We start from the raw sequence: 576,716 nt of genomic DNA on the forward strand, positions 1-576,716 counted from the left end.
CAGCTGCCGCAGACAGACCTCTGCTCGTGCAGCGCTGTTTCGATATATGCCATCAGTGAACCGACAACACTACACTGGCGCCATCTTCATTGCAAAGCGTCTTGCGCGGCACTACGCTTCTCACACTTTTGCCGTACCCTCCTCGTGCTCTCTTCGCTATCACCGTCTTTCATCACCCACTGTGCTCACTTGCTCGGTTACGAAGACGCCGACACAGGAACAGGTGCCTAAGAGCAGTGCTCAATTCGCCAACACTGACGCTTTGTTGTATTTGCATTCATTAAATTGCGATTTCACTTAGTAAAATGAATATAGTCAAGATTATATATTACTAAGACAAAGTAGCAAAACTCAACGTCTAAACGTCTTGTGTACAAGTACCACCGTGCAATCCTCAGAGGCTGCTTGCCTTTATACATTCAAGTGCACAAATGAACACCCCAAGACTCGCAAGAATTGTGTTCATGTGCACTAACTTTGTGAACACAAGCACGTTGCCCAGGAGCTGGAAAAAATCTTTATTGCGCCACTGTTTACATTACAGACGCCTTCCTCTGCGGCCACCTTTCCTGCGAGTGCCATCAGATGGAATGGGTGTCACATCCTCTGCAAGAGAGCACAAAAGTTCAGCGAAGGCTCTTTTTACCTAAAGAAATCTACTCCTGCATAGTATCTTTGCTAGCGCAACCACATTCACATCTGCACCTATAAATACACAGGAACCTCTATCGACAGTTTTTGGCAGCATGCGTTACACTGCAGTTTGTGTATAGCATTCGTGTGCATGTGGAAGTTCAACAGACTTGAAACAATTTTCCATGGGAATTTTAAAAGGACACTAAAGGCGAATACCATTAAATCAAGCTAAAGTGATAGATTGCTGCGCTTTGTCGAGCTGTGCTTGTTTTGCTGTGTCATGAAACTCGCATAAACTGCAAGTAGCAGAGAATGCCATGTCCTTGAGTCGCAGGGTGCGCTAACTGTCTACACCACTTGAGCAACAGCAGCTGCAGGAATGAATCCAGCGCTGTCTTGGCTCGGTTTCTCCAGGACAACTCGCTTGCGTTTTGTGCAAAACATAGCGCTGTCCGTTGGGTAGTTTTACTCACCAATGGCAGTAAAGGGTGACGACTGAGTATGCAACATTATGGTTTGATGTGCTAAATATATGCAGACCCTTTAGATGCAATTTTCTCTTAAACTAAGTCTTTTCTTTGCACACGAGCGCTGCAAGGCTTATGGAATTATATTTTAACAACCCCATTGAATTAATATTTGCCTTTAATGACCATTGACTTTTTTTGCTACATCACTTAATTCAAAATAACTAGTTTCAGATGAAGTGGCTGCAGTGTCTAATAACTGCCATTACCTTACTGCAATTCTAGCTCTGTTGTTGACAAAACAATATCACAGGAATTAATCCTCCATCCACGCTGCTTTAAGAACAGTGAAGTGAATTTCAAGTGGCTGAATAGGTGCTTTACAAGTATGCTAGATACGAAATAGCTGTTCTAATATCTGATGTTTCAGTAGCGTTGTCGCACTTAGTTCACATATTGTAAACATGACAAAACTCCGATTAGTCCTGCAGTAGATGCTTTAAATGATTCTGAAAATGCAAGAAATTTGGTGAAACCAAATTCAGTGGGAAAAATTAATTGACACAAGAGGATATAGTGGGCCTGCAATTTTAGAGTAACAGTAATATTAATAAAAATGCTACGCTAACGACACAGACACTGCTTCAGGGGTGGTTTTTGTGTGTTGATGGTTGCAATTATTCAGCAAGAAAGAAAGGTTATTTTCTAGTTATAAAATGGATGAATAACCACCACATCCAGAGCTGAGCTACATTCCTTGCCATGTCAACTGTCAAATCAGATTCCACTTTGTAATGTTGCTGCTGCTATTTTCACCTTTACTTCTTCCGAAGAGTGTGCAAGATTGTCAATCAAGTATTTACTCACCAATACGCCCAATCTTCATGTCTGAACGCGCCAGGGCTCTCAGTGCAGACTGTGCTCCAGGCCCTGGAGTTTTGGTCCTAAACAAGAATGACAGAAGTTTTGGACATTTCCACTGCAGAAGTACTTCTATGTGGTTCTCAATTCCTTACAAGCTTGTTTTTAAAATAATGAGCCACCATTATTAACGCAAGAAAATGTACAACAAAAGTTATTTCTGTAATGTTTGTTACTCACACGCTCAGTAAGCTTTGTGAAGAACTTTCTGCTGTCTAATGTAATGTAAACATACGTTAAAAATAGACTGCTTATGGAGAGGCGCTACTATGATGAATTAGTGATGCCAACAAACAAGAAAATGAGTTTACTGTGCACTCTTATCAATTTGAGTGGTGAATATGATCCTGACCAAAGGTCCTAGCTGGCACGGATACATTTCTACAGGCCAAAATATAATTTCAATGTTGAAATTGGTCCTTGCAGAATAACTCAATGTTGACTGGTCAGCATGTATGTGCCTGCCTGTTGTGTAACCACAATCATGACTACAATGCTTTCAGTGTCTGTCATGGTGGCACTAGGTAAGGGAGGGAGGGGGGGGGGAGTGCATTTGACAGTACAGCGAAACCTCGTTAAACCGTAGTTGGCCGGAGCTCGGAAAAGCTACGTACTAAACGGTAGTACTGTTTAACCGAAATAGCATGACATCGCCCACTTACCTGTCGAAAACGGAACTCAGAGAGAGTGTGATGAAAGGGGAAAAAAACATGCAGTATTTATTCACTTCGCGCGACAAAAGTGTTATTTTCGTTTGATGCCGCCGCAGCCTAGCACGACGACAGCGGCCTCAAACTTACTGAAGTTGCGTGCCAGCTTTTCAGCCAGCCCCCTCTTCTCGGCAAACACTCGCATGGCAGATTCCTCGTTGAGTTACGTATTCTCCGTGCACGCGCGCAGTAGTGCTGCAGAAGTCCCGGGGGCGCATTTTCGTTGCTGGGTGCCGGAGTTTTGAACACTTATCGTTTGGAATAGAGTTACGTTATCGCGCCCCTGTTCTCGTCGCGACGATTGCATTCATGAGGCTGACGTAACGCGTAGCTTCTGTCACTGTCGGGCCTGAATCGCCCGTGCTGTCACTTTCCGTGTCGTCCTTATCACTGTCGCTAGGTGACACTTCGGCAACAACAGAGGCAACGATGGCGAAAAGTCGAACCTCGTAGCCGACATGTCTTCGCGTCCGCAGCAGCGCTGCCGAGCAACTTCTTCGCATTCCAAATGCCACACACCGTAGTCAACAGCAGATCCTTGTCGCGTGCCAGAGCCGACTTCTCCATGTCACGTTCGATAGCACGGACGATGTCTAATTTTTCTTCTATGCTGAGCACCCGGCGTCTTTTTTTATCCGAGCTTCGAAATGACGCGTGTCCTCGCCTGCACGACACCATAACGCTCTCTGCCACGGCGTCGAAATGATGTTGATGTTGATGTGGCTTCACGCGCAAACGCACAGGGCGCTTGGAGGCCGTTGTTCTGATCTCTGAGGCTTGTTTTGCCAGGCCGCCCGATGTAGACGACGCACCACCGTGTTTGCGCGACGAAAAGTTGAAACGCTACGTTTTAACCGATGCGTACGTAATAAGCTGGTACGGTTTATGCGTATACAAAACACACTATGTTCAATGGCCGCTGAGTCGGGGATTTGACTTTACTACTTTTAAGACGAAACTACTGTTTAAGCGGGTACGGTTTAACGAGGTTTTACTTTTATAGCTTACAGCTAAGAACAGATTTTTGCCCTGCCTTTTGCAGATTTCAAAGCTAAAAAGCTCACAATAAGTTACAACCACATGTACTCAAGAAATAAGTCCGGAAAAGTGCCTGCATGTTAAAGTAAAACCTTGTTAAACCGTACCCGCTTAAAGAGTAGTTTCATTTTAGAAGTAGTAAAGTCAAATCCCCGACTCAGCGGCAATTGAACATTATGAGTCTTGTATCCGCATAAACGGTACCAGCTTATTGCGTACGTATCGGCGCATAGTTCGACTTGCTGAACGCCATTTTTGTTTTGAACGGCGCCTCCTTGCTGCCCCACGAAGTGGCGCTACTGGAAATGCCCGCTCATCATCATCGTTTCTGCCTGGTTTGCTAGAGTGGCCGTACAGCAGTTTCGGTTTCAGTTTAGTAAACCATGTCAAGACAATCCAGCAGCTGATTTGTTTGTTTCGCACACGACGCTGCGAGCAGGCCACGATTTTCGTTTGTGTGACTGGTGTCGGCACGGTGGTGTTTGCTTTGTGTGCTGTGTCGAGGTTTCGGTGAACCAACGCGGCGTACGGAAACATAGCGTCAAGTGTCAATGGCGCCGACAGTGCCCGCGCAGACTGCGCTGGGGAATGCCGGCAAGCGGGTGCCGGAAGGCCTAGGATTCGTCACCTTCCGATGTGCTCCCTACTGAAGCGGAAATTTTCTGCCGAGACCTGTGCAGTGGTTGCGATTCAGGACACCGTCTCATTTGACAGTTTCACAGGTGCTGACACTGCTGTACTGACATGCGCAGAACTCGACGACGGCGAGATCATTCGTCAGGTTTCTGCTGCACCACAGGACGATGACTCCGAGTCGGAAGATGACGCACCATGTGTACGCTGCCGTCGCATGCGGAGCGTGCACAAGCAGTGACTGCTTTCAGCCGCTTATAGTGACCATATGACCCTCTCCAAGATTCAGGCTTATCTGATTGCGCGTAAACGGAACAGCGTGCAACGGCGCACTCACGAGTTCTTCAAGCCTACTGCCGAGCCCGAATAAGTGCGTGGAAATAAAGGATTTCATTTTTTTTTCTTAATCTGCTTTTTCGGACACCTGTTTATTCGGACATTTCCGCAGTCCCCGTGAGGTCCGAATAAACGGTCGGCGACTGTATCTTCCAAATCGCTGTCATCGCCTCACTGCAGCACAAGCAAAAAGCATGTCCCACTTGTCTTGAACACTTGACGATGCCTCTGCGGCTAACACAACTTTTCGTTTGAAAGCGGCACTATAGTGGCATCACCTGTTTAGTGCCATTACGATACCGTCACGCCACACACCCATACGACACGGGTCAAAATGGCGAAGTCGTTAGTGTACTTCAGTTGGCTACTGGCACGGCTAGTAGCGGCTGCGATATAGACTTTTCTAGATGACACTAGCTATGCATCATATTTTACAGCTGAGCTGTGTATGGTTAGCCAATTCATCCGTCCGTCAATCTAAAAACTCCTCCGGAGCAACCCAATTAGCGTGCGCAAAGAAAAAAAAAAGGGAAAAAAGGAAACAGAGCCACGAAAACTATACAAACGGAAATGGAAGTCCCAAGGGTTGACCCTCACCTCGCTCACTTACTCGAGGCCAAGGCTTCGATACTTGCGCGATGGAGAAAGCAACGTCTCAACAGACGCCTGTGCAAACGCATCGCGATCCTCAGCCGAGACAGACGAATACTGTACGGAGCTCACAAGACTCCAATGGCACGAACTCTGTTCGGCAGTCGACGGCCGCATGTGGACAGGAGGTAAGTGGAACCTCCTGAAACGCATGTTAGACGACAGCCAAACGAAGGATAATCAAAGCCACGCGCTAGACAGACTTCTACACTCACATAAAGGGAAAGGGGGAACGGAAGAGCCCTTCCTGGAAGAAATTGCCAAACGGTACCTTCCGCTAGGCGTCGCTCACCCCAACGATTACCCGATCATAAAGTGCGAAACCACTCCCGAACTATACGCTGCCTTCACGGAAGCAGAAGTTCAAGAGGCGCTACACAACCTAAACAGCAGGTCTGCTTCAGGACCAGACGGTGTAACCAACAGACTGTTGCGTAACTTAGACGACCAAGCCATAACATTACTCACAAAAGACACCAACCACGTGTGGAAAACAGGAGAGGTACCAACGCAATGGCGCACTGCCACGGTGGTCCTCATCCCAAAACCCGGCAAACCACTTAACCTCGACAATTTACGACCCATCTCTCTTACGTCATGCGTGGGTAAAGTAGCCGAGCACGTAATTCAAAACCGAGTGTCATGCTACATTGAGGAACACGAACTCCTCCCAAACAACATGGTAGGGTTTCGACCCCACCTATCAACCCAAGACGTCATGTTACTCCTAAAGAGACAGATCTTCGACATTAAAACAAGAGACGTTCGAGGCATCCTCACCCTCGATCTCACGAAAGCATTCGATACCGTCTCGCACCGCTTCATACTGGAGTCTGTGGCAGGCCTCGGCCAGAGATTTCAGGAGTATGTACGCTCCTTCCTAAAAGACAGAGAAGCCTGACTGCGAGTCTCGCAACTTAAGTCAGACCCCTACACGCTGGGCTCCATCGGAACACCACAAGGCTCAGTCATCTCTCCATTACTATTTAATATAGTGAAGGGAATCGCAGACAAACTACGAAACATCCCTAACGTAAACTGCGCTCTATACGCAGATGACATTACCATCTGGAGCCCGGGAGGCTCCCTGGGAGACATGGAGCGAGCAGGCATTACAGTCTGCCCTAGATACCACGGAAGAGTACCTACTAAACACAGGAATGAAACTATCCTCAAAGAAATCAGAACTATTACTATTCCGAAAGTCTTGCCAAGGAGTCCGCTACCTAACACCTCTAGACGAACTTCCGATTGCACTACACACAAGAGACGGACAACGGATTCCGCGAGTCAACCACATACGCATTCTTGGGCTCCTAATCGAATCCACCGGATGCCACGGACACACGATCAAACACTTAACCGCCAAAACCGAAAACATGATCAGACTCATCCACAGAGTCTCGGGGCGCAGGAAGGGTCTCTGCGAAGATAACCTTCTGCGCGTATACCACACGTTCCTTGTGAGTCACATTAATTACATCGCCTCTGCCCACAACTGGAGGAAAATAGAAAAGACGAAGCCAAACACACTCATGCGCAAGAGCATCAAACAGGTCTTGGGCATTCCACAAAGAGCAAGTACAGCAAAGGTTGACCAGCTAGGTATGCACAACAACATCGACGAAGTGATTGAGGCTCAGACTATGGCGCAAATACTCAGCCTATCCTCGTCCAAAGCCAGTAGGCTAATCCTAAATGAAGCCAATGTCTCCCCTTCTCCCTATCTCGAGCACGCGGTTACCCTACCGAGCGAAATTAGAGACAAATACAAAGTCTCACTGTTTCCCAGAAATGTCCACCCACAACACAACGTGGGTAGGCGACGGGCCCGCGCGTTTCTCGACCGCATCGACGCGGATCGTGAAGCTACCGCATTTGTGGACGTGGCCCAGTACGGCAACAGAACGCTACGATCATCCGCATCGGTTAAAACGAGCACCAGCGCTAAAGCAGAACAAATAGCCGCAGCCATCGCCATGGCAGACCCCACATTTACTTATGTCTTCGTGGACTCGCGTGCCGCAATTCGGGCCTAAGAATGCGGCAACGTATCTAAAGAAGCAGCCCGTATACTACTAGCGAGCTCAAAAGAGAGCAAACGGTGCCTCTCCTGGTTCCCCGCTCACATGCGGAATGACATTCACCCGCAAAAAGCTAACCTCAATGAAACGGCCCACGACTGTGAGCGAGAACTTGCCCGCCGCGACGGTCCCACGGCCACCGAGGGGCTGGACATTCAGTTTAATGACCTGCTGCTCACTTACCAAGAAATCACCTCCCGCTATCGGAAAGGCAGAACCAAATTCCCGCTCCCACACGCCATACTCGAACGTGCGCAGGCGGCCGCGTTTTGAATGCTACAAACGGACTCGTATCCATCACGAGGCCTACTAAGTCACTATAACTCAGAAATCCCGGCAAATTGCCCAAACTGCCCAGAACTTTATTGCTCACTCTCGCACATGCTATGGCAATGTACCGCATTACCAAAGGGCCCTCTCTGCAGTGAGCCCGAATGGGAAGAAGCCCTCAAAAGCCCGGACCTCAAACTCCAACTCAAGGCCATCCAGAGGGCCCAAGAACTGGCGGAGCGTCACCATGTTCCCGTCCCAACTTGGGCGTCGCCTACGGTTTCTGCCGGAGGAGTTCCCCGCGTGGGATCTGCAACGGCTTGAAACTCCTCAGGACTTCAATAAAGTTCTTGACTGACTGAGGGAGGTGCATGGCTGCGCCAGTAGTGACACGCAGTTTTTCTCAGGCTCCGAAATGGGTAGGCCACACATCATACGTACTCCAGAGCAGCAGGCAGCTGAGCGCACAAGCAGCAACCGGGCACCGCGGATACAGCAGGCTGCCAAGCCGTTGCTTAATGAACCGCCGGAATTAACCCAGTGATAAACACTGGGACCACACGTTTCAGCTTCTCTGGTTAACCATCTGTATGGAGTGCTTGGGTGGCGATTTTTTATCATTTCTAGTTAAAAACTGTTGTGTTTTTTTAAAGTCCTCGAATCTAAGCCAACCCTAGAGTTTGGTAGATGATTAGTTGAAAAAAAAAAAAATCTGCCTAGATTCAAATAGATACAGTAGTAACAAATGCCATGTCAATACTTTTTTAAAGGTTTTACAAACACATCCAGCAACAGTGCACTTGTTTAAATGTAGGCTTCCAGGCAACGAGAGTCAATAGGTGAACAGTCGTTACTGCCCAAAAGACAACGTTTATGTTGCACTAGTCTGACACCTGCTGCCTTAAGATGAAGGAAGCAAGCTCTAATACAGTGCAACATTTATTATTTTCCCTGAAAGTGGCATACAACAGTAAAAGTTAGTGCTTGCATACAAACAGGCACATACAATGTATTACATGACATTAGTCCCTAAAATTAACTGAGCAAACAACATACCTGGTTCCCCCTGTGGCACGCAGCTTGATGTGCAGAGCAGTGATGCCCACTTGCTTGCACTTCTCAGCCACATCCTGAGCGGCCAACATGGCAGCGTAGGGGGATGCCTCATCACGATCTGCTTTCACCTTCATGCCACCAGTCACTCGTGCAATGGTTTCTCTGCAGCCAGAAACGGGACACTGATAAGAACTGCCTCTAATGTTAGTGGTACATTTAGCTCAGACACACCATTATCCCTATTATCTTTTAGTGTTCCTTTGCTCCAGGTTTGTGTACAGCATCTATTCTTGCTTCATTGGACTCCTTTATCATCCTTCGTTGATTTGGCCTTTTCCACAACTATAAACATGTTGTGATATCTATTTTCTCATTTTTGATGGTGTCACAGTTCTGGAGCAATGTTATCTCTGGTTATACTTGTCATATTGCAATAATTTTTTTTTGTTGCAGATAGACAATTAGAGAGAGCAATAGTACCTATAATATCAATTACAGAAAATTTCAACATAATTTGTCCTGGGTGCTACTATGGGTTTTTACTTAAATTTTGCTGTCCTCTCACGTGATATAAAATTGCCTTAGTATACTATTCTTGCTCTTTTGCACTCTGTTGGTTCCACATCCCTTTCGTGTGGCAATCTTTATTGCACCATATATAGTATGTCGCTTAAAAGCAAGTTGTGAAAAAAAAAAAAAAGAATTTCTTCACACACTACGCGGATCCACCATTGCATTTTTATTTCGCTGCTGCTAAATTCTTGTGGTGGCCAACTTGGCCCTTTTCAAAAAGTCCTCGGAATACACCTGCAAACATGGTCCACGCCTGTGGGATTGCTGTGAGGGATTAACAGAATTCCCAGCATCACTTGAACGATACGGCTGAATTTCAAAAGCCCACCAGCACCTCTGATCCTCAAAAGCCCATCAGCACTGTGTATCTGCCCTTTCCTCTTGCAGCACATTTGGAGGAATTTCAAAAGCCTGCAGCTTTACAAATTCCATTTCCAGAATATTAGGTTTCATCTCTGGCCTCTTGTTACTGCTGCAGCAATAATGCTGGGAACCGCTCAACAAAGAAAACGACTCGTGGACTGACCAGTGCATCATTTCCAAACGGAAACTTAAAGGGCCCCTGAAACGGATCGGACAAGTTTTGTAGACGCGTAGGGTTCAGCTTAGGTAGAACATTCGCACCACAATTTAAGTGAAGCGTTACGTATTAATGGAGCTACAAGCGATTAGAAGTTACCCTCCTCCCTAGCCATGCTTTTCCTCCTCAACTCGTTCGCCGAGCGAGCGGGGCTAAGCTCCGCCTTCACTGGTTCAGCGTCACGATGCGACGTCACATCGTCCACTTCCGTTTGTTTTGGAGCCCGCCCCCGCCCGCGCAAGACCTCTCCGCTAGCCGCTTGGCCGTCGACCCCAAGCGAGAGCTATCGAAGCAGCGTGCGTTGCGAGCATTCTGTCGTAGCGCCAAACATGTCTGGTATTCCGTTAACCACACACTAGCGGTAACCACAGGCAAGCTGGTCATTTCGGAAAATGACTGGAGGCATAAACTCAAGCTGATGAAGGAACTTTAGCGTAGACGTACGTGAGCGGCCTGATCGGTCTGCACGGTCCATACACTTGTTGGCGCAGCGCTTAACCAGCCAAACACAGCGCTAATATTGCTCTAACCAAGTGTAAAACATTTTAATTATTTATAAAAACAACGTGTTGATGATTACACTCCTGCGAAAAATACACACCAGCAACAAAGAATAATACACTTCTTGCTGCTACTGTGTATGGTTGAGCTCTGTGCCACCAGGTGGCTGCACCACGCAGACCATTCACATTTGCCCTTCTGCTCATCTCGTGGGTCATCCCGTTACGGCACAGTCAAGCGGCAAACCATGGCCAAACTCTGTCCCCTTGCGCTTGCGTTTGCCCTAATGACTCGCGAAACGCTATTGCGTTAGTAATCTTCCGGTGTAAAGTGACAGCCACAAACGCGCAAATCCTGGCGCCGATCAGATAGCGGCAGTCCGATGCCCAGCAGCCAGTTTGCTCGTACGCTGCCTTGCAGAGGGACACGATGTCGCAGCTTGACACATTGCCACTCACTACGTTTGCAGTCCACAAGGCAAAAAAGTCGAATCATAGTGCTCGCGAAAAGACCGAGACCGATTCTGACCGCGGAGCTCTCGTCAAAATGGAGTACGTTGTAACACAAGCAGACGACACTTGCTGTGTGCCGGAAGTGCTCAAGTGTACTGAAAAATTATTCTTGTGCATTCTCTTTATGTTACTTTCTTTTCATAAAAACAAATTAGCTAACATTCCAACTATTATGAAGATCATTTGTTTACCATAAAGTTGGAAAAATTATCGATCACGCGCCCTTGTCAGCCAATCGGATAGTTCGCCTCAATGACGTCGTATGGGTGATTTCGGTCATATGGGTAGGGACGGCTTAAAATTCCGCCGAGCACTGTGCTGCGATCGGCAGCGATGTGCATTTTTAAAACCTTATAATAAATTACACGCTTTACGTGGGGCACTTAGATGTGTCAATTAATGATCAGAAGGACCTATTCTAACGACTCAGTACGTTTGTAGAAAATCGTCAAAAGCGTTTCAGGGTCCCATTAAAGGCGCATGTAGTCGCAGGCAGTAAGCATATACTTTCTAACAGCCTTAAAAAATGTTTTTCTCACTTGGCTGTCTGTCTTAACAATGCATTGTTGACCGATTACCAGGTCTTCGTCGTACTTTTGTGCATCTCTACTGGCAGTCCACCACCCGCTTTGGAAACTGCTTTGCATGGTTGACTACGTATTTTCGTGCCTTGCTGCTAGGTTGCCAACTGGAGCATGTTTTGGGACTAACATGTGGGTATTTCCAGGAGATTTCTTTCTTGGTCGCAGAATGATACAAAGTGGTCAAAATTCGGGAGTCTCTTGGGAAAAATTGGGAGATCTGGCTGGTATGTAAGTGGGTTTCTCATTGTACAAACAATACCCTCCTTACCATAAGTTTGGCTAAAAGGTCCCCCATGCACATTTACACTGAGCAGGCTAGAGGGGCCCTGAACCACCCCTGGGGCTTGGTGCAAAAACAGTCCGCAGATAGGAAACGCTGCTGTGACATCTCAACCAAATTTTGCAGTCATGTGCGAAGCATGGATCTCGTATGCGGAATGCATAATCACCTTTCAAAGGCTTGTTTCAACAGAAGCCTGGGGTGCGATTAGAGATGTTTGCTCGGAACAGTGTTCATTCAGTAGCTGCAACATCACTAAGTGGGCAGTATGCCAACTTTGCGAGAACAGGAAGGAGCAAGGATGCAATCGGCAAGCGGTGAACTTCCCGGAAGTTGATGTGCCTCGTTTGTAGTCTGCTTGAGGACAATATACTACGAAACGAAACGTTTGTCGCCTTGTAATGAATAAAACTGGCCATGAAAAAAAAAAAAAAACTTTTCTTCTCAAGCTTGAACTTGTTTTCAAATAGTAATACATATGACTACCACATTTTTTTTACTATTCTGCATGGTCACTAGGTGGTGTCGCACAAAAAAAAAAAAAAAAAAAAAAAAAGTGGGGGGGGGGGGGGAAATGTTGCAATGGCCAACAACATTCTACTAGAGCTCGCGGCACAAGTAGCGCACTGTTCGTTCTGAGAAATGAAACCAACGCTGGAATCCCTTTCTGCCATCTCTTCAAATGCATTCCACACCTTTAACTACTCTGCTTCCTCCTTGAGAAATACCAACGCAACAACTATGGTGGCGAGCGCCGCTCCTCCGATTTATGTCTTGCATAGGTGGCACTGCTCTCCGTAGCGTGATGCGCAGAGCGCCAACCGCGCTGGACCAGGTTGGCCGCAGGCAGCATTTAGCAATTTCTCTGCGATTTGTGTTGGAGTCTTATTTCCTGAACGCAATGTGCAGTAAATGTCGTTTTGGCAGCCTGGATTTGGTTGCTGAGCTTTGCGGCTGTGCTCCTTCATTAGTTGGAGCTGGCTGTCGTGAGCTCGGACATTGTATCCAACTAATGAAGGAGCACAGCAATAACAGTTGCGAACCTCAGCAACCAAATCTAGGTTGCCAAAGTGACATCTACTGTACATTGTATTTAGGAAATAGGACTTCTCAACACAAATCAGAGAAATTGCACATAACTGAAACTAAATGTCACTGATAAAGAAGAAGGTCCGCAGCGAGGTTCCCAAGGCACAATTCAGAGCACTCGACGCAGTTTTAGCATCTTCATTCACTCCCACGTTTCGTCCCGTTTCGAGTTCCGAGACTTGAAGTAGAAATGGAGCCTTGTGAGCACATAGAACTTTACGATTCTATTCAAAAGTGCTGTTTTGTGTTCAGGGCAGCCAACGAGGTTCAACTTGGTGAGCTGGAGAAAAGATACCAGATCAATAAAGCTGTCGCTTCTTACTTGCTTCACACTGAAGCAGTGGGTGGAAGTGTTTTCCAGTAATGTCACCAGTTCATACTGCTGACCTGACATGTGGTGCAGTGGTGCGAGGGCTTTCTTGGAGAGGTGTGATGGAGCACTTGAGTAAACTGTCACTGTGTCGCTTGTAAGCACGGGTCGATCGCGGGGAATCTTGAGCATTTTGCAATTTACCACAAGCGTGAAGTGCCGCATAATGTATTGTTCGTGGAAGTGAAGCTCACAGTGGGCTGATTTCTCGTCAAGAAATTTGTCCGCCTGGGGGACAGCTCGTTGCCATGTTTCAAAATGGTCAAGGTCCTTTGGCACAGAAAACAAGGTGACACGCTTCCAGTCTTCCTTGACGATACATAACCGTGCATGCAGTGAGGCGCAAAGCAGTGCGTTTGCTTCGCTTTCTTTACGCGAGGATCCATTTGGCTGGAACAGGGCATGGAACTGAAGCCTACATGCTAACTTTCACCACGAATATCACGTGTGCACAACGTCAAACAACGTCTGTGGTCAGCATTTAGCAATGCTGACCACAGAGCCACCACGGCCACTGTGGTGGCGGCATGAACCTAAGGAGCGCCCTTTTGACGCGAACATACGGCCATTGGGCTGGCTAATGCCTGTAAAGTGAACAAAAAAAGATGGTGGCACTGCATGGTTTCATGTGGGGGAGGGGGGAGAGGAGCATCTGAGCTGGCTAATGATTGTAAAGTGAACAAAAAAGATAATGAACAATAGTATGGCGCAGAAGACAGGACACGTGACTTCACTGCCTGCTGTACCTGCCCTCAATACAACAGCGCAGCAGTTGTGTGGGGAGAACACAGCGGTGTGCAAGAACTAGATTGTGCATTACAGAGGAAGACCATTGGAACAGTTGCAACTCCAACAAAAATGGGGAAAATGGGAAGACCACACAACCAACGACAGTGTGCTCCTGTGAAAGCGGAGAATGTGGCCAGTGATTGCCTTTGAAGAATGTCAACGAGAGTAATCGTCGGCGTCGAGCACAAGCTACCGATGATTGTGCACAGGAGGCTGCTCGTAAGCGTCATGCTAAGTCGTTCTAGTCTGCATCCAAGCGGCAGAAGCAGCTTCGCTGGCTAATCGAATGATTCGGCTCGAAATTTTTTCAAACTGAAGCATACAATGCAACATTGGGTACTATTTTGTAGACAAGGCCTATTCGCGCTTTGCCATTTGCTTTTGCTACTGCTTTGCCAGAGCGACACTCCACCCATGTTTATCAATGAGATTAGTGGGCCGTGAATAGTGGACAACACTGGCATAGAATTGAGCAGAAGGCATAGCTACAAGTAGCAGCCCTGAGTGCACACACAATGCTATGAAAGTATGTGTAGTCTGTCAAAAATATATGGGCTACTTCATGTCTTCACCACATATGTCTATCGACTGTATGGTGCAGTTCTCAGTGCTGCAACACACTTGCCCACTGAATAGAGAGTACAAGAGTTCATTTCATCCCCCAGATTGGTTGGATCCCATGACATACTTTAGGAACTACCTAAAACAAGCCAGGAAGTCGCAGGCATTACAGCATGTACACTTTTGAAAGAGAAAAGTTAAAATAAGAAATATTAGCAATCCCACTAGGAAGTCTTTATATCGAGCCCACTACGGCAGATGTGATTGTACCTTGTGGCAAAGCTGATATTTTGATGTGACTGTGACCAATATTGTCTGTACACAAACTTAGGCGCACACAGAATTAATGACATTGTTCTGTTGTCCAGTCATATTCAATATGATCTGCTTGAGCTGTGGCCAGAGCACTGCAGATTGAGCTGGTGGCACTAAAGTGTGATGTGTTCAAGAAAATATTGAAAGGCTGTTGCAGTTCTAGCAATCCATATTAATCCCTGTGCATTTAGTAGCATGCTTTCTTTGGATGCAGTGTTCCAGTATGAAGCGATATTCCCCACTCATGCGTATAGCCTCCCATGCTTCGCTGTGGTAAGTCACTGTATTACTGCTTCATGATACACAAATGCAATGTCCAAAGAATGCAGTCAACCAAAAGCACATGGATTTGTGTATAGTGCTAGAATCCCAAGACCCTTTCCACTTTTTTCTCTGGCATGTTGCATCTCACACTGCATGCAGTGATACATAATGCTTCAAAAACAATGGTAGCAGGCAATATATGAAACCACCACAAAATATCCAATCAAAGGAATATATCTCTCATGGAAAAGTTTGCTTTTAAAATGGGAGACATCTATTCAACGAAAATGTGGAACCTTAAAGTGACATGCGGAACAATTTACATTTATAAGCAATCTCAATTTGAATTTGCAGTGCAAAATTATGCAAGCCACAGCTAGAAGGTCAGACTTATATGTGCTTGGTAATTTTGCACTGAGAATTGCACTATGTTTTCACCTTCCCCATTTTAGCATTGATGCAAGCAACGCCATGCCACCAGTGTCTGCCACGCACTGCTAATGTCAAAACCCAAATGCGTCTTGCTTAGAAACATGGCAAGTGCACCCTAGGAACGCACTCAACAGGCAGCATGCGCATGCATACACCTTTGTCAAGCACACACAAAATGTAGGACTTGCTGGAATTGCCACAGATCGTTTCTTGATTCTGCCCAACTAAATTGCATACCTCTTAGCTCATGCAACGCATTCTCACATTACTACGATCACGTTTGCGTACGACAAATGAAGTGCAACCAGCACACGAGCTATACTGATGCGCACGTGGTTGCGCGAACCTTACGTCAGTGTGTCGGAAAGCATCGAGGACCCCACAGGCTTCATCTCTGGCACAACGGAGCAGACGAGCTTTCCATTTGCTACTGTAGCACCGTCATGACACCCGGCGACCATATGAAGGTCGGGTAGAAAACCTACCCATGCGGTGCCGGGCTCTTGGCAGTGCAAATGTCCCCTTCCATTAATCCGATCTGTATAGGACGAGCTCGGTCACTCACCTGCCGGAGAGATCGGTAACATGAACGAAGGTGTCGTTGAAGCTGGCGTATATATGAGCCACGCCAAAAACGTTTTCATTGCCGATGGCTTGCGGTCCCAGAGAGACGATTGGCTGTTCTTCCTTCTGCTTCCCTTTGCGTGGAGCCATAGTGCTACAAAAAAAAAAAAAACGAACAAAAAACATCGTACTGCTTAGTGAAAAGCCGCAACAACAGAGACTCTTCTAGACTGCAAATGATTAAGCAAATTATAAATAAAGCGATCTGTAGACAACTTCAAATGGACACAAAAGCAACAGCAACACGAAGTGCCGATTAATAGGTAGGTACTTGTTAGGAGGAAATCGCGCGTCGGCCACAAAATCGACAAACGATAAATACCTTAAGATTCCGAATTATCGGAAGCAGCAATTAAAACCCAACTAATAGACAGACAAACTTCGATTCTTACGGATTGGCAGTGAACAGCAACGGCTTACCTGCTGCGGCAATGGCGAGGATCGAAAAGACTTTTCGAGCGCAGCTCCTTCTGGTAATGAAAGAAGTAAGAACAGATGGCAGCACAAACGGTAAAATTTTACTTCAGTTTCTCAACGGAAATATAAAACAAATTTTTATCGCATAACTTGATGTATCTTTAGTTGACACGTAATTTTAATATAATTTTATTATAAATATGGTTAAACTTGTGCGTTGACTGCAGAGAGTTTATGAGATGTTGCGTATATGGTTGGCTGAAACTGGCAGAAACTGACATTGAATACGAACGAACAGTGAAGCGCGATCCTGGCGCGATCCGCGTAATTGCAACGCAGCTGTAACGCAAATTGAACTAGTGTAACTGTTCTGAATTTGGATTTTGTGCTTTCCCGTGCCGTGGGCTTTCACCACACCCATGCTTGAACTCAGTACTAATGGGACAGAAATCATCAGCCAACAATGAAAAGCACCAAGGATATCGTATTTGTAAGAGCAGTTCATACGTTATTTCCTCTTTAGTTTACAACACCTGGGAATTATCTAACGGTGCTGTGTATTTCAGGAGGAAGACGATCTTCCGTACGAGGAAGAGATCATTCGGAACCCGTTCTCTGTCAAGCACTGGATACGCTACATTGACTACAAGAAAGATCAGCCAAAGCATGTTATCAATTTGATCTGCGAAAGAGCTTTAAGAGAGCTTCCCGGCAGGTGTGACAACGTTTTCGCTGCTTTGGTTGTCTTCTTCAGGCAAATTTTAACTTCCACTCCGAGAATATTTAACGAAATGTTATAATACTGCCTCCAAAATCTTTTACAGCTACAAGCTTTGGTACAACTATTTGAAACTAAGAAGGCAACAAGTCAGAGATCTCTGCATAACTGACCCTGAGTATGAGGATGTCAACAGTGCTTTTGAGCGATCATTGGTTTTCATGCATAAGGTGAGTACTGAAAACATGCGGCCTCTACTGTATTGCCATTTTCACGAAGCATGCTTTTTGTTTCGGGGTCTTCGATGAGGGCGGAATGCAAAAACGCTTGTGTACTGTGCATTGGGTGCACGTTTAAAAAAACAAAAACAAAAAAAAAACAGGTGGTCAAAATCAACCCGGAGTTACCCACTACGGCATACATCATAATCATATCGTGGTTTCGACACGTAAAACCCCAGAATTGAAATTATTTTGGGGTTTTGCCCTTGTGTATTTCGTGACTGCCGAAGGCGGACAACTTGGGCAGTGTTCTCGCATTCCAGGATCATAATTGGCGCCATTTGATTGGCAATTTTTAGCACTTTCTGTACAGTGCGCTTGGTAGTCTTACACCTCTTTTGCTAAAATGGTATATGCTTGTCCTTTTTCCACGAAAAAAAAAAAAAGAAACGTGTGGAAATTGTTCATGCACAATGCATGGAGGCTTCAGTGTAGACGTTGACCCTCAGTGGATTTGCATGAACATCGGCGTCGGAACTTGTTTAGCTGGGACGATAGCTAAGATCAGCTGGTAGAACCACAAATAATGATTTTTAAACTCGGTTTTGCCACACATTGTGCAGTGAGTGGTGCATGCATAATGTGGAGGTGCAGTAGCAGCTACCTTTATTTGAATATTGAGGAAACATTCTGTTTATTGAAAAGTTTGTGGATGATGTGTGCTCGAAACGTGACAGCATGGTATCACCTGCAGATGACACCAGTTAATGACACAAGCTTGCCGTTTCTGAAATGTTTGCTAAATTGCTTTCTGGACAGAAGAAAAGGGCGTCAGATATTTTTCTTGAAATTAACTCTCTTAGTCAGACTGCTTCAGTTCGTTTGAATCTAGAGTTGCTGCTCTCTTATCCTTGCCTTCAAGGAATGTTTCCTCTGATGTGTCTTGATGTAGCATCTCGGACCGATTGTTAATACACTTGTATCAAGGATGCCTGTTCTGGAGTCGATTTCCCCCGATTGTAATGACAACATGAATACGCTTTTCTCCAGAGTAGCCACTCTTTAATTTGTGCCGTCTTCTGCACTTAATGCCATTAATGTTCCCCAGGCAGAATTGTGGGATGAACTTCTGTCATGAAGTAACATAGTCAGCAAACTCGTTAATAAAAATCATCTTGAGAACCGATTATGGAGAAATAACTTATTTTGTTTGGATTTTGGAAGTTCCTAATGAAAGCAGTGAAGCATTTTTGTGCAATGTTTCTAATGTATTAACTGACAAGCTTCAGAGGATTTATCGTAAAATTTAAGAATTACATCGACTGTATGCCCTGTCATTTTAAAGCTTCTAGATTTCTGCAGACCCGCCGCTGTTGTTAGTGGCTATGGTATTGGGCTACGAAGCACGAGGTCACGGCATTGAATCCCGGCCACGGTGGCCGCATTTCGATGGGGGCAAAATGCGAGAACACCCGTGTGCTTAGATTTAGGTGCACGTTAAAGAATCCCAGGTGGTCCAAATTTCCGGAGTCCTCCACTACAGCGTGCCTCATAACCAGATCGTGGTTTTGGCAAGTCATCATCATCAGCAGCAGCAGCCTAATTACGCCCACTGCAGGGCAAAGGCCTCTCCCATACTTCTCCAACTACCCCGGTCATGTACTAATTGTGGCCATGTTGTCCCTGCAAACTTCTTAGTCTCATCCGCCCACCTAACTTTCTGCCTCCCTCTGCTACGCTTCCCTTCCCTTGGTCCGTAGCCCTTAATGACCATCGGTTATCTTCCCTCCTCATTACATGTCCAGCCCATGTCCATTTCTTTTTCTTGATTTCAACTAAGATATCAGTAACTCGCGTTTGTTCCCTCACCCAATCGGCTCTTTTCTTATTCCTTAACGTTACACCTATCATTCTTCTTTCCATAGCTCGTTGCATCGTCCTCAATTTAAGTAGAACCCTTTTCGTAAGCCTCCAGGTTTCTGCCCCGTACGTGAGTACTGGTAAGACACAGCTGTTATATACTTTTCTCTTGAGGGATAATGGCAACCTGCTGTTCATGATCTGAGAATGCCTGCCAAACGCACCCCAGCCCATCCTTATTCTTCTGATTATTTCAGTGTCATGATCCGGATCCGCAGTCACTACCTGTCCTAAGTAGATGTATTTCCTTACCACTTCCAGTACCTCACTACCTATCGTAAACTGCTGTTCTCTTCTGAGACTGTTATACATTACTTTAGTTTTCTGCAGATTAATTTTAGACCCACCCTATGGCTTTGCCTCTCCAGGTCAGTGAGCATGCATTGCAGTTGGTCCCCTGAGTTACTAAGCAAGGCAATATCATCAGCAAATCGCAAGTTACTAAGGTATTCTCCATTAACTCTTATGCCTAATTCTTCCCAATCCAGGTCTCTGAATACTTCCTGTAAACACGCTGTGAATAGCATTGGATATCGTTCAGTATTTTTACATACGGCTCGTCTATACCGTGATTCCGCAATGCCTCCATGACTGCTGAGGTTTTGACTGAATCAAACGCTTTCTCGTAATCAATGAAAGCTATATATATAAGGGTTGGTCATATTCCGCACATTTCTCTATCACCTGATTGATAGTGTGAATATGGTCTATTGTTGAGTAGCCTTTACGGAATCCTGCCTGGTCCTTTGGTTGACGGAAGTCTAAGGTGTTCCTGATTCTATTTGCAATTACCTTAGTAAATACTTTGTAGGCAACGGACAGTAAGCTGATCGCTCTATAATTTTTCAAGTCTTTTGCATCCCCTTTCTTATGGATTAGGATTATTTAGCGTTTTTCCAAAATTCCGGTACGCTCGAAGTCATGAGGCATTGCGTATACAGGGTGGCCAGTTTCTCTAGAACAATCTGCCCACCATCCTTCAACAAATCTGCTATTACTTGATCCTCCCCAGCTGCCTTCCCCCTTTGCATAGCTCCCAAGGCTTTCTTTACTTCTTCCGGCATTACTTGTGGGATTTCAAATTCCTCTAGACTATTCTCTCTTCCATTATCGTCGTGGGTGCCGCTGGTGCTGTATAAATCTCTATAGAACTCCTCAGCCACTTGAACGATCTCATCCATATTAGTAATGATATTGCTGGCTTTGTCTCTTAACGCATACATCTGATTCTTGCCTATTCCTAGTTTCTTCACTGCTTTTAGGCTTCCTCCGTTCCTGAGAGCATCTTCAATTCTATCCATATTATTCTTCCTTATGTCAGCTTTCTTACGCTTGTTGATTAACTTCGAAAGTTCTGCCAGTTCTATTCTAGTTGTAGGGTTAGAGGCTTTCATACATTGGCGTTTCTTGATCAGACATTTCGTCTCCTGCGATAGCTTACTGGTATCCTGTTTAACGAAGTTACCACCGACTTCTATTGCACACTCCTTTTACTTGCCAAAACTCCTTAAAAAAATTAAGGAGTTTTGGCAAGTAAAACCCCATAATTTAATTTTTTTTTAAAGATTTCTGCATTAAAATTGAAGTATTATAAGTGACCATAAACTCAACGGTTCAGACATCTACTTAAATTATTTTTCTTTTCGTGTACGTAATGTCTGCAGAAAACTATGGGATGACACTGCCATTTGCTGGAATAATGGAAGCACTGTACTTTTAAGGTTTGACCATGTATTTATTGACACTGTCGCAAACTGCTTCTGCTACACCTTCTCCTCATAGTTTGCATTGAAACTGCAATTAGTCGAGCGAGAATCTTTGCATAATGAACCATAACTCAAGGACCTTACATAATAAGTTTCCAAACTTTGTTTTATTCTCCACAATTTGGAGTGAAAAATTTCTTTGCATTCCGACATATATTATTCTAGTTATTCTGCCTGGCTTTACCATTAAATTAAAAATTAAATTATGGGGTTTTACATGCTAAAACCACATTCTGATTATGAGGCACGCCATAGTGGGGGACTCCGGAAATTTAGACCACCTCGGGTTCTTTAACGTGTACCTAAATCTACGTACATGGGTGTTTTTGCATTTCGCTCCCATCGAAATGCGACCGCCATGGCCGGGATTCGATCCCACGACCTCGTGCTTAGCTGCCCAACACCATAGCCACTGAGCTTCTATCCCAGAATTATTTAGAGTAGTCCTCTTGAATTGTGTAGTTATGCTATGAAAAAGATGTGCCTTTGCTACGGGTTAATAAGAACTGCACTCTGTACTTCGGCCAGTATTAGTCTGCCTTTGTATCTAATTAAGTTTGCCCTCCCATGTAAATAAACTCCTGTTGTATTCCTTCAACCTCCCGACCTTGTACATATCAGCAAAGAAACAACTCTTGCTGTGAAAGTTCGGACGACAGCGTAGGCCGCCAGCTACCCTTTTTAAGACGCACCGGTGGCAGAGGCTAGAGCGTGACCCCCAAATCTTGCAGTGTGTTAAGGAACCCATGGTTGTCAAAATTCACCCAGATTCCTCCACTATGGCATGCCTCATAATCATGTGGTTTTTGCTCATAAGACCTGAAAATTTAAATTTTTTGCTTATTTTACTGAGTGACGGTTTTTTAGTGACTGGCATCCAGATAAGCCCATGTGTCAGTCAAATAATTTTATTCCCAGGCTCTGCATACTCTCTTAAAAGAAAGCAGGGATGGTATCAAGATCACTTCTGCATTTTATAGTAGTTCTCGTAAATGCAGAGTAATTAAATTTTGACTTAGTGTACAGTAATAATGTTGCATCTTTTAATTTGAATTGATTTGAATCACAGGTCCATACCACGTATACAAGGTAATTGTTGACTGCAGGAATAACAAGGAACGAGAAACTACCGCTTCATCATTGTTGACGTAACGCAGAATGTAGAGCATTCCATCAAACATGGTAGTGTCTTTAATGAAGTTATCATGTGTAGTGGTACTCTGCTGTGTACAGTGAACTGGAGTAACATTGGGTAAGCAGAGGGAACAATTGACCTGCTCCTCAGTTTTTTGCCATTGTTGGACAGATCTCACAAAAAGGAATTTGCGTCCACAAATGTTGATACTGTGACTGAGGAGGTTAGGTGTCAATACCATTTATTGTCTTCTTGCTTTAATTATATATGGCATTAAGAAATCACAGGGACATAAAACACTGAATTATAGTGATGCTTTATTAATGCCTTTTGCCTTCTTGCATGTTGTAGTGCTATACTTATGGAGGTATAATTGTTTTGGTTTTTTTAGCAAAGTGCAGGTTTGGGCTAGTTCATTGTACATAAACAGCATGAAAACACAACTTCGAGGAAATTTCTTCGTTTTATTCTTTTTGTCCAAGTTCTGCTTCAAGCTGTTGGTTCAAACAAGGTTTTCTTTTTATATACATATTAATGTAGCAAACTCATTACAAGTGTGTTTATTGCTAAGTTTTAACATATGGCCTTTCTATTATGGCAGATGCCCCGAATATGGATGGACTACTGCAAATTTCTCACCCTGCAGCAGAAGATTACACGCACACGACGAGTGTTTGACAGGGCCCTCCGGGCTTTGCCTATCACTCAGCATCCTCGTATATGGCCACTTTATTTGGAGTTTGTCAACATGCACGACATTCCGGAAACAGCTCTTCGTGTTTACCGCCGCTACCTTAAGGTACTTATAGTTCTATGGGTTTTTAAAAACATGATGAATAGTTTCTCAATCTGGATATCACCCTTTGGCACTTAATTATGTTGAAAAATTTCGTAACCTAAAGTGCTTATTCCGTGACAAAGCTTCCTAACATTGAAGTGGCAAACTTCAATGGGTTGCACTCGTCGAATCCCTTTGGCGATCGCTTGGCATGGATAAGTTAGGCCTGTTCAAAACAACTGAGGGATTAAGCACCACATTCATACATTGTTGCCTTATATTCAATGATGATGGCTAATGTCATGATTTAGTTTTTCAATTTATTTATTTAGAATATGAAATAACCTTTTGAGAGGTGGATACAGTCGACTCTCGTTACAACGGACCCTGATAATCTGACAAAAAAATGTATGTTTTATCCGAAGTCCGTAATATTCAAAAAGCCTCACTTACAAAACTTTCGTCACAATGTCTAACAGCGTTATTACAAATTGTGTGTGATGAACGTTCGAAGTGAAAAACAAAGAAAAAAAGTTACAGTTTCACCCAAAAGGTGAAGCATCAATTGCGATAGCAAATGAAGCAAGATAATCGTGGCAGCAGCAGCGAGCGAATTGACCTTCGTGCTGCCTCTTGCTTCAACACGAACTAAACGTCGAAAGCACAACGCATGCAAAGCTCCCGGCACTAAGCGCACTTTGTCCGCATCGCAGATCGCTTTCAAGATACGGCGGCCGCGCCGTAAGCAGCAACCACCGGAGTAGAACCCCATGCCTCGCGCGCGAAAGAGGCTGCGCATTTCCGCCCTGCCTTCCTTTCTCTCTCGTGCATGCGATATTGAGCCACAATCGTCAGTTGTCCGCCCGTGTCAACACGGCAAAAGTATGTTTTGTACGCCTGCTTTTGAAAAAAATGTAACCCTCGCAAGTCAGTTGTCAGCCCGTGTCGACACGGTAAAAGTACGTTTTGTATGCCTGCTTTTGAAAAAAATTGACGCTGATTTAATCCGCTGTACCCAATAGTCCATTGTACTGGTCCGTTAAAAGTTAACATCGTTTCATTAATAAAATACGTAGAACAAACCAAGGCTGAAACATGGTCCGTTATATCCGAAAGTCTGTTGTACGCAGGTTCATTGTCACGACCGTAGACTGTATTAAAATGTTTTATACCAGTGTTTGATACATGTTGAGATCACAGTTCTTGATCTACCTCTGTGAGTAAAAGTAAGGCAGATTCCACAAAATGTGGCAATCTATGTTATGTGAGGTGTTTTCAGGTAGCTGGCTATTTAGCAATGTTTTGGTTTCTACAGAGTGTTCCTACATCAACTAACATGTTTTTGTAAGGCAAGCAGTTTTGTTTGATGTGTGACAACGGTAACAGTGACAGTGTGATGACTGTTTCTTTTTGTACTGTGGCAAAAAATTTTTACGTGTTTTGTTTTGACCTCAGTTGATCCTGACAGGATTACTGTCACACAGTGTCATTGTAGTGCTAGCTTCTGCGAGGAGAGGACTTGGAAGTGTGGGCTGGTTCTGAAAGTGGTGCAGTTTAAAATATTTCCTTAAAGCACTAGCTGCCTTGGGGGAAAAATGGAAGAATCCAGCATGCTGATTTTATAAACAACTTGTTTGTATGTGGCATTACAGGCATGAAAGAGAGTGGCAAGGGTGACTATTCTTTGCCCATTTCATTCCTATTGCGAACTGGCGCGTGTGCACATGCTGTGCAATGTGATGCATGTGCAGTTTGTCTCAGATATCTAGTTGACGTTGGCATGAGAGAAGTATGTGTGCAATTGTGGCCAAATGGTTAGCACATCAGGCTGTTCTGCTTTAAGACCGAAATTCAATCTTGCCATCAAACACATACCTATAGACTTGTGTAAGGGCTGCACCCCTAACTTGTCAGCACAAAATTTGGAAAAAAAATTCCAGCTAATAAGCAGTCACGTTCGGTGCGCTGATGCCACGTGTGTGCATTGGTGAATTTTCACGTGCTGCATACTTCCATGTGCCAGTACTTGATGGCAAGAACCATCTAGTAGCAGCATATAGTATCTAGGGCCAGGGCTGAACCAAATGGTTTGGTCCCATGTAAAGGTCGCACCTTGTCAAAATTGTGAAAAAAAAGTGCGGCCCTTACGCGAGTCTATACGACATATTATTTTCTATTGAAAATGCCCGAAATAATAATGCCCGAAACATACCTACCTACCTCAAAGTGTCTGGTATGAAGCAAAGAATGTTTTCTGGTTTGTTAAATAAAACTGGTTTCTTAAATAAAATAAGGAGAGGCCTTTGTGCAGGTGCATCCATCTTTGCTGTAAAAGCTTTTTCTATTGAGCAAAATGGCCCTACTATTTCTCCATCTTTGGTTGCCATTGTTACTTGATACCGTGGTACTCCTTATATGTTATGGCATCATGTGCTTTGGCGTTTGTGGGACTGTTGTGTTTGCAAAATTATTCTGAGTCATTTATTTGCTTCAATTTAGCTCTGCCCTGAGAATGCGGAGGAATTTGTGGAATACTTGACACGCATCGGTCGCTTGGATGATGCTGCTGTTCTACTGGCAGACATTGTCAATAAGGAAGACTTTGTGTCTAAGGAAGGAAAGTCTAAACATCAGGTAGGATAAATGTTTTCTGGTATTGAGGAGGCGTAGAGATGCATGGTCTGCACGTAATGTTAAAAATGCATGTAATCCAGCATATATGCAGCACAATTTTTGGAATATCTTGCTTGGATGATTTATGAAGTAATGTCTACAGCATTAACATTTATTTACAGCCTCAGTGTAATAAAATATTGCTTCAGTTCCATTGGGCATGCAGGTGTTCACAGCTGAATTCACCTGTAGGTCCAATAAATTAAGGTAGTCATAAGTGAGTCAGAAATTAACTCACATTTACGTTATATGATAATGTTGATAACACTGCATTTTTATTTTGTGGCAAACAATTTTTTTATCTCTGTATGGATTAAATATCCACAATGAGCTGATCTCGCCGCGCTCGAGAGTGCCTGTGCACCTGTCATGCAGGCAATCTTGAGCAGAATGCTTCAGAAAGTCGATTTCTTCTAGCTTAATTAGTCTGTTCAAAGCCTAATTAGTGCCGCAATGTGTGCCACTATGTTTGTGTTCCACTGACCGTTCCTATGCTGTAAAATCTTTTTCTTATCCTCTCCTAGTTAGTCATCTCCTAGTATTCTCTCCTAGCAATGGGGGCAAACATGCCCAGATACCATGCATTTGGTGCATGTTAACGAACCCCGGGAACATAAAATTAATCTGGAGTCCTCCATTATGGCATGCCTCATAATCGTATTGCGGTTTTGGCATGTGAAACGCCAAAATTTAATTTTTTAACTCCCCCCTCTCTTTCATTCTTAGGGATATAGGCCAGTTTGTCATTAGGGAAGACACGAAATGTAATGAAAAAATAAATCTAGCTGTAGCTCCAACACAGTTATCATCCAATCTGCTAAAAAATACTGATATTGTTTGCAACATTGGTGTTGTAGCGAAAGTGCCAGGTTATGGTCCCTTGATATTGGAGCAAATGCATCATGGATGAAGTTATATAAACAGCAGTGATACAGTTGATGTGCCACATCTGTTAAAGATATATGATTGTGTCATAGCTGGGCATTGTTTCAATGTACTACCATTAAGGTCCTCGTGTCGCAGAAAATCCGGCCTCGGTGTCCAGCGTCTACCATCGTTTTCGCAAGAATCATTCCGAGCCATTATAACCCAACCACGCGTACCCAACCATGCAGGTCCTCCATCTAGTGCAAAGAAGTAACTGAAATACTTGAATTTCTCCAAGTAAAATACGTCAGAAAAATTGTGAAGTATGAGTTACACACAATCTACAGACATGCTAGCATGGGATTGTAATTTTTACATATGAGAAAATGCACCAGCACATGCAAATTTTGGACACTATGAAGTGGCACGTCTGGTTCCTTGCAGCACCTACAGGTTGCGCTCGCCTCCGCCGCATCGTGGCCCACGCAAGAGGCTGCGTTTCTACCAGAAGGCTTGCCTTCGTGCATAATGTTCGTTGCCAGTGTTTCCTGGTAAACATTACGGTTACGTAGGCTGCAGTTGCCGGGAAGTGTCAGAAGCAGCCTGGAATCTTTTAATGCTATTGTGTTCCACTCTTAAAGGCAAAGCTTAAACGCCCTCCAAATTCTTTGTGAAAGCAATCAAAGACTGTTCCCATTTACATAGGCATAGGCATAATAACATTGGCCATTCTTAAGTGGGTTCATTGTTTCTGTTGCAATGAGAAGATTGCCTTAACACATAGTTTTGCACTATAAGTAAAAAAGCGAGTAGTCTGATTCAGCGTGGGGGGGGGGGGGGCATCTGCATTGGTGGGAATGCTGCTGCAATTTCTCTAATCTGCTACATTTCATTAAAACCATACTGTTTCCTACAATTACTAGAGGGAACTCTGGTACAGCGATAGTTCAGCCACCATGGGAATGATGGGTACAGTACGTGGATTTGCCTGATCTTCGTGCTTGGGGCTTCACAGGTTCTTGTGGCTTCATTTATTGCACTTTATATGGGCTTAAATTGACCTAAATTTCAAAGCAATATATACTTTCTTTTCAATGCATAGGGTAATAAGACTCTGCAAGCACGCGTAATAACTGCTAATTGCCGTGGTTTTGCTTGTCATTGAATCCATGGTGTAATGGGTTCAATATTGAGCTTCGGTGCTAGGGATTCTGTGTTCGAATCTTGCCGTCAGACAATTTTAATAATGCTTATTTACCGTATCTACTTGCATAATGATCACACTTTTTTTTTTGTAAAAAAAAGAAAACAGCAAATTCAGGGGTGCGATCATTACGCGGGTTAAATTTTCTGCGAAAGGAAAAAAAAATTTTTTTTTCATCCCACATTTGCTGTGGGATGACGACAGGTCAACAAACAGGCGGCTGTCGCTGTAACAGTGCGGGACACCAAAACAAAAATGGCGGCCAGCAGAGCAAGGCAAATGCGCCGAACATGCTTTTTGTGTGTGTGTGTGTTCTTTTTGTGAGTACATTACGCGTATTGAAACAGTTTCTTCCATGTCAGTAAGGAATAATGTCGTTAATATCAGTGAGTCTGCGGCAATAACGTAGCCATGTCCACTTTGAGGGGACAGAAACAGAGATGGGCGTGCTTAGCTGCCAGTGACATAGAAACACATGGCGGGTATGCTGCGGAAACTGCGGCATTTGTCATCACTACTGTCCTAATACAGCACATTTCCGTTAAGGGTGGGCGAATATCTTAGCTGTGTTACAAGCGTCGGCATATGAATAGGGTACACTTCTAACGTATCAGTGTAAACGTGGCTACTATCGTTTCCGCTCGCGATTTGTTGTGTGCTCACGAGTGGAGACGAGAAGTACCGAAAGGCGCCTTTTTTGTTGTTTTTGTTGACCACAACCATTATAAAGCCTACAAATAATAAAGCCAAGGCAAGTTTGGTTGTAGCTTTTTTTTCATGGCAATGTGAAAAGGATGAAAGGAATAAAATGGGGCATCTGCTTAAGAATGTTTGGTACGTGCAGACTGCTTGGTATGTCTTGAAGAGTTGTTCGTGTAGCATTCGACAGCATTCGACAGATGGTAATTGCGATCATCATTAGCTAGACTTGGCACATGACATATCGCTGCGGCAAGTTCAGGGTGCGATCATTACACCGGAAAGAAAAAAATCTAATTTTGACGACAAAATTCAGGCGTGCGATCATCATGTGAGTCTGATCATTATGCAAGTAAATACGCTTATTATTTATAATGGAAGCTGACCTGTCAACCTTTAACAGCCGAACTCTGTCGAGTGAGGCTAGCTTAGCAGGACTCTTTAAGGAACTATCAGACATTGTTTGGGATATCATTGACCTTAGGGAGGTTAGAACTGGTGAGACTTAGACATTGCTGAATAACGGCCATGTCCTCTGCTATAGAGGTCTCCCAGATAAGAAGCCAATATGGGGTAGGATTCCTAATCCATAAGGACATAGCGGCAATGTTGACGAATTCTACAGCATTAACGAGATGGTAGCAGTAGTCGTAATCAAACTTAATGAGAGGTACAGATTAAAGGTAGTACAAGCCTACCCTCCAACATCCAGTCACGATGATGATAAAAGTGCAAACTCAGTTTACAGTAGTAATGGGTGACTTCAATGCAAAGCGGCGAAAAAGAGCAATTGGCAACTAAGCTATTGGCAACTAAGGTGTCGACTCCAGAAGCGCTAGAGACGAGATGCTGGTAGAATTTGCAGAAAGGAATAAGCTGAGAATAATGACACCTTTTTCAGGAAGCGTAGCAACAGAAAGTGGACCGGAAAAGCCCTAATGGTGAAACAAGAAATGAAATTGATTTCATAGTTTCTGCCAATCCCAGCATAGTGCAGGAGGTAGAAGTGATAGGTAGGGTAAAGTGCAGTGATCGTAGGTTAGTGAGGGCTAGGATTCACCTCAATTTGAAAAGAGAAAGAGCAAAACTGGTCAAGAAGAAACAGGTCAACCTAGAGGCAGTAAGAGTAAAGGCAGACAAATTCAAGCTGGTACGCCTTAGAACAGAGAGATGATGATGCTGACATAGAGCTAATGAATGAAACCGTAACGAGGCTAGCTTCAGAGGCATCAAGGCAACCAGCAGGCAAGCTCTCCCAAGTAAGAAAGGACCTAATAAAGAAATGACAAAGAATGAAAGTGTCCAACTCAAGAGATAAGATAGAATTCACGGAACTGTCAAAACTGATCAACAAGGCGAAAATAAGTGATACTCGAAATTGTAATGTGAGAAAGACAAGAAGCCGTAAGAAATGGACGCAGCCTGAAATCAGTCGGAAGGGAACTTGGCATAGAACAAACTAAGATGTATGCACTGAAAGATAAGCAGGGCAATACCATCAGCAATCTCGAATGTATAGTAAAAGCAGCAGAAGAATTCTATACTGACCTGTTCAATACCCAGAGGACTCGGGGAAAACTCCATTCGAAACAGTAATGAACAGGATACAGAAATTCCGCCTATAACTAGCAATAAGGTCAGAAGGGCCTTGCAAGACATGAAACGGGGAAAAGCGGCAGGAGAAGACGGAATAACAGTAGATTTAATCAAAGATGGAAGAGACATAATGCTTAGAACACTGGCGACTCTCTATACGAAGTGTCTGTCGACTGCAAGGGTCCCAGAAAACTGGAAAAATGCACACATTATACTAATCCACAAAAAGGGAGATGTTAAGGAATTGAAAAATTATAGTCCATTAGCTTACTCCCACTATTATATAAAATATACACCATGATAATCTCCAATATAATAAGGGTAACACTGGACTTTAGTCAACCAGGGGAACAGGCAGGTTTCAGGAAGGGATGCTCTACAATGGATCACATCCATGTCATCAATCAGGTAATCGAGAAATCTGCAGAGTACAATCAGCCCTTATACATGGCTTTCACAGATTATGAAAAGGCATTTGATTCATTAGTGATATCAGCAGTCATAAAGGCATTACGTAATCAAGGGGTACAGACCGCTTACGTTAATATCCTGGAAAATACCTACAGAGATTCCACAGCTACTTTAATTCTCCATATGAAGGACGATACCTATAAAGAAAGGGGTCAGACAAAGAGATACAATCTCTCCAATGCTATTCACTGTGTGCCTGGAAGAAATATTCAAGCTACTAAACAGGGAATGCTTAGGAGTAAGGACCGAGGCACGTACCTCAGCAGCCTTTGGTTTGCGGATGACATTGTTCTATTCAGCAACACTGCAGACGAGTTACAACAAATGATTGAGGACCTTAACAGAGAGAGCGTAAAAGTGGGGTTGAAGATTAATATGCAGAAGACAAAGATAATGATGAATAACCAGGCAGAGGAACAAGAGTTCAGTATCGCCAGTCAGCCTCTTAAGGGTGAGAAGGTGTATGTATACTTAAGTCAGTTAATCACAGGGAACCCTGATCATGAGAAGGAAATTCATAGAAGAATAAAAATGGGTTGTATTGCATACGGCAGACATTGTCAGCTCCTGACTGGAAGCTTGCTATTATCATTGAAAAGGAAGGTGTACAATCAGTGCATTTTACCGGTGCTGACATATGGGGCAGAAATTTGGAGACTGACAAAGAAGCTTGAGAACAAAGAGCGATGGAATGAAGAATGTTAGGCATCACTTTAAGAGACAAAAAGCGAGCGGTTTGGAGAGCAAACGGGTATAGACAATATTGTAATTGACATTAAGAGAGAAAAATGTCGCTGGACAGGTCATGTAATGCACAGATTAGATAACCATTGGACCATTAGGGTGATGGAATGGTTGCGAAGAGAAGAGAAGTGCAGTAGAGGACAGCAGAAGACTAGGTGGTGCGACGAAATTGAGAAATTTGCGGGTGCTGGTTGGAATCGGTTGGTGTAGGACAGGGGTAACTGGCGATAACAGAGAAAGGCCTTCGTCCTGCAGTGGACATAAAATACGCTGATGATGATGATGGCGACTTTCTTAAAGATGATCACTTTGCAAATTCACGATGCCATTTAAATCCAAAAGGACGAAGTTTTGGCAAATCCATTTGCTACCCACCATTCCAATTCTGGCTGAACTGCCTGGCTTGCAGCTCCTGTAGACACTAGCGCCACAGTTCCCTCTAGTAAATGTATGAAACTCCATGGCTAAAGCTGCTAGATCCATGCTACAAATGAGATAAACTGCTCCAAAACTGCTCCAGGATGAGCTGCGCCGCTTAATATCGGAGGCCATTGAGAAGAGGTGGCGGCAACCACCACCTTATGCATGCCTTTGTCTCGTGCTTTACCACTAGGGACATACAACATTTTCTTTTCGAGCATTCTGGTTGTGTGGCCGCATGATGGTTGTAATTTGTTCATGAGTGGTCGCTTGCGTGGATGATCTTCCTTGAGAATATTTGCAATCCATTGCGCCAGGATGGTACTCTGGAACCATTTTTGATGTGCAGGAACAGTGTCCAGTGGATAACCATTCAGAATCATCATTGTTGACTGCTACAAAATCTGCTTCAAAATACTCTTGGCCATTCCCACCACTGCATCTGGTAAACGATAAGTGTTACTTATTAGGTCATTAATATTGTATATTACGCATTCAATTTTCCAAAAGAACAGCAAGTTTTGCACTTGGGACCAGTCCTCATTTTTCTCACCTTTTTTGTACAATAGTATAGCTTCTCTTTGGGTGTTTCTGAATTTGAGGGTTTTGCTGGTGAGGCTAGCGATATAAATCTGAGGAAGGCCTTTTTGTGAGGGTCTAAATATGCTGCTTTCTATTTCAGCTGTGGAATGAGTTGTGCGACATGATTTCCAAGAACCCTGATAAGGTGCACTCACTCAAAGTGGATGCCATTATTCGAGGTGGGCTTCGCCGTTACACAGACCAGATTGGCCAGCTTTGGAATTCCCTGGCGGACTACTACATCCGTGCTGGACTGTTTGAGAGAGTATGTATAAGTATCTTAATTTTACTATTGGGTGCTTTGTGCACAGAAGAACATTAGGAAACTTGTGTGGAATCTTATACTGACATAAAGAGCTGGCTAATAGGTTGCAAACATTGTAAATTTTCCAGAGTGGAAGTAAGCCAGAGGGCACTGTATTTTCCGATGTATTCATTGCACTCACCTTTAGGCGTATTTTTGAAGAACAGGGTAGTATATCACTTGCACCTTTTTACAAAACACATTTCCTTACTTTTTACTTGGCCGATGCAATAAAAGATGACATGCATACTTGAATTCCCATTGTGCAATCATATAATTATAAGGGGCCAGCATAACTTGATTTGTGGCTCTTCTGGGTCATGTCTGCAAGTACAGGAATTGCTGCAAATGTATGCGTGCATGTCGAACCTTGGCAGTACAATTGTGCACTTGACTTCTCTTGCTCGCCTTTGCCCAAACAAAATTGGCTGGAAACTTGAAGGCACCCACCTGCTGAAGAGCCAGGCCATCCATTTAGTTTACTTTTTGAAAGCACCTTTGTTCCCTAAAGATTAGCTTAGCTGTATCTATTGAAGGCTCATTGAGGCTTGTGCAGTTGTTTACACTTGCACCGTGATCACATCCTAGGGTAGGCACATATGTCATGCAAGGTTGTGGGACCCGTTTTGAACAGGTGAGCATGCTTTCATGTTCGCCCATTCATGCATGTGGATAGTGGTGCAGACACTGTGAAAAGCTTGTTTAGACGCAAACAGGCGATTAGTTTCAGAAGAGTTGGTTGTGCTTTATACAGAAGCCTGTAAGATCTCCTGAAAACATCGATTGTGTACTGGCCTCACTTAACCCTTTCACCCTATCTGTAGTGCTTTTTACGTGAGCAGAGGTAAGGGGTACACGGATAATAATTGCAATTTTAGGCCCAAAAACATGTTTCCAGATTATAGCAGTTTCAGGTTCCTTCACTATCTGAGAATGTGCGAAAAAATTTTTATCCTCATCAGCGCAGCAGAAATGCTGAAAATAGCATTTTTTTACAAGCCAATGACCCGGCAAAACGAGAATGTCCTGATTTCCTGCAGCTTCACTGGCTTGCGGACTCGCCGCAACTCACTTGTACGCAGCTACAGGGGGTGAGGAGGAGTACTGCACGCTGACTGACGCTCACAGTGAAGAATCAGCACAATGTGAAAAGAAGGCAGTGACAGTACTTTTCTATTTCTTTTTTTTTTTTTTTAATAAATAGCTGCTACAACTCTTTCATGCCACTTTGCCCAAGGCCCGTTTCGCTCCACTTCTCTTGGCGCACATTTCGCTTGAACCGAAGATCCACTTTTGGAGACTGCTGAAACTGCTGCAGCCCTGGCTGTTATAGAGATCAACACTGGCCCTAAGGGTGCTGGAGTGCTGGGGAAACCTGGCATAGTTTGTGGAACGCGCACAACGAGCCATCTAGAAGTGAGCACCAGGCAAAAGCCAGGGCATTTGACAGCTCAAAAGTGGCTCGGAAAAAAAGAAAGTTTGCAGCTATTACAAGAGAAGAAAGCTTAATTGAAGAAGGTCCAGTGTATGCTGCAGGAGAATTTTAGTTATGATAGATGCAATTTGAATAAAATGACACACTTGAAAACTTTTGGAACCGTTGTTATCAGCTTGTGTTTTTTCAGAAATGTTTGTGATTGCAAAAACTGTCGTTCTTGTATAGGTAAGAAAAGGAAGTCTTATAATCTTATCGGTAAGGTGCTTACTTGGGTAGAATTTTATGCGTAATGCAATTGTGGAGTGAAATTTGCAGATTGTGCAATCTTTTTAATGAAAATTCCAATTTTGGCTGCAAGGTGGAAGTTCAATTCCTGGTGAAGCCAATCATGCATTCTTTTTCAATAAAAACTGTGGAAATTGAACAGCACAGCTGCACAGTCGCGTAGTTTGGGCCTTTATGGTAATATATTAGGCACAGGAATTCCAAAATTTATTGTCATTTTAGAACTAGTTTTTTACAACTATCCGTAGTCACTTCAACACTTGAAAATTAGTAACTCCTTAAAAAAATTATTCTAGAATAATAAAATTTGGCACCTGGCCTTATAACATTGTCCTGAACACATCCTGCAATTTTTATCGAACTTAAATTAGAGGTACAAAAGTTCACTTTCGCAAGCCGTAACCCTCCTTAATATAAGAAATAGAACCTTATCATTGGCTATGCAGTTTTCTGTTCTGCGTAATAGTTGTTGATAGGCATTTGTCACCTCTCGACTACAGCGGAATCTTGAAATGCTCAAGATTTGTTTTTGTTTTTAATTTTTGTTTTTCACAATCTTGGGACCTTTATCTCATAGCAAAATATTTGGAAGAAATATGCAGCATAATTTGAGAAAATTGCACTTTTTAGTGTGCGGTCTTGAAATTTGGAAGAAAATCGGACTTCTAGAGGTGCTATTGCACTGCTAATCATGAGAGTGCGGTTTTTTGGCATAGAGTTAGATACAATAATTACTAGAGGGCAATTCTGGTGCCAGTATTTGGAAAGATTGGATGCGCTTTGTAGACAATCACAAGGAAGTAGACGGGACCGGCACAAACTAACAATTGAGGTTTATTCGAGGGAAACACTTAAATATCAGTTCATGCCAGCACAGAGACATCAGGGCAGATATCAGCAGCAGATAAAAAAAAAATGAAAAAAAAAAAATCTGAAAAAACCATGCATTGCCTAAATCATAAATGCAGGCCTCTGCTCAACCAGGTTAAGATCCTGTGCAAGTGCAGTAATGAAAAAGCACGAGAACTTCTAGAGGCATATTTTATAAAAAAGAAGGGACAAGCATGCATCAGTGACACATCGATCATACTTTACCATAGGGAGGCACGTTTCCTAGAAAATATGATTAGCTGAGCCACGCCATTGGTTTCTTTTTCTGATTTTGTTTTCTCTCTCTTTTTTTTTTTAAATCTGCTGCTGATGCCCTGATGTGCCTGCGCTGGCATGAACTGATATTTAAGTGTTTCTCTCGAATAAACCCCAGTTATTAGTTTGTGCCTGTCCCGTCTTCTTCCCTGTGATTGTCTACAAAGCGCATCCAATCTTTCCAAATACAATGAACCAACTTGCCCAACAACGCATTCTGGTGCTAGTGTCTACGGGAGCTGCAATCTGGGTGAGCCAGCATGGGAATTATGGGAAGTACATGGATTTGCCGAAACTTCATCCATCTGGCTTCAAACGGCTCCATCACCTTGAAAATTCGTCATTTTAACCAAAGTACTGTGTACTAAATAATTACGTAACCATTATTAAAATTGTCTAACAGCAGGATTCGAGCACAGGACCTCTAGCACAGAAGCCCCATATTGAAACCATTGCGCTACCGACACATGCACTGACAAACGGCACAGAATATATGAGTTTCTTGCGTGCAAGCCAGTGTGTTGAGACACTTGGCACGTTTCAATTTGGCCACCTCAACAGGTTGAGCTGCTGTACTTAGTAGCGATTGTGCGTGTTCGCAGAGTATATTCTGCACTTAGAAGAGTAGTATATATCGCCTTGAAATTTAGGACAATAAGACAGACAAAGTGTAATAAACAAAGCCACAAGAATGTCTGAATACACAAGTATGAAGATCTGACAAATCCACGTAGTACTTCCCATCATTCCCATGGTGGCTGAACGATTGCAGTAACAGAGTTCTCTCTAGTAATTTTTGTATGAAACTCTATGCTTTTTGGCAACGCAGCGCCAGGATCTTGGTATTGCCGTAAACATGAGAGATTGGAGATTCTGATAGCCGCAGCACTGTATTTCTCCATGCAGAAGTAAAAAAAAAAAGCAAATGTGATAAAGAAAAACTAAAGTTACAGTTTGATGCTGCAGTCACATGGCACGCAGGGAGTGCTCCTATTAACTGACACAAATTTGAATCACTGTCAAGCTTGTTTCGTGCACATTTTGACAGCTGCGCACTTCGTGTGTTCTGAGGCTGACATTTCAAGATCTGCCTGATTATCTCAAGTTTCTTTCATTGCTGCTCCATGATGGTGATAAGGATATGATTTGTGCAAGATAAGGGAATCTCTTTGCTTTTCTGAATAAGCCCTCCCCTCCCCCCAACTGGAATAGTGCTGGTCTGGAATCTTGCTGACGCGATGCGGCAATACTGGCCACATGTGATTGCTGGCTCCTGATAAAGTTACAAGGTTTTTGAAAAAAGCTGACAAGTTGCATGGTACTGCACAAAGCAAAACTTTTTAATGGGGGGCCAAGGAAGTGGTGTTATGGCAGAATGACGTACGAAAAGAAAAAAAAAAGACTGCATGTTAACATTAAGTTCCTTCCAAATCGTTACACGAGCTGCCAATATGGTTGGTCACTGCATTAATAGCTCTGCGTCCTCTTGTGTGCTGCGAGATGGCGTTATCAACATGACCGCTGGTCCAAACATCTCAAGTAACTCCTTTTTACATAAACTTCAGCAGCTTTATGGACAGGCTAAAGCTCTCTGTTCTCACCATTAATGAAAAGAAAGAAAAGGTTAGAGGAAGCTTACCAGATGGCACAGGCTTAAAAGTGAAAGAAGCGAAGTTCCTGTGCTCTCTTGCTAGTAGTTCCTTTGAAAATTATACTGACATTGACAGTGAAGTGAAAGCCTCTGGCCTCATGACACAGCACAGGCATGTATAGGCCCTTTACAGCACCATACCCATGGGCGCCAGCATATTTGGTCTCGTGATCACGTGTGCGCCGTTAAATGTTTGCTCACTTGTTTATAATGGCCAGGGCAGCCACAGGCACGGCTCGTACAGACGTTTTTTCAGCTGCCTCGGCAAGCAGTGAGTCTGTAGACGACACCAAAACTTTGGTTAAAGCTGCATAGCCAGTGTAAATATGCATTTCATTTATCCGTTTCATCTGCATTGCACCCATAGTCTGTAAAAGCTTACCAGCTGATGGTGACGAATCAATCAACCTTATGTTTGCTTTTATCCTTTATATTTTAGTATTTACAGCAGCAATTTGTACAGCCGTGTGCCCGTTGTTGTTAAGGGAGACCCTGCTCTTTGGAGCTGAAAATTGTCTGAATTTATTTGTTTCCATTCCGTTGCTTCAGATTGATGTAGCGCATTAATTTTTGGTTGATTGGATCCCTGTGTCATCATTGGGTCATTTAGGCTTTGCCATAATCACCATAAACGCGTGAAATTTGTCACTGTTTTGGAGTGATGATATTTCTGATTGTACTTGTCCTATTGCAATAATTTTTTACTTTTTTTTAATCAGAAAGGTAGACAAACAGAGATTGCAGTAAACAGACAGATATTGTGATAGAAATGTTCAAAAAGTGGTGGTTCGTTCTGGATGTCACTATGTGTTCGAAATGTGATACTTTGGCTCAAATTAGTCTAGAGCATTCATTCTTATATCACTGCATACTCTGATCATTCAAAGTCATTTTTGTATGTCAATCTTTATTACATCATATATACAGTCAAACCTCCATATAATGAACCTTGATTTAGCGAAACTCGCGATGTAAGAAACTTTTCATTTCTCTAAATACTTCGTTTAGCGCAAAACAACGGACACAAGAAAAGGCGACAGGACAAGGCGCTTGTCCTGTCGCCTTTCCTTGTGTCCGTTGTTTTGCGCTAAACAAAGTATTTATGGATCCGCACCAACTAGCCCGCCAACACATTGTGCTGAACTATTTTTTATTTCTCGATCTGAGTTCGCTAGAAAGCCGTGTGTGTGCATGTGTATGTCTTCTTCTCTTCTTCTTTTTTTCTTCCCCCTTGCAATTTAACAAAGTAATCTCGTGACACAGTTTCAATTTAATGACGTTGCCAGCCATCTCAGGCATGTACTTAGAGCCTGTATGGCTAGTAAATCTAGCAAAAATACTATAAAAATGTCAGCCAAGGCTAAAGTTATTTCAAGCGACCTTCTGCCTGAAAAGTTTGAACGGCAAAAATGACATCAAAGCGCGTGTGCCAGGACACAATAGGTAGGAATCACTGCTGCGTCATTTGTCACGTTAGTAAATAACTTGTGTAGGCCACGAGGCGTGCGGCACGTCACAGTGCTTAGAGAAACACAAGACATCCCGATTCCTTCTGCGCAAGAGGGATGGGGAGGAGTGAATGCATGCTAACATGATCAAGTAACTAGCTCACCTCTAAGCAAGTTTGATTTTCTTTAATTTCTTGAAGGTTACGTACACTGCAAGAAAGCCAAATGTATATCTTAAATTAGCATGTGTAAATACATAAACTCAGCACGCCTCATCAAAATCTACCTAGACATAAAAAAAGATGTTCTCAAATGCAGGGTCCCCCCTTAATGTATGTGCAACAACTTCATTCGGGATAAGGCATGTGTGTGCGCTCAGAAAATGCCCGTTTGCGACCTGCTCCAGCTATATGGTCTGTTCCAACTGTGTCAGTCTTGTCGCCAGTGCTGATAGGATAAAATGGGAATGTTTTTTTTTTTATGCATTCACGTACACATAGACAAGAATGCTACAGGTGGCAGAGCAATCGCTTCCCTGCTGTTTGATTCCCAGTGCAAAAAAGAAAAGAAAGCTAGAAGTGCCCACCAATTATTCCATGTTTAAATTCGCTACTATGAAAAGGGGAAGTTGCTCGAGTATGTCAGTTACACTTGGGAGGAAAGCGGGGGGGGGGGGGGGTAATGGGCATAGCGCTGACTTGCATGCTTATCGAAGTTCAAAATTCTGTGATATATTATGCCAGTGGTGGCGGTAACACTCTATTTCTGTAGGCAGTGTTAGCGTCTCAGTCATTGCCAGCATTCAGTTGCGAGTCATTGCTGGCCAGCTGGCGGTTGAGTTTGTTGTGCTCGCTTCCGGAAAGGTGTGCATGACAAACAGTCGTAAATAAACACGAGCTCCCCTTGTGCGACTGAGGTGGACGAAGCTCGCACACGGTCTCATTCCACATGTTCAAGCTTCTGAAGCAGTTACTGCTGTTCTTGACAGAGCACGTCCTCCCACAGCTCTTCCACATTTATATCAGTGGTACTAAGGGATCCCTGGCTAGGCGGAATGTTGCTGGTGTGGCCAGCGGCAGTTGATGCCTGCTTGCTCCCACTTCTTAAGGTGTTCAATGACTGCATGCCCGCGATAGCCTCTGGTGCACAGTGCACACACTGCTCACTGTAAAGGGTCTACACCGAGCCACTTAGCACTTGAGAAAGACACGCATAGTGATTAAAAGAAGGTTTGCCACTGGGCTTGGAAGGCATGTAGCATGGGTGCCCCCTCTTTCACCATTTTATCTTACTACATGCTGTTTCTGAAATTTTACATTGTGTTTGTTATTTTTGATGGTAAGCAAGCATTTGCTACTGTCATCACTGCATTGAATGCTGCCTACATATATCAAACCTTACAAGCTGTTGTTCGTGGGTAAAGTTGCTCTGCTGTTAAAAGCAAGGTTTGACTTTTTCATTGTCATTAATGCTGCTGCACAGTATGTTTCATACTTTCAAAGAACAAAAAAAAAAATTAACACACACATATGTACATAAGGTGCACCAATAGAAAAATATGTGGTACATCTTGGACCACTTATAATGTAACTGCTTATTGTGCAGAACCAGCGATAAAGCATCCTTTCCCAACTCCCGTTTACCCTCCCATGGAACTCCATGTATACGCACACCGCTTATAGCGTAGTCGCATGAGACGAAATGCCGATTATAATGCGGCTTCCACAGGAAAATTCTGCAGACAAGCGCGGTAGCGAGCATGCTTCTCAACGAGGTGTGCCACCGATGGAAGGGCGATGTGAAGCAAACGAATGAACAACGAACGAAAGAATAAAGTGTTAGTGCGATGCGAGTGCACAAGGGTTCCCTAGACAACGGAGAAACCTTTGCTTGGCCGCTTATCAGCGATGCACACTCCTCACTGAACGCGGATATTGCTCATGTGACTTTGACTGCTATCAGTTTACGCGGTGTTCCACAGATTTAATTTGGAGCGTTTAGGCTTTTTGTTCTGCCATTCCTACTAGTTTGCGCACATAGAAACTTGGTAGGTGTTTGCAGTAGTTGCCGTTGGCTGCTCACCTAAGAAACCAAGCTCCACTTTATACGCACTGCCGTCAGCTCGGCGTGTGCATGCGATCGCATGCCCAATCGCTGTCATCATCTACAGGTATGAAGGTATCAAGGGCGAGCTTCCTGTGACGGCATGCCGCCCAACAATCCCGCTGGCTATACCTAACAAGCGCGGCTCGTCGGGAGTCAGCGACCAAAGTTGTGCTCTGGTGCCGAATCAAAGAAGTGCGTTGCAGTGACTGCACGGCACTTAGAAAGCAGAAAAACCACCTTGACAACGAAAGTGAGGGCTCAGGCAACACTTGAATGGCGACAACTTGGTTTGCGATCGCAATGTTTTCAACATTGTGGGCACACAGATCAGTCTGAGAAATAGAACAAGACACTATACAGCTTCCAAAATTTCGGTTGCTGTTCTGCATTAGTTCTGTGGAGTTGATGGTGGCGTCAAGGGAATTTTGAATAATCAAGGACGCCTGAAAATTTAGTAAACAGCTTACTTTCCTCTGCAGCGTATCTTTTCTTCTGTTTAACTTTGTCTGCTTCATGCGAAGGCTGACGGTCCTCAGACATTAACCTTTCAGCGTTTGTGCATTTAAATGGATGCAAACATCTCGGTCGCATGCGTCAATTCCCAGGTACGCGCGGCTTCTTGGTCTACATGCTTTGCACATGTGTAGCCTTTGAGAAATGTTGTAATGCAAATATTCATGACTCCAGCAACTCTATAAGCAGTCTATGGTGTTTGTCTAATGGCTGCACTTGTCACTAAAGTTGCAGGTATTATCCAGTCAGCAACACGTACAACACTTGAATTATTATATAATGTATCTGCAGAATAAAGGCTTGTTAAAGGCAAACAGCAAGTCAAGCTGTATGGATTGATTGGTGTTTTCAAATATTGAGAATGTCACTTCTACGAAGAGCTGAGGAAGAAAACGACACATGTAAAGAACAGTGTCACCATCATGCTTGAGGTCAGAAACTAGTTCTTGCAGGTCCGCAATTGTCATGCAGCAAGCTCAAAGCTTTCGTGTGAACAGATGCAGCAGGCAAAAACTTACATAGTTACTTGTGGCAATGCTGCAGAGAGAGGAAAAGGATAAATTTAAGGCAATGAGGTTGGCCAAGAAGTGCTGGAATGATCAAAATGAACAAGTGGGTGAGCAATGCTAATGCTAATTGTGCTCACGGAAAAGGCAAATCAACTGTACGTGTCTGGTATGGCACCACATCAAATAAAGTGGAATGCTATCATGATATATGCATGGGCACCTGAAACGCAAGAAAAAAAAAGTGCTCCAGTGATTTCTTTGCTTCAACATTCGAGCAAGCAAGCAAGTTTGAGGACTACTTCATGATGAACTCGAAGGCTGTTGAACACTATTTCCAAAGGTGCTGTGAAAGTTTTTTTTGTGTCAACTATCGAAGACATTGAAAGTAATACTCAAAGTATGCTATGTTTGGCACTCGGGCAGGGAGGGAAGACAGGATTGAAATATAAATAAGTGTTTTTGTTCATAGGGTTCTCTGTTCTATGCCAGACTTAGAATTCATTCAATGCCCATTGTAAAGATAGTCTGCATTATGTAAAGCAACTTGTGTGTGCTTGTGTGTTAAAGATAGAAGTTGCATGTCTTGCTTTTTGTTCTTGTTGCTCTTTGAAAGCCATAGGTAAAGGCCAAGTTTACAGAAAAGTCATATGATCAGCTACAGTAAAGCATAATGCCCTTATTGTGGAAGGTAGCCTAAAAACTTTTTATTTGGATGCAGTTGTTGGTGGCATTTGAGGGACATAAATTAAAGCTTCAGTGCGTAGGCAAAAAAAAGTTTAGTGGTTGTGTCTTTACCATTCTGTAGGTTTAGGGCACATAACAAGGAAAAAAGATCAATCCTAATACTTACTCACCTAATCGAATCTGTCCTAACCTACTTTCATCTAGGACCACATTCTAGAATGATTTCTTCTAGCGTGTACCTTTTGGTTGAACCAGCAGATTCCTGATGTGATGAATTACATTTAGCTGGGGGGCACTTTTGGACACATTTCTTTTCAGTGATATTTCCTGCCTACATAGTGTCAAATGCATTGGCAGGTTGAGCTGCAGAAACATGATGTTAAGGAATCATCTTTGCTGTGGAATAGTGTTGGGCTTAACCACATGTTAAAGTAAAAGCATCGTAAAAAAAGATGTATTTGTTATTATGACTGTTGACCTGATTTATTGTTGCAGGATCCTACTTCAGTGTTTTATTTGGTGGCATGTGATTTTTTGTGTTTCAAGTGACATTTAAGGTCACTGTACTCAGTGAAAATAACTTATCATCTTTTCGAGAACATCTTTAGCATTTATTTCTTGTTTAACAGGCAAGAGACATTTATGAAGAAGCAATACAGACGGTCCTGACTGTCCGGGACTTCACTCAGGTATGTGGATAGATGCTAGCAGTGTCAGAAAGGTGTAGCCCATTGTGACAGTGATGGGAATTGATGTGAGCCCTGGTTGTGATGTGAACACTGGTTGTGGTCACTGCTTTGCTTTTAGGGTGTTGAAGCTCTAAGATTTCTGCGTTATGTGAGCAGATCAGTATCTCTAACAACAGCTTCACAGCAGGACATTGAGCTCACGAGTTACGGTTTTGGCACAGGCTGTGCTTTTATTCTTTTAGCTCCATTATGGTATTCTGCTTCTGGTACATGTATATGTTGTATATAGACCTGCTGTGTTAGTTCAGTGGCTATGGTGTTCCATTTCTGAGCATAGCAGCACACTGTAAGTGTTGAGCTACAGTGGCAGGTTCATTTACTGGCCATGCCAGCTGCATTGTGATGGGGCTCGAACATAGAAATACTTCTGTGCTGATATTTAGAAACCTCATGTGGCCCTCTTTTTGAGCCTTCAGTTACAGCAAGCCTCATAGCTCAGGTGTAGCTTTCAGACAATAAAACTGCTATCAACCCCATTTTGGACAATGTGAGCTACAGTCAGGCATTTCAAACTGCATGCTGTATATGTCGGAGCAAATAACTCCATTGCCTAAACATGCATCTATTAAAAGTTGTCACATTTTTGTTTATACAGAACTGCATATGTTGCATGCGAGATAAATTCGAAAAGATGGGGACACCCATCACAGTACAGTGAATGATTGTTTTTTGCTGCAACCAAAAACACCAACACATCGAGCTTGTTGGTTTTTCATTATGCGATACGAGCACTATGGGATGGGACATGAGGCGAAGGTGACACAACGTGGTGCTGAACAAAGAACGTATTGTTTAGACATACTAGGCAATTTTAGAATGGGGGACCTCTCTGCATTGCAGAGCTTTAGAATAGGGCATAAGGCATCTAGATTTGTGTTGACCATTTGTAGCACCACAATACCTGAAAAGTGAGGGTGCATGGGTATTGAAATTTTCAAATTGTATTCAGATATAATTAGCTCCAAATATCAAATTGAATATCGAATAAATCTTGGTACAAGGAAATGTGGACAGAATAGACAAAAAGGGAGGGGGAAAACAAAGCTGCTGATTACGATTTTGTGGTTTGCATTCAGAGGTAAATGAACTCAAGCTCAATTGCAGAGGGTATGAATGAGATGCCTCTGAAATATTACTGTGGTTTCTGTAACTACCAAAAGGAAAATAATTGAATGCAGTATATATGCATGACCCAATACATCTGTAAAGGTCTGTTGATATCACATTCTTACATTTTTAGTGATGCAAACATGGTGTGTTGGTTCTGCCAGGTGACTCTTAAATTTATGCTAGGTTAAGAAATGTTTCAGACAGTTTTAAAGGGGCCCTGAACAATTACAATGGTGAGGCGTGCCTGTAACACTCTGCCTACTGAACGTCACCATGACACGCAGTTCAAATTTGATTTTGGATGTTCAGCTAGACACCACTATTTCTGATTTTGGCCCCTACGATGTGCCAAACACCGTTGTTCTCGGCACGTCGACGTGCGCTCAGTCAGCGTACTCGTCGTAGCAGGCGGGGTATCCGCGTTGCATAGCAGACCGCAGCTACATGCAACTTTAGTGCATATGCGTAGCGTTTGCTATGTGCATGACAGGGCTTGAGTGCATGCTCACGCTCATGTGCTCCTGTCTGGTTGTGATGCAGACCGGCTTTGTCCTGCACCAGCTTCAGCGATGGATAGTAGCCACATCCAACATGCACATATTGAAGTGCTGTTAATAGCTGAATACAAAGCGAAATTTGCCAAGGCGTCTAGCCAGTAGCAGTCAGGAGTGAGTGTGTGCTGGCAAGCATATGTGTGGTCTGACCTTTAGTTTTGTGGGTCGAGGCTAGTTGAGTGTTCAAAACTAATCGAAATAAGCGAGACCTGACCTGGCAACCACGGCTGAGCGCTGGGCAGACAATAATCGGTTTCTTCCGGAAGTACTTAATTCTTATTGAAATTCAAAAGCAGATTTTGCTTCAGCCTGTTTATTAAACTGCTTCAGTAAATATACACAGTAGGAAAAAGTGCACTGATCCAAACACCCTTTTTGATTGATGTCAGCTATTGGCCAATAGCAAGCACATATAGGAATGTGCTATAGGACGAAATATAGTGCCTGAAAAGAGTGAGACGAAGGCTGCTGTTGAAAAGAAAGTGTTTGAGAGAAAGGTGATTTCACGCTTTGCTTTCAAGCTCCACGCGCCACTGCAAAATTGGGCTGAGATGTTCATAACAGCGTATGCTATTGCCAACTGCTTTTTCACCAAGCCTGAGGGGTCATTCAGGACTTTATGGTTGGTCCAGTATAAGGTTCTAGACACTCGCTTAAAAACCACGCCACCTGTGCTGTTATGGTACTTGCTACAGCAGAAGCTGCACCTTCTTGGGCCTGCGCTTGCACAAATGCGAAGTACTTCTGGCTGAGTTGATAGCAGGTTCTAAGACCTGCCATGCAGTTACAATTTCTATCCAAGTTTCTCATGCAAGCTGTAATAATTGTCGCTACACTAGATGTTTACCCAAAATAAACGTTAAAAAATATGGAGTAGTCAATTTTTGTATATTAATCAAATAGCAGGAACTATATATTTGTGTCCAAAATCTTGGAAATTTGCACACCTTTACTGAAAAGTGAACCATTGACTAAAGCAATTTGTGTTTTTGCTTTGAGTTAGTAATTAACAAGACTCAATATAACTTATAATGCTATGGCATTTTTATGCTGTCTGCCAGTCCAATTTATACATTTGAAAACTGCTTGTTCATGATGTTCTCGTGGCGACTTATCCCTATAAAGTATAAGGGTGTCCAAAGCCATGGTTTGGTATTGAAACCAAAGCTTTTTTTTATTGTATAAGCTTTGTTTATAAAAGACAAGATGAGAGAATTAAAAAGCCTATTTCATTGTTTCAAATCCTGGCCACGGTGTCTGCATTTTGGTAGGGACGAAACGCAAAAATGCCTGTGTACCGTGCATTGTGTACCATGCATTGAGTGCACGTTAAAAAACCCCAGGTGGTCAAAATTAATCTTGAGTCCCCCATTACGGCATGCCTCATAATCATATCATGGTTTTGGCACAGAAAGCCCCAGACCTTAATTTTTTTTTAAATGTATTGTTCATATGTACAGAATATAATGCACAGTGCAGGAGCAGGAGCATATTCACCGTAAAGCAAGCAATACGAATGCTGTCAGTCATTGACTCTTGATTTTGTGTGCGTGTGCTTTGTCTGAACTTTTGGATTTGATTTACATTCATTTGCGAAACCTAAATATCCTATTTGTTTTGCTCCTGTTGACTGGTTGTCACTATTTCTTTGGGGTACCCAAGCTTATAGGATACCTATTCTAAAACTGCCTACTGTTTAGGTCAAAGATTATGCACCCTGAGGCTGTGTCGTAGTGTGATTATAAAGAGTGGTAACAAAAGGTCTGTTGTTTGTCAGAAAAAGTGTTACTTCAAGAAGTTTTTTGCAGATAATTAAAATGCTACTAATACTTCGTGGTTACAGCAGTGAGGTTTCTCATGTTGTTATAGCTTTATCCTACAACTTATGTCAAAGTAAATTTCGTGCAAGATCATGCATTTTGTCAAGTGGCTATTCCATTAACCATTGCATGACAAGGTAATTGCAAAATTTTCTAGGTTTTTGATGCCTATGCCCAGTTTGAAGAAAGCGTGCTCTGTGCTAAAATGGAAGAAACGAGCAAATCAAAGCCCAATGAAGAAAGTAAGTGCAGTTTTGTTGGCACTAGTAATCCAAGAGATGTTTTACCACCACTGCTTTATGCGGTTTTGGTGTTCTTTTTCATATTGGTCATATTTCTTTGCACTCATGGGTGAGCGCTTGATCGATTTTTTTTCCCCATAAAATGTATACCTGTTGCAAAGAACAGCATATGTAGTATAAAAGAAACTGCCAAAGTGAACATTGCAAAAATGAAAAGTCTGCTGAGCAAAATGTATAAAGCAAACAGTCCTCCATTGTTTGCAGAATGTAAATACAGTTGAACTTCAATGTAACGAAGCCAGCAAAATTGGCAATTTTCTTCATTATCTTGATTATATTGTAATTTTGTTTATATTGAAGTTTGATCTTTTATGCAAATAAGTACAGTTACTGATAGATTTTAATTACATGAAAGGGGCCAGAAAATTTTCTGAATTATCAGGCAATCAGAAAAAGCAAATTCAAACAAGAAAGAAATTCATGTTGTTAAAATTGAGAGTCGGCGACGAAAAATAAGCTTTCAAGCCGTATTGACGATATGCTCACATTTGCAGTACAAAGCGAAGCCATGCTTTCGCGTTCACTCCACCCTCGCGGCTCATAGTGGTGCCCCCACTGACACTGCTGTGCAAAATGCCAACAGCATGGAGAAAATGCTTTGTCAGCCTCTCGCTTCAACGCATCTCCGAAACTTGAGATTACGCGACTTCCAGTACTAAATATGCTGAAAGACAGCACACATGATGCCATGCCTTCGTGATGGCAGCGAAATACTGTAATATTAAAATCGTCTATAAACTCGACTCATTATAATAAAGTTCAAAATACATGGTGTATCAAGCATTTTGTCATACCTAGGTGTAACTGTTATGGAATCTGCTCAAAAAGGAAAGAAAAGGAAAAGAAAAAAGAACAGGCAGGAGAGTGTTAAAGGCAGAAGGTAATAACAGACTTATCTTAATTGCTAAATCTATTTCTGGAGGTGCTATCTCCCACTAACAACTGGTGTTTTATCTGCTGTTGGCAGTGTTTCATTAGCTGTGGCCAATTTTGCCAAGACGGCAGTCTATTAAAGGAGTACTGACAGGCAAATTTTGTCTTGTATTTACTGCTTTATTTGAGAGCCGTCAACACAGTAATTACACTATGGAGCCTCAATTCCTTGAGAGCGTAACAAATAATTACATTACCTTTTGATACGACCATTTTAAAACACTCCAGTAGCAGCATGTTTCAGACGTGGAAAAGGAGACTCGTCACATTGAAGCTTGTTGTGGCAGTATTGTGGTATCACATGCCACTGTTGTGTGTGTACCTACAACGGCTGTGCTGCAGAAACCTTAAGTCCAGCGTATTATGGGACAAGAGGAGAGAGCATGACCCCCTGTGTTTTCAAGTGCCCAATTGGAAAGACCGGTTTAACAGCTTTTTGTGACTCATTAATTGTATGCCCTTTAAACACCACACTAAGCTGACCAGCGGGCTCTTAAGTTGTTTGTGATATCATTTCACCTCCACCTCAGCTTTTGGTGGCATGTTGAGCCTCCTTTTTCATGTCCGAAGCTGTAATACTCTTGACATGTGTTTCGAACGTGTCGTTTAAAGATGTTGTATATAAATGTATTTTTTGGCACTCTCGAGAAATTGAGGCTTGGTACCATAATTATGGAGTCTGCAGCTCCTAAAAATGAAAAGAAATAGCAAAGCACACATTTTTGTGTCAGTACTACTTTAATAATAAAAGTTTATATCTAGAAAGTTGGGACATTCCCCAGTCATTCTTTATTCACTAGAAAATTAAACCACTTCTTGTGGCCTCCTTGAGGTTAACTAAACAAAAGACAACTGCACAATGTATCCTGTGTAATTGTGTCAGAAATAAAAATGTTAATACATAAAATACTGAACTTAAATTGAATGGTAAGCTTCAAACAGTTTTTGTCTTGCATCATTTGTTCAGGTGATCTTGACCTTGAATTGCGTCTGGCACGTTTTGAGGATCTTATGGATCGAAGACCACTCCTTCTGAACAGGTCTGTTGAATTGCTAAAATACTTTTAAAAGCGAACTGCTTCATCCTGACTTATTTGCATTTTTACCTATGTTGTAGTGTCTTGCTGCGACAGAATCCGCACAATGTTCACGAGTGGCTGAAGAGAGTTAAGCTTTTTGAAGGAAAGCCTAGAGAGGTAAATAAAGCTTCTGGTCAAAATTTTATTTGGCTTTTTATTTCACTGATTAATATGTATTTACTGTTTATATTCCTTATGATGCCTTCTTGCATTTCTTCTTTGCAATGGGGCACCAGATAATCAACACTTTCACAGAGGCTGTTCAAACCATTGACCCCAAACTAGCCACTGGAAAACTGAATGTTTTATGGGTGTCTTTTGCCAAGTTTTATGAAGAAAATGATCAAATTGAAGACGTGAGTATTTAACACTCCTTCTATACACATTCCTCAACTTAAATGGTTTAGCCACCAGGAAATGATTACTAGCAGGTAATATGACCATGCTTATTACATATACTGTGGACGCGATCCTTTTATAACACATACGGAAGAATTGCCATTCGCTTTACTGCAAATACAGCTATTAAAGTTTCCTCCAACCCTCCGTGATTGCTCAGTGGCTATGGTGTTGGGCGGCTGAGCATGGAGGTCGCGGGATCGAATCGCGGCCACGGCGGCCGCATTTCGATGGGGCGAAATGCTAAAACACCCGTGTACTTAGATTTAGGTGCATTAAAGATCCCCAGGTGGTCGAAATTTCCGGAGTGCTCCACTACAGCGTGCCTCATAATCGGAAAGTGGTTTTGGCACGTTAAACCCCATAATTAAATGTTTTTTTTTTAAGTTTCCTCCAAAAGCAAACTTTACATTTGAAAAACATACAGCCTGGTCCAAGGTGTTACATAAACCTTTGTTTCACCGTGGATCACATTACTGTGCTACCTGCCACGTGTAGGAATTGCAACTGCTCACTAGCAGCAATAGCCACTGTGCCGCATGTGAAACTGTATTATAGGATATGTCATTGAAACAAAACATATTTATTTCAGAGGGCATCTAAAATATTTCTAAGCATTACCTTGCCATTAATTAATTTTAGTGCAAGCTTCAACAATTCTCAGACATTACAGAGTTACAGTTTTCCCAATTGGTGTTAAAATAAGCAACAAAAGCATCCTTACACCCTACTCTAGGCTGCTGACAGATAATATTCTGAGGGCCTACTTGTGTTAATGGGTGGTTTCATGAGACAAAGCATGTGGTACTGATAATCGTCTCTTTTAGAAATGAGACATTCATTACTGAAGCATTGGTTCACATGCGTAATACAGTTAAATTTCGATATAACAAACTTGGTAAAATCTGCGATTTGCTTCATTGTATTCATAGTGTGTGCCGATGGACGTGCCTCTGGTGACGGCCTTGCGAAGTGTGCTCAGGAAAGGAGGCAGCCGCGTGCCGTAGTTTTCTGCCTCGTTGATTGTGCTTCTCTGTTTGATTCACGTTTTCGGAGCAAAATAAGCAACACCCTTCACATGTGTGCGGTGGCCAAAGCTATGAGGCATGTCGAAGAATTGTTGCACAGTGAGGTTCTCAAATACCAGCGAAAACACGCAGATGATACAGTTCTAATCATTCCCCGCAAAGCCTCATCAGCGGGAGCAACGGTAGCAATGAATCGCCACCGTTCGATGGGAAAGTTCTTGTTCTCATGCTTTTTTTTGTCATGTCGATGTTTTTTTTGCTCTCGATCATGTTTACACGCATAAGCAACTAAGTTGATCATGGCCTGCCCATGTTTTGTTCGTTTCGTCTGCCATGCAGCATATGGTTTAAAAGGATTTTGCTAAAGTTCTGAGCGCCGTTTGCCGCTTCTTTACTGTGTTGCACTAGCTTGGCAGCACAACTACATGAGTGCATTGTGTTGTATGTTAAAGCTACTGAAGCGTGCAAGAACTGAAATTGTTGGTTTTATGCGGCCTGGTAAATCCTTGCTCCATCTGTCACGCACTTTGTTTTCGCACCTAATTTGTGCGGGGTTTCCACCTTGTCTCATTTGTAAAGGGCCTAACTAATGCCATTGTCTTATCGGAATGGTAACAGGCAAGTGCTTCTTTAACAGCTTTATTCTTTTCGCCTGGGGACATCTTATATATTGTGCTTTCTTGGTAGTTCTGTTAAGAAAATTGTTTGTTCAGGGTGAGAATTGCTGATAGTTGCTGCATATGGTATTTCTGTTCCATTTTCGCTGAAACATTTGCGTAACGTTTGGGAAGTTTTTACACCTCAATGCTGTCTCACTAGACTTACCCTGCCCAGTGATTTGTTTGTTTCACAACGTAGTCCCTTTTTGCATGTGTATTTTGTACTCAACTGAATTCTTTCTTGTTAAGCTTACCCCGCAGAGGACTAAACCTGGCCTTGCCACCAGCGCCCACCTACATTGGTTGGCGATGCTCTGCCTTTAAATATATCATGTGGCATCCCTCTACCGTAACATTCGAGAAAAAAAAGAAACTATCAAAAAGTTAGTCAGGCTTTAGCATTGTATGTTTACAAGCAGGCCCCTAAGGGAATTTCAAATTGTTAAAATTGCAGCGGGAATGGCAGTGCGACGGTGTATGCAGCAGAATTGCATCGGCGGTACAGCACTAACTTGCACTCTTATTACACCATGCATTTGGTGATTTAATAGACTAGTGTGCGCATTTCCATCAATAAATTCGCAATTCCTATTCTTGAGACGACTTTAACGGCACTTATTCTGCGATGTCACATGTATTCATCGGCAGAAAGATCATTACGACATGTGCCGACATCATACCACGCGGATTTGTTTGAGATACAAGTCTGCACTATCAATGTGTGCCCATTATTGAGGTACAGAAGCAGTATTATGGCAACAGTAGAATTACAAAACAAAGAACGATCGAGACATCGCATTACTCAACAAAACCGAGCGGCTAGATAACAAGAGCTCCACTTCCTGTAACTGGGGTTCATTGCGTTTTCTTGCGGGACACTCTTGGCACGTATGTGTACCGGGTTGTCCCAAACACTGGTAGCATAGTGTTCATGTCCGTTCCAATTGAGGCCAGCGTCTTTCCTGCAGCTGTCACCACAGAAGAAGCGGTCTGGCACCCAAACAAAAAAGAAATCATAGCCACAAATTTCAGCCATCCTTTCAAGGGGTTGTCGTCTGCTACTGCTCCCAAGCGTATTTTTGCAAGTGCGCACTAGGTGGCTATCACTGGTGCCTCTATAGGTGGCGCACTACACGTATACAGTCGACTTCCGTTAATGCAGTCCTGTCAGGACCAATGAAACTGGTCAAAATATCCGGCAGGTCGAATTAATCAAAAGGCAGAAAAAATGACAAAACGGGCCAGTAATTCATTTCGCAGTATTTGCCTTTAAAGTTAGTTTCACTGAAATTTAGCTGTGTTATGCATTGAAGTATACAAAGCAGGGAAGGTGCCATTGTTATGGCACATAGCATATGTTCCTTAGTTTACACAAGCACGTGTGCCATCTCCGGTTACAGTATGAGCATCAAGATAACTAATAAGTTTACTGGCAGGCCTGCAGACTTTAGATAAACCCTCACTCTCTTGTTGGCTTTAAGCATCCCCTTGACTTTCGGAGTATTTTCATCTTACTGCCTTCCTTTTTGCTAGCTTTCCCAAAACAGATGGTTTTTCTCCGCTTCTCAATGCACTGGGGTGCGCATAATTAAGGAATGTGTACTATGCCTTGCTAATGGTCTCATCTACGAGACACGCATGGTTGGTGAAATGAGGGCTCAAATTTCCACACCAATGTAAGAAACAGCTCTGAATGGCTACCAGTATGTTTATTAGGCATCTGCGTGCTAGTACTGTGACTGGAGACTGCGCGTGCCTGCCTGTATAGTTAAGGAATGCATACTGTGTCTCGGCAATAAATCAGGTAATACATAGGAGCATTGTAAGAACTACGAATTACATTTATTTATACAGTAGACAGCATTTCGGCTGGCGCAGCGTGACTAGCCGCAAGCGACAGTGTGCTGAAAACGTCAGACTATAAACACGCCTTTGCGCTGCCACCGCTTGCTGCGGGAACAAGAGCTGCACTCTAAAATGCACGCTGCTGAGTTCCACTATCCGTATATGGCGTCCAAACACATATCCCAGTGATGCTTTCCTTTGAGTAACAGCCACGAGTCTCAAAGGCTATGTTTTTTGGTACTACAAGCACCGATAAATGTCACGGCAGCCATGTTTTAGACATCACCTGGTGCCGCTTGTCAGCAGAACACCTCGTAGAGAAAGGGCATAGCCTCCAAGACATAGCATAAAAAAAGAAAGAAAGAAACACGCAGCGTCGCATCTGCATTATCTTGAAGGTCTTGATAGAAGGAGAGAATCGACCTGCAACAGAAGCATTCGCCATGCCTGGCCATGCACAAACGCTTCTCCCTCCAGTCAGGCCTAAACAAAGGGGCGCAGATGGAAACAGAAAAGCTGTGCAGCCTGCGCGGCGACACCAGTGTCCCCAAAATGCTCCCACACACTAGCACTTGCCCCATCCACGATGGCGTAGAGTTTGAATTACCGGTGGCGGTGCGGATTTCAGTGTGAATTAGCGGGATGTGTTACATATTGCTTTCAATATAGTGTTGGGCGGCCCGCAGCGGCTACTTCGAATTATCCAAAATATCAAATTAATGAGTTGTGAATTAACGAGCTTTTACTGTAGTAAGAAAATGTGCGTGACGCGCCGCCACCGGCAAAACACAGCTGCAGCAGAAGGGTCACACCTACTGGTAGCGAGCCAGCGCAGCAGTCACAGGACTACATGAAAATCTCACCTCATCTCTCTTACTCTGCGTGTATGTGTGAGATGTTGCATGTTTTTTACTTCATCTGCTGACAAATCGTCGCTGTGTTTGCATTCTTTGTCCTTCATTCTTAATGCGAGTTATGTCTTGTGAAGATGATGATATCATTGTCGATGATAATAATCATGTTGGTGTTCTCCCTTCTGTTGCGGCATTGCTGCATTCAATAAAAAAGGAGAATGAGGCACTGGGTGTCGCCTCCGCATCCTTGTATTCAGTGCCCATCTTGTCATATGGAATTGGATATGGCGCACTGTCTCCAATAACCTTTCCATTGGGGCGTCTCGTTTTAGACTCATCATTGTAAAAAACAATCTCAATCCATGACAATCAAAACAATCGCGAACGAGACCAAACGAAGCAAACCAAAAGAAGCATGAGCAAGCGCTGACACCATATATGAGTACAAATTGAGCAGTCAGGTGGGGCCGCTCTCATTGGTCTCCGGCGTTCGCGGTTCGCTTGCCGCCACGCAAAACCACGAACAATGGTCGAGGACTGTTCCCTCCCATGGCACAAAAAAAACCGCCGCAAAGCAGCTTTTGTAACATGCGTTTTGCCGCCGCCGGCACACCGCGCACATTTTTCCACTAGTGTGTATGCATCTTAGCATGGCTATGTTGCTGCAAAGCTGACCAATAAAGTTCAAATGATTTGGCAAAGGCCAGTTGTGAGACCAAAATAAGGGAAGTTTGGGCCCATAGAGATGTATGGGCGCCGACCAGGACCTTCTGTCGAGATCAATTCAACTGAAAAGTCTAATTAACCAGAGTCTAATTAACGAAAATCTACTGTATTGAGATTCGAACCTTTATGCAAAAAATCACAGTTTCGCCATACGGGTAAAGCAATGAATGTGATAGCAACGTGTTAGAATATTGCAGGAAGTGTAAGACTCGTAGCTGTAGTGGCAGTATGAATTAAAGTAAACGTAAGCTAAGTAAAAACAAGCTGCTGTGCTAGGGGTACTCTGTTTAATCATGTCATTGGATAATTTCATCTATGTTTATTAATAAAAGCCAGCATCTTTCATAATGAATCTACCACCACTTTTCCGTATCAGTTACGTCTCAAACCTCTTTCGTGGTTTAATCCCGGAGGTAGTGCATAGCCGTGCCTATGAAATTACATCCTTTTAAGGCTTGCGCTAAATTATATTTGCACATTTTTAATATTAAAGTCAGAAGATTTAAGATGAAAGGCAAGTGTTGTCAGTGCTTTGTTTCATGACATTTGTTTGTGGGCTTCCATTTTCAAAATTCTGAAGAATAACACTGTCAAGAATGTAAGGCCTGGTATGAGCAACTTTAGCGACAGAATGGTGTGCAATATAACCCGGATTTTTATGTGGGATGGAGACGATATCCTCCGCCACATTTTAACACTCAGGTTACTCCAGATCGGGGCATATCCTAACCCTGCACTGTTACACAGAATCTATCCAGACATACCATCGACCAATAGTCGCGAGCTATGCTCAGACGTAGCTAACTTAGATCATACGCTCTGGCGGTGCCCCGTGTTACGCAACGGCGATGGCGTCACATCGTCCAAATAAGAGGCTGCCCTAAGCAGCCCCGATCTTGACGCACAGCTATGGGCTGTCCATCAAGCCCGCAATGCAGCAGAAAGGCTCCGCCTTTCTGCTGTTTTACCGTACCATACCATATAACCCGCATATACCACATGTATTATAGCAAGGTGTGGCATATGCATACATACGTATGCCTAAATATATGTAGCACCTCACGGCGAGGACAACAATAAAAATTTGCTTGGAGCATCCATATATTTACTATCGCAATAGAAATAAGTACAGCTGCCGATAAATCTTTTTTGCACGGAAGGGGCTGCCAAATTTTCCGAAAAAGCAAACTTGAATTTGAGAATTTTGAGAAATTTGAATTTGAGACGTCAAACACGGTTTCATGCCGTGCCGATGATATCTTCACATCGGTGGTATGAAGCGAAGCCAGCCACACTTTTGTGTCCACTCCACCCCCATGGCTGATAAAGTCGCCTGCAGTGGGACGATGGTATCACGAAAAGCGCCGGCAGTGGGTAGCAAGTGGCTCGTCTGTCTCGTGCTTCAACGCATTTCTGAAGCTCAAGATTATGCAACCTCCAGTACTAAACACGCAGGAAGACAGCACACGTGATGCCACGCCATCTTGGCATGGCCACTCTTTTCACACATGGCAGATTCCCTCAAACCAGGGCGTGCAGGCTGCATATGCACTCAGCCATGCTGACAGCCATGCGTAGCCACGATCGCACTAAAAAATGAGACGTGCACCAGCCTGCCCCCACTGCACAATGTGGATTTGCCTACTATCTGTGCAGGACAAAGCCAGTCCACACCACGGCCAGACTGGAGCACAGGAGCGCAAACGCACACTCCAGCCATTCCATGCACAACATTTTGCACCTAGCTGCATCTGCTGCATAGTGTAAATACGACGAGCCCTCTTGCTGTAACACCATAGGCGGGGCACTGCCACCAGAGCTGCCCTGCTACTTCGGAACGCAGGACGTTGAGGGGGAATGGGGGAAAGGAACTATTGCGCTCGTAGTATCTGGGCTCGTACTAGATCTTGAGAAATTATTTTGGTAATGCATTCGCAGGAAGCATCATACTCATTGCAATAAACTACAAGAAATGGGGTTAAAGGTTGGTGGAAGAAAGGTTGGCTTCTTTTGACATACTCATTGCAAGGCGTTTTTGGGTCTTTAAAGAAGGGCGGTTCAGGCCCCCTTTAACTAAAAAATAAGATTGCTTCCTTACTCCTCTTTATAGTGTCACATAAATGTTATGCATGTAGCAATATTAGCAGTTCTTGCTTCAGACTTGAAAAACACTTAAACATCAGTACTTCCAGTAGTATGATAGCCTGTATCTAATTATGTGTTCTTCTTTTTCCTATAAAGGCTCGAATTATTTTTGAAAAAGCAACCCAGGTGCCTTTTACAAAAGTGGAAGACCTCGCTCATGTATGGTGCGAGTGGGCAGAGATGGAACTACGACACGAGTAAGGGATTTTTCTTCAAACAGTATTGCTCTTTGTGTGACACCATGTTCTTTTCTACTTCAGACTGGCAACCAACCTTTAAAGGGCCCTGCAGCACAGGTTGAGAGCCTGTAGTTTTCATTTGCTGTTAGCAGTGTAGGTCTTGGCAGTGCGTGAACTGCGATGACAGTGCTAACGTCAGAGTATTTCGCGCTTTAATCTGCTCTAGGAATGGGTGTATTTCTTGCTGACCACAGCAGCATGTAGTGGTGACTTTTGGCAGATGTAATGAAACACACTGTTTGCTGTGATTGGTTGGGTGCACACTTTGTATGTCTTTTCATCATACTCTACAAACAAATGCAAAAAAGCAATGCACTTAAGTTTTACAGCCTTTTCATTTGGAAGGCAAGCACAATAATAAACACTGAAGTATCCCAAGTCAAATTGGGATGCGGAGCCAGCAAAGGAGGGGCACTGCCTTCCAGTTCCATCTTGAAGCTTTCCTATTCTCTCGACAATTCTTTTTTCTCCCCACCTCCCCTCAGTAGTACTACACTGGTGGCTGGGTAGCGATGAGCCGCCACATTTATTGCGGGAGCCAGTGTGGCCATCTACACAGACATGTTGATCCATGGCTGAAGAACAGCTAAAATGGTGATCGTCCCGGCGGCCGCTGGGTGCATTTTCTACCTTGTGCTAAAATGCTTATGTAATTCAATTTAGGTGCATGGTAAAGAATCCCAGGTGGTTAAAATTAATCCGGAGTTTCCCACTACCGCGTTCCTCATAATCAAATTGTTTGTTTGGCACGTAAAGCCCCATAATTTAATTTAAGTTGAGCAATGTGACGCGTTGTGTAAGGCAATGATAGTTCTTATCCCGCAGGCTACGAAAAATCGTGCACAACAACGCCTCAAGCAAACATGTCTTGTTGTGGGTTATGTGTACTGTGCAGACAAGTGGTGCACGCAAAGTAATGTTTAACATGAACTCACCACTTTCATATTGCACTAAAAGCTGGAGAACTTAGACATATGCTGCAACATCACCGTCAATTATTGTCAATCGACGCAAACGGCACAGAAAGCTTCACTTACATCGATTCCCACAATTCGTGGGATCCACATAATTTTTATAGGCAATGCCAGCTAACCGAATTACTCAATGAATTGGACATGCCTATAGAATACGCTGAGGAATCGAGGAAGTTCTACTTACAACATAAAAATACCGCATGAGTATGTTTGCCCCATGCTGGACATGGAACGCCTAAGTTGTTCATGGGTGCAGTCACGCAGGCAGAGACACTTTCGAACGATCGAGAAAGCCTCTGGGAAAATGGTTCCTTTGGTGTCTGTGCAGCAGTACACTTGCCATCCGTGTCACAGCGCTCACCAGGTAGATGCCGATGGTGAAGACAATATGGGTTGGGGGGCACCTTCAGAAGCTTGAGCAGCTGAAGGAGAGTGTTCTGTATTGTATTGTTGATTAGGAAGTTATACAGTGAAGAAATTGAAGAAGGCACTCTTGAGGCCGTCATACATATTCTCATCTGGCGATGGAAGGTCATGCCAAGAAAAACAGCCGCAGGAATCTCACTCTCAAAGAGGAGGTACCGCCAGAACTGAGAGGATGCACCATTGACATACAGCTGATCCTCCACTTTTACAAACCACACGATATGGCTGTGTGGATGGCAGGGCCAGAGGTGCAGATGCCATGGGTTGTCTAGTTTTCGGCGGCACCATTCTTCTGGCTAGTCCATAGCTGTAGCAAAGACTCGGGGGGGGCACTGCCAGTTATGTGGTGGCTGCATAGCAATGAGCCACGACATTTATTACAGGAGCTGGCTTGGCCATAGATGCAGGTGTGAGGGTCGGTAGCTGAAGAACAGCTAAGATGGCAATCATCCACTCGGGTGCCAGGCGCTGAGGACTAAGCTGAGATCAGGGAGTAGCTCTTGCCTTAATACTAGCCAGTAGTAATGGTAGTCTCAGTTTGTGCACACCAAAAAGTCCCTGTGAAAAAGCGTGAGCGTCAGCTTTGTTGACCAAGTTCACTGGCCTTGGTCACCACAGCTGGTAAGCTTTCGGTAAGGTTCCGATGCACGTTTATAAAAAATTTAAAAAAATTAAATTCTGGGGTTTTATGTGCCAAAACCACAATATGATTATGAGGCTTGCCGTAGTGAGGGGCTCCAGAAGAATGTTTGACCACTTGGGGTTATTTAATGTGCACCCACTGCGTAGCACACGGGCATTTTTGAATTTCACCCCCATCGAAATGCGGCCGCCGTGGCTGGGATACGATCCTGTGCCCTCGGGCTTAGCAACACAACGCCAAAACCACCACGCCACCATGGCGGTCTGCTTTCATCACTAGCATTGCTCTCATTACTAACATTTTTTTTTTAATTACTAGCACCTTATAATGTTACTGAATGAGTGAAATATGAAAGAGGATGCATTTAATTTTGTGTGCTTCTTATTTGAACTTTGAGGCTGAATAACTTTTGTTTGCACACACCAGGATTTGCAATTCTGTTTGCATTAAAGTAAGGACCATACGAATATATAATCCTTTGTAATGAGATAATTTACAGTCAAACCAATGTTGAAAACCCCATAATGAACTCCCTTTTTTGTAGTGTAATCGAAAGCTTACCACTGAAAGCATCTGCATTTGGTGTCAAGTTGAGGATATAGGTGAAAACCTTCTAACAAAAGTGTCCTGAACCTGCTCTCCTTCTTCCTGCTCTTGAAAGAAAAAAAAAATTCCCCACACAGGCATAAAGAGCAGGCATCGTCGGGTCTTGAGGCATGCACTGTTGGAAAGAACAGTAACAGGCAGCACAAACACTAAGAAAACACACTTTGCTAATCCATGCACAAATTGCAAAAAAGCCATTGCAGCAAATGGAGCCAGTGAAGAAATTCGAGCCTGAACAATGTTGCCAGAATGACATGGCTGCTTACTCTATTGCAGGCACGTGCACAGAGAATGGTGCCATGTTGTGATGGACTTTGTGCCTTGAAAGTTGTGCAGTCCTCACCGAGAAGCATGCTGCCGGCGTGTGCTTGCAGAGGGAAAGGGTGATGAGGCATTGTAGTGCTAACACAAATTTATACAGTAGAATCTTGGTAAACGGAAATCACTTTAAACTGAATTGCTGGTTAAATGGTGCAACAGCCTCTATGTTGGTTCGCATTGTACTTGTATAATGAAAAAAAAAGCTCCTGTTAATTGGAACCAAAATTTTCTCAACTCTCAGTAAGCGAAACAACGGAAGCAAGCTCTAAAGCATCTTTTTGAAAAAGGTATAATCTGATTTTTATTTTGTGACACCTGTCTTCTACACAGAAAACCATCCTTATAAGGCTGTGTCAAAGACTCAAGCGAGGAATAATTTGATAGATAGTTAATGCATAGCATGTGCAATCTGGACAGCTTGGCAGCACCACCATTTGCCCCATAGATGGCTGAAATGAGAATGACAGAAATTTTGGACACTTTACAGTGCACTGTTCGGTAATTTGGACTCTACCAGCATGAACTTGTGCTAATTCAGCTACCAAGTCGAGTAATAAGAGCAATTTTCTTTTGCTTTGATACATTGCCGTTGCCTCCTATAAATCAAAACTAGTGAAGCCTAGTCAATCCAGAAGTCGCCTACTGTGCTGAAACCATGGGACAAACTAGCTGCTACATTCACTTATTTATTCTTGACATGTCTAATAGTGCTATAAGGGCAGATAGCCTAATTTTAGTCATTGCTTGAAGCAGCGGACATTAGTTGCATGATAAATCAAAATATGTAATCGACTAATTAACGAAAAAATTACTAAATAACTTCAGAAATAATGGTTTATGGTACATAGTGTTACGGTGCAAACAAGAATTGCAGCATTCAGAAGAAGACGATTTGACGTGTAGAGGTGGAACACTGCGGCCATCTTGTTTATGTATCGTTGTCTCTCTTATAAATATAAATTCGTCTTGATATGTGACTTCTGTAACGTAACAAATTGGTGGCAGGTGCTGAGTACCCACGACAAACAACAACGGAGCTCCGTAGTGGTCGTCACCTCGGACTGCACAACATGACGGAAGAAACAGGACCCGACATGCGCGGCCCACATCAACGCCTACAACCTTGACGGTTGTGCTGGCTCAGCCGCGGGGTCCAGGAACGTTCTGTGGCACCAACCACCTCGACGGGGAAGACTGGATCGCCACGTGTGAGCGTGTAAGTGCCCACAACAAATGGGATCCGACGATTATGTTGGCTAACTTGGTCTTCTACCTACAAGGCATGGCAAAGGTGTGGTATGACAACCATGAAGAAGAGCTTAATGACTGGGACATGTGCCAAGAGAAGCTGCAGGACTTGTTCAGCTGTCCCAGCGGGCGGAAGTGCACCGCTAAGAAAGAACTAGTGACCCGCACCCAGACGTCCACAGAATCGTACGCGTCTCTTATGCCCAGGACGTGCTGGCTCTGTGCGGTAAGGGCAACAGTGATTTGGCTGAGTCGGACAAGGTTGAGCGTGTACTGAAGGGGATCGCTGACGATGCTTTCAACCTGCTCATGTGCAAAAATTGTGAAACAGTACAGTACATCATAAAAGAGTGTCAGTGCTTTGAGCAGGCCAAGAGCTGTCGCATTGCAACGCCGTTTGCACTTCTGCTGAACACAGCTGAGACATCCTCTTTTGACGACAGGCTAGGAGCGCAGCGACCATCATCATCAGATGACCTGACGTGGATAGTGCGGCAAGAACTTGAAGCCTTGGCTGTTGCAGCCCTTTTTCCCCGCCCCAGTGAGCCGAACAACTTGCCTACAACACCATTTGTGCACGCAGTAGTCCGCAAAGAACTCGGTGATTCTGGAGTTCATTCTGTATGTACCGTTGTCACTTCACAGCTGTCTCATGCTCCAGATGCATCAACTGGTTCGCGGTGTCCTGCACGCTACCGAAATACAATCGAGCGGCGAACTGCAGACGATTGATCAATCTGTTTTGCCTGCCGGCGTATCGGTCACATTGCTCACCATTGTAACACCGTACTGTCTACTCCACTCTGCGACCGCCATTCACCAGTTATTATTGCGCCAAACAGAATGAGCATCGTTACCAGCCTCCATTGGCACCGCAACAGCCAAACAATGACGCCTCGTGCTCCTTGGAACAATCCCTCAGATGTCGCCAGTCCCATTCGCCACCAGCTTGTCGACCATTGTCCCTATCCCCAGAGGCTCAACGTCAACCGTCCCCGATGCAGCCCCAATGCCCATCTCCGGAAAACTAAGCAATGCAGCTGCCGGAGGTGACGCTGTATTGATGACTCGACCGCAAAATCCTCTGATCACTTTGCCAACCGAACAGAACTTGATGGACATTTTAGTCAATGACGTCAGTGTCCCAGCGCTCATTGACACTCAGTGCCCAATTGCGCCAATGCCTGAACAAAGTTCTCACATGCACTGCATCACGCATCCTCCGCATTGCCAACGGAGGAACACCTACTGTCCTTGGTATGCGCACCGCTTGCATTGGCATCGCAGGGTGCCTAACGACTATTTTGTTTGCCGTTTTCGAACAATGCCCTTACGACGTTATACTCGGCTCAATCTTTTTGTCGTCCCATACAGCCCTCTTTCGTTGCGCGTCTAGTGTCATTCAGCTTGAACTGCCCCATGGCTGCTATTGTCCACCAGTCGCACAACCACGGTTATGCTCTCCCAAAGACAGTGGCCTGTCGCCTGAAGCCACTACTAACATCACTCTACTGTCGTTCCCATCTGTTCCTGACGGCATCTATGTATTATGTCCCACCTCTGACATACTGCTTGAAAGAAATTTGGTCATTCCCTGTACCGTGCTCACTGTTACGGTTAATCAGACTTCGCTTCCTTTCCTTAATTTTAACTGCTTGACTCAAATTCTTCCCAGAGGCATGTCTTTAGGTGACATCTCGCCTGTAAACGATTGCAAGATATCGGATCTTGATGCCGAAATACCATCGCCCTCTACAGGAACCTCTGATTCACCGAGTCTCACAGATGAACTTAGCAAGATGATCTTCCGGCACAAGCTGCTGACCTCCGCTGTCTCTTGGAAACTTACCGCGACATTTTTTTACCTTGACGGCCACCCTTTAGCCCAGACATCGGTGGTCACCCATCGTATTTACACTGAAGACGCCAATCCGATACGCTGCCACCCATAGCATGTTTCACATGCTGAATGACAACAGATACGAGAAGTCGATAAGATGTTAACTAAAAGCGTTATCAAGCCATTTTGCAGTCTGTGGGCATCCCCTGTTGTCCTTGTCAAGAAGAAGGACGGCAGTTGGCACTGTTGTGTGGATTACAGACACCTCAATGAAATCATACGCAAGGATGTCTATCCCTTTCCAGGTATTGATCACCCCTTGGACTGCTGGCACGGCGGATCCAAGTACTTTTCATCGATAGGCTTCCAATCAGGCTATTGGGCAAATCTCGGTAAATGACATGGACCTTGAGAAAACTGCCTTCGTAACACCTGACGGGCTCTACCAATTCAAGGTTATGCCGTTCAGCCTTTGTAATGCCCCGGCAACCTTCGAGAGAACGATGGGCTCCTTACTTCGTGGCTATAAATGGTTCACTTGTCTGTGTTATCTAGACGATGTCATAGTCTTTTCACCTGCTTTTACAAGTCATCAAACGCATCTATCAGCTATTCTTGCTGTTTTCCAATGCGCCGGCTTGCAATTGAACTCATCCAAGTGCCACTTTGGACGTCATCAAATTACCGTTCTTGGCCATCTCGTCAGTGCCGCTGGCATTCAATCCGACCCTGACAAGATTCGCACTGCACAGAACTTTCCTGTTCCTTCTTCTGCCACAGACATAAGCTTTGTTGAGCTATGCTTGTACTTCCATCGTTTTATCAAGAATTTCGCTGAAACCACTCGGCCACTCACCACCGACTTACTTAAGAAGGACGTTGCACTCACATGGGCCCTTGCTCAAACCAAAGCTTTCTCCGCCCTCGTACGCTTGCTCACGGCTCCCCCTTTGCTGGCTCATTATGATCCATCCGCCGCCACTGAACTTCACACGGATGCCAGTGGTCATGGAAATGAGGCTGTACTCATTCAATGGCAGTGTAATGCAGAGCGCGTAATTGCATATGCCAGCCACTTCCTGTCACCCACCGAGAGGAATTTTTCAATTACCGAGCGGAAGTGCCTGGTGTTTGGGCAGTTGCCAAATTTTGCCCCTACTTGTAAAGCCGCACATTTTCCGTGGTTACCAATCACCACGCCTTGTGCTAACTCCTCACTTAAAGACTCCACTGGACGATTGGGTAGATGGCTCCTAGAATATTCATTTGATGTTTTATACTACTCAAGGCCATTTGCACAAGGATGCCAACTGCCTCTCCCGTCATCCTGTCGACCGCGCTGAATATGATGCGCACGACACTGACTCTTGCGTCCTGGTCATTTCTTATCTGCACGACATCCACGCTGAACGACGGCATGATGACTGCTTACGTGTTCTCATCGATTGTCTCAATTCTGGACATTAGGAGCCCATGCTGCACATGTTCGTGTTCCGGGACCACGTTCTCTACCATCGCAGTTTACGCCCTGAAGGACCAGAATTCTTACTTGTTGTATCATGCCATCTCCGGACATCAGTTCTTGAGCAGTTGCATGATGCCCCTACTGCAAGCCACCCTGGAGTTCCGCGTACTTACAACTGCATACGACGCCACTTCTACTGGCCAGGCCTGTACCGCTCTGTGCACTCTTACTTCTTAAAGAAAACGTCGTTTTATGCATTGAAGCGCAAAACAGCCTGGGACACGCCATATATTTTGTCGCCAACTTCGGGAATGAATATCTCGAAACTGGTGTCATCCTGAAAATTCATTTCAAGCGGATGTGCCTTGCAACACCTGCAATTAATAAATTGCAATATGTGCCATAAAGTTTCAAGTTTATTCATCAACAATGTCAGTTTTACGTAGAAGTGTATACAAAATTGGTACTACACAGAGAGCCCCAAAGTTAGAAACGGTCAGGGGGACTCCCATCTTGGGAGTCTTGGGAGTCCCCCTGACCGTTTCTAACTTTGGGGCTCCCTGTGTAGTACAAATTTTGTATACACTTTTATGTAAAACTGATTCGCATTGTGGGAGTCTTGGGAGTCCCTTGAGAATAAGTAAACAATTTAGTAAATAATTTAAAAAATACTTTGAATTTTTTTTTGTTAATTTGTCAATTATGCATTTTGAGTTCTCATGCAAGTAATGTCCACCTCCTTGAGTGACCCAGCTCACTGACTAGAATTGTGTAATCTGCAACAGTCGATTTTTAAATGATCTCTATGATTTAAAAAAAGAAAAAAAAAACCACCTGGTATAGTGCTGCACCTCTGCACATTTTTGTTAGTAAATGGAACTCTTGGTAATTGGAACATATTTCTTCGGTCCCTTGAGGTTCCATTTAAGGAGATTCTACTGTATATGCAGAAATAGGAAATGGCAAATGAGCATAGTGTGTATGCAAATGAGTATATACACATGATCATTTACCCGCCGCGGTTGCTTAGTGGCTATGATGTTGAGCTGTTGGTTGCAAGATCGAATCCCAGCCATGGTGGCCACATTTCGATGGGAGCGAAATGTGAAAACACCTGTGTACTTAGATGTAGGTGCACATTAAGAAACCCCAGTTGGTCCAAATTTATGGAGTCCCCCACTACAGCGTGCCTCATAATCAGATTGTGGTTTTGGCGTGTAAAATCCCATAATTTAATTTTTCACACAGGACCATTGATTCTTGTATGAGAAGCAAACACAAATTCACTCATGCACGCTGCAAGAGCATGGATTAGTGAGGAGGATCTGCTGGTTCATGCAGATTCCCTGAAATTACTTTCATGCATATTGGCACGACTCTCGAACCAATACCTGAGAAATGAAGCTATACCAACTTGGTCGGCTTTCAAGACTTCTCTTTAAGGGGCTTTTGCTGCTGCAGTCTGGTCCTGTTACCAATTATAGACCTGGAGTGGTTACTATGAAAAGTATGTGAAAAATTTGTAGCATTTTATCTGTCTGCAAAAACTTAAAAGAAACCTGGATATTGGCAATATCAATGTACACAGCAACAGTATGCAGAAACACTGAGAGGCTGGAAGTGGATGTTTGGTTAGTGGTAGTAAAAGTAATCCTTGGTTAATGGTATGTTTTCAGTCTTATGAAAGCATGCAGCATCAATCTCTGCATATAAATGCGGGCTTCCTTTTTTTTCCCCTTTCTTTCTTGTTAAAGACTAATTCCTTGAATTGTTGTTTTGGGGAAGTTAAGGGCTGCTCACTGGAATGAGTTGGGAAAGCAGCATTAAGGGAGCTGAGTGGGGAGAAGGAGAGAAAGCACATAGAGAATATGGGAGCTAAGTGACAGGTGGATAAGGGAATGTGACAATACAAGAAGTGAATGCATTGACAGTTTTCAAAAATGTTATCCATTCTTCAAATAAAACATTAAAGGGTGCAAAAGCTTTAGTGGTAGCAAGCAAATAGTTTTTGCTGGAAAGCAGAATGCACTTGACAACTATGGCATGTATGCGCATCACAAAAATGTACTCGGGAAGGCCAGCTGGTCATTGCTTCATTGCTGGTAGCGGTTAGCTTGCTTTTACTTCTTGCAATAGGATGTTGATTGATGTGAGCTCACTTGGAACTGGCTACTAAATAATTGACGATAGTTGACGAGAGAGGTGTCCTGTGTCATTTTGCAGATATTTCTGTTCCCATTTCAAAATAAAATTTCTTTTTTTTTTTTGCAAAATTTCCTTGTTTCTTGAATTATGAAGCAAAGCATGATATTTTGATCTGCACCATAATCTCACCACAAGAATGTTGTCAGTCTCCTTAGAACAATTTTAAAATTGACTGTTTTTGGAGCCCTTGCAGAACAGTTTGCCAGTTGTTCATAATATTTCCTATTTCTGAATTTTTGTACCGTTGTGATTTGCAGAAACCATGAAGGGGCTCTAAAACTAATGCAGAGAGCGACTGCAATGCCCTCCAGGAAAGCTGCCTACCATGATCAAGTATGTTACACTTTGCCTTTGAAGAATGCAAGCAAGGGCATGTGGGAAAATAGACGAAATGACTAAGTTGTACATAGCTTTTCTTGATAGACGTTGTGTGCTGCCTGTATATGACATATGAAATTCAACAAAGTGTAAAGCATAATTATGTAAATATGTTTAATGCATTTATCACGTTGCAATTCCAGTACCTCGTACATGCCAAAGAGAGCCATTTAACTCACCATAGACTCCGATATTGGCCAGAAGCACCAACAGTAGAATATTGTATAGAAACTTCAGATTGGTCTCATTTTATGGATAAGTAGTAGAGGCCCGCCTTTTAAAAAAAATTTCACATCTTAGTGACTTCCCTGGCTAGCCTTTCATCCTTTTCCATCAGTTTTACTAAGGACCATTTCTTGCAAAAGGTTGTTTCCTCAGCGAAACCTTGTTTTGCATGCAGCATTCGGTGTTCTTGCCCCTAAGCATATTTAAAGAAACAGTTCTATTACTACAGTTGAACCTCCGTCGATACGTTCCTTGCTGGTGTGTTTTCCCAGCTGCTACGTCGCATTTTCACATTCCCATTCTAAATTCCATTTACTCCTATGTATTATGTTCGAATTTGATACAGTGCCATTCTGTAATGTTCCCGCAACTTACGTTGCATTTGAAAGTGGCCGCCACATAAATACAATGGTGCAGGGGGAAATTTGCTTTTGCATGTTGCAACAAGCTACTTATTCATTGTAACGAGCTGCTTATTCGTTGTAACACGCTGCCAGTTTGTTGCAGCAAGCGACCAATTAGTTGCAACAAGCAACCAAAATTTGCAATAAATGAACAAAGTTGCGCAAGCCAGGTATTGCACAAACATTGGGAGAAAGCATGCACAGAGAAGTTGGTTAAACACCTGAAAAAAGTGCACATCGATTAAAGCCTATCAGGAACCATGCACACTGGGCCAATTCTGCCGAGTACAGGGGTACATTTAATTTGGGGCCTGTAAGGGTCTTATTTGCATTTCACAATGCTGGTTCTCTTTAGTCAGCTTTGTGCAGTAGGATCATGTTATGTGGTGAAACGTGCACAAAATATTGCAGTTAGAGGCCACTGTCATGGAACATCGTACGCGTCCCTTAATTATACATGTGCATGTGTCATTCCTGGTCACAGTACGAGCACCAAGACATCTAATAACTGCACTGGCAGCCACTCGGACTGTTTCTGATGTTGTGCTGTGGCGACTTGTGCCCTTTCTCATGGTTATGTTTTCCCGGCTGGTATGTTTTTTTTTTTTCTACAGTCCCTTTAAAAATGTATCGATGGGGTTCTACTGTACCTTGCAATCGTGGGTAGGCGTCCTCGCTTTAGAGATAGCTCATGTCCCACCTAAAGCTCTGATTTTCTATTGCAGGAAGTGTACAAATGCATACCGATTATATTCCAAAATATCACTGGCAGCAAACTTTTCATTCATTACTTATGTAACAAATATGGGTGCTAATTTAAAATATTCATACAGGAATTGCAGTCCTGTTTGGGCACACGGATTTCTGATTTCTTTGCACATTGTTTTCTCTCTCTGGTACTCTGGTACTCAACAAGTACTAGCCACTGCAGGTTCAAATTTAGTGAGCTTCCGGGCCATGTCAGCCATCGCTGTGAGCATGCACTCATTGTCCAAAGAGGACTGAGTGTGGCACCAAAGTTCATGAAAAAGATGTTTATGCACATTTGACTCGCAGTGAAACTTGTCGCTTTACGTATGCTTCGTCCCAGTTGGCATGGGGAGCAAAGGCTCTTGGGCCTGAGGGCCACGCACAGTATGGGTGCTGCAGCATGTTACTGAGGGAGGAAGGTTTCTTACAGCTATGCTTATCTACTCTAGCATGGCAAAAAACACATAAGCACTAGTCACTGCTCTTTGAGTGTTCAGAAAAAAGTAACGCAAGCTGTGCACTTACTGTAGGTGAAAGGGATGATGGATCAGCTCAAGTGTGAGTGATTCCCAAAAGCTGTGGGCAAGAAGAAAATGTGTGTGCACCTCGCGCGCTTCTGGAGAAATCTCTTTTTGAGCCTGCTTTTTTGGTGTCACTTTGCACAACCAGGAGAATGAGACTTGATTCCTGCTAAAATTGGTCCAAAGGAAACATTCCTCTGTCTGTTCTGAAGTAGAGTAACAGCTGTGTGTCAGCCAGGCTGATTCGCCAACCTACAATGGGTGGAAAGGAAAAAAAAAGAAAGAAGAAGCGGCGGATGGAACCGTGGACATGCCTCACATTGTGCTTGTCAGTGCCATGCATTATGTGCCCCATCGGAACAAAATTTTTTGCCATCTGTAACTTTCTGATAACACTCCTCCTGGCATAGTCGTCACAAGACTGGAGCATCACTGTTAACCTGCACTGTATTAACGTGAACAATCATTGCTACAGAGTGCCAGGCGAGCCAGGTTTTCAGGGGTCAGCATCACAACTCCAAAGAATAAAATGAGTGGTGGAACAAGCACTACATCAGCAACCACTTGCAAGCTTTTAGCCAGGCATGATGAAAGGTATCATTTTTTTGCCCTGTGATTCTTTGTGTCATTTTTGTTTTATAGTCATCCCCACTGTCACTGTCACCTGTCGCTTGTTTGATTTTATTTAGTGTATTGTCTACTTGTCCTTGCTAAGATTTTTTATTTACTGAATGTGATCGTGGCCTCTTGTCTTTTTGCAGAGTGAACCAGTTCAATTTCGTGTGTATAAATCACTCAAAGTGTGGTCACTGTATGCGGACTTGGAGGAAAGTTTTGGGACATTTAAGGTAAGTTTCCGTGTTTAATTAATTTTACCTGAAAATGGCAAAAATGCACATACAGTGCGCGCACCTTTTGTATTGCAATACAGTAAACTCAAGGTTCCAGGAAAATTGGTTCCGATTATCAGGAGTTCCATTTACCGAGACACAAAGCTGAATACAATTGCATGAATACAAAACCAATCAACCACGAGGATGGCATTGAGTTGAAAAGGCAGTTCCATTTAAGCGATTTCTGTTTATTGTGATTCCACTGTACTATTATGTTGCTTATAATTCTACTAGCATTATCTCTCTCTCTCTTTTATAGGCAAATTACACATATTAACACATTTACTTCCCCAGCCGGCAATTCGCTGTCTGTGATGGCCAAGTAGTTGTTTTGGGTTTCGTACATTAGATGGACATATTCGTCTACACTTTTAGCAAGAGTTGTTTGCGAAACAATGGAAATCTTCCTGCTCGCCAGACTCCACTCTGTTGTTGTTGCCGGTGCAACCAGAGTACCAGGCTCAGATAAAAGCGTACAGGCTTCTGAGTGGGCTCATGTTTTTCAGCACATACCATCAAAAACTGTGAAACAGAACTATTTGATGCTGTGCTCAGTTTTCGGGGGCCAGTGCAAAATTCCAAGAATCATTCTGAGTGCAAAAAATACAGAAGTGCACTCTGCGTTCCTGATTGCTTTAAACTTTTTTGTGCTCACTTTCTGGTTATTTGTAATATATTTGATGCAGAAGCCTTTTGTAAACAAATTAAGTCATTCGTTTTGTAAGTGCAATGTGTCCGGCATATTTTAGAGCAATTTTCTTTCAACACTGAACACGCCCAACGAAGCAGGAAAATGCACCACGGAATACCAGGCATGACAGAGTGCCGTACGGGCGGAAGCGAAGGGGTTCATCCATTTTCTTAGCTTAGTCTCGAGGTCCGAAAGTACTTGACACTGACAATAGCCTTCTTATTTGATGAAAATGTCTTTCCCTTAATTAAATGAGATCTTTGGATGTAGAAATAGGAAGAAGTGGCAAGGAGCCAAGTCAGGTGAATTGGGGAGGACAGGACAGCCAGCAATCAAACCTTCATTTGTAAATTTTTGCCATTGCAACTGCAGAGGTATGAGCTGGTGTGTCGTCATGATGGAAGAGGACTTTTTTTTTGCTGTGCACCTATCTTAGTTGGTTCACAGCACCTTACTTAAACTCTTCAGAAGTGTTGCATATTGCTACATGCTTGTTTCTTTTGGACAATGCATGCGGGCCCCTCGACGAAGAAGACTAACTATTCCTTGGTCTGGAGCTGTCAGCTGAATTTCCCGCGCTGCAGTTGTTTTGTAAATATACCTTATAAATAACCCTCAGTGGTTATTCCCTCGTTCGCGTAACATTTTGTTAGAGGTTGGCATTCCCTGTCCTTGCCATGGAGCTCCGCAGCAGCTGCACCGTCCAGCTTTACACCATGGCTCCCGATCAAGACACCTTGTCTGCATCTACACCTGTAACTCCAAGAACAACATACGTCACGGTTACTAATCTCCACGATCCTGGAGTATTCTCCGTCCAAGATAATGTTGATGTTGACGACTGGCTCAGCATGTAAGAGCATGTTAGCCAGAACAACTGTTGGAACTCTACTATAATGCTAACGAGTGTGATACAGTCGAACCCACTAATAGCAATATTCAAGTGCCACGAAAACTCCATTATTATAACCGATAATTGTTATAACAGGGTTGCATGAAAGCATCAGAATACAGGGATGGCAAAGCTGATGTGAGAAAACTATAATGGTGGGGAGGCCAGTGCCCCTCCTCACCACCTTCCTCCGTCTGGCTGCTGATTGTGTTCACTCGTTTAACTACTTCCTGGGCACGCCGATCGCGTGTAAAAAGCTGCAGCTGTCAGCGTTAAAGAATGGCACTGCTATAACAATTGCACAGAGGGGTTACGGGTGACAAACAATATGCAAGCACCACCGAGGCATCACTTTGGTGGCCCCAAAAGGGGCCTTTTAAAAAATGCAAGAAGGTTGCCGCAGCAGCCTGTCAGCTTAAGAAATCCAGAAGAAACGTTGAGGCAAGATTGCGACAAGCATCTTGCCATGTACTTCTCACTAGCTAGCATGAGAAAACTCTTATCTCTGTCAGCCTTGCGTGCTTTACGCGAAGCTTGCCGACATTCTTCTCCAAGGCATCCGGGTGTTCCACGTAGTGCAGCGAAAGGTTCCTTGTGAAAACAAAGCCCTGGAGGGACTGAATCATCTGCCGGGCCTCCTGTGAGGACAACCTTGAGGCTGCCTGCCCTACTGCATCATCGCTGCCATCGTCACTGTCGCTGTTCACAACAATCGCTTCATCGGTTAGAAGCCCTTAGTTTCGAAATCTGTAGCCGTGCACTTTCTTTTCACCGGCAACGTCGTGCATTACCGATGATCAGCGGGTGGATCAGCCATCTTCCGTTTCGGCGGCTAGTCAAATGAGCCTGCGAAACCACATGGCCAGGAATGATTTCGACGTAACCAACAAAGTCGAACGCGAGCGATTAGGCTGTTTGCAAAACTGCGCTGAATGAGGTGCCAGCCATAGAATAAAGAACCAGCTTTATGCAACATGCAACAGTCAACATGTAGGCAATCTGGGAGAAGCACAGTTCGTGCGGTCCATTCATGTTTCGGAGGGTGGCACAGCGCAGAGCTATGGGCGCAGCCCATTTTTTTTTTCGAAGGGGTGGAATGGCAACGGGAGAGAGGCGTGCGGAGAAGGCTGAAAAATGAGCACGCAGTGGCTGTTGGAGCAGCAGGCCATTGTGCAACGACTCGAATTTCTTTTTTTCTTTTCAAGGATTTCAAATTTCAATACCTTTCAGCTCGGACACTTTCACCCAATGCACGGTACACAGGCGTTCCTGCATTTCGCCCCCATATCGATCTGCTACTGCCACGGCCAGGATTTGATCCCGTGACCTCAATGTGCAAGTTATATGTCATGACATTTTGAAAACAACGCAGCTATCTATGGTTTCATATATGTATCAAGCTGCAATGCTTTTTGTGAAATGTTCATGCCAGACACTACAGGAAAAAGTTATTGAAATTGAACATTTCGATAAGCAGGTACAGGAGCACTGAAATACTAAAAGATACTCACCCCAGTGCGTCAGTCCCATCACAAGTTTTCGTACAAATGGCACTTCGTGGATATGCACTAAGCTGCTCATGGGCTGGTATAAATCTGCATTTGAGAGAATACTTTGCGTGATATGCTGGCACGGAGTTCGACGCAAATGTCGGGCTCCTCTTGGTTCACGGCACCAAGTAGCTGAAAATTCGTTTTCTGACCTGCTTATTATCAGAGAAATGTAACTAATATTTGCTTTTCCATTTTCCCCACCTGGTCATATATATATATATATATATATATATATATATATATATATATATATATATATATATATATATATATATATAGGCCTACCTAAAAAAGTGTGCAACTACACGAATCAATGAAGTTAAAGCTTTGTGCCTCAAAATTAACAGTCAGGTTTCTACTGCTCGGTTTACTGCCCTGTACTGTTATACAAAGGACAAAAAAGAGAGACTGGCACACATGTGTGCAACGCACATTGAGCACATGTGTGTCAGTCTCTCTTTCTTGCTCTTTCTGCAACAGTATAGTGCAGTAAACAGAACGATGTAACACTAACGAGCCCCAGTCGAAGCCTTATTGAACATTATTTCGAGTACATTGGACGTGAACATTTGTGGTGGTCCACTACTTCACCAGGGACAAGGGCATCTGCCACTGTTCTGAAACACTGTTCTGAAGTGTCGTCTCACATATACTTTTGGTTGATGGTCAGCAGTCACAGCACCCACTATGCATGAAGCTTTTCTCTCTCTCTTCAAGGCACCTGTGCAAGCTCCTGTGTGCTGAAGTTTGGAAACAGGTGCGAATTTTCCACCTCTATATATGGACAATATGTGCATCGACGCTGCCGGAGAAATCCGCACAGTATACTATGTGCAGGTACTTTGCGACTTCAGTGGAAGCCAGGAACGAGGGCACATGCCATGTGGAAAGTGATATTTAAAACATTACCAAGGAGAGAAAACAAAAGTGAATGACCAAAAATCGGTGAACCTAGCCAATATGAATGTTCCGGATTTTGTGCGCGCTGTATTACACAAGTGACCTAAGTTTATGGCTCAGCCACAGCCAAAGCCTGCAGAACTGATGAAAATGGTATTTAATATTACAAACAGGCTGCCAGATAATGAGAAGGAAGTTTGCATATCTTAGGGCATTATGTGCATAAAGAACAGCATGGGCAGGAAACGAAGAAACGTCATCACACCAGCTGTTAAATTTCTAAAAGAACAAGACCTAAGACTGCTGATGTCGGACAAAACTGGCACATTCATTGTAATTTATGATGCAGAATGCAAAAGTGAACTTAAGAAGTAATGTATAAACATTTTCAAGAAGTACACCACCCTGACCAAAAAAGACTTGTAGCAACAAAGTAAAAAAACCATGCGACAATGTGAAGAAGCCAGGTTGGGATAATAAGCAAATTAAAGCTACTACAAAGGTAACACTACATCCATTCTCCGTGAAGACACATAAGGAAAGACACCCTTTCTGTTGGATCATTGAGGACAGGGACACCTGGCAGCGTGTTCTGGCGACGTTTCTGCAGCAACAAATTTCCATGCTTTCTTTGGATGACCCATTTCACGTCCGCAACTTAGTTGCGCACATGTGTGTCTGTCTCTTTTTTTGTCCTTTGCGCAACAGTATAGAGCAGTAAACAACTATGTCATACCAACTATCCCTAGTCGAAGCCTTGTCAAATACGTTCTTTATTTCGGGAAATCCTCGGCACACGCACACACACGCAGTCTGCGTTCCGTGCCGCCGCACCGCATACAGCTTGCTCCGCCGATTACTTTACTCACTCAGTTTGTTGTCGTGCGCTCCTCGCATGCCGGCCGCGCACGCACGCTTTCAATCTTCTCCCTGCCTGCCACACACAGTTACCTACTGTCCTGTGCCTGCTACTTTACACAGTTGCCTACCGTCTCGTGCCTGCGACTCTACGCCACCTGGCGTCGGCCTGGTACCCTCACAAATCCCCCCTCCTTTTATCCTGTGAAGAGGGCTTCCAAGGCACATGATAAGGGCTCAGCTGGTCTGCATTAGCAAGGCCTTTCTGTTTCCCTGTAGCCAGGTCTCTGAGTCTGTAGGTATCGCGTCCAATGTGTGCAGTCGCTCTAAATGGCCATGTGCGTCAAGGGGCAAATTTCGCTGTGAATCCAATGGCTGCCTTACTTAGCAGGTGCGTGTCCCGGAGAACCAAGTCTCCAACCTGGAAGATAGCTGGAGTGTGCTTTTTGTTGTAACACTTTGCCTGGCTGGCTTTTGCCAAAGTTTGGTGGTCCTGTGCAAAGGCCCAGGCATCTCAAAGGTACACATCCTGCTCAGCAGCTAGGGCATGAGGCGCAGAAGGGGGCACCTCAGTGCCAGCTGCCTGATTGTGATGGCTCCACGGGTTCCGTAATTCTCGCCCATAGCACAAGAAGGCAGGCGTAAAGCCAGTAACTACGCTTTCAGACGTGCGCATTGCAAACGCCACTTCGGGCAGCCTTTTGTCCCAGTCCCTGTGGGAAGTGTAGTAGCCCACCAGGCATTGTTTAACCGTTGTGCTATGGCGTTCCAAAGTCTGTCCTGCTGGTCTGTATGGGACTGTGTTTCTCTCCTTGATTCCCCAGTGCTGGAGAATGCCTTTCCGCAGTGTGCTTACAAATGGTTATTGTCGCTAGAGATGGAGCTAGGCACACCTTGCCGGCAAAAAACATTGATGATTTTATTGATGATCAATTTGGAGGTAGGTGCACGTAATGGGAAAAACTCCACAAACTTCGTGAACTTGTCCAGCACCACCAGGATGTACTTGTGACGCCGAGGGGTTGCGGGCAGTGGCCCAATAAGGTCCACACTTAGCTGCTGCATTGGGTGGGTGGCCCATGAACTGTCCATCAGTCCTTTTGGTTTTTGCCGGTGAGGTTTGAAAGCCTGGCACTGCTGGCAGCTGCAGATGTAACAGGAGATATCAGAGCGGATACCGAGCCATGTGAACGGGCTCTTCACACATTTCCAAGTTTTAAAAAAGCCTAAATGCCCACTTAGGGGGTGGTCATGATCCATTTTCAGTGCCATGTCTCGTAAGTGTTGGGGAAGCCAGGCGACCTTACGTTCACCGACCGTGTACATAAGGATACCATTGTTCAAGATTTCGCTGTCATCAGCTAGGTCCTGTACCTTCTTGGACTCTTTAGCGTCACCAGGTAGCGGGCCAAACTTTAAATATTGCAGCGTTGTTCCAACTGGAACTTTGTAGTGTCGGTGAGTGGGGACACATCAGCCACATCTACAGGGACTGCTAGTTCAAAACGAATGGTTTGTTGTGGCTCTTGCACTTCAGGTGGAAACCAGTCCTCTGCCAAACAAGGCTGAGCAGATTCAGCAGCAGGGATGGGGCACCTGCTTAGTGCATCCGCTGGGATGTTGACCCGTCCTTAATGATGCCTTATGCTACACTTGAACCCTTGTAATCTCAACACCTAACGTTGCACTCTGCACGATGTCTGCTCAGTTGTAAACATCCAAGCCGATGATGCATGGTCACAATGCACCTCAAATGATGCGAATTCTACATACGCTCAGAATCTATCGACAGCCCACACCGCAGCGAGGCGTTCCCATTCTTGGACAGTATAGTTCTTTTCAGCAGCGCTGAGGGTCCTGCTTATAAATGACACCGGCCTACTTTCACCTTCGACTTTCTGCAGCAACACTGCCAAGATGCCAGTGCCACTGGCATCTATTTCAATCACAAAGGGCCTGTTCAGGTCAGGCAATACCACAGCCACCTCTCCTGCCAGCGTTAGCCTCAGAGTCTCGAATGCTGTCTGTTATGGGCTCCTTTCTTGAGGAGGGCTTTCAGGGGTCTGGCTTTGTCAGAAAACCATGGGATAAAATTTCTGTAGTATCCAACAAGGCTCAAAAACATTTGGAGCTCCTTGACTGTTTTAGGGCATGGGAACTCTGCAACTGCTCGCATCTTGTCCAGGTGAGGTTGACATTTGCCTGGAGAGATTACATGTCCAAGGAACTTTAATGCCTGTTCACAGCATGCAAGTTTGCTGGGCCTGATTGTCATACCTGCCGAGCCAATTCTTCGCAGTACCTCATTGATATGTTGTAGGTGGTCCTCAAAAGTTTCTGACTAAATTAGCACATCATCAAGAAATGCCATGCAGTAGTTGTGTTTTATGCCTTCAAACACTTTGTCAATGAGAGTCTGAAATGTTGCCGGTCTACCTGCTACCCCAAATGGCATTCGCTTGAATTGAAACACTCCTCTGTGGCACAGGAATGAAGTGTTCGGTACATCTTCGGGGGCAACCAACACTTGAAAAGTCCTGAGCAAGGTTGAGGGTCGTGAACCACCTAGCGCAGCCGAGCTGAGCCAGTACCCACTCTGTACGGGGCATGGGATATACTGGCACAGTCGTGATAGCATTTGGGGGTTTGTAGTCAACCGCAAGGTGATATCCTCCAGTTTTCTTCTTTACTAATATGGGACACTGCCCCAGCAACTGGAGCAGGGCTCAATGAGTTCTTGGTCCAGCAAATCTTGGATACGCCCATCAAGAATTTCTCTCTTTTGGCTGTTAACCGGGTGCAGCTTACATCTAACTGGTGGGTGGCTGCCTGTGTCTATTTTGTGAACCACCAGGGACGTGCAACCTTGCAGAGTGGTAAAAGTTGTGGTCTGCAAGGATGTTATTAAGTTCCTGCTCCTGCTCCTCCCGAAGGTTTTCTTGACTACACTCACCACTCTCAGTGGTATTGTGGCATACATCCTTCACATCTGCAAAAAGTGCCTGTAGAGAACTGGCCACATTTTCATCAGGCTCTTGACCTTGCTTATTGCATTACAACGCTGTCTGAGAGACTGACAGGGTTCGATGTCTAGCATCCGATGCACATGGCCGCTTCGGTGCCTTTCTAAATTTGACGAGCCCATATGGGTCAGAGTGCAGTGACCATATACCAAGGTTCATGTGGAGAGAAATACCTTCCACCTGAAGAAAATACCAACCGAGGACAACGTCGTGACACAGCTCTGGCAAAAGAAGAAAATGCTGCTTTCTGGACCCATCTTGCCAATGAATACGACAGCGAACCGATTGTGCAGTTTGTGACCAACCCTGAGCAAGCTTTAGGGTTCGTGCTTCTTACCTGAAGGTGGTTCCCGCGCACTTGGCTGCTGCGATGGCACGGCTACCTATTAAGCTTACGCTTGCTCCAGTCTCCATGAGCTCATTAAGTACACTGTTACCAGTCAACAGTTCAAGCAGTGGTTCTTTATTTCCGGCTGTTGCGAGCACTTGCAGGGACGTCGCGTAGCCGTCGGCCAGAGAAGCAGCTACGCTCGTCCATTTCCCGGGCAATATGCTTGTAGGTGTTCCGGGGAAGTGCAGTGAAAACAGCGGGGTTGGCGGCTCAGATCGCGGGGTACCTTGCGTCGCTTGAAAAAAGTTCTTGAATCCCGAGTTGTTGCGGTGCCAAAGTGTAGTTGCCCGGTGTGTTCGGCGTGCGAGCGAACGGCACAGGTAAAGGGTTCCACTCTGAGGCTCCAGCGTGAAGCATCGTTGACCGCACACACTAAGAAGCCGAAAATTCCAAGGCTGCAGCTGCCACTCTCTTTGCTGGGCCGGGAGGGTTTGGTTGGGCATTGCAGTGGTGTGCGGAGATGAATAGACGAAGGCCAAAGCAGCTGCTGTTTGTGCAATATGTGGCGCATAGCGCAGGCGACGCCAAGCGCGTTCCATGATAGGGCCGGCCACCTTCGCCATTTCTTGCGGGTTTGCAAAGCTCATGCTGGCTGCTAGGTCTTGGAATGTCGGATGCATTTGTCCCCGTACGCGTACCACCTTTTTGGCATCTGAAACAGGCTTCCCTATACTGTCATAGTATTCGGCAATGACGTGAATGAACTGCTTGAGGTTTTCTTCCGGATGCTGAGTGCGCTGATCTAGCTCTGCTTTTAATTTACACTTGTAGTCAGCGGTGGTAAACTCCGCCGTAAATTCGGACATGAAGGACTGCCAGTCGGGGTAGAGTGGCAAGTAAAGCAGCAAGTTGGGATAGTTGGTGGATGTTCATCTTGTAAAAAGGGGGTATTTCACTAAAGACACATGGACAACAGAATTAGAAATGGACAGGACAGATTGTTGCTTATGCAATGATAATGCTTGGTGGACGGATAATGCTTAAGCATTTACAAACACTGTTCTGAAATTCTCACATATACTTTTAATTGATGGTCAGCAGTCACAGCACCCACTATGCATGCAGCTTTTCTCTCTCTTTTATTTTTCACATGGCATATGATGTACCATACTTACGGCGATGCCTATGATATCAGCTATGCACCTTGAATGCTATGCTATGCTATACACCTTCAACTGTTCATCTTCTGTGGCTATGAAATTTATATTTCTAATCGCTTCTGGTGTGGTGGCCTCATCTGTGTGTTCCACACTAGGGGTTCCACTTCGTTGCTTTCTGGCTATGTATTAAAATTATTAATCCAAAAGTAAACTGTCTTTCATATATAGGTGCAGAGGTCCCATTTTTTTCAAAGTGATCATTCTGTTCATGTGCTCTTGTATATGTTTCTGCCTGGGTGCATTAATTTTGCTTTTCATGCTTTGAGTTCAGGCGTATGTTAGTGAGAGCAAAATGTTTGTGAAATCTGCCAGAGTTGCAGCTTGGAGCATTTACGGGGCAAAGAAGCCGAACAGCAAGCACCATGTTAAATATTACAGCTCCAACGAGATCAGGGATTGACAAAGCACTTTTGTAGGCTGTATGGAAGAAATCAGCTGGAGCAACCTATTTGTTTTACCCAGTATATGTTCTGAAGTAAATACGTAATAGTACAGTAGACTTCTGTTAAATTGACTACAATCAGTTCAATTTTTCGGTTTAGTCAATCCCGACTGATGGCCCCGACGGCTGGTATCCACGCATTTCTATGGTCCTAAACTTTCGGTATTTCAATCCTAAAATTGGCCTTCACCAGATAATTCAAACTTGACTAGCCAGCATGCACATTCCCTGAGCCCTATAGTGGCCCAAGTAGCGGCCGATATAGTGGCAGCATGTCACGGTTGAGCTTATTAGGGGAGAGTGAGCGCATTGAACACACATCCTCTTTTGTCAAAAATGCCTATTTTCAGCCTGCTGCACACTTTCTTTACCAAGAAAATGGGGCCGCAAATTGCCTGTGCGGTGCAGTGGAATACAAAGCCTAACTGCGTTCATGGTGTTCATATGCTTTACTGCATAACAGGCTGTACTGCGGCAAAGTCGACTTTAGAAACCGGCTGCCATTGTGCAATGCATATTAGACTCATGCCCATTTTTTTCGATGGGAAATTGGGTGCGCATTAGATTTCTACTTTGTACACACAGAGCGTGGACGTGCATTTGATTTGGGAGTGTGTTAGAAATGGGCGAATACTACTGCCAAATGAATCAGCAGTGTGTTTAGGCATTTTTTTCTGCATCTTGTTTAATTCAGTTTGCTGGATAAGTCATTCAGTATCGTCTGTACTGACAAGGTCGAACTAACGAAATATGACTGTATTTAATGACAAATAATTTTTTAAGGGAATAGTTCAGTTTTGGCATAACAGCTCAAAGCTGTTCCAAAAAAAAAAAAATGCTTTTGTTAGCTTCTTCCATCTTGGAAGGTTTGTTACTTGCAAAGCATTACCAGTACAGTATTAAGATTACTTAGGGACAATAGTCTCTTGTCACTGTAATATGGTTAGTGCTGTGCAATGTATTGTGACATTTTAGAATTTTATAAAGGCTTGTGTACTGCTAATGCTGAATAGTCTAGAAAGATGTAATTTTAGATGCAACAAGCATGGAGTAACCTTCCCATTTAACCTTTCTTCGCATGCCAAGTCTGCAAAGGCTGTGTATGACCGGATCATCGATTTGAAGATTGCCACGCCTCAGATCATCATCAATTATGGCCTATTTTTGGAAGAAAACAACTATTTTGAGGAAGCATTTAAGGTAAGATTAAGTGGTTTTGCTATAAAACTGCAATGAATGCTTTATTTGACAGGTCCTACTTTACCAATTTTGCAGGCCTATGAAAAGGGTATTGCACTGTTTAAGTGGCCCAACGTCTTTGACATCTGGAACACATACCTGACCAAGTTCCTAAAACGTTATGTGAGTAAAAAAGATTTCTCTGGCGTTGGAGGGGGGAGCAAAAGCTTGTAGTGAGTGTTGCTGAATTCTTGCTTTACCACCAGAATTTGGCTCGTTCAGGGGGCTGTTATGTATTATTGTTTTATTTCAAGACATATTAGTCTGTGATTTGTAAAATTGTAGCTAAATGGCTGGCATGTTGAATAGAAGTGATATCTTTAACGACACAGGTAGTAGGTTGAAAAGCTTGTACAAAGAACCTACCCTTCTGCTTAAATGTGAAATGAGATTGAAGATAGTGCATTTGTACAACTTGAGCGTGTAGTGGGGATGCCTAATATTCTGATACTGCTTTTTTCTTAATGCATGTGATCCACTACTTTTTGATGTTAACATTAATTGTATGCAGATGGATAGCCAGTGTTCATAAGGTGAACTATGCAAGGGGTAACAATTCACTGACACCAACAGCAGCATTGATGTACAGATGTTTTTTTAATGCTGAAGGGGGTGCTACTATACTGCAAGCGAAGCTATACTGTTGTGTAATTAAAAGTGAATACTGTGCTAACTTAAGAGGCACCACATAACCAATAAGCACAAAAATGAGCTTGCAGTTTGTACTTTCCAGTCATCTCACTAGGCAAGATTGTGTTGAACTTTAATTAGAAGTTGTATATCTGGAGCATAAAAACATGACTGCACATCGATGCCATCACTGCAATGCAATTTAGCATATGTTTGGTAAAAGTGTTTTTATTCTAGGGCTGGTGCCCCATATCATTTCATTTTGGTACTGTTCTGTTTGGCTGTGTGTATCTGCTGTATTTATGTGGGGCAAGTTGAGGCTTGTTATTCTTGTTACTTTAATCACCTCACAATAATGAATGTCTCTCTGTCTCTCTCCATGATGTGTGTTTGCATGTGTATGATGTGTTATTGAGTGAGTGAATAGGGAATGATTTATAGTGGTTGTGCATTTGTGGGGGAAGGGGTAGAGAGAGGTGTTGGCGGGAAAATGGTTAGCATTTAATTTCTTTTTAAAATTTCAGACATTTCCTGTACAGTACAGGGGGAGAAAAAGTGCAGGCAGTTCTGCCCAGAGATAATGCTAGTTTATTGTGACTCATCAGGTGAAAGACGAACAGTTTGCATAGGATACACATTTATGAGCAGAGCATTAGAAGTATATTGCTGCTTCATAAAATAACAAAAATTAATTTGTTGCCATCAGAATGACAATTAAGAGAAACAAAATGTTTCTTTCCATCATGACTGAATGCATGTTAGTGTGCACCTCCATTTCAAGTTTTTAAGGTGCTTTGTAAGTTTATAACACTTAAAGCACATTCTATATTGTAGCTAAACAGTTGCTGTTGGCAGTGCTTGTCACTGTAGTGCAGGATGCATTCACTTAGTTGACTGCCCAATATGACATTTGCATGCACCTCATGATGGCACTGCCTAAAAACCACTGTCGACAATATTTACTACTGCAGCACCATCTTGCTGGCAAAAAGAAGTGTTTAGAGACAGAGGAATAAACAGCACATGGGAGGCAGGATGGGGAAGCAAAGCTCAATGCAGTTTTCCTACTCACCATTCTGGGCTGTCAAGCTCTGCTTAGCTCCCTTTTTTAAAGCAAGATGTCACACATACAGTAGGTTGCCCTTAAGATGAACTTTGTTAAAGAACTACTCGCCATGTTCATACATTGCAGACAAAAAAAGCTTGGTGTAGAAATCACACAGCCACAGCATTTGTGCAAAATGGTACATCTATCAATCCATGAAAAAAAGTGGAAATTTCGAACAAAAGCTCGTTTGAGGATCTTTTTGGCACCAAATTAAATCTTTGTTTCCTGTCCACTCGATGGATTGCTTCACAGATTTACCTTGATACGTGACAGGTCGAAAGGTGTTGCATTGGTCACTTGACCCTTTGCAAAAACCCAGCAAGTTGGCTATTCTGCACAACAAAAATTACTTCCTTGGCCACCATAATTAAGCAATGAAAGCAAAGGTGAAGTGCAGTGATGGGTTCCAGCACAAGGCAGGTGCATGCCTTGTTCCCCTACATATGTCTTCTGCATTGTCTTGTTGGCACTCTGTTGATCCTCCACTTGACAGGATGCTAAAGCATGATGCTTTTTATGTAGTCAAGCCACCTGCATACAGGGTGCTTGAAGCCATGCTGCACCTCATTTCTGCCTTAAGGACTGGCCGTGCCACCTTGGCAAATGAGTTTTCACAGCGGCACTGGAAGGCAAAGTAAAGGAATGTTGCCTGCAGATGCCGGTCAAGGCAATTGGCAGCATGTTACACTCCTGTAACACATGAAGGCAAAAGCCTGCTGCACACGTGGTAATGCATTAAGTTATTAGATCAGAGGGGTCAGAGTTCTTGCAAGATTGTGACAAGCTACATTGTGAAGTAAATATATTGTGCTGTAGGTTGATCTTCTGAACAACACATGTAAGCACCTAATGCACTATCTAAAGGTTCTTTCATTCTTTCTCTCGTTCTATCTTGCTTTCCATCTTTTCTCTTCCAATCTTTGTTCTTTCTTGCCTTCATTCTTTTTTTCTTTCATTTAGTCATTCATGCTCGGCCAATGCATCTTTGCTTGCTTACGGGGCTATGAGCCATCCTGATTGTTACTTTCTTTTTCGGGTATGAGCCATTGCTAATGATGATATTTTTCTACCACTCGTCAACTTTTTTTGTATCACTGGACCAGACGTCACTTTTTTCGGGTACGAGCCATTGCAACGAGCCACTTAAGGCTTTCACCTTAAAGGGAAGCTGAAAAGTCTGTCGAATTCAATAAGACACTCATATACAGATGCGGGAACCTTATAAACCATGCACGTAAAATTTTGGACTGGATTTCTTACTTAGGAACGACGTAATCGCCGGTTAAAATTGCGCTGTTGCTCCGCCCCCCGTCGAGCGCCGCGTGCTGCTGCTGACGCTGACGATGCGAGCGGAGACCGGAAACCACGGCATAGTGACGTCAGCACTGGTGTTCCGCTCCTTCACAGTCTCCGCGAACGTGCCTGACCACGTTTGTTTCTGCGTGCGTGCCGTCATAATCTGCCTCGCTTGAGCCTGCATTCCTTTGTTTGTGTGTATGTAGAGCGGTAGTTGACGTGCGCAGCATTAATTGAAGTGGTGGGCCGTTCATGCCGGCGTCCTGTGCAGCCTACGGCTGCACGAACACCGGCGGCCGCGACGATGTTCTATTACTCCCCGCAAGACAAGAAGCTTGCAGCTAAGTGGGAGGCTGCTGTGAATCGAAAGAATTTCAAGTGCTCAAGAACAACAGTGCTGTGCTCTAACCACTTCCATGACGACGATTATTACCAGAGTTTATCAATAATGCGTGAGTGAGTGAGAGTACGGCTTTCTGCTAGCAGGCTTTCTAAACACAGCGCGAAAAGCTCGGGCCAACGAACGCACAAAGGTGGGATGGGTGCGGGCGGACTGATGGTAACTGGTCTTGGAAGACCTTATGAATACACGAAATTGCTAGCTCCTTCGTGTTAGCACTGTTATGATTGGGGGCTCAATCCCATCGCTCGTGATCCGTTGCCAAGATTGGAGTCCGGCATAAATTAGGAGGTAGGAGGAGTAGGAGGTGGCCCATGCCGTCGTCCAACTTATCCACGCTGAGGACGTTGATGAAGGGAAGGACTGCTTCTCATCGAGAACGAGGAATAACGGTTTATTTACATGCAGTTCATCAGTCTAACACGACTGCTTGAGAGAGTGTCTCCGTCCAACATGACTGCTTATGAAAAGTGTGTCGAGCATCCGCACAACCGCGGCTTATAAGCACTCGGTCCCCCCTTGATTCCAAGGGGACGGAAACGTTCGTCCAGTCATTGTAAACACGCCGCCTCTCCCTGGGACGGCTTACACATACACACACACAGGTGCACGGTCCGGAGCCGACGTCAGAGGGGCTTCGTAGAACTCGTAGCTGACCCGGGTAGCGTGCCCGGGTAGCCATTGTCCTGCGTCTTGGTCGGTGCATGGGAAGGGGCCTTCGTCGACGTTCCCGCGGCAACTCCCCCACTCATAGCAGAACAGGGCGGCGCTGGTGGATTCGGTAATGTTGGAATCTCAGCGCTGACACCCGTTGTTGCACCTGGGTCGCAAGCCCCAAGAGTAGCGTTGGCCTGGCGGCCTGGGGCACAACTGGAAGCATCCGAAGGTCCCGGCAAAGCATGAGTCGACTGGTAACAGAACAACTTGTTTATTCTAGCATCGCAAAAGAGCGGGCGGTCAGGTCGACCGAAGTGGAGAGATGGGAGAGCACGTAACTCAACTGAAGAAATCGGAGCCTCTCTCTTGGCGTCCGGGGGCGGCTGCTTTTATACTCTCGCTGTTGAGGGCAAGAAGGAACGCCTCGTCAGAGGCGCACGTGATGCGCTGCTCGGGCACGCTGAGACGAGTAGGTGACGCATCCGCCGGGCCGGCGCCGGTCAGACCTCCTCTCGCTTCACAGTTGAGGGAGCTCCTCTCCCCGGCTGCCGCGCTTTGACAAGCGTGGGCACCAACATGCACACACACACACGCGCGCACACCAAGACACGTGGCATTGAAACATGCCTGGACGCGCTTGGCGGGGAGGCGTATCGGCGGCGCTGAACGGGCCAAAATGTCCGCCGCTTTGAACGAAGCCCCGGCGTCCGTTGCATCCGCGCCGGCTATACCGCGCGTCGTAGGCGAAACGTAACAGACCGCCCCGCCGGGGGAAGGAGATCCCGATGGTCAGGGGACTGCATCCGCTGTCCGGAGGGATGTCACTCGATGATGCTCATAACCGAAGTCGGGCGTCCTTCGGCGTTTCTTGAGCGCAGCGCACAGAGAAGGCCTCGTTCTCTCGTTCAGGTTCACACAGGACACTGCAAAGTGACTTCGGGAGAGTTGACATTTTTGTTCTCGTTCCCGGCAAGCGTTAGAACTACGCCGAAACTCAACCGCTCAGTCAGCAAGCACGAAACAACCCTCACCAAGTCCTGCCAGGCTCTTTCCCCTTTTATACCACTGCCTAGTTCCTTACAGTAGTCTAGCAGCACTCAGAACGCGTCCACAAATTGGAAAATTGCACTAGAAAGCACGTCATCACTTCGAAACACTAAACAAAAGCAATATGTTAAATATCCTGCCTCAGGAAGAAAAACATCAGTAACAAACAACTCTGAGGCTGATTCCTACGTTAGGGGCTTCGACTTAAGCCATCGGCGTTACCGTTCAGATTCCCCTTTTTGTAACGCACCTCAAAGCAATATTGTTGCAAAGCGAGGCTCCAGCGCAGGAGGCAGCCATTTTTGGGAGAGATGGTCTGCAGCCATTGGAGAGGGCAGTGATCCGTCTCAATGATAAACCTCGAGCCGGCTAGGTAGCATGACAATTTCTGAACGGCCCACACGAGACACGCACACTCTTTCTCGGTGGCGCTGTACACCTGCTCACGACTGGTCAGCTTACGACTAGCATACAGGACGGGGTGTTCCACTTCTCCATTTTCCCGTTGGCACAGTACAACGCCCATGCCTCGCTCACTAGCATCGCACTGAACAACGAACCGTTTTGTGTAGTCTGGCGATCGTAGCACAGGCTGGCTTGTTAGGGTGCTCTTTAGGGCGCTAAAAGCTCTTTCCTTTGTCTCGTCCCAGACGACTGTTTGGGGCTCTGTTTTTCTTAGAGCATCCGTCAGGGGAGCCGCGATATCAGAGTACCTGGGGATGTACCTCTGATAGCAGCCGGCAACACCTAAGAACGACCGAATATCGGTCTTCGTGCGCGGTTGCGGGAAGTCTCGCACAGCGGCCACCTTTATTTCAGAGGGGTGGCGACGACCCCGACCAATCACGTGACCGAGGTAGACAACCTCGGCCTGTGCTAACTGGCACTTGGGAGCCTTGACTGTCAAGCCCGCTTCGCGCAGGCGGGTTAGCACTGCCCGCAAGTGTGCCATATGCTCAGACCAGGATGCGGAGAATATCGCTATGTCGTCTAAATACGGTAAAGCGAATTCTTGCTGTCCCCGCAACACTTTATCCATGAGGCTTGAAAAACAGTATGGCGCGTTCTTCAAGCCAAAACTCAACACTTTAGGACGGAATGTTCCCATTGGTGAAATGAACGCCGCGTACCTACTAGCCTCTTCTGTAAGTGGAACCTGCCAATAACCCCTGACAAGATCTAGGGTGGAAATAAACTGAGCGCTACTTACTTTCTCAAGGCGCTCCTCGATGTTAGGGATCGGATAAATTTGATCCTTAGTGATGGAATTAAGCCTGCGGTAGTCGACGCAAGGACGAAGTTCCTTGCCCGGTACCTCAACTAAAATCAAAGGGGAGGTATAATCACTCTCACCCGCCTCAATAACACCGAGCTGTAGAATTTTCTTTACCTCAGCCTCCATAATATCGTGCTGGCGGGGTGACACCCGGTACGCCTTGGATCGTACTGGCTCTGGGGAGGCAAGTTCTATATCATGAGTAAGGACAGAAGTCCTACCAGGCCTCTCAGATAACTGACCTTGAAACTCTTGTAAGAGCTGGTGTAGTTCGGTTTTCTGCTCAGGCGACAGCGGTGCTTTACTGATTAAGTCACTAATGACTTGATCGGTGTCTTCCCTCTTCGTTACTGAGCCTAGTCCCGGAAGCTCAACCGGAAGCTCTTCGGGAACGTTTACCATCATGCACACCACTGCTTCCCGTTGCTTATAGAGTTTGAACAGATTACAGTGGTAAACTTGCTGTGCTTTCCGTTTTCCTGGCACACTCACCACGTAGTTGACGTCCGACAGCTTTTGAACAATTCGTGCTGGGCCCTCCCACTGCACGTCGAGTTTGTTTTTTAGCGATGTGCGTAATATCATGACCTCATCGCCCACCTAAAAACGACGGGCCCTGGCTGTCCGATCATAATAAACCTTGGCCCTCTGCTGGGCCTTTGCCATTGCTTCACCTGACAACTCCTGTGCCCTTCTTAAGCGTTCGAGGAGCCTAAGCACGTACTCCACCACGACTGGGTTGTCGCCCCTGCCTTCCCACGATTCTCGAAGCATGCAAAGCGGAGACCGAAGCGAGCGACCGAACACCAGCTCAGCTGGCGAAAACCCCGTAGCCGCATGCGGCGCGGTCCTTAATGCAAACATCACCCCAGGCAGACACAGCTCCCAGTCCGTTTGTTGTTCAAAACACAATGCTCTCAACACGCGCTTCATGACGGAGTGGAGCTTCTCAACGGAATTCGACTGTGGGTGGTACACCGAGCTGTGTAACAGCTTTACCCCACACCTTTCGAGAAAAGTTGTCGTCAAAGCGCTAGTAAACACTGTGCCCTGATCTGATTGGATTTCCGCAGGAAAACCAACTCGCGCAAATATGGACAGTAGTGCATTGACTATCTCAACTGAGCTGAGTTCTTTAAGCGGCACTGCTTCAGGGAACTTTGTCGCTGGGCAGATCACAGTCAAAATGTGTCTGTACCCCGTGGCTGTTACCGGCAGAGGTCCCACTGTATCAATAACGAGCCGTCTAAAAGGCTACGTAATGATAGGTACCAACTTCAACGGCGCCCTCGATTTGTCCCCTGGTTTGCCCACCCGCTGACAGGTGTCACATGTCCTCACAAAGTGTTCTGCGTCACGAAAACACCCTGGCCAATAGTACTCTTGCAAGAGACGGTCCTTAGTCTTCTTAACTCCTAGGTGTCCGGACCACGAACCTCCATGCGACAAGCGCAACAGATCCTGACGGTAGCACTGAGGAACGATCAGCTGATCGAACTCCACTCCCCTGCGGTCTAGATACTTCTGGTACAGGACCCCACCTCTTTCCACAAAACGAGCATTTTTCTTGGCGATACCTTCCTTGACAATGCAGCGTATGTTTTCTAGGCTGCCATCCTTTTTTTGCTCGGCTATCAAAGCCGACCGGCTGACTTTTAGCAACCTATTAAGTCCGTCTGACGTAGGCGCGATGAGCAAATCTGCGGATAGCTCTTCTAACTTTCCCGTGTCGGGCATTCTTTCTCCAGTATCTGGTGCCTTCAACGCTACAGGCTCAATTTTATTCAGTTCGGACGTGCTCTGAATATCAGCTTGCTGCGCCTCTGACCCTTTCTCATTGTTCGACAACTTCGGCCCCGCAACTACCGCCTTTGCAGCGAGCTCCCGAACCTTCGATCTGGTTAAGGCCTGAACGCTAGCCTCACCAAACAAAAGCCCCTTCTGGCGCAGGAGGTGATCGGACCTGTTCGAAAATAGGTACGGGTACTGGGGGGGCAGCATAGATGACACTGCGGCCTCCGTCTCAAGCGCTCCGAAAGGTCCTTCAATAAGCACTTTTGCTACGGGCAGACACGCTATGAGCTTCTACGGCTTGCTTGATCCATGCGCACTCGCCCGTGAACATATCGGGTTCTACGTAAGAGGGGTGAACTACATCCATCGTAGCTGCGGAATCGCGAAGCACTCGGCACTCTTTCCCGTTCACGAGGAGGTCTCGCATGTAAGGCTCGAGAAGCTTCATGTTCTCGTCAGCGCTGCATAATGACAAAAACACGACTTTTGTTTTTGTTTCCGGACACTGCGTCGAAAAGTGACCCGGCTTCTGGCACGTATAACACACGCGCGCTTGCCTCGTCTCGAGCCGCTTTCTGCGTTCGGCTTCGGCTGCCGCTGTCTCCTTACGTTCGGTCGGACTTTCACTCGCATCCGCACTACATGTGTCCCCCCTTGCTCTCATGGGCGTGAACTTTGGCCTCTCAAACTTCGAGCCAAATTCACCCTTTTGACCGTCCTTAGCTCCGCAAGCCCGACGCGTCACAAACTCCTCGGCTAGCTCAGCGGCTTTAGCCACTGTACTAACGTCTGGCCTATCCAAGACCCAGTACCGCACGTTCTCAGGTAACCGACTATAAAACTGTTCCAGCCCGAAACACTGCAGAACTTTCTCGTGGTCACCAAACGCTTTCTCTTCTTTGAGCCACTCCTGCATGTTTGACATAAGCCTGTAGGCAAACTCTGTATATGACTCACTTTTGCCTTTCTCATTTTCCCGAAACTTCCGACGGAACGCCTCCGCTGACAGCCTGTACTTTTTTAGCAGACTCGATTTCACTAGGTCGAAATCCTCTGCTTCCTCTCTCTTCAAGTGAGCGACTACGTCGGCCGCCTCGCCGGGTAACAAAGTGAGCAAGCGCTGTGGCCACGTTTCCCGAGAGAACCCCTGCTTCTCGCACGTTCGCTCATAGTTAACCAGGAACAAACCAATGTCCTCTCCAAGCTTAAACGGCCGCATCAGGTCAGTCATTTTGAACGATACTCGTTCTCCTGCACCGTGTGCCTGACTTCCATTACGAGCGCGTTCCATCTCTACCTCGAGACGCTTCATTTCCAAAGCGTGTTGACGGTCGGGCTGTTCTCTTTCTTTCTCTTTTTGTTCTTTTCGTTCGCGCTCATCTTTCTCTTTCTGTTCTTTAAGTTGGCGCTCCTGTTTCTCTTTTTGCTCTTTAAGTTCGCGCTCCTGTCTTTTTGCCGTCTCCCTCTCCTCAATGGCCTCAAGGCATTCCGACAGCTCGTCATCCTCAGCTTCTAACTCAAGAATAGCCCTTAGCAGTTCTGGTTTTCTGAGTTTGTCTGAGACATCCAGACCCAACTCTCTTGCAAGCTCCAGCAATTCCGGTTTGCGCAACGATTTCAAATCCATGGCTGCTCTGAATGCTGCTTTCTCTACTGCCTACTATTGTCTTGCCGCAAACTAACCCGGCAGCAACGACAACCACAATTACCAGCTCTGTTTCTGACACTAACAAAAGCCTGGCAAAACTCAGAAGAAGAAAGTCCCGCACTCACCAAACCTCGCAGCCAAGAATTCAGTGCAGTCGTTCCGTTGCAGGCAACCAGTCGTCACACAGGGCTCGTTGCACTGCTCCCGGATGGTCGTTGTGCTGCTCAGCATACAGTGAACCGCATATCTTCGCTGCTGGCCTCCGTTGTCGCTATCTCACCGCTGGCAGACAGTTGTTGGAATCTCAGCGCTGACACCCGTTGTTGCACCTGGGTCGCCAGCCCCAAGGGTAGCGTTGGCCTGGCGGCCTGGGGCACAACTGGAAGCATCCGAAGGTCCCGGCAAAGCATGAGTCGACTGGTAACAGAACAACTTGTTTATTCTAGCATCGCAAAAGAGCGGGCGGTCAGGCCGACCGAAGTGGAGAGACGGGAGAGCACGTAACTCAACTGAAGAAATCGGAGCCTCTCTCTTGGCGTCCGGGGGCGGCTGCTTTTATACTCTCGCAGTTGAGGGCAAGAAGGAACGCCTCGTCAGAGGCGCACGTGATGCGCCGCTCGGGCACGTTGAGACGAGTAGGTGACGCATCCGCCGGGCCGGCACCGGTCAGACCTCCTCGCTTCACAGTTGGGGGAGCTCCTCTCCCCAGCTGCCGCGCTTTGACAAGCGTGGGCACCAACATGCACACACACACGCGCGCGCACACCAAGACACGTGGCATTGAAACATGCCTGGACACGCTTGGTGGGGAGGCGTATCGGCGGCGCTGAACGGGCCAAAATGTCCGCCGCTTTGAACGAAGCCCCGGCGTCCGTTGCATCCGCGCCGGCTATACCGCGCGTCGTAGGCGAAACGTAACAGTAACAATAGTTGGCCCGCCGAACGCATTCAGTCACAAGGGCGACTTAGTGACGCCGTGGCTAGAGGTTTGCGGCGGCGCTCCAGGAAGCGTTGACGCCCGTTGTTGCAACTGGCTGGCAACACTTGCACCTCAGCTGGGCCGTTCTTAACAGCACGCTGAACTGAAGGTACATGTTCATCTCCCACCCTTGACGCAGGTTTCGTCGCAAACCGCCGTTAATTCTCTATTCGCACGTGTGTTGTGAAACAGCCAACATGCAGCTACCATGATGCAGTGCAAGTGTAAAGTTTTCATGTGTTTGAAAGCAGGCGCACGCCAGGACGCTGCACTCCCCCTCGCGCACAGAGAGAAACAGGCTGTCTCACGTAGCCGACAGAATTCGCTGCCTTTCTGATTACGAGTAGCGTGCGGATGGTGCGCTGATGGACACTACATGTGCTACAAGAGCCAGAAAACTTTTCCCGCATGTAAACCATCTGTGTAGATTGCCAACAGCTTTGGGACAGCGCACAAATGCCGATGATCGCATCCCTCCTTGCGTTCCACGAGGAGGCATGCAGGAACATAGCAGTACAGTTGTTTGCTCGGAAACGAACTCACTGGATCGCTGAATACAGCTTTGCAAAAAACATGCTCACCAAAGAACATTTCTAACACGCGGAGATGCTAACACTTTGCTTTCGTTTGCGTCGAAAGTACTGCTTGCTAACAGCATCTTTTGCTTCTTGGAAAGGCCGGCTACATATACATGTAGGGAGCAACGCCGAACTCCTCAGAGAAATGCAAGCTCTCGAAATTTACCATTGCCGTCTCACCAAACCACAGCGCCAAACCACCTTGCACCATGCTTAATGTGTGGCAGTAGCGGCCGGTTCGGACGAACCCCAATGTTGATGTCACGAGGCGCCCAACCAATCCCAGGCGGGAACGAGGTGCGCGAGCTGCCCGAGTCTGCTGCTGCACTTTTCGTCGAAATAAAATCTGTTTGCGCTTTCTTTCACTCAATTTCGATGCGATATTCGAATTCGGAGGGTTGAAAACCATTACGTACAGCTCTTCACTCATTTTTTATGGAAAACTCTTCGGCTTCCCTTTAATAATAGAAAAATTTCGAGGACCTTTAAGATTCGCCTTTAAGAGTGGTATGCGATAGCATTCAAAGATCCCTGACTGCTTCTCATGCTTCCCAGCAACTGCGGCATATGTAACCATAATGTTTATCGAGAAACGCTAGCGGGGAGGTGGGCTTTCTGGTAGAATTGCGGCCTCTTGCTGGGGGCCGCGATGCGGCAGAGGTGAGCACCATCTGGAGGCGTTGCAAGAAACCGGGTGCGCCGCTCCGTGGCCGTTCTATGAATGGTAGAAATGCTGGAAAAAGGGTTTCTTTGAGTTTTTGCGTAACAGAATTATGTTTTCTGATATATTCAAATTACAATTCAATGCTATCATCTCTGTAGGTTGTGGATAAGTCAGACTTTACAATTATTCTACGTATTTTAGCTTGGGAAATTCAATTAGTTCAGTAACTTCCTTGCGTGACATGGAGGGCCTGGATATGTGTGGTTCGAAAATTTTCTGCCAAAACGACGTCCAACAACGGAAGCCGTAGGCTTATACCAGATTTTCTGTGACATGGCACCCAAAATGCTCTCGCATTAAAATTCCAAAATTCCTGTGCTGGGCAGGAATACCCGGGCCCCCTCACAACATCACAACATGAGATTTACTTGTACTATATATCCCTTTATGAAAAAGTTCTTGGGGGAGAAAACTGCCTGGATGGCACCTTACAACTGTCAATGTGTAAAAAACATTTGCATGAGGCAGTGTGAAAATTCCGCAAAATGATTTCTTGATATAAGAAAATTAAAAGTCCACTTCTTGTTTGTTATTAAAAGAGCCTAATTGTCTAACTGGTGAACTGCTGTGTAAATAAAGTAGTTGCTAAAAAGATAAGTGTTAGAAAGAAAGAAAGGAAATGTGTCTTGAAATAAGAATCAAAACAAAGGGTGCTAAATAGAAAGAGGAAATGTTGAATCTTAGAAATGATGCAGTTGTAGGGACTTTTCATTATGAAGTGGGCTGACCTTTGTCCTGTAGTGCATACTACATGCACTTTGGGCATTCAAAACTACCTTTTAGTGGATTGCTGCTGCCCTCTGCCACACAAATTGAGTACTCGCACTTGGAACAATTGCTGAGTAAGTGAAGCCGGCAACATAAATAAGAGGTCTGGTGTGGTATCCTAACGTCCCCAACAAGTGCTGTATGCTATTATCACAGCCATCATGTTCTGTGCATTGAGTGTGTCACACTTATTTGATGTCACTAGCATGGTTTTGGTGGTCTTTCAGCTATTGGACATAGAACTCAATGGGTTTCAACTGTTTATGGAAAACTCAAGGTGTCTAGCGACCTGGAAAACCTGGAATAGTCAGGAAAATTTAGATCACCTGGAAAAGCCATGGAATTGTCAGGGAAGCTGTCATTTTAGTGAGTAGAGTCATGGAAAATTACTGATTAAACTGCTCAAGGTGAAATTCATGTAGGTTAATTCCACACAAAATTATTAGGCTCTTTGCAGCACTGCAAGTGAGATTTCCTGCCCATACTAATAATAATACTAATAAGAATATTTCCTGCCCACCATAATAAAGGAACGAGAAGAAAAGGAGTTAACCGAGTGGCCCGATTTTTATTAATCGTATCATAAGAAGCCGACAAACAAAGACACCAAGGACAACACAGGCGAAATTACTTGTACTTACTAAATAAATAAAGAAATTGTAAATTAATGGATTTGAAAGTGGCAACACACCTCTTTGGCCTCTGCTTCACGTAGACGGCACCCTCGAACCGACCCACTTGGTAGAATTCAGTAGTTGCCTTTTCCTGTCCTCCTGTTCAATCTTCATCTTTCTCTCTCTCTTTCAATCTTTCCTGTCTTCTACTCACTTCCTTTACTTCTGGTTTTCTAGGCAGCAAGTTTTGACCGTGTTCATTATATCCAGCCTTGGGTATATAAGGTTACAGCGGCGTTGCATAGCTGGTGCCTACAGGTATTTTCCGAACCTTGTAGTGTCCCCTTGTTGGGCTTGGTGGTGGGTGGCTGCCATCGCCACCATATATTCACATGATGTGATGGCAAATTCTCCCCCCCCCCCTTTTAGAGCCGTATGAAAATAGGGCACAGTGAAGCAACTTTTCAATTCACTTTCCGAAGCAATTCAGAAACATTTCTATGTTATAATGTCATGCACGTTGAAGGACCCACACCAGTAAGAAATATATCTCCATTCTTGGTGTCTAAATGCCTCGCAGAAAAAATTGGGAAATACTACAGTCTCAAAAATGTCAAGCTGTCAAGCGAGAACCTGCTCCTTGAACTCAAAAACAAAGACTAGTTGCAAAAGCTTGCTGTATGAGTGGGGTATCAGGGTCACAATCTTAGCACATTGTTCGCTAAACACAAGCAGGGGGGCAATATCAGAAGATTTCCTAAACTAGAGTGATGAAATACTCCTTGAAGGGTTCGAAGAACAAAATGCAATGCTAAGAGATTTTTTAGCAGCACACTGAGGCGAACGGGGAATAGTCGCAAGCGTTCCGTGAAGGGCAGGAATGATGAGCTCATGCCAGTGGCGATGCTGCTGAGGCACAGGCTGCTCATCTTCATTACAGTAATTAAGGTTCAATGAATAACTATCCAAGGAAATGATGAACAACTCCCCACCAAACATGTGATACTTTTGGTACTAGTATTGTGCCTAGTTCACTCAATGGACGGTATGTGAAGATCAACGCGAAACTATATCCCAAACCCAAGGCGGTACCCTGATTTGGGCGCCAGTCCTGTCGTATGTGTTCCTTCGTCTTCATCTTTAACGCTTTATTATGAAAACTGCCAAGGTGGTGCTTCAAGTGCCAGAGGTTTGAGCATGCACCACAATCGTGCATCACAATCGTGCGCAAAATGTTGAGCTAATTGTCGCCCATTGGACAACTTCAATGCTCCTCCACATCATACAAACTGCAAAGGAGATCGTTCAGCTTCTTCATGATCATGCCTTTGCTGGAAGAAGGAGAAGGAGATAATTGCACTCACTGTGAAGGAGATGATCTCCTTTTATGAAACAAGGAACTTCAATGCTCCTCCACATCATACAAACTGCAAAGGAGATCGTTCAGCTTCTTCATGATCATGCCTTTGCTGGAAGAAGGATAAGGAGATAATTGCACTCACTGTGAAGGAGATGATCTCCTTTTATGAAACAAGGAAAAAAACAATCTCCAGGGTGTCTACCAACCGGGAAGACTGGGAATTCTCAGGTATTTTTAGTAGTCTGGAAAAACTCGGGGAAAACTCGGGGAATTTGTGCCTCCATCAGGGAAAATTAGCTGTAATTTTATTGAAAAAGTCGAAAGTCGCGGTAATGCTGGCTCGAGTAACAGACAGAAATTGTAACAAATCGTCTTTGACGCCCTGTCGTCGGCTGGAGCAGTTGCCAGTGTACAGTCAACGACCGACTTTCCGGATTCCCGATAATTTGGACGGCTTCGCGGCACCACAACATACCCCATAGAGTCAATGTATCAGAACGTCTGAAATTTGGGATGCAAGAACTCTTTGGCGTCCGATTTTCCGGACATTCTGCATGACCGCAGGTCCGAAACGGCATTAATCAAAGCCAGCACCGCTGCCATTTTGATTACCTCGCCGCCTCGAACCGGCACTATCGCACGCAGATCCGCTGGCAGCCATAGCCACTACTGCGGCTGCTGCTTGACGTTCGGTGCCGTCTTTCTTACATTTCTCCGCTGTCAACAATAATTTTTTCTTCGAAGCTCGGAAAGCAGGACGCATTCCATAATGCTGGTTCCTGAAAGTTAGTTTTGTCTCAGTACAGTTGTGTAAAACGGTGAAGCATTAGCAAAAGTGTTGCGGTGAAGCTTAACAAGCGTAGGAAGGGGCAATTGTCACGGGACACAGTATGTATTCCTTAATTTTACACGCATGCACCCGCCCTCTCCTGTCACAGTAGGAGTCCCGCTATGCCTAATAAGTGTACTGACAGGCATTCAGAGCTTTTCCAGACGTGCCTGTGTCGATTTGAGCCCTTAAAAGCAGTAAAAGACATGCATTTATTTTTTCGAACTGCCTGACTTTTCGGAAGTTTTCGCGGCCCCTAGGGGGTCCCAAAAATTGGACGTTGACTGTAAATTGACCAAGAGTATGCTTCAAATGGTCCATAATACGAACGCGTGACAGAAGGAGCACGAGAACAGAAAGGACCGACGCATTGAGGAATGAACGGGGAATGAAGTATGCGAGCGCTTCTTTGAAGGAGCCTGAGCTCAAAAAACACTCTTGGCTGACGCCGAGATGCAGGTGTCCCTCATACAAAGCAAAATAAATTCTTTAAAGCAGTGAAACACAACACTGAGGCGTCGTGCGCGGGCTGTGAGCATGTCAGGACAGTTGAGGTTAACTTACGAGCTTTTGAGAGAGACTCTGAATTGTGACAAAATTCGGGCCTCATACCACTGAGCTTGCTATCAGTTGGTATAAATAGCTCATGTTCGAAAATATTTGCTTCTGTATGCATCTCCTTTTTATTTGTATTTGAGAATGTCTGACTCGATTTGCAATTTCTTTTGAAGACATTTTATTTGCTGTGCATTTTACTAACCCCTCCCTTCTATTCTTTTTTTTTTTTGAATAGCATAAACACTACTCCTCAGTATTCAAATTAAATTAAGTCGGTTTTTTTTTTAAATTTTCATGTGCTTATGAAAGAGTGAGAGCATCGGGCGATATGGTTCCAGCCCGTCTTGACATAAAACATAGTTCTGCATCACTCAGGGAATTTCGCAAAGGCACTCAGGGAAAACCTGGAAAACTTAGGGAATTTGGAAATGTCAACTTGGTAGACACCCTGATCTCACTTACCTCAAACAACCTATGCCAATGCGGCATGCAGGGAGCAGTGCCACGGTGGCCTCAGGGGGCCTACAGGGGTCACAGTCTGTGGTCCTGTAGTAACTCCGTCCTTGCTACCTTGCTCCTCCATCCTTGCTACCTCCATCCTGCTACCTTGGTGGTAGCAATCTGCTTCTCCATCATCATCAAAGACGGGTCTGCAGACACCGATTTTGCAGAACCCTAGGCTAAATTAAGCTCCAAGGCCTGAGCCCTGCGTTTCAGTGCCTGGTTCTTGATCATCCAGTGGCTCGGAGAAGGCTACGGAGGTCGGCCCAAAAACTCCGGCGTCATCGACTCCAAAAAAATTGGCGCTTTCTGGAGTGTACTAAGAAAGACAAGCTCTTAGTAACTGTGCCGGAAAAGGGACCGGTAACCTGAATGGTGCTGCTCTTGCATATAGTACAACTGCTTAACCCATGTCACCTACAACTTTTAAGCTCATACACGTATATTAACATTCTCAATTTCATCACTATGGTTTTTATCACATTCGAATTGTAGAGGCTTGATTCACAATTTAAGTGACATTAAAGTCTTAATAAACAGCTTATCACCTGTAGCATTTTGCCTACAAGAAACAAATCTAGGCCCTAAAAATAGACAATTGATTAAAGGTTTTACTGTTGCCCGAAGGGACCGTGAACATTCCAGCCGCTTGTCAGGAGAAGCTGTTATAGTCTCGCAAAGTGGCGCACCTACCTGTAATGTTCACTTAAACAGTACTTTTGAAGCTGTAGCTGTCACTGTTTTATCATACAAAACTGTCACCATCTGTTCAATTTACATTCTTCCTCATACCCATGTTAAAATTACAGAACTGGAAAATTTATAGAACAGTTGCCTGAGCTTTTTCCTTTAGTCTGAGATTTTAATGCCCATTGTGCACTTCGGGGCAGTGATAGAGCTGACCAGGGAGGGCAGCTTATTGAAGCTTTTATTTTGTCTAATAATATCTGTCTTTTAAAGTCAGGTGCGGTAACCTATTTCTCTCCTACTTCATGCAATTTCAATTGCCTGGATTTAGCTTTTTGCTCACCATGGGTTTTTACTGTTTTAAATGGGAAGTCCTGGACACCTCATATGGCAGCAATCATTTACCTGCTATCATCAAACCTGCATTATTAGTCATCACTACCAATTACAAATTTTAAACGGCGTCACTGGAAAACACATCTTGCTGACTGGCCGCTTTTTATGGAACATGCAAAACTCGGAAGTCTTTACAAGTGAGCTAAGTGTTGATGAAATGAATCAAAAGTTCACTACGGTTTTAATTTCAGTGGCAAAAAAGGCCATACCTCAAGCAATACCCAATCTATACCAACCTCCTGGGCTTTAAACAGGCCAAACTCAAAGCACGATTTATTTGCAGGTGGAATGCAGGCGGAAAAATCATCATGGAAGAAATACATATCAGTAAACAGTTCAGTCACATCTAAATGAATGTGGGAACAGGTGAGGAAGTCTAGGGGAGGTTATTCCATCTTACACAATTACATTATTTACAAGACTACAGGGTCTGTTCTGAAAGTAGTAGGACTGGTTTTTTCCTGGCCGAACGGGCGGACTAGAGGTGGTCTGCGCGCGGAGGATCGGTGAAGGGGGATATTGAGAACGCTGGGAAAAATCGGCAGTCGGCTCTCAACCGTTCAAGAGAGCAGATCGCTTGTACTGTGAACCCCTGTCGAAACGCCTCGTCACGGAGAATCATGGAGGGTTTACTGGATCAGCGATACGCGATTAAATTTTGTGTAAAGCTTGGTAAAACGGGCAAAGAGACTCACGACATGATTAAAGAGGCCTACGGTGATGCTGCCATGGGTAGATCAGGTGTTTTTGAGCGGCACAAGCTGTCCCGAGAATGGATGGAAAGAGTGGAAAACGATGATCGCTCCGGGCGCCCTTCGACCAGCAAGACCAACAAAAATGTGTTGTGAGTGAAAAATTTACTGAACAGTGATCATAGGATGGGTATCAGAATGATTGTTGATGACTTGAGCATTCCTCAAACCAAAGTTTTTGAGATCGCGACAGAAAACTTAGCCATGAGGAAAGTATGCGCGAAGTTCGTGCCGCGAGTGCTGTCAGAGGAGCAAAAGGCCAATTGGAAAGCGATCTGCCAGGATCTGCTTCATCATGTGAATGACAACCCCGACTTTTTGGACAATGTAGCGACCGGTGAAGAGACGTGGGTGTTTGATTACGACCCAGTGAGTAAGCGGCAGAGCTCAGAATGGCACACCCCTTCTTCCCCATGCCCCAGGAAAGCATGAATGAGCAAATCCAAGCAAAAGTCCATGCTCATTTGCTTTTTTGATCGACATGGAGTCATCCACAAAGCGTTCGTACCACTCGGACATACAGTTAATGCAGTTTTTTACGTGGAAGTCCTCAAAATACTGCGAAAACGCATTGTTCGTGTCCGCCTAGCCATTGCCAACAATTGGCGGCTGCGCCATGACAATGCGCCGAGCCACACAGCGTTCCGCGTAGTGGAGTATCTTGCCCAGCGCAAGGTGGCAACGCTGCCTGAGCACCCCTACAACCCCGACTTGGCCCTTCCAGACGTTTTTCTATTTCCCAAAATAAAATTGACGCTCAAGGAGAAGCATCACTGATCGGTAGAGGCGGTTCGACAGGCCGTGACAAGGGAGCTAAACAGCATTCCGGTCCAGGTGTTCCTGGAGGCGTACGAAAACTGAAAAACTCGTTGGCAGCAGTGAGTAAATGTGGAAGGGTACTACTTTGAAAAATTCTAATCGTTTGTACTAATCTCATGAATAAAGTTTAAAAAAAAATGAGTCCTACTACTTTCAGAACAGACCCTGTAGGCACACAAACAACACCACAAGAACAGGCTAACATACTTGGAAAACACATTTATAATGTCTCCAGCTTAGTAAATTGTTCAATAAACAGTTTGCTGAAAAACAGAAGCTGCATACTACCGGCAACTCAAATGATTTATATAATATCCCCCTTGCATTGCAGGAATTAAACAAAATCCTCTCTTCAGGTAAAAAAATAGGAGTAGGTCACAACCATATTCACTACTCCATGCTGGAACACCTATCCCAAACATCTGTAGAGGTTGTCCTTGAATTTTTCAATATAATCTGGGATAATGCCAAAAGAGTGGATAAAAGCAATAGTTGTTCCGTTATTAAAGCTAGTAAACCCACAATATCTGCAAGCAGCTACAGACCCATTGCCCTGACAAGCTGTTTGGCAAAATCATATGAAAGCATTATTAATATAAGGCTCTAATTTATTTTAGAATCAAGAAACCTAATAGATTCTAATTCGATATGCCTTTTTACACAAAACACTGTCTTGCAGTTTCTTTCTATGATACCACGTGGAGATATGGAATTTTAAGAGACCCGGCTGATCTTGGAATCTGTGGTAAAATGCTGAACTGCGTAGCTGATTTCATGTCTAATAGAACATTCAGGTGCGTCTTGACATGGTATTCTCACATATTTACACAGAAAAATGGCATTCCACAAGGCTGTGTTCTCAGCACAACACTTTTCATAGTAAAAATGAACTCAGTTAATAAGGTTAAACCGTCTGTTATGCACTCTGTATACGTCGACAATCTGCAAATGGCTTGCCACACCTCAAATTTTTCAACCTGTGATGGGCAGCTTCAAATCACAATAAATAAACTTAAAGTGTTAACAAAAATGGCTTCTGCTTCTCCACCCAGAAAACAGTTACTGTTTTGTTTTCTCAGAAAGAAGGGCTACACTGCGACCCAGTCCTGAAATTGAGTGACTCCACGCTGTCGGTTAAACAAGATTATACATTTTTGGGAGTGACTTTTGACACAAGACTACACTTTGTGGCCTACATAAACACAGCAAAGATTAAGGCAAATAAAATGTTAAATATTCTCATTGTTGTCTCGTAAGCATTGGGATTCCAACCGAAAGTGCCTCTTACGCATTTACCAGTCTGTTGTGCGTACCCTTCTAGACTATGGTTGCATAGTTTATGGCTCAGCCGGAGAGTCCTACATTTGACAACTTTATCCAGTACATAATCTTAGACTGTGAGTGGCAAGCTATGCTTGCAGAACATCAACCGGCCAAAGTTTATACGTTGACTGTAATGAGCCTTCCCAACAGCAATATAGAGGGTTACTCACTTTTTTTTACGTACTCAGAATTCAGTCATCACCGCAACACATATGCTAAAACATCGCCACACAATGCAACTCATGCTTGCACTATACAAATAAACCGAACATGATTAGGCCACATGTCCTATGATACAAGGAATACTGTCGAGATTGATATTCCTCATGAAGTCCTCCAGGCTGCTAAAAAGCCGCTACGGTTGCTTGGCCCCGTGGTGTGACTTTACAAAGTTATGTGATTGGACATTGACACATCTAAAGAAAAGAGACATGCCACAAGAACACATAATACAAGATTTCCGCACTCTTCAGGACAATATAAAAAGTACACAGAATTCTACACAGATGGTGTGGGAGCTGTAACGATCGTGTCTGCACAGTATTGCATCGCTACACGCCACGGAAAGACCTGAAATTTCAAATGAAATGCCATTTTCTCTTCTCGCGGCCACCGCACTTCAAGCCGGAGGATGATGTACACAAGCTAGTGCGCCTGCGTACACATGTTCGCGCTGTGATGTCACATGTGGTGACATGTGACTTCGAGAATTATTCAAGGCAACATCTGTTATTTGTGTAATATGTTGCTTGAATAGTAGAATTAAAGCTTAGAGAAATAATAAAACACACAAACTGAATGTCTGCATGTTTTTGTTTTACTTCGCATCGCAGTAAAAGAGATGTACTTCCGTTTCATCTGCCTGTTCCCACGTCGTGCAGTCGTGCACATAGACACCGAAGCTCTGTCATTTTCTACCGTGTTTCAGCTCAGAATCATGCTCTGTGATCCGCTTGTCTCTGCCTCACTATTGTGTCTGCCACAGTGTGTGAAATGAGACAATCGCAACAGCTCGCGCGCGATGCCGTCAGTGGAAGTGTGCCGCGCCGCAAGAAAGCGTGGAGAAAAAAAATGAAGGCGGGGCCCATAACATATGCGTCATGGGAGCCTCAAGGTCTGGTATGGGAGAATGCAGGGAAGGAACTTTGCTTGCGGAGGCTAGACGGGGCAAGTGGAGACAGTGTCCCGCTTGGCAGTGGAGCTCGTCTTCTGAAATCATGGGATCACGGCACTAAGATACTTTTATCTCGGCTATTAATGAGCCAATTAGAAAAATATTTGTGGTAGAATGCTCCTTAGAAGACACGGAACAACTTCCAGCGTATAACCAAAATTTGCTATGGGGCCTGGTGAGGGGCCCTTTGAGTACACTGAAGGCTCTGCATCTGAAATCTGAGTGTGAACGCCCCTGCTAGGGGATATTTTGCACATGTTAACTTCACACAAATGTGGGAGATCAATTCATTTCTGCTGGGTCCCAAGCCATGTTGGAATACCGGGTAATGAAGCAGCAGATGGATGTGCATACATGGCAGCATACAAAGGCATAACCAGTGCAATACTTTCATACAAAGATAGTATCCGAGTGACTTGGGAAACCTTACTGACAAAATGGGAACACACATGGGACTATTGTGTAAACAGCCAGCTACATTGTTGTAAACCTGTACTTGGTGAGTGAAAGTCATGCATTGACCAGCAACGGTTTATACAAGTAGTTTTATGTTGTCTAAGGATTGGACACACACACCTCACACATAATCTTTTACTTAGGATAGAAGACCCACCAATATTTGAGAAGTCCGAAGAGCCACAACAGTTATGCGCATTTTACTGACATGTACACATATTGAAACACACAGACGAGAACTTTTGCACAATTTATATGAATTACACATTCGTTTACAGCCGGCTTTAGATTTAGGAGACGATCCACTAGTACCATTACCTGATGTGCTTAAATTTCAAGTCGACACTGGCTATTTACACAAACTTTAGATCAACGCAACTTTTGCTGTTTTTAAAATTGATTTTATAACACCTTGTGTTTGGCGCAGCATAAACTTAGTCGCTTTTTTGCCACTGAACCCCATTTACTAACAAACATATACTCATAAGTACCAATGAAAAAGGTCGTTGTATCAGTGTTGCATTTCTGTATTGCTAATGCTGTCTCAAAATGTGTTTACATTATGCATATTTACTGCCGCTTTATTTGATTTATGCTTTAATGTCGTGTTTATATTATGTTCATGTAAATGAGTATGAGAGTAGACTGTGAGGTAAACACAGTGTTAGTTTTTGCCTTTATTAAAGCATAAATCACTGTTACATTTGTTCAACTTTCAGATTCCAAGCGTAATATTGTCATTTTTACGCAGGGTGGCACCAAACTAGAGCGGGCCCGTGATCTTTTTGAGCAGTGCCTCGAAGGTTGCCCATCAAAATTTGCTAAGTGTATGTACATATTTCTTCAGTATGCACTTTGTACCCAATGAAGCTTTGTTGTTCAGTGATAGGCCGCATTGGTAGTTCGTATTATGTACCAGTACACTGAAAATCCTTTAGTCAAACATTTTAGTGCTGGTACTCACTTTCTTTTCTGATATTGTGTTTACTACTTTTTGATAAATCTCAAGGAGGCACATCTTGCATGTAGTATAATGACACAACTAATATGTATACATGTTTTTATATATTTTGGAGACATTGTTCAAAGCACATGTCAGCTATTTGTAGATGTGACTTATACTTAAGAAAGGCTTGAGTTACACCTTTAGTGAGTTCTTCTTTTGTATTGCTAGAAAGTTCCTGATGTAACCAAACAAGCATATTTTTATTCTTAAAAGGATTTCTTGTTTGGTGTATATGTTAAGCCTTTTGACAAGTTAATGTATATAGCAATGTTCAAGCATTTTGACTGAAATTAATGCTCCATAATATTGATACATCCCTTGCAGCTTTGTATCTTCTTTATGCCAAGCTGGAGGAAGAGCATGGTCTTGCACGCCATGCTATGGCCATCTATGATCGTGGCTGCAAAGCTGTGCTTCCTGAAGAACAGTTTGAAGTAAGTCTTTTTATTGATAATGCAAGACCCAAATCTTGATAAGAAGCAACTGTGTGCAGGCATCAGCTTCTTACATAATGCTCTTCTTTTGTTATAAAGCTAATTTCCCTCTCTCTCTCTGTTTTGTTGTCACATTGTGCAAGACATCATATGTGTGTTTAATCTAGCAAACATTACTTTTACAAAACTGCATGAACAACTGCAGAATTACCTTTGATGCAAGTAGAATCACCATCCCAGTATGTTTTTCCCCAACATTTCTTCGACTTTTTTTTTGTAATACTTTTCCAGATGTTCAATACATACATCTTGAAAGCTGCTGAAATATATGGGCTGACACATACTCGTGAAATCTATGAACGAGCAATTGAGCTTCTTCCAGACACCCAGGCTCGACTCATGTGTGTGCGCTTTGCTGACCTTGAGCGAAAGTTGGGTGAAATTGACCGTGCTCGAGCCATATATGCACACTGCAGCCAAATGTGTGATCCACGGGTGAGTGTCATCTGCTCAGTTGTTAGTTGCCACCGTGTTAGTACAGTCGAACCACCGTACAATTAATTATCAGCTACAGCGAAGTAAATGCAGAATTTTTCTCGACGATGTCAGCTTGTAATAAATACATGCTTGTAGCGAATATAGAATATAATGATGGTATTTTATGTTATTTTATTGTATACCAAAATTCAACTCAGTGGGAGGAATTTATTGGTACTTTCGAAATTATTTGCTTCATGCAAAACTTCATTTAAATTAAAAATTAAATTCATTTAAAATTAAACGTAACAATGAAACAAATTATATGAGTTTTTTTCTTTTATCTTGCACATGTCTGTTTTCTCTAACTTTTATTTTTTTTAGGCAGGGAAAGTTTCATTTTGCAGGTCATCCTGTACATTGAAATGTTATAGACACTCAAGCCCACTTATAGCAGACATGCACAGCATGACCGTTAGAGTGCATGTTGGAGCTATAGCACTGAGCTAAATATACATTATCACAACACAGTTACTACAAAAGTGCAATAGACACAAGCTTGCTAGTAGAAACACACTGTGTGGTGGTCATAATCTTTACCATGGCACGAGGCACCAAACCTTAACTCTTTCCGTACTATGGGGGAAATAGGTGTTTTTTGTAGGTTACACCAGTTTCTTTTTCTCAAGAAACTACTGCACTCAATATTTTATGTAATACAGAAATAAAAACCAGAATGAATGCACTTTTCATGCATAAAAGTTTTATTAACGACATGTATGTCATAAAAAAGACATAAATTGCCAGAATCAAGATTGTGGGATAAAATTGAACAACCTTTCTAAAGACATGGTTGTATCTTCTAAAGAAAAATATGTAACAAAAATTATGAGATATACAAAATGTATTACCATCTAATAGGCACTATCTCCAAAAAAAATTAAATTTTTTATTGAACAGGTATTCCACTACATAAATTTAACTGCAAGCACTACAGTTACGCGTGCCGGGCTGCGGCCACGGTTATTCCGAGCTGGTTTGCGTCGTCTTTGCTCTTGGAGTCAAAGTCCGACGAATAGGAAGCATCCTGAGACTCGCTCCTGCTCTATCCATTGATAAAATCAGTCACAGATAGCCAAATCACGACATCTGCAATATTTCGAAACGCGCACACCACTCCTGGAGGCGGCCATTTTTGCTTTCTACTTTGACGATCGCAAAACTTCGAAGTGCATTAAAAAATTACCGCCTGGCCTGAAAAAATCTAACTGCTTAGAAAAAATATATATAGTTCTTGTCCTTCATGTTCAATGGTGCAGTGTGTCCATGAGTGGCACGTAAGGTATCTAAATTGGCGTTTCAAACAATCAGTAGCAGGTGGCCATTTTTGCTTTCTGCTTTGACGATCGCAAAACCTCAAAGCTCGTTCCAAAATCACCGCCTGGGCGGAAAAAAGCAAACTGCTTAGATAACAAAAAAATATAGTTCTCCTTCACGTCCAATAGCGCAGTGTGTCCGTGAGCAGCGCGGGAGGTCTTGAAAGCGATATTTCAAACTATCTTTAGTGGGCTAACTATGCCTAGTGAGCATGGTACGGAAAGAGTTAATAAGTACTTTGCGTGGAATCGGTAAAAGAGAAAGACAGAAGAGAAAACGATATCCTGTACATGACTGTTGCACCTTCAGAGATATTCTACATACCACTTGAGAATGTGCTTTCATGGCATGCAAAACTGGAAGGAAAGGGCATGGCCATTTGTGGAAGCCTAAAACCTAGCTCAATAAAATCTACCTTTTAGGCCCAAGTCCACAGTGCTGAGAATTACACTTATTTTCATGTTCATGAAATTTTTTACTGCACCCAGCACAACTGCTTTAGCAATCCTTTGCATTGATAGTCCCATAGTGACTACATATGGTATCATGTATCATGCGTTGCATTTGTACTGTGTTTTTCAAATCCAATAATTTTTCTTGAAGGGACACAAAGATAATTTTATACTTCATTTATTTGGTTCCCAAAAGTGAGTTCAGGTTCCCTTTTTCTCATTTTGGGTTTTAAGTGTATGTTTTTTGAAAAAGTCCCTTAGTACTTCCTGTGTTGACCAGTCATGATGACAGTGCTGATTATATCTATTATGGTAGCTGCAACTGGAGCCGCTCAGTGCTTTCAACTTGGCCTGGCTTCATCACGTTGGCTTAGCTAGCTATATTGCCCAAAATAGAAATGGACAAGAAAATGCCTGTGCATGAATCTCTCAACACACCGCTCTTTTCTTGAATGGAGTCTCTCCTGAGTGTACACAGGATGTGGGTGTCCGAAGTATTGTTTGTGCATGGAAAGGAAAATATCAGCTCCCAGATTACTAGTATTTCGTTTTATTGCATCTGAACGCTGGCTCCCTCCATGCTGGGGCTCATTGCATCATTTCGAATGCATGTGTAGCCTGAGTTATGTAAGCGAACCATTCATGCTCAGCAGCGAGGGTGCCAGAGGAGGCATGCAAAACTTTTCAGCTATTGTGCAGAGGGTATAGTATATGAAATCCCCATGAGCTGTGAAAGTCGTACAGGATGTTGCATTAATGACCAACTAAGAGAGCATGCTAACAGAATTGTTAATGCTGGTGGTGCACATCTTGCCCATTACAAAACCTGTGTATGCATGCTTGGCTCTAAGCTAGTAAAGATTGTAGGCAAGAGCAGGGATCAACCTGTGAGAGAATTATTGGAAGCATTTCATATCAGCAAGAAAGTGTCAGCTTGTGTTACTGACACATCCGTAGCGTTTTCTTTGGAAATGTATGTTCTCAAAAGGCAGCTTTTGTGAAACTGTGTTTCTGCGTCATGCATTGTCTGCACTGTGCGTGCATGGAAATCTTCTTGGTTTTCTATCTCAGTCTGCTATTAAACATTTGGTAGTTGGTACATTTCTGTTTTTCCTTTTTCCTGTTCCCTTGCTTCATGCTCTTCTACTTTGCCCCAAGAACAACCTGTATAGCAAGTTTATACACCTGTTGAGCCATTGTGGTTGCCTAGTGGCTATGGTGTTGGGCTGCTGTGCACAAGGTCGCGGGATTGAATCTTGGCCACGGCAGCTGCATTTCGATGGGGGCAAGATATGAAAACACCTGTGTACTTAGATTTAGGTGCACGTTAAAGAACCCCAGGTGGTCCAAATTTCCGGAGTCCCCCACTATGGCATGCCTCATAATCAGATCATGGTTTTGGTGCATAAAACTCCATAATTTAATTTTTTTTAATCTTAAATTGTTTGCCAAAAAGAAGTCATGCCACTAAATGTTAAGTTATGCGCTGAGTATCAGCAGTGCAGTGAAGTTTCATTTCATTTATTGAAGCCTTAAAGCCCGGAGGCATTACATAAGGTGGGGGCAAACAAAGTGTGAGGAACTCTTCATCACGCAAAGGAGGGAAAAGAGGAAGAAAAGATAGACAAAGAATAGAAAAGGAAACAACGCTCGGGAGGGAACCGAGCAAGCGGCACTATCATCAAAATCACTGTAAAAAAACTATAATATACAACAAAATACATACTACATAAATACTACTAAATACATACTATGCATGAGAATGAATCACTATCAATTAATTAATGCTGCCTGTGCTTAGAAATGTAAAATTTCATGAAATTTTGAGGGGCATAAAAAAAAACGCTGGTTTCTTTCATGTATTCTTTTTTTTTTTCGAAAAATATGAAATATTGAAAAAAAGTGATTGTGGACAGCGCCATGAAAACCCAACACATTTATTTATCTAACACTGAAAAGAATACAATTCTTACATGATTATATCACAAAAGTCCCAGCAGAGCTTCCAGGTTCAAAATCTAGGCATGATTTCATGTCAATGCATTGATTTCGCGTCAAAGTGTCAAGACTGACATTTGTATCAATCTGGGTCAAATTCATTTCCGCTTGGCACATCAACGCTTCACTGTGCAGCAGACGAAGCCTTCCGGACATCAAGGTTCGAGTGCGCGTACACAAGTTATTGCACATGATCCCCTGCGAGCCTGTTCAGTAGCTTAATGTGCACATTTCCAAACTCGGACCAGTTTCTTTTAGATGCGCAGAAGGGGGAGTCTGCAGTACGCAGTAGGCAACGGGGCTCTAGGGTTGGTTAAAGCAAAGTTCTTGCCACCACGTGGATGGATCCAGGTTCTTCACAGACTCCCAAACTCCCCCACCCCCCCTTTTTTTTGTTTTAACCAGACCTTTAGGTAAATCGAAAGGAGTGGCGGAATTCTGTGAGGAAGCTCTGTCTTTTTTTTTTCTTTTTTCTTTTTCTATTGTATCCTGGTTGGGAAAAAACGGAAAAAGAACTTTTTTTCTTCGAAATTTTTGAAATGTTTTTTACAACTGCTTACATCTCTGCAGGCTGCTCTACCCTAGTGCTGTTTTTAGTTGCTTATTTTGCTGGTCAAATTTCCATAAGGCAGACAGTCTCAGCTTATATGCATACCATGTGAGCCCAGAAAAGAGAAGAGGAACAGTTAGGGTTGTCACCAGGTTGGTTTCCTGATGGCACAGTTAGTTTTGCGCTCACAATGCCATCTGCTAGTTCAACCTCTGCATCTGCACGCCATTTCCCAGTTTTTCGATTCTCCCTAAATTGGCACATGTATTGCAAGCACACTGTTGGGCGTTAATACATAACAAACAGCTGAATGGTTGCAAGCAAATTCGTTCCGAATTCCTGTAAGCCGTTCATGGTCGTGCAACTGACGTTTTATCCTATATTGTGAAAGTGAGCAATCTAACATTTCAATTTTATTTTTTCTTCGAACCTTTCTTCTATGAGTCCAAGCGCAACTTATGCTTCTCTCTGATGTCTTCTTGGCTGCCACCCTCTGTTGGCGCTTATGTCACCTAGTACGAGCAGTTTGGACCACATGAGTGAACTGGATGCACATTGTTCATTCTTTTGCCCCCATAGTACTCCCAGAGTCCCTAGTGTTTTTTTTTTTTTTTCTTGGTGAAGGTGACAGCCCTCTGTGCAGTAAGGGTAGAAAAAAAAATGCAGCATGCACTTGGCAGGTCTATTCAATTGGACTGACTTTCTGCAACAGTTCTAGACAGTGCCATGTGGCATGTATGAGTTCACATTGCATGAGTGTTGTTTGCGCTTGCACAACCTTGAGCATTGCACAAGCAATCCTGGACAAAACCCCTGTCTACTTATTGGCTCACAAAGATCAGGGAAAATGATGCAGAAATGAATGAGCTTTAGCCTTTGAGCCTTTAGCCTTTGCTGTGAGTGGTTAAGTCTGATAAAGGGATACGTAGCCTATTTCCATTTTGCAATCACTGTAATTAGCACTGTACTACACAGGGGAAATGATGTGATGGCAGTGCATGTTATGTGTTCGTTGGGGAATAATATGTCACACAAGAAATGCATCCGAATAAATAAAATTTAGCACACTACTAACTCCTAGCACACTCCAGGCTACTAACTTTAACTTATCTCCTTATACCAGCTGGACTGACCTTTTAATCACAAAAGAGATGTAATTCTGTTCCTACACCACTAATCAATGAGCACTATGCAATGTCATCAGCTACAAATGGCTTGCATGACAACTGCATGGCCTTCACTTTCTGAAATAGTGGGTGCGTTAGAGATAAGAACTTCTGCAAAACTGGCCCCTGCATGATGTTGAATTGAGGATGAAAATGCTCCACTCTGGTTCAGAAAGTGCAGTCAGATTGAAAACACCCAGCAAGAACAGAGTGAGGAAAACACAGGCACCGTCACTTATGTCGCTCATAGTTTGACTAATTATTGAAAAGGAATTACATTTGAGAAGAAACATGTCATTCTGGCAGTAAACTTTTTCTTCACAAAATAGGATCTCAATTCACGAAAATATTGCAAGATTTCTTGCATCACAGTGATGTTAGTGGCATTATTGTGATATTCAGAAAGTTTGGACTTAATTTTCTGTACTAATAAATCATACATTGCCACAAAAAGAATAGATTTGCCACCATGAAATAAATATGTAATTTCCTGGTCTAACTCGATTTTGTGTTTGCCTTTAGTAACCGTTTGAAGAAATTCCTTGGTCCTCATATGCCTGTTATAGAAGTAGGTTAACTATTCATTTCATCAAGTGCAGTCCTGCAGTAAGGCAGCTTTACATTTTTTTTTTCATGAATGTTTTGTGAATAAGATATTCTTTAATTCATCTAACATGCTTCCTGATTGAATGTTTGCTGAATGCTGGCTTTTGTAGTGGGCATGTAACACAGCTTCAGTGCATTTTTGGCACACAGACAACAGCTGACTTCTGGAACACATGGAAGGAGTTTGAGGTGCATCATGGAAATGAGGACACCATGAGGGAGATGCTGCGCATTAAGCGCAGTGTACAGGCCATGTATAACACCCAGGTCAACTTTATGACAGCTCAAATGCTGAGTGCAACTGCCAGGGAAGCAGCAGCTGCAGCAGGCACTGAAGGTGAGTGACGTTAGAGTCCTATTTGCATTTGATGCTTTTGTCTTTTTACATTATGTCTTCACTTTCTTCACAGCAGAATGTTGCTGCTGTTTTGCTAGTTATACTCTCTTGCTTGTTAAATTGTGAGAATCTGACCGAAATATGCTAGCATTACATGGAGCACACCCCATCTAATACTAGCATATTTAGCATATTGTGGTTTGACACTTTCACTTTGTCTTATCCTGTTTTCGTAATAAATTGTGTATCAATAAATGTGTTCTTAGTTATGCCCGAGTCGTGACTTTAAGTCTAAGTCTAGTTGCATAGCTGGTGATACGCATGTCATGACAGGAAATGGAGTGGTTGTTGCTGATAGTGGGGGTGTGAGGGGGTAATACGTTGAGCAGGCATGACACAGGTAGCTTTGCCGAGGTGAGAAGTGGGACGCACTTTTTTTGCAGTATTGTGTTACTTGACAAAAACTTTGAGACTGTGCCAGATCTTGTGGATGCTGAATTGAGATCTTGTTTCTGGTGTTAGTGTCACATGGAAAAATGATGTAAGATGTGGTAGATATTCCTTAGCAGCTGTGAACTGCAAGTTAAACAGTGAAATGGAAACTACAGGGAAGATATACTGAAGCCACATACCATGAGGTGTGCATGGCAGAAAAATGTAAAGAGTGCTACACATGGTACTCTGATAAAACAATAATTTTCATTGCTGAAAGCTGTCGGTCCAAGGCAGCATTTTTGTTGCTCTTTGTACAGTTTGACAAAATGTTTGGTCATATAGGTGTTGACCAACACAGTAAAGTGTTGGGAAATATGCTTTATTGGGACCAAGTTTTCACAGTGTGAATTTTTCCAAGATATTGTACATCTGTGACGCAGCTTTTCAAAAAAATCCATAACATTGTGAAGGCAAATAAGATTTTTTAAGTTAATAGAATTTGTTTATTTTCCCCTCAAGTAACAAGGTACGTTTGTTGTATACTTAAGTAACAAAACGACAGGTAGTGCCTGCGTAAAGGCCATATACTGCAAGCAATTGCTTCAGAAACGGTTGGCTTGGCTTGCACACATGTGACAGCAGCCAGGCAAATCCTGCACAAGCAATCCAGGAGCCGTGTAATTGTGTCTGAGCAAGCAAACAAGCAACAAGTGAACCACTTATAGCGTATGACCCCAGAACTCTTGTAACCTCTTGAAGACTTTCCATAAAATTGAAAGTAAAAGCGGATAAGTTATTGTTTTTGTGCCCTTGTGTTTTTCTTAAAGGCTCTGTTTTTACATGGTTCATGTTTGCTGTTTCCTCGGATAAAACAAGGGTGCTGAAAGTGAAACATGTTTTCTTTGACTGTCTCTGAACAAAACTGTCATTGTAGTTCTTGCTGCACTTTAAGAGCTTATCTGTTTTCAAGTAGTGGAAGGGGAGCATGAATGTTGAAGTAATTATCTTTAGAGTGTGTGTTACGTTTAGGGCTGTGCAATTATTCGAAACTTTCTAATAATGAATCGAATACTTGTGTTCTATCCGATTTGGTCTTTGAATGAAATAGTCACTATTCGTAAATGCGAATATTTTTCAAATATTTTTCTAATACAGTCGAGCCCACTTATAACAACATTCAAGTCCCACGAAAATTCCATTGTTGAAACCGATAATTGTTATAACCGGGTTGCATGAAAAAAAAAAAATCAAAATAGGGGATGGCGTAGCTGTTCCAAGAAAACTGTAATGGCTGGGAGGCCAGTTCTCCTCCCCACCACCTTTCTCCATCTGGCTTCTGATTGTGTTGACTCTTTTAACTGTTTAACTCTGCTTCCTGCACTCTCTGATTGCGTTGTTAACAAGCCACGGCTGCTGGCATCGAAAAATGGCACTGCTATAACAACTGCGAAAGGGGTCATGGGTGGCAAGTGACATACGACCTCCGCCGAGGCATTGCTTTGGTGGCCCCAAAAGGCCCCTTTTAAGAAATGTGGGAAGGTTGCCATAGCAGCATCTCAGCTTGAGAAATGCTAGGACGTGATCACCACAAGCATCTCACCACGTACTTCCCACTGGCTTGCACCCGCAGTGGTTGCTCAGTGGCTGTGGTGTTAGGCTGCTGAGCACGAGGTCGCGGGAACGAATCCCGGCCATGGTGGCCGCATTTCGGTGGGGGCAAAATGTGAAAACACCCGCGTACTTAGATTTAGGTGCACGTTAAAGAACCCCTGGTGGTCTAAATTTCCGGAGTCCTCCACTACAGCGTGCCTAATAATCAGAAAGTGGTTTTGGCACGTAAAACCCCATAATTTAATTTTTAATCTCATTGGCTTACACGAGAAAACCGCATGTCCGTCAGCCTTGCTTGCTTTACATGAAGCTTGCCGATATCGTTCTCCAAGGCATCCAAGTGCTCTACATAGTGAAGCGGGAGGTCCCTCGCAAAAACAAGCCCATGAGGGACTGAAGTATCTACAGGACCTCCTGCGGGGACAATGTTGAGGCAGCCTGCCCTACCGCGTCAGCGCAGCCGTTGTGGCTGTCTCTGTCGCTATCTGATGCAGCACATTCGTGACAATCGTCTCGTCAGTCAGAAGCATTTCATTTCCAAATCTATAGCAGTGCGCTTTCTTTTCACTGGCAACATTGTGCATTGCTGATGATCAACTGGCAGATCAGACCTCTTCCGTTTCGGTGGAGAGTCAAATGAGGCTGAGAAACAATGTGGCCAGGAACAACTTCGACGCAGCGAACAAATACAAGCATGAGCGACTTAATCTGTTAGCAGAATTGCACCGAATGAGGGCCGTAGAATAAAGAACGCAACTGTGAGGGCGAGCAAGCAATCTGGGAGCAGCGCCGGCAGCATTGTCAGTGCACTTGGCGGGGTCCATTCGTGTTTCGAAGGGTGGCGCAGCACAGAGCTATGGGCGCAGCCCATTCGTGTTCGGAGAGGTGGAAGGATGACGGGAGAGATTTCGCACGAGGCTGGCATTCATCTCTCATGGAGAGAAGTGCGCAGCGGCAGTTGGGATGGTGAGTGATCGGGTGTGGGATGTCACCATGCGCCGGGCAATTATCAACAACGAAGCATACATACCTGCCTGTAGCCAGGAACTTGCGGTCAAGCTGCCGAAAGTGATCTTCAAATATTGCGCCTGTGACCCAGGCTTTCTTGTTGTGCCGGTAGATAAGCTCATCCCTTGGCAGCAGCTGTGCATTTTTAAAGCAGCGAGGCTTCCCACTCTTTCCAACTACGAGTAGCGGCAGCTTGTGTTTACCGCACATGTTCGCGCCCAACATTACGGTAATTCTTTCCTTGCCCTGCTTTCAAACCTTTTCCGCGGTGTCCTTTGCTGCGAACATTTTTGTGGGCACCATATTGAAAAAAAGGGCTGCCTTGTCAAGGTTGTACACATCATCTGCACTGTACTCGCTAAGCAGCGGAGCCAACCTGTGTTTCTTCCAGTCGTCGACGGCGCTCTCGTTTGCGCTGTCGCTCTTGCCACAGACGGCTACGAAGGTCAAATCATTGCGCTCTTTAAGACGGCTGAACCATCCATTGCCACACTTGAACTCTTCATGCCCAAGTTGTAGTGCCAAGTCGTTGGCCTTCTCCCGCAGTATCGTTCCTTTGACAGGAAGGTGGGCTGCGTTTGCTTTCTGCAGCCAGCCAAGTAAAGCTGATTCCACGTCTTGGTACGTGGGAGCCCGTACTCGTGACCGCTTCGAAGAATATGTCTTGCTGTAGGCCTCCAGTAGCTTCGACTTGTTCTTCAATATTGTGGACAACGTCGAGAGGGGCACGCTGTGCCTTTCAGCCAACCAGGTCTTGGAACACGTGTACTTACCCGCTTCTTGGATCAAGCAGAACTTCTGCTGTAGCAATTATAAGTGCAGTGAAGCATGTCTTCTCCACTGCAGGCATGCGTTTTGGCGGTATGCGGGCTGTACCATGGACTGATTTTTGTGCTGGCAGTACTACGGGTCGGGCGCTTCGTCTACAAATAATCGCGATTGCTGCGTGGCGTCGTCTCGTGGCTCTGAATGGCCGTCGTTTCATCGGGTTTGCGGTGAAATGGGGATTGGGAATTGCCACATAGCACCCCAAATCTTCGAATTAACCAGGTTGGCCTAGGCCGCCGGTTCGAATTGTCCGGTCAAATTTACATTGGAAAATACGGAACTGCAGAAAACCTTCAAATTATCCGGTATTTCAAATTAACGAGGTTTTACTGTAGTACATGCATAAGGGCTTCCTTAATGCCGTATAGCTCAGCTGACATAGTTGATGTTGCTCGCTCAAGATGAAACGAAAATCACTGTCCTGTAGAGGGCATAAAAAGTTCGCACAATGAGTGACTTGAGTTGTAAAGCCATCTGTGAAAATATGTGTCACAGCTGCGTATTCTTTGTGCATATATTTCAGAGCAGTTTGATGGGTTGCTGCTTGAAGCTTTTTTTTACCGATTCTAGGGATATATGGCATAATTGACGAAACCTGAACAGGAATCAAGATAAATATTCTTCCAACAGCATGCCCAAGCTCTATGTAGCTCTGGTTCTAGAAATATTCTTGTACACATTGTCTCCCACACACAAGAGAAAACTTGAGACAGTGCGAAACAACTGTCTTCGAGTATGTCTTGGCCGTACGAAGGAGTTGTCCCACTTAAGAACAGTAGCAGAAGCTGGATGCCTGCCTCTTGACATTCTGTCTCTGCAAGAGACACTTCTGATTCATCTCAGACACTCAAACTTTGAGTATGTTGAAAGACCTGTAGCAATATGTGTATGCACAGTGTATGCAAAACCGCGTAGGGTGCACATTGCATACGTAGCCGCTTAGGTATATACAAGAGATTATCCGCATTCTTTTAGTGAAGTTGAAAGAAGTACCTTGGAAGGAGGAAACTTGAAAGGACAGAAAAATGTTGACGAGCCAGAAAGAGCAGGCAACTAGGCAAAAAAGAATGCAGTCTCTGTAGAGAGACAGAGAAAGAGGAAAGGCAGGGAGTGAGTTTCCGCTTTGCTACCCTGCTTTGGGGTGAGAGAAATAGGGGTTAGAAAGAAAGGAAAGACAGATAGAAATAATGAGGAAACAAATATTAACAGGAAGGGCATTCCAGTAAGAGGTGTTAACACAGGCCTTCTGATGCCATGTTGAGTCACATTGATGTTGTAAAATTCTTGCTTCCGACAGAGGCTGGTTATCCTACTGGTTGAGTGCGACCAAAAGCGATTGCCTTGGCATGCTGTACTACAGGCACTGGCACAGAACATGATGTATTGTTTCCTCTTCGCCACAGTAGCCACAGGCTGCAATGTCAACCATTCCTATACATAACACGTAGGCATTATAAATGTGATGTCCAGCCATGGCCTACACAAAAGGGTCGCATCTCTTATGAGGAAGTCTTGGTGAAAGTAGAAGGCTTTAGGTTGGATCCAGGGTTGAATCGATGCAAGCGAATGTAGTGCATTGGCGTGCAAGTATGCAGAGCATCCTTGCAGCATCTCTCCTAGACAGCGGGATTAATAGGCGGTTGTCTTGTACGTGTGCTAAACGAGCAGCTTGATCGGCACGTTCTTTGCCAGTAATACCACAGTGACTTGGTAGCCACTGAAAAATGACTTCGTGTCCTAAGTCTGGAAAAACACAGATATACCATCTCTGGCTCTTAAACAGCTTACGTTACTCCTAATATATAAGAAGTACCAGAATTACACACACATATACACCGACGGCTCCATCCTGCCGAACAGTGCTACCGCAGCTGTTGTCACTCTAGCAAAAGCCACCACTATCAAGTTCAAAACATCTCACTTGACGAAGTCGGTGCCAGCAGAACTTGCAGCACTTCGCGTCGCATTACGCTTTATTAATGATGAACTGGTACACAGTTGGTTCATTTTCTCGACTCGAAGACAGCACTGCAGTCTCAATAGAATGTGTGGTATTCGAAGGAGCTTTCGTCAGAAAATTAAGCACAAATTTGTGCTAATCTCGCATTATCTGCTAGTGCAGTCGGCTACGGTGGGAAAGTATATCTATAGCAGTTCCAAGTGCTACCTGGCTGTATCTACAAAACATTTTATGTATGTCTCCAGGGCAACGTCTCTAATGTATAATCCATTTTAACTCCATGTTCTAAAGCGCCCTAAGTCATTCAGCTTTGCTACGGGCACCCTTCTACAAATTTCCATTCTATTTTTGTTTTCTGTATAGTCGATGCATAGGGCCACTGTTCCACTCAGCGAAAGGTTCCCGGCACCTTTTCACTTCTTTCACAAATAATTATTTGTCAGTCCACTGTCCATTTTCACTTTTCCTTTTCACTGCCCTTTTCACTGCCAGCTGCACTCTTCCGAGTGCTGCACCTAGGGGCAGTCTCCCTCCACCCCACCCCTTGCTCCCCCCTTAGTGATTCCACTGCATTTGAGATTGATTAAAAACACTGTGTACTGGGGTTTCAACAATCAGGGTGGTCACAATTGGTCCATAGCCCTTCGCTACAACGTCCTCCATTGTCAAACGTTGTGGCATTGAGACAAAACAACAACAAAAAGCAGAAGCACTTGCCAATTTGTTTGGACCAGACAACACTCTGCAGGCTTCTAAATGTGCACTTTATGTGAAGGTGAGTAAGGATAAAAAATTTATTTGTTGACAAAACTCTCGCAGAGGCTCCAAAAGACTCGATGCAGCAGTTGGAAGCAGCTGCTAAGTTGTTGGCTGATGAGGCAAGGAAAGACACTCCAAGGATGCCTGGCAAGGACATCCTTTTTGTCAGGTAAGGATCTTCAAGTTGTCACAGCTCCAGTATAGCTACTTGAAAAGGTGTCTTGTTGGTATTAAATGTTAGCCGACTAGCGCACAAAAAACGCAAGGACAATACTGGGTGCATGAGGTGCTTAAGAACACAGCTTTGAATAGTCATAGACTTTAACATTTTCATTATATCTGTCTAGATGCCTAACTTTTTCTTCACCAAGCCCTCTGTCACCTATGTAGCACATTTATTTGAGAGTATCAGCTTCCGGTCTGACACAGGAACAGTGTACTTCGATTTAGTTGGTGCATATTAAATAAGATGCTCCGAAAGTCTTTAATGTTTCAAAAATGAGCAAAACTGTCTTGTATACATCAAAGTAATTGTTTGTTTCTTAAGGGGTGGGACCACAGAGGATGAGCAGAGTCTAGCAGAGCGGAGCCGCACTACAAACCCTGATGAAATCAGCATAGATGATGAAGAAGGCTCCGATGATGACCAACAAGTTCAAGGTGAGTTTAGTTTTGGCATTTAGGCTGCAATTACCGTATTTACTCGAATCTAATGTGCACTTTTTTTTCCTATAAAACAGGTCCAAAAATTGCATGCATGTTAGAATCGAGTACAACCCTAAATCTGCGTTACCATATCGCCATCGGCATTTCAACATGGCCGCCTCGTTCGCGCTTCGAGCCTAGCTGCCGTAGCTTTCTCCATGCGTTGTAGTACATGTGCTTAGGCAATGCTTCCTTTGGCTTAGGTTGGTGCACCGTCTTTCTACCCATTTTCTGCATTTGCTCTATGAGCATGGAAGTGCTGACTGCAAAGACATGCAGAGTCCATCATGATGCCGCAATTAAAAGGAAAGCGATCATGTGTGTGGAGGTCTGACGGAAATTGGGCCGCGTCACAGGCGTTCGGAGTTCCCGAATGTTGCGTGCGGGACTGGTGAAAATAGGAGAGGCGTTCTACATCAGCGTCTGCTACGTACAGCGCAGCCGCACGGCCCTTATCTTGAAAGCGATTTGTGATGGAGGCAAGAACTAGTCTACGCATCTAGGCACACCGCGCTGTGTTCTCGTCGCTTAGTTCGTGTCAAAGCAAGAGGCCGCACAACGGTCAGTTCCCTCGCTCCTTCTACCTCACTCCAGCGTTTAAAGAGTTTCTGCGGTCATTAAGTTATACGTGTTCATGCTTGTGTGCGCATGACACGATGCTTGTTGATTTTATTTATTTATTTATTTAATAATACTGCAGGCCAATACTTTGGCCCAAGCAGGAGGGGCATATTACAAACAAGAAAACACAGAAAAGCGTATACAATGCAACATGAAATGAACATAATGCACTAAAGAAGCACAAATGATAACGTCAACTTGCACAAAAATGATTTTGCAATGCAGCCATGAAATCTTTAGACTGAAATACACTAATGGGAAGTAAATTCCAATCGTTCACCGTTCGAGGGAAAACACTGTACTTGTAAGCATTTGTTTTCGCGAAGATCGGTGCAAGCGAATACTCATGACTGTGTCGTGTTCTCCTCGTAGAAGGCCGACATATGGAAGCTGGTAGCGTCATATTATTTTTTCTAGAAAGAGTGTTATGTAGCAGTACAAGACGATTAATTTTTCTGCGTATTTCGAGTCTCTGTATTCTATGTTGTAACACTATTGAGGACAGCGAATCCTTCCTGGCATATTTCCCGTAAATAAATCTCACTGCTTTTCTCTGTACTCGCTCAAGTTCTTTTGTGTCTTTCATGGTATGCGGGTCCCAGAGTTCGGAAGCATATTCTAACTTTGATCTCACTACTGCATTGTAGGCTAACATTTTAGTCCTTACAGGCGCGTTTTTAAGCTTTCTTTTTATGAACCACAATTTTTTTAGCACAGCTGAGCAAACATCCGAGATATGAGTTGACCATGTAAGCTTATTGTTGAGGGTAACGCCAAGGTATTTGTATTTGTCGACTTCGAGGACAGTTCTATTTCCAAGTTGGTATGGAAAAATGCTAGCAGATTTTTTTCTTGTTATGCGTAAAAGTACAGTTTTTTCCGCATTGACCTCCATTCCCCAGTTGGAACACCAGTCGGTGATTTCTGCAAGGCATCTTTGCAGCACAAAATGATCATCATAGGACACAATTTCCTTGGAGATAACACAATCATCCGCGTATAACCGTATGGACACATTACCAGGAATAACATCAATCAAGTCATTAATATAGATTAAAAATAACAATGGTCCTAGTACACTGCCCTGAGGGACTCCTGAGGTGACCTGACGTGCACTGGAAGTACAATTCCTAATATCAACAAACTGTTCTCTGTTTTTGAGATAAGCACATATCCACTGTATGATACCAAATGGGAGTCCAATTTTATCTAATTTATGTAATAGCTTTGCATGGGGAACTTTATCAAAAGCTTTGCTGAAGTCCAGAAAGAGCACATCTATTTGTCCAGATAAATCAAGTATGCGGGATAGCTCATGTACGGTTGTTACGAGTTGAGTTACAGTGGAGAGTCCTTTCCTGAAACCATGCTGAAAAGGTGATAGTATGCTATGATCTTTCATAAACTCTTGTATAAAACCAGCGACAATATGTTCCAATAGCTTACAACACGAGCTAGTAATAGATATAGGACGGTAATTTGAAACAGATTGGCGGTCTCCCTTCTTGTGTACCGGCACAACACATGCTTTACTCCAGACTGATGGTATTGCTCCTAATTTTAAGGATAATCGGAAAAGATTAGAAATGAATTGAGATAATTGCGCAGAATATCGCCTCAAGAAAGCATTAGGAATGTTATCAGGCCCAGCTGACTTCTTAATATTTATATTTAGAAGCAATGCCAGGACACCTTCGCGACTGATTAAAATATTATATACCGATGGGCTACTTGCATTGGAAAGTTCACACTGATCACGTTCTGTAAACACACTTTGAAAATATACATTGAAGTATTCAGCAATGCAGTGCGCATCCTCTATTTCAATTCCGTTGACGTTAATGCTTTGTATCTGTTGTTTTCTCTGGCTTAGATGCAGCCAAAACTTTTTAGGATCGCTAGAAATAAATTCTTCAAGATTCAAGCTGTAGAACTCATCTCTAGCCGAATTTACCTTTCGTAGTAAGTCTTGTTTCAGCTGCGTAATCTGCGGGGTTGTAGCTTTGTTCCTCTTTCTCAGCCTTTTTATTTACGCTCGGTCTGAATAATATCTCGATTTATCCAAGGATTTAGGCGCTGTTTTTTAACTACTTTTAAAGGGACAAAGTGCTCCGTACAGTACTTTACAGTCTCCTCAAAACGTTGCCATGAAAGTTCAACATTATTTTCGATTATACCAAGTTGTGTATCTAAATAATCTATAATCGCAACATCATCTGCCTTAGCGAAATCTCTAATTGTTTTAACTGTTCTATGATCTTGGTGCTTCTGCGCAGGAACTTTCCAGCAAAAAGATATCAGCTTGTGATCTGATATACCAGGCTCGACCGTTGTTGTACCATCAGAAAATACTTCGCTCAGGAATAGAAGATCGAGAATATTATTCCCACGGGTGTCACTATAAACAGCCTGCTGGAGGCCCAGGCTGAACATAACATCTATCGCCAAGTCACCAGAAACCGATGAACCATAGTTTAAACGATTCCAGTTTAGACACGGTAGATTAAAGTCACCTGCTATTATTTTTTTCCCTTTAGTTTCAGAAGATGATCATACAACTGATGCATAAAAGAGTCATCAGCCCCAGGGGCCCGATATACAGAGCACAAAAAAAACAACATTCCCCAGATAGATACCTTCAAGAGTAAACTTTCGTGTTCCTTGATTTGATCTGCAACTGTTACATGAACAGTTGCAGTTTATACGGCCGATAAAACTACTATCCTTACTTTTCGTATAGTTGTCTACTAATTTGCTATCATAATTGATGCTTTGCCTTTCGTGCAAAACTGCGACTGTTTTTATTTATCGCAACTTTAGTGCATTGGGAGTAAATCTTTGTTTTTTCCAAATGAGAGAAAGTTGTATTTCTGTATGAAAGAATGAGGTGCGTGGTACTGTAAAATACTTTTCTTTTTTCAGGTCACGGCAAACGCATGCGCGTTACAATCAAGGGCGTTTTTTTTTTTTCTTTCCTTTTTCTTCTTTTCTTCGAGGGCACGTTAGAATCGAGTTAATACGCTAAGGTGTTCTGTGCTCACATAATATGGTTCAAAGTGCAGATGGTGCAGGAATAAATTTTTGGTATAGTTAACGATTTAGACATGCTATCTAAATTATTTTAACAATATGCTGATATGCTAGAGGCCTTTGACAGTGCCACTGCAAGGAAGCTGCCATTTTTGAACACATGACTGCACCACCATTGAGGGCCTTCAGGCTTCCCTTCTCAGTAAAGGATGACATGCTTAATAAATGCAGGAAAGTGCTAACAGTATGTTAGTGCTTGAAATAATTTACACAAGGCAGCAGATAGCGCTCACCACGTTAATACTATGTAATCTGTCGTGACAGTCGTTATGTGTCAGCAATTTGTTTATAACATTGTTTCCAGGGCCATTAAAAATGTATCTGCTGTTTTTACTGCCTCCCATAACCATCGGTTCTATTGAACATGCAAGAGAATGACAGCCTTTGGACACACCTAAGCAGTGACAAGTCAGAGCTATATAGTATACATGAATACATGAATGCATATACTTAGCTACGCTATTATATTTGCTTATCTGTCACCGGGTTAGTCATTTGGATAAAAAAGGATAAAGCACCTAAATTTTGCACCCACAGTACCTCAGTGTTTTGCGCTTCAGTGAAACTGCAGTCGGTTAAGGACACCTTGTTTTGCTTTACATGCCCGGAAGAAACTTAGCAGTGAAGCAACATCCTTATAAGTAATCCCTGTACTTGCCACACTATAGGAAAATGTGTTTAAGCAGGAGATGATCTTGTTTTATCATCATAACTGCATGCACCATCCACTGAGATTATGCATACGTACGAGCCCTGACTGAAGGATTCATACACCTCCTTGAAAACTTTTAAATTTGAAAAAAGAGATTCAAAGGCCCTTACACTTTGCATATAAATGTGCTCCTTGAATTTCTTGAAAACTGCGGTTGGGGGTGACTTTTCAACATTCGAAGCAACAAACTTTGTCCGGGGCTATGCCATGGACACTGTTTATCGAGAAAACATTCTAGATATTGTCCTTTCCAGAATGTCACTAAGCGATGCAATTTGGCGTGTCCTCAGCCAACAACATGCTCATTTAAATTATCATTGCCATCGTGGAGCTAGACAAAGCCAGATCAAGCGACCAAGCTGTGCCTCTATTTTTGTTGTTTTGCTAGTTGGTTCACACTGCAGCCATCATGGTTCAATATGAGAGCCCTAGGCTCTAGAAATGCCTGGCGTGAAGTAAGTTTCTGCCAGTTGGCTTTAATGTGAATGTGACTGAAGCCGGACACTACTAGCTGACTGACACCATTACAATGGGAAAGTCAAGTTTGAAAACCCACTTCAAGAGCTCAAAGTATGTGTCATACTCAGCAACTGCTTAGCTGCAGCTAAGAATGAGACTTCGCTATTTTCCAGTGTATGTGAACAAATAAGGTTTATTTCCCCCTTCTTGAAATTTGGCCTTGAAATGTTTGAATTGTCCTCGTATTTTGAGCCGAATGTTCTGTAAAAACCCTGCCTGACTGGTTATCTCCTCCAGTGAATAAAATCGGCATTACCAAACATGAAATTTTTATTCAAGGACCCCTCACCAGGTTGGGTCATTTTAAACAGACAAGCACAGCGCATACTTTATTTACTAACAATCATGTCACCAAAGTATTACATTGCTGCTAAAACAGTTGAAATTTCAAACTAAATATCACACGTCTTCCCTTTTCAAGGAAGTGCTGCTTCCAGCCATAGACTCAAGGTAATATGCATAAATGCCGTGACGTAAATTGCAGTACTATCAACGTCGCTCACCACGACACATTACATGGGTAAATCAGTAAATCGTCCAATGCAGAACGTGCATTGGTGCCATTGGAAATGCGCCGCTCAACAAAACTGGAAGAAAAAAAGAAAAGGAGAAGGTGGGGTTCATCATATGAAGCCGATGCAATCCCTCAGCTCCATTATATGGGAGAATGCAGGGAAGGAACGTCGTTTGTGGATGCTACTCGAGGCAGAGGGAGAGAGTGTCTCTGTTGGCAGTTGCGCTTGCCTCCTGGCGGTATGGTAACGGGGCATTCAATTTATTCTACCTCCTCGAATAATAAACTGATTTTAAAAATTATTTCGGTAAAATAAAACTAATATGGTGTTCATTCAGTCTATAACTAAAACTTGCAATGGGGCCTGGTACCCTTTAAGAAGCACGACAGTGTGGTGACATCAAAAGTGTGCAAAAGGACACTCAAGTGTTCCTCACTCAGTCACACTCATAGCTGTTCATATCACATTCGTATTAAAGCTAAACATCATTTCTTTAAAAAGAAACTCAATAGCCTAATTTGTAAAAATACTCATTCGTATATAACAGAAAATCATTTATTTACTAAAAAGCATTGTCTGCATGGCACGCGAACTTGCATTTCTTCTTAATGGTACTGCAGGATATGTTGATATCGCATAGTGCCAGAGAATACTTTTTAGGTTTACCAAGCCACACTTTATTTCATATGTGTAACATGGTATCATATCCACTCAGTAGAATTAGCACAAGCTCATTCTGCTTTTACGGCGATTCAGGCACTTGGCTGCACTCGTAAGGCATTGTATGGCAGCACCATCTCTTTCGTGCTCCGCAATCGAACCTGTAAACGGTCTATACTATACAATTGGCCACAACTGCATATTTGTAAGCTCATTTTGTCATTTGTTTTTATTACATAAGAGGAAAAGCAACAATTTTTTCCAGCTTCATCTTCATGGGAATGCATACAACAGCACTCATACTGGGGGAACTACAGAATGGTTTCAGACTAGGCCAACGCTTAGAGGATAATATACAGTAGAACTTTGTTGATATGATCCCGTCATGTATGGCTTCCCAGTGCTAACGTTTGCAATCAAGAACACAAAAAAATGACCCAATAGAGTTACGGTTAGTTTTTAACAGTTCATACGTTCCCGGAAAACACAATCTTTCAGCACCAACGTTCAGTAGATCGCCATACTGCCATCGTATGATACGTTTTCCGGCCGCTAGATCCCATGTAAACAAAAAAAGCCACGACGTGCGCACGATCAAGAAAAGTAGCTGCCCACAGCAGCTTTCTCGCAATACTCACCTGTCCTTCTTACGTGAAAATGCTGGAGCACAGCAAGTTACTTCTTCCAGTACCAGCAAATATCTTCCTGGGTCGTCGCACACCGTATTCACAGTTATCGCCATCAACAGTATTGCGATAAGCATCTTCATTCATCTGTTTCACTGTGCATGTTGCTGTAATGCCGTTAAAAGCATACTTCACGCTTTTAATTTTTAATAGGCGGTAACGCAAACATGCCGCCATTCCCTGTTGCAGGCCGCGCAAAGGGGCGTCATGTATCGCTCTGGTGGCATTGTAGGCATTGTATTTCGGTGTTGCCCATTAGCTCAATTACATTTATACTTCCCTCCCAGTCTTATAACACTATGCAATAGCAAAATTTCAATAAGCATCTCGGGTCGTTTGAACCCTAGTAGCTTGACATGCTTGTCTGTCCATGTCTTGTGCCACAACAATTCGCGCTGAGTGGGCACGTAAAAACTTCCTGCCCCACTCGAAGAAGCTGCTGACTCACGCCAAATTCGAGGAGTGCAAATGTAAGTGTACCAAAGCCGTCAAAATAAGATGTCTCGGGTCGCTCGAGCCCCAACAGGTCGGCTCGTATCGGCGTCTCATCTCATCTCATGCTGTAACGATTTGCACAACGCTTCGCATTACGTAGATGTCAACTACAGTTTAGTCTATCAATTTTTTTAGGGCCTTCCGAACACACATTTTCTCAGTTAGTATGTTTTTTTTTTTTTTCGCTTTTTTCCCTAAGTATATGCAGGAGGTTCTATTGCATTTGTACTAACGCAATCCATAGAAATTTCAATAGGTTAGAATAGACCATTATGGATAGCATTTCTAAATATTAAGGGAGCTTGTGACAACATAGACAGGGAATCGCTATGGGATATTCTCAAACATGAGGGCAAAGACGACGATTTCGTGGAGCTGTTGAGGGAAATATATAGGGACAACCAAGTAGACATTGTATTGGAAGGTCGGAGGTGCAATGAAGTAGTAGAATTTCACCAAGCACTGAAGCAAGGCTGTCCTCTGTCTCCATTATTGTTCACACTTAATGTTAAGGGCATAGAAAAACGACTGGAAAACAGTGAACTGGGTTTTGATCTATCTTACATCTGTAATGGGCAAAATGTGCAACACAAGGTCCCTGGGCTGATGTATGTAGACGACATAGTACTACTAGCAAACAATGCAAAGGATTTACAGAGACTTGCCAATATCAATGCTAACACAGCAGCAAATCTAAGCCTTAAGTTTAGCACAGAGAAATCTGTAATTATTATCTTTTATCAAGAGGCAAGTAATGATGCGGTATCCATTCAACAAGAAGTCATATCCATTGTCAAGCAATATAAATAACTGGGTTTCCACATAAGCAAAGGAAATACCTACTCAAGTGTCCACCAAGATAATCTAAAAGTGAAAGGGAAACGGAATGCAGCAATAATGAAACATAGAGGACTTTGTGGCTACAATAAATATGAGGTGGTGCAAGGCATTTGGAAAAGTGTAATGGTTCCAGCGGTAACGTTAACAAATGCAATTCTGTGCTATAAAATCAGAAATCTTGTCGGCGTTGATGATTAACCAGAGGGCAGTAGGCCAACTAGCTTTGGGGTCCCATGATGAAACCACAAATGAGGCAGTGCAAGGTGACATGGGTGGGGCTTCTTATCTCTTCTTCTTCTTCTTCTTCTTAGAAGAGACTGAGCCATTTCTCAGTCTCTTCTCATAAGATACTTTACTTTCTGCTTCCCTAACCTTGAAAGATGCACGTCTGTTTGCACCGTTTCATTTGTAGTTTTTTCATTTGTTCCTAATGCTAATCAACCTATAACTCTTTGGTTTGCATCGAGGCCTGATTGTATTTGTGACCTCTCACCCTACGTAGGTGGTGCCTTCATAGACGACGGCAGTTTTGTGGTGATCCAGCAAGTACAGAGTGTATGGTCTAATTGATACATGTGGTCTCAGTTACGTAACTTCATCAGTTCAGCTTCAAGTGACAAAAAGCACTTGATTCTAGGCAACAAAGATTCTATTGAAAAAAAATTCCCAGGCCCTCATGTAAGAACTGTGCTATAATAAATGCTGGCATACTAACATAGTGCACCCTTTATTTAGAGTGGACCATATTGTACATCTTGATTCCCAAGTACTAAAATTACTGATAGCTAACATTCTTGTTTTACAATAAGAGTAGACTCTCAAGCAAGTGCAGCAGCTGGTTTTCTTGCAGAGAATTTGTAAGCATGAAAACTTTCTGATATTTGACTCTATATTCATGTATATATATTGTAAGGAAGATGACGAACGTGCCCGCAGTCAGCAGCATCAGCAGCATCAAGTGCGCAGCAGAGGCTCGAGCTCGGGGACTGTGCTCGGTGCATCGTAGAACCCGCGGTCGCAACGAACCCCAATAAACCTCCTTTATAAGTGGTGGAGCCGTGCGGGGTAACATTCCACTCTACCATCCTGGAACTCCGTTCTTGGACGCTACCCTCTGCCATGCCGGACGCCGACCAGCAGACTCTTCCATCGCCACCAGTCCCTTGCGCTGGCACTGTTCGCCAGCGGGAGCCTCCCATCTTCAGCAGAACCAATGACAACGACGTTGAAGAGTGGCTGTCGTCCTACGAACGGGTGAGCGTTCACAACAAATGGAATGACTCGGACAAGCTGGCTTACATATCATTCTACCTCGTGGGCGTGGCCAGTCTCTGGTTCAGAAATCATGAAAGGGATATCCGAACGTGGTCGGCGCTCAAGACGTCGATTACAGAAGTATCTGACCGACCCGCCGTCGGGAAACTCCGAGCCGAGCAGCGTTTGCATACACGCACACAGGACACGGGTGAGACATTCACCAGCTATATAGAAGACGTTCTCGATTTGTGCAGGCGCGTGAACGCTGCCATGACGGAAGCGGAAAATATCAAGCACTTCATGAAGGGAATCGACGATGACGCGTTCCAAATGCTTCTGGCCAAGGACCCGCGCACTGTTGGCGACGTCATCAGCTTGTGCCAGAGCTATCATGAATTGCATAAGCAGCGAGCTCTGACAAGGCGACATCCCACACCAAATGCGGCATCACTCTGCAGCCTTACCACCGGCGCAGAACAAGCCTCCCTGATAACGCAAATCAAGGATTTCGTCCGCGAATAAGTCGCACGACAGCTATCTCTGGTGTCCGTCACTCAGGAGTCTGCCAGCACTTTGCCGTCTCATATCCGTAACGTGATCCATGAAGAGGTCGCGGAAGCGCTGCCGGCTGTTCACCAGCAGGATGTCGTGACTACACCAGTCACTTATGCTACGGTTGCTGCAATGGCCCCTCGCAGTGTGCCCGTGCGTCACTTCCAGCAGCCTGTGCACCGCCCGTCCCCTGGACCACCACTGCCGTCGCTAACCCGTGGCTTACGCCGGACAATCACCCTATATGCTTCGCATGTAGGTATCCCGTTCATGTCGCAAGGTTCTGCCTCCGTCGGTCGCAGGCGTTCGATGATGATCGCCGAGCGCCCTATGTGCCGCCTGATGCAAATGCGCCTTACGAACCCTTCGATCCATCACCAGCTCGCTCCCAGACTGATCGCCGTCCTTGCTTCGAACGCCTCCGGTCACCCTCCCCATGTCGTCGATCGCTTTCCCCTATGCGTCGACGACCTGTCTCTAACGAAGAGGGAAACTGGACGACGCAGTTCCTGAGGCAAGAACTGCGCAAGTGTCGACATGCCGAAGTCCTCCTCCTTTACCTGCCAATGTCATTGATGTGTTTATCGAAGATGTCGCTACAGTCGCCTTAGTCGATACCGGTGCCACTATTTCAGTTATAGATGCCAGGTTTTGCCATTCGCTTCGTAAAGTGACGACGTCTCTGTCTGGATTGTAGCTCCGAACGGCGAGTGCTCAACCCATTCGCCCTACCGCTGCTTGTACTGCCCGTGTGATCATACAGGACGTTTTGTACACGATTGAATTCATAGTTCTTTTATCGTGCTCCCACGCCGTTGTTCTATGATGGGATTTTCTCTCACGCCACAATGCCATCATCAATTGCGCTCGGGCCGAGACTGAACTTTTCCACCTTGGTGACCTGGCCTCGGTCGATGCTCATCCTGCCGCTAAAATTGTCGTGAAAGAAGACACCTGTATCCCCCCGTGCTCTTCAGCATTCGTACCAGTCTTCTGTAGTACCATATCCGATGGGATGGTCTTCTTCATGCCCTCTCATCACTTTGTTACCCGAAAAGCACTTCCTTTGCCCTTTGCAGCTCTTGACCTTGCCGCCGGTGTGAGCATGATGCCCATTTACAATCATCTTTCATCGCCGCTATCACTGCTCCACCGCGAATGCCTTGGTTACGTCGAGTCGATCGATTCAACACGAATTGTCTCCGTCCTCGACGAAGTGTCTTCTACTGCCGCCCATGAACTGAGTGCCCTCTCCGTACCAGACTCAACATTGACTGGTGTGTTCAGCCCATTCATCGCCGAAGATTTGACGCCTTCACAGCGATCTCAACTTGTCGCAATCCTTCAGCACTTCCGCCTTTCTTTCGACATTGCGCAAACCTCTCTTGGCCATGCATCGACAGTCAAGCATTACATCGACACTGGCACTCACTCACCCCTGCGACAAAGACCATATCGCGTGTCCGCTACGGAACGTCGCGTCATTGCAGACCAGGTCGATGACATGCTCCGTCGAGGCGTCATTCAACCTTCCCAAAGCCCATGGGCCTCTTCCGTGGTCCTTGTCACAAAGAAAGATGGTTCCATCCGCTTCTGTGTTGACTTTCGACGGTTGAACAAGATCATGCTGAAGGACGTCTACCCATTTCCACGCATCGATGATGCTTTGGACTGTTTGCAGGGAGCCGAGTTCTTTCCTTCACTGGATTTGCGGTCAGGCTACTGGCAGGTTCCGAAGGCAGAGGCCGATCACCCGAAAACTGCCTTTGTTACACCAGACGGCTTGTATGAATTCACCGTCATGCCTTTCGTACTTTGCAACGCACCTGCTACGTTCGAAAGAATGATGGATAATGTTCTGCGTGGCCTCAAATGGAAAATATGTCTTTGCTATCTTGACGACATTGTGATGTTCGCCCCTGATTTCCCAACACACCTGCTCCGCCTCCAGCACGTACTCACTTGCTTGACCAACGCCGGGTTGCAACTTAACTTGAAGAAGTGTCGATTTGCTGTTCGTCAGCTAACAATTTTAGGCCATGTCGTCTCAAAGGAGCGCATTCGCCCGGATCCCGAGAAGCTACGTGCTGTTACTGCGTTCCCAAAACCTACTACTATGAAAGAACTACGCAGTTTTATCGGCCTCTGCTCTTACTTCCGGCGATTCGTTCGGAACTTTGCGTCAATTATATCACCTTTCACGCAGCTCCTTAGTGGCGCTAGAGATCTCTCATCATCGTCTCCAGATTGTGACGACGCCTTCACAACCTTGCGCCGTCTTCTCACGACGGCACCCATTCTTCGCCATTTTGACCCACAAGTGCAAACCTAAATCCAAACCGATGCAAGCGGTGTAGGCCTTGGCGCTGTGTTGGCACAGCGTCAACCTGGTCACCCAGAATACGTCATCGCATACACGAGTCGCACGTTAACCAAGGCGGAGACCAATTACAGTGTTACAGAAAAGGAGTGTTTGGCCATTGTGTGGGCGCTTGGCAAGTTTCGCCCATATTTATACGGCCGATCTTTTGACGTAGTGACCGACCACCACGCCCCATGTTGGCTGTCGACGCTCAAAGATCCATTGGGCCGCCTTGCTCGCTCGGCATTGTGAATCCAAGAATACGACATCGGCGTGGTGTACCGTTCCGGGCGAAAGCACTCCGACGCTGACGCGCTATCCTGATCACCGCTTCCCCCGAAGGCCAGTCACGACTCCCCCTGCGAGTGCACATTATCCTCTCTGGACGTTGACTGCATCTCTGCTCGAACTTCTCTCGGATACGTCGAAAGTTCCAGCGTCACGTACGCTTTGGTGCCAAGTGCCTCATTTTGCGATTCGTGACCAGCTACTATATCGACACAACTATGCCCCAGAGGGACGCACCTGGTTACTCCAAGGTGTCTACCAACCGGAAAAACCGGGGATTCTCAGGGATTTTGAGTAGTCTGGAAAAACTCAGGGAAAACTAGGAATTTGCCCCTCTATCAGGGAAAATTAGCTGTAATTTTATTGAAAGGGTCGAAAGTCGCGGTAAAGCTGGCTCGAGCAAGACAGGAATCGTAATGAATCGTCTTTGACGGCCTGTCGTCGCCCGGAGGAGTTGCCAGTGTACAGTCAACGACCGACTTTCCGGATTTCCGATAATTTGGACGGCTTCGCGGCACCACCACACGTACACCATAGAGTCAATGTATCGGAATGTCTGAAATTTTGTACGCAAGAATTCTTCGCTGTCCGATTTTTCGGACGTTTTGCCATGACCGCAGGTCCGAAACGGCATTAATAAAAGTCACCACTGCTGCCATTTTGATTACCTCGCCGCCTGAAACCGGCGCTCTCACACGCAGATCCGCTGGCAGCCGTAGCCACCGCTGCGGCAACGCTAGGCCTAGCTGCTTCGACGTTCGCTATGAAGCTTCTTGTCGTTGGGTGCAGTGTTTTTTATTGAAAGAATTCGCTGTTTTCAGCAATAGCACTGAATCCGCCTTTGCGGTCCTCGCGATTGGCTTAGAAGCTTGGAAAGCACAACGCGATGCATAATGCCGGTTCCCGAAAGTCAGCTTCGCCTCTGTACAGGAATGTTACTTGGTGAAGCATACGCAAAAGTATTGCAGTGAAGCGTTACAAGCGTGGGAAGGGGCTATTGCCACGGGACACAGTATGCATTCCTTAATTATACACGCGTACACCCCGTATTTCCTGTCACAGCACGAGCACCAATATGCTTAATACTTGTACCGACAGGCCGGCAGAGCGTTTTCTAATCTGCCTGTGGCGGATTGAGCCCTTAAGGGCTGTAAATGACATGCATTTATTTTTTCCAATTGGCCGATATTTCGGACATTTTCGCGGCCCCTTGGGAGTTTGAAAAATCGGATGTGGACTGTGCAACTGACCAAGAAGATGCTTCAAATGGTCCGTGGGGCGAAGCAGTGACGGAAGGAGAACAACAGAAAGGACCTACGCATCGGGGAATGAACGGGAAAGGAAGCGTGCTGCTGTTCAGAGCTCAAAAAAACAAAGTGTTGGCTGATGCCGAGATGCAAGTGTCCCTCATCCAAACCAAAATAAACTCTTTGAAGCAGTGAAACACAACAATGAGGCGTCGTGCGCGGGCTGAGAGTATGTCAGGACAGTTGCGGTAGACTTACGAGCTGTTGAGAATGATCTCAATTGTGACAAAGTTCAGACCTCATACCACTGAGCGTACTATCAGTTGATAGAAATAGCTCATATTCGAAAATATTTCCTTTTGTATGGATCTCCTTTTTATTCGTATTTGAGAATGTCCGACTCGATTTGCAATTTTTTTCGAAGACATTTTATTTGCTGTGCAATTTACTAGCCCCTTCCTTCTATTCTCTTCTTGAATAACATGAACACTTCTCCTTAGTATTCAAATTAGATTAAGTAGTTGTTTTATTTTTTTTATATGCTTACTAGAGAGTGAGCGCATTGGGCAATATGGTTTCAGCTGGTCTTGACATAAAACAGTTCTGCATCTCTCAGGGAATTTCGCAGAGGCATTCAGGGAAAACCTGGAAAACTCAGGGAATTTGGAAATGTCAACTTGGTAGACACCCTGTTACTCGTCATTCCGAGAATCTTGCAATCAGAGCTCTGCTCCTCGTTCCACGTCGACCCTCAGTTTGGCCATGCGGGAGTCTTCAAGACCTACGAAAGACTTCGACACTGCTATTACTGGCAGGGAATGTATAATTTCGTTCGAAAGTTCGTCCGCTCTTGTCATGAGTGCCAACGCCGGAAAGCGCCACCGCACAACTCCGCCGGTGAACTCCAGCTTTTACAATGCCCATCCCGACCCTTTGATCGCGTGGGCATAGATCTCTACGAGCCACTTCCGTTGACTCCTGCCGGCAACAGGTGGATAATCGTTGCGGTAGACCACTTAACCCGTTATTCGGAGACTGCTGCTCTACCAAATGCTACAGCGCAGTAGGTCGCCAATTTCCTACTTCGCCGTTTTCTCCTTCGTCATGGAGGTCCACGTGAACTTTTAAGCGATAGAGGCCACGCCTTGTTATCTGAAGTCATCGAACAACTGCTTGCTGAATGTGCTATTCATCGTAAATGCACTGCTTATCACCCACAGACTAACGGTACCATGGAACGCTTTAATCGAACTCTTGGTGACATGCTCGCCATGTATGTCTCACCTGATCACTCTAATTGGGACCTAGTTCTTCCGTTTGTCACCTACGCCTACAACACCGCAACTCAGGCCACTACCGGATTCTCACCCTTTTACCTTCCTTATGGCTGTCATCCTTCGCACATCATCGACACCATTCTGCCCTACCGGCCGGACCCGTCCGAATGCCTGCCGATCTCGGAAGCCGCCAGACAAGCAGAGGAATGTCGCCAGCTTGCCCGCCGATTCACCTCGGACGACCAGAACCGCCAAAAAGCCGTTCACGATGCCCAGAACTCGACTCCCACTTTTCTCCCAGGCGCTCTCATCTGGTTGTTAATGCCACACCGCACGCCTGGGCTCGCTTCAAAACTCCTTCCGAAGTAAGACGGTCCATACCGCGTTCTCGAGAGAAAATCACCCATTAATTACCTGGTTGAGCCGCTAACGCCGCCGTCCGACATGCAATGTCGTAACCGCGAAGTCGTTCACGTTCAGCGTCTCGAGCTGTATCACAATTTTTCCGTCCTTCCAGAAAACTAAGTCACCAGGGTGGCTCCTTTATTTCAGCGGGGTCATTGTAAGGAAGATAACGAACATGCGTGCAGTCAGCAGCATCGGCAGCATCAAGCGCGCAGCAGAGGCTCGAGCTCGGGGACTGTACTCGGTGCATCGTAGAACCGGCAGTCGCTACGAACCCCAATAAACCTCCTTTATAATATATATATATATATATATATATATATATATATATATATATATAATTATGTATTGATTGTTAATCAATACGTAATTCTGGAAGCTGCAAAATCGTGCTGTGATGTGGCTCAGAGCTCAAATTATGCAGGATTCAGGTGGATGTTGAGCATTTCCATTCTTCACTCACTGTGGCCTATGTTAGTCTAGTGCCTATTTCCTGTCAGTGAGAGATGTCACATGCCCACATCTGTGTAAATGTGAAGAACCTTCATGTGCTTGCTGAGGGTATGCCAATATGTGATAGGGGGTGTATTGAAAAGCAGTTGCCGTCTTTTTTTTTTTTGTGTGTGTGTGTGTGTGTGTGTGTGTGGCATGCTTAAAAATCAAAAATATCTCTTTACTAATTCTCTTCTTCTTGATCTTTTCCAGAGGTAGCTGTGGAACAAAGATCCGTTCCAGAGGAAGTCTTTGGTGACCTTAAGAAATAGAGAAGAAACTTACTTCACTTCAGATAATTATAGTTAATCAGAGCAGTCAGCAAAAATAAAATAATTTTACTCTGTGCACACTATTTATTATTCAACTTTGTAGCTCTGGTTGCTGTTTACTGTGGGGATGCTTGACTTTCACACAACCCCTGTTTTTTCCGTATGGCTCTCAGGTCTCCTGTGATCCGGCTTCTCCGTGTAGCTAAGCTCTGGTGGCAGTCAGTGTGGTTGCAGCATATTACGAGAGATGGCGCCAGTGTTGCGCTGACCTGGCAGACAAGAGCCTGCAAGCACCGTTATATTGTGTACGGTGTTCCTGAATCAGCACTGAGCAACTACACTGTACGTGAGAAGTCACGGTGGCACCGCCGACATGCGGTTCACAAATTGCCCGTTAGTCTACATTTTGCAGTTCGTCTTCGGCCTGCCGCTCGGCGCAGGAGATGTGCACCTCAGAACTATCGGGACTGCTGAGACTGCGCTAGACCGGCATGCAAGGAATGACCACATGCCGACGCTGCCAACACATATCTTCGACCATCAGCTGTATTAGCTTACCAGTACATGTGCCTACCCATCTGCTGTAGAGCGGCACCCAGCGTCTGCACCGTCCCCGGCTATACATGCGTTCTACAAGGGACCCCCTGTCACTGGACACTGTGGCACCGTTGACATGCAGTTCACAAATTGCCTGTTCGTTTACACTTTGCAAGTGAGAAAGCGGTTTGGAAAATGCATCCGCTCAAGCGACCGTTTATTGCTGGTGTTGCCGTGCCCATGGCAGTATAGAGCTGTGTGCTAGTCATGCATGACATATTTTAAGAAGCTGTTGTTGATGGGTGGAGATATTGAAAGCAACCTCAGCCCTCAACTCGAGGAAATCGCCAAACAACTTACTGAAATTGCTTCAGACATTAAGATATCAAAGAAAAGCGACTAGCCGATATAGATAGCTAGCTTGACAGCATTATGAAACTAGAAGCTGAAGTCACCGCATGCCGTACAGAAATGGCTTGTATGAATAAGGTAATTAAGGGTCTTAAAGCAAGAATGACGACCTAGAAAACCGCAGCAGGAGGTCAAACCTAATTGTTTATGGCCTACCAGAAATGGAAGAAGCAAGAGAAGAGCTAGAAGATGTAAACAAGGGAATAATCACAAAAATCCTTTAACGGACCTGTGGCCATTGAGCGCATACATCGCTTAGGAAGGGGAGGACCAAAGAAGACGAGGCCAGTAATATTTAAACTACTAGACGCAAGAGGTAAAAGTTCCATATTCAAAAACAGTTTCAAGCTAAAGAACTCGGACATCTTGATAGGTAAAGGTTTTTTGCAAAACTTAAACTGGAAAGAAAAACTGAGACAGTGCTAAGCAAAACCACAAAAATAAAGACAGTGTCCTTGGCCTACAGCTTCAAGCTGTTCATTAACAACCGTGTTTTTATCTGGGATGACGAAAAGAATGACAGGGTAAAAATAAAGACGCACAACGGAATGGAGCAAAAAAAGAATGAGAATGTGGAAAAAAGAAAAAAACGAAGTAAACCGCCTGGCAGCACACCAGAACCAGGGCAAAGAAAAATAACCTTTTAAACATAAACGCCCGAAATGTCTTGACTAAAGTACAGCCATGTGAAAACTTATTGCTCAATCGTGAACCAGATATAGTGGCAGTCACCGAAACTTGGTTATCATCACCTGTCTCGAGTCATGAAGTTATTCCCCCAAATACACACTGGCTCGGAAAGGTAGGCAATCTCGAGGTGGAGGCTTGGCGTTAGAAAACATGGAAGGACTCTGGCGTTAGCAATAAAGAAATCAATCCCACTGGTCATTCTTCCAGAAGTAGCTGATGCTGAGGCAATTTTTTGTAAGATTAACACTAAAGGTACAAGTATAGTTGTTGGCTGCATCTATCAAAGCCCCATATGCGGACATGAATGCATAATTGCCATAAAAGAATATTTCCAGCAACGTGCTCGAAATTGTCATGTTATCCTCATGGGTGATTTTAATCTTCCCGACCTTAATTTGTCTACCATGCAGTACACAACAAAGACATCAGAAGCCCTCCTTGATATGATGATAAATTTTAACCTTTGCCAAATTGTGGAATGTCCCACAAGGGTGCAAAGCCAGTCTCTGGGTTTACTCGACCTGATCTTACTAAGTAGTAACTTTCTCTTAGAACAAGTGAAGGCGGAAGTAATAGAAGGAATATCCGATCACAACATTCCGATGTGCATCTTGCCTCTGGACTAGAAACCATCAGTATAAACCGCAGCCCCAACTATAATCAATTTCGATGAAGCCAGACGCCGCCCACATACAAACCTATTTAACTTGCGAATTCGAATTCCAATAGTTTTCGGCATTGGCCTCAGGTCCTTTGACTGGTATAAATGTTGTCTGGTTGCATTTTAAAGACATGGTGTCACACTGTAACAAATTTTATTCCTGTTAAATCGAAAAAAATATTGAAAAATAACCTGTGGATTACTCGGGAAGTAATACATGCTAAATACACGATAATACAGACAGTTTATCAGACGATAATAATACAGTTTTATCAGGTGAGCACTGCTGAGGAATTGGGCACACACCTGGGCCACAGGTTAGATGCTTTTTTAGAACTTCGTCCCTCTGGCCCTGTAATACGACGGACGCAGATAAACACCCACCCCATGGCACCGGTCATGGCAGTTCTTGGACAGGCAATGCTAGAGATGGCAGGGAAACAAAACTGGGCAAGGCACAACAAGGCTTCCCAATGCGCCAGACAGTAGGAAAAGGGGGACACGGCGAGAAGGTAACAAAACTCGATGCAGGCTTCCTCAACATGCATGGTGCAAGAAAAGCTGGCAAGTAGGAGGAACTGTACAAGATGCTACACGCTGCGAGCATGGAGCTCTATGTGCTAGCAGAGACTCCTCTTCATGGTCTGGAGGAACCCCCTGTCCATCCAAAATGGACCTGGTCAGGTTCCAACTGTGAAGAAGGTGCGGCAAAGGTTGGGGCATAGGCATAATGTGGCATGCTGGAACACCATCGGAGAGACTTAAGCGCCCATGCAAAGAGCACATGTGGATAAGTGGCAATATCCTAGGGATTCCTGGGATAGTAGGGGTAGTGTACCTCGCAGTGTCCAGTGGCCAACATGAAGGGAATTCCAAAATAATGCAATGTGTGCTGGGCAATGTACACCGGTGGGCAACAGACAGGGAAGTCCTCCTTGTGGGTGAATTTAATGGCCATTTGTAGGCACTGGGTGGATTCCAGAATTTCAATGGAGAACTGGTGATTCAGACGGCATGGGAACTCAACCTCGACATAGCCAACCTCTGCGTTGTCTACGAACGGGAGTACACATAGTGTGCTAGGAATAGCTGTTCATGCATGCTTGTGTTGCCCCGAATAGCACGTCATGTCCAGTGCATCACAATTGATGAGGAGGGGAAGTTCAGTGTTGGCAGTGACCACAACCGAATCAAGCTGACCATCTCAAAACCTGCATGGCGACTTGTACGAAAAGAACATTGTGAGCCTGCTTTCCATCACTTGCCTGAAATGGCCTATGAAAGCATAGCTAAAAAGTTAGAATGCAGTCTCCTGAATCTGGAGTCGCCTACCTACGTCGAATATGTAGACGAACTGCAGTGTATAATGTGAGCGCACGAGGTTCGCATCAACTCTCACAGCAGTGTACGGAGAAAGACGAATCAAATACATAGAAATACTGTAAACACACTCCCTCCAGATGACTGTGAAGAGAGATGGCAGGAGTATTTGAATTGCAAAAGAGCCATGCAAGCAATGAGGCAGTGAAAGATAGCTGAACGTGACACTATACAGCTCCAATTGCTGACTGCTGCCAGGCAAAATAGCTTCAAGCGGTTTTGGGGAAACGTGTCCTCCCTGGACGGGAAGGCTGTCGCTCCGCAGATTTGGCATGAGGAAACTCATTTGCCCGTCGCAAATCTTGGGAAGCGCCTCATGGAGCATATGCATAGACTATATCACCTTGAACTGAACAGCCTATGCACTTCCACAAGAGGACTGACGAGTTGGGAGATTATTACTTCAGTAATGAGCTTGTGAAATGGGAGGTGTCATGGTGGCCCTGGACAGGGCATTCACACACATTGCAGTGCAGACAGCAAAGGTGATTGGATGACATACCTGCTGGTTTTGTTAAGCGACTGAAAGGGGCAGCACAGGATCACCTTGCTAATATTCTTTCTGGCATCGTGGCGGGCGACCCAGTTCCTACAGACTGGCTGGCTGGAAGAGTGCACTTCATACTAAGCACAGGTGGAGATGCTGGTCTTATATGCAATTACAGACCGTTGGCACTGACAAGCATGCTGTACCATATCTTTGCACAAATCCTCAAGACATGGATGAGTGCATGGGCAGAGAACAACAATGGGCTCACAAAACTACAAAATGGGTTTTGAGCTGGCAGGTGCCTAAGACGACAATCATTTTGTGCTGACTGATGATTCGTAGATTGAAATATGTGTAGTAAAGTAATCAATAAAAAAGTTAATTAGCGTAATTATGTTAATGATCTAATTAAGTATTTTGATTTTTCTTGAGAATAATGGGCCACCTCGTCGAGTATTTTTAGCACAAGGGTTCTACCTGCCACAGACAATATTTAAAATTTGATTCAGTAAAAAAATTTCCCTGTAGAATGAGAACACACGCAGTAGTGGGATTGCTCAGATCTGCTACATTCCGTTAAAGCGTCTCCGGTATGAGCCGCGCCACGCAATCTGAGGCCACGGCGAAGATGAGTTGTAGTCGGCGCCAGGTGGCGGTCGTTGCCACCTAATGCGACAAATTAAGGGTTTCGGGTATGGTGCTGAAATTGTCCTACTAGGTGACCTGAATGCCCACATACAGGATTTAGATGGCTATACCGACAACGGGAAGTCAATGCTAGACCTCTGTGAGCAACATAACCTCGTCATCGTGAATACAGGGCTTAAGTGTGAAGGGCAGATCACGTGGGAAGTGGGAAACCGGCAATCGACCATTGATTACTGTCTGATGACAGAAGGAATTCATGATAAGTTGAGAGAAATGGTCATCGATGACGAAGGATTTAGCAGCATAGGGAGTGACCATAAACGCATCATTTTCAAAATGGGATATGTAGTTGGGAAAGAGAGCAAGGAGAGCAAAATGGTCAGTCCAATTTGAACGCTGAACAAATAGCAAATATAGTCAGGGTGTCTACCAAGTTGAAATTTCCAAATTCCCTGAGTTTTCCAGGTTTTCCCTGAGTGCCATTGCAAATTTCCCTGAGTGATGCAGAACTATGTTTTATGTCAAGACGGGCTGAAACCATATTGCCTGATGCTGTCACTCTCTAGCAAGCACATGAAAAATATAAAGAAGCGCCTTAATCCAATTTGAATACTAAGGAGTAGCTAGTGTTTGTGTTATTCAAAAAGAGAATAGAAGGCAGGGGTTAGTAATATGCACAGCAAATAAAGTGTCTTCGAAAAAAATTGCAAATGGAGTCGGACATTCTCAAATGCGAATAAAAAGGAGATGGATATAGAAGCAAATATTTTCGAATATGAGCTATTTTTACCAACTGATAGCAAGCTCAGTGGTATGAGGCCCAAACTCTGTCACAATTGAGATTCTCTCTCAACAGCTCGTAAGTCAACATCAACTGTCCTGACATACTCTCAGCCCGCGCACGACTCCTGAGTGTTGTGTTTCACTGCTTTAAAGAGTTTATTTTGGTTTGGATGAGGGACACTTGCATCTCGGCATTAGCCAAAACTTTATTTTTTGAGCTCAAGCTCCTTCAAAACGACGGCAGCAAGCTTCCTTTCCCGTTTATTCCTCAATGCGTAGGTCATTTCTGTTCTTGTTTTCCTTCCGCCACTCGTTCGTCCCAAAGACTATTTGAAGCATCTTGGTCAGTTGCACAGTCTGCGGCCGATTTTTCGAACTCCCTAGGGGCCGCGAAAACGTCCGAAAAATCGGCCAGTTGGAAAAAAAATAAATGCGTGTCATTTAGTGCCTTTACGGGCTCAAACCGCCACAGGCACGTTCGAAAACGCTCTGAAGGCCTGTCGGTACACATATTAAACATATCGGTGCTCGTACTGCGACAGGAAATACCGGGTGCACGCGTGTATAATTAAGGAATACATACTGTGTTCCGTGGCAATAGCCCCTTCCCACGCTTGTTATGTTTCACTGCAATACTTTTGCGTATGCTTCACCAAGTAACATTTCTGTACAGAGGCGAAGCTGACTTTCAAGAGCCGGCATTATGCAACGCACCGTGTTTTCCGAGTTTCTAAGCCAATCGCGAGGACAACAAAGGCGGAGTCCGTGCCATTGCTGACAGCAGCTAATTCTTTCAATAAAAAACTCTGCATCCAACGGCAAGAAGCTTCATAGCGAACGTCGAAGCAGCTAGGTCTAGCGTTGCCGCAGTGGCGGCAACGGCTGCCAGTGGATCTGCGTGCGAGAGTGCCGGTTCGAGGTGGAGAAGTAATCAAAATGGCAGCGGTGGTGCCTTTGATTATTGCTGTTTCGGACCTGCGGTCACGGCAAAACGTCCGGAAAATCGGAAGGCGAAGAGTTCTTGCGTCGGAAATGTCACACGTTCTGATACGTTGACCCTATGGGATACGTGGCGGTGTCGCGAAGCCGTCCAAATTATCGGGAATCCGTAAAGTCTGTCGTTGACTGTACACTGGCAACTCTTCCAGCCGACGACAGAGCGTCAAAGACGATTCATTACGATTCCTGTCTGCTACTCGAGCCAGCATTACCGCGACTTTCGACCCTTTCAATAAAATTGCCGCTAATTTTCTCTGATAGAGGCCCAAATTCCCTGAGTATTCCCTGACTTTTTCCAGACTACTCAAAATCCCTGAGAATTCCCGGTTTTCCCGGTTGGTAGACACCCTGATAGTCACTAGAGTCGAGGAAGAACTTGACAAATGGCCAAGTAGAGAGTGGGAACATAGTGAGCTTCCAAATGTAATAACGACCGAAATGCGGAAAGAGAAACAACATGTTCGTTGGAAAGGAAAAAAGAAACCGAAAAGCTGGTGGAACAGGGAGATACAAGAAGCGATTGCCGAACGACAGAAAGCATCTCAAGAGCACAGGCAGGCAAAGTAGGTGCAGTTGCCGCAGGATGATGTAACCAGTAAATGAGAAATATACCGGGAGAAAAAGTTTATGGTTCAAATACTGGTGCAAGCAAAATTAAAAGGTGAAAGTGAACGTTGATTCTGTCCAATGCCAATGTCCAATGTTCTGTCCAATCTGTCCAATGCAATGACGAGGTTGTATTTGAAGAAAAAAAGAGCATGAAAGAGACCCAAGTGGAAAAGGAGCTGGTGCTGACAAATTTTAACTGGAAGAAAGCGGAAGAAAAAATTCCTAAGCGCACAGCCACAGGGCTAGACGAGGTTCCCATTAGGCTCATTAATGAACTAGGACCAAAAAGTAAGGAAGCTCTGGTGAAAGCAGTGGAAAAAACTTTAAAAGATAGACGAATACCAGACAGTTGGCGACAAAGTAGAATGAATTTAATTTATAAAGGTAAGGGGGAGAAACATAGAATTCACTCGTATAGACCGTTGACCATTACATCGGTAATATACAGGCTAGCAGTGCAGGCAATCAGATTAAAGCTTCAAGCATGGGTAGAGAATAATGGCATTTTGGGAGAGCTTCAGAATGGCTTCAGAATAGGTAGGCGTTTGGATGATAACTTGTTTGTTCTTACTCTGTGTATTGAAATATCAAAAGTAGAAAGCAGACCGTCATATGTGGCCTTTTCAGACATTACAGGAGCCTACGACAACGTAGACCGCAACATATTGTGGGATATTCTGGAAGGGGAAAGCTTAGGTGATGATTGTCTACAGCTTTTGAGAGATTTACCTAGACAATACCGTTTGCGTTGAATGGGAAGGGATGAGGAGCGAAGAGCGCAGAATGGCAGACTTGATGGCACACTACGCAGTAGGAGGGGACATAGGTCTTTTTCTGGTACAGTTTGAGCGCACGTGTGAGAAGGCAAAATTCGCGAGAAACACGTGGCCGCAACGCTTGCTTACGTTACTGCCACGTGAGGAAGCTGAAATCATTGCCCGCATGAGGAAAGAAGAAGCAGAGGACTTCGATGAAGTCAAAGCAAATCTGCTTATCAGCGGTAGCATTCAGGCAAAAGTTCAGGGAAGTCGAGAAGACCAAAAGTGAGTCATATTCAGATTTTGCATACACCTTGGAGGTAAACCTGAAGGAATGGCTCAGAGAACAGAGTGCACTCGGCGATGCCGAAAAGACAATGCAGTGCGTTGCTTTATAACAGTTCTACCGCCGGCTGCCAGTAAACATCAAGCATTGGGTTCAGGATAGGCCAGGCATAGACACTATCATGAGAGCGGCCAATCTCGCTGAGGTACGTAACCCGCCGTGCGTTCGAAGGCAACGAAGCTCCTAAGAAGGAGGTGACTAAATACAGACCCGACAAGCCAGAGCGATGGTCAAAGTCGAATCAGTATACATCAAAGGAACGGTCAGATTCAGTGAAAAGTAGTGACGAGAATAGCAAGGGAAGGGAGGAGTCACCCGAACAGAGGGCAGAAAGGCAAAAGAGAAAAGCTTTCGAGGCCAAGAAACCAATAGTTTGCTACAACTGCCAGCAAACGGGGCATATGTCCGTCGGATGCAAAAATCCCAAACTAGTGTTGATGTCACTAACTAGTAACGAGGAAAATCTGAAATTGCTAGAACCGTACATTCGAGATCTCGTGGTAAACGGCAAACCGTGTAGGGTGCTTCGCGACTCGGCAGCCACAATGGACGTAGTGCAACCGTCGTACGTAGAGGAAGGCCAGTTCACAGGAGAATGTGCTTGGATAAGGCAAGCCGTGGACACCTCCAGTGTTTGTCTCCCTGTGGCAAGATTCGTATCGAAGGCCCTTTTGGAGTACTGGACACTGAAGCTGCCGTCTCGACACATCTCCCGCCTCAGTATCCATATTTGTTTTCTAACAAATCAGAGGATTTGCTGTGACGCAGGGGAATCGGGTTTAGTGAAGGGATAGTGCAAGCCTTAACTCGTTCCAAGGCAAGGGAGCTCGCGGCCAAGGCAGTGTACGAATGTCCAGTGGTGGAGGAAACTGGTTTCATGGAGGATTCGTCAACGCAGCACCCAACAGGACAGCCCTATAGGGGGTAATGCGGAAAGTACACCATCTAATGAAGAGGTCAGGCAAGCGCCGGAGCCTGAAATGTCTCGAGAGACAGAATGCAGGAGAAAGTTATTGAACGTAAGCCTTGCCACAGTAATTGCTGAGCAAGAAATGCGTAAGGCACAAAGCAATGCTAAGCATATACTATGACAGGAAGGCTCGCACTCGGCGCTTTGAAGTTGGGGAAAAGTTAATGATCCTGAAACTCTCGTTGAAAAACAAACCAGAGGTTCAATGGGAAGGACCGGTTGACATAATTCAGAAGTTATCTGAAACAAACTACGTAATCACGGTACCGGGAAAACGAAGCACACCACAAGTGTATCATAGCAATCTACTTAAACCCTACCGGCAGAGGGAAGCCATTGTGAACATGTCCCTTAAACCAACCTGAGGAAATGCCTGTCGACTTTCCGGAGTTAACAGCAGTGACGGAGGCAAAAGACATTCACGAGACCATTGACAAGCTAGTAGAACAGGCGGAGTTGAATCCCAATCAAAGGGCCGAACTGAGGGAACTCGTGTTTGAATTTGAAGACGTATTTTCAGGCACACCGGGCAGGACCACTGCGATCGTTCACGATATCGAGTTAACCTCGTCGGACCCAGTTCGTTCGAAAGCTTATCGCGTTTCACCTCGTCAATGTGAAGTCATGGCCGCTGAAATAAACAAGATGTTAGAGCTAGGTGTAATCGAGCCAGGAGAGAGTGATTATACCTCGCCTCTTATCTTGGTTGAGGTCCCAGGAAAGGAGCCGCGACCATGTATCGACTACCGCAGGCTCAATTTAATCACGAAGGACCAGACTTATCCAATACCGCAGCATATCGAGGAAAGGCTAAAGAAAGTGAGCAGTGCTAATTTCACCGAGAGGGCAAGCAGGCTTGCGGCGTTTATTTCCCCGATGGGAACCTTTCGTCCGAAAGTCCTGAACTTTGGATTGAAGAATGCGCCATATTGCTTCTCTAGCTTTATGGACCAGGTGCTACGAGGAATGGAGGCTTTTGCACTTCCGTATCCCGACGACATAGCACTCTTTTCTTCATCATGGGCGGACCATATGCAACACTTGCGAACCGTGTTGTGTCGTCTACGAGAGGCCAGTTTAACTGTTAAGGCTCCTAAATGCCAATTAGAGCGCGCGGAGGTAGCTTATCTAGGTCATGTAATAGGGCAAAGGCCATCGTCGGCCTTCCGAGGATAAACTGACCGCAATAGACAACTTCCCGTAACCGCGCAACAAGCGGGACATCAGGTCATTTCTTGGCTTGGCGGGTTATTACCAAAGATATATCCCGCGGTATTCCGAGATTGCGAGTCCTTTAACGGATGCTCTCAGAAAAACAGAACCACAAACGGTAAAGTGGGATGACGCAAAAGAAAAGGCATTTAGTATGCTGAAGAAAGCACCAACGAGTCAGCCAGTGTTGAACGCGCCCGACTACTCTAAGCCATTCATTCTTCAGTGTGATGCCAGCGACAGGGGTATGGGGGTGGTGCTCTGTCAAAAGAGAGATGACTACAACGAACACCCTGTACGCCAGTAGAAAGCTTTCAGTTCGTGAGGAAGCATACAGTGCATCAGAAAAAGAATGCGCCTGCGTAGTATGGGCAGTGCAGAAGCTATATAGCTTGCTATATTGCTGATTCAAGGTTCACCATAGAGACTGACCACTGTCCCCTCACCTGGCTGCAGTCCATGTCTACGAAAAACGGCCGTCTTTTGCGCTGGAGCTTGGCTCTTCAACAGTACACCTTCGATATTCGCTACAAGAAGGGTAAGCTTAACGGCATGCAATGCTGACGGTTTGAGTCGTTGCCCCTAGAGTAACGAAAGCCTCATGCTCACCCGGGTTTCCGTGGCATTTTTACGTTCGTTCATGTGTTCTTTTTTCCGAAGTGTAGTCGATTGTTAGTTGATTTTAATAACCACGTCTTAACGTTTTCAAGAAATGGCTGTTTTTAGTGTTCAGGGGCGGAGGACGCACGCAAGGAATGGGAAAGGTGTAGCGGGTTTTCTTTTTTTTTAAATCCTGGTGTATCTTGGAGGAGGGTGGCCTTGTGCTCGCTGCTTTGTTGTTGTGGGTCCGGTACTGTTCTGGGGTGATTGGTTGCCCACGCAGAAGACGAAAAGTTGCGAGACCTGTTTGCAAGTCCCGTTTCACCGGACCGGACCGGACCAGGGAGAAAAGCCACAAAAGCGCCACGAGAACTGATGAATGACTCCCAGGAATCCACCAGTTACGAACCAAGGGTTCGTCACCTCTGAGAGGAATTCTGCTATTGAAACGCCGATCCCTCGCCCAGTGGCTGCTGGCCCCTACGTGTAGGGATCTTCCTTCCCCGCCGGAGATGCTGTTACGGTTGGCATCTAGCACGCCGTGCAAAAGGGATTTTCGTCCACCATGCCTCGTCGAAACGAAGTGCGACTTCCTAATTCGCCATGGTCATCTCGAGTGTCTGCCGGTCTGGCGGAAGCCCCGCAGTATTTACAGGCCTCTTTTGTGTGTGTGCGACTTTAGAGGGACCCTTTCCTCGAACTGTCAAACTTTACAGAACTTCCACGAACCAGCAACGCGCAAAAGAAAGACAAGCGTCTACAATTCCCGGAGGCTTGGTATAACCAGATGCTTGGTATAACCGGAGGCGGGGTCCTCTTTCCGCGAATCAGACTCTGTGCCTGTCACGTGACGTCGACGGAAGCAAGATCCCTCCCACGATTGTAGAGCGCCTATTTAAGGGGCTCCGAAATGTACCTTTTTAACACTTCATTCTCTTTATCTTTCACCAACCTTTGAATAAAGCGTGCAAGTTTCGCACTAGAAATGGTCTCGTCCTTGCTTGGTCGCCATGGTCTACCGGATGCCTGCAGCCCGCCGACAACGCCACGCTACCTAATAGTAATGTCGGTCGAGCTTCGATAGGCAGGCGTCGCTACAACTCGGCAGCGGTACGATTCGCTACCCTGGAGTACGCAAAACCTACTATGAGGTCTCGTATACAGGATGTCCCACATAGCTGGACAGAACCATGGTAATGTTTGCCGTGGCTTAAAGATAGATTTTTTTCATTCTGCCTAATTAAATAAAAAGTGTCAATGAGAAAATTCTAGAGCAACATGAAAAACTCCCGATACAGCTTTCTTTTGCTTGATACGTCCTACATAGAAATGTTTTTCCGAGCATGAAAGAAGGCCGCAAATATACGCAATATCGCCAGGCGACAGGCCGCTCGAGGCAATTTGCGTGTATTTGTGGGCTCTTTCACACTCGGAAACACTTTTATGTAGCACGTATTGAGCTACAGAAAGCTGTATCGGTTTTTTCATGTTGCTCAACAATTTTCTCATTGACACTTTTCATATGATATTTAGGTTGATCAATTAATTAAGGCTAATTATCTATTTAGCCAGAATAAAAAAAAGATAATCCGAGTATCTCCAGGCGACAGCAAACAACACTACCTTGGTTCTGTCAAGCTATGTGACATTTGCACATTTTTAATGTTTGGCTCAAGTTATGTGGGACACCTTGTATACTTAAAGGCCGTCACTTCAGTGAACAATTCTTTGAGGTCCCACAAGCGCAACTGTTATATATATATATATATATAATCGCCTCCCACCCCCCAGAAAAATTAACTTTCTGCCTATGCAAGAGCAGCAGCAAATGCATTGCTGGGCGTATCGTACAAGGTGCTCAGAATTTCCTGGACTTCTTCCCATTTTCCAGGGCTTGTCAAGCCTTTGTATTTCTTGTGAAAAGTCGGTTTCATCCGAAAGGTGAAGCATCGATTACGATAGAAAATTACTCAACTGGCATAACTGGCAACTGGCAACGTTCGTTTACTATTTAACAAACATGGTGTCATGCACACAACGGGCGAACATGGAACACCTCTTACTCGATGACTGCAGACACTCGCTATCAAAACGCTGGCGTGAAGAGCGGCAGCAGCAGCGAGCAATCGAATGACCTTCGCAGTACCTTAAATTATGGGGTTTTACGTGCCAAAACCACTTTATGAGGCACGCCGTATTGGGGGACTCCGGAAATTTTGACCACCTGGGGTTCTTTAACGTGCACCTAAATCTAAGTACGCGGATGTTTTCGCATTTCGCCCCCATCGAAATGCGGCCGCCGTGGCCGGGATTCGATACCGCGACCTCGTGCTCAGCAGTCGCAGTGCGTTCTGCACGAACTAAGCGGCAAGAACAGAGTGCATACAAAACCATCAGCCGTCAACGCACCTAGCCTCTGTACCGACCGCAGATCGCTTTCAAGGCAGGGCCCGTGCTGCCGCGCCATACGCAGCTGCCACCACCGAAGCAGAACACCTTCCGCACTGACATTTTACGTGTACTCTCACTACAGTATGCAAAAGTATTGCACGTGAATAAAATAACAGGGTGTCTACCAAGTTGACGTTTCCAAATTCCCCGAGTTTTCCAGGTGTTCCCTGAGTACCTTTGCAAAATTCCCTGAGTGACGCAGAACTGTGTTTTATGTCAAGGCGGGCTGAAACCACGTCGCCCAATGCTATCACTCTCTAGTAAGCATATGAAACAAATAAAAAAAAAACGACTTAATCCTGTCTGAATACTAAGGAGTCACGTTTATGTTATTCAAAAAGAGAATAGAAAGGGTCGAGGGGTTGGTAATAGGCACAGAATATAAAATGTCTTCAAAAAAATTGCAAATCAAGTCGGACATCCTAAATACGATGAAAAGGAGATGCATACAGAAGCAAATATTTTCTAATATGAGCTATTTCTATCAACTGATAGCAAGCTCAGTGGTATGAGGCCCGAACTTTGTCACAATTGAGATTCTCTCTCAAGAGCTCGTAAGTCAAGCTCAGCTGTCCTGGCATACTCTCAGCCCGCGCACAGCGCCTCAGTGTTGTGTTTCACTGCTGTAAAGGGATGGAGACATCAAAATTTTCGTTCATGCGTTTGTTGATTCAAACGTTGCGTCATGCTTCAGGGAGCACGACACACAAAGCGGGATTTATATATATATCCGATAAATAATTTAATAATAGCATTATTATACCGAGCGATTTCGGTTTCTGGGCTCCGGGGGGGGGGGGATGCTATGACGTCACAGAGGAGGAAACGCAACTGGCTTGGTCACGTGGGCCACAAAAATAGTGACGTAAAACGATGCTGCGTCGTCTGCTCGCGCGTACGCGTGCTCTCCCAGCAACTGGCGATTCAAAGTGCACGTCGCGATTATTATAATTATTGCGAAGAGCGACAACAACGGTAAGAAAATATTGCGGCTTGTGAGAGTCGGTGATTCATTCTGAAGCGCCGTAAGCTTTAACTTTGAAGTGAACCGGAAAAGGCCTAGCGACGACATCGGCGGCGAGGCTGCCGTTGGTGCCAGAGTGACCACTCCTCGGTCGCTGATTGGCCGCTTCGCCGAACGGCTGCCGCACAAAGGAAATCTCGCCGTTCGCGAGCAAAGCCGCCTTCGCACGGGGGCCCGCAAACGGCGCGCGGAGAGTTCCGTGCCGGTAACGTGGACGGGCCCTCACATTGAGAAAGGCCAAGCGAACGAGAGGCCGCTCCGAGCCTATGTGAGGAGAGAAGCGGACAACACGAACGCCGCATTCGGAGTCGGTCGGCTAGTGTTACACGCAGTTTGCCGTTCGCGGGCCGCCGTGCGGCGTTCGTGTTGTCCACTTCTCTCCTCTTGTGTCCAAGTCTGCACGCCTTACCCCTTCTTTGCATTAAGAAAGGATTTCTATATGCCTGTAGCTCGGTCATCTATAGTGCTCGGTCGCTCGGCTCAGCAGGCTCCGTAATCGGCATTTCATCGCTACTCATACGTCACGTATTTGTGCTAGCGTGCTATGACGTCAATATTTTAGTTCCTCTGTGACGTCATAACTGCCGCGCTAGCGATGGGTCTCGACCGCGAAAAGAAGTCTTTAATGACTTTTGGGAGCTGAATTAAAATTATTTTGAAACGTTTGCAGCATCCAATACCTCGTTCTGGGTGTCCTTGCATACGGAAGCAGCCTACAACATGCTTTTTTATAGCCTCAAAATTTGGTGTCGCAACCCCTTTATTATTTTGGTTTGGATGAGGGACACTTGCATCTCGGCATTAGCCAAAACTTTATTTTTTGAGCTCAAGCTCCTTCAAAACGGCGGCAGCACGCTTCCTTTCCCGTTCATTCCTCAATGCATAGGTTCTTTCTGTTCTTGTCCTCCTTCCGCCACTCGTTCGCCCCACGAACCATTTGAAGCATCTTCTTGGTCAGTTGCACAGTCCACGTCCGATTTTTCGTACTCCCTAGGGGCCGCGAAAACGTCCGAAAAATCGGCCAGTTGGAAAAAAAATGCATGCCATTTTTACTGCCCTTAAGGGCTTAAACCGTCACAGGCACATCCGAAAACGCTCTGAAAGCCTGTTGGTGCACACATTAGACATATCGGTGCTCGTACTGTAACAGGAGATCCCGGATGCACGCGTGTATAATTAAGGAATACATATTGTGACCCATGACAATACCCCTTCCGACGCTTGTAATGCTTCACCGCAATACCTTTGCGTATGCTTCACCACGTAACATTTCTGTACTGAGGCGAAGCTGACTTTCAGGAACCGGCGTTATACAACGCATCGTGCTTTCCGAGCTTCGAAGCCAATTGCGAGGACCACAAAGGCGCAGTCGGTGCCACAGCTGACAGCAGCGAACACGGCACCGAACGGAAGAAGCTTAATAGCGAACGTCGAAGCAGCTAGGTCTAGCGTTGCCGCAGTGCACAGCTGTTAGCGAAACTGCGTGCGAGAGCGCAGATTAGAGGCGGCGAGGTAATAAAAACGGCAGCAGTGGTGGCTTTGATTAATGCCGTTTCGGACCTGCGGTCACGGCAAAAAATCCGAAAAATCGGAGGGCGAAGGGTTCTTGCGTCCGAAATTTCAGACGTTCCGATACATTGACTATATGGGGTACGTGGTGCTGCCGCGAAGCCGTCCAAATTATCAGGCATCCGGAAAGTCGGTCGTCGACTGTACACTGAAAGCTCCTCTAGCCGACGACAGGGCGTCAAAGACGATTTATTACGATTCCCATCTATTACTCGAGCCAGCATTACCGCGACTTTCGACCCTTTCAACAATATTACCGCTAATTTACCCTGATAGAGGCACAAATTCCCCGAGTTTTTCCAGACTACTCAAGATCCCCGAGAATTACCGGTTTTCCAGGTTGGTAGACACCCTGAATAAACACGTTCAATAAATAATAACAGTTGTATCCCAATGGCGGGTGACCGTGCCATGCTTTAAAACTGATGGTAGCGCTAAAAAGGACGAACACCTTTTTTAAAAGCCCGTAATGACATTTCTTTTGAAGATTATGTACAACAGGTCTTAAGTACTCTTAACGACCATGATAAAGGCCTGGCTTTTACCCACGAACTTCCGCAAAATGGCGAGATACGTTTTTTAGACCTCAGGTTAAGGATAACTAAGGGACACACTTGCTGGGCGTGTTTCCCACGTGCAAAGAAAGAGCTTTTGCCCTATGAATCATCTCATTCAAAAACCGTGAAAAGAGCCATTGCATCGCCCTGCAAGGAATCGGCGCTTCAAAAGTCGTGCCCGCACAAAATGCTTTTTAGCTTGGACAATAAGGTTCGCAGGCTTTTGGCCGCAGGCTTCCCTTGCTCGGTCCTTAGCAGTCGCTGAAACCCTCCTCAAGAAATTTGGTCCCCGACGAATGAAGGCTGCACACAGGTTTCACACAGCCTCAAAAAAGTGGCTGCAGGCACAATGTGCTGCTTGTTTTTTCTGTGCCAAACAAGTTGGCGAAGCTGTGCCCCCGCAACTGCGGTGAAGGTCAGCGCAGTTGCAAAAAGCAGCATGAAGATGTCTTTGTCAGGTGTGCCCTAGGAGTGGTTTACTTTATTCCCCTGTCCTGCGGGACGTGCTATATCGGGCAGACGGGGCATTGCCTCAATGACCGCTTAAGGGAACACTCTCAAAACTTAACAAGACAAACTTGCGAATTTAGTTTCGCATGTGATGGTTTGTGAGTGCGTGCCATGGTTCAAAGAAGCAAAGGTTCTGGGCAGAAGTGCAAGCGCTAAAGCTTGAGTTTTGCTGGAAGCTTTACACATACAAAAAAAGGCGGGTCTGCGCATCAGTGATGTTTCAATAAATTTGTACTCGGCTGAGCGCACACTTCTGGAGAGATTTGGAAAATCGTAACATATGGCTTTTCATCAATTGGTCATGTGTTCACTTCTTGCTGCTTGGGTGTTTTATCATTTTTCACTTCCTGTGACTGTTTGCAATAAGGAAGGCTGGCGCAGTTCTATTGTGCGCATGTGTGTGATTCTCTTATTAAATATTGAACCCTTTTCAAAAAATAAACCAGTTGTCAGTAGCGTTTCCTCGTCGTCATGTCATCTTTTCACCGTGTGTTCGTCCTTTTCAGTGCTACCATCAGTTTTAAAGAATACATCACCAACTAGCCCAGCACCAAGTTTTATTGACCGTGCCAGCTAAGCAAATTTGCTCACAGATTCCACTGGCAGGTATGATCGTGGAACAAGGGTGCAACTTGCAAGTCCCCCACAAAACAAGTACACGAGTCCGCAGAATGGATAATTCTCATGCATTATCACCCAAGAATGCAGCGGAACGCAGGCTGGAATGGCAATACTAGATTACTGTGGAAACTCTCTGTATCCCGAGGATGAAGTTAACAAAACCCTGGCTATTATCTACAATGACCACCTCTAGAAAGAGATGATCTCGTCAGTTCCGACCAAATTCCTATCTGCCCTGTGTTGTGAATGCCTTTACAGTAAAGAACACAACAAATATTTTGCTGAATAAAGTGCGCAGAAGAAAATCGACGTAATTCGCCATCTTGAATTCGTGTTAATGCTTTTCTTTTGCCGAGTAAGCTTAGCCTGCTCTATTGCGAGGGGTACGTTGAGAGATCTTTACAATGAAGTGACCTCTATAATGAAGGATTTTTAAGTTGCCAAGCTCTTCATTACAAAGGCGTTCGACTGTCACTGCCCCTTCGTTCTAAAACTTGCCTGAGCCTGACCCTTATTGACATGCTCAATGTTCTGGAGCAGCTCGGGTGCGAAACGAGGCATTTTTAATTTTCACACAGCTTAGTCCAGCAAATTGCAAATATAGCACTTTGGGGCAGCTGTACCACCCCCGAAAGTATGAAGGCATAGAAATTTATAATTGCTTTAGACTCACAAATTCCAATGAGCCTGCAATCCTGTAAGCCCTATTTGGACCTAACTAAAAAAAAAAAAAAAAAAAATGCTAAAATAAACACATGTGCTGAAAAAATAATCTCAGTTACAATGAATTTCGGTGAAAAAAGAAAATAGGCAGGATCCACCTGTGAGTGTCCTTATCTGAACACACCCTTCTGAGTGAATTCAGATAAGGGCTACTGAGGAATTTGCAAGTTTCCTTCCCTGGTCCAAAGCATCTGTGACTCTTGTTTTAGATATGTACAATAATGCCCACTGACTTCTTTAGCACTTTTTTGCCTGGGACACAGGCTGTTGCAGCGGTGATAGCAAAGAAAATGCAGAGTGGGAGCAATGTACTCAGGGAGCTGAATGAAGATTCGATTCCATTTGCTGTCTCTTTTTTCATCCCACACTAAGTGTATACATGTTCACACAATGATAGAATCTTGAATACACCTTTATTCACATATAACAAATTCACACTGCATATGTATTACAATCGTGCAGACAATGTCAAATCTTAAAAAAAAAAAAAAAAAAAAAAAACTGGCATCAATAGGAAAGCAACAGTTATCACAATGCCTGTTATGCCAGCAAACCAACATCATTATCTCCTGCAGACAGTGCAAAAATGGCTAAAATGTTCAACTACCAACAACCACAAAACTTAGAGAAAGCAAACATTACTCTAGATCAAGAAAATGCACGAGAGATTACTCTAGATGAACTGAAGCAAGAATAGCAAAAAAAAAAAAAATAAATGCATATCATGCAATACAATGGTGAAAAATCAGAGCTCCAGTTTGTCTCTATTTCCACCAACGTCAAGAAAAGGATATCACATTACACACATGATGCTGGCAATAAGAATGTGTGCCAACTTACTAAAGATTTGCCACTATTTAATCGAAGAGAACTTGCAGCCCTACAGGAAACCCAGAAGACAAGTTAAATTATTCGGAGACTGCAACATTTGAAAAACGAGAGTACCGATATGCTCGGTACCGCCGCACCAATACTGGCACAAAGAGGGCTCCAGTGGCTCCTATCACCAGTGCCAGCAGAACTGTGATGACAAAAGCAGCCACTGAAACTGGAAAGAGAGATGTGTGAGTAGCCTATGCTGCGCCAGCAAACTTGAGACATTTAGCACTAAGAAGCTCATGCAAATGACTAGAAACATAGCAGATACTGCTAACCGTTTCGTAATTGTGCCTACAGAAATCAATAAAGTTGATTGAAAGTTGTTCCACATACTGTTAAAAATTTTTTTTTGAAATGCTGCTAGCAACATGATGCATTGTCTGAAATGATGTTTTAAGTTTTAACTTATTGTCAGATTTGACCATTTTTGGTAGGTTGGGGAGTATGAAAAATTAACTTCGACTGGAGGTATCACTGAAGCTAGCCTTCATTGTTCAAGCACTTCCTCAATAAAACTATGCAATGTTTGCGCTTTGGTTTACCCGGCAATGTCAGTTTTAAATGACAGCAGCAGTGCTTTAACGAAGTCTGAAACAAAAGTTGATGCTCATGACTGCATATTATTTTGATAATAGTGTTCAACTCATATCAAGACTATTTTTCACACCATGGGTTGCTTTTACCTAAAGCCCCTCCATACACGTTTCCGCCGACCAGGTTAAGAACCGCCAACCTGCCCTCCTCCTCTACGATCCTCTCCCACTCACCCCCTTAGCTTCCGGCGTCAAGCGGAACTTACGTAGCTGCAGCTTCCTGTCCCGAGTGGAAGTGACGCTATTTTTTTTTTAGCGTTGTTTACTTTCGCATCGATGGAGAGGCTTTAATTGCACCAGCTGCAGTTGAAACTGTGAATACGATTCCATCCAAGAACCACCGCCTATTGTAACCAGCGATCTGCTCGTGTTCGCTGCTTCGCGTCAACCTGCGACGGGTTGTGCCACGAGCGACAACGTACAGTGGAATGTGTTGCCTGGGGGCTTGGAGACCACAGCCGTTCTTCGTGCATTTGGAAAACAGCGACCACGAACAACTACTTCAGCAGAATACAACAGCTTGTCCCCTTTGCATTCTTCTTATGGTGACTGCCACAGCTCTGCTAAGCACGCGCGGGCGTCTCACCATCGTCACAGCAGTCAAAGCGGAAATTCCCGCAGCGCAAATCCAGGAAGCGGAAACGCCGGAACCGGTGCACAACAAAAGGTTGCCGCTACTTAAGAAAGCGGCGGTGGCACTTGGATGGAGGGGCTTTACTTTTACCCACCAGTGTTTAGACAGTGAACGTACAAATTAGAATTAATATGAGCAATCCTTTCTGTGATGTGGCATTTTAACTCGCACAAGAGCAAGCAATCAATTCAGACTGACCTTCGACCGAAGCTCAGTTACCTGTCTAATCATTTACATCTTGAACACCACCTGTGCTAGTGCCCTTATTCATTAGCGTAAAAATACCGAAACACTCCACATTACTGTACAGCACTGTACAGGAACTGAGCAGAGCACGTGGAGGCTCCAGCACCAGTTAAGGACACACACTAGACCACCTTGCTTACACAGAAAATCTGATCAAATGCAATAATCAAGTATGAGGAGGCTTTTGCATGCTCCTTGACCTGACAACCATTGCTTTGCGAGCCTAAAGAACGTAGAAAAAAAAGTGAACCAGGTGCCTGCTGCAATGAGTGAAAAACAAATGCAGTCTGTACAATAGGAATTTATCCGTTTTCAGATTTGCAAAGCTACTGCTTTCCTGCCCAGCATATCATATCGCTAGTACTGAGGTGAACAAATATTCATATTTCTTTTTGTGTGATTTGACTTGCAAAAACTGGGAACTAGAAGCCAGGTGCATATTTCAGATTTATTATTACTTTCAGTACTTATACTAAAAAATAGCAACTAATTACTTTCATTCGTGTCCCTTCAGATGTTTCTTTGAAGTTTTACGTAAGAGTCCTCAAGAGACTGCTTGAGCAATTATTACTGCTTTACATATATTCAGGAGACCAGTGATCAGGCTATCAGTTTACTTATTACGGTGTATGTCGAGACTACAACTTGAAATAAAATGTTAAAACATAAATGCACTGAAAGTGAGCACATTTCTAATGGTAACGAAAGAGTTAAGGAATCTTTGGGGGGCACTGCAGTGCATATTTTTTATCATGCTTGACTAAAACTTAAAGCATCAATTCTCCCATGCCAATAGATGTGAACGTGTAGTAGCAGATGACAAACAATGCTGTCTGCATGTGATACCATCTAGCGGTCAAAGAAAAAGAATGAAGCTATTAAATTTTAAGTTGCATGTATAACTTTTGCTGTGCAGATTATAGTATGTTGCAAGAGCAAAAGAAAGTTTTAGTATAACATTTTTATTTTTTAAAGCTTCAGAAACATTCTGCTGTTATTGTAACGTCCCCAATCGGAGCCTGAATTGGTCGACGCAAACTTCTGGAGTTGCGCATTGGCAATGCTGTGCCTCCCATCCTGGCAAATTTTGTGGACGGCCTACTTTGTGATGTAGTAGCCAAACAATACGCTTAGAAAGCAAGCCGTTTGTGCCATCGCAGCCATGGTTTCCTATTGTGCAGTTTGCACGAGAGCTGGACAGAACTAGTCAATTTGCTAAAAAGGATTTTAGTAAAGCATTTGTCAAAGATGTGCACCCTGCTCTACATGTGGCTCAAGCAGCTCCTCATTCAATTGTACATAGAGATGTAAGCACTGCTTCAAAGTTATTTTCATGATTAATTTTAAATCTAGATATGTTAAATTATATTAGAAATATTTGTGCTGGCAAAAACAAAGGCCCAAATTGCTCACATGGTTGCCAAAGCAGTACCCTGCTGCAGTTGGCTGACAAAACTATGTCTCAGAAGCCATTTGTACAATTGCAGCCATTGTTGCTACCACAATGATTATTACCTTAAAAATAGTAGAAAAAGAAAAAAAAGACGCTATGCATACCTCCACCTTTGGATGGGGTTGGACCTGGTGGGCTTGGAGTGGTGGGTGATGGTGCAGGCGTTGGATGATAACCACAGCCCACCTCATCAGTGTTATCACCACAGTCATTAATGCCATTGCAACGCCAATCTTCATGGATACAGATCTTGCTGTTGTTGCATGTGTCTGACACATTACACCCTAAGAACAAATGTGCAATTACTAGAAGTACAGTTCTAATAATTCGTGGTCATTTTAACTACCGACTATTACATGTGACAGCAACAAGCATGCAAATATACAAACTGAAGAGTGAAAACTTTTTTTTTGCTAGGTGTGAATCAACAGGCTCTCTACAGTGCATCTGTGTAGGAATTTGTACACAGACAAATGAAACGTGAACAAGAAAAAACAAAGGAGAACACTTTTTGCAAGAAAGAGAGAGAAATAACATTTATTAGTACCAAAGGAACTAAAACCTTAGTCCGAGCCTCCTAGTAGGCTCGTACCTCCTGGCCCAGCAAGTTCATGATGTGCTGCACCAGAAGCGGCCATCATAGCTTTTCAAACTTTCGCAGGGGAGCGGTCCACTCCTTCCAGCTGTTGGGACACTGGTTGTGTGGTAGTTTAGAAAGTATTGCCTTTCTGAAGATGGAGTTGGCAGGGCACTCCCACAAGGTTTGCTTATTTGATGGTAGGCCCCGCAATGTTTGCAAGTGGGGAAGCCTGGGTCCCTGTTAATATAATGCGTATAGTGGGGTGTGAGTAATGTGTGTTTGTGCTTTTCGTATGACTGAGGCGTCCTGTCTCGAATGCGTGTAGGATGGTGTGATGAGATTGATGCTTCCCTGCGAGACTTCAAAATATGCAGCTTTCGTTGTGCTGTACTTCTGCTCTTCTCTGCGGTTGTGTCTTCAACAGGCCACAGGATAGGCAGTCCCGGATTTTCTGTACAGGAGACCTGATATGCTCTTTAATTTCCTCACAATCCTTGACAGCCTGGAACCCATTGTATACATATCTGTAGAAAAAGGTGAGCACGCACGTACATGTGGAGCTTTGTGCATATGTGTAAAGGCAAGTCACCATTTTGCATGTCTCTGCAAGTGCCTTGATGGTCTGTTTGGATTGTAATAATGTAAAACGTATGTATAATTTCCGTTATTCCAAGCATAATCACTTGCAATTCGGCATCTTGTGGCGTTGGGACTCTCTCAAGTAACATTTCACAAGCGCCGAGCCACGGCCCACAACTGCTGCTTTGCTGCTTTCAGCCTTATGACTGGCATCTGTATGGTATGTTTTTATCATGTGTCTGTTGCCTTATACTTGTTCTTTTTTACTGCCATTTTCGATATTTTTGTGGGAGCATATTTTTTGGAATGGCATCTACTTTTATCCTTGGCAAATCCTCCCATGGTGGTAATTTCAGCATAATTGAGGAGGGGTGGGGGGTAAGTTAGCGGTTTCATATCCCAGTCTGTTCAGTATTCGTCGACCCTGATGAGATGATTGCCTTTGTATTTGCGCCTCATTGTGGATGTTTATTCTCTGTCTTCTAGTGAGTTAGAGCCCAGTTGCTTCAATTATGTGGTCGGGTGCAAACTTAGAAATTCCGAAGTCTAGCACACTTTCTAAGTATGATATCTATTTCTTTTTTCATTGTGCATTGGTTATCTCAATGTATAGTAGATAGTACATTATCCTGGAAAAGATCAGGGCTTCTGTAACCTTAAGTACCTCAGGTTCTTACATTTCTCTCTTTTGTCTAGTTATTCTACACATCATTGCAAGGATCTGTTCAAGTTACACGGTCAATTTCTGCACCCATGTTGTTGCTTTACCATTGTCCTGCAGAAAGAAACTGAGGATTCTTATGGTATCCTTGTGGAGTAAAGCTGCGTCTCTCACTCGAAATTTTATTAAGTCTTTATATTCTTCAGCTCGCTTGCTAACGTCTTCACTAATGACAATATATTCTGATTTCTGCACGAAACATTCTAACCTTATTGTTTTGGCGTATATATGTATGGTATCCAGTCCATCTTTGAATAATCTCTTCTTGCCATCCTGGTCCTAGGTCTGGTTCTAGGTCTGGTATTCCTTCTAGTTTTATTAGCTGTGTAAACTTGTAAGCACTCGCTTACTAACCAAATTAACAAGCATAGTGTTAGTGCACACAGGCAAACATGCACAAATCACACTCGATGATTGCAGACACTCGCTGTCAAAATGATGGTGTGAAGAAGTGCAGCAGCAGCAGCAGCGAGAGAAATGAACTTTGTGCTGTCTATCGCTTCAATGCAAATTGAACGGCGAGAACAGAGCACACGCAAAGGTACGAGCCATCAGCCCACCAAGACGCTGCCCCCAAAGTAGGTTGCTTTCAAGATAAAGCCCGCGCGACCACGCGTTGCTGCCGAAGTACAAAGTGCCCCCTGCCTCCCCTTCCTCTGGTTCCATGCGTGCGATGGAAGATGGCGCGCTTCCTCCCCACTTCCCTCCTTTGAGTACGCGGGAGATTGTGCCACGAATGTCGGCTCATCCTCACAGGCTTTCAATCATGCAAACAGCATACATTGCGTGGCAACAGTGTGATAGACCTTGAACTTTATACGGAACATCATGGCGATGGCGGTGGTGAAAATGTGTCTGGAGTGTCCATATAATTGCTATCACAATAAAACTAGGTTCAAAATAAGAGATTCACCGCAGCAAGCTATGACGGGAGGGGCTTTGCATAAATTAACGACATGCTACTGGTGGTGCTGTGCAAAACCCTGCAAGGAACATTAAAGGGGCACTATAAAGAAAAGCACTCTTCAATTTCGTGGAATTGAGGAGATTATTAGAACAGCAAATGAAGGTCATAGTTTTCAATAAATGCTGCGTCGCAATACTAGCGATTGCTTGACGCCACAGATTTCAAAGTACTTGGGCCGATGTGGACGAAATTTGCTAAGTAGTCTTCTGCTCTTCTATAGGATGGCATGTAGCACAACTCCACTGAAGAACAGTTACATAGGCCCAAGCAACCACCATCATAATCTATGACGTCACAGCAAGCTGGGCTGGGAAATCCAAGATGTGGTCGCCAGTTGTCTTTTGTTTTTGCATCTCTTCTGGCTTACAAAGCCTGTTTTTAAGGTAAGAGGAGCTCTTTTGTTATTTATATAAGTAATTTACTTGTGCAGTTGAAATTAGTTTTTTTTTTTTTCAATTATCCTTCTAAGGAAGGACCACTTCATAGGTTTGATATTCCACACAATTTGATTCCGTTTTATGAACCCTATCAGGGCGGTGTGAGCACCTAATGTTCTTTATTCTGCGACTGATATGCACTTGCAGGAAAGGCGTAAACGGTTAGACTACTTGCTTGTTCACACTTAGCTTTTAGAGAACAGCTTTTAGGCACCAGTTCCTGGGCTGAACATCAGTGTAACCGCGCAAGTGCGCTTATGCCACTGCTCACGCGTTCGTCAACGTCTTTTTCCACAGCTGGCTCCGATGCCACTCATCATGCCAGAGTTCCAATAGTACCCCTTGCACTCATGCCACTGCTCGTGCCTTTGTCATCGTCTTCTTCCACAGCTGGCTCTGATGCTGCTCATAACGCTAGCGTTGCCATACTGCCCCTCCCTCAGTGAAGGTGCTGACGGCACTGACCCACTGCGAGTAGGTGCGGTGACTTTGGTCTGGAATTATTTGCCTCAATATATCGCTTGCGCCTTCGTTGTCTTCCACAGCTGGCTCCGATGCCGCTCATCATGCCAGTGTTCCAATACTGCCCCTCGCACTCATGCCACTGCTCGTGCCTTTGTCATCGTCTTCTTCCACAGCTGGCTCTGATGCCGCTCATAACGATAGCGTTGCCATACTGCCCCTCCCTTAGTGAAGGTGCTGACAGCACTGACCCACTGCCAGTAGGTGCGGTGACTTCGGTCTGGAATTATTTGCCTCAATATATCGCTTTCGCCTTCGTTGTCTTCCACAGCTGGCTCCGATGCCGCTCATCATGCCAGCGCTCCCATACTGCCCCTCCCTTTGCGAAGGCGCTGATGGCACTGGCCCACTGCCAGTTGGAACGGTGATTTTGGTCTCAAATTCTTTGCCTCAATGAAAAATGAAAACACGTATAAAGCTGCGCTCAAATTTCACATTAGTGAGTTTCACATTTACCACAAGCTTTGTTACCATAGGCACATATATTACCAAAGACATAGTTGACAAAGAGCATGAACTGCAGTCTAGTACCCGATTACCATGCATGTGGTTATAATGCCGAATGCCAAATTCAACGACCTCAAATTCTCTTGAAGAAAGGAAGTAATACAGAGCAACTAATAAAGCTGCAAGCAACATGAATAAGTATGGTGGATAATGACCACCTTTTGCTATAAAGTACCATCGCGCATCAGCCCTCGATGTGTAAAACTACTGCATTGATCATGCCATTGCAAAGACCATTTGTGGCCTCATACACACCTCATGGTTGGCACATAAAAATAGGAATCAATTCGATTTTGTCACCTGTCAGAGAGCCAGTCACGCTGGCTGTAGCACCCTGAACGAATGCAGCTAATGAATGTAATGGTGCCACGGTTTTTTGTATTGCGTGGAAGCTTCCCAATTATCACAACGCTGAAACTACTCATGGCACAGTAGTGGCACAGTTTAGGTGAAAGACAGTTTTGGAGCAGTACGGAGCAATATATTCCAGTCGGCGGCAGATTGACGCAGCATTCCCACCACTAGTATGCAGTAGCCTCCTCAAACGAAAAGTCTGCCAATGATGGGCATGTTTTGGCCAGCAGCTTGACTTGGTTGAACTGCAGTTGGCAAACCAATATGCCAATCCAGTGCTATAACACTGATTTCATGGTCGCATATTTACGGTGGTGGAGTGCACATGTATGAAATTTGTTGTTGTTCTTGTGCCTAGTATTGGCATGGCCAGATGTTGTCTGATCATCAAAATCCACAGGAGACCTTTTGCTGGTCCATCAGAGGCACCCCGTTTGCATTTCTTTTGCATAGACCTGATCAAATTTTCCCCCCGGATACCCACATGTATGCTTATAACGAATATTAGATATAATGAAGTTATTTTTCTGGCTGATGCAACTTTGTTATAACGAGATTCAGCTATTTGTATAGATTCAAATAAAAATAAAATGAAAAGAACACATAACTTACTGTAAGTGGTGAAATTGAGCTGCAAAGCAGCACCAGATTCATTTCCAGCCACAGTGACAAACTTCACCAGGATTGTATCAGTACGGCTCAGCAGGTTTTCTCCTGTCACATTCCCCAGAACAGGGCTCCTAACACTGCTCCCATCATACACAGTCAGAGTCCTTCATTAGTGATAGAGAGAAGGTGGGAGGGAGGAAGAACATTTATTATACAGTGCTTTTCAGAAGAACACATCTGCAAACAGTTACAAATTTCTACCTTAAAACTCGATTATGTTAGGTCTAGCACAAACCAGGGAGTTGCATAAATTTTTGCACACAGTGGTGCTGCACTAAAGCAAGGTTGCAATGGCTTTGAATACAGAAGATGGCACTTGATAAAACAATAAATTTAAGGCACAATAATATGAAACCACCTTTACAGGAAACATGAAAGTTCGAAAAAAAAAAATTAATGCCAGAGTGACAAAGGTAACCTAACAAAATCGAACATGATCAGTCAAAATTTAACAATGTTCCACTGCTGAATTCTCCAGGGCCACACAAATAGCCTTTAGATAAGATTGGCTCATATGTCTGGATAATATTTTGAAGAAGAATATACAGTGTGTATTACCGAGGTGTTCAAAAGTGCCTCCCAAAAAACAGGGCAAGTGATACATTTGAGGGATGTCTTTGAGATATCAGCCACATTCTCGGACATTAAAAAGCCTCAAAATTCATTAACAAAAATGCATTTAAAAATAAGATGCAGAACATATGTTGCCCAGTTAAAATTTTTAATTGCATATTTTAGTCCATTAGTTGCCTAATTATTAAGCTTGTGAAAATATTCAATATTTTCTAATATTATATTTAATATTATACTATTAGATACTCACTACGGCTCAAATTTTAGCATAATACTTGTTTAAGTATTAAGGGTGAACGAACACAATTTTGAAAGCATGTACTATCGACAGATAACACAAAAACACATAAATTATACACTTAAACTTCAATATAAAGATGTTCGCAAAATTGAAATTTTACCATTTTGTTATATCAAAATATTGTTAAATTGAAATTTGCATTTTAAAGAAATGCAAATGAGTACAGTCGCTAACATATTTTTCTTAGAAGGGAGGGGATGTAAAATTTTCCAAATCATAGGGCAATTGGGGTGGAGGGCCCCTGGGGGTAACAGCCTTCAATGAGAAAAAAATTTCATTTTGTTGAATATGAGAGTTGGCGATCAAAGATACGGTATCATGCCGTGATGACAAGGTCTTCCCATCAGTGGTAAGAAGCAAAGCTTTTACCTCTACTCCACCACCACAGCTGACAAAGTCTCTTGCAGTGGGACGACACTACCCGCGAATTGCTCTTCACATCTTTCAACCAATGCAGCATCAAAATATGTCAGACACCTCAAAGAAAGCTCCACTTTAAATCCCATGAAAGCAAAGTGACGGCCGGAAACCTGTTCATGGCCACCATGTTTGTGTACATTTGCGAAATTGCACATCATATCCGAAAAATCGAGCAAAATCCAGCACTGTGTTCAAGATTTGGTAGTCATTGTGAATTTTTTTCCTAGTATTGGTTATACAGTTAAACCTCGGTATAACGAACTAGGTAAAATCGGCAGTTTGCTTCGTTATATCGAAGTTTTGTTGCGTTGAAATTCTACCTTTTATGCAAATAAGTACAGTGGCCAATCTATTTTTCTTACATGGAAAGGCGCCATAGAATTTTCTTAATTATCTGGCAATTGAAAAAAAGCAATTTTGAATGAGAAAATTCATTCTAATGAATCTGGGAGTCAGCAACAAATCATACAGCTTCATTCCATGTCAACGATATCTCCACATAGGCAGTAAGAATTAAGCGAAGCCAGCCACGCTTTCACATGTACTCTGCCACCGTGGCTGATAGCATTGCCCGCACTAGGACAACACTATCATGAAAAGCGTCAGCAGCGGGGAGCGAATGCTTCGTCTTCCTCTCACTCCAATGGGTCACCAAAACTCGAGATTATGCAACATTAAATACTAAATGTGTAGGAAGACAGCTTACATGATACCACGCCGTCTGGGCACGCCCACTCTTTGCACACTTGGCAGATTACCTCTAAAGCAGGGTGCACGACTGTGTATGCACTCAGCTGCAATTACAGCCATGCAAAGCCATGGTCTAGACGCGTGCCAACTTACCCTGCCCCGTCCCTCGCGCGCACTTGATCGTATTACCTTGTGCTTGCTCCCATCCCCCTCTTTTCCTTTGCTCGTGCGGGGAGGTGGCACCAATGAGGTTTAAGAAAAACAGCTGGAGCGGAGGGAGCGCCCGCCAAGTGAAGCTGCTGCCTCGCCATCTTGCAGGGGGCAAGAGCATGCCAGTCGCCACAGTGCTGTGCCAATCCCTAAATGTGCTAGCGCGCTCGGGTGTTTTTAGGAAAGTTGAGGTATAAGCAGTTGACATGTTAGCATTATCCTTCTTGTTTAAATAAGGTTGCAGATTACCTTGCTCTAGAATAAAGGAAAATAGTATTTCAGGCTAAAGGGAAATGGCTGCCACCAAAGTTCCGAGACCCTCCAGGCAATAGGGATGCTAAAGCAGCAGAAACCCATGACGATAATGAAGATAATAATCAATACTTATGTTTGTTGCATGTACTGCTATTTCTCATGCTTTATCTTATTGCTTTTTTCTGACAGCTTTCACGATTGATCAATTTCTACACTGCATTAAAGAAGCTGAATAAACACTAATTATTGCGGCAATTTTTTCTACTTTGCGGCAGCTGCATATTGATGCCGATAAAATGAAAAAATGTCTAAGTGTTTGGATATCTGTGATCCGGAGACCTCCAATATGGCTCGCCTTATAGCCCACAGTATTGCGTAAGAACTTGAAAATCCGTTAAGCAATTAAAAGCCACTGGAAAAGTCGGTGAACAGCAGCTGCGAAGCTCTTGGCATGCTGCTTTTTGCCCTCCGCAAGATGGCCGGTGGTGGCTTTCGCTCCAGCAGTTTATCTTTAACCTCCTTGGGCAGTACTCATGAAGCCACCATGTTTCCTTCTCATTCTCACACACTTACACATGTATTTAAAGCATAAAGTGTGCGGGGCGTATTAGGACCTTATCGCACTAGGACTTTATACGGAATATGATGCGGCTCCGCTTCAGCAGTTGCTCTTGTTGCACTGTGCGTGATTTGAGAGGTGCGTTTGCAAGCAACCGCTTGTAATTCATTCCTTTGACCATCTGTATCCACGAAACTTCTCATCTATTTTCTCGGCATTCCTTTGCTGCGGAAGTGAAATTTAATTATATTGAAATCGCATACAAATACACTTCATTATATTGAGGTTCTAATTATATGGTGTTCTACGGACAAGAGGTTATGAAAATTTAGACCGTTAAACAGAGAATTTCGTTATATTGAAGTTTGTTATAGCGAGGCTTAACTGCATAAGTAAAAAAAGTCATGCTTTAGCCTGAAAGGGAAAGTATTGGTAGCGATAGCATAGTATTAGACAACTACACGAAGGTTCACAGTTTTATCAGCCGTATCAATTGCAGTAAACATTTGACTACTAAATAAATCACCAACCATGATGGCACAGGCAAATGTGAACAAATGTCCCTTAGTGACCATGAACACTTAATGGCACAATGCTGGCATGATGTAGAGTGCAGGTAGAGGGGAGCAAACGCTTCCGTTTGCTTCTCGATTCAATGTGTCTCTGAAACTTGACAGTACACTACTTCCAGCTCTAAACACGTGGGTAGACAGCATACGTTAAATGAACTGCCAGCTTGGCTTGTAGCCTTTGCCCCCATGCACTTGATCACGTTACTGCACGCTCAACATGCATGCATCAAGCCATTATCCTTCTAGGCTCCCCCTTGTATGCGTTCCCTTGCATCAACAGCATATGGTGTGCGGGGCATGATAGGATCTTGCTGTACCTGGACTTTATACAGTACATGATGGCAAGAAGGTCTTGTGTTTAGATAGTTAGTTATTTCGGGTTTAATGGCGCAAAAGCGACTAGGGCTAAGCTGCGCCAGCCACAAGATATTAAGAATTCAAATCTAAAAGCAGTGCAAGCTGCGATACTTTAGAGTCTGTGTAAAAAACCAGTTTCTTCTAAAAAGCTGAACAAGTCAGTGAAGGGCACTAACGGTTCATCTCCGAGTATTGATGCGGGGTGTAAAGGTATGTGTAAGTTGTAGAGATTCTGTAAAAGCCTTTGTCTCTGTGTTTCAATATTTCGACATGTCATAATAATGTGCATTATGGTGAGTGGTTCATGGCACTTCTCCCAAGTTGGTGGGTTTTCGTTTTGAAGTAGAAAATTGTGTGTCAGGTGTGTATGCCCGATTCGAAGTCTACATAGGATCACCTCATAGAAGCGTTCCTGGTGACTGCACGACTTCCATTCTCTAAGCAGGGGTTTTATTGTGTGTAACTTGTTATTTATGCATGAGTCCCATTCTAGTTGCACTTTGATGTCAGGGCCTTTATGAATCGCTCGAATACTGTCTTTGTATGGAAGTGTTGCTTGTGTTATACCTTTATGCGCTGCCATGAACGCGCATCTATCTGCTGCTTCATTCCCTGGTATCCCAACATGGCTGGGGACCCAGCAGAATCGTAAGGTTCTTCCGTATTCATTATAGGCCAACATGTTTAGGATATCACCAATGATGGGTTCAGACGCGGATTTAAGGTTTAGAGATCTGAGTGCGCTTAACGAATCGGTATAATGATAGCATTCATCTGCTTGTCGCTGGTAATTTTTCTTACTGCCGTCCATAATGAAAAAACTTCGGCGGTAAACACTGAAGAAAAATTATTTATCCGAATGCTATTTTGCCAATTTTTGTTACGATCCCGACACCTACGTATTCTTGTGTTTTGGAGCCGTCAGTGTAAAACTCCATGTAATTTTTATATTTTTCTTGAATGGCTCGGAACTCTTGTATTATGTGTTCTTGTGGAATGTCTTTTTTCTTTAGATGTGTTAGTGTCCAGTCACATAGCTGTGAAAAGTTGTACCATGGTGGCAACCTTGGTGGCCTTTCAGCAACCTGCAGGGCCTCATGAGGAACATCATAATTCTGACAGTATTCTTCGCGTTGTAAGATTAGTGGCCGAATCATGTTTGGTTTGTTTGTGTAGTGTATCCGTGATTTGCACTGTTACGATGCTCTAGCATATATGTTGTGGTGATGATCGAATTCGTAGTACATAGGAAAGTGTAAGTAGTGCTCTGCGTTGCTGTAAGGACGGCTCATTGCAGTCAACATATAAACTTTGGACAGGCGATGTTCTGTAGGCGCCGCTCGCCAGTCGTAGGCCAAGATTGTGAACTGGATCAAGTCGCTTAACGTAGGACTGCCTAGCTGCACCATAAACTACACTACCGTAGTCGAGAATGCTACATACAAGAGATCGGTATATACGTAATAGACATATTCGGTCAGATCCCCAGTGCTTGAGCGATAAAACCTGAATGATATTTAGTGCTTTATTTGCTTTTATCTTAGTTGAGTTAATGTGGGCAAGGAAATTCAGTTTTGTGTCAAAAGTTACACCTAAAAATTTGTAGTCTTCTTAGACTGGCAGCGTTGTACCATACAATGCGAGAACTGGAGTGCAGTGTAAACCTCGCTTCTGGGAAAAGAGAACTGTAACAGTTTTGTGTGTTGAAAACAGGAAACCATTTTTGTCAGCCCATTGTGTCAGATTATTTATCGTTATTTGTAGTTGTCTTTCGCAGGCGGGTAGATTTGAAGCGCGTCAAGCCACTTGCAAATCGTCGACATATAATGAGTGCATAACAGATGATGGGATAATTTTATTAATAGAGTTCATTTTGACTATGAAAAGTGTCGTGCTCAGAATGCAACCTTGTGAAACGCCATTTTCTTGTGTAAATGTGCGTGAAAGTATTGTGCCGAGACGTACTTGAAATGTTCTATTTGACATGAAATCACATAGACAATTTAGCATTTTGCCGTGAATTCCCAGGTCAGCCAGGTCTCTTAGGATTCCGTATCGCCACGTCGTATCATAGGCCTTTTCTAAATCGAAGAAAACCGTCAGACAATATTGCTTGTGTAGGAAGGTGTCACGTATTTCCTGTTCTAGTCGCATGAGATGGTCAATGGTAGAGCAACCCTTTTTGTATCCGCACTGGTGCATATCTATTAGGCGTCTTGTTTCAAGGATAAATGTGAGTCTTGTGTTTATGATGCTCTCATAGGATTTAGCTAGACAGCTTGTTAATGCAATGGGCCTATAGCTACTAGGGGATGTTGCAGATTTACCAGATTTTAGAAAAGGCACTACTATCGCATTTTCCCAATCTGTGGGCATTACCCCAGACTCCCATATCATATTGAAAAATTTAAGAAGTGTCCCTACTGATGCTTGAGGTAAGTGTGCCAGCATTGTGTAGTGGACACGGTCAAGACCTGTTGCCGTTTTTTTACCGACAGAGAGAACTCTGTTCAATTCATGTATTGTGAAGGGGTTATTACAGTCGACTCCCGTTAATACGAAGTTCACGGGGACCGAAAAAAACTTCGAATTAAACGAACTTCCAATTAAGCACAAAACACAAAAAACAGCACTTTATTTGTGGCGAAATCGAGTATTTTCTCTAAGAAAAATAGTCGGTCATCTTGCTTTGCTTCTTCTTGCCGAATCGCGCTGCTAAAAGCAAGTTCCGCAGGCTGTAGATGTGGCGGAACGCTTCTTCCGCGTTACGTTCAGCGGCAAAGAAGCGCTCCGCAAGAGCAAGCCCTGCAGCTACATCGGCAGCCTTAGGTTGCGGCTCGCCTTCAACGTCATCATTGCTTTCCTGGGTCGCTTCCTGGGGCCGAATAATCTCTACAATTTCGCTATCCGTCAGCGCACTGCACGTTTCGACCGCCTTGTCTACGGCGACGTAATCTTCAAAATTGACGTCCCCGAGAGCATCACCAAAATCAGTGCCGTCAAGCTCGCTTGTTGACGCTTTTTCCGTTGAAATTTCAGAGGCATCCTCCGAAGAAGCTGCCACAAAACCGCAAGCCCTGAAGCAGTTTGCGATTGTTTCTTGCTTCACACGATCCCATGCTCGCGCCAACATGTGGATGGCACTAAGCAGGCTCACCTCGTGCTTTGTGGAGCTATCCATACACAAAATCATGCGCTCGAGGAGGTGCCGCCTGTACAGGACTTTTAACATTCTTGATGATGCCTTGGTCCATGTCCATTGGCTGCAAAACAGCCGTTGTGTTTGCAGGCAAAAATGCGAGGTGTATTGCACTCAAGGCTGGCACATTCACGTGAGCACTGCAGTGATCGACAAGGAACAACACCTTGCGGTTCGAAGCAGCAAACTTGCGGTCCAATTTGCTTATCCAGCTCTTGAAGATTTCGGCCGTCATCCACGCTTTTTTGTTCGCCTCATAGTCCACAGGCAGCGTCTTCACGCCTTTAAAACATCTCGGCTTCGCGGCTTTCCCGATCACAAGTAACCGACACTCTCTCCTTGCTGCCTTTGCCCCCAGCACAGTCGTCGTCCTTGAATGTCAGGGTCTTCTCTGGTAGAAGCCGATAGAAGAGTGCAGTCTCATCTGCATTGAAGATGTCTTCCGGTCTGTATTCGGCGAAATATTCACGCAGCTTTCCGTCATTCCACGTGGCGCATGTTTCCTGGTTAACGGATGCCTTTTCACTACACACGCTCTTGAAAACCAGGTCATGGCGATCTTTAAAGCGCGTCAGCCATCCATCTGACGAAACGAAGTCATCGATCCCCAACATTGCTGCAAGCGTTCGGGCTTTCATCGCAACGATGTCTCCGCTGAGAGGAAGTTTGTTGCTCCTGGCCTCCCTAATCCAAACCAGCAGAGCCTTCTCCAACTCTGGGTAAGCGCCGGTGCGCATTCGCTTCCGAGAAGTCTTGAACTTGTCGTTCTCAAATACATCCATTATTGTGCGCTTGTTCTTGATGCAGTTAGACAGCGTGTTCGGCTTGATCCCGTACTTCCGCGCTATGTCTTGTTTGGCGGCACCTCCCTTCTCAACTTCCTTCAAAACCTCGACTTTCGTTGCCAGGTCGAACGTGCGATAAGAGCCACGGTTTGCCATGGCTATAAACTGGGCGACTAGGTACAGTCAATTCCGAATCACTCGTGGAACAACCTAGCCTACGAGCTTCCCGCACAAAGGCACTTGACTAACACACGCCTCGCCATACGCTGCGCACGCTGCAAGACTAATCTCGCACAATCTCGCCACTGCAAGTATGCAGCGCTGCGTGCACCTATGGCACCCGCGTGGCCTCCGCGATCAGCTCCGGCGGGAGCCGCTTCGCCTCCCGCTGGAGTTTATCGCGGAGGCCACGGCAGCCGTAGCAATGAATAATCGCGCCGCTCCAAGAAGGATGGCGTTGCGGGCGGCTGCGGTGGCGATGACACCAACGCGGAGCACGGAACTGTTGCAACACTTGAAAAATTGCACATTATACCAAAGAATGACGGTCACCTCGAGGATCCCGGCTGAAAATTAACTTCCAATTAAACAATATTACTGGATGAGGACTTCGAATTATCGAGCAATTTCTTCTATAGCATTACATGCAAAACTGACGGGACCAGCACTTCACTTCTAATTAACCGAAAATTCCAATTAAGCGGCTTCGAATTATCGGGAGTCGACTGTATACATTTCAGCTGAAGCCCCAGTGGTGGGCAGTCTCTGTTTCTCCGCCGACTCTTTATATTTTAAGAATGAATTTGAATAGTTTGCCGAGCTGGAGATGTTGTAAAAGTGTTCACCTAATGAGTTGGCCTGGTCCTGTAGTGTTGTATGTGTGCCTGGGCATGTAAGTAGTGGTATTGTGTAAGATGAGTACTCTCCTCTAAATTTCCTCACCTGGTCCCACATTCGTTTCGACGTTACCGTACTATTAATTGAAGAGACGTATTTTTGCCATGATGATTTTTCAGCATGTCTACGAATGAACCGTGCTTTGGCTCTGGCTTGTTTGAAGGTTAACAGGTTGCTATAGGTGGGGTACCTTCGTAGGATTCCCCAGGCCTTATTTTGTGCTTTTTTAGCGTCGGTGCACTCCTTCGTCCACCAGGGGTTTAGCTTTTTTGTGTACAATACCCGATGACTGGGGTATGGCCTTTTCTGCCGCACAGATTATAACCTCAGTGATTTTTTTATTAAGTTTGTAAATACTTAGCTCTGGCGAAAAGACATCTTCTAGTATCGTGTTCTCCATAAAGACCGGCCAGTCTGCGAGCTGTAATTTCCATCGACGTGGTCTAGTCAATAGGGTTTGTGGTGATGATAGGAGTTTGATGAGTGCGGGTAAGTGGTCGCTACCATATGATGTGTCGAGAGCTTCCCATTTAAGATCAGTAAAAAGTGAAGGCGAGCGAAAAACTAAGTCTAAACAACTAAAAGTGCGGGAAGTTGGTGAAAAGTAGGTCGGGGCGCCTGAATTTAAGAGGCAGATGTCATTGGATAAAATAAAATCTTCAACCAACTGTCCTCTTTGGTCAGTTTTGAAACTACCCCAAAGAGTACAACGAGCATTAAAATCCCCTACTAAAACAAATGGTTCTGGTAACTGATCCGTTAGATTTTCTAAGTGTTTAGTAGTAAAATGTGTGTGGGGTGGAATATACAGTGAGCAAATGGTAACGGTTTTGTAAGATAGAATGGTGACAGCTACGGCCTCTAAAGATGTATTTAATTGGACATTTCGCGTGGGAGTGCCACCCTGCACGACTATAGCCACTCCACCTGACAAACGGCTGGAACATTCGCGGTCCCTTCGGACAATGGTGAAGCCTTTAAGGAATTGAGTGTGTTTAGGGCCTAAGTTTGTTTCCTGTAGGCAAAATACGACTGGCGAAAAGTTATTTGTTATGTCTTTTATGTCACCTAAATTGCGAATCAGTCCTCTACAATTCCAATGCACGATAAAAGCCATAGTGGCAGAATTGAGAATGGTAATTTACATATATAAGCAACTAAGTAACTGTAGGTGACATTTGTTAGCGGGAATGTACTATTGGAAGAACGGTAACCATTCAGGTTACCGGTCCCTTTGTTCGCGTAGTTATTGTGAGCTTGTCTTTCTTAGTGCGCTCCAGAGAGCGCTGGTGTTTTGGCGTCGATGACGCCGGAGTTTTGGTGTCGACATCCATAACCTTCTCCGAGGCGCTGGATGATCGAGAACCAGGCGCTGAGACGTGCGTCTCAGGCCTGGGAGGTCGATTAAGCCTGGGGCCCTGTGGAACCGGGGTCTGCAGGCCCGTCTGTGATGATGATGATGGAGCAGCACTGGCTGCTGCCACCAAGGGGACGGATGGAGTTACTACTGGGCCCCTGACTGCGGTCCCTGTAGACTCCCGAGACCACTGCGGTGCTGTCCCCTGCCGCACCGCAATGGCGCAGGTTGTTTGAGGTAAGTGTGCTAGTTTCTTTCTTGCTTCATAAAAGGAAATCTTCTTTTTCACTGTGAGTGCAATTATCCATTTCTCTTTCTTCCAGCAGGGGCAAGATCTTGAATATGCTGGATGATCTCCTTTGCAGTTTGTACAGTGTGGAGCAGCATTGCAGTTCTCCGACTGATGGTCATTGGCACTACACTTTGCACATGTCGATTTACCTCTGCATGATTGCGATGCATGTCCGAATCTCTGGCACTTGAAACACCGCCTCGGGTTTGGGATATACGGTCTTACGTGGATCTTAAGATAGCCTGCATCAAGTGTAGTAGGTACAATACTGGTACCAAAGGTAAGTATAACGTGTTTGGTCGGGATTTGTTAGTCATTTCTTCGGAGAGTTATTCTTTGAACCTTGATTACATTTTGTTCTTGGAAACCTTCCAGGAGTTCTTCATCACTCAGGTTTAAGAAATCTTCTTCTGATATTACGCCTCTGCTTGTGTTAAGCGAACAGTGTGCTGAGATTGTGACTTTGATATCTCCGACACTGGCGAGATCAGCGAGCTTTTCAACTTGATCTTTGGTTTAGAGTTCAAGGAGGAGGTCCCCACTTGACATCTTTGAAGCTTTGTATTGTTTTCCAATTTTTTCTATTAGTCACTTAGCTATTAGGAATGGGGATAGTTTTCTCATTGGCAGGGATCCTTCACTGTGAATCACATGGTAGCGTGGGAACGTTTCAGCGTTGGTTTTCAAAGTGAAATCGAAAATTGCTTCGGTGCGCCCTCTTTTGTTAGGACGATCTGCAAGGGGGGGGGGGGGGAATGCATTTGCCATGTATTCTAAGGATATTCAGCGGCGATGGTAGCCACCCACCACCGAGCCCAACAAGGGGACGCTACGAGGTTAGGAACATATTTGTAGACGTCAGCTATACAACGCCGCTAGAACCTAATATATGTACCCAAGGCTGGGTAGATACACACGATTAACCCTTGCTGCCTGGAAAATGAGAAGTAAACTGAAGTGAGTAGAAGACAGGAAAGATTCAAAGTGAGAGAGAAAGACGAAGAGTGGAGAGGGGGACAGGAAAAGGCAACTACAGATTTCCCCCGGGTGGGTCAGTCCGAGGGTACCGTCTATGTGAAGCAGAGGCCGAAGAGGTGTGTTGCCTCTGCCGGGGGGGGCCTTAAAGGTCCAAACACCCAGCATCGGCTCAACCTCCAGGATCCCCCTTTCCCCAGACACGGCTAAGCTGCGCACGGCTACACGAGGGAGAGTCCAACCCTCGTGTGCTCGGGTATGTGGTGTTGCAACACACCAAACGCCTGCTAACGCAGACGCCCCTGCGGGGCTTGTGTTTAGTACCTTACAGATACTCATGCTTATATAACCCTGTCGGCCTGCTGCCACATGAGGCAGGGATACTTCTTCTGTGGCTAAAAAGCACAGAGCTGCTTTGAAACGCACAAACTATCTGTAGCATACTTGGAAGTGTCACTGTCCGAGCAACCTATCTATTTTCGTAAGTCACGTCAAGTCACATCAACATATCGTGTATCACATTATGTACTCTATTGATACTCCAGGCAAACTTCTGTAGTAATACCGTATTTACTTGATTGTAACGTGCACCCATTTTCGGTGACCCCCCCCCCCCCAAAAAAAAGGCCCTCGATTGTAATGCCTAAATACCTAATGATTGTAATGCCTAATACCTAAATAAAGAAAAGTCCTTTACAGCACCACACACCTCATTCTTTCATACAGAAATAAAACCTTCTCTCATTTGGAAAAAAAAAAAATTTACTTCCCCCCCCCCACCTTCCCAATGCACTAAAGTTGCTAAAAATAAAAAAAAATCGCAGTTTTGCCCGAAAGGCAAAGCATCGATTAGGGTAGCAAATTAGTAGACAGCTATACAAAAAGTAAGGATAGTAGTTTTATTGGCCGTATAAACTTTTAAACATTCACTTACTAAATTAACAAGCATGGTGTAATGCACACACAAGCAAATGTGAACACGTCTCACTTAATGACCACAGAAACTCTATCGAAACGCAGGAGTGAGGAAGTGTGGTAGCAGGAGCGAGAGAATCGACCTTTGTGTGGCCTCTTGCTTCAACACGAACTATGTGACGAGAATACAGCGCGGTGCGCAGACTCGTCTCCATCGCAGATCGATTTCAAGACAGAGGCCTTAGACAGAGGTATTTAGCAGTTGCCGGCAAACGGGAAGACTGGGAAGACGGACCGCGCACTAACCTAAGCCAAAGGAAGCACTGCCTAACAACACCTACTACAGCACAAGGAGGGAGCAACGGCAGCTAGGCTCGAAGCGCGTACGAGGTGGCTATTTTGAAATGCCGATGGTGATATGGTAACACAGATTTATGGTCACACTCGATTCTAATGGGCAAAAAATTTTTGAACCCATTTTAACGGAAAAAAAAAAGTGCGCTACACTCGAGTAAATACGGCAGATGAGGCAGTGAGCAAATTTGAGGCGACACCAAATGCCAGTTGACATGCATTTTGTGCTTTCATGGGGTTCACGGGGAAATTAGTTGCAGTTTTTAGTCGTAGGCCCTGCCAGCTCTAGTTCGAGTTCGGCTAGACTGACACTTCACGTTGTATTCGTCATACTGGTTCCAGAAGGTGCTCTGGTATGATTATGGACTGCAGACAACAATTACAAATTGACTGCACAAACCTCAGCAAACATTACAATGAAAACACAGGGGGACAAAGCTTCGAAAGACTGAGCAGCCGATGTCACCACTGCCCGTGCTTGCTGATCGCACTTTACATGTTATGGCGACAAAGCCATAGAGCGATGAAGAGCACACTGTTTCATAGCTGTGGCCTCATCCAACCTGTCGCACTCATGCACCAGTTAGGGTTATTTGGCATAGAGGAATCATGCTATTGGAACGCAAGCTACGCAGATGCACATACATGACTTCTGCTGGCATGACAGTGGGATGCCTACCATTGAATCAAGTCAATTGTACGTAAAACTGCTGCATTCCAAGTGTGCGAGTTCTGTAACCACCACCACTCTATCGTATGCTTTTTCCAACACGAAACAAATGAGTAAATAATTACTGCTGCTCGTGGTACTGGTACCGATACGAGCCTATTGATCCTAAAAGCGACAACTATATTAGAGCCGACTGGGGCCAATACTATAACCTATGCCTGTCACTTATTGGACCATATCAGTGCCAATACAGACATATTGGTCCTATAAGTAACCGAGAGCTGTCAATTATTGGACCCTAATGGTGCTTATACAAATCTATTGGTGCTATACGCAACAATTAGCTGTCTCCTATTGGTGGCAATGCAAGCTTTATTGGTCTCATAAGGGACAAATAGATGTCATCTATGGGACCCTATTGGCATTGATAGAATCCAAAACAAAACCCACAGAATTCCAATAAGCTACCCATAGAACCCAAACAACTGCTCTATTGGGACAATAGAAATTTCTATTGGCATTTTTGTTAGGGAAGAGTGGGTGTCCTGAGAAGGCATGGCTGGCACCATGTGCACTGTTCTCCGATGCGTTTAGCACTTGTGGTTGCATAATCAAAGGTTTCGAAGATGCACAGAAGGAAGAGGCAGACGAAGCATTCACTCCCCACTCCTTGTGCTTTTCATGATAGTGTCAACCCATTGGAGGCAACATTATTAGCAGCGGGGATGGAGTGGATGCGAAAGCGTAGCTGGCTTCACTTCCTACCGCCAGTGTGAAAATATTGTTGTGATGGCATCAAGCCGCATCTTTCGTCACGGACTGTCAAATACAACAAAATGAATTTTTTTAAAATTTAAATTTGCCTTTTTCGTTTACATATTTTATTTACAAATATGCAATATGGAAATGGGATTTCCACAGGGTGAGGATACAATATTAGGATACGACTAGTTTGACAGAAAACAACATACAGGTACAAGAACAAAAACAATACAGGTAGCATGGTAGAAAATACACATCTGGCCAATAATTTGGAAAATTTGGCAACTGCTACCCTGCAAAAGAATTTCATCGGTGACTGTACTTGCTTGCATAAAAGGTCAGATTTCAATACAATGTAATTTCAATATTACGAATAATATTGCCAATTTCAACAACTTTATTGCATCAAAGTTTAACTGATTTCATTATATAGACATTGAACTGCATAGAGAAGTTCATTATACCATGGTTTAACTGTAATGAATATGGTGTACTTAACAAGAGTCAATTTAAGCATACCAATTTGGGATAACAGAAAGGGGATGTAGAGTGCTGTAGCATGTGATCATGTCTGGCTGTCTGTGCTGAAGTAATAATATAGTTTTAAAGTGAATAGCTTTCTTTGGCTCTTTCAGTCATTTTTGTAGTTGGTCAGTGATCGGACTCAGCAAAGAAAACGTTTGGCTTCTCGCTCATTCATTCGAGCTATTTGCTTAGATTGACAATCATCGTCAATGGTTTCTGCACAATTTGTTCTTAAACTGCTCACATCCTGCTCACTTCTATCAATATAAAGAACAAGACTTTCATTTTCAATATAATCTCAAGAACCTATTGGATGGTCATGGTGCCTTTCTCCATTAGGCCCGTATTACATAAAGATCAACTATTAATCAACTGACACAGAACATTTAAAGTGGTAATCAGACTTTATGATACAATTACAGTCAACTTCAGTTATTTTCACCCTGATGGAACTGACAAAATTAGTCTAATTACCCAGCAGATAGAATTAAAGAGGGGGAAAAAATACCGCTGATTCATATGCCAGTATTTGCCTTTATTCTAAAACGTCCCTGAATTGAATGCAGACACACTTTTTATGGGTTCAAAGTATAAAACTAACTTCAAAAGACATTAGAGCTCCTGAACAAAAAAATCAAAGCCATACCCAAACTTTTTTTTTAGCAAGATAAACATAATGTTCCTCCGATTGTGGCAACAAGAAAAAGATGAAAGCAGCGAACTTTCCCTTTACAGAATAGAAATTTATTTACTTAATGTCCACCATCAGCACCCTTAAGGAAGAAATTTGTCATTGTCTATGAAGAACTGCTACATGTCGTCCTCCGTATGATCAATAGGGCGGTTGAAATTCTGCAATCATCAAACGACTCTGCAACTATCACAAACAGGATGGTGGCCCAGACATAGATTAACTACTTTGCTAATTTGTCCTGCAACAAATGCAATCATTCACAATGCGGAAAACCCATGACGCAACTTGTTGCTGTTAGCTTAAAATGTAAAACTGTTTATCGTTTGAATGCACTTACATAACTGAGGCTGAAAGCAGTACGTCGTCATTGTTATGCTATGCGAAAAGATTTTCTCTCGCCATCTATGGTCGCCTTCTTGTGATGGCAATGCGATGATGCTGGCTAGACAGGGTCTGATGGTAGGCTGTTGCAAACGTGGTTGAGGTTATTGTGTTGTATTGGATTGCAAGATGCAAGTAATTTTTGGACAAATTTTTTGGAAAAAAAATGTGTTTGAATCGATTACATAGTGTAATAATTCATTGCAAGCTACTACATTCTCTTTAAAATCTTCTAATGATAGGCAAATAGTGGACGTTGTCGATGGGAAATGATGTATGCTCAGCATATTCACTGTATGATTAGCGCTGCCAACATGGACACTGCCGCCATTGGAGTCTCCACTGTGTTCATCAACATTGGGGGTTAACGCATGCGTGATGACCAGTCAAGTTCGAATTATCTGGCAAAGACTAATTTTGTGATAAAAATAACAAAGGTTTGGCCCCGTAGGAATAAATGGGTGCTGGCCTAGACCTTCGGTCCAGATCGATAACTGGAGTTGAAATAACGGAAGTCTACTGTAACGAAAGTTTTGCATTACTGTTAGTCTAAGTGAGAGCCTCTTACCCTGGAGCTTTTGCGGATTTGTGCAGATGGGATACGTTGAACAGTATGGCTACTGAGATCTTCTTGGGTTCAAAGTTGGGAACATAGACAGACCACAATATAGTTTTACTATCATTGATGAGAGCAGGAAATGATGGCGTTGCCACTTGGCCGCTTTCTTTACCAACAACCTGGACAATATCTGTCAACACAAGCAAAACAAGCATACCAAACAGGTAAATTGATCGCTCCTGAACTGCAAAAGAAAAAAAAAAACACACAGACACATGTGGATATAAAATTCATGACCTCAGTTTTCATTTGAGGGACATGTGACGTGATAGCAGGTGGGTACCTCTATGACAGTCAATAAGATGAAATCCATAATTTTTAAAAGAGAATAACATATATTCAGTGAATGAGGAACGCTTCAGCATTCTTCTACATAATGTCCGCCATACTCAATATAAGAATATACGTTTTCTAACGCTTTGCTAAGTGCCTGAACTCCAGTTGTGCTCCTAGATAGTATTGTTAATATACATGTGACCCAAAAGTTTTCAGAAACAAGCTAATTGTAGTCTCGTAATTGACCTACACTGAGTACTGTATAAAGTCAATTCCTTCTTAACTTGCTTCTTTTGCTGTCGCTAGTTTATTTGTATAAATCTTCTTTTAAATTTTCATTCTCTACAATTCATGCAAAAATTGTTTTCAGTTTTTATAGTAGTAAATTTTTGTACAGTGAAACCTCGTTAAACCGCAGTTGGCCGGAGCTCAGAAAAAGTATGTACTAAATGGTAGTACTGCTTAACGAAATAGCATGATCGCCCACTTACCTGTCAAAAACGGAACTCAGAGAAAGTGCGATGAAAGGGTAAAAACATTACCTTTGCGCGAAAAAAGTGATACTTTTGTTTGATGCCGTGGCGGCCTAGAAGTGACAACAACAACTTCAAACTTGCTGTAGCTGTGAGCCACCTTTTCAGCCAGTCTCCTCTTCTCGGCAAACACTCGCATGGCAGATTCCTCATTGGCATTGCATATTCTCTGTGAACGGGCGCCGTAGCGCTACAGAAATCGCAATCGCTTTTTTCAATACGGGGTGCTGTTCTTGTTGTGACGATTGCATTCATGAGGCTGATGTAATGCGCAGTGCCAGATATGGGGCCGTTTCCTGAGCCTACTTCGAGTTCCCCAGACCACATCGAAACGCACCACAGCTAATTAAGGAGCGCAGAAGCATGGATACCACATTCCTGAGGCACGACACGTGCAAATAAGTTGGCGGACCCCACTTCGTGTGCAGCCGGTGGAGCTACTCACTGCTTGGCTCTTCCCAAAAGTAAAGCGAGAGCCTGGCACTGGTGGCGGGTAAAGTGGGTCCCGAAGCAAGACGGCTGTAATGCGCCTTGACAACCTGGCGGCGTCGCCCCCTTCCCTCTATGGTGACGGCGCATTGCAAGTCAGCAAGGCAAGACCGCAGGGGGACCAAGGAACGACTCTCTTCGCCGGGTGTGACTCCATCGCACGGGCGCCTACCATTGGCCGAAAATGACGACACCCGAGCGGGCTCGCCGATTGGCCGAAAATGGCGTCACCTGAGCGGGCTCTCCCATTGGCCGAACGTGACACTGAAGGGCTTAAAAGATGCTGACCGGGAGCAGCATTCCCAGAGCTTTCCTAGAGCATTCCTTGATTCATCTCTTTCGAACTTCTTGCGGCGGGCCGCAGCGTCCGAGTTGCTGCCGGCCCGTAATGACTCTACGACTGTTAATTGACTCTCACTGTACATAATGTAAATAAACCTCCCAAGTGTTTCATCCAGACGTCCTCCTCAACTCCTACAACTGGTTGCTAGCGGTGGGATCGCCTCCAAATGCAACAGCTGGTGGCAGTGCTACGGATCAACCTTCGTCGAGAGAAATCCCGAGGAACCCGGAACAGCGAAAAAGAGCCTTCGTCCAAAAGAGGTCCCGAGGAACTGGGAGTAGCGAAGAAGAGCGAGCCTTCGACTCAGGGAGTCCTAAGGAACCGGGAACAGCGGACCAATGAACCAGATGGCAGGGTGCTGCAACTGTAAGTGAGTGCGTGGTTTTTTTCCTTTTGATTCGCCAGACTCAAATGTTGTGTGTTCATTTTGATAGTTCTGGGAATCGGGAATTTGTTGCATTGTGTGTTTGCACAAATTAATTAAGGAAAACAGCTCTAACCACCAGTCGGGGCAGCTGCCATGGATCTTAGAAGGTTGACAAGGTTAGACTTGTTGTTGGTGTGCGACAATTTGGGAGTTGAGGCGGATGAACAGATGAAAACGCCAGCTATCATAAAGGCGATTCAAGATAGTGGCAAAGATGATGAAAGCATTGAGCTTGCTTGGGAGGTAATAAAAGAACCACAGGAGCGTGAGCGTGAGCGTCGTGAACGTAAGAGTGAGCGTAAGCGTCAAGAATGCGAGAATGAACGGAAGCGTGAGCTTCAAGAACTTACTCTTAGGTGTGAGCGTCAAGAACATCAGCGTGAGCGTCAAGAACGTGAGAATGAACGTGAACGTGCGTATCAAGAATGAAAGCGTGAGCGCGAGCAAAAGTATGAGAGAGAGAAGGCAGCATTGATAAAAGAGCTGCAATATTTTGAGCAGTTAAAGGCACAGAGACAACGGCTGTCTGAAAATTCTGCACGTAGTGCAAAGCAAAAGAACGAGGAAGTATCGAGCGGATTTTCGCCAAAAGCCGACGAAAGAGGTATTGCCTGTGAGATTGGCTGCACATTCATAGGTGAAGGGAAAAGGCTAGCTGCTAACGATGCCTTAGTGGCAACAGAAGCCGTTAAAGGCCGCAGTGAGGGCGACGAGGTGCTGTGCTAACAGAGGACTGTAGTGACAGCTAGGCCAGCTGCGAACAAATTAGCACAGTTACTGCGCGTGTGTGTTGCATCTTATGAAAGTGAGGTTGCTAGCGAAGTAAAGGGTACTGCTGACCCGACAGACGCGAGCACCCATGTCAGGTCAGATCTGCATGCCGAAGTGAAGTGCCAGCTGGACGATGCAGTTGAGGGTAATTCTCAGGATTGCGAGCTGCGTAGCTCAAAAGAATACAACTGCATTGTTCAGGGATCGGTGCAGCTCTCCGCCAGTCTAGGTGGCCTAGATAGGGATGATTCAGTTATTAATAATTCGGACTGTGCGCGTGAGACAGCGATCGATACCGATTGGCTGTGTGTCGATGCACAGCGTGGGCTGGGCAATGCAGTAGAGGGCAGTTCGCAAGAGTGCGAGTTGCATAACTCGAGTAAAGCCTGTTGCATTGTTCCAGAGTCGGTTGAGCTGTCCGCCAGTCAAGGCAAAGTGAGAGTAGATTTAAATGTAAATCACTCAGACTGTTCGAGTAAGGGACCGATCCGGGCCGACGAAATGTGTAACGGCCAGCACGAGGCGCCAGAGGACGGCATGGAAGGGAATCCCAAGAGAAAGCGCCGTGAAGATCGGAATGCGGTGGCTAATGTAGCGAAGCCAAAAACGGCGACGGGCCCGAGGAGAAGAAAGGTGCGGTCGTCGTAGAAGAGGTTGACGCATCCAACACGTTTGAGCCACCGGTCAAAGAGAGACCGAGAAGCATGTTCCGCACGGACGCAGACAAAGGGCACGGGGTGGTTAAATTCCTCGTCGTTCCGTCTTTCTTTTCGAAGCTCAGCGTGTAGTACCAAGAAGCGCAAGGAGGCAAGACGAGACCAGGTGGGGAGTAGCGACGTGGTTAATCGAGTTCGTGATGAAAGCGGGGCGCCAGGACGCAAATTGGCATCAGACTGTAACGTCTTGGAGGACCTGATAGTGAGTCAGCCGTTTTGTTATTCCTGGATAGCCAGAGTAGCTTTCAAACCGCGACCACCTCGGGTACGGCTCAAAGTACCAGTCAGTCAAAAACATTTGGAATGGGAGGCAAACAGAGATTCAGTAGAAATGCAACATTCTATTTTGTTTTATTTTTCGAGCATCGGATAATTTTCGTGATTTAAGTTGCTTTCAATATGTAAGGTTTGAGCTTTGTTTATGTTTTGTTTGAGAAGCTCCGAGGCTTGAAAGACTCGTTTTTTTTTTGTAAACATGTAGTATTGCGAGGTGTTCATTAATGAGTAAATAGGCTTTCTTTTTTTTGTGTGTGAGTAACCTGAGTGTCAAGGTTATCGTTGATAGGCCTATCGTAATGCGCATGTGTTTTAGTTAACCTTCTTTTCTTGTGTTTTTTTTTATTTTCTAAGGTTAACCGCATAGGTTTTCAGTAAGTGCATCATTTGCACTGAGAAGCGTCCTTAGTTCCTTTAGCGCGTGTCCTGTGTGGACGGAAGGAAGCAGAATGTTTGACTGGGTTGCTCGTGTGTGTTGAGGGCAGCCGTATTCTGACTTCTCTAGTTAGCGTGCATGGAACTAGTTATTAGAAGACGCATTATTTTAAGGTTTCTGCGGAGTGCTAAGTCCCGCAAGTTTAATTGTTCGTTTAGTTTACGTGTCCTTTAGGGACTAAAGGAAGAAACGTAAGTAAGCATAATGAAACGTTTGCCTACGACGCAAGTACGCGTTCTGATTAGTGACAACAAGGCGACCGCGCTTGTGATTGCGTACTTGTGAAGATGGCCAGACTGTTCAGTGGCAACAATACGTGTGATAAGTACGCCACTGCGATAGGTTGGAAACATGCTGTTCGAGTAGTTAGGCCACTTAAGTTATGTTCGGCTGTTTTTATTGTTTGTTTGCAACGGCTGATAGCGGTTTGGAAGGGTGGTTGGAACTGCTTTGTCAAAATTGGGGAAATAAAAGATCAGGGTTCCTTTTGACTCAGTAATAGCCTGGCGAGTCAGGGGTGAAGAGCCTGCGCTTACACGTGGTGCAGCGCTGTGTTGTTTTGCTTGTTTGACGTATGTTCTCCAGGGCCCAGGATCCCGAAGTTCGTCAAACGAGGCTCGACACCAGTACCCTGCAGGTTCTTTCAGCGTTCCTCATGGCCAGCGAATTGAGTTCACCGGCCATTCCGAACTTCCGGGGCGAGGACGAGCTGTTAGATACGGGGCCGTTTCCTGAGCCTACTTTGAGTTCCCCAGACCACATCGAAACGCACCACAGCTAATTAAGGAGCGCAGAAGCACGGATACCACATTCTTGAGGCACGACACGTGCAAATAAGTTGGCGGACCCCACTTCGTGTGCAGCCGGTGGAGCTACTCACTGCTTGGCTCTTCCCAAAAGTAAAGCGAGAGCCTGGCACTGGTGGCGGGTAAAGTGGGTCCCGAAGCAAGACTGCTGTAATGCGCCGTGACAACCTGGCGGCGTCGCCCCCTTCCCTCTATGGTGACGGCGCATTGCAAGTCAGCATGGCAAGACCGCAGGGGGACCAAGGAGCGACTCTCTTCGCCGGGTGTGACTCCATCGCACGGGCGCCTACCATTGGCCGAAAATGACGACACACGTGCGGGCTCGCCGATTGGCCGAAAATGGCGTCACCTGAGCGGGCTCTCCCATTGGCCGAACGTGACACTGAAGGGCTTAAAGGATGCTGACCGGGAGCAGCATTCCCAGAGCTTTCCTAGAGCATTCCTTGATTCATCTCTTTAGAACTTCTTGCGGCGGGCCGCAGCGTCCGAGTTGCTGCCGGCCCATAATGACTCTACGACTGTTAATTGACTCTCACTGTACATAATGTATATAAACCTTCCCAGTGTTTCATCCCGACGTCCTCCTCAACTCCTACAGCAGCTTCTGCCACTGTCGGGCCTGAATCGCCCATGCTATAGCTTTCCATGTTGTCCTCATCACTGTCGTTAGGCCACATTACGGCAACAACAGAGGCAACGATGGCGAAAAGTTGAACCTCGTAGCCAACATCTCTTCGCAGTTGCAGCAGTGCTGCCGAGCAACTTCTTTGCATTCCAAATGCCACAGACCGTAGTCAACGGTAGATCCCTGTCGCATGCCAGTGCTGACTTCTTCATGTCATGTTTCATAGCGTGAACAACGTCCAATTTTTCTTCTGTGCTGAGCACCCGGCGCTTTTTAGCCGAGCTTCAGCGTCACAGAGTCCTAGCGTGCACGACGCCACAATGCTCTCTAGCATGGCGCTGAAATGATATTGATGTGGCTTCATGCACAAAAGCACAGGACGCTTGGAAGCTGTTCTGGTCTCTGAGGCTTGTTTTGCCGGGCCGCCTGATGGGGACGGTGCACCGCCATGATGGCGTGACGAAAAGTGGAAGGAAACCTCAAACGTTTAATTATAATGGGGTGTTTGGGATCAACATTTTTCTTTATAAACAGACAGCCACAGCAAGTGAACTGACAAAGGCGGAAAACAGCACAAGCCTCAAGGTGCTGAATTATTTTTTTCCTGTGTGTGTAGCACACTCCTTCAAATGGTGCTAGTATTTTTCATTACATTTGCTTCCCCTCTGGAAAAGAGCCTCCCTGGCAAGTTAAGGGCACAGTGCAACAGCAGGATCATAGTAAGGCTTTAGCGGGTCTATATACACCATCTCAAGCCTTCAGCGTTGATCAGAAGACGGCTCAGGTGGCTCAATAACTAGTTAATTGGTGAAAGCTTCCTTGACAAAACGGTAAAGGCCATGGTACTTCGAAATAAGTTTCGTTGACTGACCGGGACTGGCTGAAGACATCCAGAGCCATACAGTTGAGTCGAGGGTATAAGACGCTGGAGTCCTTGAGACATTGCGATGGTCTTTCTGGCACTGTTGATTATCCATGTGAGGGAGCGGGCAATCTAGGGAAACTCTTCAGCGTATTTAGCAGCTTAAGAAATATCCAGGTGGTACGGCAGGATGGTGTCTAGCGTGCGCAGGACGGCTTGTTTAAGTAAGTAGCAAGTACGGAGAGGATCCAGTGGTGGTCTGTGTAGCGGTAGTGTGGGTGTATGTCTCAAAGGCAAGAACATGGTCCCAGTTTGAGCGGTTGGTAGCAACGTACATTGCCAGCACATCGCCCGATGTTCGGTTGAATCGTTCTGTCAAACCATTCGTTTAAAGCTGGTAGACTGTGGTTGTTCGATGAACACCGTGGCATTCCTTTCGAATCACTTTGACAATGTTCGACATAAAGACACGTCCATAGTCATTAAGCAGCTCACGTGGTGTGCCATGCTGTAGAATCATGTATCATAACACGAAAGACGCAACGTCACTTGCACATGCAGATGGCAATGGGGAGGACTCTGTGTAGTGTGTGAGGTGTTGATGGCAACAATTATTTGGTGGTTGCCAGCAGAAGTGATGAGAAGAGGTCTGTACAAGTGGATGCCGACGTGGTCAAAGTGGCGCGCAGACATGGCAATGGCTGTAATGGAGCAGTGTAATGGCAGGGAGGCTTAAGGCATTGGCAAGCGAGACAAGACCGTATGTAGCGGCGATCGAAGCAGTACATTCTGCGCCCACAGTTGTGCAGGCGAAGGTTAGTGTAAATCTTCAATACTCTGGCATGTACACACTGCGGGGAAGCATGAAAGGCAGTCCATATGTCTGAGCATAAATGGCAGAGAAAAACCAAAAGCCACTAGCATCGTTCAGAGAGATAGTTGGGGTGGTACAGCAAACAGTTGAAAAAAAAAAAATGGTGTTAGGCGTTTTACAGTGCATTCCTCGAGAGAGATGGGACACGACATAGGTTGAAGCAACAAGTCAATAAGAGAAGCAACTCAGAAGTCCTTCCTTTGCTACAGAAGCATGTCAGTGACAGCTAAGGAGGTCATGTCACAGGTGGACACAGATGGGGTCACAACAACGGATGGGAGAAGCGAGTGGAACAAAGCATCTGCATCCGAATGTTTGCAGCCTGATTTCATGCTTGTACATACTAAAAAATGAAGTAAAAACTATGCAAAAGCCATTTGAAATGCGGTAGGCAACTATGCCTTAATGCTTTTGCTACCACGAGATGAACAGTCATTTCAGCACACATTGCAGCATAGCACATTGTGCATAATGAAATGCTCTTTCCAAAAACATATGCTGCAAAACAAAAACATTTATTAGGTAGAACATGAAAATTGCAGGGAGTGCCATTGTTGCTGCTAGTTGATAAAAATAACAGTAAAAAACATGATATCTACGAGAAAATTAATATCAAAGGAAATTTAGAATATACATTTCAAAGCTAAATAACTCAAGAATAGTGTCTGAAAAAATAAATGCTCAGTACACTGCCATTATTTGGATACAAAAAAGAAACCAAGACCAGTTCATCACTCATCAAGCAGTTCCTAGATTTTGTGAAGCATTCTACACTTTTCCCACAAAACATCTAGTTTTTGTTCAAAACTTTGCCGTCCTCATAGCACATTTTGCAGTTCCGCCTTTTCGGCACCTTGTGAGGATGGTCCGATGAGAAGTCCAAGGAACGTACGTCACCAGTTCGTCTAGAGTGATGCACCTCTTCCAGGACCAATCGCTCTCAGTATAGCTGGGCAACTAGAAGATTATGCATCCAAGCATATCTGTTTGTATTTTTGCATTGTCTTTATCACCTCTTCAGAAAAGAACAGTAGAAAGAAATCCCGTGCCGTTGTTAACTGTCTTGCGCTGATCCGTAGTGTTGGGCCGAGATGTGCTACGGGTGGCCTTCTTGATGTGAACGGAAGTTTCTTTGCTGCCGATAGTAGCACATCATAACCAAATGAAGTATGCACCTTGAAGATAATAAGTAGGGCTCTCAGGTCGAGCAAGAAGATCGGCAGATAAGAGGACACAAGGAAGGAGAGGAAACTCCTTCCTTGAGAAGGAAACTCGCTGGTGAACAGCAGTGGATGTCCCATGCTGACCCATGCTGACTCAAAACATTGTCGCCGCCAGAGCTGGAATCAGCCTTGCTGTCATCTTCGGAATCATAACTCGAGCCCTCATCACTAAATTGAAGTGCGGGTGCAGCATAGTTTCAAGCAGGAAGCTTTTCACACGACAGAGCTACGCGGGACGCCACCATGGGAGCAAATTTCGATAACTGTGCAGCGACACCAGCAGCGCCCCTTGCCGGGATTTTACAAGAGAGGCAATACTGAAACTCTTGGAAACTGGTTGCAAAAGCCAGGTCCACATGTTGGACATGCGGTGGACCTTCAGAAATACATTTTGGTGGAATAAAACGACTTGGACTGCGAACCAAAGCTTACTAGTGAACAATTAGAGTCATTTTCGGGTAATTATTACCGCTCAGCACTGTCGGATAGCAAACCCAGCGATATAATTTAATTCTTGACTTGCTGGGAGTCATTTGATTACAAAATTTGGATGATAGTGTAGTGTAATCGTGAGTGGCATGCTTTTTTCTCGAGCGCGCCATAAAGTGACAGCCACGCCTCTTTTCGCTACAACATACGCACATTAGTTCGTAAAAAGGTCCGTCAAAATTCACAAAATCGTCTGAGTGCAAAAATTTTAACTGATTGTGAAAGTTTAGCGCCTGTACTAACAACTGGATGGCCTTAAGTGGATAAGAAATGGCTCCAACATGTCGAAATAGGCTATCTAAAGTATCGATCACCGGTGATCGATTTGAATAGGCGTGGTAATGAATGAGTTAAACGGTCAGCCAATACATCAAGTTCAATGGTGGCAAGGTGAGGATTTCATGGCGACTACATTTAAGCTGGAATTACTTGTTAAGCAGGTACAGGTTAATGGGGTTTTACCGTACACTGCATGTAATCATTAAAATGACTCAGTGAGGGGGGCTCTGGATAAGCACATCATAATAGGAGGGGTGGCACACAGTGAAATATAGTACGGTTTGCAGAGACCAGAATTATTCAAAAAACCCTGCTGTATAACAATCACCCAACCAAACAAGAAAATAAAAACATGGCATGACACTCACCAAGTGGTGTTAAAAGTGCATCGAATCCATAACCAGTTGTATATCCTTGATGAACAGGAGCTGAAAACTCTGCATACAATTTTGACTTTTCGAGGACGATATCAGCAGGAAGGGTAGACCCTGCCAATGGTACAGACTGGTTTCCACTTGAAAGGTTTAAGGTATGGCCCTGAAGCATAAAGAAGTGCATCCTTTCTGTACAACTCTCTGCTTTTCCAGTGCTAATAGTGAAAAAGCCAATTACCTTACTACACATTATCCATTACCATAATTAAACAATTACCTTACTACACATATTGCAATTTATGCAATTTTAGCTGGTGTGTTTGCAAGGCAAATCCACTTAGAACGAATGACACCAGTTTCGAGATTTGTGCAAATACAGCATCACAGCAACAAACATGCATATGCAGAAGTTAAGCCTTGATGTTTGAAGCCTTATATGGATGCTAAAGGCAGGCATTAGGTCAAGCTAAAGTGACAAATTAGGTCTCCGAAAGCATCACTTTTGTTCAGAAAAAGTTTTCATCAGTGACAAAATGACAGGCAACATATGGCACAATTCTGCTTGTGGTCCTACATATAATAATCTTAATAACAGCCACCTCCAAATAGTTCTAAAGAGGTTCTGTTGAGATGTGGCATAGGATCACAAGCCACACGCACAATCAACTTGCCAGACATCAGGTCCACCAGATTCACCCTGCACTTTCTGAACTTAAGTGCCAGTTCCATAAAAAAAAAAAAAGCCTGGTACTTCCTTGCATAAAGTCTGCGTAAGAGCACTGCACGGGCCTGGGCTGGCCAGAAAGCCCTGGCCCGAAAGCCTGGACCCGGCACTAGGCCAGGCTTGGGTGGGATAAGCAATTGTTCACTTGAGCCCGAAGCGGGCCTAGAAGCTTCGGGATCGGGTAGGGCTCGGGCCTCAGTTGGGCCTGGATTAGGCCTTGACATACTATTTGCAACTCCACAAAACTGAAGACTATGAAAACTGCAGCCCTATGCAAACTTTAGGTCAGTGGTGTCTACCGGTTTAAAGGAAAGTCCAGGCAGGCAGGCCACGACACAGAGGCTGTACGTGGCAAAGGTTAATGTACATTAGTGATGCTCTTCGGGCACAGACAAAATGGTACCAGTGATCAACCATGCCCACTGTATGCCCCGCTTTTATTACAACAGCAATTATATGGACACTCCAAGCTAATTTTTGCAGGCATCATCAGCATTGCCGCTATGTTCTGCATATATTTAGGTATACGTATGTATGACACACCATACTATTTGGCATACGGTATATGCGGGTTATATTGTGACACCATTCTATCATTAAAGTTGCTTATACCAGGTCTTATAGTCTTGACAAAATTATTGCTCAGAATTTTGAGAATAGCAGCCCACAATGTAACAAGGGTGAACCATGGTGCTCATGAAAAAGAAAGATAGTGGAGCTTGTTGTAATTGTAACACACAACACAAGCAGACGACACTTGCTGTGTGCCAGAAATCTTGAGTGTAGTGATAAATTGTCGTTGTGTATTCTCTTTCTGCTACTTTCTTTTTTTATAGAAACAAATGAGCAAACATTCCAACTATAATGAACAACATTTGTTCACCATAAAGTTGGAAAAATTATCAATGACATGCCCTGGGCCGCCAATCGTATAGCTCGCCGCGGCGTCATATGGTCAACTCGCGTCACCTGGTCAGGGGCAGCTCATAACAGTGGTGTGGCATCCTGCGATCGGTAGCAATATAGATTTCTAAAACCTTACAATAAATTACATGCTTTATTGGGAGTCCTTAAATGCATCAATTAATGATCAGAAGGACCTTCCCTAACGACTCAGAATGTTTGTACAAAACCGTCAAATTTGTTTCAGGGTCCCTTTAATAAACAAATGAAATTATCCGATCGCGGGATTCAACAAAGAATGCCTAGCACAATAGCTTTTTTTTTTTACGTAGTCAGCTTACATTTACTTAAGGGGCGATGCGGCTTTCACATCGCGAAAAATGGCCAAAAAGTCCGTTTTGGGAAAATCACATTGTCAGTTTCTATCGCTCTTTTGCTACAGGATTTCAAAATATCATCATTGAAAACTACGTATAAGTTCTAAAAAAATTTTGTTGTATCAGCCAAGGTGGTGAAAAATTTCACGGAAATCGCGAAAGAACTGCATATTTCAAGCCACAATAGGTACGTTTGATTTACCTGCACCACCTGAACCAGTTCAAAGGCACCCTGCCATTAATTTCAGCGGTACAGGAATGGCACCCTCTGAACCACGGCGTTCATTTAAAAAGGTGCAGGGCTGGTTCACGATTTTGCTGCACCCTCTCTACTGTTGGTGCCGCCTTCGTGTAGGCATACAGGTGCGAAGCAGCAGAGCAGCAGATGATTTAGCACGCGGCTGCAAGCACGGTTGAAACCCCACTTTTGTGCGTCTGCCATGTCTACGCAGGTGCAGGTGTACTTATACACCTCAGAAGCCGACCAAACCAGCAGTTCGGGACCTCTCAAACTTACGCACTCCGTGCACATTATTAGGATAAAACATAAGGCCTGCACCACAGAAATTGAGCTGCAGTTCTTTAACTTCTCGTCAACCACCGTGAACTGGTTCACAGACCGGATTGACCTGCATTTCAAGCTTAAGATTTTGCACAGAAGCCACTGCATGTCTAAATTATCTGAAACTGGGCTTTTTATGCAGTCGAAAATTTTGTTGCAGTTGGCCTTTAAGTTACTTTGTATGGCAAATTGTATGTCTTTGTATGTCTTACTCCCCATTCAGAAATGTGCCTTAACTTGAAGCCCATGCTTAATTTGGTCAGGATAAAGCCTGACACGAATGCACCCAAGTGTCTTGGGCAAGTTCGCGCCTGTCATTATAGTGACAAAGTCAAGCATGAGCTTCAAGTAAGGGCACATTTCTGAATGCGGGGTAAGTAATTGATAAGCAATGTGTTTGCATAGTTCTATTTGTCCTCTTTTTCATGATTAGGATGCTCAAGCAAACGAGCCAGAGAGCGACCTTTCAAGTATGACTCGCGCTCTAGCCCCACATAGCATCATCCCATATGCCTTTAGGAGTGCTGACACATTTTCTTCTTCTTCAGAAACAGGTGGCGGTATAACTTGTAATCACTACTAGGCTAAATCTGTCTTCAGCGTGCAAAAATTTTTTTTCCTTTGAAATGGCCCCTTTAAGATAAGCACTCGCTACAACATGTTTTCTTGGTACAGTGAAATCTCATTACAACGGACCCTGATAACCCAATAAAAGATGTCCATTTTATCCGAAGTCCATATTATCCGAAACACCTCACTTCCAAAACTTTGGTTGCAATGTGTAACAATGTTATTGCAAAGAGGGATTGATGAACATCCAACGTAAAAAACAAAAAAAAAAGTCGCAGTTTCACCTGAGAGGCGAAGCATCGATTGCGATAACAAATTAGTAGACAGCATTGCGAAGTAAGGATAGTAGTTTTATTGGCGGTATAAAGTTGTAAACATTCACTTACTAACTAAATTAATAAGCACGGTGTCACGCACATGTAGGTAAACATGAACACATCTTGGTTGATGAAAGCGGAAAGTCACTGTCAAAACGTTGGAGTGAGGAATTGCGGCAGCAGCAGCGATCGAGTTGACCTTCGTGCATCTCTCTCTTCAATGGTAACGAAACGTCGAAAGCCAAGTGCACACAAAGCTAACGGCACTAGGTGTGCCCTGCAATCGCAGATCGCTTCCAAGACGAAACCCGGGCAGGCGCGCACTTTCTCCACATCGCAGATCACTTTCAAGATGCGGCACCCGCGCAGCCGTGCTATATCCAGCAGCCACCAGAGTAGAACTCTCTTTCTCGCCCTCCCTTGCTTGCGATATTGTAGGCTGACTCTCACAAGTCAGTTGCCAGCCCTTGACATGGCAAAAGTCCGTTTTATATGCCCGATTTTGACAAAAATTGCCGCTAATTTCGTCTGCTGCAGCGAATAGTCCGCTGTAACATGGTCCATTAAAAGCGAACTTCGTTGCATTAATAATATACGTAGAACAAACTAAGCTTGAAATATGGTCCGTTATATCCAAAAGTCTGTAGTATGCGGGTCCGTTATAACAAGCATGTGCTGTAGTACTGCAGCGGGGGCCAATGCAATTAACCACTGCTGCTATGTTGAGTCCAGTGTATGAAGACTGACCAGATAACGCTATAGAGATATAAATGTGGCAACTTGTCTCCAGCATCACCTGAATCAAGGTTCTGGCCTTTCATGGCACCTGATTGCATTATAAGGAGTGCTGTACATTTTCAAAAATGTTATAAGTGTAGAATCCTGTTACCTTGTGTCGGGCTGAGTGTATGGAAAGCACTGAGTAGGTTCAAAAGGAAAAAAACTGATTTGATACTGCTACAAGTGGCTCAGTAGTCTCAGCAGCATGGTGTGACCTGGTGCCACTGCACTTGGTTGACTAGTGAATGCCAAGTGTGCTGTGGAACCAGGTAACCAATAACTGCCATTACATTGACATTTCTTATGATCTGTGAATCTACACATGAATTGTAGTCTCACTTGCAGGGAAACATGGTATAGTTATTCTACTCAAGTCATTCATAGAGTCATCCATGTTTGTACATGGACTGCATATTTATTTAAGAAAAATGAAGCAAACATTTACTTGCTAGTGATAACAGCCTCGTTCCATTTGCAAAAGTCTTCATTTTTAAGAGTGAGAGCAATATGTAAAAACTATTTTTTTTTTTTTATGCAGCCACTGCGTTCCGAATTTTCCTCCTTCATCGAGAAGCTAATTTGGCACCCTTCTTCTACACAATTTATTATTGTACTAACGTATTGGTGGTCTTCAGATTGTTTTTCTTATAGGATATTGCTGTTGTGGGCTTTCAGCTGTTGCTCCCCTTTATGTTTCACTACATTATTTCTGTTCTTTTTTTTTTCTTTGGTGAATACAAGGCTAGTCAAATAGTGCTTTGATGTTTTCATATGTGAATTCTGCTTTTGTATTTGTTCATGAGAAGTCTAATGATGTGGCCTTTGTGTTTTATTTTTCTGGAGAGAGTGCAGCTAAAACAGCACTGCTGCTCACCTTATGGGAGAGGTTCTTATGAAAGAACTGTTCGTTTTCCAGTTTTGCTTTTACTGTCTCATGTTGAATTCCAAGGGCGGAGTCGGAGCAGCCGACGGACTCCGCGAGTGAGCACTCGACTCTGGCGTAGAGCAACGCCTCCAGATCCGCAAGTGGAACACAACCTGCACCGCCGGAGCAAGGCGGAAGCGGAAGTTCTATCACCGAGTTAGCCACGATACCTTGCATGGTGTCATTTCCTTCTGCTGTTTGCTCCCAGCACCGCCGCACCGATCACTTGTGTCTTCCGCGCCGTTCACCTGTTGTTTTTTAAAAGTACAGAATGGATATCTTGCCAAGCGTGCAGCAGCTTTTGCTTCCTCGCGAGTCGTGACCGATGGCGCCTCCCAGCAGACAAACGTAGTAAAGGAAATACGTCACACCGAGTTCCGGTCCACTCCGCCGATTTTGGCGGAGCATCTTTTTTTGCTCCACGAAGTGACTCCCGCTCTGAATCCCCTCCGACTCTCTCATTGGAACGCCTTACTCCCGCCCTCACTCTGACATTGGAACAAACTAGCTCCGACTCCGCCATTGGAATTCAACATCATTCTATTTATCCTTCAGTATGTTTTTGCCTAGCTGTTATGCATATGCAATGTTTTTGTTTTGGTTCCTGCTTTAAGTGCTCATTCTGCCTTTCAGAAACCAAGAGATGGCATTAGGTTGTATTTTTAGTGTCCACTTTATTTTCATGAGACAGAACTCGTTTATTATGTGCACCCATTTGGTTTGCCTGCAATATGTCTGCAGTCTGCCATTGTATTTCACTGCATCTATTGTGTACATCTTTACATACTTGGCAAAAGGTTGATGTCAATAAGAGGTTTTTTAATAAAGATTCTTGTGATGACAACTTGAGTTTTTCTTTGCTTAGTAACAGTGGCACTTCTTTGGTTTGTTGTCCCAAAAAGACCAGGGCTGTCCGACAATCTGTGTACACCAACATTCACTGGCTGTAATAGCAGCATCTCAAGCAGTCCGGGGCAGTCTGGGACAACAAGTGCATGCATGCATGACGAATATAAAGAAGAGCCAAAAATAGTACAAAGCACGTCCAGTAGATGTCAACGTGGATATCTATTTGATGTAATAATTAACTATTCAATGTTGTGGATATCTATTATACGTAATAAATATATCCACAGGAATGCTGTGGACCTCTATAAGGTGTTACATATATCTAGCCCTGACATTCCCACAACGTGCCACTTACATGTCCTGAATAAATTTACGATGATCCATAGTACAGCTATACAAAATTTTTTGGATAAATCTGAATATCTAATGGACATATTGAATGTCCAAGGTATACCATATTATCCACATCTAGTGTATGTATATGGCGATCTGGGTATTCACTAGGCCCCTTGAGCTGGCACAGAACTCTCACTGCATAAGTGAGGCACCATACAAAAGTACAAGCTGAAAAGCACCTAGCAGCTCCATATCTCAGTGGCTTTCTGATCCTAAGTTACACAGCCATTGCCAAGGGAACATGACTGGGAAGCTTGCTGACAGCCTTTATTCAGTAACAAAGTCGATTCTACCAAATTCTGCAGACACAACATTGAAGCTATATTCATGCCCACACAGAGTTCTGCATCTCACTTGGTTTTAAACACAGGTGCCATGCTTTTTGTGTAGCAGCAGCAAAGAATGAATCCAAAGGGGGGGAGGGGGCGAACGCATTTTCGACCAGAGGCCACATGTCCAAGAAATCCCACATCCCAACACACACCAAAGATTACACATCTGGTGCCCTTTATACCCGTGTAACACGGGCAGCGACAAACTCCTTTAGGATAAGGGAGCTCAAGACTTCCTAAGGGAGTTCAACCTCAAGAAAGTTGTGGTCGTGTGCCAATCACGAGGTTATAAACATAGCTGCCAGAGGCGCATTCAGAGGTGTTTTTTTTTTTTTTTTGTACAAGTACAAGAATGTAACTTCTAATTATGCTCGTAGCTATTATAATGAATGCTCCTTCCATAAGAATATTATTCAATGTATTTGATGCGAAAGACATGGATGGACCTCATAAAGAATCAAAGTGCGCTTGCTAAACATAGCATTGCTGACAGTGACATTAGCCACCCTGTGCTTATGTGTGGTTTCCTTTGCGGCACGGCTAGCCACCATAGCGTGGTGAGCAAGCTCAGCGTTCTGCTACCTGAACTGCTGCAAACTATACTCAAAACGTAACATTTTGTGCACAGTGACCTCGTGGGCTTTCCTTTTATTTTGTCTACTATGCCGTGGTGTCATTCATGAGTGGCCACACCGAACACTGCCCGACAAAAGCCACATTTACAGGAACCCGACACGAGCGAGTCGAGCCAGTAATCGAGCTGACCGAGTCTGGACAACGACAGCATACAGCGTCGGTCCGAGACATCAACGCACCCGAACTGGGGTTGCCGTTCCCCGCAGCCGTCTGCAGCAGCTCTATTTCGTGGGTCTTATCCCTAAGATGAGGTTGCATTGCACAGCACCTGGTCTTAGCCTTTAACATGATATTATTGCTGCTGCTGACGCATAAATAGCGATGTCCCAGTGTTCTCATGTATGTCTCGGCATGGTGAGCTGGACCCGTGCGCGTTCACATGCATGCTGCAAATGGGTCGGGCTGGTTCAACCTACCCCATGCAGTCGGGCTGACAGCGGGCTGACTTGATGCTTGTTCAGTCTGACCAGCTAGCGTTTACATAAACTCGACAGGCACATTCCAGCCTGACAAGCCGATTCAACCTGATTCTGTAGGGTTCGTGTAAACGCCGTGAAAGACGAGAAAAACATGGCGCCAAACGGCCTAGGTCGAGAGAGTATTGTGCAGCAGCAAACATAACTGTTGCTGAATTGTGCTTGAACTTTTATTTAATTCATGAGGAACATTCTTAACACACGCAACATTAATTTTAATGTAAACTATAATTAAATTATCTGCTTCACAACAACAAGTATGGGCAAGAGAATACTTTCTCCAGCCGCCAAGGGAGACTGCCCATCTCCCTTGACCAAAAGCTCCATTAAACTTACTCAGTGGAAGGGCGACCCATGTGACACCGAGTGCATCTCCCTCGAGATAAAGACGACGGAGTTAAAAGGAGTTTACGGTTGCCCGTATGACAGGGGTATTAGAGAACTTAAAGGGATAGTGAATAAAAAATTTGTCGCCGAGATTTCTGTCTCCATTGATAGCTGTCGCACCGAGAGCGACGAAAACAACACTCTTTCTGAGGAGAAGTGAGCGAAAAGTAATTATTTTAGTGAATATTTCTCAAATCACAGCGCCTACCGGCCTCCTCCGAAAGCTCTGGCAAAACCGGATATCACGTCACGCTTACCCACCTCGAGGCCCATTGCGAGCGATCGTCCACACTGAGCGCGCGAAGGGGCGAGTTGACGTTTGCAGCAACGCGCTTTCTTTGTTCGACCGTCCAACTCGTACCGCTTCCTCGTGTGAGCTGTTCGAAAACCTCGTCTTTGATCTCGTGGATTTGTGGTTTGATGTGTGGAGCAGCCGTGTCAACGCCGCAAAATGCCGAGGGTCTGCTGTGCGCATGTGAAAACGGCAGGCAGCGGTAGTCTTTTTCTCGCGTACTTGTTCACGCTGTAGTTTTGCGCACAGGTGCCGTTTGACCGTAATTTGTCATTTGTACAACGTTCTGAGCCAGATGTTTGACCAATTCTGCCAGAATGAATCGAAATCCGCATCGTCTGAAGCGACGGCTGACGAAAAAAAATTCGCCGACATGAGACTGGTGGCGCCATCTCGTGTGCACCAAGGGAAGGAGTGCTCGGCTGCGATGAAACAACGGGACGCTGAAACCGCTGCGCATGTACTCGTTCACTTCGTGAATAACAAGACGTTCCCTGCTTACAGAGGCGCATTTCAGTCACTGCACATGCCTGGCTCCAATCCTCACCCGTTGCTTCATCGCATCTATTCTCAAAACAGCTACTTGCGCGCATCAAGCACCTGCCGTGCGAGAGTCGGCAGCCGACTGTTATGCTCACGCCGCCGGCCACACCTGCTCCGATGGCATAGGTACAGGGAGGTCTACACGCGTCAGTATCTTCAACGATTTCTACGTTTTTTTTTCAACAGTGTGTACTCACGGCACCTGTATTGTGCATTGATGGCTTTCATGTTTTACGCGCTAGCAGCTACCCATCCAAGCGGGCGGAGCAAGCCGCTTTGCGCAGAACGCAGAATAAATTCCTTACGTCGCCTGACATTGCATAGCCTGAGGCATAAGCGTCCTTGCTCTGTTGAAACCAAACACGGCAAAGCGTTTGCGTGAGTGAATCACGCTGGGCGCACCGCCTCGGATGCAACACTGTCAATGAGGCACGCACCTCTCGTCTCGCTAACTCATTCGTGACAGGTGCGAGCTTGCGATCCGAGCCGCAGGAACCGCGTTTAAATCTGGTTTCCACCTATGATGCCGCCCCTGATCTCTCGAGGCGAACGCGTCTACATGGAATGCACAGTGTAAACACCACTTTGCTGGTCCAGACTCTCTCGGCCCCGCGGAGGGGGACTGCTGCGGCGGGTCGTCGTCAATTTCGCTTGACGACGCGGACGGATCGTAGGCATGCGCCTTTATCGTTCGTGGTCGTTCAGTAGGCCGCTCATCCAAGTCGGAGTCATAAGTTCCGCTCATGCTATCGCTCTCACTAGGACTTTGCATTTTGCACTGCGCAGCGCGAGGAAAACAAAACTGCGCAGCCGGCCAGCTCGCTCCGCGGCTGCTGAGGGTAGGTGTGACGTCAGATCCGCCGGCTTGTTGTCGGGAGCGCTTTGCGAGTTACGCGGTGGCCGCTCATACAGAGTCAAAAATAAAGCCATCCGCTCAAAAGTAACCCGAATAATGACTATATACTATAGCAATCGTGTCTTAGGAATGCAATTGTGGGGTTTTCTCTATATTCTCCGATTTTTATTCTGTATCCCTTTAAGAGAAGGTGAAACTTTGAGCCATTTTCTCAAAACTATTTCTTTGCCTTTCTGCTCAGTTTCTGGAGCCAATTTCTTTGTTACCATTTAGCTTATTTTGACAGTTTTTTTGTCATGCTGCTTGGGCTACAGTACAGGTCATGACAGTCTTGCTTTTTTTATCTTCACTTTTTATAACTTTATGATGTGGCTATTTCTTCACCCCAAAGTGAGCTTTCTGCAAAGGTAACACAAAAAATGACACCCCAAAAAATTTATTGTGAAAAGAAAAAAAAAAGCAAGACTGTCATGACCTTCAGCATGCATTTAGCTAAGCCATCAACAAGCCTTCCATTGTGTTTTTTTGAGCTCCTCAGGCTCTCCAGAAAATTCAAGGGAGAAAAATTCTGCTCAATAATATGTTCTCAAGGTATCACTCTGAAACTTTCATGAAAGTGTGCTGTTATCGCCTGCCTGTGTGCGGCGTGTAACATCACGACAGATAGCGGGACGACCACTGCGAGTGCCAAGCTACTTGTAACATGTGACGTCCCCAGTGTGTATATTATTGGCCAGCACAATAAACAGGGGACTTTTCCTTTCGTCACCTGGAGCGCGGCTCGTCGATTGTTCCTTCCGACATGCATACGCGTCGCGCTCGTATGCCGTGTCACCACATGGTGTCAAAAGTGGGCGGTGGTCAACTATTTCACTGAGGCCGTGGACGACAGCATTTAAAATTAAATTATGGGGTTTTACGTGCCAAAACCACTTTCTGATTATGAGGCACGCCGTAGTGGAGGACTCCGGAAATTTCGACCACCTGGGGTTCTTTAACGTGTACCTAAATCTAAGTACACGGGTGTTTTCGCATTTCGCCCTCACCGAAATGCGGCCGCCATGGCCGGGATTCAATCCCGCGATCTCGTGCTCAGCAGCCTAACACCATAGCCACTGAGCAACCACGGCGGGTGGCAGCATTTCCAGAAAATGGCAAACAAGCCCGCAACGGTAATCCCCGGGCTCCAGCAGCCACCACCACTGGACTTTGACAAAATGTCAGAGTGGCCGGCGTGGATCGACCACTTCGATGACTACCGCTTCGCCACAGCTCTCAATGAACGTTCGGGAGAGGCCCAGGTACGCACGCTACTTTACACAATGGGACGCCAAGCCCGCGAAGTCTTTGCTACATTTGAGCTGACCGACGATGAAGCAAAAAGTTATGATGTCGTCAAGCAGAAGTTCGACAGTCATTTCGTCAAAGAGCGTAACATTGTTTATGAAAGTGCCTGCTTTCACAGACGCCAGCAATGGCCAGAAGAGTTGGTGGATCAGTTCGCAACCGCACTTCACGTGCTGGCGGACCGCTGCGACTTTGAGGATATGAAGAAGAGACTCATCCGGGACAGGTTTGTCGTCGGGCTCCGGGACGTGCAACTATCCGAGGCCTTGCAGATGGATCTGCAGCTGACATTGGCTACGGCGCTGGCCAAGGCTCACCTCAAGGAAACCGTGCGTCAGCAGCAGCAGCAGAGCCTTTGACCGGAGGGTGTACGCGTCGGGAGCCCGCCAGAACTTCAGGACCAAGGCGCCATCGTGGACGCCGTAGGCCATCAGAAACGCCCGCAGCACAAAGAGGGACGGTGCCCCTACTGCGTCGGCGACGCGAACCCGAGGGCGACGTGCCCAGCCAAAGCTTCCAAGTGCCACTATTGTGGTAACAAAGGACATTTTGCGAAAGCCTGCCTTAAGAAAGTTGGGTCAGCGCAAAGAAAGGTACGCGTCTCGGCTGTCGAACATGGTACCGGAGAAACTTTCATTGGCGCGATTGACGCGGCCGGGAAAGCGCGCTATGTGCAGGTTCTGATAAACTCTGTGCCTATCCTTGCTAAAGTTGATTCGGGTGCAGAAGTGTCGGTTCTACCTTCTATATTTCCAGGATTGCCCACCCACCCTGGATAACGCAGACGTGGTACTCCAGGGGGCTGGCGGGAACAAGCTCAATGTCCTAGGCGAATTTGTCGCAGAGATTGCGTGGAAACAGAGGACTGTCCGACAAACGTGCTATGTCGTTAGCCCTCTTCGCGACGTTCTTCTCGGGCTGCCAGCCTTAGAGGCTTTAGGTATCGTTAAATCTGCCGACTCGCTTACTGCAGACAAGCAACGGTATGAGACACTTTTTCCGCGCATGAGTCGTAGTCTAGGCACTATCCCAGGAGAATACACAATCAGGTTACAACCGGGCGCAATTCCACATGCCATAACCGCTCCGCGGCGAGTGCCGATTCCGCTCATGGAAAAGCTAAAGCACGAAATCGAGAGACTCGTGCGCATGGGAATAATTAGAAAGGTAGACGGCCCCACGGATTGGTGCACAGGAATAGTCCTGGTAACGAAACAGTCGGGGGAACTGAGAGTATGCGTCGACCTCACAAAGTTAAACAAGTGCGTCGTTCGCGAACGCTTCACACTACCTACGGTCGATCAAGCATTAGGCTCTCTGGCGGGTGCGAAATCAAGTCTGACTAAGTAGGGACTCTGAAGAACTAACTACATTCTTGACTCCATTCGGGAGGTACTGTTTTACCAGACTACCGTTCGGAATTACGTCCGCTCCGGAGTATTTCCAGAAAAGGATGTCCGAAATCCTATGTGGCCTGCCAGGTGTTGTCAACGTCATGGATGACATCTTAGTGTTTGGTAATACGAAAGCCCAGCATGACGAACGTTTAGCTGATGTTATGTCACACCTAGCTAGCACAAACGTGACTCTGAACAAAAAAAAGTGCCTGTTTGGCGTTAAAAAACTGAGATTTTTGGGCCATATTCTGAATTAGAACGGAATTGAGCCTGATCCAGTGAAGGACAGCGCTATTAAGAATCTAAACGCACCGAAAAATGTCACCGAACTGAGAAGCTTGCTCGGCATGGCCAATCACCTAGGTCGCTTTTTGCCTCACCTGGCGCAAACTACCGCTCCGATGCGTGCTCTTTTGCACAAAGATAGCGAATGGGTCTGGGGGTGTGACCAAGCAAAAGCGCTGAACGAGCTGAAAGAGTTAATTTGTTCTGCGCAGTGTATGGCCATGTACAATGCAACGCTTCCTACCATCCTTTCAGCAGACGCATCCTCTTTCGGACTGGGAGCTGTTCTTTTTCAAACGCAGAAAAACGGTCACTGTAGACCAATAGCTTTCGAGTCTCGTTCTCTCACTAACACAGAACAGCGATACTCCCAGATAGAAAAAGAAGCGCTAGCGCTGACGTGGGCAGCCGAAAGATTTGACGAGTACATCCATGGCCTAAATGTTACCTTTGAAACTGATCACAAGCCTTTAGTGTCTTTACTGGGCCAGATGGCTATAGATGATATGCCCCCGCGAATTCAACGCTTCCGGCTACGCCTAATGCGCTATCTTTTCACGGTCTAGTACATTCCTGGCAAATCGCTAGTCACAGCCGACACCCTTTCGCGATCCCCTGTAGCAGTCAGTGATTCTGAAAAAGGCTTGAGTGTGTCAGCTATCACAGTATGCTCTAAGGCGTGTTTGCTTGGCTTGGAAATGGGGGACAATTTTTTATCCAGAGTGAGAGAATGTCAAATTAATGATCCCGTTTGCAAACACCTGCGCAGACTGTGTAAAACCAATTGGCCAAGGAAACCGCATTTTCCTTCTTTCCTCATGCCTTACTGGCAAGATAGAGCATGCCTTAGCATAATTGATGGTCTCTTGTTGAAAGGAACAAGACTGGTAATCCCACAGTCTATAAGAACGGAAGTGCTGTGTAGACTACATGATGGGCACCAGGGTATCGTGCGTTGTCGAAATGTTGCTAAAGGTTCTGTCTGGTGGCCAGGATTGAGCACCGATCTGGCACAGTTCGTGAATCAGTGCACTGTTTGCGCACAACATGCCCAGCAACTAGCCGAGCCCATGATAGCAACCGCAACACCATCGTTTCCTTGGGAGAGAGTGGGAGTAGATCTGTGCGTAATCAACGGCCAGGCATATCTTGTCGCCGTGGATTATCTTTCACGTTACCCTGAGGTAGCCATTCCTCCTTCCACAAAGTCGGGAACGGTCATTGATAGACTGAAAAGTATTTTTCTTGGCATGTAATCCCTGAGTGTGTGGTGACCGACAACGGTCCTCAGTTCGTGGCAACTTAGTTTGAACAGTTCGCTATGTCCTTCGGGTTTCGCCATGTCACCGCGAGTCCGAGGCACCCGCAGGGCAACGGGGAAGTAGAGCGAATGGTTGAGACGGTTAAGCACCACCTTCTAAAGTCTAAAGACCCTTATCTGGCATTGTTGGCTTACACGGCGACGCCCGGCATTCTTGGGGTCAGTCCTGCGGAAATACTTATGGGTAGGCGACTGAGGACAAGAGTCCCAATGCTACCACGTCATCGAAATCCGGGAAAAAGCAGCCCGAAAGTCGTGGCCAGAGACCAGACGGTGAGACGGCGGTAATGCCGCTACTACAACCGACGCCATCGGGCCAGACGGCTTCCCGAGCTAGAAGCAGGTGACTTGGTCTGGGTGACAGACATGCAATCCAAGGCCACAGTCCTCGCACGAGCACCGAAACCGCGGTCATAGGTAGTGCGAACAGATGACGGCATTTACCTCCGCCAAAACAGGAGAAAGCTTAACCGTCTCCCAAAAGAAAGGGCGCACATGGAAACTTACGAATTTCCAGAAACCGCGGAGCAGCCGAGCGCGGCACAATTGGCTCATAGCCCAGATGGCACGACCGCAACAGATCCAGCGGGGCCTCCAACTCGCGCTGTGGCCAGTGGTGTCCCCACTCCCACTGTAACACGGTTTGGTAGACTGGTGAAGAAACCCATCCGACTGGGCTTTCATGAGTAGTGCTTTGGTGTTTAGTGTTTTTCTAGTACAAAATATGTTCTCTGTCTTGAATTTCCAAATGTTCCTGTGTGGTGAAGAAATCCATACGACTTGACTTTGAGTGGTTTGCTGTTTTGTTTTTTCTGGTATAACATATTCTCTACCATGTATGCGCGAATGTTCCTGTGCTTGAAAAAGAGGGATATGCTGTTATCACCTGCCTGTGTGCGGCGTGTAACGTCATGAGAGATAGCTGGACGACCACTGTGAGCCAAGCTACTTGTAACATGCGACGTCCCCAGAGTGTATATTATCGGCCAGCAGAATAAACAGGGGACTTTTTCTTTCGTCACCTGGAGCGCGGCTCATCGACTGTTCCTTCCGACATGCATACGCGTCACGCTCGTATGCCATGTCACCACAGAAAGCATCAAGGAGACATTCTAAACATTTGTGCAAATTTTCATCAAAATTCATGAAGAAATAAGGGAGTTCATTTTCAAAGTCACATTCCCTCTTAATTCATACTGCAACTACAGCTACTTGTCTTACACTTCGTAAGATGAAGAGTTAGGAAGATACTTGCATTGTAATCGTGCTCAAGAGGTTGGAAACTATTTGATTGGTGTGAAACTCCCTGCAAAAAAACTCACTAAACTGTCTTCAGGTATCAAAGCTTTATATAGCAACCACAAGAGGAATCAATATAGCAAACACAAGAGGAATCAATGAGAGGAGTTTCGGTACAGCTGGTTACATTTTTCAAGAGCAGAAGACGTGCCAAGAGGCAGAGTCATCTGCAATATTTTGTTGCTCCAAAAAATTATGTAGGTTTTCAACCGTGGTCACTGATGCGCCCCTTCTCACTGCCTGTACGTCAACATTGGGGACACTAAAGGCAAATACTAAGTCAACGTGGTGGGCTGTTAAAATACCATTCCAGAAACCTCGCAGCGCTTGTTCTGTGCCAGGAAAAGACTTCGTTTACAAGAAAATGCGTCTGGAGGGTCCGCATACCTTTAGTGCAATTAAAATCGTACGCCCCTTAGCAGGGGAGTGGTGACACATATGCCATCACCACCCTTTACTGCTGTCGGGAATAAAAGAGCGCACGACACACGGCGCTATGGTTTTCTACGCAAAACTCTAATGCGCAGCCATGGAGAAGCCGAGCCAAGACAGAGCGTTGCATTCACCTCTGCAGATGTTTTTGGTCAAGTGGCATGGACCGTTCGGGAATCCCGCAACATCACATGGACGTGGCATTGGATGCAACTTGCAGTTAGTGCAAGTTTCATCAGCCAGAAAAACCAATATAGTACTATGCAATAACGAAACTTCTGAAACGCTAAAGCGCAGGCAGCTCCAGAGCGGAGAAAACAAAACCTTTCAACAGGCCATGTCGTTGCTAAGGGTAATGTCAATGAGTTCTTTTTTTAAAAATCAAGAAGAACCGGAGAAGAAGCACCTCATTTTGTCTTATGAAGCAATACTATGATCTTTCTATTGCGAGTGGTTGAGTACTAGTGACAGAATTATAATGAGGAGTGCCTTCTTCATCGAGGTAGTACTTGAATGACCTGGAGGAGTCTAATCATGTCTTGCATTAACCTTAATTTCTCGAATACTAAAGCTGTGTTCGCGATATTGTCTTGAGACAGGCCCATATCGAGTGCTACGCGCAGTGACTCCAGTTACGTACAAAATTGCCCCAGTCAGTACCAGTGCCGCATTTGCCCCGAATTCCACTGAAGTTGTGCATGTCGCACGCCTCAAACCATATTACTCTCCTGTTATCACCAGTATTTAGACGCACCGGGACGGTGCTTCTGTTGCCGGGGATAATGATACATGCATACTGCATGTTTCTTGTGGCCGATGCACGCGGGCACCCCAATGAAGATGACGAACGCTCTTTGGCTCTCGAGCTGTCAGCTGAACTGGCCAGCGCTCTAGCTACGCCTTGTAAATATACTTTGTAAATAGTCTCCAGTCTTAATCCTTTGTTCGCGTAACAATATTGACGCCTTAGATGTTCTTAAGCACACATCTATCACTTTAGCTTGACTTAATATTTGCCTCTAGTGTCCCTTTATTGGAAAAAAACAAAACAAAAACAGAACTTAATTTAAACTTTCAACAAATTCTTAAGTACCTAAATAAAGTGGTAGCAAATAAATTCTGTAAAGTTCATTTACTTTTCTGTGTGTTAAGGCACAGTGCAACTCCCTACTGGTTTCCATTATTTTTCTTCATAATTTGTTCAAGCAAGTTGAATATTCTACAGTAGCTTATCGCACAATTAGTTCAATTAATTAAATTTAGATTTTCAAGTGTCCATTGTTCTGAAATACTTTAAGCCTATGTGGATGCTGCAAAATTTCTCAACATTGGTGAGAGGGATGTGAAAAAGGAAACGGAATGCAGAAAATGTTATTGTCCGCGTGCTATTTTCACAGTCAAAGGAGGAACAGCAATCTTCGCAAGCTATTTTCACAAGTGGCTCCACCCATGTGCTCATAGCCTTGTATACGTTTTTCTAGCACTAGGTGGGTTCCCTGCGAATGTACTACCTGAATAAAAAAGCAGATCATAATCTAATCTTAAGAGAAAAAAAAGAAAAGGTATGTTGCCTATGTTCCAAATGCACTGTACTGAAACAAAAGTAGGCCGAGTCCAAATTTACACATATTGCAAAACAAGGATGCTTTTAACTAGCTGACTGAAATATGGACACTATTACAATCAATTATTACAGGCAAAAGCAGCCTCAAAGAACACCCACAAAAGAAAGGAACACTGACAAACATGGACAATCGTCAGTCAGTGTTCCTTTCTTTTGTGGGTGTTTCCTAACGCTGTTGTTATGCCTGCAATAAGTAACCAACTCGCCCAGGAACACGTTTTACTGCATTACAATCAAGCTAAAAAAGCAACAAAAATGGCATGATCCATGTGAAAATATGACTGCACATGAATGTTAGACTTGTGTATCAGCACTTTCTGTTTAATGAAAAAAAGTTTCTAGTGGCTTCGTATTATGGTATTCCGGAAAGCCAATACACCAGCGTACTTAAATTTACATTCGCACCAAATTTACAGGCTTGAGTTCCATCATTGGACATCACAATGATTATATGAGATTCAAAAGTGAGATGAAATGGCTGGTGGTGTAAGTATTCACCTATGCCTTCGCTATAGTATATTTATTGCTGCACAACTGTAGTACGGCCGTTGATATCACACTTTAAAGCACGAGCATAGTGATAAACGGATGTACTTTTCTATATCTTCCTCCCTATATGTAAGCAGGTGTTGTGCCACACGTGGTGGCTTTTAACTGTCCATTGTGTGTGTGTGTGTGTTTACAAACCAAATATCCCAATAATCTGTGCATGTTCGGCTAGCAATGAAATGGAATGAAATTAAACGTGTTGCAGTTTGTACTGTACTTTCTGTGACTGCTATTGCTTCTGCAGCATGATTGGGGTTTTGTGGAAATTTCCCATTGCAAAGCTCAGCTGGTGACAACTTAAGAGAGACAGCACATCACTTCGCGGTGCTCGGTTACTAGTAAGCGGCATTGCCAATTTATGAAGTAGTAGGCTCTTTCTCCTGTGTTTCGCGTAACTAGAGTGGTACGCCTGAGAACACGAGACCAATGGCACATAGTTTGCAGTCATCTTGAGTTACCCAGACAATTTCCTGAAGTAAAATTACTTCACTAACAGCCAAGTTTAATTATGCAAAACTTCAAATATCCGTTTTAGGGCAAAAGTCATACTTGAAAAAAAGAAAAAGCAATGGGTAAATATTTAAAGTTTCTAATACGAATTGAATATTACAGTCTAACTATGGATATTCAAAATAACTACAGTAAAATCTCGTCCATACGTAAAAAAAAAAAAAAAAAACATGAGAAAAATGTACTAACCGGGAAAACATACGATTTGAAGCGACCAAAAAATCTGACAGACTCAACTATTGTTGACATCTACGTAATGCGAAGCGTTGCATGAATCGTTGTGGCACGAAACACCGATGCACGTCAAGCTGGTGGTGCTCCACCAGCCCGAGATGTGTTTTGTTGTTTTCCTATTACTTGACGTTTTAAGAGGGCGACAGTAAACCGAAACAGAATTGAACTGGTTGGCGACGCCAGATGTCGTCGAAGCGAAACATGATGCCCACATCGCGCCACCTGCAGCAGGGAACGTTGGCGTGTTTGGAGTATCGTCTACCGTATTTACACGATTTTAAGTCGACCCCTTTTTTAAAATTTGAAAGTCTGAAGTTGGGGGGTCGACTTACAGTCGAAACCAAAACATGGCCCCGCCAAAAAAAAAGCGATACCAACGAGAGCTACAACGTAGTTACAATTTTATGTTTGCTCTATGGTCCTACCCGTATCTTTTCGCTATCCCGCGTGTTTGTTTGCTTTTCGGAAGGGTTTTTCAACATTTTTGAGAGTCTTACAGTGCATGCAACACTCATGGGGGGTGTCGATAGTTGATGGAAGCGCTGCTGTTCCCATTTACGGCGGCACCCTTAGAACGGCGGCGCTTGCGGGGAGTATCGGTAGTTCATGGAAGAGCAGACACCGTTCGCGGGTTTCTCTTTCTCTGTTTAAAGGCATTGGCATTGGTTTGACAAACTTTTTGACGCGCTCCACTTGACTGCCGGCTACGTGCTACTTCTATGCTTCCCCAGTCGTCATGAGTGCTGCAGGCCCACTAATCTTTCGGCACTCGTTCACAGCAGCGTTCAAGAGGGCTGCCATCCTTTATGCCGAAGAAACAAATCACTGCGCTGCGGGCCACAATTTCGATGTTTCTAAACGGGTGGTGCGAGAGTGGCGACTGCAGCGAAGCGAAATTTTCACCCTGTGGCGGCAAGTGAGAAATTTCCCACGTGCCGAAGTCTGGACGCTTTCCGGAGCTGTAGGCTAAGCTTGCGACAGCATCGCTGAAATGCGTGATCGGTCCCTGCCAGTGAAGTGTGACGTGGTCATGAAACAAGCCCGGACCTTTGCCTTAATTTTAAGGTTCTGCTCCGCTGTGAGTACGAGTGGCTGGCGGCAGAAGACTGCGAAATTACGCCAACCGGACCTGTCAAAAGAGCCTCCCTGACGGCTGCATGTGGTTGGGTGCATTTGGCGTGGGCTGCTGTTCTGCAAGATGTCCTGGTGCGGTCGTTTGCCAAATTTGGAATTTCGCTGGACCACAACGCGCTGTGGGACCGCAGCAACGATGACGATGGCAGCACTAGTGAAGACGAGTAGTCCAGTGACCATGTCAGCTACTAATAAATTTTCGTTATCGAATGCGCCCTCGTTTTTTTTTTTTTTTTCTTTTCCGGTCAAGCGATATGGGGGGGTCGACTTACATTCGAGTCGACTTACAATCGTGTAAATACGGTACTTGAAGCCTGCAGTATGCTACCAATGGCACTACACACCATGCACTGCAAAACAGATAGGTGAAGATACATATCGCAATAGGTTTGGTGGCGATAGCTATGAATGCGGCGTGCAATGACCCGGGAGGAGATTTGCTGGTACTGAAATAAGCAACAGTGTGCGCCGTAATTTTGATGTGAGACGGGCATGTATATACTTGGCCTCTTTGATTTCCTGAGTAGTGCCAGCCCGCTGGTAGCCAAATGGCAGCCAGCTAGTTCTGGTCCTGAGAGGAAGTCACATATGCTGGGATCCCAAGACAACCCAAAGCTGCCCGAGGTTTGTAAAATCGAATGCCGGGGCAGCTGCCCGCAGTATAAAAGTAAACATGCTATCAGCTGTGCACCTGGCATAGTCGGACCATTTATGCATTGTCAGCTTGATGATATATAGTTGCATTCAGGGATGCAATCACTTTCGCTAGATATCGCGTGACTTGGCACAAAACGCATGCTGTCCCAACTTCACTTTGCACATCGCAACAACGGCCTCCGATGCGTCCGATGCCAAGACGCGAAATCACGCATAGTGCTTGTATCCCGGAAAATGATCACTCGAAGATGCCTGCTCAAAGCGATCACTTCGCTCACTGGTGACATTGATGAGTTGGCGCTGTGTCATCACTTGACAAGATGTGAAAAAGGCTCGATTTCAGTGTTTGTTTCAGCTGGTGGTGCTTCTCTATTGACCCTAAGAAGCTGGGGATGCAGCTGGCACATGAAAATGCTTGCCACCTGTGACCAGCAAGAAGTTTCACACGAAAAACAATGTTGGTCGCGATCATGAGACCAATAAGCTAATGTATGTGTCTATTACTCAACCAGTGCATTCCTAATATCAAAGGCCTGCAGTTAGAATAAGTACCGGTTTTGAGCTGCCACCCAAGCATACGATGGAGAGACAGAGAGAACATGGACTAGCTGCGGCGTCTTCACTAACTGCAGAAAAAGGAGATATCGCCGCATATATATGCGAGATATGTGAACACCACCAGAGAAAGATGAACCAAAAATGCACCGCAATGTGTGTGAATGAGCGCCGACAAGTTGTGTGGTACACGACGCAAATAACATGCACGCACGAGAGCACGGTGCGCTGTTCAATGCCGGGAAGCCTTCACGACACACAGACACACACACACACACACACACACACACACACACACACACACACACACACACACACACACACACACACACACACACACACACACACACACCTGCGCGCGCTTCTAATGCCTCACCGCCGCTTGCATCGCACCGTCTTGCAATGCGGAACGCTGCGTTAAAACCTAAGAAGATTACATAGAAGTAAAGAAATCAAAAGATGACAGTAGCCAGTTGGCTGAGCGAGGTAAAGTCCTCGAGCGCCCCCCGTTGCAATCTGTCAAGTACCCATAAATACAACGGTGAGTGCTCATTGCCTCTTTTAGTCGTCTGCTAGCCAGAGAAATTCCATAGAGCAGCCAGACCAAAATCTGCTTGGCTGGTTCTGGTAGCCCACAGGTAGCCAGAACCGCCCAGCCCGACTTATATGAACGCCCGGCGAAAGTGTGTGGCCCGGTGGGTGGAGCAACCCGAGAAGAATGAAGGCACTAGGTCTGGCTCGGGCAGCCCGTGGGTAGGCAGAAGTGAAAAATCGAAGCAACCCACTGTTCTAGATCGCGCACACCTAGTGCCTTTTCTTGTTCACGTGGGATCTAACAGCTGAAAAATGTGTACGATCACAGTCTGCACCAGGGAACGGCGGCACGTTTCAGTTATTGCCTATTTAAGCGTGCTCTACGCTTGTGACGGCACCACACGCTGTGAAACAGATAGGCGAAGATGCTTATCACAATAGGATTAGCGGTGATAGCTGTGATCACAATGCACAATGCACACCTATGCACAAATTCCTCGTCCCCATACTTAGTAGAAAGCTTAAGATTAGGGGACGCAAATGGCTTGCATACGATAGAACTAGGGGCCATGGTACTGCACATGGTACTGCGCATGTACAGACCGCTACGTCAGGGTCTGCACAAGCCGATTGCGTCCCCTAACCTAAAACTCTCCAACAAAAGCTGCATTTGATTGCTTCCTACATATGGAGCGTACAACTAATAATCACTTACTGGAGCTTGTGGTTTGCTGGCACAAGATCCAATAAGTGATTATTAGCTTCAAAAATTGCACTTTCTTGCAAGCTGTTACGAATGGACCACAAAAGCATGAATTGCTAAATTGATTTGCAATAAAAAAAATTATTTGCTAAACCACCTAGCAACCATCTCTGCTCATTCTAGGTCCTTTCGATGTACTTTAATATGGTGCTTAGAAGGGCAATGGCTTGGCTAGTTGGTTTTTGATAATGTTAAGTGGTGCAGCGCAAAGCAGGATCGAGGGGCACAAACAGGACGAGGCCAAGCACTTAATAATTAATATGGTACCTACAATAATCATGGTGATACAGTTTGGTAACAATATTTGGTTCAGGATAGCCTTCTCTGGAGGTTTTCATCAATGCGTTCCTTGCACTTGCAGCTCAACCGTGCTACCTTTTTAGCAAATTAATACTGGCTTGCTGTCATTTTATAAGTGGCAGTGTCGCTATTGTGGTTTCAAATAATGACTACTAATGGGAGACTTATATAACTGCCGATATGAAGAAGCGCTTCTAGCTGGGGAGTAATTTTTATCAGTGTTATGAAAACAGTGGTAGCTGCAAGATAAATGACATAATGCTTCTTACATTCAACTTAAGAATGTGTTAACCTGTTGCAGCAGTGCTCTTATCAACATGTAACTTGCACAATGAAGTTTTATAATCATGCGACCTTCCAGTTGTATAAAATTGACTTTGACACTTATATAAATTTTAGTAGTTTTCTGAATGCTTATATATTACTTGATGAGTTTCAGATAACCCCAAAGTTTGCACAATGCTTTGTATGACTGTCCCAAAACAGCCTTGTTCAAAAGCATTTGTTTAAACAATATATAGCAGAATCTCGGAAAGCTATACGTAAGTTAGAGAGTAAAAGAAAAAGAAAAAAGAAAGCATTTAAGCATAACATACCTGAGCAATGTCCATAGATGAGAAGGTCAAGTGAAATCCACCGATGCCTGTTCCATTAAAAGTCCACGAGCGGGTGCTATTCAGGGGATATTGGTTAGGGAACATTGGAGACTTGAAGGAGTAGCTAACTCCTGGAACCAACTTCGGAGCAAAGCTTGAACCTGCAGGTTAAGAAATAAGAAACTTTAACAAATTAGACTGAACAGATTTCCAAGCAACCTGCTCGAATAAGTTTTTTCAAGAGGGGAGGAAGGTAGTGAGGGGATAAAAATAAGAGAGGAAGGAAGGATGGAAAGAAAAGGAAGTGCCAAACTACCATTTTTTATCTTGTTCCAATATACGCAGACTGCAATAACATATGCGAAACGCTGCATAACTGGCAAATTTTTTTGAGTATGCCACAAAGGGTCAGGAACAAAAACACCTATAGTGGACACCATCGTATTTACTCAAATCTAGGCCAGCAATAATCCTAGGTAGACCGCCAAAATTAGGAAGCCACAAAGAGGGAGGGGGAAGACTTTCCTTGGTTGTAAGCCAAACAAAAAAGGCATTTAACTGTGAAATGAACATGCATTTTATGCTTTATGATGTTCGTTGCATGCTGTGGGCATTAAGGTGCCTTCCCGTGCCCCGTCCCCCACCTTGCGTGTTGCGCTTAGCTCAATCTATGGGAACCGTTGCTCCAGTGGCAACATCGCAGACACGGCTAGCATGCTGCAGCTAATTTCTAACGTAAACCGTGCTTATCCCTCCCGGCATCGAGTCACCGCGTTAAATACGTCTCAGGGACGTGCGCCAATTGGCCTCCCAAGTCGCGGCTCCCAGGTGCCCCCCCCACCCGAGCACTCTTCTATTGAGCACTTCATCGCCGTGGGAGATGCTCACAGGCCTGCAACAAGTCGGTTACATGAGACCTTTGCTCTCGTGACACTTTGTTTTCCTGCTTGGTGCAATGACCTAGTGCAATGACCGCACATACTCTTATCTGCCTTGGGGTGAGCCTTTACTCGTAAGTGTCGTGACTGTCGCAGTGCAATCTCATCCGAAAGCCTTCTCTGCGCTGGGTCGGAGAGACGAACCGTAATGTAGCGCCTCTGTGCATTGTGTAGTGGAGGAGCGTCGTGCCCATTTCTGATCATAGCTTGTAGTGTCCCACGCAACCCATCTCTGCAAAGCACAGGCAACATTCACTTGTTGTCTTCACTGCCATCATTGGCCTTTTGTTCCATAGTTTCCGTCAACAGCACACGCTCTTGTCACTGAAATGGCACCTGTGCTGGGCTCAAAGGTTTGACTCTTTTTCTTTTATTGTAATACAATGATATTTCACTTAAAGGGCCCCTCACCAGGTCTGGCTTGATTGAACTGACAAGCGCAGAGCATACGATGCGTGATAGCGATCGCATATACAAAGTATTACAGAACTAGGCGCCACGGAAAGATCTGAAATTTCAAACCTAACGCAGTTTTCTTTTGTCCTCACGGCCGCCACACTCCATACCGGAGGATGACGTACTTGTGTCCCTGTGCCTACATACTCGAGTCTGCAGTGTGACTTCGCTTGTGGTGACACGCGACTTCGAGAATTATTTAAGACAACATCTGCTATTTGCGCAATATGTTACTTCAATAGATGAATTAAAGCTTAGAGAAAATATTAACACACACAAACCGAATGTCTGCATTTTTTTGTTTTACTTCGCACCGCAGCAAGACAGATCCACTTCCGTTTCGTCTGCTTGTTTGCATGATGTGCAGTCGCGCACGCAATCAACGAAACTATGTCATTTTCTACCGTGTTCCAGTACAGGATCATGCTCTGTGATCCACTTGTGCCTGCCTCAGTATTTGTGTAGCACTAACTTATACCGCTAGTCAGGTGTCCTTGTGCACAGCATACAAAATTGTGTGCTGTGTGAAACAAGACAATCGCAACAGCACGTGCACGACGCCAGCAGCAGAAGTGTGCCATGCCGCAAAAAAAGCGAGCAGAAGAAAAAAATTAAGGCGGGGCCCATGACATATGGGTCATGCGATTCTCAAGCTCTGGTATGGGAGAACGCAGGGAAGGAATTTCGCTTGAGAAGGCTAAACGAGGCGAGTGGAGCTCGCCTGCTGAAATCATGGGTTTGCATCACTGAAATATTTAATCTGGGCTATTAATGAGCTGATTCGAAAAATTTTTGTGGCAGAATGCTCCCTAGAGGACACGTAACAACTTTGCTCCCTAGAGGACACGTAACAACTTCCAGCGTATAACCAAAACTTGCATTGGGCCTGGTGAGGGGCCCTTTAAAGGCAGTGGTATAGTGACATAATGAATATGGGCATTTCACAAGGCCAAGCAGCACGATCAAAGACAGCAGCCCAGATCAACAAAATGCTATGTTCCAGCAAAACAGCACAGGCCAGCCCAACAGCTGTAATCATGTCCTCCAAGATTGGGCCGCCCGATATTGGAAGCTAGATATTGGAGACTAGGCTATGATATAACACCTAGAATACTGTGGCCATGAGGAGACTTAAGCCATTGGATGCTGGGTGTTTTTCAGAAGTGCAAAGAATTCAATTTCCTGTTAACCCTTTCAGGGTCAATGATGTAAATATATGGCGTTGCAAACAAGTCCAAAATGGTCGCTGCCGCATATTTACGGCGCCATCTGTATATTTAAAAAGCGCGCATATTTCCTAATGTTTTTGTTCCTGGCACGTACTGCCACTACACGGGAACACAGAGAATTTTTTTCTCGTGCCTCCCTCTCTCGGTTTCCACTGCACGATGTTTACTCCGGCGCATCTATATTGTCGCAGTAAAACGCGGACAGTAGACAGAGAGACGATTTTCAAGAACTGCAGGACAACTTGTTCAAAACAAACAGGCCAGAGACATGTCTTCTTCGTCCTTGCCGAATCTCACTGACCCACTAGATGAAGTCCGTTAATGTCCCTATCTTCGTTGTTCTCTGCATAGAATACACGTGTCAATATACTACAAAAAAATTCAAACAGCGTTAGACGAAAGGACCAGAAAGAGGAGGAGACAAACACGGCGCTGAACTGAACCTCCTCTTTCTGGTCCTGCCGTCTAGCGCTGTTTGAATTTTATTGTTACCATGGAACACCAACTCGCCCAATCCGCTGCCCTTCTCAATATACTACCACTAGTGCGTTGGCGCGAGCGCGGATAGGCAGCAGTTAGTTTGGGTTTTGGTCCGTGGGAAGCGTCGGCTTCTTACGCCTGCAAAACTGATGGCTATCTAGTTACTAATAGCTCAAAGGGTGACCACCTGTTACTCACTCATTTATTGCTCACAGGGGTGCGCATATGAAGGATGCCGCCATGCATGCGTTTCCCCCCCCCCCCCTTTTTTTTTGAAACTCGCGAAAACTAATTGGCTCTGGTCGGTGATATGATGAAGATTAGCAGAAGCTTGTCACACGTTTCGCTTTCTTGATGGGTACACAACCACAGTTTTCTGGAGTGCATTCACCTATGCAGTTCGATTATGCTACGGACGTAAATATTAGTGTTAGAGCAGGAACATTTGACACTTGCGAAATATTCTCGCTTGCGCATTTTCTAAGCTTTGAACTATGCGTATAACGATGCATCAAATTTGCAGTTCTTATCAGTTTATTTCCTTTTTTTGTTATTGCTACTTATGAGTAAACAGTAAATATTTTTTTCTCACTTTACAGTCACCCTAGAAAAATTACAGTAAATTTTTTTCAAAATAGGTCTATCAGAACAATTGGAATCTGCAATAAACGAAAAATCGACCTTGAAATGGTTAAATAACACACTAAGAGGCTTTAAATTCAAATGCTATTTATGAATGATTGAAAACATTTGACAAATTTTTATATCTGATATTTTACACAAAAGTTGGAACTTATACTAATTATTAATTTTAGTTAGAATAACTAATGTTCCTCAGGCAACATGGCATTTTCGTCTACGTCATCATCCCTTGAAGAATCTCGTAATGAACATCAAAGTTCTGAATTAGAGTTCATAAGAAGTTACTAAATCTCCACATCATTAAAAGAACATGTAGGCACTTTAGGCCAGTTCGCCATGTAAAAAATTAGATATGCGAGCAACCCTGGTAACCTTTATCATGCTGTCTAATAAGAACAAAACCTACCATAAAATTCCAGTTTACAGGGATACTGGAAGTGGCCAAGAAAGTTTCGGAGCAGTTCTGGAAGCAGCTAAATCCGCACTTCCGCAAATTTCCGCACGAGCCTAAATCTCCATTGCCGTACCTCCATCGGCATTTCAAAATGGCCGCCTCATAAGCGCTTCAAGCCCAACTGCCATAGCTTCTTCCATGGGCTGTAGTACAGTGAAACCTCGTTAAACCATAGTTGGCCGGAGCTCAGAAAAAGTACGTACTAAACAGTAGTACTGCTTAACCAAAATAGCATGAGCTCGCCCACTTACCTGTCAAAAACGGAACTCGGAGGGAGTGCGACGAAAGGGGAAGAAAGCTGCAGTATTTATTCACCTCGCGGGACAAAAGTGTTATTTTCGTTTGATGCCGCAGCAGCCTAACAGCGACGACCGTGGCCTCAAACTTACTGAAGCTGTGAGCCAGCTTTACAGCCAGTCCCCTCTTCTTGGCAAACACTCGCATGGCAAATTCCTCGTTGGCATTGCATATTGTCCTACACAGGCGCGGTAGCGCTGCAGATGTCGCAGGGTGCCATTTCATTTTCATTGCGGGATGCTGCTCTCATCACGACGATTGCATTCATGAGGATGACGTAACGCGCAGCTTCTGCCACTGTCGTGCCTGAATCGCCTGTGCAGTCGCTTTCCATGTTGTCCTCATTACTGTCACTAGCGACATTTAGGCAACAGAGGCAACGATGGCGAAAAGTCGAACCTTGAAGCCGACATCTCCGCAGTCGCAGCAGCGCTGCTGAGCAACTTTTTCGCATTACAAATGCCACACACTGTAGCCAACAGTAGGTCTCTGTCATGTGTCAGTGCCAACTTCTTTGCATCAAGTTCAATAGCATGAACGATGTCTAATTTATCTTCAACGCTGAGCACCTGCCGTCTTTTTTTATCAGAGTCCTTGTTTGCATGATGCCACAGCGTTCTCTGGCATGGCGCCGAAATGATGTTGATGTTGACGTGGCTTCACACGCAAACGCACAGGGTGCTTGGAGGCTGTTGTTCTGATACATGGCTCCGATCTCTGAGGCTTGTTGTTCTGCCGGGCGACCCGATGGAGACCGCGCACCGACGTGCTTGCGTGACAAAAAGTGGAAACACTACGTGTTAACCGATACGTACGTAATAAGCTGGTAAGGTTTACGCGGATACAAAACACATTATGTTCAATAGCCGCTGAGTTAGGGATTTGACTTTACTACATATGAGTGAAACTACTGTTTAAGCGGGTACGGTTTAACAAGGTTTTAGTGTACGTGTGCTTAGGTTACTCCACTGTCCGTCTTCCCGATTTCTACGTTTGCTTTATCAGCACAGAAGTGCCGACTGCGAAGAGACGCCGAGTTCATAATGATGCCACAATTTACAGGAAAGTGATCACGTGTGCAGAGATGGGTGGAAATCGGGCCACCATCAAAGGCGGTCAGAATTCCTGAAACTTCCGTGTGGGAATGGCACAAGCAGGAGAGGCATTCTACTCCAGCGGCTGTTGTGTAGGCACGGCCGCCTATGTAGCATCTTGAAAGCAATCTGTGATGGAGAGTCCATGCATCTAGGCACACTGCGCTGTGTTCTCGTCGCTTAGTTCACATTGAAGCGAGAGGCTGCACAAAGGTCAATTTGCTTGCTCCTGCTACTGCACTTCCTTATTACAGCATTTTGATGAAGAGCTTAAGTCCATGAATGAGACATGTTCATGTTTGCTTGTATGCATGTGACACCATGCTTGTTAATTTGGTTAGCAAGCGAATTTTTGAAAGCCTATACAGCCGATAAAACTACTATCCCTATTTTTCGTATAGCTGTCTACTAATTTGCAATCGCAATCGATGCTGCGCCTTTCCAACAAAACTGCGAATTTTTTTATTTATTGCAACATTAGAGCATTGGGATTAAATGTTTGTTTTTCCAAATGAGAGAAAGTTGTACAGGCGCCCAAATCTTTAACTGGTGTGCGCGAGCGGCGACTTTTCCGTGCGTCATCGCCGTATGACGGGGCGCGGCTGGAAAGAGTCTGAGGCTAAGCGCATGCGGACAAAGCGCGCTCAGCTGGGCCCATCGTCTGCTAAGCTGTTTCCAGCCTCGCCCCGTCATACGGCGCCGACGCACGGAAAAGTCGCCGCTCGCGCACACCAGTTAAAGATTTGGGCGCCTGTACTTCTGTAATGCATGAGGTGCACAATATTGTAAAGGACTTTTCTTTTTTTAGATCACGGCAAACGGGTGCGCGTTACAATCGAGGCCATTCTTTTTTTTCTTTCTTTTTGGTCATGGAAAATGGGTGCGCGTTACAATCGAGTAAATACGGTAATTACGACCACTATTTGGCCACTAAGGTTGACTAAATACAAAACTTCACATCCTTGGCTTGCCTTCTGTGGTGGCAAAAGCCTGACCTTGTGTGGTATGGCCGTGCAGAAAGTAGCGTAGCGAGAGTGCAAATTCGAGGGAAAATTGCGGTTGCCATTCGATATTTGTGACCACAAAGTTTCATGAAAGGAAACAGGTCATTTGTCAGCATGCCACACTGTCATTCTGGCAACCGGATGTGGTGCAAGTGTGAAATTAGAATGACACACAAACACATGATGTTTGCCCATTAATTTATACAGATTTACCAATAGAGCACGAAAGGCTGTGCTAAAATGTTTAACGAAATTTATGAGCTACACGCTGAGCAAACTGTAGCACCTTTTTTATTCACCACGGCTTTCCTTCCTGACTGCCCCATCAAATGAGCACCAGTACAAGCAATCTTTAGCTAGTTGGCATACATGAAAATGGATAACAATTATATAAAACAAAATATAAAGCACATAATGGTATTCATTTTCTTTCAGCCTAGTTACAGTTATGCTCCCAAACAAACCCACGCTCCAAAGACGAAGCTGAAACTGATTGCTTAGACTTGGATTGCAGGGCTAGGTGGTAGCCTATGTGTCTATGGCTGTGTGGTTGCCACTGAACATGCACATCCTCCTAAATTTCGTGCCTTCATTTGAAATTAAGAATTTTGGCACAGGTTGGCACAGTTCAATGGTTTGGCACAAAAAGGCGTAACTGGCGTAGCACTTCCATCCCAGAGTTTAACCAACTTCGGAGCACACGGTAACACCAGTTTATGGATGTCTGCCTTCACAAATTATATTGGGCACGGCCAGAAGTTTGGCATTGGTGGCCAGCCAAGCAGACTCGGGCATGGCAAGTAAAGGGTTAAGATCTGGCGCTTATGGTCAAACTGCATCCTAGAATTACAGCAGACAGACATCTGACCTACGCACATTGTTATATAAAAAAAAATTACTGACCTGCACTTGAGTAAACATTGAAACTCTCACTCAAGGTAGACATCTCAACTATTCTTTGGCATAATGAGTGCCATCCAGACAGCTCTAGTGATTGCCACGTTACATTTCTGTTTATTCTGTGGGTTGTGGAGATGGGTTTGCCTGAGGCTTACCCAGAGAGCAGTGGGTAGAAAAGGGCAGACAGAACACTCCTCTACTCTGTAGCACACAAAGGACAATACAGCTAGGTTTTCCGAGTCAGCAAAGAGAAGGCTCCAGAGTCAGACCAACAAACACGAGCTTATTAACCAAAGACAGCGCGAGAGTCAAGGCTTGTGGGCAAAGGCTCTCACAAGACTGATCTGAATATGCACAGCCACTGTGGGGGATAGTGGTTAAACAAGCTTGAGAACTTGTGAGAACAAAGGGCTCTTGTCTAACTGGTCGTGGGCCTGTAGAGCCTCTGCTGTTGTGAGCAAGTGCTCGGCAATACAGAGCTTGGAGGAGAGGGTGCCCGAGGGTGATCATAGGAAGGCCGGTCAATGTGCATATGGGTGATGTGTGCTTGTGTAAGTTACTTGATTCTGGGAGGCAGAAGCACAGTTTGCATGGGAAAGTAGCTCCAGCACACTAGCAATGTCTGGCATCTCGATCATGCACGTGAGGGCTATTATCACAGCGAGGTGGAGACAAGGCACAAAAAAGGGCACCTCAATACGCACAAAGCATTGTTTCAAACTTAAGCTTCTTTTTTTCCCCAAAAAAATAAACCACTCTTATTGTCGTGTAGTGCACGGTACAGTGTCACCATCTCTACGTGACAACATGGACCGCATGGATAGTGAGTGGTGGCAGCGATGCCTGCCAGAAGGCACGTCACGAACATTCATTCTCGCCCTCCGGACACCCCTGGAGCCAGACAGCAGCACCAGCCCTTGCCGCCAGCTTGCGCCTTCATCATGTAACCACTGCATGATGTAACTATAAAGTGTGCATTAAATAAAAGTTGTGCTATATCAACCATGCTTCTGTTCGAGACACAACACGTATGACTTTTTCTTTTTGCTTGTTTTAAGTTTTTTGGTCAGGTGACTTTAAGCTCACAAAACTCAGTAGACACTGTTGATTCAAGATTAGACATTGACAGGTTGCTGGGTACATACACATTTTTGGTATGCTCACAGTAAATAACACTGCAAGCTCATTGAATCCTACAACTTTGATCAAAGATTTTCACAGCAGGATGCTTGCCTTTCTAAATGCTCACATTTCAAAAAAAGAAAATAATAAGTGCATCAGCAAGAGTCTACAGTATTTACTGCATGCAGACGAACAGTTTTGGTAAAGTAAACCTAACATATAATTAACAGCTCCAGCTAGCCATTAGCATGCATTATTGCAGAGAAGAGGAAAACCCAAATCCAAAGCACTCACCTAAGACACCAGACAGAGAACCAGCAGCAACTGTCCTGTTTGCCTGAGCACATTTGTTGCGTTTTATTATTACATAGGCACCATTAACAGAGCTCATTTCCACAGGTGCCAACGAAGAAAATGATGTATTTAGCTGCAGCACAGGCTTGTGTGGCTGCGATAAGGAACTTATGGAAACAGTGTCGTTCTTGTCGAGATCCAGATGATTAAGTGTCAGAGTGAACTTCTCCGTTTTCTCTGTAAAAAGTACAAGATTTTGTAAATCAGAAAAAGAATAAAGGCTAACAAGCACTAGGATCTTGCAAATATTTATTTCGCTGAAAGGTAACTGGTCATACAACTGGATTCAACTTCAAATATCTGACACTGAAATCATCAATATTTCTCTTCTATGAAAATACTATGAAAGAGGCAGATGCCGTAAACCCAGTTCGCTCTCATGGTGGCTGCATTCTAATGGGGGAAAGTGTACTTCGATTTTTTTCCATTATAGTTAACCACAGATTGTCACAATTAATCTGGAGCCCCTTATTACAGCATTGCTTATAGTCCCCCAGGCAGCCTTGAGATGTAAATTTGAATTTTGCAATGGTTGCAATATTACAACAGCTTTTAAGCCATTTTTAAAGCAGGAGAAAACAGCTCTAGAGCAGTTCTGCAGCACAAAAATCCCCAATGCAATTCTTTAGCATTCAGAGCAGTTCCCTATACTGAAGGTCTCAGGTTGGTGCTTGTAGAAGAGTGTGGCCAAAATTCATGGGTGAAAAAGAAAGTTCCAGTTTCGTGTAGGATGGTTTCTAGTTGTCAAAGCAAACTTACTGCATGTAACCCATTTAATCTCAAACGAACACACAACCAGTACAGATGCACCAATCAAATTTCAAATTTTTTATTAATTTTTCTCCCTCTCATAATGGTTAAACTGCAGAGCTCAGTGTCATGCACTGTCATCCAAGTGTTTTAAAGGGGTCCTGAACCACTTTTTATCTAAGTCGAGATAGACATTTGACATTAAAACACACTATTTAAGAAATACTTTACCACAAAAAGCACTTTAATGTGCTCAGCAGAACCAAAGTTACCGGCAATCAAAGATCGCCTGTGGTCCCCTTCGCAGTGCTCCCGATCGTTCTTCAATGCCTTCCACTGCAAAGGCTGTGGCGAAGTGCGGGGATTTTCACAACAGTCACCGTGGCATGCAGTTCAAATTTGATTTTGGATATTCACATAGATGCCACTACTTCCAATTTTGGCACCTATAACATGCTGAATTCAGAGGCTTACGATTACAACTACAAATTCAGAGCCTATGATAGAGTTCAGAGTGTCTCATCCCTTTTCTGTACTGCTGAACCCACTTATAACGATCCCAGATATAACGATCTATCAGTTATAACAACCACATTTCAGAGCATTTACGATTTTCAGACCCGGCCTATTGAAACTGCTTCCAGATGCAACAAGCATTCTTTAGATCGGCGTACTGTTACAATGAATGCTTCGAACCCGGTCAAGGTAAAAAAGAGGGCACACGTGATGTACCAAACCACGGTAGCACAACCAAACTGAGCTCACGACAGCATGTGCCCCGCTCCCGTCTAACTGCAACAATGATATGGCCTTTAAGATGGGCGAGCAAGCAACCACAGAGCAAGGATTTCTGAAGGTGTGAAGGAGGTCACTTGCTTTCAAGGCACACCTCGGGACCATATTCAGGGAGGAGATGAACAGTATAAACAGCTTGGCGTGAGGCATCCGATATGGCAAGGCACATCGGATGACGAGACAGCATCAGTTTCGCTTTTTCGTAATCGTCTGTGCAACGGTCCATGCATTACGCCTGCTTCAGCGATTTGGAATGACTGTCTATGTCCTTCCACCTTGGACCTTCCACCCAAAAATTCAGGCGTCCGGAAAATCAGTCATTGACCATACACTGACAACTCCTCCAGCAGACAACACGGCGTCAAAGACGATTTTTTTAACGATTCCTCTCTGTTATTCGAGTAACAAGTGGCGCAACCTTCATTATCTTTCAATAAAATTACAGCTGGTTTTCCCTGATAGAAGAACAAATTCCCTGAGTTTTCCACGAGTATCTCCAGATGATTCAAAATCCATGGGAATTCCCGGTTTTCCCGATTTGCAGACCCCCTGGTGGTGTCACGCAACCAAAAGATACATCAAAAGAGTTCACACAATGACCACGAGTACTTCCTGTCACAATGCTGACATTATAAGCACTGGCAGCATGAAGTATGTCTGCTTGTCCCAAAGTGAACGTTCCATGCAACAACTCAGTTAACGAATTCACTGTGCCGCACCTCTGAACCTAGGCAGATCATGTGACCTCCAACATTGGGCATGCAGGAAAACTGAAGTAATTAAATCACCAGCACTTTTACCTTTGCTGTTTACACTCACAATAAAGTTCACATGCTTGCAACAGACCGTGTGACCTCCAGCACTCTGTGCACCAGCTGAGTAGGCATGGCAGTGGTTTCTGTTGCAGTGGCTAAAGAAATGTGAACATATTGGGCATGCGTGGAAAAGACTTTCTGCCCGCTTTGTCCTCTCTGCCCGCTTCCGAAATGTGAACGTAGCCTAAGAGCTGCACCCTAGACCATACAGTAAGAGGGAAATAAATGCTTACCTGAACTGTTGGAAGGATTAATGGCCCATGTGCAAAAAGCACTGCATGTGTCGGACAAGCTGTAAAATCCTCTTGTACCAAGAGTTGTCGAATGACAACCTGCATAAAATATATTACTGAACTTATAAGCAACACTGGGCACTTTATATTATGCAATGCATTCTTTTACAATACAGTAAAACCTCGTTAAACAGTAGTTTCCTTTTAAAAGTAGTAAAGTCAAATCCCCGACTCATCGGCCATTGAACATAATGTGTTTTGTATCCACATAAACCGTACCAGCCGATTGCGTATGCATCGGTTTAAACATAGCGTTTCCTCTTTTCGTCGCGCAAACACGGAGGTGCGTTGTCTCCATCGGGCGGCCCTGCAGAACAACAAGCCTCAGAGATGGGAACAACGGCCTCCAAGCGCCCTGTGCGTTTGCACGTGAAACCACATCAACATCATTTCGACGCCGTGCCAAAGTGTTGTGGCGTTGTGCAAGAGAGGATAAAAAAAAGACGCCGGGTGCTCAGCGTAAAAGAAAAGTTAGACATCGTCCATGTTATCGAACGAGACAGGGATCTGCTGTTGACTACAGTGTGTGGCATATGGAATGCGAAAAAGTTGCTCAGCAGCGCTGCTGCGACCGCGAAGAGATGTCGGCTACGAGGTTCGACTTTTCGCCATCGTTGCCTCTGTTTTGCCGAAGTGTCGACTAGCGACAGTGATGAGGACGACACGGAAAGCGAAAGCACGAGCGATTCAGGCTCAACAGTGGCAGAAGCTGCGCGTTACGTCAGCCTCATGAATGCAATCGTCGCAACGAGAACAGGGGCGCGATAACGTAACTATTCCAAATGAAAAGTATTCCGAACTCCGGCACACGGCAATGAAAAAGGTGCTTTGGGACTTCTGCAGCACTACTGCGCGCATGCATGGAGAATATGTAACGAGGAATCTACCATGCAAGTGTTTGCTGAGAGGAGGGGGCTGGCTGAAAAGCTGGCACGCAGCTTCAGTAAGTTTCAGGCCGCTGTCGTCGTGCTAGGCCGCCGGCATCAAACGAAAATAAAACTTTTGTTGTGCGAAGTGAATAAATACTGCAGGTTTTTTTCACCTTTCATCGCACTCTCTCTGAGTTCCATTTTCGACAGGTAAGTGGGCGAGCTCATGCTATTTAGGTTAAACAGTACAACCATTTAGTACGTACTTTTTCCGAGCTCCAGCCAACTACGATTTAACGAGGTTTCACTGTACAGAAATTCCAAAAAACATCTGGTACATCACCTTGAGCATTGACTTGCTTCAATTCCAATGTTCTAATATGTGCCCTAATCTAAACAATTAAAATTATCAGAATTCTGTCACTACATTATTGCATATTGCAACTTCTTTTGCAAGGACATCTGCCTCTAAGCAATTTGCCATTAGCATTCCTTTAATATTGTCACACGCTAAGGCAAGAATAAGCAGCAGTATCAGCAGCCAGACACGAAAATGTCAGACACAAGGAGGACGGTTCACCAGCTGGCGCAAGATCCTTGACTTCGTCGTCTTCAATCACCGTTTTTGCTGGGCACGCAACGCTGGCTCAAAACACCAGGTGGCATTATTCCCCCTCCCATTGGAGCATCGACTCGATGCTCATGGGAGCTAGATGTACATGGAAACTAGACAAATTAGGTAAAACAAAAAAAAAAGGGGGGGGGGGGGAACGCACTAGCACACATACGGACATGCAAACGGAAAAATGTGTTCTGTGGTCGAGGGGAAAAAAAAAAAAAAAAAAAAGCTTCAAAGTTCTTTGGAGGAAGACGCGACGACAGAAAAAAAAAAAAAAAGGTTGTTTCACTAGTACACTTCACCGTGTAAAATACGGCTTGAGGCGGACCACATGTACAGTCTCTGCGCGTGGTAAACAGTGCTTGGGTGATGGCAGGTCTCCATCTGCAATCACTTCATAGTTCACGTCGCTTACACGCCTTAGTACTGTGTATGGTCCGAAGTACTTTCTGTCTAATGGGTGTCCAAACCCAAACTTGGTCACCAGGCTCATAGGTCACTTATTGATGGTGGAGATTGTACCTTATTGCATCGGTACACTGCTGCTGTCTTATGTGCATGCGGGCCAGTTGACGCGCTTCCTCGGCACGCTGAATGTACTCCTCGACGTCAGGAGCTAACTGGTCGAGCTGGTCAGTATCTTATATGGAATCATGGCGTCTAGCATAGTTTGGACATCTCGACCATAAACGAGGCGGAATGGCGGGAAGCATGTAGTTTCCTGCGTGGCAGTGTTGTATGCAAACGTTACGTACGGTAGGATTTCGTACCACGTTTTGTGCTGCACATCCGCGTACATAGCGATCATGTCTGCCAGTGTTTTGTTTAGTCTTTCTGTCAAGCCGTTAGTCTGAGGGTGGTATGCAGTGGCCTTTCGATGACTCGTGTAACTCAGCTTGAAGATGTCGTCCAGAAGCTTTGCCGTAAATGCAGTCTCTCGGTCAGTGATGATGAATGACGGTGCGCCATGCCGAAGCACAATGTGATGCATAAAAAACTGGGCAACTTCAGATGCTGTCCCGCATGGTAGTGCCTTCGTCTCAGCGTAACGTGTCAAGTAGTCAGTTGCGACAATGATCCCTTTATTGCCGGAGGAAGACAAGGGAAATGGTCCAAGAAGGTCCATTCCAACTTGATCAAACGGCGTACACGGAGGGTCGATGGGTTGTAGAAGGCCTGCAGGCTTGAAGGGCGGTGACTTGCGGCGCTGGCATTCACGGCATCCTTTCACGTAGCGTTTGACGCAAGCAGTCAGTCTAGGCCAGTAGTACAGTTGCCGTACCCTGTCCAGAGTCCTTGAGTAGCCCAAGTGACCAGATGTCGGCTCGTCGTGGCAGGCTAATAGGATGTCGTCGCGAAGGGCTTGAGGTACTACTAGCAGATGTGGTTTGTCACCGGCACCTGTGTTTCTTTTGTATAACATGCCCCCTCGTAGGAAAAATGACGGCAACCGTCGCGAAAGTGGGCGAGGAATGGACGCGATGCCGCCTTCTAGGTGATCGATGACGGGTCTTAACTCAGCGTCCGAACGCTGTTTAGCGAGCAGATCTGGCCCGCTGAGGGCTCCCAGAAAGGCGCTGTCATCTTCCTCGTCAGGATTCTGAGATTTAACAGGTGCCCGTGATAACGTGTCAGCATCTTCATGTTTCCTGCCTGACTTGTACACGATGGTGATGTTAAATTCCTGGAGTCGCAGACTCCAACATGCCAATCGTCCAGAAGGGTCTCGGAGGTTGGTCAACCAGCACAAAGCGTGATGGTCGGTCACAACTTTAAATGGCCACCCGTAGAGATACGGCCTAAACTTTGTGGTAGCCCAAATAACCGCGAGGCACTCCTTCTCTGTGGTGGAATACTTGGACTCTGCGCGTGACAGAGTGCAGCTCGCGTAGGCGATAACTCGTTCAGTCCCGTCTTGTCATTGCACCAGGATAGCTCCGAGACCGATATTGCTGGCATCAGTGCGTACTTCTGTGTCAGCATCCTCATCAAAATGACCGAGCACGGGAGGAGAAGACAAGCGACGTTGTAGCTCCGCAAAGGAGGTCTGTTGTGCATCAGTCCAGAGGAATGGAGTGTCGTCCCGCATAAGGCGAAATAGCGGATCTGGAATCTTCGAAAAATTTTCAATGAAGCGTCGATAATATGCACACAAGCCCAAAAATCGTCTCACACTTTTCTTATCGGTTGGAGCGGGAAAAGCTGCTACGGCAGCAGTCTTCTCGGGATCGGGCCGAACACCTGCCGCGCTTACGACGTGACCAAGGAACTTCAGTTCCTTGTAACCGAAATGGCATTTCTCTGGCTTCAGTGTAAGGTCAGCCGATCGAATGGCTTCGAGTACATTCCGAAGGCGTCGAAGGTGCTCGTCAAAAGTTTCCGAAAAGACAACGACATCATCGAGATAGACGAGGCAGCTTTTCCATTTGAGGTCAGCGAGAACGGTATCCATCATTCGCTGGTATCCATCATTCGCTGGAATGTGGCTGGAGCAGAACAGAGGCCGAAAGGGAGTACTCTAAATTCGTAAAGGCCGTACAGAGTTACGAAAGCAGTTTTCTCGCGGTCACGCTCATCTACTTCAATTTGCCAGTAGCCATTTTTCAGATCCATAGAGGAGAAATACTTCGCGTGCCTCAGCCTGTCCAGAGAATCGTCGACACGAGGCAACGGGTACACGTCTTTCTTTGTGACGTTGTTTCGCTTCCGGTAGTCTACACAAAATCGAAGCGTGCCATCTTTCTTTTTAACAAGAACGACTGGCGATGACGAGGGACTGCATGAAGGCTGAATTACGCCGTCTTGAAGCATTTCCTTCACCTGCGTTTGAATAGCATGTCGTTCGGTTGGGGAAACATGATAAGGCTGTTGCCGTATGGGGGCACGTCGTCATAGGTGATGATACGGTGTTTCGTAATCGGTGTTTGACGTACCTTCGACGACCGTGCAAAGCAAGAGTGGAACTCAAGCAAGAGCTCGCGTAGGGGTTGTCTGTTCTCTTCAGGAAGCATTGGACTAATGTCGACGTTGCGTAGAGGAGCTTCAGCAGTGCCGATTGCCTCGGAAACAAAACACTCAGTGACATCGGCGATCGGGTTGGCGTAGGCGATGACAGTACCGGGGGAAAGGTGCCGGTGTTCGTAGCTGAAGTTGGTGACAAGAACCTCACAGTGGCCATCGTGGAGATCGACAAGGCTTCTTGCTACGCAAACACCATGAGAAAGCAGGAAAGAGCGATTGCTTTCTACGACCGCTTCACCGTGTATTAGCTTGTCACATGCCACTTGAACCACGACACTTGCACGCGGTGGTAACGTGACAGCGTCATCGATGACACGAAGAGATGCTTGAGGATGGATGGTATTGGTCGTCGCTGTGGCGCTCTTTGTCGGGAAAGTGACGAGGCGTCGAATGTTGATCATAGCGCCGTGCTCCCTGAGAAAGTCCATGCCGATGATTAGGTCTCGAGAACACTGAGGGAGAATGCTCAAACTGGCAACAATCGTAGAGCTGCGAATCTGTATTCGTGCCGTGCACATGCCGAGTGGTGTGACGATGTGCCCGCCAGCTGAATGAACTGGCGTTTGATTCCAAGGCGTGGTCACTTTCTTCAGACGGGTGGCCAGTTTTTCGCTGATTATAGAATAATCCGCTCCAGCGTCCACTAAAGCAGTCAATTAACGACCGTCAAGCAGTACAGGAATGTCTAAAGAAATTCTTCCGTAATCGGCAGGTACTGTCGTCGTTGATGTATCGTCGGTCTGCGTACGCGTCAGTAGGGGTCCTTGAGCACGTCCAGACTGAGCGGCCTCGCCCCCAAAGGTCGCTGTGGTTAGTTTTTCAGTCGTGGGCTGGGCGACCGACCCTGCACCACGCTTGAATACGTACGGCGAGTCGGAGAAAACCGCCGTGGCGAAAGGGAGCGTGACTGGTGTCAAGCTGATGGAGATCCGCGCTGCTGGGCAACGTATTCTTCAATTTCAGGAGGACGCTGGCCGAACCTAGGTCGCGGCTAGTTCGCCGAGAATCCGCGTAGTCCGAGCTCTCGATAGGAGCACTGTCGGTAGACATGCCCAGGTTCGCCACAGTGAAAGCAAAGGGGACGGCGATCAGGTGCCCGCCACACGTCTGATTTCCTCGGGGCCTGTCGGTGGTCCTCGTAATACGAGGCAGCTTGGACGGGCTCTAGCATGGCCGGGCGCGCGGCGCGAAGCGGGGAGGGAGGTGGGGCAGGTTGCCTCAAGGCTTGCGAATATGACATATGTGGGCTGTCATTTCTTAGCGGTCGAGCTTCTGTGTTGAAGGGTGGTGCTCTTAGCGCATGCTGGACTTCGTCACGGAGAAGGCTGGACAAGGAGCTGAGCATGGCTGTGAAGGTACCGACAGTGTCTGAAGTTCTTCGCGGATCACGGAACGAATGAGCTCTCGAAAGAAATCGACGTGACCCCCGAGAGCTCTGAAGAAGTCCGTAGGTGAGGCAGTGTTCACTTGACGTTTGTATGATGGTGTTCGCTGGCGAAGAGTCTGCTCCATGGTGATGGCCTTGGAAAGAAATTCTGACACAGTCTTGGGAGGACTGCGCACGAAACCGCCGAACAGCTGCTCTTTCACTCCGCGCATCAGGTACCGCACCTTCTTTTCTTCCGACATGCTGGGGTCGGCTCGTCGAAAGAGACGCGTCATGTCCTCGATGTACATTCCGACACCCTCGTTCGGCATTTGTATATGGGACTGGAGATCACGCTCAGCTCGCTCTCGGCGATCAGGCCTTGCATACGTCTCAAGAATCCGGCGTTTGAATTCTGCCCATGAAGTTAAGACATCTGCACGGTTCTCGTACCAAACACGTGCGCCATCGTTAAGGCTGAAATAGACGTTTTTCAGTTTGTCTGCGTCATCCCACTTGTTGAACGCGGCAACACGTTCATAGTGCACCAGCCAATCTTCAACGTCCTCATGTATGGTGCCGTGAAAGGGATTCGGCGTTCGCGGATTGAATAGCGTACAATGAATCGGGGTTGTGTCTTCCATACCGGTTGGGGTGGTCGGAGCTGCCATTTTCTCTGGGATGAGTCCAAACTCAGGGGCTTGTCCACGGATCCTTCTGCTGGTGCGGTGTACAGAGGTAACCACCGGTACGGGGCTGGAGCTCCTGCTGCCCGGAGGGGTTTGGTGCATAGATTAGATTACCCAGCACCTCCACCAGTTTGTCACGCGCTAAGGCAAGATTAAGCAGCAGTATCAGCAGCCAGACACGAAAATGTCAGACACAAGGAGGACGGTTCACCAGCTGGCGCAAGATCCTTGACTTCGTCGTCTTCAATCACCGTTTTTGCTGGGCACGCAACGCTGGCTCAAAACACCAGGTGGCAATATGTTGTACAGTTACCACATTCTAACAAAATCGCTGGTGTAATGGGAGACAAGTATAGTGCATTAGAAATGGGACAGTGGGTTCACAGAAGGCTGCAGCAGGCAGCGAGAGTGACATTACATCACACTACTTCGTGGCTGCTAGCTTAGCATGTAAAACGATATCTTTTGAATGAGTTTTTGTAATTAAAGCCTGAATGTGGCACATTGTCACGCTTCGTAAACTTGTTCTGCAACCATTTTGCGATGATGGCAGCACTACCTCCCCTAGCTTTGACAGCAGGCTACTGTTAATGGGGCAAAATGTTCAATAATGTATCCGTGTAACATACAGGCAATTTTAATTGAAGTAATCAAAAACTCAAATTAACTGAAGACAAATTAATGTAAGCCTGCATAATAGCAATAGTATTAGCCAAAAAGTCACTCAGAAAGGAAGTATAACATTTGTATGCAAGCATAAACTCATTTTACGCATGCTTGCAATATGAAAGGAACAGCAGAAAAAGAAAAGATAAAAACATGAACATCAAGGAAGGAAACAGAACCACAACGTAAGAAAATAGTTGAGTGTCCGCCTTGTATGCGGGAGGTACTTGAGCAGCACCGGGAACACACTGCTTACATGTCCCCCGGCCTGGCGCTTGGCATATTCATAAGGGGTTCTCATCTTGAAAGGGGGCCCTGTAGAGATATGAGAGGGTTTCTGGGTGCCCCTTGTCCCACCACAGAAAAGGTGAAAAAGACGAGCATCTGCCACTGCTGTGGGAAGCAGACTAGTGCTGCCACCAGGTATCTGCCGACAAAATAAGCGAAAGTCCACTCCCGGCCCCATGCTCGGCCAGTACAAAGGAACGCAAACCAACTTTTGGGAAGAACACACACTGGATGGAAAATTGCTGCCATGAGACCGAACAGACGGCCTTGGGTTAGAGTGTATGCTGCGGCTCTGGGAGGCCGAATAAAGCTGCCACCAGGTACCTACTGCTAAACAGGTACAAGAACACTCTTGGCCAAGTGCTCGGTCATTATGAGACTTTAACGCTTGGAAAGGAGTGTTTCTGTTCAACCCGAGAGCATTCCTGAGTTCTAACTACCGAGTTCGTAATAAATGGGTTCGACTGTAGGTGCATTTAAATGCCACATCACTACAATGAGAATGGCCTAGACCTCTCCATTCAGGGTTTTATGTGCCCACAGGGTACCACAACAATTGCATGATGCAGGCTCTTTCCCAAACACACTTAGCCCGAAAGAAAGCTGAGTGTTGGGCCGAGGGACAACTCCACCCATTTTGATACCCGTTAGGCAATTGGTGGCAACGTGGTTTTGAACCCACAACCTCCCACAGCCGAGGCGGAAACAACCATGAGGCCATGGCTTCGCTTTTTCCAAAAACTTGGCTACTTTCGATGCACTCTTTGCTCGGCTCTTCAAGGAACTTTATTGAAATACGATACACTAGTCTGCTCAATCCTTGAATATGCATTCATAGTCAGGAGGCCTTCTCAGAAAAATGATTCTGCTCAGAAAAGAAGAGGGCTGAGCGTTTTATCTGTCACAGGAACTCACCTTCTTCTAACCTTTTTAATCTGAACCTGACCCCTCTGTCAACACATATAACATTGAATGCCTAAAGTATCTGTGCACCATAATTAACCCGTTACGTTGTGGCCGCTTAAACAAGTAAATTAGGTCCTCTGAACATTCCCGTAGTCCTAGCTCTCGCAGCCTAAACCTTTCAACATTTCAACCTAGAAGCGCCATATACAAATACTTTCTTTCCCCTTAACAAATGAACACTGAAATGCATTGCCTGGCGATGTTTGTTAATTGCCATTAACTGGTATTTTTGCCTGTAATTGATATGTGATGTTATCCTCACTGCTGCATAGCCCCAAGTTCGCCGCAGCCTGTAAATATAATTAATAAATAAATAGATAACATTTAGCTCAAAGAGAAACAGCTGGCAAAACAGCAACAGTGATTGCACTCAGACGGCACATGCCACCTGAACACAATCTCAGACGGTGCATGCGTGTGTTGTGGGGGTCTCGTATATTACAGGAGTACCAACCACCACAGGTTTGAGCTTAGCAAGCCATAGGGCTGCGTCAGCTGTCGCCTCGCGTAATTTAGCCTGCTGCTGTGCACGCACTCAAGCCGCAAAAGGGGGGCACCGAACGCTGCACACGCCTGAGAACACAGTATTGGGCTAAATTCGCCGAAATCATTTATTTGTCTCTGGCAACACCCAACACTGTGAAAACGCCCAGTCCAGGGATGGTGTGGGAAGCAAATACAGGCAGGAGTGCCGCTAGCACGTCGCTGCAGGAGGATGGCTCCCTGTGACACACTGCTTGTAAACGTCCCCACAACTATGCTGCTTGCTCTCGCGATAGCTCGGACAATCTCGCTATAGTTAGGCTTAGTAGGACCAAATACAAGCACTAGGTACCGCTCTTCGGCTTGGCATTCGGGAAGGGATCAACACAAGGTACATGCTCACTGTAGGTGCAGAGGCACTGTAGACCAGGTCAAGTCGAAGACCCTAACATGGGGGCCAGCGGACAAGAGGAAAATGTTTATGTACCCAGTGATTCATTTCATTCACAAAACTTTATTAGTGTCCTGAAGCCCGGTCTTTTCAGACCGAGGCGGGCCGCGTCCACGTCAGCACCGCCTGGCCGAGCCTTATGGCATCATTGTGGACCTTCTGGACAGCCCGTAGTTGATCTTGATAAGAAGAGCTTGATATCATCTTGTGCCAGTAAAGCCATTTTTATTCGGGGTCGGCGAGAGTCGCGGGGCAGCCCGCCAGCATGTGTCTGATGTTAATGATGCCATCACACACGTTACATTCTTTCCTAATTTCTCTTTCGGGGTGAATTTTATTTATCAAATACAGAGTGGGGTATGTCCCGGTTTGCAGTAAATGTAGCGCGACTGCCTGAGCCCTGTTCAATCTTACGTGTGGCAGTGGGAATTGCCTACGCCCCAAGTAGTAATATTTAGTGATGTCGTTGTAAGTTAGTAAGTGATCTTTATGCTCCCTGGAATGGTAGCGGGTGTCGGTTCGGTTCTGACCGGCACGGCAAGCAAGTCCTCGTGCCAGGTTGTTCGTAACCTCGTTGAGGTTGGGCCGAGTCTCGTCCACTTGTCCCATATGTGCAGGAAACCATCGGATTTCAGTTTTGATAGCTTCGACCTTGTCGATAATTTTAGCCGCAGTCCCAGCTACATAGCCTCTGTCAAAGCTCTTAAATACTGCTTTGGAATCGCTATGGATGAAAGACCATTTACGGTTCCTGATGGCTAGAGCAATCGCGGCTTGCTCCGCCACCGTGGAATCCTTGGTGAAGAAGGTGACGGAGTCCCGTACCTCGCCGCGGCTGTCGACCACCACGGCGGTGTAGGCCTCTTTGCCTTTGACCCAGGCAGCGTCTACAAGAGCCGCCTGTTGTCCTAGCTGTTCAATTTCTTTCAACAAAGCTTTCGTTCTCGCTTTTCTCCTGCTAACATTGTGTTCCGGGTGCATATTTCTCGGGAGGGGGGTGGTTCTGATCGCTTCTATAAGGTTCGCGCTCAATTCTACCTCGGATTCCTTCGGGTTCATCGATCTATTGGGGTCTGTTCCTATCGCTTTGAGTATAAGCCTGCCCGCTCGTGTTTTCGTCAGTCATTCCTGCTGCGCTATCTGTTGCGCTTCCGCCATCTCTTCTATAGTATTGTGCACGCCTAGGTTCATGAGCTTCACGTTCGAGGTGCTGATGGGTATACATAGGGTAGCCTTCACTAACTTTCTCATCATAGTGTTGAGCTTGTTCAGCTCGGCCTGCAACCATTTAAATAGACCTGCCACGTAGGTGAAGTGACAGAGAGCGAAGGCGTGCACTAGCCTTAGAGCGCTGTCCTCACCCAGGCCTCTGTGTCTGTTGCCGATTCTCCTTAGTAACTTGATGACTTGGTCCGTCTTGTTTGAAATGTGTTGAATGGCATTGAGGTTGGTACCTCCCGCTGCTATGTGGAAGCCTAAAACTCTAATCTTTTCCACCTGCTTGATCGCGGATCCGTCGTGACAGCGTAAGATAATCTTGGGTTCCACCCCGGGGACGTAGGCCCTGGGTCTTCGACCCCTGCGCCAATGTTTTAGGACCAAAAGCTCCGCCTTTGCCGCCGAACAGTTGAGTCCCATCTCGCCTAGCGTGCTTTCCACGGCGTGTATGCTCTCCTGCAGTCTGGTCTCCGTTTGGCCTACGTTACCGTTGGCGCACCATATGGTTATGTCATCGGCGTATATTGCAAAGTGTATACCTTCTATACTCTCCTGTTTCCTTGCGACTCTGGTCATTGCTAGATTAAATAACATGGGTGAAAGTACGGCCCCTTGAGGGGTGCCCCTGTTTCCCAGGTTTTCCCGAAAAGATTTCCCTCATACTTGCTCTGCCCAATGGGCCGGGTGCGCCGCTGTAGCACCGCGAACACTGCGGTTGGCTGTGTGAAGCGTCACCGCCGCAAACCAGTTCGTGGCAAAGGCCACCACTAACAACCGTCCCGAGTGGAAAGGGAGAGGCATAGGGATGACAGAACAGGTGAATGCCCACACAAATGTATCAGGGCACCCCTGAATCCCCACAGGGTGCATAATTAACGGACGCATACTACGTTCTGTGACAATGGCCCCATTCCACTAACAGACTATAATTATGCTTCACTGCATAACAAGGCTGTAAGGTGGCAAAGCTGATTTTATGGAAGCAGAAAAATCAACAATCGTGCTGGGCCTCGGTTATGGAGACTTACAATCTTGTACTTTGGACGTTTCGGCACAGGGCTATGATTGGGAAATGACAGGCTTAACGACAAGTTGACATTTACCATCTTCGTAGCAACGTGCGAGCGAATTTGACTGTGTACTGCTAAATTTAGGTGACTTCTGTCTTACTCCTGTGTGAATTTGAGGGGAGAGGGGGCGGCGAGTGTAATGGTAACGAAGAAAGCCGCAAGTGAAAGAAGAGGAAAGGCAAACAGAAGGATGCAGTAGCAGTGGGTCAGGGGAATAGTTGGTTTTTGTAACGGCTGAGATTTGGGTGTGTCATGTATCACTTGGAACCCGTTCCAAGGCGCTGAACTCCTGTTACAGTATGAAGTGGGTAAAACTGGCAATTTGCTTTGCTGTATTGAATTTCACTGCACCGAAATTCAACATTTTATGCAAATAAGTCCACTCACCAATGAGCTTTTCTTGCAAGGAATGGGCAGCAAAATTTTCCAAATTATTGAGAAATCAGAAAAAGCAAATTTGAATGAGATAAGAATTCATTTTCTATAACTTGAGAGTTTTCGATGAAAGATTCAGCTTCTTGCAGTGTCCAGAATACCTTTACATCAGTGGTACGAATGGAAAGCTACTGTATTTACTCGATTTTAAGTAAACTCGAACGTAAGTCAACCCTCCCATATTGCGTGTGACAGGGGAAAAAAAAAAGAAGAGCATACTGGAGGGCACATTCGACAAGGAAAATTTATTATTAGCTGGCATGGTCATAAGACTACTCGTCTTCACTTGCGCCATTCTCACTAGTGCTGCCATCGTCATCACTGCTACGGTCCCACAGCGTGTCATCGTCCAGCGAAATCCCACATTTGGCAAGCGACCGCACCACGACATCTTGTGCAACATCAGCCCACGCCGAATGCACAGAACTACACGCAGACATCAGGGAGACCCTTTTGACAGGTCTGGCTGGCGTAAGTTCGCGGTCTTCTGCCACCAGCCACTCGTTGTACTCACGGCGGAGCAGGTCCTTAAAAGGTGAAGATGCGGGCTTGTTTCATGACCATCCCACACTTCGCTGGCAGGGACCGATCACACATTTCAGCGACGTACGCCGCAAGCTTGGCCTACAGCTTCGGAAAGCGTCCAGAGTTTGGCCCGTGGGAAATTCTTCACTTGCCGTCACAGGCGAAAATTTTGCTTCGCTGCAGACACCACTCTCGCACCACCCATTGAAAAACAATGAACTTGGGGCCCACTGCACAGTGATTTGTTTCTTTGGCGTAAAAAATGGCAGCCCTCTTGAACGCTGCTGTAAACGAGTAACGAATTTTTAGTGGGCCTGGAGCACTCACGGCGACTGAGGAAGCATGGAAGTAGCATGTAGCCGGCAGTCAAGTCGAACACGTCAAACCAATGCCTTTGGTCAAACTAAGAGCTACAGAGAAAGAGAAACAGGTGAGCGGTGTCTGCTCTTCCATGAACAACCGATACTCTCCGCAAGCGCCACCGTTCGTAGAGTACTGCCACAAATGTAACAGCGGCCCTTCCATTAACTTTCAACCCCCCCCCCCCCCCATGAGTGTTGTATGCAATGTTGAAAAACCCTTCTTAAAAGCAAACAAACGTGCAGGATAGCGAAAAGATACGGGTAAGGCCATAGAGCAAACATAAAATTGTAACTACGTTGTAGCTCCCATTGGTCTCGCTTTGTTGGCAGCGCCATGTTTTGGTTTTGATTGTAAGTCGACCTCCCACTTCATATTTTCAAATTTGAAAAAGCTGACTTACAAGCGTGCATCCACTTCATCCCTGCAGCTGATAGTATTGCCCACAGTGGGACGATACTAATATGAAAAAGGCAAGCAGTGGGGAGCAAATGCTTCATTTGTCTCTCGCTTCAACCAGTTTCCATTAACTTGAGATTATGCAACCTCTAGAATTAAACATGCGGGAAGACAGTGCACATGATGCCATGCCAGCTTTGGTGCGACAACTCATAGCACGCAGGGCAGATTACCTCTAAAACAAGGCGTGCAGGCTGTGTATAAACTCCACCATGCACGGCTGTTTTAAGAAAGGAGAGGCGTGCCAACCTGCCCACCACTCCTTGTCACTCTTCCCTTCGCGCACACTTTAATGCGTTGCTGCGAATTCGCTCGCCTCCCCAATTTTCCCTTTGCTCATGCAGAAAGACGGCACTCATCAAGCTACCATTCTTGGCTCACCCTCGCAAGCTTTCATTTGCCCCCCAAATATACAGTGTGTGGGCCGTGCAATAGGATACATCTTATCCCACTTGGACTTTATACTGAGCAGGATGCTACACCACTTCGGTGGTCACTCTTGGTCACGAGGTGCATGATTTGAGGAGTGCCTTTGCAAGCAGCTACTTGTAATCCAACCATTTGAGCACATGAAGCTGCGCAAGTTCCATTTATTGACTCGGTGTTCCTTCTTGGTAGCAGTTAAATTTCGTTACATTGAGGTTCTACATGGATGCTGTTCTATGATAAGAAGTTATAAAAAGTGAAATACTTCCTTATATGGAGAATTTCGTTATACTGATGTTTGTTATATTGAAGTTTAGCTCTATAAAGATGACTGTATGACAAAGATAGTGTGATGACAATGGCATTACAACAATGATTTGACAACGACTTGTGTGAAGACGATGGGGTGAGGGCACAGGAATAAGCAGAGACAGATGACCAAGTTAGAATGACGATGATGGAATGACCCTGACTGCATCAGGACGACGGCATGACAGTGGTATGAGGGCAACAAGATCGCGATGAACCCATGATGATGGCTGTATGACTCCGACTGTAGGGCAATGATCGTGTGAACATGACGGTATGACGAGTCCGATGACAAAGTTGGAACGCCAGCGATGGAACGACCATGATGTCTCCAGAACCCCAAGCAAACACTTAATGGCCAAAACTATAAGACAACTTCATTAACTAGATCGGCATGAAAGGCGTGACGATGACAGCATGACGAGTCAGACGATGAAGCTGGAATGACAATGATGCAGCGGTCATAACAGCATCACAACCACGTGCACGTACGTAGTGGCCCAAGCTATTAGGCAAGTTGGTTCACTGGGTCAATGTAAAAGGCGCAACGAATATGGCATGATGACAGTCATATGATGAAGCTGGAATGGCAACCACAGAATGACCACGATGACATCACAATGATGGTATGACAATGAATGCATGATAAATCGGTGACAATGATGGCGTTGCAACAACAGAATGACAAGAGTCAGAAGACGAAGTTGGAATGACAATAATTCAGCAACCAAGCCAGCATCACAACCCACTGCATTTACCTAGTGGCCCAAGCTATTAGGCAAGTCGTTTCACTTGGCGAGTATAAAAGGCGTAATGACAATGGCATGATTACGGTCAGATGAAGAAGCTGGAATGACGACCACAGAATGACCACAATGGCCTCACGATGATGGTAAGATGAGTGTACAACAGTTGTACGATGACGATGACATCATGAAGAGAGTCGGACGACGAAACTGGAATGACGGCAATGCAACTACTATGACAGCATCACAAACACGAGCACATACCTAGTGGACCAAGAAATTAGGCAACTTGGTTCACCGGGTCAGCGTGAAAGTCGTGGTGACAATGAGATGGTAAGCGTCAGAAATGAAGTTGGAAGGATGATGCTGCAATGACCACAACAGCATGATTTTTATGGACACATACTACTTAGTGGCCCAAGCTGGTAAACAGCTTGAGGCCACTGGGTCTGCACAAGGTACTCAAAATGATTAAATAGGCAAGGAATGCTAACTGCATTAATAAAATTAAATATGCAGTAAGGTACGTCTGCCAAGTTGCCGCACTTTAAGATACCAAATAGCTCACAGCACAGTGATGTGCAAATTCAAAGCACACAGTTGAGCAGATACCACATACTCAGTAGAAAATCAAACTTAAAAGCACTGGCATACCTGGCTCAACACCAGTAAAATTGAACATGAAGGTATCCCCCTTCATAAAGCCTTGGGCTCTGAGCATCAGCCGGTTATTGAGGGATGCTACAGGGTAGCCTTCAGTTCCCGCAGAAAACTTCTGAAGCACTGCACCATTTTTGTAAAAGTCCGACACCACCTGCAAGCACAACCAAACACAAATTTTAATGTACCATTGTGCTAAATAGGAGTTGCAACGTGCGAGCCGTGGCTGCAGTGGTGCTCTCAAGAAAAAAGTGGAGAGCATTCCACCAATCCAGCAACGCGCATTTTCTCGTGCTTTCCGCTGTATGCTTTCTTCAGGGTGTTAAAATATGCTAGCCCACCGAACAGCATGAACACGCTTAGCCCTTAGCGCAGTGCGATTCACGATGGCACACTGTTCCCTTAGCTTCATAACCATATCTTTCTCTTTTTTTTTTTTCGTTATGGAATGATAGTAGCTCGGTGGACCAACGCATTATCACACTGTGAAGAAAGCATACGATGGAAGAAGGGGAACGTTGAAAAATTCGCTGCTATGAAGCATGAAATGTTGACTTTACAAACTCGCAAAAAAAAAAAAAAAGAAAAGAAAAAAACTGGCAGGGTATTAAGCAGCTGGAAAAAAAAAAAAAGCAGATCAAAGGGTTAAAAGACACTGACATGGATGATTTGCTGACACCCTGGTCAGCTATAAGAGCAGATATGTTGTGCTTCTATAATTAACCTTATTATCTCAGAATTTCTTCTACCCAAAACCAGTGCACCTTCGAACCAGAGGGAGCAGCCCCATATTTGGCAGTGTAATGCAAGAAAGCCACCAGGTGGAACCTTGTTAAAGGGACACTGAAGAGAAAAAAATATGTTGAACTGTGTTAGCAAATTACCTTTCTGCAATACCAATGAGCCACTCTTGCGCCGAGACGCGGCTCAGTAAGCCAAAATAGACACAGAAATGAAAAAATGTTGGCGACATTGCCATGAAGTTCCTGTATCAGCTCGGGCCTCCTGAATTATTGATTGGTGAAGATGGACTACATTTAAAGAAATGTCAAAGTTTGAACTTGGCAAGTTTTGAAAACTTTTACTGAGCTATAGCTGCCAAATTACAAAAAAATACTTTGAAATCTGGGACAGCACACTGAGATAACAGCGCTGGGGTTTGATGCAAAATTTAAAAGAAAAAAATAGCACTGATCTTCACATGCTCTTTAATAACTCATCTATAACCATGAAATTATTGAAGACAGTTTTTAAGGAATACTATCAGTCCAAATAACTTATTGTTTCTATTTAGCATATACTATTTAGAATAATTTAACTCGTCTATAACCATGAAATTAATGAAGACAGTTTTTAAGGCATACTATCAGTCCAAATAACTTATTGTTTCTATTTAGCATATACTATTTAGAATAATTTAACTCCTGAAGTATTTTTAACAGAAAATGAACTTACATCAATCGAAAAACTTATTTTTGCATATTGGGTGCTGATGTGGTCATTGCTTGTCTTTGCTAGCATTTTTTTCTTTGTGGAAAAGCTTTTTCCTTTTTTCTGAGATGCACTGTTCAGTTAAACTATTCCTCGAGTGTCTTTTTGTAGTATGATCTTGGTGTTATGTATTCAATATTTCCTGCACAAAATTTCATGCGTTAAACACTTCCTTTAATTGTACCTACTCCTGCTTGGGTCACCCATAAGTGGTTTGAAAATTTGGTAAATAAAGATAAGACAAAAATGGTGTCTGTTTAAACTTGTTGCTATGTTCTCTCAGTCACTCGTTTAAGCACCTACCTGGTTTCCCAATGAAACGCTTGCATAACATAGTGGAAAAGTGTCATGTGGTTTTGTGAAGCACATGATTAATGTAAGGGTAAGTACAGCTGGTCCAGAAATAAATTTTTGTTGCTGAAAGTTAAGTGCTGTGGGTCTGTTGTTACTTCCTGCGCCCATCCCCCTGTTGTACATTCCATCACAATTCAATAGAATTAACCAACAAACCCACACTGCAACTGTCATCATATTCTGCCTCACATTTGCTGCTGAAAATCATCGGTATGGGACACTGTGGTCAGCACAGGAACTGATTTTTAGAGCTACTTAAAATATGAAATGCTATGATCTTGGCACTTTCACTGCTACTGACACATCATCAAGTCCTATAGTAAGCAAACATTGAATAAAAACAGCATGCATAATTTGCCTTCGAAGGCCCCATTAAACTGTTTTTTTTTTTCTTCTCAGATATTATAAAACGAGCACAACAGTTTATTTTTGGTTATTCAAAAGGGAAAAAATGACATGGGTAATAGCAACTGCATTCTTATTATGATCCTCACTATTGAAGAACATACGGGTACATCAGTGACATGGTGGGACCAAAATGACAGAAACGTACCGGTACATCAGTCACACTGAAAGGGTTAAGCTGCACAAGATTTCTAAGGCATCATTAAATTAAACGTGACAAGCAAATCTAACCAGAGACATGCAGTGTTGCTCATGTAGGAGACGCATATGGGACAGAAAGGCACAGCCTTTGCACATGTGCCATTGTGGTGTAGCTTGTATTTTAATTTTGTGACTTTTCACAAAGACACTACTTAGATAGCTTTATGTGAAAGCAGTAATTTATCCACTTTTGTCCCATACAGAACAAGGTATTTCGACTTCTGTGAGTACAGTGTTTTAGGGACGTAACATATTTACAGGGAAACCATTAACATGTAACAGATAAAAAGGAGCTTGAGACAGGCCATGCTCCTTTTTGTAGAGGTGTATGAATATTCAAATATCCCCAAATCAAACTGAATTGTCAACATTTGAAAAGCTCTTATTTGCAAATTGAATATGAACTATTTTATTTTTTGAACATTCCATACTGAGTAGAAGCTCATTGACACTTTATGGAACGAAGAGTAATGGAAAATGCACTAATTGGGAAAACATACAATCTGAAGCCACAACAAAAATTTTGGAGGCCAGATTTTTCGAACTTGCAAGATTAATCAGACTTGCCTGTGGCACAGCCACTTACCCCTATCACTAGAATAATACCGTATTTACTCATATAATGATTGCACTTTTTTGTAAAAAAATTGACACAAATTCAGGGGTGCGATCATTACGTGGGTTAAATTACCCACGAAAAGAAAACATTTTTTTTTTAATCTCACGTTTGCTGCGGGATGACAACAGGTCAATAAATTGGCAGCTGCCACTGTAACAGTGTGGGACACCAAAACAAAAATGGCGACCGGCAAAGCAAGCCGAACGCGATTTTTTTTTTTTCACTTCTCGCGAGTACGTTACACACATTGAAACAGTTTCTTGCATGTCGGTAATGAATAATATTGTTACTATTGGCAAGTTTGCGGCAATAACGTAGTAGCCATGACCACTTTGAGGGGACACAACAGAGATGGGCGCGCTTAGCTGCCAGTGACAGAAACCCACGGCGGGCACACTGCAGAAACTGCGGCCATTTGTCTTCACTACTATCTTAATACGGCACGCTTCCCCTATGGGTAGGCGAACATCTTAGCTGTGTTACAAGCATCGGCATATGAATAGGGCACACTCCTAATGTATCGGTGTAGACGTGGCTACTATCGTTGCCGCTCGCAATTTGTTGCGTGCCCATGAGTGCAAACGAGAAGAATCGAAAGGCGCCTTTTTTGTTGACCACAACCATTATAAAGCCTACAAATGCCATTATAATGTTTGGTTGTAGCTTCTTTTTCATGGAAGTGCGGAAAGTGATGAAAGGAATGAAATGGGGCACCTGCTTAAGGATGTTCGGTGCATGAAGACCGCTTGGTATGTCTTGGAAGAGTCATTTGATAGCATTCGACAGCATTCGACAGATGGTAAGCGCGATCATCATTAGCTAGACTTGGCACATGACATATCAGTGTGGCAAGGTCGGGGTGTGATCACTACACGGGAAAGGAAAAAAATCAAATTTTGACGATAAAATTCAGGGGTGCGATCATTACGCGAATGCGATCATTATGCAAGTAGATACAGTAATAACTGAAATTTTGGACACCGCACAACGTTCCAGGCATGGACCACGTCCACCATGCCGCAAACACAATGGCCATTAACAAAGTAGCTATCATGTTGACCGACACGAAACCATAACGTTTGTTGCCGACTCTTGATGAAACGGTGTTACGCCTAGAAGTTTAAGCAGGATGACTGGCAGAGCAGCTGGTGACAAGCTGTCATGAGAAGCTTGCGCTAAAAATGTTTGCACTTGTAGACCTTATAAACAATAGAGTGCGCGATGAGCGGAACAGGCTAAACTGAAAGCCACAGTACAGTAGTAGAGGTCCACATGTGGCCCCCTTCATGTCCAAAGAATCTACCGGCAGAAAAGCACAGCAACAGCAACTTTAAATGACACATACTGGACACGCATGCATTTTTTATTCAGTGGCTTGGCTGGTTGGACCGCAGTAGGCAAGCCAATGTGCTGATGCCACATGATCAAGCTTATCGCACAAATGGGTATTCACAGCAAAGCAAGCACGCACATAATGAAACAGGCGTCATCTCATATTGCAATGCTTCGAAAAATTTGCTGACAAAGCTCACCTCAACTGAAGCACTGCTATGGAGTGATGCCTTTACAGACAGGAGGATCTGCTTCTCTGGTTTCACTTCGAGGAGATAGACAGAGTCCTTGCTTGCTTCAGTAATGTGCACATTAAGTGCCTCATCACGATAGTGGCCTCCTTCAGCTATTTCCCGAAACAATCAAATGGAAGTAGGATAAAAAAAAGCAAGATATTTTTTTCTGAAAGCACTACTTAAAACTCTGTGAAAAAATGAATGTGTGCAGAAAGAGTTGTAAAACTACGTTAAAATGAGAAACAATGCCAACAAATTTATCTAATCTCACTGTTAACACTAAAAATACATGCTAATAAACATCACTTGTAAACAACACAACAAAAGATCTAAACTTCATGAAAAATCAAATGCTCGCTTCTCCAAATGTCATTTGAGAGTAAAGTACTGGACCCACAAACACGTTCGGGGTTCTGCTCCCAGTGCCTTTTCATCTTTCATTTCATATTTCCTTTGCAAACAATAGTCAAATACCTCTGTAGCGAAAATGAGGCAAAGAGCGAAAAATTTAACTGAAGCTGAACACCACTAAAAAAGTGTTCGTTGTGGCGACAACTTTTATGCATCAACTCTTGTACCTCTCAAGAGGAATAAAAAATACTTTATTAAAGCGGAAGTTCAGTTGAAGCAACATTCATTATGGTGTGGTTTAACGCTTTCGTTACCTCGAGAAAATGGCAATTTCTTATAGGCCTCGGAAAAAAATTATTTACAATAAATAATATTCCAGCATAGCATATTGTGCATAATGAAATGCTCTTTCCAAAAACATATGCTGCAAAACAAAAACATTTATTAGGTAGAACATCAAAATTCTAGGAAGTGCCATTGTTGCTGCCAGTTGATAAAAATAATAAAAAAAACATGATATCTACGAGAAAATTAATATCAAAGGAAATTCAGAATATACATTTCAAAGATATCAGGAATAGTGTCTGAAGAAATAAATGCTCAGTACACCGCCATTATTTGGATACAAAAAAGAAACTAAGACCAGTTCATCGCCCATGCCAGGCAATGAAGCAGTTCCTCGATTTTGTGAAGCGTTCTACACTTTTCCCACAAAACAGCTAGTTTTTGTTCAAAACTTTGCCATCCTCGTAGCACATTTAGCAGTTGCACCTTTTCGGCAATTTGTGAGGATGGTCTGATGAGAAATCCAGGAAACGTACGTCACCAGTTCGTCTAGAGTGATGCACCTCTTCCAGGACCAATCGCTCTCAGTATAGCTGGGCAACTATAAGATTATGCATCCAAGCATATCTGTTTGCATTTTTGCAGATTGTCTTTATCACCTCTTCAGAGAAGAACAGGAGAAAGAAATCTCACGCCGTTGTAAACTGTCAAGCGCTGATCCGAAGTGTTGGGCCGAGATGTGCTATGGGCGGCCTTCCTGACGTGAACGGAAGTTTCTTGGCTGTGGATAGTAGCACATCATAGCCAAGCGAAATATGCACCCTGAAGATAATCAGTAGAGCTCTCAGGTCGGGCAATAAGATCGGCAGATAAGCGCACACAAGGAAGGAGACTACTCAAGGCCGTGAAGGAAAGTCGCTGGTGAACAGCTGTGGATGTCCCCATGCTGACTCAAAACATTGTCGCCGTCAGAGTTTGAATCAGCTTTCCCATCATCTTTGGAATCATAACTCGAGTCCTCATCGCTAAATTGAAGTGAGCATGCAGCATAGTTTCGAGCACGACGCTTTTCTCACGATGCAGCCGGGCGTGATGATGCCACGGCAGCGACTTTCGATAAATGTGAAGTGACACCTGCAGCGCCCCTTGCCGGGATTTTACAAGAGAAGTGAAACCTCAACTCTTGGAAACTGGTTGAAAATGCCAGGTCCACATGTTGGACATGCGGTGGACCTTCGGAAATACACTTTGGCGGAATAAAACGACTCGGACTCCAAACCAAAGCTCACTAGTGAACAGCTGGCATTATCTTCAGTTAATTATCACCGCTCAGCACTGTCAGACGGCAAACCCGACGATATAATTTAATTCTTGACTTGCTGGGAGTCATTTGATTACAATATTTTGATGCTAGCGCAGTGTAATAGTGCTGCAGTGCTGTAGGAAAGTCCTAATAATCGATCGGCAACCTACACAATACCTCTGGTCACAAAGAGCCAGTCAAGCCTGTTGTGAAATAAAGCTCCTGTAGGTTGGTGGTTCCAAAAATACACAACTAACAAAAGCAACCCACAGGATGTGTTTTCCGAGTCCATTTGTATATCCAAATGGGTCGTTTCTTATGCAACTACAGTTGCCATTCAACTATGAGCACATCTCCTGCTTCCTGTAGTTATCAAAGCTTCCCATTCCGGAGGCCGTACGTGGACACGGATCAATATTTTCTCATAGTTTCAAGCAAAAAGACTAGCTTTGGATGTGCACAACAGCTGCAGAAATGTCATGTGGTTAGTACGTGGACTATTGCTGAACACATTCTCACAGGTGGATGAGGGGTCACAGAGAGAGAGAGAGGTATGTCACGTGAAATTGCAGTAGCCCTTGTTGTGAAGTTGGGGGCCCGAGCAGTCATGAAGGTTCTATGACTGGTGCCATGCCAGGTGTTCAGCAAAAGGGAAGTCCAGAACGACGTCCGAGCAATGATAAAATAAAGGTTTATGTACAAATATACATTTTGAGGTTGACAAGAACGGCTCCATGATTCTCAAAGCACCCTACACAACACTCAAGCTGTGTTTTTAAGCAGTCAGTTTCCCTCTTTTGCTTGATAAGGGAATTCAATGTCCTTCTGGTGAATTGGAATTGCTGCACTGTCAGCAAAATCCCACCCCTGGTGTCGCACCAGCCTGCCAGACTCCACCTCTGATGTCCAACCTCTGAAATGCCCTTGATGCAATGAAGAGGCAATTGCATGTGAAATCGGGGTCGACGCTGTTTCCATGGAAGTCGTTCATATTGTCTCTTTGCAGCAATTAGTAGGCTCTCCATAATGGCCAGCTTGTAGCAATTTCCTGTCTTCGACAGTCGCTACCGCTTCCAGAGAATGCTTCGAAAGTTCTTTGTCTGCTCGTCAATGGTCAGCACCAGGCCCTGTCATTGTCCAGGTGGGCGCTGGTGAAGGAATTGCTTTGTGGAAAGCACACAAAGAATGGCTTTGCTGTTTCGAGATGAAACATAGCCAATGACCCACTGCAGTTTGGGGTCCCAGAACCTGTTTTGCTTGTCAGCTCTGCATCATCAAACAGACGAGGAAGCATTACATATGCGCTGCGATGTCAGCTCTGAATCATCGAACAGACAAGGAAGCATCACATATGCACTGCAAATTATCTTGAGGTTACGCTTGTTTTGTCACAAGCTCTTCAGTATCAAAAAGACAATGAAGCAAGGATGGCATTCCATAGCTGCATGTTTGCCGGTGAAGCACATATTTTCCACAAGAAATACCGAGTCCAACATCCTTCAGAATTTTCACACAGAAACTGAGATTGAAACGGAAAAAGGTTTTTGCTGTCAGAGCAAATCAGTCGAGCTCCAAGGAGCGGTGACGCTATATCACCAGATGCACTGTCCACCAGTTGTATCAACTGGCCTCAACGAGCAAACAGATAATGTGAGGACGACTCTCTTGCACTACCTTACACTGTTTTCCCCGAATGGCTTTAGCATCTCCTGTATTTCGTCTTATCCACACAGCTAAGCATTGCCACAGTCAGTATAGTAGCACAACAGAACGACAGATGGTGCAAGAGCTGCACTGCTAATGCCGCCTAGCGGTAGGGTTATTCAGGAGCAAAAGGAAGTACTAGTCTCTTCCTCTTTGGCTTTGGGTTGGCTGTTTGTGTGGATGTTTCGCATGCATGCCAACATGCTTTGAGGGACCGTCCTGTGAAAGGGCTTGGAATGGGAAAGCGGGATGGATGAATACAATTGTTTGAACACCCCAGCGTTCGCATGACTGTACACGTGAACGACTGGGCGTTGGTGTCTTGCATGGGGTCAAACATATTCACTCAATATCCTGTCGCAATGAGTCTGACTTTCTCGATTCATCAATGCCCATCAGCATGTACTATTAGTAGTAATTCAGCTGGCGGGCATTGGTGTGTGAAAGGAGCAATAAACTGACTTTTGTTTGTTTACACTGTGTTGTCATTCCTTTGTTCCAATAGCATGTTTGTGACCCCACATAAACAAACAGAAGCCATCTGGTGTTTTAGAGAAAAAAGCAAAACTTGCCAAGAAATGGAATACTGCAATGAAGTACAGCAGAGAGAACTTTTTTGGACATCTGAACGGCCTTCAAGACAGCATAACTTTACCATTTGATCAATTTCTGACAGAAAAAGGTTTATGTAAAGAAAGCAATAGGTAGACCCTGTCGATAAAAAACCATCCTGGCTTTCGTATAAGGATTGATCTGTAATCAAAGTTGGCATATTAATTTGATGTTCCCTTTAATGAGAACAGACCATACCATAGATGCTGAATCCTAGGTGCTAATTTATTGACAGCTGATAAATTCTCACACTACAATGAGAGTAGATCCCCAAACATTTGCAGCAGCTAGTTAATAGTACAAAATTTGTGAGTATTAAGTAACTTAAATTTTTCAATATTCTATTAGGTATTCCACTCTTTCTTCCTTAACTGAATTTTATATTAGATTTGAAAGCTACCACAGTCGAACCTACTAATAACGATCCCAGATATAGTTATCTATGGGTTATAACGACCACATTTCAGTGCATTTATGATTTTCTGACCCTGCCTATTGAAACTGCTTCCAGATATAACGTTTAAATTGACGTACTGTTACAACGAATGCTTTGAACCCGGTCATGGTAAAAAAAAAGGGTGTATGCAAAGTACGAAAGCATGGCAGTGTGACAGAACTGGGTGCACACCAGAATGTGCCAGACTCTAGTCAAACTGTGACGATGACAGAGCCTTCAAAATGAGCCAGTGACTGCCATGCATACATTTCCGAAGCCACGAAGAAGGTCCCTTGCTTTTAGGCACGTCTCCAAGGAGTAGGAGGAGGTGTATAGCCTGTAATGCATAAACAATGGTCGCTAAAGAATACCTGTCGTTGCTGTCGCTCATCCCGCCGGCAGAGTCTACGCGCCGCCGCCACGCAATGTTGCAAGAGGATCGGCAGTTATTACGCCATTATCAGGAGATCACAGTTCAGCAACGCTTTGATAACACATTGCTGTTTGCTGATATCAGTTTATGGTGACGTTTTACATTTAGAAGATAGCAATTTTTTTCGTCCGAAGCGACACAGATAACATTTCAACAGCTATTGTGTGGCTCACGTGCACTCATAATGCCGACTGCAATATTCGAGACCTTCGCAGAATGGTGGTATGCTGCAGTAGTTTCCAAGTTTACGTTTCGGCCAACTAAAATGCCGTGATCTCTTAAGCAGGATACTGTCGTGTCCTGCCACCTAAGGGAGGACGCGCCAAGCTGTGGCACACAAAGACGTGTGTGCAGTTTTCAAAGCCAGGGTTGACATATACACACCGGGAAGAACGTCGTTGGGGAGAACGACAATATGCAGAGCGCTGTGTAGGCAGTAGGCATAGTCGGAAACATCAGCAGCTACGATGGGGACCACAGTACCTGCTGACCAACGTACCGCAGCTGCACCACTCTACGAGTCGCCAGGGGCTCTTAGAGTGATGCCAAACGTAAGCTCGGCAGTGCTGGTGGAAGAGTCACTGCGAAGAGCAGTGCGGATGCCAAACATAAAGATACATAATAAAGGAAAATTCAAAGCCATGAGTGAAGCCTTCAGTTGGCGGTGAAAACGTTTTATGATCCCATTGGATACCGGGTGGTAAGAGGATATTTTGATGTGATTGATGCCAAGTAGCCTAGACAGATTGGTGAACAATGTTGAGTCGAATTGGCGACCACGGTGAGATGTAATGGTGGAAGGGACACTGTAGCGGCTAATCCAGAGTGTGATGAGTATACAAGCTACAGACTCCGCCGTTATGCCCTGGAGGGGCATTGCTTCAGGCCGTCTAGTAAACCTGTCAATGAAGGTTAACAGGTAGCGATGGTTCCCACAGGGAGGAAGGGGGCCAATGATATCGACGTGCAGATGGTTGAAGTGGGCGTCTGGGGATGGGAATGTGCCATGAGGAGTCACAGTGTGGCAGTGCACTTTAGACCATTGGCAGTTGAGGCGCGTGTGTGACCAGCGACGAACGTCTACGTTGATACAGGGCTGCATATAACGAGAAGTGTCGAGTCGCTGTGTGCGCGAATGCCAGGATGAGTCAAAGAATGAAGCGCATCAAAGACGGTTCGGCGGTACGGGCGAGGCACGCAAGAACGAATACGTCCAGTTGGTGTATCACAAACGAGGGGTACTTCGCAGTGAGGTAGCAAGATATCTTCAAACACTGGAGAGGTAACACTCGGGTGAAGCAGGTGTAGCTTGCCGTTGACACTCTGGGCGGCAGCCATGGCCATGAATTCGAAGACCAGTCAGCCGTGGTCTGTTGCATGGATGGCGGCACGAGAAAGTGCGTTGGCAACAGCGTCGGATTTTCCACTGGTGTGACGAATGTCGCTGGTGTATTCAGAAATGTAGGCGGCCGAATGTGCTGTAGCAGCACTCAGGGGTCACAAGCTGCTGCAAGACTGCACCGACAGCGGTGCCCAATGAGTCAACCATGACAGATGTTGGGGCGTCACAATTCTGGTGGACGAGTAGCGTCGCCCTGGCAATGGCTTCTGTGATGCCTCTAAACGTGTGATCAGCGGTGTTCCAGGCCATGGGAATATTGGGTGTCTTGAGGCCCGAGAGAAGCTTGTGGAGAGGCTGCAGTACATTGGTGCAGCAAGGAATGACGCGGTGGTAATAGTTGGTGAGGCAAATAAATTCACGCAGATGCCTGGTGGTGGATGGCTGAGGAAACTCATGGATGGCTGTGACGTGAGTCGCAGTAGACGAATCCTATATGCATTGATACGATGGCCGAGGAAATCCAACTCCATAATGCTGAACACGCTCTTCAGACCATTAATACAAGGCCACACTTGGCGAGTCTTGCGAGCACTTGACGTTAGTGAAGCTTACAAGGTTCAGCGGTGGTGCTGTAGACATGGATGTCGTCAAGTTAGGTAAAGCAGCACATCAAGCCACATAATAACCTGGTCAACGAAACGCTGAGAGGTCTGGCCTGCATTATGAAGACCGAATGGCATGGGCAGATATTTGAACAGGCCGAATGGTGTTCTAATGGCTGTCTTCGGAATATCTGAGGGTTCCACAGGAATCTGGTGGTAGGCTTTCACCAGGTCGACCTTGCTAAAAGCGGTACAGCTGTGCAGTGCTGATGTAAAATCCTGAATGTGAGGTATTCCACTGTGAAGACAGTGGAACAAGGCCACTGTCCCGGTGACTGGCAGGGGCACCAGTCACCGGTCTTCTTGGGCCCCATATGGAGTGGCAAGGCTCAAGGACTGGAGGAGCGACGAATGAAGCCAAGGTCAAGCATGTGTTCAAACTCCTTTTCAGCGACAGCTAGACAACCTGGTGCGAGGCGACGAGCCCGAGCAAATACGGGAGGGTCAGTTGCGACAATACAATGTGTCACGCTGTAAGCGACCGAGGACTGAGAGGAGAGGGGTCGTAAGGCGTCCGGGAACTAAGCAAGGACGGCTCACCAAGGGTCAGGAACTGCCATGTGCACCTGGAGAAGCCGGAGTAGTGGAGCGCAACAGCAAACACCTTGGGCGGTTAAGCTCGTCTCAGAAGTCCAAGATACAGTCGTGCCGCATGTTGACAACGAGCTTGTAGTGCCAAAGAAAGTCGGCTCCAATGATGGGCTGGCGCAAAGTCTCAATGACAAATATCCAGCGAAAGGTACACCCACGAGCAAGAGTATATGGACCAGGGATTGTGTGATAAAGCTAATTCTCTCCTCTGTCTGTGAGCGCTACTTAAAATTAAAGACAGCATTCCAAACTCGGCATACGAATTTTCTACTGTACTTGTCAGTTTGCGTTTATGTAAGGTAATTACGAAGGAATTCTGTTTTTTCGGTGACCCTGTGGTGCACATACTTTTGCTCACAGGCGAACGTCTGAGGCCGATGTCAAGAGCCAAAAAATTTGGCCGTAGGTCCACATGGTCGATCCGTTGACCACGGTGACCTTGGCTGCAAGACATACTCCGATTTTCCTACTTCAAGGAATTCAAAATGATGTGCCTTTAATTGTTCACTAACCCGTTTTTCTTGGTAAGACTGAGTGGTGTATAATAAAGAATAATTCTCACTTGGAAAAAGAAAATTTATTCTGCGAGCTAGAGTAGATGAGGCATCACTCACTGCCTGTGTCGGAGGCCTTCTTATTACCATCAACAGCTTACGGCATCTCATATATATGCTGTCTATGACATTTGAAATACTACATTTCTTAAAGGGACCCTGAAACAATTTTGACAATTTTGTACAAACATATTGAGTCGTTAGAGTAGGTCCTTCTGATCATTAATTGACACATTTAAGTGCTCTGCGTAAAGCGTGTAATTTATTATAAGGTTTTCAAAATGTACATCGCTGCCCATCACAGCACTCTGCTCGGCTGAATTTTCAGCAGCCCCTACCCATTTGACGTAAATTGCACTAATGACGTCAGTAGGGCGAGCTATCCAATTGGCTGCCCAGGGCGCGTCATCAATAATTTTTGCAACTTAATGGTGAACAATTGTTTGTAATAGTTGGAATGTTAGTTATATTGTTTCTATAAAAAGAAAGTAACAGAAAGAGAATGCAGAAGAACAATTTCTCAGTACTCTTAAGCGCTTCCAGCACACAGCAAGTGTCGCCTGCTTGTGTTACAACATGCTCCATCTTGATGAGAGCTCCACGGTCAGTGTCGGTCTGACTTTTTGTGAGCACCACTAATCGGCTTTGTTGCGTTGTGGGCTGCAAATGTAGCGACTGGCAATATGTCAAGCTGCGACATCATGTCCCTCTGCAAGGCAGCAGACGAGCAGAGTTGCTGCAGTGCATTGGCCTAACGGTATCCGATCGGCACCAGGATTTGCGAGTTTGTGGTTACCACTTTACGCTGGAGGACTACTACCGCAATAGCATTTCGCAAGTCCGGTATTCGGGTAAATGCAAGCGAGGGGACAGTACCTGGCCACTTGAGCTTGCCGTTTCACGGGATAAGCAGAAGCGCAAACGTGAATTATCTGCACGGTGCAGCCACCTGGTGGCATAGAGTTTAACCAAACACAGTAGCAGTAACAAAGTGTATTCTTCTTTGCTGCTGGTGTAAATTTTTCACAGGAGCGTAATCGTTAACATGCTGTTTTTGTAAATGTTTAAAATGTTTTCCACTTGGTTACAGCAATATTAGCTCTTTGTTTTGCTGGTTAAGCTCTGTGCCAACAGGTGGCTTCACAGGAGGCTCCACGCGCTCGCTCCTAGAGAACCAGAAGTAGATAACACGACGTGCCATCATGACACAGAGCTAGTGAAGGCCGAGCTTTGCCCCGATCACTCGGCGAATAAGTTGAAGAGAAAATGCGTGGCTACGGAGGAAGGTAACATGTAATCATCCGTAGCTCTCTTAATACGAGACGCTTCACACAAATTGTGGTGTGAATGAATAACTTTAGCTGTACCCTACATGTCTACAAAGTTTATCCGAACCGTTTCAGGGGCCCTTTAAACACCTTGTAGAGCACCCTGTGTGTCCCAGTTAATGTGGGCGAAGCTGTTTAAAAGACTACAAGATGTGATAATGGGACCAACGGTGTTTTGTTAGCAGTGACCTTACACACAGTGAATCCTTTCTGACATCATTTGCTAATAAGTAAAATTAACTGCCTAAATTTATAATTACTTGCATAATTGTGTAAACTCAAATGGCAAGTTGTGCATCACATTGAAAACATCATAGTAAACAGTTGCCAAGCTATTACATTTTACATGTCTCAAAGTTGTGCTGCAAAACGTGAAGAATAAGAGGTAATGGCAGGCCAGCATGTTTTGCTATGGCAGTGCTCTCAAAAGGGCTTTCAAAGAATCAACAGAACTCAGTGGCTGACTGGGTGACCATGAAAAAGTGACACGGTGACACCATAGCTGTTGGCTGCTGCTACTATGCTAGTGACACAAAAAACTGGTCATCCCTGAAAGCGACGGTCCCACAATACGGCATACCTCTTTGTTTTTTGTCACTTGTGGAATAAACTTGCTTATCTTCTGGCGAATCTGGTATTTTGGACTCCAGATTATTTGGACTTTTTGGCAGTTCCTGTTGAGTCTGAATTTTTGGTCGGCAACTGAAATTGCTTGTCTAGATTTTCTTTTGCAAATCTAGTTTCTGCCACTATATTTTTGCATGTTATCATTATGAATATGCTTATTCATACTATCGCATAATGAATTGCACAGCTCTTTAAATGTCAATGGTGTTATCATTCCACCTCTTATTACTATTGTTTAATGGATTAGGTACACAAGATAAAATTTTTCCTTTTAAAGTAAAATGTTGGTGGTGGTTGTACTATGGAAACATATCCCAATTTATATTCCTAAACTAAGTGTTTATTTTTTACATTCACACTTTTCAATAATCGCAGTTCCTTTTTTTCTTGCCCTTTTCCCTGTTAACTGTTCTGCCTAGATTTCCTGCAATCATGTTTTAGGCTTAACTGCTTTCTGCAAATATATATGGAGGTATATTGCATTGGCCAACTGCCATGCTCACAAATGAGCAACAGTATTGTAGTATATAAATAAAAAAAAAATGCCATGCCACTTTCTTGCACCTACATTCTTTCGCTCAATATCAAAGCTGCAATTGCATATGTAACAAGCAACATTTCTAAATACAGTCAAACCTGGATATATTGAATTTGAAGGGGATCACAAAAAAGGCTTTATATATAGGTAATTCTATATATAAAATGATCATAAAAAACTTTCGAGGTGATTTTACAGCTGTTTGTTCTACACAGTAATTTGTTATATCTGGGTTCGATATATCCAGGTTCGACTGTAAATGTTCAAATATTGTTTCTTATCAAATGTCAATGTACCTGAGAAACTGTTGTGGAAAAGATAATAATAAAGAAGCCACTAGATCTTACCTGATACGCTGGCTCGAGCAGCGAAAGTGTCGCTGGTGTTGTACTCGGAAACCGTCAATGAAATCCACATGTACTTGCTAGAGGTACGAGAGACCAGGCCTGTAAATAATAATAATACATTAGTTTCAGATTGCAGAGGATGTGACAAAGAAGGCACACGACCCATTCACCTCTCATGCTGTTCGTTCCATTTGCTTGGGAATGAAAATCATACTGTACATGTAGATACTACTTTGAAAAGAACAGCATATACATCATACCTTTTAGTCCTAAAAAGAGATGTTAGCTGTCTGTAATATCAATTACACAGCAGGCCTCGTGGCGTCATCTCGTGGATTCTGATGACCCATCGACATTTTGCCGTGTCAATATAAGGCACAGGAACAACAATAAATTACATAGACACAGTATGCACCGCCACAAATACACAACCATGCGATCAGTATTATCACACGACAATCTGCATATTGTCTTGTTGACTGCGGTCAAACCTACCCAAGCCGCTGTTCAAAAGGTACACACCACCAACAGACTCTTTGGACATGGAGGGTACTGTATGCGTATCCTGCACTCCCCATTCCAGTCGTCAGTCAAGACCATGCATCTCATCTCTCATGCAATCACCGATAAGGTCTACGAGTGCGAACATAAAAACGAGCCCACCACCGCCAGACATGCCGGACATGGAGGGGACCACACATGGATCCGTACTCCACTACTATGGTATTCAGTCTAGCCTGTACGTTTAATCTTACGCTTGATAGCCAAAAAGGTCTACAAGTGCGAACATAAAAATGCGCACTCTGCTGAAAGACACAGAGGAGACTGCATGTGGATGCATATTCCACTACAACGGTTGCCTAGCCTGTGCGTATGATCTTATGCTCGATTGCTGAAAGGTTCTACGAGTGAAAACAACAAAATGTGCATGCCACTAAAACATTTTTGGATACGAAGCAAACTGCAAGTGTATCTGTATGCCACTATAATCTAGCCCATGCGTTTGTTCACCAAACAAGCTCTACAAATGCAAATACAGCGAAACCTTATTACAACTATGGCGTCAAGCGACCACATAGACCGGTAAAGTCTCGGGCTCTCGCGGGAGAGGAAAAACCGACACTCGATCTCTTAGTGTAGTGTTCTCTTTAATCCCTTTTGGAACGCTAGCCTGTGCCCGAGCGTGCCAGCCACTCATGCATCAAGTGGACACGAGCGTCTGCGTAGCTCTCATGCGACGCCGATGCTGCTGCCGCTATAGGGGTCCCCCCCCCTAGAGAGGAGGAAAATTCGACAAACGATGGAAAGTCATCGATGGAAGTGACGCGGCGTGTCTTGGTGTTGGTCTTGGGTGTCACGTACAGAGACGGCGTCTAAGGATGCAGCAGGGTTGCGTTGCATATTGGTGGAGCCGATGGCATGGGTGCTTCAATGTAGGCAGGTTTGAGGCGTTCCAGGGCAATTGTGTCCGAGCGGCCATTGACATTTACGACAAAAGTCGTCGGACGACGTTCGAGAACATGATATGGCCTGGAGTAGTGTGGCTGCAAAGGCTCCCGCATGACACAGTTGTGCACGAAAACGTGGGTAGCAGAGGTGAGTGCATTTGGTCGCATCGGTGGTCGTTTTTAGGCGTCTGCGTGTTGACTTCTTCCAAGCTTGATTATCTTTGTTTCCTGGCAGCGTAGCAACATAAGATGGCTTGTAAGATATTCCAATGTGCCGTCCTTTTCATGGTGTGGCGAGACCAACCGAGAGGTACGGCCAACGTGCTGGCCTACCCCACTCAGGAACAGCTACAGACTATGCAAAGGCAACTTATGCTTCGCCACTGTGGAACGCGCAGGCGCAATAAGCGCAGGCGTGCTGTAGCCTGCGGCGTCGAGCGACCATGTAAACCGGTAAAGTCTCGGGCTCTCGCGGGTGAGGAAAAACCGACACTCGATCTCTTAGCATAGCATTCTTTTTAATCCCTTTTGGAACGCTAGCCCGTGCCGGAGCGTGCCAGCAACTAGTGCCTCGTGTGGACGCGAGCGTCTAAGAACATTAAAGAACTTTTCAGAAATACTCTGCTGACTTCTTATGGTTTAAATGTAAAAATATTTCAGTACCATGAACATCAGAATACTGAACTTTTCATAATAACGATCATTGTTCAGTTTCCGTGTCGTATTAATGCCTCAGTACTATGAACTAATATTCTGAAATCTGGGGCTTCTTAGATTTCCGTGTATCTTTCACGGCAGCCGAAACAGTAGGCTAGCAGACGACAAGGCACAGAAAGCGGACGCCATGGCATGCGGGTTCGGAAAACCTGAGATGGTGGTAAAAAAAAAATGCGGGAAAGATTTTTTTTTTTTTTTTACCTATTACGGAGGCGACTACACTGGTTTTTACACGCGCATGCGCTGCCCAGGCAAGTGTCACCTAGCAACGAAGGCGTGTCCCTTCCTTCTTTCTGCAGCCGTACTAGCTACGCACATGGAGAAATGTCACCTCCATAATGGCGGGGATGCTACATGGTCGCACTTTGCACTTTCCGGACGGTGCTGTTTACGTGCGCTTGTGCTTTGAAATAGTTCAGGTGTATGTCTCGAGTGAGACAGTTGCGGAGTCAATGGCAAGGAATATGAAAAACAAACAACCAACAGGAAACATTGTACATTGGAGGCGACATGGAGCTTCCTCTTTGTCAGTAGTTTTTTCAGCGTCAGTATCTGCTTTGCGCAAGTCACTCTTATTATATGGTGCTCTGGCAGTGCGTGGCAGCGGAATCTATGGAAAAGAGCAACAGCACAGGCCAAGAGCCAACCGCGACATTTTCGTGGATAGCTCAAATGGTGACATGAACTGATGAGTTGATGGGCGAAGTGGTTAATTTTGGGGCTTGAACAATGAACAAACTTTGGGGCAAATTTTGTCTAGATGTTGTAAACACATCGTACTTTGCTGCAGCGATGCGTGCATGTGACAGTGCACTACACGCAACTATCTCTGGCTTCTCTCTTTTTGTGTAAAAATTCACTGTTTCTTAAGGAATGAATATACTAGCAGCAAGATTTTAGACCAGCATGCCACGCAATGCCCAATGATAAGCTTTCGGATCAACAATGCACGAGGCTCATTACTGCCCACTGCTGTTAGCCAAGTGCCAAACAAGTGCTGGGGGTGCTGCTAGGCCTAACCAGCTTAGCTGCAAAACTGAGCACCCGGCACTTCAAAAAGAACCACGGACAATTGCAAAATTCACTGTTCTGATAACGTTTTATTCCTCATCGCATTATTTGCACAAAAAAGGAAGATAGGCTGCTATTCATGGAATATGAAAGCGCGTGGTGCAGTCGACCCGTATCGCATGCAGTACAGCGGCTGTCAGACTTCCGGACTGAACACGTTGTCTAATTATTCATTTCAAAGAAAAAAAATATTCCAGCAACATATTTCTCCCAGCATTAAACTGGAAAATGGGATCTATCTGAATTGCTCTGAACATATTTTTCAAATGTTTATGCGAGCTTCGTTCTGTATCATGATCAATGTGAACACTCATGAGTAATTCCAGACCAGTTCGAACTACTACTGTTCACCCACAGGAAAGCACCAACATTAGTTATCAGGAATGGAAGTAGCCTGCGGATTTAAGGCAGCCTTGGAAGAAGCAATATCCTTACTTTGGAAAAGTAATTTCCAATTTTGAAAAGAGAAACTGGGTTTTCGAGTAGCTTGGTAAAGCTCAATGCGGGTAAAATACAGCTTAACCTCGATATAACGTGGTTGATAAAATTGCCAATTTGCATGGTTATAACTAAATTTTGCTATATTTAAATTTTCCCTTTTATGCAAATAAGAATAGTTGCCAATAGATTTTTCTTACACGTAAGGGGCCTGCAAAATTTTCCAAATTATCAGGTAATTGGAAAAAGCAAATTTTAATGAAAAAAAAAATGGTTTTGTTGAATTTGAGAGCTGGCAACGAAAGATAGGGTTTCCTGCCATGTTTATGACATCTTCACATCGGCAGTGTGAAGCAAAGCCAGACATGCTACGCCATCTCGAAACACCCACTTTATGCAGATGCAAATGATTACCTCTAAAACAGGGTACCTGGGCAGTGTATGCACTTAGCCGCACTGACAGCCATGCAAAGCAATGGCAACACTAAGAAAGGAAACACGTGGCAAGCTGCCCTCTCCCCAGCACATGCATGATTGCATTGCTGCAAGCTTGTTTCCCCATCTTCTCATCACACCCTAGTATGCTTTAACTCGCACACAAAGCATACAGCATACGGCGCATGATTAGATCTTATTACACTTGGACTTCATAAGAAACATGACGGTGCTCTACTTCGACAGTTGCTCTTGGGCTGCTTGAGAGGTGCGTTCGCAAGTAGCTGCTTATAATCCAACTAATTGACCATCTGTGTCCGCAGAAGTTAGAATTTATTGTCTGGGTATCCCTTCGCAGCTGCAGTAAAATTTTGTTATATTGAAATAGGACATAACCATAGTTTGTTATATTAAGGTTCTAAATAAATGGTGCTCTAGGGACAAGAGGTTAAAAAAAGTTTATTAAATACTTCGTTATATCAATAATTTTGTTATATTAAAGTTTGTTATGTCGAGGTTTACCTGTATGTGCAAAAATGAGAAAAGCACAAACCGTCTATAGCGCACTGTTTTGGAATGGCATCGAGCAATACTCTTTTAAAAATCTGTATTGGGCCTTCTTTCAAGATGTGAAAGCCTACAAGAAGCCGAGCACCAGGCCAAGAAACATCGCTGCCCATTAGGGGGAAAAAAAAAGAATGGTGGGTTTCCATCGGCATCGAGATTTGGACTCGGTACCTCCTGCATACAAAGCAAGTGCTCAACTGCTAGGACATCGCTGCGGTAGACAATCATTCTCAAAGGGTCACCGCTAGATGCCTGCTTGTTTATTGCTCACAAGTGTGCAATTACACCTGTTCAGTCGGGCACTTGTGTACACAAACAATGCCACCATATACGAACCTGCAGCCATGCGGCCGTTTCTTTTCTTGAGACTCGTGAAAAGCAATTGCCTTTCGTTGGCGATGGGACAAAGGATTACTGCAAGTTTCCGACTCGTTTTGATTTTTCTGACAGGCACACAACCATAGAGTTTTCTTGTGTGTGCTAACATACACAGTTCGATTATGCTATGGGCTTATGCACTGGTTTCTCTGCTGCTAGTGAGTTGTGTGGCGATTTCTGCGATCTAGACTGTGCCCAAGTGCCAAATCGGAATATATCTATTTCAGTGTATCTACTTTTTATTTTTATTATAAGTATTTATGGAAGCCTATCTGTATTCATGAATAAACTGTGCATGCTTACCTATAGACAAGATCGGCACCACCGAGTGGTGCTGCAGCGCTGGCATGAGAGCGCCGAATGCGGAGCAACATTCAACTAACAGGTGCACGCATCTCCTATCTCTCGTTCACACCGCCTTGATTGTCTCTTGCACTGCGTGTGTTTGGGCACGTTTCGTGCCGCACATGGTGTGTGCCTACATGTGTGTGCATGGACGTTTTATTCAAAGGATGATGTACATGCTTCTATTTGCCTTTAAGAAGATTGGTACCCTTGATGATTATTTTCATGGCTGCAATAGTGCGAAAGGGCAGCGTCTGCTTAGCCATGTAAGGGACACCGAGCAGGAAACGGCATCGCGCCGGAAAAATCGTCGGCGCATACTATGCATGTTAGCTCAACTCATTTTTGCAGTTTCCCACAAAATGTTTGCTACAAATCCGTGTTGTCTTTGATGGTAACAACGGACTTCCATCGACACTGTGTGGAAATAAACAAAACATATCGCCGCATAGCACAAGTACGACATGCGCACACAAATTTAACTAGTATGTCCCCTATACAATACAGAATAGAGGCAGCAATGTAAATAGCTTGGCAATTTTTGGCATCTACTATTCATTATTCACACACACCTAGTAAAAACAGAGTATAAAATAGTTTTTAGAGGAATCCAAAGCATCAATATTGGCAACAAGTGTTGTTCAACATATCCATAATACAGTGAAACGTCGTTATTATGAATACCACATTAAGGAACTTTTAAGAAATCCCCTGGTGACTCTTTATAGTTTCAAGGTAACAAAATATTTCAGTACTACGAATTTCAGAATACCAACCTTTTTATAATAAGGATCGTCATTCAGTTTCCACGTCATTTTAAGAATGCCTCAGTGCTATTAATTATTATTCTGAAATCTGGGTACTCTTAGATTTTCACATATCCTTCACAGCAGCTGGAACAGTAGGCTAGCAGACAAGGCTCAGAAAGGGGAAGCTACAGCGTATGGGTTAGGAAAACCCAAGATGGCATAGGAGGTGAAAAATGGCTACCAGCACTCCAGAAAAATTTTCTGGAGTGCTGATGGCAAGACCAAAGATTATGCTGGCGATGTCTCAGGACAAAGATATTGCTATTTCTGCTTGACTTGGTGGCCAAATAAGCACACGATTGTACAGTCCGAGTACGAATTATCGCACAATGTGCAGTAAGGTGTCAGAAATTTAGGTCGCCCTTATATATTAGGTCTGTGAGGACCTTCAGTCCCACAGGAGTGCCAACCACCGCGGGTTCGAGCTTAGCAAGCCACAGTGGCACATCCGCCGTCACATGCTGGGTGCCAGTATGGGGAACTTGTGTCTCGCAGGAGCACCGACCACTGCAGGTTCAAGCTTAGCGAGCTACAGGGCCATGGCCAACATTGCCTTTTGTACTCTAGCCACGACTGCAGATGCGCTTAAGCTGCTAAAGGAGGCACCGAATGTTGCACACACAAGAGAACACCGTAGTGCCCTGAGTTAGCGGAAACTGCCTAGTGTCTCCAGTGGCACCCAACACTGCACAAGTACCCGGTCGCGGGCGAGTGCATGAATCACAGAGCTTCCACGCCAAGGGCGAAAATACAGAAAGGGGTGCTGCTGGCAAGTGGCTGCGAGAGCAAAGGCTTCCTATGACACGCCGCTAGGAACGTCTTGGCGGCTATGCTGCTTGCTCAAGTCCAATGCACAAAGGTGCCAGTAGACGAGTGGAAAGCATGCACATACCCAGTGCTGTCCCAGAGAGAATCTCACCCCCACTCAAGATGCAGAGAGCAGCCAGCCGCTGTTAGCGACGCTAGTGGAGCACCACCATCGACAATCGTCACGAGTGAAAAAGGGAGAGGTGCAGGGATGACAGAACAGGTCAATGCCTGCGCAAAGGTGCCGAGGCATACCTCTATCCCCATAAGTCTGTTGGCTAGTGGCACTGCTGTGGGGCTGTCCAAGCATGTCCAAATTACTGGTGTCACAATATTTGGTCATTGACTATACAGGAAAGCCTGAGGTAGACCTGAGGTGGAACGTGCTAGCCAGCTACAATAATCTCTGAAGGAAATTGCTTTACCGTAACCAGTTCTTAGCCGGCCATTATGCATATTTCTGGCAGCCGCTCTTTAAAGAAAGCGTTGACCGGACCGCCCCACAAAGAGAATCAGCTGGAGATGGTCATGGCATCGTTCACTGGTCTGTCTTGTATATCAGTGAGATACATGTTATAAAACAAAAGCTCAATACAGCAGAATATAGATTATGCAAATCTCTCAAAATGGTGCAGAAATTTGTATCACCCGAAACTTGAACCACCCAAGAACATCTTAAAATAAGAAAAATTAAGAGCGACCAGGCAATGAAATGGTCAACTTGCTCAAAATTTGCTATTTCTGAAATCCTATGAACTTCCTTTATCTCATGGCAAAGTATTTAGAAACAATATACAGGATAATTCTAGAAAAGTGCACTTCTTTAGAATGTGTTCTTCGAAATCAGAAATTGGGATTTGGAAAGAGTTAGCGCACCGCTGTTCATGCGGCTCTCCGGTGATGCAGCGCCACCATCTTGGTATCACTGTAATGACGACAGATTGAAGATTCAAACAGCCACAGCACTATGTTTCTCCATGCAGAAATAAAAGCAACAAAAGCTAGCGTGAAAAGGAAAAACTAGTGTCTTGATTCACTGCAGTCATGCGCCTTGCAGGGAGCACTTCTACTGGCTGATGCAAACTCTAATCGCTGGAGCACGCTTCGTGCACATTTTTGCAAAAACGAGCTGCTCACTTTGAGTGTTCCAAGGCCGACAATTCATAATCAGTCTGGTTATCTCGAGTTCCTTTCGTTGCGGCATCCTAGCTGCTGCCTCATGTGATAAACACATGATTAGCACAAGATAAGCAAATTTGTTTGCTTTTCTTTGCGGTGGCAAAGTTACTTCGTATCTTGCAATATGATGGGTGCAAAGGTAGAAATTTCCTATTGTAAAAGGGAGCCAAAGACCACGGAAGACATGAAATGCACAGATAGAGCTACCCATGAAAGTGAATGCCGCCAATTTTGCCGACGTGCCTTGTGTGTGATTGCCTGCTCCTTATAAAGTTGCAAGGTGTTTAAAATGGCTGACAAGTTCCATTATATTGCAAAAAAAGCAAAAGCTTTTTTCTTCTTCTTTTCAAGGGCGGGAGTTAAGCTGCAGTGATGTAGGCCACCCTGGCAACAGGAATTTGACCAGGACCTTCTCGCCAGGGATCACGCAACAGCTCAATTGTTCGTTTCATCTGCCACAACCCGGAAGGCGGTTCACAACAGTAGAAATTTAGCCTGTTGAAAGCACATGCACTTGGGCCAGGATGTGCGAAAAATTTGTATCACCCTGAAATTCATATCAGGCATCATCATATCACCGAGATTCTACAATATTCAGTGTTTCATTAATTTAGAAAACTAATTTGGAACCCCCTTATAGCTTTGGCAAACTTGGACATCACATGCTTGTTAATACAAAGTGTTTAGCCATGCACTGGTTAATTCGGAGTAGCCTCAAAATGCAGCGAGTGCTGCAGGGGCCATATAGAACAGTCCACTTGTAATGATACCGCATGTAACGATATATCGGTTGTACCGATGAGTGGACTAATCATCAGTGAACATAAGTATCAACTTATGTGTTAGGGCTAGGAGAAAAAAAAATACATATATTGGATATAACAATAGAAATTTATCCTTTTCTGTGGCACTTTTTATGTAGAATAATCGTAAAATTTGCGTTGCTAAGTTCCCATAAACAAAGATGGGGTGCAAAGTTTGTTTACACAAGTTTGTATCTACGTGAGCCGTTACCACAAAGCGCATTTCACCCGGGTGGCCATTGCAAAAGCCCAGGAGAGCATCGCAAGTTGGTGCGGCATGCCAACAGATGACGCCAGCTGCTCCACATTTGTGTTACTGGCAAACGTCCAGAAAAAAAAAAAAAAAAAAAGGAGAGAGAGAGAAGCGAGAAGCGAACGGCACCTGTGCTCCCTTTTTAAAATCTTCCTCATACTCTCAGGGAGCATGGAAAAGCGCTGCAGAAGCAACAGTAGGCATTCTATCAAAGCGTAAAGCTGTTGCTTGAGACGAAGCCGTAAATTTTGTAAGACCCAAAGTAAGCGCTCATTCAGTCAATGATATCGAAAATTCTGAAAACTGGGAGCACCACAATCATGAAGGCTAGAACTAGTGGCCATACCGATCAACGAAAAAAGAAGGCTTTGTGCATCAGGGCGAAATAAAGCCCCTGAATCTCCCAAAGTAGTGCCATTCGCTTCCCTCCTCCTCCGCTCGGCGCGGCCTCGATGGTGGCGCCGCCGGTGGTGGGCCTTCCGTAGCAGACGATGGCTAACACGCTACGGGAGGAAATCCGCACAAAAGTTTGTTCGAGCCCTGCGGAGCAGTTTTTTCAATCGAGATCTTTCTTCGTCAGTTGGTAACTGGCCTTTAGAATTTCGTGTTGGGATTGCGGAAGAAATAGAGAAAAGGACCATTATTCAAGGCGTATTTAAGCCGTAAAGCGCGCGACGTTGAGAGTTTGTGTTGCTGAAACACGACGCAAGCTCGCGGTGTACTTAAACACGCGCGTAATTACCAAAGTTTCAGGTGTTGACAGCGTAAAAGTATGTGTACGTGGTTTCGTAGGTTCATTTACGTACCTGCAGGATACTTTTGTTCGGCCGGTGCGTGAGAGATTGCTGACCGCACACAGCCGGGATGGCTGTGTGCGGCCGTGTGAACAAGTACTGCTTCAGGAGGGCACATGTAATGGCTAACGAAGGCCTCTGAAGAGCTAGTGACATTACAATAATGCAGGCGTCGCAGGGAGTGTTCACATGCAAAATTGGCTGTCCGCGATCTTATACCCCCTTGGCATGCACAGGCAACGGCGAGCCCCATCCAGCCCTGCTTCTAGCTTTGGTGTTCCCGTTGCCGCTTTGGTGCCCTGGAGGCGCCGTCAATAATACGAAATAATGACAAGGTGTTACAACTAGTAAATAAAACTTATTGAAGAAATACAATCGCGCCGAGGCGCCAACTTCTAAAGCAGCGCTAGCACGCCCGCGCGAGTATTATAAAAAGCCATCGAGGAATTTACCGGCCCACGTACGACTCTACGATCAAAGTGCACGTTAAACATCCCCAGGCAAACTAGATAGCAAGTTATCCGGAGCCATCCACTACGACCTGCATCCTAGCTTTAGTCGCTTCGGAACGTTAGAAACGTTAATCACCACAAACCAAATCAATACATGCGAGCGTACATTCGAAGCTAAAATTAGACTGCATCGTAAGTCATACTGAGCCTTGCAAAAGCGTCGATAATGTGCTAACTTCTGGTGGAGCTCAAAACACACCCTGAATAAAGTCGCTTTTATGTCACAGGCCAGCTGCAGATGCGTGCATTTCACCGCAAGACGAAACTACATGAAAGAAAGAGAGCACATTCCACACACAAAAAAAAGTCAAGCAACGCGCTAAAAATCACGCAGAGCATGAACACACACTTTTTCGAAGCGGAAGGCGTGAACTAGCCTCGAAATCAGAGGTTGTGAGTAGCTGTGGCCCTTACTCACTAAGCCGTGCGTTCTTTGCCACTTCCTCGAAGTCAGCCCGCCTGATCGTGCGAATACACACTTCTTTTTGCGTTGCGCCCGCCGGACGGCAAAGCAAAAAGCTTTTTGCCCTCGCTGTGTCTGTTGCGGCAGCCGAAGGCGCAGCAGCATTGCATCGCAATTAAGTTCTCGGCCCTACACATTATATTACGCTAACGCACTCCGTCAGTCCGCCTGCCGTACTTTCGTCGCGCAGGCCCAACAATGGAGGTCGGCACGCGCTGGAAAGAAAAAAATATACAAAAGCGCGGCGACTGCTCCGCGCTGGAAAGAAAACATATACAAAAGCGCGGCGCCTGCTTCCACGTGACACAGATTGGCCAATGGGGGAGCGGAGGAGGCCGGGGCGACAGGCGTGGAGGAGGACGCGCCAGGGTGAGCGGGGTGGCGGAAAGATCTAAGAATGGCGCTACTTTTGAAAAATTGAGGGGCTTTAGGGCGAAACCCCTCACGGGTGAATCCAGCATGGTGAAAGTTGCTGACACAACCGAACTCTGGGAGCAAGTCGCTATTAATGATGAAATAGGTGGTGCTTCGATGGAGGACTTTCTGAATGCGGATAGTCCTGCCTCGTTCTGTGAAGATATCTCCGACACGGCGATCTGTCGCGACAGACAGTAACTTCGTGCAATGAAAGCGATGACAGAAGCAGCAGTTACTACAAGATATACAATTGCTAGTCTTTGACACCAACCCCAATGTTAACACGAAGTGCACTGTTGTCGATCGAGTCACTCATTGATTTCATGCAAGCTAAATTATAGCCACCAGTGCTCGCGCAGATTCTGGACGTGATGCACACTGTGATTGTGAACATGAAACTTCCGCGAAAGCAAGCGCAGATTTCTGACCATTTCAGTGTGCTTAACACTTGACACAATGTTAAGAGGTATAAATAAACATTTCATTTTTCGCAGCCTACTTTCTAATATGTCAATTTTTTATCGCAAGTGGCAAATGTGGTTTCAGAGCTACAAAGGTATCTTCAGCAGCTTTTTTTACGCCAGTCCAGATATAGTGATGATCAGTTATAACAATAGGATTTTTCATTTTTCTTGATATTATAATAACTCAACTGCACTGTACAACATAAAATTTGACATTTTGACATTATTTTGACATTTTGACATTATTTTGACATTTTTGACATTATTTTGACATTGAATAGCATTGCCTACTTTGACAGGTTTTTCTTATCTAATTGGCAGACAAGAGGCAAGAAGTGGGCACTAGTGGAGAGGGTTTCGGTAAGGCCAAGCTAGCGCAGTGAAAAGAGATAACCAGATGGATTGAAGAAGTGTGCTTGTCTGGGCTCGATACATCATTGGAACAGGAACAAACAGCGCTTAGACGGGACAAAGTGAGGACGAAAGAAAAGTCACTGAACTAACAACCACTGGTTTATTGTGGGGAATGCAATATATACAAAACATAGGCTCAGTGCAGAAGACCAACAAAAACATGGTATCGGCACTGGGATGGGAATGAAATCATCACATCCCGTGCATCGACATAGCAAGCTGTCATGTTTTTAAAATAGTTAATCTCACAGCTATGCAGGGAACCCGAGGGTACACTGAGGCAGGAGTTTCCATGTGACTGGATCCAAAACATTTTGCAAATCTTGCGTGCTCTTTGCACCTAATATAGTGCATTTTTCAAAGATAGGTTAACAGCCACATTCTTTGCAGTGCTGGGCTAAAAGATTAGGCACAAGCCCTTTCAGTGAGTATGCATGCTCTCTCAGCCGGTCATTCAAACATTGGCCTGTCTGGCCAATGTAGCAGTGTTTACAATGGAGCGGAATTTTATAAACAACTGCGTGTGTGCAGTCGATGCGAGGTGTTACACGTGTTTTTTCTCACAGATTACTTTTCTGCAGCCTACCTTGGTGACTTTGCGGCATAGCGCTATGAGCTTTCCCCTGGCGCTGAACAAAATGTGTATGCCTATTTTACCTGCAACCTTTTTTAATCTGTGCGAGACCTCATGGACATACGGCATCACAGCTTCGGTTGCATGAGGTCCTTTGTCCAGTGCGTCGCGTCCTGCCCTTCCCCTGGTCGGGATCACAAAAACCCTTTCTGAAACAGCTGTCAGCAGGGCCATAGAATACCCAGCCTGAGTGAGCCGGTGCTCTTGGTGTTTGAAGCTACTAGCCGCCCGATGGTCGCAAGAATGCGCCGGAGGTGCTCTGAGGCAGGAAACAGCAATACTTCTTTGAACTATTTTTGAGTGCGCAGATGTGAAGGGGAGAATACTCTTCTTCAAGCAGGGATTGTATACCCAACATACATGATCAATTTCAAACAATATCTCGAGGTCTAAACACGTAACACCCATAATAAACATAATTATTGGATCTCGATATTTATTATGCCGTGTATAGTTCTGTAGATAGCTCACCTCCAAGCAAATTATGCAATAAAGCTGAATTTCTTCAATTTCTGGAAAGTTAATTACTCTGCAAGAAAACTGGATGTATATTTAAAACTAGCGCATTTAAATACATAAACTCACCAAGTTTCATCAAAATCGATTGAGAATAAAAAAAAAAAATTTTTAAGACGCAGGGTCCCCCCTTAGCTAGATATGAAACTTTACATTCTTGGCTTGCGTTCCCATGGCGGCAAGAGCCTGATTTTGTGTGATGTGGCTGGGCAGAAAATAGTTTAGCCTGAGTGCAAATCTTAGTGATGATTACAGGTGCCATTGAATATTTGTGACCTAGAAGTTTCATGAAAGCAAGCAGGTCGTCTGTCGGCAGGCTACACTATTACCCGGTAACTGGACGTAGTGCACATGCGAAATAGACTTGGAACGTCACATGCAGGGCATTCACCCATTACTGAATGCAGATGTACCAATAGAGTGCAAAACTGAGTGCTAAAATGAATTATGAAGCTGATGAGCTATATGGCAAGCAGACTGTACGGCTTATTCATTCAGCACAGCTTTCCTTCCTGACTGCCACATGAAATGAGTGCCAGCTCAAACCATCTCTAGCTGGTCTGTGTATACGCAAATGCGTAACACTTTTATAAAACATTCCTAATGAATTGCATAGAAAAAAAAAACGGTTCTCATTTTCTTGTGGCCTAGTTAGAATTATGCCACCAAACACACCCACACTCCAAAGACACCGACACTGAAATGGATTGCTTAGGCTTGGATTGCAGGGCTACGCGTTAGCCAATGGTTGTCTATAGCTATGTGGTTGCCAGTGAAGTCACACATTGTTAAATTTGGCAACTTCATTGAAAATTAGAGCTTTGAGGCAGGTTGGCACAAAAAGTAGCAATTGGTGCAGCACTTCTATCCCTGAGTGAGAATCACTTGGGTGGAAGGTGAAGTACTTCGTCCCCCCCACCCCCACATCGTGAGCAGCGCATGGTGACACATTGGCTGGGTGACTGTAAAACATGTGGGGATTCAGGTACGCCCTGAAGTTTTGCGTGGGGATTTTCTCTATTCTGTCCTCCCTACACGTCTTCCTCTCTATCTCTGATGGCTGTATGGGGTGCCTTTTTCCATGAACTGGTTAGCAGCAGTGGCACTTAGCCCTGCCGGCCACGGTGCTAGCGGCAGCATGACTGGCAGAGCAAGTGCGAGGGAGAACTCTCTGGGACAATGCCGAGTACATATACGTTTTTCCACTAGTCAGCCGGCTCCTTTGTTTGGGCACTGTTCGGACTTGGGCTCATCTGCAGTGCCTTGCACCTACAGTGAATGTGCACCTTGTGTTGCTCAGTTTCCAAACGAAAAACAGAAGAGTGGTGCCTAGCGCTGGCACGTGGTCATACCACGCTGGGCCAACATTGTCAGAGGCCCAAGGTACCGCAGATGAGTTCAAGTCCAAATAATGGCCAAATAAAGGGCCGAGTGGACGAAGGAAAAATGTGTACGTACCCAGTGATGGCCCAGAAAAGTCTCCCTCACGCTCGCTTTGTGGATCACACTGGTCGCACAGCCACTAGCGCTCCAGGCGGCAGTGACAAGCGCTACTGCCACAAACCAGTTTATAGAAAAAGCCACTCCTGGCAGCCGTCACGGTTCGAAAGGGAGACTTGTAGGGATGGCAGAAAATGAGAAATGCCTGCGCAAAGTCACTAGGGCGCACCTGAATCCCTACAAACTATGTCACGACTTCTGTCGCAAACCACAGATTTGTCGAGGAAGTAATGCACTTTTACTAAGGCCCGTGTGCTTCAAACTTGCATATTACATGTGATGATGGACAATTAGGGGCTCGTCTGCTCCCTGGTGTCGAAACATAATCGAGGGATGCACACTGCAGTAAAGATTATGTCAATCAATGCACGGGAATGTTCCACTGCTGTTGCACTGCAAACGTGTCACAAGCACATTGTTGCTGCGAGCCCTTATTATATATAAAAATTGTAGTTTGCAAACAGATTCTGTGGAATATGCAAATGAGGGTAAGGGATTTCTTCACGGAATTGAGACTTGACAGCTGAGATGGACTAAATTTTGCACAATAAATGCTAGCCTCCACACAGTAGCTATGGCTATGTGGTTGCCACTGAAAGTGTACATCTCACTAAATTCAGCGACGGTCCTCAAAATTTGTGCTTTTGAGCAGGGTGGTGGAGCCCAGGGAGTTAGCAGAGGATGGCACAATTGCCTCAGCGCATTCAACCCCCAAGTCATAAGTTCCCCAATATATGTATCGGTAGGGCTGCCTTTACAGCATATGGAAAATTAAAGTTTACAACTTGTTCAAAATCCAGCTACCACCTCCACATGTGTTATCAAGTTTGCTTTGAATGTGTACTTAGTTTCAGAATTGAAAATCTCACATGTCTGCAAGGTCATATTTACAACAGTAGAGGGAGAAAAGAAGCAAAAAATAAGAAAACGGGTGGGAGCACAACACTGCTCTACTTAGCAAAGCACTTACCAGTAACATGCTGTGCATCGCCCTGTGAAGCTTGCAGGACAACAGGTGAGTCCCTCCTGCCACCATCTGTGACAACTAAGAGGTCCTGGGCGCCAGCGAGAGAAAAACCAAGCACATCTAAGCCAAGAAAGTTGTTATCTGGGCCACGGATCACCCAGCGACAGTTGACACGTTGCAGAAGGTAGTCATTCAAGTTGGATGGCAGATAAAGCACATTTGCTGAATCCGATAACATCTCGATCATGCCACTGCAATCTGCAAATATGTGTATACAGGCAATGAATGAGTAAAAACTAACAACAGATGCTTCACTTTGAAACAAAACTTTCCATTATATAATGCGTCTTCAAGATAACACTCGAAAACCAACAGGTAAAGATACCTCATAGTTCGAAATAATAGTGTTTACAGTTAGGTGTAATGCAACTGCAATTGTATGAATAGCTAAACACGAAATTTTGGGGTATACTGCTCCTAAACAACACCTAGGCTAAGTGAGACATTGTGGTGGTGGGCTTTGGGTTAATTTCAATTACCTTAGGTTATTTACCATGAACCCAAGGCACAGGGCACACACACATTCTTCCATTTCACCCCTATCAGAATGTGGCTGCTGCAGCTCAGAACGTGCAACCTTGTGCAGAGCAGCTGAATGCAGCAGCCTTAGTACTAAGCTTTTGCGATGGCATCCGAACACTTGCTTTAGTTAATCTTGTACATCTGATACATGGTGTAAGCTGCAAAGCCCTATCATACCATATTATTTCCGGAGGAAGAGCCCCATTTTATTGAAGAAAGTAGAGAGGAGATAACGCTTTCTTACGGCAATGCATTACAACAGTGCCTTGTTAATTGGAACCTTTGGTTCTCAAGCAATATTGTCCATAAATTGGGTCATCCATAATAACTAATTCCGATGGAAAATAATGAACATTTATTGATTTAAAGAAGGCTGTAACTAAAGCTTGTTTCTGCTGCAATCAAAGTTAGTTTTTTCACGTTGCACTACTCACCAGAATAAAAATCTCACAAAATCTAAGAATTTAGAGTACATGATTCTGGCTGCCACTATTTAAAAAAAATCCCAGTACAGCTTCAAATGCCTTGCAGGTCATGAGATCTGTGACAGCAACCTTTATGTCAAAAGAATTCTTGACAAGCCTATGACTCTGAGAAAGTCAATACAACAGCAGAGGAGTGCAGTACGGACAGCTTGCTGACAAAGTTAGAATGTAGGAGAAAAAACTGTTCTCACTTACTTTTGCACACTAGATGTGAGTATAACAGCTGATATACATGGAATGCACAGTTTTCATCCCAGAAAGCATGCACATTTCAGAGAGCATGAATGTATCAGAGCTCTGACATGGCTGTGATTGTGGCAGAGCCACCTGTGTGAGACATCATGCCGTCAGCAATGCATACTGTTGTCAATGGCACACTGCATGCGTTTTACTGCCAGTGCGCATGGGACTTCCAGAAACTGCCCATACAGTCAAACCTGGCTACATCTAACTCACAAAAAAACACCTATCAGTTCATATAGGGCATAATTCGATATAAGCCTGCTAAAGAATTGTATGTCATAAATGCACATAACATTTATAAAATCACTTTATTGATGAAACTAGCTTAGTTTCCCATGAAATAGTCCTGTATTTTCTTCTGCTTGGGCAATTTTGCTGCCTGCAACGCATGCACTTCTCCACATTGTCTAAGGAGTAGGAGCAGCTGAGGCTGCAACCTTCCGCATTCGCGCAGAAGCGGAAGGTTGATTGGTATGAATGCACCAATCACCTCGGAGGATGTGGGCAAAGGACCGTCGTTGCTTGCCTCGTTATGCCCACTTTCACTTGTGCTCGGTAAGATGTCGACAATGTAGTCGTTGTTTTCGGGCCCTTCCATGGTCGCGACACCATCACCGGCACTCACAAACTCGTCGACCATTGATTCATCAACAGCTTCCTAAAATTCTAACAGCTCGCTCCAAACTTCAGCAAAACCGGCAATGGCTTCATCGCATTCATCAGAATTTACAGTCATGACTGAGCATGCGGAAGCCGGTACGTCTGAAGCAATTTCGGATGAACCACTTGTACACGGCCGTGCGTACGCGTTGGGCGCCACGGGCACTGGGTCACGAGTTTGGCCATTTTAGCCCTAATCTCCCCCTCATTCTTCAAGATTGTGCTCAGAGTGCTCCTTGGAATCTAGCACACTGTGGGGACATATGACTTCTCACCGTGTTCGACCCGATATATGATTTCGAGCTTCATGACGAAAGGTAAATTCTGCCGCTTCATCACAGCAACACTGCGGGAGAAGGCCCACAAGGCGCAAACACAATGCACCAGAAAAGCTGCGAAACAACCTGCACTTGTGCCATCTTGCACTGCGAAGGCACAAGAACCTCTGATTCGCTATCTGAGCAAGCGCTGTGGGCGGGCCAGGACAATTTTTTGCAGAGGGGTGTCGACGGCTCGCCCGAGGCAGCGCGGTCACGGTAGGGAGAGCGGTTGGATGGAACCGCGCCGCTAGTTTTCCCCGCCAGCTCAAGGGAAAGCCAACTTCTAGGGCACTTTTCTGCCGCTTGAAGTTCGATATATCGGGAGTCACTGCTATTTTTGTTCGATGTAAGCGCAATTTTTGCTATATATACTCGTAACAATACCGTGTTCAGAAATTGTTCAATATATAGAATAATTCTATGTAAACGGGTTCGATATAGTAAGGTACAACTGTACCAACCATGTCTGCACTAACAAATTGAAACACATGGTCCTATACAGTCTTTGTGCTTTTCCACACTCCATTGTCCAGCCAGCCAGTTTTCCATACTAATGAGGTGCCAATGAACTGGAAAAGTTTGGTTGCTGCAAAAAATTTATTATTTCCAATCATCCGTATTAATGAGGGTCATAATAACAAGGCCTAACTATACTTATAGTAGCAGATATCAAATTATGTGCGACAGGCACCCGTGTACTAATTATGTAGCTTCAATTATTAACCATTAATTAGTCACTTTAGTGCACATGTTGCAATGTGTAATTGAATTTGTTCAGTGCTCAAAGCATGTTCTCATAAGTTTGATCAAGTGAATTAAACATATACTGAAAAAAAATTATTTCCCTAACTTGCACTCCCATACCAATTTGTTAACTCTCACATTAAGACAAATAGAGTATGTAAGCATGTCGTCTACAATTTTGTAAACCTGTTCTTCTATGAAAACTAAACTAAAAGCCATGTCAAAGACATGTCATTAGCTTTGTGGAGAACTTCCTGGACTGTCAGATCAACTGAGACTATCTGAAGGCACTGTTGCTAAAATAAAATTTAGTTGCTTTTTTTTTAGTTTCACATGGTCACAACCCAAATGCATACATTTTCTAATATAACTATCAAATTTTATGAGCAATGGGCTCTTAACTGCAAACTGGGCAAAGTGTTCGAAATCCACCATGAATATACAAGTGGTAGCTTGGGCCTGTATCTGTTTTTCTTCTCAACGCAGCAGAAAATGGCGCAGGCTTGCAACTCATGCATTGTGCCCTTCTTCCACTGATGCAAGACAAAAGAATAGGAGAGATTGCCGTTGGGCTAGTTGGTACATATTTCTTAATTAAGAAACAGCGCCAGGAAACTTTTCCAGAAACCATATTTAAAGGGACACTAAAGGCAAATATTAAGTCAATGTGGACTGGTTAAATATAGTTCCAGAAACCTCACAGTGCTTTATATATATATATACAGTGGAACCCCGTTCATACATTTTTCACCGGACCGAGGAAAAAAAACGTAACAGCTGTAAAAACGCAACAGTGAGGAAAGCTCCGAAAATGAATGAAAAAAGTGCAGCTTCAACTATAGACAATTTATTTCCACAGAGTGCGTTTAGGACCTAAAAAAAAGTCCAGAATGGTGGCTTGCCGTTTCTTTTGCTCGCTAGAAATCACCACACGTTTCTCAATAGCCTGGAAGGCCGCACTGCTGTCAGCGTCGCTGAGAGGTGCGACGAACCTGCGGAGGAGGACCAGAGCCGCGACGGCTTCTCCAAAGCTAGGATTTGACAACTCCCAGGCATCATGTGGCTCGCGCTCCTTGTCGTCACCGCGCCACAGCAATGGCAACAGACGAAGGAATATCCGCAGGAAATTTTGCCCTCTTTGGCGTAATCATGCTAACGTGCTAACGATTGTTTAGAATTGCTGCAGAGCGCGCGCGTACGAGCAGCCCGGTTGCGCGCAGCGAGGCGTGGTTTCGCGAGAAATGTAAACAAGAGAGGAGAGCTGGCCCGACAGGTGGAGCAACGCCATGAGCAACGCCAACTTCCGGCTTCCCTTTAGCTATAGCTTCACAAAGAGTGATGTCAGGGCTTCTCCTGAGTTTCCTTTCTCTGTGAGTCAACCCGTCCAACAAACCATGCGGTGACCGTAATCACAGTGATGATAGTGAGAGCATTTTTCACAAATGGCCACCTAGTGGCAGCCTCTCGAACTGGCGTGCGGCTTCTTGCAGTCAGTTCCATAGCCAAGCCCGTTCAAAACTCGTCGAAAGCCAAAATGGCGGTTGGAGCGCGTTGCCTACTTTAGCCCAGGCGGGTTCGGGTTGCGACGCATCATGCGGGAACGTTTTCAGAGCTACTACGTAACAGCGGGGTTCCTTATACATTGGTCCTATGGAAGCTATGCCGGAACCGGATGAAAACGACGTAGCAGCCAGGAAAACGCAGCAGTGAGGAACGTAACAGCGGGGTTCTAATATATATATATATATATAAATTTTTTTGGGAGGGGGGGCCAAGAAAATACTTGAGAAAATTGTGGCTAAAGGGTACGTGTACCTCTAGTGCAGTTCAAATCACATGCCCCTGAACAGGGAGTTGCGATGTTGCGAACAATATCACCGCCATTTACTACCCTTGGCAAGAAAAACAGCACAGCAGCAGCCAGCACTACGGTTTCTTGCAGAAAACGCAAAACAACGGCAAGAAGCCAGGCCATGATAGAGCGGACAGTGTGAAAGAGGATGGGAAAGTGCACCGAATCATAAACACAATCTTCGACACTCATCGCGATGGGCTTTGTTCTCTGCTATGCTTGACATTTGTGCCAGTTTCATGAGATAACAAAACCAGCATGGAGTCAAGCAAGGATGAACCCTTTCTAGCGCCCACGTCATTGGCAAGAGTAACGCCAAACAGTTATTCTTTCTAAGAATAGAATAGAATAGAAGTAAAAAAGTAACATTTTCTTCCGTCTTATAAAACAATACAATGATCTTTTATTAGAGGTAGTTAAGTACTACCGAAAGAATTATATTGAGGAGATGTTACATCATCAGGCTAGTACTTGAATGTCCCGGTGAAGTCTAAAATTGTGTGCTGCAGTAACGTCAATTTCTCAAGTCCTGTTCTCAATAATATTGACACCTTAGATGTTTTCAGCATTACCTATTACATTAGCTTGTCTTAATATTGCAAGTGTAATGTGGTGGTATTTTACGCAAGTTTAGTGCAAACCAATCGCACTTAAGCAGATTTTGGAGCCTGCTAGCCTTGCGGGAGTAGGTAATATGCGGGGTTACATTATGGAAAATTTCGTTCAAGTGGGATTGCAGTACAGCGACATTTTGTTGTCAAGGTATGAAATGCATTGAATAACTATGGGCGTTAGCTAGGATACTGAAAATATTTTGTTGTTGCAGGGTTTTGTTATCGTGGGTTTTGACTGTATTTTAGGATGTATAGCTAAACAAACGCTAAAAAAAAAAAAGAAAGACTACGCACGGCCTAGGTAACGCTTCTTCTCCAAGCGCATAACATGTAAACGGGTTACAGCGCCATTTGGCCTGTTCCTCACAAAGTGCCACAATGGAGCAGGCACGCTCATCACACTTCCATATTCTAGTCACTGTAACAGGACATATATAATACAGATGAAACTGTGTTATAGGATGCTGCCGGACAAAACGTATGCCATGAAAGGCTACTCATACACTGGCGGCAAAAACAAGAAAGTGTGCATTACAGTACTTCTATGCAGTAAATGATGGCAGCGACCGGCACATTTCCTTTGTAATCGGAACATAAAAAAATCCGTGTTTTTTTGGGGGGGTATGTGCCCATGTGCTGCAGGCACAACGCTAAGGCATGGAAAATGCACAATTCATTCGCATAGTGGATGGGTGAGTTTGAACGTTTGACGGACCGACACAGACTGCGAGCTCTCGTCAAAGACGGAGCACGTTGTAACACAAGCAGACGACACTTGCTGTGTGCCGGAAGTGCTTAAGTGTACTGAAAAATTGTTCTTGTGCATTCTCTTTATGTTACTTTCTTTTTATAAAAACGAATGAACTAAAATTCCAACTATTACAAACATAATTTGTTTACCATAAAATTGGAAAAAATTATCGATCACGCACCCTGGTCAGCCAATCGGATAGCTCGCCCCACTGACGTCGTATGGGCAATTTCCGTCATATGGGTAGGGGCGGCTTAAAATTCCACCAAGCAGTGTGCTGCGATCGGCAGCGATGTGCATTTTTAAAACCTTATAATAAATTACACGCTTTACACACAGCGCTAAGATGTGTCAATTAATCGTCAGAAGGACCTACTCTAACGACTCGGTACGTTTGAAGAAAATCGTCAAAATCATTTCAGGGTCCCTTTAATACTATGGCCAAAGTGCTGTGCACATTGCAATTTTTTGCAAGTGGAAGTTTTCAACAGTGCGTGGCCAACAAGCAAATCTTTGCCCTGTGCAAGGTGTCAGTTAGACACATATTTTTTTGCTTTGTTTTGCTGAAGCCATAACACCTTTAGCAAAAAAAATGGGAGGGTGAAATTTCCGAAGATGACATATGAAAAGGCAGTGGTCAAGCAACGGTTCCTCGAAAGCGGCAAGCCAGTGTACAACGTCCCACCTAGCGGCATAAGTAGGTCAACTGCAGTAAACAAAATACACTATCTCACCGTCAGTATAAACAAGAAGAAAGTGGGTTAACCGAGGGGCCCGATTTTTATTAGTCATATTATAAAAAGCCAACAAATGCTGACACTAAGGACAACATAGTGGAAATTACCTGTGCTATGTATATCATAAGAAGCCAACAAACACTGACACCAAGGACAACATAGGGGAAATTACTTGTGCATAATAAATTAAACAAAGAAACGATAATGGAAATTGAAGTGGATGAAAAAACAACTTGACCAGGTGGGAACCGAACCCACAACCTTCGCATTTCGTGTGCGATGCTCTACCAGTTGAGCTACCGCGGCGCTGTTTTCCCATCCACTTTCTTGGGTATGTATATGTCCTAGTAGAACCCTGGGAGTGTTAGCCAGCGCCACCACTCACAGACCTTGGCGGTGGACGTGGAATGTCCTTTTGGCTGCAGGCATCCCGAGAACGTGATCTTTTTTCGGTGAAGGCAACCGGCCAATAAACCCACATATGCTACCTGAAGGCATCGATGGTGCCGGGTTCGAGATCCTCATTATGTAATAAACGAGAAGCCCAATTTTTAGTCATATCATACGAAGCCAACAAACACAGACACCAAGGATAACATAGGGGAAATTACTTGTGCTTAATCAATAAAACAAAGAAATGATAAATTAATGGAAATTAATGTTTAGGTGTCAGTGTTTGTTGGCTTCTTATGATATGACTAATAAAAATCGGGCCCCTCGGTTAAGCCCCTTTCTTCTTGTTTGTGCTATGTATGTCACACACACATTTCATAATGAAAACCATAAACCTCACCAATAACATGAAGAAATTATTTTATCTCCCCCAAGAAACGTTCAAAATTCACTATTTTCCCTTGCTTTGTAACGTAATCGTACAAAAAAAAAAAAAAAAAAAACTGCGTGCCGACTGGTTTCTATCTTTCCTCCGGTTTTCATTACGTCAGCGGACCACCCAAACGTGACGCCACCACCAAACCGAATTCTTCGAAAACCAAAACGTCATACAATATGGGCCCTAGGCAAAGGTGACAGCCGCGTGCCTGTGAAACAGTTTCCGCAAAGATGGCTTCATCAACAAAGTACCTGATGCAAGGTGTCTACCAAGCTTACATTTCCAAATTCCCTGAGTTTTCCACGTTTTCCCTGAGTGCCTTTGCAAAATTCCCTGAGTGATGCAGAACTATGTTTTATGTCAAGACGGGCTGAAACCATATCGCCCGATGCTTTCACTCTCTAGTAAGCATATGGGAAAAAAAAAACTTAATCCAATTTGAATACTAAGGAGTAGTGTTTATGTTATTCAAAAAAGGAATAGAAGGGAGGGGTTAGTAACATGCACAGCAAATAAAATGTCTTCGAAAAAATTTGCAAATCAACTCGGACATTCTCAAATACAAAGAAAAAGGAGATGCATACAGAAGCAAATATTTTCGAATATGAGCTATTTCTATCAACTGATAGCAAGCTCAGTGGTATGAGGCCCGAACTTTGTCACAATTGAGATTCTCTCTCAACAGCTCGTAAGTTAACCTTAACTGTCCTGACATACTCTCAGCCCGCACACGACGCCTCAGTGTTGCGTTTCACTGCTTTTAAGAGTTTATTTTGGCTTGGATGAGGAACACCTGCATCTCTCAGCATCAGACAACACTTTGTTTTTTTGAGCTCTGAACAGCAGCACGCTTCCTTTCCCGTTCATTCCCCGATGCGTAGGTCCTTTCTGTTGTTCTCCTTCCATCACTGCTTCGCCCCACGGACCATTTGAAGCATCTTCTTGGTCAGTTGCACAGTCCACATCCGATTTTTCAAACTCCCAAGGGGCCGCGAAAATGTCCGAAATATCGGCCAATTGGAAAAAATAAATGCATGTCATTTACAGCCCTTAAGGGCTCAATCCGCCACAGGCAGATTAGAAAACGCTCTGCCGGCCTGTCGGTACAAGTATTAAGCATATTGGTGCTCGTACTCTGACAGGAAATACCGGGTGCGCGCATGTATAATTAAGGAATACATAGTGTGTCCCGTGGTAATAGCCCCTTCCCACGCTTGTTATGCTTTAATGCAATACTTTTACGCATGCTTCACCAAGTAACATTTCTATACAGAGGCGAAGCTGACTTTCGGGAACCGGCATTATGCAACGCACCGTGCTTTCCAAGCTTCTAAGCCAATCGCGAGGACAACAAAGGCGGAGTCCGTGCCATTGCTGACCAGCAGCGAATTGTTTCAATAAAAAACGCGGCACCCAACGGCAAGAAGCTTCATAGCGAACGTCGAAGCAGCTAGGCTTAGTAGTGTTGCCGCAGTGGTGGCTACTGCTGTCAGCGGATCTGCATGCGAGAGCGCTGGTTCGAGGAGGGGAGGTAATCAAAATGTTGCAGTGGTGGCTTTGATTGATGCCGATTCGGACCTGCAGTCAGGGCAAAATGTCCGGAAAATCAGACAGCTAAGAGTTCTTGCATCCAAAAGTTCAGAAATTCTGATACATTGACTCTACCCACGAAACATGGAACCTCTTAAAAACCTCTTCAAACGACTACAAATGGCTATAGACATCTTGGTCTACGATAAGACTGAAAGTATAATTTCTTCTAAACATAACCTCAGAACTTGGAATATGCTAGCATATATTCTGTCTGCGGTAAAACCCACTACTAGTATCACCATAGTCTATTTTGGTAACACATTCAGAACATCTAACTCAACTTTTTTAGATCTTTTTGCCTAAAAATGCATAAAATGCTAAATGGCATGTTAAAACTGCGGTTACCGTCAGCATTAACGAATAAAAGACGCCACAGACAAATCGAACTCGTTGGAAGCAGCATAATAGGTTGGCTTTAATGTTCAATAATTTCACACCAGAACTTCAACAATAAAGGGCGTGTTATTGTTTTCCATAGGAGGTGCGCACACGACACCTGGAAACCATTCTTCTATGCTCGCGCAGTAGGCGCTGACAGAAGCAGGAGTGAAATGCCGGTGTCGAAGTGACCACAGCGGTGTCACAGAACCGCCGCGCTGTGATCACTTCGGACACTGCCACTGCCACCCACAATGTCTCGGTCGTGGGTTTGTTATGCCAGTTGCGCGTCATTCTAAGCCATTCTGTACATATATACTGGATATCAACTGCAGTCATTTAGATGTGCTGATGCTGTTTGCCGTGTGTTTTGCATCAGTGCTTTGTGACATTGGCTGGATTGCATGTTCTCGCCGACGGCTTACTACCACAATGGCGGGATCTGCGTTCGCCGCCTTCGTTGTTCTCTGTGCGTCTTTGTACGTCGCACATTCGGATAACACTTTACAGGTAAGTGAAATACTTTGCGCTTAGTTTTTTGTCAACAATGTGAATATTTTTAGGTATTATTCGCGACAATTCTTGATGGATGGACTCTTCCCTGTGAGTTTTCGTCATCTTTACTTTTATAAGGGGGTTCTGCTTCTTAGTCTTCGTTGTTAACATACCCCGAATAAACCAAAGGGAGTGTATCCGAAGAGGACGCGCTGGCTGTAATCCTGAACCAGACTGAACTCACCCTATTTTGTGTCCTTTTGTTTTGCATGGGTTACAGCATTGTGTGCGCCCGGTCGTGTGTCTGTGACATATACAGCTTTTAGCATTCCCACTTTACAGCAATAAAAAAATATAACTACAATGTTTACTTCGTCTATTCAATTCCAAATTCAATTGGCTGCTGATGTAAATATTTCACTGGTGCTTTGTTCTAAATAAGCAGCAAAACTTTTAGCCTAGTAGCTGCTTCACCTGGGAGTGCAATCAGGACTGCTTGGCATTTATTAATGAATGACTGTGGGTCACCTCATTTATAATTGCAAATATGGCTTTCAACTGACTTGATGCTCTCATATTTTATTATTTTCACTCTATAGATGGCTGGGCATCCTTTTGTCCCTTGGCGCTAGCTGGATGATGGCACCTCATCCCGATCAGTGTAAGCCAATGTACTGTACCCTCTCTGGTTCTCCCAGTGCTTTGTATATAGGTTAAGGCCAGGGAGTGCTTCGTGGTAAAATAGCTAGTTGGTGTTTCACAAAGGGGCATTTTTTTGCATTGGGACCTTATAGGTCGCCACTATTATAACCAATTTCTCAGTGCCAGTGCCCATACACAGTTCTACTATTAAAGGGAAGCTGCAACGGTTTTCGAATTCCATGAATTGCTGGGGTTGGGAAGAACAGACCTATTAATTTACGGTTCTGAAATTTTTTTCTTCGTTTTGTTAATATAAGGGGCGGAAATTGCTTTCGAAATCCCCCTGCGGACACGCCCCCGTCGCTTCCCAGACTGCCAGGTGAGGAGGCAGCCAGAGGAGAGAACCGGCGAGAGTGACATCATTCCCAGAGAGCGTGCCGGCGCACCGAGCGTGCTGGCATGGGCTGGCGTGTTTCTTTCCGTCCTGCGCTTTACTAAACAACGCTACGAGAGATCTGCTGCCGCTGACGTTTGCTTTCTTTTGCGATTTTCGTGAACTGTGCTTCTTTCTGTGCTGCGGGAGTGCCTACAGCCAAGGGCAGCCTACATGGCCTCGTTCTGTGCAGAATTCAGCTGTGCGAACACAGGCGGGCGAGATGATGTGGTGTTTCACATGTACCCGAAGGACAAGGAGCTTGCAGCGCAGTAGGTCCGTGCGGTGAGGAGAGGGAATTTCGTGATTATCATCGGAGCTTGACAACGATGCGGGCAATCGGTATGCCAATTCCGGTGTTCCGGTGCCCACATTGATGTACTCGAGAAACGCGAACATTTGCATCCATGAACATCTGGTAACACAGTTTTAGCGTAGCCGGATAGCCTTATGACCAATAAGGAAACGCGTTGTTACTAGCATTGCTAGGCTTGCCTAGCGACATTTGACGTACGGTTGCAGTTACCGTAAAGTTACCGTGTTTACCACACGGCAGTGCTAAAACTGCCTAATATCTGTATTTCAACACTAGCATGCAGCACGCATACCGATTCTTGATCGAGCCACAATCACAAAGTCGTCGAACCATAGTCTGAATATTGCACATATAATCCCCCTGACCATCTCGAACTGGGTGTGTATGATAAGCAACTTCCATAACTGTACCTCGCAGCTCTGTATATGTGCGCGCTTTCAAACGCGGTACTTAGGTTCGCGATCGTGCATCAACGTGCAAAAAACCACCGAACTTTAGAAAACCAGCGGCAAGGTACTTGACATCGCAGAATTGCACCCATGTTTACAATATAATGAGAAGTGAGTGCTTCGGCATTCTTCTAGCAGCAAGTTCCCAGTGACACTTTAACGCGTTTTTTCTCCTGCCATTGCAATGTGCAACTACATGAAAAAACATACGTACCAGCTAATATTTCCAAAGCGCGAGAAGGTGCACACGTCGTTCTCGCGGTTGGCAAACTCAACATCGTCGTTGCCGCCATCGTTTTCTGTATCGGTTGTCGGTTCGAACATGTAAGGCGAAAATACAAGCGGTTCGAGACAGCGAGAACATGCCATAATGCTTACAACTCATCTGTGAAGCCAGACCAGAACAGCGTACTACGCTCTGAAACGGTGGCGCCGACCGGTGATCCCCGTGAATGACGTCACAGCGGTCCCGACCAATAACGGGCAAGAGCGGCGTTGGCGCGATGCCCTGCGGCGCTGGTGCGCGTTTTCTTGCAAAAAAAAAAAAAACAGCCGGCTGCGTTTGTTTCTGCCCTTTTTAAACTAAATATTCGTGTTCAATGGACTAAAAACTGTAGAATGCCGCAGGGAACAAATTTTTTTTGAAAAGTGTTTCAGCTTCCCTTTAAGAGGGGACGCGGCCCTCGGAAACCGAAAAATCGCGAAAAAGTCTATTTTTGAAAAACAATATCTTTTGGGTTGTATGTCTCATAAACTACCTGTTCAGTAATTATCAGCACCTAATTCAACCGCAAAGTAAAAACAAAAAAATTCTACTTTTCAAGCCACAGCGGCCTACAATACGTGCGCAAATGCTGAAATGAAGTCAAACTTCACGCGCGTGCCATTTCCGGCCCATGCGGCCTGCCCGCATCATCTTGGTGTCGTTTTGACCGTGAATTCTTTGTCTCTGTTTTGCCGCCTTGCAAAATGGCATCGTCGACACGGTTGAGGCGCTACTAGTGTTTTCTTGCGATGCGATGCGGAGCGCTGATTGGCCGGAGCAGCACGTTCAAATCCCACAGGCTAAAGCGCGCCTGCCATTGGCTGCTGCGTGGGCGGCGGCTTCTCCCTTTGATGCCGCGCCCAACGCACTCACGTCGTTATTGCGCCTAGCTCCGTCAGCCTCAACAGACGCCTGCTTGCGAAATGCTCATGGCCTTGCGCCGTCTTTTAGATTATTTTCTCAGCTTCTTTTTTTCGCTAGTTCTTTGCTGCATGCGATGCCGGCAACGAAGCCCAAGACAGTGCAGATGTTCGGTGTGCGGAAGCGCGATATGCGACTTGTACGAGCATTGAACTTCCAATCTTCCGCAGCAAGTTATGAGAGATTGCCGACAACGTAGATGCTTTCATCGGCGGAACTGTACGACAGCACAGTTCCAACACATTGAGTGTGCCTGGAGCCACAAGCGCTAATTAGAAGCTCCCCAGGAGCTGTCTAATAAAAAAGAAAAAACACGGGTTCAACAATAAGGCCCGTTTTCTGTCAATGGATTTTTTCCTTAGTAGTGGTGCTGGGGAAGGCAATATCTCAAGAACCGCTCTTCAGATTTGTGTGCCATTTTTTTTTTTTTATAATTCTGTTCCTGAATGACCTTGCCAGGGGGTAACAAGCTTCTTTTTTTGAAAGCTGGTGCAGTTAATTTATAATAAGCAATAATTTAAGATGGATGTGGTCATTACTGGCTACATCAAATTCGAAAATTTTTGGACCATAAATTAAAGAAAAGGGTTTTTAGCCCCCTAAGTTATCTATCAAGGGATCAGCACAGTAAATTTCAGCTTCCTACAATGTCCTGGCATTTTTCCAGGCTCTTCCTCAGACATATACATGAACCACCTAGTTAAACCTCAATAACTCGGGAACTAATTAACACATTTTGATGAAACTATGCAGTTCCTCATCATTCGGTGGTGTGAACGTACCCTGGAAGTTTCACACGGATATCTTAAAAAATAAAAAAGTTCAGTCTCCAGGGTAGCCTCCCTAAGCCTTACACAATTTAATAGGGAAGCTGAAAGGTTTTCCAGAAAAAATGAGTGAACATGTGTACATAATGGTTTTCAACCCTCCGAATTCGAATATCGTATAAAATTGAGCGAAAGAAAGCGCAAATATATTTTATTTCGACGAAAAGTGCAGCAGCGGACACGCCCAGCTCGCGCGTCTCATTTCGGCCTGTGATTGCTCGGGCGCCTCGTGACGTCAACTCTAGTGACCGACCGCTGCCACTACACATGAAGCGCGGTGCCAGGTAGTTTGGTGCTGTAATGGAAAATTAAGAGATAATGGAAAATTTAGAGAGACTGCGTTTTTCTGAGGAGTTCGGCGTTACTCCCTACATGACTTCTCTGAAAAAGCTGCCGTCCTTCGTAACTGTTTCAAACTGGAAACCAATACCATATCTATTTCTGAGAATTTTTCGCCAGCTGTTCGGGAAGTGCAAAAAAAATTGTGGCAGTCATCGAAGGTTGATTGCACGAAAGGTGAAAAGGTGAGCCTTCGGTTTGATAAAATGAAGATTGGCAACAGCTGGTACGCGTGGGACGGCGAGAAAAATAGAAGAACTGTGATTAAGCGTACACACGTTGACGATGACGCTGCTCCACCCGGAACTGATAAATGACCACAAAACACAAGCCCCTTGACACTATTGTGCCTTAATGCACGTAGCATTGTGAACAAAAGAGAAAAATTAGAAGAAATTGTCTTGTTGTACTCTCCTTACATTATGGTAATTACCGAAACCTGGCTGCACCCCGACATTCATGACTGAAGTAGCTCCAGTGGCTTACAGCCTCCTTCACACAGAACGTGACGGTCGCGGTGGAGGCGTAGCCCTAGTAATAAAAAAAAGCGTTTCATTTCGAAAACACGAGGGCATACCTGGTCATGAAAGCATCTGGTGTACCGTTAACGTGTGCGGAATGTCTGTTCTGATAGGTGGTGTGTACAGGCGTCCTAACGCTTCCGTCGAATACATGATGCAATTGCACGATTTCCTCCACACCAAGGTAAATGCCAGAACCAAGCTGATATTAACTGGCGATTTCAATCTGGCAGGAATAGACTGGGATAACCTAACGTTTGGGGCTAGGGAAAAGGAAAGCTGTGACCAACTGCTGAAAATAATGTTTAGCTTCTCATTATCGCAGCTAGTTAACCATCCAACAAGGCAGCAGGGAGGCGTCGCATCAGTGCTAGACCTGGCATTTGTCTCGAACACTTTCAAACCAGAAATCAGCATAGAAGATGGTATTTCTGATCACAAAATGATTTTGTTGACCTTTTCTGGGCTGACCTCACAGGCGGGTCATCAAGATCCTTACACTGATTTTAAAGATTATAGAAGAGCAGATGACGTCAGCATCATAGATTATTTAGAAACTGTGTTTGAGGATTTCACACTACTGCCTTCATATGATGTTAACGGATTGTGGGAGAAATTTAAGGGTGCCATAAAACATTGTGAAGAAAACTTTATCCCCACAATACGTAAACGAACAAATAGGAAAACACCCTGGATTACCCGCAGTATCACCCACTTGAAAAGAAAATTGCGAAGAATGCGCAGGAAAAAACATAACCGAGTGGAAATCGCGCATCTTTCGGCTGCGTTGAAGTTTGAATTAAAAAAGGCGAGAGATAACTTTTTCTCGAATACTTTGACGAACTTCATGCATAGTCAGCCGCACAAATTCTGGCGCTATCTGTCAAAACCTGAAAACCCAATAGTACAAATCGAAATCGGAGGTGTTCCTACCCATGATGCACACACTATTGCTAACGCTTTTAATGCCCATTTCCCATCCGTGTTCACACGCTCTCCCTGTCCAAGTGATGTTTCGTTTGCATCTGATTCAGCGATGCCTGACGTAGTTATAGCTGAGCCAGGTATACTGAACCTGCTCTTGAACATTGACACAAAGAAAACGCCCGGCCCCGATAATATTTCCAATACGTTTCTAAAAAGATTTGCTGGCCAACTGGCTCCGTTCTTACACAGGATTTTTACGGCGCCTCTTCAAGTAGCTGCATTACCTTCAGACTGGCTCGTTGCAAAAGTAATCCCGATTCACAAAGGTGGCAATAGGTTGCACATAGACACATACCGACCAATTTCTTTAACAAGCTGTTGTTGCAAATTAATGGAGCACATTATTAACAAATCCATTATTAGTTACTTAGAAAACAATAACCTGATATACCCTAAACAGCGTGGCTTCAGGAAGGGCCTTTCTACAGTGACACAGCTATTAGAAATTTCGCATGACTTTGCAGAGATAATTAATTCCGGACTACAAGGAGACGCCATATTCGCCGATTTCTCCAAAGCCTTCGATCGCGTGCCTCACTGTGAACTGATCGAAAAACTTAAACTTATTGGAATTGCATCTATAACACTGTTGCGTGGATAGCATCTTACCTCGCACTCAGATCAGAATATGTATCAGTAAACAATAATGAGTCAGAGAGCCTTGAAGTCTTTTCTGGTGTACCACAGGGGTCCGTGCTGGGGCCATTGCTCTTTCTTGTGTATATCAACGACATCCCATCATGTGTTGAGCCTAACGTAACCGTACGTCTTTTTGCAGATGATTGTGTTGTCTACACAACTGTTCGGTCTGTGGATGATCAAATTAAACTAAACACCTCACTAAACAGCATTGCCAATTGGTGTGATAGGTGGGGAATCAAGTTCAACATCAGTAAAACAGCATGCATCACTTTTACACATAAAAAGGTACCTAACATGTTCACTTACAACATAAGAGGCACGGCTATAATAAGATCAGATACTGTAAAATATTTGGGTGTGACATTCTCGAGCTCGCTCAAATGGGACACTCATATTGACATCACATGTGCAAAGGCATTTCAGCAGCTCAATTTCTTACGTCGGAAATTGGCAACAGCACCATCCGATGTCAAATTAACTGCGTACAAAACCCTCGTTCAGCCAATACTTGAGTATGCCAGCATTGTATGGTCCCCGCAGCAGTCTTACCTCATTGGTAAACTTGATAGAATACAGCGCATGGCGCTCCGTTTCATTTATTCCAGATACTCTCCGTACGACAGCGTCGCTGCTTTACGTAAACAAGCACATATCCCGACTCTAATATCAGGACGGCGTATCGCTGCCTCGAAGTTTCTTTTCCTTCTTTATCACGGGCACATAAATATTGATAAAACAAAGTACATTAGGCCATTAGACATTAGACCTTCATCTGTACGCCATCCGCACACTACTCGTAACTGAAGTCACAAAAGGCGGCGAATTCCATCGGCTACGTGAGACCACTCTACATACACGCAGACGCACCAACAAAGGAATGCAGGGTCGATCGAAGCAGATTACGATGGCATGCACGCAGAAAAAAGCGCGGTCAGGCATGGTCGCGCAGACTGCGCAGGAACACAACACTAGAGTTGACGTCACAACACCGCGGTTTCCGCTCTCCGCTCGCATCGTCAGCGTCGGCAGCAGCGCGCGGCATTCGACAGGGGGGTGGAGCTACAGCGCAATTTTAACCGACGATTGCGTCGCTCTTAATTGAAAAAAAAAAAAAAAAACTAATTTTACCTACATGGTTTATAAGGTTCCCACATCCGTATATGAGCGTCTTATTGAATTTGACAGACTCTTCAGCTTCCCTTTAACTGTAGGTAGTCACTGCTATGGAAGAACTCACAAATTAACTCTGTTGTGTCATCATTTACCAGCATTTCGAAATTGAGCAAAAATTTGTTACAGCAGTGTACATTACATGTTGCTTCCCTAATGCACAAATGTATTCAAGCCAGTACGTGATTAGTTCTGTATTTTTAATGTTTTCTGTGTGATTTAGTTTCTTTACAGGAATTTACTGAACAGAATCAGCAAGCAGTCTAATTTAAGATTTATGTGTGTGCTGCAAAAGGTATGCTTTGCCGCTAGAATTGATAAAACATGGTCTGAGGCTTCCACACAAGAATGAACTTCAATTTGGCTCTACCACCGTCACCATTTGGCTGGTGCTTGCCAAATGAATCACATCAGGCAGCTTGTGCAGACTGTTTTTTAACCTTATTGTGAGGAGGTCGCACAATGATGTATGGAGGTGCTTGTGTCTGAGATAGAGATCGTGCTGCAACATATGTGGATGTAGGGCAGGCATGATGCTGAGGGTTCCAGCAGTTTGCAGAGGTGCTTTTAAAATTTTGTCATAACTATAATTTTACCTGTGCTGCTTTTTGTCACCTATTTCAATAATATCATTGGAGGTGTTATCAGAATTTAGCAATTTATTTACCCTGGCCTATTAGCCTGCCACATGTGACTTTTCACTAGGTGGGCAATTATTCAACATGGACCATTACTTGAATATTACATCTTTTTGTGTGCAGTGGTTTCTCAATGGCGAGTCAACGTAGACTCTCAGAATTACCTGAGACTATAGATGCACTGATGAATTCGCGACTATACGAATCACTATGCACTTTCTCGCGCGACAAGCTTGTTAACACTTCCAAGACAGTGGGCATCGTTATCGTTTGATTACATCATGAGATACTTTCAATTTTTATGACGTATCATCCAAGGTGATGCGTCGCTGGTGTGAGGTATTGCCCCAAGTCGATTAGGGTCACATGAAAATATACCAACAAAAGTGATTGATCCAGCCTAGAAGTGTTGCTTTGGGACACTACTTTATCACCAGTCCTCCTTTGCATGCTACCTACTTACCCTGTACTGTCATGTTTAAGCTTGGAAAAAAAAAAGGCAACAGCTAGACAGTGCAAAATGCCAACCTTGTGTTTGGTTTAACAATATAAAACAATATTTACCTTTTTAATTAGGATAGTACACCCATCTACCTGCAGAGTGCATTACTGTTTGAAACTGATTATATTCTGCAGGAAGCTTCTTAGACTTGTTTGACAAGTTGATAAGTGCCATTTTTTTGGCACAAAACATCATATATTAATTTGAATGTTATCTTTCTCTGACTCTGCTCTGCAACTTAATAACAATGTGCCAGGAAATAAACTAGTAATTTTAAACATCATCACATACATATCTTAAAATAACCGTTATTTAAGAGAAAGGAGTGTTTAAAATTATTTTTTATGTGAGCCACACTTCTTAGCAGATATTGGTAACTGAAGTTCCAATTTGCACGTTCTCATTTCCTCCCTTGCCTTTTTTGCCTCTTCTGTGCAGATATTGATCGCCTGTGCATACAAGAACTGTTGTGTCAAGACACAAGAACCTTCACGCGTCGCCTGTGGCAGCAAGCTTTTGTGGACAGCCAGTGCCCTCCTATGAAGGCTGGCCTGCACTGGCAGCGGCGGAAATCATCTTCAAGATTGATGCATGATCACCTTTGCTGCTATGTCACTCTTGTTAATTAGGCTTTCTGCATCTCTTCTAATTTATTAGGTAATAAAGTATGACTATGTGACATGGTGTGAAGTAGATGTCTTGCTGCATTTTAGCTTCATTCATTCATCAATCATCTTTGATGAATGAAAAGCTAATCATACAGCGTATTAAAAAATAACAGCATATTATGATTTACCTTTCAGTTCCAGTAACATGCAACGTGCAAGGAATTCACTAATGGGAGGTATGTTGAAGAACTATCAATTATTTCTGCGGGATGCTGTGCAAGCATGTGGCGTTACTTTACAAGGGGCACCCACAAAGGAAGTTACAATTTACTTTTAAATGAGGCATGGACATCGGAAAAAATTTATTTATATTGCCAGTTAAAGTGTTGCAGAGTGTTTTTCCAGATGTGAACTATCCTTCATTTCTTAATAATTCAGTGCAGCACAGCATTCTGTTTCGTTTACTGGTGTCAGGCTATTCTGCCCCTGCAGCTGAAACCAGGATGTAATTTTTGCCTGAACTGCAGCATCACTGATAAAATGTTTCCCAGCTAGAGGCTATTTCAATTCGGTAGAGACCAAGAAGGGCGAAGTTTTGTCAATAATGACGTGTTTCATGCAGAGATGTTCTTGTTGAGGTCAATGGGCGAACGTTGGCATGATATCAGCATACAATACAGATCTTGTTTTATTTGTAAAATAATTCTGACAGGTAGCATTCAATTGATTGGTCTAAGTAGAAAGCACTAACCAACCAATGAGGCTGTACTACACTGTTCCCATGGTTCACATCTGGAAAAACTACCTGTGCATCACTCTGTTCGACAAGATAAAGTTTTTTTCTGAAGTTCGTGCCTTGCTTAAAATAAATTGTAACTGTGGGCAAACCTCATTTTACTGTAACAGCTGCTGCAAAAATTTGATGAAATGTCTAACAGAAGTCTTCAATTGTTCTTGTCAAGCTGTCCATTAGCCAACGTTTAGCGAAACCTTAGCAGGGCTTACTGAAGAACTTCTAGCCGTCCATGGCTACAAAATGTCTTGATCAAGACAGCTACTAGACTTTTGAATTAGTCGTTAAAGACATCTTTTAGACATCAAATAGCTGCTTCTGTGCTTCGTGGGTGCGGGGCATGTGGTGGTGCCGTAAAGCTGTCCAAATTATTGGGAATCCGCAAAGTCGGTCGTTTGAATGTACACTGGCAACTCATCCAGCCGATGAGAGGGCATCAAAGACGATCCATTACGATTCCTGTCTGTTACTCAAGCCGGCATTACCGCGACTTTCGACCCTTTCAATAAAATTACAGCTAATTTTCCCTGATAGAGGCAAAAATTCCCTGAGGTTTCCTTGAGTTTTTCCAGACTACTCAAAATCCCTGAGAATTCCCAGTTTTCCCTGTTGGTAGACACCCTGCTGATGCCAAGCGTGATGCTTCTAAAGATGTCTGACAGCGGTTATTTGTGACAGCAAGTCATCAACTCCAACATCCCGGGGGGCCAGGGCTGGGATGATTTCTGCTGATGAAGACGCCGACATTGCGAAACCGTGCATGGACGAGGGCATCGTTTGTGAAGTGTGGGCTGAGATCGATACGGAAGAATCGGACGACTATGAAACTTCTGAGCCAGCACCCATAAGCACGCTTGTAGTAATGGGTTACGGCCTCAAGCAACTTATTTAAAGGGCCCCTCTTCAGAGGTCTGGCCATTTTGAGCTGACAACCATAGAGCATACAATGCGTGCTAATGATAGTGTTGGCAAAGAATTACACCGATACGCGCCGCGGAAAGGTCTGAAATTTCAATCCGAATGCCATTTTCCCTTTCCCTCACGGCGCTCCAAGCCGGACGATGACCATACTTCTGTCCCCGTACTACCACTACTGGCACAAACCAAGTACTGAAGAGTAATACAACTGATCGTTGTGCTGGAAGTAGTGCTTGGGAGTTGTCAGCATGAAATCTTGCATATGCTATCTCCTACATTCCAGTCGGAAGCACTGCCTTTTCATTCATTTATTTCCACTCCCATTCCTGAAACTCAGTTATGAAGCAGCACAACAAATGATAAAAAACATTCACGTCAACTATGTTTCAGCGCAAACATAAATGCAAAAGATGCTGTTCCTTTCTATTACCATAAGCATAGAGCTGCAATAGTCATGAATTGAACTGATGACCTTATGCTCAGTAGCAGAACACTCTACAGAGGCACAAAGTGCCTCTTCTGCTTTTGTGAAGCACAGCTACAAAATTGACAAGCTACATGGTAAAAATATTGTAAAGGATAGCTTACTTTTGTGAACAGAGTCGAGAAGGACAGTGCCACTTTGGTTCGCAATGCTCAGGTCCAGGGTGAGATCAAGTTGGATAGATTCAGCGATGAAGTCGAACCGAGGCGATTCTCCAGCTGTGGAATGGAGGGTGATGAAAATTTATTGGATTAATAAAAACGAAAGAAAAACAAACTGACAAAAATGTTAAAGCTGCTTAGCACTTAATGCACAATGAAGTATTAGCCAAAAAAAATTGCCTTGGAAGGTATACTTTCTTGGGTGAGTTATATATACTATTCAATTCCCACTAAACTACTTGAAGTGAAGAACAGAAGAAAAAGAACATTTATTTATTTAGTGCAGCCTAGCAAATAAATTTCTATTCCAAAATTTGTATACTTTACACTGAGCAATGCCTGCACTTTTCAATTTTACCCTAAAATTAAAAACAGCTGTGCAGCCCAATAATTCTTAGGCCATTCTCACAAAGAAAATAAAGTATAACAAAACCAAAACATTATTCATATATTGTGTAAGCAAACTGTTCTAACGTGCTCTAAGAATCTAGAATTTTGTGGGATTTTCAAATGGAGATATATCACTCTTGTAATCTGCTCACGCTCTTTGCACCAGCCCCTTAAACACATGCAGCAGCTGGATTTAAAATCCAATCAACACAAGTAGATCCGCACAAGGAAATCAGGTTTCCCTTCACAAATGTCTGCTTGCTGTATACCGTAAAACAGCAAACCATTTCTACAGACTTGTATGTTGTTTTTCCATTTCAATGTTGTCCATAACGTTTCACATCAACAATGCCACCCATAAAGATTAACTAAGTTTCAAATATATTTCTTGCATATATCATTTACAAAAAAGAAATTAAGCATGTGGCAAGTGACACATGCGGAACGGATAGAGAAATGAATAAAACATAGGTATGACAGCTGTTAGGCCAAGAGGCCAGGACAAAGCTCGAGTCCTGCTCACGATGGCAGCAAGTGATGGTACTACTATGGTCATCTGTTTTCTACTTCATTGAAAAAGCCACAGCAGGTTGCAGTCTCAAAACTATTCTTGGACTGAGCACTGAATTTGATGCAAAAGAAAAAAAGTTGCAGTTTCACCCAAAAGGTAAAGCATTGACAGGAATAGCAAAGTATAGCAATGTATAGCAATGTACATCTGTCATGGTTGACGCATTGGACATTCAGCGCAGCCTTACAGCACTTCGTTGATGGTGCTTGGCAGCCCATCGCCTTCTTTTCGAAGAAGCTTGTGCCACTTGAGCGCTGCTACAGCATGTTCCGTCAAAAGCTGCTCGCGATCTATTTGGCTGTGAAGCACTTTCAACAGTTTCTTGAGGGACGCTCCTTCCATGTCCTTAACAACCATAAACCATTGATTTCTGCACTAGCGTCCAGTAGCACCTCCTAGAAACCCTACGAAATCAGACAGCTTGCCTAATTTTTTATACACCAGCAACATTCATCACATCAGTGGAAAATTCAATGCCATCACCGACGCACTTTCTCACGCTGCCATCCATGCAACAGACCATGGCTGACTGGTCATTGACTTCACGACCATGGCTGCCACCCAGAGTGTCTACGCCGAGCTATAGCTGCCTTGCACAAGTATTACTTGCCTGGTGTTTTAAGATATCTTGCTTCTTCACTGCAACGTGCCCCTCGTTTATGATACGTCAACCTCACGTACTCATCGTTACGTGCCTCGCCCATACCGCCGGGCCGTCTTTGATGGCCTCTATTCTTTGACTCATCCTGGCATTTGCGCAACACAGCGACTCATCACTTCTCGTTATGTGTGCCCCAGTATCAACATATATGTTGCTGGTCACGCGCATGCCTCAACTGCCAACGGTCTGAAGTGCATCGCCACACTGCAACTCCTCTTGGCACATTCCCGTCGCCAGACGCCTGCTTCGGCCATCTGCACGTCAATATTGTTGGCCCCCTTCCTCCCTGCGGGAACCATCGCTACCTGTTAACCTACACTGAGATTCACCAGATGGCCTGAAGCGATGCCCCTTCTGGACATAACGACAAAGTCGATAGCTCGAGCACTCATCATGCTCTGGATTAGCCGCTACAGAGTCCCTTCCACCATTGCAACTGACCGTGGTTACTAATTCGACTTAACATTGTTCGCCAATCTATCTTGGCTACTCGGCTTCAAGTACATCACCACTCTTACCACTCGATATCCAATGGGATCAAAGAACGTTTTCACCTTCATTCCTCGCTGCGCTAATATACGGCAGCTTCCCCTCGACCTTTTCTCGGGCCTCAAGACACCTAATACACCTAAGGCCTGGAACGACAGCGCTAACTGCGCATTTAGAGACATCAAAAAAGCAATTTCCAGAGCGACGCTCCTCCTCCGCCCCACATTGGCGACTCCAAACTTCCGTGTCATCGCCCTCAGCTCCGGGTGCATCAACTGCTTCGCTGGGCCTACCTCTGCAAGGAGCTTGAGCCCCTCTGTTTTCGCAGTCCACCTACTGCACAGTCAGTCATGGCTTCGGATTCTCTTGATCAAGTACTGCTGTCAACACCACTACCCTATGATCCAGGTCTCTGCTCTCAACCCCCCAGTGTTCTGACAGACAGACTCGAACTCTCATTTCTTAACATCGAATCCGTGTTCCGTCACCACCACCTCGGTTCGCAGTTGACCATGTTCGACCAGGTCGTTGAAGCGCTTCCACCTACTACTGCTGAGACTGTTTGCAACAGTAGACAGCTACACCAAGTAAGGTTCATAGTTTTATTGGCCGTATAAATTGCAGTAAACATTCACTTACTAATTAAATTGATGCGCATGGTGTCACGGATGCACAGGCAAGCACGAACAGAACTCACTAAATGACCACGAACACTTGCTGTCCCAACGCTTGCATGATGAAGAATGCCGGTCATGGGGAGCAAATGCTTCGAACACCAGGCATGCAGGAAGACAGAGCACGTCAAGTGACTAGCCTTCTCAGATCACTCAACCTTAGCATCCATGGCAAGTTACCTTGAAAATATGACGCATGGCCTGTATACGCATTCAGCTGCACAAGCAGACATGTGCAGTCATAGCCGGGGTAGAAGACGAGACATGCGCTCACCTGCCCCTCCCCACCTAGTGCACGCTTGATTACTTTATCATGCGCTCACCTCCCTACAGCTAGGGTAGTTTTTATAACGCGACCACTAACATCGGGCATGGCTGGGAACATGGCACATCAAGCCACCCTCCTTTTCTGCTCACCCTCACAAGCCTTTCCTCGTACCAACAGCACATGGCGCACTGGGCGCAATCTTATCGCATTTGGACTTCATATGGAATCTCTTTGTGTCACGCCCGATGGTTTTGTCCTCGATATGGTGCATGACTTGTTCTGGTACTCATTTCTACGTGGTTGTTCCCCTGCGCAAAGTGTACAAACCACGTCTCTAACTGATGGCACCAGCTCTAGTTGACAGGCGCATTTGCTGTAGCTACTAGGTGGCATAGCATTCCTGATTCGTTAGCGATTGCATCTGAAAAAGGCATCATCGGTGCCTGTGGCAGCTAGATACGCCAGTAAGCAGCTGGATACATCCCCACGCATACGTGGCTCACGGCCCTTGGGTGAGCGTGGAGACCCATTCCGGCATATTTTCAGCCGCTGCTGGAAAATAGCCTTTCACTAACATGGAGACGCTTTTGATTTTCCTTGTTGCCTCTTATAACTTCTTTTGATGGCCACTAATGCACGTGTCACTCACTACCCACTTGCCTAAATTAAGTGTCATCCAAGTGGCTTGTCGAAGCACGAGTAGGTGGGGTTCAAACATCATTATGGCCAGCAGCATGGTTTAATAACCCATTGGAAGTGTACCATTTCAAGCTATGTGACTGAAGCAGTGGCATGCAGCAGAAGGCTATAGTAGTCCAGGTGCAACCAAATTAGTATGGGTCATTAAGCTTCAATAAAGAGATTCCCTCACCATAACAGGAATTGGCCTCCCTGGTGCAGTATTTGGCCACTACCTCCCCATGACCAGGAAAGTGGAGTTGTAGTCTATGCTACGCATGTTCTCGGCGTATTAAAATTACTATTGCTTCTGCCACCAGACCTGTGTTTAAAAAATATACCTGGTTTGAAATACTGTGGCCCTGCTTTAAGTGTGCTTCTAAGATGTACGAGGTACTATTTCACAAAGTGTACACTGCACGGCGGAAATAAAAATTATATTAGAACCATCTTGGTCCGATGCATTCGTATGAACTGAGGAAACCCCAGACGGGCGTTGCTGCTGCGAGCAGCGCCGCAACACCCCATCGTTAACTGCAGGAGGCCTACAGGCACAAAGAAGGTTCTTCCCTCAATTTGCATACAATTTTCATCTAATATGTTCACTTGCATCTTCTACAGACCAAACACATTCACTGATTCTCGGAACAGTGCGAAAATAAGGGACATGAAGAATAAAAAAAACAAAGCAGTACCTTTTTGTTTTAGAAGGCAGCTCTCAGACGCCCGTTCCTGCAGTGAGCGTCAGATGCTTAGCCAAGCGAATCAGCAAAGCGAAAGATGAAAGACGCGAGCCACGAGCGGCGGAGACCAATGAAAGTGGCCCCTTCAGTGGGTTTCTTCGATTTTCCACTTCTGGCTACCCGTCGAACCGCACTCTCATGTGTGCATGTTATCTGAATCGTGTACCCCGCAAGTTGTAGACGCTCATTACCACATACTGCGGTACATTTTCGGTTTGTTTTTCTCTGGTGGTGTTCCTTTTCACATATCTCGCATATGTATGCGGAGATGTCTTCTTTTTCTGCAGTTAGCGAAGGCGTTGCCGCTAGCCCGTGTTCGCTCCGTCTCTTCGTCGTATGCTTGGGTGGCAGCTCAAAACTGATATGCGTCCGAACTGCGGGCTGTTGATGTGAGAATGCACTGGTTGAGCAAAAGGCAAACATACATTAGACACACGTACATTGGCTTATTGCTCTCATGATCGCGACCAATGTTGTTTCTTGTGTGAAACTTTTCGCTGGTCACACGCGGCATGCATTTTCATGCGCCAGCCACGTCCCCAGCTCCTTAGGGTCAAAATGAAAAACACCATCAGCCACGACAAACTTTCTGAAACCGAATCCCAAGCCGGTCGGCACAAAATTTTGTGCATATAAGACGTACCCAATACAGTGGAACCCCGTTCATACGTTTTTCACCGGACCGAGGAAAAAAAAACGTAACAGCCGGGAAAACGCAACAGTGAGGAAAGCTCCGAAAATGAATGAAAAAAGTGCAGCTTCAACTATAGACAATTTATTTCCACAGAGTGCGCTTAGAACTTAAAAAAGTCTAGAATGATGGCTTGCCGTTTGTTCCGCTCGCTAGAAATCACCACACGTTTCTCAATAGCCTGGAAAGCCGCATTGCTGTCAGCGTCGCTGTGAGGTGCGACGTACCTGCGGAGGAGGTCCAGAGCCGCGACGGCTTCTCCAATGCTAGGATTTGGCAACTCCCCGGCATCATGCGGCTCGTGCTCCTCGTCGTCACCGCGCCACAGCAATGGCAACGGACGAAGGAATATCCGCGGGAAATTTTGCCCTCTTTGGCGTAATCATGCTAAGGATTCTTTAGTATTGCTGCGGAGCGCGCGCGTCTGAGCAGCCCGGTTGCGTGCAGCGCGGCGTAGTTTCACGAGAAATGTAAACAAGAGAAGAGAGCTGGCCCGATAGGCGGAGCAACGCCAACTTCCGGGTTCCCTTTAGCTATAGCTTCACAAAGAGTGACGTCAGGGCCTCTCCTGAGTTTCCTTCCTCCGTGAGTCGACCTGTCCAACAAACCATGCGGTGACCATAATCACAGTGATGATAGTGAGAGTATTTTTCACGAATGGCTTCCTAGTGGCGGCCTCTCGAACAGGCGTGCGGCTTCTTGCAGCCAATTCCATAGCCAAGCCCAGCCAAGCCCGGTCAAAACTCGTCGAAAGCCAAAATGGCGGTTGGAGCGCGTTGCCTACTTTAGCCCAGGCGGGTTCGGGTTGCGACACATCATGCGGAAACGTTTTCACAGCTACTACGTAACAGTATTGGATCCTATGGATCCATAGGATCATTGGATCTTATGGAAGCTATGCCGGGACCGGATGAAAACGACGTAGCAGCAGGGAAAACGCAGCAGTCAGGAACGTAACAGCGGGGTTCTACTGTATCCTGCTTTTTCATGTCTTGTGAAGTGATGACACAACGTCAACTCATCAATGTCGCCGGTGGGCGACATCATCGCTGCGAGCGGGGATCCTCGAGCTATCGCTTTCGAGGATACAATCACTTACGCACGATTTCGCGTCCTGTCATTGGACGCGTCAGAGGCCATCTGTTGTGCAGCACAAGGTGAGGATGGCCCAGTGCGCGTCCTGTGCAGAGTCACGCGAAATTGCGTGAAAGTTATCAAATCCCTGAATGCAACTATATATTTACAAGCTGGCAACACATAAATGGGCCAATTACGCCAGGCATGCGCCGGCCTCCCTGGGCGCTGCCATGCTGGTAGCTTGTTTACATTTGGCCAGCTGTCCCGCCGTTCGATTTTGCAAACTTTGGGCACGTCCGGGTTGTCTTGGGATGCCAGCCCACGTGACTTCCTATCAGGACAGGAACTAGCTGGCTGCCATAAGCTGCAAGCGGGCTGCCAGAACTCTGAGAATCTAAGAGGCCCAGTGATGTGTGCACAGGAAACTGGTGTCATGCGGACCCACCTAATTGCTCAATGCGTACTTTTATCTAGTTTCAGCCCGACCAATCGTTTTGTACTAGCTGTCACTCACGCTTGTTTAATTAGCTTGGTCTCATTCACGCTTATTTCGATTGTCATGGTTTGTGATTGTTTTGTAATCTGATCGTATGTGCAATGCGAATTGTGTAGTACTTTATGGAAGCCACGCAGCACCATTGATTACACTGGGACCTTTCACAAGTCATGTATTAAAGCTGATGTAATTTACCCCCAGATCAAATTTTCGATGATTGGCGACTCTGCTACATGTGTTTCTCAGTTCCTTTGCCTCAATACATAGCAAAATGAAAACAGGTAGAGCTAGCTGCGCTCAAATTTTGCATTAGGGAGTATCTTAATCGTCGGTGAATTTTATAGTAAGATTCAAGTTTGCATATCGAAAAGAGCCCACAGAACAAGAAATGAACTGCAGTAGTATTAAAACATCCAGTCTTTTCATGCTCTTCTGAGCAAAAAAACCAACACAATATCCCTCAACTTTCAATACATTCTTCCAATATTTTCCTATTGGCATCATCAACACACAGGAACATGCATGCACATTCCAAAAATGTACAAACCAGCCAGACATTACAGAAAATGCCTGACTGGCCTTTACTTTCTGTAGGCCAAAGGTAATGTATAACATGGGTGCCCACCTAAAAGCATTTGCATGATATATTTTACCCATAGGTATACATACCCATTATCAAAGACCTTGTGCAAGTAGCAATGAACAGCCTCACAGTATGCAATTAACAAAGGAGTGAAACTTGCACTCCTTTTTAATTTTATCACTTGACAACCTACTGTGCAGCAATGTAATGTCACTAAAACAAAGCTTTAAATTTTAACCATGCACAGGTTTACTCACAGTTGTTCATGAAATTAGGCCAAATTATTGAAAAAATGGCTTTGCCAGTCTGGTTATCGAAATCAGTATTTTGCCACATAAATCCATATTTGCAATAATTTCATCAGCTGCTGCTTCTAGGCACTTTCTAGTGGCTTTAACCGAAAACAGAGAACCATATTATAGTAATCTACTGTACATGACTAACATGCAATGCACTTGCAATTTTTCTATAGATATACCTTTCAAAATTGCAGGAAACATAGCTGGTTTCCCAGTTATGTTGATGGTGCTCCTTCCCTTGAGGTTGACAGAGTCCAGCGATGCATATACATTATGTTCTTTCGAATCTGAAGCATGGATTGTGATGTGGCATACCACAACCCCACTGCCATTGACATAAGGAGGGAAACGGAAGACAGGGGTGCTTGACGATATATTGGCATTGCAACCTAGAAATAAAATCAGTGAGGTCAATATTTCATATTTGATATGGTAAAGAAAAAAAAATGAGGTTAAAACCTCAAAGCCTAATATAATGAATTATTCAATCACATTTTCTCTAATCGAAACGGCTCTACTCAAAAAGCAAAAAATGCGAGCCTCGACACGTGTTGTTTATTTGTGCAAAAATCCTTGTTATAGAAAAGAATCTGTGAGCTTTCCAATTAAATAATTACAGGGTACAACTTCAGCATATTTTACTCTTGCAGAATGAGTGCACATTATCAAATGAGACAAGTGAACTTTGTGTCACAAATGAGTGTTAAAAATTAGCAAAAACAATATTAAATACAGCAGCCTCTTGTGTTTATCCAGAGCGTCTACCAAGTTGACATTTCCAAATTCCCCGAGTTTTCCAGGTTTTCCCTGAATGTCTTTGCAAAATTCCCTCAGTGACAGAGAACTTTGTTTTATGTCAAGACGTGCTGACACCATGTCGCTTGATGTTGTCACTATAAAGTAAGCATGTTAAAAAATGACTTAATCCAGTTTGAATAGCAAGGCGTACTGCTTCTTCAAAAAGAATATAAAAGGGAGGAGTCACTAAAATGCACAGCAAATAAAATATTTTCGAAAAAAATGGTAAAGGCCATTGTAAATTGAGTCGAGCATTTTCAAAAACGACTAAAAAGAGATGCAGACAGAGGTAAATATTTTCGAATATGAGCTACATTTATCAACTGATAGCAAGCTCATTGGCATAAGGCCCGAACCAGGGTGTCTACCAAGCTGACATTTCCAAATTCCCTGAGTTTTCCAGGTTTTCCCTGAGCACTTTTGCTAAATTCCCTGAATGAGCCAGAACTTTGTTATATGTCAAGACAGGCTGACACCATCTTGCTCGATGCTGTCACTCTCTAGTAAGCATGTTGAAACAAAAAATGTCTTAATCCAGTTTGAATAGTAAGGAGTAATATCTATTTTATTTAAAAAGAAAACAGAAGGAAGGTGTTAGTAAAATGCACAGCGAAAAAAATGGTAATGCCCATTAGAAATTGAGTCAAACATTTTCAAATCCGAATGAAAAGGAGACACATACATAAGTAAATATTTTTGAATATGAGCTATTTCTATCAACTGATAGCAAACTCATTGGTATGAGGCCTGAACTTTGTTAGAACTAAGATTCTCTCTCAGCAGCTGGGAAGTCAATTCCAACTGTCCTGACATACTCTCAGCCTGTACACAAAATCTCAGTGTTGGGTTTCGCTGCTTTAAAGAGTTAATTTGGTTTGGATGAGGGATGCCTGCATCTCGACGTCAGCCAACACTTTCTTTTTGAGCTCAAGCTCCTTCAAAGAGGCGGTGGCACGCTTCCTTTCTCGTTAATTCCTCAGTGCGTCGGTCCTTTCTGTTCTCATCCTCCTTCTGCCACACTTTCACCCCATGGATCATTTGAAGCATTTTCTTGGTCAGTTGTGCAGTCAACATCGTGAGTTTTCAGACTCCCTAGGGGCCACAAAAACTTCCGAAAATCGGGCAGTCTCAAAAAAAAATGAATGCATCTCTTTACCTGCCCTTAAGGGCTAAGATATTGCCACAGGCACGTCCAAAAAAGCTCTTAGGGCCTGCCAGTACACGTACTAGACATATCGGTGCTCGTACTGGGACAGGAGACCCAAGGTGCACGCGTGCTTAATTAAGGAATACATACCGTGTACCGTGACAATTGCCCCTTCTCATGCATGTTATGCTTCGCCGCACAACACTTCTATGCTGAGGCGAAGCTAACTTTCGGAGACTGGCGTTACACAACGCGCTGTGGTCTGCGTGCTGTGCTCTGCGAGCTTCGAAGCCAACCGCGAGGATTACAAAGGCGGAGTCGGTTCCATTGCCAACAGCGGTGAATTCTTTCAATGAAAAACACGGCACTGGACGGCAAGAAGCTTAATAGCGAACGTAGAAGCAGCTAGGCCTAACGTTGCCGCGGTGGTGGTTATGGCTGCCAGTTATGGTTATGGTTATCTGCGTGCGAGTGCCGTTTCGAGGCGGCGAAATAATAAAATGGTGCCAGTGGTGGCTTTGATTACTGCCATTTCAGACCTGCAGTCAGGGCAATATACATTGACTATATAGAGTACGTGGTGGAGCCGCAAAGCTGTGTGAATTATCGGGCATGTCCGAAAAATCGGGCGTCTGGAAAATCTGTCGTTAACTGCTCTGGGAATACATCGTGCCGATGACACGGCGTCAATGACAATTCGTTGCAATTCCTCTGTTACTAGAGCCATCATTAACATGACTTTCGTTCCCTTTCAATAAAGTTACAGCTAATTTTCCCTGATAGAAGCACAAATTCCCCGAGTTTTCCCTGAGTATTTCCAGACTGTTCAAATTCCCTGAGAATTGCCAGTCTTCCCAGTTGGTAGACACCCTGATTTAGCAGTAGTGGAACACAAGTGTTTCAGTTCCATAGCTTCACTTCCAAAGCCAGAGAAAATTATCCTGTTTTACAAAATATTTAAAAAACTGTCATTGCTGTACTGAAAAATTCAGTCTCCATGCACAATTTTCTAGCACATGCACTCCAGAGACACTTCCACCTATACTGGCGGTGATGAACCCATTTTGATACAATCAACATTTCACCTTGCTGGTATGTGAACAATACAGCAGACTAACCACAGTTTTCAAGTTGTTCCTGTACACAACGCCTGCTCTTTCGCACTAGCAACACAGAAACAGGTCAATCCCATTATTAATTTACTGTTATGGTAGCTCTTACCTTCATGGAACATGCCAGTGAATGTTCTAGATCCCTTGCTGCTCTCATTCACAGTAGTAGAAATTGTCACAATACTGGCAGGAATGAAGTATGTAACAGGATCTACAAAAGAAATATAATATACAAATATATAAGTATATAATTATATATTTAACAGATTGATGAAATAGGCTAGTTTGTGTACGTTCATTATTCTTGCTGTATATACGGCACAGACTAGCGTGTGTCACACATAGTGCAAGAATGATAAATATATAAAGTGAACTTCTCGCATTTCAAAATATGGATCAAAATGATACTGTACTGTTAAAACAGCAAAGCAAACCATAGGCACAGCAATGTGCACCTAATCCATTGCCATGACAAAGTGATTCAGCAATAAAGAGCTGGAAAATGAAAATGGCTTAACTAATAATGTATACAATGTATAGTAATGCTATATTCCATAAAGCCTTACTTTGTCTACTACATTCATGTCTTATTTTACATGGATTATATTCATTGGGGCTTAAGTTTCTGAAAATCTGGTGCATCGAAGAAGCATAGAAAAACTGATGTTATGTCAAACTGATAAAAAAAAAACATTTGTGCCCATATTTCTACAAAATTCATGACTACGCCATTAAATCCATGTCAGCTTAGTAACATGTCAGCCACCTACATATTTTGTAGGTGGGCAAGAGGAGCAAGAATATATTTCAAGACTAATCTGCTTCCAGCAGCCTACTTTGCATGTAATCAGAACAGATGCAACAGCAAAGAAGCAATGTTGTGAAGGAGGTGTGTTACCACAGCATGAAACTGAAAAATCAAGAGCTCACATAGCTCACCGTTAAGCTAAAGGCCTAGCCAAAAGGATAACGCAGCAACCTAGATCAGCATAAACCACTGTGGCTGCATGTCATGAATTCTGGCAGACAGGAGACAGACTGAGACACACTGCACGTACTATAATAATACAAGTAAAATTCAATCTATACAGAACAATTACGGAAAACAAGCAATCGCATGTGCTACAAACAATCAGCTACCACAAAACTGCTATATAATACATACAATCCTACTCATCCCTAAAAGTCCCGAATGTTTAGATGTTGTGGCTGACATGTCGCGGTATCAACACTGTCACTATGGTACGAGATGGATCTGGCCATGAAGTGACTCCTGTGGTGTAGGATGAAGCCAGATGTGTGGATGGCTACTGTAGCGCAGGACAAGACCAGGCAAGTGGTGAAAAGTCAAAGACTTGGCTGGTTCCCATGGCAAAATGACAGGGTTGGGATTGGCAGCGAGAACAAGGGTGGGTACTGCTATGTTAAGAAGATGGCAAACCAGTGTGTTGCCAGTGGGTCCTTTCTCCAGGCGAAGTCCTGTACGCCACCCACTGCTGTCTCTAGTGCACAGCTGGGGACATGATCACACTCAGTGAAAGCTATATCATGGCACTGCCTTCCCACTTCACCACATTCTTATTCGAATCATCTCTTCTCCTTGAAGTCTCGCACCACATCTCCGCCTTCCTCTTTTTCGGTGCGCCTTACTGGACACTTCTTTGCCCCTCACACTCTTCTACCGCAGCATATGTGTACGTGACAACAGACCCCCTTTTAAGAGTTTTTTTTAAATTTAATACTGCAGAATGTCCCTACAAAACTGCTCTTACTGCACACAGCTGTCCTATTTCGTACTAGCACTTATCCAATCCAATGTACAATGAACAAACACCCTTCACACAGCTAAGCTCAGACAAGCGACTACACATACCCCAAGAACAATCTTTAATACTCTATCAAGTGAACATGACACTGAAACACTCTACTGATATGCGAAAGTTGCACTCATCAATATTCGGTATTCCATAGTCGTGAAACAACCCGGAAAACTCGGTTAATGTCATAAAATACACCGAACAGGTTTTCCAACGACTCTTACCAGACAGCACGAACTACTGCTTAATTAAGTAATTTTTAGCTAAGGCACGGTACCGAAGTCACTGGTCGAGTTCCCGACAAGTCATTCTTATGCTCAACCTTAACTGACAGTATGACTATAGCAGCACCTCATTGATACGATTTCATACAATCTCTCAGCACCAACGTTCACAGTCAAGAACACAAAAGATGACCCAATAAAGTTACTCTTCTTTCATACCAGTTCAAGCATTCCTGGAAAGCACACACTTTTGGCACCAATGTTAAGTACATCACCAAACTGTGAATGTATGATACATTTTCTAGTTGCTAGATCAGGTGTAAACAAGAAAAGGCATAAGGCACGAGCAATCAAAAGCAGCAGGCACCCACCACGGCAGCTCCCTCAGTCGAATGCCTTCATACTGAAGTGCTTCGGGCCTCCGAAATAATTCATTACACAAGTCAATTCATTGTAAAGGTCGCGCTGATCTGCATATCACCACAATAGCCCCATCTCTAGCATACATTTCGCTGTTCTGTCTGGGCTGGGGGCCCTGTAGCACCCACCGACACCACAACGCAAGAACCCTAAGGTTGGCGCTCTCAGCCGGCATCTTGGTACTGGCTGCAAAAGACAAATAAAGATGGGCGGCACGAGCTCAATGCACAAGCACGACATGAGCAGTTCGGTTCTAAAAGCCCGCTTTGTTGGTCCTCTTGTTCTGCCGCTCCGCTGCGACCCCACAGTTCCTCCGACAGTAGCCATATCGTATATACTCGTGTAAGGGCTACACCCCCACTTTGGAGGGCAAAAATTTGGAAAAAGAAAATCAAAACATCCCGCTGGAAAGCGAAGTTAGTTCCATTGCTGCTAGACGATGCTAGCTGCTGATCAGTCTACGCCACTGAAGCCGGTGGCACCATGCTATATATTTTTGTGTGTGGCGCATCATCTCAGCTGTGTTGGCAGTGTTTCTAGCACGGAGCAAGAAATATTTAGGAGTGGAAACTCCGCTGTTTGCGGCAACCAGAAAAGGTCACAAGCTCGCGGAGCCGTTATCGTGCTGGCGGCGCCTGGCGGCCTGGAAAGAAATTACCGCCGTTGAGAGCACGCCGGAGTAACCGGAGCCGCCTGCCCGGGCGTTGCATTTTTTTTTTTCGCTGCGGCTTCTACGACGTGCCGCATGGCGCCGCCACTGTATATGGCCCCATCGGCGCATACAACAATTGTGATTTTATCTGGTCGCACGCGCTCGCTCGCGCTGACGGGAGTTTCACCTCCTATATGTCTTACTCCGTGGTTTCCAGTCAGATTGGTGGCATTTCGCCTCTAGGGTCAGCACTGGTCAGGGAAGATGGGCTAGCATCTCGGGTCGTTTACTGCAAGGTTGTCATTTGCGCGTCTCTTACCCTCTGCTAAAGTTGTGAATGCAGTATGAACCTTTAGCGCGCTGTCATCGGCCTGATTCATATGAGGGCCACACCCAGCCATGATTCTAGAAAAAAAGTGCGGCCCTTACATGAGTATATACACTATGCTGCACAAATATATCTCCAGCATGTTACAAACCACAACTGGGCCAGAAGAGAATTCTAAGAGGCTTGCCAAATGTCAGATTCCAGAATACAGGAGACAGACAGAGGCATGTTGCATGTACAGCACACATTTATAATACAAGAAGTAAAACTGAATAACACAGAACAACCACAGAAAACAAACACTCAAATGTGCTATTGACATTCAATGAACAAAAACTGCTATACAATATATACAGTCCTACTCGTCTTGAAAAATCCTGATGGTTTAGACGTTGACACTGATGTGCCGTGGTATTAAGACCACCACTATGGCACATAACAAATCTGGTTGTCAGGTGACTACGGTAGTGTAAGGCAGAACAAGATGAATGGGTGGGCATCATAGTGCCGGATGGGGCACGGTGAGTGGTGATGAATCAAAACCTTAGTTGGCCGTCATGGCACAAGACACTGAGGCAAAGTGTTGTCGCTGAGTTCTCTCCAGGTCCAATCTTCTATTCCACCAGCTGCTGTCTCCAAAGCACAGCTGGAGGAACGTATGCACTTGCCAAAGGCCATGTTAAACACTGCCTTGCCACATTTACACATTTTCTTGTTCGTGAATCTTCTCATTGTGGTCTTGCGCCATATTTGTGCCTTCCTTTCTTTCTGTGTCTCTCACTAGACAGTTGTATCATGCTCGTCATACAAAATTTTTCTTCCATAGCCCATGAACACGATACTGATTCCACTGTCAGCATGGCTTAATGAAAGAGAAAACATTTACTCAAAGATCTCTCTTCTGGGGTCCTTGCCCCTTTATTGTGGCAATAGTGGCCTCAAAATGAATTTTATGCGCAGCACTCACATCTTCTAGATGTGCAGTTTCTGTTGTTTACTCCCTAAACAAACCTGCAGCACAAAAAGATGAGCACTGGTTTACCAGAGAGTACAGCACTAATACCACTCATGTCTTATGCCAGAACTTGCGCTCCATGATCCTTAACTGATGTATAAGGAATATATGTATACCCACACATTACGTAATGCCTCTATGGGGGTTTTTAAGGTAATGAAAGGAAATGTTTCTGTCACCAGAAGACAATTTCATATCAACCTGTCGGTCAACACAGCTGCAGTGTTGTTAACCTTTGTTGCACTTTTTCTCACCTTTGCATTACACTGTGCAGCCTCCATATTATAACACAGGGTCCAGATTTATAGGAACTCTTTATTCAACTACTTTGCATGCATGCTTGCACAAATGTATGTGTACAGACAAAAGCTTCAGCAGACGATCTGGATTTTCAAGCAGAAGTGAACCCTTGATTTGAAGGCTGTATTCTTAGCATTTTTTTTTTTTTTACAGGTACACGGATCACTATGTATAAATATGCTATTAAAAAGAAGCTTAGCAGAGTCGCATGCTTGAAGTACTATATCTGGCATAGTCATGGAACAGCCGTTTGATCTTTAGGTGCAGGTCTCTGTACAGGTGAAAAGCTGACTTGATGCAGTGACAAGCAAACTTGGCAGTGTTCAATGCATATCTACATACCAGCAGTGGACTCAACTTAAACTGATATAGTCAATAAATATAGCCGAGACAGCTTTAAGCACATCAATAACGGTCATTTGGAATATAATTTATAAAATTAGTTCCATTTATGTTCATTAAAATGCTCTCATTGTTCATACAACACAGTATAAAGCTCCTTAAACCATTTCGACTTGCAACAGGCAACACGCGTTTGGCGTGCTTCAAGGCAGCAAGTAAAAAGAAAGTGTGGAACTACGAAATATCAACAAACCCGTGCCCTAGGACATGTGTGACTAAACTGTGTTTACAGTAAAGACATACAAGGTTGTTTTTTTCTTATAGCGTGCAAAATCTCTACTGAATAACTGTGCCATGGAACATATGAAAGCTGTTTAAATTCAACTGCAGAAGCTGTTCTTTTGATTATACAGTGCAGCTTTTTGATCACACAGTGCAGCACAGAAGATCTCGACAAATAAGAAAATTACATGCGAGTTGAGTACATGCATTACAGGATGACATAAAGTGGCACTGTTGAACACCCTGGTTAACAATGTGAAATCGGGCCTCTCCCCCCCGCCCCCACTTTTTTTTTTTTTTTTGTCATTTATCATTCTACTTGGGCGAGCTTAGTGCCATGCAGGTACAAGGAGAACCGTACTGCGGCGTGCACAGGATACAAAAAACAAGATGCCAAAGCAGCAAAACACCGAAAATTCTGCTAAAGAGAATTGCAACAAAAGGATGAAAACAGCGAATGACACACCAACAGCACCAGCTATAGTCGTGGCTATTGCAACTACACTAACTTCCAGGATGATGATGATGGCGTGTTTCAGGTTTTGGTTTCAATTTTACTAGCAAGGCAGCATCAACGGAAGGAGGCTTTTATTCTTGGTACTTCATTTGGCATAGTTTCGGCCGAATTTTCCACTAAAATTCTGATTTAGAGCAGCAAGGTGCAAAGGACTGCTCTTGTCACAATTGGTGCAGCTATTCCATCAGTGCCAATGATACCGTGTGGAAAGCCAATCCAATCACTCATTTAAGTGACACCACTCACCCATTCTACGTAAAATGAGCAGAGGCAGTTGAAGATGCAGGAAGTAGCACCACTGTGATCTGCAGCAATGCAGATTTTCAAAAGCCTAATAATAAATGACACACTTTATGCAGACAATTTCAATCTTGCACGCAATGATCATAATCATGTACCTTACCATCTCAACATATTTCTACAAAATCATTTCAGGGTCCCTTTAGGTTTGGGTTTTGCATTATGTGATTTCTCTTATTTCTTCAGCAGCACACTGTAGTTTCTGACGGCAGCTTGATCAACTGTTTGTGTTTTAATATTTTGAAGAGTTTGCTGCATACTCTTGACTTCAGCTATTGCACATATTTTTATAACACTTGCAGATGGTGCTTTTTTCTTGAGAAGGCATTAAAGTTCCTTTGGGGCGCATTATTGCTGTTCCTTTTCCCTGCTGGAATCATTACGAGCGTCTGTGCAGTATGCGTGCATTCGTGCTATCGTTGACTTCTCAGTTAATTTGGTTAGGATGTTTGTTTGCCTTTCCTTGTTGCTGTGTAGGTCACTATATCTAGCTATCACTTTCACTTCAATTTTTCGAATCTTGATTCAAGGCAGTGCATGGTATTGGTTGCGCATGGGACTCCCTTTCCCAGAATATTTCTATCTTGGTAAGAAGTTTGAAGCCTTTCAAGCTTGTGGGGTTGATTTCGATAAGAATGACATATTTCCAAAAGTACAACTATCGCATTATCATCTTCTAAAATTTGGCCACACATGCCCACTATAGGAATCAAGCTTTGGCCACACAGGTTATCAGTGTTGTAGTCGTCGTGTCTCGCTAATTTTGGTTCGTTCTGAACACCCACTAGCCTTAAACCACACGAAACTTAAGGCCAGACCAAATGTATGCTACGCCTGCTTATCTCGCAAGGAATGGCAGTTAGCATCTACAAAGGATGCGCGCACTCACTACACGCCACTCTTGGCTAGGTAAGCGTGGATCTGCCTGATATCCGTGCAGGTAAAAGCCGGTCCACATCACAGCCAGACTCGACCCCATAAGCACGAGCCTCACTCCAGCCCTGCCATGCCCATAATTAGTCACTTCAGTTGCATTGTAGCTGCATCTGCAGCATAGCATAGATACCATGGCCATTGCGGGGTGCCACAATCAGTGGTGGTCCAGCCAGTTTAGAATTTGGAGCAATTTTTGGAGCAGGAAAAATGTCATTCTGGAGCAGTTATGGAGCAGAAAAATTTGTCTTTTTGGAGCATTTGGAGTAGTACAGCAGTAATCTGCAGCCATTTGGCAAAGCTTGTTATTACTGTGCAATCAGTAAATGAAGAGTGACGCAAGACACAAAGCCAACGGCAGCATAATATTACAAATGCGCCAGAACGATTTGCGCCGTTAGGTGTGCCCAAGACAAAAAGTGATGGCAAATGTCTTATGTGCATTCCAAATGACCGATGTGCTTTGATTGACTTTACCGCACCGGACAAAATGTGTATTAGTATGCCTAAAGCAATGCTAGAAGCTTGACAAGACTATGCATCTATGAGCAGTGCAGAAATGAGTACCGTTGTACGCTATGTCGCAAAGATGGTACACTCGCTTTCGTTGCGAGGCAGATTGTCGCCTTCCCGTGTGTCGTGTGGCATCCGCGAATAGGTACCAGTCGATTCGGGGTAAAACCGTAATTTTCCTCACCTATACCCCACTGACCATTCATAGAACTACCGATTAGGCCTAACTAGGCCGAGGCAGTGTGCCATGGCGAAAATTGGCTGTTAGCCGATTTGACCGGCAAGCTTTCCACAAGTCATCACGGAAAGCTTGGCGCTAATATGTTCGTATGAGTGGCTAACCGGCGATCGGTTCCGAGGTCGTGTATACGTGTTTTTGACAACTGTCGAAGCCGGCAGCTACTGCAATCGCGCATAGACGCTTGCAGATTGGCAGAAGGTTCCGAACTGCATGTGCAAACGCATGAATCCGCGTGCATGAACACGTATATGATACGATCTCCGTGCCTTCCAGTGGCTAATTGGCCCTATACCTTCGCACATAAGCGCTGCTTTCGTCGCCGTTCTATTTGTCAGCGTCGAGTATAAGAATTGTTTCGATTAGAGTTGATGATCCGGACGACCCTTGTACCACTACAGGCGTGCCTCATAATCAGATTGTGGTTCAGCCATGTAACTGTTTCTCTCCCGGACGTTCCTGTCCCGAAACCATCTGAGTGCCCCGGTTAGGCTACGTGCAATGCATCGGCCTCAGCCGAATATTTCATTTAATATTCAAAAACAGAGTAGCAAATAATCGAGTCGCGAAATGAATTATTTGAATGTTAAATTTATTCGTATAGTTGATTTGTAACGTCCAATTTTCGCACTCTCTAGAGGCCGCGAAAAGGTCCGAAAAAAGGTATCTATGCCTTTTACTGCCCCCAAGGGCTCAAATCGCCACATAAACGTTCGAAATAGCTCTGAAGGCCTGCAAGTACGCTTACTAGGCTTATCGGTGCTCGCACTGTGACATGGAAGCGAGTGCACGGATGTGTAATTAAGGAATACAGTACATACTGTGTCCCGTGATAATTGCCCCTTGCACTTTTGCAATGCTTCACCTCAACAACCATGCGCGTACGCTCCACCGCATAACACTGCTGTATTAAGGAGAAGCTGACTTTCAGAAGCCGGCATTATTTAAAGGGACACTAAAGCGAAACAATAAATCAATTTAGACTAATGAAGCGTTGTTTCAGAACCTTGCAGGCAGTCATTTAAAAAAATAGTTTGATTATTAGATGAAAAAACGAAGGTCCAAGTATGAATATTTGAATTTCGCGCCGAACCCCAGCTCCGGTACATCAGCGTGACGTCAGGAATTCCAAAGTATGTTTTCGCAATTGGGCCGCGTTGGCTGAATAAGGGTAGCTGAAACTTGTCATGTTTATTGTTTGGTTCCTTTAGAACACAATTTAGTCTATCTGTACCACTATACATAATTAGTAGGCCCTAAACGATGCCATCAAAATCCAAGACGTCACAGCCCCCAGGTGCGGCAACTTAAGTAGGCGTCGCCACCCGTATTTCGTTCTTGCGCTTTTTCTGGCTCACCAAACGTCTTATCGTTGTAAGAGTGGTGTTTTTGGTGTTCTAGAACGGTAATTTACTGATGCAGAAGAAATCATTTTTCACTTTAGTGTCCCTTTAAACGCGTTGTGCTTTCCGAGCTTCGAAGCCATGGGCGAGGATTACAAAGACGGAGTCGGCGCGATTGCTAGCAGCGACGAGTTGCTTTAATAAAAAACAAGGCACCGAACTGCAAGAAGCTTGGTTGCGGATGTCGAAGTAGCTGTAGGCCTAGCTGAGGTGGCCTAGCGCAGCGTTGCCGCGGCAGTGGATCTGCGTGCGAGAGCGCCTGTTCTAAACGGCGAGATAATAAAAATGGCGGCGGAGGTGGCTTCGATTAATGCCGTTTCGGATCTACGATCATGGAAAATGGTCCGCAAAATGGAACGGCGAAGAGTTTTTGCATCAGAAATTTCAGACATTCTTATACATTGACTATGCGGTACCATGGCAGTGGCGCGAAGGCGTCCGATCATTGGGCATGTTCGAAAAGTCGGGCGTCCGGAAAATTGCTCGTTGACTGTAGTTGCAAACCCCACTGAAAACATTGCATTGCCACAAAAACAAGAAAATACCGCGCTTTTGCGCAGTTGGCGCAAATGGCACTTGAGTGGGCGCAACCAGGAGCAGGCAAGTCGAATTGTAGCAGAATGGCGCAAATGGCGCAGTTGGACCACCACTGCACAATGAGTGTGCTTGCTGAGCTCGCTGCAACTAACTGAGGGCAATCAAGTGCTTATAGCTGCATTTGTGGGTGACGTGACTGAAGGCCCGAGCACAAACATCTGATGGACGTCTGCTTCCAGAGCTGCAGTCTCAGAGTGTGTTCGCCATCACGGTCAGAGCTCGTTACGCTGAGAATCCTTTCACTGCGAGTTTGCAGTATGGCACCCATTGCTTAGTCGATGTATGTGCTGCCGACTTACTCACATGAAGTTTTTAAAAAAAAAATTAAATTATGGGGTTTTACGTGCAGAAACCACTTTCTGATTATGAGGCACGCTGTGGTGGAGAACTCCGGAAATTTCGACCACCTGGGGTTCTTTAACGTGCACCTAAATCTAAGCACACGGGTGTTTTCGAATTTCGCCCCCATCGAAATGCGGCCGCCGTGGCCGGGATTCGATCCCGCGACCTCATGTTCAGCAGCCCAACACCATAGCCACTGAGCAACCACGCCGGGTCCACATGAAGTTTGTCCAACCCTCAGAAATTGTGTGAGTGCGGTAGAGATAAGTGGAAAAGGAAATTTACTACTTGTGTCACTCGGTGCAAGAATAGCCCCCACATAGCTATCCAGTGCATTGCTGCATAGCAAAGAGATGAGGCACCATAAACTAAACCGTAAGCTGAGGAATAGCCCATTTAGTTTTGCCCATTGTGGGCACCGAAATCAGAACTAGTGGCATCTACGTGAACCAAATTTGAACTGCAATCCACAGCGACGTTCAATAGGCAGTGCATTGTAGGCTTCACAGTGCAAGACATCAAATAACTGGGAGCACCTAGAAGGGGATAAAGGGGGTCTTTGTGAATGACTCTGCTTCTACTGAATGCATTGAAGTACTTTTTGCTGCAAATTATTTCTGAAATAGTGTATTTTAATGTCAAATGCATTTCTCAACTTCAATAAAATGTGGTTCAGGACACGTTTAAAGCGTCAATGTCATGGTTGTCAAACTATTCTCAGTTTATCTGAGAGTAGAGTGCCTTTAAACACACAGAAACCTGGGCTTTCAGTGTACTTTTTTTTTTTCAGTGCAATTTCACCTTGAAGCTTGCAATTTGAAATCACTGCTTGTAAGCACCTTTTACTAACAGTGACAGCTATTTGGCATGGCTTGTGCTACACCAAGGAATGTTGGACATCATTGTGTCATCCCTTCTGAAACATTGCAAAATTATGCGCACACCATGCCAAGAGGGCGCATGCTGACAGATATGCAAGGGCTCCAGCAGAAGCCATGGTGCATGATGTCCTCCCCTAGAACTGAGCAACAGCTCCTGGATCCTTCGGACGATGCATTAAGCTTGAAATACTTTCACTCGCGCAATAAAACAGCATACACCAAAAAGCGCTTGCAGAAACTATCTTGTGCCAACTGAGATTTGCATGCGAAAACGAAACATTCACATCGTAGCGCAGTCACCAACTTTTGCTTGTTATTACCATCTGTCGTATGTTGATAAAATGTTTCTTCTATTTTTTTTTCTTTGTCTCCTACTATCTTTACTATGGCGTGCTTTCTTTTAAGCTACAAGGGTGCTCCTTTCGTAGGCATGCTTTCTCTAGGATGGCTCTGCCCTCTCTCAGATCTGTTTCATCTGTTACTCACTCCTTCATCTGTTACTCTCCACAATCTCTGGTGGAGTTTAAATAAACAAAACCATTCCTTCTTTGAACATGACTGCATGATCGCTTTGAGATGGCTGCTCGTGCAGTACCTTCGACTCGAGCAGTGACTTTTTCCACTCCAAATATGAGCCAAGTTCTGACTCACAAGAAGACAGCTCGTCGTCCGAGAAAGAGGGAACTTCAATTATGTCGGGTTCTTAACTTGACACCGTGAAAAATTACTGCGAATGATAGCATTTTATAATCTGCTGTGCTTATTATTCCTTTTGACAGGTAGGAATGTGAGGACCACACCAAGAGAGCGTTTGCCATTAGGAGTGTCATTTCTTCACTCCTGCTTAACCAAAAATAAACAGCTGGGTTCGTTTTATTATATACAAGAAAAAAAACCTGACACTGGGGGTGCATCGCCTCCAAAAAACGACAGTGAAAGGGATGAAGCAACCGATCTGTGGGAGGGCCTGTGACAGTACACTCATCCAGTTTTCCTTCTATTCCATCCGTTCCGTGTGTTTTTTTCTTCTTTTTTTATGAATGTATACTAACTCACCCAACAAAAAGTTTAACTCTGCTAGAGCTGACATGCTACTTTCAAAGCACAGATTATTTTCAGTACGTATAGCTACACTTAGCCCAATCTGCAATGCAGCAGCAGTTGCAGTGGGTGCTTCATTAAACTGCAATACAAACCTTAATAAATGTCACTGTCTTGAACTTGTTTTAAATAAATATTGTCCATTTAACACAAGGAAAGGCACATAGGTTTAACGATGAATACATTGTTTAGTATGGTGACATTAGGTAAGCAGAGAAGGAATGCATATGCACAAAACAAGTTTATAGATTGCGAAGTTACTCACATGAGTGCTGCTCTCCATTCAGGGTTATGATATTTTGAGAAGCATTTCCACTTCCATTGCTGCTCAGAGAGAAAGTATCTCCTGAGAACATTGTCAGTTTCATACTAAGGTACAACCCTGGGCCTTTGGATTCAATCACAAAATTGTATGTTCCATTTGTCACGCACGTAAAATGTTGATTATCAACACTTGCATTTGCTGAATGGTCCGAACAGTTGTATTTATCTGGAAACAAAAAACAATTTTTTTTTACAAACTGAAGCGTTCAGGGAGCTTACACATACAGTGATCACAACAGTGAAAACCAGAGCTTCAAGCTTAGTGCTGTTTCTCTTTCTTGACCATGATCAGTCCTAACTAGCTAGCTAGTCATGAGTGGCGGATGATATAAAGGAATAGAATCAGGCAAAGGGAATTGCTGCATTATATCAGCTGCATTACTTACCTCTGTATTAATTTCGAAGAAGCACATGTTGAAATGTATTTTGAACAGAAGCTTTTACGAGTGTACAAGTTAATAACTTGTGAAGATTTTATTACCCAAATAGGTACTCTAGGTCTTAATTTTTGTCTCTACAATTTCTGCAAAGAGACACTGACTTTTTCAGTTGCAAAGATACAAACATTTGGCCACATTTGTGTCCCTGCACTTCTTTTTTCTGTATTTGAAACATAGTAACATCTACAGTATTTACTTGCATAATGATCGCACTCGCATAATGATTGCACCCCTGAATTTTGTCGTCAAAATTCTATGTTCTTTTTTTTTCCCCGTGTAATGATCGCACCCCGAACTTGGCGCAGAGATATGTCGTGTGCCAAGTCTAGCTAATAATGATCGCGCTTACCATCTGTCGAATGCTATGCGAACGACTCTTCAAGACAAGCCAAGCGGTCTGCACGTACCAAACATTCTTAAGCAGATGCCCCATTTTATTGCTTTCATCCCTTTCCACACTTCCATAAAAAAAAAAAGCTACAACCAAACTTGCCTTGGCTTTATTATTTGTAGGCTTTATAATGGTTGCGGTCAACAAAAACAACAAAAAAGGAGCCTTTTGATTATTCTCGTCTCCATTCGTGGGCACGCAACAAATCGCGAGCGGCAACAACAGTAGCCACATTTACACTGATACGTTAGAAGTTTACCATATTCATACGGCGGCGCTTGTAACACATCTAAGATATCCGCCCACCCTTAACGGAAATGTGCTGTATCAGGACAGTAGTGAAGATAAATGCCGCAGTTTCCGCAGCATACCCGCCATGTGTTTCTATGTCACTGGCAGCTAAGCACGCCCATCTCTGTTTCTGTCCCCTCAAAGTGGACATGGCTATGTTAATGCCGCAAACTTGTCGATATTAACGATATTATTCATATCTAATACGGAAAAAACTGTTTCAATGCACGTAATGTACTCACGAGAAGATAAAAAAATGGCGTTCGGCGTGTTCGGCTTGCTCCGCCGGCTGCCATTTTTGTTTTGGTGTCCCGCATTACATACAGCGGCAGTCGCCTATTCGTTGACCTGTTGTCATCCCACAGCAAATGCGGGATGAAAAAATTTTTATTTTCTTTTCGCGGGAAATTTAATCTGCGTAATAATCGCACCCCTGAATTTGCGTCAATATTTTTTTAGAAAAAACTGCTATCATATGCGAGTACGGTAAATACGGTAAGTCAAATATCAAAAACTGTGACAGGGCCATGACACCCTGCCTTACAATTGAATCAATCAGCTAGAGTTCAAGATAACATCAGCAAGACTGTTTATCAACACTGATACAAAATGCACCAGGGAAGTGGACAAAAATTGAGCCAGTGTGACCTGATGAAATCCAATGGGTGATTCCACGAGAGATCTAACATGCATGTCCGCTTGATATTTTTGTTTTGCTTGGTTTTTTATTATATGTCATGTAGGAATATTCAAACTGCACGGAACCAACAATTTTAATCCCGAAAGGCGTTCTCAGCAAGCCAAAACAATATTTGAAAATTGCGACGCAAGTGTCCTCCTATTACTTACTCTAATATTTAACGATTTCCTGGCAGAATTAAATGGAAACTAAACACATTGTGCCAAAATCTTTTTCAGCTCATTTTAATATGCTTCACAGTAAATTGGTTTGATGCGTTTTTCTAATGCTGTCCACAAACTAAAAAAATGTAAAGAAATTCTAAACATGGCCCAAATCAGAAAAATTTTGTAACTTTGATGTGTCTTGGTGCAATTTCTATTTGAAACTTGAAAAAGTTTCAAGCACAGAATTCTTTCTTTGTAGCATTTATGCAAAATATTATCTTCCTAATAAAACACCAGAGAAGGAAAAAAAGTTAAATAAACAAGTTTTTTAAAAACTCATTTTCAAGACATAAAATACGGTATTTACTCTATTCTAACGCACCTTCGATTGTAACGCACCCTCGATTGTAACCCACACCTGTTCTACGTGACAAAAAAAAGTCCTTTAAAGTACCGCGCACCTCATTATTTCATACAAAAATACAACTTTCTCTCATTTGGAGAAACAAAGATTAACTCCCCAATGCACTAAAGTTACAATTAATAAAAAAAAAGTCGCAGTTTTGCCTGAAAGGCGAAGCATGGATTGCGATGGCAAATTAGTAGGATGCTATACGAAAAGTAAGGATAGTGGTTTTATCGGCCGTATATAAACTTTTAAACATTGGCTTCCTAACTCAATTAAGAACCATGGTGTCAAGCGCGCACAAGCAAACATGAACACGTCTCAGTAATGGCCACGGAAACTTTTTATGCGAATGCTGGAGTGAGGAGGTGCGGTAGCAGAAGAGAGCGAATGGACCTTTGCGCGGTCTGTCGCTTCAACGTGAACTGAACGATGAGAATACAGCGCGGTGCACCTAGATGCGTCGTGGGATTCTCCTCTCGTGCTCTTGGGACAAAGGAACGACAACACAGTAGTGCAAACAATCACAAGGGCATTTATTGCACCTTGCATAGATCAATGCCTGCTAGCCGAGTTGCTCTCCACAGAACATGCCGATGGGCGTGCGACAAATCTAGGAAGTCCGACTCACCACAACCGGATAGCAAGCGAATATGTTCGCCCCGTGCTGGATCCCAACGTCTGGTTGTTCGCGCGTACGGTCACGCGAACGGTCGTGCGTTCGAAGGAGGCCATGCGAGACGGTCTCTCAGAAGCATGGATAGGTGCAAGCGCGGCATGTCCGCGGTGCTTGCCGTTCCCGAACGAAAGAGAGAGCGCCTCTCCCTTTCCGCGCCCAAGTAAGCTCGCCGGTAGGTGGCGTTAGCAGCGCAACACTCGCGCCATCTCTCGTACTGCGCCTCAACCAGACCGACTTCCGCAGACATCACGCAAGCCACGCGGCAAAGCGTAACCGCAGGAGACGGGAGCCATGTGGGAAAACGACATATCAAGGGACGCGTGAGAGTCGCACATCCCCACAGCATAGACTGTCTCCATATCACAGATTGCTTTCTAGATAGGGGCCATGCGGCCGTGCCTACACAGCAGCCGCCGGAGTAGAACGCCTCTCCCGTTTGCGCTAGTCCCACACGCAAGTTTCGGCAACTACAAACGCGCGTGATGGGGTGGCCTGATTTCCGCGAGTCTCTGCACACATGATCACTTTCGCATAGGTGGCGAAGACTCAGCATGTCTTCGCAGTCAGCACTTCCATGCTGATAAAGCAAACATAGAAAACGAGAAGACAGACGGTGGACTAACCTACAACCTACTGAACTCCAGACCTGCACAGATCTCCCTGCTCTAGTTCGCCCCTTTTGCCTAGGGACAGAGCGTACAAGCAGAGTGGCACTAGTTATAACCTGTTCGCTGTCGTCTGCTTCTGCGATCTGTTCAGCGCTCGTGCTGCCATTTCAGCAAGCACAAAGTGCTTGTGTTGATGGTAAATGAATAAATTCACAAATATAAAAAGAAAAAAATTTGCAAACGCTTTGTGTTTGAATAGTGAAATTAGAGGAAGAGGAGCGGTGCAAGAAAAGTAAACACCGAGCATAGGTGGCAGCTGCAATGCTAGATCAACGGCATAAATTCCCCTTTCCTAGCCTCAGTAAAAAAATTATTAACTCCAACCAATAATTTATTTGAAACCCAACGCTTCCGGACCTGCTCGGTCCCTTCAAGAGTGACTAAAATGTGGGCTAGCAGCAGCATGGGGCAGCCTACGGTCTCCCTTTGTTAGCATGTGGTGCAGTCCACTAACGTACGCGGAGAGGAGCGTTCCTGGCGTCCTATTCATTGTCGCCTTTGCGAGCCAGATGTGCCAAGCCTCGACGTGACGTCTCTTAAACGAATTATGCTCCATGGCCAAGACGCTCACTTATTCGAAATCGATTCTGTGGTCGGCGCGCTCGCAGTGCTCGGCGAGGGGGTTGCCTTCTGAGTTCAACAATCAGACGTCATTCTTGAGTTGCCTTATCCGCTGGGGTAGGTTTTTTTTTGTTTTGCCAATGTACGAAGCTGGGCACATGGAGCACGGGATTTTGAAGATTACACCTGGTTGTTTTTCTCTGGGGATGTTGTCTTTGGGTCATGGTATGTTGCGGCCGATTGTTGTAGAAACGGGTTTGTGGGTTACGCAGATATCGTACTTTCGTAGGATGTGTGCCAGTGCTTCGCTGGTGCCCCTCACGTATGGAAGCACAACACGAGCACATTATGTTGTTTCCGTTGTTACTGGCCTGCCTGTCCTCTGATCCTGATGGCGGGAAACGCGTCGAATAAAGCGGCGTGTGTAGCCATTCTTCAGCAGATCGGCCAACATGGTGGCTTCTTCTTCTTTTTTCTCCGCTTCGGAGGAACAGATGGACTTTGCTCTCCTCAGAAGAGAGGAGACGACGGATGCTTTGCGGTTTACAGAGTGGTTAGAATTAAAATTGAGGTAGCGGCCGGTATGAGTTGGCTTTTTATACAAACCGAACTTTAGATCGCCCCCTTGTCTTCTTATAAGGACGTCAAGGAATGGCAATGTGTTGCTTTTTCCCCGCTCCATTGTGAACTGGATAGAGGGCTCAACCGAATTCAGATGTGCAAGGAAGTTTGCCACCTCTGATGGCTTTAGGATGCAGAAGCAATCAACAATGTATCGAACGAAAAAAGTTGGTTTTTCTTGAAATGACTGCAGTGCTTTCTCTTTAATGGCCTCCATCGTCAAGTTGGCGAAATCACCGAGATCGCGGCGCCCATGGCAGTATCGCTGGTTTGTTTATAGAATTCCCCTTTGAAGGAAAAAGCTGTGCTGCTCAGGCAAAACTCCAAGAGCCGGCAGAGTTCATTTGGGGTCAGGCTTGTCCTGGTGCTGTGGTCAGCATCCGCCTCTAGGGCTTGTCTCGCTGCGGAGATGGCAAAGGGCACAGGAACGCTGGTAAAGAGCGAGATCATGTCGAACGGAACCATGCACTCATTTTCTTCCAGTCGTATGCGGGAAAGACGTTCGACGAAGTGGTTGGAGTTGCGCACGTGCGTTGACGTGTCGTCAGTCAGGGGGGTGAGGACTCGATGAAGGTAGGCCGAGAGGACACCAAGTGGCGAGGTGGTGAAGTCGACAATGGGGTGTAGTGGAACGTCAGGTTTATGAATTTTTGGGAGTCCGTAAAAGAGTGGTGCCGAGCCGCCATGCTGCTGCTGGCCCACATTTTAGTCACCCCTGAAGAAGGGACCGAGCTGGTCCCGAAACGTTGCGTTTCAAATAAATTATTGGTTGGAGTTAATAATTTTTTTCAAGTCTTGTTCCAAACCAGACGCACTTCCGACGAAGATGTTTTTATTATAGCCTCTGCTAGAGAGTGGAAAAATTGTTTTAAAAGATTCATAGGATAATCTAGCTGTCTTGAGTTGATTACAGATAGCCTAATGTCGTAGATGACATTAGGATTTACTGTTGTGTGCCCTAGTGAAAAGCAGATGATCTGGTAAAAGTATTCACAAGTAAGTCCTGCGCCCGATGCGTGCAACGGGTTGATCCAGTCCATTTCAAGGAAAGGTGAGGATACCCTTGTTTTTGATGCTGTTGGATGTCTAGCTCAGGAGAAAGCTTGCAAAAGTGATGTCAGTGCTTTAAAATGTGCTGCACTGCAGGCCTTGTGTCACGAAACTCTTTTCAAGCTGCAAATCTAGCTTTTCTGCGTGGTACGGCGGAACCATAACAGTGGTACGAAAGATATGTACACAGTGAAGCTGTGCGTAATTCTCTTTTTGAACTCCGGACACATTCACGAACAACTTTTAAAGGGAAGCTGAGGAGTCTGTCAAATTCAATAAGACGCTCATATACGGATGCGGGAACCTTGTAAAAAATGCAGATAAAATTTTGGGGGGGATTTTTCACTTAGGAGCGACGCAATCGCCGGTCAAAATTGCGCTGTCGCTCCGCCCCCCATCGAGCGCCGCGCGCTGCTCCTGACGCTGACGATGCGAGCGGACTGGAAACTGCGGCGTAGTGACGTCAGCACTGGTGTTCCGTTTCTTCGCAGTTTCCGCGGCAGTGCATGACCGTGCTTGTTGCTGCATGCGTGCCATCATAAGCTGTTTCGCTCAACCCTGCATTCCTTTGTTTGTGTCTATGTAGAGTGGTAGTTAACGTGCGCACCATCAATTGAAAGGTTGGGCCGACAATGCCGGCGTTCTGTGCAGCCTACGGTTGCATGAAAACCAGCGGCCGCGAGGATGTTTTCTTCCATTACTTCCCGCAAGACAAGAAGCTTTCAGCTAAGTGGGAGGCTGCTGTGAAGCAAAACAACTTCAAGCGTTCAAGAACAACAATGTTGTGCTCTAACCACTTCCGTGACGATTTCTACCGGAGTTCATCAATAATGCGTGCTTTGGCTTCTCATTCGTGTTAGCACGCTGAACCGAAGGTAAGTGTTTATCTCTCACCCATGACGCAGGTTTCATCGCCAAGCGCCGTGAATTTTCTATTCGCATGTGTGTTGTGAAACAGCCTGCATGCAGCTACCATAACGCAGTGCAAGTGTAAAGTTTGCATATGTTGGAAAGCCTGCTCACGCCAGGATGCTGCGCTCCCCCATCTCTCGCACACATAGAGAAACTGACCATCTCACGTAGCCGACGGAATTCGCTGGTTATGAGTAGCGTGCGGATGGCGCGCTGATGAAGGTTCTATACTACGCGTGCTACAATAGCCAGTAAACTTTTCCCGCGTTTAAACCGTCTGTGTAGATTGCCGACAGCTTTGGCGCAGCGCACAAATGCCAAAGATCGCACCACCGCTTACGTTCTACGAGGAGGCATGCAGGAACATAACACTACAGTTGTTTGCCCAGAAACGTACTCACTGGAACACTGAATGCAGCTTAGAAAAAAGCATACTCGCCAAAGAACATTTCCAACACAAGGAGATGCTAACACTTTGCCCTCGTTTGCGTGGAAAGCAGTGCTTGCACCAGCATTTTTTGCTTCTTGGAGAGGCCGGCTCTTCACAATCGGCTCGTACATTTAGGGAGTAAAGTATAAACCCCTTACAAGTGATCTTGCACGCGACAGCGACAGCGCGACAAGCGAGGCGATGGGTGTTGCGTTCACTCGTCGCCTGCAAGCCGAACCCCACGCGAGCGACGGCTTTGAGCGACGACTTCCCGGTATGAAGGCAGCAATATACGCGCCGAAACAAACGTGACGCTTGCTTTATCAATTTAAGTTAATGTATTTTACTGAAAAAGGAGCATAAAATATTTCAAAAGGTCTTGCACTAGGTTCTTATTTTTGCACATGTAAAATTAGATAGTTTGCTCGTTCCGTGCGACAAACAGTAGTATTTGAAGTCTGTACGTCCTGTTCTGGCTTCACACTATTGGCTAGTCGCTGACAGCATTTCCGGGCGACGAGCGACGAGTTCTAGATTTCTAGAAATGAGCAATCGAGCGACAACACCGAGCGATCTCTTCAAGCAACAGCCTGTTTTGTTGCTTGAAGCCGTCGCCCGTCACCGTCGCGCGCAAAATCGCTCTCGTGGAGTTTGGACTTAACGCCGAACTGCTCAGAGAAACGCAAGCTCTTGAAATTTTTCATGACCGTCGCAGCAAAACAGCACCAAACTACCTTGCACCGTGCTTCGTGTGTAGCGGCAGCAGTCGGTCCGGACAAACACCATTGTTGACGTCACGAGGCGCCCGACCAATCATAGGCGGAAACGAGGCGCGCGAGCTGGGCGTGTCTGCTGCTGTACTTTTCGTCAAAATAAAATATGTTTGCGCTTTCTTTCGCTCAATTTCGATGCGATATTCGAATTCAGAGGGTTGAAAACCACGACGTACTGCTCTTCTCATTTTTTCTGGAAAAGCTCTCAGCTTCCCTTAAGAGTTCAAATGAATCTAACGTTCGACGACAGAAAACGATTGTTCTGTGGTCGATCGTCACGGTAGTTTCCGGTTTCTAAAGAGCGCAAAGCGAACTTTACAATGTATACAATGGAACTGTTGCATACTTTACGAGCTCTATAAACAATGTGACTTATAATAATCTGCAAGATCTGTGCGGTTTGCTACGGCTTAAAAAAGGCAATAGGAGCGGCAATTTAACTCTATTTTAGAGAGCAGCGGACTACATGCACCAACATTTTTTAGGTTCGGGCATTCAACTTTTGGAGCCAAGTGACCAATGAAAGCCTTGCGACATCACTGTCACTGTGCTCGCAAAAATAATCAGCTAGGCAAGCACTTCGTCACAACATAACACCCGCTGCACTAATTAACACGCCGCACCAGTCAACCGTAGAGTAGCAGACGAACAGGTTATAAAAGTGACACTAATGGCCAACGGTTGAACGGGAGTGGGCGCAAGTGGCTCCCATGGAAACTGGATATTTGCACAGGTCTGGAGTTCCAGTAGGTCATGGACTAACATAAGCATACATACTACAGCACATGGAGGAAGCTACGGCAGCTAGGCTCGAAGCGCGTACAAGATGGCTGTTTTGAAATGCCGATGGTGATATGGTACAGATTTAGGGTCATACTCGATACTAACGCGCACACAATTTTTGTACAAGCTTTATCAGAAAAAAGTGTGCATAAGATTCGAGTAAATATGGTAAACTCGGTTCCTATTTTTGAAAAAAATTTGAAGTCAACTTATGTCAGGCAAAACGTGGGTGCGATATGTTCCCTCATTTGCTTTATTCACAAAATGTAACAGGACAAAGAGGCCCATTTTGAGAGCGCTGGCTTAAGTGCCGTGATGACTCGTTCAAGTTCGGTAACATTTACTCTCTTCCACTCCACTGACTTCTGCTGATGATGCACCTTGAAGGCTGCAGCAGGCGCACAAACAAGGGCCACATTCTTGAGGTTGCTGCTAAGTTGCGAGACAATCTCATGTGCCGACTGAATGGAGGCGACACTTCGACCTCAGGTTGTGCAGGGAAGCTTGTTGCTAAAGGATTCCACCCATACCGTCACAAGCATTGTTCCCATACCCAGTAGTGGAAAATATCCACCTCACGGACGTGCACTGGGAGTGGCACAACTCATACAATTGGTACCTATCTTTAAAATGGCTTGCTGCACAAGTGTTTGCATATGTTACGTGACAGTAGATCAGTGCTTTTTCATCTAACACTTCATGCACTTTACTTAGGGCATAGCAGGCGTGCGGCTGCATCATAATGCATGTCGTCGCTTATGACAACAAAGCTGTGTGGTGCTGTCCTTGTTGTGGCAACACAGGTGAAAATGGAGATTTGTTTCTTGTGCCAATGGTACAATTGTTTTTCATTTGAGAGAACAACAGTCCAGTTTTCCGCAAAATCAAAATGTAGAAATGCTTCTGCACTGCTCGCACTTCGTTGCCTCATGAATAGCCATGGCTTGAGGGCGGCATATGTAAAGTCGACTCTCGTTACAACGCACCCTAATAATCTGACAAAAAAATGGTCGTTTTATCCGAAGTCCGTAACATCTGAAACGTCTCACTTTCAAAGCTTTGTATGCACACGGCACATATAGTCGTGACACCCCCCCCCCCCCCCCCCCCGGTGCCTTGCGCGCGAAAGACTGCGTTTCCGCCCAGCCTTCCTTCCTTGCGTGCGCGATTATTGAGTCCCAATCGTCAGCTGACCCTCTCAGGTCAGTTGTCAGCCCGTGTCGACATGGCCAAGGTCCATTTTATATACCTAATTATAAAAAAAAAACTTCACGCTAATTTCGTGCGCTGTAGCCGATAGTCCACTGTAACTAATGCTGAATAATGGTTCATTATACCACAAAGTCTCTGGTACGTGGGTCCGCTATAACAAGCGTATCCTGTTCGTGAGGACTCCATTTTGTCACCCATTTGCCGAGCTCTTTCACAAAAAGAGTTGGAGATGACGCCTTCTTGATCAAGCCACTACTTTCCCAAACTGCAAATGTGACCTAGTCCTTGTCGACCATTCCCAGACTGGCCAAAGTGAGGCTTTCACTCCATGGACAGCGCTCGCGTTCACCTAACAAACAATCTGTGGTTTGGAAGCAACAAAGCCACAATGCTTTCATGCCTAGTAATGAAACTTCAATGCCAGTTACGTTCTCAAGCACGGAGACACAAAGGTTGGCATTAGTGAAATAAATGCAAATGCAAACCTCTTGTGGTGCGAGCAGCACCCATATTGAACGCAGGCTGTAAAACTTTGACAGGGCAATGGCACTCTCGCAGTTAGCTGCTTTGAACAACTGGAATGTCTTGTGGAAAGAATGTGTGATAAACCGCTTTAAGACGTATAAATAAATTATCGGGTTTTATGGGCCAAAACAATTTTCTGATTATGATATAATGAGAAGCCAACAAACACTGACACCAAGGACAACATAGGGGAAATTACTTATGCTTAATAAATGAAATAAAGAAACGATAAATTAATGGAAATTAAAGTGGATGAAAAAACAACTTGCCGCAGGTGGGAACCGAACCCACAACCATCGCATTTCACGTGCGATGCTCTACCAATTGATATACCGCGGCGCTGTTTCCCCATCCACTTTCTCGGGTATTTATGTGTCCTAGTAGAACCCTGGGAGTGTTAGCCAGCACCATAACTCACATACCTTGGCGGCGGACGTGGAACATCCTTCTTGCCGCAGGCGTCACGAGAACGTGATCTTTCTGGGTGAAGGCAACTGGTCAATAAACCCACACATGCTACCTGAAAACATCGATGTTGCCGGATTTGAGACCTTCGTTATGTAATAAACAAGAAGAAAGGAGGTTAACCGAGGGTCCCGATTTTTATTAGTCATATAATGAGAAGCCAACAAACACTGACACCAAGGACAACATAGGGGAAATTACTTGTGCTTAATAAATGAAATAAAGAAACGATAAATTAATGGAAATTAAAGTGGATGAAAAAACAACTTGCCGCAGGTGGGAACTGAACCCACAGCCTTCGCATTTCGCGCCTGCGTCTTTGTGTCAGTGTTTGTTGGCTTCTCATTATATGATTAATAAAAATTGGGACCCTCGGTTAACCTCCGCTCTTCTCGTTCCTGATTATGAGGCACGCCGTAGTGGGGGACTGCGGAAATTTCGAGCACCTGGGGTTCTTTAACGTGCACCTAAATCTAAGTACACGGGTGTTTTCGCATTTCGCCCTCATCGAAATGCGGCCGCCGTGCCCGGAATTCGATCCCGCGACCTTGTGCTCAGCAGCCCAACACCATAGCCACTGAGCAACCACGGTGGGTGCTTTAAGACGTACTCTCTCTCGCCGTTTGTGATGAGTGACACAACGTCCTTCTTGTTTGGGGGATCTGCTGAGACCAACGAAGTTCATCCATAGTAAAGTAGTCAAACGCAGCTTGTACATCTGGGCTTAACCTTGACCTCGTGTACAGATCAAAATCTGACCACATTCAATGCTTTTCGCGCCAATTTCGGGCCTTTCTGAGCATGTACATTGTGACAGTTGGGACTGCCTCTTGAACGCATTTGTTTTCAACTTCTGGTTTCATGATGCTTAACAGACGAAGGTTCTCTCTATAGGACCTTTAAGCCTCGTACAGTTGCTTCAAGCTATTTAATCAGCCAGCACATGCACAAAATTCTGCCAAAGACGGTTCAGGTGTGCCGACGCTTTCGTATACAGTGCTAAAAGTTGAACGTATCTTCATCACCACAACACTTCCAATCTTGGGCCATTTTCTTTTTCTGTAAGATCTTGTGCTGCATTTGTGAATGAAAGATTGTGGCTTCAATGATGAAACATTGAGCCCCTCCATCCACGTGTACTGGAAGGGCTTTAGACGTACCTGTTCCAAGTTGTTAATGGCTTCTCATTCCTAAAGAAATGGCTCATCTGCTCCATCACAGGTGTCACTAGATAAGACAGGATTTCCTTGAGGCACATAAAGCAGTGCTTGCAGACCTTATCGGAGCCTCTGGGAGTAGCTTCCGCAGGGAGGCAACATTCAAAACGTTTACGCAACATTTTTTTTTTTTTTTTGTGATCTTCTTGTCGGCACACAATAATCGGAGTGAGCTATGAGCCGCATGCATCGTATGTAGTGAACAGCTAGACCAAGTCAAAATGTTTATACTGAGCAGCACTGCACTCTTCCAGTTGCTTTTTTTGTGCCGCTGTCGTGATTGAGTCTCCTTTCTGTTGCAAGCTTTCCTGTTCTATGAACAAGGCCATCTAAAGCTTTTCACTGTGAAAACGTGTGTGCCACGCTCGTTATCAAAGGAAAATGTAAGTCTAGCGCCATCAGTGACCTCTGCTGTTCTCAGTGTGGGAAAGTGCGTCAGCAAGGCGCTGACAAAACACCATAAATTAGGCAACTTTGGCAGCATTTGGGTCAGTCATGCTGCACTGCACTTTTTCGAACAGCTGAAATGCAGAGGTGAAGGTCAAGGTAAGACAGGAAGACAACTGTGAGCGACGTGGAAAACCTGATAATGGGAAACTAATTAAACGGCTCAGGAAATGACCTGGATAAGTTTTTGGAAAGGCACAGTGCAAGTCACACGTGTTGGTGCCGAAGAAGATTCCAGTATCCATTGCACGTGGAGACAGGAGCAGGCGGTGAAGTAGCACCTCTATAACGGCACACCTGCCGATTATGGAAGCTCTCAGTCGCTTACGGATCAGCCTGCCTTGGCGCCGCTTACAGGTGGTTTACTGTGTCAACCAGGCGGGTTTTGTCAAAGTCAGCCACAACGTGCACTCGTAGTGTCTCGCGTGCTGTTGACAAGCGAATAATAGAGGTGTAAGTGCGATGCCCACAAAGGCTGTACGCTGCAAACTCAGTACGCATTAGCACTTTAGGGGGCGGCTGCCCCCAAACTCTGCACCTGCTGGACAAAAATAAAATCTGACCATGCATTTTTGTTCAAAACAAGCTGCAAGAGCGAGGTTGTGAAGCAGCAAAGGAAACAGAACTAGATTTGCGTACAATGCAAATTGACAAACAACCAGCAAAGGTACTGAAGCCAGCATGCTCAACATGGGCCACTTCGGCCTGTTATATTTTGTGAAAGCAAACGAGGAAACATCGCCCCCACATTTTGGACGACATAAGTGGACTTCCATCTAAAACATTTTCTAAAATTGGAACCCGAGTTTCTTTCATTCTTTAAAAATTAGTTTTTGAAAAAACTTCTTGAACTATTTTTTTCTTGTGTTTTATTGTAGAAAGACAATATTTTCTACAAATATTGCAAATAGATCGTTCTATGCCTGACACTTTTTTCAAGTTTCGTTGTGAAATAGAAAACGGGCCAAGACGCATCAAAGTTGCAAAATTTATCTGATTTCGGCCATGTTTGGACTTTTTTAAAAATTATTAGTTTGTGACAGCATACAAAAAATGCACAGAAATAATTCACTGTGAAGTGTATCAAAATGAGCAGAAAAGGTTCTTGACACAACATTTATCATTTGCATTTAACTTAGCAGTGAAATCTGAAAATATTGTGGTAAGCAATAGGACGTTTGTGCCACCACCTTCAAATATATACTTTTTTTTGGCTTGCTGGGAACATTTTCGGAATAAAATTTTTGGTTCCATGCAGTCTGAATATTCTTACATGACATACCGTATTTACTCGAATCTAGGCCGACCCCCGATTCTAAGTTAATCCCTAAAGTCCGAAGCCAACAAAAAAATATATATATTGCCTCGAATGTAGGTCGAACAAAAAAAGCGAGGACAGCCTTCACAAAATGCAAACAGCATTTATTGAATCTGAACGTGCAGAGCTCATTCAACATCATCGTCGTTGCTAGGCTCGTCGTCCCTGTGGTGCTTGTCACTGTCACCTTCAAACAGTGCACTATCTTCGGTACCGTCAAGCGCATTAGATATGCTGCACTTTTTAAAGGTGCGCACGATCAAAGTACCTGGGATGTCGTCCCATGCTGCAGCTACCCAGCCCGCCAGCTGCGACAGCAATGCACATTTGATGCAGCCCGTTGCCGTTAGCATGTGGTCTTCGTCAGTGAACCAGTCCGTGTAATATTTCCGCAGACGATCCTTGAAAGGTTTGTTGACACAGACATCAAGTGGCTGCAACTGGCCCATCATGCTGCTCAGTATGACAGTAAGGTCCGTGTTCGCTTGGGCGAGTGCAGCCTTCATGTTGTCAGTCAAGTGCCCATGGTAAGAGTCGACGACAAGGAGAGAGTTCTTGGTCAAAAGGGCTCCTGGACGCCGTCGCCACACAATCTTGACCCACTCTTCCACCATCGCAGCCGTCATACACCTGTTCTCACTTGCCCGCACAATGACATTTCTTGGAAAAGTTTCTCGAGCAGGCAGTGTCTTCCTTTTATAACGAGGGAGTTTTACATAAGGAGGGAGTTTATGTCCATCAGCTGTGCAGCACAGCACTCACAGTTGCGCGCTGCTTTTTGTAGCCTGCAGAGCACACCTTCACCTCCTTGGCACCCTTCTCATTCACAATGTACGCCACTGGCCCATCAAAATACACAGCCATCTGGTCGGCGTTACCGATTTGCCCAAGGTTGTACCCTGCCGCTTCTCTCTTTTACAGCACGTAGCACTGAAAAGCAATCAGCTTTTGTTCGAAATCCCTTGGCAGCTTCTGGGAGATTGAAGTGCGACGTCGGAGGCTGACGCCGAAGCGCTTCATGAATTTTTGAAGCCAGCTCAGGCTGGCTTTGAAATCCTTTGGCATTAGGCCTCGCTCCCTCGAAAGTTCCCTAGCTTTCGCTTGGAGCACTTCTGTTGTCACTAGAAGGGCAGCTGCTCTCTGCGTCCGAACAAAGTCGGCCAAAACTGTCTCCACTTCATGCTGACGGCCTTTCTTTGGTCCGCTAAATGTCATCCTCGTTGTGGCGCACGCAGAAAGCTGCTGTCATTGTCCCCTCCAACGATGGACATTTCTCTCATTGACGCCGAAGACCCTCCCGGCGTGAAGGTTCGACGATGCCTCTGTGGCTATCACAACTTCTCACTTGAAAGCGGCACTGTAGTGGCATCTCCTGCTTGGCGCCATCGCGATAACACCACGCCGCACACTGATACGGCCGACACGACACAGGTCAAAATGGCGACCTCGCTTGTGTACGGTTGGCTACTGGCACGGCTAGTAGCGTCTGCGATACTGACTTTTCTAGATGGAGCTAGCTATGCACATATTTAGTAGTTTGAATGAAAAACTTTGTGTTTTTCAAAAATCCTCGACTCTTAAGCCGACCATAAAGTTTGGAATATGATTATTTGAAAAAAAAAACTATCAGCCTAGATTCAAATAAATACGGTATAAAATAACTATACAAAACAAAGGTTCAAGCAGACGTGCGTGTTTGATCTCTCGTGGAATCACCCCAGTACGATCACATAGGGCACTTCTCTAAGCAGAAGCTCCGAAAACAAGGGGGATAGTGTGTGGGGATGCGCGACTTTCACACATCCTCTGATATGTTGTTTTCCTGCATAGCTCCCGTTTCCTGTAATACAGCTTCGCCGCGTGGCTTGATGCCCACGGCAGTCGATGTGGTTGAAGCGCATCGCGAGAGATGGTGCGAGTGTGGCTCTACTTACGCCACCTAACAGCGGGGTTACTTGGTGCGGAAAGGAGGCTCTTTCTCTTTGGCTCGGGATCGTTAAGCCGCACAACGTTCCACGTGTGCGCCGATCCACGCTTCTGCAAGACCTCGTTCGAACACGCCACCATACGCGCGATCGACCAAGCGTTGGTGTCCAGCATGGGGCGAACATATTCGCTCGTTATCCGGTCGCGGTGAGTCGGACTTCCGCGATTTGTCGAGCGCCCATCGGCATGTTCGTGGATAGCAACTCCGCTAGCAGGCATTAGTCTATGAAAGGTGCAATAAATGCCCTTGTGATTGTTTGCCCTACTGTGTTGTCATTTCTTTGTCCCAAGAGCACAGGTGAGAATCCCACAAGTGCTCTTGCTGGGCAGGAGAATCTAAGGACAAGCCAAGGCCTACAATATCACATTGAATTTTACACTCATTAAGGTGGCCCAGAATACCCAAACGGGTTACAAAGCTATTGCGACCTTACGCTAACCAGTGCCGGCAAGTGACATTCCTCTTTTTTATATCAAAGCCAAGGGCCTACACAACATTCACATCAACTACACCTCCTTTTTTCTTTGTCTCCCTAGTTTTGTTGCTGCACCACACATTTCTCACATTTCTAGAGGCAGTTTCACAGCTCTTTGCACTACTGCAAATATTTGTGCCTGAATGCCATCAGTATCTGCCGAGAAGAAGAGGATGTAGCCTCTGGTGCACTGGCTTTTGCTCTAATTTTTAGCTATTTTCGTCGCACAGATCGATGTAATACTTTACAAACACAATCGTGACCATGTGATTTATACACTGTACTCATCTGTTTACAATGCCTCGAGGGATGCTTAATAACTACAGTCAGGAGACTGAAGTAAGTTATCAATGTAACATTTTTCTCAATGAACAGCAATGCTTTACACAAACATTTCAGAAGTTCACTACCAAGTCTGCTTGCTGAAAAGAAAAAATAAAGGAAATAGAAAGATCAGGTTAGATCTGATAACAGAACTTGCAAGGTCTTCTGAAGTTTCTCATTGTATCCTATCGTAAGGCAGAACAAAGGCAGATGCTAATGAATGAGTGTAAAAAAGGCAAAGACACTTACGGTGGCTGGCAAAAGCATCTCCACATATTGCGACTAGTACAACAACTGCAAAACAAAAAAATAAACCAGTTTTGTAACGGTTGCACGCTATAATAAAAAAATACTCTTTAAAACTAGTTAATAAAGGTACATTTGATTCACTTGGCACTTAGCAAACCAATTCATACCAGTTTAGCGCCTGAATTCAGCTCGTGCAGAACAAGCTATACGCTTATTGTGTCATGACCATGCTATCTCTCCCACGACTTCAGAAATCACTGTGAACACATTATGCATAAAGCTTGCACCATGCAGCAATTTGTGACATACAAGTGCTGCCAAGCTGCAATAATGACAAACAGGAAACCACAGCAACTACTTAGGGAAATGCAGGTGAATGTAATGACCCTTAAGTGTACAAACCACTAAATTAAAGCTGAAACAAAATTTATTGTTGCCAAATCTTGTTACACTCCAGCACAATGTCTACAAAATCAAATGTCACAAGAAAAAGGACCACACAAAACAAAGCTAATTTCTACGATGTACCTTTCTGTCACAAGATGATAGTCCAGACACATTTTAGGCTATACTTTTTTTTTCAAATCAGAAGAAAACAGCCAAAGGCTATTCTGCTTGACCAAAAGCATTTCCTATCATCACTACTGGTATGAAGGAAGCTGTAATAGACAGCAATGAAACCACCCGTTCAATGCATAAGGTGAATGTTAGAATATCAGAACTGAAAAGCAAAACAAAATATTCCACGTTATGCACTTTGCCATGAACAGAACATCCAAGTCTGCAAGGGTACATTCCAGAAATGAAACGCAATGAAACGAGTCCTTATGGCAAATTAGCATTAAAATACACCGCCTTAGGGACCAGGAAATTACCTGGCAGTTATGCATGAACATTTATATCTTGTAAGGAATATTCTTCTGAACATCAACAGGGTGTCTACCAAGCTGACATTCCCAAATTCCCAGAGTTTTCCAGGTTTTTCCTGAGTGCCTTTGCAAAATTTTCTGAACGAGACAGAACTTTGTTATATGTCAAGAGGGGCTGACACCATGCTGCCCGATGCTGTCACTCTCGAGCAAGCATGTTAAAATGTAAAGTTTATTTTATTCAAAAAGAAAACAGAAGTAAGGTGTTAGTAAAATGCACATAGAATAAAATATATTTGAAAGAAAAAAAAAAGGCAAACCCCATTCCAAATACCACAGAAAAGGAGATGCACACAGAAGCAAGTGTTTTCGAATAAGAGCTATTTCTATCAACTGACAGGAAGCTCATTGGTATGAGGCCTGAACTTTGTCATGACTAAGATTCTCTCTCAACAACTGGAAAGTCAACCTTAACTGTCCTGACATACTATGAGCCCGCAAACAACACCTCAGTGTTGGGTTGCACTGCTTTAAAGTTTATTTTGGTTAGGATGAGGGACACCTGCATCTCGGCGTTAGCCAACACTTTATTTTTTAAGTTCAAGCTTCATCAAAGAGGGGGCGGCACAATTCCTTTCCCGTTCATTCCTCAATGCATGGATCCTTTCTGTTCTCATCCTCCTTCCACCACGCGTTCGCCACACGAACCATTTGAAGCATCCTCTTGGCCAGTTGTACAGTCAGTCTGATTTTTTGGACTCCCTAAGGGCTGCGAAAACGTCTGAACAAATGAATGCATGTCAACTGCCCTTAAGGGCTCAAATCGCTACAGGCACGTCCGAAAAAGCTCTGGAGGCCTGCCAGTAAATTTATTAGGCATATCAGTGCTCATAGTGCGACAGGAGACAGGGATGCATGCATGTATAGCTAATGAATACATACTGTTTCCCGTGACAATTGCCCCTTTCCACACTTCTTAAGCTTCACCGCAATTATTTGCGTATGCTTCACCGCTTAACATCTGTACTAAGGCAAAGCTGACTTTCGAGAACCAGCATTATGCAACGCGTTGTTTTCCAAGGTTCGAAGCCAATCTGGAAGATTACAATGGCAGAGTTGGTGCCATTGCTGACAGTGGCAAATTCTTGCAATGAAAAAAAAAAAAGAAAACGGCACCACCCAGCAAAAAGCTTAATAGCGAACGTAGAAGCAGCTAGGCTTGGCATTGCCCTGTGGTGGCTACGGCTGCCAGCAGATCTGCTTGCTAGAACGCCGGTTCGAGGCGGCGCGATACTCAACATGGCAGCAGTGGTGGCGTTGATTAATGCTGTTTCAGACACGCAGTTACAGCAAAACGTCCGAAATGCCAGTCGGCTAAGCGTTCTTGCATCCCAAACTTCAGACGTTTTTACATATTGACTCTATGGAGTATGTCGTGGTGCCACGAAGCCGTGCAAACTATTGGGCATGTAAGAAAAATCAGGCATATGGAAAATCGGCCGTTGACTATACTCTGAAAACTCCTTGAGCTGGCGACATAGCATTAAATACGATTTGTTGCGATTCTTCTGTTACTGCAGCCAGCATAAGCGAAACTTTCATTCACTTTTAATAAAATTACAGCTAATTTTCCCTGATAGAAGCACAAATTCCTGAGTTTTCCTTGAGTATTTCCAGACTATTTAAAGTCCCTGAGAATTCCCAGTTCTCCCGGTTGGTAGACACCCTGATTAAGGGCCAATTTAGGGTGCTCTGTGTAAACCTTTTGGCTTTTAAAGGGGCACTGATAAGAATTATTAAGTCAATGTAAACTGTTTTATGCCCTTCCAGAATCCTCGTAACATTCGTCTTGTGCCAAAAAATGACTTAGTCGCAGATAAAATTGTGATTGGAAGATGCCACATTCCTCCAATGCAATTCAAATTGCCCGGGATGTGTGACACAGTATGATGAAGCAAACGTACTCACCACCGTTTGCTGGTACCAGAGTAGAACAGCGCACGAGAGCTGGTGTTATGGTTTTTATGCATAAAATGTGAAATGGCAGCCAGTAACTGAGCCAAGACAGTGCAGTTATCTACGTTATCAAGACACAAACTAAACGACTATCGGGAACATGACCTGCTGATCATTTTCAAAGACTCATTGCCATGGACAATGGCCTGTTTCCTCTGATAACAATACTTCAGCTCATGATGCTGGACTCCTTTTTCAGCGACTTAAGCTCACTTTATTATATAGATGCATTTTCCGCTGCTTGGAGTCAGCATATTTGTGAGCCAGCAGTACCAGCACAGCATTACATCACGCAAAGTTAACAAAACGTGGGAGCACAGGCAGCAAGGGGCTGAGCGAATACACCCACATCATCCAAGGGTAAACGAGTTCTTTGAGAATAGAAGTGGACAAATTGAACTTTTTTCCACGTTGAAATGTAATGCAATCATCTTATGATAATCAGTGGCTGACTACTAGTGGCATAATTATGACGAGGCACTGCGATATCATTGGGCCAATGCTGAGGCCAACCCTATTGAGTAGCGAACCGTGTGCTAGACTTACCTTATTTTCTTGCTTACTAAAGCTCTGTCCATGCTAATATTGATGCCTTAGAAATTTTTGAGCATTAGTCTATCATTTTCAGCTTGACTTATTTGCATTTAGTAGTCGTGTAAACATCATTAAAAAATTTTGCATCTATGTCAATGAATGTGAAACCTTTTTGTGCTTCCTGTCCTAGCCATGGCCATTCTAGAGAGAATTGGTGGGCATTATCACATAGGCAAATGACCTCACTGTTTCTATGTTCCCATGTACACTTTCATCACAGCAGTTTACAAATGTTTTCAACAGTATATTTTAAACACAGTAATTTGTCTAGAAAAATAACTAAATAAAAAACAATAAATGTAGGCAGAGGTGGGCGAATATTTGAAGTTTAGAGTATGAATTGCATACTACATGCCGACTGTATTTGAAAAGGAACTATTCAGTAATTTGGAATATTTACAATTAACCACATATTTTGCAACCAAAATATTGAAATCTGGTTACTATTCTCTGTCTGCTACACAATGTATGAAAGATTACCAGAGGTTAGACAACAACAAAAGTTTTAGAAACAAAGCAGAAACGAAATTGGCAATGCAAGCTCTGTTTTTGGTTTCACAGAGGAAGGCAATATTTCATTTCATTTATTTACCTTAAAGACCCCACTAGGGGGTATTACATAAGGGGTGGGTGTACATAAAAAATAAAACACTCAAATTTGTGACAACAAGTACTCAGTCACATTGGCAGAAAAAGATGATGGACAGGTGAGAATGACGATATTGTGAGGAAGGCTGTTCCAGTCTTTGGCTGCACGAGGAAAAAAAGATGCTGAAAAATTAACAGTTCTCATATGTGTACAGGAAACTTGCAGTTGGTGACCAGTGCGAGGAGATATGTATGCGTGCGGTGTTATGTAAGGGGCACTGTTAAAGGGACACTAAAGGTTACCAGAAACTCAAGTTAAAGTGGTAGAGCAATGTTCTAGAACGTCTAAGGCGTCAATATAATCGCGAACAGAGCTTTAGTAATCGAGAAATTGAGGTAAATGCATGACACGATTTGAGACCCCCCAGCGACATTCCGGTACTAGCCCGATGACGAAAGGACTCCTCATAATTTGTGTTACTAATACTCAACTACTCGTATTAAAAATATCATTTCATTCGATTATAAGACGGAAAAAAATGCTACTTGTCTACGTCTATTCGATTCTAAGAAAAAATAACATTTTGACGTTACCCTTCAGTAATATGGGTGTTCGAAAGGTTTCGTTTTCGCTCGACTCTGCGCGCTCGACTCTGCGCCGCGTACGCTTTGGAGTTTCAGTAGTTTCGTTATCGCGTCGTGCTGAGAGGGTTCTCCTGGCTCGCGAAACTTTCATTTGGAACAATCAGCGAGAATGCCACGTCCATGTGATGTCGTGGGAAGCCCTCGTTGCTTTCCCGCTCCGGAGAGCCGGTGTCGAGGCCGCCGTCGTAGTACGCAACGACGCCGGCAGTGCGAGCCCTCAGCAGCAGGTCGCGCTCGTCGGTGCTCAAATCGCTGAAGTTGAGCCCACCATCGCGAGCCAATCTGTCGGTGTCAGGGTCCATTGCGACGAGCGTCGAAGTTACGTCACAGAATGAAGTGCCAGCTTATGGGCGTCTTGCGCTGGAGTTTGAGGTATAGTAGCGGCGCCTGGTGGCGGTGCGGGAAACGACGTCTGGGTCGTGGCAGCTTGGGTCGTATTGAGCCCTGGCTGAGGCGAAGCACGTTTCTAGGCCGAGTTTTGCGTCGATTCGCACATTTTTATGCCCTGTTGCGAGTGCGAAAAGGCTCGTCGCTTCTCATAGACCACGCCGACCACGCTGCGAGCTCGGCGCAGCCTATAGTTTAACGAAAACGGACTCTCCGTGTGCCGTGGGACGTAATGTGGGACGTAATTCGTTTCTCCTTCCGCTAGCCACAATACTCCCGCTTTCGCTCTGCTGTCGGCTCTGTCTTGGCTCTGCTTCTGGCCGCGCATTCGCGTTTTGCACAGAAAAGCCGTAGCACCGTCTGCGGACGCCGTTCTCCTCACCGATGGCGCAACGTCACTATGAGACCATGATGTCAGTACTCCTCGATCGGAGGGCGGGCGATTTGAACTGCTCTAGAGGAACGCGGACGCTTCAGAACGCATTTTCTCTTAAAATAAGTCTCTCCTTGGCACGAAACAAGCGTTTCGAGGTTTCTGTGATGGTATTTCAACAGTCCACGTTGACTTAATAGTAACCTTTAGTGTCCCTTTAAGTGATGAATGGTAAAGCTTATAGAATAGACAAAGTGTTGCTATGCTTCGGCAGAGGGATAAAGCTTGCAGCCCAGATTCCGCTTTGAGGGCGGTAACACTGACTTCGTGAGAATAAGATGAGTGAACGAATCTGGCGGCATGATTTTGTACCGCTTCAAGGTCATCTACGAGGCATGTTTGATTTGGGGACCATATGGGCGACGCATACTCCAGTTTTGAATGGATAAATGACTAGTAACGGCTAGTAATTTAACGTGTTGGGGAGCATTACGAAGGTGACGTCTAAAAAAAACCGAGAGTTCTATTTGCCGATGATGTGATGTTTGTAGTATGTGCATGCCATGAGAGATCATTGAACAAAGTAACGCCTAAGTATTTGAACGATGATACTGCTTGTATAGGTTCGTTAGCAATTATGTACGGGCATGTAACGGGGTGCTTTTGGCGAGTAATGGAAAGAAGTTTACATTTAGTCGGATTAAAGGTCATTAGCCAGCGGTCGCACCATTCCTGGACATGGTCTAGATCATGCTGAAGTTTTGCTGCGTCGCAACGGTTAGAAACTGATCGGTAAATTACACAGTCGTCAGTGAACATTCGGATTTGGCAAGTGTTGAGGCAAGTCGTTAATATATTGTAACAGATACGAAAGGCACGGACAATAGAAAAGAAGGGAAGACGAAGAAGACGAAGAGTTGGAGAGGCCGAGCTGCGCTGCTATCACGCTACGATATCACCCATCGCCTGTAAATAAAACCATTTCTTCGCAACTCTTCGTAACAGTTGTGGTGGAAGGTGCGGGGTAATCGACACCCGAAGACGGAGGCTGAACCAGAACTTCTTCGACGGAGCCGTCGCATTGCTGGACTCCCACCGAATTCACCGGAGCTGAACATGTCCCACGACGCAGACGAACAACGGCCCATTCCAACTGCTGCCCCAACAAGTTCTGTTCTGCAACTGAGAGATGCGCGTCCCTTCGCCGGAAGATCGGACGAAGATGTCGAGGAATGGCTCATCCATTATCACCGGGTGAGTGCCGCCAACAAGTGGAACAGCGCTGCTCAGCTTTCAAACGTCGTGTTCTTTCTGACGGATACTGCGTTGCTGTGGTTCGACAATAACGAGGAAACCTTCACAACATGGGGAAGATTTGTTTCCGAAATCAAAGAGCGATTCGGCGACTCCGCGACGAAAAGGAAAAGGGCAGAACAGACACTACTGCAACGTGCGCAAGTGCCAGGCGAAACCTGCACGACCTATATTGAGGCGGTAATACAACTGTGTAGGATGGTGGACTCTGGAATGTCTGAGGAAGATAAAGTCCGGCACATCCTGAAAGGAATTGCCGAAGACGTCTATAATTTCCTCATCGCAAAGGACAACCTGGCTTCCGTCACTGACATCATTCGGCACTGTCGTACTTTCGAGCAGCTGAAAACGAGGCGCATCACGCCGAAGTTTGGCAGGCTAGCCAATGTGACAACAGTTGCAAGCGTGGACAGCAACCAGCCCCACGATCTTGCATCAACGATCAGACAAATAGTTCGGGAAGAGCTCAGCCTGCACGCACAAGCGACACATTCAGGCACTCACAGCTTCCGCCTACCACCAGATTTCGAGTCAAACGTGGCATCCATCGCCCCGTATCCTGCGGCGAGGGGCACCGAGGATTATGAACTCGCGCCCCGACAGCAGCCACGTCTCTACGACAGAGGCGCTACTTATGACGCTCGGCCACAACGAGAGCAGCCGCGTTTTTACCCCCGAGGCCCTGTGGCTTCTGTCAGGCCACGACAAGAAGAGTACCGACCCTACTACCACGACGTGACTTATGAACGATATAACGGATTTCAGCGAGGCGCACAGACACGTTACCCACATGACAACGAACTTTCTCGCCGCCCGCAGCAGCCTAGCATCCGTTTCGAGGAAGATGCTGTGAACCGCGACCCTCCCGTGTGCTACAACTGCGGTTCCACAGGTCATATATCACGGTATTGTAGCCAAGGCTGTCAATCACGAAGGACACCCCTGATGTTCTCGCCACCCAGAACCCGTACGTCATATGACTTGCGGACGACCGATTCCCTTCCAATGGACCACTTCCCACACGAGACCAGACGCAGCGATTCGCCAACTTCTGAGCGGAGTTTGACACCGCCAAATAATCGTTCCTGTCGCTCTCCGTCCCCTCGGCGCCGTTCTTCGTCACCGCCGCCGGGAAACTAGCATCCGCGGCCAATAGAGGTGAGGTCGCCGGACGGTCTTTGCCAGAAATTCCTCTGCCTGTTGTGATGCTCAAAAACAAAGTGAATGTCTCGATTGACGGAATACCGACCATGGTGTTAGTTGATACTGGAGCGACTGTGTCTGTGATGAGTCTCGCTTTCAAGAACCGTCTAGGCCACAAAGTTATGTTTTCTTGGAACGACGGTATTACCTTTCGTGGAGTAGGCGGCGAGTGGCTTCATCCCCTTGGTGTTTATGCTGTGAGTGTTTTGTTGGCTGGGAAAGGGTTTGTGTCGGAATTCCATGTTCTTTCTCGTTGTTCGCACGACGTTATTCTTGGTATCGATCTTCTTGAACAGTGCGGCGCTTCCGTGGACTGTGGTTGTGGCGAAATCTCATTGAACAAGTTATTTATATCAGCACATTCCAAACAAAGCTTGGGTGGTGAAGACGGGGACACAGACACACTCAGTGTTCTTGATGAAGTGATTGCACCATCGTGGTGCCTGACGCCCGTTCGTGTTTCTACAACTACTGTTGATGCTGATTGTGTTGACCTTGTAGTTAGGCCTCTCCACGTAAACTGTGCTAAAAAAATATACTCATGCCCTGCTCTGTCGTGTGCATGACGAGAGGAGTCGCCACATTGTGGGCGCTGAACTGTTCCGCCACGCCGGTTGTCCTTCCTCGCGGTATGAAAATCGCTCTTTTCGATGAAGCCGCATGTAGCTCAATAGCGGCACTAACTACGGACGTCTCTACAGCTTGCTCTCCTTGCGATAATCGCCATTCTGAAGAGCTAATGCTTGGCATGATCAGCAAGGCTCTCAGTACATCGGAACGGCAAGCACTGGTACAAGTCCTTGCCAGGCATGAGGCTGCATTCGACTTCAAGCATGGAGATGCACCCCTTCATTTACCGTCGTCCCGCGCTCGTCACAGAATAGACACCGGCTCAGCACACCCCATCCGCCAGAAGCCCTACCGAGTGTCATCGTCCGAACGCAAAGTTATTGCCGAGCAAGTCAAGGAGATGATGAACAAAGGTGTCGTTCAAGAGTCATCTAGTCCATGGGCAGCCCCAGTAATCCTGGTCCGAAAAAAAGATGGCTCCTGGAGATTCTGCGTGGATTACAGACATCTAAACGCAGTGACGAAGAAGGATGTCTATCCACTACCGCGAATCGATGACGTCATTGATTGCTTACACGCTGCTTCTTATTTCTTAACACTTGATTTGCGATCGGGGTATTGGCACCTGTGGACCCTGCCGACAAGGAAAAGACAGCTTTCGTGACTCCAGATGGCCTATTCGAATTTAATGTTATGCCTTTTGGCCTTTGCAATGCTCCTGCCACATTCGAAAGATTCATGGACACAGTACTTCGTGGTCTAAAGTGGGCGATATGCATGTGTTACCTCGATGATGTTGTAATCTTTGGCCGCACGTTTGAAGAACATAACGAACGCCTCAGCCTCGTTCTCGACTCCATAGAGAAAGCTGGACTGGTCCTAAACTCAAAAAAGTGCCGGTTCGGCGAACGTCAAACACTGGTCCTGGGACACTTAGTCGACAAGGATGGCGTCAGACCCGATCCTCGTAAGATTGAAGCAGTGAGCTCGTTCAAGCCACCGCAGTCAGCACGAGAACTCCGCTCATTCATTGGCCTATGTTCGTATTTTCGTCGTTTTGTTCCCCGGTTTGCCGACATCGTTTACCCGTTGACAAGTATTTTGCGACAAAATGCATCCTTCCATTGGACACCAGAGTGTGACAAATCATTCTCTCAACTGAAGTTTATACTAACGTCAGCACCCCTCTTGCGTCACTTCGATCCATCTTGCCCGACTGAAGTTCACTCTGATGCTAGTGGAATCGGGATAGGAGCGGTGCTTGTACAACGTCACAGTGGCGCAGAGCATGTTGTCGCATATGCCAGCCGTTGTCTGAGCAAATCTGAACGCAATTATATGGTTACGGAACAGGAATGCCTGGCAGCTGTTTTCGCCGTACAAAAGTTTCAATGTTATCTTTACGGTAGACCATTCAAGATTATCACCGACCATCATTCTTTATGCTGGCTGGTCGGTTTGCGTGATCCCTCTGGTCGCCTCGCACGTTGGGCGCTGCGCCTTCAGGAATACGGCTTTGTGGTATCGTACAAGAGTGGCCGTCGTCACGCTGACGCAGACTGCCTCTCTCGGATTCCTCTTGCGACTACCGACTGCGATGCTGAGAATTTTGACGACTGTCTCGCTGCTGTTACTCCTACGTTCCCTGACGCGGCAGACTTTGAGCGAGAACAACGGGATCCCTTGATCCCGTTGTTCCCTTGATCCGCTTTTCGTCGCCGCCCGTACTTCTAAAGGCAGCGGTCGCTTTAGTTTCCGTGATAAATTGCTGTACAAAACTAATTACTCCGGGCATGGAGCGCGTTTTCTGCTTGTTGTCCCCGAGAGCCTTCGCTCCGACGTTCTATGCGCCATGCATGACGATGTGACATCCGGCCATTTCGGTTTCGTACGAACGCTACACCGCACGCAGGAGCGCTTTTACTGGCCCAAGATGTACGAAACAACCAAGCGCTATGTCGCTAGTTGTGAAACGTGCTAACGTCACAAGCGACCGACCACCGCAGCCCCGGGTCCCCTTCGGCCATTGACACCGCCCAGTACGCCGTTCGAGCAAGTAGGCATTGACCTTTTGGGTCCATTCCCGCTATCTAACAACAAGAACCGTTGGATAATTGTCTGCGTAGACCATCTTACACGGTATGCAGAAACTGCTGCCATACCGTCTTCCACCGCCGCTTGCGTGGCGGTCTTCCTGTTGCGTTCCGTGGTCCTTCGTCATGGCCCACCACATGTCATCATCAGCGACCGTAATCGCCAGTTCACGGCTGATGCCATTGAAGAGTTACTTCGTTTGTGCACTTCCCAGTTCCGTCATTCCACGCCGTATCATCCACAGACCATTGGCCTCGTTGAAAGAACGAACAGAACGCTGACCAACATGCTTGCCATGTACGTCTCCTCCAATCATAAGAACTGGGACGACGTGCTGCCCTTCATCACTTACGCATACAACACGGCGAAACACGAAACCACGAACTATAGCCCATTTTATCTCCTCTATGCAAGGTTACCGCGAAGCCCTCTGGACACTTTCTTACCCTTCGTTCTGCACAGTGATGATTCTGTATCGAAGACCTTGTGTCTCGCCGAAGAAGCCCGTCGAATAGCTCGTCTTCGTACTCTGGCCTCGCAAAGTCGTTCGAAAGAGCGATACGACGACCGTCACGTACAAGTATCGTTGGAAAAAGGTGACCTGGTCCTTCTTTGGACACCACAACGCAAGCGTGGATTGTGCCAAAAGTTCTTGTCACAATATTCAGGCCCATTTGTAGTTGTGGACCGCCTGAGCGAACTCACTTACGTAATAGCTCGCCTCCTGTGCAATGGTCGGCGATCAAGCAGAACTCAGCTGACTCATATTGCTCGCCTGAAGCCTTTCTACCCTGCTTGTGCATCCTGACTCGCCCCACGGGCTTCGTCTGCTTGCGGGGAAATGTAACAGATACGAAAGGCACGGACAATAGAAAAGAAGGGAAGACGAAGAAGACGAAGAGTTGGAGAGGCCGAGCTGCGCTGCTATCATGCTACGATCATCACCCATCGCCTGTAAATAAAACCATTTCTTCGCAACTCTTCGTAACAATATATTAGAAATAGGAGAGGACTGAGAACAGAACCTTGGGGTACACCAGGTGTTACGGGAACAAAGTCAGAGATATGGTTATTAACAAGGACGTGTTGGGACCGGTTAGACAAGAATTCCTTGATCCAAATCAGAATGTTGTGGTCCAGGCTTAACTGGCTTAGTTTTAAAAGTAATCGTTGATGTGGCACTTTATCAAACGCTTTTGCGTAATCTAAGAAAATGGCATCAGTTAGTATGTTGGTGTCGAGGTTAACATGAAAGTCATGAATGAAAATGGCCAGTTGGGTCTCGCATGAGAAGCCCTTTCGAAAGCCATGCTGAGATGGATGAAAAAAGTTATTTTTATCGAGAAATGCCATGATATTAGAATAAATGACATGCTCCATGATTTTGCACGGGACGCTTGTTAATAATATGGGGCGGTAATTTAGTGGGGAATCTTTTTTACAAGATTTGTAGACAGGAACAACCTTCCCCATTTTCCAATCATTTGGCAAGTGACCTACAGAGAGTGAATGAGAAAACAAAATACACAGATACGCAGTAATGGTATGTCTGGTGTTCGTTACAGCTTGGAATTGATTTCGTCAACGCCTGTCGATGAAGAAAGCTTAATGTTACTTAAAAAAGATAAAATTCCATCATGAGTTATTGTGATAGCAAGCATAGTAGACAGAGTTCTAGCCAGTGTCGTAAGCAGAGATGTGCTAGGTTCTTTTGTGAAAACTGTGCTAAAAGCAATGTTAAAGGCGTTAGCGCATTTGAGGTCCCCGACGGTTTCTCCCAATTCATTGGTCAGAGTGATGGCGCGATTCAATAGGGTTGATGACCTTCCGAAGTTTTCTCGGGTTATCATTTAACAATTTTGTCAAATCGTTGTTGAAAAATTTGAACTTAGCATATCTCACAGCAATCAGGTAGGCATTCTCGGCAGTATAATACCGCTGCCATGCATTAGACGAGGCTCTCACTTTAGCAGCACGAAAAAGTCGCTTTTTTCTGCCTTCTAATGTTTTTAGTGTCTTAGTGAACCATGGCTTTTGATGGTTTTCACGGAAAGTAATTTTAGGAATGAATTTGTTGGCCAAGTCCTGTATTTTGTATTTGAATACCTCCCAGCTCTCCTGGAGAGGAATGCTGTAAAATTGGGCTTCAAATAAAGGGAAAAAAATTTTAAGCTTGTTGTTAATTGCGTCATAGTTACCTTTTTCATTAGAAGGATTGTTTTTTTACGTTTTTCGTGCCGTTCAAGGCAGAACGAAAACTCGGCGTGGATAACTTTGTGATCACTAATTTCTTGAAGGTAAGTTATGCGTGATAAGCTCTCAGGATTCGTAGTTAGTATAAGATCCAAGATGGTTGGCACTGACACCAGCAACACGCGTTGGTTCCCTTACTGAGTAAAATTGGTATTCAAACATACTTCTATAAAATCCTTCAAACTCTGGGGTTCGCACTTGAGGGAGCTAGTTTCAGCCAGTCGATACCGGGATAATTGAAATCTCCGAATAGCAATACATGTGAATTTGTGCAGTACCGAGATCACTCAGAATATTGTTCAGCTCACTTGAAAAGTTAGGTGAAGTATGCGGGGCCCTGTAGCAAACACCAAGCAAAACGGATTGCGCCGATGCGCGAAAAATTAACGATAACATTTCTAGATCAGAGACGATGTCTAATGGTGTGCACGATAAATTAGGGCCCACAGCAATCAAGACACCGCCCCCTCAAGTGCATCTGCGGTCATTTCTGAAAACTTGGAAACCTGCCAAGTCAGCAAGTACTTCTGTATCAGTGACATCAGGGGTAAGCCACGTTTCAGTTAGTATAAGTATGCTGCTGTTTGAACAAATCATGATGTTAGACACGAGTTCACGCTTAGGTAGGAAACTGCGAATATTTGTGAATATGACAGATAATGAAAGATTTCTTGGCACAGTTTGGGGGCGGGTAATCGCATTTTTCCAGGCGGACGATTGCTATAACACTTCTCTTACAGTTTCAGATACGCTATCAAACACGTGGCTCTTCGGTCCAATGTGCAGGGTTTTGTAGTGCAGATTAAATGGGGGCAGATTGCATTCTGGCAAATGCAACGAGCTGGCTGCGAGCAATTCGAACTGCATGAGAAAAATCTTCGACAATACTATAATTGGTACCTTTTAGTTTCCGGGCGCTCGACAGGACAGTTTCTTTTGTTTTGAAAAATGTGAATATTTGTGATAAAATGAGATTTTTGCTAGCAGTCTTCCATTTAGTGTTTGGCAGTATAGTTATGTAGCAGTTTTTCCTTTCATACTACAAACTGCTAAATTTTTTTTTTCAGTGGGCACCTTTACATTTGTTTAGGGAAAATTGATTAAAAATTGATTAAAGGTTGTTTCATATTGAACAGAAATTATGTTTGTCAAACTAGCAATAATGATTAACATCAATTTAGTTAACTCTGCTGAACCTGCTACACATATGCACTCAAATTAAGTCAACATGTCAGATAGTGCACCAGCCTTTCGTGCCCAACTGCCAAGAAGAAACATTTTCAGACCGTGGCTAGCGGATCAAATGCCTAAAATTTACAAAGGATGGCTATTATACGCTCTCCCAGAAACGTATGAAGAGCAGGATGGCGACACGTACAAGTCCTTTAGCAGCTTTCTATTTATTTTTCCACAACTTTTGAACTTCTTTCCGGGAACCATTTATTGAGCCTTTCAGAGCACAGCTCTTAGGCACCCGTTCATGTGGTGAGCGTCGGTGTCGGCGTCCCTCGTAACTCAGCAAACGAGCATAGTGAAAGATGAAAGAGTGAATGTGAAGCACAGCAGGGGATGAAAGACAGCCACAGTGAAGAGAAAGCAAGGAGCAAAGCGGAGGAGGAGGGTATGGCAAAAGCGTAAGAAGTGTAGTACCATGCAAGACGGGCTCTGCGACGACAATGACTACGAGATGGCGCCAGAGTAGTGCGTGTCATCTGTGCACCGATGATGGACCCGATACCATATATGGGAACACAGCACTGCATGAGCGGAGGTCTGTCTGCGGCGAACTGCTGTGAATCGCACCCACACATTCCCCACATGATGACTCTCGCGATCTCCCAATTAGAAAGGCAGTCGCGCCACACTTCGCTCCGTTTGCAATGTGCTGCATGAGACATATTCTCCATGCCAGCCAACATATTGCTAAACGAAAACACATATAGAGCTGCGCTCAAAGTTCACATTAGGGAGTATTGTAACCATTGGTGAATTTTTTGGTAGGTTAGTCATACAGTAGCCATTCTTTTTTGGAAAGCTTGTTTGCAAACAGGATATCAAGTTGTCAAAAGGCTATCCGTGCATTCTTTTTATTGAAAATTAGTGATCTTGTGTTTACAACTGATCATTTCTCAATAGGTCTTTTTACACTAGTCAATACAGGTGTGGTATCTAATTATACTGAAGTAAATATTCCTACTGTCAATATACACGGCTGCATTTGACTTTGATATTCGATACTTACTATTCATATTCAAAGAAGTTTACATTCACCCACCTCTAAATGTAGGCAATTATTCAGCTCCTGATGAAAACATGGACAGTCTGCTGCAGATGCTGTATGTGTGCATATGCATGTCATAAGCCAAGACAGCGGTGAATTATTTACACGGTACAAAAAAGTGTGAACAACACAGCAGAGAAAAAGAGGAAGAGACAGGATGAGTGCTGTTATGTAACATGTACAACATAAAGCAACTCACCCAGTTTTCATTCCTAGTGAAGTATTTACTCATAAAACTTTAAATATGAGTAAAGCCTGATGGGCTCCATGGAAATGTGGATGGGTAGAAACAATGCAAATGACGCTGCGACACCCTGTGAGGCACATAAGGGATTATGTTGTACTTCATTTCTTTGGGAGAGAACAGGGGCAGCAATGTCTCCTAGCATGAGACACACATACCTTATATGCACCTACTATATGCACTCTTGACTTTCAAAACACTGTTCGTTCAGTGCTACCAGAAAATATATTTGAGAAGACCTCATGAACACGATGAAAAAAAATATGTTATCCCCCTCACATCCTTTGACTCAATTGACTGTATAGATTATATGCAAAACCTACAAGTACACTTTTTCACACACCTTCTTGATGCAACCAAGACAGCGAACCTTGAGCTAGACTCGTAATTCAAATATCAGCATGCGAGTAAGTGACATAATTCCTGGCACTGTCCATTCCCCCACCATTCAGGGTTTGAAAACATGTCTCAGCTTTAACAGCGCTACTAAGCAGGAAGGCAGCCAACTTGGTTTGAAAAAGTTAGCTTTGTGGAAAAGCCTGCTTATGGACTTTTGCATATTATCTGTTCACATGATCACATGAACATGACCTGTTCTAGTGGAAAAGGTTAGAAATATAGCAGAAACATTAAAAAGAAACTGCAAAAGAACTCTTTATATATACCAACAATTCCTAGCAAAAAATTTTGGTTATACATGATGTCGTGAAGTGCCAATAAGGCAGTGCTATACCACAATTCTTTTCAAAAATGGTTTAGTAATAAAAATGAAATGTTGCAAGACGATGGTGTAAGGAGTTGAGCTACACACCCTGAGGCCGAGGCTCTCCCCCTTTGCCTCAACCAGCATGCACAAAAGGTATCTTTTTCCTGCCTTCTCGTTCAAAGGTGCTGAGAAATCATGTGACATCTACGTCAAAGCTCCCATATGTCTTTTTAGGCACATAAGTACCTCTTTGGCTACCTCCAATGTGTTTTGATAGCAATCGTATGTAACACCTAAGCCGCTTTTTTGCTAATGGCTACACACAATGGTGCCACGCTCCCAAGCAAACTTCACATACTCAGGAATCCTGGCCATACCACTTCTATTTCTATTCAACACTACATATCGACTGCCTTGCAAATGGGTCAAATTTGTGCTGAAAAGGTATTTTATCCTTTTAAACAATAAACAAAATTGAAAGGTAAAAGACTGGATGTAGTAAGATTTGAACTCCTGTGGTCGGCATATTAGCAGACCCCATACAGTCAGTGGCGTAGCTAGGTCGTCTGGCACCCGGGGCCCATAGGCCTTCCGTCACCCCCCCCCTCACCCCTCCAGGTGTAGCCGGCGGAAAGAGGGGTGCCTTCATATGTATAAGGCCCCCCCCCCCCCCCAACTGGCCCCTTCCACCCGGGGCCCCCGGCCCCCCCGTTGCTACGCCACTGCAGTACATGTTAACACCTCGACCATGACCAAGCTTGCATCACCATCAATGGAATGGGGTTATACAGATACATTGTTCAGGGGTGGGACTGCCCAAAGACATTTTGGAGCAATTTTTGGAGCAAGTAAAGTTGCATTTTGGAGCAGCTGGGAGCAGACTAAATTTCATTTTGGACCAATTTAGAGCAGATAAAATTTCATTTTGAAGCCACTTAAAGCAGGCCAATCTAAATTTTGATGGAATACTGGAATATGGCAGCACCACTTCGAAACTACGCCGGAACAAAGAATAAGTTAACACAAGCGCTGTACTGCAACTGTCTTAAGCAATGTCCTAAGCTGAATTTTTAAGCAGATTACCCTGATACTTAATTCAAAAAAATTTAATTATGTGGTTTTACATGCCAGAACCACTTTCTGATTATGAGGCACGCTGTAGTGGACTACCTGGAGTTCTTTAACGCGCACCTAAATTTAAGTACACAGGTGTTTTTGCATTTTGCCCCCATTAAAATGCGGCGGCCGTGGCCAGGATTCAATCCCTCGACCTTGTGCTCAGCAGCCCAACACCATAGCCACTAAATTACCATGGCAGGTATAACCCTGATACTGAAACCGTCTAGCACATGCAAATTTTGGTAACAGTGCCTGTAGATTTTTAATTAGTGGTAGCAACCACAAAAACATGTAGTATTCTGAAATAGCAAGTTCAAAATTTCCACAAGCAACCCAAGACATGTTTTATAAATACACGTTTCTTTAACAGCTCAACAGCATGGATGAAGTGCCTGCACCAACAGGCCATATGGAGAAGTCAGAGTTATATACTACTGTGGTTCACTGAAAGCCATTTCTACATAACAGAAATAGTTTCGCCTTGCCGCAAGCCCTTAAGAACACGGGGCAGTGGAAGCACGCTGCTTCGCTATGGTGTACCAGAATATGAAAGAGTGTGCTGAGCGTTGGCATGGCACATGCTTTCCTGTAAAGCTGAAAACATTGGTGGCACTACAATCAACTAGATCAGGAAGAATACATAATTCCAGCACCAACGCTCATGATGATAGCAGAAAATGTTCTCCAATTATGCAGTCTAGTCGACGCGGTAACATTATTTCTGGGTCTCCTTATGTCACTGCAGTCCAAGAAAGCTGCAATCGACCTGGGCCAGTATAACGTCAAACTATTCCAATCTGTTTTTATTCCAAATGCATCATTAACCCTTTGTGATAGGTCAAAATCGCTCAGGCCTCTCCGATATTATTTTAGAAAAGCTTTTGATCGTGTTGCGCATAACCAATTCATCAAGAAGGTCGATAACCTAGGATTAGATTCTAACACAACCTGTTGTATTGTCAAATTCTTAACGAATCGATATAAATGAGATGTTCTTAAAGAACATACATCTGGAACCATGCATGTATGTCATATAAGGAGTGCTACAAGGGTCAGTTCTGGGACCATTGAGCTTTCTCATTTATATTAATGATATACCTGATAACATAGGTTCTGAAATTAGACTTTTTACTGACGACTGCGTCATTTACAGGCAGATATTAACTTCTGAGGATGTCAGTGGCTTACAAACGGACCTAGTGCAACTCAGGCAGTGGTGTAAGGTCTGGAATATGGAGATAAACATAGAAAAAACAAAGCTTATTACATTGCCTACCCTTACTAATATTCCTCTAAACGTTTACACAATAAACAATACAGGTATAGAGAGAGGGCAAAGTTTCAAGAACTTGGGTGTCTATTTAACCACAGGTATAACTTGGCACACACACACAGGATATATAACCAAGAAGGCATTCAATAATTAGGATTAATCAAACATTGTTTGTATCCTGCCAACTCAGAAACGAAGCTTCACGCTTACACATCTCTCATCTGGTCATTGTTAGAATACACATAGATAATATGGCACCCAGGCACTATTACATTGCAGAACCGCATCGAGTCAGTACAGAATAAGGCGGTAAGATTCATACTTTCCTCATATTCACCATATATGAGCATATCATCCTTAAAATGCAGCATCAACATTTCAGCTCTGAACACCTGATGCAAATATTCGTGTTTAACCTTCTTTCATGTTTTATATTATGGCGAGTCAACATTCGCAACCAATCGCAATAAAGGTGGGATAATGAACCAACCCATATTTGCTCATTCACTTAAGTACCAATGTTCTCCTCTAGTGCAATCCATAAATGAATGGAATGCATTACCAGGAAACATGGTCGCTTGCATTGATGCAGCTAGTTTTCAAAGGGAACTTCTGGAGCATCTCCATGAATAAGGGCTATTTTTGTGTGTATGTGTCTCTTAGAATTAAGTCTTTTTTTTTTTTACTCATTCACATTTAAATTTGTCACTCAACCTTTTTCGAGATTCAGTGTTCCTGTTATTTATACACATTCGAAATTTTGTAATTAGTTCTCTTGTTGTGGATGATTTAAATATGTATAACATCCTGAAAGTGTCATTAAACTTCCTTTATACCACTGTATTTTCCTTTCAGCAACTCATATCTTTCCTTTTATTCTTGTTCGTTCAGGTGTTTCTATATTTAAAACAATGATTTTGTATTTCACCCCACCTTTAAGGTACCTATATAAATAAATAAATAAATAAACAAACAAACAAACAAGCAAACAAACATAGGCCCAAAAGCAGATTGGAATAGTTTTACATTATACTGGCCATGAGGACAAAGATGCCTGCCTGCTGAACCTGCTGCAGCGCACACCTCCATAATGCAGGATTCTTTCGCATTCTATGAAATCAAAGCTTTGGTAAGCACTTCATTTTCACAATGTAATTAATGCTACACCTTTGTATGTAAGCAGACGTACTATCACAAACAAATGAAATGTGACTAAGAAATCACAAAGTAGCACACTTTTCTCAAGTAATAACTCATTAGCATGACCTCTCATCACTAATTATCTGCTTGACAAAGGTGGCATAGGCCTCATGTTATGTCTACATTACATATTGGTGAAAACAGATAGGAAAGAATGTGTTCTAGTTAGCCCCAACTTGTTTAACCACCATATAGCCACATAATTTATCCTTCTTTTTAGCTATCTGTTGATGAGGTTGTTTCACTCAGACTACAACGCATTATTTCATTTCCAGTTTAGGTGAAACTGAGAACATGCATAACAGTGGCTTAATTCAGACTTTGAAACGTACACATGGCACTACTCCTTGCTTAGAAACTAGCTACCAGTCAACGTCCAATCTTTCAGACTCCTCAGTGGCCGCAAAAACATCCAAAAAAATCAACACATGCCCTTTACTGCCCCAAAAGCTCAAGTTGTCACAGGCACGATCGAAATAGCTCTGAAGGCCTGTCAGTACACTTAGACGCATCGTAGCTCATACTTCAACAGGAGATGGCGGGTGCCTGCATGTATAATTAAGGAACATGTACAATGTCCTGTCACAGTTGCACTGCAACACATTGCATACTAACACTTCTATTCGGCGATGCTGACTTTCAAAAACCAGCATTATGCAATGTGGCATGCTTTCTGCACTTTGAAGCCATCAGTCAGGATTACAAAGGTGGATTCGACTCCATTGCTGACAGCAGCAAATTCTTTCAATAATAATAATGGCACTGAAAAGCGAGAACCTCGGCAGCAAATGTCTGGAGCAGCTAGGCCTAGCGTTCCCGCAGGGGTGCAGGGGTTCGAGGCTGTGATATAATGAAAATGGCAGAGACTTCGATTAATGCTGTTTCGGACCTGCATTCATGGCTAAAAAGTTGGGAAAATCAGACGGCGTAATGTTTGGCATCCGAAATTCCAGATGTTCTTAAACATTGACTCTATGGAGTATGCGGCAGTTCTGCGAAGGCGTCTGAATTATCAGGCAGGCCCAAAAATCGGTTGTTGACTGTAATTACACATCAAAGGCGTTCGTTAAGGCATGCATTTATATTCATGCCAACAGTACCAGAGCAAAACCAGAGGCCACAGTGGCAACAAGATAAGCACTGGATGTGAGGGAAAAATAGAAAAAGCTCTAGTTCACTCGCAGTGCCCTCAGTCTACTTTTCGTTGTTTTTGCGCATCAGCTAAGTAGCGCCGCACCGCTTGGCCCACTCAACAATATTCTAGTACAATTTAAATACAGCCACCTTGGCCGTACCGGCAGCACCAATGACAGCCGGAAGTGACTGCGCACGCGCCGGCCGCTTGGCGGAGGCGCCATAAGTCCAGTGTTACAAGCGCAAAAATTACGAGAAACTTTGTGGAAGGTTCCGTCACACGGTGTACGGAATGTCATTGGCTGCACGCTTTTTCGGAGAACAAATTCACTTGCTGTTCGCGGCCACTGCCGGAGCACACATGCCGAAGCCATTCTGGTGCAGCGTGGCGCAATTTCGGTCAATTTTCTGTTTGGTGCACTTTGGCGAAGGAATTGGCATTTGTATCAAAATGCCGCAATTGGTGCAGGAGTCCCGCCCCTGAATGTTGCAAATGTCATCTAAACACTGTGGCACCATATTCGTGAGAGAAAAATTATCAGCGTGTGCACCTCAGATGACATATGAAGGTGCGCTGTGGCTATTGGCACGCCGTGATACTGAAGCACAAGCTTCTCATGACAAAAAAATGTGGCCATAACAAAAACAAAAAGAGCCAAAACAAAGTGCAGCTGTTGTACACAAGACTCCTGAGGATAGGACACTAGCTCCAAGCTGGAACCCATACCACTAAAATATAACATCATGCTAGAAAACTACGGGCTCAAGCGACAAGCCTACCCGCCCGAAACGAGTCTTTCACATGGAAAAAAGCCATGGCATAACAATATCTTCAAACAAAATCATTCACCCACTTCAGGCTATGCCCCGACACTCCCTCCCCCCCCCCCTTACTCTTACAAACGGCCACACTGTGAAGAATGCAACTCACTCTAACACAAGTCTGATTGTATGGTATGGTTTTGCAGAATATAGAGTACCCGAAGTGCAAATTTGAGTGATGATTGCAGTTGCTATTCGATATTTCTCGTCAAGAAGTTTTACGAAAGCAAGCAGCTATAGAGTTTGTCAGCGTGCCGCACTACCATCCTAGAAACCGAGCATGTGCACATGGGAAATATATTTTAATATTACATGCATGGTGTTCTGCCATTAATCGATGAAGATTTACCAATAATGCATACAGGCGAGCCTTAAATGTATAAACACAGACCACACGACTTATTCATTATGCTTAGAATGCCAGAAAGCTGAGCTAGTTGGTAAGGATTAATTATGCAAAAAGACGTGAGGCGTGCAGACAGGACACACGAGTAGAGAAGTGGACAACACGAGCGCCGACTATCAACTGAAGGGAGCACTGAGGCGAAAAAAGAAAGAAGACACAAAGCTCATCTGCGCAAGCTCAGGAATAGTATCACCACGTGTCAGTCGAGTACACGTGCCGGTCTATGTGAGAGATAACTGTTAAGGCACTTAATCTCTTCCTTGTGTAAAGTAATCAAAAGCTGACTCACGCACGCACTTCCACCATTATAGATATGCCATGCCTCTACCATAGGACGCGTATCTTCCTTCTTATGCCTGTACAATATTGTGCATTCATCTAACTCTGGCGTGCAGTTACAATCTTGGCAATGTAGTGAAAGATTAGAAGGCGATCGGTTAACAACCTTTTATGTTCCATTAGCCTCTGATTGATACACCACCCCGTTTGCCCTACGTAGAACTGGCCACAACTAAGGGGAATTTTATAAACCACAAAATGCATGCACAAAATGAGCGCCAGTGTTAATGCGCAGGTCAGCCGCCTATTAGAAGCAGGCTATCCTAGTATAGCAGTGGCCACTGTGGCTGAGCGCCTAAAGGATTCGGTTTTGAGGGGGACGAACGTGATTACTGAAAGCAGTAATAGCAGAAAAAGAGTAGTGGCTATTCCGTACATTTATTCAGTGTCACACAAGCTTAAAAAATTGCGAGTAGACATGATGTGAATGTTGCTTTTACTGCTCCCAATAAGCTAGGTAAGATATGCGCTGCCGTGCAGAGGAAAAAGGAGCAGGTAAAAGGCAAAAAAAGAACAGATATTTGTCCAGTGAAGCAGAATAAGAACGACAGGTTTACTGACTGTCGTATGGGTGTGGTTTATAAAAGTCCCCTTAGTTGTGGCCAGTTCTACGTAGGGCAAACGGGGCGGTGTATCAATCAGAGGCTAATGGAACATAAAAGGTCGTTAACCGGTGGATCGCCTTCTAATCTTTCCCTACATTGTCAAGATTGTAACTGCACGCCAGAGTCAGATGAATGCGCGATATTGTACAGACATAAGAATGAAGATATGCGTCTTATGGTAGAGGCATGGCATACCTATAATGGTGGAAGTGCGTGCGTGAGTCAGCCTTCGATTACTTTACACAAGGAAGAGATTAAGTGCGTTAACAGTTATCTCTCACGTAGACAGGCACGTGTACCCGACAGACACGTGGTGATACCATTCCTGAGCTTGCGCAGATGAGTTTTGCGTCTTTCTTTTTTCGCCTCAGCACTCCCTTCAGTTGGTAGTCGGCGTTTGTGTTGTCCACTTCTCTACTCTTGTGTCCTGTCTGCACGCCTCACATCTTTTTTGCATAATGTATTCGTTATGATTCAGCTGAGTGTGCAGCTTTCCTTCCCGACTGCACCATAAAGAGAGGGCCAGTTCAAATCATCTTAATCTGGTTCGTATAATACGCAAATGCGGAAGACTTATATAAAACATTTGTAATGCATTCTATAGCACAAAGGACTCCTTTTCCTGCGGCCATGTTTCAATGAGCTGCCAAACACACCCATACTCCGAAGATGCCAACGCTCAAACAAATTGCTTCAGTTTGGCTTCTAGGGCTATATGGTAGACAAAACATGGCTGTGTGGTTGTCACTGAACACAAACATCCTGCAAAATTTAGCAACTAGATTAGAAGTTAGTGTTTTGGCACAAGTTGGCACAGCTTGGTCGTTTGGCGCAAGATAGAACAATTGGCGCAGCACTTCCATCCCTGGACATGACCATACTCTGTACAAAAGCAAAGCGTGCTACTTGGCCGGAAGCATAAGCTTCAAAAACTACTGCGATATGCCACCATTCTGCGAAAGTCTCGAACATTGTGGTTTGAGCATTACGACTGGCATCAGTCACACAAGAGCTATAAAATTACATTATCTATGTTGCCCACAGCCAAAAAAGAAAAGAAAGCAACGCTTGAAAGGTGGAACTCACTGCGAACCGTTATCTGCAATCAGCAACACGTAGACAAATAACTGCCAAACGTGGCCGCATCACGGTTTTCTGATAATGGCGAAGTAATCGCTGACCCATTGCAACATTGCGTGGCGGCAGTGCATGGTGCAACGTTCCCACGGACTCGGACCGCATCAATATCGACAGTGCCAACGGAAACGGTTTAGCGGTCATTGATCCCATGGTGGAAGGATGTAGACAGTCATTCCAATTCGTTGAAATAGCCGTAACGCACATGGTGCTGTGCAAAGACTAGAGTGCTATCATTGTGGCATCCGGTATCACACCGGCAAATGCAGTAGTGCATGCCCTGCACCATACCATTTATGCTGTACGCCTCCTCCCTGGAGGTGTGCCTTGAAAGCAAGTGACCTTCTTAGTGGTTTCCGAAATCTTAGTGCAGCGGTCGCTCGCTTATCTCGAAGGATATATGGTCATCGTGGTTGGACTGGACTAAGACGCACACTGCCATGCACCCAGTTTGGTCACGCTTACAAGCTTCAGTACTTCACATGTGCCCTTTTTTTACTGTGAACGGGTTCAAGCTGGTCAGTATAATAGAACAGCAATTAAAAAACATTCTGTTTTATTTGGAAGCAGTCTAAATAGGCATCGTCGGAAAATCATAAATGCACTGAAATGTGGTCATTAAAACTGATAGATCATCATATCTGGATCAGTATAAGTGAGTCCAACTGTATTCTATTTGCATTCGGAACTTCGAATATTCACCCACCCCAAATATTATGTTTAAGCTTGAACAACCATTCTGAATTCCGTTTCTTCTTATGTGCACCAGACACTGGAACAGGTTTGTACGCAACTTTAAATCTACTCAAAATACTATATCTTAAAGGGGTTTTAAACCTCCCCTTGGGCTTCGCTCCACTCCACCAAAGCCTTCACAGTGCAAAACATTAAAGAAGGAGTGGAAGCACCGCAAATGTGGTGTTTGATTGCCAATCAATCTGCTTCTGCTGATCGCACTGAAGTACTTCTTGCGGCAATGTATTTCTGAAATAGCATATTTTAACTTCAAATGGATTTCTCCACTTCGATAAAAGCTGGTTCAGGACCTCTAAGTTCTGCTCAAAGTGACTTGGTTACTTAATACTGAGTTGGTAATAATTTGACAACTTAGTATGTTTGCTTAAGTTAAACATTTTTCAGACTGAGTTGGTAATAATTTGACAACTTAGTATGTTTGCTTAAGTTAAACATTTTTCAGACTATCTTGAACTTATATTTAAAATACAGCCTTCATTTCTGTCATGTGCGGTATCAGCGCGCAATGAAATCATTGTGGGGAATGCGCCATGTGCAGATGGCCAGTCCCGCCCATTTTGTCTGCATCACAACCATTCAGGGCAGCAGGCTTGGTAAGTAAACAAATAAAAATGAAAAAAAAGTGCGGGTCTCAAGCTTGAAAAGCAAAAAGTAAAGAAACCGACCGCAACAAACCGAATCGCCACAACTGCGCAATCACCACTTTTTATGGGTCAAAATCAGAAAAAAAAAATACACAAGGCAAACAAAAAAGGATAAACAGTGCAGGCATCAATACGTTAAAACCAATAGCAACATCATGCCCTGACCTTACCTTCGTGCGCAATACTGGCCCAGTCGTTGCGCACGGGCCTTTAGAGGAGGCTATGAGTGCTCTCGTCCGCCCAAACGAGAGCACTCATAGCCTTAGACCTAAAAGGGGCATTCGATAATGTTGAACATGACCTCATCCTTCGCAATGTTGCACATTCACACTGTGGAATTCGTATGTACAACTATATCTGCGCATTTCTTCGAGATCGCACAGCCACCGTAGGAATGGGACCGCATCGATCCGGTACGATTCGCCTTGTAGGACGTGGGACACCCCAGGGCTCAGTTCTTTCCCCTACTTTATTCAATATTGCGCTCGCAGGGCTCCCCCGACTACTCGACCAGATCTCTGATGTCGCCCACGCTATTTATGCGGACGACATTACTATCTGGTCGACTCGTGGTTCCGACGGAGCCATCCAGGACCGACTGCAGCAAGCAGTTGATACAGTTTCCGAGTACGCGAGAAAATGCGGCTTAAGATGTGCTCCGGAAAAGTCGGAGCTCATAATCATTCACCCCCGGAGCCGTTCCTCTACTCCCCCTATCACTGTGCACGTGGATGGCACACCGATACCACAGGTTAATCCTGCTCGTATCCTCGGCCTACACATCCAAGCGGATGGCAGGTCAAACTACACTGTTTCCCTTCTATCCAGACAGATTGAGCAAATTCTGGCCATGATCCGGAGGGTCTCCAACAGGCGCTCGGGCCTTCGAGAAGAGGACCTGCTGCGCTTGGTGGAGGCATGCGTGATCAGCCGCCTTACATACCATCTCCCATTTCAGCGGTTGACCCAAGCGCAACAACTTCGTATAGACGCAATGATTCGCAAAGCGACGAAGCTGGCCCATGGCCTCCCGAACTATACTTCCACACACCGTCTCCTTAACTTAGGGACACATAACACACTAGGCGAGCTGCTAGAGACACATTGGGTCAGCCATCACCAGCGCCTCCTACTCACTCCTACTGGCCGCCATCTTCTTACACGCCTAGGATACTCTGTCCCACCCCTTGAGTCTGAAACCCGTCGAACGATCTTGTCGTCAGCGATTCGCCAAGCACTAAGTATTCATCCATTGCCACGTAATATGCACCCCGAGCATGACAAAGGGCGGCGCAAAGCCTGTGTACGATACATTGGCCGCATGCTTGCAAACATCCCGGAAACACATCACGCACTCAAGAGGGCTATACCTCGGTAGTTTTGGATGGCACCGAATCCCTGAGAGACTCTGCTGCAATGCACGGAACAAATGCCGCTTACGGAGAAATTCTCGGTGTTGCTCTTGCAATTCGATACGCCATCCGTGTTCCTGAGGAAGTGTATATATTGACGGACTCGCAACAGGCATGCCGGGCGTTCCTATCAGGACATGGCATCCCGAGAGCGGCGCACCAAATTCTCAAACAGATCCCGCAAAATACACTAAACACACCTCCCCGCATCCACTTACTCTGGACCCCTGGTCATACCTCGCTGCCAGGTAACGAACGTGCACATGCGGTTGCCCGAAAAATTTCCCTCCGGGCGACTCGGCGTGGTGAGGCGACTAGTTCAGAGTGGGGGGATCCCTTGCTCCGTTATAAAGACATACTCCGTCATTATACACGCATTCGTCGCACCCACGCCGCACCACCGCCGTCCTTCTCGCGGGAGGAAGCAGTGGCATTACGCCAGTTACAAACCGCAACTTTTCCTAATCTTGTCTCTCTCAATAAATTCTACCCACACTGTTATCCAGATCGTTGCCCTGGCTGTGGCAGCTCGCCCACAATCTTCCACGTCACGATTGAGTGCACTGCAAACCTTTTTCCTCCCTTGCCAACTCTCCTTTACCCCCTACGCAACAAAGAGCTGTGGGACGATGCCCTCCGCGACGGACCTCCCGAGGTCCTCCGAGCAGCGATACAACGGGCTCGAAACATCGCCGAAATCATCTTAGGGACCCTGGACTGAGGGTTCCTCCCACACTGCTCTCACCATTCAGATATTATTAATAAAGATGTTTTACTCTCTCACCGGTAGGGCTTACCCTGCCTCTAGAAAATATAACTCATTTTGTGATAAGTCCACTGACAGCACACTAATGCAAGTTTCAAGTCAGTGGCCTTGTATTCTTGTAGCAAGTTATCTTGTATCTTTCAAGCAACAAAAACCTTTTTTTTTAGTATTTGGTACTCGATCTCAAGTACATTTCTGAATTTGCAATTTATTACTCAACTCAATTACTTTTTCGTGTGGTACTATTTAGTTACTTATCATAAATACAGTAACCTCTCGTTAATATGAACACCACATTAACAACCTTTTCAGATTTACAATTTTTTTTTTAATCCCCGCCAAAATGCCTATATTTTCAATGTAAAAAACTTTCAGTACTACAAATTTCAGATTACTGAATATTTCACAATAACGTACGCAATTTAATGCCATAATTACCAAGATGCTTCGTTATTACGAAGTTCCATGGAAATTTCGGTACCGAATCCCTGAGGCTTACACCTAGCATCATCTGCAGCAGCAGGAGCCATGTGCTGGGGAACCCGTTTCAATGGGTACAGCTCCAGCAGCATCAACATCAGCGTGAGCGTCGCGTATGGTCCTGTTCGGCCTCTCCTACAACGTCGTAAGCCTGGCGTCCCCACGTTGATAGCGATCGGCAGGAGCTGCGAAGTTATCGGTGCTATCATTGTGTTGTGCATTCGCTATGCTGACAATTTCTCCTGGCCCCCACATTAAAAAGAAGCGATGCCAGTTTTCACTCAAAGAAAAAGTGGACATTTTGACGCAGCTGAATGTTGGAAGAAAGCAAGTCTATGCAGGGATCGTGATATTCACCTGTCAACAATGGCAACGATGCTCAAGGATCAGGAAAAGATCATGAAATTGCATCGAGAGTCACAGCTGGCTCCTTCAAGAAAATCCATGTGGCTTGGCAACTACCAGAACGTTGACAACGCCATCCTCATGTGGTTTAAGGATGCCAGGCAAAACAATGTGCCCTTGTCAAGCCTGATTATTCAAGAGAAGGCACTACAGTTCGTGGCTGCCTTGGACATCTCCGGTTTCGATGCAAGTGCCGGATGGCCTTACCGCTTCCGGCAAAGGAATGGCATTGCGTGGCAGGTTGCTTGTGGCGAAGAAAAGGCAGCAGATGCCGAGAGTGCGGTTGACTGGTGGAACGAGCGCTTTCAAGAGATCGAGTCTTTCTCTCCAGACGACGTTTTCAACGGCGACGAAACGGCGTTCTTTTATCAGTTGTTGCCTAATAAAACAATGAACTTCAAAGGTGACAGGTGCAAGGGCGGAAAGAAATCACGTCTCCGCGTATCAGTTCTGTTCTGCTGCAACTCCGCGGGCACGGAAAAACTGAAGCTGCTAGTTATTGACAAGTCTGCTAAGCCGCGCTGCTTGAAAAACGTCTCGTTGCCTTGCGACTACAGAGCCAACAAAAAAATGTGGATGACACGAGAATTGTGCACTCAGTGGCTGCTGCAGCTCGACGAAACAAAGAAGAAGAAACATGGTGTCTACAAAATTACTTAATAGATATGCCCTGAATTTTCCAGGTTTTCCCTGATGATGCCAATAAAAATTCCCTGAACTTTAAAAGAGAAGGTCTGAGAGTCGAACAGAGGCACAATTCACATAGATGACTCCACTCACAAAACAGTTTATTGCAGCGTCAAAGCGAGAGTACAAGCACATTTATTCACTTTAAAGCGTCAATTTCCTGCTGGAGAAGAGAAGCCTCATTCTGTGCTTCAGTAATGAGCCTTTGCTTCTTTTGTTGGAGTTCCTTGATGCGGGTGGCCGGCCTTTTCCTGTTTCGTTCAGCCTCAGATGCATCCAGCCTGTCTTGCTTCTTTTTCTTGAGCTCCTCCTTCCACCGAATACTTGCGCCATGCACCATTTCCACCATACTGTCTGTAATGTCAACACTGGCTACACCACCTGCTGCTGAAACTCCATCATACGCTATTCTCTGCGCAATCGGATTCTTCGTTCAGGTTCTCTATGAGGCATTCTTTATTTACAGAAAAACCTATTTCGACAGCAGCATTGCCATGGGACATGGTGAGGATGATCTTGACAAAGATAAGCAACTCCTTAAGGTTCCGTGAGCACAGCTCAAACCGCAAGGTGTCCACCAGTCCCCTGTGCCGTCCTATCAAAGTTCTTCAGAAGTAGCTGTGCAGAGCTCAGCGAACAGACTTGCACATAGGATCGGTGCGCCCGTTCTGTTTCTAAGCCGGGCAGCCACTTGTGCTGTGTGAGTATTTCCAGCGCAATCGCTAGTCGTTTTTTGCCAACCTCCACTGACAAGGTGCAGACCAGATCCAAGCAACTCACTCCTGTTGTTAGCCTGTATTTTAGAGGCGACCTTTCCATAATCTTCTGCGAGCACACCTTCAAAAAAGAAATGGACTCCTTCTTGAAAGTAAGCAATGCAAGTCGAGATGGTTTTGCAGCTTTCCGAAGTTCACTCTTGGCAGCAAAAACAAGATCAAAAGTATTGGCAAAACTGATGTTCTCAGGCTTCTGCAAATCTATTTTAAGTAACTTGAACGGTGTGTCAGCAGCGCACAAAATTTCTTGTTCAATGATCCTTCTTAACAGCAATCGTAAGACAGCTTCCAATGCTGCGGCAATGAATGGGACCATTGGTTTGTCCGTTTGAAATTCGGTCAGGAATGGCTTCAATTCCTCAGCAAGTGATAGCATGAAAGCCAGTTTCGCCGGCAGCATCGTGTCAGCTGCTAGCGTCTCAACTGTGGTGTAGCTGGTGTACTTTGGCTTGTTCTTGTCGTTAGCTGAACACTCCACATATTTTATTAAGTGTGGCAGTACTTGAAGAGCTCTTGAAACCACCATGCTGCTTTCAAGCCATCGAACCGCACAGAATTTGAGCGGAAACAATGTGTTTGCTGTGACGCGAATGTAATCAGCACAGCGCGCTGGAACACACTTGAAAAGGTTATAAATACTCTGCAGAAATACTACCAAATTCCAGCCAGTTGCTGCATGGCCTGTTTTGAAGGCACCATGAACCACATGCAGGCCACAGCTTCCAATTTTCAGGATTTGTCGACCGTCATAAAAATTGAGTTCTTCCTTAAGGGATCTAAGAAACTTGAAGTTTACATTTGGTCCATCCACTGACACTTGCAATATCTTGTGCTTTATGTCCTCGGTGGCTTTCTTGAAAGCAAGTGTCAGGTCTTCAGAACAGGTGTGGCCGAGAAAACATGAAGTCAGGTATCGAGTTTTTACAGTAGCGTCAGCCAAATTGTAGTACCTGACCAGCACATCCATTTGTTCTTTCTGCGCTACTTTTTTTAGTGATTCATTGAATGCTATAGCTATGTATGATACTTCAGCAAGAGCTGATAGCAGCTTTTTTCGGAAGAATGGCGCGATGTCATGACAGATAGTATATTCGTCTTTGTCTTTTCCTAATTGCATTTTCTTCACAATTTCACAAGACTGGAGCACCAACGAGAAGAGCGCCGCCTATGATGCCACGGAACAGAGGGATGCGTGAGTCATCACAGCATTCATGAACCATATGATCTCAGCTTTTGCAACATATTTCAATAGAAAACCACATACCGTGATCTGTGCAGGAGTTGATGTAGCAGGAGGCATCGATGAGGGGTCTGCTCTCTTCGCCCGTTCATCGACGGTCATCACGGTTGACAGGGCTGCACTGCTTGGTTTGAAGAATGAGAATACACGTGTCTGGGAGCCACTTTCCAGCGCCTTCAAGCTGTTCTTATGCTTTATACTTGCAGCGTGGCTGACACTGCAGTTTTTCCCATGTTGCTCAAGCGAAACGTCTTGCAACACACTGCTCATTGTGCGCTAGTATATACATTGTTGGGCATAGGTGTAATCCAGCTCGCGAAGTCGGATATGTTCGCGTTGGTCAAGTCAGCATGGAACGAGCACTTCGTTGACTGTGACATCTCTGATTTCGAGTGTCTTCAAAAGCAGCCTCACCGCAAAACAAAACTATCAAAATGTCCCAGCCATGAACAAAGCACAACATACACAAATGCACTCACAAGCATGTCGCATATTACCACAGAATGGAGACATGACGATACTCATCCAATGATGACAGTTGCCTCTTAGACTGTTGCTGCTAATTCCTGGCGCCACTTAGTGGCAATTAAACTGCCGAGAGCTACGATGGAGTCGGGGATCTACGGCTCAATCTCGGAGGCCGTGTGTAGCAGCGCCGTTGTTGCACACTGCCTCAGAGATCTTCGCGGTATTCGTGCCGGTTTAGGACACTGCGTGCAGCAACGGTGCTGCTGAACGCGGCCTCCGAGATTCAGCCGTAGATCGTATTTATCGCTTTGTCAATCTCAGCAGCCACATTCCCTGATTTGCCACGTTTTTTGTAATTTCCCTGACAATTCCCCGAGTTTTCGAGACATATCGAGAATCCCGAATAACTCCCAGTTTTCCCGGTTGTTAAACATCCTGAAAAAGCCAGAAAAATTCTCCTCATCCTTGACAATTGCTCGGCGCATACCGTGAACGTGCAATTGAGCAATGTGCAACTTGAATTTATGCCCCCAAATTGTACTTCCTTGCTCCAACCTTTGGACCAGAGTATCATCAGATGTGTGAAGGCCGAATTTTGGAAGTGTCTTGTGAAGTGCCTCATGATCACTATTCCACTGAAGCTGCCCACACAGGTAAACATCCGTCAAGCTGCAGAAATGCTTACAGGGTCGTGGTGGAACGTGAAGGCAAGCACGATCAGCAACTGCTGGTGAAAGGCAGACCTTTTAAAGACTTCACCTACGCCACAAGACTGCAAGGACACAGAGGAGCTCCACTCAGAACTGTGGAATGAGCTTACCGAGAAGCTCCCAGTCGACACCGCGGTGACCTTCGATGATTACATTGACAGCAACAGCGCAGCGGCTACATCCGCGGAGCTCACCAACCAAAATATTGTGAATAAAGTGCGTAAGCAAGAAGATCGCAGTAGTGACAAAGACGATGTCAACACTGGATCAACACAGGAAGAGGAAGAGACTGTTTCCAGCTCGGATGTTTTAGTTTTTCTAGAAAAGGCGCGATCATTCCTCAGGCGCTGTAAAGATGTCCCCGATGACGTTCAGAGGAAGGTCGAGGATGTGGAGGCGTTCATCCTGCAGCGCTTGCTGTCTACTTACCAGAAGAAGATTACAGACTTCTTCAAGCAATAAATTGTAGTTAAACTGTGCCCAGCGTTTTTGTTTATTATTTACGTACGAACACGCGCATCTGCTACAAAGGTATGTAATTTTCCTTGTGTTACATTAGTGACATGAAAATATTGGTTTTTCAGTACAATAATTCAAATTAACAAATTAAATTCGGCGGTCCCGTGAAGTTCATTGTAATGAGATTCTACTGTACATTTTCTGAGTACCTTGTACAAACCTGCATTGGAATGCAACAGCATAGGAAAGGAGTGTCATAAATTGCAATAAAATGCAAAACTGGCCAAGTTGGTTGATCTTTATGCCAAAAGCAGCAGGGGAAAAAAAGCAGCAACAGAAGACAGAGAAGTATACAGGACAGACACTGAACTAACAACTGACTGGTTTATTGCACACAGGAAAGAATGCATACAGTCAGTCTGCGCCACGGGCGTAGCCAGGGGGGGGGGCGCTTATGGGGCTTCAGCCCCTTCCCCCCCTCCCCCGATACCTTTTCGTGCTGTCATGCACCGTCGACCAAAAGCCCCCGGCAACAGGAATCATACCGGATTTTGTCTAGAATGTCTTTTTCACGCTCAAAAAGACATTTCAGCGCAAACATTGCAAAACCGGGCTGGATTTCGCAGCAATGCCCATGCACCGGGGGTCACATAACACAAGCAGCCCCATCCAAGCACAAAGTTTCAAGCGCGTTTTGATGGCGAGCGGCTCGTCGTGGCATCTCGCGGAGGCCACAGAATCTACGGGGCGCATGAATTTCAATTTCGAAACTTTATGGGTATGAAGTTCTCATCAACTTTTGATGCGAAAGGTGCATTGACATTTGCAAAGTCGTGCTTTAGATTTTCAATTCCAGAACTTTTTGGGTATAATGTTGTTATAAACATTTGATGCCAAAGGTGTACCGACTTTTCCAAAGTCATCGATCTGACCATACAACTAGATAAGCCAAATCAACCCTATCAGACAAGTTGACAAAGCACGCAGCAAGGCCCTACGAGACGAAGCGTTGTGGTGGTTCATTTTTGCCGTCATGTCACAGAAAAGAATATCAACATTTTTTTTCACTTGCGCCAAAGCATCTATGTCAAGACACTAAAACCAGCAAAGGCAACTGCGTGCTTACTCATTTTTCTACTTTGACTTATTTTCGCGAGGGCACAATTGAGCGTCTTCAAATTTTTTGTTCTCGCTACCCGTGGGCTGCTGGAGCCAGCCAAGGGCGCATGCGCTTTTCTCGTGTTGCCTCGACCACCAAGCGGCGCACTTCGGTGCACGATCGTTTTTCTTTGGCCGAGTGGATTTTCGCCTGGCAGAGTTTTGGACGCTTTCTGACTAGCAGACGAGAAAAGGGAACAATGGTCGCTCGCCGCCATCACTGTGGGGACTCGACGGATTACAAAGCGCTCGCTTGTGTGCAACTTCTCCGGAAAGTCTTGTCTCGCCGGTGTAGAATACCGAGCAGTATGCGTACGGTTCTCTGTGGACAAAGCGTCTCACGTTTTCTTCGATATTCCTTTGGTAGCCACATTAGGTGCCCAAAGTAGGCATTCCATTGTGGCCAACATGCTTTCCTTTGCGTTTTTATTTCCGTGCCTCCGGTCCACAAAAGAAAAAAAAAAAGACATTTTTGCGGTGCTGCAAATTATCGCATGGCGAAAGTTCGATTTTGTTACTTCTCATGTGGAAAGTAATAAGCCACGGGATGCTTCAGTTGCCGGATACTCTTACTATATTACTATTGCAATAGCAATTATATGGACACTCAACGCACATTCCTGCCATCACCGTCGCCCTTATGTTCAGTATAAAGTCCAAAGGCGACAATGTCGTGACAGCGCCACATGCTGAGTAAAAGCGTGGGGGGGGGGGGGGGGGGGCATGGGTGAGCCAGGTGAGCCGACGATGATGGCTCAGTCTTATGTGCGCAAAGGAGAAAGCGGGGAGGAAGCGCGCCGCCTCCTGTCGCGTGCGATACATCAGGGAGAGAGGGGGTGCTGTGATTTGTTAATCTACGGTTGCGCAACATGTTTATTTGCCTTGTTTTGTGGAACAATGTACATTGGAAAGACTGGCACCTGCCTTAACAAACTGGCACCTGCTTTAACAAAAAGTTAAGCCAGCACAACAAAAATTTAAAAGGGCACACGTTCATCACATCTGTCAGCACATTGTCGTTCATGTGTGTGTAAACCATTTTTTTTAAAGCACGTCACCTTCAGGCACGTGGATCAAAAAGCATGTGAAACCATTGAAGCTCTCCACATAAAGAAAAATCATGAACATTGCATTTACATCCCATCTATCAACCTGCACAACTGTGAAATCGGCCTCCCAGAAAGATGTGGCACATACCAATAGCGTGAGGGTGCACACGCAGGTGGAATGTTTGTATTTATTCTTTCCTGTGCACCATAAAACAGTCAATTGTTAGTTCAGCACCTGTCATGTGTATTTCTCTCTCTTGTGTTGCCATTCTTTTTATTGCTTTTGTCATAAATTGATGTTTTTTTTGCCACAACAAACATTGCCTGATGAACTAGCCTTTTGCAACGTCTTTATACTCAAATGTATGTTTTAGCAGTGCTTGGTCGTTAATTGTTTGCCTTTCTTTAACATTCTGCATCTTATGACCCTTCCACGCACAATAACTCAACTTTAGAACGCAAAGTGTTTTTCTACGTTTTGGAATTATGCAATTATAATATTGAATTTGAAAGAAGCAAAAAATAAAGTGCTAAGAGCCACATGAAAAATGGCCCTGCCTAATAGCAGCCCTATTATATGACAGGGCACAGGAGAAGTCAAAACCCAAAGAAAGCAGTTTCTTGTGAAGGACAGATAGAATACAATGTCCACTCATAATTATGAGCTCTAGCCTCTACTAAAAGGCAAGTAATATGTCCCAGTCTTAGAAAATCCTTATGTTCAAATAGCAAAATTTACAAAGCAACCTATGCCTGTGCCATTTCGAAAGAGGCAGTGGGATGAGCGGCCTCATTTGTGCTATGTACTACTCCTGCAAGGTTCATCCAAACAAGATGGAAGTTCACAGGATCACAAAGTTATCAACAGAGGTCTAAACAAAAAAATGTGTCAGACTGGAGTTAAGGTTTTCACAAGGAGATTGTCAGTCATCCTCCTTTGTCGAAACATTGGCTCAAGCCTGAAAGATCCCTTGTCCAACCACTGCCAACCACAACAGGCAGGACATGCAGTTTCACATCGCCAGCCTAGTGGATCATTACAGAGGAAAATATTTTGCACCAGTGATAATTTGGTTAATTTCAGACCTTTGTTGCTGTGTTCCGTAAACCTGTGCGTATTAGTTTATCATTGCAGCCCATTTAACACAATAACGGCCTTTTTTTTTGTGTAGTAACATGAACTGCTCAACGACATAACTCTGAAACAGCAAGAACATAGTCACTTCAGTAACTTTTTTTTCTTCTGTAACAAGCATGCTAGTAAAGAAAGAAATGTGCTTTGTGGCACCACAAATACTCACAATAAAATATCATGATGAAAGTACTTGACTGCACCTGCAAGCAGGAGTACAAAAAGAAAAATCCTTTAAACATCAAGAAATCTACAAAACCATAGAGCATTAACACAGCATGAAACAGCTCCTGCGTCAATTATGCGCGTTATTGTCTTAGCTTTTTTTGTAACATTACTTATAACGGCTTATTGCATGTAAAACTACTTAGGGTGAGTACAAAGGACAAAGAAGCAAAAGAAAATCACCTCTGACAAAAGAAAATTCAGCTGTGCCAATTTTGTCTTTCGAGCTTTTCATGTTAAACTATGCTCTAACATATTGCATATTATTCATGTTAAAATATATGCCAATATACAGAAGTGCCTCTGCTCACCACTGCAATTCATCCAGAGCACTAAAGACCATACTTTTCTTCAATGTAGCCTCTATGAGTTATACATTCCAGCAAAATGGAAAAGAAAAGCTGACTGTCTTTTCACATCCACTAAAAATTTAATTATTTTGCACTATTGGTTTTGAAGTTTTTGTGCAATTTCTGCATTAAGTGTCAAGTCACAATGAATGTTCCCACCTATGCTTCTCAGCACATGTGGAATGAAATTAGGTATGATTATTTTCAGTATATTTGAAAGGACTTAAAAAGATATTATATCTTGTAAAGGCAACCTGAAACTAAAGCCATTTTTTTTTTAACATCAAGCCTTCTTTCTATACAGGACGTTTCACTTAACTTGGGCTAAACTTCAAAAATGCACGGAGAAACTCCTCTGGGAGTTGTCTAAGTACGCGTAAGCATTGTGTCACTTTCTCATCCTCACACAGCCCAGTGTCATTATCAATGTTATGAAACTTGATCCAACCAGTATAAACAACAGTGCCGGGTGACATGAACTGCTGGAGGCGGATGGCAACACAAGGTGAATTGATGATGCAAGCAAACTACTGCAGGTTGCAGCGCCAGGTGTGCTGATAATAGTTCCATCATTATAAGCCGTTATCACTCTTTAGTGCCTTATCCATCAACGCCGAACCATTACCAACCATGACCAACCGTACTCCAGTGGTGGCTGCGTATGGCGCAGCTGCGAGGACCCTATATTGAAAGCGATCTGCAATGGGGACAGAGTGCACCAAGTACTGATAGCTTCATGTGCACTGTCTTCATGTTAAAGTGAGAGGCAGCACGAAGGTCAATTCGCCTCGCTGCTGTGGGCCCTATCTTCTGTGGACCTTATCAAGACTGGCCGCTCAAGGGATTTTGTGTGTATTCGTGGGCTTCTTTCACACTCAGAAAAACACTTTTATGTAGCACGTACTGAGCAACAGAAAGCTGTATTGGAAGTTTTTCATGTTGATGCACAATTTTTTTTATTGACACTTTTCATCCAATCATAATAATTGAGAAGTTGATTGATTGATTAATTAAGACTAATTAGATGGAATGCAGAAAAATTATCAGAGTATCTCCAAGCACAGCAAACATTACCCTGGTTCAGTCAAGCTACGTGGCATTTGCATATTTTTAAAGTTTGGCTCCAGTTACATGAAACATCCTGCATATAAACACTGTATAACCAAACAAATACAACTAATAGTATTACAAACAAAAACAATCTGGGTCAGATTTTGTAATATTACATTTTATTTTCCATTCTCCTTTGCACATGGCACACCAAGTGCCAATCCCCACGATAACGCCAACAAAAGCTACAACCCTAGCTACACCAAGTGTTTTAGTAATGACTGTGCCCTATTATTGAAGATGGGGGATCAGAGACAAAATGCTAATTCATGCTGCCCAAAGGCAGGTGTCAGTTTGTACAAAAATTACGAATAAGATCATTCTTTAGCTGATACCATTAATCATTACTTTAACTACCTTAAAGGGTGCCTGAAATGACTTATACTGAATGGTATTGCACATCGAGAATATATTTCATGGAATACTTTCTTAAAAATATTTTATGCTAGGACACTATATTAAATTGGTTAAAAGTGCTTAAACATTACCCCCCTCTCAAGGTGCAGCATTCCCCTTATAGTTTTGTTCCTTCCAATCATGGCTATGTCCTGCCTCCTTGGGCACCACGTCATACAGTGATGCTAGTGTCGGCCACTTTCAGTTGAGTTGAACAGAGTTTACTCGTATCTCCTGGCGATGCAATTTTTCTTGTTATGGTGGTGGTGGTAGCCTCAAAATGAAACTTACATGCAGTGTTCGCATATTCTACAACATAATATCACTGCAGTTTACTCCCTGTGCACACCTCCAGTGCAAAAGGATGAGCAGCGCAGAACACTGGTGCCATCAATTTTTCTGTGGCCAGAAAACACCACACTGCATTGATGTGCATGCGAGATAACTTGTCCAAGATCGATTAGCTGCCATAGCCACTGCACTATTGTTATTTTTTATAACAATATTGTTATATTTTTATAACGTATAGCACAGAGATCCCCCTGGAAATGACTGTTGCTGTTCTGCATGCTTTGAATGTGCCACAGCTTGAGTAACAGCTTTTCACAGAGGTTGGTCTCAGTAGGACTTCTTCAGAGGTAATACCATCCAGCAATACCATACTACAGTCGACTTCGATTAATTCAACAGGGTGTCTACCAAGTTGACGTTTCCAAATTTCCTGAGTTTTCCAGGTTTTTCCTGAGTGACAAAGAACTTTGAATTATGACAAGATGGGCTGACACCATGTCACCCGATGCTGTCACTCCCTAGTAAGCATGTTAAAAAAATGTTTAAAATACTTAACCCTTTGAGGGTCAATGACGTAAATATAACGGCGCCGCAAACAAGTCCAAAAATGGTCGATGCTGTATATTTACAGCGCTGTCTGTACGTTTAAAAAGCACGCCAATTTCCTAACTTTTTCTTTACTGTCATGTGCTGCCACTATGTGGGAATGCAGGGAATTTTTTTCGCACACCTCCCTCTCTGTTTTCGTTGCATGGTTTGTTTTAGCGCTAGTTCGCTCCTGCGCGTCTATATACTACCACTCGCACATTGGCGCGCATGCGGAAAGATGGTGGTTCGGATTTTGTTTTCGCGGGCGGTTTCGGTGTCTTGCGCTTGCAAAACTGATGGCTATCTCCTTACTAATCGCTCAAAGGGCGACCGCCTATTTGTCGCTCGTTTAGTGCTCACAGGGGTGCGCACAGGAAGGATGCCGCCGTGCATGCGTTTCCGTTCCTTTTTTTTTTTTTTTTTGACACTCGCGAAAACTAATTGTTCCTGGTTGGCGATAAGATGAAGATTAGCGGAAGTTTGTCACATGTTGTGCTTTTTTGACGGGCACAGAACTACACAGTTTTCTTGAGTGCGCGCACCTACACAGTTCGATTACGCTATGGATGTACATATTAGATATTTGTGTAAGAGCAGGAACATTTGAGTCTTGCGAAATATTCTCGTCTGCGCATTTTCAAGGCCTTGAACTATGTGTATAAAAATGCATCAAATATTTAATTATAAGTTTATTTCCATTTTTATTGTTGTTATTCATGAAGAGTACATATATACCATCGCAAAATATTTTTTTCTCACTTTACAGTCACCCTAGAAGAATTGTGGTAAATTTTTTTCGAAATAAGTCCCTAAGAATTGAAATCTCCAATAAAGAAAATCTACCCTGGGCAGTCGCATATGGCGAAAAAAATCGACCCTCAAAGGGTTAGTCATGTCCGAATAGTGACTTAATCCAGTTTGAATTGTAAGGAGTAGTGCTTATTTTATTAATTAAAAAAAAAAAAGAAGCGAGAGGTTAGTAAAATGCACAGCGAATAAAATATATCCGAAAAAAATGGTAAGACCCATTGCAAATCAAGTTGAACAGTCTCAAATACGAATAAAAAGGAGATGCCTACAGAAGCAAATCTTTTAGAATATGAGCTATTTCTTGTCAACTGATAGCAAGCTCAATGGTATGAGGCCCGAACTTTGTCACAAGTGAGGTTGTCTCTCAACAGCTGGTATTTGCCAACCTCAACTGTCCTGATATACTCTCAGCCACTGCACAACACCTCAGTGTTGCGTTTCACTGCTTTGAAGAGTTTATTTTGGTTTATATGGGGGACACCTGCATCTCGATGTCAGCCAACACTTTGTTCCTTGAGCTCAAGCTCCTTCAAAGAAGAAGCGGCACGCTTCCATTTTTCTGTATTTCTCAATGCGTAGGACCTTTCTGTTGTCGTCATCCTTCCGCAGCGCATTCGCCCCACATACCATTTGAAGCGTCCTCAGTCAACGTCCGATTTTTCAGACTCCCTAGGGGCCGCGAAAACGTCCCAAAAGTCAGTCAGTTTGAAAAAATGAATGGATGTCTTTTAACGCCCTTAAGGGCTCAAATCGCCCCAGACACATCTGAAAAAGCTCTGAAGGCCTACCAGTACACTTATTAGGCATATGAGTGCTCGTACTGTGACAGGAGACGGCGAGTGCACGCGCGTATAATTAAGGAATACATACTCAAGTATTACTGCGCAACAAAAAAGACACGGATGTAAGAGAACACCACATCAAGCGCAAGCTTTCAACTCCGCAGTTGAAAGCTTGCGCTTGGTGTGTGTTCTTCTCTTACATCAGTGTCTTTTTTATTGCGCAATAATGCTTGAGTAATGGATTACCAACTTGCCTGGAATGCTGCTTTCATTGAATACATACTGCGTCACGTGACAATTGCCCCTTCCCACACTTGTTAAGTTTCACCGCGCAATATTTCTGCATTGAGGCGAAGCTGACTTTTGGGAACCAACATTATGCAACACGTCGTGCTTTCCTAGCTTCGAAGCCAATCGCGACGACCACAAAGGTGGAGTCGGTGCCATTGCTAGGCCTAGCGTTGCCACTATGTTGGCTACGGCTGCCAGAGGGTCTGCCTGCGACAGCGCCGGTGGTGGCTTTGATTGCCGTTTCGGACCTGCGGTCACGACAAAAAGTCCGGAAAATTCGTCTGCAAAGGGTTCTTGTGCCCGAAATTTCAGAAGTTCTTAAACACTGACTCTATGGGGTACATGGTGGTGCCGCGAAGTAGTCCGAATTATCGGGCGCCCGGAAAGTCGTTCGTTTACTGCACACTGGCAACTCCAGCTGATGACATGGCGTTAAAAACAATTCGTTACGATTCCTTTCTGTTACTCGAGCCACCATTACCGCGACTTTCGTTCATTTCAATAAAATTGGATCATTTTTGCTAATGGAAGCACGAATTCCCTGAGTTTGCCCTGAGCATTTCCAGACTATTCAACATCCCTGAGAATTCCCGGTTTTCCCGATTGGTAGACACCCTGTTCTAACCTGATTGGACCGACAAAATTGATTGAATTATTCAGTGGGTCGACTTAAACAAGATGCAGAAGAATTGCCAAACACTGCTGATTCATTTGGCAGTATTTGCCTGATCCTAACAGGCTCCCAGATTAAATGCACACCCAATTTCTCTGTGTCCAAAGTAGAAAACTACCATAGTAATTACATTAAAGTTCCTAAACAAAGTAGAAATCTAATGCGCACCCAATTTTTAGCAAGAAAAATGGACAAGAATCTAACACGTTGCACAATGGCAGCCAGTTTTCTAAAGTCAGCTTCACCACTGCACAGTCTCTTTTATAATGGTGTCACACGACCACTTTCTTTTTTTTTTGTAGCTTGCGCAATGAAACCAATCGTGACCGAGAAATTCGATCCGGATCGGGCTTGATTGCGATCGAAAGTGCGACGTGTGACACCCGTATTAGAAGTCTGCTAGACTGCAATATATCCACATTAATCTGTAAAGCAAACACACTGTCAAGGCAGTTTTGGTTTCGTACCCAACTGCACCATGCAGGCAATGTCCAGCCCAATTTTCTTGAGAGAAACGCGTGTGGTATAATTGGGTGAATACTAAAATCAGACATTGTAAGCTATGGCTCCTGCTTCGAAATCTTCATAGTGAGACCGAAAACAGGCATTTTCCACAGAAAAGTTGACATGTTCAATGCACTCACTGTGCCCTAAGCTCTGTGAGACAGACACTGCCACTAAAGGGCATGATATTGGGGTCACCATAGTGGTCAGGCAGGCACATGCATGCTGACTGATCAAGTTTAAATAATCCGGTGAAGCCAGTTTCAGGATCGAAATAACGAAAGTTTGGGATCGTAGAAATACCAGGTAGTCTACCAAGTTGACATTTTCAAATTCTCCAAGTTTTACAGGTTTTCCCTGAGTGACACAAAACTTTATTTTATGTCAGGACAGGCTGACATCACGTCGCCCGATGCTGTCACTCTCAAGTAGGCATTTTAAAAAATAAAAATAAATACTTAATCCAGTTTGAATAGTAAGGAGTAGTGTTTAACTGAAAGGAGGGCATAGTAAAATGCACAGAAATTTCAAACATATTCAATTATGAAAAGAAATGCTTACAGAAGCAAATATTTGCGAAAATGAGCTATTTCTATTAAGTGATAGCATTGATCATTGGTATTAGGTCCGAACTTTGTCACAAGTGAGATTTTCTCAGCAGCTGGAAAGTCAACCTCAACTGTCCTCACATACTCTCAGTTCATGCACAATGCCTCCGTTTTGCGTTTCACTGCTTTCAAGAGTCTATATTGGTTTGGATAAGGGTCACCTGCATCTTTGCATAAGCCAACACTTTGCTTTTTGAGCTCAAGCTCCTTCAAAGAAGAGGCAGCACAGTTCCTTCCCCGATCATTCCTCAATGCGACGGTCATTTCTGTTCTTGTCCTCTTTCCACTGCGCATTTGCCTTACGAAGCGTTTGAAGCATCCTCTTGGTCAGTTGTACAGACAACGTCCGATTATTCGGACTCCCCAGGGCGATGAAAACGTCCGAAAAAATGAATGCATGTCTTTTACTGCCCTTAAGAGCTCAAATCGTCACAGGCAAGTCCGAAAAAGCTCTGAAGACCTGCCAGTGCACCTATTAGGCATATCAGTGCTCGTACTGCGACAGAAGATGGCAGGTGCACGCATGTATAATTATGGAATGCGTACTGCGTCCCGTGACAATTGCCCCTTCCCACGCTTGTTAAGCTTCACTGCATGACATGGCTGTGCTGAGCCAAAGCTGCCTTTCGAAAACCGGCATTACACAACGCACCATGCTTTCTAAGCTTCGAAGCCAATCGCGAGGTCTACAGAGGCGGATTCGGTGCCATTACTGACAGCAGCGAATTCTTTCAATGAAAAACACTGCACCGAATGGAAAGAACCTTAATAGGAAACGTCGAAGCAGTTAAGCCTTGCGCTGCCGCAGTGGTGGCTACGGCTGCCAGCGATTCTGCGTGCGAGAGTGCTGGTTCGAGGCGGCGAGATAATCAAAACGGCGGTGTTGGCTTTGATTAATGCTGTCGCGGAGCTGCGGCCGTAGCAAAACCTCCGGAAAATCAGACAGAGAAGTGTTCTTGCGTCCAAAATTCCAGACGTTCTTATATATTGACTCTACGGGCTACCTCCAATGGTCAGGCGGTGCAGCGATCGGCTCAGCCATCAGCACCACCGTGTCAGTTCCGCAAAACACAGAGGCGGCCACTGCTACGGAGGCATGCCTTTGCGGAGCTCGTTTGAAGCGTGTCGGTCATTCTAAACTGCCGTTTTAAGGCAACCAAAGACATTGAGGCCCATCTTGGACCCAGAACGGTTGAGAAAGGATGTTAAATTTACGACTACAACCATGTATATCATGTCAAAGAAGAAGTAAACTGCACGAACATTGCAGTGAAGTGCTTAACTTAAATTATGGGGTTTTATGGCTCCTTCACACGGGCGACTTCAGGAGGTCATGCGAACATTCGCGACTCGCGACCGATGTTCACACCAGCAAGCCCGGCTGAGTGCGTTCCGCAAGTCGCAATCCCGGAGATCATCGTTCTCAGCGAGAACTCTCGGAATCTACGCGGAATTTGCCGCGACGCGGTAGCAGGCCGGATGTAGACACATGAAAGATCACTTCCGGTGCGCCGCTGATTGGTTTATCAGTTTACGACCACGGCCGCACGACTGAAAAATCGAGCAGCGAGCAACTGGCCCAAAATGGTCGCTTTTCAAGAAAAGCGACCATTTGCCACTGGTTGCTTTGCGACCAACTTGGTCACACGACCACTGTCAGTCGCCGGTGTGAATGAGCCTTTAGGTGCCAGAACCACTATCCAATTATGAGGCACGCTGTAGTGGGAAACTCCGGAATAATTTGGACCACCTGGGGACCTTTAACGTGGACCTAAATCTAAGTACACGGGCATTTTCGCATCTTGCCCCCATCGAAATGTGGCCGCAGTGGCCAGGATTCGACTCTGCAACCTCGTGCTTAGCAGCCCAACACCATAGCCACTAAGCAACCACCGCAGTTCGCGAAGTGTTTGTCACAACAAAGCAAGCGTGCTTACGACATCGAACTCAAAGTAAGTTGACAAATCATTATTTTATGCCACTAAGTGAGCAAATATGGCCGTGGATGTTTTTCAACTGTCATTTGTAGCTTCATTACTTGGAGCATGCCTTGCACCTCACAATTGTAGAGGTTTTGGCGAATTGGCAGGTAAGTGCTTTTTTCTCCGTTGACAAAGTTCCTCGACTGTATTCTGGTATTCTCGTTCGGGCTCGAATGTGAGAGGTCATCACTGCTGAAACATAATAGAGAGCAATCAGCTGCGACTAAACAATGTGAAGACTGAACACATGTGCACTAGTGTGCGTGAGAGAAATGCTAATTTGCGAGTACTTGATGTGTGAGTGGTGCCTTCCTACCTTAGTTCTGTTGTTCTAAGCGCGAGAAAACATCAGTATGAATGAGCCCGGTTCCAACAGTCGCATCTTGAGCTTGTCGCAATAAGAAGCTGCACGTTGGCTCATTAGTGCACAACAAAAAGCACAGTGCATACAAAGCTCCAGCACGGAAAGCTTACGAAGCTAGATTTGACACGTAACGACCAATGCGCATTTGTTTTGGAGCGAGACAAGCTAAACAACTATCTAAACTAATTTACAACAGCGGGAATCAGTTCACGCGTTTTTATGCAGTTGTCGCTTTGTGTTTTTAGGGATGCCACTGCTGTTCTTTTTTTTCTTCTTTCCTTTTGCATTTATGCCTTAAGTTCATTTAATAGAAATTCACAAGAGCTACATGTACCGCACCAATCCACTTCAGCTGCCGGGTTGCTTCCACCGGTTTTCTGACATCTCGTTCGTGGTTGTGACAATCCTTAACGCAGCAGTATCTGCGCTTGTTCTTTTTGTTCACACTTCTCAAAGTGGAGTTGCCAAGAGGCTGCGGTGTAGCCATTGGAAAATTGGAAATGCAGGCTTTCTGGCGGGCCTGAGCACACCACGGGAAAAGTTGAAATGGCAGTGAGGACCTACTCACGGGTGCTCACTGCCGCTGCTAGGTGGCGTGACATGTACAGGCAAACTTCATTGCAGGGTGCCTGTGGGGCACGTGGTGCTGCCACAAAGCCATCCGCATTATCGGGAATTTCCCAAAAATCAGCCGTCGGCTGTACACTGGCAACTCCTCCAGCTGACGACACGGCAACAAAAGAGAATTCCTGACACGATTCCTCTCTTTTACTCGAGCCAGCAATAGGGCGACTTTCGTTCCCTTTCAATAAAATGAAAGGTAACTTTCTCCGATGGAAGCATAAATTCCCCGAGTTTTCCTAGAGTATTTCCAGACTATTCAAAATCCCCAAGAATTCTCGGCTTTCCCAGTTGGTAGACACACTGAAATACACAGGTGCTGGCAAGGACCTTCAGTCGGGATCGAATTAACCGAAAAATCAAACTAACAGAAATCTACTGTACAACAGATCATGTGAAACAACCTGATTCTACTATCAAGACTGGGTAAAGCTGTCACTGCTTACCGTCCATTGTTTAACACAAGAGGAAGGGGCCACCAACTTGGCCATGACACACCGGGTGCCAGGAATCCCAATGTTTGGTTCTAAAGACATCACTCACTTGGTAAAATTTTCAACATTCAAACTAAATCCAGTGTTTTCAGCTGTTCGCATCACTGTGTAGCCTTGTAAAACTCAAGCACACCCCCTAAATTTGAATTGCTTTCCCAATGTTTTCATTAATCATGGCAGTCATGTCAGTAATACAATAAAACAAGGTTTTTTTGGTCCAATTTTTTCATGTATGATTAAAACACACATGCCACTGAAGCACTAGCAGAAGGCATCACAGTAATGTATGTACATATGGAACAATTTTTTACTAATTGCTTCAAGAGCTTCAACATTATTTGCCTTAGATACATTCTGTGCCACTATAATTATAGTGGCGATGTAGTATCCACTCCAGCTAGTTATTTCCAAAACTTGTGACTGAGTTGGTTTGTTCAGGACTCAAACACAAAGGTTACAGCGCTAAGCAGATGAGAACCAAGTGAGACACAAATGGTAAAGCTGCCAACGATAACGCTGCCCCTGAAGCTTCACCGTTATGCCGTTTACCTTTATATGGCACCCATATATGTAGTTTGTGTCTTATTTCGTCCTCGTCTGCTTAGCGCCGTAACCTTTGTTTTTATCCTTTCCATCTGTAAGCATTATTGACTCACCAAAACTTAGATGCCATTGAGCCATATGTATATATTGTGAATTGTGCAAACTAATTTAGCGAGTAAGCTATTTCACCACAAGCACTGTGGCAACTTTAGTGTAATGGGTTTTTGGTTTTCAGTTTCAATTTTATACCAGTGTTATACAGGCAAATTCTAGTACTTAATTAGTTCCATGTGCACTGAAACTTTTCAAAGAGGATCCAAGAAAGCAGAAGCTCTTTGCCTGCATCAACACAAGAATGCACGAAAGTGCCTGTGTGACAGAACAATTATACAGGAATAAGTCTTTGTCTAAATGATCACATGCTATGGCATTAAAGAAAAAGCTGAACGATGTCATGCTGCTCTGGAGATTCTCGACTCTGAAGCAAAATACTCAACATAGTACACTTTGTGTCTGTATTATGTATTGTTCCTTAACTTTGCATACAATTTTATAAATATTCAAAAAAAAATAAAGTAGGCTGCCGAGTTTACGTGTAACAAAATTGTGCCATATTACACACCGTATTAGTCTCTGAAGCATGGCCTCCTACATATATACTTCGGTATTTCTAGAACAAGTACGCAGCACTTTTTAGTGGTGGCTATACGTGTTACTGTTGGCGTCATTCCGGTATTTGAACCCGATGCGTTACGTAGTTTCGCAAAAGGACTGATCTAAACTAAAGTACAAGAACAGTAATTCCTATCATAGACTGCACCAAACATAAACAGACCTCGCCACGCCTCATAAAATAGTTTGCTTTGTGCAAGCACTGACACACAAATAGAAGTTGCAAATTCTTTGATAATTCGTGCACTTTAAATAAGAGCTGACAGACAGAGAACGCCCTCAAAATTGAATCGGTTCGGCAATATGCTGTAATAGCGCGTAGCACACGTGTGACTCATTACGAGAGCACGCAAAGGCGCACACATGTCGCTTGCAGTGAACAGCACCACTTTCAGCTACAAAAGCCTAAATAAAAAACAGAGATGTCAGAAGAAAGGAAAGAAAGAAACGCCACTAAAGCCGAATTAAAATTCTGCCGGTTGAACGCTGTGGCGCACCTCTATCCAGCAATAAAACCGAAACTTTAAACCACCTACGAATAAGTATCTTCCACAACTACATCACCATGCCCCATTTGCAAAAGAACATTACTCCTTGTATAATGGGAGACATGCATATATGGATGCGCAATCAAATAGATTCCGCAGACAATTTCTCTCGTACGCGCGTGTTGTACAAGCAATGCCTGCCGGTTCCTTTGCCTTGCTATATATACTTTTACGTGACATCGTCACAGACCTCCGATTTCAACAACTTACGGGTATAGCTATTGATGTCATAAGAAAAAATGATCACTTTGAAACTTACAGCGAGACGTTCAAAACAACACCGCGCGGCACGGTCAGGACAGAAGTTGGGCGCCAGATAGGGCCTGGTCCAGGAGAAAAAATGGCGTGAAGAGAAAACGCTAACGACAAAAAGCAAACAACCCGTACTTGCGTCCCGATTCTAAAAAAACGTTCATTGCGCGTAATAGATATATTTTGTTCTTTTTATAATTTGTTTAGTTTTCAAAAGAGCGTGCAAGATACTTTATTGTACAAATCACACCAGCCATTTACTTTCAAAATCGAAACAAATGGATTATGTTGGAATCGTTGGAATGATATTGATAGTAAAGGAATAATCTGCGCCACAAGCGACAGCTTCGGCGTAGCGGCGAAAGCAAGAAATCGTGGCAAGCAGACATTCGGCCCTTAACGTTTTGTCGGCTACGAAACGTGACGTTTCATGGGTTCCGACGGTAGCAATGTGGTGAGCCAGCCTTTCTGAAATGCATTTCTCGTGCAGTTTCAGGAAATGTTAATGCAGCCCTACGAAGCGTTTCAAGAAGTCCAATGCCAACAGCAAAACTGCCGTCGTCTGAAGCGCCGTGCGTGTGCCGCAGTGTCGAGCTAATCAGCCGTGTCCCCGCATCTCGCAAGGTGGGATCCATTCATTCATTCGTTGACCGGCTGGAACTTCGATAAAGGCGCCATGTGCTAGCGACAAACATGAAACTACAAGCGAATGGCGCGCCAAAAAACGGCCAACCCCAGCAGCATCCACCGCATTACTACCCTGAACTGCCGACAGAGGTTGAGGAGCGACTAGAGAAGCTTTTCAGAAAATTAGACGTCAACGAAGATGGTCGAATTGACATCAATGATCTTACCACTGGCTTGCGCAAACTGGGACTACCGCATTCACCTGGAAGTGTAGAGGTCAGTGTCCAATGTCCCACTGCACGCAATTTTGTCCAAGGTAAGGGCGCCGCGAAAAATGCGTGCGCTCGCTGCGTGTTCAAGGTTCCTAATTTCTACAGCAATGATTACGAGATATACGGTGCTACTTATGGTGACGTAAAAAAGGCGCTAGCACTGCAGAAAACGTACCACGGCCGACTAAGCGACTCGGAAGAGACCGATGTGTGAATGCCTCGCTTTCTTCCCAGTCGCCAACTTATGTGTCGCTTGCATTGTTTTTGCCTAGATAATTTGTTCCGTTTTGGTAATGTTGTCACATATTTGATGTATTGTTGTGTGCCTCTTTTTTGTTGTTGCGATCGATAGATTTTAGGTATCAACAAGGAAGCGTGCAAAAACAGCTACACTTTGTGACTGCAGTTTACTCGTGCGTACAGTGCTGTATCGGTTCCGGTGTGCCGCGTACTTGCAAGGCCGAATATATTCCTCCTACGCACATAGCTTTACTGCTTAGCGCATTTCACTAATGATTTAGCTAGAGGCATGGAATGTTTTATGCTGTAAGTAATTAGTAAGCTCGCTATTTTTCATTTGTTTGCGGAGCAAATCAGTGATGTTAGTTACACGTACATATAAGTTTGCGGTTGTGTTGTGTCAATTAAACATATTATATGTGCTGCTTTGTTAATTACCTTTCAATTTTTTCCTCTATCTGTTTTTTTTTTTCATTTTTGGCACAGAAGTTCATAACGGTATCAGACACTGGAAAGGATGGCACTGTGGATTTTGCAGAGTTTGTGCACTACATCATAGAACACGAAAAGAATTTGATGGTGGTTTTTAAAAGCCTTGATGCAAACAGTGATGGTAAGTCACCAACTCAATGAACATTTTCTGTCTTCATGGTACATGGTAGTTACTTTCGTAATTCTTTTTGCTGCTAAAGGCTCACTTGATGCAAATGAAATCAGGACATCATTCCAGAAGCTTGGAATTCAAATTGATTATGATGAAGCCATGCGACTCCTAAAACGGTGAGTTGGCAGTCTGCACAAGGCTAACACTACTACATTGAATTCCTTGAACCAAGATATGTATTTTTTTGCTTTTTAAACAGCTGAATATATACACCAGAACCTAGAATAATCATAGCAGGACACTCATTGAAATGGAAAGCCTTAGCCTACTACAAGACATCTATGCGACTGGCTTATTAATTTGATCGGTAGGCTACGCACAAAAAGAAATGTCATGTGGGGACGTTGAGATAACAGACAAGAGCACTTTTTTAATTATTTCGGCAAACATGAAATCAAGTGAACTGACATCTAATAGCAGGCAGGTTTATTCACCTCTTAATTGCAGTGGCAGCTATTCCCTTCTTTTCAAATAGCTGACGCATTCATATGTGATAAGATTTGGGGTTACTTGAGCCAGCAAATCTGTTTCTTTCCTTAAAGGAATCTGACAACCAATTTTCATGGTACCCCCCCCCCCCTTTTTTTTTTTTTTTAGTGCAATGGAAAGCTTACCAGTCAGTGTCTAATCATGAAGTGCTAATGCCGAAAATGCTGTGGTTCATTTTCTATTAGAGGTTTTCTATCTGCAGTGAGGATTTAGCCGTTCACTGGAAGAGTGCTGAAAACGGTGATAGGTGAGCACGATAGCCTTTATATGTCAGCATTAGTTGGAGGCAGACGACAAGTGTGGCCGTAGCTTTAACAAAGTATGATTTTGTTTATCAAGTCGATGTTCCTGCGATTCATGTTTTTCGAATTGTTAAGTTATTTTTGCGATAATAGCTACGTGTTTTAGTAGTTTCATGTCCAACTGCTTTGGTATTTAACCAGTCAAAACGAATCCAATCAGATAGAAAACGAAACGATACCTTTATACGTGATACGGAGTTCAGCGTGTTGCCGTAGCCACAAGTGCGTTTTGGTTTCTGAAGCATAGAATAATGCGGGAGTGTCTAATAATATACCAACTGCAATGTTGGGCAATAATTATGCTGTACTTAATAGCAATCGACTTTCGTACGGTAATCTCGTAGAATACATGATGTACCAAGATTTCATTGCCAGGTCTTGCCACTTAACGATTTTTGAGACTGTCTTTGCCAATTTAAAATTATAATTCCTACTTAAATCATGAACAGCGTGATGGATTCTATAATTATAAATCATGGTAATGTCATTTCCATCAATGTCTCGCAGCACATTCTGACAGTTGTCAGTCCCTTTAAAGAACCTTTTCATCGCTACTTACTTTGCTAGTTTGTTTTTCTTTTGCTATGCCTCCTCTCCATTGCAAACATGCTTCTTCAGAGCTGGCGAGGCACTTGCAGTAATCATCCAAAGTATTAGTTATGACAGTAGAGCACTGCAGCACATAGACAACTCGGGAACTATCTAAAAGCACTTTTCACACACATTTTCATATGCAGCATTGTGCTTCAACATTCTGCTTTTACATGTGGAACATCACTACAAAATTTTTAGCATAGTGAAATATGGAGGTATTACAGTTGTGTGGCATGAGCAATAACAAATCTTGCTGCTGTGTTCACCATTTGATGCATTGCCGCTAGTTTCTACATTAAGAAACTACCTTCTTTTCGACATACCTTGCATAATTTTCATATTTGAACAAACACCACTAATACAGTGGCTTTATTCTGTTTTGTTGGGTTGTCTCAATGTCCTTGTCTAACATCCTAGTACATGCTTTTGTCGTGTAACAGTACCAGTTCATTTTCACATTTTATGCACTCTTATTGTACATCAAACTTGCCTTATCTAATAAGAATTTGTACATGTAGAGTGAAATTATCAATATTTGTTGGCAGTATACCTGCTGAATAGCTGGAAAGAAAATAAAGATCGTCTGAACATTCAGTATACCTCATTTAAAGAACTGCAACCTTTGCAGGAATTTTATTTACTTATTGCACATTAATCTAATTAAGGAGACAAATAATGTATTACATAAAACTCATTGTTTAAATGTGCATATGAGAAAGCATGACTTTTTTTACGATGTTCTCCACATGAAACATGTATTTTGGCTACATAAGGATAACCAAGCAATATAAGAAGAGCAAATAAAGCCCCAGCATTGCTTGCTAGCTTTATTAACAATAAAAATGCTTTATTGAGGCTCATGTAGCCCTATAAAGTTGTATTACATGCTATGAAGCTTTTAGGTTAATCTGAATCTTAATGTCATGTCTCTAGAAAGTAAAATGGGTGATTACTGCTTTGTTTTAAAGGAGCACTGAAACGAAAGCTGTGGTCGACATGTAAGCCAAATATTCCATTGCATGCTGTAGGCAACCTCCAATTTCGTATAAGATTCCTTGCTCTCTCTCTCTCTCTCTCTCTCTCTCTCTCTCTCTCTCTCTCTCTCTCTCTCTCTCTCTCTCTCTCTACTCTCTCGGAGCTTTCAAGGCCCCCTTTTTTTTTTTCTGCACTTTGTGGTGTCAGCAATGACATTACAGCAGGCTATCATCAGGTAGCATAAGGCCATAGACTCAAACCTCTTGCACCTAATTTTTGGCCATGAATTACTTGCAAGCACAAGCTCACACATGCATTCTACACCCTTACAGATCTGCTAGGAAGCAGAGAATCGGCATTCATTAAAGTGTCTCACCCATCCTATCGCTGCTTATATGTTGCTATTGGGCACCTTTGTCAGATGCAAACCTCGAAAGGTTATCATTGAAAAGGTTATTCAGGCCTAACATGTTTACAAATACAATTTTATAATTTACGTTTACAAAATCAAATTATATTAACTGAAGTGAAGACTACGAACGCTGGCCAGTCATCACCAGCGTTAGGCACGGGTTCGTCGTCTTCACTCCAATTTATGTTAGTTTAGCATTTTAGTTTTCTTTTGCCCATTAGCAAATTTAAGTCGTGCACCAGAGCACTTTTACTAGAAAGATATTGTACTTAATATGCATAACATCACCTTTCATTGCTTGCTGTATCTGTACTTTATTCAGTATGGTTGTTACATTTCAGAAGTTGTGGATGAACATTCCAAATTCAATGTACTTGCATTTTTTTTTCTTGTGTGTGCGTGTGTGTGTGTGCGTGTTTTAGGAGTCAGTAGCTAGATAAAACTATAAGTTTGTTACATATTCAGTCAAGTTTAGATATAAGATTTTTTCACATTGACTCACTTCGCATCTTGTTGCCATACATGACACTTATTGTTTTGAATTTATGTTCTCACTTTAGGCCTTTGTCAGGCCTTTGGCCTTTAGCTCTACTGCACTTTTCTCTACTTTACAGAAGTAAAGCACTTCTTAGTAAGAACAACTTAAAAAGGAGTGATAGGGAGGACATTGCCTTAGCTCGGAGAAACCAATTAAACAAGGGGGAATGGGAAAGTAAACATTGCACTCTTTATATACCTCTCCATGTTAGGTCCTTTTCAAAAATAACTTTGGCAATATATTCCTTGAAAGGCATCACATTCATTTCAGTGTATTGGCGAGGTTTAAAAGAGAAAATGTGTTTTAGAGCCCTTTTAAGCTGTGCTTCTGTGCCTGTGATTGATAATTCCAGAGGTGGTGTACAATAAATCAGAATAAATCATTGCATAGTTTGTGTAGATTTCGGGGAAATAATGAAAATTCTCAAAAGCAAAATGATTAGCATTGGTGTGATATTTGTGCTGTGCAGCTGTCTTGGCAGCAACTTCACAGGTACCAGTAAAAATTTGGTTTGTTGTAATTGAAAGAATGAATGTGAATCTCTTCCCTTTTTCAGAATGGACAAGGATGGCTCTTTGACCATTAACTTTGAAGAATGGCGTGACTATCTGCTCTTTCACCCTAGCTCAGAAATTCATGATATAATTCATCACTGGAGACATGCTACAGTAAGCTCTTCATATTTTATATGTTGCCAACTCTCATGTTACTTCTAAATGAACTTCCAGCCTTGGCCATATAAGGTATAATAGTGCTCTAAATGATTTTTTGTGCACCAGCAGTGGCATTGTAATTACACTCTGGGACATTAACTTCATTGAAGTTGTCACAATACTGCTGTGAAATTAACGAAATGAAAAAAATCTGGCCTTCTAAAAGTGTTGATGCTTTTCATAGGTAAATTGTACTTGAGCCTAAACCTGAACTATGTTGTGAATTTTTATATAGCTCTTTGGTTTGTTTATTTAAGCAGTTTCTCCAAACACTACTTGTTCTTGTCATGCCAAATACAGCTGTTTGATTATGTGACATTTTCACTGTTATGGATTTTGTGCTATTCTTGCATGTATAGGTCAGTGAGGTTGATATAACAATGTTGGCTCGTTTCTTTCTCTTGTCCTTGAAGAAAAACAGTCCTGGAACCTTCCTTGCCAGCACATTTTGGGGCATATGTTGAGGGTAGCAATGGGACAGTCATGACCTTCTCTCTTAAAGGGACACTAAAGGCAAATGATAAGTCAATGTGGACTATTGAAATACCATTTGAGAAATTTTGTAGCGCTTGTTTCGCGCCAAGAAAATACATAGTTTATGAGAAAATTGCATCTCAAGGGTCCAAATGCCTTTTGTAAAATTCAAATCTCCCACCAGCCAACCGTGGGAGTGGTGACGTTGCATACGCCGCCACCCTTTGCTGCCGTTGATGAGTAAAAAGGCCCCCGACAGACGGCAGTACCGAGCCAAGACAGAACGGTGGATTCACCGCTGCAGCTGCTTTTTGGTAAAGTGGCGTAGACCGTTCGGGCATCCCGCGACATCACATGGAAGTTGAATTCTCTGCTACTTGCAGTTTGTGCGATTTTCGCGAGCAAGCAAAACCAGCACAACACTATGCAATAACGAAACTAGTGAAACGCGAAAGCACGAGCGACGCGAAGTCGAGCGAAAATGAAATCTTTCAACCGCTCGCATCGTTGTCTAGGGTAACTTCATTTAGTTCTTCTTTCTAAAAATGAAATAGAACCAGATAAGTAGCATTTTGTTTCGTCTTATCATATACAAGGAAGTTTTTTGCAACAAATCGTTGAGTACTAGTGACAGAATTTAACTGAAAAGTCTCTAGCCATGTCCTGCATTTACCTAGATTTCTCAATTATTATGGCTGTGTTTGCGATAATATTGACGCCTTAAAGATTCACGAGCACTACTACATCACTTTAGCTTGACATAATATTTGCCTTTAGTGTCCCTTTAAACACACAACTACCTTGTAGGTAGAAAGAATGAGAGGGCAGACAGAGTGCTGACACACACACACATACCCCTTTCAGTCACGGCATACACTTTTTTGTATGCAACTTTTTTTTTTTTGCCTTTTCTGTGCAGTGGTTGCAAGAAATAGACCACAAACATTAGGCTTAAGATAAATTGAATATTCCGCTTACTTAAAGTACCTTCACTTCACTTCAGTATGAAACCTATTTCCGCAGACGACCAGTTTGGTGAAGACACTGCCGTGTTTGACGTGAAACATTTTGGTAGCAATTGCAAAAGAATTGTTTTGCCTTTCTAGTAATGCCTACAGCCAGTAATTATCATGTGCATGTAATTCAGGTGGGTGATTCAAATCTTTTCATGACAAAACATAGCACAACTGACTTACAATAATTAGATAATAATTTACTCTAATTACGATGACTCATCATAACATGCACAGAGTCATTCTACCACTTTGACTTGCTTTCAATGACGTCTCCGGCACCTTGGCATAAAATTTTGCAAATTTCATACATTTATCAACAGTTGATCATAATTCGTGACTGAAGGAGAGGCACACACACACGCACACATGCATGTACACATGTACAAACACGAACAAAAAATCTAAACAGAGCGAGATGCGTGCAATACTAAGTGTCATTTGTGATTATCTAGAAACTATATTTCTTTTTTTCAGCAGTGCAAGCGATGGCACGCTAACATACTTGCCACCAGCTTTACTGATGAATGTGAAATTTCACATTGCTATTTGTTGGGCGTGTTGGTAAACTGATTTGGAAAGCATATTTAGTGCCAGCAAACAAGGACAGAAGGGAGACGACACCACAATGCGCTAGTATCAGCAACTTGATTTTCAGGAAACACACCAACCCATGCACAGTTGCACCACTTCATCCAAATCTTAACCATCCAAAAAAGCCATCTCCTTATCTAACAAGTCGACCGAAGGGGCACTAACACATGTATCACTATTCCGACAGATAGCCTGAGCCTCAATAATCTCTCGCACATCTTTATCTTTGTGCTTCACAAGAACCTGGCAGGATCCATACACGGGCGCACAGCCACATTCTTGACAGTGGGTTGACAGATGACCGTATTGCTTGTTTTTCACGTTTAGGCTATGTTCCCGTAATCGGTCATTAAGACACCTTCCTGTCTGTCCGATGTATTTTTTCCCACATGACAGTGGGAGCTCATAAACAACAGCTTCTATGCAACCCACTGGTGCTTTACGATGATTCATAGAGCATCCGACAGCTGGCTTACGGTATGGGTCCGTTAATTGTCATATTTTTGCCAGCTTTTGTGGTGCTGAAAAGACCACTTTTGTGTCCCCCCAGCTAGCCATTTTCTTAAAACTATGTGCCATTCTATGCAGGTAGGGCACTACCGCTACCTTTCCTCTGCGTTCCGTCCGTTGATTTGCGGCCTCCCAAATTGTGCTATCTGACCCACACCTTTTTAGCAGCCCCTCTACAACCGAAACTTGCACTCATTCCGGAAACCCTGCTGCTGATAACCTTCCCAACTGATCCATAAGACTCGTATAGATCTTCTGGTGGCAAGATTTCTTTAATGCATTTCCAAAGCATAAGTTGGCAATGCTTCTCTTGACGAGCTTCGAGTGGGCTGACCGATACGGCAACAGGGGCTTATTAGCTCTAGGTTTATACTCCCAACACGTGTGCCGTTCCATGAACTCGAGTTGAATATCTAAGAAACGCAGCACGTTATCGGTGGGCTCTTCAATCGTGACAGTAAGTGGGCTAAGGCCTACAGAAAAAACTTAGTAAAGCTTGCCTACCGTAAAACATGCGTCTGGTTCGAAAAGGACAAGGTAGTCATCAACGTACCTGACAACTTTAACCACCCTGTGCTCCGACAAGGTACGGGACAGGTTTTTGTTATGGTGAGCTAGAAAAATGTCACTTAGTATAGGCGCCAAACATGAACCGATGCAAACCCCCTGCTTTTGAATGAATATGTCGTCATTCCATGCTGCATACGTCGAGTGAAGGTAGCAACTAAGCATATCTAAAAAGCCCCAAACGGATAAACCGGCTGCATTTGGAATGAAACCACGCCATACTCGTCTATGCACTCTTCTACACAAGTTATTGGTTTCTTTTGAGGCAAGGAGTAGTACAAGACCTTTATGTCAAAGGAGCAGGCTGATAAGCTTTTGTCAGAATTTTCTTTCAGGAAATCTACGATTTCTGCAGAGCTTCTAACCAAAAATGGGTCGTCAATATTAAGAATTCTGAGCTTTTCTTGCGAGAAAAGAAAGTAACTTTTTTTTTACCAAAACCATTACGAACATAGCCTAAACGTGAAAAATAAGCAATACGGTCATCTGTCAACTCACTGTCAGGAATGCAGCTGTGCGCCGGTGTATGGATCCTGCCCGGTTTTTGCGAAGTACAAAGATAAAGATTTGCGAGAGATTATTTGAGGCTCAGGCTATCTGTCGGAATAGTGATACATGTGTTAGTGCCCCTTCGGTCGACTTGTTAGATAAGGAGACGGCTTTTTTTGATGGTTAAGATTTGGATGAGGTGGCGCCACTGTGCAAGGGGTAAATAGGTGTGTTTCCTGAAAATCAAGCTGTTGAAGCTAGTACATTGTGGTGGCGTCTCCCTTCTGTCCTTGTTTGCTGGCACTAAATATGCTTTCCAAATGAAATTTCACATTCCTGCTTAGTTTTTGCCTCCTTTAGAAACTTAGTCTTATATAACAGAGGTGGGAAAGTAAAAAGAAAAAAATACCAGTTCATGTATTTACATATGTATCCCAAGGTGTCTCATAAATTGTAGAAAGTATCCAGCAGACATGAAATAAATGTAGTTTCTTCTGCTCTGTGCATACTCTCCCAGCGCATGCAATTTTATGCGTAAAGAAAGATGGCGAACATGCTCCACCAATCATGCAGTGAAAGTGCACTAACTGTATATCAGAAGTAGTGTATGAAATCCCACTAAGCTGTAGTAAATTTTACATAGGACCGACAGGACATTTTCCGACTGACTTCCAGGCAATACCAAAACAATGTAACAAGCAGATAATAGTCATTTAGCAGTTCACTGTAAAGAGTCTGCTTGCACATCTTTGTTTGATGAGTCTAAATTTCTAAAAAAAGGCAGAAACTAAGCAGGAACGTGAAATTGCAGAGGCGTCACCTGGCTTTACTTGTTCCTCCAATTTTCAGTCTGTAGTGTTTGCTATGTTAACATGGTATAAAAGTTTGGTTTTTCAAAATGTGGCTTGTAATTTGTGTCAACTATAGTAATGAGGGTCATAATGAAGCACAATGAGAAGCTTCGAAATAGACATGTGGCCAGTGAAGGATGTTATGGTCACATGGGGTGCACCCGACAGGGACGATGATTAATGTTATTACAGTGAAAAGGCAACAGCACTTCTGTGCATCATCAGACAAGGCATACAAGCTATAAGTGCATTACAAACATGGAAGAAAGTCTTTACAAGATATGCATGTCATGCATCCATGTCTACCCACTAATGGTTAGCAGCCATCGTGAGGAGCAATCCACACTAATGTGGTTCTTTGCACATTTGCCAAGTGGAAACTGTTTTATTTTAAGGTGGACAGTATGGGGGCTGAAGAAGTCTTGTATTACTGATTATTAACTACAAAAATATAAGTGAAACGGTTTTTGAATGTGAAACTTTTTTCACTTACTTTGCCTGTTTAATGCAATAATAATAATAGGGCAGGGCTGTAGTTTAGGATCATTCAAGCCACTGCAGAAAAGTTACGCAGATGTTTAGTTATGTATTAACTAATCAGCTCATTGTGTAGGGTATGTTAAGCATGGTATACCCTGCAAGGAACTGATATGTTGACATTCGTGATGAGAAGGCTATGGGGGTTTCAGTGTTTTTGGCTTGAGTGATCTTCCTATTAACTGGAACAAGTCCAGCCCTAAGCTACACTTGCTCCTTGTGGTACCTGTTTTTATGGTAGTATGTCTACTGCTGCCCCTCTGGTTTTACCCTCTCGTTTTGTTGGCTAGTTTGTAGATCTTGGGGAAGACTCCTTGGTGCCAGACGACTTCACTGAGGAAGAGATACACACGGGCATGTGGTGGCGCCATTTGGTTGCTGGGGGAGTTGCCGGTGCAGTGTCCCGAACATGTACTGCCCCTCTAGACCGCCTCAAAGTCTTTCTCCAGGTATATAATGAGCACCTCGAACAAATATATATATCCTTGGTTTAAGTGGAGCTGCTACTAGAAAAATAAAATTCTTTATTATTTGTACTAGAGGTTTTTAAATTCATCCAGTTAGAGAGTTCTTCAAGCAGATTTAAAATATTTCGTTAGTTTTTGTCTAGCTACTAAATTTCTTGAGTTATTTCCTACACAATGGCTAAATATAGTGATCTTTGCGGGCACTTTCTTGTGTATTAAATGTTCACAAGAAAGAATCATGCTATAGTTTATTTAGCTCTTTGTAGACTGCAAAGTGCCAGTGTGTATCCAAACAGCATGTACAATGAGTGTAACTACTAAAAAAATTGAGCAGTACACTTTACCTAACTTTTTTCACAATCCCATGAGAATAACCTTGTGCACTTATAAGTGTCCTATACTAACGAAATTTGGCATACGTATTCTTTAAGATATGTAAAATGCTGATATCTACTTGAAATTGCAATATCTCTCAGCAGTGGTCGCAAAAGTACGGGGTTATGTTTCATGAGATTGTGAAAAAATTTGTTAAAGTGTTGTAATTCTTGTTTGCATAGTTCCAGTAATTGTGCATGCTGTTTGGATAGATGTCGGCACTTTGCAGTCTACAACAAGCTACATAAGCACCAGCATGATATCTTTTGTGAAAATTTTATACACAAGAAAGTGCCCACAAAGATCACTATAGTTTGCAATTGTATAGGACATAATTCAAGAAATGTAGAAGCTAGACAAAAACTAATGACAGATTCAAAGTCTTCTTGAAGAACTCTCTAATTGGCTCAATTTTCCATCCTCTAGTATAAATAATTTTTAAACAAATTTTTTGACTAGCATCCCCCCTTAATGCGGTAATCTTTATTTGCATGCTTTTTGCCTAAAGCTAGCTATGCATCCATAGTTTATTTTAGTTTGTGTCCACTGATAACATAGGCACATGTGGATTTCGAATATTGCCTGTGGTGTTGGGCTGCTAAGCACGAAGTCACAGGATCGAATCCCGGCCACGGCGGCCATATTTCGATGGGGGTAAATTGCGAAAACAAGTGTGTACTTAGATTCAGGTGCACGTTAAAGAATATAAGGTGGCCAAATTTTCGGAGTCCCCCACTATGTCATGCCTCATAAACAGACCGTGGTTTCGAATATTCTGCTTAAGAGCAAGCGTTGTCAGGGACATATATAATGAAAATGCATTTTAGCATTTTAGTATGCATGCTTGCAAACTTCATCTGTACTGATCCTGCTAGTGCTTCGAAAGTACATGCTGTCTTTGCTGTAAGTTTTCATACCACTGCTTCTGAGGTGTTTTTGTGTGCAATTGATGACTTCAGCCTGTAGATCTCTACGAAAATTAATTTTTCTGGAAATTTGGCCAACAAACCTATCCTGCATGCAATGTGCAGTGTTGCTAGCTACACTGTTCTACATTTGCTTTTCTGTAACTGTGAGCTAATTAAGCTCTGTTTTCGTCTCCATCTCCATTGTGGTTAACAGGTTCGAGGTACCGAGTTCCAGTCTATCCAACAGTGCTTACGGCACATGTTGCAAGAAGGGGGCATACAGTCTCTGTGGCGTGGCAATGGCATAAATGTTATCAAGATAGCTCCTGAAAGTGCACTCAAGTTTCTTGCCTACGAAAAGGTTGGCTTGCACTTATTTCTGCATGCACTCCTTATACTTTGTAATTAATGATTTTACTTTACAGCAAGTGCCACATACAAGGAATTAGGTTAAAACTTGCACTTTGTGCTTATTGAACAGCTGCAGCAGAATGAACAATGTTAAAGTGAGGTAAAGAAGTTATAACAAATAAGATGTTGGACATATCAAACCTGCTGCATTTACTACCACCACCTCCAACTGCATGAGCAAAAGGACAAACATCCTTGTTAGTTACCAGCACGGCACGTAAGATCATCCTCTTCTGAACCTGATAAATAGGTACTGGGGCTTGAAGAAAGCCATCCATGCTTTCATACAGTTAGCAAATCTTTTTAATACTTATATCAATTTCTCAGATCACTTCTCTCCTAGTACTGGATCTATGCTTCACCATTGGTCTTAATGCTGAAAGTGTGGTAGCTGAGTGGAAAACTGAAGTGTATGTGCCTCATTTGTTAGTTATTGTTGTTCTTTTAAAGATTAACCTTCATACAAAGAACAAGTATCAAAATTTTGCTGTACTTGAATTGAGTTTTATATATAATTACTAGATTTTAGGCACACCCTTGCACATTTGCTTGCTCTTAGTTCTTGGTATATCCTGTCCCATTTGTACTTGTAAATATTCTTTTGAACTGTTGAATCTACAGATACAGGGAGCCATTGAGACCACAGCTCTGAGACGTGCTGAAATGTGGAACAGTCACTTACACACTGTGGGGCCTCACGTTGGGCGCCAGATGTGGGGTTCTCCTCCTGTACTCTTGGGACAAAGGAACGACAACACAGTAGTGCAAACAATCACAAGGGCATTTATTGCACCTTTCATAGATCAATGCCTGCTAGCCGAGTTGCTATCCACAAAACATGCCGATGGGCGTGCGACAAATCTAGAAGTCCGACTTACCGCGACCGCATAGCGAGCGAATATGTTCGCCCCATGCTGGATCCCAACGCCTGGTCGTTCGCGTGTACGGTCACGCCAACGGTGGCGCATTCCAAGGCGGCCACCCGAGATGGTCTCGCAGAAGCATGGGTCGGCGCACGCGCAGCACGGCACGTCCGTCCCGCTTGCTTCCCAAGCCCAAAAAAGGAAGCCTTCCGCTCCCGCACCCAAGTAGCCCTGCCGGTAACAGCGCAACACTCGCGCCATCTCTCGCGCTGCGCTTCAACCACATCGACCGCCGCGGGCGTCACGCAGGCCACGCGGCAAAGCGGGATTGCAGGAGATGGGGGAAAACAAGATATCTGGGGACGCGCGTGAGTCGCGCATCCCCACAACACGGACTGAATGCTGTGGTTTCATTGGCTTGCTGTGCCCATACGTACCAAAGTTTGAGGGGTGAGATGATATGTATTGGTGGCACATGTACTGCCTCAGGTGTATATATAGTGTTTTTTTGATGGTGATGTATGCAGGCAAAGCGGCTGATCAAGGGCGACTCAAACCGTGATCTGGGTATCTTTGAACGTTTTTTTGCGGGTTCCCTTGCTGGGAGCATCGCCCAAACAAGTATCTACCCTATGGAGGTGAGCAGGCTGCATAATCCAGTTCTCTGTCTACAAGTATTTTTCTGGTGGCTTTGTCAATTGTGCTTGCATACCTATGTGCTTGTGCACATGTGTGTGTGCATGTTCACTGCCTCAGTTCCTTAACCACATGGTTCATAAAAGTGCTCCTTTTGTCTCATTAATATCCTATCTATCCCTCGGCACTAATGCTGGGTTCAACCGTACAAATTTTAGAGAATTAGTATTGTTTACATTCACATATGCAACAGCATTCAATATGGTACAGTAATCCCTCATTATAACGAAATCGCTTTACTCAAAATACAGTCAAACCTCAATATATAGAACAGCGCGGTGATAGAGAAATAGATTGATATAGCCAGAATTTGCATCAGAAACTTCTTCAAATCAATCAATCATTCAAGTAAGGGCACAGCATCGTTGTTCGGAGTGCGCATCCGGTTGTGCCGCACGCAATTGGCCTAGGCCACACCAGCTTCGTCAGCCGTGAGCGCACAGTCGATTTTGCCACTAGGCCGCGCCTACTTCGTCAACTGCACGAAGTCGGCGTAGACCCTACGCCAATCGCACGCAGCGCAACCAAACGTGTGCTCCGAACAACGATCCCTGATCGCGCCCCAATCGTGGCGCAGTAAATACTCGCTTGAAGCTTCATACAAACTATATTTATTTGGCTGAAAGTACTGCAGCAGGGTAGCCTGCTTCTTATTGGCAGTTGTGTGTTTAAACATGGAGTCTTCAGCATAGTCTAAATGATCCACAAGCGATAGGCTGGTGCCTTCTATTGCGCCGCATTAGCAGCGTAGAAGGGCCAAAGCAGCTACAGCCTCAGTTGAAGTCTGGAGCGAGGCAACATCAGTGCTTGCGGGATCAACCTCGGCAGCGTCTTCGTTTGGCCGCTACTTCTGCTGCAATCTCCAAGTTCGTAAATCGAAGTATTTTGAAACACTGTCAATAACAAAGTATTAAGTGGCACCTGCCAAGGGGTCTATGAGTGAGCCAAGTGAGCGCGCGCTGTCATGCGTCTACTTTCTGGATGTAAACCGCCAGTCCTCACGAGGCTTGGCAAACACAGAGCGCGGCACCGAGGTGGAGTCAGTGCGGCAAATGCAGCGCGTCGTTGACGTTGTCAAACTAGCCAAGCTGCCACATGCGTACGCTGCTACTTTCAAATGGCACCTTCGACGCGATCGATGTGTGCAGCTATAGTGTCGAGCAGTCTGCAGTGCCCATCGCGCCACTGCTATCTTCGAGGGTGTTGCGGAACAGCTCACCGCCTGTCAACAGAGCCCACCTAGTCTGGGGTGGCGGAGTTCGATATATCCATTTTACGACCGACCCCGTTCGAAATAAAAAAATTTTAAATGCATGCGGTTTTCCAGGTGATATAGAAAGTGTTTTATATTTACAGCAATGGGGCCAACATGGGTTGCACACATGCCACCGGCAGTATTCGCGACTCTCATTCGATATACGCAATAATTGATATATCCATGTTCGATATATCAAGGTTTGACTGTATTGCTTTTTTCGAAATTTCTCTGGTCCCGACCCAAACGCATGCATTTTAAGCCGCATTGCTCGAAGTGCACGAAGAGCTTGATCCACTTGGAGCGAAGTGGCGAGCTGAGGCATTGCCACCGCCGAGCGGCAGCGACCCTTTTGCGCATGCAGTGTCAAATTAATACCGCTGGCGAATTAGTCTCACGCAGGCACAGAACAGGCCACAAAAGTACTAAACCCACGATTGATGACCACCTAGTAACGAGTACCAAGCAAGTGCCGAGTGCTCCCAGCTGCTTACTGCGGAGCAAACGGAAGCTGTCAAATTTCATGGTGCAGCACGCCCGAACCGTTAATCTCGGTCACAATCGCATCGCTGGTGTGCCCCTGGATAGAATCCACATGAAAATAATGTTTTCCTGATGCTTTGCGATGCCAGAAAATCACGATCTCTTGGATGGTGAAAAGTGGCCAAAAGACCGCAGGCAGACTTGCGCCATAGTATTCCATGGGGTGCGGTCGATTAGCAAACTTTTACCGCTCTAAAGAGCATTTCTGGCGCTGAAACGTGTCGAAAAGCACAAGTGTCCCTCTGATTGTAAGTGCCATGTTCGACGCAAGGAGCTACGTTAACAAAAATTGGGAAGACGACTTTGTGAAAGCCGGTCTAAATATTTGCTCACCGTAATCGACCTACATTGCAATAAAAACCCGCCCCTAGCTTCGTTGCATTTTTGATGGTGCAAATCGACAGATAACTTGCCAAAAACATGAAAAATCCGAGCATCACCAGCAGTGAGTCAGGCTGTCAACATAGCAGGTCAGCGCAAGCTGGTGTTTCCCTGATGATTTTCTCGAGCTGGTCATGCTCAATTCGCACCATCCAACTTTAGGCAGACAGTCAAAATGCATGGTAGAGTCATTCAATTTTGTTCTAGACATTTATCAATGGTGCGGACGCGGCTGTGTGTGAACACCGACACTGAAACCATAGAATTAGCACAGTGTCGTAGACAATGGTACGCCGAAAAACTCTTGTTTTGCAAACTTCGCAGCTGCACACTTTGGGGAAAAATTGCCCAGTAATCATGCAAAGCCACTACTGCAAAACTGTTGAGTTTTCACGATCGCACTGCCTACCCACAATGAGTGGCTAATCGTTTTTTGAGCACAACAAACACAACCTCAGATTCGAGTCATGAGGGTTCATGCAGGTCCTTGAAACCCTTGAAAACCCTTGAATTTGAAAAGATTCTTTTCAAGGCCTTGAAGTCCTGGAATTTTCACAGATCCTTGAAAATCCTTGAATTTCTTAAACTTTTATTTTTAATAAACTTCCAGTGATTGTATTTGATAAAATTTCAACCCACCTGAATTCCCGCTGCGATTTTGTTAAAAATAGGGTGCAGTTTCGTACAAAGTCAAGTAATTGCACATGCCTAGCGGACGCTTGTTAACATCTGGCCACAATGACGCTGGCTTATCCACCGTTTCCTCTCACCCATTTCCTGTGTTACTTTCCAGTTGAGTGGAGAAATGGTCGCCACTGTGTGCGCATTTGCACGGTCGAATCGTGACATTTTGTGCCTGTTTAGCGCTTGCGTGTGCGGTTGTATCGCACATTGTGTGCACGTGTAATGTTTATGCATGCGTGTACGGTTCCATCGTGACATTTTGTGCGTGCATAGTGCTCATATGTGTATGTGCGCTTGTATGGCGAGATTTAGTGCACATGGTGTGCTTGGGTGTGCGTGTATGGTGGTATCGTGACATTTTGTGCATCTGCAGCGTAGTGTGTGCCAGTAAACGTGCGTGCCAACAATGCCCGGAAAATGCAAATTTCGGAAGTCGTAGCTGAACAACGACAACTACCGAGAGTGGCTTGTGCCGGACATGTCATATCCGCACAAGGCAAAATGCAAAGTTTGCTGTTAGTGTTTCGACATCACTGCCATGGGGGAGGCGGCACTAAAAAACCACCTAAAAAGTGCAATGCATAGATAGCACATGCAAGCCGCCGGGAGTAGCTGCATGATAAGGAGCTTCCTGACTATATCTCAATGTCAAGCGAATGAACCACAGCCAGCGCCATCGCAGTCGTCAAACTTGATGGATGCGTGCAAGAAGCATGAACTTGTGATGGACACAGAAATTCTGTGGACATTGAAGGTTATAACATCGCGCTGTTGATATCATACGTCATCACTAGTAAATTAATTGTTTAAGAGGATGTTTCCATGCAGTGAGGTGGCACAATCTTTCACTTGCGGAAAGCAGAAGTGCTCGTATATTGCATGCCATGGTTTGAGGCCATTCTTTCTTGCCTCTCTGCAGTGGGAGATAGAGAACAGTGACTACTATGTTGTCTTGTTTGACAAGTCTCTGAATGAGAATTGCCAGCAAAAGCAAATGGACGTTCATCTAAGATACTGGGATGCATCACAGTCGGTCACTGTAGGCTACTTCAAATCTGTGTTTATGGGCCATGCCAGGGCTGAAGACCTGCAATAAAAACTGCTTGGTGCCTTAGAACCACTTCCGTTACATACAATGGTGCAAGTATCAATGGACGGACCCGATGTGAATCTCAAGGCATGCAGAGTCCTGCAGGAGCGCCTACAGAAGAACTATCGGGTTAGGAGCTGTAGCTGTAGCTTGCACACTGTGCATGATGCCTAGAAGGCAGGTCTTACAGCAAGCAAATGGAGCTTGGAAATTTTGCTCTCAAGTGTGAGTAGGCTGTTTTTTGATGCACCTGCCCAGAGAGAATACTTTGTAGCTGTCACCGGACAAACTCTGTTTCCTCTCAAGTTCTGTGCACATCGGTGGATTGAGAACGTCCCAGTGATAGAGTGGGTTCTGCTTCTCTGGCCTGACGTCAAAGAGTACGGGAAGTAGCAAGAAGCAAGGAAGTGAACCTTCCCAAGTGTGCTTCTTTTCAGAATGTTTGTGACTTTTACTGTGACCCACTAGTGGTAGCAAAGCTCAAGTTTGCACTTGCTATTGCGATGACCCTCCAGTCATTTTTGACACACTTTCAGACAGAAGAGCCAGCTAGGTTCTTTTTGGCAAAGGGCTTGAGAATATTGTTAGAAAACTGCTAAGGAAGTTTCTCAAGTCTTCTGTTCTCTGTTCATCAGTGGGAATTGCTGACCTCCTGAAGATTGACTTTGAAGATTTAAACAGCCATGTGCCACTCGAGAAGATAGATGTTGGTCACATAGCTGAGCAGCTTCTTAAAAGCCACAAAGTAAATGTGAAAGCTGCATTTGTGGGGATGCGCGACTCTGATATGTTGTTTTCCCACACAGCTCCCATCTCCTGTAATCCGGCTTCGCCGCGTGGATTGGTGCCAGCGGCAGTCGGTCTTATTGATGCACAGTACAAGAGATGGTGCGATTGTTGATCTGCAAACGCCACCTAACAGAGGGGTTATTTTGGCGCAAAAAGGAGAAGGCTCTTCCTCTTTGGCTCAGGGTCGACAAGCGGCACGGACGTTCCGCGCGCGCGTCTATCCATGCTTCTGTGAGACAGTGTTGTGAGGCCTACCCCGGAATGGACGAACACGATCGTTCGAACACACCACTGTTCGCGTGACCGTACGCATGAACGACCAGGCCTTGGTGTCCAACATGGGGTGAACATATTCGCTTATTATCCGATCGCGGTGAGTGTGAATTCCGCGATTTGTCATGCGCCCATCGGCATGTTTTGTGTATAGCAACTCGGCTAGCAGGCATTAGTCTATGAAACGTGCAATAAATGCCCTTGTGATTGTTTGTACTACTGTGTTGTCGTTCCTTTGTCCGAAGAGCACGGGTGAGAATCCCATACATTTGCATTTCGCATGCAGTGCAAGCAGTTTCTTCTAAGTGTCACAAAAAAGATCCTGGAGAAGAGCCCCCTGCGATATCCCATTGTGAGAGGCCTCATTTCACTAGGCCCCAGGCAGATGTCATCGAAGCCGGATGAGTGTCTGGAAGGCTTAAAGAAAGTTCTGGATGCACTCATTTCAGCAGAGAGAATCTATGAACATTCAAGGGATATTGTGCTTGCACAGTTCATTCAACTGCTACAGGAGCGTAAACATGAGTTGCAGCTATTTGAAAGGAGCTCGCATACACTTGACAAGTTTTTTTGTTAACTTTTGAAGGTTGGCTCGGCATATGCCGAGCTTTGGAGGGTTGTAAAACTGCTGCTTACACTTAGTCATGGCCAAGCAAGTGTAGAGAGGATTCAGTGTGAATCGCCAGGTTTCAGTAGAGAACATGAAAGAAGTGGCTCACATTTCACGGTGCATTATCTGTGATGCTGTACATGTAGCAGGTGGCATTTTCAATGTGCCCATCACAAAGTAATTGAGAGCATCGTAGCTTCTGCGAGGAACCAATACAATGCCTTTTTGGAAACACAGAAAAAGCAGGAGTGTGAAGATGCAAAACAGAGGAAGAAACATTGCGTTGATGAAGAGATTGAAACTCTCAGAACGAAGAAAAAGAAACTAGAAGCCGCTGTTGCAGAATTGACAGCTTCAACAGACTCATATGCAGAAAAAGCGGAGGCAACCAGTGACCTGACTTGCATCATGAAGTCAAACAGCCTAAGGAAGACTGTCTAGAGCAAGCAGCAGGAGATCTTGGACATCGACATAAAAATTCAGGAGAAGCAAAATGAGGCCACCTAAGGACTGAGTGAGTGTTTGCTTGGTTGATCTTCTTTAGCGAATAAATGTTTGCATCTTCTAGCACACTGAAAGTGGTCATCCGTGTAACTCTAACAAACAATGATGAGAAGTGGTCGAAAAAGGAAATATCGCTGGAGCCATCGTTTTGTCTGAAGACAAGTTTCTTTGTTAAAACGTTGGCTCCAGCGACAATCCCCTTTTTCAGTGAATTCTCATCATTTCAAGCCTCTGGCTACCGCTGAACATCTGTCTTATTTGGATTTCTAACAGGGAATGTGGTCCTTGAAAATCCACACACAGGGCCTTGAAAGTCCTTGAAAACCCTTGAATTTTTGTCATATACACCAGCATGAACCATGCCATTTGCGGCACTTTCCAGTGTGATGCTCTCGTATGCTTCCGTGACCTCCGCACCTCCCTAGAAAAGCGGCCACTGCATTCCCCTCCTCATTCGCTCTCCAGTCTGCAAGCCGTTTGGAAGCCAGTCACTCCTCTCACTCGCCTTCATGTCAACTCCTCGCCTCCTTGCTGCCAGTTTCGACGTCGCTGCTCCTTTGAAGGTCGCCAACTGCTTTGTGCACGCCGGCTTTTCCTGCATCATCGTCATCGACCCTGACGATAACCAGCCTGATGATGACCAGACTTGCAGCGACCAGTACGAGGCTGTTCGTAAAATTGCTGGCCAAGAAGTAGAAGGCGATTTCAAGACATTCGCATTGGCTGACGGTGCTGCTCCCGTGGTCGCCCCAGCGATGGATGTGGAGATAATTGACACTGTTGGTGGCCCTGACGAGGACGAATTGCCAGTGAACGAAGAGCCACGTGAAATGCCAACTATGGTGCAGACGCAGGAGTACCTCCACCTGCTGTGAAGTAAGGTTGAGTGCATGGGCGGCGACCACGGCCTCGTGCAGTGCTTGGTGAAATTAGAGCAGGAGTTGTTCGTGCCTGGTAAGAACTTGAAACAGCCGAAGCTGACTGTCTTTTTTGCACCTGAATAAAATTTTGCTTCACTGGATACATTGTATTTTGACTTCCTTGCAGTTGTGGTGCAATTAAAGCTTCCGAATATTAAATTTTTGTCTGAATTTTGCTGGTATAATCTATACATAAGTAAAATAACTGTCTATTTTTGGAAAATGTGCAGGCAGGGTAAAAAAATTTATGGGATGCAGTATCTCAGTAACAAGCTGAATATTTCCTCAGCCTGGGTATGCAGGCTGGATTTAAAATGTGCTAGTATATGTACTAGTATGCGTGACAAACCTAGTGTTGTGCTGTTTAATGGTCCCTATGATCACTATGATTCCACTGTCATTCAGAACAGTTTTGTAATTATTTTTATCAGCATAAAATAGTAATCTCAGTGCTGCTAAAGCTTGTTTATAAGAAATAGTCTAAACAGAAACTAATGAAATTTGTCACGAACTTCATATTATTTCATGTCTTAGGTAGAGTAAGAGCATATCTTAGATGCAACCCAGCCATAGATAGTGCTTGGAATGACAAGCCATGGTAATTTTATTCCTGCTTTTTCTTGTAATAACTTCTAGTTAACAGTTTAGTACACTTTTTAATTTTCATAGCTTGCATTTTTATAGGGGCTGAACTTAATTCCTTGTAAACCTGTGGAAACGAATGCTCAAGGCTCAGTAAATGAAATTAATGTATAACCTAAGCTTTTTTTGGTTTTTGCATTCATATTTTGTCACTTTTTTTTCTTCAAACTGTACATTACTTTCTTCACATTATCCACAGTATTGTATCATGCCTGTCACATGACCTTTTTTTTTTATGACAATGCAGGTGCTGAAAACCCGTTTGGCATTACGCAAGACTGGCCAGTACAAGGGAATAGTAGATGCAGCCTGCCAAATCTACCAGAAAGAAGGCTTGCGCAGCTTCTACAAGGGCTACCTACCAAACCTCCTTGGCATCATTCCCTACGCTGGCATTGACCTTGCCATCTATGAGGTGCTTTTGTTTTTGAGCTAGCATCCCTTGTTAACTTGTAAAGTAGTATGTATGGAGGCTGGGCAGTCTAAAACAAAGGGGGGGGGGGGGGAGAAGTATGTTAACCAGGGTGCCAAAGCAGACTGAAGGAAAAATTTTGGCCAGTGTGTTTGACATGAAGCTTAGCAAAATCTTAACAAATACAAGAACAATAGTCGCTGCTTTATAAACATATAGGGTGATACTAACAATCAAGAAGTACTGATACATTACATTAAATTAAAAATGCCAGCTTTTACATTCCACAGCCGCTTCTTTCTAGCAACATGCCCATCTAGCAACATGTTACTGAATTGCAAGATGCGTCAGATAGACAAATAGAAACAGACACTGCATATGTAAGCCGAAGAATGTATGGGTACCTTGGCTAGGATACCTGCCCTTCTAAACTCGGCTGTGAAAGTTGGGCTCTGCAGCTTTAATATTCAAGGGTTGGTGATGGATCATTTGAAGTTCAGATAAGGGAAATAACAGGTGCGTCTGAAGTATACATTTTCAAATTTTTTGTATATAAAATAGCTATGTTACTTGATACATCAAAACCAAGCTAACTTTTTGAATGCTCGCTTTATTTCAGCATGAAAAAAAATTTTTGATAATGTCCAGAACATGGCCTGTACAATTGCACGACATTAAAACTTTGAAATAGTGTGAGAAAAAGAAAAACAATTACCATATTTACTTTATTCTAACGCGCACTCAATAGTAATGTGCACCCATTTTCCATGACCAAAAAGAAATGAAAAAAAAAAAAAGAAACGCCCTTGATTGTAACGCGCACCCGTTTGCCGTGACCTAAAAAAAGAAGTCCTTTACAGTACCGCGCACCTCATTCTTTCATACAGAGATACAACTTTCTCTCGTTTGGAAAAGCAAAGATTTACTCCCAATGCACGAAGGTTGTGATAAATTAAAAAAGTCGCAGTTTTGCCCGAAAGGTGAATCATCGATTACGATAGCAAATTAGTAGACAACTATAAGAAAAGTAAGGATAGTAGGTTTATTGGCCATTTAAACATTCACTAACTGAATTAACAAGGATAGTATTACATGCATGCAAGCAAACATGAACACAACTCACTTAATGACCTCAGAAACTCTTTATAAAAATGCTGGAGTGAGGAAATCGCTTCAATGCGAACGAAGCGACGAGAACATAGCGCAGTGCACCTAGATGCGTAGACTCTGTTTCTATCGCAGATTGCTTTTAAGATATGGGCCACGTGGCCGTGTCACACGTGGTAGCCGCCTGTGTAGAACACCTCTCCTGTTTGCACCAGTCCCGCATGCAAGATTTAGGAACTCTGAACGCCCGTAATGTGACCCGATTTCCGGCTGTCTCCGCACACGTGATTGCTTTCCTTTTAATATTGGCATTGTGATGAACTCGGCATGTTTTGCAGTTGGCACTTACATGCTGATAGAGCAAACGCAGAAAACGGGAAGACAAGGAAGGCGGACAGTGCACTAACCTAAGCGAAAGGAGGCATTGCCTGAGCACACGTACGACAGCGCATGGAGGAAGCTATGGCAGCTAGGCTCAAAGCGCGTACGAGGTGGCCATCTTGAAATGCCGATGGCGATGTGGTAACGCCAGATTTAGACTCATACTCTATTCTAACGTGCATGCAATTTTTGGACCCACATTATCGGAAAAAAAGTGCTCGTTAGATTTGAGTAAAAACGGTATTTGTGCCATCACACTTAAACATAAAGAACATTGTAAAATAAAATGAAATACTTTCAATTTTTTGCAAATTGCAAAAGAGCATCTGTTTTCCTTCTGTAGTGCTGTAGTTAGCTTCTTAGTCCATGGAACATGTAGCAGTCATGAAACCTGATGCTTGCATGCCATGACAAAATAAAAAGGTCCGGGAGGGGGGGGGGCATTGTGCTTCAATCTTCATTACTTTCTTTTGTATTGAGAACAAAAATGATGCATTATGTTACAGCAAAAAAATACTGGTGACAGGAGATGAACCTGGGGCAATTTTAGGGACATTGGAGGTGATCGCTTTCTTCATTTCTGTGTCTTGCATCTCTCTACATCTTTAATTTTCTCAAATTTTGCTGCCAAGATTTAATGAAGCAGCACAGAAGAGATGCAGAATAGTATATGTTCACAAAGCAGTAAAGTATGTACAGAAAGAATCCGAAATGAAAATCATTGTTATTTATAAGGGATGGTAAAAAGTTGTTAGAAAAGGCACATTGTTGGGGCTTTTAATTCAAAAGCCAATTTTGTTTGTGCTGTGGCTCTGTCAGTAACTTCATGTTATTTTGTTTTGCAATGTTCTCTATGTATGACATAAAGTGTGAAGGCATAAAAAATTGTTTTTCTTGAAACATAGAATGTCAAGTACGTGCATAAACAACATTGGAAAAGTAAGCTCGCTTCCAATGTATAGACCAATCTCACTTTATAACAAAAATCTTATTGAAAACAAGAAATAATCAAGATGCATATCTGATTGCCATTATCTGAGCACATATAACTACTGAAACAAGTGTGCCATGGAGCATGCATACCAGAAAACGTGTTGTAAAAGTAATTCGGTTGAACCTTGCAATAACGAAATTGGCAGGCAAGGCGAAAAAATTTGCTTTCACGACAATTTTGTTGATGTGAAATGAGACAGCACAGATAGGTAATGCGTCGCAGAACGATACTTTACATTGGAATCTTCATAAACTGAAATTGCTTAACGGAACTGCCTTTTAAACAGAACACCATCCTCATGGTTCGTTGGTTGGTTTTGTATTCATGCAATCGTATTTGGCTTTACCTCTCAGTAAATGGAACTCCTGATAAACAGAACCAATTTCCCTGGTCCCTTGAGGTTTTGTTTAAAGAGAATCCACTGTATTGTCAAAGTTCTGTTAACCTACTTTGGCAAGCTTTGCTCCAGGATACAGAACAGCATTGCTCACAGTACAAAGTGCGCCATATGTGTCGATCAGCAGTGGCAGCACTTCCATGGAGCAGTATTCATGGGTCAATTGCTTTCAGAGATACGATCACTTGTGAGATTTTTTTTTTGTGTAGCTTGGGCACTTGACGCAGAGCAACAGCACTCCACGCACGCAGCAGCATTTCTACAGTGCACGCTGTCAACCAGCTGCCGATGCATCCGATACTGAGCGCGAAATTTATCTTATTTCGTGTACACAACGGCAATCGAACTATATTAACTTGCATCTGGCACGAAATCCACATGTGATGCCTGTTGGTTGGCACCAAAACTAGCGTTCTTGACGTAAGAAATGGGTATTCCTGGATGGTTGCTTAATCACGGCCGATATGTGGCACGCCATGCTGCGACCGCCATCTCAAGGGCCATAAAGAATTCTGCGTCAGTGGGATGTCGATTTCCTTGTTCTTGCTGCATTTTTCTCGCCAAGGTGCACATTACGCATTGCACTACACATTACAGGTGCAAGAACTGTTGTCACATGTTGGTAGTAACAAGCGTGCCGCTTCAAATTGGCAATCAACAAACAAGATGGAGGCCATGCAGTCAAATATAATGCTGTTTTTATGTTCGCTTTGGTTCAAATTTCAATATTCTGGATTTTTCAAGTATATTTTGAACGAATATGAAATTTAAGACGAGTACAATAAATTTTTTTCAGTTTTGGTTAGCAAGTAGTACTGCCATAACATGACTCATGGCCTAGGCAAGCCAAAGAAGGCTTCATTCACTCACTGTTGCGGAGCAATTTTTAGAACCTGCGCAATTATCCGAACATCTCTGCAGCACCGTAACCTGCCGCCTTCTTTGTTAAACTAACATTCTCTGTTTAACTAATGTATATCGGCAATCAATCGCCGTACAGCATATTGCTCGATTTTCTAGATGTGATCCACGCTCACAATGTAAAAAAAATGGCGGCTGTTAAGAAAGTCTGCGCAGATTGATCCCCGTACTCGTGCTTTCATTGGCAAGGTAGTTTCTCAGCTTTCTGAGAGCTGTACAGTCGTTGCGAATGGATCGATGTCAACTAGGCACCACATTGCAAGTTTGGTTTTCGACACCACATGAAGCAGCACTGGTTAGGTGTAATAGCCTAGGCAGCGCGGCCATAACAGAAATTCGCTGCTGGTGGTCGTAAAAAATTTGCCACTCATCAAGTAGCGTCTTTGGGGATCAGCCCTGCGATCATGTGCATGACTAAGGATCGCAGAAGCAGCATTCACATCCATGGGTAACATGCCAACAATGATGACAGGCATGCCTACCATGTTCATTTGTCGGTGTACTGGACAGATGGGGTTACGCTTGCATGTAACTGGACAGCACTGAGCTATGAGGGGGAATCAGAAAGTCTTTGGGGGCCCCTATTTTTATTAGCCAAAATAAGGTAAATACAAATATATGTACTATTCTATGTACCTTAGACTGTTTTTCCACATAGTCCCTGCACCCATAGTTTCGTACAATAATTACTGGAGGGAACTCTGGCGCTAGTGTCTATGGGAGCTGCACTGAGAACAGTTGTACCAGCCTGGGAATTATGGGAAGTACATGGATTTGCCTAAACTTCATCTTTTTGGCTTCAAACAACTTTATGACTTCGTAAACTCGTCATTTTTAGCAATCTGCTGCGTAATAAATAGTAATAACATCATTAAAATTGTCCGACGGCAGGATTCAAACACGGGAACTCTAGCACAGAAGCCTGATATTGAAAACATTAAGCCATGCACGCATGTCTCGACAAGCGAATGAAACGCCCTTATGAATTTATCGTGGGCATGCCAGCACCTTGATATGCTTGGCGCATTTCGATTTGGCCACCTGGACAAGCTCAATTGTTGCAATTATAATAGCAATTGTGTGCATGTTCGAGCCGTCTTCTGCACTTCAAAGAGTATAGATTACGCTGAAATTTACAATAAGATTTATATTGCGTAATATACAAAGCCACAAGAACGTCTGAATCCACATGCATGAAGATCAGACAAATCCATGTACTTCCCATCGTTTCCTTGGTGATACGACTGTAGCGCCAGAGTTCCCTCTAGTAATTATTGTATGAAACTCTATGCCTGCACCGGTTCAGACATTTGTCCCATCGCAGCACTAAATTTGAGATTTCCTTGTGCCATGTCGTCGTCAGACAGCGATGCCCGCGGCCTCCCCGAACGCTCGTTGTCATGCAAGTCTTCATGGCCTTTTGTGAACTCGAAACTGTTGCGAAGTTGATCTAGGAGTGTAGAATCCCCGTGACAATGTGTTCCTGTTATTGTTTTGCTATTTTTATAAGTAGTCTACAAAGATTATTCCTCGTGAATCCTAAAAGACAGTCGCCCCCCGCAGGGGCGTCTGCGTCAGCAGGCGTTTGGTGTGTTGCGACACCACGTACCCGAGCACACGAGGGTTGGACCCTCCCGCGTGTAGCCGTGCGCGGCTTAGCCATGTCTGGGGAAAGGGGGATCCTGGGGGTTGAGCTGATGCTGGGTGTTTGGACCTTTAAGGCCCCCCGGTGGAGGCAACACACCCCTTTGGCCTCTGCTTCACATAGACGGCACCCCCGGACTGACCCACCCGGGGGAAATCGGCAGTCGCCTTTTCCTGTCCTCCTCTCCAATCTTCGTCTTTCTCTCCCACTTTTCCATCTTTCCTGTTTTCTCTTCACTTCTAATTACTTCCGTATTCCTGGCGGCAAGGGTTAACCTGGTGTAATTATCCAACCTTGGGTATTTTATAGTAGGTTATAGTGGCGATGCATGGCTGGCGTCTTCAGGCTTCCAATCCTGTAGCGTCCCCTTGTTGGGCTCCGTGGTGGGTGGCCACCATCGCCGCCGAATTTTCCAATTTTTTATGGCAGAAGCTTTTCCCCCATTACCTGATCGCTCCCTGAAGAGGGGGCGCACCGATGAACAGTTCAACTTTTTCATGCAACCGAAAGTGTCCTTCCCTAAATACCACGTTGTCCACAGCCAGCACGAAACCAAGACAGTCCGAATGATATCACCATTTCTTGTAGCTAAATGTATCACAGAAGCAATAGGCCCAGGTTATAAAGTTACGAAGATGGGAAGTGGCGATCTTCTACTAGAAGCTCGCGACAAGCCACAATATGACAAACTATCAAAACTTGTAGCGTTTGGGGACATCCCCGTTTCTGTAGGACCACACAGGTCGATGAACACAGTGCGCGGTGTCATCTCAGAAGATGACCTTATCGAACTTACCGAAAGTGAATTACTAGAAGGATGGCAAGAACAGAACGTCGTCAAGGTACAAAGGATAAAAATAAGGCGAGATGACAAAGAAATACCAACCAGGCACATAATCATCACATTTGGAACCAGCAACTTACCAGATTCAATAGAAACAGGATACTGCAAACTGCGGGTAAGGCCATACATTCCTAACCCACGCCGATGCTTCAAGTGTCAGCGGTTCGGGCACGGTTCGCAAAGTTGCCGAGGGCGCACTACTTGTGCGAACTGTGCATCAAACGAGCACTCGTCCGACACTTGCACTTCCGCCACACGTTGCGCTAACTGTGAAGGGGACCACCCCGCATACTCTCGTTCTTGCCCATCATGGAAAAAAGAAAAACAAATAATCGAAATCAAAGTCAAACATAACCTTTCCTTCCAAGAGGGGCGCAAGCGCTTCTCATTGAACCAATGTAGTCCGTCCTACACCGATGTGGCGCGCCGGGGGGGCAGCGCTACATCATTCGGTGGCCGCCCAAGTCACGGAGTGTGACGGCGGTGACGCCATTAGCCCCCCCCCCCCCCCCCCCCCCCGGCCGGAACAGCCAGCGCTGTTCCAGCCCCCGCAAAGAAGGAACAGCAGAGCCTCGGGCCTGTTGAACCCAGGGCCACTGCCCGTGCAGATCAGCCCACCACTCCTGCGAAAATCCCCGCTCCGTGGGCAGTATCCACCGCCTCAGACGAGGTGATGGATACAAGCACAAATCCGGCGTCTCAGACGCCCAAGGAACGGCGCGGCTCCCTCGAGCGCGCCGGGAAGAAAGAGAGAGCTCGCATCAAGGGGCCTGGAAAGGCCTCGTGAGCTAAGCTATATTTCTTAGACACACAGCACAAAACACATACAATATGGTTACACAGATAATACAATGGAATGTGAGGGGTTTACTCCACAACCTAGACGACATTAAGGAACTTTTACATAGGCGCACCCCAAAGGTGCTGTGTGTCCAAGAAACACATCTTAAACCTTCACAAACAAACTTTCTCCGACAGTATGCCATTTTCCGGAAAGACCGCAACGACGCCCTTGCCTCGTCTGGCGGTGTGACAATAATTGTAGATAAGGGTGTTGCATGCCGGCACTTACAGCTTAAAACACCCCTAGAGGCAGTTGCAGTCCGTGCGATATTGTTTAATAAACTAGTAACAATTTGCTCACTATATATCCCCCCGAACTGCCATCTTTCAAAAACGGAATTACAAAGCTTCATTAATGAACTGCACGAACCTTATATTGTCGCCGGAGATTTCAATGCACACAACACCCTTTGGGGAGGTTGTTGTTGTGATGCCAGGGGACGCTTAGTAGAAAGCCTCCTCTTCACTACAGGTGCATGCTTACTAAATAATAAAGAGCCTACATTGTATAGCGTGGCAAACAAAACATTTTCATCGATCGATTTGAGAATTGCCTCTGGTACACTCGTACTGTATCTAGAGTGGAACGTGCTTAAAAACCCATATGGGAGCGATCATTTTCCAATTCTCATAAAATCAGCAAAACATGATCAATGCTCCCCATGCGTCCCCCGCTGGATAGTCGAGTCAGCCGACTGGAAGCGTTATAAAGAACTCACCCGCATGACTTGGGAAGACATATCTGCACTTTCTATTGATGACGCCGTGGCATATCTGACCGCATTTATTGTTGATGCAGCGTCACTGTGTATCCCTGAATCAAATGGATCATCCACTAGGCGACGTGTTCCCTGGTGGAATGCGGAGTGCAAAGAAGCTCGTAAAAATCAAAATAAGGCTTGGAGTCACCTTCGCGAATCTCCAACTGCCGAGAATCTTATCAATTTCAAGAAAATAAAGTCACTAGGTAGAAGAACACGCCGCCGGGCCAAACGGGAAAGTTGGCAAAAATACACCAGTGGCATCAATTCATATACAGACGAACGGAAAGCCTGGAATAGGGTCAACAAAATAAAAGGCCGCCAAACTCACCCTCTACCTTTAGTAAACACACAAGGAGACGCTATTGAGGACCAGGCTGATTCGCTAGGGGCACATTTCCAGTACATCTCGAGCTCATCCCATTACTCAGATACATTTCTAAGATATCAGCGACAAGCGGAACGACAGCCTCTGAACCGGAAAGGAAATAAAAATGAACCTTACAACCGGCCATTTAACATGGTGGAATTTAGGCTGCATTGAACTGTTGCAATAAATCAGCTCCTGGAGGCGATCGAACAGTTTATGAGATGATAGAACACCTACACGCCGAAACACACAAAACACTACTATTACTCTTTAATTCCATATTCTCTGCCAGTTACATTCCATCTGCCTGGAAGCAAGCAGTCGTCATTCCTATTCTTAAAGAGGGCAAGGATCCAACTTCGGTCTGCAGCTACAGGCCTATAGCCCTGACAAGCTGCCTATGCAAACTCTTTGAGAAAATGGTAAACAGACGGCTAATCCATTATCTTGAAAGTAATAATATACTAGACCCCTTGCAGTGTGGTTTTAGGGAGGGTAGATGTACGACAGATCACCTTGTCCGTATGGAGGCGAATATCCGAGATGCCTTCGTGCACAAGCAGTTTCTATTAGCCGTATTTTTAGACATGTAAAAGGCATACGACACAGCCTGGCGTTTTGGAATTCTTCGTGATCTGGCTGGTATGGGTGTCAGAGGCAATCTGTTGAACCTGATCCAAAGCTACCTCTCTAATCGTACGTTCCGCGTGAGGGTTGGTCAAGTGCTGTCTCGTCAATTTACGCAGGAAACAGGTGTGCCACAAGGTGGTGTACTGAGCTGCACGCTCTTCATCGTAAAAATGAATTCCCTTTATAGCGTCATACCACGAACAATGCTTTATTCAGTGTATGTGGATGACATACAAATAGGTTTTAAATCATGCAATATTTCTATCTGTGAGCGACATATACAGCTTGGCCTAAACAAAATATCTAAGTGGGCTGACGAGAATGGATTCAAGTTAAACCCCCAAAAAAGCACATGCGTTCTATTCTCTAAGAAGAGAGGTATATTACCTCACCCTGTTGTCCATCTTAATGGACAACCGCTATCTGTCAGCCATGAACATAAATTTTTAGGAATCATTTTAGACTCTAAACTAACATTTGTCCCTCACCTTAAGTATCTGAGAGCGAGATGTCTGAAGACAATGAACTTACTAAAGCTCTTGTCCCGCACATCTTGGGGAAGTGACAGGAGATGCCTTTTGAACCTCTACAAAAGCCTTATAAGGTCCCGCCTCGACTATGGAGCAATAGTATATAATTCTGCTGCGCCTAGTGCTTTAAAGATGCTAGATCCCATTCAGCACTTGGGTATACGCCTGGCTACAGGCGCTTTCAGGACAAGTCCCGTAGAAAGCCTGTATGTGGAGAGTAATGAATGGTCATTACATCTCCAAAGGACATATTTAACTTATTTCTATGCTCTGAAGGTCAAATCAGACGTGCACCATCCATGTCACTCATCTATTCATGAAGTGTCTACAGCCAGAATATTTCATAACCGCCCAGCTATTAGACCTCCGTTGAGCCTTCGTTTGACAACACTGACAGAAGAAACAGGTGTCTTAGTCCCAGAGAATGTCCTAATGGCACCCACCCGCCTGCTCCCACCATGGGAATGGCAGACCATTGAATGCGACGTCTCTTTCGTAGAAGTATCTAAGAGGGCGCCAGAAGCACATATACAATTCCATTTTCGTGAACTTCAGGAGAAGTACTCCTGTATAGAATATTATACAGACGCTTCCAAATCCTCTAAAGGTGTTTCCTACGCAGCTCTGGGACCTTCATTTTCAGTATCCGGAGCACTAAATCCACGCACAAGTATATTTACAGCTGAAGCCTACGCTATACTCTCGGCTGTTCAAAACATAAGGCTCACAAAACTTGCTAGGGCTATTGTATTTACAGACTCATTAAGTGTAGTCAGAGCCCTACTTAAACCAAAAAAATATAAAAACTCAGTTTTTAGTGAGCTGTACAGTCTGTTGTGTTCCCTATATATGTGCAATCAAGTGATTGTGATATGCTGGGTACCTGGTCACAAAGGTATTAAAGGCAACGAAGCTGCTGACGAAAGCGCTGGGTCAGTAACTTTTCGCGATGCAGATTCAAATATCCCCATCCCTGCCACAGACCTAAAACCTGTTCTGCGCAGTAAATTGCGGAATCATTGGCAAGGCGAATGGGATAAACAAGCAATGAATAAGCTTCACATAATAAAACCAAAACTGGGGAACTGGGTAAATGGGAAAATAGCAAGGTACAAGGAAGTACTTCTTTGCCGATTAAGGATTGGCCACACATACGGCACCCACTCTCATCTCTTGACTGGGGGCGATCCTCCAACTTGTGTTAGGTGCGGCAACAATCTCACTGTCCTGCATGCTCTTTTTCAGTACCCTGCAATAGAAACAGAAAGGAAAAAGTATTTCCCTGCTGCATACCGCGAGAATTTTCTTAGCGATGAACCTCTTTTTAATCTGCAAACAGTCTTAGAGTTTTTAGCCGAAACGGACACCCTGAAAATCATCTGGCTAGGCAACTTTTAAGCACATGACTAACAGCCCTGCTTTCAAGGGCTCTCTTGAAACTCTGGTGTCAGTGTTATGGTTTTTATCGCATCATCTTTTAACGAAAGCCCATTGCCATAGCCCACATCACATCCTAGTCACCGTCATTATTTTACCACCTATATATTCCACTCTACTTACAGCGTAAGGTTTTTAGGCCCTTTTACAGCCATATTACATCTACCATGGTGAGTTCATTGTGCATGTCATCCACAATACATCGTCAACATTACCACATGTCATGGCGCTCTTTGGTCAAACCTGGCCCTTGCGCCATAAAACACCACACATCATCATCATCAAAAGACAGTCGCCATCACCTTTCCGGCTGACACAACAGTGTTTGCCTTTTTTGGAGCACCTTCATCAGGCCCAGTCCATTGCTTTGACTGCTGCTGACACTCTGGAGTGTAATAATGTATGCATGGCTCGTCAACTATCACTAATCGACACCAAAAGCCCTGCGGATTGGGATCAAGCATCGATAAACACTGCTTTGAGATAGCTGCCCTCATGCGCCTTTAGTTGGTCATCGGCAGTTGTGGCACCCAATGTGCAGACCTTCTTCATCTGCAATTTCTTATGAAGAATATTGTGAACTCTCCCTGCCAAGATGCCTACAATTCCAGCTATCTCACATACCTTGACTAGGCGGTCTTCCATGACAATTCCATAAATTTTCGATGCCATTTCTGGCATGGTGACCTCCACAGGATGCCCAGGACGTGCTTCATCTCGCATTGAAGTATGGCCACGTTCGAATTCATTTATCCACTAGTAAATGGTCTTCAGTGATGGTGCAGAAGTCTCCATAAACTTCGCTCAACTCGGCTTTAATTTGGGCAGCCATCCAGTGTTTTAAATAAAAATGTTTGATCACTGCTCGGAATTCACCTTTTTCTATTTTGGCAGGAATCACCACACAGCTCAGCGCCAATAGCCGTCAAAAGCTTGATAACTGTTCGTACCAGTGTAAACGAGTTCTGCCATCATATGAAGAGTGCTTCTCGTGCGCCACCTAGAAGAAAGCAGAATTGTTGCGCCATTGCTTCTATTTTTACCATACTTATCAAATGACCCTCGTATAAGGGTCTTTGAAATTTCGGACCCTGAAATGCTCTGCCATCTCAATTGAGCTCTTGAGGGCAGTAAAAGGCATGCATTTGTATTTTTGCACTGCTAGTGAGTCCCTAGTGAGTCCGAAAAATTGAATGTTTATTGAAAATAGGCAACTTGGGCCGCTGCGTATATGCTAGTTGCTGTCTTGCAGAGTTGACAACTTGGGCCACTGGGCATGTGCTGGCTGCTGTCTGGCCTAGTAGGCAATTTGGGACACTGGGTATGCGTCCAAATAGACAATTTTGGCACTATGTATATTCAACTGGGTATGTGGCCATTCTTGCCCAATCCCCTAGAATGTATGTGCCACTGTGGCACAAGGGGTATAGAAGTCTTAAATGTATGTAGATGTGTGTCATGCTGCTCTCTGCATACATCTTACCATTTCGTGGACAATCATCATACATCGCCTTCGTCCTCATGACACAGACAGCTACCGGTGACGAGGCTACATGTGTCATCCACTGCTATTACTGTCTCATTACCTCAAACAGGCTTTGCATCATTTAGTTTCCAACATTGTGTTAGATCTGCATGTTTTTAAATGCATTATCATTCTTTGGGCGCATCACACTTTCATGGAGCTATCAAGTATCAATCTATGTTTGCATCTATGTTTGTATCTAACCATTTTCCCGCCTACCTAGGTCACTGGGTAGTGCATGGTCGAATGATTAGTGCATCGGGCTGCTGCGCTAAGATAGCAGGGTTCCAAACGAACCATCGAATCAACTTGGCTCACTGATTTATGTGGCAATGTGTACAAAGGTTCCACTCTTCAAGGAACGTCTTTCACGCTGACAGGAGCCACTGTAGATGCAAGACTGGGTAATGCCCCTGTCACACGGGCACCCCCAAACTCCTTTTAACTCCGTTGTCTTTATCTCAAGGGAAGTGCCCGTGGTGTCGCACAGTCGCCCTTTCGCTGAGGGAGTTTAATGGAGCTTTTGGTCAAGAAAGATCCGCAATCTCCCTCGGCTGCTGAAAGGAGTACTCTCATGCCCATACTTGTTGTAAAACTGATAGTTTAATTATTGTTTGCATTAATATAATGTTGCTTGTGTTTAGAACCTTTTTATTGAATTAACCCTTTGATGGTCGATTTTTTTCGCCATATGCGACCGCCCAGGGTCGATTTCTTTTGTTGCAGATTCCAATTCTTCTTAGGGACTTATTTCAATATCCCTCGGCTGCTGAAAGAAGTACTCTCATGCCCATACTTGTTGTAAAACTGATAGTTTAATTATTGTTTGCAGTAATATAATGTTGCGTGTGTTTAGAACCTTTTTATTGAATTAACCCTTTGATGGTCGATTTTTTTCGCCCTATGCGACCGTCCAGGGTCGATTTCTTTTATTGCAGATTCCAATTCTTCTTAGGGACTTAATTTTTAAAAAATTCACCGCAATTTTTCTAGGATGACCGTAAAGTGAGAAAAAAATATTTTGCGTTGGTATATATACTCTTCATTCATGAATAATAACAATAAAAAGGAAATAAACTTATAAGAATTATAAATTTGATGCATTTTTATACACATAGGTCAAGGCCTTAAAAATGCACACATGAGAATGTTTTGCAAGACTCAAATGTTCCTGCTCTTACACTAATCTGTACATCCACAGCGTAATCGAACTGCGTAGGTGCGCGCACTCAAGAAATATGTGTGGTTCTGTGCCCGTCAAAAAACCATGTGTGACAAACCTCCGCTAATCTTAATCTTATCGCCAACCAGAGGCAATTAGTTTTCGCGAGTGTAAAAAAAAAAAGCAACGGAAATGCATGCACAGCGGCATCCTTCCTATGCGCAACCCTGTGAGCACTAAATGAGCGAGAAAGAGGCAGTCGCCCTTTGAGCAATTAGTAACGAGTTAGCCATCAGTTTTGCAAGTGCAAGAAACTGACACCGCCCGCGGAACAAAACCTGAACTGCCGCTCGCGCGCGCGTGCACCAATGCGCCAGCAGTAGTATATAGAGGCGCGGGAGCAAACTAGCTTTAAAACAAACCATGCAACGGAAACAAAGAGGGAGGCACGCGAAAAAAATTCCCGGTATTCCCACATAGTGGCAGCACATGACAGAAAAGAAAAAGTTAGGAAATTGGCGCACTTTTTAAACGTACAGACGGCTCCGTAAATATACGGCATCGACCGTTTTGGGACTTGTTCGTGGCGCCGTATATTTACGCCATTGACCCTCAAAGGGTTACACAAAAGTTCAAGCCTAATTCAGCAACAGTTATGCTTGCTGCTGCAAAATGCTCTAGACGTTGGCCAAGTGGCGCCATGTTTTTTTAGTCTTTCTGGGCGTTTTTTTGAAGAGGTAGCTTAGCGCAAATAAAACCACGGACACAAGGAAGACAGACAAGGACAAGCGCTGCATGAACCCGACAAAATCAGATCAAGTTGGCTTCTCGGGCTCGAATATGCCTATCAAGTTCATGTCAACGCCAGCCGGTTGGACTGAACAAGCGTCGAGTCGTGCTGAGTCAGGTCGACTGCATGGTGTAGGTTGACCCAGCTTGACCCGTTTGCAGCATGCATGTACATGCTGACGGGTGTGGCCTGCCAGCGCCGAAACTTGCGCGGGAACGCATCGCGATTTATGCACCGCCAGTGGGAATGGTATCGGGACAAGGCCAAGACAAGGTGCCGTGTAGTGCAACCTCATCGTAGCGATAAAACCCTTGAAATATAGCCTTGAAACGCAGATGGCAGCAGGAACTGCAAGCCAAGTTCGAACGTGTTGATGTCTTGGCTCAACTTTGGGGGCTTCGTTGTCCTTACTCGTTTGAAGCAAGTTCATGTAAACACGGTCGCATCGGGCTTGGTCAGCCCGATTCCTGACTCCACCCACTCACATCGGGTTCATGTAATCATAGCCTGTGCCATGCTAGTCGTGCAGTGGTCGGTGTGGTCACTCATGACTGAGAGAGAGAGAGAGAGAAACAACTTTATTTGCCACTGCAGGGTAGGAAGTTAGGGCAGGTAGGCCTAGTGTGGCTCCCAGGTGGGGGCGACGTCTTGGGCCCACAAAACGAGTGCCACCGGCACAGTAGACAACATAAAAGTAAAGCTCACGAGGTTGCCGTGGACAAAATGTTCCGTTTTAGTATAGTTTGCTGCAGTTCGGGTAGCAGAACGCAGAGCTTACTTGCCACGCTATGGTGGCTAGCCACGCCACAAAGGAAAACACAGATAAGCACAGGGTGGCTAGCGTCGCTGTCAGCACCGCCATGTTTAGCGACCGCACTTTAATTTTTAATAATGTATGTGTCTTTCACATCAAATATATTGAAGACTATTTTTATGGAAGGCGCATTAATTATAATAGCTACGAGCGTAATTAGAAGTTCCATTCTTGTACTTGTACAAAAACCAAACACCGCTGAATGGGCATCTGGCCGCTACGTTTAAAAACTTGTTATTGGCCCTGTGACATGACCAGAACTTCCTTGAGGTATAACTCCTTTAGGAAGTCTCACACTCCCTTATCCTAAAGGAGTTCGTGGGTGCCCGTGTTACACGGGTATAGGCCCTGCTGTTCCAAGAAACTCTTTGATGCCACTTTGGACCACTGGGTATGTGCTGGTCTCCAATGAACCTCTTTGATGCCAACTTGGGTCACTGGGTATGTGCCAGTAGGTGTGTGTCGTTCTTCAGTTAATGTCTTTGACGTCAATTGGCAACTAGGTATGTGCCACTGGGAATGCACTGCTCTGCAATGACGAAAAAGATCTCTTAAGTTTCTCAAAGGCTGAGCGAAATTGAACCCACATCACAAGTGTTCCTCAAGGGCAGCCACCCAATGCATCAGCAGGCCGGGCCACAAATGCACTGAGTATGTGCTGCTTTTCAATTAACGTCTTTCACGGCAACTCTTTAGCGAGCTGCACCATGAATATATTCTGTATGTACCGCTCTTCAATGATCCTCTTGCCAACTGGGCTCACTGGGCATTGTAGGATCTGGTTGTCGTCGCCTCGGAGCCTAGCGTCAACTGAGGGTCACTCTCTAGTCAACGCCGCTGATGCATCTTGTAACGGGTAGCTGACCGATGCTACCGGGGCATCACATGGAGGCTAAGTGGGCCCACGCCATCACCCATGCTTTCTTGACGAGGGTTGCTTCTTTCGTGAAGAGTATGAGGTCAAGAGGTTGAAAGAATGGAGCAGGGAGTTTATTTAGATAGGAGAGGTAAACTTATTTACAAAACAAGGTGTACTCGTACTGGCTGGAGCACTGAGCCTCATACATCATTCTCGTAGCATGAGCTACACATCAGAGCAGACATGTTTTTTGGTGAGCACATCAGGACACGTCAGCACACTCCAGCATGACTGAAGCACTCCAGAGGAGCCTCAAAACTCTGCTTAAGTCCTTTTTGTCCTCCCTTGGTCTCTAGGTCAGGGAAATCTATGGTGACACCTTCCTCCAACCGGAGCATCCAAAGTCACCGAAGGCTCCGCCTTGAGGGCAAAGGTGCCCATAATCACTCTGGCACCTTTGTTCACTGAACACAATCGGAGAAATACCCTCAGGTGCTCATGGCTCATTGCCTCAGAGAAAGGAGGGGACACGTGTTAATAAGAGGATTCGCTATTGTCTCAATTGATGTGTCTTGGCTCATGGAATGGCCCAGCCATTAGCTGGTTCATGGGAAACTGGTTTGGGCGGCTAGCAGTGGCTGTGATGAAATAACGCAGAACACACTTTCCAAGGAGTTTCTTTGTCCCAGTCTCGTGGTCGGCAGACCAGTGGCATCCATCAACCACATTGTCTTCCGTCAAAAATGTCACACCATGGTGTCGCCACTGGTCTGACTAATGGTACGTACTGTTAACTTTACAAAGCTTAAGCAATTCTTCTCAGGAAATCGAAAAGAGGTTCAAAGGTCACTGCCCCCACTGGCCAATCGTAACAGTATGTGTCAATGATTGTGGAGCATGCGAGGGAACAATCCTCAGCATTTGCAGGCACTGGTGCGCCACGCTTTTCATCTCGGAGGCCACGTGCGGACTTCTTGGCAGATCCACTTGATGGCGCAGCGTGCCCAGAAGGAAGCGTGAAAGAGAAGCCCAGTTGTCGCATGATGCATTTCTGAGTGTTCACATGCATGGGTGTGCCATGCACCGGTGCATGGCGGCAGCGGCATGCCGAATGTTCTTAGGGAAGCGCAAAAGAAGAGTCCCACTGCAGTACAGGCCTCATACATAACTTGTTTCAATGGCGGCAATACGTCGTATGCAGTGAAACCTCTTTACTACAAACACCACATTAGCAAACTTTTCAGAAATTCCCAGCTGACTTCTTATGGTTTCAGTGTAAAAAATATTTCAGTACTACAAACTTCAGAATACCAAACTTTTCAGAATAACAATCGTGTTTTCTTCTGACAGCAGTGTTGTAGCTTCAATGGGGCGGCCGGACGGAGGACCTACGGCATGAGGTCTAAATGGCCGGGGCACGCAGCGCCGCAAAGAAGTGCTGGTCTGCTCAAGTCGGGGACCATACAAAGAATCACTTTATTCCAGCGAGGGGAAACACAGCAGGTGACTTATAGCGTTTGGCTCTGAGTGGCGCCCTGATGTAGCCGATTCGAAACCGAAACTGGAAGCCGACACAGGATATTACATCACCTCTGCCTTGAGAGAAAAATGTGCCACTTGGTCTCCTTGCAACAAAGCAAGTCATGAGTTAAGAAGAACACACGTTAGCACTGTAACATGCATGTTTGATGACGACATCTTTATACAATAGAAAATTCAGGTACATGTACCTATCAGACTTTTTTTTTTTTTCTTTTAAGCAGACACTTTTGACTTCCCCATTTTAAGAGAAACACACAACATGAAGATTGAAAATGAACACAATTGCACTACAGTTCTGTAGAGTTTCAGTACCCGTCTTGGGAAGACGATGAGATGCACACTTGCACACATAGATCATGCATGAAAAAGATTTCAGAGTACAAAAAGTAGACAGTGCGAACATCTGTGTGCCCCCTGGGACAGCGCTGATGGGTGGCTCATTGGTCCTGAGCCGGACTCAAGACAGCTCTGTGGCTGTCGTGAATTGAAGATTGTGCGTATAAACCACTTTACACTCCAAGAAGTTGGGACAGTCCCCCCGTAAGGATGCTAAAGACCTAAGTAATGTTTAAAAACTTTTTGGCATGAAAGACAAATTCGTATGATGGTCAGTACCGTAGTGATGATGTGCATACTGCATGTTTGCACTACAAGAAACGTAAGGTATCCCCTATACCAGTAGTAACCGGAAGAAAAGGTGGGAAACCATCATAAAGGGATGGGTAGTCACTGGAGTGATTCTTTTCAGTGAACTTTTCAAGAAAATCCTATCGTGCAGGGCATTTCACAAGTTTGGATGCATTCTAATGTTTGCCATTTTCAAGTGTGAAAGTATTACAACCTACCCTATGGTAAATCTTAAATGGGCCCGAGTATTTAGGACCAGACTTTCTCGAGCTACATACTCGGACAACATCTCCTGGACGAAATTGAGGGCATTTTGTTGCGCGAAGACAGTCCACGTACGTCATAACATTTTTGGCATAAGAGCCGAATTCGCATGCAACCACTTCTTTAATAGTCTGGAAGCTGTATTCAGTATCCTGATCCCAGACAAACGGTTATCCTTGCTTTAGCAGTTTTCTAAGCAGTTCTACCAATTCACCGTACTGCGGGATCAGTTTAGCGTAGTATTTCGTGAGACCAAGAAATGAATGCAAAGACTTGTCAGTTGGCTGTGGTGCATCAACAATTGACTTCACTTTGTTTTCCAGAGGCGAAATGCCGTTTACACTGAACCTAGGTCCAAGAAAAGTGAGCTCTGGGACACTATATACACACTTTGCATTTAACTCTATGCTAGCAGCTGAGATTCTGGAAAGCACAGTTGGCAGATTTTTATTGTTCTCAGCTTGTGCGGCCCCAAATCAAAACATCGCTTAAGCAGCACAAGCTACCTGGACAGTCTTTTAAAACAGATGAGATTATCTTCTGAACAGCGGAAGGCGCAGATGCCAATCCAAAACACAAGCGCTTGAAGCAAAAGAGACCGTCATGAGTGATGAAAGTAGTAAGCTCACGGCTTCTTTTGAACAATAGAACCTGATGATAAGCGAACTGTAAGTCCAACTTACTGAACACAGTAGCACCAGCGAGTCCATGCAACAGTTCGTCAGCCCTCGGTAGTGGAAAGGCGTCTAAGACGATAGCCTTGTTGGGTTCTCTAAGATTGACGCAAAGTCAAATGGAATTGTCTTTCTTCCGAACCACGACGAGCAGAGAGATCCACTCGGACGCTGTGACTCATTCGATGATATCAGCTGATTCCAGCCATTGCAGCTTGGCAGAGACTTATTCACGGAGAACCAGAGGTAGAGGATGCAGTTTCACTGAGACTGGTTGCACTGAAGCTCGGAGACGAACGTCATGGATGAAGCCCTTTAGTCCCCAATTGTCCTGAGAACAGATGGGCGAACTCTGATGGACCGTTATGCGGAAGAGACTAACGCTGAATGCTTGGGTCAGCTGGAACTCCTGATACTTGTTGACATGTGAGCGAAGACCCTTGAATGTCAATGCCCAAAGGTTGAATGGCGTCTAAGCCCAAAAGAGAAGTGCCTTGGTTCGTGACGGGAAATGTCACTACTGCAGCCTTGTTGCGGTACTTGGCGAGCACGGAGAAATGTCCTGAATGCAGAATTTCTTGCTGCGAATAATTCTTGAGTCGAAGACTTGAAGGAGATAATGGAAAAACCTTGAAATGTTCTTCGTATAGGGAGCTGCTCATCAGCGACACCGTAGCTCCTGTATCCACGAGCAACTTGAGTGTAGTATTCGCAATGAGGACTTCGGTGTGAATTGTTGCCGGACGGAAATTTGGTGCTTGAATTGTGAGCACAGACGGGACTATAGTGGCTCATTCTGTATCAGCGGTAGCGGAAACAAGCTGCGTTCGAGCAAGAGACTGTCACTGTGTTCGGTTCCTCAAACGGCAAACTGAGGCGTAATGTCCCAATTTTCTGCACGCACGGCAGGTAACTTGCTTTGCTGGACAGCCTGGATCGGATGCGATGTGGTGAGGTGAACCACATCAGTAGCAATGGACTGCGATGTCTCGACTGTCTTCACGGAGTTCGAACCAGGCGCCATGTTGACCAGCCTCCCCAGGATGCGACTGTCTGCCATGCCGTTGAGCGCCACCTTGAAGCTGCCGGGTTGAGGGAGAAGGGTGGCAGGAACTGCCACCTTGTGCGCCCGGGTGAGGAAGGTGAGGACTGTCGATGCCATCTTGGCATTGCGTCGAGACGTGCTGAACAGACGAGCTGTTGAGGACAAAGTTCCTTGTCAACTTGCTGTATGCTTCGTTCGATTTCCTGGGCTTTCTTGAGCGTGAGGGACGATCCTTCGTAGAGTAACCTTTCTCGTATTCTTGCTGATGCAACGCCTTGCAAGATTTGGTCGCGAAGGGACTCGTTGTGCCAAGGCCGAACGCACAAGCAGGCGCTAGCCTTTGTAGTGCAGTGACGAAGTCCTGAAAGATTTCCCCAGGTAGTTGCTTTTTGTCCCTGAAGATAATGTGGTGCACCAGGGGATTGGTGCTTTCTTCTTAATGCTGGTCGAAGATGCGCAGAATGTCTTCGAACGTAGTAGATGTCAGGTCCGTTTGCGACGCGAGGTCGTAGTAGAGACGCTGCCCCTCGAAGCCTAAGTTGCTGAGTAAAATGGATTTCTTACTCTTGTTTTGTAGTGCCTCACATCCGGTTGCCTCGAGAAACGTGCAAAAGTAACATTTCCACGTGAGCCACGGTACCGCAGGAGTACCGGGTAGCGCCAGGAAATGTGGCATGGGGGGTACGAACGCCATGCTGGGCACCGAGAACACGGGCGGTGGAGTTGCTGTTGACGGAGAAGGAGGCGTAGTTGTGGCGTCTTGCATGCCGGAGGCAGGATAGCAGCAGAAGTAGAATGATAAGGGCACGTAGGAAGCAGAATAAATGGTTTACCTCGTCGTGAGTTTATTGTAGCTTCGACGGGGTGGCCGGATGGAGGACCTATAGCATGAGGCCTAAACGGCCGGGGCGCGCAGTGCTACAAAGAAGAGCCGGACTGCTCAAGTCGGGGACCAGACAAAGAATCACTTTATTCCAGCAAGGGGAAACACAGCAGGTGACTTACAGCATTTGGCACTGAGAGGCGCCCTGACGTAACCGATTCGAAACCGAAACTGGAAGCCGACACAGGATATTAGAAGCTGGAATATGATTGGTACCAGCGCTGTACTCTTCTATATCTCTCAAGGACACTGGTAAACCAGTGCTCATCTTTTTGTGCTGCACGTCTGTGCAGGGAGTAAACTGCAGCGACTGCATGCTCCGGAAGCTGTGAGCACTTCACATAAACTTCACTTTGAGGCCACCATCACCACGTTAATCAGAAAAGCAGTGTATGAAAAAGATGCAGGAACATGTGCGGTCTAAATCGACTTTAACAAGACAACACCCTCATTGCCACATGACATGTCCTAGGAAGCGGGGTCATAGCCATGGATGGATGGATGGATGGATGGATGGATGGATGAATGGATGGATCGAAAAACTTTATTGAGAGTCCTGAGATACGAGATTATCGTGCAGTGGGCCGCTCCCACATTGGGATGGGCAGGTCGAGCCTGGCCGCCGCCTCGTGGCTCTCTGAACAGCCCAGATTTGGTCCCCATAGTCAGGGCTTCGCAGTGAGGTATTGCATCTTGACTGGTCTGCTTGGTCTGTGCATTGTAATGAGGGGCATCGCCGGAGCATGTGTTCTAAGTTAGCTCAGTCGCCGCATGGAGGGCAGGTATTGCTAGTATATGTGTCTGGTTTCAAGTATCTTCAAATACATTCAAGTATTCAATTGAATATCTATTTGATATTAGCTTCAACTAAAGTTTCAGCATTTGAATTGTTCTAGGTATTCGAAACAAACATAACATATATTTCTGCTTATAGGCTGCACCCGAAATTACAACACCCCAGAAAGAAAGAAAAAATATCCGTGTGTATAACCTGTGGATATAACTGTATACAATGCTCAAACCAGTCTCCATTTGTGGATGCATGAATTGTCCACATATCTTCGGTCAGTGACTCTATTCCCCACCTCTTCAGTGACGCTGATAACTTAGCCTTAAAGATGGTTCCACGGCAGTACAGATCGCGCTGCCGTGAAATTATACCTTGAAGCGAAATTTGCACTACCATGAAGCCACACCTCAAGTCGAAATTCACATATAAGCCACATCCCAATTTTACCGTTGAATGTAAAAAAATATTTGGTTCTGCATGCAAAAATATCGTAGACTTTGAAACATGTATAATTGACAGCGGAAATTTTGCTGAGCAAATCGCATCGGATAAATACAAGGCAAAGACAAATTTGTCTACAGTCGCCTACTGATTTCTGCACCTACTCAATTATTAAAATATATTATTCGCAGCAGCCGTACAGCCACTGTAAATAGTTTTGCTTTAATGTGGCGCTAAACCGTAACTTTGGTGGTGAGCACTCGACGAAACAGTGCTGGTTAGGCCTAACAGCCATACCAGGTGCAGTGATAGATGGCAAATCGTCGAGGAGAAGTTTGCTGCTGATCAAAAATCAGGCCACGGGTCATGCACACGGGCTAGACTGAGGACCGCAAAAGCACCGAGCATGCCTACCAAATTCGTCTGTGCGCTTACGGCACAGGTGAAGCTCGCCTGTAGACAGAAAGCATCAAACTGAATTTGCATAGCATCGCATAAACTGCCAGGGTTGTGCAGTCAAGGTAGCACTTCACAGCATCGCAACCTTGCACAGCAGGCAAACTCGAATTGCGGCCTCCACCACAAAACTTAGCATTGACTCGAGTTTCAGTATTTGAATTTTTCTAGGTAGTCGAAATGAACAAGTAACATGTTTTTCTGCTTATAAGCTGCACCCCCAAATACAACACCCCAGAAATAAAAAAAAAAAGTCTGTGTATATAACCCGTGGATATAACCGTATACAATCCTCAAACCTTTGTAAAAACAGTCTCCATTCGTGGGTGCATGAATCGTCTACATCGTATTTTCCATCAGTGGCTCTGTTAAAGTGAGCAAGAGCCTGTAAACAAATTTTCTGTGCTACTGAAGCTGTAAAAAATGTTGAACTTAGCATTTTTGCATGAAAACATCTGAATAACAGGACTTTATACACTTGTTTTTAATTTGTGGGTACCAGCTGCGGGCACTAAGTGTGGTCAGCCATGGCATCCAAGATTTACGGCACCGTGCGACACAACACGCAAATCTCGGACGGAGTGAGCTACGTCGATGCATTGCTCTCGGCGCGATCTTCACCGCATGCTCTGGCACTCATAACCGCACTGTTATGACCCAACCGTCTTGCGATTTGTTTATAAGTGCTTACTAAAAAGATACTATCCACCATGAATGCTCTGAGGATTTGTTTTTACTGCTGAAACTCTAAAACATAGAATTAACAAAATTCATGATTTAACTAAGTTTTTTGCTTCAAGTACAACTTCGTTATATCGAGGTTAGGTTGGATTAGAGGTGATGGTCACATGATATCACAAACCGCTGACACATGCATTAGCAAAAGTGGCAAAAGTCGCAACAGGACCATGTCGCCGAAAATTGAGTATGCAGAATATATAAGCCATTCTTTCTTGCACCATGCGCTACTCAATACTGGAGATGCGATTTGCCTCATCCTCTGCTGTCACTTGTCTTGGAATGCAGAGCATGCCTCTCACCTTTCTTCTATTACTCTGTCTGATGCTTTACTGTCTTATATGTGTTTCTGGTATGTGACCACCACCTTCGATTTCCAGGAGTAATGAGTGAGTCCAAATGTATGCTCTATTATGGACTTTTTGAACTGGTTGCATTAAGAGATCTTATAATTTATGATTAGTTATGTGTTCAAGGAATTGAAGCCCTACAACATGTCAGCGGCTAATAAAGCAAAAAAAAAAAAACTTTGGCAAATTTTTTTGCGGGTACACCTTTAAAGGGACCAACGTCCAGTGCCTTGTCTAAAAGCTGTAAAATTTATTGGTAGATTTAAAAATTTCATGTCCTTGTTGATCAAAATGTGACTTTTTGAAATGAGACCTTGCAGAAGCACTAATGATGAGACAAAATGCTGCTCTCATACAGAGCCTTACTTGAAGTTGAATAGGAAGTCAACAAAGTTTCTAAAAGCCACTTGGAAAAGCTCATTATCGCTGCCTTGTTGTTAAATTGAACGTTAGACAATTTTTTTAGAGCATTTGTAGCTATGAATCACACTAAATGCAGCTTATTTCTATCTGGCACTGGTGCGAAACCTTTAATAATGACAGCATATTTTTGTGCACTCTTACCTGTATTTCACTTTGCTTGTGGCCTTGTACAGCTAGCATCCGAAAAATCAGTCCAAACAAATAATGCACACCTTTTCGTGCCCCCAAGGCCTCAAATTGCATAACCGAAATAGCTCTGGTGGCCTGACAGTACACTTATTATACATATCAACCTGCCATGGTTGCTCAGTGGCTATGGTGTTGGGCTGCTGAGCACGAGGTCACGGGATCGAATCACGGCTATGGCGGCCGCATTTCTATGGGGGCGAAATGCTGCGAAAACACCCGTGTACTTAGATTTAGGTGCACGTTAAAGAACCCCAGGTGGTCAAAATTTCCGAAGTTCTCCACTACGGCATGCCTCATAATCAGAAAGTGGTTTTGGCACGTAAAACCCTATAATTTAATTTTATTATACATATCGGTATTGTACTGTGACAGGAGAAGGCAGGGTGCACGTGTATAATTAAGGAATACATACCGTGTCCCATTGCAATGGCTCTCGTCCACTCTTGTATGCATTACCGCAATACATTGCGTATGCTTGACCGCGTAACAACACCGTATTGCAGCGAAGCTTGCTTTTGGGAACTGGCACTATACAGTTCGACCCCTCAGTGTGCTTTCCACGCTTTAAAACCATCAAGGAGGATGACAAATGTGGAGTCGGCAGTATTGTTGACTGTGGTGAATTCTTTCTATAAAAAGCACAACGCCAAACAGTAGGAAGCTTGGTAGCGAACGTCGAAGCAGCTAGGCCAAGCATTGCCGCAGTCGTGGCTACAGCTTCCAGCGGACTGGTGTGGTGAGAGCGCTGGTTTGAGGCTGCAAGATAATCAAAATGGCAATGGTGGTGGCTTCTATTAATGCCCTTTCAACTCGGTGACAATAAAAAGCCAGCAAAATCGGGAGGGCAGAGGGTTTCAGCATCCAAAATTTCAGACATTCTAATACATTGGCTTTAGTGGGTGGGCTACATGGTGGTGCTGCGAAGGCATCTGAATTATCGCACGTCCAAAAATTCAGTCAACTATATGTGGAGGTAACCGCACAGGTATTGAAGGCCGCAAGACAACATCTGCGAACATGGTTCTGGTGCAACCCCTTGTGTCCTTGTCCACCTCCTCTTGGCTTTCGACTTTGTGATCTATGTTGAGACCGGTGAGCAGCAACAGTCTGAACACAGTGATGGTGATTCTTCTGTGCCATACAGCAGGTTCTGTGAATTGACTGTTTTCAGTAGTGACATGTGGCATTCAACATTGGTACTGCTGATGGGCGATGCTGCATTGGTGCCACCATCACAGTTTTTGGAACGTAACAATGAGAAATAGAAACATAACATTAATTAATTTAATTAATATCTGAGGTTTTATGTGCCAAAACCACACTCTGATTGTGAGGCACTCCATAGTAGAAGACTGGAATCATTTTGACTACCATGGGTTCTTTAACTCTTTCCCTACTGTGCCCATTGGACATCTATCTACCCGCTATCGATGGTGTGAAATGCCGATTTCGAAACCTTCCGCACCGCTCACTGACACACTACACTATCGGACGTGAAGGAGGAGAATTTGCTTTTTTCCCTGCCAAGCGGGGATTTTTGAACACACTACGAAATTTTTGCGATTTTCTAAGTAGAAAGCGAAAATGGCCACCTCTGGGAACAGCGTGCGTGCTTTGAAAGATTGCAGATCTCGCGATTATGCTGAGTCTGTGGCTGATTATATCAGTGGATTGAGCAGCAGTCTGATAATGCTGTCTTTTCATCAGACTTTGACTCCGAGAGCAACGACGACACAAACCAGCCAAGAACATCGGTGGCTGCAGCCCGGCATGCCCAACTGTAGTGCTTGCAGTTAAATTTTTGTAGTGGAATACCTGTTCAATGAAAATTTTCAACTTCTTTCAGAGATAGTGCCTATTAGACAGCAATAGATTTTGTATATCTCATAATTTTTGTTACATTTTTTTCCTAGTTAATACAAGCATGTCCTTACAAACTTTGTTCAATTTTATCCCACAATCTTGTATCTGACAGTTTGTATTCTTTTATGACATACATCTTGTTAATAAAACATTAATGTCTGAAAAGTGCATTCATTCTGCTTTTGTTCATGTATTACATAAAATATTGAGTGCAGTAGTTCTTTCAGAAAAATAATCTGGCGTAACCTACAAAAAAGGCCTATTCTCCCCATGGTAGGGAAAGAGCTAACAAGCACCTAAATCTAAGTACACAAGCATTTCTGCATTTTGCCCCCATCAGAATATGGTCGCTGCAGCTAGGATTGAATATGCAGCCTTGAACTCAGCAGCACAACACCATAGCCACTGAACTACCACGGCAGGTGAGATACGTAACAAACAGGAAGGTAATGCACATGACCCTATGGGAACTAAACAGCACCGGTGCTTCAGAGCATAAGAGCAGAGAAAACAAAACAAATGGAAACGTATCAACATATGCCTACTGCAAATTATTTTTGTCTAATAAATAACAGAAGGGCAATAAACATAGACAATTCTTCAAAGCAGTAATACATTTCCTGTTGAGTCTGCGGGCAGTCACCTGTAGCTGCCGTGTGTGCATACATATGTGCACATGCACATGTGCTAGGAAAAGATTTGAGTGAAGGGTTAACAAGAAAGCTAAGCTCTCTGGAAGACATGTTTGACTGCATGGAGGAAGGGAAGTGAAAGAATGCGAGAAAGGTTGAAAATAGTGCAGTGGTAATGGCCGCTGGCAGGAAAGAGGGTATTTATTTGTACAGGTACCTGCAGTGCGAGGGCATTATTGCAGGAGGGGACATTTCTAGCAAAAAGAGAAACATTCAGAAAATGAGCTGATTAAAAAGAAAAGCATTGGGCAAGGCGCAAAAAAGAAATACAAGAAAAAGCGCAGCAACAGGCTCACAGGTGCATTCACATCATAAAAAAGGGTGGTTTGTCGTACGAAGCATAAGGATATGCATTTACGACAGGCGAGACGATAAAGATGACTGAAACTTTGAGCACGTTTTACATTGAACAGTACTGTTAAAAAGCTTATTCCAGTGCATTGAAGTAAGCAGGAAAAATGATTTTCGGAAAGCATCAATGCGACAGCGTGTTTCCAGAACTTAAAACTCGTGATCACATTGGAAAGAAATGAAATGGGGTGGGAAAATGTACAAGTTCTTGTTTATTCCTGTGAGACCAATGTAAATTTGGAAATAAAAGTTATAATTTTATTGCCAAGGCTTTCTTCAATTAATGTAATGCTGCTGTGGAAGTTACGACCACATAAAGCCAACAGGCAATGACTCTTCATTGTCTGTTGGCTCTATGTGGTCATGGTTAACAAAATTGAGCCCCTCGTTCCCCTTCTTCTGCTGTGGAAGTTGTAATTTCCAGAAACAAACCTGGCAGCACGGTTTTGAATGCATTCAAGTTTGTCTATACTATAAGAGGTTTGAGGGTCCCAAGCCGTGCAAGCGTACTCAAGTATTGTGCGAATATTTGTGTTGTAAAGCTGCTTTTTTACACTTTTGGAGGCTTTATGAAAACTATGTATAATGAGGTTGAGCATTCTTGATGGCCTTAAGCTCAGATATTTGATGCCTATTCCAGGTAAAATTTTTTTGAAAAGCAGACCCTAAGATATTTATAATATTCAACCCGTTCAACGTTCAAAAGCCAGTCCATCCAAATTATAAACGGGTCTCGCCAAGAGGCGTTTACGGGTGAAAGATGTGTTGACATTTTGCACTGTCTAAAGACATGCCGGACTTTAAGTAGCAACCTTGAATTGTGCTTAAATCACTCTGTAGGCAGCTAACAGCGTGATCATCTTGTATATCTCTGTATATGGTGCAGTTGTCTGCATATAATTTCACTTTGCACTGAAGTCCTTGTGCAATATCATTTATATAAACTAAACATGGCAATGGCCCCAAAACAGACCCTTGAGGCATGTCAGAAGTTACAGTGGCACCAGTTGATTTAGCTCTGTTGATTAAGACACATTAAGACATCCACTCGACTATAGCAGTACGAATGCAGACATGATAATGTATGTAGCAGCAAGGCATGAGGAATGGTATCAAAGGCCTTTTGAAAACCCAAAACTACACAGTCTGCCTGGTAACCTAAGTTGAAAGAGCAAAAGAGATCATGGCAGAATTCTACCAGTTGATTTGTGCATCACAAGCCAAGCCTGAATCCATTTGAAAATAAACTATTGCTCTGAAGGTGTTTCGTCACAACACCGTAGATAATGCATTTAATTATTTTGCAGCACACACGTGATAGAGAGATGGGCCTGTAGTTCTGTACTGTATTTTTGAGACCACTTTTATGAATAGGCACTACATAGCTACTTTCCATTGTGCTGGAATTGAACAGTTCTGTAATGACTTGTTAAACAAAACAACTAAGAAATAAGCAATTTCTTGAGAGCAAGCTTTGATTACTTAGGAGGGGATACCATCAGGACATGCAGCAGACTTGTTTTTTAGATTAAAGGGGGGGGGAAGCTTCAGAACACCATTATAATTGACAGTAATCATGGGCATATTCTCGTAGGCTATTTCATGCATTTCAGGAAGTGGACTAGTATATAAGGAAGAAAACACTGATTTGAAATAGAAATTAAAAATGCAAGCTTTCTCATAATTGTCAGACACCATTTTATCAACAAATAAATTAGGAACTGTGGTATTTTCTTTGCGGTTACTTTTAACAAATTTCCAAAATTCTTTCAGGTTTTAGTCTTGTGTCAAGTGAAGAAATGTAAATTTGTTTCTTTACCTTGATCTCTTGTTTAATTTTGTGGCTTATGCAGTGCATTTCTTGGAAAGCACACTGCTTGTGATTTTTTAATATGTAGCATACAGATGGTGTTTCTTGTTTATTTGTGCTCGAACTTTTTTATTTACCCAGGATTAAACCATTCTGGCGTATGTTCTGCAGTTTACAGTGACCCGTTTTTAGGCCTCTTTAAGCCGCATTACATCTACATTTGCAGCACATTTGCACGTTTCATACATATTACATAGACAATTCGTTACCACATGACGTGGCGCTCTTTGGCCATAACTGGCCCTTGCATCATTAAACACTACACATCATCATCATTCTGGTGTTTACTTGTTGAGGAGTTTTGAAGGGATGTGTTGTTCTATTAAAGCCAATAGTTTAACTCTGCGAAGTATCCAACCTTGATCTATGTCCCTTTAACTGGGTGACTTCACAAAAATATGCGTAGAAACGAGAAAGCTCATGTGATAATGACTCAGTCACCTCGGTCATAAAGAAACACCTTCCTAGTATGTTTGTGGGCTGTTCTAACTGAAGTGTCAGAGAAAGTGGCCACAATGCAATCGTGATCACTAATACTGGGACTCTGATCACTGATACTAGAGCTCTCAGGCATGAATTAGGTCAAGTCATAAGTTCAGTCATAAGTCATAAGGTCGTAAACTCAGAAAACTATAAAGATAGGTAGGTCATAGAGTCTAGCAGCACAGGTTTTCTATCTTCCCAGTGAACAGCAGGTATATTTATGTCTCCAGCAAGAATATAGTCACAATTTATGGTAGTTAAAACTTTACAATTCGTTAAATGATTTCACATTATTAGAACTTGGAGGTTGGTAAAAGGATCCAGTAGTGAAGTAGCTGCCATTGTTAAGCTTAATCTTGCACTAGACAGATTCAGAATAATTTAGAGTAGCAGACAGTTCACTACTCTGAAGACATTTATTAATGAGTATAAGAACGCCACCACCATGTGTGTTTTTATAACATCAGTAAACATTGTAACTGCACAGAATTGATAAATAGTCGTGTATAAAATAATCAGATGCAGCGCAGTCTGCTTCTGACATAGGAAACATACCTGGTGCTGACATGCACCTGCTGAGCTGTGACTTGGAGCACTGTACTCAATATTCATGCATCAAGGATGCTGGGTAACCATTGCTCATCTCTCTTCACTAGAGGTGCATGCAGGGAATAGCTCCAATGACTCCAAGCTGTAGAAGACACGAGCTTGGTACCCATTTGAATACGATTTGTGTGGGAACACTCTGGGCTTGAGGGGAGGAATATATTTAGACACTTGTTGCTCCTTTAATATAATGTATGATAATAAATATTTTGTGAGAAAGCTTTCAGGATGAAGTACTCATCTATAGGGTTCTTTCAAACACACAAAAAAAATATAGTTTCAGGGACCCTTTTGCCAATTTGCCTCTCTCCAGCAGACAATATATGGCATTTTACTGACCATTTTAGAGCATAAAAGACAACCTTATCAATGTTTCTGCAAACAATATTTTACTCTTAAGTATATAGCACACAAAGCAGTTATTAGTGTGCTAGCTTCTACTCATGATTGCTGTGCACGGTGAACGTATAGCTCAGGGGTATTTAACAAAGTTGTCATAATTGTGCATGGGCACTTAAGTCCTTTAGTAGACAATGCTAGTTAAAAGCAGCAGTTTGTTTTGCCTACTAATTTGACAGGACCATATGCTGAAGCAGCTATGTCAATAACTATGGTTACAAAATTTATATTTTTTGGCAGCATGCAACACCACTTACTTGTACTAGAATGTTACTGATTTATCGTGCCGCTGATTTGTCGGTAGGCACTGGAAATACAATTGAAGATGTGGATCCTATGCTGCTCCCCTTCCCCATCTCCCACATCGCAGTGCATGTTGACATCAATGTGAGTCTGGGCGTCTTTGGTGTCTGCACTCCGAAGAAACAACTTATTCACTGAATATAGTCAAACGCCTCTACAACGAAATTACCTGTAGAACAGAGAATTGCATGTGCCCCAGCCAAACTCTTATCTTTCATTTGTATTGTGGATGCCGCCTCTGCAGTGAATACCACCACAATGGGTTTGCTTGTACAACAAAAAAGTTTTGGCTCACTGATGGCTGTTTGTTGTTGACAACAAACCCACGTAGCAGCACTGTCAATGCCTTCTGCTGTGGTGTGCATAAGGAGGGCTTGGTCGACACCAAAACAAACATCGCGCGTGAGCGTCCAGACTCCACTGTAGTCATCACAGCTTCCCCTTCCCCCCCCCCCCCCCCTCAACCACCAACCCCGCCAAAAAAATAAAAGCCCCACGAGCAAATGGCGAAACACTTTGACTACCTGCACACTTATGGCTTTCCAAAAAAATGAGAGAGAGAGAGAGAGGAGGGAGGGGGGGTTAAAGAAAAAGCAAACTAGGCACAACGATCTTCCTGCATTACCACTTCTGGCACTTGGCGGCAGTGCTTAGATTACTACAGAAATTGTGACAAAATGGGCAGTCGCGTTTGACGTTATGCTGCTCTACATTCATCGCTCCCAGGTTTCACCCAGCTACTATGACACACTCCATCATCAGATAAAATGTGCCAACTTCTTTCATGAACTATCTCTTCAGTACATTGTAAATCAAAGTTTTTCTTTTTTTGCTGAACTTGCTTAGCCTGGTGTACTTCAAGCAGTATGATGCACAATCTTCACAACAAAGTTACCTATATAACGAAGGATTCTGGAGGTCCTAAGCACCTCGTTTTAAAGGCGTTTGACTGTGTAGGCAGTTGTCATCGTATTTGTAAAATTTACATGTTATTAACCCTCGAGTACTGTCGCCTGTGCTTTTTCTCAGAGATGTTATAGTTGTATGTAACTGCACTGCTACTGTGATTAATACAGTGTGGAGCCATTATACCTTTGTTTTATGAAATACCATTGGGTATGCATCATGTACTTGTATTAAAAACTATTAGTGACTGCTACTCTTATAGCTGCAGGTAGGTTTAACTGCATTATAGTTACAGCAGCCATAGCATTCTACTTCTAAATTTTTTATACTCTGTTTTTCCTTTTGCGCATTAATCCTTTTTCTTTCATGCTGGCACAGCAGTATCCACTTCTGATAGTAGTGTGTATCATCGCATCACTATTTACTGCCGTGGTAAATAGTAAAATAATGTTGGGTTAAAACAGTGGCTATCATTTGTTCATTTTTCCCCATGGGTTCTGGCCAGCAAGTCCATTTGTGTCTGTTTGATTGATTGTACTACTTGTCCTGATTGTCATGGTGACAGGACAATGTGGTAGCAGGAAGGGTGCCACCTAAAGAGCAAGCCTTGGTGATACTTACTCTAGGGACACTACGACCTCAGTTTGTGTGTGCGTGCTGCCCATGTATGTCACATGGGTAGCATGTGGGCACTTTGTGATCAGCTTTTTTATTCCTTTCGTGCCTGGTACCTAGTTGTGTACTTCAAATAGGATAATTGGAGATTTTTTGACAAATGTTGTTTGTATAGCTGTTTCTGTAGACATAAGTTGATGATTAAAGTGTTGCTATGCTGGGTGTTTCATGAAGCTTTTGCATGAATGAAAATGGTGTAGTCATAGATGAACAATTAAGGGAAAATGAGACATCTACATAATCATAGCAATTGCTATGATTGGGTGGGTGGATGTCTCATTTTCCCTTAATTACTTCTCTCCACCTTGCAGGTTTCTGCAGAACTATTATGTCAAACTTTTGCCTTTGCTTCGAGTTGTTGACAAATTCGACTTCGCCCTGCCATCTGCTAGCTGCCTGGTTAGCTCAGATGGTAGAGCGGCTGCCCTGAAAAGGCGGCAGTCCCGGATCCAGGTCCCGGACCAATTTTTCAACTGTGAAGCTTTTCTTTTGAGGAACCCATACGGGTTTCCTTTGTAGCAATTGCTACAATTGGGCGGATGTCTCACTTTCCCTTAATTAATCACTTCTCTCCACCTTGCGGGTTTCTGCAAAACTATTACGTCAAACTCATAGTCATAGATGGTTAGTGCCAGTGGCAGAATATAGTCTTCAGCAGTTACAATTAGTTGGCTTATTGTGCTCAATTAGAACAGTTTAATACATAAAAACCTGTATGTTTTTCAAAAGACCTGGGCCTGTTGTGATGAATAAATCAGACATAGCTTATAAACGATTTGTGTTTCTACATTCGGTGCTCTTTTTTCTCATACTGGCTGTCCCTAGTAATTGTCACCAGGAATTAAAGAAAAAATAATGGAGGGTATTACGCAAACTCTGTCCACTGTTCCCCGAAGTTAAGACGCAACGAAGGGCAGAAAAAGAACTCTAGGACAGAAAAGAGCATCACTTGCGGCCAGTTTATTGCAAGTAAGCAGGATCATATTTATAGGTGAAGGTGGCCAGGTGTCTACATACGTTTGCGCACAACACTCAAACAAGTTTGCATCATTATCCAATCATATAGTGCAGAAACTGTAGTCCATACGTCATGTTTTATGTCGTTGAAATAGGCCTTCATTAATTCCCGTGCCGGGGAGTCTTCACTTTTACCAAGAATGCAGATATGGAAAAGATCCGACTCACACGTGCAGGAATGATCCGGTCTGCGTTCAATAAATTAATTGCAAGTGACGCTCTTTCCTGTCCTAAAGTTTTTTTTTGCCCTTGGTTGCATTTTAACTTTGGGGAATATGATGAACCAACTAGCCCAGCAACAAGTATTGTTCTGTCCACTGGATTTTGATAGGGATTGCTTATGCTAGCCGTTGTTTATTTTTTCCCTTCAATTTAGCAAAAATAATTAACGAAGTTTAATTCACTAACTTTTAATTAACTTGCATAATCAACAAGTTGTCAGTGCAAACGGGTTCCTGAACCATCCCTTAGGCTTGGTGAAAAAACAGTCAGCAGATACTATAGGCTGCTGTGAACATCTCAGCCAAATTTTGCAGTTGCGCACAGCGCATGGAGCTAGCAAGCTTAGTGCGATGTTACCTTTTTCTCAAATGCTCTCTTTTTAAAGGGCCCCTCACCACGCCCCATGGCAAATTTTGGTTATATGCTGGTAGTTGCGCATCCTCTAGGGAGCGTTCTGCCCCCCAAATTTTTTATGTCGGCTCATTAGTAGCCGACATTAATATTTCAGTGCCACGAACCCATGATTTCAGCAGGCAGGCTCCACTGCATAGCAAGACTCTTTCTCCACTCGCCTCGTCTATCTTCCGCAAGTGAGATTCGTTCCCTGCGTTGTCCCATGCCAGACGTCGAGGATCGTGTGACACGTGTCACGGGCCCTGCCTTCACTTTTTTTTCTTCTCACTTTTTTTCTTTTTTTTTTCTTCCCCCCCCCCCCCCCCCCCCCCCCCGGTCATGCGCATTTTCGCTGGCGGTGTTGCGTGCGAGCTGTTATCGTTTCGCGCAGTGCACAATTTGCGTGCTGTGCACAAGGCCACATGTCTTTTGCACACACATGTGCACAAGGCCACAAGTGCATTTTCGCAGTGCACAATTTGTGCGCTGTGCACAAGGCCACATGTCTTTTGCACACACATGTGCACAAGGCCACAAGTGCATTTCTCAGTGCACAATTTGCGCGCTGTGCACAAGGCCACATGTCTAGCGGTATAATTCAGTGCTGCACGTATACTGAGGCAGAACAAGTGGATCGCAGAGCATGATCACGCGCTGGAACATTGTAGAAAATGGCATAGTTTCGGTACCTGTGCACGTGACCACGCGTCGCTCGGGCACGCGTCGCTCTGCCATAGCCTTCCCAGTGCTAGTCATTGAAGGAGTGGAAGCACTGCATAGGGCACGTTTGATTGCCAATAACTCCACTGCTGCTAACCACACTGAAGTACTTTTTGCGGCAAAGTATTTCTGAAAGATGCTATTTCAACTTCAAGTGCATTTTCGCAGTGCACAATTTGCGCGCTGTGCACAAGGCCACATGTCTAGCGGTATAATTCAGTGCTGCACGTATACTGAGGCAGAACAAGTGGATCGCAGAGCATGATCACGCGCTGGAACATTGTAGAAAATGGCATAGTTTCGGTACCTGTGCACGTGACCGCATGACCGTGGGACCAAGTAGATGAAGCAGAAGTACATCTCTCTTGCTTCGGTACAAAGTAAAGCAAAAATATGCAGACATTCCATTTGTGTGTTTTATCATTTCTCTAAACTTCAATTCGTCAATTCAAGCAACATATCACACAAATAACAGATGGTGCCTTGAATAATTCTCGAAGTCACGTGTCACCACGAGCAACGTCACTGTGGACTCGATCGAGTACGTAGGCACAGGGACGCGAGTAGGTCATCCTCCGGCTTGGAGCGCAGCAGAGAAAGAAAAACGGCGTTCGGTTTGAAATTTCAGGTCTTTCCACAGCGTATAGCAATGTAATACTTTGCAGAAATGATCGTTATTGTGCAATGTATGCTCTGCGCATGTCAGCTCAAAATGGCCAGACCTGGTGCGGGGTCCTTTAACGGAAGCCTGCTCCTCACTTTTTGCTGGATGCTTTATTTTGGAGAATAAACAGGCTGAAGCAAGGGAAAACCTGATTTTCAAATTTCGTTAAGAATTAGGTGCTTGCGGAAGAAGCCAACTATCGTCTGCTGACGCTCGGCCGAGGCCACCCGCGTAGGAATTAAACTTTGGCTGCCCTGCTTATCGGTGTCGTAGCCGTCGGGTCTCACTAATTTCAACTAGTTTTGAACCCTCAACTAGCCTCAAACCATACGAAGCATAAGTCAGGCCACACACATGCTTGCCAGCATGCACTCACTCCTTGCCGCTCCTGGTTAGACGCTTTAACAGACTTCATTTTATATTGAGCTATTGACAGCACTTCAAAATGTGTAAGCTGGATGTGGCTACTATCCGTAGGTCAAGCTGGTGCAGGACAAAGCAAGTCCGCTCAACGTAGCACAGCCAGACGAGCGTGTGAGCACAAGCACAAACTCAAGCCCTGTCATGCACAAAGCAAACGCTGTGCGTATGTAGCTGTGGTCTGCTATATAGCGTATATACCGTGGCCACCACAGGGTGCCGCAACGATTCCGCTGGCTGAGTGCAGTGCTGCTCACTGAGGACAACCACGTTTGGCACATTGTAGGTGTCAAAATCGCAAGTAGTGACATCTACGTGAACATCCAAAATCAAATTTGAACTGCATGCGATGGTGACATTCAGTAGGCGGAACATTCTGGGCACGCCTCGCTCTGCCATAGCCTTCCTAGTGCTAGTCATTGAAGGAGTGGAAGCACTGCATAGGGCATGTTTGATTGCCAATAACTCCACTGCTGCTAACCACACTGAAGTACTTTTTGCGGCAAAGTATTTCTGAAAGATGCTATTTCAACTTCAAGTGCATTTCTCAACTCTGATAAAAAAATGGTTCAGGGCCCCTTTAAAACATCACCGATAACAGCACTTAAAGCAGCCTAGGTCTCATGTGGCCCTTCCCACAAAAAAGGAAAGGCCCACAAAATTTAAATACCACGTAACACTGCGTCCACGTGTCATGGGTTATAGCTCTCTCCAGCTTAAAACTTGTCAAATACGGCCGCGCTCTTTCCACAGTGCATCGGCACCTTTTGGCATGCATCTTTAGTCCTTATCGAACGAGCTGGCTTTGAAATTGCCTAAGATGCTCAGTGTACTAAGTTACAAAGTTTCCGCTTCAGGCTGTCATATTGACGTGTTTTCACAGAGTATTTCTTTAATTTGGTGGGCTTTTCTTTCTTTGGAAAAATGGGCCACACAAGAGCTAAGTTGCTTTAAATGCTGTCATCAGTCATTTCTCAACATGCTACACAACTTTCCAGCTACAACTTGCATTGATGCAAGTTGTAGACACAACTTTCAACTACACAACTTGCATTGATGCCTAATCAATTAGGGAATATACTTAGTAGTTAGCTAATCAAATTTATAATTATTTTAATTCTTGGTGAAATTTTGTTGGGATAGCCAGTAAATTACTTCACTGTTGAAGGGTGCCTACTACTGACTGTAGCTGTAAAGGCACAGTAGTCACGTGGCCCAGCCTAGAGAGTAAAATTTGTTTTCCACTGTGCACCACCACGGTACTTCACATTTCAAAACATGGTGACTGCTGGCACGCAGTAGGACAGGGCATTGTCACTTCTGCTGGTTGACATCATATGCGTCTTGACATAATAGTCTCAAAACTTCAGTTCATCAAAATTATGAGAGACATTCGGGTTTCAGTTCGATCCTACAGTGGTATAATGTTTAGGCATTGCGTAATCAATATTGTGTGTTTCGTGTAACTAGAACCAAACTTTAAAATAGAGTGATACACATTAGATGTATGAGGCCAACGGCATGCTGTTCATAGTCATCTTGAGTTACTGAGACTATTTTTGAAATGCAATTAGATTGCTAATTAGTTATGTTTAGTTATGCTACATTTTAAGTGTTCATTTTAGGGCATAAGTTGTATCTGAAAAGTTGTCAAGCATGCTCAGAAACACCTGATAAGTTGTTTCTATGTTGCCTTTTACATTGCTTCTTTTTTTCTGGGCTTTGAAGAAAGCCTGCAAACAAATTGAAAAAGGAATGGTGCCACTGTGTAAATGTGCTTCTGGTTTGCAGCGATCTCAATGGTATTTCAAAAGAACAAAAACCAGTGTGTTTGCATGAACATGATGGATCTTGATATTCACAACGAAAATGCTGATGGACATTGGACGCCATGGGCGATCACTTTTTCTTTTGCAATTTGCATGTGGCCTTCGTTGTGTCAAAACTCGATTAAGAGCGCTGAAATCCAGACACGCAAACACACACTGGCGACTTCTTCTTCCCCTTTTGCTTGCTTTTTTGAAAGCTCAGAAAAAAAAAAACTATGTAAAAGGTAACTTCTTGGAAACAACTTTATTAAGAGTTAATGAGCCTGCTCTACATCTTTTTAAATAAATCTTATACCCTAACATGGATATTTAAAACTTGGCATAATTAAAGTTAAATAAATAGCTAATTGCACTTCAAAAAATAGTTTGAGTAATGCAAGACTATAAACAATATGCTGTTGGTCTTATTCATGTAAGATATACCGCTCTATTTTTTCAGTTTGGTTCTAGTTAAGTGAAATGCCCATTACAATCAGTAAAACAAATTTGTGAGCCTGATCTTATTCAACATGCCTTGGTTACTGTACAAAGAAAAATAAAATGAATTGTTGAGTTTGTGTGGAAGTGTGAAGCTTGTTAATTTCATGGCACTTCTAGATATTACCTTTTCATTATTTTAGCTCATTTCAGTGCAACAATAATTGTTGGATTATCTAGGTAAATCTAGTATCACTTGGTTTTGGAAAGGGTCATGCGTTAGTGACTGGCTTGTCAAATCTGTAAATGCTTGTTGTACATGAGTGAACATCATTTCGACTATTACGGAGTTACAAAGCTGTTGGAATTTTTCTTCCTTGTTATCAAGAAATTTGATGTATGTCTGGATTTGAATGTTTCATTATTACGAGCAAGTATCAAAGCTTGTACGTCCTTTTGTTGTTGACATAAATCCTGATGGTGAGTTGGTTCTAACAAAAAAAGACACGAAACTTTGTGAGATTTTGTGCACAATATTGTTTTATATACCTATGCTTAGAATACAAATGCAGCTGCTTATACTAATTAATAAGTGCTTTATTTCAAATAAGGAAAGCCAGAGCTTTGCTTTATTTGTCACTTTGCACAGCAGGGTAATTGAACTGCATAGCTTGAGGAAATCTGTCATCAGATCAAACATTTGCCTATTTTTCTACTCGCATGATGCTCCCTCTTTGACTTTGTGCTATGTGTTTAGTAGACTAATTTGCTATTTTTGCAGAAACAAAATTTGAGAGAAGTAGTCTTCCTCAACAATCGTTACGATGATGGGAGCACTCTAAAGTACATGAATACTGTTGTTTTCTACAAGCCCCTGCTTTATTCTCTGAGAATATGTTGATAGTTTTAAATGTAAGGAAATTTTTTGAGCAGCCGTATTTTTAAAGCTGTCAATACCTTAATTTATTTATATTTTTCTAAATTTTTGAAATACATTCCTTGATTTTACCGCAGACGCTCAAGAAGCTGTACCTACGGCGGCATGACCTGACGGATGATCCTGGCATCCTTGTGCTTCTAGGCTGTGGCACTGTGAGCAGCTCCTGTGGTCAAATTGCCAGCTATCCATTGGCCCTTGTAAGGACCAGGCTGCAAGCACAAGGTAGGCATGCTATGCATAAAAGCCAAAAAGCACCTAGTCATTGTAAATTACTCGATGCTGGTTTTACCATGGACTTCAATGCAGCTTTGTAATCATGTTAGTCACTTTGAACAGTTGTAACAGCTTCCTTATTCTTATATCCCACACCCAGGCTTGCTGTTTTAAACATATGCAGCTGTGACATGGTGGCTGCGGCATTCTGCTGAGCATGATGTTGTGGGTTCAATTCCATACCATGGAGGCAACCTCCAGCATGGGTGGAATGTAAAAACGCTCAAGTATGTGGATTTAGGTTATGGGGTCTTTGGGTCTCACAGGAGTACTGACCACCACGGGTTCGAGCTTAGCGAGCCACAAGGCCACATCAGGTGTCGCCTCTAGCCCGCCACTGCACGCGAGCTCAGGCCACAAGGGCTACTGAGCGATGCACGCAAGAATACGGTATTGCCCTGAGTTAACAGAAACTGGTTATTGTCTGCTTTGTTGTTCTCCTTGCGCGTAATTGTGTTTGCTCCTTGTAAGCATCCGAGAGGCAAATGCTGTTGACCTTTCTCTTCCATCAGACATTTCATGAAAATTCACCACTCCCATACCATATGCTGACGAGTCACAAATGAGTCCCAGGGACTTCTTTACATCCTAAAATATGAGAATTTTACTCTCGAAAGTCATATCCTTAGTGGTTTCAAATGCCTGCTTCCATGCTTTAGTCCAACGCCACTTCTGTTCTTTCTTCAATGGTTCATACAGCCGCTCAGCTACCGTGGCTAAGTCTCAAAAGAATTTTGAATATAAATTCAGAAGTGCTAAATATGCCCTCTGTTCTGTAATGTTTGCCGGCTTTGGGGCGTGCCGAATTGCTTTGATCTTTGCCAATGACGACTAGATCCCCTCTGCAGAAATTTTGTGGCCCAAATCAACGACGTATTCGCGAAAAAATTGGTATTTTGCTTCCTTGAGCATGAGATTGTAGTTACCCAGCCGCTCTGGCACTTTGGTCACAATGTTGTAGCAATCTTCAGTGCTGCTACCAATGACAATGACATCGTCTATATAGCATCCAACCTGAAGGATGCCTTCCAGCACCTTGTATGTAATTGCTTGAAATATAGCGGGCACACTTGCAATTCCAAACGGAAGTCTTTGGAACTTAAACAATCCTAGGTATGTATTCACTGTCAGCAGTGGTTTTGCGTCATCACTAAGTGGCACTTGCTGGTTAGCAGAGGATAGGTCTAAACGTCTGATACGCAAAAGACCTTGCCACTCGCAAGCATAGAGTACAAATCTTCTGGAAGAGGGAGTGGATAGGAATCTGTCTTGAGTACTTGGTTGATGGTCACCTTATAGTCTCCACAATGCCTAAATTTGCCTCCCTGCTTAGGAACTACAACAGATGTGGCCCAATCGCTCTGCATTACTTGTGTTACGATTCCGTTCGCTTCCAACCTTCGCAATATTGTGGTGATTCCTTCCTCGGTTGCGAATGGAATTGGTCATGCCTTGCAGCATACTGGTACGCTTTTTGCTTTTATGGCAATTATAGCTTCAAAGTTTCACACTACTTTCAGCGTGCTATGGAATACCGCTGGACACCTCTCTCCTAGCAATTTCACTTTGATCTCTTCTCTTAACTGCGTACACCATTTTCTAGTCAAGCTACAATTTTTCTATCCAGTTGCAAGCTAGAAGCATTGGTAGACCCTTGTTGTTGTCCTCTACCACATATAATAGCAGCGTCTCACTGCGCCTGTTATGTTGTACCTTGACAGCTGCCTTTCCTTTCAGTTTTAATGGTTCTCCTGTTTACGTCCTGAGTGAAGTTCTTGCAGGTTTTCATTTGATTTGCATGAAATGCTCCTTGTAAACGCTTTCTGACATGAGATTAGCTGCTGTGCCAGTGTCCACAAGCATTGGGATGGGCGTCCCTTCAATGTTTACAGAAGCCTCGTAGCCACGCTTTTCTCCTGATGCGCTTAATACGACATGGTAAATCTGGGATTCCTCAGTCTCTTTGTCAGAACTTTCAGCACAGTTTACCGAGCCCTTCACTTGGCACATCACTTGCAAATGCCCAGTCCTTCCGCATGCTCGACATTTCGTGTTTTGGTACCAGCATCTGTCGGGATCATCCCCTTTTCCGCAATGATAACAAATGCTCTTTTTCTTTGCTGAACAGTCTTTCTTATACCCCTGTCACATGGGCACCCACAAATTCTATTTAACTCCTTCATCTTTACATCAAGGGAGTTGTGCCCCTTGTCACACGGTCTCCCTTGTGCCAAGGAATTGAATGGAGATTTCGGCAAAGGGAGTTCAGCAATGACCATTAGAGCTGGATGAAGTACTCTCGTTCCCAGATAGCTATAACTGCGAGGAAAACCATGCTAATAAAAGTCGTAACTGGCTCACTTACAAATTTTAGCATTACCGTCTACACTCGTTTCAACGAACCTGCGTGCAACAGACTTTCGGATATAACAGACTATATTTCAGCCTTAGTTTGTTCTACCTATTTTATTATTGCAACGAAGTTCGCTTTTAATCGACCATGCTACAACAGACTATCGGCTACAGCGCACGAAATTAGCGACAATTTTTTTCAAACTAGGGCGTATAAAACGTAGTACTTTTGCCATGTCGACATGGGCCAACGACTGAGTTGCGAGGGTCGGCTGACGGTCGCAGCTCAGCATCGCTTGCGCGAGGCAGGAAGGAAGGCGGGGCGGAAACGCACCGTCTTGTTTCGTGCGCGAGGCACGGGGGGGGGGGGGGGGGTCCTACTTCGGTGGCTTCTGTGTACGGCGCGGGCGCCATCAGTATGTTGAAAGCGATCTACGAGGTGAACAATGTGCGCGCCCGCACGGGCCTCATCTTCAAAGCTATCTGCGATGTGAACAAAGTGCGCCTAGTGCCATTAGCATCGTATGCACTGTGCTTTCGACATTTAGTTCACGTTGAAGCGAGAGACAGCACGAAGGTCAATTCGCTCGCTGCTGCTGCCACACTTTCTTAATTTGCTATCGCAATCGATGCTTCACCTTTCGGGCAAAACTGCAGCTTTTTTGTTTGTTTCTACTTTGGACCTTTGTCACTGACTCTTTGCAATAAAGTTGGTAGACATGGCAACCAAAGTTTCGGAAGTGAGGTGTTTCGAATATTACGGACTTCGGATAAAATGGACGTTTTTTTGTTGGATTATCACGGTCCGTTGTAACGAGAGTCGACTGTATTATTTTGTTTTGCCTTGGTTTATATACCACATAATTGAAGTTCTTCATTTGTTTTTAAGGACATAGCACCTGTACCTTCTACACCAATGGTTTGCCGTGCCCCATGCGGAAATGTTGTTCCTCCATTTCGTTTCTTTATCCGCTTCGTCACTCATCTGGAAGCAGTTGAGCTCACCGCAAACGCGTGCACGTTCATGACTACATAGCACAGAATCACAACTCGAAGCACACCAGTCGAAAAATGTGACCCACACTACCTATGCACGAATATGGTGGCTAGAAGGGGGCAGTATAACGGGTAGCATATCTTCCCGATGCGACTAGGGGCGCTGAAGCAGGCTGGTGTGCAAGGACAAGCTGCGGCGCGGCCTTTGCCAGTATAATGCCAACGAGGTCTGCTAGGCAAGCGTAGGCGTGTGGAACATGTTGACCACGCTTGTTTGCACATCGGTCATGATCAATGGGAAGCGTTGCACATTTGCCAATGTAATTATGTCGAGGTGCGTGGTGTGTGATATTATGCTGTTCATGTGTTATGTATTAGATAATGCGGCGTGCCCTCAAAGCGTCGAAAGCACGAACGTGCTCTGTACCCGGGTGCAGAAGCAAGTACAGAATGTGCAAAGCCGAGGGGCCTCCCTATTCAGACCTCCTAAAGACGCAGCTCCGCGTGAATTGTGATTGCGACTTGCAAAACATCAAACGTGTTGACAAGGAGTTGACAACAGTGTGTGTCCTTTGTGAATGGCACTTCAAATTGAAGCACATAGCAAGGGCCTTTCTGCATGTGATAAACGGGCAAGTAGTCACTAGAGAAGCAGCTCGATGCAATGCAGACAGCATCTTCACGCAAAAATTTGACAGGGGAGGCGTATTCTACCCTGGAGATGAGTTAGCCACACTCATTAAAGCACTAGAGCATGCATTCACATTATTTTTTTCAACAGAGGAGCTTTATGCGTTCAGTGTGCATGATTTTATGCAGTTCTTGAGCAGCTTAACATTCCGCCAAGTGGGACATGAGCTCCATGACAGAGAGCTCACTACAAAAATGATCCAATCTATGGTGTTAACTAGGCTGCACTTTTTCATATTCAACAAGGACAAGGCTCTTCAAAGGGAGTGCCAGAAACATTTGAAGTTAAGGAGAGTGAAGTCGAGCCTACTGCTAGGCTCGGTCTGATGTGTGCATGTTGATTACTGTACTACGTAATAAAGTGTTTCCTCTCGTCTTGTGGACCTATACAACAAAAGCAGGGATGAAAAATATTGTGTGCATGTTGAGGTTCGCCAAAGTGCCCACATATATGCGCCCACAAAGCCCACATATTCAGGTTCGTACTTGCAAACAAATATACAGCCTTAGAATAGAGAGATAAAGTTGACATAGGGGTAATGAATGAAACCGTAACTAGGCTGGCTTCAGAGGCATCAGTTGAAGTGGGAGGTAAGGTACCAAGGCAACCAGTAGGCAAGCTCTCCCAAGTAACAAAGGACCTAATAAAGAAACAACAAATAATGAAAGTGTCCAACTCGAGAGATAAGATAGAATTTGCGGAACTGTAAAAAGTGATCAACAATTTTTATCACAATAAAAGTAGGAGACACTGTACGATTCGGTGTCCGACACAACGTCGGACACAATCACACCCGCCGCACGCCATATCAGACGCCGAATCGTACAGTGGGTCTCCTACTTCACGGCAGCAAGCTCAAGCTCAGGCTGCGATCATTATGCGAGAACAAGAAAAAACACATCCTTGATTGGAAAGGTGGGGGCTGCATTCATTACACAAGGGCATTCATTTTGTGAGTAAATGCAGTAACGAAATTTCACTGCTACCACGAAGGAATACTGAGGCAATAAATTGAAGCTGCTGTGGGCACAGGTGGTCAAATAATTGAATTACATGGGGTTGCTTGCGAACACGCCTCTAAAATCATGTGCTGCACTACAGAAAGCTGCTGCCAAAGTGGAACAGCCTTTGGTAAACATGAGTAGCGGTACTAGTACCAAACGCAAGACTCTCTTGCCATCACATTCTGTATAAAGTTCAAGTGCACATGAGCACACAGCTCTTCCCATCTAGCCCGGCCTGCACGCCCTGTCTTGGAGGTAACGCGCTGTCTTCTCATGTGTCTAGTGCTGGAGATTGCATAATCTCTATTTTCGGAGTCGCATTGAAGTGAGAACCAGACAGAACATTTGCTTCCCTCTGCCTGCGCTCTTCGTCACTCCAGCGTTTTGGTAGCAAGTGTTTGCAGTCATCAAGAAATCTGTTCTGTTACCTGTATGCATACCACCATGCTTGTTGATTTAATTAGTAAGGAAATGTTTATTACAATTTATACGGCCAGTGAAACTATGAACCTGCTTTAGTTGTCTAATCCTTTGCTATTGTTACCAATGATTTGCCCTTTCAAGCGACATTGTGACATCTTTACATTTAGAAGCAATACTTCTAACATTGCAGAACGTCTACCAAAATTTCTAACACCATACCAGATCTTGCTTGATTTCTTGGACATCTCGTATGCATGCTGTCACAAGTTTACAATAAATATGGCCGCAGTCAACAACAGGTTGTCACTCGTCGCCTCGATTTCATGCGATTTAAAGCTTTCTTTGCGGCATCCGATGGGTTTTGATGCTGCATTTTGGACGAACTGTGTGGAGATCAGTCCACTGATAGCGTTGACTCAACTGCGGGCAACTTTATCAGTCGTGGACGCAAAATATTCGTTTGCTTCGCTTCCTGCCACTTATGTGGAGATATTGTTACGGAAAGATGAATGAAGAGAGAGGAAGAAGATCGTGGGACACTGGCTGCTGCGTGTTGTTGGTGGTCAGCCAACTTAACTACTCTCGCTCATTTTGTATATATATTGTAAATACACACTTTCTATACTCCCAACATCCCCGTAGCATATTGGTGGGAGGTGCTGGATCCTACAAGGTCACCGTCGCCAGCTACGTCGCTGTCCCCTTCGGTTGTGGTTGTGCAATCCAAGGATCCTGGAACTTTCTGCAGGACCGATGGCGCCGACGTTGAAGAGTGGGTGGCCATGTACGAACTCATGAGTGGAATCAACAGATGGGACCCTACACTTATGCTAGCTAACCTGTTGTTCTACCTAAGAAGCACGGCAAAGGTGTGGTACGAAAACCACGAAGAGGAGCTAACCAGCTGGGACAGAGAAGTTGACAGAGTTTTTTGGCAAACCAGCCGGCCGTAAAATTGCCACAAAGCAGGAACTGGCCTCCTGTGCCGAATCCCCCACGGAGTCCTATGTCTCGTGCATCCAGGATGTGCTGGCACTTTGTTGTAAAGCCGATCACGACATGACAGAAGCTGAGAAGGTCGGGCATGTGCTTGACGGCGTTGCTGTTGACGCATTTAATCTGCTCATATGCAAAAGCTGCTCTAGAGTTGATGCTATAATTAAAGAGTGCCAACAATTTGAGCAGCCCAAAAGCCAACGCGTCTAGCAACCATTTGCCAGACTTCCCAATAGTGCCACAACTTCGACGTGTGAAGATCAACCCGCACAGCAGCATGCATCACCATCAGAGGACGTCGTGCAAAGCGTTCAACGTCAAGTGGATGCGATGGCGCACTCAGCTTTCTGTTCACTTAGCCCTGATGCTACCACTTTTTCAGTTCCCCTCGTACAAGCCATCGTTCGGCAGGAACTTGAAAACACAGGTTAAAGTTCTGCCTGTGCTGTCGCCAATCCCAGAGCTAACAAACGCCCTTCTACTATTTTCGCTCCACCCCGACACTTCTCTCTGCGTTATCGCAACCCGACTGAGCGGAAAACTGCGGACGACCAGCCGATATGTTTCACCTGTCGCCGCATTGGTCATGTCGCCCGATACTGTTGCAACTCATGGCCCTCAACACCTTGCATGCCGACCAACCTGAGCCGTTTTGATGGAACTGCCCGCAATGTTTCGCCCGCCGCCGAGTCTCACAGTGCCCACAACTCTGCCAGGAACACATGGTACAGTCCCTCAACATCGCCGCGTGGACACCAATCTTGTTCACCGCAGCCACGTCGCCTTTCGTCCCCTGTGGCTTTTGGCCACACCCTTTCGGAAAACTAAGAAATGCAGCCCTCGGAGGTGGTGCTGCATTGCCTACTACTGCAGCAAATCCTCTGTCTGTGCCCACAAAGAGAAGTGTAATTGACATTAAAATAGATGGCCTACCTGTCCAAGCACTTGTCAACACTGGAGCCCACGTATCTGTGATGAGTGCTAGCCTACGTAGACGTTTAAAGAAGGTCTTCACGCTAGCAGCTGCCCAAGTGCTTCGTGTGGCCGATGGCGGCGGCATGCTGGTTGTTCTTGGAATGTGTATTGCGCGTTTAAGTATAACCGGCCGCCCTACTTCTTTTCTCTTTGCTGTGATCGACAACTGTCCTCACGAGGTTATCCTTGGATTGGACTTTTTATCCACTCATTCTGCTCTCATCGACTCATGACCGGCGTTCTTCAGTTGGAACTGCTTCAACTCGCCGATGCTCCGAGCACCGCCCCACCGCACTTGTGCTCGCTTCACAATGTGCGTCTGTCACCCGAGGCAGTTACGTCACTTTGACAACCCAGCCACAGGTTCCTGATGGTGAATATGTGCTTCACCCCATCATCGACATGCTTTTGAACCAGAACGTTGCTGTTCCGCATACGTTGGTCACGGTTACTAACAGCGACGTCATTCTACCGCTTCTGAATTTCAACCTGTGCCCTCAAGTGATTCCGGCCGGCATGTTCTTGGCCAGCATTTCTAGTGGTTCCGAATTTGACATTGAGAGTCTGAATGACGAGAGTGGCTTATTAGCGCCAATTGCAGCTCACAGCTCTGGTTCCTTAACGGATGACTTCGTGAAAATTATTGCACCTGACCTCACCTCTGCACAGGCCACGGACGTACGTCACCTGCTTGAATCGTACAGTGACATCTTTGATTTCGGCGACAGGCCTTTAGGCCAAACATCTGTCGTTCACCACCGTATAAACACTGGAGACACGAATCCTATTAGTCGGCGTCCCTATCGGGTATCGCATGCTGAACGTCGAGTCATCCAATCAGAAGTGGACAAAATGCTCCGCAAAGGGGTCATCGAACCATCAGCCAGCCCTGTCGTTCTTGTGAAAAAGAAAGATGGTACCTGGCGTTTTTGCGTCTATTATCGCCACTTAAACAAGATCACGCGCAAAGACGTCTACCCACTACCACGCATTGATGACATCTTGGACTGCTTGCACAGAGCTAAATACGTCTCGTCCATTGATCTCCGATCCAGCTACTGGCAGATTTCAGTTGATGAAATGGACCGTGAGAAGACGGCTTTCATCACACCGGATGGCTTATATCAGTTCAGAGTCATGCCCTTTGGCCTATGCAATGTTCCTGCGACATTTGAACGTATGATGAACTCTCTTCTGCGAGGCTACAAATGGACCACCTGTCTCTGTTACCTTGAAGATATTATTGTTTTTTCTCCCACATTTGGCAGCCACCTTACCCGACTCACTGCCATTCTTGCGGTCTTCCGAAAAGCCGGCCTCCAACTGAACTCTACGAAGTGTCAATTCGGGCGCCGTAAGAATACCGTGTTGGGACACCTCGTTGACGCAACCGGTGACCAACCAGATCCGGAAAAAGTTCGCGCCGTACGCAGTTTCCCTGTGCCACATTCTGCTTCTGACATGCGCTGCTTCATGTGCCTATGTTCTTACTTTCGCCGTTTCATCAAAAACTTTACCGACGTTCCTCGGCTTTTGACAGATCTTCTAAAGAGGAACACGCCGTTCTCATGGGGCCCAGTGCAGGCTCACATGTTCGCTGCCGCTCTCATTGGGTTTGTGACCACCCCTCCGATACTTGCTCACTTTGATCCATCTGCACCAACCGAAGTCCACACTGATGCAAGCGCGCACATGGCGCGTCAAGTCGCCCAATCTCGCTTATTAGCCTCGCAGCATCTGCGAAAAGAGCATTACGACCGGTGCCATCGCGATGTTCAGTTCACCCCAGGTGCTTGGGTGCTGCTTTGGTCACCATGTCGTCGGGTCGGCCTCTTCCTTGAAGCTTCTCTCTCGCTGTACAGGGCCTTATGAAGTTCTATGTCAAGTTAACGAAGTCAATTACGAGATCGCGCCGTTACAGTTTCATCCATCCTCAAGTCCGCCGCCTGCCGACGTCGTGCACGTTTTGTGGCTGAAGCCATACTTCGCTCTCAGTTCTTCGCCTACCATGTGCCGAGACGGCGCTTCACCACCCGGGGGCCCTGTTACGGAAGGATGGAAAAAGAGAGAGAGAGGAAGAAGATCACGAGGCACTGGCTGCTGCGTGTTGTTACTAGTCAGCCATTTTTAACCCCATTGACTCTGCTTGTATATACCTTGTAAATACAGTGTTATATCCCCAACATCCCCGTAACAATATTGTTAAATTGAAAATATCTCCAGATATTGAAAATATCTGGAGCAACATGAAGCTTGTTCTGGGCCCACTGGCAGCTCCGTGCCCTCTCAGCGGACATGCTGTTGGCTATTGTCCAAGATGAGTGCGAGTGACTTAGATCAAACACCAACATTTTTTTATCCCTATACAGCTCCCTGCAGAACAGAATGCTAGCTGTAATTGGTGCTGGAGGTGAACCCACCCACTACTCAACTTAGGGAACTTTCAGAAGCGCACCCCACACGCAAAAGTTAGACTTCGCACGAGTAAAGCATCAGTGGCCTCAGCAACAATACAATTTTTCTTGCTAGTTGGCAGCTCTCCTTGTGTTTGTTTATGCTTGTTGCCTATGCTTTGCGCAACATTTCGTTTGTCCAAAAAAAGACCTGTGGCGGCGGAAAACCTTCAGAGGAGACCAGCAGAATTACTGACCTATTATAAGGCGTTTCAGCACTACGATTAAGTTCCTGTGACTGAGGGAATGTGGTTCCGACCAAATACATCGACGTTCAGCCTGCTTAATGATGCAAGCAATGACTCGCATATAAACAAACACTTGCATTGTGGATTGAACGCATTCTGATTTTTTTGTTCACATTTACGGCATGTGTTGTCGATTTCCATGAGTTTTTTGGTCACAATCGAAGTCACATCAACCAATTCGCGAGCACCTTCGAGCAAGATTGAGCGTGTGACCACTCTGACCAAGAAAAGCGAGCTAGATGTCATATCAGGGCACATGGTATGGGCAGCTGCTGCTGTAAAATATCACATGCAGAAAATACCACACGCAGAAAATATGGCTTTGCTTCATAAACCCTCATTAGTTTCTGAGTGCAGTCAAGTCCTGAGAATGCCTCGCTGTGGTGGCTCAGTGGTTAGGGCTCTTGGCTATACTGAGCCGGGATACCCAAGTTCCATACCAGCAGCAGGTGGCGAATTTCAGTGGAGGCAAAATGCGAAAATGCCTGTGTGCTACGCGATGTCACTGCACATTAAAGTGCACCAGGTGATCGAAATATTCCGGAACCCCTCAACAGCGTCTTCATAGCCAGAGGGGCTTCGCGGCGTTAAACCTCATAAACCAAAGCAAACCAGTCCTGAAAAGTTTGCCACAATACATGCATTTAACTGCGATCGTGGCACTGAGCAGAGGAACCGCTCAGTTGTCATACGCGGAAACTACACAACACGCCGCAGTGAGTAAAGTGCACTTTCCCGCAATGCGATCGCGGCATGCTCAGGCACTACAAGCGTGCAGAGAGTTAGGCGTACTTCACAGCAAAGCAAGCACGGCGCGCTGCCGTGATTTAGCAGACGACACGGAGCCCCGACTCGAAGCCTCTGTGCGCCTGCGCCGCTTAGCTTCGATGTGCGGCCACGCCGTGTGCACTGGCATTCCACGGAGCGCAACCATGCTACGCCTTGTTAATACTAAGACTGGGCTAACTTGTACATTGAGCTCTATGGGAAGATAAACAGGAGTCAGGAAAGACTGCGTTATAGCTGGCCCTGCACCATAAGCGGTTACATTATGAGTGTTCTGAGCTGCACTTTTATTTTTATCTGTATGTTTCTTGCACAATTATGTGAAAAAAAAATTTACTGTTCCAGTGCTACTCACCTATGTCGCTGACTTTAACAGCAGCATATGGCTCTTGGCTTTCCCACTGTAATAATCTATTGACCAATACATTAGTATATTCACTTATACTAGCTTGTGTTCGTGGATAGGTTGACATGCTGTTCTCCTTGGCAATTTGCAAGCCAATGATACTGCCGAAGTTAAGGCACAGAAGCTGTACCTGCGGACAACTTTTCTTGGCTACGAAGTGAAAGCTACGGTGGTGGAGCTTCTGCACATGACTGTATTCATACGCCATGTAGTCAGTGCGAACTTGGCACTGGTTTCGATTTCAATTTCTTCGACCCCGCACAACTTGTTTACTTTTGTGAAGACAAAGCCAAATAACATGGCATGAATCAATCAATGTTTATACATATCCGATGTGTGCTGAGCTCTAGCAATGCAGCCTGCGTCGAAGCCCCAAGGTGGCCATATGGCCTCGATGTCGGTTAGGACATGTAAGTACAACCAACGCTGGTGTCGGTAGAGCCATCGCAGCGGTCAGTTTGCTTGCTCGTTTTACGTGCCGACGGTTGCACTTTCCAGATGGGTTCATTTCCTTTCTGTGTAGACACTGCAAACACTTGTTTTATGTGCTTCAACAGACTTCTGTTGCTTAAGTTGATCAACAGTCTCCGGGGAGTTGATTGGCAGCACAGCAAGCAACAAACACTCACCAGAATACGTGGGTGCCATTTTGCCTTTTAGATATGCATAAAACGTGTGACGGTCTCACGTGTGTGAAAACTGCAAATTAAGTGATATATAAAAAAAATATTGTTCCCTATTTACCATGTAAAAATATGTGAACAAAACTGCCGGACTTCTTCCAGCAGTGGTAGAAGAGGCACGCTTTCATTCCGGAGCCTTCGCTTCATAGCCAAGAACCGTCGTCCACGAGTATAGCAGCATTCCGGCCGCATCTCCATTACATTGCAGGCGAGCTGCCCACCACAGCTGAATGTACTCTGGTAGTGGTCACGTTGTAGTCACACAGGCAGCTGAGAAATTTTTTTAATTACAGGGTGTCTACCAACCGGAAAAACCGGGGATTTTGAATTGTCTGGAAATACTCAGGGAGAACTCAGAGAATTTGTGCTTCTATCAGGGAAAATTAGCTGTAATTTTATTGAAAAGGAATGAAAGTCGCGGTAATGCTGGCTCGAGTAACAGAGAGGAATCGTAACAAATCGTCTTTGACGCCATGTCGTCATCTGGAGGAGTTCCCAGTGTACAGTCAACGACGGACTCGAAGAAGGCTATTCTAAAGATGACAAGGACAAGGCCGCAATTCCTCCAACTACCGAGAGAGGAAGAGAAGGTTGTCTACCGACTGCAGGCAGGACTTCAACTTTCTAAATGGTCATAGCTTGCAATAGCACAAGCAGTATGCACAGCAAGTGGAATATCACTGCAGACTTTCAATGAGAATGTTACAGTGCAAGTGCAGAAGCAAGATAATGTCATTTTAGCCAGCAGCACAGATACTGAGCTTGCCCGCAAAGTGCTCTTCAAGATTCAGGAAATTCAACTAGGCAGACTTGTTTACAAGCTTAATGCAAATATAAAAGTCCGAGAAGATGTTGTTAAAGGTGTAGTACGTGACCTAAAGCCAGGAATGACTAATGAAGACCTCATGTCCAAAATCACGCCAGAGGGCACATACACGGTCATAGACGCAAGGATGCTTGGAATGTCAAGCTCGGCCCTGATCTACTTCGAAAGACCGCATGTTCCTTTGAGAATTAAAGTCGGTGGAGCCGTACCAAGTTTATACAGTACTGCAAACTGTGCGGTGACATTGAGCACCAGCAAGATGTCTGTCCACACCCAAAACAGAACTTCTGTCATTTTTGTGGTAAAATTGGACATCCCCTAGACCATGAATGCACACCAGTCTGCAAAATATGCCAACTTCCGCATGAAACAGCAGGAAGGGAATGTAAGAAAAAGCTAAAGCCAGCGCCACCACCTTTCAGAGTTAGGCAAAAGCAGGAACAAGCACAAAAAGAAAAGCAGCAGAAATGAGATCTGCGCTCGCACTCAGACTTCCTTGACCCAATAACATCTAGCAGCAGCAGCAGCGCCTTGCTCCCTACTACCCCCTTTCCTCGGCCATCCCGTAGCAGCACGAGATCCATATCAAGCCGACCTAGGTCCAGGTCAGGCTCAAGATCGTGATCTAGTTCACAAAAGAGAATATTGTATGCAGATATTGTGACCGGCAAAAGCACGAATAGGGAATTCGAAGAAATGGAGGGAAACGAAGTTCAAGCCAAGCTAGACAACAAACGTTCATAGGAAAACTCGTCCAACGCTGCAAGGAACAAGATATCATTATCAAGGGTAACAGAACGAAATCAAGCAACACCAAAATCTTTACCAAGGAAGAGTTGCAAGTGATGATCAAGACAGAAATCCAGAAAGCAATGGGACTAACTGTCCAGTAAGTCATGCAACAGCTACATCAATACTTAACTCAACAACTGGCACCAATCCAAGCACCATTTCAATACCTACGCTAAGCGAGATTTCGTCACAAGAGCCACACTAGACGATAAGCATTCATGAAAGAAGGTGCAAACTGGCATGCATGATGCCAACAGACAGGCCAGAAACACCGACACGGATGACAAATTAGAACAGAATGGGAAGGCGGATAAGGAAAAAGCACCCACGTCAGCCTTTCAAGATCTGGCAATAGAACTGCAGATCACTTCGAAACAAATGAACAAATCTTCAAGAATTGGCAGAACTTGAACAGCCTGAGGTCATTGCCCTCCAAGAATCGTATGGCAAAGACTTCAGAATCCAAGGATACGAGACACATGCCGGCACACACCGTACTGCTATTCTCACCAAGAAGACTCGCACGGTCTACAAGCACGATCCCACGCACATGGAAACTGAGCACACCCTAATTGAAATAATACCGGAAAGGAAGACGCACCAGAGCCTCTTCATCCTCTGTGTCTACAGCCCGCCCAAAGATCCCCTTTAGTACTTTGATATGCTCCTCAGGGAAACCAGACAACTATAGAGAGGCCACAAGATTGTAGTGATGGTTGATTTTAATGCACCACATACGGCTTGGGGATACAATCAAACCACTAAGAAAGAAGTGAATGTGCACGACAGTACAGCAATATCACCTGATGGTGTGGAACGATCCGCATGTGCCCACGAGAATGGGCAATAGTGTCTCTCGCGACCCCAACCGCTATCTGACCTTTACTGCGGGTATCAGTAGGGCGAGTGGACCAGACTCGAGGAGGACCTGGGCAGCAATCATCATATTATACAATTTGAAGTACTGCACGTTAAGGAACAGATGCAAACCAAGAAAGCAAAAGTCACAGACTGGGTCGGTTTCAGGAAAAGTGACAAAGCCAGTAAAATTGAAAACATTGAAGCTTGGCTCTGCACCATCGTAAAGGAAGCCAAAAAGCGCACCAAGGAAATTCAATTGACGACGGACACACCAGCAGTTGGACCACACCTCTCCCACCTATGGGAAGCCTGAAGAGGGCTTCTCAAATGGTGGAAGAAGATGAAACACAACCGGAAACTCAACCAATGTCTCGCCCATATTACTCCATTGGCCAAAGTGTACGCTGAGAAGCTTAGCAAACGAAATTGGAACCAAACGTGTGACCTACTTCAAGGCATGCTGAGTGTGAGAAAGACATGGCACATTCTCAAATTCTCAAGTCGCTTTTACCAACAACGCAAAACAACACACAACAGAGACATAACATTGCAAAGTTGCTCCACTATTACCAAGATACAGAGCAGAAAGTACTGGAAGAAATAAAAAATAAGCTCATGGGAGGAAAAGCTCCAAGCAAGAGTAATCCAAAGCCATACAAAGGCACACCCAGTCAAGAATTGGACGGACCCTTTTTCCATGCAGAGATCAGGGCAGCACTGGCAAAGCTAACTCGAAACACCTCACTGGGAATGGACAAGGTCACTAAAAAAATCCTCCAAAATCTCAAAAAGGAATCGGTAAACAGTCTACTAAACTATATGAACAAGTGCTGGGAGATGGGCAAGATCCCGGCAGCATGGAAGCAGACCGAAATCACTATGATCCCAATGCCCAATAAACCGCTGCAAGTAGGGAATCTACCCCATTTCCGTGGCATTGTGTGCAGGAAAGCTGATGGAACACATGGTGCACGAACGTCTCGCTCATCACCTCAAAGACAATGACCTGATGCCCAAAATAACATTCGGCTTCAGGCAACATCTTTCCATGCAAGATGTGCTATTACAACTCAAAGAAGACCTAATAGACTACCTGGGGAAACATCACACGTACTCCATTCTTGCACTCGATGTCAAGGGTGCTTTTGACAACGTGGCGCACGAGGCGGTACTCCACAACCTCCAGGCGACCGGCTGTGGTGAGCGATTGTTTCGATACATACAAAACTTCTTGTCAGACAGAACGGCCACCATTGGGGTTGGCAACCTAAGAACCGAAAACTTTTAAATGCCAAACAAGGTAACGCCTCAAGGGTCGGTAATCTTGCCTTTGCCCTTCAACATCACAATGATGCAATTGCCTAAAGAACTAAACAAAATAGAAGGGCTCAGTCACGCCTTTTATGGAGACGATATAACAATACGAACCAAAACACCATCTACAGGCCAAGGCAGTAAATTGCATCGAACTTTACTTAAACAATGCGAATTACAATGTTCACCCGAAAAATCAGGACTGCTGCTGCTCAAAGCGAGAACTCGAGGCAGACCACCAGCCTATGAGCAACCTGACTAGAGCATAACACTTAACAGAATCTAAATACCACGAGTGGAGTCGTTGCGAATACTTAGCCTTGTCATACATAAAGACGGGTCGGAAGCCGTGACCCTCCCTAAACTTCTAACATTGCTCACGTAAGTGTCGCACCTCATTCAGAGAGTTGCAAACCAAAGACACGGCCTCAAAGAACAAGAAATGCTGCATATCGTACAGGCGCCCATCACGAGCCGGATCGCATATGGCATCCCCTATCTGGCCCTGAAGAATGCAGAAATTGAAAAACGAAACATCATGATTAGAAAAGCTACCATGACTGCATTAGGAATTCCCGAAAAAGCATCTACGGCACGATTACTCAAACTCGGCCTGCACAATACGTGGGAGGAACTCACAGAAACGCACAAAACAAGCCCCGTTGAAGACTCAAATTGACTCGCGTGCTCCTTCGGCTGGGTTACGATGTGGAGGCAACTGCGAAATCAGACGAAAAATCTAGACTCCCAACACACATACGAGACTCAATCTTAGCGGCACCTGTACCCCGCAATATTCATCCAAACTTTCATAAGGAAAGATGGCGGGCAAGAGCAAGAGCACTCCACAAGCAATTATCTGCAGACCTTAACACAAGATTCACAGATGCAGCTAAGTATTCAAGGACACCTGCTTTTGCAGTAACCGTAATTAATACCAAAGGCAAATAAAAGGCCGCTGCAACGATAATCACAATAGATTCGGACACGGCCGAAGAGGTGCCAATAGCACTGGCCATCTCCACGTGCACTGAAAATGCCGTAATATTGAGTGACTCGCAATCCACATGTCATAATTTCCGAAAAGGCATGATATCCACCCAGCTCTGAAAATCCCTACGTCATCTGGATCCCTGGCCACGAATCACTGGCAGGAAACGAAGCGGCACACGCTGCAGCCCGAGATTATACAAGCCGGGCTTTCCTGCCAGAGGGGTTATGAAAGACGACAAGGTCCGAAGATATTCCCAAAAAATATTTGGATATCCTGCAGCATTACAAATTAGAAAGAAGGGTATACCCCTTACCGCGCCCCAGTTTCACCAGCGAAAAGACAGCTGCTCTGAAGCGTCTCCAAACAAACTCCTATGTGTACTACACTGTAATGCGCAGAATGCACCCCACCCAATTATCATACCTTTGCCTATCCAGCGGGGCGCCGGACACCCTTTGTCACATGGTGATGGGGTGTCTTGCTGAACCCAAAAATCAAAAAGCTCAATCAAGAACTGAAAACAAAAGCACAGAAGAAGACCGACAAGAATTGTGGGAGGCCATGCTCGTGGCCCTGGACTTGGAAGGCCAGTTTGGAAGCTGGTGAACCAGGCCAGGGAAACAGCAAGGGCCAATGGCTACCTTGACTGAGGAGGCCACCTGCCTTGGGTGAAGAAAGAACTCTTTCTCACTGATTCGCATTATTAAATCTTTGTTCTCTCTCTCCCTTTTTGAAATGCTTGAGACCAATGAATAACTTGTGCATGTAATTTGAGTGAGGGATTTACACCTTTTTATGAAGAAGCATAGCATGACTGACTTTACATACTCAAATATTTAGTTACTATGTAATTATGATGACTCATAAAATGCTCAAAGAGTCATTCTACCACCTTGATTTGCTTTCAGTGGAGTCTCAAGCACCATCTATGTTTTTCACATGTATTCACAGTTGATCATAATTCGCGACTGAAGGGGATGTATGAAAATAACTGCTTCTGTATGCATCTCCATTTTATTCGTACATGTATTTGAGAATGTTCAGCTCGATTTGCAAAAAGTTTTACCATATTTTTCAAAGATATCTTATTCACTGTGCATTTTACTAACCCCTCCCTTCTGATTTCTTTTTGAATAAACGCTGCTTCTTACTATTCAAACTGGATTAATTCGTTCTTCTTTTTTTTAGCATGCTTACTGCAGAGTGACAGCATCGGGCGACATGGTGTCAACCTGTCTTGAAATTTTGTCACTCAATGAATTTTGCAAAGGCACTCGGAGAAAACCTGGAAAACTCGGGGAATTTGGAAATGTCAATTCGGTAGACACCCTGAATTAGCCGCTTACTACCTTCAGTCAGGGCATTTACATCAACCCAACAGAAGCAAGTCAAGTCAGCTTGTTGGGCTGGAATCAGCTTGTTAAGTTCATGTGAGCGCCATCGCATCAGACTGAGCCAGCCCAACCACACGAGGTAGGTTGACTCAGCCTGACCCCAATTGAAGCGCACATGTAAACACAGACGGGTCGGGTCGGTGATCCAAAGCCAGCAGCGATTAACTAGATGCATTGTCTTAACCTCTGGCCTCTATGAAGGCTGTCGCAATCTCAACCCGTCAGATACGATGTTCATGTAAATGCTGTTGAGTCAGCTGTCTGAGCGCGACTTCTCACTTGACCCGTTCCTGTCAGGTTCATGTAAATGTAGCCACTGTAAAAGGGGCCATTACCGAGTAGGAGACCCATAGAATAGAGTTTTAGTTTGTCCGTAAACTTTTTTACCATTTGGGGTTTAACGGGTTACTGGAACTGTAAACTGCACTAGCAAAGCTGGTAGCGATACCTTGCGATTCTTTGTCCAGCTACAGTGAGTTTTAAAATTTTTTGTCTCACGCAAGTATTCTTGTCAAAGGTATATCATAAAAGGAATTCACAATAACAATTATGTCACTATGGTATTGGTACGACACTGCAGTATTACCTTTGTGTGATTTCTGGTTAAACTTTGCATCACAAGATGTTGCTACTAGTGTTGTTAATTCAATACACTGCTCCAGTAACCTGATAAATTGTAAACAATAAGAAGCTTGTGCACACATTAAAACTCTCCATTGGCTGAATTTTGCTAGCAAAAAAATAATTTTTAATGCAGCATTCCAACTTGTGTAATGTGAAGTGCACTGGAATTGTGTGCAGTAGCACACAGGTTGAAGACAATGCCAGCTTTATGGTGATGTTTGTCTGCTATATTGTGTGTCCTTTGTGCACACTTCTACTGCAGTGTGCATATATTGCCATGCAGTGTTGTTTTACTTTTTCATGGGGTTCATTTCTAACGGATCTTGAGACTGAAATAACCAGAAGAATAAGAATAAGAATGGGCTGGGGTGCGTTTGGCAGGCATTCTCAGATCATGAACAGCAGGTTGCCATTATCCCTCAAGAGAAAAGTTTATAACAGCTGTGTCTTACCAGTACTCACAACGGATTATCAGTAAAATTATCAAATTGTCGTTCAGTGTGAGATGCACCTTCAATTTTTTTTTAGCATTGTCATCTATTCTATAGTAAAGCAGCCATGTCTGATCAGGTTGCCCACACGTCAGTGATTAATGTGGAATGTGCAGTGACATGTATAAATAACAGATAAACTCGGCCCGTCAGATTGTTTTTGACAGCCAACAAGTGTGCTCGCCACTATGATTGTGGCCTGAGTGTTGACCATCTTTTTGCACACAAGTTCACCCAGTCAAAAGTTAGATTAACTTGCATTTTTTGGCAGTGTTTAATTGTTTACCGTCACTGAAACGTGACAATATCATGACTAACATCAGAGCTTTGCTTTATTCCAGATCTGGGGTGCGATCAGAGATGGTTGTTCGGCGCGTTCGTTCGGTTACCGGCGTGCGCGATTGGCCTACTCCGCGCCGACGTTGCCAGCCGTGGGGTTGCGGCCACGTTTTTGGTGACGTCAAAATGACGACACGCTCCTGTCACTCATCCTCCCACCGAGCATTTCGTCTGCTAGGCGCCGAACCAAACGGGAGCTGGGAAGTTTGAAGCGATCATACGGCTTCGCGTGGCGCGTCTGGTGGATTGGATTGGATCCAACCGGCGGCTGCAGCATGGCACGTTTAGATCCAATCCACAGTTTAATTCGAGAAAATGGCGCTTCCATTGAGAACTTAGGTTGTTTCACTGGCATTTCTAGAGAAAGGAGGAGAGCGGGTGGCGGTGCGAAACGCATTTGAAAAAATGGCAGAAAGTGAATTCCAGCGTCGTTTTCGTTTCTCGAAACAAATAATTCGTTGGTTGTACAGTGAAATCCACCCCATCATCGGTGCCAGCGAGCCACTGGAATGTTGTCGCTGGCTCTTGAAAAGTGCGCCACTCTTCCCGTCGTTTCTTTTTCAGTTTCTTCTCGCTGTGGTGAGACACCACCTAGGGACGACGCAAAGAAACTAATAGTTATAAATTGCAGTAGTCACACTACTTTTTGAAAACGTGTTTGGCCTAGGCTTGAGAAGAAAAAATACATTTTTTTAGATAAAGATTTCATTCATTTGGAAGACGAGAAACATTTCGTTTTGTAGTATACTGTCCGCAAGCAGATTACAAACGATGGAAGTAAACTTCCGGAGAGGTCACCGCTTCCTGATTGGCTGCTCTCTCCGCCCCGTTGTCACAAATTTTGCAGACTGCCACATTGTGACGTTGCAGCAACCGAACAGAACGCGTATCGAACAAAATATCTCCGATCGCGCCCCTGTATATTATTTCCCCTTAATCATCTCCTCAATGGTAGTGCCAGCAGGTTTGGAACAGCCAAAGCACAAATGCATCTATTGCTCTTAATTTCTTTTTGCCTGCTCATATTAACAAGGGTAGAAGTCTCTGTGGACGTTTGCTTCCCACAAGTCTATAACAAAACATTGCTGTGCAATTTTGCACTACAGTCTAAAATTAACTGTTGACAAACCAATTATTTTTTTAAATGTGCTCAAGTTTTGTTTGTAGTCAATGTTTTAATCAGTGGCCAGGCTGTGGACCTCAATCAAGAGAAAGTGTCGTGCATTGAATTACTTTATGCTGAAAGCTTAAGGAGTACTAGCAGGAAATTTTCTACTTTTCATTTTTTTGTTAAATTTGTTAAAGGTCTTAGGCATCAAAACCCTAAAAAAATATACTGGCACACCTCAGAATGCCCAAAATATTAGCTTTTCTACAAATCAGTTTCACTTTCAATGCATGTACCATGCTGCAGAAGGTAGGCACGTAGCAGCAGAACCTCTTGACATTTTAGCACATAAAATAAATCCTGAGGTTTACGTCTTATGCCAAAACCATGATCTGATTATGAGGCGTGATTCTGATTATGAGGACTCCTCTGCAGTGAGGACCCCAGAATAATTTTGACTTTCTGGGTTTCTTAAACGGGCGCCTAAATCTAAGTACACAGCCGCTTTTGCATCTCGAACCCGTGACCTCTAGCCCAAAAGCAGATGTGCTATGCTGCTACTGGCTACCACTGGGTTATCACTCCAGCTCACTCATTCGTAGCACACCTGCTGTGCTGCCATATTGGATTTTATATATGCAAGTGAGTTGAACCCACTTAGAGTGATGAGTACTCAAGTGTCTTCAAAATTTGTTTGCTATAATGGATAATTGTTATAACCAGGTCGCACAAAAAAAAAACATTAACAGAGGGGACCGACATTAAACATTTTAACTAGACAGAAAGAAGTACAGTTGAATCCACTTATAACCACGGTGTCACAGTAAACTTTTGTATGTGTTCTATGGTAAAAATGAGCCACTTACTACAATGTTCCTTAAATCTGATTACAGGGTACCTGCATTGAAAGGAAAGAAGAATGCAAAATGCTGGAAAAAGAAAACTGCAACCTTGCTGCACATGCCTTTGCCGCATCGCAAGCAGCGTGCAGCTCTCCCTTCCATCCCTCTGACTCATGTTTCGGAAGTGTGGAAGGGAGATGTGCGCAAGGCTGGTGATGTGGCAAAGGTGTGCCGCATGCAGCAAGTTGCTTTTTTCATTTTGGCGCAGACACCTAGTAGCCAGATTTAATTGTTATAACCTGTAATTCGACATGGGAACATTGTAGTAAGCAGTTTATTTTACCATAAACACATGCAAAAATTCACAGCAGTGGGGCTTCTCATTGTTATATTCAATATATTGTTAAAACTGGTATCTCAGAAGTAGGTTCGACCGTAGCAGCATAGCGGAGAACCGGGCGAGCCAGAGTGAGTGCCAAACCATTACAATGTTTTGCTCCCACATGACCACCTTCGATGTCGTGACATTGTAGTGCCCTCAGGTACGCACGGACGCTAAAGGTCAGCACTCCCAGTCCGCAAAAGATGAGGAAAATAAAGTTGGGTGGCGCGTGCTTGCAGCGCAAGCACGGCACGCGCTAGTCCATTCTAAGAGCCTGCTACGCTCGTCATCTGGTTCCAGCGCTCCACTGCAACCACTCGATTCGCGACATTGGTGACTCCGGACTACGAGATGACCGACCCCAACAACCTGCCGCCGTCAGGCAACCTTCCACTTGACACTACCTCACGCCCACAGGACATCACAGCGCTACAGCTTCGTTTGCCCACATTCTGGTGCAAGGACCCACAGGTTTGGTTCACCCAGGTCGAAGCCTCCTTCGATCTACACCACATGACTTTGGAGACTTCTCGGTATCGCCACTTATTTGCAAACCTGTCTCCTGAGGTTGCTGACAAGGTGGCGGACGTCATCGCTGCCCCTTTGAGATGCCCCATACCAGCAAGTGGAGCAGAGTATTTTCGACTGCACCACAGCATCTGAGAGCACACACCTCCAGCACCTTCTTCACCTCTGAGGAGCTTGGAGATCGCTGCCCTTCCCAGCTGCTCAACAGCATGCGACGGCTCTTGAGCTGTTGTTGATGCGAACAGTGTGCTTTTGAAGGAGCTCTTCATGCAGTGCTTGCCAGTGTCCACTTGCCTTGTCTTGGCCGCTGCAGAAGATTTGACCCTCGACCGCCTCGCTCAGCTCACTGATCGCGCCCATGACACAACTTCTCTTTCTGTCGCCGCTCTCTCTTCAACACCAAAACCCTCTATCATGGCCTGGTTAGAGTCCTGAATTGGCCAGCTCGCCGTCTCTATCAATGCCCTTCGGACGTCTTCCCCCCCCCCCCCTCCCATGACCTACGTGACTTTTCCCACAAGCAGTCTTCACTCACGCAATGCTCGAAGCTCCGCCAAAGCCAAACTGACTCGTAGAAAATTATTGTTAATTATTTAGGGCATTCTGAAGCTTGCCAGTATTTTTTCAAGGCCTTTTGAGGTCTAGGACCTTCATGTAAAATAAAAAAAATGCAAAGCTGGAAGTGTCATCTCAGTAGTCCTAGTAATGTAACAGAAGAGTCAAATGTCCCATTTAAGTGAGGGTATTACTACTTTGGTCCATGACAGATAAAAATTTCAAAAAAACTCAGTGCCCTTCCATTCTGTGAAGAAGGATTACCAGCGAAGCTATGTATGTGGGCCCTTAATAGTGAACTGCACCTTCGCCGCAGGTCGGCCCACATATGGGGAGTGCATAGTGCCTGCTTCACCTCCGCCATGGGTCGGCCCGGTATTGCACTATCTTTGGGATCGGCCCATGTATGGGGAGTGTCTAATGCCTGCTTCACTTCCACCATAGGTTGGCCGGGTATTGTACTATCTTTGGGATCGGCCCACGTATGGGGAGTACTTAATGCCTGCGTCACCTCCGCCGCAGGTCGGCACAGTATTGCCCTATCTTCAGGATTTTTTTCTACACGCGGACACGATAGTGGGTAAAATAGCCCTTAACAGCTTCGCTGTAAAATCTGACACTGTGCATTTGTTGAACATGCAATTTGACAGTGACATTGATTATTTGTTAGCATAAACCTCGAGTTTTATGTACTTCTAGCAAGTTAAGGGTTGTCAGCTGAAGAGACCTAAGTGGTGATATGGCCTGGGAAGCTACATATTTGCAATTTCCAGTAGAAAACACTGACAAGGGCAGAAGGGAAGAAGACATACAACTGGTAGTACGAGTCTTGGTCACGGAGCAGTTTTCTGCCATATGACTCCGACCATTCCAAGAATGTAAAACGAACCATCGTCACATGGTTCCACCCAGCGGCGTGTCATGTGTCTGGTTCCCTGCTGTCCAGTTCAGTGTTTCCTGCTGGAAACCTGTCCTACAATGTCGATCCAAAGAGTTCAGCAAATACTATCACCCTTCCACATGTTTACACTATTTTACAAGTCTTGCACCGCTGCCTGAAAATATTATGCATCAATCTTGCTTTTTCCCCACTGATAGCTTATCGGGAAACTACAGTAGACTTCCTTTAAGGTACTCTGGTTAGCCAAGTTCCTCTCATTGATAAGCTGTACAGTTCATTGACCTAAGTTTGGTAAAGTAGGCAAGTTGGAAGTGATCCATTGGAAGCCGTACACAAATGGACAAGGACGACGAACGCGGGACCACGCTCATTCTGTGTTCTTTCCTATACTGTACTTGGTGACAGCCCAAGAAATTAGTGCAAGCTTTGCCCACACAACCGCACTGTACCTGCTATCCATGCTACAAAACGTAGCCCTCGAGACACGTCCACATTGAAAGAAGTTCATTTCTGCTGTGACAACATGGGAATCAGGGAATATAATTGGCTGGCACATATATAAATTCTGTGAAGTTGAACACATGGTATTTTCCACTCAATTCTTGGGTTGTCACCAGCAATACTCATACTTGTTCGGTTGCAGTGCAATGTTTGTTTTTCACATTCATGTAATAGCCTTCTAGTATGCAAGTGGTTAATTTCAAATGAGTTGTTCTCTGCCAATTTATTTTTTTATTTTTTATTTCATAATCTCGCCTCTCATATTTCTGTGTAAGCTCAATGTGTGACTGAGTCTAGAGCAGTTGGTAACCAGAAGACCTTCAGTAGTAGTTATGCCCACGACGAACAAGTGTTCTTGTTTGACTATAAGACTGTGGGAAGCATTAGTCGGTAACATTTGGCAGAGTATGACCACTAGTTTCTGTAACACTGTCAACAGTTGCAAAAATTCTACTCCTGCCATGCATTTCACCTACCAGGTATATGCAGTTGATGCCATGTGCAGGCAGACGTGAGCTGTGAATATTTTGGTTTCATATATTTCAACACCTGAGTGAAATCATGCTTATAACTTCAGCACTGCCTTTGTCATTGGATGTATGCTTTTACCCTTCAAGCAAATGTTGTGGCAAACAGGCTTAAAAAAACAGAAGGATAGTTCGTTACGGTATATACCAATAGCAACAAGAGTAGCATCCAGAGAGGCAGCATGAAAGGCTCCATAACTGTTACAAACTGAGTGAGCAGCTGTAGTGTGCTGACAGCGAGCAGTAGTTTATCTCATCAACCATAATATTTCCTACATTCGACGAGAGCTTGAGCTGCTTAATTTTGAGTTTCTATATAAAAAAAAAAAATTCTAACCTGGACTTTAAATTGTATTTTATTTGCTTCTAATCTCTCACTTTTGTTTTCTTGGGCATGAAAAATTGCGGGGTGCTTAGGTTTGAGAAGATGCTTTACTGAAGTCGCCTTTCAGTCTCGCAATAACTGTTACAACAACAGAAAATGCTCTGTTATCTCATGTGAGGTAATCGAATTGAGGTGTTGGTGTGTCTCATGTACTGCAGATGGAAAACACGAGCGGACCTCCATGATTGGACTCATCAAAGGCATCGTCCGCACTGAAGGCTTCAGTGGCCTTTATCGTGGCATCACTCCAAACTTCATGAAAGTGGCTCCTGCTGTCAGCATTAGCTATGTTGTTTATGAACACTCGCGTAGAGCCTTGGGTGTCACAATGACATGAGAACTTATCTTTATTTAGAGATATGTTGAAGCATATGGTATCTTTTCAATTTTGCTGTCAATCTGCTTGGAGCAGAGTTGTCTGTGCTTAAAGTGCAGCTGTCTTACTAGCAAAAAGAGTATGGCACTTATCATGGAAGTTTTATTTGATTTGTACAATGTGGCTTGTTATCTATTAATCGCTGTGTGCTTGTTTCTTTAGACCACCTAATTCTCCAGATCAAAGGGTGGCTTTTGTGGCAGTTGGAAAATTCCAGCATCATGGTGCATTGCTAATGTTGCACCCAAAGTCATGCAACTTTTGCCTGAACAGAGGGAGAGAGTCCCATATTGCTTTGGTGAGGCTTGCCCATTATTTAGGAATATTTTAAAGGGAACCACACGGGGGGTTCATAGTGAACGTTCATGCAGCCTTTGCATATATACACATATTTCCAATGTCACCTATTACTAGGTATGCATTGATGTACTCTTGTTGAACCGGTGATTTTGATTTTAACGAAGTGCCCTGTCTTGGCAAGCTTGTTATTTAATCTTAAAGCTAAGACTTGTGCGTAACAGCTTGAGAGCAACTGTTGACTAGCCACCTCCATCCTTTTTTTATTTCATTTCTGTCACATGCAAGGCTAAGCTTTGATGCACATCACTGTGATAATGTAAGGGTCTGCATCCAAGCTTGCACCAGTACAGTTGTTCATGTTTTTTCGAGCTTTTGCATCCTGCGGTCGATGCAGGGCAAATGTCTGCAGGTGAGAAATATGTAGTTTAGTTCTGTACATACAATCTTTATTTTCTCTGTTCGAGTGAACTGTCAGAGAGAACTTCAAGCAGATGTTGCATGTCTAGGCAGTTGTACCCCAGGGTTCTATATTTCTCTAGAGATTATCAAAGTTAGTTTGGGCATTTGCAAAGTATGGTCAGTTTTTGATGCTGCAGAAGCTATATTATTTATTTTTGAGCAGTGTACAGCCTTGCCTCAAGTGTGGACTGAATATTGCAAATACCTAGACTATGGCAAGACATTGCCCTTTTCATACTTCGCAATGCCTGAGTGCACTTGACATAAAAGTATGCTCTTGCATGGTAGCATGTCTCTATAAGTAAGCAACTTTTTGATGCTACAGCTGCGCTACTGAAGTCACCTTTCAATCTTGAATGTTCTCTGTTATTCATTCCAGAACTGTCTCAGTGCTGCTACTAAGACGAAGAAAGTAATTGTTGATTTCCAAAATTTGGAAACTGCACTGATGTTTCTCTTCCACTTTGCATGCACCTTCATCAAGACAATGCTTGGCTGTATGAGCTCATTTCCTTAACAGGCTTGTGGCATTCTGGCCAAGTGTTGCCAGTTCTATGAACTATGAACTTTCGTCATTTTTCTAGACCACTGTACATTTCAGCAATGAATAAAGGTACTTCATTTCTCTTTTGAATAAAACAGTATGTATTTTTGTATATATAGAGGCTCCTTGTATCTGTATTGAGCAGGTGCCAGTTAAGTAACCTTTGGTTAGTGGTTTTTGCTTGACCATAAATAATGAAGCTGGAGTGGAATCTTGATAATTCAAAATGACTTTGGGCTCGCCCACCATGGTGGGGTAGTGGCTTTGCCGTTCCGCCGCTAAGCCCGAGAGTGCACAATGAAATTCCGGCTACGGTGGCCACATTTCAATGGGAAGAAAACACTAAAACGCCCATGTGGTGTGCATTGGCTGCACGTTAAAGAACCCCAGGCAGTCAAAATTAATCCAGAGTACTTCCCTACAGTGTGCCTCATAATTGTACCGTGGTTTTGGCACGTGAAACCCCACAATTTCTTTTTATTTTTTAATTTGGGCTCATCATAGTCACATGTTTTTCAGTGGCGAAGAACTTTTCATATATTGCAGGTATGTGGCTCAAACTGTGTGTGTGTGTGTGTGTGTGTGTGTGTGTGTGTGTGTGTGTGTGTGTGTGTGTGTGTGTGTGTGTGTGTGTGTGTGTGTGTGTGTGTGTGTGTGTGTGTGTGTGTGTGTGTGTGTGTGTGTGTGTGTGTGTGTGTGTGTGTGTGTGTGTGTGTGTGTGTAATGGCTCTGAGTGTACAACATCTAGCTGTGTATTAAAAATACTTCATTTTATAAGAAATTTGTTGGGGGTCCTCTAGGCAAGAAGCTGTGACTAACAGCTTGAATGTGCTTGGAGGCCCTCACATGGCAACAGTACATTTACACATCCACACATATATCAAGTTTCAATGTATGTACAGAAAAAAAAGATACACTACACCATCTGCATGCCTAAGATGCAATTATTGCACATTACAATGTTCTTCAAAATTAGGAAAATACTAAGTTCTAATGCAATCTACACATATAAACAATGTGAAAAAGAATGCCTACTTATTCCTATTTACAAGATGCACCAATTTGTTTCCATGTTAAGGTGCCTGTTAAGGTGCCTGTTTCTGGATTTTAAGGGGACTGACAACCGATTTGTAAGGAGCTAGTTTTTTATGGCGCAATGCAAACCTCACCCTCAGTCGTGTTTACACCTGCAGCGGTTACTTCCAAAAGCGAGCGGATATGTTGTAGGCCGCCGTTCCTGCGACCTGGTCGACGGAGTGGAAAGGGGGGGTAAGCGTTATAATGCCCTGGTCGTTCGAATGGTTAGGGCCCGAAAGCGTTAGGTTCACCCAAATAGACGCTAAATAATGGTTTGGCTTGGCTCCGTATATTATTTTTAAATAGGTGGCGCTAAAGCGATGAACGCGACGATCGACCCCTGAATCGGTGCTTCCGTTCTGCCCGTGTGGTCTTCGCCTGTGTCCGTGGCTGTGGAGAAGTGATTGTAGCTGTTTGATGTCGTTAAATGTGAGAGCTTGTGGCGAAGTGATTGAGTATGGCCGTAGTAGTTCTGCCCATGTAGTGTTTTGCGGACTTCACCTGTGCCTGTGACTGATCGTGTTGGCCAAAAGCTTTGTGGAAAGCCAGCGCCTGGGTGGCCCGTGTGCCAGTTATTGATGGCGTTGCCCAGTAGCTTTGTGGAAGTTGATGTACCTTGTATGGATTTCGTTGCCGCTTATGACTGCCTTAATTATAGGTGGTCACGCTGCCTTTTGAAGCGCGTCCGAGCGCGAGAAACTTCACCGACTTTTTTTGTAAACAACGTGGACGTCTCGAAATGTTAGCTAGAAAATCAACCAGCAGCAAGCCAAGTCTGTATTTTGTGGTTTTGCGAGCTTATGCTCATGCGAGCAGCAGAAGGACAAAAGGTCCGTTACATAATCTCAGTTCCATAAAATCAGCTTTGCCGCAATACAGTCATGTTATGCGGTGAAGCATACGTAATGTATTGCGGTAAAGTATATGAAAAAGTAGGCAGGGACCACTGCGTTACTGGGGCGATTTTCTTGTATTATGGTCATGGCCGTGCGCGAACAAGGAAAAGTCACGGTCGAAGCGCATGGCACAAACCTTTCCAATGCTTCAATTGGAAAAAGAAAGAAAACGAATTGGAGTGGGTGATGCCAAAAACAAAGCCTTGACTTTTGTATTATCAAAGCAGTTTTGAGAATAGTCAATCATATTCCAAGCTCCTGCATTATTTATGATTGTTTAAAGTATATGCATATATTGTACACCAGCCTTAGCACCAATTCTAATGTACTTTAATGATGTAAGTTTAATAACACGTGGCAAATATATAATTTGTGCTGTATGGTGTTGTGCTGTTTATAAGCTGCTGCTTTCATGTGGTAATGTGTACATTGGCTGGAAGAGTTGATGCATCCTCCTTATAGAACTCATTGAAAGGTGAACCACCTGTCAAGCCATCATTGTTCTTGCAGTTGTACACCAGATTTCACAAGCATGGGGATAGTTATGATATAGAAAGAGTAGCTGAGGCTTAACATATCCACATGCATGCACAGGAGTGCGGGAGTCGACCATCTATCTAACTCAGGTTGAATGTGCATACTTGAGTAACATGTAACACTTGTTGGGTGTCAGGTTTCTTTTATTGTTTGCCTAGTTTGTGTTTTTTCTCCCATTTGTAGGTTTTAGTGTGTGTTGCTGTGTATGTATATAATTGCTTCCAGAGTGGCTTTCTTGTTGCTAATAAATTTAGAGAAGGCAGCGTTCTTCATTTTGTGCATCAGACAGCAAGTGAGCATGTTTCAAAGGATGTTGGATTTTGTTGCCATAAGCAACGAAAAGGCATAAGAATATAGACTGCTTGCTGGAGGTACTCTTTATAGCATTAAGGATATTATCATGCTGATAACTCTGTGCACAATAATTAGAAAGATCACAGTATGTCTGACATGTCTTCTTGCCACCATGAAATCTTGTCAGATGCATAACACTGGGCATACACCACAGATCTTGGCCAGCCATTCTCATTTGTGGTCTCGAGCTCCTACCACTGAGCAGACTGGTCCAAGAGACAAAACATGCAACTTTTATCTGATTAAATGTAGTGCATGTTGCACAAAATTAGATGTCAGGTGTTATTGTTGACACAGATACATATCTGTGAGCGTCATAAACTAATGTCAAAAGAAAGAGAGTAATACCCATGAAATGCACTCTTGGTAGGATGGCAGGACCATTCTCTTGCAGAGTTAAATAACAACCATGCAGCAGTATCATGATATCAAGCTGAACAATAATTCACTCCAAGAATAGGTTTCTTCATGCAACATTGCACTGATAGTCTTGAAATACAATACCCATTGCTAACAGAAGGCCTTCCAAATTATGCATGACAGGAGGGCATATTTTAGGAAGCAAGAATGAAAACGGAGCCGGTTAACTATGAAAGTTGTGAATGCAACTCTGCAGAAGTTAGAAAAATGAACCAAACGGAATAGTTTAAAAGTAAGTGGTTTAGAGACAAAAGGCCGTTTTATTCCATGCCAGAAAAGCAAGCAGAGGTTGAAATGCTTTCCACATGCATACCTTCAAGGTGCATGTACAGGGTCTGACCTGAGAGTAATGTATAAGGCGATTAAAAATCATTTATTGAATTTGTTGTTACAAAAAGCTTAAAAATCTTCAAAATACTCTCCTTTTGCGTCAATACATCGGCTCCAGCGAGACTTCCAGCTCTCGAATGCGTTGCGGTAGTCCTCCTCCGGAATGGCTTTTAATGCTGTGGTGCTAGCTGCTTTAATCACGTCCACTGTCCCAAAATGATTGCCTTTCAGGGTTGTTTTGAGGCATGGAAACAGAAAAAAGTCGGGGGGGAGCCAAGCCCGGGCTGTACGGGGGCTGGGGGATGGTTGGCCCTACTGCTTGAACCAGGTAGTCGGTGACGATGAAGGCACTTGGGCCAACACATTATCGTGGTGCAACTTCCAGTTGTGTGCAATGTCCGGCCGGATATGTTGAACCCTGCGTTTCAGTCTTTCGATTACATCCACATAAAATTTGGAGTTCACAGTGGTTACAGGTTCTTCAAACTCATGATGAACCAGTCCGTGGATGTCAAAAAAAAAAACAATAAGCATGATCTTTATCTTTGATTTGCTCATCCTGGCTTTCTTCTGGGGAGGGGACGAGTGTGTGTGCCACTCAGATGATTGCCTTTTGGTCTCCAGGTCATATTCAAATACCCAAGTCTCGTCTTCTGTAATGACGTTGTCCAAAAATTTGTGCAAACGCATGTACATGTGCAAATTTGTGCATGTGCAAACGTCGTCCATAACGTTTGCACATGTTGAGATTTTCTTGGCATGTTTCAACGTGGCGTGACTTTTCGTTGTCTGTGAGCACTTTTGGAACCATTTTTGTGCACGCCTTCCGCATGCCAATATCGTTTGTAACAATTTCATGAACTTGAGTTTTCGGAACGTTTAACATGTCGGCCATTAAACGAACACTTAATCGTTGGTCTGAGTTCAACAGTTCCCTCGCTCGTGTCACATTGTCAGTCATAGTGGTCGTGGATGGCCATCCAGCACAGTCCTTGTCGTCGCCCTCTTCCCGGCCTTCCAAAAGGCCTTGTGCCACCGAAACACTTGCCGATCTGGCCAGGCCTGTTCTTTATAAGCAGTCTTGAGCATAGTAACAGTTTCCGCAGCGGTATTGCCAAGTTTCACACAAAACTTGATCGCAAATCTTTGTTCTAATGAGCGCTGCATTTTCACTTGCCCAAGTATAAAAAACAGCTCTCACAGACAGGCCCGTCCGACACTCTCCGATGTTCGGAGCACACTGACTGACGGACCGCTGCTTAGCTGGATTCCGTCACTACTAGTTTCAACCAGTTAGACCGCTCTGACATACAGTCACATCACAATAAATTTACTGGCATTACTTTCAGGACAGACCCTGTATGTGGTGATAGACAAGCTTTTCAGATATAAATGTTGGGAACCTGGATGGAGGTGAGGGACATGTACAGTAAAAACAAGATGTATTAAGGTCAAAAATTAATTCTCTTAGTCAGAAATTGGTCAGTGGTGTCTGGCTTCTCTTGTTCCCTGGCCCTGGATGGTGAATACAAAGTATATATATATATATATATATATATATATATATATATATATATATATATAATTGTGTACAATCAAGCATAGAATCATTGCCTTCTACCTGAGCTAACGTATGGGGCACATTGTGTTGTGTTGTTGTGTTGTCATGTTGGAAAGCACTTTTCCGGAGGAGGGTGTGTCAGCCACTGACATAAATTTTAATGAAATTTATACCAATATAGCTGACATAAAATGTTGAGCTGTCACGAAGTTGAATCAGTTTGGTTTGACAACAGTCTCAAATGATATTAAGGTGGAAAAAGGTCTTCTTTTATGCGCCTTCTTCAGTGCAAAACACACAAGCTTAGGAAATCCATTTCAGAACCATTGTGTCGGAATATAAATCATGGCTTCATGTTTCAGAATTTCTGCAGACACACCTTGACAGGCTGGGAATCAATGACCAATTCCTTGCTGCCAGCTCTCAGACTGTTGTACACTTCCTGCAGGAGCATAATCTGGTAAAATGGGCAGGCTTTAGTATAGATGCAGAAGATTTATACAATTCTTTGCCGCAGGTGCATCTCTTGCAGTTTGTTAAGGACTGCATACACAAGCAAACAGGTTAGCTGGAATTTGCTGAAAGGTGTAAAATTCTTGTTGCAAACTTTCTGGAGCTTCTTGATTTCTATTTAAGGTCAATTTTGGTCTGGTGGGAAGGTAAAATAGGTGTCCAGAATGCTGGCATCTGCATAGGTTCCGGTGTTGCACCAGTGCTCAGTAATATTTTAAGTTATGTTGACCAGAAAATAATCAAAACCTGAGTGGGCTTGCTCTTAAAATTTTCAGATACGTGGATGATTATTTGTTTTTCATGAGCAAATGATAACTTTTGCAGAGCTGTCATCGAAGTACTGAAGCTATTTAGAGAACAATAGCAAGGTTTAAACTTCACTTTAGAAGTTCCAGAAAAAAAATGTGCTGCAACTTCTTATATCAGGCTTACTTTTATGTGGGATCACATATGCTGGGGATATCAGTCGAGAACTTCTAAGCCCCTTCTTGATTATAGGTCTAGCCATTCAAAACTTATTAAGTACAGTATTGCCACTCACGCAATTAGAGATGCCCCAACCAAGAGCTATCCTCACCTTATCCTTGAAAGTGTAAGGAATCTGGTGACAAGGCTTAATGAGGCAGGTTATTCAGTTTCAGTGGTTTTTTTATCTTGAAGCACATTAATTGAGGAACTTAAGGTGCGACCAGGGTGGAAGAAGCTTAAGGAGCAAGAGCGGAACAAAGTTGCCATTATCCCCTCTATTAATTGTCACACAGGCAGAAAAAGGTGGCTTCTAAGTTCCAGGAGAGGATTGGGTTTTCATTTAAAGATAAGCTGAAGGGAATATGTGAAGCAATAAACAAGCACATTCTTCACAACTGTTGTCTGAGCAGGGAGGACTGCAAAGTGAAATATAGCATACAGTTTGTCTCTTGCACACGAAATGTTGTTTATTCGATTCCTTTTTCTTGAAGCCTACAAAATATCAGTCAGACTGGAAGGTGCTTAAACATTCGACTAAGGAAGTGCCATAGTTTTTTTAAGGGTTTTTGCGCATCCACACCTTTCTGTGCATTGTTGCAGCATTGGGCGTCATCCAGTTTTTGAAAGTACTATTCTGCTGTTCACACACTGTGATAAGCTCTCACATGAATTAATGGAGGCTTATCACATTAGAAAGAAAGGCTCACTATGTGTTAGCCAGCCATCCATCTCGCTGCAAGATAGCGAGGTTGCCGTGTTAGATCTTAAGTAAAGCCACTGAGTTGCATTGTGCCTTAGTAATTGTTTTTTTTACATTGATTAATCAGCCGTGACATGTGTGTTGCCGTCAAAACATGTGCATTCGGTGATGTGAAGGTTGTTTTGGTATGTATCTGCATATGCTAGGGGGCCGGGTGTTGGTCACGTGATGTGTGTTATATATTGGTTGTTTTCTTTCAATAAACTTTATTTGCAAATGAAGTTTTTTGAAGGAAAACAACCAATATATAACACACATCACGTGACCAACACCCGGCCCCCTAGCATATGCAGATACATACCAAAACAACCTTCACATCACCGAATGCACATGTTTTGACGGCAACACACGTCACGGCTGAGCTGTATCCTGTCCCGTTCTATTACTTTTGTCGGCATCTGTCATGCAGTAACTGCCATGAAGCTTCAACAACTTGCCCAATTTTCTATCGTATTGTCTATCGTATGGAGCATTAGAGTTACGGAATGGGTGCCATGGTATATATATATGTGTGTGTGTGTGTGTGTGCGTGTGCGTGTGCGTGTGTGTGTGTGTGTGTGTGTGTGTGTGTGTGTGTGTGTGTGTGTGTGTGTGTGTGTGTGTGTGTGTGTGTAAAGGTAAAATGGTGGTAAGGTGGGGTGGTAAAAGTAAAATGAAGAGATTTTTCACATCATGACTAGTCCTTTTAACACATTTACCTACAAAATTAAGCGCTCTGTTCTTATTAAGCACCTTGTACATAGGTATTCATACTACTAATAATCTTTCAATGCAAATGCATATCAACTTTTTGAGTAATGCTAATAACTGAACACATGGCTTTTTGTGCTGCAAGTTTTCTTGGGACTCCTGCTTCCCTTAAACTTATACTGTATAATATGCTTGTAAGATCAAAACTAGAGTATGCTTCATCAATCCGGGATATACCTACAAAAAACAAAACTCTCATATTTAGTTGAAGCCATACAAAACCAACCTGTACATTTTATTGCAGCTGCTTATTCCCATACCGCAAGCATATCAACAATTACTTTTAGTTCTATTCTGGACGTATCTATGCTATTCTGCTTGTACAAGTCTACTAGTGTATTCTTTTTATTAGTGTAATAGTGTATTCATATTAGTTTGCCAGATCTATAGTCTATCAGTATCTATGTGTGTTGTATAGGTGTAATGTGCTTCAAGGAGAAGCAAGCTTCCTCATTTGCCCAAAAAATGAGTCAGAAATAATGCATTTATATTATCAGAAAAGACAATACATATAAATCAAATATGAAGCCCAGAATTCAGAAAGGAAAGATTGTTGGAACAAATATACACCATACAACAGCTTAAAAAGAATAAAAATGTGATCACATTTAAAAGAGAAAAGATGTTTACATTGGTTCACAACAAAGTTTAGCCTCTTTAAACAGGAGGTTATTGGCAATCAAGCCACCGAATTGGTTCACACGTACACCACAAAGATTATCAGACTTCACAATCTGGAAAGCTAGTGAATGGAAGTAGTGGGTTCTCCATTATTCATTACCATGCCTTCATGGCTTTTTGCCAGATAAGTATGTCAGACATTCCAGTTTGCTTGTGGAGGGTGTCTATATACTTCTACTAGACACCGTCACTTCAGATGACCATAATGAGATCATCTGATCTTCTCTCGGAGTTTGTTGTGAGAGCAGTCTTTGTTTGGATTGGGTGCAATGACATACAATGTACACCAAATCCTGCATCTTCCTAAAAGTGCGGCTAAACTAGGACCTCATTGGTCGTATTCTTCATTTGTATTTGAAGGCGGAAATGAACTTCTTGTGAAATTGGTCAGCGGAGCTAATGATGTTCCTTTACAAATATTGGAATGTTATGTACTTGCTCGAAAGTTACAGGCAGCTAAAGCTAGTTTAAATCTTTCACCAGAAGCAGAGAGTTTTTTTAGTGTACAGGAGAGGAGAGCTGGTCAGCAGACAGTTTTGTTAGGCACTGGAAAGCTGTGCCTGGAGTTGGATGAAAGTGAAAAACAGGCTGTAGTCCACAACCGTGGCTGTGACTCAACAAGTGTCACTGAATATTAGCGAATGGTTATCAACCAACAAACATTCCACTCTCTCCAATACACTTGAACTATAAAGACTAAAAACAGTGCATTTGTCAGCTTCCCAGGTGCGTTTTCTCTCATTTGTAGAATTCTTACTGGAGCGAATTCTTGTATAATTCTGAAATACAAGAAACTATTTCCTGTTGAAATTCTCTATGCAAAGCACCTTTCAGTCTGCATCAGAAGAGAGGAGCCACTAGTTTACGTAACACCCAGCGAAGTTATGCGCCTTTATGTGTTTATAGAAATAGACAACAATATTTTTGAATGGACAATATGAAACCTTTATGAAAGAGACTAATTCCCATGCTCAAGACATGGCAATGATGAACAGTATGTCTTCAGCCATGGTACGTGAGTGTCTAGTAATAACAGGTTATAGCTTTAAAAAAAACAGTTGGTAACAGTGCACCACACTTTATGGCGTTCTGTAATAATCAGCTTTCTTATGTTTGAATATATTAATTAAGCCAGAGCCATCAAAATTCTAGAGTGTTTATTTTTTCTTGCGTTAGCTTCTTGTTTTCCTAATGAACCAGCTAGCCCAATTTGCCACTCTTCATTATTGTACTCTTGTTGATTAAGTGCTTGGGGAATTGCATGGTCTGCATGTTGGCAGTAGCGATGCAGCTGCTGATGAACAGCTGCAGTAGCCAAAAAATGACAATATTTTACAGGACTTATGCACAGTTTCGGGTCGGTGTCCTTACATGTAGCGAAGGGCCCTACTTAACCACGTGACTGCCTTGAGTGGGTGATCACAGTGAACAAACGGTGCTTCACTAGCAGATGGTGAAGAGGTAAAGCTTCTCAGTCTGTATGCAGAGGCATGGAAAGCAGCTGAATGTCAAGTGAGCAGTTATGCTACTTGATACAACAGCATCATTTACACACCATGCATCTGTCTTCCTCACTTTATTTACTCATTTGACTCAATGTAGCTGGTGCAAGTTTATCCGTTACCTGTGGCACTATTACGGTTTGAATCAAAGACTCCAAACACTATATATGAAGCCTGTTCTGATAGTCTTCTTTGCTTTCGCGTGCTGAAGGCTACACAGGTTAAACTACTTTTACACATTTCGACGTGCGGTGGTTGAACTAGCACCCAGTGAAGAATTGTGTCTTCTGATTTTGCAATATGTGCACTGATGTTTAGCTGTTTTTGTTCATGAATATGTGGTTTTAAAAATGGTAAATCCATGTTCTTACTTGAATAAGTTCTCAGATCTGTACTCACTTTTGCTTAAATAATATTGCTATATTGTCATGTTCTGATATATTGCTGTAGATCTTGTACCAATAGCGATGCTTGTCCTGTTTCCTTGCTTCCTGTCAGTGTGCCATGCCAGTTTGTTCTTTTTGCTCAAGCTCACTTGTGTTCTGTCACATATCACAACAATTTTTGGATGAATGCAAAAATGCATAGTCTAGAGAAAATAGCTTCATATGAAGTTGTAATGTTATAAAAGCATATGCCAATTAGACCTGGTGTTCTATACAGCATCTGTGAGCACAAATGGGCATGGTGAAGTTGGTACTTCAGTCTGTATTCTTCCTCTTATGTGTTTGTTTAAATGTGGCTAAAGTTGCTTGCTTATTCTTTAGATAGTGGAGTGTAAAATAAACCCTAGTCATGTTTGTAGTCATGTTGCTTGTGTCTTGTCCTTGTCCCGTTGTGGATGGATGCATTAGCGTTGTTATAATTTTCAAATCAAGTATGCACAAACTAGCCCAGAAAGTAGCTTTAATGAAATCACGTTGGTAGTGTCTAATTTATGGCATTCGCAAACTCAGCCGGACATGTTAGAGCTACAGTTGGTATCCACAGTCTTGAAAGTGCTTTGTTTTGCTTTTGTAAATAAACTTTATTACAACAGTAGGAAGATACCTATGAAGAAAGGAGTCAGACAAGTAGACACAATCTCTGCAGTGCTATTCACTGCATGCTTGGAAGAAGTATTCAAGCTATTAAACTGGGAAGGTTTAGGAGTAGGGATCGACGGCGAACACCTCAGCAACATTCGGTTTGCCGATGACATTGTTCTATTCAGGAACACTGCGGACGAGTTACAACAAATGATTGAGGACCTTAACAGGGAGAGTGTAAGAGTGGGGCTCAAGATTAATATGCAGAAGACAAAGATAATGATAAATAACCGGCAAAGGAACAAGAGTTCAAGGTCGCTAGCCAGTCTCTAGAGTCTGTGAAGGTGTACGTTTACCCAGGTCAACTAATCACAGGAAACCCTGACCATGAGAAGGAAATTCACAGAAGAATAAAAATGGGCTAGATCGCATATGGCAGACATTGTGAGCTCCTGACTGGGAGCTTACCATTATCATTGAAAAGGAAAGTATACAATCAGTGCATTTTACGGGTGCTGACATATGGCGCAGAGATTTGGAGACTGACAAAGAAGCTTGAGAACAAGTTAAGGACCGTGCAAAGAGGGATGGAACGAAGAATGCAAAGTATAACTTTAAGAGACAGAAAGAGAGCAGTTTGGACAAGAGAGCAAACGGGTATAGATGATATTCTAATAGACATTAAGAGAAAAAAATGGCGCTGGGCAGGTCATGTAATGCGCAGATTAGATAACTGTTGGACCATTAGGGTAACAGAATGGGTACCAAGAGAAGGGAAGTGCAGTAGAGGATGGCAGAAGACTAGGTGGTGCGCCAAAATTAGGAAATTTGCGGGTGCTAGTTGGAATCGGTTGGCGCAGGACAGGGGTAATTAGAGATTGCAGGGAGAGGCTTTCGTCCTGCAGTGGACATAAATATAATGATGATGATGATGATGACGACGGTAATCCTGTTTTGGATATGCATGAAATGTTGCACATCCGTCTCGCAAAATTTGTAAATGTAATTTTGTATTAAAAGAACTGGAGCACACCTGCTACAAAGATGGACTGATACTTAGCTCATGCAACTTCCCCAATGTAGTTTCACAGGCTAAGTAACGCTGCTGTGCTTTGAAAACGTGTGCTTTAATTTATGTTGAAACGTGTTTAGGATAATATATCTGCATACAAGCTGTAAAAAGTTTTGATAATTGCACAGTTTACACACTTCATTTTTATTTGATACTCTAATATTCCAACTGTGTTTGTTAATCTGTTCACGTGGCAGGCAACGCATTCAGGGTTGTATATTCAGTTCATTTTAAAAACGTCTCTTCAGGCGTGTGGGCACCGGCATGTGTGCTATTTCTAACATGCTTTATCAGTGCCTCAATCAGATTTCTGTATGTCATATGATGATCTCTCTCTGGGTTTAAAAGACTGATACGTACATCATGCTATTTGGTCTTTTAAGCAGCACAGTGAGATCTATCTGCTGCCTGCCAGTCTGGTAAATAGTTCTATGGGTCAGGTAGGAATATATATCACTCTTAAAAGGACCCGTACAACCTATACATATTCCTAAGAGACTATAGAAATTTCTATCAGTTTTTTTTGCTAGGGTGCTGATGTTAGGTTTTTAACTAGTGATGGCACTCCGGAGAGACATTAGTGGAGACATTGCCCCACTGGGCACGTGCAGCAGCTAAGCCCAGTGGGGGGGGGAGGGGGGGAGGGAGGGAGATATGGACTGGGCGCCGGCTTGCGAGAGCAAGGATGACGTGGCATTGCGGCGGCGCCCTCTCCCCTCACGCAACACCTGGCGCACTAGAGCGACGGCAGATGTACCCTTTCACCCGCTCTGCTCCGTAGAGGCACGCTCGCAATGTGGTCACAACCAATGGGATTTCAGGTTCCATTTCGCTGAGACGACAGACGTTGGCTTTTTTACTCAGTGGGCCATTTGTTTAGTCTGTTTGAACAGAAGCGGACCTGCCAGAGTTTGGTTGTTTCACGACAAAACACACAGTCATCAACAGAAAGTTTAGTTTTCTACGTTTTCTTTGCGAGATCTAAAATGAGAAAAATCAAGGGCCTAAACACTCAGCATTGTGGCATGCCAGAAGTGACAAAAGACAGATTTGTGAATTGGAGTTGTTAACATACAAATTGTGTTTAGTCATGAAGAAAGCATTCAGTGAATTTTAGTAATTGCACGTGGATCTATATTAAGTTAGCTTATTCAGGAGAAGGAGGCAGTGGCACAAATTAGCAGAATTTAAAACGCTGAAAGCATCCATTCAACGCAAGAACTAAGTTCAATGGAGGAGATCAAGTTAGTGAACATGACAATATAGTTGTGTTTTTCATGAGAGACAAGGTCTTATGGAAACCACGTTAACATTTGTTGTAGAAGTTTTGTGACACAATTTAGGATTATTATGGAGATTAAAATCAATGATGTTACAGGGAGGCTTGGCGATTGAGGCCAGCAATTGTTCCGCCCAAGTGTCTCTCATAATATTACTGCGGTAGATCACCACGTGCATTCTGTTCTAGAAGCTGAAAAGGTAATGCTAATCTGTGTAATGCATCTGTCGAATGCCGACAACAGTATGATGCTGATGCGGTGACAATGATGCATGATCGACGAAGGGATGACAATTCTAGAGTCATCACGATTGAGGCATAACGAATTTGGGATGATAAGTGCATGCATGGCAATGACTGCGTATCTACTACACAGCGTGAAGGCGGCAGCATCCGACGGCGTGGTATTACAACTAATTTGAAATGACAATGCAATGATGACGACAGATTGAAGACTGTGAATGGCGAACAATGATGCGTCCACTTGGCAACTAAAGAAAAACATATGAGGACAGCTAAGCATGTCTTATCTGAGTTGTGATTGCGAAAGCATTAATGCCCAATTGAACGCCGCTGAGCAGTCCTTCGAGTTTTACGCTGCAAGTGATGCACCCTAGAGCTACATTGGGCCCGAGCTAGCAAGCAGCAGCAGCCTGCGGTGCCAACACCGCATGCCACCGACGTGCTGCATGACCAGAGACCAGGAAACAGCAGTGGACACCAAGGCCGGCAGGCACGCGCAGCAGCTAAGCCCAGTGGAGGGGGGAGGGGGGGAGGGAGGGAGATACGGACCGGGCGGCTGCTTGCAAGGATGACGTGGCGTCGCGGCGACGCCCTCTCCCCTCACGCAACACCTGGTGCACTATAGCGACAGCAGGTGTATACCCTTTCACCTGCGCTGTTTCGTCAAGGTGCGCTCGTGACGTGGTCGCAGCCAATGGGATTTGAGGTGCTGTTTCGATGAGACGACAGACGCCGGCTTTTTTGCTCAATGGGCCATTTGGCGCTTTCGCATAAATAATCGCTACGGAATAATGACGACGTGGTTATGTTGAGCTCGCGTTCACGCTTCATCTGCACGGACCACCCTACCTGTGTACTTTTGGTACTGGGGCCAATTCTGTACCATGCAATACACTCAGCCGTAGAGCACCCGCAACGATCACGCGATAGGCAAAAAACACTGTGCTTTAAACATGCACCCATAGAGTGCCCCAATATTGCAACCAGCCGATCCGCGCATAGTGAAGCGTCCGCATGGCCGCGTTTGCCACGTGGCCGTGCTATGCAAGTGTGTGGCTGATATATCACTTGAGTAATCGAAAGACTGGTTCCGAATGCATTTACTAACCAATTTTAGTCCGCGGCACTATTATGTGCTGCTTTGAATAGCTGCGTGTGATACCGCGGTTCCCGCAGTTGCCCAATGCATGTGGCGCGTACTTTAGCAGCAGCGCTCGGCGTGTTTCGACTAAAGAAATTTCATTTCAATTCTGCTCGCCACTCATGGCGGCTGTAGCTGCTTATAGTTATACAGTACTTTGGTTATAAAGTACAGTAAGTCTAGTTAATAAATTTTATTGGGATGTGAGGTTTTATTTTGTTAAATCGAGAACTTCGTCAAATTGAAACCACTTGATTAGATCACGCAATGTGCCATAAAATTGATGCAAGAGCCAAAAATGTCGTTTTTGCCTACGTTCACACTTATTGTAGCAGTTGAGCATGTACTCTGCCTTAAGGGAAGAAACGATTAAACATTCTTAAAAGCTATATGTCAGTGATACTAAAATCACCAGAATTCAATTAGACCTACTATACCCACATTTTTCTTTTTAATTATGGCAAATCAGGCAAGATATTAGTTGATTCTAGGTTTTCAGTGCTCATGAATGTGACAGCTAGTGAAAGTATTGAATGTCATGTAGTGTAATGCAACGAAAACAAGGACACAAGAAAAAGCAAAACACAGACATAATTAGGCGCTTGTGTCTGTGTTTCATTTCTTCTTGTGTTCTTGTTTTTGCTGCGCTACACTACATGCTGGTCCATGATGATCAACGAACAAGCCCACATTGCCACCCCCGTGTAGAGAACAGGAAATTTCGTTATACACTTAAACCTTGATATAACGAAGTAGGTAAAATCGGCAATTCGCTTCGTTATATAGAAATTTCCTTGTATTAAAATTCAATCTGTTATGCAAATGAGTACAGTCGCCGATCGATTTTTGTTGCACGGAAAGGGGCCATGCAATTTTCTGAATTATTGGGCAATAAAAAAAAGCAAGTTTGAATGAGAAAACATTTTATTTTGACGAATATAGGAGTCAGCGATGAATGATACGGTTTCATGCCACGTTGATATCTTCACATCAGCGGTACGTACGAATTAAGTGACGCCATGCTTTCGCGTGCACTCCGCCCCCAAAGCGTCGCCCAGTCGCACTGCGACGACGCTATCATGAAAAGCGCCGGCAGCTGGGAGCGAATGCGTCGTCTGCTTCTCGTTCCAACGGGTCATCAAAACTCGAGATTGCACAACCTTCAATACTAAACGTGCGAGAAAACAGCTTACATGATGCCACGCCGTCTTGGCATGCTCGCTCTTTCCACACGCAGCAGATTACTTCTAGAGCAGGGTGCGCGGCTGCATATACGCTCAGCCGCGCTTACAGCCACGCGCAGTCATGGCCGAGACGCGCGCCAACTTACCCCCCCCCCCCACTCCGCCCCTTCGCGCGCGCTTGATCGCGTTACCGCGAGCTCGCTTTCCTTCCCCACTTTGCCATTGCTCGCGTGCGAAGGCCGCACTTACGAAGCCACCATCTTTCTTGTCTCACCCTTGCACACTTTCACTTGCACCTAAAGCACAAGTGCGCGGGGCGCGATAGGATCTGATCGCACTTGGCCTTAATTTATACGGAACACGATGCGGCTCCAAGCTGTTGTTCTTGTCGCGCTGCACGCAGTTTGAGAGGTGCGTTTGCAAGCAGTCGCTTGTAATTCAATCATTTGACTATCTGCGTCCGCGGAAGTTACCATTGATTGTCTTGGCACTCCTCTGCAGCAGAAGCGAAATTTCGTTATATTGAAATTGCACACAAACACACTTCTTTATATTGAGACTCTAAATGCATGGTGTTCTATGGAGAAGAGGTTATGAAAAGTTAAATACTTCGTTATATCGAGAATTTCGTTATACTGAGGTTTAACTGTATAGAGATTTGAATTTATATACCTTGTTGTGCAGCTCCTTGGGTCATGGTTTCTATGACTATGACTCATATGATTCTGTATCTGTTGCGTAGAAAATCTCTCGCCCCGTTTCCCTACCATTCTCCTTTTGGAGGAGGCCCCCTCTTGATGCTATCCTTGTTCCACTCTTGGCCCACATCATTTCATAATCGAGGCATGTAAGGCCACAGTTCCCTATGCGATGCGGTTCTGACATCATGCATACCATACAGAATTGTACATGAGCCTGAGCCCATGCATAACCATTCTTCTGATCAAATGTTAATTTTTAGACTGACGTCCTTTCCTCTTGCATAACAGTTATCTCTGCTGTATTGTTGATGCCCTCTCATGTATGTATACCAATAAATTATCTTAGTCAATTTCTTCTTGAACATTGAGTCCAATCTTTGCCAACTTAAGTGTGTGTTGAATGTTAATTTTTTAAGACCTGTCTTCACAATCTGCCTCCACCTCATCCATTTTAGCATCCTCAATTCAGTCACTTCTCCATCCTGACTTCTAGGTGACTTTATTAAAATTGTTTAGGTTCCATACAGTATTCCTGGTCATGTATTGTCTTATAAGTTTATTAGACAGTGAAAATCTTCAACTTGACTGGAACCTGTGTAACGTAAATATCATAATGCATCTTTTCAGTTTTTCCAAACTATGTCAATTACGCTGATTCTGTGGGCTGTCCAAATTTTCCATGTTGGTGTTTTCAGTTATCACTGAACCAAGGTATCCGTCTTCTCTATGGTTTACCCTCAAGGCTTCCCTTTCATCTACTCTGAGAAATTGGCATGCGGCTACCAGATGTGGGCAGCTTGCCTCACAACACATGCACATGCTCAGCTACTTTTGCCAGCCTTTGTGCTAGATGTCAATCAGCATGAGCGAAGCAGCGAGAATGGGGAATTATGAAATTAAGGCAGAGGTTCGAGCATTAAGGGAAGTCATACTTATGAGGTGAGTACATGTGAAGAAAAGTATTCAGAAATGTTGTGAATTTGCATTTTCCTGTTTATTGGTCTATTAAACTCTCCCTAGCTATTTCAGTTATTTCATCATGTGTTGCAATTTTTAGTTGCAATATGTTCTTAAGTGCTGCGACACTTACTACTAGAAGTTTGAGAACTTATATTTCTTATTCACTTGGTTCATTCATACCTACAAGCAGCAGTCTTTTCACTTTACATCAGCTATTGAATGTAATGCCCAGGTATGTTCTCAGTCTACTTCAGTGGGAGTCACTAACACAGTGAATGATCATGAAGCATGTGTGTTCTTAGAAAGTGCCTTGATGTGATGCAGCTGTAAGTTAAGGTAGGGGACGCTTTGGAAAGCATGTTATGTGGCTTACATGAGAATTATTTTATGCCAGAAAGCACACAAATATTTGTGTTTATTTCTGGTGTTCTTCTTCCTTAATTACTTTCTTGATTCAGCACATATATATGAAGCAAGAGATCTTGGCTTGCTCTTTCTTTACATTAGTAAATTACATTAATCATATAATGGCACACTTTACATAATTGAGCACATTAAAAGTCACTTGGCGAGCAAAACATGTACTTGTCTTTTTGAATATCCCAGCTTAATGTTTTAGTGTGTGCAGTTTGGACGTGATTCTTGAGAAGCACTACATCTGCTTCAAGTATATGAGGTATAATTACTTTTGCTTAAAAATAAACCTAATCTTCCTTGATAGCTGTCCTTTTTTTACTAGACAATATAAGCATGGTGCTTAATTCCAAGATAAATATGCCTGCTGTAACTGTATGCATCAGTGTTTGACTATTCATTACCTACTATTCCTATTAGAAAAATGTATTTGCCAACCTCCAATTATTTGCATTGAAGTAGTGAAGAGTTTGATGGCAGCCTGTCTGGTTTGGTCAAAAGAGGCACGGTAAGTAGTTTAAAATTAGATGCTAACCATAAAAATGAAAAATAAGAACTGGTTCAACTGGAGCTTTGTTCACAATCTTTGTGAAGAAGGCTTTCAAGTGGGAGCCAAAACATCTATCTTGTATGCCCGATCTTCATTTGCTTATTATTATTATTATTTGAATTCATCTAGCCCTAAAGAGGTGGCAATTTATTTTGAATACTACTCTTTGCATTTTGTTTCCATTGCCGAGTTTTTTTTTTAAAGTAACTTCATGCACCACACAAGTACAACTCAAACATTTTCATCCTTTCAAGGACGTCACAACTAGTGGAAGGTATTCTGCACTAACATAATTATTTTGAGATTTCCAGTAAATACGTAGTCCTCATAAAAAGTATCTAAATAATTTTGGCCTAAGCGGTTATACATTAACCATGTAGGCTTCATCAACTTCTGACATCACTTGGTCTTGGCAAACTTGTGAGCTGACAAGTTTGAGCATGCAGTCACTTCCCTCCATATTTGTTTTGATGAAGGCTTGACCTTTGGTGCTACTCCGGATCCACCCCCGTTTCCTGTAATTACCACTACAGGCTTCAAGGCACACACCCTCAGGAAAACTTTTCATGCACAAACCTGATTCTTTCACACTTTTACTAAGACAGACGTTGAAAGCAAGGATGGCATAGCAGGCATGTTGGTTACAGAAGTACTTTACTAAATAGCTTTGCATCTAGTGGACATGTCCATATCCTCTCCTGCTGAAGTGCAAATTAGTTGGGGAAGCATGTCTCCTTCTCATGCATACCCCAGCCCAGCCAATCAGAACTTCAGGAGCAGATGAAATGGAGATTCCCACTAGGTGGACACGGAATACATCCCCTGTGCTCTGTCCTATCTTTCCACCCTTCTCCATGTATTTTACTCAGTAAACTACTGGTTCAGCATGTTGGTCACCTTAATCAATCTTCCAGTAGCTCAGCACTTAAAAGGTATACAATACAGATAAGGCACTGTAAACCCAAGCAGTTAGGCTGGCGATTGCTGCTGTTATGCACCATACAGGCTGAAGCAATGGCTTCACCGTAGCTTTCTAAGTTAACATTACTGAACTTTGAATTTAGAGAAGGCAGAATATAAAAACAGACTAGCATTTTTCTTATGTGCTTCACCACTCTGCTTTTTTGTGTTACTAAAATCAGTATATTGAACCTAAATGAAGTAAAAAGAAAAAAAAATTGTGTCACTAATTTCATTTCACTGTCTTTTTAAAAGTATAGCAAGATTATTTAATTGCATTACGAGTTGTTACTTATGTTTCGATCTTAATGTTCATTTCTCATGCTCCAAATAGGGCTACAACTGTTCCCTCATCCACAGCTATCAAGGCCTTACGGCAACTTTGGAAGCTCTCTGAACTGAGTAAATGCTATGCATTGCATAATTTCTTAATACATTTTCATGGCTGCCTTTAACCTCTATAGTTCCTCATTAAAGCCAGCATTTCTCTTGTGACCACCTTTAAAGAGCTTGTAGTAATGTATGCCTAACAAGAAATATGGGTGCTTTGTAGTGCTAGTATGCTCTAAGTAAATCGTTTTATGCAAAAATTGCTGACATAATTGTCTGACAAATACTGCATCATCTTTGCTATTTTGCCTTCTGTTTCAATTTCACTGCATCTATACATTTTACCAGTGCATGAGTAGGGTTCAAGGTTGTTCTTTAAAATGCTCATGAGCACTTATCATGATCAGTTCCCCATATAAGTGGTTTTGCTGATGAGAATACAGGAATACGAGCAAAATTGACATGGAACCAACATATAGATAACGTCTGCATGACTGCCTATCAAAAGTTATATTTTCTGAGAAAAAAAACTGGAACATGCATCGCGTAATGTAAAACTTATTGCATACACCGCCTTCATTAGGATGATACTAGAATATTCAGCCGTTGTTTGGAGTCCCCATCAAGTGACGCTTAAGAGGAAGTTGGAAAGGATACAGAGTCTGGCGGCACGTTTTATTTGTTCGACATACCGAAGGAAGGAATCGGTCACGCCTATGTTACAGCGTTGCAACTTCAATCTTCTTGAGGTACGTAGGAAAAAAATATAGGCTGAAGGTGCTTTATCAAATAATGCAGGATCAACTTTAGATTGATAAGCTCAAATATGTACATGCTCCAGGCAAAAGATACCCGCGAACTAACCACGACTACGTCATAAAGCCGGACCATACCAACAGTGATACATATCGATACTCATTTTTCCTGGATGCGATACAAATGTGGAACCAATTGCCAAACGCTATTGTTAGCCTAAAAGATGTCACCGACTTTGAAAATGCTGCTGAGGCATATTTATGGGAGTTTTCGATTTAGTTTTGAAGTGCCAAGTGATATGTGCGACTTGATATTCATTCTACGTATTTTGATAAATGCCAGAAGTATGCTGAAAAGCATTCAAGTGAACATCTTATTCACTGTGAATTGACAAGTGTTAAGCAACTTTACATACATTGACATTGTCCATATTTGATTTATGTAATTGTATTGTCCTCTCTGTTATGACCCTTTATGAGGGTTGACAGTATTAATAAATAAATAAATAGACAACGAGGAATGTGGGTAAGAACACTTTATTTTCAGCACACATGTTTTTTTTTTTATGAACTGCTGTTATACTGCTAAAATCTGCACATTTAATAAAAGTACACTGCTCTGCTTCATCACTCCATGCTAAGTGCAAGTATCCTGTACCAGGAAGTCAAACCAAGATGTGGGATGTTCAGTCTGTGAAAATAAAAACGAGTTTGAAACATTAACGTGCAAAAACTAAAGCACACTCAAGAAAATAAACACAGCACAGGAACATATCCAATGAATCAGATTTACCTTTGAGAGCAAACATATAGTTTCTATGGCACAGTGAAGAAAGCTTATTCCTCCGGCTTCTTTTGTGCACGAGAAAATATGAAAGTGCATGCGTTCTCCCCATATTGTGTATCTGTCACCTTTTCAAAGATGTTGTGTCAATGTGCCCAACTGTCTTTGCATATCCATTTCTCTGCTCTCATACCATGATACCTACAGTTAAAGGCTGTAGCAATGCTTAGCTTGAATGAACCAACACAAGCTACATGCACTGTGCTGTTGAACATGGCATTGTAAGTTAAGATTCATGCACAGCGCATTCATGTGCTATAAACATTTGATTGTGATTGTAGGCGAGATAAATAAAAAGAAGGTATGTAAATAAGAATGTTCCCTAATAAGCTGTGCAGAAGTGCTCTCCCGTTTGGACAGAAGCCGAGCACAGCTGCAGTGAACAAGAAGCCAACTTATACAGCATTTAAAATCTAGGTTCTAAATGTGCTACAGATTTTTCTGAATTCATGGTCGAAAATCTAGGTGTTAAAGGTGACAAACATTTAAACAGGTCTCTATTCGGACTGGTAATGCTATGTGTCACCTAGTTTGATAAAATATGCCATATCACTGGTCTCCCAAGCTAAGGATGCTGTGCAGTTGCAAGTGCAAATCACTCAATTATGTCTAGGGCACGTTTGAGCAAAAGACAGCCAAGATTACTGTGCCATTGAGGTCTATTTCCTGACGTGATTTCTTCTCAGAAAGCTACCTCTCTAAAAAAAAAAACCTTCACAACAACATAACCCAAACCTTTCTAGAGAAAAGCCATCACACTGGTCCTTGAACACTAATTACACAGTGGCTCCTTGTGATGTAATGTTATGTACGTCAGCACCTTACAAAGTACAGGAAAATTTAATAATGGCAGCGTGACAGGTACACAAAAAAGTAAAGGGATAAAACATCACACAGGCTGCCATCAGTGTTCATATCTCTATTTCAATGTGGATGTTTTTAGCACTGAATACATGTTCTCATTAAACTGAGTCATAATATTACAAAACCGAAGGGCAAGGGTCTTTACATTCTAAACTGACAAATGTGCTTTATTACGATTCACCGCAATACAGGAGGTGTTTTGCAGTGAACGGTCACGTAAGGTTTTGGCTAACTACGGCGGGCGTGTCCTGCAGCGAGGCCTCTTGTGTATTGCGGTAAAGCGTATTATTGTGACAAGAGCTAACCTGGCATGTATGGCTTTAGCCAACAAAAGTTCTCAAGACATCATGCATCCTGCCGCGAAAATCTGCTTTGTTGAGAGTAGAACATTAGGTTCGTCGCTGACAGAAACCATACATTCCAGATTCACGTAAATCTTTCCCAAGATCGGCATGCTTCACCGCAACACACAAATATGTTGCGGTGATAACGCTGGCCGAACAGGCTGGTGCAAATATTTCGACAGGGGAGCGTGCCTTCATCAGGGCAACTGCTTTCCTTGGCAGTTTTCATATACGTGAGTCCCCCCCCCCCCCCACTCCCTACAGGGGAGATTTAGCTGGACCTTTGCCAAGAAACGTACCGACAAGCGTTTGGTAGTGGCTGGTAGAGATGCAGGAGTCTAAAAAGCGTTGCGAAATTCGGTTCCGTAAGGTTAGCTTCACCGCAATACAAATATGTTAAGCGGTTAGAGATACAAAATGTTTTGCGGTGAATCATAGCAAGGGCACCTGCGGCCTTTGATGCAAAGCAGCTTCCCAAGAGGCACGCTAATCCAGTGGCTAGTTATGCAGTTCCCCGCATGCGAGTGAGTTCCCTGCGTTCGGCGGTTTCCCAGTGACATACAAAATGACATTGATTGACTGTGTTGTAAATGGGCGACGGCACTATATGCTGATGCAACAGCGTCGTTTCGCTTTCGAAAACTGCGCTCGGCTAAAGAGAACACCTTAACTCGCATATGACCAAAGCAGTTGAACAGGAAACTACGAAATTACGTAGCTATTATGGAAGAAATCAACAGTTCAGAAAAAAATGGCCGTGTAAACATTAACTGGCTTACGAGGTCAACAACGGTTCAAAGCATCACAGCCACGTCCGAAATAGCGCTGAAGGCCGGCCAGTGCACTTATTATATATATACACATATTATATATGCCGGCGAAAGCGGTCACTCTTCAGTTCTGACATGCTTCACCGCGTAACAGTAGTTTAATGCGGCGAAGCTGACTTCAGGACGCAGATTTCTTCAACTCATCTAGCGAGGCAGGTCCGTTTACCACGCTTGGCAACGTTTGACATTTTCTGCATTAATTTCGTTTGTTCTTTTTAATTTTATTACCACAGTGACCCTGTATCATGCAGTAGCAGAGCTAGTGCCGCGTCTTAACTGCGTTAGGAAAGGTAAGCGTGTATGCAGCAGGCACGGCGGCATTAGCTCTTGTTTGGAAACTTCAAGAGACGCTCTTCCGCGCAGCGATGCCAAATTTTGTTATTAAAAGAATGCAGGTGATGATTAAATGAGCCGCAGCAAAGCTGTGAAAAAGCAGTAGTAATGCTGTTCTAAGATCCTCTCGCTCGAGCGAGATGGTCTTAGAAAAAAAGCGCGATGTAACGCGATCTGACGGAACAGCTCGTCATGCCAGTGTTTTCTTACGTCCTCGTTCTTACGCGCATCCTCCCCTGAACCAGACTACTGAATGGTTCTGTGCACGCACTGACGATCCTGACGGAGGCAATACCGCTCACATGAGCAGCTCCATATAAGATGCCACGGCCCATTCCACATGCCGGCTGGAATTTGACGCGGCCGCCATGAGGCAAAATATGCGCACAAGGTAACGACAAGAATGGCAACGCATCAAAAAGCTCACAGCCCCAATCCTTTATTACACGCATATAGCGTGGAAACATAAATTACTCACGCTGGGCACGGAATACGGACCGCTTCGCAGCGCAGCCGGCTCCGCAAGACAGACGCCATGGAAATGAGCGGATGTGAGATCATGGGTTATAGCGGACGTGACGTCGTAGGTGAACGTAGACATTTCGGGCACCTTTCGTCTGCTGTGCCCCGGTCACAGCAGACACGGCCCTACAACAAAAGTGCCCTTGTGTATACTTTACTGAAATTGACAAATTCTTTGTGCTTTTTTTTTTCAACCAGCAAAATCCATGCTGTTCTGTTTCTCACGTCACATCTTACTAGCTCCACGTTGGAGGTTAGCTAGGCATTTATACGGCTGCGGTGGTGAAAACTGAAAATGAAAGCTGATATAGTGCAGCAACACAGTTTTCATGGGAGCCCGGAAGCAGCCATGTGGCATCAGTGAGAATGTGCAGGCGGGCGTTAGGGATGAATCATCACTAAAAACAGCCAGAAGATACTTTCAATGAAAGGTGTGAAAACTCACTTATACAGCTTCGCTGTCTTTGATGTATCAGTCGCGCAGATTGACATACATCTGCAAAGTTTTTCTTTTTTTTTCTTGCATGCAAAGGAGTGTAGTTGGGGAATAGTAGTAGAGTGCCCACATAATGTTCTTGGTTTGAACCAGACAAATTAACTTTTTATTTACGTTTTTATCACAAAATTTGATGTTAAGAGATAGCCTTATCCCTAGCTCAGAGTTGCTCAGCTAAAGTCATGATGTCATCCTTTACTTATAAATGATAGGTACTGAGAGAAAGCCTCCTTCAAGTTGTCTGTGTTGATGGTGCTATCTTTGGCTATAGGTAGTATACATCGCAAGCCACACATTGCTGGCACATCCATTTTATTTCATGTGCACGATAATACTAGTGCTGAGAATTACTATACAGCCTCTAAAGGCATTATATTTGCCACAAAATTTGTTCTCTTGCAAGGAAACTGACTTATGCTAAATCCCAAAAATCAACCCACAACAGCATTCCTTATCATATATGATACATCAGTTAACCATTTGGCTACCATATACTGTTATAACGAAGTCGGTAAAATCTACATTATACTTTGTTATATTGAACCCACGCGACCACGGATATCCATGGGACGTAAGCCACAACCTTGAATTCGAGTAGCTAGGCATAGCGTTGCCGCGGTGGTGGCTATGGCTGCCAGCGTAGCCACCACCGTTAAGCGCGCGAGAGCGCTTATTCGAGGCGGCGATATAATCAATATGGTGGTGGTCGTGGCTTCTATCAATGCCGTTTCGCACATGCGGTCATGGCATAAAGTCCGGAGAATCGTACGACGAAGGGTTATTTCGTCCGAAATTTTCAGGCGTCCTCATACATTGTACGTGGTGGTGCCGCGAAGCCGTCCGAATTATTGGGCATGTCTGAGAAATCGGGCGTCCGGAAAATCGGTCGCTGATTGTATTAGCATAACCCTACAGAAAACATTTCACTGCCGTGAAAACGCGAAAGTTGGCGCAAATGGCAATTGACTGGGCACAGCCAGGAGCAGACAAGTCGAATTATAGCAAAATGGCACAGATGGCGCAGTTGAACCACCACTGTCTACACTATTTAACGCTGCGAAAATGTAAATAAATGTGTTTTATTTACAATATAAAGCAGCACTTTTCAGTTCAGAAACCTAAATGCCAGTCACATATTTTTATGTAGAAAAGCTTGAAGCACCAGGCATGTAGGGGGCAACGCTGTTCTTTTGACACACTCGCATGTGTTATCGCTTTCCTACTAACTCTATGTCGCTTTCTCTCCCCCCCCCCCCCCCTTCTTGCATTGTCATGACCGATGTTGCTTGCGAGGATTCGGTGAAATAGGATGTGGGAAATGCACCTACTGCATTGCTTTGAGGCACTTAAGTGTCGGAACATGCACTATGCATGCGTAAACTTTCAACAAGAATCTCCAATTTTTTTTTTTAATTAGCTACCCTGAAGCGGACTCCTAGGGTGATCTACTGACAATTCTAAACTTGTCCTGCATATATTGGTTGTCGCTCCATCTACGAATAGCTTCTTAAGCCAACAATACCGCCCATCAGGTGAATCGCTGGATTTTGGCAATATGACTCATTCTCATGCCCGGCAATTCGCAGGCTTTGTAAGCCAGCCTCACAATCGCCTGAAAGCAGTTCTTGTTCGAAACATCACAATAGGCTAACAAGGAGCATTTGAATATACTTAAATATTTTTAGTGCTGCTTTAAGAAGCATGAATTATCACATTTTACATTGTAAACTTCTTGCACATTGTACGATAAACTACTGCCAAACACATTAGCAACTAATGATGCAAATTCCTTCCAGAGTTATAATTGCCATGTAGATGCCAGCTTCAAAGAATTAATTCTGTGTGTATCATGATACACATGTGGTAAGGGAACTGAACAGCAATGCTTTTCATTGCCGACTTTCAGTACTTATTTCTTCAAACTGGTGCAAGGCATAGAGCTTATAACACAGTGTTAGCTTGGAAGTAATGGCAGACTTCATTTTTAGAATAATGCGCCCCTATAGTCATTAAGTAAATTTTAATTACATTTCAGCAATAACCAGATTAGTGATTATTGCATAAATTCTGATTTCAGCAACTGCTATGAAGCTTGAGTAGTAATAATCATTTTGTCTTGAATCGCCTATTATAATAGTTCGAGACATTCATCACAGAAACGCGTGTTAACTTAGTGTGTATTTATTGACATGATGTGTTAGGCCATGTTCACATCCAGTTACTAGTACCTACATCATATCTACATACAAAGACTTGGAACGTCCTTGTATTGTACATTGGGTGCACATTAAAGAACCCCAGGTGATCAAAATTAATCCAAAGTCTCACACTATGATGTGCCGCATAGATCGTGGTATTGGCAAGAAAAATCCCAGAATTAAATTAAAGGCTTGGAATGTGAAGGTATTATGTGTGTCATGCTGTCACATGACCACAGTGTAATGTGCTCAACAACACATTAATGACATGCTGAAAAAGGCAAATTCAACGAGCATGTTTCAAATATGCGTAATTCTGCAATACCATACTCCAGAAAAGTGCTCATTTGGGCTTGCTGGCACACAACTGGCTGTAATGTGTAAAGTGTGTATTTATGATGCTTCAGACAGCCAGTGGCTTTAAAGGAATACGAAGAACGGTGTGATTCAGTGCAAGCATGCACGGTGTATCACTTCGGCCAAGAGCCAATCACTAGATCACATAGCACCTTGAAGAAGAAAAACTGAAGAACAGGAGAAGCATGGAAAGCTTGAGAGAAGAGCCTTGTTGCGGAAGATGGATGGAAGTGCACAGGGGTGGAGGAGTGAGGCTGTCAGGCTGTGGGCTTGAGCTCCATGACATCTACTGGGACAAGCCAACTGTCCAGGAGACTGTTCAAGGCCATTCTGTGACCTTTTCACCTTCCAACCAGAGATCTTCAGTGTTCTGGTCAACATGGGGCTCTGTGCAAACAGCTCCTCATTTGCCTGTCCTGTGACAGCTTGGCTGAGCTGCGTGCGGACTATCAAGCAACAAGCAGCAACCCATTTACATACACACAACTGACCCACTCTCACTACACTGATGCTTTGCAGGTATCAATGACTGGTCACAGACTTTATATTATAGACTTTATATGATGCGATTCTTTAACCTCTCTTGGAAAATTTAGGGCTGCATGACTGGTGCCACTTATGTTGGTATCTTGCTTGTGCCTTTTTTAATGCATTAGCATTAGGACTGTCAAAGTGGAAAAAAGTGCTTGTGTGGTGTGGGACGCCGTTCACGTGGTACAGGTGGAGAGGCGATGGGAGAGCTTAGAAAATGTTTATAGTGTGTGTGTGTGGGGGGGGGGGGTGGTCCGGGAATTTGAAAAGCACGGACAAACTAAGTGTGGTACACAATTCCCGTGCTAGATGTAGCTAGCAGTATGCCTTGTGGATCAGTGTGCTGAACTACTTGCATCTGAGAAGAAGTAATGTCTTGCGAAGTGTTGTTTTGCAATGCAATGTTTCACTGATTTGGCGCATTTCTTAGCAACCAATATGGCAGACTTCAAGGAGCAGAAGATTTGCATCAAGTTTTGTTTTAAACTTAGTGAAACTGTGGCAGAAACTCATCGCATGCTAGAGAACACTTTTTGGAGCCGACACCATGAGCCAAAGCAGGACTTTTTTATGGTATAAACACTTCGAAGAGGGTCGAATGTGTGTTGACGACGAACATTCCGGACGCCCATCCACGAGCACAACCCTGCAAACGATAGCAGAAGTTCGAAAGGCTATCCTTGGATATCACAGGCTAACTATGAAGGATGTCTGCAACATTGTAGGACAATCATACGGCACAGTTTAGCGAATTTTGTCGGATGTATTGAACATGAGGCACATTGCTGCAAAATTCGTGCCAAGACTGCTCAGTGGTGAACAGAAGCTGCACCGCATTTCTGTCTGTACGGAACTGAAGCAACAAGTCAGAGACAATCCCACATTCCTCTCCAGTGGGGTTGAGACATGGGTTTATGGCTATGATTCTGAAACCGAACAGCAGTCGTCGCAGTGGAAGTCACGAAATTCCCCGCGGCCGAAAAAGGCATGTCAAGTTCGTGGCACAGTGAAGTCCACACTCATTGTTCCTTTTTTTTACCTACATGGAATTGTCCGCAAGGAATTCATACCTCCTGGACAAACCGTGAATAGCAAGCTTTACTGTGTCATTTTGAGGCATTTAGGAGACGGCATTCGTCGCAAACATCCAGAGAAGTGGAAAAATTACAATTTGCTTCTTCATCATGACGACATACCTGCTCACACGTCACTTGTTTGACAGTTCCCGACTTCCAAATAAACCACAGTACTTCTGTACCCACCCTATTCACCTGACCTCGCCCCTTGCGACTTTTTCTTGTTCGCAAATTTGAAGCTAGTTGAGGCTGAAAGGACGTGGGTTTCACACTGTTGGAAGAGATCCAGTCAGAATCCCAGGCGGTCCGCCGTTGCTTGGAGAGTTCCACGAGTGCATGGAATCGTGGCAGAAACGCTGGGATCAGTGTATACATGATCAAGGGGACTACTTTGAAGGAAACAGTGCTGATTAGGCATTATGGTGAACAAAGTTATTTTACGACTTAATTCCTGGAACTTTTGGGCAGCACCTTGTATATAGTAGTGGAGCTGATGATGGGTCTTCTTTGAATCATTGTCAGTTGCACTTTGTTCCTCAAAAAAGCAGGGCGTGTGTCAAGTGAGCTCCTGAACAACACTTTGCAATGTGGTGAACGCTGTTTAAATCGTGGATCTTGGACTTCAAAGAGGTGCAACGTAATGCCTAATGCATTTCTCTCACATTTACTGCGAAATCGCCACTGAATCTTTTTAGATGTTTCTGTATTGCATCACAACCGCCTTCATTGTCGTCGTTGCAACTGAGGCTCTGTCTCCGTCGCAACTAGAAAAATTCGAACCTTGAAATTATAACCATGCACCATGGCTAGTCACTTTCGTCTGCAACGACTGCATTGAGAATATCATCGCAAAATTGGTGTCCATAACGGGACCTCTTTTGAAGACAGCCTTTTAAAAAGTTCTCGTCACCAGAAAAAAAAAACAAAAAAAAAACGAGATGACGGACATGCACATGTAGAACAGGAACACTACACAATTTCAGCAACATACAGACATTACCCAACTGAAGAAACAAGAGAAAATGCATATTATGAACCCTCCAAGTAAGAGAACCATCGCTGGACGATTATGACCTACTCAAATAATCAGCAAAAAGATTTTCTGAGCCTCTTGTGTGCTCAACTTTGAAAGAAAATTCTTGAACGACTAAACTCAATGAAATAACTCTATATTTAAAGGGGCCCTGAAACACTTTTCTAGTTAATCATAGAATGGCCTCATTATCAAAGGACGTTGTCTCACGAATCTCATGCCACAAAAAATTTTTCGAATCCTTCAACTCTAAGTGGAGCTATCACACCATTACCTGGCTTCCTCTCTCTTTTTATCTCCGCGAGCATAATGGGAGCTACACAGAGGAGAATTCAAGAGGGCAAAGCCCCAGCCAACAGTTGAGTGTCACGGTGGCAAAAGGGCCCGTTGTGCTGCCTTGGAGAGCCACAGTAAACTACGCTACGCAGCGCGCTGCTACCAACCTCGGAGGCCATGCGCAGCTGATGCAGGTACGCCAAGTCCGAGTGCAAAGATGAAATAATTTTTCTGTATTTTTCAGATCGCAAACACGTTTTTAATTTATTTAATTCAAAATTAGCAATTATGCATTACTGAGAAATGCTACTGGTCCAGCTGCTTTTGATGACACTGCATGATGGCACTGCTGAAGTGAGAGCAATTTTTTGTTGTTTTTGGCACGAGATTGTAAATTTCCTGCTGCATGCAGTGCAGATATATATATGTTTCACACGTTCGCAGCAGCCCCTACGACAGATCGGGAACATTTTTTTGCCATGTTCAAAGAGTGTTTCGGAGCCCTTTAACTTGCTTAGCCTGTGACAAGTACAACAGATGCTGCTATTCTATTTAGATTGTCAGTGTAGTTATCTAAAGAAAAAGGTGGTAATGCTAAGCATTCTCTTTCAATTGCAGAATATAGGGTTTCATGTGAAAGAAGCTTCCTGCTCGCATATGAAACAGAATAAAGAACAACACTGTGTTCTTGCATACGAACTACACCTATGCCCTTGTCAGAGGCATCTGTGAGGAGGAAATATTCCTTCCGAGCGTTAGGCGCTCTCACAATATATCTAGAGCTTATTATAGTTTTCAGACCTTGAAATGCATTTTCTCCCTCCCCGAGTCCAAGTGACAAGGTTGCTTTCCCTTTATGTCTTAATTCAACAAGAAGCAGCACCTCTTCAGTTTAATAAGAAATTAAATCTTGTTAATAACTCACAAGTACGAGAAAAAGGCGCACTTGTTTTTTGGTCTCTGGCTTGCATGCATTTAAAATAGTTTTTATAGTGCTGTCCACAGTTTCAATCTTGTTGCCTTCTAACCATGTGGCCTAAAGTAACGTTGAGGTGGTTCCTATTTCACACTACGGACGCTTAACTGTCAGGCCCATGCTCTGTTGAAGAGCTGCCAAAGAGTTTTGATACGTTTCTCCCACATAGATGTAGCTACAAGCACATCATGAGCACAACAATGTGACTGCATCCAACTTAACTCGCTATATGTCAGTTTTACAGCAGGGCTGTGTATTTCTGTGTATGCACACATCCCCTGCATGCATTCCCAGGGGGGGTGCCCTGGCTTCCTTACGTCTGTATCACAGCGTGTGGGCAGGAATGCATGGGCCAATCCCGGAGATAGTGAAATACTGGGCTGTTTGTGGGGGGGATTGGGGGAGGGGTACCCTGGCCGGCTTATATCTACATCACGGCGCATGGACAGGAATGTGTGGGCCAATCCTGGAGATGGTGCAATAGTGGGCCGTTCCCAGGGGGGTACCCTGGACGGTTTATATCTGTATCCTGTTTGACAAATAATGAGAGGGGGAAAGAGTGTGGCGACGGCACCTGTGCACATGGTCTGCGCTTCTGCAGTTATGTCACACGCGTTGGAGGTGCCGGCATGGCTGCAGCAGCGGTTGCAGCAGGTGCATGAGTGGTGCGGTGACTGCGGTGGCGCTTGTGTAGCGTAGTGTGGTGCCGTATGAAAAAAATGTACAATTTCATAATGTATGTAGCCTATGTATGCAGCCTAAACAGCTTTGTTGGTAATCCATGCCCATAAGAATGTTGCGGCCCCACAAATTTTTCAGGCTGTTATGCAGAACCACAGTGAATATAGAGACAATAAAAGTCTACATTGCCGAGTTTAAATAACAGCAGTAGTAACTCTCATATTATGAATTTATTAAACCTTCACACATATACAAAAAGCAATGAACAGAAATTGAAATGGACAATAGAAGTTGCAACAAAAATAATGTACCTGAACTTGCATACTGCAAAAACTGCAAATAATGAACACGACTAATGAATGAACACTTCAAACTAAGGCTGCCAATATATTCAGTATAAATTTCTTACACATTTTACTGTTCGCAAATCGCAAAGCATCTTCACAAAATCACAGCTCTGCACCTTCATGCACACAATCAAGTCACACTATGACTTATGCTTAGACTACATGAGAAATAATCAGCTGCACAACTCTCCAGAACGCTGAAACAGCATCAGTACAGTCAACATTACAGGACCGGTCGGTATAGAAAGAGTACAAAAATAGCATCGTTTATGACACTTTATATAACAGGTATCAGTATCTGTATTTAATGACCTGGCAACAAAAAAGCTATCTTGAGTTCCAAATCCATACCTATAGAGTTGAAGTGGAAGCAATAAGCTGCAATGAGGATAAATATAGTTTCCGTAATCTTCACAGTAGATATACAAATATCCTGAACTAGACAAAAAAATGCAAACCAATGTTGCACTCATGCCTATACCTTAATTTTTTGCATTAACTTTGTGCTGATCAGGTAAACTATTACCAACTTGCCATCATCATTCCCCCATGTCCTTTCCTTATTCTGCTCGAGCAGAAGGGATGCATGTCTTGTTCTAAACTTTTCTGGAAAAAAGTGAAAACTTTCAAAAGTAAAAATTGAGGAACCAGAAATCAAGGAAAAGGATATTAAGATAACAGAAACTGGGATAGCATTTTGTAGCAGTTCTATTCCTTCAATTCTGTTATTTTATTGTCATTTGATGCTGAGAGGCCACAACAGCAGCATGCAAGCAAATGATGAATGAGGTAAAAAAAAAATTACAATATATAGCCCTTGGTGCAAGTTATAGATCAGAAAGCAGTGGCACATATCAAAGAGCTCTACCTAGCAAAGCAGCAAGTGTCATATGAATTGAAGGATCAGTATTAATATTGCTAAAGAGTCTTACCCATCTGGGTCACAGAGCTCTTACTTTGCTTTCTATTACCTACTGATGCAGGTCACTCATGCATTTTACAAAGTAATTTAATTCGTTTGATCATTGTGTGTTTAAACAATTATATATTTATAACATGTTTTAATAGAAAACTTTCTTTAAAAGGTTTTTTTTCCCCCTTCAATGTTTTGGATGAATTAACGTAAGTGGTGAACATTACTGTACACACTTTTGAAAGAAAAAAATTGTGTGAAAAAACTTGACGGAATAAAGCAAATGTATTGCATGTTTTCTCTTGGAAGAAACTTGGTTAACAAGTCCAACAGGTTGCTGTTGGCGCCCACTCTATCATGTAGCATACATGGTATGTATGCTTCAAGAACTTCTATTTACTTTGACGAGTTCCACAGCATTTAATTTCAAAATATAACTGCTTTGCCGCTATTAACCTCATTGGCTGAGTAAATAAATATAACTAATGTGTTTATAACATAAAATATGCACACAATCTAGAGTTGGCAACCTTTTTACAGTTACCCAGAACATTTCTCCCCTAGTTTTCTTGGGTATTATTGAGGCATGTAACATCTCCGTTGAAATTGCCTTCAGGAGATCAACAAAAAAAACCTTCAATGCTTCTGTATAGTGTTCACTAAAGTTAGAAGTTATTTTCTGTTGAACTGGTCCAAAATCTCGCAAGGCTTTATGATATGAGAAGAAAATGATCAAAAGCACATCAAATACTTGGTGCCACTAAAACACATTTTGAGAGATTTGTGAATCCTATAATTTCCGTCTGCATTAGCTAAAGTGGCTCCACATGCAATTATCTGCACAAAGAAAAGTGACTCGTAGCTCAGCCAAGCAGTTAAGCAATGAAGACAACTGAGGCAAATGTATAGCACATCGAAGGGCTTGAAGAAACATACACTATCAACAACATACTAAAACATTCAAGGCACTGTGGCTGTCCACCTTCCAGCTTTTTGGAGCCCTGTGTTACACTTTATGAACAATAGCCACTGATGGAATGTTCCTCTGTGACTGGGACGGCTGCACCGGAACACTTCTGTGCGTTTAGTGTGTTTAAGGTAAACCTTTGCGTCTTCCAGGACATCCAACATGGATGAAACTGAACATGGAAAAAAGAAAGAGAGGGAGGGGAGGATGAAACGTTACATCAGCCTCACACTGCCAGTGTTGAAATTTGTCAAATTTGGGCCTATATCATTCTTGTAGTTAGACTTAAAATGTGTTCCTGACATAATCATCATTGCTGCCAATGTCACAGCAAGTTAAACTATTTAGAGGACTGCTCTAACAAAGAAATGACAGAAAAAAAATTTTTGGTAAAGAAGCCAAAAGGGCACCTGGATAGGCTAGCAAATGTACACCTATTTGCACACATCAACATCTATAGCAATTCACATGAGATTTTGCACAGAGTGCTACTACACATGAAGGTTAGTGAGAGTAGATATGTGAACCACAGTGCACAGCCTATTGGCTCAGCTCTGATCAACATAAACTCCATGACATACAGCCAAACCCCAATATAATGAGCCTCAGATCAAACAAAAATTCACAATGTAATATATATATATATATATATATATATATATATATATATATATATATATATATATATATATATATATATAGTGTGTATATATATATATTTATTCTTTACCACAGCTATCACAATTCTGATTTAACAAAGTTTTAACAAAGCCTTAAAAAAAAAAAAGTGGGGTGAGGGGAGACCCTGCAGTGACAGACACCACTCTTTGCCATAATTCACATAACACTTCAGCTTGAAAAAGGAAAAAGAAAGAAGAAAAGAAGAAGTTTAACAACAGTTAATATGCATAAGGGAAAAATAGTAACAGAAAAGACAAAAAAATTATTTTGTACATAAATTCAAATGCTACAATCAGCACACAAAGAAGCAGCAAGAGTGACAGTCCCTACACCAACCTCACATTCCTGCACCAACAAATAGCACCTGCAGGTTTGGGACTCACAAGCACTGCCAAATAGCAGCTAAGGGAATTGATTAGCTAAGGCTTCACCTCTCTGCAGCTAACCTAACTGAATTCCATATCGGAACAGTGCAGTGCCATATGCCAGGATGCAGGAGGAAAACTTCCTGTGCACCTTTAACTCATACAGATATTGCTGTTGCTGTAGCGATGACATTACTTACACATGTATCATTGTAGCTTTCACCCATAAGTCATTGGTGGGCTCAGTGATTTGACTACATTCTTCATAAGCTGGGGACATCCCCATAGTAATTCCAGATCAGTAAAATAAATCATGGCTAGCTAAGGAAACCTGCCAAAGTAGCAAAAATACTTCTGTTTATACAATTTTTCTTTAATTAAGTGTTGTTTATAATTCAGGAGTTCTCAAACTTTGTGGCCTTGAGGAAACCCACCAGCTTTCCGAGAGTGTCGTGGAACCCCTCCCTCTTTCCACCGATGTGTTTATACAAACTCACTATAAGGATTCATTAAAGGGGTATGGTAGGGTAAACCCCCCAAATATCGAATATGCAATTTTGGCACAGAAAAAATGACAGCACTATGAGGAACAAACCTGCGGAAGCGCGACCTCGGGTGCCCGCTCAAAGCGGTTCAAATGTCGCGCCGAAGTGTGCCGCGCGCCCTGACGTTTAAAAATGGCGGGCGGAGGCCGGTTTGTTTATCGTTGTCGTTCGCGATTTTCTTCGTTATGGCGTGTTTTTTCTTTTTGCGTGTGCGTGTGTGTGGTAAGTAAATGATTTGTACTAAAAATCATATGTTAATTAAAAGAAAATGAGACATCCACCCAATCGTAGCAATTGCCACAAAGGAATCCCATATGGGTTCCTCGTAAGGAAAGCATCGCAGTTGATGAAAAATTCTTTCTAGTCCGGGGCTTGAACCCGGGACCACCGCCTTCCTGGGGCAGCCGCTCTACCATCTGAGCTAACCAGGCGGCTAGCAGATGGCAGAGCGAAGTCGAATTTGTTAACAACTCGAAGCAATAGTTTGACGTAATAGTCCTTTGTAGAAATGAGCTATATTGCGTCAAACTCTTGCTTTTGCTTACGTGGTCGTGGTCACCTCTGTTTCGAGTTTCAAACATATTACTTGCCCAGAAGATGGCACGATCGTCAAGCAAATGGAACAGAAAGAGAACTTTCAAAGGTAATCAGTTTTCTGAGCAAATGTATTCATGGACAAACACAGAACACCAATGCGTCGCTCAACCAACTGATCTGGTGCCGCTACCCTAACAAAACTTACACATTGAAGACAGCAACTAACAATGCTGTAGCCTACTACAATGACAGTAATTCTGCATGAAAAGCTATTCTGGAGGCACTTGGAATTGTTCCAGGTCTGTTTTGTAATATTGCCCTCGACAGGATGGACAAAGGGCGTGCTGACAGGGCAGAATTCTATGACTCTGCCGAGAGCAAGGAAGGATGACGGATAAAAAGGAACACAATGAAGGGTTTTGGAGACACCTGCAAGAAAGTCAGCAGTGAAATATATTCTCCTGGGGCATTTTTAGCATCCACAAGCAGTATTCGAACATAAAACTTCATTTTTCTCAAATTGCATCTTTTATGAATTTGTCAAATTCAATGTACCTTTTCTCAGAAAGTCTTCATCCCATCCCAGTGAAACTTTGTACATATGTACAACAACCAGTCATAAATATTCTGAACTAAAAAAATATCTGATGATATGAATGATAACACTGGAAAAATTTACACTGCAAGAAAACCTCCTTGTAGCTTTGTGCAAGGAGAGATATTTTTTTTGGGTGCGAACTCCAAGGTCGATGTGATACCTCTTTAGTTCAGATGTAACCTATGAGTATTTAGAATAACACTGTGTACTATCATCACATTCCTCTGCGTGATTGCAGAGAAAAGGTACATCAAATAATTAACCACACCTGAAATTTTGGTAGTGGGCTACAGGAAAGGCAAACCATCTAGACAAAAACAAAGTGTCTCTTGTTGTACCCAAGAGCATCTTTTGTAAGCGCGTGAAATTTGATGCGAATATGTGCAGCCGTTTCTAAACTATTACGTTAAAACTAACATGTACCATTTACCCTACCATACCTCCTTAAAGGGACTCACAACTGCCTAGAATGTGTCTAGAGATGCTGGTTAGAAATGAAGTGACCATGATATGATAGAATCGAGCATACTGTTTGCAATTTAAGTACTCGAAATTACAGTTTTAAATTGGCACAGAAAGTCACAAAAAATGACAAGTGGTACAAACTGGCGGTGAAACCTTGGTACTTGAGATGTAGTCTAAGAGATTACTGTATGTAAGTCATTCAGTCATCAAGTGCAGCATAATTATTGTTTAAAATTGCACTCTTTATGTTACATATATGTTTGCGCTTTATTCTATGCATATTACGAAGTTAAAAATTCACGCTAACAAGCAGCATTGCCTTTGTGGCAATGAGTAGAGTGGCAGAATTGTGCCGTCTCTCATTTCATTGTGGCGCATGAGTGCTTTTGTACATGCGCAAGTTTGCGAGTGACTACCTTGAGTTCAGTGGTCTCCCAGTGAGAAACAAAAAGCCATTGGCTAATTGTGCCGTAGATGGGTGCCATCCGCTACAATAGGTTTGATTCAGAAAAGGTGCAAGGCACCAGAAACGAAAAGGTGCAGGCGGTTCCGTTTGTGTTGCACTGCGGTACCTCGGACAATCAAGGGACAAGGTGGAGTGCGCCTTAAATACATGTGAAAGTTGCACAGAAACTTGGTTGAATCGAATAGACCTTAACCCTTTCAGTGTCAATGATGTAAGTATATGGTGCATCGAACAAGTCCAAAATGGTTGATGCCGTATATTTATGGTGCCGCCTGTATGTTTAAAAAGCGTGCCAATTTCCCAACTTTTTCTTTCTTGGCATGTGCTGCCACTATGTGGGAATACAGGGAATTTTTATCTTGCACCTCCCTCTCTCGGTTTTCGTTGCATGGTTTGCTCCGGTGCATCTATATACATGTACTACCACTCGCGCATTGGCGAGCTTGGGTGAGCAGCAGTTAGTTTGGGTTTTGTACCACGGGCAGTTTGGGCTTCTTGTGTTCGCAAAACTAATGGCCATCTTGTTACAAATCGCTCAAAGGGTGACCGCCTGTTACTCGCTCGTTTATTGCTCACAGGGGTGCGCATATGAAGGATGCCGCCGTACATGTGTTTCCGTTCTTTTTTCTTTGGAGACTCGCAAGAACTAATCGCCTCTGGTAGGCAATAAGATGAAGATTAGCAGAATTTTGTCACACATTTTGCTTTTTTGACAGGCACACAACCACACATTTTTCTTGAGTGCACTCATGCAGTTTGATTATGCTATGGACGTAAATATTAGTGCAAGAGCAGGAACATTTGAGACTTGTGAAATATTCTAGTGTACGCATTTTCTAAGCCTTGAACTATGTGTATAACAATGCATCAAATTTTTAATTCTTATAAGTTTATTTACTTTTCTTATTGGTGTTATTCATGAATAAACAGTACATATATACCAACGTGAAATATATATTTTTTTCACTTTAAGGTCACCCTGGGAAAATTACAGTAAATTTTTTTTGAAATAGGTCCCCCTGAAGGATTTAAATCTGCAGTACAAAAAAAAAAAACGTCCTTGGGCGGTCACACATGGAGAAAAAAAATGACCCTGGAAGAGTGAATAATAGCACTACTCGTATATCCTATCACTTAGCTTTGCTTGAATAAAAAAATATGCTATGGCTCATACACAGTTGAACCCACTAACGATCCCAGATATAATGAATTGTCAGTTGTAATAACCACATTTGCTGCCTTTACTATTTTCTGACCTTGCCTATTGAAACTGCGTCCAGATATAATGAACATTTTCACAAGTGCTCTACTGTCACAATGAACACTTCAAACTCGGTTGCCCTAAAAGGAGGTTGCATGCGAAGTTCCGAAACACAGAAGCGTGCCTTAACTGGGTGCATGGCAGCATGCCCCATGCTCCAGTCCAATGCAACAAAGATACTAGCACCGAGGTGAACGAGCATCGCACACAAATTTCATCACAGTTTCCTCATCACTCTCAATACATAGACAAGTGGCCTCTTTTTTTCCTGTGCCACTCCCTGCACCATAATGCAGCCCTCACCGACCATACGGCTAACGCTCTTGGTTCTGCATGGCCACAAACGAAGTGTCGGACGCACAAAAGCTTAATTTACTTTTTTTAAAGAATCATTACACAACACTCGCGCTGCAGAATGGTCCTATATACTGATCGCAACACTAAGCCAAAATAATTGCATCGGCTGGCATGCAGCAGTGCCCCTGGCGCGCATTTTTATTGTGGAACCGAAATAGTGTGGTAGCAAACGAGCCTGTATCAAAACTTGCCATGCCGACACTGGCACATCTGAGCCAGAAATAATGCACGAACATTTCCCGCGTGTGTATTTGCATGGTCAATATCGTCATGCATCAGCAACAAGAATCAACCAGGCAGATAAGTGGCTCTCAGCTTGCAGAACTTCAGATTCCTGCTCATGTGTTACAAACTGCCCTCCTGAACACAAATTAAAGGCACTCAGTGTGGCCACTGTGGGCTCGCAAGTCGCACAATAACAAATCTTGAGCACTGCTGCTGCACGGGTCCCTTACTGGTTGCACACCACCCAAGTGTGGATGTGGGGAGCGATGGCTTCATTAAATCCAAAATGCCATGCAAATTTTTTCTCTAATGTGATAAATTGTGGAAATGAATGAGGAAAGAACAGGATGTCGTCAGATTCGTTTTGACTGCTCGTGGAACTTTAAGATGTTCGCGGTGTGGGGATGCGTGACTCTCACACGTCCCCTGATATGTTGTTTTCCCGCATAGCTCCTGTCTCCTGTAATCCGGCTTTGCCGCGTGGCTCGGTGACAGCGGCAGTAGGTCTGGTTGAAACGCATTGCGAGAGATGGCGTGAGTGTGGCTCTGCTAACGCCCCCTAACGGCGGGGTTACTTGGGCGCAAAAAGGAGAAGGCTCTTCCTTTTGGCTCGGGATCGGTAAGTGGCGCGGACGTTCCGCGTGTGCGCCGATCTATGCTTCTGCGAGACTGTCTCGCGAGGCTTCGTTTGAACGTGCCACCGTTCGTGTGACCGCGTACGCGTGAACGACCAGGCGTTGGAGTCCAGCATGGGGCGAACATATTCGCTCGCTATCCGGTCGCGGTGAGTCAGACTTCCGTGATTTGTTCCGTGCCCATCGGCATGTTTTGTGGATAGCAACTCAGCTAGCAGACATTGATCTATGAAAGGTGCAATAACTGCTCTTGTGATTGTTTGCACTACTGCATTGTCATTCCTTTGTGCCAAGAGAACAGGTGAGATCCCCCACAGTGGAACCCCTGGGATCCGCAGAACCTAGTTTGAGAACCCCTGGCTTATATCCATGTTGTAGCAATCAAAATGTTTTTCAGCAGTACTTAACAAAAAACAAACCTGCTTTAGTTTGCACCTAGACAGTCAGTAAACGTCCTGAGCACACAGGGCATGGATGGAAGGTGTCCGGAACAGGTGAGCCATCAACAGCACTTGAGCTTTCAATCTCAGTCAACAGATGCATAATTTTTTTTGCAGTGACATCTTCCTGCACCTCATCTGAGGAGCCATTAAAAGGTTTGCTTCCAGTATCTCCAGCATTTGGTCCATTTTGAAGAGCATCTGCAAATATCAGAATGACACAGATTAGGTCTATCATATTACTTCACCCATGCCCCACATAAATTATACGTCGTAAGAAATCTGCAACATGTCCACAGGTACAAAAATTTGTGAGGGTTGGTCAGTGTTCACAAGACACGTAAATAACCATTATATAAATAAGAAATAACCCTTACATATATAATTCTGTAATGCATTTCAAACATTTGCCATCATACGTAAGAATCTACACACACTGTCCATCATCTGGAACCTACCTGACAAAAACATGTTCAACGAGTAATTCACCAGAGCCATTTACACAAAAATTCTTTATTTTCAGAAAAGCGTGACGTTTGCAAATGTAACTGACATTATTTCAAAATGCATGTGTTGTTTCCCGTCTCCAAGACTACTGCCTACCAATTTAGCTGGTGTAACAATAGTGTGCTACAATCACGGAAACAGGGCTGCCTTGTACTTTGCCAGGCAGCCAAACAGAATAAAAGTCTGCCTGTCTTTCACTGCTTCTTTGCTATTTTTGCATGCTTACGCTCTGCTCATATACCTTAAACTCCTTCACACAGAATCTGCAGAAGAGAAGCGACAACATCATTGACGGAGCTCGGAGTTTGTACAGTGCTAAATTAGGACTACATTTCAAGTTGCATGCAGCTCCTACAACTAGAGGTGGCATTATCAGTTTCAACCATCTTAGAACCAAGCACACAGATCTGCCATTGTGCTGTGCCAGAAATACTTGTTAGAAAAATCTAGAGGTGTGCATGTCCACAAGCATGATTCTGAGAATGAGCACAGCTCTAATGTCCCACAGTAAGGATATTTATGGGACGCAAAGAGTATGACAACCAGTGTGTATTTTATATTCAGACCTCGATCGCTCATAATTCAGCTATAAGTGCAATCCACTTGTAGACAGTCACACCTGGTAAAATGATCACAACGGGTCTATAGCCTCAAACATAAAATAAAAGTGCAACAATTATATTGCGTAACATGCCAAAGGTGCACAGTGGGCTATGAGGGAGGCTGTAATGGAAAGGCTCTGAATTAATTTTGATCACTTTGTTTTCTTTAACACACACCCTAAGCATGGTGCATGAGTGTTTTTGCATTCTTCCCTCATCGGAATAAGGCCACCATGACTGGGAATCCAACCCATATGTTGTGCTCAGCAGCAAAAGTGCAACTTGCTCTGGTGAGCTGCTTGCGTTGCACTGGTAAGCACATTCCCTGGGCCCACAGACTTCTGCACTGAGCACAATGCATGGCGCCAGATCATTGAGATAGCACATGCAGTTGTGGCAGCAGTGTCTTGATTTCAAGAAAACATGCTACTAATAAAACTTTCTTCTATTATAAAGGAGGTGTATATGCATGCTTCACAGCTTACCAGCATTCGCAGTTAACATTTCTCGACTTTTCCTAATGGCTGGGACACAAAGGTCAACAAAAACCAACCACAATTGCTAGTGCCATGGCTCTCGGACATTTAAGCTATTGATTTAGTCAGGATGTCATAGTCTAGTTTCAAAAGTCCAGGCCGCTTGGCCAGGGTATCTATTACTTTTCAGAGTATAAGTGCATATCTTGACTAGCCAATTCAAATGATCTTTCTAGTCAAAATGGGCTTCTAAATGAGTGCGTAGTGGCGTGACTATCGCCTCCAGAGCCGGCAAAAAAGAAGACGGCTCACATGTAGGTAGCACGAGAAAGGAACACGCTAAACGCTCGACCTTAGCAGCTGCGGCATCTGCCGCTCCCGAGATCCCGCGGCACCATGGCTGGCTGGCCTAAATAAATCGTGGCCACAGCAGCTTCCCCTTTGCACTGCCCTACCGCAAATTGTTGACACTAGACAAACAAGCCCAGCCATGCCAGCATCAACGCACCGACTCTACCAAGGTGAGAGTGATGTGGCCTCACGTGGTCAGGCAGAAATCCCGTGGTTGTGGGGTGTCGGGAATTCTACATCGACATGCCGGACGTCTGGTTCACCAACCAGCTGGACAGCCAGTTCCCTATAAACAAGGTTCCAGGCTCCGGCTGTGTTCCAGGCTCCAGCTGCCACCCCCCGGCCCCGACTTCTACAACGACTTGCCGGCAGCCGTCCTTGCTCGCTACGCCACCTTGAGCACTCAGTCACAACAGCTCTCGCCATTTGAACTGTCGTGTCATTCTGCGTCTTGTCATCCTGCATCCACCCATGCCAATTGTCAGCATGCGCCCGCCCCAGCATCAAACTTCTACTCGGTCCGTGAGCGTTTACCCCATCTCAAAGGCAGCTGCGAGACGACTCTTTCCAAGGAATTCACTGAGCCAAACGTAAGTGCTTTCAGGTACTCTACAGCCTGCCGCTCTCCTTCCTTGGATATTCCTTGGGGGCACCTTACTCATCACTGATCAAGAGGGTCTCCCTCCGGCTCCACTAGCCGTAAATCTCACACTCACAGGCAGACACAGTGACGCCACAAGCACAACTTTCGTGATGCCTTCAGAGACCACCACAACCCTGATGCTATCAGCATCTGAGATTTCGCAGCAGGCAACAGCAGGCGAGCCTTCCAGTGTTCTGTGCTCGCACCTTCTGCAGATGAATGGTCTACCGAAGTTTTGCAGGAGCAGCTCTGCCATCTGGTTCCTTCAGCTCGCCGCGAATCACTCCTAAGTCAACAACGTAAGAGACCAATGCTTGTGCTATCTCCATGCAAGTCACGAGCTGCCGGATGGTCTTCTTTTGGAGCTCCGACATCTACCAGGACCAGGCATCTGCAAGATACCTGTGGCAGGTCGTAATTTCACACTATGGCATTGCTGTGACAGTGCCTCGCTCACAACTTACGCTGCCGGTGCTGCCTGGTACATCTCTCCCGGATTGCATGAACCAGACACTACCAACGACGATGCCATCTGCACACTATACCTAGACTCCTGTATCTAGACTTTACCACTGGACTTTACTTTGCACTATGAGGAGGGCCCTGTAGCGGTGCAACTATCGCCTACAGAGCCGGTGAAGAAGAAGACGGCTCGCGTGCAGGTTGCGCGAGAAAGGAACATGCTAGACACTCGACCTGAGCGGCTGCAACATCTCCTGCTCCCGAGATCCTGCGGCCACTCAGGTTAAGCACTTCCCACAGGTGTTTTAGAAAAAAAGAGGCTACTATAATATGTTCAGGTTTAGTTAGGTCCACGCATATTCCAAGAATACCGGCTGAGGCATTGGCTCAGTTCCGATGGAAATTATGGCTCAGATGCAATTTTCAGTTCAGGCTTCATTTGGCAAGAACAATACGTAAAATACAGGACTTAAAGAATGGCAACACTATAGTGCAAGTTATGAGAAACTTTGTCCAGTAAATATTGATAACATTATACGAGCAGTACTGCAATTTAGGTTCAGAGTCCAGTTTTCCAGTTCAACTTTAACCTTTTCTAGCAAGATGTCATGATATCATGGCACACGGGTTCTGAGCCCCTAAATTAAGACTAGAAGAGGGAAAGGAACTTGAACAGATCAACATTGAGTGAACACAAGCCAAGTATGCCTTTGTTCACCCACTACTCATGAATTAGAATGAGGCATATAAATTTAAGAGAGTGAAAGCCAGATTATGACCTCAATTGTAGTTATATAAAAAAACTTGGAGGACCCTTAAGCTTCACCTTTAATAGTGGATCGCGATAGTATTCAAAGATCCCAGACGGCCCTTCTTATGCTTCCTGGTAACTGCAGCTTATGTAACCGTAATATTTACTGGGAAACGGTAGCAGCAAAAGCTATGCATTAAGGCAAGCTTTCTGGTAGAAACGCGGCCTCTTGCGTGGGCCGCAATCGTGGTGTAAGAAAAATAAGTTAGGTGCTCTACTCACCGCTCCTCGTAGAGGGAGAGCACGGACAGATTGCGTTCACAAATGACCTTGGCTCAGTGGCAGTTTCGCCGCAAGAATACAGATGGCGCTATAGTATGGTAGCCTCAGGAGCCCGCATGGCGTGCATTCGGAGATTTGCACGCCGCACGGGGTAAATGCACATCATATACATGCTGAAGTATACTTGCTGCAATTCATGTGTATCTGAAGGCTTGTCTGTGTTTTCGGAAAATGTTGTGTTGTGCCTGTGAGTTCTGTAGGTGCATTTGTTCGGCTGATTGGTATTCTGGGGTTCACTCAACGCATACCGTGCCGCAGCATGTGACACCGAGTGCCAGTTAGCTGCGCTCAGTCTGACTGTGCGTCAAAATGGGCAAGAAGTGTTTTGTCCCAAATTGCAAGTCGGGGTATCAGGCTTATATGGAGCGCGTGTCACTTTTCAAGGCTCCGCGCGATCCTGGGCATTTAGAAAAGTGGGTTGGGTTATTCCGAGAGCAGATAGAGTTTTGCAGCCTACTGAGCACGTGTGCGCAAATCCTGGATGAAGTGATCTGGGCAGGATATCATGCAGAATACAAGCATGAACTTGAAGAAACAAGCTAAAGAGTAAAAAAGGTAGCAAAACTGTGTTCATCCTGAATTTTGTTGGCAAGTTTACAGAATATACAAATTTTTGCTATAGTTCTTGTGGATGTGTGTTGTAAACAGTATGTGCCAGGTAACGTTTAGTTTTGTGGCAGAATAAGGTATAAGTTTAGCCCTTGTTTCAGCATACCATTCTTAAAGGGACACTAAAGCGAAACAATAAATCAGTTTATACTAATGAAGCATTGCTTGAGAACCCTGGAGGCAGTCGTTTAAAAAAAATTAGTTTGATTATTAGATGAGAAAATGAAGGTCCAAGTATCAGTATTTGAATTTTGCGCTGAAACCCCAGCACCGGTATGTCAGCGTGACGTCAGGGATTCCAAAGTATGTTTTCGCATTTGGGCCGCGTTGGCTGAATAAAGGTTCCCGAAACTTGCCATGTTTAATATTTGGTTCCTTTAGAACACAATGTAGTCAATCTGTACTGCTATATCTAATTAGTAGGCCCTAGAAGATGCCATCAAAATCCAAGACATCACAGCCCCCCAGCTGCGGGAACTTGAAGTAGTCACCACCCGTAAGCGTCACCACCCGTATTTCATTCTTGGACTTTTTCTGGCTTACCAAACGTCTTATCGTTGTAAGAGTGGTGTTTTTGGTGTTGTAGAATGGTAATTTACTGATGCAGAAGAAATCATTTTTCACTTTAGTGTCCTTTTAACATTCCATACGACAAGTATAAGAGCACTGTACAGACCACCAGACCTAATTATGGTTAGGCATTTTTTTTATCCTAATATATTAGTGCGTTTCATTCTCAAAATTACACAGTAGGATAAACAAATGATGCACATTCATGGACAATAGGAGCAAAATATACAGCCTTAGGAGCTGTGCTGGATTTAACTGTGTGACATGCAAATCAAGTTGTACTGCACACAGCTTGCTGTACTGGTGCAAAGTGCTGCCGCCATCGCCTCAACACTAAGCACAAGACTGAGCAGCAGTCGTGTGTCGAGCAAAGTTTCTGACCAAGCACATGTGTAAGCTTTGAGATGCAATGGTTCAAGGTGCTTTGGGGAAGTTTATATTTGCTTTAATTTGCTAAGACATTGGTGGGAGCAACTACAAAATATGATTGATTTACAGCCTTCAATGTATGCTAGCTATCAGAGCTATTACAATGACAATGGCGAGAAATAAGCTGCACATCCACTTAGATAATCAGTCTGGTTACTGTAGAAGCCCAATGTATTCATCCATGTAGATACTTTTCTTCATACCCCGATATTGAGTGCGACAAACTAGCAAGGCTCAGCAGCGATAACCTACGCAGCGCTAATCAGCAAGCCTCCAACTATTAGCACCACCTGTCGCCAGTAAACGGAAACAGCGTAGGCGGCAAACACAATCTAGATGCTGCACCAGCCGCAGTGTCATTACCAAACTTATTTTTTTTTTACACCGTGGCCGCAATGCAGCAGAGGCGAGCGCCATCTGGAGGTGTTGCAAGGAACCGTGTGCACCTCTTTATGGTATTTGAGATTTGTGTGCACCGGTTCATGCAAATCTTGGAGGCCATGGCTGCTCTACGAATTTTAGAAATGCTGGAAATGGGTTTGTGTTTGAGTTTCCGCATAATAGAATTATGTTCTTTTGTATACTCAAATTACAATACAATGCTATCATGTCTGCAGGCTGTGTGTAAGTCGTACTGCACAATTTTTCTGACGCATTTTACTTTGAGAAATTCAATTAGTTCAGTAACTTCTTTGCACTACATGGAGGGCCTCCGTGGTTCGGTATGCATAGTTCGGAATGATTTTTGCCAAAACAACCGTCGACGCTGGACGCGGAATGCTGACGCCGAATTTTCGGTGACACAGGGGGCTTCGCGTTAAAACACCTCCATGTGTCATGGGGGTACGTTCTGCGTGCGGCTAGGGCTGAATGCGAGCTCCAAATCCAGCCACACACAGTCGTTCTGTGGTACTCCCCAACCCGTAGTGCATGTAATTGCAGCTATGTCGGGTTCGAACAAATAAGGCAACCAGCGGCATCAATTTTAACAATATGTATTGTTACAAGCAATAAAAGACACTGGCAGAGGGAAGTCCCCTCAACAATAAGTAATAAATAGCATTGCCTCGTTGCCTGGGATAGTCAGGAAAACAAGGTCATTCAAGGGCTGCAGCAAGTAATCCAGTCCAGCAGGTTAGGTCAGGTGCCAGAGAGAGAGGGTGTCTCTCGGTGGCAATGTTTCATACCTTTTAACCTTTTACCTCTTTTTCTGAGACAACACGATGGAAGATGGGCGAGTGCGCTCCCCACAGTGTCATCATCTCTCAATTAAAGAACAACCCATTACACACAAAAGTTTTCGACAAAGCTGAATGCATCAAGAGATCCATGCGGCTATATCCACCCAGTTGCATAAATTATAGTCATAATCTCTGTAGTCTGCAACCATTTCACAGGCTGCTGTAAGATGCGAGGCTGTTTGACTTCCAACTAAAAGGAAGTAAAGCAAGAAAACATGCAAACATAAAGCCATCTGTTCGCACTAGGTACCTGTTTCAGTCTTTTGTATCAAGCACATAAATTTCACCCTGGAAAAGCTAATGGTGTGAAAGTAATTTAGGATGCTAAGTACCTTTCAACTGCAATCAAAATGGTTTTCCTTGGGGAAAAAGAGATTCAGGCAACAAATTCAGACAATAGGAGTTAACTTTTTCCCTACTAAAGAGAAAATGGCCATATTTTGCAGGTTACACTACATTATCTTTTTCTAAAGAAACTATTACATGCACTATAAATTTTATGCAATACATGAAAGCAAAGCAAAATTAATTACGTTTCAGGCATAGAATGTTTATGAACGAGATGTATGTCATAAAAAACAAATTGCCAAAAACAATATTGTAGAATAAAATTGAAGAAAGCTTGTAGAGATACACCTGTACTGAAAAAGAAAAAAAAAAAAAAACGCTAAGATATGTTTTTATTATACAAAATGTTTTGCTACCTAATAGCCACTATATTAAAAAAAAAAAAATTTTCCTTGGAAACTACTTGTGCCACAAAAATGTGCATGCCATGCAGCAAAGCAGTTCCTCGATGTGAAACATAGGGGAATGTCACATGTCTTGCATTAAATTCTTGTTTTCTGCGGCATTTTGCTGTCATAACATTTCTTGCAGTTTGTCTCCATGTTAAGCTGGCTAGTGCTGAATGGCTTCAGTTGGTTGAGGAGCACTAACTAGCAGTGTACCCTCAAGTTCCGGGTTGATTTTCGTCATCATTGCACTCAGAACCAAAGTCAGATGAAAAGGCAGCGGCTGTTTGAGCCATTGATAAAAACAGCCGTAAACGCAGTAAAATCACAAGATTTGAAATGTTTTGAAGCAGGCATGCTGCTTCTGGATGCAGCAGTTTTTGCTTTCAACTCCGATGAGTTGCGCACGCATTTTCGAAGCCCATTCAAGAAATGCCGCCAAGCGGGGAAAAAATGAACTTCATAAGAAACGAAAGTTTAGTTTTTGTACTATACATCAGATGGCACAGTGTATCCATGAGAAGTGCGGGAGGTCTTGAAAACAGCATTTAAAACCATCACTAGTGGGCTAACGATGCCCAATAGGCGCGGTAGGGAAAGAATTAAGCAAGTAAATGATTTCTGTGATGTTTCCCAATGCCTTTCTCAGAGACAAAGCACAAACCTATGAAATGCACACTCACCAGCAAAGGACGACACTGTGAGGACTTTTCCTGGCAGCGGCAGAACGGACTGACCAGACTGCTGTTGGCGATCTTCTAACAAGCGCACAATGAGGCACTGTAGTTCAGCCAACTTGGCCTGGGATTAATGTGAAAGCCATAGTGAAAACCTCGCAAACCCAGGCTGCAGACATGAAACTACTAATTAACAGTCATATTCACTGCACATGAGACAACATTGAGCTCCATTCTCCTCAATTATTGACTTAAAAAGATTTCTCACTTGACACACACCAGAACAGAAGACCCTGTCTATCTGTTAAGGGCCAACTGCAAAGAAATTTTTTGACCATCTGAAATGTCTAATTTCTGAGAGACTATATACAAAGTAGCCTCTCTGCAAAATTTAATTATTGAAATAGGAGATGTATCAACATAGCAAATATCAATGTGTTTGGTACCAAAACAGGTAGAATTTAGGCAACATATAGGCAAATAAGTAAAGTTGCTGATAGATTTTGCTCACACCGAAGGTGCTGTAAAGTTTTTTTAATTATCAGGCAATCATAAAAAAAAATTTCGGTGTGAAAAAAATTTTTTTGAATTTGACAGTCAGTGACTAAAGATACAGTTTCATGCTGTGTTGACGATACCTTCACATTGGCAGTACAAGTGAAGCCTGCAAAGCATTCGCATCCACTTCATCACCACAACTGATAGTGGTGGCTGCAGTGGGTCAACGCTATCGTGACATGTGCAGGCACAAGGGAGCAAACACTTCATTTGCTTCTTGCTTCAACGTGTCTCCAAGACTCAAGAATACACAACCTCAAGTACTAAATGCATGGGAAGACGATGCACATGAAGTTACGGCCATCTTGGCTTGCCCTTGCTTTGCACCCACCACAGATTACCTCCAAGATGCAGGCAACGTATGCGCTCAGTTGAGATGACATCCATGCAGCCCAGCTAGAAGAGGAGATACGCACTCACCTGTTTCTAACTCCCCCCTCACCCCTCAGCCTGTGCTTGATCAAGTTACCGCGCACTCCCTGGTACAAGCCAGGTACCACTCCTCTGACAACCATTGAACACTAGTGACAGGCTATGGTAAATACGAATAATATCAACCGTACAAGGTAATAAACAATATGAGACGATATGGCGATGAATACAACATACAGCATTTTATGCTTGCACCTGATCCTAAACATGAAGTCCCTTTTTTCTCTCTCTCTCCCATCAAATAGACATACTAGCTACAAAAAAAAGCTAAGAATCTATACAGCTTGTGCAATTCACAGAGATTAAATAGGTGTGCAAGGACTACAACACGTCAAGATCGGTGAGTGCGGTGTGCTTCTCCGCCACCTCACACCAATGATAGATAGCCAGTGAGAAGGTGTGGAGTGATGGAAGATATTACTCTCACATTCATGGCTTTAACCAACACTGCATCCTTTAATGGTCTTAGAACAATCACACAACATAATGCAGCACCTGATACTCTATTTTCTGCAAACCTGGGCAATGCAGCCCCCACAGTAACTTTTCAATGCCAAAAAGGAAAAAAAAAAAAGAGGCACAGAAATGTAAGCAACTCTTTTGCATCTAAGTGTGCACTGTCAACATTCAAGGTAAAGTTGTGGTTAACTCTAAAAAAGTGCCACATTGTCAAAAGGCTCTCTGAAACTAGAAAACGGTTGGGCTATTGGCAGCCACAGTAGTAGCTGGAGTTGCAGCATGAAGGAGATCATGCCGCTGCTTGGAGTCTGGTGCACACACTACTTTTCCTGTGCACAGTATTTTATAAAAAATAAACCTCAGTTATACGTCCAGTGGCTGTACCATCCGCTAGTACATTCTATGTTTATATGCTGTCTTTGGTACTGGTTTCTTCTGATACTGTAGACCAATTCACCCAGCAGGCAATCTTACTGGACTCCATGACAAACAGCAGTGCGAGTGAAGGAACATAAATAAATATGGTGAGAGTGAATGGCAATAAAGACATGAAATGTTGACTGACAGTAATTTACCCAGATGACCATACTTTCTTCTTAAATTCAAAGTGAATTAGGACTGGTCATTTCAAGTTTCTCTAAAGAAAATGGTATTTTTTTTCTTAAAATACCTAATGCTTTGTCTTGGAAGCTAAGCACCCTCTCAATGGCTCTGAAATATGGCTAGATTATAAAAATGGGAAATTTATGAAGGCAATCAAAAGAGTACAAAGGGAGCACTCAAAAGACAAAGTGCACTGCATCAATTGTACCCACAGTCATGAAGATGTGCAAAAAACAAAGAAGGTTACAAACCTTGAGATCTTCCCTGTCCTTAGCGAGCTGCGAGATGTAGTCATCTTTCTCTGCAGCACGCTTCCGCATGATACCTCGTTGAACTTGGTACAAAGCAATGTAGTCCGCTACAAAACAACCAAGGAAGAGAGAACATTTAAGATGAATGAGAACATAAAGCTGTCAGTAGCTACTGATCATGCCAGCTACCGAATTCTAAGCATTTGTTATGAAGGGTTAATATTAGGGGCATGGGAATAGTGAAACATAAGGTCCAACAGAATTCATGGTGAAATAGTGGCGTAAAATGTTACTGGTCAAATTTGAATATAGAATTTTTTACAAAATGAACATTTATTCATTTATTGTGTGGTCAGGTCTAAGGCATCATGAGCGCTGAAATGATTACTTGGCATATTAGAGAATAAATACTATAAGAAAATTAAGCACTACAATTTCTGATGATGGGCACACAACCACACAGTTTTCTTGAGTGCGCTCTCCTACGCAGTTCGATTACATTATGGACATAAATATTAGTGTAAGAGCAGGAGGATTTGAAACTTGCGAAATATTCTCGTGTGCGCATTTTTTCTAAGCCTTTGAACTATGTTTAAAACAATACATCACTTTTTTAATTCTTACAAGTTCATTAAGCTTGTTTTATGTCCACTGCAGGACGAAGGCCTCTCTCTGCAATCTCCAATTACCCCTGTCCTGCGCCAACCGATTCCAACTAGCACCCGCGAATTTCCTATTGTTGTTATTGATGAACGAACAGTACATATAAACCAATGCAAAATTTTTTTTTTCACTTTACGGTCACCCTAGAAAAATTACGGTAATTTATTTTTTTTAAATATGTCCCTCTGAAGAATTTAAATCTGCAATAAAAAAAATCGACCCTGGGCAGTTGCATATGGTGAAAAAAATCGACCCTGAAAGGATTAATGCAACGAACAAAGATAAAATGTCCAAAGAGCAAGGTCTTATCGAGTCTTAGAGCTGACGCAGCTTTTCCTGTATTTCAGTGGCAATTTCCAAAATTTGTTTAGCTTTGCTTTTGGCTATCTTCCTGGGGCCGTTGGATTTGTCATACATGTCATGCAATTGGTTGCTTCTGCCTTCTCTGCCAAGTGTCTGCCAGTGCTGTCAAGCACCCCAGGTGGTCTAATTTTCCGGAGACTCCCACTATGGCAGGCATTATAATCAAATTGTGGTTTTGGCATGTAAAAACCCAGAATTTAATTTGTAATTTGTAATTGTGTCAATTCAGCAACAGTTCCTTCCAGTTTCTTCTTCTTTTTTTGATGTTATCAATGCAGCATCTCTTCATTTGTCTCGTATCTTCAAGCTGCCACTTCTTTCTTGCATCTAAAAATGCACAGCAATGAAGCCTAGTAGATGACACTGCAACTATAAGTACATTATTTGAGCACATTGACTTCAATCCTTATCAATTAATTAAGAAACAATAACGTAAAATATTCATATTGAATATGAAGTGAGATGCCTGCAGAAGTGAACGGAAGTGGTTTGGTTATATTCTTGCCACGAACTTCCAAAAAGTTCACACTAGGTTGACATATGCCGCTGAGTTGTCACAGATGATGAAAAGGAATCATGAATGTGTTTTGCATACAGCAAAACCTTTCGAGTGTTCACAAAATCTCAGCATCCATAACCAGTTCATCTCTCTCATGCATCATCCATGCCTGACAATTTTTATGGCTTCGTGCTTGGCTCAGTCAAGTCAGCTGCAATGGGCATCAAAAAGTTCTTCACAGCGCTACTCACTGCAGCCTTCACCAGGTGAACATGGTTCTCACTCTTCATATGAGTTTTCAGGGCCAATTCGCCCATGCTAGTCATACTGATGTCCTTCACACAAAGCTTGCATCTTGTTAAGTGGGGACTTTGCTTGTTACTTTTTTCCTGCGTTCTTTGTCACTGAAAATTTGATTTACCACTCTGAAACAATTGGGTCAGCAGTAGTGTATAATAAATACTAAGTATAATAGCCATTACTCATAGCCATTAAAATATTTACCCCCCCTCCACCAGTATCCCTTGTATCTCCGGATATGCCAGCCAATAGTAACCAGCCCATGCAATAACCATTTTTTTTTATGGCTTACAATGCATATTCATGAATCATTTTCTATATTTCATGCCAAAATACTGTCCCACATCTGCATGAATAAGGTGTTCTGCTACCACTTAGATTCCACAATGGTAGCCAGCCAGCCAGCCAGCCAGCCAGCCAGCCAGCCAGCCAGCAAGCAAGCAAGCAAGCAAGCAAGCAAGCAAGCAAGCAAGCAAGCAAGCAAGCAAGCAAGCAAGCAAGCAAGCAAGCAAAGCAAAGCAAAGCAAAGCAAAGCAAAGCAAAACAAAGCAATTTGTGGGGCTTAGCATGCCAAAGCTGCACAGTGGGCTATGAGAGATGCGGTAGTGGGGGTTCCAGATAATTTTGACACATTTTGACCACCTGAGTGATCACACCTGAATGACCACCTGGTAATACATTTTGACCACCTGAAGTCCTTTAATGCGCCCCTAAAGCACAGTACTCAAGCATTTCTGCCTTCCACCCACATCGGATGCCGCATGCTCAATGGGCACCTAGTAGAGTAGAGTATATAGCTTAAGAGCAGATAAAACTGCGACCAAACATTATTTTAATTTTATATCATGATGTTTCGGTGCCCAACCGGCTCCTCCTTCAGCGGTGAGATGGCGCGAGGCGTAGCAGTGCTTACATGCATTTTCTTTGCTCTTTAATTCAGTTGTCCTCAACCAGAGAGATATTTATCAAAACTTTACCTTTGAGTATATAGATTGTTGCACTGTTGCCAAACACGAACACTCAGCTACAGTGACCAAAAAGACAGCTCTTAGCCATTGCAGATGTCTTTGTGGAGTGAGAAGATCCCTTTAACATGTTTTTTATCACTAATGTAAACTGCTACGATAATTTATTGTCTCACTTCAACTACATTCATGTGTAAAAACAATAGTTCCAGCATTTTTCAGGGTAGCTGTACTATTATGTATCAGAAATCCGATCAGAAAACCATAACATGTGAGGAGGCAAAATATTCTGCACATTATAAGCAATGCATCCACTTCATTCAACTGTGAAAACAGAGTCCTGCTTCTCAGTAACGATAACCTCTGTGGTTAAAGCACCTTGCCTTATAAACAAAGTAAAAAAATATCATTGGCTTGCTGTTTCCATCTTGATGCAATGTTCAAAAGAGTGGCTTGTTGGGCGAGTTGGTACATAGTATTACATAGGGGAATGCCAACAAACAGAAAGGAAAACCCGAAAAAACTATGAAGACACAGACAAAAGGAACAGGAGTGAAAACAAGCACCCTGCCTGTTCCTCTTGTCTGCGTCTTCTTTGTGTTTTTTTTTCCAGTTTTTCTTCCCATTTGCTGGCATTCCCCTACGTGATGCAATCAGGCCTGTTACCATTTCATCATATTGATATTTGTTTATATGCAAGTCTGATCTAAAAAGCCTTTCTAAATGCTGCATCTTTGATCAACATATGGTTCCACAATAATGGCTGACAGTGCTGCTCATAAATGATAATGAAAATTAAGTGAACAACTGGATCTCCAGTGAAGTTGACCACGAAAAAAAAAATACCAATGCCATTATTTAAGAAGTATTTTTACAAAACGCCGTAGTGAAGAGTTAGAGTAATTTTGATGACCTGGGTTCCTTTAAGGTGCACAAAACTCACTAAAGGGGTGTTCTTGCATTACACATCATGCCCTCCATTCAAGGGCAGCTCCAAAAGGTGTATTCACAGGGTGTCTACCAATTTGACATTTCCAAATTCCCCGAGTTTTCCAGGTTTTCCCTCAGTGCCTTTGCAAAAGTCCCTGAGTGATGCAAAACTATGTTTTATGTCAAGACAGGCTGAAACCATATCACCCAATGCTGTCACTCTCTAGTAAGCATATGAAAAAAAAAAAAACACGACTTAACCCAATTTGAATACTAAGGAGTAGTGTTTATGTTATTCAAAAAGAGAATAGAAGGGAGGGATTAGTAAAATGCACAGCAAATAGAATGTCTTCGAAAAAGATTGCAAATGGAGTCGGACATTCTCAAATACGAATAAAAATGCGATGCATACAGAAGCAAATATTTTCGAATATGAGCTATTTCTATCAACTGATAGCAAGCTCAGTGGTATGAGGCCTGAAATTTGTCAGAATAGCGATTCTCTCTCATCAGCCCATAAGTCAACCTCAACTGTCCTGATATACTCTCAGCCCGCGCAAGACGCTTCAGTGTTGTGTTTCACTGCTTTAAACAGTTTATTTTGGTTTAGGTGAGGGACACCTGCATCTCGGCATCAGCCAACACTTTGTTTTTTCAGCTCAAACTCCTTCAAAATGGCGGCAGCACGCTTCCTTTCCCGTTCATTCCTCAATGCGTAGGTCCTTTCTGCTCCTTCCGCCACTCGTTCGCCCCACGGACCATTTGAAGCATCTTCTTGGTCAGTTGCACATTCCATGTCCAATTTTTCGAACTTCCTAGGGGCCACGAAAACGTCCGAAAAATCGGCCAGTTGGAAAAAATAAATGCATGTCATTTACAGCCCTTAGGGGCTCAAACCGCCACAGGCACATTCGAAAATGCTCTGAAGGCCTGTCGGTACACGTATTAGGCATATCAGTGCTCGTACTGTGACAGGAAATACCGGGTGCAGGCGTGTATAATTAAGGAATACATACTGTGTCCCGTGGCAACAGCCCCTTCCCACGCTTGTTATGCTTCACTGCAACACTGTTGCGCATGCTTCACGAATTAACATTTCTGTACAGAGGCGAAGCTGACTTTCGGGAACCGGCTTTATGCAACGCACCGTGCTTTCCAAGCTTCTAAGCCAATCGCGAGGACCACAAAGGTGGAGTCCGGGCCATTGCTGACAGCAGCGAATTCTTTCAATAAAAAAACACGGCACACAACAGAAAGAAGCTTCATGGCGAACGTCGAAGACTAGGCCTAGCGTTGCCGCAGTGGTGGCTACGGCAGCCAGCAGATCTGCGTCCGAGAGTGCCGGTTCAAGGTGGCGAGGTAATCAAAATGGCAGCAGTGGTGGCTTTGATGAATGCCATTTTGGACCTGCGGTCACAGCAAAACATCTGAAAAATGGGATGGCGAAGAGTTCTTGCATCCAAAATTTGAGATGTTCTGATACACTGACTTTATGGGGATGTGGTGGTGCTGCGAAGCCATCCAAATTATCAGAAACGTGGAAAGTCGGTAGTTGACTGTACACTGGCAACTCCACCAGCCAACGACTGGGCGACAAAGACGATTCATTACGATTCCTGTCTGTTACTCAAGCCAGCATTACCGCGACTTTCGACCCTTTCAATAAAATTACAGCTAATTTTCCCCGATAGAGGCACAAATTCCCTGAGTTTTCGCTGAGTTTTTCCAGACTACTCAATATCCCTGAGAATTCCCGGTTTTCCCGGTTAATAGACACCCTGGTTCAGCAAGAGAACAGCCTGGAAGCTTGATATTAGAGCAAATAGCATGCTACTCGTCATGTAGAGATAAGAATTGTGAGCCACAAGGTGGACCTCAAGATTAGGACCTTAGCTGCAAGAACTTACAGAAACTGCACAAATATTCAACACCCTGCACAAATAAATGTTCCCGCGTGTATTTCTGCGAGTTTTACGTTCATTTTACGGGATAAAGACAGGTGCTTACACACAAGCACATGGAAGCAAACACATACTTTGTTGCTGGTTCAGATACCGTTATAGTGCACCCAGGCTAGAAAAGAATGCCCAGTCACCTATGGTATCTGTCTCCCCTTGTAGCTGAGTGACCAAGTGCTCCAGCTGCTGCTTCTGATCTGACAGGTCAGCTATCTGGTCCATAGTAGCCTTGAAACGGTCCTCAAGTTGCTGCATGCCTCTCTTCATTTTGGCATAGCCTTCGCGTGTCACCTCCTCTTGCTCATGTGACAGCAACTCCTCTGTAAAGCATGCCCATAATCACAAGACATGACAGGTATAACACCTGGAAACAAACACCTTGTGTAATGACAGGCTAAATCTTGACCTTTCTTTTACAGTGTGGATATGCAAAAAAAGCTCTGTGTATTTACTGCAGCTTTTTGTTCAAAATGCTGTCAATACAACAGAAAGAGCACAGGCTACAAATGAGTGAAATCATGAAAGAGATGGATTGGACTTTTTATTGCGATAGCATCGTCACTGCAAGCCGTATGCTGTATGTGCTATGGTATTCACAGCCCAGTCCCAATAGATGTCACTAACATGCAATTGCTATCACAAAACTGCTTAGTTTAGGCTACTCACCTGCGACATTGAAAAGGGTGATATACTTTCCAGCTATATCACATATGTAAATACCGTATTTATTAGAATCTAGACTGATAGCTTTTTTTTTTCAAATAATCATATTCCAAACTCTAGGGTCTGCTTAGATTCGAGGATTTTAAGAAACGCACCAGTTTTTCATTGAAACTGCTAAATATGATGCACAGCTAGCGCCATCCAGAAAAGTCAGTATGGCAGCTGCAACTAGCCGTGCCAGTAGCCAACCGTACACAAGCGAGGTCGCCATTTTGACCTGTGTTGTGTCGGCCGTATCGGTGTGCGGCGTAGTGTTATCGCGATGGCACCAAGCAGGAGATGCCACTACAGTGCCGCTTTCAAGCGAAAAGTTATGATAGCCGCAGAGGCATCGTCGAACCTTCAAGCCGGGCGGGACTTCAGCGTCGACAAGAAAAACCATCCGTCGTTGGAGGGGACAACGACAGCAGCTTTTTGCGTGCGCTGCAACGAGGATGACATTTAGCGGACCAAAGAAAGGCCGTCAACACAAAGTGGAGACAATCTTGGCTGACTTTGTTCGGACACAGAGAGCAGCTGCCCTTCCAGTGACAACAGAAGTGCTCCAAGCGAAAGCTAGGGAACTTTTGAGGGAGCGAGGCCCAACGCCAAAGGATTTCAAAGCCAGCCGGAGCTGGCTTCAGAAATTCATGAAGCGCTTCGGCTTCAGCCTCCGACGTCGCACTTCAATCACCCAGAAGCTGCCAAGCGATTTCGAAGAAAAGCTGATAGCTTTTCAGCGCTACTTGCTGCGAAAGAGAGAGCGTGCTGCGAAAAATGTGGGTGTGCCGAGATGTCATGGCATCATGTGTGCCGTCTTCCTGCACGTTTAAACTGGATGTTGCACAATTTTTAGCTTCGGAGACATGTTCAAGCAAAAGGCCAATGAAGCATTTGCTCACCACTGCCGGCACTGTTCACGATAGTGTCATACCATTGCGTGTGACACTATCAGCCGCAGGGGCAGAGTGGATGTGAAAGTGTGGCTGGCTTCGCTTCATACCACCAATGTGAAGACATTGTCAACACGGCATGAAACCATATCTTTAGTCGCCAACTCTCAACAAGATGAATTTTTTCTCATTCAAATTTGTGTTTTTCGACTGCCCGATACAGAAATATTGGGGTCCCTTTCTTGTAATAAAAGTAACTGTACTAACTTAAATAAAAGGTCAAATTTCTATGCAATGAAATTTTGATATAACTAAGCAAATTGACCATTTTACTGACTGCGTTTTATCAAGGTTTAACTGTATACTTTTTGCTCTCTTTGAGAGACTGAATGTGCCACTTCACATTATAATCGTGGTCGCATTATTTATGTACACATAAGCTCCTTGCAACTCTGTCACGTGAAGTCATGTATATAGACATAATGTTTGGCGTTTGGATTACACAACAGCCAGATTATACGATGTTTTCGCACTGTTCTGAGAAAGTCGTATAATCAGGGTTCCACTGTACACATATTTTCTAGAAACAAACACAAACACTATATAGCACATGAATAACAACATAAAGTCCCTATTTCAATGTCCACTTAAACTTCAAATCAATTATATTTTAAATATAATTTCCCATTCACCACATTCTTTCCAGGGGAAGACATGTTGCTATGAGGAAATGCCTTTTTCCATATTTCAGAGAATACTTGGTAAAAACAAAGTTTGACTAAAACTTCACCAGAAAAAAAGAAAGATAAATGTTTTTCTCATATTTTTCACTCCTGTTTGTCTGTCTAACACACTGCCTTCTTGCACAAACTGAAAAAAAAAATTGCTGTGTGTTTCTCTCTTTTTTTTTACGAAAGGCAGCATTGACCTAGTAGTACTGACGTAGTAGTAGCATTGTTTATTTGGCAGGAATTCATATTTTTTAAAATTTTCTTTTACTACTTGGCCAGTGAAAAATTGGGTCTTCGTTTGTGACAGAAAGAGGTATATATATAGCAAACTTGAAGAATCATCAAGTTGTGGACTCGTGTAAAAATGCACGGTATTTGAATTTTTTATTCAAAAGATCAGTTTTCTCAGGGCACAAAACCCTCATTTTTTTTTCAGTTTCCATTATTTTAACTAGCAACATGAAAAATTTTACTCTCACGGTTTCATCATACCACTTGTCAAGTGGGTTTGAGTTCGGGAATAATACACTCATAAAGACAATGTCTCTACCCAACACCCTTTTGTAATTTTTTCCTGCAAATAAATTTATTTCAGTTAACAAAATACACTGCAAATTGAGAAAAGTCGGGCTTAAGGGTGTTTTGCAACACCTGACGAACGTCTAGCCTCCCCTCAGTAGTTCAAACACAAAGGAGTAGCATAAAATTTGCAAAATGATTTACATAAAGATGTTTGCAAAGACACTAACTAGAACTCAAACAATGTTATCATTATGTCACAGTGTAATAAGAAACACTAGTTGCTTTTCAAGGAAAACCACACTTCGTTTTGTGCTTTTGAACAATGCATATGTTATATATAAAACTGCAAAAGAAATTATAAATGTGAAATATAGAACCTGTTTTTATCTCTCGTCAAATTGCCTTCAAGAGATTGAAAAATGAAATAAAGCTGGCCTCAATGATAAAGAAATGGCCAGTTTTTAAGTTTGTTTCCAACTTTATGGAACACTCAGTATAAATTAGCATTCAATTGTGCAATATAACAGACTTTCGTTAATTTGATTTTTCGATTAAGTTGATCCCAACCGAAGGTCCCAGATAGCTGGTGCCCATGCATATCTAAGGGCCCAAACTTTCCTTATTTCGATCCTAAAACAGGCCTTCACCAGATACTTCGAACTTGACCTGTCAGGACACATATGTCTGACCTCAATAGCGACCCCTTTAGTGGCAGCGTCAATCTCAGTGGAGTTTAGGGGACAAACATGTTGGACACAATACTACAGCTCTCGCTGAAAACACCTATTTTCGGCCTACCTTAGGAATCTTTTCAAGGAGTAACCGTAACTCATACTGTCCGATTATGGTATTTACCAAATTCTAATGTGCTCCTTTTTGTTTGTTTGCAAAAACTGGGACAAAAATTGCCTGTATGGTGCAACTGGGTACAAAACCAAAATTGTCTTCGGGGCATTTGTATGCTTTACCGCAAAACACAAATATTTTGCGGCGAAGCTGGCTTTAATAATCGTGTGGTGAAGCTGCCATAACAAAATCGGCTGCCATTGTGCAACACATATAACGTCCTTGCCCATTTTTCTTGCTAAAAAAAAATCGGGAGCGTATTAGATTACTACTTTGTTTAAAAGTTTTAATGTCATTTATATGTTAGTTTTCTGCTATGGACAGTGGGCGTGCATTTGATTTGGGGGCGTGTTAGAATCAGGCAAATACTGCCAAGTGAATAAGTGGCGTGTTCTGGATTTTTTTCTGCACCTAGTTTAATTCGACCTGCCGAATAATTTGATGAATTTCATTGGTCCCATCAGGGTCGAAACAATGCAAGCCTACTTTAAAATGGGAAACATGACTTAATGCACTGTAGTGTATCTCTGCAACAATTTTTCTAATTACAAGAACTTTCTGCCTGACCTTCACTCTTTTTGAACTCCAACAGCTGATGTTGAAGTGCCTCTCTCTGCGTCCGCTGTTCATCCAGCTGGTGAACTAATTGGTCTCGTTCAAGTTCCAGCTGTTGCACAGAAGCTGATAATGATGCTACCTGCAAAGCAACAGGTAGCAACAGGTAGCTTGGGAACAAAACACTCATTGGTGAGAACACAAAACGTATCAATAGACATTTGTACACTAGTTATCAAGAGATGAAATTTGGTACATGAAACCAATGGCAACTACAGCACCTACTGTCACATACAGAGCAGAATATAACATTTCTCAGTTAAGAAACATAAGGCTATATTCCTTAGTGTTTTCTTTTTTTACGTTTCCAATGCCAGAGAATATATGAACAGAGAGAAAAATCTAAACATGAAGCATTGTGCATTTATCCACCAACAACTGAATTATTGCATTTACTCACATGCTTGCAATTGCAGGTGACCTGCCACTTTTTTTTACCAGCACTCAAAAAGGTGCTCATATTTTTATAGTCAGCACAGCTTTCAAAACAGCACACAAAAGCGTCATGGCTAAAATTTTTCTACAACACATTCTCTAGCGCTGTATTGCAGCATGCCTTTAATCTATCTCTGCTTCATTTTGTGATCATATTGTACTCGGTTCACTAATCCATTCGGTACTTTTCAAACATCAGGAAATTACAAGCATGCAAATAGATGCCCCATAGATTCTTTTTTCCTGATCATATGGTTTTATGTCACATGCACAGCTGTATACATTGTAACTCATTCAAAACAAACGGAACAATACACACATTAGTACAAAATTTTAGGTAGTAACGTTAAATGTTATCTGAAGGCTAGATCCAAGAAAGAAGCACCCTTTCTTAAAATAAGCAGTCCTGGCAAACTCTACTTCAAGGTTAACATTCTGAGACAGAGGATTTATTATTATACTACCCTTACTGTACTGTCATTATAGTTGCTTCTGCTGCACACATGATCCTTGCAATACATTAATAAAGTAGGGCTGGAATAACGTAACGGTTCCATGCCAGTGCAATTCCTTTTCGTGCTCAGTCAACGGCTAGAGCGGTGCTCCAACTGCACTATGAACAGGATAAGACAGCAATGAATGATGGATGACAACAGTGGCATAGAGTCAAGCGGAATTAATCGCCTACATTATACCAGATCAGAATTCTTCATCAAGGGCTAGTCATTAAAAACAAAGATAAAGCGGAAGAAGGAAAAGCAACCTCAGAATGTGAAGCCTGCAATTCACAGCACACGCTGTCAAACCAGTAACCTATACTTATGAAAGTAGTAATAAACATTTTTTTACCACAAACAAAATGGGAGTAATAAATAAATAACAAATTTTCACTCCTTAAGGAATGAACTGAAATTATGAGGAAACCATGCAAACGGCTGTAGAATGTACAGAACACATGATAATATACCATATTTACTCGGTTTACAATACAATACCAATGGCGTGAAATATTTATTTTTAGCTATATAAAAGTCTTGTTTGAAGCCCCTAAAACAGTTAAAACAATGTCATTCCACACTTTGATACCTGTATAGCACCTCATTTTATGAATCAAATATGGGAATGGAGGTTACATAACCTGCACACATAATTGTATTAGCTTATTGTAGAAAGTGTGGAGAATCATTGATATAAAGAAATAAAACAAGAGGCCTGAGGCAAAAAGCCTTAAGCCACACACGCACATGGAGGTAGTGCATGGGAGACACATCCTTCATGTGACACATTTTGGCAGCAGTGAACTAACGAAGTCCTAAAGAAATAAAATGCTGGTCCTCTGATCCTATCACTCCGTTTCAATTCCATGGATTGCACAAGATTTCAGAATTCACAGAATTGAAAGCCCCCCCTTTTTTTATGTGTGTCCAGAACTACCACTAAACAATGTTATTAAGATTTTTACAAATACTTTGCCATGAGTCACCGGCAAGACCTGTATGACAATGTGAAAAAGACGAAGATGCTGGTCAACGAAACGGAGAACAGACCCCCAGGCAAGAAACACGTGAAGCGCGAAAGAAGAAGAAAAAAATTAAGAAAAAGAAGACGCAGGCGGAGATGAGCTGGCATTGCTGACGTGATTGTGAAGCAAGACAGTGACATCTCCAGCTGTGCTCTGGAGACGGGAGGCAGCAGCTTCGGGGACCACCGACTGGAGAGGGGACGTTCGTGAGTGGGCCAGCGATGACTCCAGCTCCTGAGCCCCGACTGCGTCGCCGTGGCAGTGTTCCGCGGCCTCGATCCAACCCCACACTGCCGTAACTGGTTTCAGTCCCATGCCACGAAGGCAATCGCCTGGCCACATCAGCGGTACAACGGCCGACTAACACAGACCACATCCGGTGCCATGCGGGTTGCTGCGAAAGACCACAACCTCATCGCTTTTGACGACGCCAACGCTGCATTGGAACCACGCAGGCCAACGTCCTTTGCCACGTTGAGCAGGAGTCCGACACCGACTGGCAACGGTGAGAACATTCGTTAGTCGAGCGGAGGAACAATATGTAGTTGAGGGCTTGTTTTTTTATGTGTGTAGCTAATTTTTGGTGCGTCTCGTGTGTGGATAGTGCTTATAGTGTGTGAAGGTAGTTTGCTGTTCTTTTATTTTTCTTTTGTTATTTTTTTTCTTCTAGATAAATGTTCTCTAACATATTTGAATTGTGTCTCTGTCCATTTCTGGAGCGCTGAAATTCGTGACAATTGGCAAGCCTGCCAGGATTGATTTTTCCTGTCCCGTCACGAATTTTTTGTGATCCAGAAATGGATTGGGACAAGACTCGAGCCTCAGTGAAAGAATTGGATTTGTCCAAGGAAGAAGCCATGGAATTTATTGAGAAACAGAGAGAGATCTTTCAAAAAGAATGCGAGGTTGCACATGCGGAAGCGTGGGAAGTGCATGCTAGGAAGAAGGATATTTTAGAACTCAAACTGAGATTGGCACCAGCAACAGAGGGCCACCGTGATGACGAGAGTTTGGCGTCAGTGTCCTCCGGCTCGCAGTCTCCAAAAGCCAACAAAATCTGTCCACGTAAGCTAATGGCACCATTCGATGAAAAGCGTGACGACTTGGGTGCATACTTGCACCGGCTTGAAAGGATAGCTCTTGGACAAGGCTGGGACCGGAGCGAATGGGCCACAGCCGTAAGTCTTTGCCTGGTAGGCGAGACACTGAGTGTTTTTGGGAGGATGACCACCTCCGACTGCCTACACTATGACAACGTTAAGAAGGCACTACTACAAAGATTCCGACTTACAGCGAAAGGTTCTCGCGAGCAATTCCGAAACTGCAAAATGGAAGACGCAGAAACGGGAAAGCAATTTGCGTGCCGCCTGTCAAATTATTCTGACCGGTGGGTGGAAATGGCCGACGTCACGAAGACTTGTACGGGGGTTCATGATTGCATTATCAGTGAGCAATTCTTAGCTTGCTGTAGCCATAACCTGGGTGTCTTGCTAAAAGAGAGAAAGTTGGATTGACTCAACGATCTAGACGAACACGCTGGTCAATTTTTGGAGGCACAGGGGCTGAGAATCCTAGGAAGAGTGAAAAAGGACCTAGCCAGAAAGAAAGTAGACAAGGCAAAATATGAGCCTCAGGAAACCGTGCACCCACCCCAGTTAAGGTGTTTCTTCTGTAATCGTACCGGGCACCATGCTGTTAACTGTCACGTAGGGAACAGCCGCTCTCTCCAACATACAGTGTGTCAATTATACAATAGAAAGGGACACCGTGCGAATGAGTGTAGGTCTGGCACTTCACAAAAAACAGTGTGCATAATAGGCAAGTGCGGAAAAACAGACTCGCAACCGAACTGTGCAGAGGTGAACCAGGTTCAAGAGAGCCAACAGATACCGAGGGAAAAGCAGAAGGAAGGAGACCCAAAGGAACAAGCTCTACCTGTCATAGAAGGAGAGGTTCATGGACAATGGGTAACAGTGCTAAGAGATAGCGGCACAAATGCGGTTTTAGTAAAGAGGAGCCTGGTACATGATGAAGATCTGAGAGGAGCTCTAACGCAAATTACCTTGGCTGACAACACAGGGAGGTACCTACTTGGAGCCTGTATCCAAGTCTCCACACCGTATGATACCGGGTGGCTTAAGGCAAAATGCCTTGAAGAGCCATTATACAATCTAATTCTATAAAATGTATCTGGAGAACGGAGAACGGATGATCCAGATTGGAGCTGGAAGAGAAGTACAGCTGTCGCAGTAAGAGAGATGAATGACTGTGGTGAACAACCACGTCAAGAAGTGAGCAAGCAACAGCTGTACATCAATAATTCATGAGAAGCGGCAACCTGGATATGCCATCCAGTCATATCGTCGGCTGTACAGACCAGAGCCCAAACCCAGAACAAAGCACCCATGGCAGCCCTGAAGGTACCTGCAATTCAGTGGTTAAGAACCACGCCCGCTCATTTCAGGGAGGAACAAAACAAGGACAAGTAGGTCAGATCGTGCCACAAGAAAATAGGAGAATTAGTGAAAAGGAAAAGAAGCCACACTACGTTTGAGTTTGTTATGCACAATGGTCTTTTATATAGAAGATGCGTATTCAGCTCGGGCAGAGAGGCTCAGCAGCTCATTGAGCCTAAGGCCTTTGGGAGACAGTGATGGGATTAGGACATGATAGTGTCATGGCTGGTCACCAGGGCATAAAAAGCACCCTAGCAAGGATTACAGAAGAGTTCTTTCGGCCCGCATTCCAGAGTGACGTGAAGAGATAAGTGAGGTCTTGTGATGTGTGCCAAAGAACGGCACCAAAAGGGCAAGTGGGGCGTGCAACACTTGGGGACATGCTCATTGTCGACATGCCGTTTCACAGAGTGGCCATAGACATAATAGGCCCCATAACACCTGCATCTAGCAAGGGAAACCGTTATGTGCTCACGCTGGTGGATGTGGATACCAGATACCCGGATGCAGTTGCATTGAAGACCACTGACACCGTACAAGTGGCAGAAGTTCTCCTCGAGATGTCTGCTCGGTATGGGGTCCCAAAAAAGTGTTGAGTGACCGAGGATCAAACTTTATGTCGGAAATGATGGAGGAGGTCAACAGATTAATGTCCATTGAGCAGAGGTTGATGACGCTGTATCACCCAATGTCTAATGGGTTGATCTAAAGATTCAATGGTATGATTAAAACTATGGTCAGGAGAATGTGCCAAGACAGGCCCGAAGACTGGGACAGGTATCTGCCGGCTCTCCTTTTTGCCTACCAGGAGCTACCACAGGCAAGCATCAGATTCTCGCCATCTGAAATGTTGTATGGAAGAACAGTGAGAGGACCACTGGCAATTCTCAAGGATTTATGGGCAAATGAAGAAATCAGGAGAGAGCTAAAGACCACATATACATACGTATTGGAGTTCAGACATACGTATTGGAGTTCAGAGAAAGATTAGAAGAAAAATGCAGAGTGGCGCACCAGAACTTGAAGCAGGCAAAACACCGACACAAGAAGTACTACGACCGGAGGACAGTGAACCGAGGCCTGACGCCAGGAGACAAGGCTCTGGTCCTCCTTCCCAGCGATAGCAACAAGCTACTGATGCAGTGAAAGGGGTCTTTTCCTGCGACTCAAAAGAAGAATGATGTTGATCATGAACTCCTCATACAGAGTCATAAGAAGGCGTTTCACATAAACATGTTAAAGAAGTATGAAGAGAGAGAGAGACAAAAGAAGATTCCACAATAGCCTGTGTGGTCGTGACCGACGAAACTGGTGAGGCAGAAATGCCCACGTACAGCTCCAAAAAGAGTATGGGTGTAGACAACGTCGGAATTAACCCATCCCTTTCGGAAAAACAGGATGCGGAACTGAAGGTTCTACTGTACAAGTACAGCGATTTGTTTTCAGACCTTCCAGAAAGTACAGAATTACTGCAATGCAAACTGCAATGCACGACTGAGAAACCGGTGCATGTGAAGCCGTACCTTCTACCACTGGCGGTGCAAGAATTGATAGGGAAAGAAGTGGACAAAATGCTGCGTCAGGGAATAATATAAAGGACTAACTTGGCATACACTGCACCCTTAGTCATGGTCAAGAAGACCTATGGTTCAAAGAGAGTCTGCTGGATTTTAGATGTTTGAACAACGTCCTGAAGGCGGACGCCGAGCCTATACCGAGGATTGACGTTGTGTTCACGAAAGTCACAGGCAAGAAGTTTTATTCAAAGCTGGACTCGGCGAAAGGCTACTGGCAGATCCCCATGGAAACATCATCCAAGGAGAAAACAGCATTTTCGTATTCTAGCGGACTTTTCCACTTTAAGTACATGCCTTTTGGGTTAAAAACAGCTGACGCAGTATTCACAAAATTGATGAGATGAGTCTTGCATGGAATGCAAAATGTAGAGCACTACATTGATGATATTCTGGTTGCGACTGACACGTGGGAGGAGCACTTAAAAACATTAGAAGAGCTGTTTCAAAGGATCAAGGGTGCGAAGTTAACCGTTAAGCCAACGAAATGTGAATTTGCCTTCCAAGTGGTTTCTTTCCTAGGACATAAGTTAGGCATGGGCAGAATCGCTGCTAAAGAGGGCATTTTAGAAAAAATCCAAGCGGCGGGGCAACCAAAAATCAAGAAGAGGTTCAATCGTTCTTAGGGCTGACGGGATTCGACAGAGTTTATACCTCATTACGTTGATATAGTTGTGCCATTAGTAGAACTTACAAAGAAAGGTGCTAGTAATGTGGTGAAATGGAGCTCATCACATGGTAAAGCCTTCGAAACACTAAAGGAAAAAATGGCAGAACTGCCAATCTTGTTAGCCCCAAATATGGAGCATGAGCTCATGTTGTGCACTGATGTGTCCAACAAGGCATTGGGAGCGATGCTCTTGCAAGAAAAGGTCGGGGTTTTACATCTAGTATTTTATGCCAGCAAGAAGCTCAATGATGCAGAGAGAAATTATTCTACAGTGGAGAAAGAATGCCTGGCATTGGTATGGGCTGTCAAAAGGTTCCATATTTATCTGTTTGGCAAGTGTTTCAGCATACAAACGGACCACCAGCTGCTGGAATTCTTGAGTAAGGCTAAGTTAACAAACGGAAGAGTAATGAAGTGGAGCCTCGCATTGCAAGAGTGCTGTTTTCATGTCAAATATATTAAAGGGAGAGAAAACATGGGTGCAGACTTTTTTAATTGAGTTGCTTAGGTTTGGATGTTAATCCACAAGACAACAAGCTGTGTAAATTGTATTTTTGCTGTGCAGAGAGTTGTGCTTAAGTGCAGTGAAGAGATTAATCATTTGGTGCTGTGAGGGGATGTATAGACAGTGGACATATGGAGTGGCATTGTGATCATTCATTTCGAACCTGGTGTGACAAGTGTGCAATGAGCAGTTTCTTGTGCAAAAAGCTCTTGAAATGGGGGCCTATGTCATAAGCCACCGGCAAAACCTGTATGACAATGTGAAAAAGACGAATACGCCGGTTGACGAAACGGAGAAGGGACCCGCAGGCAAGAAGTACGTGAAGCATGTGAAGCACGAAAGAAGAAGAAAAAATTAAGAAAAAATTAAGAAAAAGGAGACGCAGGCGGAGATGAGCTGGCATTGCTGATGTGATCACGAAGCAAGACAGTGACATCTCCAGCTGTGCTCAGGAGACGGGAGGCAGCAGCTTCGGGGACCACCGACCAGAGAGGGGACGTTCGTGAGTGGGCCAGCAACAACTCCAGCTCCTGAGCCTCGACTGCATCGCCGTGTTCCGTGGCCCCAGTCCAACCCCATGCTGCCGTAACCGGTTGCTGTCCCGTGCCATGAAGGCAATCGCCTGGCCACGTTAGCGGCACAACAGCCGACTAGCCCAGACCGCATCCAGTGCCACGCAGGTCTCTACGGAAGACCACAACCTCATCACTCTCGACGGAGGTCGACGCCCACGCTGCGTCAGAAGCACGCAGGCCAACATCCTTTGCTACGCTGGGCCGGATTCTGACAACGACTGGCAACAGTTAGAATGTTCGTTTGTTCGTGACGCCGCGTTGGTTGGTAGAGTGGAGGAACAATATGTAGTTGAGGGCTTGTTTGTTTTTTGATGTGTGCAGCTAGTTTTCGGAGTGTCTCATGCGTGGATAGTGTTTATAGTGTGTCAGGGTAGTTTGCTGCTTTTTTTATTTCGTTATTTTTTTTTCTTCGAGATAAATTTTCTCTAACATATTTGTATTGTCTCGGCCCATTTCTGGAGCGCTGAAATTCGTGACATACTTGTTGAAATTCGTGACATAGATGTTTGCACCACCATGATTATATATAGAAACCGTTCACTAAAATACATTTGACTTCCGTTTATTCAGCTTTGATGGAATTGACGAAAAGCTTGTCCTTTGACAAGCAATGCAAATATTTTTAAGAATATCTTAAAATCCTGCAGTAAAAATCGCTCAAATAGTAGATATCAACATGCTGCTTGATATAGGGCAGTCAAAGGTTGCTGCAAATGAGCAAATAGAAACAAAAAAGAGTATGTCATTTAAGCTAAACCTCGTATAGTTGCTGTAAAAAAAAAGGCTACAGGAATGTTTTATCAGGGACACATTTTAATTTGTATGCAAGAGCACAAGTCTTAATATAATTATAGAAACGGATTCTATACCTATGTATTAATTTTACGAGCACAAGATACCTCTTTATTGCAATAAGAGATCATTTCCACAAATTTGAGAAGTTTTCTGGCATCTTCGTTGCCCTGTTAACCCTTTATTTTGGGTGTGTCACTGCATCCTGGCGAATCCACATGTTACGGGAATTGTTGCCTATTCAGTTTTTTAGAAACACAGCAGACTCTGCTTTAATGGAACTCGAAGGGACAGAAAAGATATTTCAGTTGATCAGAATTCATGAAAAGTGCCCAAAAATCACAAAATTTTTTTCATGTCAGAAGCATCACGTGTTCTATTTGACTACTGTGAAAAAAACATGTTATTGTACTTTGGTTGAAATAACACAGCTTCTTTTGCACAATGCATTTGTTCATGTGGTCTCACTTTCTGACTGTCGCTTTCACGATCCACCAAGGAACGCGAAATATAGGTGACGTGGATGTCGCAGAGCTGCTGCTAATGCTCCAACAGCATAACTGGCTGATAGATTGGATTTTCTTGATCATATGACGTCACCATTGCATGTGTTCGTCCGCCTACTCCTGTTTCATATGAAGTACGATGGCTAATGACATAGGTGCATTTCGGTTCCAGTTAACACTGTTCCAATGGGTAGCCAACCAAAGTTCGTGCCCTCGTCCCGTTTATCCAGCATTTTTGTTTCAGCAGTTTCATTTATCCAGAGTCTACTACATACTACAAAGACTTGTACATAATGCGGACCAGCATAAAATAAGAGGCAGGATTTAAGGATAGCGAAAACGTGAAAAAAAAAAAAGTTGAATTCATGTACAATACAAGTAAGAAACTTCTATTAAAACAGTGAACTACCTCCTGGTGGCACAGTTGCCAATTTTTTCTGCAGCTAAAATAAACTTTCTCCTCAAGGCAGCCAAGCAATGCTTTTGAAGTCCTGCAATTTTGCTGCTAAGAGAAAAAATGCAGTTTGCCTTCACGTGGTTAGCATGTTAGCTCGTATGCTGCCGAGGTGCGCACTTGCTTGCTATATCAGCATATTATGGCGGCTAAATTTACACCATCTCAAGATGGCACCTCCTGTACACTAGAGGATGATAAGGATGATGGCAGCCGTGCACCAACAATGAAACCAAAATTTTGAGCGTAATTTTTTACTCAAATTTTGCTTCGGGTTCCCATATAGTATTATATGTGGTGTTTACAGTACTTCTTTCACCCACAGAAGTCTCAAACCATTCTAGCTAACTCTCCAACATGTCTACTTAAAAAAAAAAAAAAAAAAAAAAAAAGAGGCTCATTATAGTCATGTTATTTCGTATGTTAAATCACTGCAAATTTGCAACAACATATGGTGCATGGAAACAGCACCTGCATTGCAAAGGAATTTTGTATTTTTCTTCTAAAATATAAGCTCTCTGAAAAAAAAAAGGTAACTTTTGTGCTATTGAATGATGTGAGTATAACATGATAAAAATCAATTAAATCTAATTTATGAGATTTTGGCCATATTTCTATCTTTCATGGAATCTTGGTGCTTTCATTCTGCATGCAAAAAGTAACTTTCATCCCATCCAGTGTTATGATTGTGGCTCTCATCAGTTTGTTTCTACTGAAGGATACAGGCACAAGTCCTAGTAAACCAGTCCTGTATGAGAATCTGAGGATACACCAGCACGCTAGGGCACTAATGACAAGCAGTCAATACAGCTTGAGGCTAATGACTGGACTTGACTGCAGAATAACTTCGGTTTGTAATGAGTTATTTAAGTCCTAAATTTCAAATAGGTAAGAAAGAGGGAAATGGAAGATCTTACCAAGTCATGGACTTTGCTAGAATCTTTCTCCTGTACATCAACAGCCAGTTGTGCCCTTTCAGCCAATGCCTTTCGAAGGTCTGAGTTCTGCGTCACCAAAGCATTTGTTCTAGCCTGGAATAAAATATGCACAAAAGCACTGCAAATATATATACTAATTGTCACCCTGGTTAAAATACCAAAGTAACATCATTAGAAGCTCTTTGGATTTGATAGATAACTATTGATAGAGTACATTCATATATATTTTTAAGAATATGAATACAGTTAAACATACTTATAACAATATTCAAGTGCCACAAAAAGTCCACTGTTATAACTTACAATTGTTATAACTGGGTTGCATGAAAAAAATCAAATTAAGGGGATGGCAGAGCTGTTGCGAGAAAACTACAATGGCGGGGAGGCCAGTGCCCTTCCCCGCCACATTCCTTTATCCAGCTGCTGATTGTGTTCACCCATTTAACTGTGTAACTCTGCTTCCTGCGTGCTCCGATCGTGTGTAACAAGCCGTGACTGTCGGCATTCAAGAATGGCACTGCTATAACAAGTGCAAAGAGGGGTCACAGGCAGCAAGCGACATGCAAGCTCCGGTGAGGCACCGCTTTGGTGGCCCAAAGGGGCCTTTTAAAGAATGCGAGAAGGTTGGCACGCCAGCCTGTCAGCTTGAGAAATCCAGAAGAAACTCGGGGGCAAGATCGCCACAAGTATCTCGCCACATACTTTTCACTGGCTGGCACAAGAAAACCCCATGTCCACTAGCCTTGTTTGCTTTACGCAAACATCCTTCTCCAAGGCATCCAGGTGCTCCACATAGTGCAGCGTAAGGTCCCTCACGAATACGAAGCCCCAGAGCGACTTCAATCATCTGCAGGGTCTCCTGCAAGAACCATTGAAGCAGCCTGCCCTACTGCGTCATCGCTGCTACCATTGCCGTCACTGTCGCCATTGCTATCTTAAGCAAGCACTTTCGTGACAATCACCTCATCAGTTAGAAGCACTTTGTTTCCAAATCTAAAGCAGTGTGCTTTCTTTTCACCGGCAACGTTGTGCACTGCCTATGATCAGCTGGCAGATCTGCCATCTTCCGTTTCGGTGGCGAGTCAAACGAGGCAGAGAAACCACATGGCCAGGAACGACTTCCACGCAACCAACAAAGACGAGCACGAGCGACGATCTGTTGGCAGAACTGCACAGAATGGGGGGCCAGCGAGCAATCTGAGAACAGCACAGCACTGTCAGCACAGTAGGCGTGGTCCATTTTCATTTCAAAGGGTGGCTATGGGTGCAGCCCATTTTTGTTTGGAGGGGTGGAAGGACGATGGGAGAGAGGCACGCGAGGCTGGCGATGCGGAAAACGCTAGAAAATGAACACATGGCGGCTGCTGGGGCAGCGGGCGATCATGCAATGGCGCTAATTGCTCATTTTCATTGTATTTTCAAGGATTTTGCATTTTATTACTTTTTGGCACAGACACCCAGCAACCAGACTTAATCATTATAGTAATCGACAATTCAGCATAGGGGTAGTATAGTAAGCGTGTTATTTCACCATAAAAAACATACAAAAGTTGATGATGCAGAAACTTCTCATTGTTATGACGGATATATTGTTAAAACCGGTATTGCTATAAGCGGGTTCAACTGTATTCAAAATTATGTATATTTAACAGCTAGCACAAAAATGTGAGAAATGTGTGAAAGAGGACAGCAGCAGCATGATGGGTAAGAGAAAGGACTCTGGCTTAGAGATGTTAAAAGTGTTTTGTTAAAAGTGAAATCTTCAAAACTTATTGGTGGGCTAGCTGGCTCATATAATAAAGTGGTCTAGCACAAAGAAAACCCACCCATGGAAGTAACTGCTTGGCCTGTTTTCCTTGTAACACATACACTGTGTGAGCATTAGATCACCTGGTATGCATTGTCAATGTTTGACTTGGTCTCTACACTTGAGGTGCTAGCATATAGCAAATAGAGATCTGATCAGAATAATATGTTTTGACATCACTTTACTCAGTGCTAATCATGACTTGCACTTACGTCCATTTGTGCCCATCTATTTGCCTACTATCTACTACTGCTGAATCGCTACTACACTGGACTTCCATGAATGCAACGCTGATTAATTCTATACTCCTTTTATTCCTAACATGATACAGGAAAAAAACAAAAAACAAATTTCATGCTTTTTAAACACACTTTGTATGCTTACAGGGTTGAGTAGAGAAAGCAGAAACTACCTGGTGCCAACTAGCATAGCCACAGAAGAAAATAGGACAAAATGAAGTGAGACGAGAATTCAATACCAATAATTCTGACAGTGTCAAAGTTAACAAATGTTTCATATAAGGTTCTGACTGTAAATCATCATAGCTTTCATAAAGGGCCCCAGCCATCTTGAAAACAATGAGTTGCTAATGTACAAATAGTCCTAATTTTAAACCAGTGTGAGCCTGCAATGGCCATCAATATTCACCATGTGACACACTGTGAATAAAACATTGCACCACCATCTTGGGAAGTGTGGAAACAGCACAAGAAACGTCCACTGAGATATGGAAAGACATGAAACGAGCACTGATTAACAGCTTTGTTTATTGCATCACACAGCAAGCAAGTTCTGGAACCACATGTGATTTTCCACAGAACGTCTGGTGACAGTGTGCCACCTTGGGTGATCGGAACATACATCAGCAAAAGAACAGCACTTTTGAATGGGGCAAGAGTAAAGAACAGACACGAAAAGAAAAGAAAGAGAAAAGGAATGATTTGGATAAAGAAAGCACAGAAAAATATTGCTGCCATACCACTGGCCCAGTCTAATTACAAGGGCACTTTTAAGTTCTAAGCATGGCTGAGATAAACAGTTTGTTTTTTTGGTTAGGCTGATAGAAGGCATACAGACACAACTGCTGCCATTCGTGATAATTACATAAGTTTCTAACACTAAACGTGCACAAGTGTCCTTGAAGTGCTTCAAGCACATTAGGCTTCTGAAAGTCAAGTTTGCATCTACAGATTTTGCAGTGGGCAGCCATCATGCTATCACCCCTTGGTTCACACATACAAGTCACATATTCACTCATCTGCCTATTGAGGCATCTCCCCACTTGTCTTACATAAGAGCAAACATACGACAAAGGCACACGGAAACCACCCCTATTGAGCACTTGATAAGCAACCTGGCATTGCCACCAGAAATCGTACTGCTGAGGCCTTCTAGGTTCACTTTCCTGCACAATCATTCAAGCTTGGAAGCTTATACGGTACCAACAAAAACACTTTGATGTCTGCCTTTTGTGCCACCTTTTTGATCTTGTGGGACGTGTTGTGGACATAGAGAAAGATGCTTTTTGCCTTGCTTTTTGCTGGCAGAGCTTTCAATCTACAGTTCAGACCACTTATAATGCAACCATTTATAGCGCAGGACCAGATATAAAGCGGTCTTTTCCGACTCCCATTTACCTTCCCATAGAACTCCATGTATATGCATACCTCTCATAGCCCAGCCATGCGAGGCGAAATACTGGTTATGATATGACTGCTGGAGACAAGCAAGGCAGTGAATGTGCTGCTCAACATGCGACAGCAGAGAGGAGACAGATGAGGGCAGTGCTTAGGCAATGCAGAGGAGGAGGAGGAGGAGATACGGAGTGAATTAATTAGAAACAGGTAAATAAAAAAATTCACAGTGGCAGCACATTTTATGTCACGTGGTATGCACACCGTGGATGGTGGGGTGGGGGCTCTAGGCAATGGAGAAGCCTCTTCTGCTCTGGCCACTTGTGAGCAGTGCATGTGCTCTGCACCAAATGCATGCGCATTGTCACTCTTGAGCTCTTCAGTTTGTGTGCCAGAAAGTTAATACAGTCATTGACCGATTTCTCATACATGGAGGGGGTCGCCGAAATGTCTGAATTATCAGGCAGAGAGCACTGCGGAAACATTGTTAACAATTTTTCTGTATGTTTGTTTTACTGAAATAACACCCATTGAAAATTTCACGATAGCCAAAGCCGCAGATGCATTTCACGTTCACCCGTCGCAAAGTGCATATCGGATGTCTCATGTGCAACTTTGACTCTGTGACATTGTCAGTTTATACTGTGTTCTGCAAATTCAGTTCGGAGCTTTACGTCTTTGTGCCCATACATGAGTTTTTGCAAATCCTACCAGTATGCATACGTACAAACTAGGTAAGCTTTCATGGCAGTTGCCGGCTGATCACCCATGGATCTGAACCAATTTTCACACACGCTGCAGTCAGATGCACACATGTCATGCCGCTCGACACACATGCGGGCAAGGCCACCCATGCTAACCAGTGCTGTCTGAAATCGGTGACCAAAGTTGCACTTTGGTGTGGAATTGACAAAACTGGCACTTGAAAATGGCACTCGAAAAACGGAGAAACCACTTCGACAACGAAAATTAGGGCACTGGTGACAGCCAGAATGGCGACAGCTTTGTTCATGGCCACCATGTTTTCAACATCGCGTATGCAAATCACTCTGATATCAAGCAAGGCACCATACGGCATCCGAAGTTTTGATTGCAATTTTTTTTTTGTTTTGTCTGCTTCATGCGGTGACCATGGGTACTAGATGTTATGGTTATGTTACAGTTCGGAATAGGCAATCAAAGTTGCAGTTTGGTGTGGAGTTGAGAAGACTCTTCGCAGCAACCGTATGTCACTCAAAAAGCAGAGAAATCACCTTGAGAACGAAACTTTGGGCACTGGTGACAGTCAGAATAGCGACAGTTTTGTTCATGGTCACCATGTTTTTGGCATCGTGCGTGAGGATCAGTCCGAAAAATCAAGCAAGAGTCGGTACAGTGTCCAAAACTTCGGTAGCAATTTTTTTTCTCCGTGTTACTTTTTTGCATCATGCAGTGACTGTAGCACTAGGACGTTATGGTTATATTACAGTGTGGATATTCGTGATTCTAACAATTTGCGTTATAACTTATAGGTGGTCTACACTAGTTCCCCCCCAAAGCCCTGGCAAAAGCCTGTTGGCAATATTTCTCAGGATAGCTCTGGAAAGCTCAAAGGCGAGCAACCTCCCTTCTTGCTGTGAGACACTAAAGTCGCACTTGTGTTCGCAGGACCCGAAGAGTGTATTTTTGAGAGTGCCTGTTGCAATTGTGACTTTTGAATGTGTAGTGGTGAATGGCAGCAGCCCATTTTCCAAGCAGGGGAATAGGCGGAGGTAGAGCAGTACCACCAAATGTTTTCTAGACACACAAGCTTCAGGTTGAGAAAGCATAGCTGTTGCTTTTCCAGGAACTCACGCACAAAATCTGACATGAAGCATGAAAAAAATTGTTAAAATTCTTAGAATTTGAGGTGGTGTACCACACCTTGGTTGCACTTGAGGACAACCAAGTACTCATTGTATAAAACATCTTAAACACTTGGAAGCAGTAGCATAACTCATATTCTCAAGTCCTTGCTATGCTGGTCAACACTAATCAAATCAAATCAATTTATGATAAAACCAATGGTAAACCAATGGTAAAAAAGGCCCATGTAAATCATCTGGGCCCTTAGCCTTCTTGGCTAGACATAGGCCCACGCAAGAAGTGCTAGATACGGTATTGAGACAACTCGGCATTGTACACCAATTTCGTGTATAACAAAGTTATACAATGATTGCATACAAATATGAAAATTAAGACGCACAAGAACTTATACAATAGTAACACAAAAAGTAGAAAAAAAAAAGAAAGAAACATTAGTTTACAATGGGCTCACATACTGATCACTTCTGAAGAATTTTGATATCGGCAATTGAAACATGACCCATCTTTAAAGCTTGTAGGTACTTTGCTCCATAATATGGCAGCAGCATAGACAATAGTTCTTTTACCGTAAGCATTGCTAACAATTGGAAGGTTAAATCAACAGAATCCCTCATAGAAAAAGAATGGTGTAATATTTAGATCAAAGAGTGGAGCGGCTCTATCTGTCAATTTACAATGCTTAATTATACGAAGGGCTCTTTTTTACAATATAATTACAGTAATCCCTCGTTATAATAAAATTGTTTTACTCGAAATATCGCCTTATTCAAAATTTCTACTGGTCCCGACCCAAACACATGCATTTTTAAGCTGCGTTACTTAAAGTGCACGAAGAGCTTAACCTGTTTAGAGTGAGGTGCCGAGTGGAGGCATCGCCGCTGCTCGGCGGTGGTGACCATTTTGCGCCTGCAGTGTCAAATTCATACTGCCAAAGAATTAGACTCATGCAGGCACAGAACAGGCCACAAAAGTACCAAATCCACGACCGATGACCGCCTGTAATGGGTATCAAGCGAGTGCCAAGTGCTCCTCGCTGTTTACTGTGGAGCGAATGGAAGCTGTCCAATTCCATGGTGCAGCGCGCCTGAACCGTTAATCTCGGTCGCAATTGCATCGCTGGTGTCCCCCGTGATAGAATCCACATGAAAATAAAGTTTTCCAAACGCTTTGCGATGCCAGGAAACCGCGGTCTCTTGGATGCCGTAAAGTGTCCAAAAGACCGCAGGAGACTTACGCCGTAGCATTCCATGGGGTGCGCTCGATGAGCAAAGTTTTACCGCTGTAAAGAGCACTTCTGGCACTGAAACGTGCCGAAAGCACAAAAGAAGTGTCCCTCCGACTATAAGTGCCATGTTCGACGCGAGCAGCTAGTCTTCCAGTCGTCTTCCCAACAAATTGGGAAGACGACTTTGGGGAAGCCGGTCTAGAAATTTGCTCGCCACCTGCCATAATCGGCCTGCATTGCAGTAAGACACCCTCCCTAGCTTCATTGCACTTTGGCGAAGCAAATCGACCGATAACTTGCTGAAAACACGAAAAATCCGAGCATTGCCAGAGGCAAGTCAGGTTGTCCACATGGCGGGGTCAACGCATGTTGGTGTTTCCTCGGCAATTTTCTCTAGCCGTTCATGCTCGATTCGTGCCGTCCGACTTTAGACAAACGGTCTAAATGCGTAGTAGGATCATTGAATTTTGTTCCTAGAATGGCGCGGAAGCGACGGTTCACGAACTGTAGAATTAGCACAGTGTTGTCCACAATGGTGCGCTGAAAAACTCTCGTTTTGCAAACTTCACGGCTGCAAACTTCGGGAGGAAATTGCCCAGTGATCATACAAAGCCCCTACTAGAAAAACATTCAGTTTTCACGATCGTGCTGCGTACCCACAATGAGCAGTGAATCGTTTTTTGAGCACAACAAACACAACCTCAGACTCGAGCCAAGGCATTTGCGGCGCTTTGCAGCGCAATGCTCTCGTAGTCTTCATCTCCCCTATAAAAAGGTAGTCTCTCACCCCCCTATAAAAGCGGCCACTGCCTTTCCTTCCTCATAGAGAAAGACATCCCATCCTCATTTGCTCTCCAGTCTGCACGCTGTTTGGACGCCAGTCACTCCTCTCACTCGCCTTCATGCAACTCCTCGCCTCCTTGCTGCCAGTTTCGACATCGCTGCTCCACCAAAGCTGCCCTCTTCTGGCCTGGCCTCCCGAGCACAATCTTCCACCAATGGGTGCCCTTCCACGGTTCCTACTTCTCGGTCTCCACAACTCCAATCACCTTTCTTCCACTACACGTGAAGCCGAAGCCAAGCCCGCCATTGCAACCATCACCATCACTAGCGGACACAGACAAGGAAAGCGAGATGCCCTGATGACATCATGAAGCTCCCGCCTTCCGCGTCGCCCGCCGCGTTCAGTCACTTCATTGCCAACGGCACGTGCATTTGGATCCATGCTGCAAGCCATGTGATTGTGTGTTATTTGGAGTGCTTCGTTAGGTGTGCCTCACATGTGCTTTTGTGGTCTACAGTGATAAATGGCTACGTCAGTCTCCGGGCGAAAGTATCCGGCTTTGGAGCAGGAAGTTCTGCTGATAAAAAAAGTGGAAAAAGGTGGCCAGCAGATAACTGACATCGCAAAGGAATTCGGCGTACCGCTGTCTACTTTAGCAACTGTATTGAAAAACAAGGAAGCTGTGCTGGATGGCTTTGGAAAGAGATTCTCAGCGAAAAGAAAGAGGAATCGTGATTTGAAATACCCCAAAGTGGAAGGTGCACTTCTACAGTGGGTGAAGAACACCAGGAATGCAAATCTCCCCATACATGGGCCTGCACTTACTGCATAAGCCCATGCTCTTGCCCGCCAAATGGGCCATAAAGATTTCAAGTGCAGCAATGGCTGGCTTGAGCGGTTCAAGAAACAACACAGCGTGACCTCGAAGTCGATGGCTGGCGAAAGCACAGCCGTGAACTGTGACAGTGTAGACGTATGGCACCAACATCAGCTTTAAGCTCTACTTGAAAAGTATGAAGACAAAGACATCTACAACCTACATGAGGCTGCATTTTTCTACAAGATGTTACTGAATCGCACATTCACTACCACTGGCGGATCCTCATACGGAGGAAAACAGAGCAAGGAGCGTGTCACGATGCTGTTTGGTGCCAATGCAACAGGCGAGGGCAAGCTTCCCTTGTTGATACTGGGGAAAGCGGAGAAGTCGCAGTGCTTCCAAAAGGCAACTATTCCTAAGGGATGCATCTACAGAAGTAACAAGCAAGCATGGATGACTGCTGCTATTTTTTAAGAGTATGTGCGCCTTTTCTGGATAGACAGTTCAAACCAAAGAATCGGCAAGTGCTTTTTATAAGTGACAATTGTCCGGGCCACGGCAAGTTTGACAACCTTAAGGCGATCGCCGTGGAATTTTTGCCTGCAATATTTGGGCCCTTGGCACTCTCCACAGTCATCTAGGGTGCTTTCTGCCACGTGTTTCATTTTGTTTGTCAGTATGTCAAGGCACGCTGCGCGGAGATGTGACATTCTGCTGCTATGTGTTTCATGGTAATAAACCTCAGTTGCTAGTTACCGCTCGTCCTGTCCACTCCTTCGTCACGTCACGCCTGAAGTCGCAGTTCTTTTCCTCTTTAACCAAGATATATACCTGTTGATCAGCTCATTCTAAGCAGTTTGAGCCAATTCTTAGGTCAGTTAAAACTGTTTGAGATTTTATAAAAACTAGAGAAAATGGCGTGCTTAGTTTTTGATGTATTGTCAATTTATTTTGTAAGAACCATTGGTATATCTCAGAAAGATCCCTATTAGCATGACTTTCGACCATTTTAATTTTCTGACCGGAAAAGAAAAGAGCTGTGAGAAGATCATTTATATATAAAGAAAAGATAATTAGTCCCAACACTGAGCCCTGAGGCACACCACACAGCATTGAATGGTTTTGCTGATGGAACATTAGCTGACATAGCTGATGTACAAGAAGCCATAGATTAGCTTATATATACCCTGTCATCTGGACTAGCAATTCGCCCCTAAAGTTAATTATCATGGAGAGTACACAGAAGTACAGGAACTTGAGAAAGGCTTCCGTAGTTCGACCAAAGGTGATTTAAAAACTTGCTCTTCCTGCTTTGTACATGACATTTGTTACAGCTTCAAGAATTTGATAAAAAGGAAAGGAATAATACAAGTCATTCAGGTCAATGGGAGATGCTGGGAGATAATCACTGTTTTGGCCACTGAAGAACTGTGTGACTCCTTATGATCCTTGAACCAGAAAAGGATCATTGACAGCAAACCTTGAAATACCTGAATACAGAGCTAAGTGAGCAAGAATACAACGTGCAAATGAAGAGTGGTAGCATGATGGTTTCCCAATGCAAAACTTGTGGGTGCACACCGAACTTCCAGAAATGTCCTGACACTTGTGCGCATTTAGTGTTTGAAGTATATATGTAATTTTCATGAAAGGCAACAGTTGTATCAGTGTGCCTCCTATTAGCCTAACCAAAAAAGTAATTGCATATCTGAGACAGGCTTAGAACATGAGAATGGCTTCGCAATTAGATTATGCCAGTGGTATGCTGACAAGTGCATGTTTCTATGCTTACCTTATTCAGTTCTCTCCTTTGCTTTTTTATGTTTCTTTTCCTTCCTTGACTATCCTCTTTTCACCATTTAAAGGTCACCAGACATGCTGTGAGAAGTCAAGTGTGGCTTTAGAAATTATTTATTTTGCGACACAATAAACAAAGACCGTTGTTAGCTAGTGCTAACATCGTGCCATTCCTCATCTCAGCCCACATTTTTTTGCGCAGTTTCACCAATTCCCCAGAAGAATCAACCAGCTCAATGTTGCACCCTTATATGCCAGTACCACTGTGGTGCTTCAATTTCCTTCATCTAATGGACTGGCATGTGCTCACATGTTACAAGGCATTGCTCCAATTCATATAGAAACAACCAAGCACTTTCATGACATAAGCTTGGCATAATTTTCTCACCACAATTATGCACATATTAGGGTCAGTCTGCAGGAGCCATAGGGTAGCACGAAAAGCTTATTTTCACAGGTAAAACAAAAACTTCAAAGCTATTAAAATTTCTGACAGATGAAGCTCACCGCAATATGGTACTTTATATGATGCCCTTGTTACCTGCTCTCATGAGACCGCTGAAGATATTACAATATGACAGAAGTTTGTGGCAAGGACCATGATTCGAGTGACAGTAACAGATATTACTGTTCCCGTGCACATTAATGTTTCCAATCACATGGCAAAAGTAAGGTCTGCAGGGTATTTTTAACATGACCCGCCGTGGTTGCTCAGCGGCTATGGTGTTTGGCTGCTGAGCACGAGGTCGCGGGATCAAATCCCGGCCACGGCGGCCGCATTTCGATGGGGGCGAAATGCGAAAACACCCGTGTGCTTAGATTTAGGTGCACGTTAAAGAACCCCAGGTGGTCAAAATTTCCGGAGTCCTCCACTACGGCGTGCCTCATAATCAGAAAGTGGTTTTGGCACGTAAAACCCCAAATATTATTATTATTATTATTTTTAACATGAGGACTGTGCAGAATTCTTGTGAAACCTTTGGGAAATTTTTCACCTCTGAACACATACTTTGTCAAAAAGAAGATGCAATACTTCAAACAGAGCTCAATAACACATTTTATTGCGATAGCAATTATATGGACACTACAGGCGCATTTTTGCTGTCAGCGCTGCCATTGCAGTGATGTTCTGCATAAAATTTAAGGCTGATAACACCGTCGCGACACACTGTATGCTGTATGTGCGAGTGAAAGCAAGCGAGGGTAGCCGACGACTGTGGCTCAATCAGGCGCACACAAGGAAGGAAAGTGGAGAGCAAACATGTGGTCTTCCATCATGTGAAAGGCCATGGGGGGATGGGAGGGAGGGAGGGAAAGGAGAGGCAGCATTGTGCTCTGGCAGCAACTGTGTATTTCATGACTGGGGGCAAGGGGAACTGACGATCACGGCTCAATCTCGCGTGCAAAAGGGAGGAGTAGGGAGGCAGTGCTTCTACTCCACTAGCAACTGCGTACTTTGCACGGCCATGCATGCCGTATCTTGAAAGCGACCTACAGACAGCTCATGGTCCATACCTTTGTGCGTGCTGTGTTCTCACCGCTCAGTTTACATTGAAGCAATAGACAGCACAAACGTCACTTCGCTCACTGCTACTGCTGCGGTCGCTCACACCAGCATTCTGACAGTGAGTGATCGCGATCATAGAGTGTGATGTGTTCATGTGCACACTGACACCATGCTTGTTAATTCAGTTATTAAGTGAATACAGTCAAACCTCCATATATCAAACACGGATATATAGAATTATTGTGTATATTGAACACTTTCTATATTACCTGGAAAGTCGCATACAATATTTCATTTTTAATTTCTAAAGGGGTTGGACGTAAAATGAATATATCGAACTCCGCCACCCTAGACCACGTGCACTCTGTTGACAGGCGGTGTGCTTTCCCGCAACACCCTTGAATATACGCCTGGCATGCATAGATGCCGTTTAACACGATAAATGAACGATTAGGCACAGAATAATTTTCCAAAAAAAATTGAGAAATGGTACTGAGAATAACCTTTGTGCGACCAAAAATAAGGTGTCTTGAAAGAGCAGGTTCCCCGCATATCTAAATGCCTGGCATGCCCAGACGCAGACCACGTGCGCTCTGTTCATAGGCGGTGTGCTTTCCCGCAACACCCTCGAAGATAGTGGTGGCACGATGGGCATTTTCATCTGCTGCGCACTATTAGTTACACACATCGATCGTGCCAAAGGTGCCATTTGAATGTAGCGGCGTACACACGAGGCGGCTTGGCTAGTTCGACAACGTCACAACGCATTGCATTTGCTGCACTGACTCCTCGGTGCCGCACTCTGCACCTGCCGAGCCTTGCGAGAACTGGCGGTTTGCATCCGCATAGATGTGCGACAGCGCACGCTCACTGGGCTCACTCAGACGCCTTGAAAGACACCACTTAATACTTCGTTATTGGCAGTGTTTCAAGATGCTTTGACTGATGAAAATGGAGATCGCAGCAGAAGTAGCGGCCAAACGAAGACGCTGCTAAGGTTCACCCCGCAAGCGCTGATGTTGCCCCGCTCCCGACTACAACTTAGGCTGTAGCTGCTTTGGCCCTTCTACGCCACTGGCCTTGTGGATCTTTTAGACTATGTTAAGGACTCCATGTTTAAGCACGCGGCTGCCAATAAGAAGCAGGCTACACTGCTGCAGTACTTTAAGTCAAATAAATAAATACTTTATGTGAAGTTTCAAGTGAGTATTTACTGTGCCACGATTGGGGCACGATCAGGGATCGTTGTTCGGAGCACGCATTTGGTTCTGCCGCGCACAATTGGCCTAGACCGTGCCGACTTCACGCGGCTGACGAAATTGGTGTGGCATACGCGGTGAAATTGACTGCGCGCTACTGGCTGGCGAAGTCGGCGCGGCTCAGGCCAATTGCGCACGAACAGTGATACCTGATCATGGCCTTGGTTCACCGATTGATTTGCAGAAGTTTTTTATGCATTTTTTACGTGATTTTATATATCTAATTCTGGCTATATTGAACTATTTCGCAATCACCATGCTGTTGGTTATATTGAGGTTCGACTGTTCTTCCATGTTTAAACAGTCAATAAATCTACCATCCTTACTTCGTATAGCTGTCTACTAATTTGCTATCACAATCGATGCTTCACTTTTCAGGTGAAACTGCGACTTTTTTTCCACTTTAACGAATGTTAAAACATGAAAAGTATTTAAAATAAATTGGTTGTTAGTGATTTTGTGTCCCTCATCTGAACAAAGCTTCGTATAAATGGAAAACTTTCTTCTGTCGCGTTAAGTCCACTGTATTGTCATATCAAATGATGCCAGTATCTCATTAAGAATACCATGTAAAAGTATACAGACGAACTCGGATATATCGAATTCGAGGGGGATCGGAAAATAGTTCGATATAGCGAAAATTGTATATACAGATATAGGCCAAAAAAGCACTCGCAATCATAAAAAATTGTGGCTTACCGATTGGAACAGCCGCGAATCACATAGCATATGCACACAATATGAAAGCGCTTTGTTTCACGGAAAAAAAATCACTACTTTTGGGCTGCTTTTTCCTCTGGGAAATGAAGTTTAAAACACTAGTCTCAATCTTCTCAAGTCTGTCAAGGTGTGAGAGCCCAGTGCCTTCCATTTCGCCGCAACAGCGCCGAATCAGGCTGAACGCTGACACCAATTCAGTGGCTATGCACGGATGCGTTTCTTCGAAAACACAGTTGCCCTCGTCGTCGCTGGAATCGCCGTCTTGAACGCCAGCTATTCCGGCCACAATGTCCTCATCAGCGAGGTCGGCTATCACTTGAACTTCGCTGTCAGCGTTAATGAAGTCATCAACAATAACTTCGGACGGAACGGCGCCGGGAAAATCGGACAAGTCGTGGAACGTGTCCTCCAAGCACTCATCGTCATCTAAAGCTTCCGGACATTCATCTCCGGCCACTTCAAGGCCTGCCTTGTTGAAACAGTTGGCTACTGTGGCCTGCTTCATGTCGCCCCAAGCGCCGGTAATCATCTGGATCGTGCCGAGCAGGTCAATCTTGAGATCGGTTCCCATGCAGAGGTTTATGAGGAGCCGTTGAATAAGTCGCTTCCGATAGCCTACCTTGAATGCCTTTATGATACCCTGGTCGAGGGGCTATAGTCTCGCTGTGGTGTTCGGCGGGAGAAACTTCAATTCGATGTGCTGCAGCTTGCAAGTCGTTTGATGGGCTGAACAGTTGTCTACCAGAAGGCAAACTCGGCGGCCCGACTTGCCCAACTCAGCGTCCCAAGCCTGCAGCCATTCAACAAAAAGTTGACGTGTTATCCAGGCCTTCCTATTACAGCCGTAGCGGACGGGAAGCTGTTTACAGTTCTTGAAGCAGCGCAGTGACTTGCTCTTCCCGATCACGAATGGCCGTAGCTTGCACGAGCCGTCCATGTTGGCTGCAAGCAGCACCGACACACGCACTTGGCTCATTTTACCACCGTGGCATGAGGTTCCATGAAGAGCGAGTGTCTTATTCGGCAACATTTGCCAAAAGAGACCAGTTTCGTCTGCATTGAAGATTTCTGCAGGCGAAAACTTCTCAGTGATCTTCGGCCACCCCTCAGAAAGCCACTGCTGCATCTCCTGGCTGCTGAGAGCCCCACTTTCACCTGAAATGGCCTTTCCTACAATGCCGTGGCGGTTTTTAAACCGTGGCAGCCATCCAGTGCCACCGCAAAAGTTCTCTTCGCCAAGAGCCACAGCAAACCATTTGGCATTTTCGATTAACATCGGGCCATCCACGGGAATATTTTTCGCTCGGATTTCAAGAAACCACGTATCGAGTACCTTCTCCACTTTGTCAAAAGTAGCAGGGCGCACACGACACGCTCCCGAGCGACTTCCCTCACCTGCTTTAAGCTTGATGTCCTGCTTGTTCTTTAACAACGTACTTAAAGTACTCCGCGGAATGCCGAATGCGTCTGCCACGGAGGACTTCTTTTCTCCATTCTCGACACGCCAGATTACTTCAAGCTTTCTTGCAAAGTCCAGATTCTTCCTCTTTTTTATGTCCGCGGATGCCATAGCTCACCAGATGACCGCAATCACACACGCTACACACGGCACGTTGAAACAGAGGTACGCACAACAAAAAGCGCAATGCGCAGATAAGGCAGTCCGAACGAAGCCTGTTCAAGCGGCAGTCAACGGGGCTGTGAAGGAATGACAAAGGGAAAAGAAAGAAGAGAGCGAGGAAAAAGATTGGCGGAATATGCCGTCGAAGGCGCTGTGTTCGTTTTTTGAGCCCTCTCTGGCTCTCGTCTCCCCTGGCCCACGAGCGAGCGTGCCGACCCCTCACTCTCTCTCTCTCCCTTTTCCCAGGAAGCGTGGCTTGGAAACGTCGCCGCATCTCCATGCCGCGCATTCTCTTCGCTGAGCTCCAATGCCCTTGCCCAATGCACACGCCGGCGGTAGAGGAGGAGCAAGAGAGCTCGCGCCAGTGGGGCGCAAGAATGGGGGAAATGCTCTGCATCTCCGTCGCTAGGCGACGGCTGTGCATGCGCAGAGGAGGAGCCTGCTGACTGACTCTGCGGAAATGTTTTCCCCTGAGGACCGGACACGAATGTCTTTGGGAAAAGTGCACCTTCCAGGGGAGCGGTGCGGTGCGGCGTTCGATATATGGAATGTCCGACGAAAATGGAATTCGACATACTACACAATTGTCCTATACTTTTGCATAGTATTTTCAAGGGGGTAATCTGTGTTTTCGATATAGCCAATAATTCTAAATATGCGGGTTCGATATATCCAGGTTCGACTGTATAACCACTGAGCACCTATATTGAGCTGTGTCTGCTGGATCATTCACTCTACTGAATGGAAAGCACTATGCCCCCGTTTGAGTGGCTTTCCGCAGCACTTTTGCCTTGCTAGCACAGCACTCTTCGACAATGACCACTCCAAGAGCATGAATAATAGCATTTCAAATAATCTATGGCCAGCCTACCTGAATAAATGACACATACTGCTCTGCCAAGTGGTCAGCAATTGCTCTCATTTGTGGCTGAAACAATATTATTCCATAATAACTTTGTGGACAATATTTTACTGTATTGCCTACAGTGGTTTGCTTTGGTCAAAATACATTCTTCATTACACCATGGCCAGCAGTACAAGGTTGGGCTTATGTAGCACATGCTGCGTGCTGAAAATGGTCCACGCAATGCAACCTTTGTGCACCTGGCAGTCTTGCATTTGCACACAGTGCACCGCCACTGCACCTTGCTTCAGTGGTTGACAACAAAATCATATACATATCTCTGATGTGAGCTGTAGAGCTGTACTCGTGGGAGGCAAACAGTCTATAATGGGGAGAAATCTTTTTGCGGGTGTACCTGTGCCTGGGCAAGCTCTTGCTGCAGTATCTCAGTGAGTTGGCACTGGGCCTGGTAGTGGCGCACACGATCAGCCAGCTGACTTTGCTGATAGTGCTCCCGACTTGACAGTTGCTCAAGGCCCTGCACTTGACCCTCCTTGGTGGCGAGCTGGGGAGTCAAAAAAGCATCATCACACCTGATCATGTCTATACCTCAGATATGAGGCAGGCAAATCACAGCACAATATTTAAGGTTATATGCAGTACAATCGGAGTCAAAATGCACACAGACACAATGCCTCCACAAAGTCGACCCACCACAAGTACCACTGGTTCCTCCGATCTGCACGCAGTGTCAAATATATGTCAGGTCAGAACAGAATGAAGGGATTTTAAATTTAAGCTGTACAAGCACTTTTGTTCACAATGATGACTGACCTAAATTTAGCACGAAATGCTTCACACTGAGTTTTTTTTTCCCGAGTGGAGCTCATGTGCTAGTGGTGCAAGAAGAGCGGGCCATGATGAGACTTTAGGCTCCCTTGCCAACAGTGATACTCCATTGAGGTGGCATCACAAATAAAGAGTGGCTCTACTCACTTCTCTTGTTTCCAGAAGGTAAAGGCATAAATAAGCTAGCATTGGTAAAAACTTCTGGTAAGTTCAGGAGCTTTTCTCCTTTCGAATAGAATCCTTCCAAGGTTAAATTGATTGTGTAAACAAACCTGCCTTTTATTAATCATTCAGAAATCTGTAGCCAGCCAGTGTCATGCCGGTGGGGCAACAAATACATGGTCATATGCCCTGAATGGTAAGCAGTATAGCATACTTAACTTAGACTGGCTTTAGCCCGCAAGCTGCATTACCCAACACACAAATGTAATTGCGAATAAAAATAAATACATAATAAATAAATAAATAAATAAATAAATAAGTTCTACAACTCGTGAAAGGGAAAAAGTGTCATCCACCCAACTGTAGCACTAAGATATGAAGGAAACCCAGGCAGGTTGCTCAAACTTTCTGAAATCTCACGCGAGATTACACAGTAGCTCACAGGGCTGAAACAGACCATCAATACAGGCGCCTGCAGAAAACAAACCTTAACAAGACATTCTGCTTCCTAGCTAAAGTCACGCAAAGCCATGCTTCATCGAATCCGGCAGGACGTTGGCTTTACTCGACACTATGAGCATCGCATCGGCCGTGTGAGCAGCCCGAACTGTGATTATTATTATTATTATTATTATTATTATTATTATTATTATTATTATTATTATTATTAAATACAGCTTCAAGGAGTAAAAATAGTTTAGTATCATACCTGTTCAGACACTGCGACTGACCATAAAGGCTAAACCCCATGAGAGTGATTTTTGCATGACAGCGACGAGGAACGGCTTTGAGCGACAAAACAGGCCGTCGCTTTAACAGATCGCTCAGTCTTGCCGCTCGATCGCTTGGTCCTGGAAATCTAGAATTCGTCGCTCGTCACCTAGAACTGCTATGAGCGACTAGCCAATGGCGCGAAGCCGGAACTGGATGAACATCACTCAAATACTACCGGTTGTCGCACGGAATGAGCAAACGATTGAATTTTTATACGTGCAAGAATAAGAAGCTACTGCAAGACCATAAGAAATATTTTATGCTGCTTCTTACAGTGATATACATCAACTTAAATTAATAAAGAATGCGTCAGGCTAGTTTCGATGTGTATTTGACGGACAGTGAGGCTTTTAATAAACAGCCTCATTGTGCTGCCAGCATGGAGTTTGAGATATGAGATGTGTCTGCGACAGTAGCTTCATATAGCATAACCCCACTAATACTGAACCAGCAATTTTGATGTACCAAAATGTGATCACTGCAGATCTGCATGAATAACACAGTACAAAGTGCAAAAATTTTGTGCAAACATGATTGAGGTCTCAGTGAGACATGAAAACTGTGACATCACTTTTCAAACCTTTCAAGCACTAAAGAGAACCACTGAGTTGGAGTGCTGCAAACTCGCTCTAGTTTACATTCTCTCTGTTTAAGTGGCTCACTGAAACGGTATGCCACCTGATGTGAACACCCGAAAACAGGCAATGCATGATGAAAACTCAAGTATTCTCTCTCTTAAGAGACTCTGGCTAAGGGAATCTCTACATTTAGAATGCCTTGAAGTGCTTATGGCATAAGAACTAAGCAAATAATGCCAGTTGACTTTTTAAAAAATTGTATACTGAACCAGCAATTTCGATGTGCCAAAATGTGATCACTGCAGATCTGCATGAATATGAATAACACAGTACAAAGTGCAAAAATTTTGTGCAAGCATGATTGAGGTCTCAGTGAGACATGGAAACTGTGACATCACTTTTCAAACCTTTCAAGCACTAAAGAGAACCACTGAGTTGGAGTGCTGCAAACTCGCTCTAGTTTACATTCTCTCTGTTTAAGTGGCTCACTGAAATGGCATGCCACCTGATGTGAACACCCGAAAACAGGCAATGCATGCTCAACCTTCACTCTTGGAAGGGTTTGCTCGCAATGCATGATGGAAACTCAAGTGTGCTCTCTCTTAAGAGACTCTGGCTAAGGGAATCTCCACCTTTGGAATGCCTTGAAGTGCTTATGGCATAAGAACTAAGCAAGTAATGCCAGTTGACTTTTAAAAAAATGTAAATGCACATTTTTTTAAAGCTCAGGAGGCAAGTTTGCTGGGTTAACCTGCACAGTCCCAATGAAAAGTTCATGGGTCGGCACATGCATGATCAGGACTGACTCTGAGCTATGCAGGATGACTGAGGTATGCCCGATGACTCTTGATTAGCCAGCACTCCAACTCTCTGGTGGGTTAGATGTACTCGCCTCCACCCAACGGAGCTTTAAAACGCCGAAAGAACCACATGAGCCCAACTGCATGGCCCAGCAATAGCTAAGATGACATTTAAAGTGGAGTGAGAACATTCGAGAAGGACAGCACATTCAGATTACATATGTACAATGTCACAAGGTTTTTTTTCTTCCAATTCTGGGGAAAATTATTTCATCCTGGTGGACTTTGCTGGACACAACAATCACTCTTGAATACACTGCTCACCTGGTCCCGTAACTCGCGCAGCTCCTCTTCTTGCTGCCCTAAACGCTCTCCAAGCTCTTTGGTAACGTGCTGTTCCTTCTGAAGCTGTTCAGTTAGCTCAAGCTTATCATTGCTCTACAGAAGTAAAAAAACAAAAACACAACATGTTCATTACACTGACAATAACAAATATCCTCATGAAACACAGGAACCCCCCCCCCCCCCCCAGAGCAAACATATATATCAAATAAAATACCCAAATAATTTATGCTTAGTTGCCTATGAACACCCAAACGGCACAACAGCTAAAGAACATATTCAATCAGTGTTGTATCCAGACAGCCAAAAAAGAATGATAAAGTAGTTGAGCCTTTATATATCGAGCTTGATCAGAATCACAAGAACATCCAACGCAATAAATTCAATACAATGGATAGGCGTTCAAAGGCATGTGATGCTCAGCCAACAAGCATACTCGATTGACTAATGGTCCCGTGTTCAAGATGTAGTGGATTGAGCATGTTCTTATAAATACGAGCATAAGGCATCCTCCCTGTAATAGGCAATGGAACTATTTTAAATTCAAAGCTTTCTTTGCCTAATCAGAGCCAAGATAAGAGCAAGGTCATGCGCAAGGATGCACCAATTACTTCCCCGAAAAATGTGTTCTGATCTTGGAGATAGTGCAGTCCGACAAGCCGCAGCAAATAGTCCAAACACACACCAGATATAGAGCAGCACGTGGCAGCAGGTGGTGCACATCACCACAGACGCGAGGTCCAACATCAATATGCAGTTGTCATGCTATTGTCAATCATTTCATTGCCTTCATGACATTGTGATCATTCTTTCTTTGTCATGTCACTGTCATCTTTCCGGCGTTTTTACTCTGTTACTGTCACTGCACTGTCATATCGTCATCACACCCTCTTCAAGTTACCATCGTCACACTGTCGTCGTCATTCCATCGCTGTCATGCCATTATCACATCATTACTACAAAGTCGCCATCATGATGTTGTGGTCGTTCCATTGTCATCATGCCATTATCACATTGTCGTTACAAAGTTTCCGTGATGTCGTCGTGGTCACTCCAGTGTCGCCATTTCGTTGTATCGATTGCACTGTGGTCAACCCATTATCGTACACCTTTGTCTTCACCTCGTTGTCGGGATTCCACCTTCATGATCCCTGTCACTGTGCCATCGCTGACACGTCGTAGCCATCATACATCCGTCGTCATACCACTGTCGTCATGCGGTCATCATTAGACCATAGAAATCATCTTAACATCGTCATCCCATTGGCATAACGTCGTCACATTATTGTCACCATACCACTGTCACTCCATTATCGTCATACCACTGTCGTCACTCCACCATTGTCATATCATAGTTGTCATGCAGTTGTCTCAAAATCATCATCATACCAAGTTCGTCACTCCGCCATTGTCACACCACCATGGTCATAACATTTTCGCCACCCTTTGCGCACATTTGCATCATTTATACCTATCACAAATGCTTCGCGTGATATAGATAATCATCAGGGATAGTTTCTGCCCTAATTTTTTTTTTACTAACATGCCACTATTGCAGTGCATCTGTGAAGTGTATACCCATGCCTACTATACTCCAATGCGCATGCTTTGTACAATGTGCATGCAATGATACAAGCATGGGGCATCTGCAGTCAGTGGGAGATCTGCAGTCAGTGGGAGATCTGCAGTCAGTAGGAGCCAAGTAAACTCTAATGAGACATAACTGTGTTTCCAAAAAGGGTGTACAAAAGACATCACAGTTGGTTCATTTATACACACCGACATAACACACTGGGCTCCATGTGCAGGTGCTAACAAAATTAATTTTCTGCGCAAATCTTTTTTTGGGCAGTAAAACATAAGTACAAGCATGTGGCATCTGCAGTCAGTGGGAGTCCAGGAAAATTAATAAACAACATGCGAGTGTAGGCGAACTTGGCTTATAGGAACTTGCTTTGCTTCTCAAGTCTGGACCAATGCCAGATTTGCGAAGCAAGGCAAGTTCCTTTCAATACCAGACTTGCCAAAAGTTTTTTTCACTGTTGACTTGGTCAAGAGTAAAGCAAAAGAGAAAAAGAGCCAAAATGCACTAGGATAGCCTCCAAGGACCATGTTTGAGAGCCTGTCTTTACTGCCCATATATGGACGGCTAAGGCTAGAGTGCCTCAATGCCCATGCCCCTGCTCAGAGTGCTGCCATTCTTTGAATGGGTCAATGCCGCCCCACCATTGTCGGAGCATCTGTGATGTTTGCGCACTCACCGTGCTTTGGTTAAACGCACAAGCTGCACCTACTGCCTTGTCGACCTTCTGACAGGTCGCAAGGTTTGCAAGATGGTTGGATGACGTGTGCCACAGTGCACGAACCACTCTAGGAATGGCTCAAAGATGTTTTCTTTCTAAAAGGAGCATAACAGAAGACTCCTGAAGACGGTGAAGATCTAGCGTGACAAGTGGCAGCCAATGAATGCATCGCGTGTATGCAGCACGAGTGTTAGAAGTATTGTTGCTGTTTTCTATCACTTTTTCTTTGTTAAGCCTGGTACTTTAGGGTTATTTTTGAAACAACATGTAGATTACAAGTAACGTAGGTATGGATTAAATTATCACAAGTTATGTTTGCGGTTTAAGCTGCACTTTGATGCCTCCTTACCGTCCACCTACCGCAACTGAACAGGAACATTTGACGAACTCGGAACGTCGAATTGTTTCATAGCGTTCAAACAGTTTCCAAAAACTTGGCGTTGTTTTGGGGATCAGTTTGGAAAACGTACTTTCTTTTTCACCAGCATCATCTTTTCTTTTTTCCTACACCAAAGTATGATTATAGACATTATTGCGTTATTACTAAGCGGTGAGCATTTGCTCCCAATAGTGTTTGTTGCTGAGCACCAAATCCAATTAGAAAACTCTATTTTGTGTTATTCAGTGGAATGATTTCCTACTTTCCCTGAGTGAACATTTTCGTGTCTACATTTTCATACACTGTTATCAGTTTCAAAGTGGAATTTGCGGCGCCAAAGAAATTTTTTAAACATTACAGAAGTATGGTCGGTTTTGCTGCGATTGGTAAATGACATTTTTATGCTTGCCGCATTTTCGCTGGTATTTTCTAGAAAAGGGAATTAGAGCCATATTTTAAATAGGCACTTAGCAACGGGACTCAAACACGAACATGTCCAGCAATTTTTCCACCTACAACAACTGCCTTTGAACCTGCATGCAGATTTTGATCACTTCAAGATTTTTGTGAAAGGCTAGTAAACCTTACGGCTCTCATGTCAGTAAATTTACGACTGGTGATCGATGGCTGTATTGGTCGATGGCAAGTAATGCTTGGTATATGCTACTTGCAACTGATCTTTAATGAAGCAAACGGTGACACTAGCAGTGCACACATACACTGCGGCCCGACTGTTGGTACAGCATCCATAGGGATGAGTAAACACCCATCAAGCCACAATCCTTTCGGAAAATGTATGTTTCCTCTATTCAAAGCATATAACAGTGCTACATTACTTGACCACTTCATTATTGCACTACACATCAAGCCCTTAAACTCCCAATATTTCACTAACATGCAGGCTCACTTTAAAGAAAGCAGCTTCGAGCCACAACATGCCGATGGGTGGAAGAAACTAAAGCAAACTGCTGCTCCAAGTGCCTTTCCTTTTAAAGGTAAGGTGTTATGTTTCCACTTACATCATCTACAGTGATTCTGAATATCAGCTGATACCTGGCTTAATTTTAAAATGCTCAACAGGATGTTGAGTTGGGCGAAACGGATTTTCTTCACGGTAACCAAGGAAAAGACAGAACACTACCATTAGAAACATGGTAATTTAAAAATGTGGTACACCTAATGTGCAGCTGCCAACACAGCTTCAACTTTGATTCATTTTCATGAAGTACACTTTCCAGACAGCTGTAACTATCAACAGGATGATGGCCTTATGCACTTTATACTTTGATTTTCAGTTCTGCCATGCCGGAGAAAACCACAAAGCAAAGAGCCAAACCTGATGTGCCACCTGCAGATTCAGAGATGACCATGGTGCAGCTGCAGCCTAGCACTTCCACAACTGTTGGTTTAACGTCTGTGGCAGAGCAGTCTATACACCCGCCATTAGACAACAGTAATGACATGCTTCAAGAACGAAACTGTGAGCATCAAACAGCCTCTGAAAATGACCCAGCGGAAATTGCACCAGTAACAGGAGATAATGCGAGCTCCATTCGGCTAGTACTTCATGCGCTGAGCTGGAGAAACAGCTTGCAGATGTAAAAACCTACTTACAGCTCTAAGAAGTCCACAAAAAGGCCAACTGTAGTATCCAAGCTTTGAAACAGAAGGTTAGGAGCCTAGAAAACACTATAGGGAACTTCAAAAAGCGAGTACACATTTCTAAATGAGGGCCAGCTGCGTGCACTCTCATGGAGCAACAATCAGGGCAGCACTTGGTCACCTCAGAGTATCGAGCAGGGGCTCCACATGAAACTTTCTAGTGGAACATCTGGCTACAGAACTCTAAGACATCTAGGCTATACCCACTGCCTTCAGAGAGAACCCTGGGTTGTCGCCTCCAAGGGCTGAAGTTTTTGCCAGGTATTCTTGCTAACGTCGTTCACATCCTAAAGGTGAAAACAGAAGCAATATAAAATATTGAGAGATTGTGTATTACTTTTTGGACAAGATGGAAATCGCTCGAGGATTTGAGCTTGATGTGGCTGAAGATGTTGTGCTGGGAGAGGTGATAATGCAACCAAAGCCAGATCATCCCATCTGGAATGCACCAATTTTCATGATATGAGGCCTAAACCAACGGTGGAAACAAGTTGTCGTGTATCACTTCGCTGGAAGTCACATCGATGGCAGCCTCTTCAAAGACTATGTAATAAAGATTGTGCACATATGTGCAGACATTTTTCTGAGGGTTCGTATAGTGACATCAGACATGGGAGCTGCAAGTAGAGCAATGCGGCATGAGCTACGTTTTTCAAGCCACAGAAATTCCTGCACAGTATGCTCCATTCACCATCCTTGCCTTAAAGGGAAGGAGTTGTTCTTCAATGCATATGCCGTTCATGTGCAGAAGAACTTTGAGCGTCAGCTCTTGAACTCTCATGTTTTTGCACTAAGCGACAACTGTATGTCAATAGCACTTGCCTTCAAAAGAGGTGAAAGCATAACTTGTGCATGCTGTGCTACAATATGACAAGGACAGAGAGCTGAAAGCTGCACCCAAGCTTTCTGAAGCACATGTGAGCATGGGGCATTTTACCAGTATGAAAGTGGGTATCGCACTGCCATTATTTGACGAAGCTCCCCCTACAATTCGCTACCTGATTAGGGAGTGAACTTTGGAGCCTTAAGCTGAAACCACAGCATGGTTTCTGGAGCTTATTTCAAATTGGTATATGCTAATGCCTTCACAGCATCCATCAGTAGCTCCGAGTCTTCAGGATGTGATGAAGCACCATGCCGCTGTCAGAAAACTGCGTTTGGCCCTTGAAACAATTCAAGGAATGAAAATGAACATGGGACACTCTTCACAATGGAAGACATCACAGGCGGACCTTATGATAACCATAACAGTTATGGTTCATCTGCAAGTCATTCTGTTGGAATCTTAAGGCTATAAGTTCCTTCTGACAAGCAGGATGTTGCAGGACTGCCTTGAAAACCTCCCTTCTGTCATTTGATTGAGGAAGCCGGTGCTGGATGCATACAATATGAAATGTATTCTCAAGCTGGTGTGTGTTCGTCAGACACCAGCGACAACCAGCTACAATATTGATAATTCTAAGTATATTGTTGACCTGCTATCGCAAGGCATGCATGAGAGCACAGAAAATGAGGTTCAAGAAAATGATGATGGCAAGATCCTATTCACTGAATCACTGGTCTGCAGACTGCAGCATCCTCTTCCACCTTGGCGGATTCCTTTTGAAGGGCATCATGAAAACAATTGAAAAGTGTGATTAATTTAAGGTAGCTGTGTTGTGCTTGAGCAACAGTGAGCCTGCATATCTTACAGTACTAAAAGGATATGTCCAGGATGGTGCAAACCAGCATTACCCTAGTACTGAGGTGATGAGCTTGTTGAAAGCATGCAAGGAATATTTTAAGGGAGGGAATTGTTGCTTGGACTGACAACTTAGTCAGGAAGAAGTCACCTGTGCAGGCGGTGATTACATACTTCACCAAAATGTTGCGGTGCGACATTGGAACCTGCTACAAACACAGAGAAGCGATTCAGAAACTGCTAATTTCAAGCTACACCAGAATGAGGCTATGCATACAACTCCATCAACTAGAAGCAGGCCATGCTAATGGCCATGCCAGCAAGACATTGCTGAAGCCAACTTGCCATGAGAACAGAATTAGTTCCCCAGATAGCTTGTGGCCACAGAACACCCACTCGTCACAGGCTGCGACTACATTCAGCAACATTTTAATAAACCTTGCAGAACAGCATGAAAGCTTCTATGTAAAGTTGGGTGCTTGCCTCCCCCCTCCCGTGTTCATTAAAAAGAAAAGCTCTAAGAAAGCTAGCTGTAATCACATCACACGGCTCGGTGTTTAAAAAAAAAAAAAACCTTAAGTTAGGGTGACAAACACGTTTCACTACGCCAATGAACTGGCCTCTAGACGCTTTTAATTTGACATTTTTGTACCCTTATGAAGAACATTTTCCACTTCAAACCTCATTTCCAACTGCCTTAGAAAATGCAATAGGGCAGGGCTGACACACCATTTGGCATCAACTTGCAAGAGATTGCATAGGGTAACGTAAAAAAAATTAGTATCGCAGATAGTTAATTGCAAGGCAATCCGATCTCTCACTACTCTAGGCTGAATCAGTGCTCTCATCAACAGGCCGCGTATTGGCAACCACGATCACCTTTTGTGCTCTGTCATAAAAGAACTAACCAGAATTTTTTCACGACAGTGGTTCTTTTAAACGCAATCGGACAGGTTTTAATTGGAAGGGGAGGAATCGGATTACGGTGCAGTGAATGCTTCCCTGCGATTAGGGCAATAAGGCTAGATGATTGCTTATTTACAATTATGCAGGGCTGAAATTGCATATGCACATTTATATCCTAGCTGATTGGTACATGTGCATCAATTAGGAGATAGAGCAGTAAGAAGGCATAGAAGCAGGACCTGCCGGAGAAAGCCCCTAATTAGAACTGGGTCAGAAATATTCTGATCCCTCTATATTGCATTTCAGTTCATTTTCTGTCCATATCTGCAGTACAACTGTCGTATCTGTGAGTGAAGTGCTTTACTTTGTTTTATTCCTGCTAATTCGTTTGCTTGTATAGTTGCGTTGGTTGATGAAATCAAGACTGGCCAATTTTTACTGTGTGCTTCAATGTGCACATCCAGAAGTCTAGGCAGAAATAATTGCAGACATAAAAACATATACTGTGGCTTTAATGGTAGGCATATCATTGCATTGCTTTTCCATATTATACAGTCCCATGAAAAAGACCTTTTCACTATTGCTTTGTAAAAGACAGTATTTTGCAGCTCTCACTTCCCTGAAGAAAGCTAACCTGTCATGCCTTCCAATAGTTAAGAAAACATGCCACGAACACACACACACACACACACACACACACACACACACACACACAAAATTAAAAGTAAACTGTGATGCATGCAGCCTCTGGTGACCAAATGCAGCTATTTACCACATCACCACTAAGGCAGCTAGCAGTGCAGCGGCCTCACCGGCATTGAGGATGATTACCTTGTGCAACAATGTTAAGACGCTATACATCTAATCACTTGTAATGCGTGTCTGGAAATCTACAAACAGCGAGTTCCATGAATTATATTGCATTTACGATGGCTAGCCTAGCACAAAATGCGTTTACGAGGAAATGGCTGCAAATCCGTGCGCTGGCAGTGCATACCTTGGCACGTGGGGACAATAATGGTGACCGCTGTAGCAGACAACATGGTTGTCTCCACCTTGAGTGGAGCGGAAGCGAGCGAGCACATCGAGGCACCCTAGCTACAACTATCCAAGTGCACTTCAGAGAAATGAGGTCCACTAGGGTCCTCACAAGTCTCACAGTTTTCATACTGGAGACCAGTCAAAGTTTACAATACAGTCCACATACCGTATTTACCTGAAGCTAATGTGTACCTTTTTTTCCAAGAAAATGGATCAGAAAATTACTCCAGCAGCTGCTGCATATGGCGTGGCCACGCAGGCCCTATGATGAAAGCAATTTGTGATGAGTATATAGAGTCTAGGTGTGCCGCGGGCTCGCAGTTTTATGGGCGCTATGTTCTGGCCGCTTAGGTCGCGTTGAAGCAAGACGCAGCATGAATGTCAATTCGCTCACTGCTGCTGCCGCACTTCCTCACTCCAGTGCGGAATGATAGCAAGTTTCCACAGTCATTAAGTGAGATGTGTTCATGTTTGCTAGTGTGCGCATGCATACTTGTTAATTTAGTTAGTAAGCGAATGCTTACAAGTTTATACAACAAATAAATCTACTATCCTTACTTCGTATAGCTGTCTACTAATTTACTATCACAATCGATGCTTTGCATTCCAGGTGAAACTGCGACATTTTCTGATCATAAACGTAAGGGGCATGCTATTATTTCTTTCGTAAATCGGCAACATGTTACATTTAGATGCGCTTTTATTTTCTTACTTCAAACCATAAAACTGGGTGCCTGTTAGATTCGGGGATGAATTAGAAATGGGCAAATACGGTGTCTATTTACATTTACAAAAGACATTAGGACTGCCTTCTCAACAAAATGTCTCAAAGATGCCTCAAGGTGAAGCATCAAAAAAGTAAACCTTTCAAGATGATTCAGTCTTGCGCTTGTCTGCGCAAACCTATACGCCTCGTGCACCGCCTATAGAGGCGCCACTGAAAGCCACCTAGCGGACGCTTCCAACAGTACACGCGAAGCAGTAGCAGACAACCCTTTGCAGCAAGGATGGCTGAAGTTCGCGGCTGCAATATCTCCTTTGTTTGGGTGCCAGGCTGCTGCTTCTGCTGCGACAGCTGTAGGGAAGATGCTGACCTCTGTGCGAGCGGGTATGAACACGATGTTACCGGTGTTTGGGACAACATGGCCCACATAGGTTCAAGGTGTGTCCCGCAGACAAATGCCATGAACCCCATTTGCATGACGTGGAGCTCATGTTCACTATATAGCCGACAAATTTTGTTGAGTGATGCGATCTCTCGATGGTTTTTTTTATTCTACCCTGGCCGCAATGCTGCTTCTGTACCTGAATAATAAGCACCTGTCGTTAGTGCAGACTTACATCAAACAAATCCGCACAGTGCAATCTCTGCATATGCCGTTGTGATTTTTCTGCCGATGAATACATGTGACATCGCCGAATGTGCAGTCGAAGTCGCCTCAAGAAGAGTAATTGCCAATTTATTGATGGAAACGCGTACACTAGCCAACGAAGTCACCAAACACATGGGTTAATAAAAGCGCGTGTTAGTGCTGTACCGCTGATGCAATTCTGCTGCATACGCCGATGAACTACCGTTCCCGCTGCAGTTTGTGCAATTTTAAATTCCCCAAGGGAGCTGCTTGGAAACGTACAAAGCTAAAGACTGACGAACTTTTCAGTACTTTTTTATATTACTAGAGAGAGGTGCCACATGATATATTTAAAGGCAGAGCAGCGCCAGTCAAAGTAGATGAGCACTGGCGGCAAGGCCCGGTTTATTCGTTTGCAGCGCAAGTATAAGAAAGAATTCAGTTGAGTACAAAACTCACATGCAAGAAGGGACTACGTTGTGAAACAAACAAATCACTCGGCGTGTTAAGTTTGCTCAGGCAGCATCGAGGTGTGATGACTTCCCAAACGGGACGCGAACTTTCCAGCGAGAAATGAAACAAAAATACCATATGCAGCAGCTATTAGCAATTCTCGCCCTGAACTACCTATTTTCTAAACATATTTCCAAAAACGCAAGCAATATCTAAGGTGCCCTCGGGCAAAAAGAATAAAGCTGTTAAAGAAGCACTTCCTTGGTATCATTCCGATAAGACACAGCGTGATTTATACCCTTTACAAACAAGGCAGGGTGAAAACTTCGCAGCTCAAAAGAATCGACAAGAGTTATGCATGGAGCAACTAGCAACAGTTAAACATGTGCAAAGCCACGCATAAAATAGATGTAAAAACATGAAGTGCGCGACAGCTGGTGCGAGGATTTACTGTGCCACATGTAACCAACCATTTCAGTTCTTGCAAACTTCAGTAGCTTTAACATACAACGCAATGCGCTCGTGCAGTCGTGCTGCCTAGCTAGCGCAACGCGGTAAAGAAGCGGAAAACAATATAAGCGGCAAACAGCATTCCGAACTTTAGCGAAATGCCTTTAAACCTCATGCTACACTGCAGACGAACTTCGTTGCTCATGCGTCTAACTATGATGGAGTGGAAAAAAACACCAACGAGACAAAGGAAAGGATGAGAACAAGAAATTTCCCTTCGAAGCGACGATCCATTTTTGCTACCGTTGCTCCCACTGATGAGGCTTTGCCGGGAATGATTAGAACCGTATCGCCGGCACGTTTTCACTGGTATTTAAGCCCCCCACCCTGCAACGATTCTTCTTCGACATTCCCTGAAGCTTTGGCCACCCCACACGTGCGAATGGTGTTGCCTATCTTGCTCTGAAAACGTGAATAAGTCAGAGAAGCACTATCAACGACATAACAAACTACGGCGCGTGCCAGGCTCCTCTCCCGCGTGTTCTGCGCAAGGCCGCCACCAGTGGCGCGTCCGTCGGCGTGCACGGCGCCTATAGGCCAGCCACAAGAAAGTCACTGTGAATGTAAAAAACAAAAACCTCATCTTAGCATTCAAGGAGCTAAATGTAGTTGTGTAGTTGGCATTAAGCAAGCTGAAGAAAGTTTGAAAAATATTGCTTTGTTCCGTGGCAAATGGAGCCTTATCAAGCTGGGTAGCATCTGAATGCTTCATGTATAGGTGTGATAAACATTGTAATGACAAAAAATTGCATGCCTGATCCTTCCTTGATCCATGCCTGATCTTCCTTTGCTGCATTTATGTAAGTACCTGTGATAATGCAAGCCCATATTAGCATTGCTTCCTAACCATTACTCATTTATTTTATTGTGTACACTTTATTTTTTTATGAAACAATTTCTTATTAATTTCAATTGTTCTATGCAATATGGCATGTCCACTGAATCTTGGCCGCAATGAGGCACTGTGGCGCCTCGATCATAATGATACCAGCCCACCATGTTTGTGGGTGCACATGCACTTTTACTGCAGGTGCTAGTGCCACTTTCCCGCATAGTTTCTGCTGCATAACCCTGCATACCCTGCAAAAAACTCATTTAGCACCACTGCAATGTATGGGACTTGGCAATTATGTAAAGTCCTTGTCTGGTGCTGAGTTTAACATGAATAGCGCCAACATTGGGAAGTTATGCAGAACCTATAACCCTGCCAAATGAGCCCCACCGACGAGCAATGGTCACAAGAATCCAAGCAGCGACTGCGCACATATAGTTCACGCGAGACTTGTTTCGCAAGACGAGATCAGAGCTGTATTTTGTAACAATTCATTTTCCGTTCTCTTCATTTTTCATTGTTGGCTCAGACATCGCTGCTATATAGCCAGTATTAGCAACTTCACATGACAGATGATAAGAAAAGAAGAATGAAATGAACTGTTACAAAATAGGCCCCGGGCGAAAATGTACAAATTCTTGGAGGCTTATACCTAGTTATCTCACTAGCTGCCTCTCAAACCTGAAATTTCTTGACGATGTTGACATCATTTAATGTTACATGTTACATTTAGATATCACACAAACTTTAGAACTATAGCAGTTTGAAATCAGCAAAGCGGTGCATGCCGCTGATATGACAAATGTAAAGGCTGTGAAATGAACGAGTTGAGGACAAATATTCTAATGAAACTTTGTCATTCAAGAACCTTGTTTACATTTTTGTACATATGCAACGGCCAGGGAAAACTCTCAATGATGCTGTCCTTCATTTCAATGTATTGCGCAGGAGCAGCAGTGACCAGTCGTGTATTGTAATTGCACCAAAAGTGTAGTCGCAACAGAGATCAAATATAAAAAGCAGGAGTTCTGAAAAATATATGTTAGAAATGCGAAGATACAATGGAATACACAAATGCGAAGATAAAGCTTCATAAAGGGCAAAAAAGGTGTCACTGAAAACAAAGTTCACTGCATGTATCCACATAACTTCGCAACAATATATTTAAATATATGTAGAAGTCTCCAACAAATCTACATATCTAAGCAAAAGTCAACTGTATACAGAGTGTCTCAGCTAAAATTAGCCAGTCTAAAAATATGCCGATGCACTCTATAATGATACGACCAAATGCATGTTGCTTGCATTTGTATGTAGAGTGTCAAGCTATTTTTCTTATTTTTGCTTAATTACATTTTTAGTCAAGATTAATTAACTGACTTCTGAAGTAACGAAGCTAGGAAAAAAATTCCTATCAGAAAGTTGCAGAGAAGTTTGTAAAACGTCTCAATAAACAGTTTCTGTCTTTCTATCAATTAAGTATTAGTGTATTTCAGCTTACTGATGATGCCCACGAAATACAAAACACCACGTGACATGCCCACTTGCACGTCGTCATTGCACTGCTCTCAAACGTTCCGCACACAAACAGCCATAGGTGCACTGCCGCTTAAAAGGCAACAGGGCAGCGACATAGATGTTGGCTGTGCCATTTATGCCTATGATGTGCTTCCCTCGCGAAAGTTCGTTAGAGCGATAAGCAAATGCAGCGGTTGTCGCTTGTGCTTTCGGAAGCTAACAAGTCCGCCATTTCGCAATAGCTGTAAGGAAATTGAGCATCCCTAAATAAAAAACAAAAAAAAAAACTCAGTTTTCAGAAGGCTGAAAATGGTTGAATAAGAGTATCTTAAATGGCCAGATGCCATCTTTCACTGAATTTACGTTTATTTTTCGTGCGCTTTCCCAGCAAGTACTCGAAGTGGTCACCTTCTGCAGCGATACAACACTGGGCTCTTCTGAGAAGGCTTGCTGTCGCTGCCTTGAGCACCGTCGGTGAAATGCTGTGGCAGACTTTAATTATGTTCTCCTGCAAAGCTTCTGGAGTCATCGTTGCCGTTGTGCATAGTGACCCTTAATATAGCCCCACAAGAAAAAGTCAAGAGGGTTGAGGTCGGGTGACCTTGCCCGCCACAGGACAGGCCCGTTTCTCCCTATCCATTGCCCTGGGAAGTTAACATCAAGCCATGCTCGTGCTTGACTGCATGTGTGGGCTGGGGAACCGTTGCGCTGATACCACATTGTGTCAAGCGGGGCTAGTGGCATGTTGCAGCAGGAGTCTTCAACCGGCCCTCTGAGGAACTCACTTACATACCTATTGCCAGCCAGAGTGTTGTTAAAAAACACTGGGCCAACGACTGTGCTGTCATATATTCTGCACCAAACGTTAATAGACCACTGATATGGGTGGCGGGATCTTCCTAGCCAGTGGGGATTTTGCTCACTCCAATTGTGTGCATTGTGGATATTTACTTGGCAATTTCGGGAAAAGTTCACCTCGTCAGTCCAGAGTACCTTGGTGAGAAAGTATGGTGAATCAAAATCCAATTGGCAAAGTCGAGTCTCCTTCAGAGATGCCTTGACTCCAGACATTGATGCAACTGCAGATGATAGGAGTGCAGTCCAGCTGTTTTCAAAATCCTCCAGGTAGTTGAGTTGGACACGCCAAGCTGTGCGCCACGCTGCGCGTGCTAGAGTGTGGATTAGCCGCCATGAAAGACAAAACGTTGGGGCGAACCTCATTATTTATGACTGAAGCTTTCTGCCTCTTTCTTGTGAAGCTTCTGGTTTCCTACAGCGACATGTAGATGTAGAATATTGTGATCTGGCTCGGTCGCGTACCCGGGTGCCAGCTTTGAAATATTCTTGCAGCCTGCCATTCCTGTCCACTTGCAGCTCCTAGGACAAGGATCATGGGCCATATAAGGTAAAACTATTCCAATATGTTTTTATTCCAATCTCCTGACGTGAAATTTGCATAACCACCGATGCAAACATCGGACG

At 44.3% G+C, this 576,716-nt stretch overlaps 5 protein-coding genes, 1 long non-coding RNA gene and 1 pseudogene across 18 annotated transcripts in view; 2 read left to right on the forward strand and 5 right to left on the reverse strand.

Annotated features, from left to right (window-relative positions):
• Positions 1 to 494: 494 nt before the first annotated feature.
• LOC142589807 (small ribosomal subunit protein uS11) lies at positions 495 to 16,794 on the reverse strand. Its single transcript, XM_075701387.1, has 5 exons — positions 16,697 to 16,794; positions 16,218 to 16,370; positions 8,803 to 8,964; positions 1,971 to 2,047; positions 495 to 606 (listed from the first exon to the last, which is right to left on the reverse strand). Exons 2-5 carry the CDS (start codon positions 16,364 to 16,366, stop codon positions 539 to 541), a joined length of 456 nt encoding a protein of 151 aa, XP_075557502.1. The 5' UTR covers positions 16,367 to 16,370; positions 16,697 to 16,794; the 3' UTR covers positions 495 to 538.
• Positions 16,795 to 16,964: 170 nt separating this feature from the next.
• Positions 16,965 to 135,510, forward strand: fand (Pre-mRNA-splicing factor SYF1 fand). Of its 2 annotated transcripts, XM_075701379.1 has the most exons (24): positions 16,965 to 17,183; positions 17,260 to 17,408; positions 17,518 to 17,641; positions 23,055 to 23,252; positions 25,731 to 25,865; positions 32,255 to 32,350; positions 32,588 to 32,752; positions 43,201 to 43,260; positions 46,962 to 47,046; positions 49,007 to 49,079; positions 49,157 to 49,235; positions 49,355 to 49,474; positions 56,871 to 56,971; positions 66,999 to 67,074; positions 69,781 to 69,867; positions 80,909 to 81,022; positions 81,098 to 81,184; positions 104,187 to 104,262; positions 104,766 to 104,875; positions 105,167 to 105,370; positions 111,652 to 111,838; positions 118,500 to 118,608; positions 118,987 to 119,099; positions 135,376 to 135,510. In XM_075701379.1, exons 1-24 carry the CDS (start codon positions 17,157 to 17,159, stop codon positions 135,432 to 135,434), a joined length of 2,634 nt encoding a protein of 877 aa, XP_075557494.1. In that variant the 5' UTR covers positions 16,965 to 17,156; the 3' UTR covers positions 135,435 to 135,510. The 2 variants fall into 2 exon arrangements, with proteins under 2 accessions (XP_075557494.1, XP_075557496.1); XM_075701381.1 differs by lacking the exon at positions 32,255 to 32,350 and having other exon boundaries at positions 16,967 to 17,183.
• Positions 135,511 to 154,377: 18,867 nt separating this feature from the next.
• LOC142589817 (uncharacterized) lies at positions 154,378 to 382,422 on the reverse strand. The gene is made up of 19 exons (XM_075701397.1): positions 382,282 to 382,422; positions 370,340 to 370,373; positions 333,857 to 333,901; positions 316,728 to 316,952; positions 304,367 to 304,468; positions 301,380 to 301,589; positions 293,524 to 293,637; positions 271,682 to 271,936; positions 255,748 to 255,846; positions 244,599 to 244,744; positions 239,991 to 240,150; positions 224,311 to 224,409; positions 221,658 to 221,894; positions 212,748 to 212,908; positions 189,280 to 189,448; positions 179,436 to 179,616; positions 163,068 to 163,228; positions 157,893 to 158,072; positions 154,378 to 155,031 (listed from the first exon to the last, which is right to left on the reverse strand). Exons 2-19 carry the CDS (start codon positions 370,350 to 370,352, stop codon positions 154,892 to 154,894), a joined length of 2,697 nt encoding a protein of 898 aa, XP_075557512.1. The 5' UTR covers positions 370,353 to 370,373; positions 382,282 to 382,422; the 3' UTR covers positions 154,378 to 154,891.
• LOC142574402 (uncharacterized) lies at positions 363,737 to 365,464 on the reverse strand (annotated as a pseudogene).
• Positions 382,423 to 382,608: 186 nt separating the features above from the next.
• On the forward strand, positions 382,609 to 471,586 carry LOC142589820 (mitochondrial adenyl nucleotide antiporter SLC25A23-like). Of its 8 annotated transcripts, none has more exons than XR_012829981.1 (11): positions 382,609 to 383,177; positions 383,900 to 384,026; positions 384,106 to 384,193; positions 387,944 to 388,055; positions 393,426 to 393,584; positions 395,100 to 395,246; positions 396,687 to 396,797; positions 404,794 to 404,961; positions 435,959 to 436,041; positions 444,235 to 444,382; positions 471,325 to 471,586. XR_012829981.1 is itself a non-coding variant. In XM_075701414.1 (10 exons), exons 1-10 carry the CDS (start codon positions 382,968 to 382,970, stop codon positions 470,145 to 470,147), a joined length of 1,446 nt encoding a protein of 481 aa, XP_075557529.1. In that variant the 5' UTR covers positions 382,610 to 382,967; the 3' UTR covers positions 470,148 to 471,586. The 8 variants fall into 8 exon arrangements, 5 of the variants coding, with proteins under 5 accessions (XP_075557529.1, XP_075557522.1, XP_075557539.1 ...); XR_012829979.1 differs by lacking the exon at positions 471,325 to 471,586 and adding an exon at positions 469,969 to 470,105; XR_012829982.1 differs by lacking the exon at positions 471,325 to 471,586 and adding an exon at positions 444,534 to 444,643.
• Positions 471,587 to 492,478: 20,892 nt separating this feature from the next.
• Positions 492,479 to 495,874, reverse strand: LOC142589865 (uncharacterized). Its single transcript, XR_012829994.1, has 2 exons — positions 495,649 to 495,874; positions 492,479 to 492,646 (listed from the first exon to the last, which is right to left on the reverse strand). It is a non-coding gene; the product is annotated as an uncharacterized LOC142589865 (long non-coding RNA).
• A 7,653-nt stretch (positions 495,875 to 503,527) lies between these two features.
• Positions 503,528 to 576,716, reverse strand: part of LOC142589844 (golgin subfamily A member 2-like) — a 163,282-nt gene continuing 90,093 nt past the window's right edge. For 4 of the 5 annotated variants that reach the window (XM_075701492.1, XM_075701468.1, XM_075701484.1 and 1 more), the window contains 9 exons: positions 562,580 to 562,693; positions 559,508 to 559,657; positions 543,209 to 543,322; positions 532,755 to 532,884; positions 528,631 to 528,813; positions 522,816 to 522,922; positions 520,519 to 520,636; positions 512,098 to 512,319; positions 503,528 to 505,715 (listed from right to left, as the gene is read on the reverse strand). In XM_075701492.1, the coding sequence (XP_075557607.1) occupies positions 512,114 to 512,319; positions 520,519 to 520,636; positions 522,816 to 522,922; positions 528,631 to 528,813; positions 532,755 to 532,884; positions 543,209 to 543,322; positions 559,508 to 559,657; positions 562,580 to 562,693 (1,122 nt within the window). In that variant the 3' untranslated portion in view covers positions 503,528 to 505,715; positions 512,098 to 512,113. The remainder of the gene's footprint in view (positions 505,716 to 512,097; positions 512,320 to 520,518; positions 520,637 to 522,815; positions 522,923 to 528,630; positions 528,814 to 532,754; positions 532,885 to 543,208; positions 543,323 to 559,507; positions 559,658 to 562,579; positions 562,694 to 576,716) is intronic. The other variant, XM_075701476.1, reaches the window with a different exon arrangement.

This window comes from Dermacentor variabilis, chromosome 1 (assembly GCF_050947875.1).
Source record: "Dermacentor variabilis isolate Ectoservices chromosome 1, ASM5094787v1, whole genome shotgun sequence".
NCBI classification, from domain to species: Eukaryota; Metazoa; Arthropoda; class Arachnida; order Ixodida; family Ixodidae; genus Dermacentor; species Dermacentor variabilis.

Bases quoted from the DNA above. Each gene is read 5' to 3' on its own strand.
- LOC142589807 (XM_075701387.1), bottom strand. From the start codon at position 16,366: ATGGCTCCACGCAAAGGGAAGCAGAAGGAAGAACAGCCAATCGTCTCT. The intron at 8,965-16,217 runs GTGAGTGACCGA...TTCTGGCTGCAG, and splicing joins GTTACCGATCTCTCCGGCAG to AGAAACCATTGCACGAGTGA. The intron at 607-1,970 runs GTGAGTAAATAC...GCTCTCTTGCAG, and splicing joins CATGAAGATTGGGCGTATTG to AGGATGTGACACCCATTCCA.
- fand (XM_075701379.1), top strand. From the start codon at position 17,157: ATGAAAAGCACCAAGGATATCGTATTT. The intron at 17,409-17,517 runs GTGTGACAACGT...AATCTTTTACAG, and splicing joins TTAAGAGAGCTTCCCGGCAG to CTACAAGCTTTGGTACAACT. The intron at 69,868-80,908 runs GTAAGTTTCCGT...TCGCATGCCAAG, and splicing joins AAAGTTTTGGGACATTTAAG to TCTGCAAAGGCTGTGTATGA.
- LOC142589817 (XM_075701397.1), bottom strand. The intron at 179,617-189,279 runs GTGAGTGTCATG...TTGTGTTGACAG, and splicing joins TGCACTTTTAACACCACTTG to ATATTGTCCAGGTTGTTGGT. The intron at 155,032-157,892 runs GTATGCATAGCG...CTCTCTTTCCAG, and splicing joins AACCCCATCCAAAGGTGGAG to TTTCAGTGGCTGCTTTTGTC.
- LOC142589820 (XM_075701407.1), top strand. From the start codon at position 382,968: ATGAAACTACAAGCGAATGGCGCGCCAAAAAACGGCCAACCCCAGCAG. The intron at 384,027-384,105 runs GTAAGTCACCAA...TTGCTGCTAAAG, and splicing joins CCTTGATGCAAACAGTGATG to GCTCACTTGATGCAAATGAA. The intron at 404,962-444,234 runs GTGCTTTTGTTT...ATTTTACCGCAG, and splicing joins TTGACCTTGCCATCTATGAG to ACGCTCAAGAAGCTGTACCT.